Source organism: Bombus flavifrons, chromosome 13, assembly GCF_040668555.2.
Source record: "Bombus flavifrons isolate JBK064 chromosome 13, iyBomFlav1_principal, whole genome shotgun sequence".
In the NCBI taxonomy this organism is placed as follows: Eukaryota; Metazoa; Arthropoda; class Insecta; order Hymenoptera; family Apidae; genus Bombus; species Bombus flavifrons.
Genome location: NC_138454.1, coordinates 8,895,417 through 9,382,500, shown reverse-complemented (window position 1 = coordinate 9,382,500; position 487,084 = coordinate 8,895,417). Strand labels below are relative to the sequence as shown.

The 487,084-nt window shown below is 40.1% G+C and overlaps 28 protein-coding genes and 3 long non-coding RNA genes across 86 annotated transcripts in view; 13 read left to right on the top strand and 18 right to left on the bottom strand.

Moving 5' to 3' along the window:
- Positions 1-19,729, bottom strand: part of Ypel (Yippee-like) — a 23,902-nt gene extending 4,173 nt beyond the window's left edge. The window contains exons 1-5 of one of the 10 annotated variants that reach the window (XM_069125983.1): positions 17,480-19,729; positions 17,232-17,391; positions 14,619-17,184; positions 7,690-7,930; positions 1,319-1,643 (exon numbers count right to left, since the gene is read on the bottom strand). In XM_069125983.1, coding sequence (XP_068982084.1) covers positions 16,522-17,184; positions 17,232-17,391; positions 17,480-18,855 — 2,199 coding nt within the window. In that variant the 5' untranslated portion in view covers positions 18,856-19,729 and the 3' untranslated portion in view covers positions 1,319-1,643; positions 7,690-7,930; positions 14,619-16,521. Of the gene's footprint in view, positions 842-1,241; positions 1,644-2,756; positions 2,930-7,689; positions 7,931-10,861; positions 11,536-14,618; positions 17,185-17,231; positions 17,392-17,479 lie in introns of those variants that run through there. The other 9 variants (XM_069125985.1, XM_069125984.1, XM_069125981.1 and 6 more) reach the window with 9 other exon arrangements.
- LOC138186288 (uncharacterized) overlaps positions 1-40,900 on the top strand; it is a 356,044-nt gene extending 315,144 nt beyond the window's left edge. Inside the window, exons 1-12 of one of the 8 annotated variants that reach the window (XM_069126015.1) lie at positions 21,059-21,148; positions 21,262-21,659; positions 22,437-22,590; positions 22,924-23,072; positions 23,151-23,515; positions 27,599-27,689; positions 27,776-31,666; positions 31,858-34,711; positions 36,146-36,397; positions 38,820-39,143; positions 39,487-39,765; positions 40,405-40,900. In XM_069126015.1, the coding sequence (XP_068982116.1) occupies positions 34,695-34,711; positions 36,146-36,397; positions 38,820-39,143; positions 39,487-39,765; positions 40,405-40,600 (1,068 nt within the window). In that variant the 5' untranslated portion in view covers positions 21,059-21,148; positions 21,262-21,659; positions 22,437-22,590; ... (3 more) ...; positions 27,776-31,666; positions 31,858-34,694 and the 3' untranslated portion in view covers positions 40,601-40,900. Of the gene's footprint in view, positions 1-21,058; positions 22,591-22,923; positions 23,073-23,150; positions 23,516-27,598; positions 27,704-27,775; positions 31,667-31,857; positions 34,712-36,145; positions 36,398-38,819; positions 39,144-39,486; positions 39,766-40,404 lie in introns of those variants that run through there. The other 7 variants (XM_069126013.1, XM_069126014.1, XM_069126012.1 and 4 more) reach the window with 7 other exon arrangements.
- Positions 40,901-41,881: 981 nt separating this feature from the next.
- Ogg1 (8-oxoguanine DNA glycosylase) lies at positions 41,882-43,303 on the top strand. The gene is made up of 3 exons (XM_069126019.1): positions 41,882-42,193; positions 42,343-42,648; positions 42,709-43,303. Exons 1-3 carry the CDS (start codon positions 42,096-42,098, stop codon positions 43,298-43,300), a joined length of 996 nt encoding a protein of 331 aa, XP_068982120.1. The 5' UTR covers positions 41,882-42,095; the 3' UTR covers positions 43,301-43,303.
- Positions 43,304-43,382: 79 nt separating this feature from the next.
- LOC138186294 (SPRY domain-containing SOCS box protein 3) lies at positions 43,383-44,849 on the bottom strand. The gene is made up of 5 exons (XM_069126028.1): positions 44,610-44,849; positions 44,278-44,468; positions 43,977-44,205; positions 43,683-43,910; positions 43,383-43,617 (listed from the first exon to the last, which is right to left on the bottom strand). The coding sequence occupies exons 1-5, from the start codon at positions 44,695-44,697 to the stop codon at positions 43,499-43,501; spliced, it is 855 nt and encodes a 284-aa protein (XP_068982129.1). The 5' UTR covers positions 44,698-44,849; the 3' UTR covers positions 43,383-43,498.
- A 480-nt stretch (positions 44,850-45,329) lies between these two features.
- COX5A (Cytochrome c oxidase subunit 5A) lies at positions 45,330-46,045 on the top strand. The gene is made up of 2 exons (XM_069126031.1): positions 45,330-45,534; positions 45,753-46,045. The coding sequence occupies exons 1-2, from the start codon at positions 45,330-45,332 to the stop codon at positions 46,004-46,006; spliced, it is 459 nt and encodes a 152-aa protein (XP_068982132.1). The 3' UTR covers positions 46,007-46,045.
- On the bottom strand, positions 45,741-55,787 carry ewg (DNA-binding protein Ewg). 7 transcript variants are annotated; one of them, XM_069126000.1, is made up of 8 exons: positions 55,660-55,787; positions 53,754-54,028; positions 52,175-52,299; positions 51,640-52,065; positions 51,238-51,540; positions 50,687-50,827; positions 50,452-50,599; positions 45,741-48,906 (listed from the first exon to the last, which is right to left on the bottom strand). In XM_069126000.1, the coding sequence occupies exons 2-8, from the start codon at positions 53,929-53,931 to the stop codon at positions 48,575-48,577; spliced, it is 1,653 nt and encodes a 550-aa protein (XP_068982101.1). In that variant the 5' UTR covers positions 53,932-54,028; positions 55,660-55,787; the 3' UTR covers positions 45,741-48,574. The 7 variants fall into 7 exon arrangements, with proteins under 7 accessions (XP_068982101.1, XP_068982106.1, XP_068982103.1 ...); XM_069126005.1 differs by having other exon boundaries at positions 51,340-51,540; positions 55,176-55,782; XM_069126002.1 differs by lacking the exon at positions 55,660-55,787 and adding an exon at positions 55,320-55,456.
- Positions 55,788-55,827: 40 nt separating this feature from the next.
- Positions 55,828-57,871, top strand: Coq7 (ubiquinone biosynthesis protein COQ7, mitochondrial). Its single transcript, XM_069126029.1, has 3 exons — positions 55,828-55,951; positions 57,098-57,267; positions 57,345-57,871. The coding sequence occupies exons 2-3, from the start codon at positions 57,111-57,113 to the stop codon at positions 57,773-57,775; spliced, it is 588 nt and encodes a 195-aa protein (XP_068982130.1). The 5' UTR covers positions 55,828-55,951; positions 57,098-57,110; the 3' UTR covers positions 57,776-57,871.
- shf (WNT inhibitory factor 1) lies at positions 56,382-60,615 on the bottom strand. The gene is made up of 6 exons (XM_069126017.1): positions 59,994-60,615; positions 59,139-59,381; positions 58,872-59,015; positions 57,902-58,054; positions 56,941-57,036; positions 56,382-56,854 (listed from the first exon to the last, which is right to left on the bottom strand). The coding sequence occupies exons 1-6, from the start codon at positions 60,145-60,147 to the stop codon at positions 56,628-56,630; spliced, it is 1,017 nt and encodes a 338-aa protein (XP_068982118.1). The 5' UTR covers positions 60,148-60,615; the 3' UTR covers positions 56,382-56,627.
- Positions 60,616-65,718: 5,103 nt separating this feature from the next.
- Positions 65,719-68,578, bottom strand: LOC138186297 (uncharacterized). Its single transcript, XM_069126032.1, has one exon. It carries the CDS (start codon positions 67,854-67,856, stop codon positions 67,530-67,532), a length of 327 nt encoding a protein of 108 aa, XP_068982133.1. The 5' UTR covers positions 67,857-68,578; the 3' UTR covers positions 65,719-67,529.
- A 145-nt stretch (positions 68,579-68,723) lies between these two features.
- On the bottom strand, positions 68,724-76,154 carry Nrg (Neuroglian). 3 transcript variants are annotated; one of them, XM_069125963.1, is made up of 9 exons: positions 75,999-76,154; positions 74,626-74,702; positions 73,925-74,057; positions 71,110-73,343; positions 70,766-71,024; positions 70,362-70,682; positions 69,638-70,287; positions 69,056-69,148; positions 68,724-68,946 (listed from the first exon to the last, which is right to left on the bottom strand). In XM_069125963.1, exons 2-8 carry the CDS (start codon positions 74,678-74,680, stop codon positions 69,057-69,059), a joined length of 3,744 nt encoding a protein of 1,247 aa, XP_068982064.1. In that variant the 5' UTR covers positions 74,681-74,702; positions 75,999-76,154; the 3' UTR covers positions 68,724-68,946; position 69,056. The 3 variants fall into 3 exon arrangements, with proteins under 3 accessions (XP_068982064.1, XP_068982062.1, XP_068982063.1); XM_069125961.1 differs by lacking the exon at positions 69,056-69,148; XM_069125962.1 differs by lacking the exons at positions 69,056-69,148; positions 75,999-76,154 and adding an exon at positions 75,669-75,914.
- Positions 76,155-78,790: 2,636 nt separating this feature from the next.
- On the bottom strand, positions 78,791-83,585 carry LOC138186282 (scm-like with four MBT domains protein 1). Of its 2 annotated transcripts, none has more exons than XM_069125979.1 (9): positions 83,392-83,585; positions 83,088-83,273; positions 82,903-82,973; positions 81,817-82,229; positions 81,644-81,733; positions 81,057-81,571; positions 79,964-80,814; positions 79,214-79,860; positions 78,791-79,139 (listed from the first exon to the last, which is right to left on the bottom strand). In XM_069125979.1, the coding sequence occupies exons 3-9, from the start codon at positions 82,946-82,948 to the stop codon at positions 78,969-78,971; spliced, it is 2,733 nt and encodes a 910-aa protein (XP_068982080.1). In that variant the 5' UTR covers positions 82,949-82,973; positions 83,088-83,273; positions 83,392-83,585; the 3' UTR covers positions 78,791-78,968. The 2 variants fall into 2 exon arrangements, with proteins under 2 accessions (XP_068982080.1, XP_068982079.1); XM_069125978.1 differs by having other exon boundaries at positions 79,214-79,863; positions 83,392-83,582.
- A 1,048-nt stretch (positions 83,586-84,633) lies between these two features.
- On the top strand, positions 84,634-86,175 carry mRF1 (mitochondrial translation release factor 1). The gene is made up of 2 exons (XM_069126007.1): positions 84,634-85,082; positions 85,168-86,175. The coding sequence occupies exons 1-2, from the start codon at positions 84,752-84,754 to the stop codon at positions 86,070-86,072; spliced, it is 1,236 nt and encodes a 411-aa protein (XP_068982108.1). The 5' UTR covers positions 84,634-84,751; the 3' UTR covers positions 86,073-86,175.
- A 339-nt stretch (positions 86,176-86,514) lies between these two features.
- stj (voltage-dependent calcium channel subunit straightjacket) lies at positions 86,515-97,213 on the bottom strand. Of its 4 annotated transcripts, XM_069125964.1 has the most exons (19): positions 96,847-97,213; positions 96,049-96,235; positions 95,348-95,887; positions 94,812-95,219; positions 94,397-94,711; positions 93,607-93,663; positions 92,214-92,294; positions 92,064-92,138; positions 91,855-91,959; positions 91,711-91,782; positions 91,479-91,626; positions 90,847-90,913; positions 90,572-90,741; positions 90,370-90,493; positions 89,961-89,993; positions 89,068-89,342; positions 88,580-88,920; positions 88,232-88,474; positions 86,515-88,142 (listed from the first exon to the last, which is right to left on the bottom strand). In XM_069125964.1, exons 1-19 carry the CDS (start codon positions 96,921-96,923, stop codon positions 87,750-87,752), a joined length of 3,711 nt encoding a protein of 1,236 aa, XP_068982065.1. In that variant the 5' UTR covers positions 96,924-97,213; the 3' UTR covers positions 86,515-87,749. The 4 variants fall into 4 exon arrangements, with proteins under 4 accessions (XP_068982065.1, XP_068982067.1, XP_068982066.1 ...); XM_069125966.1 differs by lacking the exon at positions 93,607-93,663; XM_069125965.1 differs by lacking the exon at positions 89,961-89,993 and having other exon boundaries at positions 96,847-97,212.
- Positions 97,214-98,107: 894 nt separating this feature from the next.
- On the bottom strand, positions 98,108-112,048 carry Ca-Ma2d (Ca[2+] channel Muscle-specific alpha2/delta subunit). Of its 8 annotated transcripts, none has more exons than XM_069125972.1 (15): positions 111,916-112,048; positions 110,588-110,929; positions 109,108-110,501; positions 108,577-108,658; positions 106,031-106,293; positions 104,977-105,383; positions 104,089-104,408; positions 102,821-103,081; positions 102,412-102,540; positions 101,475-101,836; positions 100,988-101,192; positions 99,934-100,504; positions 99,489-99,847; positions 98,661-98,957; positions 98,108-98,564 (listed from the first exon to the last, which is right to left on the bottom strand). In XM_069125972.1, exons 3-15 carry the CDS (start codon positions 109,191-109,193, stop codon positions 98,271-98,273), a joined length of 3,636 nt encoding a protein of 1,211 aa, XP_068982073.1. In that variant the 5' UTR covers positions 109,194-110,501; positions 110,588-110,929; positions 111,916-112,048; the 3' UTR covers positions 98,108-98,270. The 8 variants fall into 8 exon arrangements, with proteins under 8 accessions (XP_068982073.1, XP_068982070.1, XP_068982072.1 ...); XM_069125969.1 differs by having other exon boundaries at positions 110,588-111,357; positions 111,916-112,040; XM_069125971.1 differs by having other exon boundaries at positions 110,588-111,144; positions 111,916-112,028.
- Positions 112,049-112,061: 13 nt separating this feature from the next.
- Positions 112,062-118,012, top strand: LOC138186292 (protein rolling stone). 3 transcript variants are annotated; one of them, XM_069126022.1, is made up of 2 exons: positions 112,062-112,195; positions 116,612-118,012. In XM_069126022.1, exons 1-2 carry the CDS (start codon positions 112,084-112,086, stop codon positions 117,469-117,471), a joined length of 972 nt encoding a protein of 323 aa, XP_068982123.1. In that variant the 5' UTR covers positions 112,062-112,083; the 3' UTR covers positions 117,472-118,012. The 3 variants fall into 3 exon arrangements, with proteins under 3 accessions (XP_068982123.1, XP_068982125.1, XP_068982124.1); XM_069126024.1 differs by lacking the exon at positions 112,062-112,195 and adding an exon at positions 112,742-112,882; XM_069126023.1 differs by lacking the exon at positions 112,062-112,195 and adding an exon at positions 115,962-116,099.
- A 368-nt stretch (positions 118,013-118,380) lies between these two features.
- On the bottom strand, positions 118,381-121,907 carry LOC138186281 (uncharacterized). Its single transcript, XM_069125977.1, has 2 exons — positions 120,296-121,907; positions 118,381-120,110 (listed from the first exon to the last, which is right to left on the bottom strand). Exons 1-2 carry the CDS (start codon positions 121,823-121,825, stop codon positions 118,560-118,562), a joined length of 3,081 nt encoding a protein of 1,026 aa, XP_068982078.1. The 5' UTR covers positions 121,826-121,907; the 3' UTR covers positions 118,381-118,559.
- A 5,476-nt stretch (positions 121,908-127,383) lies between these two features.
- Positions 127,384-137,154, top strand: LOC138186442 (short stature homeobox protein 2). The gene is made up of 4 exons (XM_069126332.1): positions 127,384-127,534; positions 128,726-129,103; positions 135,371-135,604; positions 135,860-137,154. The coding sequence occupies exons 1-4, from the start codon at positions 127,384-127,386 to the stop codon at positions 136,219-136,221; spliced, it is 1,125 nt and encodes a 374-aa protein (XP_068982433.1). The 3' UTR covers positions 136,222-137,154.
- An 11,258-nt stretch (positions 137,155-148,412) lies between these two features.
- On the bottom strand, positions 148,413-155,977 carry Tnpo (transportin 1). 2 transcript variants are annotated; one of them, XM_069125375.1, is made up of 15 exons: positions 155,803-155,976; positions 154,615-154,690; positions 154,343-154,522; positions 153,918-154,266; positions 153,618-153,819; positions 153,142-153,535; positions 152,747-153,058; positions 152,436-152,673; positions 152,062-152,351; positions 151,859-151,957; positions 151,672-151,767; positions 150,558-150,633; positions 149,067-149,241; positions 148,835-148,961; positions 148,413-148,678 (listed from the first exon to the last, which is right to left on the bottom strand). In XM_069125375.1, the coding sequence occupies exons 1-14, from the start codon at positions 155,905-155,907 to the stop codon at positions 148,854-148,856; spliced, it is 2,700 nt and encodes an 899-aa protein (XP_068981476.1). In that variant the 5' UTR covers positions 155,908-155,976; the 3' UTR covers positions 148,413-148,678; positions 148,835-148,853. The 2 variants fall into 2 exon arrangements, with proteins under 2 accessions (XP_068981476.1, XP_068981477.1); XM_069125376.1 differs by lacking the exons at positions 148,413-148,678; positions 148,835-148,961; positions 150,558-150,633 and having other exon boundaries at positions 149,096-149,241; positions 155,803-155,977.
- Positions 155,978-156,559: 582 nt separating this feature from the next.
- LOC138186011 (F-box/WD repeat-containing protein 9) lies at positions 156,560-159,669 on the bottom strand. Of its 3 annotated transcripts, XM_069125437.1 has the most exons (8): positions 159,525-159,669; positions 159,303-159,392; positions 158,543-158,702; positions 158,039-158,184; positions 157,733-157,962; positions 157,209-157,455; positions 156,849-157,124; positions 156,560-156,780 (listed from the first exon to the last, which is right to left on the bottom strand). In XM_069125437.1, the coding sequence occupies exons 2-8, from the start codon at positions 159,384-159,386 to the stop codon at positions 156,694-156,696; spliced, it is 1,230 nt and encodes a 409-aa protein (XP_068981538.1). In that variant the 5' UTR covers positions 159,387-159,392; positions 159,525-159,669; the 3' UTR covers positions 156,560-156,693. The 3 variants fall into 3 exon arrangements, with proteins under 3 accessions (XP_068981538.1, XP_068981537.1, XP_068981539.1); XM_069125436.1 differs by lacking the exon at positions 159,525-159,669 and having other exon boundaries at positions 159,303-159,441; XM_069125438.1 differs by lacking the exons at positions 158,543-158,702; positions 159,303-159,392; positions 159,525-159,669 and adding an exon at positions 158,754-159,102.
- LOC138186007 (riboflavin transporter 2) lies at positions 159,313-161,677 on the bottom strand. The gene has a single exon (XM_069125428.1). It carries the CDS (start codon positions 161,675-161,677, stop codon positions 160,352-160,354), a length of 1,326 nt encoding a protein of 441 aa, XP_068981529.1. The 3' UTR covers positions 159,313-160,351.
- Positions 161,678-162,689: 1,012 nt separating this feature from the next.
- LOC138186008 (solute carrier family 52, riboflavin transporter, member 3-A) lies at positions 162,690-164,871 on the bottom strand. Of its 2 annotated transcripts, XM_069125432.1 has the most exons (3): positions 164,679-164,871; positions 163,881-164,589; positions 162,690-163,781 (listed from the first exon to the last, which is right to left on the bottom strand). In XM_069125432.1, exons 2-3 carry the CDS (start codon positions 164,111-164,113, stop codon positions 162,698-162,700), a joined length of 1,317 nt encoding a protein of 438 aa, XP_068981533.1. In that variant the 5' UTR covers positions 164,114-164,589; positions 164,679-164,871; the 3' UTR covers positions 162,690-162,697. The 2 variants fall into 2 exon arrangements, with proteins under 2 accessions (XP_068981533.1, XP_068981530.1); XM_069125429.1 differs by lacking the exon at positions 164,679-164,871 and having other exon boundaries at positions 163,881-164,652.
- A 4,991-nt stretch (positions 164,872-169,862) lies between these two features.
- On the bottom strand, positions 169,863-302,234 carry LOC138186001 (uncharacterized). Of its 3 annotated transcripts, none has more exons than XR_011174766.1 (6): positions 280,238-280,508; positions 228,417-228,458; positions 176,785-177,038; positions 174,425-175,236; positions 173,172-174,017; positions 169,863-173,078 (listed from the first exon to the last, which is right to left on the bottom strand). XR_011174766.1 is itself a non-coding variant. In XM_069125410.1 (6 exons), exons 4-6 carry the CDS (start codon positions 176,950-176,952, stop codon positions 173,543-173,545), a joined length of 1,455 nt encoding a protein of 484 aa, XP_068981511.1. In that variant the 5' UTR covers positions 176,953-177,038; positions 228,417-228,458; positions 280,238-280,344; positions 302,033-302,234; the 3' UTR covers positions 169,863-173,542. The 3 variants fall into 3 exon arrangements, 2 of the variants coding, with proteins under 2 accessions (XP_068981511.1, XP_068981512.1); XM_069125410.1 differs by adding an exon at positions 302,033-302,234 and having other exon boundaries at positions 169,863-174,017; positions 280,238-280,344; XM_069125411.1 differs by lacking the exon at positions 280,238-280,508 and adding an exon at positions 302,033-302,234 and having other exon boundaries at positions 169,863-174,017.
- On the top strand, positions 178,172-182,432 carry LOC138186441 (outer dynein arm-docking complex subunit 4-like). Its single transcript, XM_069126331.1, has 5 exons — positions 178,172-178,412; positions 178,748-179,026; positions 180,715-181,141; positions 181,450-181,713; positions 181,805-182,432. The coding sequence occupies exons 1-5, from the start codon at positions 178,172-178,174 to the stop codon at positions 182,430-182,432; spliced, it is 1,839 nt and encodes a 612-aa protein (XP_068982432.1).
- On the top strand, positions 183,694-189,372 carry LOC138186440 (outer dynein arm-docking complex subunit 4). Its single transcript, XM_069126330.1, has 4 exons — positions 183,694-183,881; positions 185,426-185,727; positions 186,967-187,500; positions 188,270-189,372. The coding sequence occupies exons 1-4, from the start codon at positions 183,694-183,696 to the stop codon at positions 189,370-189,372; spliced, it is 2,127 nt and encodes a 708-aa protein (XP_068982431.1).
- Positions 223,035-223,828, top strand: LOC138186080 (uncharacterized). The gene is made up of 3 exons (XR_011174795.1): positions 223,035-223,286; positions 223,604-223,691; positions 223,775-223,828. It is a non-coding gene; the product is annotated as an uncharacterized LOC138186080 (long non-coding RNA).
- A 125-nt stretch (positions 302,235-302,359) lies between the features above and the next one.
- On the bottom strand, positions 302,360-307,524 carry Brd7-9 (Bromodomain containing 7/9). Of its 2 annotated transcripts, XM_069125387.1 has the most exons (4): positions 307,322-307,518; positions 306,594-306,704; positions 304,096-305,796; positions 302,360-303,993 (listed from the first exon to the last, which is right to left on the bottom strand). In XM_069125387.1, the coding sequence occupies exons 3-4, from the start codon at positions 305,684-305,686 to the stop codon at positions 303,335-303,337; spliced, it is 2,250 nt and encodes a 749-aa protein (XP_068981488.1). In that variant the 5' UTR covers positions 305,687-305,796; positions 306,594-306,704; positions 307,322-307,518; the 3' UTR covers positions 302,360-303,334. The 2 variants fall into 2 exon arrangements, with proteins under 2 accessions (XP_068981488.1, XP_068981487.1); XM_069125386.1 differs by lacking the exon at positions 306,594-306,704 and having other exon boundaries at positions 307,322-307,524.
- A 3,904-nt stretch (positions 307,525-311,428) lies between these two features.
- kcc (solute carrier family 12 member kcc) lies at positions 311,429-414,034 on the top strand. Its single transcript, XM_069125475.1, has 14 exons — positions 311,429-312,220; positions 324,430-324,492; positions 400,713-400,810; positions 404,119-404,379; positions 404,452-404,637; positions 404,847-405,082; positions 405,165-405,352; positions 405,432-405,593; positions 405,699-407,137; positions 407,321-407,428; positions 407,576-407,629; positions 408,298-408,629; positions 408,704-408,843; positions 408,948-414,034. Exons 1-14 carry the CDS (start codon positions 312,145-312,147, stop codon positions 409,037-409,039), a joined length of 3,435 nt encoding a protein of 1,144 aa, XP_068981576.1. The 5' UTR covers positions 311,429-312,144; the 3' UTR covers positions 409,040-414,034.
- Positions 338,009-341,016, bottom strand: LOC138186162 (uncharacterized). The gene is made up of 3 exons (XR_011174822.1): positions 339,852-341,016; positions 339,682-339,771; positions 338,009-339,416 (listed from the first exon to the last, which is right to left on the bottom strand). It is a non-coding gene; the product is annotated as an uncharacterized LOC138186162 (long non-coding RNA).
- On the top strand, positions 343,032-346,746 carry LOC138186023 (uncharacterized). Of its 2 annotated transcripts, none has more exons than XR_011174769.1 (3): positions 343,032-343,495; positions 346,300-346,384; positions 346,473-346,746. It is a non-coding gene; the product is annotated as an uncharacterized LOC138186023 (long non-coding RNA). The 2 variants fall into 2 exon arrangements; XR_011174770.1 differs by having other exon boundaries at positions 346,234-346,384.
- Positions 411,177-421,498, top strand: LOC138186014 (PRKC apoptosis WT1 regulator protein). 9 transcript variants are annotated; one of them, XM_069125451.1, is made up of 10 exons: positions 414,446-414,643; positions 414,724-414,816; positions 414,958-415,106; positions 415,180-415,309; positions 415,453-415,579; positions 416,079-416,186; positions 416,304-416,344; positions 416,443-416,487; positions 416,867-417,023; positions 417,116-421,498. In XM_069125451.1, the coding sequence occupies exons 2-10, from the start codon at positions 414,737-414,739 to the stop codon at positions 417,299-417,301; spliced, it is 1,023 nt and encodes a 340-aa protein (XP_068981552.1). In that variant the 5' UTR covers positions 414,446-414,643; positions 414,724-414,736; the 3' UTR covers positions 417,302-421,498. The 9 variants fall into 9 exon arrangements, with proteins under 9 accessions (XP_068981559.1, XP_068981552.1, XP_068981558.1 ...); XM_069125457.1 differs by having other exon boundaries at positions 414,448-414,643; positions 414,759-414,816; XM_069125455.1 differs by having other exon boundaries at positions 414,448-414,643; positions 414,759-414,857.
- On the bottom strand, positions 418,856-479,660 carry LOC138185999 (dual specificity protein phosphatase 10). 3 transcript variants are annotated; one of them, XM_069125409.1, is made up of 7 exons: positions 479,478-479,660; positions 479,286-479,379; positions 478,504-478,807; positions 476,306-476,491; positions 463,015-463,908; positions 427,051-427,443; positions 418,856-422,698 (listed from the first exon to the last, which is right to left on the bottom strand). In XM_069125409.1, exons 3-7 carry the CDS (start codon positions 478,622-478,624, stop codon positions 422,385-422,387), a joined length of 1,908 nt encoding a protein of 635 aa, XP_068981510.1. In that variant the 5' UTR covers positions 478,625-478,807; positions 479,286-479,379; positions 479,478-479,660; the 3' UTR covers positions 418,856-422,384. The 3 variants fall into 3 exon arrangements, with proteins under 3 accessions (XP_068981510.1, XP_068981508.1, XP_068981509.1); XM_069125407.1 differs by lacking the exons at positions 476,306-476,491; positions 478,504-478,807; positions 479,286-479,379; positions 479,478-479,660 and adding an exon at positions 469,570-470,207 and having other exon boundaries at positions 463,015-463,911; XM_069125408.1 differs by lacking the exons at positions 476,306-476,491; positions 478,504-478,807; positions 479,286-479,379; positions 479,478-479,660 and adding an exon at positions 468,958-469,293 and having other exon boundaries at positions 463,015-463,911.
- Positions 479,661-487,084: the final 7,424 nt, after the last annotated feature.

Below are 487,084 nucleotides of genomic sequence, written 5' to 3'. Positions count from 1 at the left end.
AGAGTGTACTATGGAAAACCAACAGCTGAGAAGAAGAAGAAGCAAAGGAGGGAGGAAAAATCTCAATAAGGTTGCCGCATCGCGTCGGTAAGATAAAGAGAAAAGCAGAAAAAGAATAGATAACATATGGTGCACCGCACATATATGAAAATAAGAAATGCATACGCGCGCACAGCGGCGGAACAGCGAAACTGCTTGAACATTTTGAAGCGCAATAGCATTGATGTACGCTCCATATCGAGCGACCGGCTACGCCACGTGCTGGCGTGTGTTCAAACAAAGAAAGGAGACAAGGTCTTTATTATGATGCACCTAAAGAAAGACTTCTTTATAAGGATCGAGGAAGCACGGGCCAGTCTCTCTTCTTGTTAAACGTTCACGCTTCCAACCTGTTTCTGTACAATGTTTTTTCTTTCTTTTTGAGATCACACGATCTTAATATGAAAATCTTAATTTGGAGAGAGAAAACTTTAAAATGTTGAAAGGAAAAGGATTGTACGAATAGCATTTGTACGACTTTAACCAGAATCTTTGGTTTAATAGAAATTTAAAAAAGATCCTTTTAGGTAGGTGGTTGAACGAGGTTTGTAATAATGTCTAGAGAAAATACAGTGACCTTGGATAGAAAAGTAATTTTGTGAAAATCATTTCCAAATTCCAAGTCAAGGATGTTTAACGAACGATGCATCCCGCAGCAGAGGCACTCAGGGGTTATATATGCCTGTAGTTCTTAAATGCAACTGTATCCTGTTGTAACTTACTGTGACCTTGAGCTGTCTGAAGGCCGCTGTACTCATCGTCAGAATCGTCAAGTTTCTTTCATTTTTATCTGCTAAAGATACTGAAACAAAAGCGTAGCATTTGGTTTGAAACGTCAATGTAAATTGTGCTTCAGGCAATCTTGAAAGAAAACGATTTCTATCGATATAAGTATATCAAGCACCGACGATAAATATCGATATAGATGCATCGTCGAAGCCTTCTTGAAAAGAAAAATCTCGAAGCGGGACGATCTTCGTTTTCTGCAGCGCCCATTACCCAAAATTAATAATGTGAAAGATGGAGAGAGAAAAAACTAAAAATATCAACAACGCTGTGATTCAGTTCAAGGCCTCGAAATAAAATGTAGCATCGTTCATTAATATGAATGAGAAGTGCATCATAATTATGATCATCTCGTTTCCATATTGTATTGAAAAAGACACACACACACACACACACACATATAGTGGCGTACGTACATATAAAAATAAGAGAGCTTTTGTTTTGTTAGACCTAGCGAGGTGTTCCTGCTTTATAAGAATGAAAGAACGGTAACCTCTTATTTGGATTTAGAGAGCCAGACGCTTTCTGTGGCTTTAACCCGTATCCTCCTCTCCTTCCTCTTTTTTCCTTCTTCAATCCTTCTTCGTCACGTCCTTTTCTTCGCCTACGTTCCCTCTCTTTCTCTTTCTTTCCGTCCTCCTCGTTCTCTTTCTTTCTCAGCTTGAATCAATCGAAACAATGATTCGTCGTGGCCTTGCGATAACGGTACTATGTACTTCACTTTTCAGGCTTATGGCAGCGCGCGGAATTAACAGCCTGTGTGACACAATCGCCGGACACACTTCCTGCTGTATTATTTCTGACACGTGAGAGTCACTCTAAAGACCATAAAAAAAGGAAAAGAATGCGACGTAATTAAAACAAATTATACATCTGTTCAATTTCTTGAAACTAATTTTACTTTCTGTATGTTTAAACTCGTGGCACGTAGTTTCTGTACTAATTGAAATTAGCATATTTGAAACGGAACGGTTTGAAAGAGAATAACATTTCGAGACGATTTTAATCTGCCGAAAAATAAATCGATACAATAATTCGATTCGTATTTTATTTTGAATGTCGACAAGGCACCGATCGGTCTGACAGACTAAAAGCATACGTTACTTTCATTCACAAATACGTAAAACCGTTATCGGTTTGCGTGTGTTACATTTAAAGATACGAATTCGCGTTTGCGAACGATTATCTGCTAGGGTTAAGCTTGAAACGTAGTTTCATATCTAGATGCATAGAGTTATCTAATGGAACGACGCAGTAGTCCACAATTATTTCAAATATTAAGAATATGAATTATAAAAATTATAATTATATTTAGCTTCTATAGACTCTATAGACGCTATAGACTAACAAATTACGAGGACAATGATTAATATATGATAACTTGTAGCTTGTAATGTTTTGCTGACGATATTAACTGAATCGTGCAAAACAACGCAGAAACTCTTGAATAAAAACACGAATAGAACCCTTTAAATATAATGTAAGATATAATAAAAGACGCTTCTCAGGTTAGATTAAAAAATTTCTTAGGCATCTCCTCGAGCATCCTTGAATACAGTGACGATAAAGAACAACTGTATAGAATGGTGGCGCGGTTCGATGGCCGCGGACTATGAATCCGCAGAGAGGCCGTACCGTAAGAAAGAAGTTTCCCGACGAATTGTTGGGAACAAAGAGATGGAACACCGAGTCAATACACGGCCCAAGGTCATTGCTACCCGTCGCCGGCGCATCCTCGGAATTTCCGATTTTCTTGTCATCCTTTTTTTCCCCGTGCCATGCCGGTGCAGACGGCGTGCGCCGCGCGAGCCCACCTCGCCAATGAATAAGACACGAAGAATCCAGTGAAAGCCCGTTTCTACCCGCGATAGACGCTTTGTTTTCTTTTTTCTTCACCTGCTGTTGATATATGATGCGTGTTATGTACTTACTACAGACGAAGCGTGCAAGAGGGAAACACGTGGAACAGATGTCGTGCGGTGCAAACTGCGTAACCCTAAAGCGTACAGTTCACTCTCGAAAACTGAGTTGCGCAGCGAACAACTTCTAGTTGCGAAGTTGCAAACAGTCGCACACACGTTTCAGACCGCGTGAGTGAGTCATAACAGTAACTCATGATGTTTACAGACAATGAAACTTATTTTTAAAAATGGTCATGTTTCCGTTCACCTTGTTCCAATACTAAAGACAAAGGAAGGAATTTTATAAAATCGAAGGAACGTAGAAAACCATTTGGACGTTTATGTTTCGGTCGTGTTTTCATCGAACGACAGAAACCTTACGATATTCGGTAGGATGATAAGATAAACGATTGGATTCTTCTGATACTAAAGATAGATATCGACACCAGAATTTCAGGACATCCGTAGACATTAGATAAAACGAAATAACCATTTATGCGATACACCGAACGTTTATCGGGAATTGAACGACGCATATGCTTTATGTTTCGAAAGCTGAAACGATAAAACAGAAATTTTACGTCCTACCTTGTATATCCTCTGATTTCTACTTTAATTTTAAATTCATATGCCGCTTCAAGTATTAGTTACAAACGTGCATATTTATGAACATGTTTTTACACGCGTTCCGTGTAAATGTGTCTCACATGAATCTAATACGCTTAGAAGATCACGAGAGGCAAAAAAAGCACTTAAAACTTGATATACATCGTAGAATTATCGAGAAATATCGTTTCTTTCGAGCATTCAGGGTCAATAAAGAGGCAATTTGTAGAATGGTAAACAATATTATGTCAAGATAAACGCAATAAAGATCTAAACAGATGATTAGATTAAATACCGATTACGCTTTTGCAAAGGTTAACAGTCAGCGGTAAATGCAATCAATATGAATATTGTATATCTTATCGGCTTTTTCCAATCAGGCGTGAAATTTTTTTTCGGATGATCTCTACGTTAATATCATATAAGAAACATTCTCGTAACGTGGAATGATAACAATTGCAATGAGCTAGATCGTTAATTGCTGGATCGAAAGTTCGTCGAGTGACTTTCGCAGATTTTCGATTCGATATAAATAGCGGAGATAGAATGAAAGAAAACCTTTCAACGACATTATCGCGGAATCTTCCCGCGGGAAATTTAATCGGCGCGAAAGATAATCAGGTTAGAGGAAAATTTCGTTAAGGCTTGCATTCTTCCCATCGATAATTTCACGTTTGCGCGGCCAACTCATCCATTTCTAACTTAACCGGTAACTCTATCGACAATATTAAACTTCTCGGTCGACAGAGCGATCGTGCACGCATTTAAAATAAAGAAGAAGGTGTTTTCGCTAGAAAATTATTCAATCTCTTTTATTCAGATGTACACGTGTCTGGAATAGAAATAATTAATCATTTGTCTTATAATATCGAACAATATCGAAAATTACATTCGTAAAGAAATCTAATTTGAACTCTAATTTCAGTTTCTTATGACTAAATAAATATTATGTAGAATATGATGTTGCATCAGCGACTAACTGAACTAAACTAAACTAACTAAACTGGACTAAACTGAATTAAAAAACTGAATGCTCGCTCAAATAACTATATACTAAAAAAGTCATAGAGCAAGGAGTTAACATCGACCATGAACGTTGAAAACGACGCGATGTTCATTTATTCTTCCCAATTGAAACCGACAACCGAACTAAACCGAACCGATCGTTTTGCCACTGTTCGCGTAGATGTTCGATTCATATTGACCAGCATCCCAAATGGCACCGAATGAACTACTCTATCAGAATCGTAAATTGAAACGATCGTAAAGATTCATGAAGCGTCGTTAAATAACACTTATGTTAATGATCGTTCGCGCACACATACGCGTACGACGACGCACAAAATTGTTTCAATCTAGTAGAAATGTGACAACCGTCGTAATAAAAGCACATGGACACATGGCTGACGGCCAACGGTACAAAAATTCTTGCCGATACTAATTTGGTCCCGATGTCGAGGTATAATCCTCCACGTTCCACGTATTATTGTTCTCGGCTCCATTGAATAAGGAGTTGCGGCCATCTTCGACTAAACTTCATTCAACGGAGCCAACACATACCACACGCATCATGTGGTAACCCAATACAAACACGTGACAAGCGCGCGATTATTCGGGATGCTGTTACAGCGAAATCACTATCGAGTAGATTAAGCTGAAACTATCGAAGTTCGCGAGGAGTCGCGTAGCACCTGTTTCAAGGACCTCGGCGAACCTTGCGTTCGTGTACCGTAGCCATCTAACCAGAAATCAATTTTAATCGATTTCATGCTCGGCCAGCCATCTAAACTCTTCGGTGAACCGAATGTACGTATTTGTTTGGAAATTTTGATACTTCTATTAAGTTCTAGATGGCTACACCATAGACTAAGAGCTAGTACACGATATAACATAATAGGCTTCCCCTTAACCTTTCGCTAACTCGATATAACAGGTAAGGTTAGTATAATAAAGTTGATATAAGCAGCTTAAAAAGTGCTAGTAAATACGCTCTAATTTCCACTAGAGGTCGAACGTACGAGTTCCATACGAATTGACTACAATTCCTCATTTTTTTTTGTTTTTTACTGTTCGAGCATTTTCACGCCGGCTAATTTGCAGTAGAATTATCGTATCGATTCCAAATATGTATAAAACAATCGTTACGTTATAACGTGGACAACGGCAATCCATGCAAATGTGTTGCACACGTATCACGATGCCATTTAGTGAGCCATTAATCGCATAGGTTGAAAATTATCAGGCTCTTATATTTGATACAGCGTAAAACGAAGAAACGAGCATTCTTCCGACAAAAATTACCGATTGCATCGATAAAGAATTTCCGTGGCATAATCGAGAATCTACACGCGACCGATAATTCACATGCAAAAGAAAGTGTTCCATGAACGAATCACGTACATGTCTAGGTACGTATGTATATTCTTTGCATATTTGATGTATATTTCATGTATTCTTTTTGTATTCATAGAATGTTGTCCATCGTTTAAGTGGCGCCATTTATAAGTTGTCGTTTAAAATGACGAGTGGCTACAGAAGCGTGGAAAACATATTTCAAGCACATAGACGATACTTCTCTAAGAATACAGACGATCGTATATTTCGATAAAAATATTAGTTATTCTTAATTCTCAAGGTAAGTCTTCAAATTCTATATGATGACTATAGTGCCGGTCAATTACATATGTACGTGTGCGTAGTCGTACAATTTCATTTCGTAATAATTTCATTTCGTTCCTGTCGGATTTCATTTCGAGTTCACAACTTTATTGACATATATACACATATATATATACACACACATACACACACACAACTGAGGATACGATCGTGATCGACTACAGCGATAAACGAGATATCGGTAATCTCCATGATGTAAAAAAAGGATGAAAGACGCGCTATGTTGCAGTTCGATATGTCACGCGCGATAATCGATAACTCTCTTCAACGACTAACCCTATACGGAAAAGGGTTAAATAGATGATCGTGAACAGTGGCGTTCGCGAGAAGGCAATCACGTGTTTGACCCACGATCGACGGAACACGCATCGCGGGTCATGCAATACAGTCACGACTCCGCGCGTCATCGCGTGTATTGACAAAATGTTTTCTATTGCATATCACATGCAAGGCGGTACACGGTGATACGGCCTTAACTTGGATTACATGCAGAGACGACGTAAATCAACGTCTTTCATGATAACAGACCCACAGAAAAAAAAAATAAAAATAAAAAGAGAAACAGCGAAGGATCACAGATTTTACAAACATTTGCCAAGTAGCTCACACACGATAATGTTTACGTTTTGCACAATCTGTTTACTCTAGAATACAACGTAGTAAAGTCTCCTGATCTTTACAAACTGACCTTTTCCTGAAAAACAAGTTTTTTAACTGCATTGATAAAAAGAAATAGAAGTTCGAAGTGCTACTTCCTGTCTGAAAAAAGATATTTATTATCGACGAATTTACTCAGCAGAAGGTACACAGCACAAATGTACATGTAGAATTAAGCAAATGTTCGTATTGCGATAATGTCGTACATTTAGAAAAATCAACATGCTCGAACATTGACTAGGGTTCAAATCTTCGATTGATAAAAGGTCTGAAAATTTCAACGAGAAGGTGATATCAATGGATGTACACTTAATTCAGAATAGGGACACGGAAAAAGAAACGTAACAGCAAAATCGAATATTTACGACGTTTACGTTCTAAGTCGATTCAGGTATATGCATTAAATGTGTATGTATAGTCTCTGCATTTGAATTTCACAGTTCGTATCTCGCTATAAAAACTGAAGATAGACGACACGTAACGTACGTGAGCGTAAAAAGATCAACGTTTGGATACGAATAAATACTATGCGCGACTAACAATATATTGTATAGAAACGAACGTCAAAAAATAAAAAGCAAATGAGAAGTAAAAACAAGGAGATTGCGTATTATACTTTTTCTACAAAGATTCGCAATGGTACAAGCGCGAGGTACGTGGGTCCCAAAAAGCTGTTGATCTCCGGCTAAGTGTAAATAGCGAATGTACGCACTTGGAATACCAAGTGCACCATAAACACAAACATTAGTGATAAGGAAACGAGTGACGTTGCGTCGTTTCCCTCTTTATCTCGTCGACATGGATTTAACACGTTTTACGCGACGATCAAAATATCTCTCGCTGATAATACGATGTAAACATTGAGCCTTGATAGAATTTCGTATGGTACGATTTAACAAGAAACGTATATGTAAATATGTAGGAAGAATACCATTTTATCGTTATTTTTCGTAAGTATTTCAATTTTATTCCAACACGACGCCTTTATGCACATAGTTCGTAAGAAACATCGTCGACTTACGTTCCCTTTAGTCGTCGTGCAACGACGATATCTCTTCTCCCTTGTCTTCCATTGAATGCACAGGAAGATATGGCTTTAATAAATCACGCAGACCTCTCGAATAGGGATAAGAATCCGATAGTGCATTGTAAGCAATAAACATTTCCATAAAAAAGAAAATTTGATTTCATGAATTTCTCAATACTTTGATCATTTCCATTAGCCCAATTCACAAAACATCTTTAAACTTCATATCGGAAACCTGAGAAAGAAACACATTCTATTAAATTCTATTTCGATGCTAAGCTAAAATAATCGACGGTAGACACGTTGCGGTCCGATATAAAGTGAGAAAGGTAATGCAATCCAGATATCATTCGGCCAGTTATTTCTACGGAAAGTGACCGCGGATTTGTTTCTTTGTTCCTGAACACGTTACTTACCAAGAGAACGCTATCGATCCATATGTTACGGTAAACGTAAGATCGCGACTAGGAACCAAAATATTCGAAGATATTTCGTGTACGCAGCAACCGAAAAATTTCAAGCAGACATCCGCAACGGGAGGAACAAGCTCACACACGATCGCCTAGTGCGTATATTCATACATCCGCGTATTTCCCCCACGAGTAAGGGAAAGAAAGAGAGAGAGAGAGAGAACAATGACTCTAAAGACGTCGCGTTGCGCGCGTTTTCTTCGCAACAAGTTTTACATTACACGCCGCGGCGTGGCGGGACTGAACGACGAGCAACGGCGTGTTCTCGCTTAGCATACAGATAACTCTTTCGTTGAGCAAGGTGCACGATCGTTTTATAAATAATTCGCGCGGACGTCTAAAAGCGCCAAGATTGTTGAACCACGAGCAAGATTGCATGCAAGAGCAACGAGTAATTATATACAATATAACGGTGCCATGCACACCACGCGAAGAAAGAAACGGATCGCGATAAGAGTGAATGCGTTGCTGCGAATATTTTTTTCTAATCGCGTTGAAGCTATTGGCGAGATCTTTTAGGTTTGAAATAAAAGATTTTATTAAAAAAAACTTCGCTCTTTTAATATCGTTACGTTAAGATTTATGAAAATTTAATGGCTAATTGGCCATAAATCAGGACTAAATGTGACCAGTTAACAAGGTAGGCTCTATACCAGGAATACACATAATCCTAAGCCAGACAACCATAAAAGTGAGTCCTTAATATCCTAAATACCTGAGTTTTGTTCTATGAAAACAAATAATGGTGGGGAGAACAAACACGTTAACGTAAATATATAAACCTAACTAAGTACGGCTACTGATTCATGGTAAATAATACAAAAGGAAAACGCACGAATTGCGTAGCGTACATGTGGCGGTGCGTTGGACAAGCGTATGCATGAGTACGAATGAATCATACTTCCGAGCAAATCGTTGCACGACGATTCAATAACCCAGCTGGCTTTTTTGCCGTGCAGATTTACATTTCATCGCGACGACTCGTTGAACATAATTAGTGATCCGCGCGTACTGACAACGTTCGACGAACCGAGATAACCATGATAATAGGAAATCTAAACCTTAAATTCCAGCATTTTGACTAGCTTTCTAAAACGTATTACGAAAGACAAGTACTACATTATCAAATCGATGAACACAAAGCGAATAGCCTCTTTCCTATTAGAGCTCGTTGTTGGTGGTCAGCGTTTTCTTTCATCCTTGTTCCCCCTAAACTCCTCCTTCCTTGTATCTACATATATATCTGTATGTATTCCAGACTCGAGTAAACATATACATATGCGTGGTTATATTTACGTATAGTATGTACGGCTTCGACTATTGGCTCGTCAACTATGAGTAAAATCAAACAAAAACGACGATGCACTACGCGAGAGCGACGAAAACACTACGTCTTTCTCTGCTTCTTATTTACCTCGTAATTACATTAGGAAAAATAATAAAAAGAATAAGCAAGGGGAGATATGCGTGTATCATTTTATCGATACTTGGAATAGCCGCGAACTTAAATTTCGTGTAAAGATGACATGTTCCAGGTATATGTCATAATCAAGCGTAACCCATTGTTTTCGATATCTATCGTAGCGAACGTTCGATTTGAAACATTTCAATTATATGCGTGGAACAGTGAATGGACTTCATATTTATCCGTGTCCCTATTATTCCAAGCAATGGCCACCGGACAAGCAGACCAATGGCGCGTGGCAAGGACTTCAAATACAATCCGGAATATATGTTCCAGATAAAGAATATAATCCAATCTGTAACGAAGCATCGCATGGGATCGTCGGAATCAGTAGAAAAAAGCCAGTATCGTGATCTAATCAGTTCGTCTGGTCGTTTTGAAAAAAAGAAATAATGTTTTTTTAAATACACATTAGAATTGCTATATCCTAAGTCTTCAGTTTGATTTTTTTTTTTTTAATTACGTAAACTCTTCTGTTGTACAATCGTTACAATGCAAAAAAAATGAGAGAACGATTTGAAAAAAAAAGCGAAGTCAAGTTGCGTAGGTCACGCACGTACAACGAACCAGTGCAGCGGTAGAGTGATAAATGATAGCGAGGTTTTTGATCGCAAACCCGCGCCGAGCCCCACTACCATGAGAGCCGAGTTTAATCAAGTGCGTGCGAAGAAAATAATATGTGCGTTAGTTTATAGTTCGGTAATAAAGAACGTTTCTAACGGAAGTTTACTTGTGTCGTATAACTGTACGAATTATGAATGGGAATCTTCGTGTAGTTTGTCACGTTTTACCAGCTATTATGACTAACTAGAAATACGTTCCTGGAATTAAAGGTCGTTCGTAACTTTTCCCGATGTTGCAAGATTTTCTTTCACGTACGAGAACGATTACAATTAAGTACAATCACCGCTAAACATTTGGCAATATAGTAATTTTAGCACGCATATTTAGCTGAAAATCGTTAATAAATTACCATTGTGTAGAAATACATCCGTTATATTACCGAATACGCGTAAAAATAGCGTATAAAAAGAAAAACGAAACTGGACGTTATTTATAGATCCCTATAAAAGTGTCACAATTGTTTTCGGTTATACTTTTTCGGTATATTTGATAAATATAGATCAGAAAAGAATGTTACATAAATAACAGTCGTTCGACAATTTATTGTTAATTATTAAAAAGTTATAAGAAAGATAGGAAAATAGCGATAAAAAACTTCAGGTAACTATTACACGTAACAATAAGAATAGTAAAGTTTATTTGTCAACTCTATTTCGTTTCAATGAATTTTTTGTATCAACTTACTTAACATAATTTTCCTTACGAAATTCTCTGTGCAAGTCTAATAATATGAGACCTAATTACAACTTTGCAGACTGAAATACTGTTCCTCTCATACGTCATATTCTTAATACAACTATAAAAGACCACTGTTTATACAGCATTTTATTTTTCTTATTTATATTCGTAAAACTTACTCGAAAGGTTTGGCCGGCAAAACTTATAATACACATCCAGTATAGACGAGGGTTTACGCTTGCGTACATGTATAACGCAAACGCGTCGAATATAACCCTTCACCTTATCCCAACCGCTAGCGACTCAGCAGGGATAAGTTTAAAGATTGTAAGAGGCATTGCCCTGACTGGCGTGGTCGCCAGCGAGCAGAGCCTCTGCTGGGAAATGACAGAGGAAGAAAAAAAGCAAGAGAAAAACAAGACCCCCTCGGAGCGTTCTGGAACATGCGTTGGCCAGCCTGCTAGATGGTTCTATCGCGCGCAGCCCAGCTGACAGCCCAATCAGCTGTAAACGTACACAAAAGCGTCGTCCAACAGGTCCACGGAGGACGCGTTCATGGAAACAGAAAATTCGATGCGTTTGCTTGCTTGAAATATTCAACGACTATAACAGAATTAAAAAAGACTTAAAAAATTGGCTATATCGAAGCGTAACGCGTTACGGAGAGATAATAACAACAAGCCACTAATTAGTCATAATTATACTAGAATTCCCACTTTTAGAAAATTTAAATAACTGTGTATAACGATTAGAGAGACGATCATTACAGGTAGTCTTTTTATTCGAGAGTATGTATTCCGTGGAACTTCTTTTATACATAATACACGAATAGCTAAAATATCGGTATCGTGTTACTCAACGTGTATATTTTGCTTTGTTCGGTGGACGTCGAAGTTTAAGACTAGAACTACAGAACTTGTATCACGGAACTCAAGATGAAGAATTTATAAAAAAAATATAATATAAAACTACAAATTATAGATGCACCGTTGTACATTATAAAATTTCTATAAAGAATTGCGAATTTCGAGCAGTCTGGTAGTCCTTGTATTAATATCACGGAAACACTTCCTCGTAAAAAAGCAAATTTGGTACAATAGTGTAAATATCTTAACATCAAACACAATAATATGAAATAAATTTACCGAAAACTTATTTGACAGCGTCCTAAAAGAACTTTTGTTATTGAGGAGGCAGAAAAAGCTCATACACAAAATTAATTACATAAAATTAACTAACAACTTTCTAGGGAATTACTTCTAGGAAATTTTTGGGTAAATGCTTCTTTATAAATAAGAATAGAATTAAAGTGTATCGTAAAAGTATATTATCATTCATTCATAAAAGAAAACAAAAGATTTGTATTTGTTAAATGGTGTAAGAATATTTTTGCAGAGTACTGTACATATGGTAGGTGTATATTGGTATGGCCAATAGCATGGTTACGAAGGAACGAGCGAAGAACTTTCGTTGCGCGAATCAAAGTGACTGTATAGCAGCTTGGTTTGGTCGCTGTTGCCTGGCTAGACAGGAATCAAGCGAGGCTACACCACTGCAGCTTAAATAAACACCGGGAGAGGAACAAGCGCGGCGCACAGCAGCAGCTTCGAGTTTAGTTAATTCGGGTCATCGTCCTTCGTAACTCGTCGCGCATATTTAATTTTCCATGTAAAGCGTCCTGTGGACGAACGCATCACGCGGATGTCGCTTTCAAAGCGAATTGCACCTTAATATGCACTTTGTGTGTATGGACACCGTCCATACACCAAACGGTTCTCGGGCTATTAAATTCGAAAGGCGCTCGATCGACTCGAGAAACCCGTAGTCAAATTGTACTCAATCGGTACAAGTACAAGGAAAGTAGATCTATATACTATTCCCTTTTAGAGAATTTCTGTTGACGGTATGATTTTTATAGTAAGAGTCAACTTGTATCATCCATTTACTAAAAGACACAACTAGGAAAAGTCCATTTTTCAAAAGATCGTTTTAAACTTGAAAATTATTAATAATTCCATTATCTAGTAATAAAAAAGAATTTCTTTTCTTTTATTGTTGGGATAATAGACTTTGGGTTTTGAGGATCTTTAATAAAATACTATTAAATAAGGAATTGATACAATTTTTGCATTGTAATATTCCTTTCGTTAAATAATTCGATATTAATAAGTAGTATCGTTCTTATAGAAAATAAAAATAAAATATTAATCAAATAAAATAAAAGATTAATGAAAAATAAATAAAAGATTAATTTTTGTAGATACTTCAGAATTGACAATTTTTTAGATGTCACTCTTTTAACAAATCGACGATACGTAAATGTTGATGTAAGCTTGGCCAAATATTTACGATAGAAAAATCGATCGAAGTTTGGTGGTCTCGGGTGGAAACACACAGAGGGAAGAAGCAAAGCGTTACGTCAATTCCCTCTACCACTTATTGTTAGCCTTTACCACAGGTACTATGCTGGATATTATGTATGTACGGTTTTTTCAGAGCGATCGAAGCCATTCTGTACGAACGCGTTCACATACAGCAGAGAGAAGAAATGTCGCAAAAGGGTACCCGCGTACTAAAAGATAACAGTTTGAACGTTTTTAAGACGCGGCGGTTGAATCAGCTGTGAATGTGTACAAAACAAGACGGCGCGCATTATCTTGGTGAGATTGCCGGTTAAGTATCAACGAAATTATCACCACTGACGCGGAATATTACGATGTCGTTGACATTGTAAGTGAGAAGCGATTTAAAAAATTTGAATAAAAAAAAGTCGACAAATAAAAATGTATTCGAAAAAGAAACGAGGTATACATACGAGAAGCTGATGGAAATGTAATGAGATGTTAAATGAGTGTAAACTAAGTGTACAATGATCAATTAACAATGGAATAATAGATTCTTGTCCTACGCACACGTGCGGACGTGACGACAGAGCTATTCGATATGGCAGATTATGCACTGTTACTAAGCGAAGAAAAATTGTAATTAAAGTGTACCATCAAGGTAGAAACGAAATGGAACGAGTCGATTGTAAAATTTCAGATAAACGAAGTAACGGGAAAAATCGTATGGAAACGCCACACAAAATGACGGCCCTGATCTTCTCGTGGAAGGCAGCTGACAGGCCCCCGTCAGCTGAGAGCGTACACAAAGTCCAATGCCGTATGCGCACGTACTTTTAATCTGCGGCCTATTTCCAAGGGAGAGTTCACTGTCGTGCAAAATTCACATACGTTTGCACAACCCAAGATGATACTATTCTAATCACCTGAATGATTGCACATCAAATAAACAAACTTAAAGAAGAAAAAATAGTATTGCGTCGTTCCAAGCACAGGCTGACCGAATGAAAACAGCATGGACGTTTCCTCGAATCGCGTTTCAAACATACTATTATTTGTAAAAAAATATTAACTCGAGGTAATGTACGAAATTGAAAGTTTTCAACGAATAACGATCCTTCGATTCGACGCAGATATCGTAAATAACAATTCCTGTGATAAATGCATCTATTGCACTTTCAATTGTCCAGGATACATTCGAGTACTAAATCATGTTTCACGGGACAGAGGAGATCACATAGGAAAATAGCAGTGGTGTTGAAGGAAGTGTCTGTAATGTTTTCAAAGCAAAGAAAAAACGTGTGCATAGATGAAGAGGGTGCATCGAAACAAGGGTTTACGCACCTCCATATGCATCCGTGGCCGCGGCAACGAGCGACGATGTGTGTCCTCGGCCTCTTCTCCGTCTCGAGCTTTTGATCACGGATCACGGCTTCTTCGTCTTCGCGAAATGCCACAAACAACGACGACGACAACTCGTTTTGATCATCACTAACGCGAAACAGTCGCATCCAGCGAGCACCGTACTGCTGATCGGCTCGGCGTCGTTCGATTTATTTCGGTTCGTCCGCAGGCGGGACGATATACGATGACCTATGCGCATGCGCTATTTGCATTCGTCTATCTCCGGACATCACCGCCAGATATCGCTTATGAACAAATGCGTGTTACCTATCTTCTATTTTTTATTACATTACCAAACGAAACGCGGGAGATTTCAGGATGTTTAAATGAGTAAACAAGTGAAGTACCGCTGCATTCGAAGCGTTTGATTCGTGTGTGACTGTAAGTAACTTGAATAAACTTATATATTGCACAAATGAAACGAATGAAAATTTTAATCGCATAGATGTACTACATGCTCGTATTTTCATAGTTTGAAAGAAATATGAATACTGATTGTTTCGTGTAGCCCATATATTTTCATGCGCGTGGGCAAAACGTTTACTTTCACAAGACAATCTGTATCGTATGCGAATAGAAACAGGAATGCAGAAGAAGGAAAGGTACTTTAATTGCGAGCTTGAAAAAAGGCACATTAAAGCTCGTTTTACAATATTTCATCGTTTAACAATTTTTCTCCTTTTTTTCTTCCATTTAAAAATGTGATTCTAATTTAGGTCGTGTTTCACTTTCGTGTAAAATCACGAAAAAACGCATTGCATGTTTATCTGTCTGGAAAAAATATATATGTATGTTAAAACTATGTAGGAAAGCTACCTTTATTACTTCTTTCATTTCTTTGCGCAATTCTATTAGCTATTACATATCTCTGACAAAACTATTACAAAAGTTTACTATGCTGGATGTTTTTTTGTAAGAATATGTGAATGGCTTTCACACATATCTTAGTATTATAAAGTAAAAAAGTCGAAGTCGAGAACATAAGAAAGTACGGAAGTTCAAGAAATGAAAACGCTATCAATCATATAAAAACAAAACAATTTTAACGATTCGAACTTTATTCGAATCCTTCGAATTAATAAAGCTAATAACTGTCCATTTAATGGAATATAAATTTTCGTAATGCTCTTGCGCTCTTAATTCTCTAGAATTTGTTAAACAAATTTTGCGAATTGCTATAACGTAAAAAATACGTTTAAAGACACCATTCATCTCTCTTTTTTCGGGCAGACCTACAATTTTAAATGCTCCATAAATGCGCTATGTCTGCCACCCTCTCCCTCTTTCTTGATACATTCTACATATTTATTTTTTACTGATCATTCACACGATCAACATTTCTCTCGACTTTCACCATACAAGCGCAGCATGAAGGATAACAACAAAGCAGTAGTACATAAAAAACTTATTTTTTACGTTTGTTTATTCAATATGTATTTTCTTATAAAGTGATGTCCTACTAATTAAAAGTAAATGAAAAAATGTTCACCAAACAATAGTTAATATATTCATTAAAATTCTTCGTCTCATTAAGGCAACTAATTTGTTTAGTTTCATTTTACATATCTAGAGTAAATGATATATAAAGTATATGTAAAACACTAATATATGGTTATTTTTATTTTCTTGTTACAAGCCTTACATATTTAGAATATAATATGTATACTTTGTATATATACTCTTGTAATAAAATTGGTTATTTTGTATTCGATTCTAGAGATAATAAATATATCTAACGTGTAATGTTAGTACAAGAGAAGTGCGTGCAGAGGGTGGCAGCAGGGTGCGCATTTGGGAGTGCTATTGTTCCAGGGATTGACCAATCCCCACTTTCTATATCGTCTCACATAGTGACATTTAACTGTATTGCTTTAGTGTCCACAGAGCACGCTTGTTGTTGTTGTTGCTGTTGCTGTACCTGCTGTTGTACCTGTTGTTGAACTTGTTGTTGCACCTGCTGTATTGCTTGAAGCTGTATTGTTTTTGTATCTACAGTGCACGTTGTTTGTTGCTGTTGAGGTTGCTGCTGCTGCTGCTGTTGCACTTGTTGCACTTGCTGCTGCTGCACTTGTTGTTGTTGCACTTGTTGTTGCACTTGTTGCTGCTGTACCTGTTGCTGTTGTTGTTGTTGTTGCTGCTGCTGCTGCTGCTGTTGTTGTTGTTGTTGTTGTGCTTGTTGAGCAGCAGCTTGTGCAGCTTGTCTCTGTTGCTGCCGAAGTATGCTGGGCGGGGGATCCATGTGTTGGCGTTGATGTAATAACAAATGATTCTTCTGATAAAACGCTTTTCCACATTTATCGCACACGTGTGATCTTATATGGCAGCTACCATCCGTATGACGTCTTTGATGTTGAGACAAGCCATGTTTCTGCGCGAAACCACGACCGCAATCGGGACATACGTGTGGTTTTGGTTTCGGACCTGTTCCTACAGGTGGTGATGTTTGCGTTGCACCATGCATATGGCTGACACCGGGATTTCCGATGGGTCCATTCATCTGTAAACCCTTTGATTGTATACGCATTTCGTATATTATGCTAATGTTGATAATACCTGATGAGTTCCAGAAGTGTTGGGTGTAAGGAAGTGTCCAGGGGTTTGTTGGAAAGCAGCTGCTAACCCACAGAGATCTGTTACAAGAGTACGATCACCAGAATGTAACCTTAAGTGCAGGGTAAGAGCTTCCCGGTTTGAGAAGTCCAATCCACATTCCCTGAAACATTAAATTTAACATATGCAGAAGATTTTAATATAGACAGACATACACATTTAAACTATATGTTATTGAAATTATTGTTTACCTGCACATAAGAGATTTTTCGTCTGTGTTCGTATTATTGTTATGTATCTTCGAATGGGTTACCAGGTCTGTTTTTCGAGGAAATGCTTCTCCACAAACAGTACAAGCAAATGGAGTTTCTCCTGTATGTAAGCGCATGTGTGCTAGTAGTGTTCTCTTTTGGAGAAATTCTTTCCCACAAACAGTACACGAATGTGGAACTCTGCCATGCAAACGACCATGATTCACTAACTCAAACTTTCTCTGGAAGGTTGCTCCGCAGTCGTGACAAACAAATGGATGTAAACTGCCATGGAAGCGCGAATGCATTGTTAGGTGATCCTTTTGAGAAAATGATTCTCCACATTCTTCGCAAACAAAAGGTCTCTCCCCTGAGTGGAATTTACTATGTGTCACTAAATGACGTTTTAAAGGAAATGATCTTCCACACTCTTGACAAACAAACGGACGTTCTCTCGTATGTACTCGCGTGTGCGTTACAAGGTGGTGTTTTAGTGTAAAAGACTTTTTACATTCTCTGCATTGGTATGGTCGGTCCGCACTGTGAAGGAGTAGGTGGGTATGAAGACAGTGTTTGTGTGCAAAACTTTTACCACAATGAACGCAAACATGAGGTCGTTCTCCTGTATGTACCCTTGCATGTGTTGTAAGGTGATGTTTTAGAAGAAATGACTTCCCGCATTCTGAACAAGAATACGGTCTTTCTTTTGGTACTCTGACCTGACTTCCCATATCTTGTTGTTGCTTGACCTTTGTTTCGATTTGTGTAGTGTTCACATGCGTTAAAACATGCCCAAAGTGAGCTGTACTATCTGTCTGGCTCGTTGCCACATTGTTTACATTGGATTGGTTTGAAGCAGCAGCTGCTCTTTTCATTAAAATTTCATTGCACTCTTCTGCTGTGAGCTGTAGTGGTCCAAGAGGTGTCATGAAATGCTTACTCATAGCGTGTTTATCAGCTGTAGTAAAAACTAAAGTATTTGAAAAAAGAGATGGTGGGGGTGTTGCATGTGCAGCATCACAATTACAACCTCCCTTGTCGCATGTTAATGAAAATACGTCGTGATGTTTCTTAGTACGAACATGTGTGCCGTGTGTTTGATTATGAGCTCCAGCTGTATGATGCGTTGTCGGGGTCTGTTGACAAGTTTCATTCATAGTGAACATGGGTCTACGATGTGTACTATTGGCAACTTTAGTTGGTTTAATGTCAACCTGTATCTTCTGACTGGATCCTTGGTCCTGATTATTATTCACAGCATAACTAATATTTGTAGTAAGTTCACCCTGTGCATTTTCTCGGGTTTCTGCTCCAGGTCCACCAAAGGACCAAGCATACCCAAATCCTGTGCCTACGTTGCCAGGGGTGGTGCACATGTTTGACAGAGGAGTAACGGAGGGGGTGGGCTGGCTGGACGCACTGCTCGTGGGCCCCTCCGTCTCTGTCAACGTATTGTCTGCACCATTTCTTTCCACTACAACAAACTGGTCGGCGGGAAATATTTTGAAAGGTTCTAAATAAACGTACCCGTCACACTCCAGTATCTCAGCTGTGGGTTTCAAAATTGAGAATCATATCTGCCTGAAGCGGCTCTAAGTTACTATAATATTTGACCCCTTGATATTAATAGACAGTTTATGGATAATCAAGATTCATAAAATAAAATATGAAAGGTGATTAACACCATGTGTATGTCATCTGTCACATAAAGTATAACAAATGCTTGGTGTGTTCCCAAGTGTTGCTTTGTCAGACTTAGGAACACACAGTGTTTAGGTGAGGCGAGAGTGCCTGAAGAATTGGAGCAGGCGGCAGAGGGGGCCTGTGCGCTGTAAACCAGGTTCCGTAAATCTAGTGTCGTTCTCGTATTGTTGTCACCGCGCCACCGCGCGCCAATGAAAAAGATATAGTGGTCGGTTGATTTTCAATATATTTGAGTTCGTAAGTTATTCTTCGTTTCGGTGTTCGGGCCCGCGGCGTCCACGGGTCTTGAAAGACAACCTCCACCTTCCTCTCACGGCACTCCCACACGCTCACTTACACTTCACCTTCTTTTCTCGTATTTCGCGGCACTGAACCTATACTTTGACATACATACACAAGCGGCCGATGGTCATTAATTTTACAGAATTGCATATTTTATTGTCCATACAAAATAGCCTCATATATCGGCCATTTTATTTGTAAACTACCAAAAAACAATGCTGCCAATGCACGCGCGGTTTTGGAGGGAGCAAACCTGGCATAGCGTCATCGAGTACTTCCGTACTGGCAACACTGTACCGCCGACGCGATTTCTTCCACCATATTTAAATGTTCACAGGTTACAAGTTATTACTCTTCTTTCCAACAATCTTTTTATTACTCGTTCGTCTCTTGACAAAAAGGTATATTGAAATTTTTTCATATAACGATGTTTCATTATAAAATTTCTATGTGCAATTACTATAGCTACAAGTGGAAAGTGAAAGGTCTATTTTAACATAGCGATAACCCATAATTATAGGTTTCGTAGTAATCAATTATCTCCTTCAGGATGTAAAGGGGAAAACAAGTATGAGGTGATTACATCCAGTGTCAACAACGCTAATTACACTATAACTACTTTCCACGTGTGAAAATAATTATCATATAATAGATATAACCATTATTCCCTTTTTTTAAATTCATTTTTCTGTACACAGATAATGTTATTAAATATCAAACTTCGGGTATCTCATACAAAGTTAAGTATATATAACTAAAAATTGTTACTCCGATAAAAATCATTATAAATTGCATTTATAATGTACTTCATTCGTAATGTTTTATGTACCATTGTTTTAGTATATTGTATCGTAAGAGATTTCCTGAAGCGTTTTCTAAACAATCAGCTTACAAACAAAAAGAAGGATGATTTTTGTGCGGTAATTTTTCGCTATGCACGCAAATAGTTCCATAATCGATGGGAGGTCAATATCACGGACGTAGGTTCTTGTGAACGTGATCGCTTTCGTCATTTATAGCTTATAGCTGATATCTGGCGAGTTATGAAACGTGGGGGCATCTAGGTGGCACGAGGACAGAAACAGCGTCGCCCGCCGCTCGGTTGGTCATCGTCGACGCAATAACGCGGACTCAGCAACTGATAAGCAATCCCGCACGTTAATGGCTCGCGCTCACGACTTGGCAAAAAGCCAGTGCGTGTTGGCGGAATGAGAATCTTACAGCCACGTCCATTCATTTTCTTCTTCTATCTCTTTCTCTCTGTGTTAGACGTAACACGTTGGATTAACTGCTATCTTTACAAACTTTTACTCATCTTCACACTCAGGCGCCAAGCACATCTTCAACGTTTATTCACTTCTATGCTCGTTTATCTCTAATTAGTGTCGATTACGGTGCTTTATTTTTTTGCAATCACTTCTTAATATTGTCCCTAAAACATCATGGATATTTTTGTAAATTGATAAATATATAGACAAACAATTTCACTTAATTGATGTATGTGAAATATTTCTTTCGTTAATTAATAATTAGAGAGATGAATATTTTTAAAGATTAATTTTTTTATAACATTTCAATGACATTTTTGTTCCATTCTTCAGACATTCTTTGAGTAGATAGTTAAGATAGTTCATCCTCGTTAATTTATATAGGATAATATATTACTGTAACACAAATGAAATGGTAAGTATGAATTTTAAATACTCCTGAGAAAGAAAATATTTTTTACGATATATACGATATCTATTTAAGACATTTTCACGGAACAGTCAACGTTAGCCATCTTCATGTTTCAGAAGCTATGCCTGTTGCAGTTACAGTAGTTTTGTCTGCCAGAAAGTAGTGAGAATTTTTACGGACGATTTGCACGGATTATACCAGCCTGACAAGATGATTAAAAAGACCTGCGCGTTCGCTTTAGCATAGCGTGACCCCTTTTTGGCACAGTAAATCCCGCAGCTTCTTATTCCACCCTTTCAGAAAAAAGTTTGCCCACCCCTTGGTTAACTGGTAAACGCCTCGAGCTGTCTGCACGCGCACCTGCTATGTATATCGCCCAGCCGTTTCTTACCACGCGACCACGACTTATGTCCTCTACTGATAGATAACTTTACAGAGCAAAGAGAATATCGTTGCATTTCGATGGAATGATATTGGACAAACTATCAAAAAAGAAAAATTCTTGATTTTCTTTGTAAGTATATACGTTTTATAAATATCGAGAAAGGGAAATTGCATCACTTTATCCTGTTTGTTCTCTATTAAAATCACCTACTCTTTTTGTGCACGATCCGTGTCAGCAGCTGATTACCATGCAGTCTCACACGTGACTTGATCTTGGAATAAGACGGATGCGTGAGGTGATTGCGTTATGTTCATGGATTCACGATCCGTTCGCAACATAGATTTCTCGTCGAACAGACGCAAGATGGTTCAGGACTTACGATTATTCGTTGGTACTCTCGGATAGGATTTTCTATAAACTCTCTTTAAGTATACGAAAGTCAATATATTCTTATGAAGAGCAATCACGTTCGCTGGTACTCTGTTACTTATATTGCAATACGTAATGTAATAATTACGTCAACGTTTCTACATTAACTTAGTTTAAACTACATTGCCAAAGATGAACTTCTCAAATTTTTTCACGGTACAATCGATTCCAACAGTAGTAATCGAAAAACTATTCTCCAGGTAGAAAATAAATTTTTTCCATAAATTTTCTCGGATACAGAACAGTTGGATGAACAATTTTCGTGGTAGAAGCCGTGAAGACGTTTCGATGCTGCAATTTGTAAGACAAATGCGTTGTTCACCTAACCATCTGTTAAGTATGTTTCGTCGTGAGATATGTTCAGATCCGACGATCGAGGGTTACAGATCGCCACCGATGGGTAGCCTTTACCGTATCATCTCTCTCTCTCCTTTCTCTTTCCCTTCTCTCCACCTCTCTCTTTTCTTTTTTCACGAGGAAACACGAGCGTAGAGACAGGGTGGAGACCCGAATCCTGAAGCAGTGGACCGTGAATGCGATACCAGGTTTGCCATGCTTCGGTGTGGGGGTGGTACCGTCAAACAACCGTTCGTCGACCATCCCTTCGTAGTGCAAATCCCATCCTCTGCAGGTCAGTTGCGATCTCTATATATATATCAATTATACTACGATATACACTGTAGTTTTTTCAATAACAGTTTCAATTTTCCTTAGAATAATAATAATCGGTGATCATTATCGTTAGATAAAAGTCATCAGAGGAAATGGAAAATACGATACCATATTATTTTATTTTTATTCTTATTCGAATAAATAAAATAAAATTTATTTTATCGTTATTTCGATGGGTTTTACCAGTAAAATAGATGTAAAAGTAGCAGGTTCACAGAGGTACTCGATAGACTAGACTAAATCTAAAGGAGTTATATACCTTAGTCCGTTCGAAATCAATTTGTCACTCAAGGTCACTTCCCGGACTGTGAACGACGTCAAAGTGAACGGACATCGCGAATATGCACGAGACAGTGCTTTGCGCTTTCCGCCTTCGAAACAAAGGAACAAACGTGCAGCAAGAAGATAAGAGATAGAGTGAGGAAATAAACAAACGATATGGTGAGATTTACTTTTCAACGTCTTAATTAATTCCGTTGTAAGAAGGTAGCAAAAGTTTCTTAACTGATGTTTTTTTAGAATGTACATACTTTGAAATGCAAGACTACTAATCACAGTTGCGATAATAAAGAAGTTATGCAAGTTCTAATACTTATTCATAACATAACTTTATACGATTACGTCTCATCATCTGTAAGCAACAAGCGTGACATATAAACATAAACACATGGTTGCTTTGAAGATACATGCTACTTCTGTCATTGTTTAGAAAAACTGAGGCGTTAGCGATTACAAAAGAAATGTAGATTAGAAGAATAGTTCCGACATCATCACCACATGAAATGCACCTGACACAGGAGTTAACCGTGAGATTAGAGTGCGTCAAGTTGTATGTCAGCCCCCATTCGAAGACACAAAGCTGCCTGTTAAACCGGTAGAGCAAGGTAATTAGAGTTTTGTGGTTGCAGACTATGTATCAGCGGCGTCTTTTTTTCTTGGCTTAATTAAAAGATGATTACCTAACGAGGGTCATCGATACTCTCAGTCACTAACGAGCTCCTCTGTCGCCGAGAACATCTATATAGTCGAGCTATAATTTCGAGATTTCTATCTGACCATGGAACGCCATTTGGGGCCATGGGTTTGCCTAAAAATGAATGTATCGGTATGCGTGTCTATGAAGCTTACGCTATGGGGCAATTAGTTATCCTGCATTCTTGTCCTAATTCGTCTAGCTTTTAGGATCAGTCAAAAGTGATTTTCGACTGTATCTTTTCACCGATTCTCTCCCTTCTTCTTTCACTTTTTGCAATGACAAGTGAAACTAAGTTTGAAACGAGTGCATGGTAGGATGAGATCTAAAACGAGGTATTAAAAAAAATGATGTCCAACGAAAGGGCGAAATGTCTCCGCGTCCATATATCGCGATCAATCGTTTCCACGCGATAGATCACCAGTCACGTGCCGCTGCGTGCCGGTTCATCGATCACGATTAGTCGTACGACCTGCCAGAAGTTCATCGATTTTCGAGCCACCCTGAAATCAACTCGTGTGACAACAATTCATGCGTTCAGTGGTCGAAAACGATGCACCCTGTCCAATACGCGTTTTGCTCGAGGTGATAGGAAACAAACACGATAGGATATATAGTTGATTCGATAAAAACATGACTTCTTACATATTAGATATTATATTATTCTAGATAAGACAAAGATTGATCGAACTAGATTACTATTATCGTCTTATAGGAATCAAACATTCGACGAGAGGAACGTGAAACGTTTATTGGACTCTGCAAACCGATACAACCTTTTGATCTCCAATCCGTGTCTTGGATCGTAGATGCATCGCATATTTGAATTCCCAAAAGACCGGTGCAACGACATTCTCTGCGATACTGAACCGAATATATGTATTTACAGGACTGAACTCTTGAGCAGAACTCTTTGTTCTCCTTCATATAAAATTCTGAGCGGTCTCCGGGGTACTTTGCCGATCAGTTCACTGCTCACTTTCGAATGTATTCGCTAGGGAATTTCGGGTTATGTTTTCCATTCTCGGGAGCGGAAGCGTCGGCCTCCTTTGATCTGACGACCGACAGCGTTAGCTTTTAAGCTTGTAAAAGTGACGAGCAGATGGTTATGATAACAATAATTTGATCGTCGATATAGTCAGCCTTTTTGCACGCACGTGTCAATGTAGTATTTTTATTTATATAGGGTATATTAAAGTTTCATGGTTCAGAAATTGTGTATCAGGCATGGCATAAAAGACTTTAAACGAGGACCGATCGAAGAATTTGAGCATTTTCTTTGTAAGCATATTTTCTAGAATTATTTTGGTACGATTTGAAAGCACGTGGTTTGTAGTGTCAAGTCAAACAGTTAACCGGTTGCGTATTTGTCGGGAAAGTACGAATTCTCAAAGCGGAGAACCGGCTCCCTTCGAATCGATCGAGAATTAATCCGACTGCTATCACGTCTCGCAAACGTCACTCCATTGTCTCATTGTCCATTGGAGTGAGAGATAGCGATGGAGCAGTAGAGAACGAGAGATGACTTTCCTTCGTTCCTATCTTGCCTCCTTTTGAGATCCCGTCTCGATCCTATTGGAGGCCAAGGGGATTCTCTGTTCTTCTATGGGCAACTAATGCCATCGAACGAGAATTGAGGCTACGACCTGTATCCACGACTGGTTTCTCCGATTGCTTTTTATCGCTTTTTCCATATTTATTCATCGACTGTACCAATTAAGTTCCCGATCTTTCATTATATAAGTTAATGCTCCGTCGAAAGAAAAAAACGAACACCAAATAAATCGAGACTCAATTTTATAATTTAATTTATAGTTTCACCGTTTATTTATTAAGAATATACAGGGTGATTCAAAGACAGTTTTCTCCTGAACCCTTTCTTTAAATTCAGTATTATTCTTACGTTAACTCGACTTAAAGAATCCAAAGTGGCATTAAACTAATTTTCATATACATACTCTTTCGATACTTTTAAACAATCTACACGCAATGTAAATACGAGCAGAGTATTTTTCACATGCTTCTTAGTCGTGTCTCCATAGATGGGTCCCGATTATCAGATTATCAGATGGGTTCTCGATTCAACCGGTTTAGCTCTCGTTCCTCGGTCAACTCGGCCCGTTCTGTCGGCCGTTATCAGCGAAACATTAAGCGGACAAAGAACAGAGGGCCGCTACAGACTATAGATCAGATCGTCCTCGGTGATCAGGGTTCATACATGGAGATTCCTCGAGTATATCCGCTGAAAAAGGGCGTCATGCATGGCTCGCACCAGGGTGTCATCTGCACCCTCTGCAGCTCGACCAACTCTGTCGACGATCTTCACGGTCAATATAACGGATGTCGTAAAATCAATTAGTGGCGAATTGTGCCTCAGCCCGGATCGTGTGCACCATATACGCGGCTCGTAAAGTTCCTCTTTTCTCTATGATCTTCTCGGGGAACTGCGTGTTCCCCGCTCACCGGTTCCACTCCGTGATCACTTCTCACCGGAGGGTGGTGCAGGAACATCCACTTGCCATGTATCTTTGCTTTTCTCATTTTTAACCACCAATGTTCTATTATAATTTCACATATTCTTCGTGAGTCGTTTAGAAATTGTAGCTGCTTTCCTATGATTTTCTTACGGTCTACTTTGAAGTTAGCCGAGCTCTTTAATTAAAGAGAAGATAGTCTCCTTGCTTTAAGCCGAACCAATTATTTTGAAAATATCAAAATACAAATCTAAATGTATTAAGATTCTTTCTGTATCAAAGCAATCTTCCAATCGTTTCAAATCATTCGCGTCTATAGAAAAATGCGAAACAGAACAGTAACAAAGAGAGGTATGTTTTTATAATAAACAATAGATATCGTTGGTTGGGCCAAACATCGCGTTCCGGCATGACTCGAAGCTATACAGCAATTAGTAGCGTCATATTGATTCGCTTAACATTTTTCGTATGTCGATTTCACGCCGCTCCGACAATAGCTTGGCTAATACCAGCTTTTGAATGGGCCGATTGGTCTTACAAAGACCGTGGCTTTCCTTTCTGCCGTGTTTCAATGTGCAGTAAATATTATCAGGTAGATACTGCTACGGCTGTTTTTTGGTGAATTGATGAGATTGCCAGTTCATTTCTTCTGCCTTTCGTTCGCTTTCTTTCCTATTCCCATTCCGTCGTTCTTCCAAGAAACCACCCCCGCATGAAGAAGCTTCGACGACATTCGGACAAATCTTTGGGACTCGACGCCGTAACCAATTCGGAAGAATTTCCCGTGACGACCGCTTCATTGTGTGTGTTTACAAGCTAGACGATTTTCACGTTGTCAAAAGGTTGAAATATTTTTAAGAGATACAATGGAAATTTGTTATATCGTAGAGGCAAACGCATCGACGGAATAAATGGTTTAAATGTCAGCAAAATATACGTGGAATATCGGCGAATATAACGTCTGTTAATTTTTTCACGATTTTTTCCTTCTTCCAATGGCAACGACTCGAATCCCAGTAAACTGTACAAGTTTTTATCGCCCGAGAGGCGTATATCTATGAAAAAGAGAAATAGTCCGCGTAAAACTTTAACACCCTTTGTGCGAACGTCACCCGTTACAACGCAGCGTTGCTTTCGCTAAGAGCCGGTAAAAGTCGAAATGAAGGAAGTTCTCCTCTGAATTCTATTTCCTTCGTCAAGCGGTTTGCAGCCTTGCCTATCTGTTCTCTCTTCGTCTGTCGTCCCTTCTGCCCCCTTCTCCTCGTCACAGTTACCTCTCGTTACTTAGAAAATATAACCATCCCCAGCAGTAAATCAAGCTATTTTCACTCATAATTACCAGCATAATAATTTTGGGTAACCGCAGATTATTCTGTGTAAATTGTTTCTGTTCTATTCATCTTACTATAGGTATATATACCATAGGTATAGCGATGCTAATGAATAGATAATTGAATAGTATTTACTTAACTACTTAGCGTTTATGATACTTAGAAACAAATTTTTCACACAAATTTCAGGTATAGAACCCCTAGTGACCCACCAGTTACGTTGGACTGAACAAACAGTAGAGTTCGTTGTAATTCCTTACTGTCTACTAAGAAGTTCAAGGTTCATCGACGTCAGTAACTATGTTTTATATTTTTCTATCTTTCCGTTTTACAATGTGTATATATTGCTTTTTATACTTTCTATAGGTCGGCTTCATCTTAATGCTGCAGCACTCTCTGACGATTAACCCATAGCCCGAGAGTAGGAGGAACAAAATTCGTCGAAGCCGCACGTCGGTCACAAAATTCATCCTCCAGCGGCAAAGTTCGAGGAGTGAAAGAAAAGGTGGCTCTCCTTGCGGATACAACTTACAAGCTACAATTCTGTGGCTACGAAGCGGTTACACCCTTTTACGAACGCGCGGCTCAACCACTCATGGACCGACCAGTTTCGCCCCGAGTGGCAAGTGTGGCGGGAATTATGCAATTATTGCATTGCGCTCGCAATTGTCGCGGAAAACGGCGACTGCCTGAATGGCCTGAGTGTCTAAGGGGTAACGGGGTAAGAAAGGGGGATTTCCTCGTCGTTTTACTACCGACATTTCCCCGTACGTTTCGTTCTCTGTTTTAATTCATTCTCGTTGGCCGCAATCACGACCACGAATCGGAGATAAATACGATTTTAATTTGCTTTCGAGCGTATGAAGTATTGAAAGATTTGCTCGAATAACAAAATAGGTGTTCGCAGGGAATATAGTATAACATAATATTTTTAAAGTAGAATTGTAAAATTGGTACATACATGGGAGTTTCGGCAAACTATTGTAAATCGAAATTTCACTAGATTCCTGTATGCGTCGGTTTCTCACGATTTCCAAGGGAAAGCCAGCCGCTCAGATGCGACATTAGTCAATCAAGTTGATGTATCGCGTGATGGTCTTGAATCTAAAATGCAACTAAACCTGACGAACATTAACAAACGTCCAAATATTTTCTGTATCATTATAGAAACGGCTTGTACGAGAGATTAGATAGACATTTACCGCAACGGTCGTTTTCATCAAGAGTTCGAAGCTTGACTAATAAAAAGAAAAAGAAGAAATCCTGGGTATCTCTGTTAATAAAGACGCCAATCTTTTTGATGTATAGGTCACGGACAAAGACACATCTATGCGGGTACAATATAGATTATAACCGTGCACGTATACACTCACCGTTGGCCATTTAGGATATCCATTTGCGTTCGTACACGTTCCTCCATGATATCATATATTTGCACGCACAGCGTTTTGTTGAATACAGAAAATAAGCCACGATTTTATATTAGAAATCCGACAATGCTTCCATTATAAGCTTCCATAGGCATTACGGTCCCGTGGAACTACTCAAAGATTTGAATGACTCACTGTTTGCAATAACTTAGAACTCAAGTGCTCGATAAAATCTCAGTGTGTACGGATGAGTTTTAATTTCGACGAAAATAATTTTAATCGATACAGCTTTATCGTTATGAGTATTCGTTATTGATTCAGCTAATTTCGTCTGTTACGGAAGAACATTTTTTGCAGTCAAATTTTAAGACGTTGAACCTAAAAAGAAAACGACGAATATGAGGAATAAGCAAAGAAAACAACGCATCGAATCTTGCACTCTATTTTTTTTTGCTATATCAAAGTCTACAAATTCCATTGTCAGCTATCTGATGTCGACATAAATCATTGCCACCGATCATATCGATCTATACTCTTTTGGCAATTAATTCGCCATCGTATGTAATAATAACGAGCCTGCTTGATTTGTATGTTCGTGCCTCGACAAATAATTACTACGATAAATTCATGTTTAAATCTCTCCGCTTGGAACCCTAAAACTTAATCACCTGCGAGGGAGACGCATCACTTGATCGACCGGTTATTTATTTTTCTCGGACGATGAAGAGCTTCACATAGTGGAACTGCTTCGATTAAAAATCATGGTTTCTATAAATTTCACGGGAAGATCAAAGACCCCTTCTTGTAGAGTATAATCGATCGAACAAACGTTCCTCGATTCCATTAAATCTATCGTATAGGAATTTTTATATGAAATCATAAAAGCTATCAACAAAATAATAACTCAACTCATAATTTTACAGGATTTTCTACCCATAAATTTTCCAGGAGAATATGTCAATTTCGAAGAAGACCGCTATGAGATATCAACCGTTAGCCCACGAGAACAATGTTCATTATGGAAACCAGTATTATGCTTCACGGCGCTATGTCTGTACTGTACCACGCTTGATTATTTTATATCTCTCATTTTCTGCCACCGACTAGACGAATTTATAAATTGTAAAAACTATTAAATTATGTGCATCGACCAGGGAGGAACAATCAACGTATGGACGTCGAGAGGTCAGTGCAGTAACAACGAGACGATCCGCAAATAAAGAGGACCTGCAGGAAATCTGCAAACATGAGCGAAGCAAACGGGCCAGTCCATTAATATTGCCTCGTAGGATCTGAACAAGAAACGAACGGTGGACCCGAGGTCTCTCTCCTCGAGCAAAGCTATAAAAATTAATTAGCTCTTAGAAGGAGAAGTTGAACGACGACTATACCTCAACTCGTTCAACAAAATCCATGAAGCCATCCTCCCTTGAAACGATCGTCGACCTCTCTCCGTGTTCGAAGGATCTAAGCTGGCACGGTTCCTGTAATGGATCCCCGATGGATGATCGATACGTTATCCCACGAACGACGTCCGATCCAAAACCTTTTTCTCCGCGTTGTTGTTCCAACGTATAATTAGTCATTGATTCGATTCGGGAACGTTTTGTTAAGATGATTATATTTTAGGTCTGGATCGTGTCTACAAGATGATTCATTGCGACTGTGAGATTTTGAATCGCGATATATATATGTTTTATCTACTTTATCTATTTTCAGTGATGAAACAAATGTTCTTTTTTTACTTTCACCTTGAAATGATCTTTGTGGTAAAGATATTCAATTATAATTTTAACTTCTGCTTGAATTTTAGGAGTCGAGAGGAATAAGGCGTGTGTATAATTCTCTCGAGATAATTCTTTGTTCTTTTCCGAAAATATAGTGACCCGCGTTGTACACGAAATTTTCGATAAAGCCCGTGTGTTTGCCAACTCTTCACATCGGTAATGTTTACTAGCGCTAATGGCTCGTTTTACAATTGTAGGAGGAAAAGTGGCTGCCGGGTAGAGAATGAAAGAGAGGCGTCTAATTTGACGTAGTACAATTGTCATACAGCACAGAGGGAATTCGATTATGGCCAGTATCCACAAATTGCCTTCTAGTTAACGGGAATATCTTGCGGTTGAACTATCGCGAGATAATTACACTTCAACCGCTATAATAGCAAGTTAGTTATAGAGCGGCGGATCTTAACTCGGGATCTGCGAGCTTGGTTGATCGAGCACATCCACGGGCAAAGGATCCGTTCTGTCATCGTTTACTTCTCGAGAAGACAAACTTCAATCCACGAATGTTTGAGGAAGCCGTTTACCAGTCATGTGAACCACGCGATGCCAATGTTAAACTGGCTTCTTCTTTTTATTTCTATTTGTTTTTCTCCTTTTTCTGTCTACATTTCCTTCATTCATATTTCCACGAATTCTTTTCTGGTTAAAGTAGCTCTAAAAATTACAATTTGGTACGATCTCCAAGATAATTCTCGTCTACGAAATTATATAAATATCGGAGATTGATGGAACAATTGGTGGTTGACATATTTTTAACTACGAATAATGTTTCACGTTAATCTGCTTCCTTCTAATTAGCTTGTAAAAAATAGCATGGAGATCGAAAGGACGCAATCGAATAAATTAGAGAACTGAACTTTAATCGACATAGAAACGCGAGAGGAAAAAGAAAGCAGCCAGATGTAACGCGACAAGAGGTAATAGATATTTTTCCAAGATTTAAAAGTGTCTGCAAGAGTCAACCCACGGAACCTTACCTCACACTATGTGCACTGGCGTTCAAGCTCGAGAGCTCTTCGCCTTCGGAACAATAAAACCATTCCTGTGGGGGAGTGAAACAACTCTGGAAACCGTTCTTCAGATTGCTGATGGAGGCACAGGTAGATCTCTATTCGGCACTTGAAAATAAAATTCTTTCGTTGCGGAATTCTCTCGTTTAACGCATTCAACGTTTAATAAGTTATATATTTATATATTTAGAAATATTTGCAAAAATCTTGTCTCTACTAATTTCCTTGCCGTTAGAACTTACTATTTTGCTATACATAACGTAAAATTCCTCTTCTCGCAGGATCATAATTCACACGCACAAACAGAGTCGAAACACGAAATGACAATGTTCCCGACCGAAAGGATACTGCGAAACAGCAACTTTACAATCACAAAACAGATTTTACGAGGCAATTGGAAATCAGAACGGGATGACCTTTGTTCGAAGATCTTTTATGAGCCCCAAAAGCGTGCATACGGAGACGGTAGTTCGTGGACGAACCCTCGAGGACCGAACAATCGAGTGCCCCAAGAACTACCTACTCACTTACAGACTCTCACCTCGACTAGTCTACCTTTCTCTGTCTCTTGTTCTCTCTCTGTCATTCCATTTCTCTCCCCCTCCCTTTTAACAACCCTGTCCTGCGGCACCGAGTCATAACCACAAGGAGTACAATGGGTGGAAACCACTGGCGGCTTTTCACTGCCACTTCTTCGTCCCGCCAATTAATTTCCGTGGAGCCGATCTCGTTCCTCAAGGAGACCACTCAAGAGCTGCCGATGGATGAGCATAAATCTTCAAATCCGTCGTGTCGCCCTTCTTTCTCCCCTCCTTTTGCCTCGTGCTATTAACGCGTTTAACTTGTGAGATCTACCTGAGTTGAGAGTAAGACTCTCGAGTGTTCACGATGGGCCAGTCATTCATCTTTTTATGACCGACTCCTTTAAGACATCGTGCACGCGTCTAATTGTTACCTGTATTTTATAGCTACTAGAATAAGCTATGTGACGGTATATGGTTCTTTGAAGAGGAAGGACTCGGAGGAATTTACAATTTTTGGTAAGATAGAAAGGAATTTTCTTTTCTCGTTCGAGAACCTTTGGGTAATATTTTTTCGAGTAACGAGTAAATTTTTTTCTAATACGTAATCTGAAGATAAATTACGTTCTAAATTTCCCTATTGTTTTATATCTTTTATATTTAATTTTATTTATTCGTAAGATTCGAATGATAATAGTGACGATGATATATTGTTGCAGCTACTGCAATATAAATAAGTAAGCTAATGGAGCATAATTTCACGGAGCCATCCGTGGGAACCCGGACATCTTCTTCAGGAGCATCTGCGAATAAAATATTCGCGGTGCACTGGTGGAAATAAGGAATCGTCGCGCAGGTGATCCATTTCAGAGAACGCGGGCAGCTCTCTATAAGTGCCTAGCCGGCGGAAAAATTGAAAAGCCGCGCTAATTCGCGCGACAATGCTTCCCGGTTGCACGCCGGGACGAAAGTTTATCGCGAACCTCGCGAAGAACGACCTTTGGCTAGTCGCCAGTCGTGGTACGATCTTGCGGGACTCATGGCCAATGACGAGGACTACTCATGTTGCGCTGATTTGCATAATTTATTATGGACGAACGTTTCGGCGACAATTTGGTCGACATCTTCCTGCGTTAGGAAAAATTTCCTAGTCAATCAAACGCTGACTTTGTCTGTACTATTGACGTCGATCATCGAATAATTTCTTTCGCAATATATATGGAAAAAGGAAAGCTTCTGTCTGAGCTTTGATTATTGGTAATTCTATCATGTTCATCCATTACGACCGGAAAATAGCTGACGAAACTAATGCTTCTTTACGTTGATTTATGAAAAGCGTTACATTTAGAAGATAATCGTTTTCTTGTTATTTGTATTAATACGAATATCGATGAACCAGTAAATTTATTTTGTATGATCGATTAGGTGAATCCACCGGGCTAGGAGGCAAACGACGAGGATGCACCAACACGCGACTCGTAACACGGAATCAGAGCCATGGCCCTCGGTAACCTCGACTTGCCTGTGTGACGCTCGGTGATGGATGCACCGGCATTTACCAAAGTCGCTCGCCAGCTCGCTAGAGTCGCCTAGACGATAGGAAGGATCAGGGTGTAAAAAAGCAGCGACTTGGTCGGTGGAAGGACAAAGGAAACGAAAGAAAGAGAAAGAGAAAGAGAAACGAGGGGGAGGAAGAAACGCGAGATCCAAAGACGGCTACAGAGGGGAAGAGAAAGAGAAATGAGGGAAAAAGGAAGGAAAAGAGGTGTGCGCGCGGAATTCAGAAGCGGAAAGAGGGATGAAAAAAAGGAAAGGGGGATAGAGCAGACAGGGAGTTAGAGTGAAAGAGTAAGAGGAAGAGAGCAGGGATTAGATCTTAGGGTGAGTGGGTAGGATTGGATTTGGCAGAGGCGGCTCCTCACGTTGGTGGTAGAAGGTTGCAGGAGAAGGAGGAAAGGGGAAGCAGAGACTTTGGTTGGTGTCCGAGTGGTGGTGGGGTTGCAGATGGGGAAACGCATCGAACCAAGGGGAGAGCGTCAGAGAAGGAGAGACGTAAGTGACAGAATAGGTAGTGGTGTAGGTGAACTGGACAACCACCAGAACTCTCGCCAGTATTTAAGGGAGAGTCGCGAGCGTAGCGCGCCAGTTACTACGGCCGATTGCCTCCACGAGGTATCCCCGAGCTAAACGGAGCCACTGTGCACTGCACCGATTTTGCTCGAAAGAAAAGGGCGCGAAAAGTCTCAACCACGTGACTCGATTTTCCGAAACATCTCACCCTTCGCCTGTTTTATTTGTATAATTCGCGACTCCATCCCTTCGTTTGAGATTCATGTCGATTCAGTGAGGAAACACGTCGAAACACCACGAGTTAGAGCTTCCGAGTTGACAATTAACATTTAAAAATAAGATTTGAAATCCTTGATAGGAGAAGTGAGATAGTAAAAGGGTGGTTGAGTCCGTGATAGCCATCGAATATGAACGAATGTGCGTCCCGTGAGGAAGTTCGCAGCGGTTCACGGAAGTGCACTATTTATGGAAGAGTTTGAACCGCCGCGCCAAGGGCTCTTTGGAACTTTCGCTCGTGGACCGTGCAGATGAGCGTGCTACCAAGGTATCGTAAGATTTTTCAGCTTATTTCAAGAGGAAAAGAATTTTCTAGGAATCGTCTCTTTTATCGCGTATAACCGACAACATATTAAGGATTCTTGAAAAAGCAACCGGTTAAAGGGAACGATACGGATACGTGTAATTTTTATTTCGTTCTTTCAAACGCGATAATATTTTCGCGAACTGCATGAAATCATGTGTCATCGTTCCAAGATTAGATGCTACCGCAATTCCAAATTTACATCATGATTACTTTTATCACGAAGCTCGTTAAACTCTATCGACGGAAGGCTAATGTTTTATATAAAAACCGTTAAAATTTCTTTAATTAAACAAATTAAAACATTACAGAATTCCAAGATTCCAGAATCTTTCCCCACGTTTCTATCTTACTGCTCGTTTTTACTTGTCTTTTGTCTAAGTCTCCGAGAAGAGGGATTGTTTTGCCGCAGCAATGGAATTTTAGGACGCTAAAAAGATTAAAACATTACAACATTCAGATATCCAGCTATTATTTCTTATTTTCTTTTTTTTTATTTATTTACATTGTGTATATATATATGTTTGAGAAGAAAGATTTTTTCGGTGAGAGAACATTAGAAATTTGCGGAGTTTCTCGAGAAAAAGATAATAAACAGTCGTGGAACATATGGCTGTGCAGCTATCATACGTGTTAATTACGTAAGAGCCAGCATACAGAGGCGCGGCTTCTTTTTATCTTGCCGATGAAAAGAAGATGATCGAGCCTGTGATGGCAAAGCGCCAAACAGTTCTCCACGAACGACGAGAAGAAACTGCGACAGGATCGCGGGTGGTATCGGCCCCGGTGGCTTGTCAAAGCCACGGCTCGGTGCTTTAATTTCTTCAAATCGAAGTTGTACGCCAGAAATTGATACCTCCGTTACACCGTCCATCGATCCGACCAATTCTCTTTACAACCTGTCTGTTATTGAATTTACCAATAATACAGATAATTCAAAGAGTACAGAAACGAACAGAGATTTCGCTTTAAATAGACGAACGCTAAATTATTACACATAAACGTGGAAAAATTTATATAGCGATTTATAATTTATTCTAATCATAAACTCACACGAGGAAAGAAATATTTTTATATAGCGTTTTTACGTAAGATTATTTAATAAAAAATAACGGTAACTGAAAGAATTTATTTGACAAACAATATAAAAGTCGAACGGAAAGTATATTTTCATAATAAAATTTATTTTATTTATTCCGAGAAGCTGCATATCTGAATAATATCAAAGAGGAAAAAGCTGGTCTGTAACGTTAAGCTGAATAGCGAGAGAAGAGATGTAACATGAAACTCCTCCGAATTCCTCCGGCCAGAAAATAAAAGGATAGAAATAAAATTCAATTTGCTACCAGGCATCGTGGCGGATAGCTTAACGAGGCAATAAATATCGCGTGTGTCCAGGGAAAGAAGGCGAATCATTTGGATCCCGTACTCGATGCTGCTGGCATTTGGGCTGCTCCTGGTGCTGTCGGACGCCGGAGCTGTTCACCAACAATCGAACCTCCTCCTACCGTTCCCGAACGTCTCGTTTGGATTCGCCAAGGCCGCAACTAATCGCGGTATTTCAGTCACCAGGATCCTGCAGGACGGGGAACTCGAACGGGTGATTCGACTGCCTGGAATTTGCGCCAAGGAGACCATCGTCAATTGGGGGTAAATGATCTTCATTCTGTCTTTAAAAGAATGCTCTTTTTATTAGTTTTAAGAATCAAAGATCCTCTTCGAAGTTTCCTTCTCTCTTTTTTTTAATATTTCTTTAAATCGTAAAATCTAGGCTATTTTCAATAGCATCGAATATCTCTCGTTTAATCCTTAGCTACAGAAGAGTAGATTTATTATTTCATTACCATTTGAGAATTCGTTTATATTTTCAATTCAAGCCAAACAGTTACGTTAGATCAACCTTGTAACAGTGATTTTAATAAATAAAATTACCAAGAAGCTTAGAGTTTACGTAGCTATAGTAAAATTGCAAAAATACGAATGTCTGTAGTTGAAAATTTATTGCATCACACAAAGTCAATTCTCTGAAATGTTTCTGCATCGATTCCCACCTAGTCCGACTCACGACCGCGTAGTATACATATTAATCGCGAATAAACTTCGTGAAAACACTTGGCAAGAATTTCTTCTTGAAACGCAAAGTTCGATTGTTTTTCCGATCGACGTTAGAATAACATCGTAGCATCCTCTTTGCCTGGAATAACATTTCCTTCAACTAGGAGGGAACAAATCTCTTGAAGAGACAGCATCTCACGACTACAACCCTCCCGGTGAAACCGTAGGAGTCGGTGTTAGCGAAGAGGAAAACAATGCCTCCTTTCAGCATTGCCAATACGCGTGGGAGCCACGAGACTGGCTACGTATGCATTTAACTTTGGTTACCTCTTTCAATACGCCGCGCGTCGTCGTTTTTACATCGACTAACTGATACCGGGCATACGTTTGCAGTTTACTGGACGCGCGTCCTTGTCAGCCGGAAACTGCATAGAATTACCACAGCGCTAAATCGAGTCGGTCGGCTCTTTTTCTTTAAAAAGAGACTCGCGTATTTCCCACGTGAGTGTGCCTCTTCTCGCGGTTCTTTCTTTTTAAAGATCCAATGCGTCCAGATGCTTCTTCTCCCTTGAAGATTTACGACTAAAGGTTTAGAAAATAATAGAAAGATTTTCTCGGGGAGAAAAAAATTGAACAATTTTTCAATTCGCTACGGTCCTCGAATTTTCATTCCAATCAATGATTCATTTCAAACGAAACAATAACGTTGGATATTCCGATTGAACTGATTCGTCTTTTTATTTAAGAAACGATATTATACCTTCAAAGACGAAAATTAAAAGCGAAGCGTACTTTCCAGCAAGTAGTAGTAGATCGTACAACGATGGTTATATCGTATTTTGTTAAATTTTCGGATCGAAAACAATTTATCGCGTACAGCCGTGGACAGCGACCGCTAAGCCAACCGAGGCCTTAAGCCGAAAAGCGGCAAGTTAAGTAAGCAAGGATTAGGTGGAAGCAGGAGACCGAACATCGAGAACGGTCCCAGAGCTGCTGGCCTCGGACCAGCGGTTGTAACTCATCTGCGGATACTCTCACGAGGATACCAGGGAATTCCACGACCGCGAAACGTCACCTTGCACTTAAATCGGTGAAAGCTCTTTTGCTGTAACGAGAAAAGCACGCGGCTTGCCTGTTCTCATGATTCGCCAACGACACCATCGTTCTCGAACCATCAATTCTTCAACGAGAAACGAAATCTTCCGATTCGATGAATACGTTAGAGAACTCTAATCCTTCCGGTTTACGATTTCTTTGGTAACTATTTACACGTTTGATTCATAGTAACGAGTCACGATTGTCAGCTAGATGAAAAATAACGAAGAATGATTCTACTTGTATCAAAGTTCGCAAAATGTGAAATTAAAAGGTGAAAAAATAGGATCAGGGCTAGAAGAATTGGTTGAATGGTTCTCGCTCTATGCTTAATTGTAAATAGTATTACGAAATAGAAGGTTTATCGTTTCTTAATCACTCAAAGTGATTCATACGTAACAAGTAACAAAGACACGTATTGGAAAGAGAACACATGGACGGAACATTGTTATCGGGAAACAGCCGTCGACGAATTTAACGACGACCATTTAACGTCGAAGATGTTTATCGACGAGTTGAAAAGAAGGCGGGGGAGCATCAATCATAGCTGCGCGTTAATCACGAGGAAATATCGTGCAACGCGTGCGTGTGATCAATCTAGCGTGAATTACACGGACATCGCGTTAGGGTTTTAGCTACTTCAAATGAGCGTATTAAATTAAATTAAAGGTGCGTCTCTTCTTGTATCATTCGTCGTCGATGTGAAAAGAACTAACAACTAAAACAACGCTAAGAAGGAAAAAGCTCAAGCTACTCGAGAAGAATATTTTTCGCGTCATATGCAACTGATAGTTTATTGAAATTCATGTTAGGGAAAGATAATTCATTTTCTAAGCTTCCGCATATGTCGTCATAACATTTTTAAATTGCAGTGATTTAAATAATAATTCTATTCTTTATAATACATGTATGACTGTGATAGAGATACGGACGTAGCACTGAGGCAGGTCTGGCTACAGGAGACGGCCAGAAAGGTGCAACTGATATACGAGGGTGGCACGCTTACTGACTGTGTGGACGAGAAACTCGATGTCGGTGACGAGAGATCCTGCACATCAAGCACGCACTTGGACGACGATTACGGCGATGAAACGTCCGTCGAACTGTTCGATGTGGACGATCAGGAGGACTCGTCGAGGATCCCGCAGGACCTCTCCTGGCTCTCGTCCACGTCGGATCTACGTCATCGGTGCACCCACGTAAGGAACAGGGCGCGAAATCAATTGATTTCACAACATCGACGAAGGTATAAAAACTATAATAAAAAGAAAATGTATGAAATATAGCATAGAATAAAAAAACTGTGATCTTGTTTTATGGTATCGTCTAAGAATATAACGAAATATATCGAGATTCAGTCATTGAATCACTTTGGATAGAAATAACGAATAAAATCTTGGATAAAGGTTTTTTAACCAGTCTATCTCGATGTGCTAGTTAACTTTTTTCTTCAAATATACCATGAAGACACTTTCAGCTTTGCTAAATCGATAAATCGAATTTCTAAAATAGGAGAATTATCTACTTGTCGTACTTGTTACAGAGATAGAAAGAGTTTTCAGTTTTTCTTTATATATCACGTAATACAGGAAATACTCGAAGCTTTTAAACGGGACGAGCAGCAGTCACCGCCAGAGACGAGGTAAGAGCCGCTCGCGAAGGGACTTGTTGATGATCCCGGGGACACAATGGTGCGGCCGCGGTCATCGGGCCACGAAATACACGAATCTGGGCGGTTTTGGCACAGCAGATGCCTGCTGTCGCAGACACGACACGGCGTGTCCTTTTTTCATTCCGGCTTTCGAGACGCGCTACGGTCTTTTCAACTGGGGTATCTCGAGCATGATGCATTGTGCCTGTGACGAACGGTATCGAACGGTATCGATTACAGTACTGCTTTGCTAACTGGCCTCAAATCTGGCCAATTAATTATGAAGGATCTCTGTCAAGGTCCTGTTGCGTTACTCAATTAATATTATTATTATAGTCGATTGATATTACAATACGTAAGTTACAAATTATCGATGCTAAGAAGTTTCACGTGAAATTGATAGAGAGATAGAGTTTAGCTGGAATTTCCTACAAGGACGCTTTCAGTTCAGTTAGATGCAGTGTTCACACACAGAGATTTTCTAACAGTGTGAGATGCTTGTAGTACGATACATCGAAGAAGCGTATTTCGCACAAACGATCTCCAACTATTGCATCTGCATCAAACGTATGCGTTTTATAGGAAATTCCATCCTTAGACAGCAATAGCCGAGTTGTCTAAAGTTGTCAGTTAGTCTATATAGAATCAGTTGAATGTCGGGATTCGGACGTCGATGTCAGACAAATGAAATAAAAAAGATACATTTTCAAAAAGTAGCTTCAAGAGTAAAGATGACCAACTCTTAACGAGATAAAATTTTGGCCAGTTAGCAAGACAATCTGTAGATTCAAATGAATTTATCAAAGACTAATCCGAATGCGAATCGAACTTATCAGATTCTTTATCATATTTACAGATTTCGTACGTGTTTAAAGATGGCAGACACAGCATCCGCGAATTTTATCGGCAAAATCTTCTTTGACGTTCTAAGAACGAAATGTTTTATATTGAAACCGCAAAAGGTTTGTACGAAATGGTCCTGGATGGGCAAATGCCAGCATCACGAATACCGAAAGCAGGCTCATGTCCGTGAAAATGTTCCTTATCATTAAATTAAATGGAAGAGATTTAAAAAGAGAGCGACGAACGTTTGAGAATATTCTTTTTCTAGAGATGTCAATACCAATTCTCAGGGATGTAATAGTTTATCGAGAGTATTCGATCATGACCCGATCGGTCATTTTTGGACAACAGATCACAGATAAAAGCAGTCATCCTCTTTGACCGTCTGAATGACAGAATGACAATACGTAGTGGTCGCTATAGAAAGTGTAATCATTAGAGTAGATTGACGACAGTTTTATATCATATTTCAGTTCCTTGGATCGATTCTTTGTAAAATCGAGTTAATCTTCATTTATAATTGAAAAGTTAATTGGTCGAGTATCTAGAATCTTTCAAACATATCAACTACGAAAATTATATGAAACAGATTTACTTATATAAAAGTGGTTTATATTTAATTTTTCATATTTGCAAGGTCAGATTCGTTTTAGACTGCTGATTTTTACTTAGTGGCTTAATGGTAAAATGAAATGAAACGGAGAAATGAAATCATTCGAAATAGACAGGGTATCATTTTTATTATCTATATACTAACTATGTAGTCGTTATTGTCTTTGAAAATGCCAAATAAATTATTCTGTAGATAAATTATAATAAAACTGTACATATCATGAGTAGCATAATTTTTCAAGCATAAAAAAAACTAGAAAAAATCGCTATATTAACAAATAGTTTAGAAAATGAAAAAATCTCTTTCCTACAAAATTGTTGACTCTTGTAATTAGAAATCTGCGTAACAGTTCACTTACTTTTATCTTATGTTTTATCTTTTCTTGGTTATGTGTACAATAACGCTGATTCCGCGTTAATTGTGCTCGTGCATGTATTCTGTATGATTGTATTTATGTATGAATGAGTCATGTTCGTGCGATGTAAAAATGTTGAAAAGAAAATCAAGATTGTAACGATACAAAAGTATTTAAATATTGAAATATATGCTGTATTTAAATGCGACATATAAAAAATAAGTGTAATAAGTTAAATATGCAATATCTCCTCGTATTGTATAAATGAAAATAATTCATAGATATATAAATATAAACTATCAAAATTCTTAACAGTAGGTACATCGTTGTAAATATGTATAATAGTGATATAGTACTAACATATTTAATAAAGGATGCATTATAAAAATAATTAGAATAAAACCTTATGAAAATTATCAAAATTCATATACATAATATCTTTTGCATCTTCCTCTACAACTATTCGGGATTTGGATTCAAATTCAAAGTCGAATTTGGCGCGCTATTAAATGCGCACGTGTTTCCGTTATTCCACTTGCACAAATTGCGCGCGGTTTATCTATTTATATTATATTACCTGTTCTGTAAGAAAATAAACGTTTAAAACTGTTAATCCTGTACGAATAATCGAAATTTCTAGTATTACAAATTTCTCCTGCCTCGTATTAAATATGGTGCATTGATAGAAAAGAATAAAATCTATTTGTCAAGCAATATAAGACATTTGGAAGGAAAGATGCACGAAAATGAAGTGAGAACAAAGCATGGTAAAATCGTTTGCTTGTCGTCGGAATTAGATTTAGGCATTACGTTAAAAGGTGGTCAAAGTTTCAGGTAATCTTTTTAATGACATAATTAATCTTTTAAGAAAACATAACCAATATTTTTTTAGTACTTCTCATTTGTCTAACATAATTTTCCCGCGAGCTTTGAAATAACATAGTCTTGCTTCCTACAAATAACGTATAAAATAATTTTTATAGATGGTTTAATTACAATAATGGATATAGAGGAGTCTTTGGTGGATATGTTTGGACTCTTACACAACATGATAGTTATCTATTCTACAATGTACAAGGCCCACTAGTAGATTCTAAAAATTATGACACGATTCTGTCTGACTACTTCAGATTGAACGAGTGTTTACAAGACCTGTGCGAAAAATGGACTGCTGCGGATCCACATTTTAAAGAATCATTAAACAAAACAAATGGTGTTAGAATACTAAATCAAGATGTTGTTGAAAATGTATTTTCTTTTATATGTAGTTCTAACAACAATATCCAAAGGTTTGTAAAGTAAAATGGTTTAATTTATATATCATACGTTTAAATACATCATTATTTTAGGATATCAGGAATGGTAGAAAAATTATGTATGTTCTTTGGTGAAAAAATTTGCTCAATCGATGGCAAAGATTATTTCAAGTTTCCATCTATTGAGGCATTAGCAAGTAAAGATGTTGAAAGTAAATTAAGAGAAGAAAAATTTGGATATCGTGCGGAATATATAGTAAATGCAGCAATGCGTTTGATAGATCTTGGTGGAAAACAGTGGCTTTCAAATTTACACAAAAAGAACAATACATCATATGCTAAAGCTAGGGAACAACTAATTATTCTTCCTGGGATTGGTCCAAAAGTTGCAGATTGTGTATGTTTAATGTCATTAGGTCACTTAGAGGCTATTCCTGTAGACACTCATATTTTCCAAATAGCTAGGGCAAGGTATTTACCTCATTTAAAACAATATAAAACTGTCACCCCAAAAATTCATGAAGAAATTAGTAACTATTTACGCGAATTATGGGGTCCTTTAGCTGGATGGGCTCAAGCTCTTGTCTTTTGTGCAAAAATTAATGATATTTCTGCTCGTACCAGATCGCGTATCAAGCGTAAAAATAGTACAAGTAGCATGTTACAAAATCTTAAGAAATTTTAATAATACTTTTACTTAATATTTTAAAAAATCGGTATATGCATTACATTACACTTTTACAAAACTCTATAAAGTCATATGAAACTTTCTATGTGTGAAGGAATAATTCGTTTTTAATGTACATGTTTACAATGATCGTTTTTATCTATAAATAAGAAATTTTACAACTAATTTGAGGCCACGTCTGTTGTCCACATCCTCTCACCTACACATTTTCCTCTTTTTTATACCCATACCCACTAGTGCAAAGTCAAAGTCATCTAGAATTACATGATCTGTTAGAAATTGGGGTTCATCCTTCTCATTCTCATCGTTTCTGTCTGAAGAAAAGAACAACATTTAAAGTATAAATTATTAATTGCACATTTCTTTGTAAATAACTTACTTGAGTGAGTTTTTAATATATCTGCAAAAATGCTCTGAGTAAGGTACCGTAATCCAGGAATCATAGTTGATAAATATGCTCTATGTGATGATTTTAATACTGACAAACAAGATACTGATAAAGAAGCTGGCACAGAACAGCTATGAGTCAATCTCATCATACTGTGTGCAGCTGTGGAACACACCATAGGATATAACGCAAAATCCTTTAATCCAGTAAAAGCAATACCTAAATCGTAAAAGTATTGTAAGGAAAAATATAAATACTTTGATATTTGTAATATTATGAATTTACCTAGTGGCTTCCTGTTAAGAAAAAATTCTAGGGTACCTCTCCATGTATCCAAGTATACCCCTACTAAGCTACCTTGCCCGAAACAAGCACCATAATTACGTTTTATACCAGCATGTTGTATATATCCATGGTAAGAAAAACCAAAAGATTCGTGATCACGCCCAAGAAAGGAACAGAAGTAATCCTCTGCACTATTTAAATTCACATTACTTGTACCAACTCCAACCATCTGAAAATTTTGCATTATTAATAGAAACAATATGTAGATTAAATGTCATTAATTTCTATTGAAGATACTTACAATATCGGTTCCATAAATACAAGAAAGCATTTTAACTTCCCAATAATGATGCCTGCCTTTTTCTAATACGTTTGTACCTCTCACAACTGCTGTACCATAACTATAGCCATTGTGAAATTTAACTTTTAAATTATTTTCAGATAAAACGATGGTACATGTATCATTTTCTTTGTTCCATGTCCATTCATGCACTAGGTAAACAAAAAGATAATATTTATGTGAATTTTGGTAGTATTTGTGAAAAAATTGCATTTAAATTATTAGACTCTTGCTAATGAAAAAAGAAAGAAAAATGAGAATCATTTAACGCTATTTTAAATATCTTGTCATACCATTATTTTCTCCGCAACGACAGCTAGTCAGTGAAGTACAATTACAGAACCTTGCATACGGCCATATAGGGTTATACTGGAAATACATAATTGTACAATTATAATATTTCCACTGTTCTTCAACTGTTCTTCTACAGTAAATTATCGCACTATACTGTATTATTGTACTTTGATTTACTCATAATCAGCGCTAATCTAGTGATTGTACAAATATTCATGTACATAATGGCATTGTGTACAAACACACGTGTAAGTACTTATATATGATAAACTCATCACAATTAAATTTGTATGTAAATTGTTTGAAAAATATGAAAAAATAATATATAATAATAATATTGTCATAATGATAATGAATAACTCAAACTGTATATAAATGTACATTTTTAGTATTTTCTAAATTTTATTGACTTACATTTGTAAAATATTTAATGTCATTTAAAAAAAACTAGATAATAAATTATACATGTATTGTAATCGGGTTAGTTTTAAAAATTATATACAGTGACGTAAAAGTAATATGAAAACATTTGATAATTAAAACACGCGGTACAAGATCTGCAAGCATGTAAATTGAACGCTTTACTACTTCTAGGTTGGTAGAAATGTTTCAATCGAACTCAAAGCAAGTTCCGTCTTCTTCTGATATTACGCAAGAAGCCAATCGTGCAGCCTTGCTATCATATTCAATTGAATTTTCAGTAACATTTCGTCGAAAAAATGTTACGATTTGTGGGAAGACAAGCAAATAATATCATAAGAAATTCCGTACTACCACGCGCTACAGTTGTAAGTCGAAATGTTCGTGCCTCCCACGATGGCCCAGAAGAAAGTGAGGAGGAATTTAATAAGCAATACGTGAGTTATCTAAGTCGTCCAAATCTCGATCACTGGGAAATTCGCCGAGTTTTTAACAAATTAGCGGGTCAGTAATTACGTAGTTATATCATGCTTTACAATCACAATTATTTTTTAACAATTTAAATGACAACCATTTCGAGTAATTTAAATCGAACAGTAACATTCTATTTTCAAAAAATTTGTTTTCGAATGTTCTTCCTTATTTATTTAAATAGTCAGATTGAAATAACTATTATTGTAGCGATATTATAATAATTGTTCTAACAGTCATTGTCTTTTCAGGTTTAGATCTTGTACCAGATCCAGTTATTATTTGTGCTGCATTAAGGGCTTGCAGGAAACTGAACGATTTTGCTCTTGCTATCAGGATTTTGGAGATGGTAAAGGATAAATGTGGAAGCAAACTTAAAGAAATTTATCCTTACATTTTACAAGAAATCAAACCTACATTAGATGAATTAGGTATCAACACCCCAGAAGAGCTTGGTTATGATAAGCCTGAATTAGCGCTTCAATCCATTGATGATATACATTAATTATTGATTTTAAATTAATAAACATAGTATATACGCTTAGAGGTGCTTTCTATTAGACTTGTCATAAATAAACAAAAAATCAATTTTTAAATCAGGATAAAAGAATACCAATTGTCATGTCTCTTATTAAATATTGATTTTGACAAATATTTATCATATGTCGTATCTGTTTCATACATGAAGCATATTGTTCATGAATTGGAAAAATATATGAAACATGTATTATTTATATATTGCTTTTCAAGACTTAATAGCCTTAATAGATCATGAAACAAAATGATATGTATATATTATATTTTAATTGCAACTTCTATTGGTTCCTTATGTTGCCTCAAAATTTTTAATATTTTTCAAGTTCCCTCTTTTTTACCTTTTTACATCAAAAGTAACCAAAGCAGAAAGGTGACACAACAATGACATATGTACAAATTACATTGTAAGATACACAGTGGTAAAGTCATGTACACATACATCTATAATTATCTAAAATGGTATTACATTCTTTTCTCAAATGACATTAAACTTAATTTATGTCCTGTGTGATTTCTTACAAACAAGAACAAAAAAATACAACATGGTCTTACATGGGAGTATCAATATATTACATCTTGTATGTAATGGCCATAGTTTTAAAAAACAATATAACAATTAATATCTAGTCATTGTGATCTGTTTTCTACTGATAATTATTAAATTTATCTACTTTCTCCTATAATGTTATAAAAACCTTCTTTCTTTTTGGTATCATTCATACTTAATGTCGAGGGCAGTTTGTTGTTTCAATGTTACGACTCTGCTCTTGACATACACTTTTTTAAAGAGAAGACTGTACTACATACCTACAGGAACTTCATGATCATCATTCATGATAGAGACACATGTACTAAAAGATATTAATTAAACAAGTATCACAAATTCATTATTAGTTATAATCTGAAAACAATATATATATATATGTGTGTGTATGTGTGTGTGCGCGCGCGCGCGCGTGTGTGCATATATATATATATATATATATATGTACACACACATACCTATATATATACGTATGATGCACACAAAGATATTAAAAAGTATAAAAATGTAAATAAAATCGTCAGAATAATGAAATTCATTTTCGGTAGTCAATCACATATGCTTGCAATACTTGATACCGCAACATTGAAACAAGATTGCACAGAAAAAATAATATTCTTCCTAACATTAAATATATTGTATAAAAGTGAGTTGGCATTTAAATGCATGAAAACATTTTGATTTTTTTTTCATTAATAATCAAAATAAATAGATTACCTGAAAATGAAAATAAAGAACAATAAGCGATTCCCCATTTCTACATTCTGCACAATATCAAAGTAATACAGAATGGAAATGGAAGAATTTAATTGTCATTTTTGTGAGAATTATGTATATAGTGTTCTTTATAACATCACCTAAAAATAATTTTCTAATATAACATAGTATTAATATGATAAAAGTAATTATGTTTTTTGGATGTGTACTTCAAATCCATATGTCTTATTTTTCAAAAAATTATGTCTTATAGCCTATTTGTACCCGTCAGAAATGCTTAATTTTTTTTTTCATTTATCTCTACTGTCGATTATTAATGTATATTAATATGTATCGTTATATATCTCTATCGCCGAAAAATGACTCATCTCCATATCTCAATTTATCATAAAAATAGGCTACATATTACATTTTGTTTTAATCCGATAGCCAAATTTGATTAACTCAAAAATTACATTTAGTTCGGAATCCTGATGCTACGAAATGTGAATTCGTTTTTCATTAAACTTCAAAAAGGTTTTTACATATGACAGATATTTCCATAAATATTTTTGAAACCATAAGCGACTTTTGAGACTTGATCTTGTCTGAAAAAATAATCTATCATTAACAAGTTCAACAAATAAATTCGAATTATATAGTTTACAGCATCAACTCGTTCAATCAAAGTCCTTTTTAGATCATTAGTTCGATGTAATTAAATTATATAATTTGTTAGTAATCATCTCTTTCGTAAAACAGTTTAACACAAATTTAAAATTCTTTGGTATATCGATCGTTCTTAAGGACCCGACACTAAGACTAGATGAAAATATTTGTATCCGTGTTAGCTTATTGGAAAATGTTAAATATCCAGACAACGGATACTGTCACTATAAATACATCGATGAAACTTTGCATGTTCAACGATTTTCATTCATCGAGCGTCGCAGTACTTTCTAAAAATTAGTACTATCTTCGAGAAATTGAATTACAAGTGAATACTTCTAAGTGTCTACAATGAATCTTGAATACAAATATGATTACATTCAAGTCCAATGAGTCATCGAACATTCAATCATTTTCACTCTCCAAACATATTCGCTATTCATTTACTGTTTCTCAACAAGAGAACACACTATATGATGATTCAGAAAAGACACAATCATCTTCCTTAATATTAATAACACATATCATTTCTAATACTCTCACTCTTCTTCTCATGAACACCACTAATGTGCACCGGTCGCATTTTGGTGTTAACATAAAAGCTTTGTATTAACTATGTAAAACGCTTTATTCTGGACTAGAGACGGTTTGTTGTTGTTGACTATCCTCATCTTTTACAACTTCGGCTTGCATAGCCTTCGTGAGGACATTAGCATCTTTCAATGATATTACTTGAAGAACTTGATGTTCACCTGCGGCATTTATCATTGTCATAGGATGCCCTTGAATAGTGACAGCTTCAATGCTAGCTTCCCCATTTCCAGGCTCAACCTTTGGGACTTGAACCATTGGTGTGACTACTTGCATCGTACCGTCACTTTGAATATTGGCAACCATAGTTTGATACATACTAGCAGATACTGGTACTGTTATCACTCCTGAGACGGAAACAGGATAGCCTGAAACAAAGAAGTAACTGTCCTGTGTTCTGCCCTTGACCAGGCATTTTTCTCTCTGTATAGCAAACTGGGAATTAAAAAGTCAAACTTAATAATTCGAAGAGCACGTATTCGTACATGTATTTTCGATATCGACAATTTTTTCGGATTTGTGCGTTCATGCTACCAGTTTACGATACAGTCAGATTTAACGGGCTATACGTTTTTTCTAAAACTTAAATGACAAGTTAAAAGTATATTGTTCTATACAAAGCTAATAAAAAAAGTTAGATTAACAGGGTGTGCTAAAGAAAAGTAGATATACTTACTCTATGTGTCAAATATTTAATGTAATTGAAAAGATGAATACTTTTGTTTTCACATTTAGCATTATCTTTTTTTCTGGCACACCCTTTTAATGTAATATCATTAATGTGCAAACATAATTCTCATCTACACTTCAGAAAAAATAAGGCATTAATAAAAAGCAACAGATGTTTAAGCCAATCTGTAAGATCAAGTATGGACAAGCATAAATTATACAAATACGAATTCTTTTATTAAAAATAATTTATTGATTCAAATAAATTAGAAAATAGCAATCGTGAGTAGCTTAAACAAAGGCTGCGAAATACAACAGCTATAAAATAATAAAAACATCAACAAAAAATACTCTATGTACAGCAGTTTTATTTCTCTTTGTTTTAATTAAAGTAAATTAAAGTAACCAATTTTCGATAATAATGGTAAAGTGATTGTAAAACAGGGACAGGTTCTTTATGTGATCACCAATACCTTCCTTTATTTTCTCGTTTAAATTTAAAATCTTAAGAATCCATGTGAACCGATCGATTCTACCTGTTTACTTCATAACGTACATACTTTAAAAATCTTTAAAAATCTATGTATCTAAAGCTTTCCATAGAAATGTACGAACTATACATGCAACATTCCAATATATAAATATATTGTAGGCTTCAATGAATTGCTTTTCAATATATAAAAAAACAGTATGTACATGCATATACGGTACGTTCGAATTTAATTCTGTCATTTGTATTATTTCATCATTATCGAGCTCCTGCTAAAAAGTTCTTGAATTTTATCTCATCTCAGAAAGAGAATAGTCTAAAAACGTTATAGACATATGTGTATATACAAAACGACACAATATTGAGAGCAATTTCCCTCTTTTCTCTCTAGTAAAGTTCCTTGGCTAATCACACGACATTTAAACGTAAATTAATTCATAAAAATCAATACATAAGTGCCCTGAACATTTTTTTGATGCTCTCTTACATGTATCATGGATTCTTAAAGAAGAAATTAAAATAAAGCTGTGCATAGCTCCGAATGAAATTGCATATGTACAGTATCAAAAAAGAATAACTAATCGATATTCTACTTTCGTTGTACAAAGTAGTAGAACACGTAGGTATTTTTCTTGAATGGAGCGTAGCAGACAGCATGCAAAACAACAAAGGATCCTGGGCCAGTAAAAATGAATTCACTGTTCAAGTAGCTCCTGGCCGGCGACGGTGCAGAGCCTATAGAAAACTGTTTTACCGTGTCCATCTTCTCCTGTGAGAATGATTTGACCATCTTGACCTAATGTTGCTTCTGTAACACTGTTTAAATCGACAGCGACACTAGTACCTTCCCCACTGCCTGCTACTTCAGCGAGTGCTTGCACTTCTCCTTGACTTGTATGGATCTATAGATAAGAAAATTAATTCCCATTTTAAAACTTTGCTCCTAAAGTCAAAAAGGAAAACATAAAAAGTGGTTTATGATAACTTACGGTAGCAACACCTTGAACCTGAGCTGTTGTACCATCTGGTAGTGTAATTATTGGGTTACTAGGATCAACTTGGATGATTGATACAGTGCCATCAGGGTTCGTTATTGTTTGTAAAACTGCTGTCGGATATTGAGCCGTCATCTAGAACACAAGAACAAAATATTAATTATGATGGCCGAACCACGTGTCTTTTTAAATATTTTAAAAAGCAAGATATGATTACAACTGAAAAAATGGTGAAAATTTTACAGAAGGTATAACCAAATAAAATGTGATTCCAAGTATGATGACAACGACTACAGAAATAAAGATAGATTAAACTCAAATAAGGGAAACCAAACACATGAACATAAACGCAAATTGCGTATAAAGGAATTTCAAATTCTAATTTTTTTAATGTAAAATCAGAATTTAAAGAAACACCATGATCTCACAATATACTATCGAACCTTGCATTAAATTTGATTAGACTGAAACTGTACTAAATAATTGGACTTTTTTCAATCACGTTGTTTCGATCAATTCTTTTTTTGTACTCTATCCACTCCCACCTGAGTGGCAGTGGCAAGAGCTGTAGGAGACGCGGCAATGATTTGTGCTGGCGAAGAGTTTCCCTTAGATGAATCCGTGCTGCTGAGGCGAACAACTCCCACCGTCTGCTGTTGTTGCTGCGATTGTCCACCTTGCCCTTGACCGGATGAATGTGACGGATGCGACGAGGAATGAGGAGTCGATTGTTGTATCAGTACATTTGATTTATCATCCTCTTCACTGAATGCAGGTAGAAGATCTTCTCTTCCATGAAATTTATAACAGTTTATTACAATTTGTCTTAACGCATGTGTCCAAGAAATCTAAAAAAAATACATTAGAACAAACATTAAGTAGTTTAGAAAATGTATATATCCGAAATGAAAAAAAGGTGTTCAAAGATTCTTTAAATATCTACAAACCTTCTGTTTCTCATCTTCAGACCTTGCATCCATACGCACATTTGCCCAAGGAAGTTCTTTTGGCCACCATGGTGGCCGTGTACTATCTCTTCCCCAACCAGGTTTACCTCTGCCTGTAGAATACTTTAACATTAAAGGGATGAATGCTCTGAGTTGAGCTTGTGTCATTTTTTCCACGGGTGTTGGTATGCCATCTATTATAAGAGGTGGTAATTCATATAAAGATGGATCGTCTTGTACTGGTGGCGGAGCTTGTTGTGCGAGCGCACTTTCAAGTTCTTCCATTATAACATTTCTTAAATTTTTTACTACATCCTCTAACGGTTTTGCTCCAAATACTTTATAACTACTGTTTGGCTTTCCTGGTGTAGCTACTAATACTACTGCTTGTTGTCCAACTCGCGTTGCAAACTCGTCTATAGTTTGCTGTAAAAAAATACATATTTAATAAATAATAAATAAATAAATAAATGATAATAAATATTTAAAGGCATACAGATAACAAGATAAAACATAGTAATGTGTATATACTTACTCTAAGTTTTCTTAGGAGTCTGTTTTGTTGTCTCTTTCTAATGCTGGGATTTGTTTCAAAGCTATGAGGTCGTTTCCTCTTTTTCGCTGAGACAATGGCCGCCGCGGCAGCTACGCCAACAGGGCCTAAATGTGCAAATTATTAACTATATGTTTTCTAATTTTACAATCCCACACCAAATAAAATGTCAGTAAAATATCAGTAATATTAAAAGATACTGAAGAAAAAATTTCAATTTGTGTGGTATTTCCAAAATATTTTTGCTAAAATATTTTTATCCTATTCACGTATATGTATATATGTGTATAGATATTTTACTGACATTTCAACATGTATCTTTAGTTCATTCAAAACAAGAGATGCAAAGCAGTAGTGATATGAAACGTGCTTGATATCCAAGGATATATTATACATATATTAAAATGAATTAAATTTATATATGTGTATAGAACTCAACATTATGTTTTATAACAGTGAAATGAAAGGTATTTGAAATCTAGATAAATAATATATTCTTGAATTTTTTTTCGATAAGGTAAAAATGAACATCTACAAAATATTACATATTTTTCTATAACATTTAGGGAGTAAACATAACATAATAAATTTATTGCACAAAGTGAACACAAATTTAAATGATAAATATTAAGCTAATTTCTAAGCTATGATATTTTAATAAACACACAGGAAAGATGATATATATGAATAATTCTAAATTTGCAAGTGAAAATTACTGCATAAAATGCAAAATTAACATGTATATAAAAAACAGTGTTTCCATGTATGTAGAATATTAAAAACATGAAGCAAATAATATTACAGCACACAAACAATGTAAAATGCATTCAATAATGGTATTTTTTGGTCAATATTTTCTTTGTAATTTGTATTATGAGTACTTATCTTGTTGAAAGAAAATTAGAATAATAAAAAAGTGAGATATAAAAAAGGCAAAAAAAGAAAAGAAACAATAAATTCATGCTGCACTGTCAATGATGTAAATGAAAAAAAACAATAAACTTATGTATTTTCTTTTAAATGACTTAATAAAAACATGAACAACTAAAACTATTAACCATATTAGGGCTCCATAGAGAATCTTCTTATAAATGTATTTTAGTTTAATATTTAATAGTTACCAGATTAGATGTATCATTGGCAGGCAGTATTTTACTTCTATCTTTCTGTTGATAATAAATCAAGGTAACTTCAATTCTATGAATCTTCATATTTTTTATATAATTATTATAATATTGCAAAAGATAATCATTTTTCTTTATCTATGTTCAAAGAATTGAATAATATTATACAAATCATACTTTAATACTTTATATATTATATAAAAAAATTAGCATAATATGCATTATTAACATTATCAATTATAAACTGAAATATGTCAATCACAATCCAAAATATTTAATTTACAAAGTCCTTTACTTATTTTTTCCTTGTGCCTATGTAATGAGACTTGTTCATTTAACATTATTGGTGCACCCTCTATGTTACTTTCCTTTTGTAAATGAAAATGATTAGAATATAAATAACTCAAAAGGTGAAAAAGCAAAAAAATGGAAATCACCATTAGCGTGTTTGATTTGCCAACCTGCAGCGGCGAGCTGGGCCGTCACATCATCATCCATAGCAGCTGTCAAAAGGTCACCCTCCTCATATGTTTCAGACCCACTACTTGGCTCGTCATCATCATCATCTGAGATTCTATCCATTGTGCCAGGCTCTGCACTAGGCAGAGACACCATCTTTTTGTCTTCGTCCGTCTTGTCTTCGGTTATATTGCAATGCCCCGTCGAAACAGATGCCAATCTTTGATGTTTTATTTTCTTTCTACATCACCTCCTAAATCGAAAGAAACAAGCTTATATGAGAAATAAAATATAAAATATGAAATATAAAATATAGAACAATAGACTGTCTCTTGTAAATGTATAAATTTTCCAAAACAAAGTTGTCTTCCATAATGTTTATAAATTCACCTTCTGTTAAGCTTACATAGTGATATTATTTAAATATAACTATAAAATAATATTCTTTTAGCTATATATAGATAATCATTTACATTATTTATAGGAAGGAACTTCAATGTTAAAAGAAATGTTGAAATTTACTATGTTCATATATATAATGAAACATAACAGTACGAATAAATCTAGATCCAACAATAAAAAAGATGATTGTATATCAAATAATATTTTAAGAGCAATTAAAATAATAATATCATTATCTATGTATCATTAATTAATGATATAAAGGTAGGAAAAACACATAAACAGATATTCTTACTACATACACATAAACTATAAAATATTACAAAGTATAATAATGACATTGAATACATAAGTATTTCCATGTGGAATACTGCATGATAAGGGTAGAGTAGATAAGAATCCAGGATGATGATACTACATACGGTCAGAATTTGAGAAACATAAACAATGAGTTTCAGGCGGAAGTGTTTCCCGCGCGTACGTTTAGGATCCCCACGCATGATGAAACGTGATGTTATAAGATATTCGCACTAAACGTGAGATAACATCGTGAAAAAGGAGCGCGCGGTAACAAATTAACGTAACGTAAATATGTGAACGTCGTCGTCGTCGCCGTGGTCTGTGCATAGACATAGAATATCGGTGATGCGCGGATGAAGCGTAGCGAACCGGTGTTACACTCGGGGTGACAGCGAGCAACAGATACATATTTGTTGATGAATTTGACAGGCGACGCGACAGACGACAGACGGCGGACAGGCAGTTAAGAAGAGTGGTAAGAGCGTGGCTTGGCAAAGCGTGACGAGGTGTGAGAGAACAGAGAGAGAAGATGCGCCAAGCCGCGCACACGGCGCGTTTATTTGGTGGATACTTGGGGGGGCAATGAAAATGCGCAGGGCACACGCAAAAGAGACCACCTCCGGGGCCGCAAAGCTCATGACCGCGGTACCGCGGAGCCATGGAGCAGGCCCAGTGAAAATCGCGAGTTGCGTACGCACCTTGTGTGTCCCGTGAGTGGTCACCCGATCAGGGAGGGCTCAGGGTTTCGCGTCTGCGGGGAGGCCGCCGTCGGCTACGCTCTCTCACCACGCCCTACGCTCGCGTCTCGCGGTCTCATCTCGCCACCCGTGTTAAACGCTCACCCGCACAGCACCACCACCGTGAGGCTAAAACGCGACCTTCTACCTCACCGGGCGTAACTCGCGTGTACGTCGCGCCACGCCACAACAACACACACAACAGCCGCCATAGACACCATGGCCAGTTTCGCCAGCAGCCGTATCGATCGGCTACGCGGCCCTCCATCTCCACCACAACAAACGCGGCAGCGAGGCGGCCATTTTGAGCGAGCCTGCGCGGTGCACTCCAAGCAGACGATGCGAAATTGCCCTTATTTCGCGAATAAGCAACATACGCGCATCGCCCGGTCCCTCAACGATCAATTACGTGCTAATAACGCACCGATACTTATTCGGCACTCACCGATTTCCCCTCAGAATCCGCAAAAAGGTACCAGCGACCACGGAAACACGAACACCATATACATGTATACGGATCTGGAATAACCTGATTGGCTGGTACCACTGGGGTACGCGTCATGGCGTCCATCCGATCTACCTTCTTATTGGATCCTGAAACACGTGACTCTTGTTCTCAGCGTCCCTGGAACGATGTTGCTGAGTTTCAGTCTAACCTAAAAACTTGCACCATCTGAAACGGCAAGAAACAATCGTTTGTTGTTTTGACGTTTTCTATTCGAAAGACTTTATCCTGGGTATGCATTTCCTCTTTCTATTTTATCGTCTTTATAGCGATACTCTTGTCTTACATTTTCGTAATGAAAAATTGTTGTAAATTGTTATCGAGATATAAAGTTCGAATCTTAAATACGAAGGTAATTTAGAGAGACAATATGTAATCTTACGAAATCAACAAGGAAAAATACAAATTACAAGAAAGAAAATATATTTTATTTTATTTTTTTTACAATCATTATAATAAATCTAACAATATAAAAGTATATTATTTAAAAATAATATTTAATAGTATAAAATGTTGTAAAGCAGCTTTACATATCACATCTGGGGTGGGGTAAATTACTAATTATACATGTTAGTTTAGTGGTATCAACCAATTGGATTTAAAAAAAAATATGTGTATATATATATATATATATATATACATATATATATATACTATTATTAAATTTACATAGTAATACTTTATAAAATTAATGATTCATAATTTTCTGAATACATATCTAATATTGTCTTAAGTATAAAGATTGTTAAACTAAATGCGAGGTTCGAAGTAAAAAATGTCTTAAACTCATGAAGGAATACAGTCTAAATAGAATTCAAGACATTTTGTAATTTTATGTTAAATAAGAAATCTTGTTGCATCCAATTGGCTACAGACCAATACCACCAGTGAAAAATATGTTTTTACTTTCAAGCCCATGGCTTGTTTTTATTGCACAGTTTTCCAAACCAACCAGGCTCACAAAGACACGTATTATCAGGTTGACACGTTCCATTTCTGCATGCTCTTGTGCAGGCTGAGCGTTGTGGAGATCTTCTACCAATTTCACAATGATCTCCTTTGAAGCCAGTAGGACATCTGCACACATTGTTCCCTTTGCATTTTCCTCCATTTAAACAAGGAATTACGCACTTTGCTAAAAAAGTGAAAACATATTTATTATGAAGCCAATACTATAATTTTAACCATTAGTAGCTACATTTCTATTATAATTTTACTTACAAAATTCACAACGTAATCCAAAATATCCTTTTGGACATTCGCAAGTATCTTTTTGTATACATTTCCCACCATTTAAACATTTTTCTGCACATATACCTAAAATTAATTGTGCTTTAATTAAAAGAAAAAGATTTTTGTCACAAACGCTTTCTTAAAGTTTATAGAAAAAGATGCTGCATCTTAGACAGCTTGGAATTCGATTGGCTAGTACATCAGCAGCTTCAGGAGCAACTAGATCAGGGAAATTATTAGATTCAGTTATAAGGGTAGATCATGCTGGAGAATTAGGAGCCGATAGAATATATGCTGGACAAATGGCTGTTTTAGGTATAAATATACTGTAAATATATACCAGGATGTTATTGTTTCTTTGGATATAAATTTAACACTGGTATATAAGGCAGGTAGAACATCTGTTGGTCCAACTATTCAGCATATGTGGGATCAAGAAAAGAAACATCGTGCAAAGTTTGAAGAGTTGATTAGAAAATATCGTGTAAGACCCACTGTTCTAACACCTGTTTGGAACATTGCTGGGTTTGTCCTTGGTGCTGGTACAGCACTCATGGGAGAAAAAGCAGCTATGGCTTGCACCGTAGCTGTTGAAACAGTGATCACAGAACATTATAACGATCAATTACGTGCATTGATGGAAAGTGATGAAAAAGTACATGAAGAAGTTTTAGAAGTAATAAAAAAATTTCGTGATGAAGAACAAGAACATCATGACACTGGTCTAAAACATGGTGCAGAACAAGCACCATTCTATCAAGCTTTAACAAATGTTATTAAATTTGGTTGTAAAACTGCTATATCAATATCCAAAGTTATATAAATTATATAATTTGTTAATATAGTACAAAAGTGTAACTTTAATAAAATATTTATAAATATTAGTTTGATTTTAAGTAAATAAAATATCTGTTTTATATATATATGTCTTATTTTGAAATCAAAGTACCTCCTTCACAATATGGTCCTTGAAAACCTGGTGGACACGAACAAACACCAGGTGCTGTACAATTGCCACCATTCATACAGTTTGGATAGCACAATGCCTTTTTACAATGAGGTGGGCCTAAATATCCATCTGGACAAGGTCCAGGATTAGGTTCTGCAATGAAAAATATTATATAAAGAAGAAAGATTCATTTGATATCAATAACAAGTACAGGATTTGAATATAATAAGTATAATCATAAAAGTATTTTTTAATAATATTGTATAAATTCATAAATAGTACAGGCAAATATCAAATTGGTTCATGCATAAATTTTATCTTGTCTTTCACCTTTAGACCATAAACAATTATCATTCATTGCAAAGGAACACAAGACACATTGAGCGATTATTTTCCGCTACACCCACATAAATTTAAGCAGATAAACGCAATTACACATTGACTTAAGTGAATACTTCGGCCACTTAAAATGGCTTTCATTAATAAAAATTTTAGGATACATTCGGGTCAGAGAGTCTCATGCGCTCATTGATTTGAAGAAACTATTTTATCGATTACAGATCTATGGGATAAGCGGATAAGAGGATCTACCTTCATACTAATCGGAAAGCGTTATACACAGTTAAAGCTTCCCGCAAAATATCTTTTATCGAGTCGTATACACAAAGATATATATTGTGCACCGATCGGACAGAAACACAATCGAAATCATCGTCAATTCATAACATGTCTCCTACTCCACATACATCATTATTACAAAAAATGTTTGCTTCTATCGTCGTCTTTCCTTATCTTTTTGCAAAGAGCAGTTTTCATGGTAATGAAACAGTTGAGATTTCGATAGTTTCTAATTGAAGTGTGTAACAAGTTGAGCAATGAATTATTGCTGATACAGAACTCTGTGCGTGCGGGCAGGCGTGTGTGTGCGTGTGTAGAAAGAGATGATCATGGGCGCGATTGACGCACTCACCGCGCACGGCGCATTCTTTTCTCAGGTTAAGGCGAAGGGGTGTTCCGTTTAAAGGTTTTCCCTTACGACTTTCAATCATCAAACCGATGCCTAATTGCGCAATGCCCGAATTATTACCGGAACATGGTAATAGGACGCTGAATTCTGCGAATTTAATGAACATTATGCATTTATTTATATACGTAGGCATCAAATTTAATAATTTTTTGTTAATCGATTAAATTTGTTGACTCAAAATATTTCGATAATTAAAAAAACATAAATTACCCTTGGGTCTCTTGGGCACTCTTCCTTGCGTTTTGATCGTGATATATGGTGTTTTCAGGATCGTCTCGTCGAACGATTTTAATCGATAAAAATTATAGTAATATTTCTTTACACCAGACTTCCATGTAAAATTCACGTACGTTACTTCGCTCGGAATAATCGGTAATTTGCTTTCGAATTCTGGATCCAATAGATAAGGCAAGACTCTACCCTCCGTAATCGCGAATATCTCCATTTCAACCCCTAAACGAAACAGAGAAGGAAAAGATCGATTGTAACTTGTTACATTGTCATACATATTCGTGTGGAGTGATGTTGGAATAAATTAAAAGAAATAGATTGTTACTCTAATACTATTTATAGAATAAATTAATACAGTAGTATATCTATACTTAAACATGAGAGAATCACATAAAAGATATGTATATATATATATATATATATATATATATATATATATATATATATATATATATATATATGAACAATAATGAATGAATTTTTATCTCATAATGAAATAACATAATATCATATAACATAAACAGATATATGAAGTATTTTATAACATAAACTAGATATAAGATAAAAAATAAATATTGTCCCCATATACTAAAATCATGAATAAGTGAATGCCACAACAGCATCCCAAAAAATGGCAATTTTATCAATATCAAATAAATTCTTTAGAATGACAATATGTATTTTTTTCTTTTAATACCAATATGATAAGAATATCAAGCAGAATAAAATACTGTAGGAATGAAATAACACAGTATATGCAAAAAGAAAAATGCGGCACTCAACACGGATGGATATTCGTGGCGCGGTAGTATCGATATCCGTAAACCAACTTACCGCTGAACATTTTGATCTGTTGCTGGTCGATCCATAGGGAGATGTCACCGGTTGGTTTGTGCCCATTGCCGGATCGATGGTGATTTCTCGCGGCCGCCGTGTCCAGGAGCAGAGCGATCGCCGCCGAGGCCAGGGCGGCTGCGGCCCACTGCATAATTAACGACGTGCCGCCAGGTGTTGCACGGTTTATGACTAGCCCCCTTGTGGCTATGTAAATCTTTCTCTTTCTGTATGATTCTTTGTAAGCGTAAGCTATTCGTTGGTGTATGTGACACTCGTGTGTCTTGGTGTGTGCAGCCCGACGGAACACGCCACGATTTGACGCGTGAAATTTGGGATTTCACGGCGAAACTCGAGACGAACGAGCACGTTCTCACGCACGCAATTTAATGAGCTGACACAACCCAGAGAGACACGTATGCGAAGCTTCAATGGGGATCAGATCTCGCGATCAAGGGAACGACCAACGACCGGTTGACCGACGACCAATTTCGCCGATGTCTCGCTGTAGCTTTCTGCCAGCTCTGTCGATAATGCAGCCGTACGATCACACGATGTTAAGTCAACAAGACGCGTATGCACACGTTCGTACAGGCCGCGTTGCTGCGGCAAACTGACTGACTGACTGACTGACTCAATGAGAAAAGGTCTACAGCAGCCCGTCTTCTTGCTGTGAGTCTGAGAGCAAGATCTCTATCTCTTAAGGGGTCCCGATACGTTTGGGGATAAGGGTGCGTGCACAACGATTTGCAGGATCGATATTTGATGCTTCTTTTGAAACTTGACCGATCATACTTTCTGACATAATCTCCATTGGATTTTCTTAACTTCCTCTTTGATATTTTTAATATTTTTTAATTTTTCTACATTGCTTGCCACCGTGATCTTCCATTGTTAACAAAATGTATTGAATTTGCTGAAAATATGAAAAAATCATTCTTAATCCATTGAATATTTTTTTATTTGTTGAAAGAAAAATAAGAACAGGGCATAACAAATCGTAGGTCATAGTAGTAAATATTTAATGTTAAGAACAGCTTCGAAATGTAATATATAAGTCCTCATTGAACAAAGCTGTGAATTTAAATTTGAATTGATTCGAATATTACCTTGACTGCAATTCATAATTGCAATACAGCCATTGTCATCAATAAAATCTATTTTAATATCGAAGATAAAAAGAATTCATCTAAATACAATTATTTGCATAACAATCGCGATATTAGAAAATTCTTTGTATTCGACGAGTCTGTCAATGATTTTATTAAAGACGGACGCGTTTCTTGGAGAGATAAATATCTGGTATTTATTTGGTAAATCAAAGACAGTCCTGTTGACGTATTTTATGGTCTATCAATCGATATCAATCTCCTCGGGACTCGAATATTGTATACGCGGATATATGGAAATCAGAATTCGGATTAGCAAATAAGGTGAAAAGAAATGGGTGGAAGGAACCAGTTTTTAAACGTCTTTGGCCGGGTTCCTCCTCTTCGTTTCTTCTCTCCATTCTCTTTCGTACTTCATCGTCTATTCCCCTCCTTATCCCTCCCCCGTCTGTCTTTGCATTCGGCAAAGAGAATCCACTGTTGCAGTGTGGACTTTGTTCCCAAGCTTGACACCAAGTCTGCTGTTAACTTATCTTTCGGCTTCTCTGCAATCTCTTGAATAATCTGTGAGGTGTCAGAAATCGATCAGAGACGAACGATCGACGATAAAGCACTTCAAATACCTGCTATTTCGCACAACTGTTTCAAAGTAACATACTCTACTATTCCAGGACTGTTCTTACATCTCTGGCAATAAAAATCTTGTAGATGGAACAAAATCTTTAAAACTTACTTTTGGTCAGCTTTTCAATAAGAACACATATTCCAATCCGCGTTAAAAGGGGATTACTAATCACGAACAATATCGTAACAACAACGAAGAATCTTTTGAAGTGTTAATCGCGTATTAAAGAGACTGCTACGAAAATTAAATATAAATTTATCAAGTATTTTAAGTTCTTATTGTAGTTTCTATTACGTAATACTTTTGAGACATATCTTAAAAGATGAGCGAATTTCAGGATAGTATTTCATCGTTCTCTTGTGGTGCAACTCTTCTTAGTTAGTACGGTATTCTTCCCGTCGAATGTTCGACCACATTTCCATGGTCGTTTTGCAATCCGTTACAAAGGCTGGCTTGTTAGGTATCGTGGTATATACGACATGCACGATTTTACACTCTGGCGCTTGTGGTCGGTCAGGCCGCAAACATTTTTCGCGCCTCACAGAGACGAGCAACTCTTCGCGACGCGATTGATCTTCCAAGGAACATGCCAGATCGTCGGAAACTTTCTACAAACAGGTGCAGGTGACGAAAGGTACACAAGACGCTCTCGATATGTACTGGTTATTTCACAGATATATACACACATAGATATATACGTAGAGATAATATGGTCGAGCAAAAGTACACTACAAATGTAAAGTACAATGCTATTTTACGTAAATTATCCGTTTAAGAGAGACATTAGTATCTCAGATGGTATCAGTAAGATACTGTAGCGTATTCTATAACCTAGATTTCATGAAAGTTTCATATTACTCAATATATTTTCAAATTTCATTGTTTCAAGAGAACAACATTACTATATCACCTATTTTCTTAGAATATTGTCTCTTTTTTTATTAAATATTCTATAATGAAAAACTCCATATGATAGTAGAGCTTCTATTTTAAATGATGAAATATTAATTCTTATATATCCCAGCATCTAATACATTTTTTATTGCACTTCTATTTTGTTAATAGTATTGATTGATTGATTTCTTAGAAACTACGGGGAGTTCATTGAAGTAATTCATGGATTCTTGAAGAGAAACAATTTATCTTCATCAAATAATGAACGATAACCAGGTTTATTTGCGATTCCACGGTTACTTATGGGAGCTGAGATGAACGATTCTCCTCCGTGTTTAGCCGAAATCAACGCAAAAGTAGAAAACAAGCGCGTAATAATGGAATGGCTGGCGATTGCATTACTATTTTCGACCACGGGGTTCGAATGAAAGCCCGGTTGATGAATAATACATGATATGCGATAGATGTGTTGCCGTTGCTGTGGACCGAGTTTGTTAGTGAACTGTCTTCGATCTCCGTGTCTCGGGAAAGGAACTATATTTAATTTAGCACTCCAACGATAATACGTTAAATATATGTAGCAAACTGCCAACTGCTCTATTCGTGCACTTTTTGTTATTTTTTCTTATATTTATATATTACTAAACAAATTTAAAAAAAGCTATTGTATTCAAGGTGTTCCGGGTAATTCATCTGAAAATTTAACGAGCCATTTATTTTCTTTAACAGATCGGTGATATCTTAGACGGTGCACTGAGTCTTAAAAATTCTACGGCGATGTCTTCATTTTTAGAAATCAAAGTACTCAGTTCCTGAAGGAGAATGGGGTTGTTCTGGATACATCAGGCAACAGGTTTAACAGAACGGTTAATGAATAGTTGATAATAGTGTCCATTGTAGGCTGCGTGTCCGAGGATTGGCCCATCTAACAAATGGCCCATTGTTATCTCTTACGGCTCCTCGGTCTTCCTCTTGCTCTTTCTCTTCTTCGCCTTTTTCCTTCTTCATTCTCCTTTTGCCGTGCACGAAACGGGCGTGCATACAGGGTAATTCAGAAAAGAGAAACGATCTTCTCGCGCGCAGAGCTATTATTACTGTGTTTGGTCGGTTGAAAGATACACACGGTTCGATAACAGCCCATCAGTTGAATTCTTGGTATTTTTGATCGGTAAGTTAAAATAAAAAAAAAGCAACAAGCACCCCTCTTTATTCTTTTCTTCTTGCTTTCTATTCTAGTAACAAAAGAATCATATAGTGTATATAGAACTTTCTGCAGAATGAAATCTGGACAGTCTTACATCGTTTTTATGCGTCATAAGTGACAAGTAGGAAGAAAGGTGGAGACAGAAATAATCAATTTCACGGATATTGGAATATCCATCTAGCAATCAATATTTGTAGGCCGGAATACGTACTGAGACTCTAATAGCCAGGCGAAATTAGAGGATATTCAATAAACCATTGCACGAGAAAATTGAGCACTGTATATTATCGGCGAATTACGAAGGAAAGGCCGTTTCGTCGGATACACAACGTACAATTGATTCGAACGTATATTATACATGGCTCACGAACGGGGAAGCGAGTCTCGAGGGCCGTCCCCATGAGGAGCAACCGGTGCCGGTTTATTCCCGATCGAATGTTTTTGCCCGACCGTCGCAAACCTAATTGGATTCGCTACGAACCACCTGACAGTCGTACACGGCAGAGCATTACGCAAAACCGTGTACCGTCCCCAGCTTTTTAAATGTCGATCCGCCGACGGTCGGTCCGTTTCGAGCCGCATTAACGCAGGGGCTCGTCCGATCATGCTTGCAAAATCGAATCAGCTGTTGGTTACGCTTGTTAATTGTAACGAATAGATTGTATTAAAAGTTGATCTTTCACACGATTTTATAGGAACAATGAACCTACTTCGTGGAAGTAAAAATCCAGGGAAAGCAATCTATGCGCTGGATGATTTTTTGTTCTCCTTTTTTCTCTGAATGGAATTCTTGTTTTATTATAATAACATACGTTATAATATTTTATGCTACGTTGATCGAAATAATGTCTGATCTTGCGTTATATATTTTCATCTTATGTAGATACGATATACATGACATCTACCTATCATTGTAATTTTTACCTTGCAACGTACCCGAGTATCCGATCAGCGTGTGCAACTCGTATATACGATCCTTCTTTCTCATATGCACCGACCTTACCTCTTCTTTTCCCACAGGATACATACGCACACGACCTCGGATCCTACATGGACACACGGCTCCTCCGGCAGGCAGCCAGGCGCTAACGTCGATGCATGTAGCTGACGGCAGCGGCCAGATCGTGCTATGTTTCTGCGTCATCGGACCGCGTTCTCCTTTCATCCTTTTTCATCGTTCTCTTCTCACTAGGTAGACAACAATGATAGAATGATATCTCTACGGAGTGGGGAATACGGAAAAATGGGATTAGCAACCAGAGAAAGAATCCGGAAAAGTCGGAAAACTCTGAAAGAAAAAGAAAGAACAGGGTAGAAATTTGGGTAAAACAAAGAAGATGGAACAGGGACGAAAGTACATGGGAAAGAGACAAGAAAAGGAAATATTGGCGAAAGAGAGGACAAAGGAGAAAGAGGGGACAAGAAAAAAGAAAGAGAGAGGAATTCTCGAGAGATCAAGTTAGAGTACTGGCACAAAAAACCTGTCCCGCATAATTACATTATCGGTCACATCTCGTTCGACTTCTGTCCACAGTCACACAGCCCTTGCTTGGGAAAACGAATGCGTTCCCATATAATACAGGCCACCGTTGCTTCGAGGACGATGCAGCAAGGTCTTCAACGAAACTGCAGGGGGTCCGTGCCATTGTTCTTTATCCTATCTTTTACGGATTTTTGGTAGAAAACATGGAATATTCTGACAAATTGAATAGGAAGCATCGAACATTTTCTGTGATGGTTACTTTAGTTTGGGCCATTACTCTCTTCAATGGAACATGCTGATTCCTGTGGTGGAAAACGATGAGAACTCGGCGGTGAAAGAATGATCAATGGTCCTAGATTCATATTTTTTGGTTGTTTCAAGATTTTGATTTATTTATTTATTATTCATAATTTATTCTTTTCTTTATTGACATGGGAGATGTTACACAGGCATTGGAATGCGCGTTATCATAGTCGCTGGTAAACAGTCGAACACAAAGCGAAGTCACTTTGAAATTTTACATAACATTTTTAACGCAATGTGATACATACTCTCAATCTCTGTTGCACTACGGGGAGATGAAAGAATCTTTAACCAGATTGCTAAACTCTGAAAACTCTACTCCGTAGAAAAAATATTGAAACGATGACATCGCTGAAAAAATACATAATAATGTATCCCTTCTGGGAGCACTTTTATGCATCTTTTCATCGGAAAACGCATTAGGATCTTAATAGTACTAAGGTAATGTACAATCAAAAGTTAGCACGATAGACGCGCACATGTATGAACGAGCGTATTCTCTTTGTTTTGTTACTTTTGTCACAGTTCTATAGGTATAACATGTGCTGTCATGTCGTTGTAAAATGAACACGGTTTTGTAAAAAGTCTCGCATATATCATACTTTTTTTTTAAATATAAATCTGTGCTCACTACGCTAACACGGTGTCATTCCTTCGACGGTATAAATAAAACTGTTAATATGATCATAAAAAAAATCAGATCCAACACACGAATGCGTCGTGCTAGACGCTCATCGTACCTATCGTGAATACAAAAAACTTTCTATGTATATAACAAGTGAAATAAAGAAAAAGAAAAATATCAAAATATATTAAAAGTATCAAAAGACCAGTAACACGTATGAAAATATTGGAAGTTCACATAAGTTACCATGTGTTTCAGCCAACTAGAAATTCAAATCCTGATAGATATCATTTGGATACACTTTGAAACTATACACAAGATGCTACGATTAGAAAAATACGTTGAAACGTAATTATATACGACTATATTTTGACTTGGACGTCGGATGCTTATCCTGGCAAATATGTAATTTAATATAAATTTGTGATTAATCACGTTTAAATATATTACACGTCTCGCATCCTTTTATATACTTCATAATATCTTTATAATAAATTATTGTTTTCTTTCATTTACAATACATTCTTTTTTGTAGGCGCCTATATATTTACGTATATATTTATATATATAAAGTTCGTAAAAATTACGTGACGTCCAAGTCATTTGTACAGGATAATCGGCAAAAAAGACCCTGACAAATATAAACTGAAGATCAATGAATTTGTTCATTAAGTAAAATAAAATCTTTTTGCTAAAGATGGTAATCATCAAAATTTTAAAAGTCAGCTCGGAAGGACAATCATAATTCAGTTCGATTTCTTGTCGTAGGCTGAGAGGTGTGTACGATTTTGCATATATAGACTTTTACGAACTTTACGCGCACATGTATTGTAAGTATTCTATATTTTGTACCTTTTTTATTTTTGTACCTGATATATTTGCTCACGACACTTTTGCAGACAACCTGTACATTGCATTGAATAACTTAATACGGTAAATAAAAAACATTAAATTTATTATCGGAGAAAATAACGAACTCTATGAGTCTCATAATAACATTTCATACACTAAAATGTAATAATAGCTGCTCTCATGTGATCGCATTTTTTTAACACTAATTTTAATTAATAATCAATATAGGTCTCTATATATTCAATAGCTATTTCATATATTAAATTATATTCTATATTGATTGGATTATAATAAAATTACAAAAAATAAAGTAAACATTAATAAGAATAAAAAGAACTTTCATTTTCAGCTAAAGCACGTTTCACATACAAAAAGCAACAATTAGAGGCCATGTGAAATTTTTCGTTTTAAACTACCATAGTGCATGTACAATGTTCTTTTTTATATTCTAATAGTAGTAGCAGTAGTAGTAGTAGCAGTAGTAGTAGCAGTAGTAGTAGTAGAAGTAGTAGTAGTAGTAGTAGTAGTAGTAGTAGTAGTAGTAGTAGTAGTAGTAGTAGTAGTAGTAGTAGTAGTAGTAGTAGTAGCAGTAGCAGTAGCAGTAGTAGTAGTAGTAGTAGTAGTAGTAGTAGTAGTAGTCGTAGTAGTAGTAGTAGTGGTAGCAGTAGCAGTAGTAGTAGTAGTAGTAGTAGTAGTAGTAGTAGTAGTAGTAGTAGTAGTAGTAATAATAATAATAATAATAATAATAATAATAATAATATCTTTCATATACTTTTGTTATTCGTGTATCGTTAATGAAAGTGCACGTGCACAATAATTGTAGATAGTCACTGATTCTTTATATTTGGCCCTCTGTCGGCAGAGTAAAAATTGATTGCATCTAAAGGTTCTTAGAACAATTTTTTTCTCATTTTTCAATTAAAGTTAGTTTCAGTCCCGGCCAGATTGCGACACTATGCTCAATGTAAGTCCTTCCGTTTTCAAGATTGCATATAAGTAACACCAGTATGTGCCGTGTATTAACTAATTTTCGGGTAATACGAATTAATTATTGATACTGATTATCTTCATTTGAAAGACGTGAATCCTATATGCAGCCTTAAAAGTGCTTCTTCGTTTTTTGTGATACGCATACTTAGAACAATATAAACATAACTCGTATACCCTGTAATGGTCAGGAAGTGTCAATTTCCAATCTGGCCATGTCAAATGTTACGATCGATGCTAGAATACTTTCTACTATATTATGTCCATAAATAGCTTGCACGCTATGAGACACCTCTATCGTCTTTGGGTTTTATAATTAGTCAAAGATCTTCTCAACAAATTCATTAATTATAAATAATTTTCGATCGACTAACAAATTGTACTTTGGAACACACGCAATCACGTAGATGAAATAATCATCGCAGATCAACGTTTCTCAAAAATATTAAAAATTGCTGAAACACTCGAGTAACACATATCTAGACGTGTGTTAAATATCCATGAGGAATTACCTTTTAAACGACACGAATGTACAAACGTTGTGCATGACTTATATAGCCTTTACTCGGCTCGACATAGAAACATTTATACTTATCTTTCTATGTGAACTATAAAACCCAAAACCAAAATCTAATTGGCAGTATAGTGTTGGACGTTGCGCCCAGCGCAAGGTGCATAGCAGAGATGCTGCGGCTAGTAAGGATTGGATACCTTACTTCTGACAAAAAAACAATGTTTATGCGGTTTGAATAAGATAATACCAGAGGTTACACGTATGTGGCCATAGTGCCGCTTGGAATAGGCGGTGTTTCTTCCGGTCTACCTTTGGGCCCGTATTGTCCAATGAAAGAGCCGTCCTCCGTAAACCGCCCTTTAACAAATTGACCATCACAATTTATAAATTCGCATTAAAAATTATAATTTAAGAAACATAAACCATTAATGTTCCGATCTATTTTTAAATGTATCACTTAACCTACCTTACACTAACGTGGCAAATGCTTGTGAATTTGGTTCCTGTTTACGATGTCGACCATACTGACCAATGAATGATCCATCCTCGTTCATACCTTCTATATTAAGTCAAGCAACAAGCAAAATAAAATGAACAAACAAAAATATAACATAAATTAAGGTGCAAAAATAAATAATAAATATCTTATTCTATGTCAAAATGGATATAAAACAAGTATTTGTATTCATGCTGTTATGTGGATTTGTGGCGGCACTCGACACTAACTTCTACCGGGCAACAGTAGCGTAGTGGTTAGCGCCTGGCTATGTCGTACCGTCGCGTATTGGCTACGTCGTACCGTCGCGTATCGGTACTTTTGCCTAACACATCTTATCGAAATTCATAGTTTATTGTGAATACCCAATATGTATTAAAAATTGTATCTTGGTAAATAAACTCTAAAAACAATTATCTCGGACGCAACTACACCTCAGATTTACACATGTGGGAATTGAAATGCATATCTACTGAAATCTAATACTACTTACTTCAATTGTCTTCTTACCATTGTTAATGTAAATAGACTGTTATTATCTATTGAACTAACCTGTATCTCCCTCTCCATATTCTGCCATAGAATCAGTATCAGATTCAGGATGCTTTCCATCTTGATGGGAAGAAGATGCCAGAGACGCGCGACCGCCTGCTGATTTGGTATCTAAAGGTTGCGAATATTCATGAAAACCGCCTTCATCTGGATAATCGCCGCGCCCAGCAGCTAATTCTCTTTCATGTACGGCGTATTTTCCACCTCTATTACGTTTAATAACGCACACTATTATAAGTACCAAAAGAAGAAAGGCAATTGCTAACATCATTCCTATGAACCATCCAGCGGTTGCGACATTTTCTTTAGGCTGAATGATAGGTCCTTCGCTACTCGTTTCTACTTCTTGTGGTTCGCTTTCTGTGAAGTAGTTACCATCAACAGCAACGACAGACATCACATAAACTTCACCACTTTGAAGTCCTCGAATTTCGATCGTGTTCGATTGATATTCTGGTTCGGTCTGGAGTGGTATCGTTTCACCTTTGAGTTTATACTTCACAAAAAAGTGACTTCCTGGATTCCCATTAAGATTCAGCTGCCAGATAATTCTTACATTCGAGTATCCATTTTCCTTTGGAATAGCTTCCCATGTGAATTGTGGTATATCAGGTCGTTGAGATGTGCGTGTTTTTTGCTCGATAAAGTAACTAAGTGAGTATAAAACAATATGTTACCTCATACACATATATATAAAATTAAAGTAGAAAGCAATGATACATACTCATTTCCTTCACCAACTTTAGTTGTTGCTCGAACATGTACACGATATTTCATATCAGGTGCTAGAGCAGCCAATTTTGCACTGGTGGCTTCTGGGTCTATAATATGTGGTTTTCTCTCCAAAAGAGGTCCCAGTCTGGTTCCATTTACGGATTCATAATATATTCTATAGCCAGTCAAGATACCATTTGGTTCGGCAGGTTTTGTCCATGCTAAAAACAAAGCACTGGAACCCATTGGGAACGCCTCAAGATTGAGGACTGTTCCTGGGACACCTTCTGGTGTGTCAAAGCTTAAAGTTTCAGAAGGTGGCCCAGCATATCTAATAAATAAAAATAAAAAGATTATCGTTACAAATAATGTTACATATGAAAGTCTATAAACTGCTATTTTAAGATTCATTACCGTCCGTTGTATGCTAATATTCGAACATAGTTCTTGTTGAAGGGGACAAATTTGGTAACCAGTGCATGAGTCCTGTTACCACCTCTTATATCGATTTCTCGCATTCCCTTTTCACCGTCCTTTTCTGTCCACGTTTGAATCTTGTATCCTTGTAATTCGCCCCGTACCGATTCCTCGGGGACCGGATTCCACGAGAATTGTGCGCTTGTACTCGACTTTACTTGATTTAACGTAAAGTTACTCGGTGCTTGCAATGGTACTGCAACATTAAATGAATTTTAGGTAATATTAATTCTAAAAGAAATTGCAAGTACTATAAAAAATATAATAAAAAATCCACAAACCATCTTCTCCAGAGTATCCTGTTACTTCTTCAGGTGCAACTCTACATTCTCCTTTTTCATTAATAGCTACCACTTTAATCTTATATCTTTGATAAGTTGGTTGATTATCCACAACCAAACTGTTCTTCTTCCAATCATGTATGTCTTCTATTGTCCATTTTTCTCCTGGTATATCACGTCTATAGTATACTCTATACATGAATTTGGGTGCATTGTGTTCAATTTGTGGCATTACTGTCCAAGATATAACCAGATTTTGTGGTGTTGTTCCCTTGCCCATAACGTTGTCGGGATTCGTAAAAGGAACGTCTTGTAACGTAGTACATACATCGCTATGCGGTGAGGGCAACGATGGACCTATTTTATTCCATGCTAATACACGGAATGTATAGTTAGCCCAAGGCGACATCGGAACATCGTATGTTTGTTCAGTTGATGGAACAGGATCTTTCGATATCTCCCATGTATCTGGAGTGAAACTGGTATTATGTTGAATAGTGTATCTCAAAATTGGTGCTCTGTTATCACCCATTGGAGTCCAATGTATAGTAGCTGTAGTCCCTGCACAATTAACACTAACTAACTTTGGCGGATTTGGTACATCTTGTACAACTAGTGTAGCTTGTGCCTTTGCCTCATCCAACTCAGTATGAGCAACGCAAGTGTAAGTACCGGTATCTAGTTCAGTCGTTTTTGTAATCATTAAAGAATAATCAGTACTCCGGATAAATCGTGGTTCCATCTCAAAATCGATGGGTTCGCCGTTACTCAACCAATCGATTGTAAGTGTTAAACTGGAATCTGTAACAGCGTTACATCTAAAAGTTGCAGTAGAACCTGCAGCAACTTCGTAATCCTCTGGTTCATCTGTGATCCTAGTATGTTCTTTTACTGCTAGATTACCAGAGGCTTCTATTTCTCCGAATTTATTGGACGCATGGCATGTATAGGTGCCTGCATCTAAGAATATTACGTTCTCAATTTCTAAGTCACCAGAATCTAAAGTCTTGTATCGTCCTCCAGTTAGTTCTTGTCCATTTCGAATCCATTTTACAGCAGGTTTCGGTGCTCCAAATACACGGCAAGTAATTCTCACAATTTTACCATCGACTGTAGCGATATCAGCGGGGGGTTGAGTAATTTCGGGTTCTAAAGCTAAAACATTTACGTACACATCTTTGTATACATAACCCAATGAATTTGTTGCATTGCAACCATAGTTTCCTGTATCCTTTTTAGTCAACTTTTCAATAATGATAGAATTTGGTGTAACTTTCCTGCGTGGATTTGGAGGTGCTTCTGATATTGGTTTGCCATTATGAATCCATTTTATCTCAGGGACAGGTACTCCATTAGCAGCACACTTGAATTCTACAGTTTCGTCTTCTGCTGCATTTATAATCTCAGGCTCGATAGTGAAATATGGTACCGCCATTACTTGCAAATGTATAGAATACGATTTCGCGTCACCCACTCCGTTTGAAGCTTCGCAAGTATACGTTCCTTCGTCTTTCGAATTAACATGTTTAATTATCAAAGATTTACCATAATTTCCTTGCATTATTCTATCGTTAGTTTTAATTACTTCGCCATTTTTACTCCACACTATTTGTGGTAATGGTGTTCCACCATGTATGCAATATAATTCAATTTTTTTGCCGCGTAAGGCAACTTCATTTTTTCTACTCACATATTGTTTAACGGGTTCATATTTATTTTGACTAGCAGATATTCCCGAAGAGATAACGTTCAATAAAACTCTATTACCTAATTTATATTCATTTCTGAATACAGATGTAGCTGCACACGCATAATAAAAATCATCAGAAGCATCATTTCTTGTAACATTGCTGAACCAAAGGTTCCCTTCAGGATCTAAAGTCATTCGCGAATTATTGATCGACTTGATGCCTCCAGCAGTATCTTGAATTAACCAATATACATTTGGTTTTGGCCAACCATCTGGTGGTTGGCAAGTTAGTTTAAATGGCTGTCCTTCATTTGCATCCAGACTTATAGGATTCTGATCTTTGAACGAGTTCAATTCAGCTTTTCTAACAAAAACTGAATTAGACGTTGCAATTCCCCATTCATTCTCTGCAAAGCATTGATATTGACCCAGATCTTCATCTCGTGGTCTAGAAATCACCAGTGTACCTCTACCAGGTTGCTGAGATATACGGTCATCATATGCTGGCCACTCAAAATTCTTTCCATTTTTAATCCATCGATACCTACATTAAATCAATAAATATGAATAAAAAATCAAGATTGGTCAAATACTCAATATTATCATTATTTATGATTACTGTTATGCTAAAAATAGTATGATATTGATCATGAATAGATGAGAATAAATCATAATGCGGTAATGATATTTTCTATTTTCCTTCAATATATTGTTAGACCACTCCCATGCATCTACAGTTCACACCACAAGTAAGGTATCTTTATCAGTACTAGTAACTTTATACCCCCTAAGGCTATGAGGTCATCCTGGTAATTAAGACCAGTTACTCTGGCTTCTTTGCAGGACAGAGATAGTGGACTTACATGTAAGTGCAATGAAACTACATGAATGAAATATTCCTGGAAAATATACTATTAATGTTGCACTACTGCATTAATTCTTTATAAAATTTCTGCTTTTCTATAATCAACATTTAAAATTTAAATCAATGCAATAAATAGTTCTTTTTAATGTAGTATCATTTTTATCTTTTTCCTAAATATTATATTTTTATTTGCAAAATAATAACAAAGTAGCAAGACATATTTTAAGGTTTTATTTATTTTCTAATTAAATGAACTTTACCTTGGAGCAGGTTCTCCTTCTGCTTCACATTCAATTAAAAATGGTTTGTCATTCTCATTAATCTTCGCTTGAGCCACTTGAAATAACTGCTCATCTGTTGGGGGTTGTTTGGATATCCGCGGTGGAGATTGGACTAATAAAAGATACAAATGACACATGTGCATTATTGTTACACACTATGAAACAATTTGCTGATATGCACTTAGTAAAATATGTTACATATGTTATTGCTACACATATAACATATGTGCTATATAGCAGTAACTATGTTTTTATAGCCATTGAATAAATTTAAATAGAAATGCTTTAAAATATAGTGAAATGTTATGAAATTAAAGTGCATTCTTAGAACAATATAATCTCCTAACTCAATGCATTATAATCGTATTAAACTAAATTCACTTAGTGTTACATACCTTGTAAAAGCAAGTGAAAGCAAAATATGTATTTTTTATAATTTTCTAATGATTTAAAAAAAATTGTTTGTGATTAAAAGTTCATAATTAAAGGAAATTTGTTTTATGTGAAAACAACTAGCTGCATCTGATAAGCTTGCTACTGTTTTCACCTCCTATAATATCCAGAATATGGACTATAATTAAAAATCACAGATTGCTATTATGAAAACTGATTGATCGTAACAAGTATTACTTCGAATTTATTGTGACCGATATAAAACGTGATGACGGAATTACACTCACTTAAAGCCGATGCCTGCAGTACTAGTGTTGAGATAATACACACGATGAACTTCATGATCGACCGGTATTCTCTTGATCTAGAAGTAGAAGATTTTCTTAAATATTTCAATCGTACAAATTTCGGGAAGAAGCAAAATATATTTTAAGAAAACATTTATAAAAATTGCAAATTTTTCGTCATATAGGTAAAAACTAGAATCTATTATATGAAATCAAATTAAAATTTCATTTCGAATTCCTTTTAAGAAATATAAATTATTAATTTGAACATTCTTTCTATAGATTTATCCATATTAATCTTTGTGATTCAAACGAATCCGACAACTAAAGTTGTCACGTTAGAGGCCTTGTAAACCCTATTGGCATTCGCAAGTAACTTTTTTTGGTACAACACTGGGCTGCATTTTATTTGAATCACATTGTATACACGCGTATACAAAGAATATGAATCGTGCGCAGGAATGTCAGAATGAATATACAATATGACATTAACGATTTTGTTCGAAATAAATGTGTTAACGTTAGAACTACCAATGACTAAGGTATAAACCGCATTCCAAAGAACTCAAGCCGAAATATAAAAAGATACACAATGCAAGAGAAGAAAAACAAGCCTTTATCCGGTATACATCGTCAAAAATTATTAAAATGTCTAAAAATACGTCATAGTAAATCTGCAAAATTTCTATGAAAAATGATCAATTTATCATTTTGACGATATTCAAGTAGTTCTAACTTTAAATAGAATTTTCAAATCCCCTGGCGAATAGTTGCCAATGGAGATGTGAGAAATGGGCGTGCTCTCCGCGTAAAAAACCAACGAACAATATACATATGTAGAAAACTAGACATGTGTCATCGGACCGGCTAATAGTGTATCCATCAGCAGCTTCTTAAAAGTATCATGCAAAATCTACGTTATTTTTCCATATTTTTTCAGTGAAACTAGATAAAATAGAACAAGTATATGTAACAATGTTATGTATTCGCTTCAGGATCGCGCACAATCGTTGGAACAGGTGATGGTGTTACGATGATCTCACCGAAGTTGTCCTTCGAAATCACAACATCGCCGATGAAAATTTTACCGCCGTTCCGTTCGTCCACCTGTTTCACGACACGTTTGCTTTATTCTTACGACGTTTAAAGGAATCTGAATCGATCGACCGCTACTTAGAAAACAGATATCCCATGGGGACCAAAAGGGAAAAAAGGGAACACACGGGGCTGGGCAAACGGGCACACCCGCGAACTAGCATTGATCGCCGACGCTTCGTTTGTTCGTTTCACTCAATACCTTGGTTATTACTCGATATCTCGATGTACGTCACTAATCAATTGTACGTTTCTTCACGTCAATGACAATAGCTCACCTATCTCAACGTTTTAAGACGTGTTTGATTATAAAAATTCCGTCATCACCAAGGCATCATCGAAAAACCACTGACTCGCACACGTAACGTAGCGCACCGTACGGTACTGTACACTAGTGTGGATGTGCACGTTGCATGTATTGCAGACTCGATCCCCACCTAGTGTCTTCGGTCACACCGACTTACACTGCTAAGTTTTCACTGAACTTTAAGGTCCGCTCACATAGGAGTGTAGCAGTATTTCGCTATCTAGCCACGGGTCATCACCAAACCTGGTCAGTTAGCAAGATACGATCTGCATTACGGTTCTCTTATACTTTTGATCTAATATTATTAGTAAAATTTTACATTAGTTATAGATTAGGATTAATATATTCTTTTTTTAGACAAAAATAATAATTAATGTTTGATGATTAAATAAATGGAACTTTAGAAGTAAATTTTATGAATTACAAGTCATCCGATTATCCTATTTTACCTGAAATCGTAAAGATATAAACTGTTATAATCCATCACTTGTAACTTGTCAATTCAGTAATATTATTATTTGGAAAATTATAGCGCAAAGAGGTCCAGCGATTCTATCTTCTAAATCTACATATATCCATCGAGCTCTCAAAACTTTGAAATCTATGAAGATTTTTAGAACATTCAAGATCAAGGTATTCGAAACTTATCGAAACATTAACGATTTAAGATTTATTAAAACCTTAGACAGTTTCTAATACTGAATCATGCCAAAAATAGTTCGAATCTTAACAATATTGTAAAACTTCGATTTGTTTCGAAATTGAGATTTAAACACTCATTGCTATAGAAATTCAACCAAGATATCATGGCTCCAATATCTAAAGGTTTGTCAATCTTTATAAAAACGATTAAATGTCAGGTCTCGTACAAATACACACACGCACATGCACACATATGTAGTGTCAAAGTTCCGCTCCACTTCCAAGAAATGGTGGGGATAGTGATGTTAGTTAGCAAGGCGGAATTCCGGCCAGTTAATAAGACACTACTGCATTCTATGAAAAGAGTTGACATTTATAAGACCAATGCAGACGAGTATAAGAATTTTATATAGCAAACTAGTCGTTCATTATATAGTTTATTAATACTGCTTTATTGAATAATGTCAAATACTTACAATCTTTTTATAAAAGTCTTCCCTTCGCAGGTTAAACAAACGGTGTGAGTATTCCTTTATAGGAATGAGTCTTTATAGTCTCTTGGCCAATAACGGTCGAGACAAATCGAAGGCATCTTGTCGCGCCAGATTCAAAAAAAGCGCGCCTCCTAAGCAAACGTAGCTACTATGTATAGCCTGTATAGGATCTTAAAGTGCAGCTGTGTATACTTTGCAAAAAGGGGGAAGTGATATATTTTAGACTTGATACGTGTCAAAGAGAGGTAAACGATGCATCTTTACGTGAGCTGTCATACCTTTGTCAACTTCTAAATATGACAAAACTTTTCAAGTTTGAAATTCATATTTAGTAGGTAATGTGGTTTTTTGAGACATGAGTGTAACAGAGTTTATCACGATAATATTTTATAAAAGAGAGATAAAAAGCTTAATGTAAAAATGACAAATGATTGTATAAGATGAGAAACTGTGCCATTAATTAATTATCGGTATATTATCGTATATATGATAAGTATGAGAACAATTGATATATAAATGGTATTCCAGGTAAAGAGATACAAATATTATAACAAGATAACTAACACATGTATATTCTAAGATCCAATAGCAAATCTCTTCTGTGATAAGAAATACGTCTGAGTCTGAGCAAATTTAAACTTCGATCGAATGCTCGATATAAAAATATAGGTCGAGCCGTATGCTATGACTTACACGGATATTCAATAAAATTGATGATTTTCATTGTATTGTAGAAAGCCAAGATGCAAAAATTATCATGTCTCTGAATACAAAATATGTTAACAATTATGTACGTAATCGTATTTGGTTTTCGTATCAGTTCAGACCACACACAGAGAGACAACGAGCGCTGCTTACAAAACACTTAACCGCATCGTTTCTTTTGGCGTTAATTGATAGACCGTGTGCAAAGAATATCTTCTATGATAAAAGAAGTTGATGTTCGTACTGAATATCATATCTCTTTCGTTTTATTTGATTTTCCCGTTCCGTTAATCGCATTTATTTCTTGCATTAAAAGTTATATAATATTTGTTATATTTAGGCATCAAAATAAAGTTGTTGTAGGAAGTAAAGTAGGAAATAGTGAAGGAAGTAAACTATATTTGTATATAATTTGCATCTATTCATCTGTCTTGGATAAATGACAAGTTTAATAATTTCTACTTCATTCACAATTCTTGTTTGACACTTGATCCTCAGTGTAGATAATTTGGCAAAGTATCAAAAATTGCAGGGCGGTTTATAGGACATGTAAAAGCATTGTCACAAATTTAGATTGAGCTACACGAAACCGACAAACTTAAACGTATATTTTAGATTATTATATTAAAACATGATTTCCTTGCTATTGTAAATTTATTGCTTTATTATCAATTTACAAAATAAAAATTTAATGAATACATATTATATAAACGATAATAATAGTAGGATTAATGATAGAAAAAGGTCGTCCAATCTTCTTCATACTGACTTTGTACAATTTGAAAATAAAGAATAAGCCTTAATGTGTATTTGCATCTTAGGTACTTTTCTGATTAGTCAGTTTAATCAGTAACACTTAATTTCATTAAAAAACATGATATAATAAAAATAATTTAAATATACAACAGTACAATTAAATACATTGTATATCTATTTAAAATCTATTTAAAAGTAATGGAGTCTTGCATGTTTGTATAAATTAAAAATCATTTTGTAATTATTTATACATTTAAGATCTAGTTATTTTCCTCTTGTTTCATGATACACTATATTACACTATATAAATAATACAATAAATTGAATTCTCCTAATTATTAAAATTATACAATTTGATACTGTTCTGGTTCTACTTCATTTATATGTCGTAAAAAGAACGTGACTTTAACTTGTTCAACGTGCCGACAAAGTTTCATAGCTGAACTCGTTCTCAACTTCATGTGTTGTGTAAGAGAGGGTAGATTTAATAGTAAAAATGCTAGCCCATCAATTTCCTGTAAAAGAAGAAAAAGGAAAATAAATTATTAGAACTATGCCGCTTAAGAATTTATATTCCTGCATACATTACCTCTTCTTTCACATCCTCTGCAATGTCTTTGCAATCATTCGTTTTTCTTAAGTATCTGAAGACATCATCTACACTCCAAAATAATGGATTCGAATCAAGTTTCCGCGTTTTTGGACGCCTTTGTTTCTTCTGCATCATCACATATTCTGATTCTCCATCTGAGCCATCAGATTCAATACTTGTATCCCCATCTCGTTCTCTCTTACTTGCTCTAGTAACAGTGGAACTTTGGCTAAATTTTGATGAATGCTGTTTATTATTTAAACTATTAGGACTTCGCCTGTCTTTCATCTTCCTATTATCGTTAAATGAACTTCCAGAATCATCCGATGCGTTGCTCGAAGGTGGCTCAGTTTTAAATTCATCTGATTTTTCTCCTTTCTCTAAACCTTTCTGGATCATGATATCTATCTCAGAAAGTGGTGGTCTTCCATCGAGCGTTTCTTCAAGCCCTGATACGTGTTTGGCTAAATCTAATGACATAAATGGCATTTCATCTTCTTGCTCGAAATCTTCATGAGTCTCTTTTTCTCTGTTTGCCCATCTTCCTCGTCTCCTTTTTCGCCTACCACCCCATGGTTTTGGTTTTTGTACCATAATACTCGTGTAACCCTTTGGCTTACCTCTTCGTCCGGTACCAACAGATGCTGCTAAAATAAAAAGTTAATTAGTATTAACAAATCAATTGAAATGAAGATTATAAATGAACCACATATATGATAACCTAAATATAAAAGAAATTACACTTACTGAATTTTGCTTTTGATGTTTTGTGACACTTATCCGGACATTCATTTTCAGGTACATACAAGGGACCAAATAAATTTGGACATACCATTAACTTTTTGCAAATATTTCTGCAAAAATCAGCCACCATATCTCCGGATGTAACTACAGCAACACTCGCGCGATATGTATTGTTTTTATGTTTGGCTTTTAAAACTTCTAAATGGTATCCTGGATCTGGTTTAGAATCACATTGAAGGACCTTTAATATCCGAGCACTTCTATATCCTACAGATACGATCATTGATAAAACTTCTCTCATAACTAATATTACAGGGCCAGGTCCTACTGCTTTTGGTAGGGTTGCTAATTTCCCTTTAGAAATCATAGGGCCTGTGAAACAACGATAATTAAAATATATCTTTGGACACCAAAGTGAAGAACGTGGTTCAGATATTGGTATATCTAGAATGTTGGTCTTTTTTTCTTCCTTCACGGGCATTTGCAGTTGTTTACAAACTTCCATATAATCTTTTGGTGGTTTCAATGGATAATGATTAGATTCACACCATCCAACAGGAAATATTTGTAAGGAACACATATCGACTATATGTTCTGGTCTTGTATTTTCGTAATTATCTAACTTCAACCATAAAAGATTGTCAACAATTTTTGTAATATGTGCGGCACATATGACATTTTCACATTCTGGATCAACTGCTTCTAACCGCATACTACATTCAAAGCGTGCATCAGTGGCACTTTGTCTTTCTGGAAATAACTTTTCTTCTGCAGCAGTTGCTTGGGTATCTTTCAAATATTCGTCCCAATCAAATTCGTCTTCTTTTGGAGTCCAACCATTTGGATGCACAATTCTAAAAAGCGTTAAAATGTTACATTATAAGGCATGGATCAATTATGAAGATTTAAAAGCACTGAGGATACATAATTTAGAAAATAATTATTTCTTCGTATTTAAATAGTTTTGCATTTCTGATACTAAATACAGGGATACCTATTTTCACCTTTTCTCTGCCAATATCTTTTTAGATTGCATTGTTTTAGAAGGATACTTGGAAAGTTTACTTATTGTTGCTGTCACAAGGAATAGACTTACTTGATATCATGTTTTTTTGCCCATCCAACTGGAAATATATATGGATGTTCTGCTGTACAAAGCCAAGTGTTTTTCTCTGTACTGTTGTACATACAGTTTTCAATATCCATTCCCTTTGACAACTCATCATATGTATCAATGTGTACAAGGAAATAAGTGTCATCAAATACTTTTATAACAGTAGCTGGGCATATTTTTATCTGATCAATTGGGCTCAATGCTTCTAATTTCATACCAACTTTAAATTCATGTTTCGGATGATCTACAGTATTATGAAATAATTCTTCTGGAAGATCATAGTTTTTTGGTATAGACTCTAATAAATCTTTCCATTCTTCATATGTGTGCATTTCTACTATAGAACTGGGTGGTTCTAGAAACCAAGTAGAATTAGATTTAGATGCAAACCCATAAGGATGAAGATGTTCTGATGTACAGAACATCCAAAAATCTTTACGTGATGAACCAGGAGTATCATATCTTAATAAAAGTCGTCCTCCTACATTTTCTATAATCTAAAGAAACACAAAATTAATTAAATGGTACTTATGGAAATAATAATATAAAATTTGTACATTATTTCTTACCGTAGCTACCCATAATTTATATGGATGTAGTATATCACTAACTTCAACTTTCATGCCTTGCTTGATTCTCTCTGTCATGCTTAGACCATCCTATATGGAGACAAAAATTAAAATTTGAAAATTAAATTATAATTTTATTTTTATATAAAATTTTTTACAAATTTTTAACTAACTCCTGATAACATTTCTGATGGAATACTCCGGGCTGTTGTTAAAAATTCGGTCAATCTTTCCACGCAGTCTGGGGACCTTTGAAGAATAATATCAGTTGGTACTAATTTTTTATTATTTTGCACACACCAACCAAGTTCATGAGCAGCTTCCTTAGTAAGGTTGAACCAAAATTCCAATGATCTATCATCTCCACCAAAATAGCGTAAACGTAATAAAGGACCACATGCCATGACAATAGAAGCCACCCAGTAATTGGTGTCTTCCTCATCTGCATTTTTTGGAATTGGCACCTCAAGGGACATACCAATTTCAATACCACTCTGAAGTGTCAGCTCAACATGTGGAAACATAATTTGTGGTACTTCAACACTGTTTGTAGCATCAAGATAATCTTGCCAAAAGAAGCCATATTCTGAAAAATGGATTTTAATTACAGATTTCTTCAGGTATAATTTTTAATTATTAGAATTTATGAAATTTGTTAATATTTATATTTAAATATATTATATCATTTATTTTTAATTATAATATGTCAAATATAACAATAATAATAATAATAATAATAATTAATAATAAGCATGAATATACTAAAAATAAAAATATTTCTATTAAAAAAGTATATATATATATAAAAATATACTTTTAATTTATTGAAATACATTATTTTTTATTTTTAATGAAATATATTTATTATAAAATAATTGTTAAAATGACACGTAATTTTATTTTAAAAAATATATATCTTGTGTGTCTAAAAACTATATATCTAATACTCATAAATAGATTATAAGATTCGTCATTATCATGACGATATGATTAATAAAATAAAATAAATTTCACTTGCGCGTCTAATTAAGGATTTCATGAAATTTACATTCCTGCAATACGTTATTATCAAAAACTCTGCGAACGTGATTAATGTCTTCTAATAGAATCAGTGTTAAACGGTCAGAGTCATTTCAAAAACTTTAAAAGGTTACCGAATAATCATAATTTTATTACAAATAACATTGACGTTATATAATAAAAATTGCACGAACGAAACAGTGTAAAATAATCACAAATGCAAATTAATTTAATCTTACCTCCTTCTTGCACTTTCTCTTGTGATCGGTTTTCGCAAGGTTCCATGACTTCGTTATAATATTATAAGCCTGCACATAAATACATTAAAATCAATTTCCATCGCGGCCCCGTTAATTGGGCAGCGGATAGATTTTTAATTTCTATTAAACTTCCTAATAAATCGTCGAACAATTTACTACTTACCTTTTTTGTAGTAAGCGCTTATTTTCGAAATTTGCGTAGTGTTTGTTTTAATGAAAAATAGTATCCTCAATCGTAGCTGTTCGTGCCGCTCTATACTGGTCTACTGTATGCGTATCTTTCTCTTTTGTTTTCTATCTCTCTCGTGCGGTACGCTTGGCGCATTCGTCCCGAACATCAGACCTACCTACTTTGAATTGGGCAACATTTTGAATGTACCTTCAATTATATTTTCTGAAACTACTACTAGCCTTGTTCTATCTATATCTTTGTCTATGCCTCTTCCGGCAATTCTTTTTAATATTTACCTAACACCAATAACGGTATCCTCCAACAATAGGTACCCTTGCCTTAGGTATATCTTGCTTTCCATACCGTATGAAGTATAACTGTCTACGATTATTCATCGGATTTCATTTTTCATTTTAAATATTGCAAGTTTATTATCTATCACGAGAAAGACATTATCGATCTTTTAAATGATAAGATTTACAAGCCTCAGCGATCATTAATGATATTGTTACGCAAAAATTTATCTTCTATTTTTTGTTTATTTCTTTTGTGTTAATATTGATCCACTATAGTCAATTGTTTAGTAAGATTGACCAGTTGTAACGAAAAAAGCTTGTTAAGCGCAATATAGATTATTTTATACTTATATATATATATATATTGTAAGCTTGTATTTCGAATATAGTCGTTGTATTAATTTGAACACGTGGTTGTTCATATATTACATATTTGATATATATATACGTAATTAAAGTGACTGCATTTTAGTACACGTGTATGATACATATATATAAGTACAATAACAAGTTTTATTTTAATTCATTTATAAATGGTAACATTGTCAATATTTTTATGTACATTATGTTTCTTGTAAAAGTATTATTATAGTTATTTTATAGCGTTACACAGAGAAAGATGGGATATATTAAGAGTGAATAGTATATAATTGTATGTACTCGTTAGAAAATCGATACAATTGATATGCCACATTTTTCAATCTTTATACATATACTACTTACGTATGTATCTGTTTTACAATATATAGATTCGTTAAAGTAAATAGCAATAATATATTATAATGATTTTATGATTGAAATTAAAATATTCCATACATTTTTGAGTTTATGAATTTCTATATTGAATATTTGTTGCTACAATAAATTATACATTTTAATTCAATTATATGTATACGTAAAGAGTAAATGTTATAAAAGATGGTGTTCCTGTATTATATTTTTTAATATTATGCAAAACTAGATAAACTTAATTGAATTGAGATTGTAAAAACTATCGAAATGATGATACAACCTGCTGTTACCAATAGAGGTAAACTTAAAATATTATACTTAATCAAACATTTCAATTTTTTATTTCTGATTTTGTAAGAATATCAGTTCCTCATATAATTATAAATTGCGATTATTTTAAATTAAGGAACTTAGGTTTGCTTTAAGAATATATAATTTACAAAATGTATATAATTTTTAAAGATCAGTTTGTATCTCCTTAATGTTTTCTATACTGATAGTGTTAATGCCACATTGGCGCTCTCTTCAGTTGTAAATATAAACATGAGATAGGTGATCTTATTTTTACTTAAAGTCGCGTAAATGAACAAGGAACATATCTTGATTGCATAATAATTTGTAATGAAATATGTTATTTCTAATAAGAGGATGCTCGCTTAATATTTACCAGTACTGTAGAAATTTTATAGCTAAAACTAAACTGATCGAATTGTGTTATCCAGTGTTCCTTAACCTCAACAAAAAGGCTAATCTATCTGTATGTCAATTTTGTTCGAAAACGACTTTATTTGTAACTAATGAGCATGTTAGAAAATATTTAAATCATCTTATGAATGCGTATCAAAGTGGTGATGAAAAACGAGGAAGTATTTCTGATATTCTTAAAATACACGAAATTCCCCAGTTGCTGAATGAGAAAATTAAGATAATTGAGAATATAAAGGATTTGAACGATCTTGGTAAGTACTTCGCATTCATTTACATTATCGTAAACTAAACCCTCTTTCCTGATTGTTCAACAAATCTATGTAACTTATGTTTTAGTACCTGAGAATGAAGAAATGAAAAATCTTATAAGAGAAGAAGATTTAACATATACACGACAGATGTCACAGATTGACGAGAAAATTTTAGATGTTATTTTACAAAAAGTAGATACTGAAAATTATGATAGTGTTGTAATGGAGATAATGCCAGGTGTAGGTGGTCAGGAAGCTATGTTGTTTGCTAAAGATTTATTAGTTATGTATGTAAATTATTTTGATCATTTAGGGTTTAGTTATGAGACATTGGAACAGTTTGAAAGTGACACAGGTGGGTTAAGGAGAGCTACTTTATTAATAACGGATAACAATGCCTTCAAGAAATTAAAATATGAAAGTGGTGTACATAGAGTCCAAAGGATTCCAACAACAGAGAAGTCTGGTCGTTTACATACCAGTACAGCTGTTGTAGTAATCACACCAGAACCCAAGGATGTTGATATCAAGATAGATGAGAAAGATTTGATAATAGAATCAAAAAAAGCATCTGGAGCTGGAGGCCAACATGTAAATACTACAGATTCAGCAATTAGAATAACTCATATACCCACTGGTAAAGTTATAACTTGCCAAACCAATAGGTCTCAAATAAAAAACAAACAGTTAGCACTAACAAAACTAAAAACTATATTGTTTGAGGAACAATTGGACCAACAGGTTTCCCTTATTAATAAAATACGTAAGAAACAAATGGGGTCGAGATTGAGAAACGAGAAAATCAGAACATATAACTTCAATCAAGATCGGATTACGGATCATAGAATATCAAATGGCACAATGTACAATTTAAGAGAATTTATGGAAAATGGAACAAATCTGGAAATACTGGAGGATAGGCTCTACAAGGATATGCAACAGAGGACCACGCTGGAGATTATAGAGGAGATGATGAGTCAATTCAAATAACACTAGTCCAACATTTGCCATTTTGATAAGAAATGATTTTCATTTTACATAGGCAAGCCATTGTACATAGCAAATTGTAATAAACTCTGTGTAATACAAGTAACATCATTTGTTTTTCGGATGAAAACTCGCCACGTCTTCTATCAATAAAACCTTTCTGTTTCGTTTAAGGAAGCAGAGAAGTTATTGAATTAGAGAGATCAGTTGTTTATTTGAAAAACATACAACAAGATTTTGTTTCTTTTTTTCTTTTACTTTTGTTTCGTTTTGTCTCGTAACCGCGTGTCCAAAGGCACACATCCTTGTAACTCTCATATAATACATTAATATACAAAATTAATATTCGTAATCTCTATAAATATCAAACGACACGTTTTACATCGGTTAATGTACAAAGCGCTGTGTGTGTGTGTGTGTGTGTGTGTGTGTGTGTGTGTGTGTGTTTCATAGTGTCATGAAAGTATAACTCTTATATACGACCCTGCTCGCATATACGTAGTTTCCTATAAAATTCTACATAGTTGAATGCTCCAAAAATTAACATTAGCGACCATGACGAATTAAGTTCGTGGTAAATGCGATTTCATCGTTTCCTCACAATTTCCTTCAACCGATTATCCCACGAAATGTAGGTGCGTCCTCCACCTACGAGCGTTTCTCGCGTGAATTAACTTCCTCCTTTGTACCACACTTTAAATCTAGATCTTAAACGCGTCATATGTATTTCGACCGCTCTAGAATTTTCTTCCTACGCAAGATTGGTCGAGTGTATGATTTGTAGAGTAACTAGCAGCGACAGTATTTGAATGAGCAATGTATTTTACGTTTCCTTATTCAATATTTCTATACGCGATATTTCTTTTTGTTAAGAAAGTATACTTTTGACTACTGCTTTCTTGTCGTCTTTTCCGATCTATGTAGATTTATAAAATTTTGATTATATCCATCTGTTAGCTTCCTTTTTTCCATTCCAATCATACGGGCAAAGAATAAGCGCTGTAAAACTTTTGAGAATTTGATTAAGTGCCTATAATAAGTCTAAGAAATATAATCGGATGAACAAAAGTGAAGAGAAGGATAAAAAGAAGAAACAGAGCAGGGACGTATATGAAATAGACACCGCATTGCGTTTCAGGCAGTAAGATTGTTTTTAGGACTAGTTCGGCACCGATTCACGGGTATACATCCTCTTTAAATTTCGTTAACCCTGATCCCGTGACATAGTATAATCCTTGAGGTACATTGATGATTGGACCAATTAGTATAGAGGTGCAGACCCTGCTTGCACCATCGTCAAAGTACCATTTAAGGAGACAGTACCAGGACTCGGAGAATATCTCCCTATTATAGCGTCGCTATAAACACTAGAACATCTTGAAATCGCGATAACTATAAAAACGAAAAAAAGAATATCGATCGATTCGTAACGAATTATTACGAATTGTACTTTTCTTTCGTTTAATAGCTTTTCGTAAAACGTTGATAAATGTAATACGTTTTTGCGAACCCGAAAAACGTTCTAAGGACATCTATATACTGCATAGCATGAACGGCCGCGAAGATAATCGTTCCGTTTGATAATCGATTCCGAAAAAATCAGCAGCGTGTAAATTTGTAACTGAAATTTTAATCGCCTTCTATCTCTTGTCTTTCGTCTTAAATCGATCCAATGAAACATTAATGTTGACCAAAAACGAGTCGGTGAACCAAAGTGTAAATTAATGATAAAAGAAGAAGGAGGTAGACATTCGGCGCCACATTCGAAGCCAAACCGCAAAGATCTTTGATCTCGCTCTCCCTCGCGTGACTACGAATACAGGATTGAGGTCTCTTTCGTTTTAATGAAGTGAGCGCCTTCTGGCATACCAGTGAATTATTCTCGTAGATTATTTCTTCTGGAATGACGCTCAAAGGAGGCATCATCATTTGCTCGCAGCTCTCATCAATGTTCACAACCAGAAGAAGCATGTTACTGTATTCAACTGGTTGCACGATGTATTTACATCCTGTATTTGCACCTATATCTGTGTTGGACAAGTTGAAGGATGCGTTTCGCAAATACAGATATACCTGATAAAATTGAAAGAAGAATGGTGTAGTCTCGTCGCGGTAAAATTGGAAAATATGTCACAATGCAACTGATATTTTATGAAGTTTACCTCTTGATCGCAAGCTTCTGGTCGTGTTCTATTGATCAAAACCTTTTGGTCGAATAGCCTCTCATCCTTAGGATCTATCGGTGGTTTCTCTTCGCTTTCCTGGTAGTCTTCATGCATACTTTCATCTTCGTTCGGATAAGCATACGCTTCTGCGTAGTCGGATTCCCAAATTCCAGCTTTAGCCCAAGCCCAGGCTGCTTGCCCGACGAGCCACGAAACCATCTGTTGCATGTGTTTCCATGGCTAAACATGTAAATACAGTAACTCATTAAAAAATATCATTATATATTTGTATTCAATTCTTCATAAATATTTTACTAATATAAGTAGAAAATAAAATGTTCTTACCGTCAACAAAATGCTTCCATCATTACTAGTTTGCTTACTTTTGAAGCAGACCGCTTGATAGTCGAATATTCTGATTTTTTCGAAGACACCTTCTTTTACCAAACTAGACATAATTGGTCCTTTCAGTTCACCAAAGAATTTCCCAGCATCAGATTTATCTTCGGCTGCGATCACGTATCCATTGTCGTCGATCAAGTAGCAGGCCCAATTATCCGCAGCGCAATCTGTGCACTTTTCACCTCCTTTGCAACTAAATGTAATATTCTGAAAGAGAGCCTGAAGAGCGGTATGTTGGAACTGGAAACCAACAACCGCAGCTGGCGCCTTTTCCTTATCAGTCCCTGAAGAATAAAATAAATAATTGACTTCAATATTTTCATCCGATCTATCCTTCCGAACAACTTCTAAATTTGCTTTAGGTAATTTTCAACCTTTTAATCTTCTTTTAATTTCTTCAAATTTATTTATCTTTTTACGCGACATTTTACCGATAAATATGGCACGACTAGCAGTGACAAGAGTAGTGTTGTCTGCCCCTTCCTCGTCGATTGGCACGGAAAAGACGAAGCTATCCGAATTCACGTAGTGCTGTTCCACAGCACGCTTGTACCACACTTCGTCGATAGCTCTGGGATACATCTTACTGAAGTGGTCATCAGGAATAGTTTCTTCTTCGTTTATCATGAAGTCTTTCCATCTCGTCAGACCACTATGGGTAGCCATGAAGGCAAGCGTTACGCCGAAACGTTGTTGGAAATCTTTCCTACAAGAAAAATGGTATTAGATATATGCAGAGGATACATTCTTTCCTTAAAATCCAAGTTCTTTATTTTCTAAGATACTTTATTTTCTGCTGTGATGCTATATTTGATATGATACTGCATTATGGGAATACTGGCTGTGGTTACTCATTTGCTTCGCTTCGTTTGATATTTTTTGAGTTAGAATTTGTTATTTATAATAGATTATCATGGAAAGCTTCACAAATGAGTTTGACTACTATACAGTATAATAAAAATGATTCTTCAGTTTTTCAGTCGCCAATGTCCTCTTCCTCTTCAAGGTTCCAATACTGAAAGTCTATCTTCTTCCTCGGACTATAATACCTTTTACTAATCAAATGTACAAGGAATAATAGAAGAATAAAATACAGATTGTTGAGAAGATTTAAGGAAAAGAAACATTAAATGAATGTTATAAAAAGGTATGTCCTTAATAGTAACAGAGATGATAAATTAATCAATATCAAAAAGAATCAGCAGAGATAAATAAAAATATACGAACTGTAGAACGAAAGTTTGTACAAAGAAAAAAGCAATAGCACATTGTAGTCAACTGGTTAACTTCTAAAAACGTAAGGTGCGTTTATGATGGACGTTACCTGGGCAGCAGATTCATCAGCCTAGCTAAAGGTCTGCATGGCGTCAAAGTGGTCAGTATTAGTAAAAAAGGAAATGGGTGCACTTTTTTGTTAAAATTTTGACAGAGGACAGAATATAAAAAGAAAGAAACGAGAGAAGAACTGTGCAGAAAACGTAAAAATATAGAGGGCACGAAAATGGGGGCTCACCGAACCTATTTAATGGTACAGTGGCGTATAAACATTTTTTTCGATCTTTTTAATCTCTTTTTTAACAATTTTAACGATTCTTCTCAAGAGAAAAGATGATATCCTATCCTTAATATCCCCAGACCATTGAAGCTTCATTTAATATATATTTTTAAAGCGTACAATCCACCAAGAATGCTTTGCTATTTTGTTTTAAAAATAAAATCATATCGGTACTCACCCTGCCTCTTCGCGTGCAGTTTTGGGATTCGCGAACCATTGGGTTACCTTTGCATCGAAAACCAGACTCAACAGAAGATCCCTGTCGCAGTAATAAGAGTCTTTGTCCGCTTTGTATGGTGTAGCTATTCGAATCAAAGAATTTGTCAGTTACCATTTCATTTGATGAGGGTATGATAAAGACAAAGTATGCGGAAGCTTACGTTTTGATTTGCGGTGAGTGTCATTACCGGAATTCGTGGCTGAATATTCCGGTGGCTGGGATGGCTGTTTCATGTCATTCCACCTCCAGCCTGGCTGGCGGGTTCGTTGTAGGAAGTGCACAAGCTGCTCTTCCGAGGTATTGAACGGTCGGTCATCTTCATAGTGATACCTACATCAGAGGATTATTTGATTCATTATAGTTCTACCAAGAAATAGCTGAAGAATAAAATTGTAAAAAAATAGGCTGTTGATTACTTTATATTTATTCACTTACTTGCAGTATAGCCAATGTGGATGTACCCGCCAGTTTTTACCAGTGAAATAATCAGACACGTTCTTGCCTATAACGGGCAATCTTATTAAGATATGATTAACAAATAATCGGAAATGTAATGTAACGATGAATTAAATTAGTGTGATCACAATGTATTGGTCAGAAGAAGTTTAAAGAATTATTCGTACAAGAGACGTAAAGTATTCGAAGAGTTTCTGAGATTTAGACCAGAAGTTTGAACATTCCCATGATTGTATGTGCAAGAAGAAGAGATAACTTCATTTCCGCGGCCTTTTTGATTATATACGCAGGCAAAAGTTGCCAGTTTCTCCCGCAAATGTGTATGCTCGGTGGAAAGTTTACAATCAAACTTCTACCGAACTTTCCACGTTGCATATACATCTCTGCTATTGAATAAAACATTGAATTCTATTTACAGGCACCGTTGAAAAGTTTCGAGACGAAATTCTCTCGATTATTAAAAGTTCAGCGTCCGCAGATGCGTCTGACTATTTTAATTCTTGAATGTTGCTGGTTTAACGAGACTTATCTTTAATGTGGGGAATTACAAGAATGCAAAAAAGAAAAATTATTTTAGTTATTATTGAAATGCATTTTACGAACGTACGTACCACTAACGTGTGAACGATGTATTTCTTCGGTTGCGTGCACGCGATAATTTCCAATGTGTTCATGTTCCGGCAGACTAACCACCACCGTGAATGGTGTATTTGGTATACCTGTGTAATCGTACTTCCTCCTTACTCTACCCACACGTTTCTCCAGAAGAAACAGAAGAGTTCAAAATTAATATTTCTGATATTATATTGTTCTAATTATAATACCGATCTTAATACAACTCACCATATCATCGTAATGATATTTCGTGTGCAGTGTCACGCTACCGTTTTTTTGGTCGACCACGTCATCCCGAAGCTGTGGATAAATGACTATTACATATATAGTAGTAGAAATTATTTATTTTTCGAGAAGCTAATTTACATGTACCGTAATAATTCCTTCATCGAACTCCCTGGGTTCCCTATCTTGATCCATCAGCTCAACCTCCGCCATGTCGACGCTATTGTACGCTGGTTTTAGGATGCCCTGAAACTATATTTCCACCACCATAAATAACTGTAATGACATTCGTTAGGTGATTTCGAGTGACATCAAATAATTTTAAAGAGAAGTTAAATATGAAGAAAATTCCTTACCACTGGTCGGAGGTCCGGATGAATCAGGATGAAACCGTTATTTGTCACAATGAACGCGTATCCATTGACGCCAAGCTGTTTTTGAAAATAAAAAGTGAGAATTAATATTTTATTTCTAATAGAAGGAAACGCTAAATGTAGTCTACTCACTAAATGTGGCATCATGAGTTTCTGTATCTCTTCGATAGGAACATCCGTACCAGCGACGCCGAGCAGATCTGCGATTCGTGTCTACACAAAGAATCATGACAACGTTTTAATAAAATCCAGTAAACAAATGATTAATTTGTGTGTCAAAATTAATTACAAATCATCATCATCCCAAGTCGCATAACCATAAGCGTATCTACCTTCTCCAATATAAACGCTATCACAATAAATTCGTCTAATGACACACGTTCTAGAATTAAATAACGATAGTTACTAAAAAAGAAAAACCAATAGCAATAATAATAATAATGTTCACTGACGATACTGCTGGACGTATAACTAGCTCAACTACGTTCTCAATAATAACGATAATAATAAGAACGATACACAATAAGGACAATAAACGTTTGACGCAGGCTATCCTAAGTGTTAATAATCAAATCACAATTAGCCACGCCGTTATCCTTCCGATAGCCGTCTATTTTTCTCCAAATTTACTGCAAAAGGATTTTTTATCGAATACTAAAATAAAAATATCAATTTATATATAAAGTGAATACTGCAAAGGAATAACTGAGGAATCTAATGAAATGTAAGTTCGTAAATTTTGTCCTATCTTTTTTTCTCTTGTCTTTTTTCTCTCTATGTATTAGTAGAAAAAAAGATGGCCATAGGAACGATGCTCGAATTAATTCTACTATGTTACTTGTCTAGCGAAATCTAGCACTCAATAAAACTGATCAAATTGTACCACGTGTACTTGGTACTCATTTTATACCCAACCAAAATATTCTCTCTTGTATTCAGTATGAGTATACGTATACATATATAGACACTGCAGAACCAGAAGTTCTTCTACGAGTCTCAATGATAATAATAATAATAATAATAATAATGGTAATATCAAGAGGAGGTATCGTTGTTCGCAATCCAACAGGCGAGCGGGATTATCCGCTTTTTTCTACTCGTCTCGAACAGGGCACAGGGTAGACTAAAGTACCTAAACCTACCTAATGATTAAACTAAGTCCAATACTAATGTTAGACCAAAGTAAGATACCAGAGAGATGAACGTAGACCTAAATGTAACGAAAGATTTTTACGCGACATCGATTTCATCCCTGGATATCCACGTCTCGTTTAAAAAAATTGCTATTTCCTTAATTTACATTATTTTACAGTAAAATATAGCTTTCGTCGTCGACATTACAAAATAAAATAATTGTCCATTGCTATTAAGAAGAGCTCTAGATCAGGCAGATAAATTTTCCATTGGTAAACGTGGAGACCAGAAAGGACCAAGTCGCGTACTTGAATACAATAAGGTGAAAGGATGGGTACAGGGTTCTATGCATTGAAACAACGTTGCTTGTGTTTTTTGTTTAGCTGCCAACCTCTCTTGTCTCTGTCACCCAGTATGCTTCGTTCACCAGCACCTGCCTTGTGATGTTCTGTGGACAAACAGGAACTTAAAACCAAAGGAAAAAATGCACTCATTGCGGAGGTGATTTGCGCGATTAAACGTTTATCCGTCAACGAATAAAGAGGGTAATACGACACGTGTTGATATCGTCTGATCGATCGAACGAAGGCAGTGGAGTGAAAAGGGGTTATCATGGGGAGAGCGATGATCGTGAATGCCTGCTTGCTCGAGTGTTTCGATAATACCACCATCGTTAATTTCATTTCATTCAATAATATACATAATCACAAAGAAAACCTGACAATCGCCCATTTGATCATGGCGTGATCGACTAATTGATTGGTGTTCGAATTCTTACAAGTCAATGTATACACAGGTATAATAGGTGTATCTCACCGTAAATAATTATTAATAGAACGGGGTTAATGATAATCTGCATACAGCGACAGGGACGTTAATCTATTCTCGATATGTAATAACACAGGTTCCAGGATATTTTTAATGATACCTAAAGCTGAATCTTTTATTTATGCACCATGGATATTGCATCATGTGACGTTGCATGTAATTACATATATTTAATTGCATCGGGTATACTTGAATTTCGAAATTTTTCATATCAATCTTCACCATCCGAGATAGAATATAATTTTTTGTAAGAATATATGCAGAGAATCTAACGTAACAGTTACGACGTGTCCTAGCACGTTTCTAGAGAATTAGTTGTTTTAATTGAATCGTATAAGGAAGGAAGATCTTACCGCGTTCTCTCGTCGGTCGAACACCGGCATGCTAACCGAAGTCATTAGCCTGTATTCCTGAAGATCGCCGCTCTGGTCGTGCGATTTCCTCTGCTTTTTCACGAATCTGCGATCTCGTTCCTCGGCATTGAAGAATTTTTTCCTGCTGTGAAGCATGAGGAATCTCTCTTTCTGTTCTTCGCTTTCTCTTTGCTCCCACAACCAATCAGTCATCTTTGGATCTGTCACGTCGGCGTAGACTGGAGTCCAGATCGTTGGATGATCCGTACGACCGAGAACCAATGGTCTTGCCATTACAGGAACATATTTAAGGACCTAAAGACGACAATTTGTTAATTAATTCACCCAATTGATATATAAACTAAACTGAAATATAAATACTGATCAATTTAAAGTATAAAATAATTAAACATACCTCTTCCCTCACTTCAGCCAAGGTGCAGAGATGCACGAAGTAACCTCTGTTAGCACAGGCCATCCACTGCACCTCCTTTACGTCTGCCACTTCTCTGCCAATCAGATAAGTGAACATTCTGACAGGCATGTCAGCTTTAAAGGGTTCGTTGGAATTATCTTCCCAATTGTATGTCTCGAAGATCTCCTTGTAGTTATAAGGAACGCCGTCTGTTATCAGCATAATCGCTTGGTTGCACCTGGCTCCTTCCCTCTCGGTTCGGTAGGTTCCGAGGAGCTCGAATGCGGTGGTCAAGGCCAGGGAAAAATTCGCAATCTTCTCCGTGTCTAGATTCATGATAGCTCTCTTTAATTCCCTCACGTTCGCTAAATTAGCTTGTACTAAGGTGTCGTTGAAACATGGCACCACCTGGAATACCATTTTTTACTGGTTCGATAACTGGTTATCATAAATATGATCGATAACTAACTCATATTTGTCTCGTTATAAAATCTAGCTATTCGTTCTTAATATAGGATTATTTCTGTGTCAATTACCTCTTTCGTAACATTGGAGAACGTTATGATGTTAACAAAATCATTGTTTCCAAGAGTGTCCAGAATATTATTCACTACGTGTCTAGCAATTTCTCTGCGAATCCCTGTCATACTACCGGAAGTATCTATAAGAATAAGAATATCTTTTGGACTGGTAGCTGCCTCGATGTACCAACTTCTGGTTCTGCAGTCGAACAAATCCACAGGCTCCATCAACCAGTTCATCGCAGGATATTGTCTCATGAAACCAGTCGCGCTACCAAAATATTGCCAAGACAACGAAGGATCTTGTTCGTAGTTGTTGATGAAGGTTTTATCCAACTCCTCGGACCATTTGATCGCTCTAATTACGTTAGATGCTCGATCATAGACATTCGTCGGAACGTGAACTGCCGACATGGTCAAATTGACTTGACCACCGAAGTGAGCACTGTGTTTCAGATCGATCGTGTTGTTCTTTGCGTTGATATATAAGAAGGACTCCGGAGGATCGGCATCTGGAGCGGACAAGGCTGATGTTTCCGCGACATCCATGATTCTCTATGGTAACATTTTAAATACGACATTTACGAATTGCATGATTTTTACCTAAAAGCTGACCAATTGTCGCAGATGTTATAATCTATATTATTAAAGGCTTTTTATTAATAAATTTGTAGCGCTAGGATCTATTTCTAGGCTGGTTAGATTAGACTATGTACCTTAATAGCTGATATCTTCGATTCCATCATGGCTTTGATGTCTTTAGCGATCTCGTGGACTAAAGCAGTACCATCACGTGGCTTCACCGCTGCCTGTTTGTAGCTCTCGGTGAACTTGTCCACGTTGGTCACAAACTTGCCCAACTGCGACAACTCGAAACCTAACTGTTTTGCCCATGTTCCCACTCTGTACAGAGAATAAATTTCAAATGGTCGCACTACTCGTGTACTACTAGTCTAACATAATGTTATGTTATATTATTTTAATGTTATGTACGCAGTGGATGTATTTAAAATATTACGGTTTACCAATTGGAGACAGATTGAACTCCAGGAAATTTCTTATAACTGCACGAAATAGTAAGTCAAATCTAAAGGTACCCATATAATTTGTAAATAATTATACAATTATCTATTTAAGTGTCAATTGTCAATGCTCAAATGTCATCAAATGTTTCAAAATGCCGATAATAGAAAGAATATAAACGTGTTACATGAAATCCATAAACTCCGCCGTTCCTCGTTTCCAACATTCTACGTCTCTTGTAAAATCTCCAATTATTCCAAGCGACCTTCGCTAAAACTACAAAGGGACGACCTACACAAACATACCAACGAGGAACGTGTATCAACATCCACGTTTTCATTATATCAAGGGTTGCGCATGTGGACTAGTCGTAATAAACTCCTGATAATTCCAACCGTTTTATCAACTACATAAAATTCGAACGTGGAAAAGGAAAAAATGGAAAAATTCTCATGTACGAGTTACTGGATGAATAGTCGTTTCGAACTTACTTGTCGGACGATATGTTGTCACCATGTGCCTCGATCAGGATCAGGATGACGATAGCAGACAGGAAACGGAGCCTCATAACTCTCGTCTTCTTCGGCGCTCCGGTGTTTACGCGAGGACACGGTAAACAAAACTGAGGCCGAGAGAAGGCTCGCGTCTGACATTAAGGATACTCCGGTCCGACCGTAGTCGTTGTCGTCGTGCTCGTCGTCGTCGTCGACGTCGTCGCCATGCAGTGCGCGCACCGTTCCACTCCGGACACCACGGTACTCGCCAGTATGGTTTATCGATCGTTCGGCGAGACGTGGAGCTTGCGCGCGATGACGAGCAGAGAGGCGTCGGAACGGCCGGCGAGTCCCGACGCCGCGTCGCCGTTCGTATAAGCATCCTTACGAAATTGATAATAATGTTTGTCTCTCGGAAAAAGTCACCTTCGAGCTCGGCCGCCCTTGTTTTTCCAAAGATTTTCGTAGCGGCGATTTTCGTGGTTATTGTAGGTGGTTGATGTTTTCGCAAATTTATAGAATCGTTCGAGTTCTTCGTTGATTTGACAGATTTTCGTAGATTTCTTGGAATATGAGGAATGACGGAGTTGATAAAATATAACGATTGATTGGTTTAAGAATGAAAGGATTAGTGAATCTATTGTTAGATTTGAGAAAATACCTGTTATGTTTATCGTCCAAATTTAAGAAATGGTCATCCTTGAATTTTTAATCTTGTTTAGCGATAGGAAAGAGGAGATGAGGAATCCAATGAGTTGGCGTTAATGGAAGCTTTTCTAAAACAGGCATTGTTGAATAATTAATTTTTCTACATAGAAAAAAAAACTGATTGGAAAAGATTGAAAAAGAAACTGATTAATTTTGATTAGCCATTTTTAACGAGTATAATTTTATTTGATACAAGAAAATGGAATAAAAAGTTACAATTAAGCTGGCGAAGGAGTTATGATCTGAATATCCGAGTGGAGGAGGGAACAAAACATTTTCTGGGGCAAGCTCCTTTCACCCTATCAACAGACATTCCGACGCCAACAGAAAATCGTATCTTGCATGGATAGGGAGATATTTCGCCAGGCTTTATGTTCTCTTTTCTTCGCTACGATCGATTCGTTCTTCGATGTCTTTGGTCCACAAAAAAAAAAAAAGAACATAGTCTGCTTTACAAAACATCAAGCTGAATATTTCTAATCTGAATAGCTATCGAAGTTACAGTAATCATCAATCTTACGTTTTTTTTAATAAGATTAATTCATCTTAATCATGTTTCAATTTTTAATTTTATTTTTTTGCAAGAAGTTATAAGGTTCAACACAATAAATATCAACGTTATTATTATCATATCATTTATATACTGTAATTCGCATCGTACTCAAGGCAATCAATATCGTTAAACGAATCCATAACTTTTTTGTTTTAAACAATTATATAAATGTATATAAGATTCTAGCTACAACGGTAGAAAATAATAGCAAAGATACAGTCAGTTGTGATGCCCCTCCGCAGTCCTCGATCTCATACTCCAAGGGATGCTCCGTGAAGCAGCCCTCAAGACGCCTCCTTTTAAGGTCGTTTAGTGGAATTTTATGGCAAGGCGCGCTTTCCGAGCCGTTCGTGTATTCAAGCGGAGAAATTGTCACCGGTGTTACCTCTAATCTCTTGTAACAGGTTGGATACATAGCATCGACGACCACCAATAATAAATTTGTATGCGGGACCTGCGAATCATATCATTCGTGTTTTCTTTTTTCATGTTTTAAATTAATTTATGGATGAAGTATAGTCTACTCGAGAGTAAAATGAAAGACACTGACCCTACGAGCATAGAACGGCCTTGAGCAATAATCCGAATGATTCGTGATGCCCTGGCCAGCGATCGTGTTGTTCATCATATAAAGTACCCTTTTCTGGTCGCAAGGATAATGATAGAGACAAGGGCGAGGCGGGGGCGGCGGGTCCGGGGCGTCTTCATCGAAATGGACTTTGGCGTAACCGACTGGCAAGTTCACGAACTGGGTCGTGAACCACGTCACACGTAACAGAAACCAGAGCAACAGTTTCCAGATGTACATCAGCGGATCCGTCAGAGAGGTGGCCGCACCGCTGATGCGCTGTGGATACGGTTTTGTTCCCGTGAGATTGTTTTTGTCTCGGCCGAGTTTCTCATTTTGTTTGCGAAACGTTCCACAACAAGTTACGGCTATCTTTCGCCCGGTGAGAGAACTTTTTCTTCGGTGGAACTTGGCACGAATTAGAAATATGTCGCCAAAGAGCGGACGGAATCGTACAGTTTCCAGGAACTTTTCGATTATTTGTTTTACTTGTTTCTTGGGCTTCTTTTCGAAACTTTACCTTACACTCGCATGCTTCTCGAAATACAGAGCTTTTAACAAACTCTCGTTCGGTGATGGAACTTGAAAACTTGAAGTTTATACGTTATACGATTGTGAATGCTGGGTATAGTAGAGTAGGAGAAAAAAGTGAAAATGGAAAGGAAATAAGATTTGTCCAGGTCTTACTACAGAAAAATCTTGTCGTTACATATGGAAATTAATCGTTACATGACAATTTATAAAAGCAGAAATGAAGAAAAGGTATGATTGTTTTGGTTACTAGAATATACTATAAGTTCAAGTACTTACAACTTCCTCACACCAGGCTTGATAATCGTAAATATCGACAGGATCATAGAGACCCTGGCCGACCATGGAATTCATCACTGCACCCTCCTGTGTCCCCATGAACTGACCGGTGTCGTTGTGCGCTTCTGATATCACGATGAAGCCATTCTGATCGAGCAAGTAACAATCTATCCATAAATTGCGGCAGTTTATCAAGGTTGAGTTTGTTTGGCCGGAAGTTAGGTTTATAAATTTCTTATAAAGATCCTTCATTGGCATTTGAAAACCGATCACTGCTGCTGGTGCAGTTTTGCGGTCGTCTTTTGGGAATATTCCAATCGAAGCTGTTACTGTAGCATTTACTCCTGCTTCCCAAGGAACTGAAACAATTTAAAAGATAAATAGATATTTAAACGTTAAGAAAGTAGATAAGCAATTTTATTAAGAAATGATCTTTTCCAATCACCTGACAGAGATATGCTGTTAGGATCTAAAATATTTTGGAAAATGGCACCTTTATACCAAGGTTCGTTTACAGCTCTCCTGTGAAGATCACCAAAAACGATGCCATCATCGTCTTCGGGTAATTTGTTTGTATCTAAATGATGCCACCTAGTTAAACCACTCTGAGTGGCGACGAATCTTAAAAAAATTCCATAATCTTCTGCTAACTGTCGCGCTCGGGGATCATCCAATACAAAATCGCTATTGAAGCTGGCATTCGTTGCTTTTGCATCGAAAACTAACAGCTGCATCAATTCCTTGTTACAATAATAATCATCCTGTGACAAAGTCCGTCTACCACAGTTAGGAACATGGTCAGTTTCATTTTCGTACTGTTCAGACCAACGCCAGCCAGGCTTATTTAACAGGTCTAGGAAGTGTCTCAACTCTTGTTCGGGACTGTTGAATTCGTGACCCTCTAAATAGTGAAAGCGACAGTATACCCAACCGGGGTGTACTCGCCAGTTGTTGCCCATAAAGAAGTCGGAGATATTCACCTTCAAGTTCTGGTTCCTCCGGATTTCGTCTCCAACCTTAAACAATGTGTGATAAAATTTTTAATTTAGGAAATTTTTTTTATGAAAATGATGATTTAGGATGAATTAAGGATAACCAGTAATATGTTGAAAAAGAAAAAGCTATTATTTAACAAAGTAAACTATTATTTTTTTTAAATCGAATGTATCTTTAAACGTTTTTAAAAACGGCGAAAAATATATGTTGCCGTTTCCGTTATTTTTACCATTGATTGTTAAACCATAAGTTTCGAGCTTCACCTCAAAGTTACATTAATTGCAAGGAATTTTCCGCGCTCGATCGACCATTAAGAGGTTTCTCGAGATGGTTGCTGTTTACCATCTAAGCTTGCTCTAGGTCTCAAAGTTTCTGCGCTCCACAATCTCGAGAACGCGAGTCCGAGTTTGTGGCATCGGGTTCACCGGAACTAGCCAAGATACTCCGGGATTCCGTAAACTTCAAGCAATGCGTGTGTACACACGATATCCTGAAAGGATTACCTTGATCCAAGTTGTGCCATAGTTGGGTATAGCGACCGCAAGGCCAAAGGGCGTTCCAGGAAGAGGCGCGTAGAAGTAGTCACGTCTTTCGAGAGACACACGACGGTTGTCGTCGTAATGCAATTTCACGGGTACTCCTTTTAAGCTGCCTTTTTTGTGGTCCACCAACGCGGCTCGTAGTTCCAGCACCTCTGGCCCGGGGTTCCTGTACCCGTTTTTAATAAAAACTCTTCTTAAACCTCTAAGGTCTGCCGCGTGGCACGAAAGCAATATCTTCCTCTTTCAGGAACAGCTATACTTCGGAGATTTATCATGACCAAGCTTTTAGAATAAATTATTATATCCTTTACTTTTTTATTCTTTAGGAAAGAATGAGTGTAAAATTTAAATCTTTATTAAATTTGACGCTATACAAACAAACATATTATATATGTTTCAGACGTACTATATTTTTGTAAATATAAATCCAAAAAATAAAGGAAACTACCTTGGGCCACGACCATCGTCCAAGATCTCCACTTCCGTGAGATCTATGCTGTTGTAATTCCGCTTTAATGTGCCTTTGTAAACGGGTCTCAAATCTGGGTGCAGTATCACATATCCGTTGTTGGACACGATGAAAGCATATCCATTCACGCCCAGCTTGTATGGCAATGTAAGCTTTCGAATGTCGTCAATTGGTACATCCGTGCCGGCTACACCTAGTAAATTCGCTATTCTTGTCCGATTGTTGCGATTCCCTTTACGGTCGAACACTGGCGTGCTGACGGATGTAAGGAGCCTGTACTCCTGCCAAGCTGTCGTGTTCAATAGAGATGCATCCTGTCGAACGTCCTCACTCTTGTGGAGCTGTTAGATGTACAATTTAATTATTTGTAAGTTTGTAAATTCATAGGTATAAATTTAATTTGTTTTCCCCTCTACGTGTATACTATATTCTATTTCGTGTTATTCTATGATGCAATCAGTGTAAAAAAATCACACTTATATATATATATATAAAAAAAAGTAATGACATTTGAGGTTGTGCTATAAAATCTAAAGAACTATTAAACATTTTATAGATGCTGTGCAGTCTTGTTTGCCATTAACTAATATTTTACGACTTACATTTCCTAAGAAAAGTATTGCATGCAAAGAAAATACTAAACTTTATTTCCATTCAAAACGCTTTAATAATAGGTCAATAAAAAATCGCATTTTACAATGGGATTAATTTTCGGGACACAGAGGAGCAAGATTAAACGCGAATGGAAATTAAAATAAAAGTGCCTGGCTAATGATAATTATATGCAGGATTCGCCTAAATTTATCTGCTGGGTGTACTACTATTTCTACATTCAACTAAATGCCAAGGGAAAGAGCGCATCGAGCACGATAAGGCAGCTTTAAAGCTACAGGGATGATTGTTGCTTGCTCTGAACCTTCTGTATGTAGCTATCGTCCTCATTTATTCGAACGCCCAGACGTTTTCCTTTCAGAAGTTTCTGAAGCCGTGATTGTTGCTCCTTGTGCTGCATCACCAGCCACAGCCAAGTGGCGAGTGCTGGATTCTAGCGGAAGGTGAATCAGAAAATTTACAGAATTGGGGACACTATGTACAAAGTGAAACGGTCAAAGAGGAAACAGTGCCATAGATGCTTTTCGATGTGTACAGATTGTTAACATAGTCAAACGTTTTACTTTCTTCAAACACCTAAAATGATCTAATAGTCGGGTAATTTTGATTATGAATTAATTATAGATCAATTGTTTACACGACAAAGATTAAAAATTATAACGTGACTATACATTATACAATTATTACTTATCTGTATAAAGTGATTATCTCACCGTAATGTCCGCATAAGCATGGGTCCAAACGACAGGATGCACCACATCCTGAAGAACCATAGGTCGTGCGACCACGGGGATGTATTTCAGCACTTGTTCCCGAACTTCTTCTAGTGTGTGAACATGCGTATAGTAGCCGCGATTTAGACAAGCCATCCATTGAATTTCTCGAACTTTGGTAACTTCTTTTCCCAAAAGATATGTGAATACTCGTACAGGAATGTGTGTGTCATTATCTCGCCAGTTCCATGTTCTGAATACCTAAATAAAATTCATATAGATCATATCCTTTCGAATGTTGTTTGATAAAAATAACAAAAATAAAGTTAGTTTGAATAGATAGTAAAAAGAAATAGAGTATAAGAAGGTCATTCGGAGCAGCATATTCACAGCCATAAAGTTTCGCGTAATCGTGGTGCAACTGTGCCGCGGCGTTATCGTTGATGATGCGTTTTCTAAGCGCTAGAAAGAGTGATAAGGAAATGCGACCACTGTCGCGTGAAGAGCATCGGTATATACGTAGATACTGAGTAAGAAGGAGAGAAAGATATGAGAGACCGACGGAGTAGCGTGAAAAGAGGGAAAGAGTACGAGGAAATGATGGTAAGAAGGAGAAAAGATGAAGGAAAGAGAAGAAGACCGGAGAAAGATGAAAGGAGCAGAAAGGAAAGAGAGGTAGAGATAGGAAGACAGAGATCGCTATGATTCTCGTCGATTCGAGTGGGATCTCATAAAACTGAAGAGCTACTCGGCGAGGATAGAGCTGAAAACGCGACCTTTTTCTCCAGTGGAAATCGCGCTCACCGGACCTACTTAAATTTAGTGCGGTTTCGCGACAATGTAGCGTGTTCTTACGCTCGATAGTATAATTCTTGTGGAAACGTAGCTCAGCCAGAGCGAATTACAATAAGCACAAGTGGGAGGTTAAATGGTCTGTAGACAAAAGCGAGCTCCGTATTTCTATGATAGACCAATTAATTAGAGGGATTTTCTCTACATTATGAATAATAGCATTCAGATAGATGTATAGAAAAATGGTTGGAATATATATATATGTATATATGTACATCTGGATCCCCTAGAAAATTGTTTCCATTATTATTAAGTCTTAATCATTTGTTTAAGCGTAATTATCTCGTCAGATAAAATCGCTTTTTTCTTACTAAATGTGCTCCAGAAAAGATCTACAGTTTTAAAAGAAAAAGACCAGGAGATAATTAGCAGCTTAGATAAATAACGTAATTTTTTATGAGGAGATATTGGTTTACTTCTGTCAGATTTCCAGGAACGCCATCCGTGACAAGCATAATTAACTGATTGCACGATGTGTCTGCACCACACCCGCGTGTTTCTCTGTATGTGCTTAGTAGGTTGAAAGCTCTAGTGAATGCTTCTGTTAGATTAGCGAGTCCTTCCGTTTTAACATTTGCTATAGCATTCTTGAAAGTGTACACATTTTCTGGAGTAGCCTGGATTAGCATGTCTTTGAAGCAGGGCACCACATCGTATGTCACGTTTGTATAGCTCAATACAGTTACAAAATCATTATTCGAGAGAGTATCCAATATTGCGTTCACTGTTGTCCTTGCTGAAAAAATATTTATGAAAGAATGGAGATAAGTATCTTGAATATTTCACCTAGGAAGGAAAAGAAATTGGACTAATATTAGTTTTCACATCATTAAGATAATTGTTTTTATGTGATTATATTATACCAAGAATGAAAAGATTACTTAATCTTTGCGAAGATTTATGCGATGCGATTGCGTCAATATACTCTATCCTCGCTAAATACTGCACGTGTAACCTCAGATTCGCGGTGCATTCCAAACATGCATTACATAGTTTACACGGAGCAACCACAAGTGCGTTCTAATTTCGATTCTAACACATTTTCCGTGGTCGCGTTAAACCGTTATAAGCTTCAAATTTTATTAACGCATAAAGTACGTATACGAGTACGTAGAAATATGTAGAGTCATAAATTGAAGGGAAACTAAACAGTTTCTTAAAAAATGTTAAAACTGAATCAAAGTTAACGTAGTTCTATCATATCTTACGATTACAAAGAATATTCTCATGGAAATTACTTTTCATTTAAGTTAAATTAACTCCACCCTACAATTAAAAGGTTAAAATACTAATATTTCATTCACCAATAGTCTTTCCCATGCCCGTCATGCTGCCGCTGGTATCCATCAGTATTACCATGTCCTTGCTACAAGTCGCTGCCTCAATGAACCAGCTACGTACTCTGCAATCATAAATGTCAGGCTTTTCTTCATCTTCCTCTCCTCCTTCGTTCTCCTGCGTAGGATCCATCTTCCACTGCATGGCAGGATATTGTCTCAACATTCCCGTGACAGAGCCGAAATATTGCCAAGACAAAGCCGGATCTGACTCGTAGTTTTGTTGGAAGATATTGTCGAGGATCTCGGTTTTCTTTATATCCTCGATCACCGCTGGTGACATGTCGTACACGTTTGTAGGTATATGCACTGACGAAAAGCTTGTATTTACTGGTATATTGTAAAAGTGTGAGTCAGGCGTTAGCAGCATTTTTCTGTAAATATTTTTAACAATCACATTTATGTTTTGTAATGCGGAATCAATTGTTTTGTTGCTTATAGAGAAATGAGAGGATTATGAATGTATCGAATGTATTTTGTAACTTAAAATTTGTTCGAATTTTATCTCATTTGATTTTCATGTTTCAAACAAATGCTATCAATTTCTTCGACCGTCAAACTATTCAGACCAAGACAGAATGCTAGACCCAATTCGTGGTTCGAACATTCACCTACGAATCGATGCCGAAGACGTTTCAAGCTTCTCAGCCTAATTCCATTCGGTACCACTACTCAGAATGCTTCGGTATTACGCACGAATTATGTATTATTACATATACACCACTACGTAGTATAACTGTATTCGTTTCATGAACAATATTTTTCATCTGAAATAATCAGTAATCATCAAACGATATAGATATACTTTCACAGAAAAATCGACTTGCTGATTCGTCTTTAATCATTTACAGCTTGACTAATAATTTTTGAATAACTATATTTCATCGAATAATTGAGAATGAGAATTTGAATTCAGATATACAGTATATGTATAATGAAAAAGTGAAGGTAGATAGATATTTGCTGTCTTTAGTTATAGAAAGAAGAAATCTAAATTGGATAAAAACAATTTCCTATGAACCTGTAAGCATCGATGTTTTTTTCCATATTCGATGGAATCTTTGGTAACTTATCGTCCACTGGACTGTATTTTCCGGACACGTAAGTGAAATTTCCCTCCTCCTCATCGTTCTCCCAGTTTTCTGCGTGTTCCTCAGCCGCCATCCGGATGCAGGTCACCGCGTCCATCTTCCTTCGGAGCATCCTACCGACGTTCTCGCTGATTATGTTCACCAACTCCTCCCCGGACTTATTTTCCACTCGCGTGTTCATCGCTTTGTATTTCTGCAATTCATTCGGGACTACGGTTATACCTTGCCTCCTCTTCGACCTGGATTCTACCGCTTTTTCCCTCTCGTCACGCCATGCTACTATTAATTTCTTGCGCCGAAACCGCGGCCTTTTTTTACTCGTACGCGCCCGTGTCTCATCGTATTGTTCTTTTGAACAATACGTAATGAACCTGGTCGTTCATTCCTTCGCATCGAAACAAAGTTTTTAGGAAAAAAGGGGGAGAAACTTTACAGTTAAATAATAATATTTTTATAATACATCGCTGTGGTAGTGTATGTATGTATACGTATAATAATAGTATATGCATCGATTTACTCTTTGTAATTGCGAAGTGCTATGTACAAATGGTACAATTGAAAATTGGAAATCTTTAATTATAAAACTGAATTTTCATACTACATATATGTTCAATTTTGACCTTCGAATTATAAATGTTACGGACGATTTACGAAAACATTAGAGTACAAAGTTCTACGAATGTCAACTGCTTCATGGTCATTTTTTAAACTTTTACCTGACTCATTTATAGTAATGGCTGTATTTTTCGCATGGTTATGCTTCGTTTTTGATAAAAGGACAAGAATGATAGATAAACAGCGTAAACCAGGTTTTCTTTTCTATTGACCAATTTTAGTCATATCCTTGTAAAATATGTACGGTTATCATAGTAAACCTCCTGCGATCCACTTTGGATAATTAATACAAGTAATAGCCTATTATATTACAAATCCTGGCTTAGTTTTATTAATAATGACAACCATGTACCATCTGGCGAGAATGCAATGTCACTGCATTATCGTGAATTATCATAACACCTGAAGTTTAGTTCAGTACAAAATAAAAATAAAATTATATTCGTTTTCATAACAAAATATTTGTTGCAAAGATCCTCTAAATTTCTTAATGAAAAAATATTAATCATAAATGTAAAATTTTTTTTTCTTTAAAAGACGTCTTGTTTAATGAGATATTAACTTTTAGCAGCTTTTATAGAGTTATGTTTTCCCGTCATCAACTCGTACATTAGTATTTTACGTTGTTTAACAAATGGGCTTCAGCAGATACAATCATAATCATTGTTCAAAACGTATCGCAGGCGGCATCTATGCACGGAGATCGCGGTTCAAAGCGCAGAACACTTTCCCTACGCAGATCACAAGTACTTTCAATTTGCGTAACATAATTTCAGTTACTTTTTCAGGGCCATCTAAACTATATATAGATAACGGGTAATTTATTGTCCCATCAACGAATTATTTCTCTATAAACCAAAATTACCAAGTAAGTTATTAACGGCCAAGTAACCAGTGCAAGAGTTTGGCGATTTAGTTTATCGTAGGTCGATACATTGTATCTTCGTTACTACTTATCACAGACGAGTAATGCATTTATGTATTTTTCCACTTTCTCTTCTTAGATAAAGTATAGTATCCGGACTGCAAAATTTTTTATCTGAATGTGACTTTTCAGGAGTATTTAGGTTGCCAAACCCGAAGATGACAATTGCCATTCATGGAAATGAATTTTGAAAATTCGGTTTTACCAACATTTAGAAATTCGTGCAAGGCGATGATCATACAGAGCGGTAAGCGGTAATATAAGCGGTGGCACAGCCAATACTAATACTCCAAATCAATTTTGTGCTTACCGCTCTATATATGATCACAGCCTAGATAGTCCAAATCTAAATAATCGAAATCTGTTCCAATACTCATGGTTCAAATGCATACAGAATAAGTCACACGGTGGATTAAGCGTAGCGAAGTTTGAAAAAAATATCGTCAAGATCCACGAAGTCGTCATACGTCAACAAGTCGACCGAGATTTTTTACGACTTATTTCTGTGAAAAGTCATTTCAGGCGATTGGCTCTTTTCGGCTTCGGCCGAAAAATCTCTAATAAGTATAATTCTAGCCGAATATTTTGCAGTTCTGATATTATACTAGAGCCTTCTTTTTCATCAAATATTTTCTTTCCTTTTATCTATCTCGTGTGCCCAATTTTCTTCTTTTCTGCGTTGATTATTTTTTACATTAGTAATAACTTTGTTTCCTTTGTGCTTTCTGTCGGTCTTTCTCCTTTACTATTTTCTTCTTCTCTATCCGTTAAGTCTTCTACCTCTGTTAAGTGACGATAATCATGTACGGGGGCGCGACAAAAATAGTTATACGAATCAACCGATACTGATGGGCAGACAGAGAAAGAGAGAAACACGCGATGGCGTGTAACTTATGTATGGACATAGATGCATGCACGAATGAAGATCAAACTTACGCTTAATAGCTCTTCGGGTCGCGCCACCTTTTCTGCAAGTTCCCATAATTCGTCGCCCAAGGTCTCTGCCCATCGCGTGACTCTAAAGCGATAAAATAATTAATGTACTCCTCAATTTCTGTTCCATTAAATGAGTAATTAAACAGATTATAGAACATCTACTGTCATCAAATCTGTACACATTTTAGAATAACAGTTATTGGTTAACGATATTTAAAGAATGGCGAAAGTATTTCTCCTTGAATTACCATAAAATAATATTGATTTTAAATTTATATTTATATTTTGATATTTAATGGAAATAACGTAAATTGATGACGATCTGTCAAACTGAAAAATAATACAGGTAAAATCAATGTCTAATCCCTGTCAGTTTCGATATACGATATACGGTATACACCGTTCCAAAAAGATCAGAAACAATTAACGTGATCGTATCCATTAATCATTTTACTATTTATATGTATATTTTTTGTTCAAAATAATGCCGCCCCTAATCTAGAAAGAATAATAAATATTAACATTACTTACATGTACCCGTCTTTAGCCAAGCAGCCGGTGCATAGTAGGAAGCAAATGGTGAGAATGATCCAACGGATATTGAATCTCTGTCGCATTGTTCGAGAAATGGAGATTCACGTTACACCACGATTTAACCGCAGAAGAGGTATTGCAAACCCATCATTCTGTTCTGTTTTCTATACCTTGTGAATCTGAATCAGTGGCTGTACGTTTGCCTCTATCTTAGTATCTTCAAGTCTTCTGAATCTCGAGAGACCGGCAAAGGCAAGATGTCTCGCTTATTTTTGGTACATGAACGGTGCGTCGTCTCGTAAACCAACGAATCACAAAACTCGGTCTTCCACCACGTTGTTTCCTTCGCGTGGTCCCGTATATTTATAAAATTGTAGCTCTCGGTTAGGATCATGACTACGCTTCCAAATACTTGTTCTACATGTGTGTGAGTATTAATCAGCCGTAGGAAATCCTTTTTATCGGTCATGTATTCGAAATATTTCATCAGCATAACCTATTAAATCCTGAAAATTTGATAATTTTATCAATTGCTTTTATTTAGAATTTTATATACAGGGTGTTCCATTCAAAGTTTCAGACAACTTACGTTTTATTGGAACATTCTGTATACTCATATATATAGTGTAATACTGAATATAATAAAACTATAAAGTAAACGGTAGATTAATTTTACTTTCAAATAAATTACAAGCATATTAGATTCTACTAATACAATTAAAAGAGTCTTTATGTTTGAAGAAGCGCCTGCGAATCCTCAAACACGGTATTAATCGAATAAAACGTCTTACTACCGGTAACTAATGATACGCGTAAACCGCTTACGTGCGCATACACGGGTAACCGGAGATCTCTGTAACCATAAAAAAAATGCATAGGCGTATAGAAGTTACATTCTTGTGGAGATTCCGAGTGTCGTTTTCATTTTCTCAAATTCATCAGAATTTTTAACTGGGAAGAGTGAAATACACATACAACAGCATAAATAAGAGACGTGGAGCGTCGAAGCATCTACCGTAATTTGACCATGCTTTAACGCACTATTGCATAGTTGCATAACGCCGAAAACACGCACACTTGACTGCTCCATCATCATCTAGTAGCCGATCCACTAATGAACGCCCGGTCGGTGGCGTGCAATCATTTAAGGTAGAATCAAGACCACGTCATACGCTTAACAAGTTTCAAAAGACTACCTACCGCGTACGTGTTTGCAATCAGCAAAATTGCTGCATCGTTGCTGCTTGCTGAGACTATTCAATACCTTATCACACGCAACCACTGAACGGTGGTTGTGCGGTAGAATATTGTGTATGTGCTCGAAAGTCTGGTGATTCCAGCCGACCAATCACCTCACAGCTTGGTCAACCTTCTTTTCCTAGTAGACCATCCTGTACGGTTTAAATAAGAACTTTAGGAAAACTTTCACTCGCTCGTTTACTTTACCATTTTACATTCTTTTATATTAACTTTTTACCTTGAATATTCTCAGTTCCAAATTCTTTTTATTTAGAGTCTCCGAGGTATACATATAATGAAATGATAAGATAGATGACTTGTATATATAAAGTTTGTACAGAGCGATTTGTAAAGTGAGCCGTATCATCGATCAATTCTTCGAAATACTGCATACTGCTCGGTTCACGATCTACGTTGAAATCAACAAACCGATTCGACCTCGGGGAACCCACCGCAGCCCTAATTCGGTATCCCTCGTAAACATCCAAAACGACGATGCGAACTACACGATTGCGTTTGCGTAAAACCTTGACCACGCGGCCCTTTTTTTCTTGCAGGGGAGATAAACTAATATATTTACCTTTGTTAAAAAGTTTTAAGCATGGAAAGTTATCTTTATAGTGAACGCAATGAAACATTATACTTTCATAATTCTTATAAACAGTGAGAAAGCATATCTACTAACAAGGAAGACGTAACCCATTCAAAGAGTTAGAGAAATCTTCCTTATAATGAATGAGGCAATGCGTGACATTACGAGTCAATGGCGTTCGGTTCAGAGCAACCATGTAAGTACTTATAGACGTATAGAAGACCATGTGCTCGAACAAAATTAATAAAGTTCCAAAGCGTGGCGTGTTTTTAGATGATTATTGTACAATTAAAGTAATATCTCCTTCTTTAGCGTTAATAAAGTTATTATCTTTTATTAACTGATTTTCACATAGGGTTTCGCAATAGAGCCGATTGACACCTCGGCAACCCTTACATAATACAATGCCATTTTCACTAAAATAACAATAATATGAGTATTTAAAAGCAACATAAGCTGGCTAACGAGCAATTAGCGTATTAACTATTTGTTTAATCGATCGATATTTACCGGAAAGCTTGCACAGTTAATTTTTCTACGAACTGATTAACCATTGATTCTTACTATTTAAATCTTTGATGAATTTTCTATCTTTTCATTCGATCTTCTATCTTTTTATCGATTTTAATACTCATATATCATATATTCATAAATAGATATTCATTTTTACTTAATATCATACTTAAATATTCATTTATCACATTAATATGCACATAAAATATATTTTGGATATGAAAATGGATTTACAGTTGAGATATTTTTAAGTACATATTTTTTAGTCTTTTTTAGCAAACTTCGCTTAAATGTTTAATTAAGAAATACTAAAATAGTTATTCTAAAAAACTCATTACTAAAAAAAATTCCATTCCGTCAACATCAATGTGTTTTTATGAGAAAGGATCCGGAGAGCACTAGGCAAAGGTACGTTCACCGTAAATACATAGTAAGTCGTTCATAAAAAGGAGGAAACTCACCGGCAATTATTATCAGAACGTGTCGAAAAGGTGGTCGCAAGGAACACAGTGCCGTATACCATGGGGGGAACAGCTGGTGCATAGCGATTGATATTGATTTGAAGCACGCGGAGCCGGTTGCCGGGCAGTCACGGGCCAGGCGTACGTCGAACAGGAGGCCGGACTCAAATGCCTCCCGAGTGCGAGGAAATAGAGGACCATGGCGTGCCGGAGAAGATTTCCTGCATCGACGGCAGGATCAAGGAACATCTGCGGATCCCGGCACCCGCAACGCTATGCGGTGCGAACGTTTATCCTCGTTCTTTCCTTTGTTTCCGGTTTCTTTTTCCTTCTTACGTTTACGTCACGCCGTTCATTCGATAGTAAGGATTTCGCGTTATCTTCATTACTACGTAATGGATTTTCCAACCGGCTATAGATTTTTCACACGTGTTGTCTATGCGTGTTTCTCGATCATTCACAGAAGAAAAGTTGGAGGATTAAATGAGTCAAAGATCTTGTGCAGGTTTATAGTTGTTCGGTGATGCGTGTAAATGTAATTCTTCTTCTGATATTATAATGACAGAAGGATTAAATATATGTGGATCAGATTGTTTAGAGTGAAGGATCAGTATCTGAAAAATGTAATATTTTGTAATTGAAGGATAGAGATGACAAGCACAGAGACAAGTTGTGTTCTTTTTCTCAGCGTACAGTTATTCCAAAGCTATAAAATCTACTAACTTTTATGTGTGACGTCAGGCTACGCAAGATCCACGTTCCTTTTGTTTTTGTAAGTTACCGAAGAAGAACCCGAGTTTTAAGTGGGTTTATGGCTTGTATACTAATTTACATGTTCTTCAGCATGTTCTGAAAGACTCTTCTTCCTTCTTCCTTAATTTTTTGAGTAAAGTGTTATAAATGAGTGTTTTACAAATAATACATACTTGCAAGAGTATATGAAAGATAACATGTGCTTCAATGTCTGGTAAGCATATATAGTTATTACGTTCCAAACCTTTTGACGAATGTCATTGATGATTCGAATATAAAGTTTTAATTATTTAACTTGAGATTATATAATTCATGAGTTATGTATATTTGGCCAAAATAATGAAGTGGAAAGGATTCGATTCCACGGATGTCCTCGAAATAAAAGCTATCAACCATGATAGTTGAACGAAAGACCGTACGTTCTGTGAATGTGTGCAGTGAAGCTGATCGTCCAGGGGCGGTTTAAATACATAGTTAACAAAGGGTGGAGGAAGGGAAAGGGTAATGTACGGATTGGATTGATTTCACTCATGGCTATAGGGTTTTGACCAGACTGGACAGGAGACTGGTCAGTGACGGGTCAGGCGTTCTATCGTGCAGGCAGATAGTGTGTTTATGGTGGTCGAGGATCGACTTGATCGAAGAATACGTTGTTCATAGCCTTCAACAGCTAAAGTCTACCTCCCTCTTCGTGTGCCTGGTCAACAACTCGGTTCGTGATCTGTTTACATTCTTCCTTTTTCTTTCATTTTAAAACAGAATTCCTCTTTGCTTCACTATATAAAGAGAATTATTGTTACTCGAAATACGTTATTTGTTTTTTTAGAGTTTAATCCCTTTGAAAATTTTGAATTTTAAAAGTCTAATCTGAAAATGTGATATATATGATATATATGTATATATATCATAGATCGTTACCAATATTGATAAGATCGGTTTCATAAAGTGCCGTAGTGATAACGAAGTATTTTGTCAGATGTCAATAACAAGAAATCGAACTTGACTTCGCTTGAATTAAAGGAGCTTCAGTTTTGTTCTTAACTCAATAGTCAGAAGTTCCTTCAATGTGTTACTTATACAATTTGTAAGTACTAGTACTACATACAGGATGAATTAATAAGAAGTACATACGATATAAAATAACTAGTTAATTACTAGTCTTATCGAATATCATTTTAAATGAATTATGTTGCATTTTCAGAGACTCATCGGATAGATGCAATTTCATTTTTTTATATCTCATTTTTTATCTATTATATTTTTAAATGACACCGTATAATTTTTAGAACATTAGTCAACCCAGCTGGTCATTATTTGCAAAAAACATCTATTTGTTAAACTAATGATTTTGCGCTATAAATAGGTTAATGCCTTTTTATAAAGAATATCCAGTAGGATCGATTGATGTTATAAAAAATATAACGTGACATTTAAAAAATTCGTAGTCATGGTCATCTTGATACATGGTCTTTTCAGAAAATATAAGATACTAGAAAATAAAATTGCATCCATTTTATAAGCCATGAAATACAATATAATTCATTTAAATTCATAATTCATTATAATTCATTTATTCGTTTTTCGTCAATAGGTAACAAGTTATTTTAGATAGTACTCCTTATCTATTTGCTCTGTATGTATTTAATACACAAACAGATATACCTTGCGCCTTAAAAAAATTTATGTTTGATTACAACCTTTTTCAAATTTCTACCGTTGGAATAGGTCTCTTCCATGATAATTACGAAAAGTTGTGGTCCTCGGTAAAGCGATCCATGTGGGTGTCGTGTTAATTTAAATTTATCAACGGATTTATTCAATTATCATCAAAGCCATACTATGGCTACGTAATCAATTGCCTGAATAAGATAATCGATCGATTAATCGAATTTCAATGTAACACGTGATTAAAAAATTCGTCTTTCCACGCCACTATCGGGTTTTCCATTCATTAATCTTGGATTGTACATGTAATTCTTTCGCAAGTAGTGTAAATTCCTAAGGATGTTGATCCTCGAGGAAAAATGTTTACTTGTAGTTGTGTGACTATAGTGATAATAATAGAAGATTGTAATAAATTAAGAGAGAATTGGTATTGGCCGATTGACCGTGCTGTCACGACTTATATATATATATATATATATATATATATATATACGTGCATATGCGCGGTGCGTGAGCTTAGAGCGCTGTCCGTGCGAACCTCAGAGCCTTGGGTTAACAGGGTTAATTACTTCAAAACAGCTCCCATCTGCGCCGGTGTCTGGACAATGCCATTAAAGATTTTACACGGCTGTCTCACCTCAATCGCTTTAATCCTTCGAATGAGCGGCATGGCGTACTTTTTTCTTTTATTTCTATCGCTCAAGCTGTTATAACCTATAAACGATACTATGAACTTATACCTCTGGTGCATTTAACTATTTCATCAATTATTAAAAATTATATAATGTTTAAGATATCACTTGATCTATGTAGTCTTGCTTTGTATTTCTCTAGTTTGAAATGTTGACAGTATATGAAGAAATGTGTATGTATATATATATATATATACACACATATATGTTTACTTCCTGAGAAACTGACATATATAATTTTTTTTAATGTTTATCGAAATATAAATTTATATGAAACACAAACTTAAACATTGGAATATTTATCTAATCAGATTCACTTCCTGTGCAAAAATATACATTCTTATCAAATATTCGACTTTGTTTAACACAAACTTGTAAATTATAATATTTGTTTGCACTTAACCTTGTGGAGCTCGCTGTCGTAGAAATTCCTTCAGCGATCGCGGTGTATCTGGCAAATGCAGTAACTTAAAATCTATGCTGCAGTACTAATTTTTACGAAAAGACTGTATAAATGTATGAAATTGTTTTTAATTGTGATAAAATCAATACAAAATATAATACATAGATATGTTTACAGTACATATAAACTATATAATTACTAATTTAAATATAAAGAATGAACAATTATGAATTTAAAAAGAATTGAATTAGAATTAGAATATTTTAGAATTAGATTTTACGTGCATCTGTCAGATCACCTGCGTCCTAAACAGAGGAATGATTGATATTTGTTATGACATTGTATTTTTATTTAATCTTGCATTTAATTACTGCTAGACCAATTGACATATTTTATTTAAGTTAAAAAATAATATTATTTAATAATATTTGAATAAACGCTATTTTTGGCGGTGAAGATAAAATTGTTCGAATAGAACCAACATGGCTGCGTCCACGGTGATTCTCTAATCACAAGTAGAGGTTATGTTACTTACCAATTTTACGAGAACGGTATTATTTCACGCACCAGGCTTTTAACAAAAGCTTTCGCATAAAAGATGGTATTAACACTATTGAGCAGTTTGGTAGTCCCAAAACGATTTCTTTTTTCACTTCTACAATGTTCATCATGTAAGTTATTTTTTAATATCATCGATTTTCGAAACCAACACTATGCAGTTGCCTTATATGTTTCTGTCACAACACAACACCTGCTATTGAATTTCCACAACACTACGATCATCCTCCTTTATACAAAAACGTTATCACTCTATGAAAATTCGTATATCAATCACTCGTATTGTCATTGTTGATTTTGAACCGCTCAAAAGTTTTGAGCGGGAAATTTGCCGGAAATGAACAAACACGCATGTGTACTATAACACGATAATTATTCGTAATTTCAAATCCAAATAACAGGATTCTAATTACTGTAATATAACAATCATGCACAGACAGCAGAAATTATTGCGGCAGTCCGATTTTAATGTTTCGTAATTTCTAATATCTATCTTGCATAGTAGCATTCGTTCTAGGCTTTAAAGTTGCATAGCGAATATACACCATATTTTTTACTTTCATTGTACGTAACCATTTTTTATGAATATCTTACGTCATTAGTGATAAATATTATTTATTTGCAGGTCGTCGAACAATGGTAAATAAACTCTGGTGCCAAGAAGCAGCAAGGAAGTGGTTCTACAAAAAGAATCAGTCACTACATTCACGACTTTTGTCCGAACCAAAATGTCAGAAACATGTAGCCACCTGGTACCTACTTTATCGTTGGTTAATCTTTATGGTCTGGGCTTGTATAGTTGTGTGTTCGATTTTCGAATTCGGTAGCTACAAACCTATGGTAGTATATGATAAGTGGCCAATTTATTTGACAAACTGGGATTTAATATTGGGTGTCAGTCAAGCTTTGCTTGGCGGGTTTCTCGTATTGAGAAGATGGAAACTGCAAAAAGTATCAGACTTTGATCCTTCCGCGTTGATGCTGGGATTGATAGACAGAGTTTATTGGTTCCTTTACGTCGTAACTACTAGTATCGCGTTTGGAGTTACGATTACCTATTGGTGCAGCATATTCGATCCCAGGATTCACTATTTGGACCCTTTAAACATTATGCTACACATATGTAACAGTATTTTAATGATAATTGATTTTTGTATTACAAGCATTCCGTTTAGGTTAAGGAACTTCTGGTGGTGTTTAATCATAGTGTTTTTGTACACCATGTTTTCACTAATATATTATTTCGCTGGAGGAGTAGACAAGAATGGTTATCATTATATTTATAAAATCCTCGATTGGAAAAAACCTGTTCAAGCTTCATTGATATGCGTAGGCGAAGGTATATTTATAACCATATTGCATTCCTTAATGTGTTTCCTAGAGAAAGTGAAGGATCGATTGTATCTGAAGATCGATAAGAAATTAGGAAGACCGTATGCGGAAACACACATGTCTAGTGTAGAGAAACATGCCGACATTGTCTGAAAATTAGTGATAATAGGCAACATTTTTTCACGATTCTAAAATGAAGTATTATGTATTTGTATTTCGTCTTAATATCTTTAGAAACTCTGTACCATTCAAAACTATAGTTTAAAGCATTGATATACCTACCTTTAGAAAAGTTAATTTTCTATTTTTAGCTATTAATAATTACGACTAGCGCCTATGTGGAGGAAGAGAGGACTTTCTTTCATCCTCATTCAATGAAGTTTATATCACATTGACAATAAATTAATTAACAGAATTGTGATACATAAAAACATACGCATGTGTACGTGCGCGATTATCATGTTTATAATCGCAACGTTACTAAACAGTATTTTTCAAATTATTTCTTTAATAAATATCATATATTACAAAGATTAAAAACTGTTACAAAAGCAAAATTTGAAATTAATAGAAAGTCAATTTAGGAAATAAAGTGAAATATACTGCGGCCAATAATTTTGTTAGTTAAACTATTAGTTTTAGCACTATGAAAATATATTATGTATATTTAATAAAATAAAAATAATGCATTAAGGATATTTTTAATACATGCACTTAATGCGTTTATAGGTATTAAAGTACATATCTAATTTCGTGCAGCTTATATTTTGTCCAATTATTTTTTAATTATTGTATTGTATACCAATTGTATAAAAACATTCCAATTTTTTGTTTTTATTGATATTTCGGTATATCTTGGTTTATTAAATGCTAAAATTATTGAATTGTTATACAATTAGTAAAAATCCTCAATGTATGAAGTGTACAACATTTAAACTACTCACATTTTACAAAATGTGTATTCAGTTCCTTAACACTAGTAAACAAATCTTATTATACATTGGCTATTATATACACAAGGTTTTAGGAATTTTATATACAATAGAAGAACAATGAATAAACTTTTTGGAAAAATAGCAATAATTTATTAATAAAATAACGATTTGAAGCAATTATGGACTGTAGTATAAATGAATGGGGCTCATACTAGCCTTTGATCACAGACCATATTAAAACTTATCCTATATTAGAAAATAACAATGATCAGTTTTTTCACCCATTTCCAAAGTACATTACATGTATTATTCGAGTCCTCGTAGATTTATAGTATTTTCAGATGGTACCGAATCCAGTAACAGTACCTGATACTCTGTTCCTACTACATCGTCTTGATAATACATTGAAGGCAATTCCTCAGTGAGCAAAAGACCCTCTTCTAATTCACTTGTACCTAACACAACATCGGATGCTCCGGCAACTGAATCTAACACAGCACCATTCGCCTTTAATTTCCACACATCGGAAAATGTCAGATCAGTCCGTGCGGAGCCCTGATCCTTTTTCACGTGTTGATGAGATAATGGCTTATGTGTAGCAGCGTTTGAAGAAGGTTCCGATGTTTTCAGTACATTATTAAGAGGCGGCGGTTCTGGTTCAGGAAGAGAGCGATCTGTTTCCGAAGAAGTACTGAGAATAACCGCATCGCAAGGTGCTACCATTATCATTTGCTCTGTAGGCTCTGATATTGAAGGAGCAGTATATAAAATGTAATCCATGTTACATACAGAATCCCCAGGTATTTTATTAGCTGTTTTACCACACTCATCAACAGGAGTGCCGTGTACTTTTAACATGTGTGCTCTTAGCGTAGCTTTTGTAGTATATGAACGTGTACAGGTTTCAACTGGACAATGGTATAAAGTCTTAGATTGATCTCGTGGAGGCACTGTATCGTCCTTAGTTTGACTTTCACTGTTATTTTGAGTTACTGTATCATTGCGTTCAGATTTTTCTGTTATTGTAGATGTATTTAGGCATGCTACGTTTACATTCAGATCTATCGACTTTCTTTTCGATTTTATTATGGATGGTACCTTCTTGCTTCGACTATTGACGTTATTGTGTGAGTTCATCTTTACCTCTTCCTTAACTTGATGCTTCTTTATATGAACGTACAAACTACTTTTTGCAGAAAATTTTGCATTACATATAAAACATTGAAAGTACCTTCCTTCTTTATGAGTTAATCTATGTTCCTTGAGATGCTCTGATCTCATAAATGCTTTTCCACAGGAAGGTATATCACACACGAATTTTCGTTCATTGGTGTGTTTCTTTTGATGTCTCTTTAATTTGCTAGAGGAAGAAAATGCCCACTGGCAACCTTGAAACGTACAAAGGTAAGGCTTGCAGCCAGTATGCGAACGTATGTGTGCTTTCAGCCTACAAGGCTTATCAAATACTTTACCACAACCTGGCCACGAGCATTTTACATCTACTTCCTTATAACTATGGCATCTCTGATGCGACGTCAAAGCATTACTACTATAATATCTTTTGCCACATCCTTCGTGTTTACAAACATATGGAGCATGACTTTGATCATGACTCTTCATATGCAGTTCCAGTGCTCTCTTTGTCTGAAACTTTTCTTGGCAGTCTGGCACTTGGCATACTATTCTATTTGGGCGAGTATGCAATTTCGCGTGACTCCATAAATTATAAATCGTAGTAAATCGGCGATTACAACCTTCTACCTCACAAACATAGTCTTTACGTTTCAAATGAGTTTCTTTATGTCTTTTGAGTTTAAACTCTGAATAAAATGCCCAGGCACATCCTTCGAAATCACACTGAAAATAAAAATATAAGTGAATAAATAAAATACAATTCTAATTGAAAAGGTCAAAGGAAATTCAGAGCACAAAGAATTATATATAATTATAAATAAAATATAATAAATTATAAATAATATATAATTCTATTATATATATATAATATATATTATAATTATTATATATGATATAATAATACATACCTTGAAAGGTCTCACACCATAGTGTGCTAGTAAATGACCTTTTAGAGCATAAAGTTTGCTAAATTGTCTATTGCAATCGTCACGTGGACAAAGCCATATTTTGCCATGCTCATTAACAGATATTGGTTGTAGGTTATCATCTGAAATACCCAATTCTTCTAAAGCATTAGATATTACCATTTCGTGTTGATTATTGGGATTTTCTGTACTATGTTCCACTGTTCCATTCCATACAGTTGAAGTTTCTATTTTTGGTAATTTTGGAAAATTTCCTGTAGCTTCTATAAGTTCAGAAGTTTTTCCTTGATAAATCTGTTCCTCTGTACCGGTATTTATCACAATTTGAGTCATATTTGAAATTTTATCTGTTGATATAGCTACAACAGCCATCACACCATCTTCAGTATCCACAATATCTTCTCCAGATATTCTAATCTCATTATCATAACTCTTTTCTATCATTTCTGGCATTTTCTTACGTTTCTTAATAATACGTGGCTCTAATTTTACCTTAGCTTTCGTTTTCAATTGTTCAATTATAGTATTTTCAGAATCACCTTCATCTAGCTTTGTACCTTGCAACTCTTGTATAGTGTTTCCAGAATTGAGATCCTGCACATAGAGATTCGTAGGATTATTGCACAAGTCATTGTCCTTTTGCAGCTCGATTTCTTTGCTCGTGCTATTTATGCAACGCAAATCATCTACCACAACTTGCGTAGACTTGTTCTGCAATTCCTGATTATCTGCTATCATGGCTTTCTTCATCAGGGAAGATTGTTCAGTCTCTGTACACATTCCTTCGACGTCCCTATTAGGGACACTTAAAGTAGGTTGAGCACTGGTCGACGGTAAAATTTCACCGGCGACCATCATGTCATCCGGAGACAACGCCAGTGGATCCAAATGATCCAGCTGAAATTCTGGTAATATAAAGCTATCCTTTTCGTCGAGCAGCTTCTCATTTTGAAGCTCCTGAAGCAATGGATCATAACCTAAATTGAGTTTCTTATCGGAGAGATCGATGTCGATCGACAATCCGTCAGGGTCCTTTCCCAGAAAAGCGTGCTGCAGTTCTTCGCCCAGGTACCGGTCGACGCCCTCCTCGACCCCGGACTTGATCGCGTCGAGATCCATGCTCGACACGGATTCCGACCGCGTTTTTAACCATTTCTCAATGTCGGCTACAGTCTCGACATCGGCGGTTTTACCGATCCCAACGTCAACATTCGATTCGTCTATAACACTATTGTTTGTCACTTGGTTACCCTCGATCCACACTCTGTCGTGATACTGTACAGTGTCGTCGTTGTTCTTAGCTTTCTGTTTTTCTTTTTTATTTGTTTCCTCCCTTTTGTCCCCATCCGGCGAACCAGGCAGAAGGCTTAATTGATTGTAACCTATCGAACTACCCACAATCCCGACCTCTCCTTGCGGCCAACTACGAACCGAACACAAACCTCGCCGATTACGAAAGATTCGCGGGATTTGTTTTGACTTGCAAACGGAGGGAGTTCCTTTACGAGACATTTGACTGCCCCGTAGCCAGCTCTACAGGGGTCCACACACAGCAACAACGCCGCCATCGAAGGGAATATTGTAGCTCATAGACGGCTTATTCTATTCAGAATCGACTGCAATTCACCAAAGTAGATGGCACTGTATCGCTTTATAGCTTCGCGCAATTTTTGAACAACTCCAATAGAACACCTTACAATGTGCATTGTAACTTGTAACATTTATATGTATATATTTCACGAATCTTAATTTATCTTGGAAATACGTTTTTCCAGACTGCAAATATTATTTTCTTATAACAAATTCAGATCGTGTTTACTTTTTCTTTATTCTTCGATGATGTGCTTAAGTGAACAACATTACAGAGTACCTCTTTTGCACACACGGACGATTTAAATATACATTACACGAAAATTCAGCATTTTATTCAGTTAATAGATTCTTTGTCATGCAAAATGGATTCAACATTGTCGATCAGGAAGAAAACGGCGGATAATAAGACATGTCTTTCTGTCTGATATACATTTTAAGCTGCTCTATTCTACTTCGCTTTTGGACCATTTGATCTAAATTGGTTCCAGTATCAGGCAATTTCTTCTGACTTGTTTGGGTGGATTTGAGGTTCTTCGGTAGTTTAGCTTCTTGGACCGGTTGTTGTCGAAGACCTCCATAATAATTCAAGTCTCTATTTATTGGTGGAAGAACGTCTTTCGATTGAATTCCTAATTGACAACTGAATGGTCTTCTTTGTCTTTCTGGAGGTCTTAATTCTTCGTACGGAAGACTACACGGTTTCAATCGTACATCTTTGTCAACTTTATACATTTGCATATCAAGGGCCATGCGATTACCCGGCATCTAGAAATTAACAAATTGTTCCATTAAATTTATTTCTTAATATAGAGTCGTATTACGAAAGAATTTAAACCACACAGAAGACACAGAATATAAACCAAAATGAAAGTCCTGCTTTGAAATATTGCACGCAATTAATTTTTCTAAATTATTGACTATTAACTGACTATTAAAAACCTACTTCCAAAAAAAGAAACAAAATTATTGCTCACCATATAGGAAACATCTTCCATGATTTTGAAAACCGCTGCTTTGGGTATCTTGTATCCTGCTGGAGATTTCGGTTGTGGTTCGAAGCAAGAAGATACCGAGCGTCGTCTTACCGGTTCTGTATACAAAAGAACATCTCCTGCAGTCTGTTGATATTTTGGATCGCGCAATCTTGGATCGCGCGCCCTCGTCTTTTTTCTCTCTCTGTGGGCTAGTCTACAAGTACATGGATCAGGCCAGAGTCTCTTAGGGCTTGGACCGAATATCGTCTCCCACCAGACCAATTTCTTTTCTACCGGTTTCTCCTCTTTCTTACAATTGCTTGGCTTTTCCAATTGTTTCTTAGAACCAAAAAATTGTCTCTTCGATTTTTTTTTCTGCTTTTCAAATTCGAGACACTTTGAAGGACAACCCTTGCAAACGAGATCCATACGAGGTGGCAAAGGTTGCGCACAGTTGCCTACGGCGGGTTCGACCGGTTGATCCTTCGATTTTCGAAACCAAAACGCTCTGATGTTCTCCTTTAGCACAGATTGTATTATCGAAGGACCATTCAACAATGGTCTCTGATATCTGTTATCCTGGGAATAGTAATTCGTTTATGTATGCAACCTTGTTGATTCATTTCGTTAGAAAATAAGCTTAGCTAACTAAGCTAAGGTAAGAAAAGCTCTGTTAGGTTGTGGTATAACCTATGAATTCTCTTTTTCGTATCTTCTCTGTTATTAATTGAAAATGATACCTTTAACGACACTACACTGGGAATTTGGAACTTGGGCCGGAAGGATGCCATGGCGAAAATGACTTTTTTTTTGTGGACGGAAATCGTCCTTTCGTCCGTGTGTGCGTTACATCGGAAATTTAGTCCTCCAGAACGTGAATGAAACAAAGAAATATCGATGACATTGCGCACGTGTTGTTAAAATTTCTTTAAGACGAATATAAAATCTATCGATCGATATTTCTGTCATTCGATTGAAATTTGTCCGAAGATTTGAGTCCATGGCAAAGGTTCATCGTAACGAAATGATAAGGAAGCTTTTATATGATCTTTAATGATAAAAAAATGATAAATTTTAGGACATAATCGAACGTAGGAAACGAACAATTTACTCGAATTCCCGCTAATACCGACTCGATTTCCTTTGATCGTCGACCGTTACCGGTTTCCTATGCAAACCCGTGAGTAACCCCGTGGAACGGGTCCTGTTAATTCTGGGAGAACAGCGGAATTACTGATACTGCCTATGCAAACGAGATCAGTAGCCCCAGAAACGTCGATATCGCGCGCATCCACGTGTCGATGTACCGCGATGGAAAACGACCAAGGATAGAGAGCAAATGAAGACCAAGAAGTGAGTATACGTGGAAACAAGCCAGACAGAGGAGAAACTGGAAGCTTGGCGGAGACGCAACGGAAGATTTCGAAGCGTTTGCAAGGCGCAGATTGATTCGGCTCAACCGAATCTCTGATTTCGTACAGTATGTCTTATAAATGAAAGTCAAACTGATTATCTCTATCGGAATTTTTATTTATTTTCGTAAAACTAAATATCAATCGCGTATTCTAATATTAAAACGAAAAAAATGTTCAGCAAACAGAATCGATTCCGATCGATTTATATCTCGATTAACATTGAACTTTGAAAAATTCTCATTCTTTAATCAAAAGTAAAATAAAAATATACCTTGCTACGTTATCGTGTAGAGACAGAGTAAATAGAAAATGAATGAAATAATTCACGATACGAAGGTTCGATAGAAAGACAATTATTATTACACCATGAATAGTAAAACAAACTGTCGATTAGTCGACGATTAAGGATAAACCAGTGCAAACAAGGACAAAAACACTGATTCAACTCTTCACGCGATATTATCTGAAACTGCTTCATCGCTTCGCTAATTCCTCGCCCTAACATCATCCCCATACCTGAACGATGCAGTAAAGACGATGGTGCGCGCAGCCACCACGACATCCCCTCTGCGCGAGGAGAACATATCCCCAACCGGCGATTTTCCGGCGGCGAGTCGCGGTGAGGAAGGGTGTTTACTCAAGACACGACAATTCATTACGTAATTGAATTGAATGAGGCCTCTCTCCTCCTGGCCTGTTTCCCCACCGCCTGTATCCCTCCTTCTCTCACCCTCTGGGCTAAGGGTAATACAGCACGTGTAGAAACGACGGTGGTTGCGCGTGTGCGGCTCTATTTAGCCAGCCAGAGAAGGCTGGATGGAGAGATCCATCCATCCCATGGCCACCACACCCAACGAACATCCACAGAGAGAATTCGGCCCGTGTCTGTCTCGAAAACGCTCGCTCGTAGGGGGGTAGCTACCGAATTAAACGATTAGTTAAACTGATTTCGAGTTAGGCGAATGAATAAGTAATCGGATTTCTCGTTAAGGTAATCGCATTGCGCCCTGATTGGCTCCGTCTGCCTGCGTTATAGACCGTTCCCCTCTCCAACGTTTCTCTGTAGCCTGGCTTCTCCCTTCTCTTTGCTCTACCAGCCTCTTGTTATCTTTCTTGCATGCGTGTTAATTCTCTCCTCGTTTCGTTTCTCGCCTCTCTCTGTTCCTCTATACCGATGTTGGTCGGTCTCTTTCATCCTCTCGTACGCAAGCGTCATTCAATGTCGCTACAAGTCTCCTCTTCCTGTCTGCTTCCATCTCCGTTGTCCGACTCGCCGCTTCTTTTTCCGTCTTTCGGATCCATTCACCTGCATTTGCTGCCTTTTATGATATGGCACGGGCTCGATGACACATATGTGTCTTTGGATTGGTCGGCGAATCGCCGCTATGTGTTCTTTTTTGTGGTGGATGATCGATGATAATCGAATAGACGTATAAGAGACAGGGGATTCTGACGCGACAGCTAGACTCTAGTTGGTAATAATTATATATATTTTAATCTGGAACTACTTTGGAAGTAACTCTCTGTTGCATTTGATTTTGGAAAAGAATCTAGGAGTAATTTTTATTTGTGTATCAACTGCGAAGAATCTGCTGTATCCTGAAACCCCCACACTTACGATGATTTTCTTTATCAATGATACTCTGATACATTATGCTCCACTATTTCATTGTTACCACCATTTTCTTTTCTTCTACGTTTTACTCCTGGCAATCAGGTCAGATTTCTTCCATCCCCGTTGGATCTTCCATCTGTCAGCTCGTTCCTCTCTGTCCATATCCGTCCCAACGTTTCACGGGCCGTATTTGTCCAAGCAATTACATTCCCGAACGCAATCCCATTTAAATATTGCCGAGTTTGGTAGCGGCAAACACGAGACACGACGCGTCCCGGCCTCGCAATTCGCTTGGAACGCGGCTGGCCTGCCAAAAGGGCCGTTACACGTCCATTTCGATGTAAAACGTTGCCACGCAAATATTTTCGACTACTCTTCAAAGTACCACACATGAGTTCTCCATCTTTTACCTAAGATTTAAGATCGCTGCCTGAATTTCAATTTTGTTCTGTGGACCTTTTACCTTCGAAGGTCGAAAAGATTCGACACTTTGGGTGTATAGAACGTCGTAGAGCGCTGGAGATAAGAAAAAAATAAAGAGATCAACCTTCCTGACACGATTCCATCGTTACTTATATACTTAAATTTCTATCCTTTAAACCAGTGTTTATTCGCTCCCCCTACTTTTCGATTAGTTAATATATTCCAAGCTTACCCTTCAAACCCAGTCATTGACGATTAGAGGTTGCTTAAATTCTCCCCCTTTAATCTAATCTGCTGCCGTTTTTCGAAAAACTTTCCAAACTCATCCCTATTCCTCGTTGAAAGACGTATCTCGACAAATCTATCAAGAGTAAATCATTTTAAACTGATCGTCATCCTTCAGAGCAGTCGTAGGCTATCACGGCATAGACGTCATCGACGAGAATCGTGAGCGTGCATCGTTTTCACCTAAAACTAGCATCCACGGGGACGAGGAGCGTGTCCTCCAGGGAGGAGAAATTGTCCCGACGTCACCGAGGGTGGGTGGTTGCGAACGAGGAGCTCGTAAACGTGGTGGTCGTCGAGCTACACACACTACCAGCCATCTAGAGCAACGGAGAGAGGAATAGAGCGAAAGACGTGGGATAGCCAAACGCTGGCCAACGTAGGCAGCTCGGCCATCGGTAGGTGGTAGTTTGCGCTTCGCGGGTGGAAAAGCGGGCGCAAATGCTAATGAGCCTCGGTTTACGGGTAGTAGCCGGTGGTAGAGGGGGCGAACGATCGAAGGGTGAGAGGAGAAGGGTGTCGAAGGTCGATGGTGGTCGACAGGGATGCGGAGAGGAACGGGAAGGCAAGAGGGCGTAGCGGAAACGCCTACGAGCCGCTCGATTGGCCGGCGTCCGAATGGCGTCCTGGGGGACGCGTGGCGTCGCGACGCCGACCGTCAGCTACCACCGACCAGCCACCTTCGTGCACCCCCTTCGGTGCTCTCGTCCTCGGCGACGAGGTCGACGCGAGAGCCGCGTCGTCGCGCGAGTCTTCTCCGCGAGGATGGAGCAGCTCGCCCAGTTCGTTTCCAAGAGCTTCGACAACGCGGCTGGCGAACACGCGCCATGCAGAACAACCACCGAACGACCTCCGTCCGCGAGGATCACCCTCAGTGTCGCGCATTTGCTCGGCGATTCTGCGGAGAACGATGGCAGTACGTCTTCCTTATTCTTTGGAGGTTTACTTTTACATCCCTGGAACCTCGTCTGCTGGTTTACGTGTATTTTCTTGGTGGATCGGTTTGAGATGGTTGTCACGTGGTTCGATCGTGGTTGAGTTTCATGTGGTCGCATAGTTGTGAAGTTAGATATGGTTGTCCGTGGTGATGGAAAAGGTGAGAGGTTGTAGTTATGGGAATGTGGAGATTGGTCAATGGAAGTAGGTGGTTTGTGCAGTTTTACTCGGTTTGTAGAGGTTGATGTAACAGTTAATTTTTTGAGGAGATTTTGGTTTGAAGAAGTTACCAAGTCATATGGTATATATTTATTTCTTAAGAAATCTTAACTCTCCAATGACGATCATTGTGCGGAAAGTTTACACGTAGCCAAACTTCGTGATTTCAATTTTAGTTTGACGAGGGCACGAATGAAATAGACGTTTAGGTGTTAAACAACGTTAAGGAATTAAACAAAGGGTTAAGAATGCAAATAGATGATGGTAAAATCTTCCTTTCCCTTGAACAGCGAAGTTTCTTGAACAGGGAGAAAGAGTCAAAGAAATATTCTGCATACCTTTCTGCCATCGCACAAAGTTTCAACAGATCTCTTTTTCCTATTCAGTGAATTGATAATCAATTGATCCTCGTGCACGATTCGCTTCCCACTGTTTGTTTCCAAGAATATCGCGAACGTGCGCTTCATTCCTCAAAGATGATGTCAAACAAACTGTTCCCACGGTGAATCTTGAATCCTCAATTTGAAAGCAGACTCTGGGAAATATAATTTTACACTTGAAATCTACATCAGGAATTTCCAAGAATCCTTTCAATATTTTCGAATAACAATCTCTTGCGTTTGCTTATGGCTGTCTTATATTACTCAATCGTTCGTAATATTTGCTTCTAACATTACGATAAGATTAACCAGCCTTGTCTAATCAAATCTAAACACGCAAACGAAAATTTCCCATCGCCGATATCTCTTCTTCCTTTTCTTCTTCACTTCCCTAGTCAAAATCTTAATTCGTCCTAACATTCGGTAGATGAAACAAATTTCTGTCTACTTCTTACTCTTTTAATTACGACTACGAGGATATGAATTTGTATAATTCTACTGATTAACGATATTTGTCTGAAGAAGAACGTAATGAGGTGTTCAGACACTGATTTCTGGCAATGGTTCTCCAGATGTCGGTGCAGGGACGAGCGAATCCGCTCAAGATCCATCGAGCGTCGAGGCGAGCAGCGTGGATGAGCCGCCGTCGCCGGAAGGCCGCCTCCAACCGGAAGATCTCTCCGTTACGACGAAGAGCAAGGAGGCGAAGGACGTGGTTAACACCGTGGACAGCCTTCCGCCTCTAAAGACACCGGAATTAAAGCTCTCCGTAAGAAAATTGCTAGGATGCAGCCCGTCGCCACCACCGATTTCGAGAGATCGATCAGCTAGCCCCGAAAATTGTGTCGAATTGAAAAGTCAAGCTTCTAACGAAACGAAATCGTCGGATTTGAAGCTACAGTCGCAGGTTTCGAGGTCTTTGATGCAGGGACAGGAAGAAAGTACGAAAGGTAACGTTGAATATAAATAACATTATATAGCCTTTTAACTAGCTTCCCGTATTTTTTAGTAATTCATTTTATTCGTGTCGTGCTAAAAAGTGTTGACAATGACATACAAATTAATTCTGCTACGTCATTTGTTTTTCGTGCCTTGAGTTTCAAGGAAATATGAAACAATCATTGGTCTTAAGTTTTAAATTCCTCAAGATTTATTTACGGCCATTCTGTGGAGTATTTAATTCGTTTTTCTCGTTGTTAGAAGAAGAAGAAGAAGAAGATTGTCTCGTTATATTATTATTTGTGTATAATCTTGCAAACTGTACAAAGATAATTTTGTATCTCCCATGGTACGACTGGTGTTTTGAAGGATTCCAAAGGACGTTTCTTAATTCGTTCTTGTTTCGATAGTAAGAAGGTCAGGAACCTCTGGACGAATTCCGTGGCCCGACACGTATCGTCGGAGGGTTCGATCTTCGTTTATAATTCAGCACGTCGTCCAATAAAGCTCAGAAGTGATTGGGAATAGCTGACCGTTCACAACGTAACGATCACCGACCTCCAATTCTACCCACATTCCAAGTCGACTTCAATAACAGCCGTTCCCCGTCCACCACTTGCACTTTTTCTTCTCCTCCCTCCTCGCCACTCTCTTTTGTCACGTCTTCCATTGAAACCAACTCCCCTTCCAAGAAATAAGAATTTTCTTTAAACATCTCTACGATACTCTAATTTCCCTTGATTGCATTCTTTCGCTACAAAGAGAGTAAATTTTAAAATAGTCGTATAAAGATCAATTCAGTAACATTCTCTTAATTTTCTTCGTTTGAGTTACGACAATTATCGATACGGTTCAATTTGAATCTGTTGTCTCGTTCGCGGTACTCAGATTCGGGATACACTTGATAATATCGAACGTACACGTTGAATTGCTCTTGCAGAGCATTCTGCGAGGATGCGGAGAACAGTTACGTTTCTCTTAAAAGGTTAACACTGTGTAGTAGTTATATTATGTTCACTGTTTATCTAGTCCTTGTGCTTATTTCGATTCAAGCAACCAGCTACTGTACGTTTTATCGCGTCTTGTAACAAGATCTCGACAAATTGTGCTTCAACCTCTACGACAAATTCTAACATAGCCAGAATCGTCGTGTTCGAAAATAGCCAAGAGACACGCGTCTGCCAAAAGACGCTCCAAAATCCCTCAGAAAAAGTCCAAAATTCACTTTCGCGTTATAAATCTTGGAGTCTCGTAATTTACAGCACGTCAAGCGATCGGTGACAGCGGTCACGGCGGGCAACAGTAGGAGAAGGATGGTCGGTTGGATAAAAAATGCAATCGACAGGCTGGACGTTACATACGCGCGGATTAAATTGGATCGAAAGAGGACGGGGCACGGTCGGCTATAGCGAATGAAAATCACGTTTAAAAACTGACGCGTTCAAGTAACGCCAACGCGGATTCCTCGCCGCGATAACTCGGCGTCTATTGCGGCCGGAGCTCGCATGAATTTATGGTTTAATATGCGGCCCGCCGCGTTAGTTGTGTACGCCCCCTAACACGCGGCTCTTTTGCTTCGCAGAGGGTGGAGAAAAGGGAGGAGAGCAAGAGTCCGTGTTCTCTCTCTCTTTCTCTTTTCGCTGCTCTTTTCCGCCTGTATCTCTCCGGGGCCCATAACTTTTCCCGATTAAGCGCAAATCAAAAAGCAATCTGCCCGGCCGGCAGCCATCAGACGCGCCCAAGTAAAACCATAAATAACCGCGAGTTGAAGAAGCGGCAAAGGATCGGAGGAAAACTCGTTCGACTCTTTGGTTTCTAGAAAAAGCTGGAGTAGCGGGTTGAAGGCTCTTATCTTTCGTGTTTTGTAGTTCAGGTTCGAGCAATGAAAGTTTTGAAGGTGTCGTGAAACGCGAGTTAAAACGAGCCAACGGAGTGTGGGTTCTGATTTGGAAACAGAATTTCAATTGTAAATCTCAATTCTATTGGATTTTATGGATATGTATTCAGAGTTATATTGTAATCTCGAGAAGATTAGGATAATAGGATATATAAAAGCGCTAAAGTTGATAACAGCGGAGAACGGAATTTATTCAATCACCCTGATAAATAGAAATAAGTGAACAAGCTAATCACGGCAGCCACTTGTGAAAGTCATGCCTCGATGTACCGATATACAGGAACTTCATTCTCTTATTTTCGAAAAAAGACTTTGCGAATAGATGAGAAGAATCTCCGTTCCAAGTTCAAATTACCAGACTATCATTTCGAAATTCATAGAAACCAGAATCTAATTTTCCTTGCACATCCAATTGCAGTAGACGCGATTTCGCGTGGCGTGCGACGTCCATAGCAGACAGGAGAATGGAAACGATATCTCACGACTTACGATGAGGAACGACGGGCTGCATGACATAACAAATATCACTGAAAGAAAGTGGTCTGTGTCGCAGTAGATCACTACGTTTCTCGGCCAGCCACTTAGCCTCGTTTGCTGTCGACCTGACCCGTGTCCTCGCGCACGCGTTTCCTCTGCAAATGGCCATCGCCGATGGTCCTACCGCCGTTTCCGCTTGACCCCTGGTCAAAGGTCGTGCATCGATGTTTACGGCCCCTAAGCTCGTAAGTTTTTGAAGCATGGCTATGGTTGTTAGAACGTTACTGGAATTTTCCCCGATATTTACAGTACAACCCTTGGTTACACCCTGGTGAATCTTCATCGAGCAGGTTTTAGGTGGTCGTGAAATATAAATGACACTTCGATCGATGATTTGCGCAGTCTAGAATTACCTACGTGTTACATCATGCTGGAAATCATCGAGATAATTATCCACGGACTGTGGACTGGGTGGACAAATCTCAATTTAAGTTTCATTTCTTCAGTTCCAATCATGAGAATATGAATTTACATTATATAAACATTGGTAGTGTCCGATTGTTAATCTTGTCTTTATCAAACTATCCCTTAATACTCTCCTCCCATAGAAACTTTTATAACGAGTAATCTGTTTAAGATAATTTAAAACCAATTCCTCCCTAAATTTGTCTACATAAAACGATCGCTTCTTCCTTCCATAAAAATAACAAATAAAATGTTAATTTCTTGAACGTTAACATCTCTCCAATATTCCAACTCTTTTTATAAAAAGAAGAATCTTCCTGCGAAATCTCTTTATCCGAGACAAAACAAAAAACACAAATCTTCGACCATTTCTTGCCAAATTACTTTCTTGCCAAACGATTCACGGAAAGTTTCACGGCTGCGTGCCATATGCAGTTACAACGTGGACGCGACTAGCGAGGGGGTTAACCAGGATTGTCCCGACGCTTTTATACGCCTAATGGCTGCGATATCCCGACTCGTTTCGCGAGGGTGAAAAAATACAGGGACTCGGCCACGATCGGCGAGCTGGTGCACGAAGGGAGTCGAGGGTGGTTTGACTGGATCAGGCCAAGAGGGCAGCGCTCTTAGTAATCGAATTAGCGACCCCTCGTGTCCGAGTGTGATTGCTTCGGGTTTTCCAGGAGGGTTTCGCTACTAGCCACCCTCCCTTTTTCTTCTGTTTCTCCAGTTTCTCTCTCGTTTCATCCTTCTAGCATTGTCTTCCCGATTTCGGCAATACGATATTGGCTTTGTTCGAACAACCAATTCGCACCTAAGATTCGCTTGTTACCATTTCTAGACCCACGTTATTCGTGCACGGAAAACTTTCGCAGCTTCTATACTTTTGCAAGGTATTGTTATTACTATACCTATCAATTCTAAATCATCATCAAGTCATATCCAAACTACCATGAAGCAGCGTAACGCTTTTAGAATCTCGTCATTCTCGCAGAAAGATCCAATTGTAAACTGGATAGTTCGTGGAAAGAACAAGTCGTCCATAAAATTGTTGCCCACAGAACTAATAAACTCGTAGCAACGAGTCGTAGACTCGATATCGTTAAAACGATCGCAACAACACGGGAGACAACTAGAAACGCAGACAGGCTAGAGGGGGTGACGAAAACCGTATAAACTGGTGGGGATAGTTTGATGATGAAGGGGCGGATGACGGGAACGACAACGGGTCCGGAAACCACGCGAGTTATTTTACTAGGAGGGGTTTTAAACCGCTGTACATATGGATGCGGGCTTCGCTCTGCCTGGCCTCCGATTGGATTACGTAGCTATGCGTTAATTGATTAAAGCGCGATACTGCGTCCTTGTAATTCCTCCTCGTTTTAATCGGAACACGGTTCCACTCTTTATTTTCTTTGTCCATCGATTTTTATTATTTTTCGTTCGTAATCCTCTGTCTTTCGAATTCTCCTCTGATGTCCTATTTTTTAAATGTTTCGCTTTTGCTTTTAAACTTTCGTCGCTACGCTTTTGCCTCCGTGTTTGTAATTTATCAGGTAAAACGAATGGCGAGCTTGCAAATATTATCAGTGTTTGTTTTCAGTTAACTGCCGCGGCTAATGAGAGGGAGGCGCGTTGTTTTGCTTTAGGGAGTGGATCGTTCTGTTGCCCGCCGGGGAGGGAGAAATTGACTGTAATCGATGGTAATTGACTTTGAATAATCCTACTAATCTATCTAATGAATTCTATCGATAACAGTTACGTTTACTTGCACGTGTAAAGACATACAAATCCGCGATCTATGGTTACTACTTCTTTGTGCCTTTACGTGGCTATCGTAAGGTATGAACAGGTAACGAGCGTCCTGTGTAGATCGTTGATCGACCAATTGAGAAACTAAAAGCGGACTGGATTTCCAGACTGCGTATACGTACATATATTATGGTTTGTACCATTTTTTAAATCTTTATATAAGGAAGATATTTTTCCTGGCGAAACCGGTTAAAAAGTCCGCTCTGGTATCTCTTGATCGCAACATTCTACCATTCACAAAAACTTGAAATCAACCGTTCTGATCCACTTGCAAATGCTCAAACCGACCCGACGAACTTGAAAATCTTCGTCAAACATCGTTAATGATCGGTACAAACGTGCGACTCGCTTAAGATCCATCTTTACGGAGGTGGAAATGTCGACGGACAGATGCAGAAAGGCCGAGAGGGAGTGATTAAGGTGGCGCGGTGAAAGAGGGAGAAACTAAACAGTCGGATAGAGGGGTGGAAGGGTAACTAACGATCCCGTACAAGGCTGCGTAGCTCACCACTTTGCTAAATTATATAAATCACGTCCCCTTCGTCAAGGGCTCTTACGCGAGACGCTTAATCCACCCCTCTAACGCCTCCTCTGCCTCTGTTCTAGCTACGGACCTCCTTCTGAGGATCTCCCATCGGCAACACCTTCGTCGGAGTTCTACTCCGTAGTTACTTTGCATTAAGCAGCCATTAATTAGATCGCACGCCCGTTAATTATCCCACGGCCGTCTCTTTAACTCGTTGCGGCTCTTTTGGTGCCAGGGTCTTGAAGCTAGTTTTTAAGATCGTCTCCGGGATGACCGGGGAAATTAGCGTCAGTTGACAGGGAGAAGATAATTAGTCCAAGGTTGGACCTTTCTTCGAGACGATTCGGTCGATTAAGGTGCTGACGCGGAGGATGCGGTTATTTTGTGAGTTAAATTAGGTTTGAGCGCCTGTTTTACGGCCTTCTTTTTGGAACGTGAAGACTTTTATTGGATTGACTCGTCGGTACTTGGAAACATATTTCAAGGGGTGCGAATGCAAAAACATTTCGTCGTCGTTCCAAGTTGGAACTTTAGATTTCCCTATTTCTTTAAGTCTCCTGGTAAACAAGCGGTTATGACTGCAATGGAATAATAATCGAGATGTGTATTTTTATCGAATTTCAAAATCGCAGCAATTCGTCTCGACTTATGTTAATCTGCTTATTGATGGGGAAAACGACTCGACTTTTCCGAAGAAGCAGAGAAGAATATGGATTGTACAAGAAGAAAGAGACATAAATCGTACTCCAAGGAGACGCGTCTCTGATGTCGACTAATCGGAAGTTCTTCTCGTCGTGTAATTTGAATAAGATTCTCGTAAGGGGAAGGAATTTATGTTGATGCCGGCCAGACCGGAAGAAATGACCTGTGAACGATTCGCTGAGATTAATTCTGAATCTTCTCCTGACCGCTTTTGCTGTTCTTGAATTAATCCTCGTAAAACATCTGACTCACCTAAATTTCCTAGCTCCACTATCAATTTTTACATCCATATGAATAATAAAAGAAGACGGAATAAAATTACGAAAAGTATAACAAACGGTTGCATCGATCGTGTGTTGCGAATTTGGAAGCTGACATATTTTCTGAAATATTTCCTAGGATCGAACTGCCGTAACAGCGGAAACGGAAACGGGAAACAGAGAAGATCTCGAACGAATTTCACTTTGGAACAATTGGCTGAATTGGAAAGGCTGTTCGATGAGACGCATTATCCTGACGCGTTCATGAGAGAAGAACTGAGTCAGAGACTCGGTTTAAGCGAGGCGAGAGTTCAAGTCTGGTTTCAGAATCGACGTGCCAAGTGTCGCAAGCACGAGAGTCAATTGCATAAAGGTGAGCTACAATGAAGAATACGATCAAGCCGATAGATGATCGCTTCCAAAACAGCCAGCTAAGTGTCCTAAAAATTTTCTCGAAATTCCTCATAAACCTCGCACAGATCTTCAACGATCCTATCAACCTCACAATCCTGTATCCTACTATAGTATGGGTAAATATAAGTTCCCATAAACGCACAAAGACACTTGCAAACTAATTATTACATATATTTATATGTAGGTTTGGCAGTAACAAAAAGGTTTGATGTAGCAGGTGGAATGGTGCTGGCTCCTCGAAGTCCGCCAGCGACCTTGGAACCGTGTCGAGTGGCGCCGTACCTGCCGGCCTTGAGGTTGCACCCCCCAATGCAAGGTGCCGGTGGCAACATGACCACCGCGGCAGGTTCTGCGTTCGACCCAGCTGTCCTCCATTACGCGGCAGCCGGCGGTCTTTTCTGTCTTCCACCACCGCCGCCTCCGCCACCGACGTCCAGTCATCCGCACCCTCATCCCCTGAGTTTGGCGGCTTCGTTGGCTGCGGCCGCAGCACGTTCCAAAAATAGCAGCATCGCGGATCTGAGGCTGAAGGCCAGACGACACCAGGAAGCACTGGGACTCGACAGGCCTGCGTAAAACGAAAAAACTCCGACTTCGAAGTCGACTAACAGCGATTGTTGCTGTTTCCTTGCACGGTGGTGAGTATGGTATCGTTCAGAGAGTTTCTCCGTATGATTCATTGGCTTCCGAAGTTTATTCGAAGATTATTTCGACGATAGGAAGCGTCTTCGATCTTGCAGAATATTTTCTTCCATTCACTTTTTGGTGTGGGAAGTAACAGGGGTGGTTTGGAGGGGAAAAGTTTGAGATCGGATAAAGTAGAGTTCTTTTGGAATGGTGGAATTATTTCAGAAGAATAAAGTTGATCGTAGCCGACTCACCACCGTTGTGAAACTGTGCAGGTGAATATTGATTCGCTTAGAGTATTTGGCAAGAACTTGACTTCTTGGTTGTCGAGTGTTATCAAGATACTCGCTTCACGTATTCAATATTCTAACAATAACGAAGAGATGTTCTTTCCAAGTAAATCATCTTTCATTCTTTTGTTTTATTTCATTCTTTTACATCTATCGTAGCTATTTTTTGACGATTTGGTGAAGCTCTGCAAAATCGTGATGCAAGGATACTCGTCAGCGAGACAGCTGCATCAGTTCGTGTCCGAGAAGTACAAACGGAGACTCGATGTGTATAAAGTGAACAATTTCCGGGAGAAGTGTGTATTATACATATAATATAAAGTATTATACATAAATATAAATAGTCGAGGGTCAGTAGTAGCTGGGCTTGGAAATAACGAGTCGGTGAGAAGTTGCATCCGTCGGAACGGTCGAAATTTCTCATTCCGAGACGAATAAATTCTTTGTATTTCGATTTCTATTTTCTTCGTTGAACCACGAAGTGAATATCAACGAAATTCTGAAAATGCATGGAACGATGTTGTAGAATGATGGGTGTGAAAAATTCAGAGATTTCGATAGGTGTCTAGCGTCTCCAGGCGATTAAAACGAATTCGGCGATGGCGTGTTGAGGATACATGATTGTTCTTGAATACATGATTGTCACACTGTATACTATTAGCTTTAAAATATATAAACTTAAATCTTGTGCGAGTCGTGCATCATTTATTGCTCACTATCCTGACCTACGACGATTTTCTAATTAACGAGTCTAATCAAAAACCTAATTAAAAACCAAAAGAATTCTTCCACTTATTTCATATCGAACCAACCGGGTGCAATGGATTCTCTTAACACGAAAACAGCATCCTAAATCGCGAATTCTCTGCTTTCTCAGCGTTGGTAACGAGCTCGTGCTCAAGCCATCCAACGACAAATCGCGCGTCCTAGAACCACCGTCCAAGACATAATTCTTAAGGATGATTCACGGCTGGTTGGACAGAAGGACTTTTGGTAGCCGCGATGCCGAAGCGCCCCCGGGACGCTGGCCAGTGGTATCGTCGTCGGGGCGCTAATGCAATAACGCTTTGGTACGCGGATAAATCAAGTCGGCCGAATCGTTCCACCCAGTCCTGTGCCATCTAATCGTGTTACCCCTCTCGTCTCCCGGGCGCCATTACAACCCATTACATCTACCTCCTGCTCGTACGTTAGAACGTTACTTCTTTAAGGTTTCTTTCATTTTTTAGTCCCTTTGCATCTTCTGTAATATCTTTTTGAACACATTAACGATTTTAGTGGCAGAATTCTATCATGGACCGGTTAACACGATCGTTTTCGTTCGACGGAGAAGAAGATGAAAGGAGAGGATTTGCTAAATACTGGAAACAATAAAAAGTTGTAAAGTTTAATATTAGATTTTTTTTAGACACTCGACGAGCCGCGTTGTTTCGCGATTCGTTAATGTATTTTAATAGGAGAACTTTGGAAGCGTCCGTGTTTTGCAGGTAAATCAAGCGGGCGAATCAGTTGGAAACGCAGCGTCGCGTAATCGCGTTAGCCGGGATTCATTCTGGACGCTCCCGAGGGCGTCGTTATTGTCCTATCCGTGCGCGTTCGGTCGTACCGTTGCGAAACGCTACGCTCGCTCGATAGAAGCATCTGATTAAAAAACAAAACGACTCCGGAATTGCTCGACGACTCGGTTTTCAAACTATAATTTCACCCAGTCCAGCTAAAAGCTTCGAGTTTCAGTTGTATCTAACGGATCTAACAAATCTTTCTTTCAACGATATATGAAACTACCATAAAGAGAGGGAGAGACTACCGGCAAAGATTGCGTAAAAATGATCGATTCACCGGAAAGTGAAAAACTTGTACTGAAAACGTATCGGTAAATATTGAACGTGCGAAAGCATCGCTTCTCGCAAACGGATCGTTGGACACGAATGATCGATTCAACCGTCGCGATCGTCATCAATTCAACCAGACGAATTGTCACCCAACAGAGATTTACGCCAGGCAATGACCCCTCGATTCCCTTATCGTGAATAAAATAAAGCTCGTACTCGAGCAACGAAATGAATTTCAAGGGTGTATAAGAGGAAAAAGAGGGTAAGGGAGAAGAAAAGGCGTTTCGTCGCTTATTTTAATCCGAGTTTAAAGAACTCTTCTCTTTCCCGCTGCTCGTAAATTGGCCGTCGTTTGTCTGCCGCCAAGGGGTACCATGCGGCTGAAAATCTGCCCTGACAGCGGAAAAACGTCGCTACCCTCCTGGTCCCCCGAGGAACCAGCGCGATTCTACTATTTAGGCTGTACACATTTGTATAGGAATGTCCCTTTCGAGGTCTTAATACGATCTTGATCGATCTCGTCGTTAATGGTATTGATATCCAAGTTTGATTACACTGGATTAGGGATAGAACGGTGGCTCGACTTTAACCGAGATTGTTACGGTGTAATACTGTTATTACGATTGCTCGAAAGTGACGTCTATGTGGGATTATACCGTTACGTGATGGTATTCTTATTCCGATTAACATAAAACCAGGCGTTGTTATAACAGTTATGACGTAATGGACTAACTTAGATTAAACGCAATTGCAGGAAATTCGTGCAGAATTACAGTTGTTCTATATTAGATCGTACTTCTTTGTTCATTCGCAATTTATCGAAAAACGAATCGGTTGCAGTAATTGGCTGAGTGGTCGCGACTCGACGTTTCGACGGCGAGCAGCAGCGATTGGAGAACGCAATATCTTCTTATTGTACCGTGGCGCGCTATTACTACTCGTGTACGTACTTATTGTACTTCGTAATCTGTTCACCGATTCTTTTTCTCCGGAAACCTGTCGTGGATGCGAAATTAATCACAAACACCGACGATACATGCAACGAATTAACTCGCACCTCTCGACTTAATTAATTAAACGCATAAAATCGAGTAACTACTTCTTCCATACATCCAGTAATTATACACATATTTGAGATTGAATTAACGAAACTATAAATTAAGATATGAATATTCCAACTTTTTACGCGTAACGACGACGTACAACCACCGTAGCATCCAGTCGGACCAGTAACGGCGATATAATGTCCCGCGAAAACCAGCGACGATCATCAATTACCAGTTGCCCTTCGTCGAAAAGTCGACGAGTCGAAAGCGTAGAATAATCACGCGGGGAATGAAAATGGATTGTTGCGGTTTCGCGGCCCCTTATGGTTGGTCACGATTTACGCTATGTAATACGGTTATCTCTAGAGTCATGGTGCATCTTCTGTCCGATTTGATCGCACATTTATTTATTCGATGCGAATCACGGCACGTAACTTGGACGCCGTACTACTGAAAATAGTAATCACCATTTTTCCGTGTTATCGCGTGTAATTTCTTACGGTAAAATCTGTATCGCCCCATAGAACGTATGCACGAGGATTAATGAATTAACGACGTAAACGAATCATTGGACCAGACCAATAATTCGTGATTAAATATTGCAGTTTCACGGTCGATACTTGGAATACAGGAATACCGACACCAAAAATAATTATCCACGACGACGACGACCTCCCCGGAGCCGGTTAAATGCGAATGTTTACCCGATTCCGAACGTGCACACCGTTGCAGGATAATCAATCGGTTAACCGACAAGCCATGAACGCGTAATGAGCAACAATTCGGTTAGTCGGGCTTCGAATAAATTATTCAAATTACACACCGTCGATTAACTCTATCGCGTGATTCTATTTCGACAGGAACCGGAAAAGAACGCGTCCAAACGTGGTAAATAAACCGAGGACAACGAATAGTAAAACGATTATCCTTTTGCCTTATTCGCGGTAATCCGATCGATTTACGCGAAAAGTAGAGTTCGAACGAAATTTCAGTCAATCCTCGATTGAGTAAATCTCGGCGGATCGAATCTACCTATTCTGATCGAGAAATTATAGATATTAAGAAGAATCAATGAACTCTCGTCATATAACTTACATTCTATACGACACTATGTTGCATTTCAGTTCTTAGACAGTCGAGGGTGTCAGTGGACGGTTTTATTAAATCCAAGGTAATACAATAGCAGACGAGATGAGGATTTTTTGGGTAAACGTAGTCGTATTTTAATAACAACGACGCTACTAAACTTAGGCTTCGCAATACGCGAAGAAGAGGAAGAGAGAGAGAGAGAGAGAGAGAGAGAGAGAGAGAGAGAGAGAGAATTGGTGGTATTCCACGGCCGACGAATAGCAATCGTGCACGATATCGCGATTTACCGGAAGGCAAATATGTATCTGACCATGATGCATAAAATAATAATGCCAGTGACTGCGAGAAATTCGGCTCTTGCCGCGAAAGCTTGGTGTAGCTCGACGAGGTCGAACAGGAGGGATGCTGAAGGGGTCAGGAAGAGTTCGGTGGGAAGCGAATGGACCAAGGGATGCAAGAGGAAAGACGCTGCCTCTACACCCCCACCAGATATATCATCGCCTGGCAGTTATGTGTGTCATGAATTTTAGATTATCCTTGGATTAGATTAAGGGGCGGAGGTGGAAGGTGCAGTAGAGGCAGCCAACCAGCCCCTTGGTCCGCCAGTCAGTGCCGTACCATGGTAGCGATGTGCCCGCGTGAATTATTTTCCGGTCCTCTAACATCTCTTTCGCTCGCTCCACGATTGATTTCTAGTATCTTCCTAGCTACGATAGCAACTTTCTTGGGTATCATTTATAGCGTCCTGCCTTACTTATTTTATCCGTTGGAACGTTCTTTACCTGTTTTCGTAGAAGATTCTTTATCTTGGATTTTCTACGTGTAACGTTAGATTTCGCTTTAATGCCAGCAGAGAATTTTCGAATCTGAGCAAAACAATAGACTTTACGTTCCAATTATTTGCAAAATCCTTACTTGCAAATGAAAAGAGAAATCCCCTAAGGTCGATCAAATGTACACGTGCGAAGAAAAAAAGCAGAAAGTGATTTATGTCTGAACTTTCAAAACTTTTACACCCGAAATCTGAACGTCCAAAGGAAAAACAAAATATAAATTTACCTGAAAACTTTCGCAACTGCGAAAACTCCTAAAACTCAGCTACAAATAGCCAATAAATATCTAAAGAAGAAACAAAGAGCGAACCCCTTCAAACACCCTCCGTCTCCTTAAAATACTCGCAGTATAGCGTACGCGTTAGAAAACCGAGTAGACAAGAGTAAAAGTAGGAAGGGGAGAAGAGAATGGAAGAAACGAGGAGCTAAACGGTGCCGCGGTGCTTGGACGGCTCCGGGGTGGAACCGATGCCGAATCAATTCGCGTAATAGTCTCTCGGGTGGCGGAGCGGGAAGGCAGGGGTTAAATCGACTGCAACTACCTCGTCCGCAGCCCCTTTTCTCCAACAGAGAAACGTGGAACCGCTCGGATACGGGCCATTACCACACCTGTCCCTCAAGTTTCGCCCCCGAAGAGAAGGAGATCAGCTCGAACGAAACGAGCCAGCCTCTAATGAAGAGAAGCAATCACTTAAGCCGGCCGTTAGACCGATCGGACGTGGGAACGCGTTTTATCCAGCTCGAGCCACGCTTTTATGCGCCACTACGAGAAACGTTTATTGCCGTTTTACTGCATTGGAATGGGACATGCCATTCAGGATGCCTCTGATGGCCTTTAACGACGTTACGACCGAATTTTCCCACTTTTCTAACGGAATTTTAAATTGATGGAATATTGTTTATCGAAATAGCAGAGCTCGGTGTCTTTTCGCTTCGAAATTTTTAACTTTCTTTTGCAATCTTCCGACGTATCGATAAACGAGATTTTTCTTTTATTTAGTTTGAGAATTTTTATGAAATAAAAATGAGATTTCTACGAAATGCAGTACTTCACTATCCTATAATATATCTTATAATAAACTTTTTCTCATCTATAATTTCTGAATGAAGCGAAACTTGTGATTTTCGTGTTAGTTAATTAAACTTAGTGTAAAAAAATGTTGAAGACGTCTGTCGACCTTGAAGAGGGGGAAACGAGGGCGATGTGCGAAGGTCAACGTCCCATGGGTTCTCGAATCGCCTGACATTACTTCTTTCTCTAAGATCAATTTATCTTTCCGAATGATACAAAATGACTACTGCTGACTGCGTGACTTAATCGCTTTGTCACCTCGTCGCTGATCTATCTATTCGCAACAACTAATTCATTTCGTACGTCATAGTTCTTTAAATCTTTTCACAGGATTGAAGCCGAAACCACATGGTCTTCTTACCTTTGCATACATTTATTTCGAAAATGACAGGCGATAACGTCATCTAATAAATATCAACTGTGATTAAAAAAAAAAAAAAACAAAATCACGGGACAATCGAGCGAATAGAAAGAGGAGTAATTAAAAAAATAGATTCGGTAGAAAAGACTGGATAAAGGGATACATTCGCAAAGATTATGTTACACTCTTTTTATGCTATTATTCTTCAAGATTTATTTCCAATGGCATGGTCACGTAGCACACAGAGAGCCAAGAGAAAGTGATCGAGAGACGGATCGTTTCGATTGTGCGCGTGCATAGGTACAATAAATGTGTATCGACGAACATGGTCTGAACTAGACCGGAAACTTTTCCTCTCGAACTGAGAGAGGAAAGGATCTGGATACAGTTCTCTTCCGAACGTCGAAGAATTGTAAAACGCAACGATACAATTAGAGACTGAATTTCTTAAGGCTAAAACGAAAATAAAAGGTGACAATCCGTATTCTCTCTTGGCGCCACGATAATTCCATCATTACAGTTTCATGTACGAAACACATGCAGAGAGAAAATGAAAATAGAATTCACATCTGTTTTTAATCGTTGAAAGACATCTTCTGTACGGTCTTTGCGTGCTTACGTGACGCTTTATTCTTTTCTATGGCTCCTTTTTTCATTGTTAGTTTTGCTCCTTTTTATATCTCATTCTTCTTTGTTCTTGCTTTCATTGTTTTACAATAAAAAGCCGACATTTTTTGATTGTGGGCCCCGAGGATCGCAATTCCTACAGATGAAAAGTCGAACGATGACCCTTCCGTTCACCGATTACAACAACAATAATAATCGTAATTAATAATTATGTAATAAAGTGTCGAACGACAGCAATAAAATAAGATTTTCACCGATCACAATGAGATGATTGCCAGAAGCTTATCATACATCGGTAATACAATACTGAATAAAGTCAAGAATAGCGTGTCGCTCCTCTTTCGGGTTTTTGCATCGCTTTCGCTTTCCCCGCCTTTCTTATTTTAATCCTTTTTTCGAATTCAATGATTTCCCTGTCTATACATTGTATTACGTAACTCGAAATTCGCGATGCGAGAGAACAAATCGTTGGATGCTTCGTTTTCCTCGTTTTTGACGTATAAAAATTCGCAAACAAGCATTCGACAGCACCTTTTGTTGCACCTTGACAAGTGTGTGTCTATGTATGTGTGTGTTAGTGTGTAAGAAAGGAGGAAAAATAAGATATAGAGTCTCCCTATATTCGATATTTATAAGAAATTCATACAAAGAAGACTCACTTTTGCGATCACTAATCTTGAGTTTTCTCTATCTCTGTTAGATTTGTGTATATGTATATATATATACATATATATATTTATACATATATATGTAAGATGTGTGTGTATATATATATACATATATCACGTGTACTTAAGTACTAGGCAGTCAAGGTATGCAACAATAAAGAGAACACCGTTTTACGACTTTTTTTCTCTGTACCAAGTGCGAACACTGGGCAGAAGAATTCGCTGGCGCTTGCGAGACGCGAGAGAACAGAGAATCCAATTACCAGAAGATGTTTTCTGGTTGTTCCTGTTTTGTTCATCGTTAGAAAAAAAGAGCCTTCGTGCCGCAAGGATAGGATAATCAGGTACTAGGAACAGCCCCACGAAGTTCCGATCCTTTGGGCGAAAGAAAAGGATTTTTGCTTTCCCTTCTTTTCTCTTTGACAAATGACCCAATCGAGAAGAACTTGACGCGATCTAGAAGCGCATCTTAGTAGAAAGCTAGATCATACTTCTTTCTGCCTATCTTTAAGATGAAAAATATATAAAATAGTCCAATAAACAATTACATAACAAAGAAGAATTCAGTATATCTCTTCCCGCGGTACAAAAATTTTAAAACGTTGCACACGTTATTCACGTTTCTCGATTGGAATGGAAATATATTATATACGCACACACGACATGCAAGCACACACAGAAACACGCAACACGCACATACATACATATAGAAAGACATACACGAATACGTCTACTTTACAATTTAGGGAGTAAGATTTGATTCTTCAGCCACGATCAATCATGTTAAAAAACTAAATTAATGATTTAATCATTGAATCTGCTCTATGATAAAATACAAACTAGAATATAAAACGAGCGATTTTGTATACGTATTTTTAGAGAACAATATGATAAAGGACATCCTTAAGTTAAGGATGACGAGGCTACCGTTAATTATAAGTGAATAGTGTTTACAAAAGTCCCAAAGGATAAGAACTCCCTCCAAACACTGCCCGCACGAAACAGCATGATTAAATATAATACACATCGTATAATAATTACAATAATATAGTATTAAGAAATATTACGTTAATAGTTATTTAACCACATGTATGGCTCAGTCTATTACGCTAGTCTCATGCAACAACAACAATAAAGATACAACAATATATTTACTTCATGTTTGTTTCATTTAATTACTTATTCATTTTCACGTCTTTCTTCTTCTATGTTTTATTTACTTTGCAATCATTCTGTGTATTCTTTCATGCATTCTTTTACTCTCTCTCTCTCTCTCTCCCTCTCTCTCTCTCTCTCTCTTTGCAAATAGAAAAAACTTGGAAATTTCTCAAATATCAATCAACTTCTCGTTTCCTCCTCTCTTTCTTCTTTATAATAATTAATTTACTTTGATATAATATTATGTATAAATAGTCAATTCTTTTTTTGTTCGTGACACTTTACTTTTCCACTCACTGTCGTAATCCATTATAAATTTAATTAGTCCTTATCTTGAGTGAAAGTTCCGAGCAATAATAAATAATAGCGAGCCACGTGAAATCTCGACGAGAGTCGTTGACAAAGTATTTTCTTTACACAAGAAAATTATATATGCTATTATATTTACAACGATACACAGGACACTGTGACAACATGTATAACAAGTATTCTTTCATTGAAAATTCCATTTCTTTATAGCATAAAATTGAATAGGGATAACCTGAGAGAAGTCTATTATAAATCGTGTACGCATCTGTGTCTGTGTTCACTTGTGTATCACTGAAAAACATTCTGCTTCTAGCTTAGGAACTATTTAAAAAAAATATATATATGTATATATAAATATATATCTCGAGTGTGTATATGTATGTTAAATCGAATATGTTATTTAAACACTAGTCAATTCAGTAACAAAGATAAGTGACAATGTGAAAAAAATGATTTTAGTGATGACGTTCGCTTTGTATTATTTACAATACAACATTGAGATTGTAATAAAAGCAAGCAATAATAATAGCGTGTAGTAATAATAAGAATAAGAAAAATATATCTTGTTTAAATATTTCTGTGAAACCTAGATAAAGAAAATTTATAGACTCTAGTCGATAAATCGCACATGGCTCGTTTTTGTTCTTTCCTTAAATCTTGTTTACTTCCAAGCCCTTAAGTAATTATAAAAAATAGTAATATCACAAAAATGGCGCAGGCAGAGCAAGGAAAGGACCCAAAATGGGGATAAAGAGTAATGGCAACAAGGAAGTTGCCAATTGACAAACGTGGATCGAGTCAAAGGAGCGGTCACGAATGTACGTATATGATAAATCTTTCTGTTCTCTACGCAAAAGGTTCTGTTCTTCCTTCCTTTTTGCTTTTCCATACAAAACGACGAAAACAGAGACTGCACGTTTTATTTCTCGAGATCACGTGGAACTTCGTTAAAGTAGAAGTAGAACGTTAAAATAATATCTTTTTCTTCCATTTAGTCTATGATGACAATAAAAAAATATTCTCACTGCCGGACTGTACTTGTCACAAGCGTTGCTGTGATTACACGATGGTCTCTGTGCTTTTTGATCGAGCGGATGGGAATCGTTCGGCTTAAAAAAAGTGTCTTGAATTGGCCGAAAAAATCGCCTCGCTTATTATAAATGCGTAACAGATTCAACGCGTTTTCTTTTTCTTGTAATATCTAATCTCGCCTGCGCTAGTTCATCCTGCCAGTTTGTTTGTTCCTTTTTTTTTTTGTTTTTTTTATTAATAAAGTTTGATTGACAACAGTGACTCAACGACGATTAAATTAGTTCATTATCCAAGTTGAGCTTTTTTTTTCTTTACTTGTTCACATTTGCTTTTTGGAATACTTTTTGCAACAAATAAACAGAAAATAAAAATTACAGTTCACGTCATAGAAGTTCTAGAAATCGATTTCCGCGGCTTTTTTCTCGCAAAATTCACGACATTCGATAATATATTTACTATTACCTTTTACTTATTCATTTCTTATCATCAATGCATATAAACGCGTTTCCCGCAATTTTAAGATTTCATTTTCGTAGTCTCGTTTGACAGCAAAAATAACGACGACAAACGCAATCTCGTCTTTTAATCATAAAAAGTGCTTGCTTTTTGAACTGGCCCAAAAACTGGACTGGAATGACACAGTCAGCGCTTGAATTCGAAAAATATTCTACAAACGCAAAAAGAGATAGAAAAATGAAATGGAGATTGGCGTGTACACGACGAAAATTTCCATACATCGCGATAGATTTCACGTCATAGGTTCAAAACTCTGTGAATCGTTGCTTGCAAATCATATTCAAACTATATTCGCTCCCACGTGCTGCTTTAAATAACGTTAACCCATAAAGAGGCAATACATAAGCAAAAAATTTGAAACACTATAGTGATAACAAAAACTTTCCACTCTAAAATGTATTTACCTATTTACACTAAGAACTAATGTGATCTTAATTTAATATTTTTAACAAAAAAAATAATCACAAAATAGTCTGTGGGTTAAAACATCATATTTGATATATATAATTATATATAATATCTACATACATTCATTTTTGTATATGTAAGTATGTATATATTAATACATTTGAAATACGTTCCATTCATACATGACGACAAAGTGTCATATAACCTAATATCACAATCAGCAAGGAGAGAATAAAGTAAGCAGAAAAATTTTGGTTCGAAACGAACGGAATGGCACTTTCTCTGCATTTATATTGTGTTTCAACGTATAAAAATACATATTCTCAAAAACCTTCTGTACACTATGAAATTTCTACTAACATACTTCTCTATTTGTTAGTTTTATATCAAATAAGTATTACTACCACCGTCTAAAGCTCTACACAACTCATCATATAGAATGTAATATCTCTCTATCTTCCTTAAGAAAAAAAAAATCAATATTTCCTAATATATAGATTTTCGATCACAGTAGTTTAGCAAGCTCTATAACGTGAGATCTATACCCTTCTTTTTGTATTTCGATTATTTTCTCCTTTTCATTTGTTTTATTTCTTGTTGTTCGCTATTATTTTCCTTCTCCACGATAATTGAGAAGTCAGTTTCGTTTAAGAGCTGGGCTAGTTGGTTGCCAGCACTTCGTGTCTCGTTTCAATACGCGAGAATTAAACACTTAACAGTGTTACACAGCGCTAATGGAAACGGAGTGTACAGCGTGTACGTTTTCACTACGTGAAGGTATCACTTGTTTTTTTTGTTTGCAATGCGATTTAACGTCAAAGTTATGATACCTTTACTGTAAAATGGTCGGTGACCCCAACACAGTTCCTCCCTCCCTCCCGCCCCCCCTACCCGCCCACCCACGCGTTACATTTCGGCCCATGACATTTATTTTGTCGTTCTCAATTTTCTTCGTTTCATTCTCACTTTGATTTTTCATTTATACCTCTTGCTGATTGCAGCTCTAATAACGCATATTAATTCCCCCGAGAGCCTGACGATGACCATAACACGGTAACGACAACGATGTTGATGAGAAGAGGCCGTGGTTTCACCCACCCACCCTGAACACCCATTGTTCTGTTTCCCGCCCAACCCCTTTTGGCCTTCCCCTTAAAGCGGCCTTCTGAAAGAGACACAATTACTTCACTTTAATATATACTTCCAAAACTGATACTTAAGTAATGATCATCCTTTGTCTATGTTATCTGTCTATGTATATGTGTATATAAAACTGTTCAGAATTCATTCGACACAAGTACAAATTTCGGGATTAACTTACCGCATTTAGGCGGGGCTTCTCAAACGCCATACATATTATGGAGTCGTTCATTAAGTTGTGGTGGGAATTGATCTGAAAATCGTTTCCAATTTTCCACACCAACTTGATTTTTGAACCCATGTAATATCTACAGAAGAACAGATTTCTCAATGTTGTACAATAAAACAATTAATCAATTGAAAATAATTTAAGTTGAAAATAATTTAAGTTGTGATGATTTATTTTGATATACCTTCTGAAACATGTCCTTAAGATCTTCTCTAGGCGTCACCCAAGATGCAACAGCATCACAGAAAAAGATGAAATCTTGTACAACTCCTGCAGGATTTACTGTAATCATCTGGCACATACCTCTGAATGCCGAATCCTTTTCTTCATTATCTCTTATGCTTCTCAAAGAGGTACACCTAATAAAGTATGTGTGCACATTATGACGTGAATAATATTAATGATTTAAGAAGGTATATTTATCATAATTAAAGAATGTATGCTAAATATGATAGTGATACTTTTTTATAGTACACATCAGCTTTACTGGATAAAGTTATTGTTTGCCTGAACTATTATTGTAATGATAAATCTACCTTCTTTATAATTAAACTGTTTACATTTATAAGAGTATGATTATAGCAAAAAATGACAACTAGTCACTTGACATAATATTCATTCCCACAAGTTATGTAAGTTATACAGGAATAAATCATCTCCATTAATGTGGCAAAATTGTTAGTTTTGGTGAGACCAATCCTATGTTTGGATTACCTAACGAACGTTACCCTTTTTTATTTTTATGTTTCTATTCTTCAATTTGTTGAACAATTTAGAATAAAAAATCCAAACTATTAATCTAAGAAAATAAAAGAATGTTATCTAATCTAACATAAGATAAGATAGAGTTCCTGTATCAGATGTTCTGTACTTTTGTATCTCTTTTTGATAACGTTTAGAAACCTTATCCAAGAATAATTTCTTCAACTCTATGCGAATCATTAAAATATTATTTTAATATGACCGGCATTGTATTAGTACAAGATTATTAATTAAAGTGTGGTTTACATTTGACAGCATCCCTTTAATTTTGAAGATTTTGATATTACAAAGCAAAGAGACATTAGCAGTAGTTGTGGTAGCAAGAATATAACTAGGATGTATTTCACAATATTGATGCTGAGTTAATTAACATGCAAAAGGACACTTTTGATTGGAACTACCTGTACACAGTGAAAAATATACTTTAAGAAAGAAAGAATATATGTTTCTAGATTTCAATGCAAGGCAATAATACACAGGCTAAAATATTACACAGATCTAAAAACGTGACAAATGTAAACCTATCCTAGACTCAAACTGCTTAAGAGCTGAACTATATAAGAGCCTATAACATACTTGCATGGTGGCAGTAAATCAAGGTAAATATACAAAGTAAATGTAAAAACTACTGCAAAAAACCATTGGGCAAGTTTAACATTATACTTAGGATAAACTGCACCCCTTTTTATCGAGAAATCATATAACGTATTTGTTTATAATATGGAAACAAAATCATGATGGGCTCTCTCTATATATGTATATTATATATGCTACAATATTCTTGCACAAAAGTTCTTAGCAGCCCCTGATGCAATGTTACTGAAGAGTCGGGAATAATATATAATAATAAAGTGCTAATAAAAATAGAAGGTAATATAATTAATAGAATATAATAATAAAGAAATTTACACACCACTGTCGGACAAACTGCTGTAACGTGGGGGCGACGTCGTGGGGACACACATAACCTAGGCGACCGATCGTTATGGCTACGGTTTCATTTCATTTCGGTAAGTAGACAAGTGAAGTGTAGTGAAGTGACCGGAAACACAAACAATAAGACAAACTGATAGAGAACCAACGATCAACTCAGGCGAATATGTTGTCGTTTATAAACTCCAATTAATTTGTAATTAATCATTTAATCAATAATAATTAATTTAATATTAACAATTAATAGACAGTGGGAACAGAGGTGAACATATGAAATACCGACAATGAACATAGGCAATACCGTGCTATTGTAGCTGCTGAAACAATAATAAAAATTAGATAGCAGCGTGCGAGCCCATGATTTGTAAAAAACCGATATGAATATGATCTCTACCAATAAATGTTAATATAAACAAGTACAACCAAGAAACACAAAAATAAAAATTTTCCTCGTGAATTTAAAAGCCAATTTAAAGTACCATTGAAACAATATTTGGGGCTTAGATGCAAGCATAGTATATTGAATTGCAGTATATTTCTGCCATATGAAGCCTGCAGGCAATCGCACACCACTAAATCAGGTCCAATATACAAATACTAATAATTTAACCCGCTCATAAAACGTGCAAGCGTGGTCATATAAAACCACTCGAAGTCGTCAGTCTGTGTGGTTATTACCTTTAATAAAATTATTTACGGAAAATGCACCTAAACTTAAATGCCACCGAATGCTGAATCTAATGTGGGGACTTTCTCTGTATATTTGGGAGACTTCTCATTAAACAATCGTTGAATATCCTAATTGCATAAAAACCTTTATACAATATTTGTAATATACAGAACACGTGTACTGCAATGCCTTAAATGAAAAGTTTCCCCTCGTGTGCAGAGCATACTTCTAAGAAAAGGTATTACTTCTACGAGATATAGGTGAACAGTAATAACATAGTCGTATTTTTATGATATCCAAAAAAAAAAAAAAAAAAAAATGAAACTTTACTATACATTACCCTCTAACATTTAAAAGTATGCTCCATATACTAAGCTGTGTAGAAAAAACTATATATTTGAAAATATTATACACAGATACTCACCTGTATTTTCTAACAGCGTTTTCGGCGTATTCGGTCTGTTGATTATATCGATAAGCTGGTTCAAAATTAATGGAATATATGCACTTGTATCAGAACCTAAAAAAGAAAAAAGAAAATACATTCATATACATACTCTACCAGAGAGTTTTATGATGCTTCAATAGATTACATCTTTAAAGCAGTTTACCGAGTTTTATAGCTATTTCACCGATAGTCCATGTTGCATTATTACATACAGATATAAACTCAGGATTTAAATTCTGTCCAAGTATAGGCATAAATTCCGCTATAAATAAAATTAATAAATGAACATACTGAACTCATATAAACATAATGAAAGTTAATAAACGTAATAAACTTACTATGTAATTACATAACAAAAATACTCACGTATGCACGGTAGAACATGTTGGAAACAGGCCTTTGTAAGGTCCCCTAATAAGGCAAAACTGCTTTGTCTAACTTCAGGCATAACATCTTGCATACACTGATACAGCAGTTGCATTACATTACTGTTCATTACTAAGCGTTCCATATGACAATCCAACCCTTCTGCTAAGCCACTAAGAAGGTCTAATGCAACAATCATAAAATCTTTATCAGGGGCCTCAAATTGTTCTGGACTCTGTGTATTTGCTATGTGTTGATTTAGCGTCTGCTCTACGAGGGATACACACCGCCTATTAAAAAAAAAAATAAATAAATAAACATAAAGATTTAAATACACTATCAAATCTACAAAGATAGAGGTTAATGAAACCTACCTATACACGGGTTCGCAATAAGGAAGGAAACCAGATCGTAAAGCAGTCGCAATTGAAGAAAGGCATTCTAATAATGGGAAAAGGTCTTTGTCTTCATCTTTTAACACATTCCACTTATTAATGAGTGGTGGCATAAGAAGGTTAATGTAATCTGGTTTATTAAGATGATGTCCTACTGAATCAGCAAGTGTACCAATTGCATCGTACAATATTAAAAGATTTTTATGTTGATATTTTCCTGCATACATAAGAATGATTAGTAAAAGAATAAGCGTTTGTCCAATTTAACGGTAGTGTAAGAGCATATTTACCAAAAGCAAAAACAAGCGTTTCAAGAATAAATCCAAGATAAGGGACTAGTTCTGTACACGCTTCCTCTTCTAACGTTGCAAAAGCAGAACATGCTGCTTCCTGGACACGTTTATTGCCATCAAGTACTCGTTTCAGTAATTCAGTCATTAAAGGTTTCAAATGTGTATCGTGTGGTTGCGCACAAACCCAATGTGCATAACGACTTAATGTCCAGCAAGTAATAGCGCGTACTAGTGCTTTTTTGTCGCTTAAGCAACTAATTAAATATGGAATTAATTCTGATAAATGTGGAATCATTCCACTCATACAACCTGCAATAGTATATTACGCATTAAATTACGATCTAAACCCATATAAAATGGTGTAATGTATCAATGATTGTTACGAAAAGAACCTTCTGCTATAGCTCCCAGTGCTAATATTCCAGACTCTTTGATTACCCAATCTTGATGGAAAAGCGTTTCTTTCAAAATTGGTACTAGAACTGGTAATAATTCTTCTCTAAATACGTTTGCTAACATATCTAAAGCAGCAGCAGAACATTTTCTTAAATTCCAGTCACTAAGTGATGTATCGTCATCACATCCATCTTCAGCATCTGTGTCTTCTTCATCACAACCTCCGTTTTCGTTTGAGTGCTTGTTCATATTACCATGATGTGAATGGTGTGTTTTTGACTTGGGAAATCTTGGTCTGATATCTTCCTCTCTATCTGGGATCATTTCATCTTCCTCCACATCCCCCTTTAGAAGTATTATATCAATGTCTGAGTATTTCATACCTCTCACCTATGGAATTGTAATGCATTATAAATTTATTAGTTTTCCGTGACATTTGCTTTAAAACTCACTTTATTTTGTGATTACCTACCAATACAGGTACTAAACGAGGTAAATGTGGTGCAAGTGCTTCTTTACATATTGGTTGCTCAGCTAATGAAAGCCAAAATTCACAAGCTTCTAAAGCGACTCCTTCATCAAGATCTTGTGTCCTCATTAACATATATTCTATTATGTTATGCATGTGTGGTATTAATCTATCCATTCGAACTTCAAGCAACATGACCAGAGCCCTATAAAACCATAAATATGATATCATACAAGATATTGTATATATCTTATATCTTATATCAATATACTTTATATAAAAAAAGAAAGAACGCAATTATACCTGCATACGTTCTTTCTGACTTCTGGATCATCATCATTAGCTAAATGGAAGAGATTTTCCAAGAAGCTATCTATATGAATCATCAAAGCCTGTGTACGATTAACAATAAACTGATTAACACAGGCAGTAGCATGTGATCTAATTTTAGGGCTTGAATGTCTAAAAAATTGCAGGAACTTTGGAATTAAAACATTTAATGGTCGATTAAGTGCATCAGAATCTAAAATTTCTGCAGAATCTTCACAGATCTTTTGAAGAGCACCAAATGCACCCTCACAAACATTATAGTCTTGTGAGTCTAACATTTGACAAAGTGCAGGTAGCAATTCCGGCCATCTAGTTAATTCACCTATTAGAAACAAGATTTAGTAATTTTCTGAAGCTATTTGATAGTTATTTCTACTAAACAATACTTTGGACTATACCTTTGGATGCAATGGTAGTTATTAAAATACCAACAGTTGCACGAATCAGAGGTGATGAATCTCCAACTGCAGATAAACATTCTTGTTTGATGAAATTTGTAACCTCTGGTAAAAACTTATAAAAATGAGCTTTAACGTTATTTTTCAAAATCAGTCCACTTAAAGACCTCGTAGGTTCATCTTAAAAAGGAAAAACAATTGAATTAAAAAACCTATCTTTACAGATAAAAATTATTAAAGGTTACATCAAAAGTTATATTTGAAATACGTACCCTCTGATGTGAGTTTTGTTAAAACAAAAATAAGATAATTGTTAAAGTCTGGAAATTTATTTAATTCTTCCAATTTCTAAGAAATATTGATAAGGAAAAGTTCTAAGAATAAGTGTGCATCAAAGTATAACAACTGACCAATTTTTATTGAAATAAAAAGGAATTGCATATTTGTATAATTATCGTTTGTTGTAATACTAATACTATTACATAATAAATGTGAAAAGATATTCTATTTACATTCAATACATTAACACAGAAAATAAATTGCAACATGCCACACAAAATATGTCACAAATTTTCTATTATATGAATGAACAAATTTATTATAAATATATAAAACTGTTACAATTATAAAATCTTTGCTCAAAATTTTGATTACATATAAATGCATACATACATATATATGTACATAATATAGTACGAAAAATGTGTAAAAAAAATCCAAGTTTAAGTTTAAGTTCTGTTAACTTAACATTTATTGCCAGCTGTAATTCCCAACAGATACATTTCACTAACATTCGTTTGTGTATGTCATTCCCAGTCTGTTTAATTAATATTATGGCCGAAACTATATACAAGATTTATCGATTACGGCGTCAAGAAAACAAACTCGTCACCGACAGTAACGGCATTTCCGACGCGCCCCGCGACAGATATCATGTATCGTTAACATATTTCTTGGCGCTTGAGTATAACTCACGTGTTATTCGAGAAAAACCTATCAACTTATGTCGACCTACTCTTACCGAGTCTAATATTAATAGCAGAATGATTTCCTAAAAAGTAATGTGAACGACTCCGAAATGGCTTTCCCGATCATAAAAAATCATATTAGTTACAATAAGGTGTCTCGACAGCTTTTCAATCGAACCGTAGACGACAAAAAAGGGGATTCGTGACAGGCTGCGCAAAAGCGCGCCGAACATTTACCCATCTTACATCAAATAGAATATTTCGATAGCCTTGATATCTGTTGAGACCCCTTTCTACGTCTTTTTAATGAAATTTCCAACGCTATTTAAAAGGAGCAGAAAATTTTATCGCGACGAAAAGCACGCCCCTTAATTGACCTAGCCGCTTCACTTCGTTACCGCGTCGCGGGTGTACTCACCGGGAACAAAAATCTCTGGGACAAATTTTTTTTCCAAAGCACTAAACGAATTTTGATCAAATATGAAAGGATACTTCTTGTACAGCTCGTTGAGTAGCCGTATCCGGGCTTTGAGACTCCTTAAGGAGCGTCAAGATTTGTCGAAGTCCTTCCTCTTGCGGTTGCCACGCCATTTTCATCGTGTTTTTCAACAGCACCACTGAACGCAGCCAGCCTTCTCTGACCTCACAGATAAACGGAAGCTCCCCACGGTTGCCCCCACCATCACGCCACGAAAGCATTAAGATACCGGCCTGTCACACCAGAATTCTTTAGTTAATTTTCTCTAGGTTGTACTGTCAGGCCCGCGATTAATTGTTCAGGATAATTAGGTGGATATTTAACATCGTTTCGTAACGATATTCCATTTTCGGTTAATTCATCCAGATAGACAATTGAACGTTTTTGGTACTTAGCAGACGAGCTCTTCCGGCGACAGCAGTGACATCGATCGGCCTCCTGTTTCGATTTGTATTACGCTATGCAACGTTTTTCAAATTTAACGTTATTTCGTGGGACGTATGATGTAGGCCGTTAATGATTTGAAAGATTGAAATCGTTGATGGTACGAGATATTTGTTTCTTAAGCCAATCTTCAAAGAATTAAGAATTAGGAATAATTACACTACTGTTTAGCGGCTAAATTTCAAATGTAGAAAGACACGCTATTTATGGTAGCGTGTATTTTAATGATCTGTTGTGTTTAATTGATCAATTATAATGAAACGATATGTTTACTTTTTTATTCTATGATATATTTTGAAGTAAACATATAGGAGAAAAAACAAAAACTATAGCAAAGCATTTATTAAATTTTATCATGTATACATATATATTCTTATAATTTCATTCGTTTATTAAAATTTGTGGGATATATACCATAGAAAAGCGAAATGCTTATAGAAATCATTAATTTATCGACATATTTATGCATATTGGATTTGCGATCTCGGTCTCCAAATTTCAATTCCCTCTGTACCAGAAACTGCGAGAACGTCATTTAAATAATCCGTCTACAAGATAACAAAAATTAAATTTATATAATTAAAGTTCATAAAAATCTTTATTTTGAGCTACTCACACTAGCTATTTCACCATAACTAGACTTTAAGGTAGTGAGATGTTGTGGAGGATCAGTAGGACTGGAAATTCGAACCGTTTGGTCCATAGAACTCGTGATCAAACATCCAGGTGTAAAATGAACACCATTGATACCTTTCTTATGTTCGGTGGTGTAACATTTGACACGTTTAAAATCGTTTCTTGGATCAAGTACATGCAGTTTTGCACTACCATCTCCTACATAAATCATGTCCCGTTGCATGCACATACTCATAGGAAATGATTCCTGGGAAATCTAGAAAGCATTCGTTTTGAATTATGCAAATCTTGACTATGTTTTTGTAGAACATTTTATCGTTTTATTCTTTAACATTTTTACCGTGACATTTTTCATAATTCTTCCTGCTCTTTGATCCCATATAGACACTGTCCTGTCCTCACTAGCCGATAGAATAAAGTGAGAACTCATAGCCAGTTTAATGACAGCTCTTTTATGTGGTTGGTAATTTATAATGGGTTTGCATAATCTTGAATCAAACACTAATATAGTTTTACAAAATGATCCTGTAGCAAAAAGACCTAACTCTGGGCATGATGCAACACACAATAAAGCACCTCCGACAATCCTAAAAAATTAATAACGTTTATATAGGAAATTCTATTTTATGAAAATGATGCAGTATTTTGCGCAGTCACTTCTGGCAGAGCGAGTGAAAGCAGAGTCTTTTACTTGATAGCATTTTTCAAAATACCTTAAAAAAGTTATGTTTGCAATTTAACACTATTTTTGTTGAATGTACTTTAACGTCTAACTATCTCTTATGAACAAAGATATTCGTGCCTTCCTCGCTCGGCCTTCCCATAACGAGAGCAGCGAAAATGACCAGCTTGGTTTTCATGTACATCTCATAAGTTTTGAAGTGAGCAAGACCCGTGCTAGTAAGCGACCATGCTTTGACACTTTGATCCCAGCTGCAACTATAGACTGTATTATCTATTGCTGCTAGATCCCAAATCCATCCATTATGAGCAAAGTCTATACTCGTGTAACTTTCTCTCTCGTTTTCTTTTGTAGAAAGCTTCCAACATACTAAGGATCGATCTCTAGCTCCTGATATACAAATATTTCCACCCTGTGTACACATATTAATGTATTTTAAAATTATAAAGGCATAACATTGAATGAATGTTATAAAATATTATACTAGCCTGCATTAATAACAAGCCATCGATAGTACTGTATTGTACATTATTAAGTGATAACTTCTCCATAGTGACATTTTCTTTTCTCCATAATGATGTTTGTTTTTCCAATGCAACACATGATAACTTCCAAAACAGTTCATCATCTTCAACTTGAAAAAAAAAAAATATAGTTTCAATGAGGAAGATATAAATGATTGTCAGCAAACATTATTAATATGTAAGAGAATACATTTTAAGTAGAAAGTTAAATGCAATGTTGTTAAATATTAATATAGCTTTTCATACATTTTTGTAAGTCATATTTTTCCATGTTAACCAAAATATGATTACTTGCAAACCAGTCTCATTATAAAATGTAGTATGTGAAAATTTGATTCTAAGTTAATGTTTTTTATCGTGAAAAACGTAAACTAAAACTAATTATTGGATACAGTAATAGATGGTGTTTTATTTATTTACAGAATGATTGGTTGTGCAAGGCACAAGGTGCTATCAATTTGAGCTAACCAGGAGGCAAGACTGGGTAACCAGTATCTGGCCAAATCTTAGTAATCCTCACTTTCCACAGTGAGTCGTCATTTAAAATTTGATGAAATTGTTTGCACACTAAACTCAAGCCATGTACTAATGTAGATGCATCTAGGAAGGAACAGATGTGAAGAAATATCTGAAATATAACAACGAAAATATATTAATTACTATTAGAAAATACACATACTTTCTACTGAGGACCCATTTAAATGTAGTTTTATGTTCGTACATAACATCACAGTCCGATTTTTAAATATGCTGAGCAAAGTATTTAAAAATGGCATTTAAAAATGGCGTCCACGATTTACTAATGTTTCGATTAAATTTTTCAACGTTCCATTTATTTTTTAAAGTAGATCGTTACAGATCGCTGCTAAACGAGTTTATTTAGCTTTCTACTGTTGCTTGATGTATATCTCTCCCATCATGTTTATTTACGATATTTAAATGTATTTAAATAACACCCATTTCATTGTTTGTAAACAGTCGATATACATAGCATATAATATTCTTTACAAGTTATTGTATTATATTAATCAAACATATTCGTTAAAATATATTCAAACAACTGTTACTCTATAAATATTATTAAAAAAATAAAAATTTTTTCAATTATTTCAAATAATACTAACTTTTAACGTATATACATGCTTTTTAGAATACACATTTCTTTGACTAATCAAAAGTACGTACGTATAATATTTATATTTTATGTATAATATTTATCTATACAAACCTCGACTGGAAGATCTGATAGAGATAATTGTGGGTTCGTCTGATCGGTATCAATTCGAGTACAACTCTCGTTTTCATCGCACATTTTAGTCTAGAAAAGCCAATGTTGAACGTTACGTTTTTAAACAATATCATTCGATCTACTGTTAAACGTTCTAACGATTCAGCTCGTAATAACAAAAAATAAACGTAATGGTTCCTTTTTACTGACGTTATTATTTACCGTTTTGGTCTCGTGCGCGACACAGCCTTACTTGAATGCGCATGACTCACTTATCACCTCCATTTTCGTTCATTTCACAACTATATCCCAAGAGCAGGGCTGGCAACGTATATTGCAAGTTTAAATTACTTTTACGTTGATTTTATTATACTTACAAATTATTACAAATTGCTATATATAAAATTGCACAACGTTTACATATCGCTTCCACATGTTTCATATAAAAGGAGCATTTCTCTGAATTAACATAATATTTATTAACAATCAATTGACAATCATTAAATTTTAAAATACAATTGTAAACATTCGTTTTTACTTGTTTAAAAAAATATATCAATTCTTATATATTATAAACAATTATGATGCATAAATATAATGATTTTTCTTCACGAAGATATAATTCGAAACCAGTCGAATATATGTACATGTATAACAAACATATCATAAGTACATATATGGCAATTGGGAGGCAATACTTGAAATAAAACAAATTGGTTATTTATATACTTTTTATATCTAATTGCTTTAAGATTCATTCATCATTTGTACAGTTGCTTTGTATTATTCATTTGCCTATATTTTTTAATTTATAAATGCAGGCACATGTACAATTATAAAAATATCTTTATAAATGTAAATTTATATGCTCTATTGTTTTCTTTGTTCAAAGCTACACTGATAAAGAGAATTATCGTTACACTTTTATATATGCATAAATCAATTAAATACATGTCTCAATGAATGTATTATTACAATAAGTATCACTCTGCATATACAGCATATGAAAATAGATATAAGATATCACATTGACAATATCAATTTTCAATTTACGCACAATCATCATGCATTTCAAAGTAATTTGTGAAGTTAATTGTTATAAATGAAAATATTGCACCACTTGCAGATCCTATTTGCATAATTACACCTGCTTTAAAGAGTATATTGGGCAATACTGTAGTTCTAAATACTGATACAATGATTAATTTTAAATAAGAAGTAAGTCCTATCAAAATCACCCATGATAGAATAACTAGAAAAATGCCAAGTTTTGTTGCTTGTAATGGTGGAGATGGAGACATTAATGCCAAATATGTAACAAAACTTCCAATGATTAAACATATTACAGATAAGAAATTAATAACTTTTACATTTGATACCTTTAACCAGAATGCTAATAAACACACAAACGGATTTGCAAATTGAGCAAAAGTGATTGATAATTTGTATGCTATACTTCCATAAGGTAAACAAGAGTAAGATTGTATGCTAGGGAAGAAACCATTACTCAAAAAGCAAAAAATACCAAGCAATGTAAATAAATAATTTTGTGTTTGTTTAGTCAGATGCCTGTCATTATCTATCAAATAATGGTCCACTTTTTGTGTGTCATTAAGATAATGATCATGAGAAACATTTGCTTGTTTCTCATTTAATACTATGTTGCTAGTATTATGAAATTGTTTTGTGTTTTGAACATCCAAAAAATATTCTAAAATAGCAAAAGCAGTTAAAGAAAGAAATAAAATAATAGAAATGAAAAGAAAATACACATTTGGGGGAAAATATAGATCAAAAGAATGTGAAGATTCTATGTTACTATTATTCTTAAGAATTGCACATTCTGAAGTATCTCCAATTCCCTGGATTAAAGCAATAACACTTGGTAGTACACCACTTAATCCTTCTCCTATAAAGTAGGATGTTAAACATCTTTCATTAAAATTTCGAAAATATGGCATAAATAATACAGAACTAAAGCAACCTACTAGGGCATTGAAAAATGTTAGAACATATAGTACTAAACAGTATTCATCACCAGCAATAATTATTTTCTCTGAATAAAAGAAGCTTAGAAGTCCCATTGCCGAAGTTCCTGATACCAATAAACATAGTATCAACCAAGGTTCATTTAGTTTACATTGAAAGTATTGCAAGATTGCATAAAGTAAAGGTCCAAAATTTGCAGCTTGTATTGCTAACACTAGATAAGTTGGTAATGTCCAACCTTCAGGAGAAGTAGCGATAAGCACTGGTATTTGAATAAATATTCCATTGATACCAATCCAAGCAGATATGCCGAATAATATTATAAGAAAATGTACGATATAAGTTTCTTTATAGCATCTATTTGAGACTTGTGCAATATCTGTCATTTTGCCATTTACTGTAAGAAAAGCAAATTTTTATATATTCCTGTATAACATCCCTGTATAATGAACAAAACATTAATAATTTAGTAGTATTAACCATCATATAATACTTTTTCATAATATTTCCCTAATATTCTCACCTAATTATTTTGCTAATTCTTCAAATATAACAACTCAAATAAGATATTTGCACTAAGAATCTCACTTTATATTATATATGATTATAAAACTATTATAAAAAGTACCAGATTGTTAATTAAGATTGTACAGCATTGGATATATTCATGTCAGAGAAACTGATATGATGAAGTCATGAGATGTCTGGCTTCAGGTCTTTCTTAATCCATACAATAAAATTTATCAGATAAAATATAAAATTTGAACAATCATACCTCTTTCAATTGACTTAATGATAATCAAACATTCTATGAAGTATATTTTAATATCCGAGACTATTAGATCATATATCATCATAAAACTAAACATTGTACATTTTTATAGTAAGATCAATGGTAAATATAGCATTCATTGTGACATGTTTTTATATAGACAAATATATTATAATAAATATATTATAATTGCACATTCTATATAAAAAACAATTTTGTTTAAATATATAGAGCTATATTTTAAGTACATTTATGTCTTGTACATTTATGTGAATCAAGGTCAGAATGGAGATAAAAATTCATTTTAGCTATTTGTCTTAAATCATTTGTTTCATAAATATTCATCTCCTTGATATTTTACAGCTTAGAGTATAAGCAGGTTTAATACTAGTAATCTATAAAATCAACTTTGGAATTGCAATTGTGTTTATTTAAGATCAAAATTATAAAATCTGAACTAATTCCTACTTGTGTAAATCAACTAGTTCCACCCCCTAGATTTATAAGACTAAAGAATGATAAAACCCTGCTCTTTCATGTATATGTATCATAAGTAACAAGAGCTAAGAAATATATTTTGTTTTCTTAATTAATTTTATACTATTTTCTCTAACAAAATTATTTATATCAAACGTCAATGTACTGAAGTCATTGAACATGGTGAATAAGAATGGAATAGTTTTGCATGATTAACTAAAACAAATGTTATTATTGCTCCTACTAATGATCCAACTTGAGTTGCAACACCAGTATAATATAGACCCCTACCAGGATCAGGTCTAAATAATGTTGTGATACCCAATTTTATAAATCCTATTAAACCACTAATTAATATCCAAGATAGGACTACTAGAAATTCACCCACCCAACTATATTGCAGAGGTGGCGTAGGTGATTCGATAGCTAAGAAGCAAACAAAACCAGAAAGTGCTATAAGAATAACCATCAGGCCAGATAGGAAACTCACTTTTGGCATTTTAATAACAAAACCTAGACACATTGCCAATGGACCAGCCATTGATGACAATGTAACAGTTAAATGATACGCAACATTTCCATATGGTAAACAAGAATATGATTGAATACTTGGTAATGTACCATTACCTAAGAAACAAACCACTGCCATCATAATTAATAAATATGAATACACTTCCTTAGACATTGTCCAACCAGAATTGGTTTTATAACTAGGAGGTGCTCTTGTATCTGTTGGCAATGTTTCCATGCTTGCTGGATGTTTCACACGCTCTCCAATGGCAATAGACAAATTGTTCAGTCCCAAGAAAGCCAAGTAACACAAAAACAACAAAGTACCAATAAAAATAAAGAAAGTCTGACTTGAAAATCGGGGTTCTGGATAATATGGTGTGAGTTCTACATGAGTAGACTCAGCTTTAGTATTATTCAAACATTCTGGGTTTCCACCAACACCTTGGATTAATGCCACTACACTTGGCACAAATCCGCTAAGTCCTTCTCCTACAAGATAGGATACTAAATAAATTTCTCTATAGTTCCTCATGTATGGCATGAAAAGAACTGAACTGGTACATCCAACAATTGCAGTTACAAACATCAATGACAACAAAGCAGTGGAATGCTCATTGCCAAATATTATCGTTGTTTTATTATATACAAAAGCTAATATAATAGTAGATAGTGCTCCTGCTGCTAGGAGGACATAGGTAATGTATTTATCACATACCCATTTACTATATCTAAAACAGAAAAATAATATATATATATATACATATATTTAGTGAGCTGTAGTATTTATATATTATAAAGTGAAAATATTATTTTTAACATATACATACTTTATATATAATGTATATAGTATTGGTCCCAAGTTGGCAAATTGTACTAGCATAACCATATGAGCTGGAAGACTCCATCCTTCCGGAGCACTGTTCACAAGAAGTGGTAGTTGAACATATATACCATTCACACCAATCCATGCACCAAGCCCAAACATCAGTGCAAGTAGATCAACTAACAACCTTCTGTTACTTAATTTTTGGCTCAACATGTTCTGTGTTTTGTCATTCATCAACAGTGGGTCTAAATAGGTCAAACGACCTTGCTGATGAATTTTTTGCTCTTGTACTGCCGTTTTTAGTCTGTTTTTTTTTAAATTAGTTATTTTTTTGATAGAAAATGTGCATACACAGCATATGGGAGTAGAACTGTTCTTTCTTATGTTCAAAATTTTACAATTGCAAAATATAACCTCTAGAAAGCTCTTATTTTTATCTTATTAATGACAAATATGAGAAAAATAATTCATTCGATGAATTAGTTGATAATGACTTTAGAAGACACTTTTATTTAATACTATTTCGGTATTGAGGCAGGCAACTCGTTGTATTACGACGATCTTCACATCTAAAGAGATTTTCTTTTAAAATAAAAATTTTTTAAAATTAGGTAACAAATTTTTAAAGTCATGAAAAATCACTTGAACGTCATCACAGAACACATTTTTTTCAAGACATTTTTCTTCTTTCTTCTTGTGGAAAACATAACCTTAAAATAACAAACAAACGTTACAGCCACGACGACAGGAACTGAATGAATTCGGTGTTCGCTAGGTGCGCATGTATGTATATAGTTACTTTTAACTTTTCTGCGACTGCGTGTAGAAAATTGTTGGAAAAAATTAATAATCCAAAAATGGTGGCGATTATAATATGATAAAATTGTGATACGATAATCTGTATATTGCCACGGCCGCAACACGACTATCGTCTTTGCTGATTAATGATTGACTTTAATAATTATATAATATAATTATATAATAAATAATTATGCATTTTTACTGTCATAGTTATGGATAAATTGTTAGATATACAGTATAATTTAAAAATGGTATCAGTTCTCACATTTTTTTTTAACTATGTTCTAATAATATGTTCTATGTAAGTAATAATAATTAAAACCCTCCTGATGTTTTCTGTGGGCGGGAGGGAGGCACTAGGCTGTAATAACGCAGAGTTTGTTTCTTAAAAAGATGGCCAAATTCATTTTTTGTACTTTTTCTCAGAAATTGTGCAGTTCATGGTACAATATGTCTGTTTTTGATTTGATTCAGTCATGTAATGTAATTGGTTTTGGTTGGAACATTTTGATTGATATCTTCTGCTATATTATTTTTACGAAAATTGATATCATCCTAAATTGTCTAATATAGAATGCGAACGGATGAAGTACAAGAGAACGTAAGTTTTTTAAAGCAAAAAGCAAGTAACTATAGATGTCCATGCAATTGTAGTAATAGTAGTTTGTAAGACTGTTTATCATAAAGATTAATACTTAAATCGTAGATGGAGAGGTTAAACGAAATAAATACCACCATCAGTTGAATATAGCAAGAACTTTATAAAAGACGAGGCAGACTCACAGATGGTTTAAGTACATTAGTATATGTCTCAAAACTCTGAGAAACGTATGACGGTTTTGCATTCGCATTTTTTTTTATTCTTTTTTTCTTTTTTTTTGTATCTTTTTTCTCTCAAATAGATCACACGCATGAAAAAGGTTGTTGCGTAAAGAGGTGTGTTTACATCGTGCGTAAAAAGTACGAACATACATCAATCGAAAAAGAGTCGTTAGACAAGGATAAAAGCTGAAAAAGGAAACGCTCGACTAGATCGTTCGATGAACTCTCTCGAGTCGTCGTGTTACGGAATATCATCAAAAATTAATATTTAATGTGTTTTTTTTCTTTATGTGCAATTATAACGACCGAAAGTTTCTGACGTTATCGTAAAAAAACACAAATGCAAATGGTCGTTGATTGTTTTGCAAGTCATTTGCTATTTATCACTTGTCAATTATTATCTTATTTTTAAGCAAGTACTTTTCTTTGTTTACCATTAAAATTATTACAGAGGGAAAATACGACAAGGTTGGACGCAGACGAGCGATCTTTATCGTTGCGGTCTCGTTGTAATCACATGTTTTTCTTTGTTTTCTCAGTTAAAAACAACGCAGACAGATATACGATCGCAGCGATATCGCAACGACAAAAGTCGCTCGTTTGCACCGGACCTAACGACGCGAGGACAACAGTGCGAACATTATCGGCACGTAACACGAAGGAGAGAGTTTCGTCGTTAAGAAAAAACGTGACGTTCGCTCCCGTTGAAGGAGCACCAGGAAAAATATATCGTTCAACTTACTGTAAGAAAAATTATTTCGAGTAAAGTAACTCGCATCGCAGGCGATCGTAGTTCGTGAACTAACATGTGAGCGGTCCTTTCCGCGAAAATGAACTAGGGAATTGATATTGTTTTATGGCGTCATCATCCGTCAGCGCGCTACGATGTTCTCACATATAACTGCAAGGTTCCGTTCACATAAAAGATTAAGAAGTGTATGAAAAATCGGCTTTTTGGTGTTTCGATCAGAAATTTTGTCTATCATTCACCATCGTTTGTCAATCGGGTTATGGAGCGTTCTTTCAATGATACGGAAAAATATAGTTTTATATAACGTTTTATAACGTTTTATAGACTTCGACAGAAAAGAGAAGGAAAGATAGTCAGCATAGTGTTTTAACATAAAAGGTAAAAAGTTCTAGGAAAACTAAACAAAGTTTAGGAAATGAAGCGACAATTTAAATGAAAGGGCATCGCGAGGTATATGTTCGCGTATCTCGTAAATAGTCATCAGGTCCCAGTCATAATAAGTTCTATGAATTCTGCAGGATTTTTGGCGATAGATATGTGCTGCCTGTTACGCACTTCATATTTCATATCTGGTTTTTAAGGAAAACCGATAACCTGGAAACAGGTACGATATTAACGTCCTACCCCAACCCTCGGCTCTGTTGAAAAGAGTTACAGACTCGGAATATCGATGGACAAAAATTAATTATGCGACATTGGAGCGGGGAAGAGCAATATTGGCTCAGGTTCGGAGAGCGAACGGATAAGAGGCTGATGTCCGATATTTACATAGCCCGAACAAAAGCTTATGGGACCATCCTTTTATTCGGTTCCATCGCTTAAGATTTCCCAATTTCCGTAATTTTCATTCTAAACTAAAATTTCAAAAGTTTCAAAAAATCTGCATGAATAATCCATAACGATCTTTTCAGAACGCATGATCGATCTTTCCACTTGTTTCTCAACGATGGATCGCTCAGCAACACGCGTCGATCTCCATAAAAAGGGTCAATTGATCCACGCTGACGCAAAAGCATAAGAGACGCGAAACGACCTCTCTTTAACCGAAGGAAGAAATCGCAGATAATAAGAGATAAGAAAAAACGTATAAGATGGTTGGAAGATACGGTAATAAGAGATGGAATCAAGGAAATTGAAAGGAGAGAGGGGGGAGAGAGAGAGAGAGAGAGAGGGAGAAACGAGGCTCCTTGACCCAACTGATATGCCGACATGCCGATGATAAATTCCGAGCGTGTCTACTATATCGTAGTGTATAGTTATGCGTATGTAATTCCGCTTGGTGTTCTGCGTTTCTCTGGCCCGCATCCGACTCTCGCGAGAGTGAGTTTAATTGACTGAAGTGCCGAGCCGAATTGCGGGCACGAGGACTTCGAAGCGTGTTCGGGAGCTCGCTAATGCGACGACACATGGGAGATAAAACGAAGCTATTCGTTAATTTGTCTTCAAATTGTACTATCATTTAATCTATACATTATTCAAATGTTGTATTATCTTACTCGCATAGTACACAGTGTAATTTTCTATATAGTATAAGAAACTGGAATAAACTAGACAGTCGTGTGACATACAAGGTGATTAAGTGTTCTGAATTATCGCGGAGGTAAAATTAGACACCGAATGAGACTATTTGGAAAATGTGTGGACAAGGATTGCTATAAAGTGGCGTAGGTCGCCGAGAGCTCTGAAAATTGAATGCCAATTGTAGCTGAAATTCCTGCTGTCGCTATTCTAGATATTAAAAACATCTAGATATCGAATACGCTACGTATCCTGAATATTGGATAGAACATTCCACGTTCGAGCTATTCGAATTCCTCTTCTTTCGATGTAGTCACACCTATTGCGACTATCGAATAGCTTGAAACGTGTACGCATTCTTTGTTATACAGACATTAATAAATTCTCCCAGATGTCGTGCAACATTTATCAGGCATCGCATCGATTAGAACGTGCCAAAGCGGAGATCGCGGGATTATCGCGCTGACAGACGCGTGAATTTAATCGTTCGATCGGATTAGGTGCGATTGTCAGAGCTGCTGTCACGCCTGTCGCAAGCGTTTCGATAGAAAATTGAAAACCGTGAAACAGGAGAGCTTAGACTGGCAAGGAGGGACACACGAGAGATTCCTGTAAACGGTTCCGTTTCTTTAGGTGTTCGCATTTGTGCGGACGCGAACGTTACGATCGATAAAATCTGACAAATTACACAACAATACAATGACATTAGATACGATCGGTCTTTTGTCGCCGATAAAAAATTCCTTCAACTTGGCCTGGTCGCCGATATTTCGAACGAATCGCGATCGTTTCGAAAAGATCGTTTCATTATTTTCCTTTTTTTTTTTTGTTTTTAATTAATGTCGACTAGAACCAAGTTCGAGGATCGTTGGCCGTTAGGCGGGAGATGTGACAAGCTTCGGAGACGCATTGACGTCGACGATTCCCGTCTGTGGTCCTGTACACACGACTGTATACTAGATAAGAAAACTTTGAATCGAGGATACTGGTGGAAAGCGCGTGCGCTGCACGACGAATCGCTTCCGCTATTATTTCTTCTCTGTTACGTTTAAAGAAACGTGTTACACTTACATTGCGACGATCCTCAACCTCCGTAGGTGTAGAATCATCGAGGATCGCACGATCGTGTCTCTCGTTCATCGTTTCTTTATTTTTCTAATTTCTCTCTTTTTCTTTTATCTTCTTTCCATCGTGACAAATTCAATGTTTTTTCCTCATTCTTTTTTACTAACTTGATCATACTTTGGATCTTTGTTATCGCAAGATTAGAAGAAGATACACGGTCAAACGTAATCTTGACGGTTATATGAATTTAAATGGGTGCCATATTAAAATGGAAATAGGATTTCGCGGAGATCTCAGCCCAGTTCTATCCTGGGAATCGAATAAATTTTCGCTGACTCGAAAGGGAGAATCCTCCGTAATAGTAGTGATTCATAGACGCAAAAAATATCAGAAACGCAATTAACGGAACGAGTTATTTATCGTTTTTATCGTCGCTAGTCCCATCAAGACTCGCCTTATCGGTTTCTAAGCTCGACCTACCGAGGAAGATTACAATATCGTTAGTAAAAACACGTGGCAAGTAATTTTTCCACCATTAGTGTCCGTTTCAAGTGGCGATTATACTGGAAATTAGAGCACATTTCGTGGTAGATACTTTATCTGAAATTGTAACACGAATTATGGCAAATATTTCAAAAAGCAGCACTGGATATTATTGCAACTAAAATAGACGAAATAACACGAATTATACAAATTATTATATAGGTATACAATATTATACGTAATTATACGAATTACACGTAGATTATTCGCGGTCTCCACGAAAATGCAACAGAAGCAATCGAGTCAAAGTCTAATCGCAGAATGTAATTATCGTTAAAACGAAACGACGAGGTTCTCGATCGTGCGATTCGCTTTGAAACCTTTCTCCGCATCGCGCATAATATGTAGGCACAGCTCTCTTCTTTAATTTTCACTCTTAAAGTTTTTCGACAGTTTAGTACAGTTATATACAAAGTATACAGACTCCGCTACTTCAGAGGAGGGATACAACTTTCATGCGACGCATTTTTTTCTCGATCGGTGCGACCGTCGCTTCCGGTTAAAAGCATCAACTCGAATTTCGTGAATCTTGCCGTTCTTTTAACTAAACTCTAGGATCGTTTCGAATAAAAACACTTGGAACATCAAAATGACCGAGCATTACAACTTTTCTTCGTCGATATATTATTTCCATAAATCTATTTAAATTGTAATCCTCCGAAGTTTACTTCTTCGAGGTCACGAATACTTTAATTGCAACACCAAGGTCAAGCTAAATCTATTAACTTCGAGAAGTGAAAAGGACGTGCATAGCGAAGGCGAAATGAAATTGGAGACGTATCGAGGTCTGGAATCAAGATCGCAGGCAACGGAGCTAACCGGAGGAAATTAGGGATATCCCAGGATTCCATGGAATGGCATCGGCTTTCGCGTCCATGCTTTTAATCGGGCATCGCGGGACCCGAGTTTCGTGTGTACAAGCGAGCCCGAATCACCTGCGGGTACACGTGCGCGGTACACGACGATTCATGGTGGTCTGTTAAACGTATATGCGGTGTATGGACTAACGGTGGTGTATCGATCGTCCTCGGTACCGATGTAGCCTGATGCGAACACCGACGTGCACGTATCGTTCATGTACATGTGTTTCGATGTACACCGTTATTTGTAGCTACGATTACACGGGGAATGAAGATAAGAACAGGATACGATGTCTTCAAATGGGACGTCATATCGGGACCAAGACACAGGACGAGAAAAGACAGGTTTCAGGCGAATTGGTCGTAGAATTTCTGCTTCTACTACTGCGAAGAAAATCAATATTGTACGAAGTGAACCGATATAGTAATACAGAATTACATTTTCTTGTCTCTAGGTGGACCATACTGTGAGTTGGAGCAGAAGATGAAAGGTACTGATCTGCGAGCTATTTTAGGAAACGGGGAAGAACGGTGTAGGAGTTGTTGGTAGCTAGAGGAAAGTTTGCACGAAGGGATATCTACATCTGTCTGGTTTGTGGGTTTGTTGTGGATCTGAGCTTTGTCCAGTATCTGTTCTTGCCTAAAGGAGAATCGAAGCGGGGACAAACTGCTTTGGGATTTAGGAGCGACGAAGCACAAGGAGTTGGCGACTCTTTGGGGATAGGGGACACAGAGATTACGAGGATACTGGTGTTTCTCGAAGATCGACTTCCATGATAAAAAGAATATGACATTCGGAAGAATTTTAGAGATCCCGAAGGACTATAGAAGATAATAAACTTATGTCTTTTGGAAAATGCGTCCCATTTGAAAATTGTGTACGGATTAAGGGTAACATGGAAACATCGATGACGAGTAGCCGGCGAAAGGCGATAAGAATTTAGGTGACAAGCGCGCGACGTAAAGGCTAAAATGTGCAATATCGTCGAAGACCTCGCACGTACGGTGACACTATATACTGGTACAAAGGTACAGTAGAACATTGCCAGAGTGGCTAGAGAAACGAATATGTACTTTTGACATTTTCAATAAACTGGATATCTCTTCGATCTGTAAATGTTACACGTGCCACGTTGTTTCTGGCTTCTTTCACTCTGTACGGGTATCTTCGTTAATTTCTCTCTGGTTCAAACTGTACCTTCGATCGTGTTGTCTACAACGCGTACTTATATCTCCAGATAGTTTGATTTATCGATAAAACGACGATTAGCGCGACTAAATTTTGAGAAAAATAGATTTGACACACATACATATATTGGACTGGGTAATTAACGAAAGAAATCAACGAACTCCTCGCACGATAATAAATAAATCGAACGTATACACCCGATGGGACAGTGAAAAATTTCACACGAATCGTTCGCATCGTTTTTTGTTTCTTTTTTACCCTGGTCTTTTTTGGCTTTTTAGTTTTTGAAAAAAAAGCCGATGGTCGAGTACGAACGTTGATGCCTGTGTATTTTCGTATATGTGTACATTCGTGTAGAAGTGTAAAGACGCATGTTTATAGTGTACCACGTCGATTACTCTGCAACGAGAAATCGAGTCCTTCGTTCATCCCTACTTTCGGTTTATGTAACATCGACTGCACTCTAAGGTATTATTCATTAGTACTGTTATTATTAAATTTTTTTTTGTTTGCATTCGTTTAGGTGTAAGTATTCTACGGTAATAATAAGTTACGCTGTTACGACTCGACGACTACGTCGCGCACGGATTCTTTATTATCAAAGAAGTCGTAGACGATAGGTGAAAAAAGTCTTTAGAGGAAAATAGGTTTTTTGTTTTGTTTCTTGTTTTCCCTTAGTAAATTGACAAAGTAGTAGATAGAATTGTATTCATATACGTGCATAATAGAATTCACGATCGAGGGAGACCTTGTTCTCTTTCCCTTTCTCTTTTCTCTTTCGGTTCCCTCTCTTGGTTTTCTGATTCCTAGCAAGTGTATGCGTGTATGTATACGTATGTGAAATCTGACCAGCATTCGGAACGATTTGCTGTTTTAACGTCAACAACCTTCCTGGTTCCTCCTGTCACCATTCTCGAGAAAGAACAGCTCCGAATAGGTCGCGTTGGTTCCATTCAGCCGAAATTTCTTCGGCCGGAGCTGCCTTATCGTCGAGAAGGTCAAACCAAACGAGACATTCACCCTCTTCGTTCTTGCTCTTTTCCTTAAACCGGACTCCAACGACAAAGAAATGGACGAAAAATGATCGATCGCTTGTCCTTGTACGAACGATACCTTCCGAGTCCGCACGCTACGTTATCTTTTTCTTGCCGCCGTCGTTTCTTCTCTCTGCTCGCCTCATCCATCTGCTATATTGTCGAGTTGATCGGTAATCTGGTCACGAGCTTGTATAGCGCCCACCAGGAACATGAAACATTATATCTTTCTTTTCGTTTTTCTATTTAACATTGACACCGCTGGGTAGTCTTTCATCCTCGAAACAAGCGATCCCTCGAGATACAGCAATTAAATACGACGAATATACGAAACGAGTGACGTTCTTGGTCGTACTTCTGGTCCATCGATGATCTTTGCTCTCTACTTCCCCCTAATATTTTCTTTCTGCCTCTCTCCCTCTTTCTTATCCGTGTCACGTTCTGCTTTCCGGGACGCGTTCGCAACGTGTCACGATAAATCATCAATTCGTAGCTCCGTATCTTGGTAATCCGTTTCGTGATCCCAAACGTAAAACGTACCAGTCCACTGGTCCGCGAGAACGGGTTTAAGCTTCTTCAAAGTGGCTCTCCCCGTCTGGTGGCCATCTTGGCAGCCCTGGAAGCCAAAGCGCCCAATGAGCACACAAGACCCGTCAGGGTCTCCCAGAAAGTTGTCCTACGTCTTTTGTGCGCTGCCTGACCGACGTACCCCAAATAGTAGCCAGAGTAACGATCGTTTCCACGATCCGACCCGCTGTCCGATCTGCCCACGCTGGATCGCGCCGACTTGGGTTGCTGCACGATACTCAGACGATGATGATGACGATGATGAGGAGGATGAGGAGGCGGCTCCGACGACTGATCGACGATACTTTGACGCGGTGAGCCGTCCCCGTATCGTTGCTGATAGACCGTCTCTGATTCGTACAGCCGTTGCTGGAGCTGAACGTTGCTCAATCGTCGATCCATCATCCGGACCAGGTTCTGGTGAACGCGACGATCGTCCTCGTGCACGATAGGCAATTGTCGCCGACAACTGGCGGCCGGCAGCTCGTTCGGGTGCATCTGTTGTTCCACTTGTCAGGCATATTCGGTGTCTGTGGACGCGGATCTCTCCAGGTGAGCCTGATGGCCACCGTGATGTGGCTGATTCTGATGTTGTTGCTGTTGTTGCTGCTGCGCTTGCGTGTACGCCAGGCTCTTCTGGTAACTGAACAGCTGCCTCTCCAAACTGTAGTTCTCCGCTTGCAGCGAGGCGATTTCCCGTCTCATCTGCTGATTGTGGATGCGGCACACGTCGTCGTATTTGTGGTAGGTTGCTTGGAACAGCAAGTGGCTCTCGTTCCATTCCAGCCGGATCCTTAATTGCCCTTTGTCCGTGAGGAAAGGACAGTGATTTTCCTTCACCTCGTTCGTGTCAAGATTCGTCTCCATGATGATACCTTCGTCTGCGGATTCTTGAGCGTAGTAGCGGCTGAAAGGTGCGCCTGGTAGACTGATCGCCACTGTGCTGGGCTCCTCGTCTCGAAGTAGATAGGCTGACCAGCTGACATACCTGACGAAGGAAAATTAAGTTTCTATCAAAACTTCGTTTAAACTTAGCTTTCAAGATTCGATAGGAGATGGCGGTAGGATGGCGTTTTAAGTTCTAAGGAACTTATTTTCGAAAGAGGATTGTTATAAGTCATCGAGATTCGAATGGAAATACACGTGGATGATCCGAAATTTCTTTCTTGAATACAAGAAGCTTACTACTACTATTATTACGGAGTAAGATCCGTTCGAAATTAATTGTTCAATCAATGTTCTTTTCAATGCCGCGGTATTTCACATTCTCTCGAGTACAATTTACAGAAATTCCTCTCTGCTAATCTACATAGGCCAATTAATTTCAGACATCCTATACGCTAACTATACGTACTCAGATATCTGGAATCTACAAATTCCCTTGTAATTACCAACCTCAAATGATTCCTCGGAACGTTGTGAATATCCTTGTATACCAGGTGTAGCCTGACGGTATCCGAATGCAAATCAGCTCGAATCATCCAGGCTTGTTTGTCACGATCGTAACAAGGAGTTGCTGGTAGCACCGAAGGTCCTCGAGCTTGCACGGCGACTTCACAGATGGTCCTAGCTTCCACCATCTCCAGGGATACCCGTACCACACCTTTGTGCGCGATTTCCGACCATCTGACACGCGTATGCCAGCCAAACCCGCATCGTTCGGCATCCGACAGATCCTCGATCTGCCCCGAATCGATTCTACGATCTCCTTCGCCCAAGGCCACGCTGTATCTCACTCTGCACCGATGATCGAAGCCGCTCATCCTCATCAAATAGACGCTGATACCACTGTCGTGGCCACGGTAACCTTCCAACTCCTTGTTTCCATTAGGATAAATTACTAGGTTCCAGTCAAAGCCACCGAACGCGAAATAATCGGTTTCCAGCTTGTTAGATTTGGATTGTCCAGCTGGGAATGTGCTGCTGGGCATCTTAAGGTCGGTCATGTAGACGGTCCTCACATTTGCCATTGACAATTCCAGTTGAAACTCGCCGTTCGTGTCGGCGAAGTTTCGGCTGTAGAGGTCCGACACCGGGATATAGTTCCGGTTGCCCTGGGCAGGCGCCTCGTACGTGAATTTCACTCGTTTTCCGGAGAAACCTTCGTTCATCGAGAAATGTTCCCGATTCAGCAGAGTGAACGTGAAGTCCACGTAGACCCGTAGGTTTCTCGAGGCCCCACGCCATACGAGATACGCGCCTAGAACCTAAATAACGAAAAGAGATTTCTAAGTGAATTTACGTTGGTTGGTTTAGTTGGTTATTTTCGCTTCCGATAGATAACGAATCGAAGTCTGGAAGGAAATAGTTGGTTGGTCGTTCTTTTGCTGATTTTTATGCGCATCTAAAGAATTTGCAAAGCATTGTTACAGAGATCAATGCAAAGTGGTAGATGGTTGGATCAAAGCATCTGATAGCACGTATTTTACAATTAGGTCAACTACAGATTTGCTTTCGCTTAATCGGTATTTGCAGCGAGAAAATAGACGCTGTGCAATCATGTTAATACGTACTATGAAAACGTGCGCATAATTGTTGCGAATACTTGGTGCAAAAATACATTGTACACAGGATAATAAAGGATCGATAGTTTAGTCTTTTAATCGCTTCATTTGCATCGTTATTATTATTTTTTTTTCAACAAAATCAATGTTTTAAATTTAGTTCTTGATACTAAAAAGCGGATTATTTTGTTCGAATTTACTACCGCTTTTTGTCGAGCCTGCAGAGGCTATCGAACGAACGAGCGATCGTCGATCGAAATGGACGTTTCTTTCATTTCCAGTCGACGACACCAAAGAATCGGCGATTGTATGCGCGACGCGATGCGACGCTGCCTTTGCTGCTCGATGGCGATGTGTTAACGGCCGCTTCGTTAATTTCTGATATTATCGTTATCTAATTATCGAGTTGATCGCTGCATATTTTGCTACGCGCGTTGTATGTACTACAGCGATCGGTCCTTACGTTTAATCGCATTCAAGCTTTCCCAATATCGATTGATTTTTCAGTCTGATGACTCGCGTGCACGTTCGAATTCTGCGCTTAATCAGTTACTCTGTGAGTTTAGCTTCTTCTTGCCGTTTAGAGAACTTTTATCGCTACACGGTGCTCGATGAAAAAGAGAAAACAAGCTTAGCGTAACCTAACGACCCGGAAAAATTTCTTTCCTGTCCCCTACATTTCCAAAGTTTGTTCGAATAAGAAACGAGATATTTGTTCGATCGTAACCTGCGCATTCCTCGAAGTTGCTTAAATCGTGACTGAAATATTCGTTCGTGTCGAAGAAAGAAATTGAATTCATTACATGTTCCATCAAATAATAACGCGTATGTTTGTATGCAAATGAATAGCCAAGTCGTGGAAATAAATGTCTCATTTTTCGCCACGACTCGCTCAGAGTAGAATTACGAATTGCAAACGCGAGTGCAACCAGAGAGTTGCCTCGTATTTCAGCGGGAAAAGATGACGAACATCCGTGGTCGTATTTGCGGTTCGCTCGGCGCAACTCTTCAAATAGTTCCGATTCATTAGCTACGATCGATTCGCGATTTTATCGCTGGTTTCTCATTGATGCCAACGTGCTACTTTCCAAATTAATTAAATTCATCTGCACTCCTATCGTTTTGCTGTCTATCTCGGCTCGTTATTATTTTACCAACGACTATTTAATAAACGCGTGGATCGAGATAAATAAACACGAATATGAGGCTGAAGGAAAAGCATGTACGTTTGCCACCCTGTACATATATCACCTTGTTTCCACGCGAAAATGCGACGGACCATCGCTGGAAGCCGCAGACGAGCTCCTTGCTGGTGACGTCTCTTTCAGGGTCTCGTACCACACTCCTGGTGACGACGAAAGAGAAGACCCGCGTGCCGCTGCTATCAGGCAGCTGCGCGAATCTGTACAGCAAAGCCATCACCGCATCTCGAGGGTACAGCTAAACCGATGGTCCACGATTACTCGACGTCTCTATCTGAATAAATTCTTTGCTTCACCAGTATCCTGCAATACAATTCCATAAATCTCTTTCTTTATTATACTCGACTAATTACATTTTACATTCAGTTAGAAATTTAATCGAAAGACCCGATAAAAGTGCGACGTACGTACCTGAGTACGTAGTATCGGGTAAGTGCGTGATCGCAATACTTGGGGATCAAAGACGATTATTTTGAGCGACAAACGTAAAACGACGCTAATTTATTTTGTAACGAATACGTTTGCCGTTATCTCGGGTCTAAATACTTAAGATATTTAGTATTCGAGGTTGCTATTCTAAAATTGGTGAAGAGAATGGAAGAAAAGCTACGCTCGTAATTCCTCTCCCGTCATTCGGATGTAATCCGTCGACAATTACCAATTGTCTGATTGAGATTAGATTCACATCTAATTTAGGTACCCACAGGGCGTTCGACAAGGATGGGGTCCACCCGCCACAGGCCTTAGTCATCTTCACGACGATCCATTTCCCTTATAAATGTTTAATGAATGGAATGGCTGGAAGAAATGTTGGTCGAGAGTATATTTGTGTAACTTTTTATTAGAAGATTTGCTTTACTTTATCGTTGGTGCTTTGTTATAGGATCACAGGTGCACTGGTGTATCGTTTCATTCGGAAATAAATTTTTATTAAAAGTAATATTGTTCTTTAAATCGCTCTGTTTCTGTCCAGACAAATCTGCCCTTTAGAATATGTTACGTTTTTTTCAAATACTCTAATAAATATCTATTTTCAATTTGCGATATCGATAAATAACACGAAGAAAAAGCGAAAGGACAGGAATAAACTCGAGCTTTTTGATCCAATAGCTTGAATCATTCTACGAATCATCTTACACACGTGTATCGAAATCGGCTGATATCATGCAGAACCAGCTGACAGAAGCTTTTGTTCGCTTCCACGGACGACTACGAAGATTTTGGAAAACATGTGATCGCGCAACCGATCACTCTTTTCCAATCCACGGTGCAAAATTGACGAGTGAAGAGCAGCCTCTGGGCTCCATACGGATTCTTTTAATTCCCTGAGTTGTATATCGATCCAAAGCACAGGTTAGCTTCAATGCACTCCGACGCCAAACATTCTTCGAACGATTTCTCGTTTTCTTGTCCAGGAAAATTAGATTCCTAGCAAGATGGTGAAAACGAAGGACGACGAGGGTCCCTTGTTCTTCAGGGACGGTATAGTTTACCGAGAATGGGGCTACCGGCTGTCAAGCCTCGAGAGATACCCCCTTGCGGAGATGTATTTCGAGAAGGCGATTCAACAGGGCCAGCAAAACGATCTTAGGACATACGTTGGCCTCGGAAAAGTGCAACTTAATTACGCTAGGTTCCGCAGAGCGTTGAAAACCACCGAGAAATGTCTCAATTTAGGTTAGATATTACGTTCTGAGAAAATGTTCTTAAGATGCTCCTCATAGAAATTCGTAATTTTTGAAATCCGAGTATTTGAAAATTCGAATTCCTTCTAATATCAACTTTCAAGCATCCTTCTAATGCTATTGTCAACGATACCATAGGCAAGGAATAAATATTTCGAATGATTTCCGTACTGTAACTTGGAGTCGTGAGAGCACGTTCCATAGCTTTTTCCCTTCTCAAAGTTCATTTCTATGGCAGAGTTAATTTTCGAACGAACAGCGCTGAGTTGCTGCTGGACGTTTAAACGCAATTAACTCGCTGTTTCCCGAGATTGCTTTCATTTCCAGATCCGACCCATTCCCATGTGAAGCACATGCAGTTGCAGACGCTATTTTACATCGGCGAATTCGAACACAGTTTGGTACACGCCCATCAGGGTTACCAGAAGTATCCAACCACGTTCTTCCAGCACGGGATATTGCGAGGTAACGAAACCATCGAGGACTGTATCGGCTTAGATACCGAACCCATGGCACTCGAACTCCTCTCTCCGTGGATACGAGAGCTGCAGGTATATCGGGAATTGCTGATCGAGAAACTCAAAGAGGAAGTGGACGAGCTTGCAGGTAAGGCTGAACGATGTACGATAATTTCTTTGGAAATAGGAAAGCAGAATAGGAAAATTTGATAAGTTTAAAGAAGTTTAACGATTAGTATGAGCTGGATAGGTCGTGATAGTAATGCTGCTATTGTATAGGCCGAGATAGGTATGGTACTCACTACTGTTGCTGATATATGAGATTTATGTCTACGCATTCGGTAGGCTTCTTCTCAGTTAGGAATCGTGGAGAAAAAATCGGACTACGGGTGCCGGGATTTGAACCTGGGTGTTGAACGTTCGCAACCAACGGCGCTAACCACTGCTTTTTTTTTTTTTTAAGACGTTTATTTAAACTAAGATACATATTATTACATTTGGTTATTCACAATAAACTGTGAATTTCGGTAAGATGTGTTAGGCAAAAGTACCGATACGCGACGGTACGACGAAGCCATACTATGTTATGTGTTGGCGTGTTATATTTCTTTTTATGTAATCTGTTCTTTGGTATTAAGCCGCTGGGGAGCGGAGCTTTTATGTGATTTTGTTTTTGGTTGTTTTTTCTGTCCTGAAAACTTGGTCGCAAAACAAGACGCTTCGGTAGTCTACTGCGCTAACCACTGCTCTATCGTCGTCCGGTCTTAGTTTACTGTCGAGTGCCGCTACAAGTATTATAATAAATAAGCTTGAAATAGGATTTAAAAGTATCTGCCTCGATAGATGTTTAGCAAACTTCAAAACGCTAGGGGCAGTCAATTTAGCAGGGCGAAATATGCGGACAAAACTATAGCGCGAGTATAATTCTTAAGTTGTGCTGCAACTTCCTGATTTAACGGTTTCAGTTTTCGCAGCAAACCTGCTGCCACAGGCGAACAGAGTTAACAGCTTTCGCTCTGCTCGTCGACTCGACTCTTCGTTTCGCGTACTAATTGGACTTTAACTTTTCATTTCGGTCGTAAAGATGATTTTTCGTGAAAAAAAAGAAAGAAACAGAAGGATGAAAAAAGGATAAAGAGGGAAAATTGAAAAGCAGAAACTCGTTAGAACATAATGTCGTTCGTTAAACGTTTTAATCTTTCCTTTGATCGTCGCGGTGGCTGCAACAACATGCCGCTGGCGTTGTTCTCACCACGTTCAACGAACGATACCCGGTGCGTTCTAGCGTCTTGATAAATCAGGAAACGCGAACGCCGAAGTGATAAAAGTGGAACCTTGACTAACACTCTAAAAAGATAATTGATTCTACCTTAATGCAGCGGCAATCAATCCTACTTTGCTCGAAATTTTAGTCCGCTATGCTACCTCGGGAATATTTCATTGGCTCAGCAAACGCGGCCTGTCGGGATTTCATTTGAGACTGTAATAAGAGACGGTCGCCTCTATGCGACGCTTTTGTCTCTTGTTCCGGCCAACGTTTATTCCCATGCGATACGGTGTAGATACGCAGGTAGCACGATGATTCTTCGAACGATCAATTTCTCGTCTCTGTCCCACTCGTGACGAAATGTTCATCGCGATTCGCAGAATTCTTTCTAGTCACTTTTATAGATGTTTAATCGAACACCGTACAAATAGAACAATTATGAATGAGAATTTACATAGTAAGCGTAAAAGCGATCATTCCAGTAATAAGATACGTAGCATAAATCAGAGTAAACTACGCTCTCTTGTCTTTAAAAAATAGCGAAAATCGAGAATTATATCGTTCTCTAGGCATAGAAGAGGAACAAACAAAGTTCAAAGTGAATTACCCTGAAGCTCGAGCGGAAGCCGAGTTCAGAAGGATGCAGCGTATTCTCGCGCACATATACCTTGGTTGCCTGGCGCACGATAACGAATTTTTGCAACACCTGGCCGAACATCCGGAAAAACTGGAATCCCCGAATAAAGAGACCAGCGTGTTGCTTCATCAAGTGATATCGAGGAATTACCGGAGAGGTATCCGTAGGCAGAACGTGTTGCGAATGCGACGACCACTTTACGTGATGATGTTCGAGAGTAGACGCATACCTCCGGGTCACAAGAAGATATTGGAGAACGAGAAGAAGTTGAGGAGGAACCTTATCATTATCCAGGCAGACTTCCTGTTGCATCGCCTGCACGAAATTAGAATGCGAAAAGACTACATCACCTTTTTCGGGTGAGTCGTTGGTGAACGAGAATCGAATTCTCTTCGCGCTTGAATATCTTCTTGAGAAATTTTCTCCAATACTTCTCCGCGAAGAACGTAGATGCTGGATAATTCAGAGGTGATAAAAGAATGATAAGAACGAGCTTGTTTTGAGAATTTTTGAAACACAGCAGAGGAAGTTGAGGGAAAGTATAGGGAAGCGATAAAGAAAGTAAAACACATTTTACTACAGAAGAGAAATAGCTTCGGATTTCTTATTTTAGCTAGGAATTTTAAGTGGTGAAAAAATAATTCGATATATATCCGATTTCTTTCAGAATGGTGGACCGTGTGAAAGACAAGTTCGACTCGTACTCGCTGAAGATGTTTCCTCTAAAGGAGAAGTGTCTGAACGCGCTCTACAACATGGTCGCGTGGACCTATATAGACACCCGCGATTTATCAAAGATACAGGATAGACAACTTAAGAGAACATACTTGAAACATCATCTGGGAATTCGAGTTGCTGAGCTACCACGCGACAGCGACATTGGTTGGTTAAAAGCGACCGATAGGAAAGAAACTCTCAAGACCTACCGCAGGTTTCTTCTTTTTCTTTCGCGATATATATTCCTCTAAAACGTACTAAATATTCTATATTAAACGTTCTTCTGTTTCATCTTTAAAATTTAGAAGGCTAGCCATGGCCTCGGAACCTTCGGAGCTAGCTTGGCTGTTTCACGAGTTCTCGAAATACTTGATCGACATCCGTCGTTACGATCTGGCCAGATTTTATGGTAAAAAGGCTCGAGACATGGGACAGGAAGCAGGCAACGAGCAGTGGATGTTAAATTCTCAACACCTCTTCATTCGGATCGAAATCAGTCAAAATTACCGCAACGAAGCGAAAGAAGCGGCTCTTCTAGCACTGTCCAGTGCTAAGAAGCTTGGCCTCGACTTCCTCATCGACTTCTACAAAAACGCGATCGAGGTGATCGACGACATGGACATGGAGAAGTTGCTGGCGTTCGACGCGATCGCAGCGAGGCAACAGCTGATATTAAATTTAATGCCAGACGATATGAAAACCGAGGTGGATTTTCTTTGGAGGCGGATGGACGCGGTTCCTGCGAATCGTAGATTGTCGGTGATGCCTGGCTGCAAGCCCGTGGATCGCAAGTTCAAGCTGCCCTGCAAGAGGATGACTATATTGCCTAGTCCTCCGCGAGACCCCGAGAAAGAGGCCAGGAAAGCTCTACTGGCGCAATACGAATCCTCCAAGGACAAACCTAGCTTCGCAGACTTCGATGAATATGAATAACGTTTAGAGTCTGGTGTCTCGTGAATGTCGATCCTGTTCGTCCGGTTGACTGTGTCACCAGGTTCGCGAGTACGAAGCATACTTTGGTCGGTGAACGAGAACCACAGCTTTGTCGAAGTGCTACAAGTTATACAAGGACGGACTTAACGTCGTGTACCTTGATGAATATGAATGGCAATGATGAAGCGTAAAGTTACGAGTATAGGTACTAAGTTTCGTTGATCTCCGATAAGATTTTGAGGACTTTGAGAAGTTGAAACTGTTATCCTTGACAAGTGAGAAGCGTATACTTGTTATAAACTTTTGCACCAGATCGGGCCAGCCTTCGTTGTACGCGGCTGGTTTCGAACTATAAAGCCTCGGAGATAGATACGAAATTTCGATACGTGTTTAGGAAGCCAGAGTTTAAGGAAGTCGAAGAGGTCGAAACCGTCGTCGAATCGATAAATGAAAAATGAGGATATTCCTGCCTGTACGAAAGAGAGAATGGGAAATTTCTTTGGATTTTTTCACAGTCGAATCTACGATTAAAGCTTCAGAACTTGGAAAGAGAGTGGCGTTTAGCGTTCGAGTGAATTTTTCTCGGTTCTTTAAGGGATAATCTTAGACGTTCTGGCGGTGCCGCAGTGTCGATCTTCTTGAGAATGGTTCTGTGAAAGCGCAATGAGTATGACATAGCGCCGTATTCGCTAGTCTGTAACGCTTTATCTCCGCCTTTAGGTTTGCCCCGGTGAAAAAGATAGAATTGATGGTAGCTGGATTTTCCGCGCAGACTCTGGAAAATTGCGCCAGCTAATAGGATAAGTTCTCTCGTTGTCTGCTTGCGCTCTGTTAAATGGATAGTCCAAGTTCCTCTGTTGAAGTCCATTGCGAAAATCCGATTGCAGACCGATTAACAAAATTTGCGTTTAGTTCGCGAACCTATATGTAATTGTATAAATTTGCTGTTAATGTAATTGTATAAATTTAGCTCGCAACTGCTTCATTGATTATTTTTTATGAAACGATTACTCTCGCTTGCAAATTCACAATAATATTCATTCTATTTTGCGTGTGTATGTGCGTGCGCGTAAGAGGATTAAAAAAATATAAATCGATCTTTTAGAAATAACTGAAATTATAGTACAATCCGGATGCGTAAAGCTTCCCGTTTATATTTTGAAATATCGCAAAATTATTGGCAAACTTCAAAGTACCATAATCATGGCAAAATTCAGGCGAGATTTCAACGAGACAAACGTCAGCGTCAGTTTAAACGTTGATGGCGGTCCTCGCGAGCAGAGGCCTGAGAGGCAACTCGGAGGATTTGAACGATACAAGAAAAGCGGTGGAAAATGCGGAAAGTCGCGCGCGTCTCGATCACAAGAAAAGCGATTGCAAGGTGGTCTCGAAGAATAATCGAGAATACGCGCAATCTTTGCATCGCGAAGCTGATCAACTATACCGCAGGCAAGATCTGCAAAATTTTTATATTTTATTCCCCTCAAAAGATTCTAAGGGGCTAACCACTCCTCCCATGAAGTAACTTTTACAAATTGGACAGTTGACGTCTTCAATTTCATTCACGAACTTTCGACAGCGTAATTTTCCAAGCAAATCTTTTCACTTTAAAACGCGACCTGGTATAGCGTTCGTATATCGCGTTACAATTTATTTTGTAAATGTTGATACACCGATGCTTTGATAGAATTGAATTTTTCGAGAATACAGGCAACGAAGCGTAGAAAAACCGACGGTGCAGGTGGTCGTGTTTGCGTTCGTTTTGTTATCAACGTTCTACTATCGTTTTATCAACTTTCCCTTCGGATCGAGTGGAAGCGGAAATTTCAAACCGAAAGTCGAAATAGAAACTAAACCGCAATTATTGGAATTGTTTCGCTTGAAATTTAATTGCGCGCTCTGGTCAGGCCTTTACTACGCATCGATTTCAACGATTTCATCAGCGAAATGAATGTATTTTCTTGAAATGGCCGTACAGACTATTAGAGAAACCGTGACTGTATCGTTTAATTACTTTTGCATAATTAATCGCAGGGTGTGACCAGGGTGAATGTTCCGCCGTTAAAGACGTCATGATAGAGTTATGTCGATGACAATGTTAGCTCTCGCATCGAAATCCAATTGTCTTTTAGTATGTTGCATGTTGTTGAAATTTAATACGTTGCGAAATGGATTTCACACATACAGATGTGTATCGTAATTAATGGATTAGGTTTCATTCACTATACGTGCGGTAACGTTATTTCAGATGGTTAAAGTGATCATCGATAATCTCTCGTTTGTTAATATTCAAATTGTATTTCGATTTAAGATAATATTCTTCGATAATATGTTCAAAGGTAAAAATCTTCAAAATGTTTCGAGTTGTACAAAGTCTTTGATATGGTACATTCAAGGGAATTACAGAGGAATTATCGTAAACAGCTTCAAAACCACATGAATTTCACGCGATATAATTTCGAACGATCGTTATTACGCGTTACTACGCTCGTGCAAATATTACAAATTCTTTGTCATACGATCGGTAAGCAGACACGGTAGCACGCGCACAGCTCGAAACCGAAACCGAAACCCGAGCGACAGAACGTCCGAGGAATTTACAGACAATTGTATTGAAACGCAATGCACCATGTACGTATTCCTCTGATTCAAACTATGACAAAGCATTAACTGAAAACTTTTCATTGGCTACACATCTAATTAAATTTCCTATTTCCGTTATAATCGTATTTAACAAAGAGCGATTGGCGTGTGTCACCAAGCGCCTGTTCCAACCGTTGTATTTTCCATAATTTCTGGCATTTTGCGCGTATACTCCAGGCGTCGGTTAATTATCGAAATTAGCTCATCGCCACGGTACACAAGGTAACGACCGATGACGCGGTGTTAAAACGTTGTTTAAACAGACCCTTGTCCTTTCCCCGTGATTAATCGTCAGTCCATTTCGCCGTAGCTAAGCGAACGAATTTTGAATGTTGCATCGCAATTTGCAGCGGTGATTACGAGTCGGCATTAGTACTGTATCATAGAGCAGCGAACTTGTATCCGAGGGACAGCAGTCACGGTGTTGCGGCTAGGAGGACCGCAGCGACGATAAGCTCCTGCAATAATCCGTCGAAAGCTTTGCGGAAGGTTTTACCCAGCTCTGGAGAGCGATTAACGGCTGCCCTATGTCCGGAAACCGCCGCTATAATGGCGAACGAGCAGCTGAAGAAGTCGCCTGAACCAATGTCGATCCCCGAGGTACTTAGGTACGTTACAAAATTTATTACCGAGTACGTGGAAAAATTTCGAAGTTGAGAAAAATGTTATGGAATCTTTTGTAGCAAAATCGCAAAATTGAAGAAAATTTTAACTCTGAATTTCTTTCATGGGAATTTCTATTTTGCGAGAACGACGATTTTGTACCATTGTTTGTCGCGTCAAGCGTTTCGAAATGAAAATTCTAACATGTTCAACTAATAATGTGGATAACATCGGAATAACTTATTAGCAAGAAATATCGAGCGATAGTATGTAATGGTAGGCGAACTGAAACTTTGTGCGATTATCTATTGCGAACGATCGAGTTTCAAGCGTTTCTTAAAGCCTAGAACAGTGAAAAATTAGATTAGAATATAAAAGACCGAATTTAGCTATGCAGAGTTAAAATCAAATTGTTCGTGGAAATCAGAGAAGGCGAAAGATACGATAGCTTGTTGATTTATTTCATTTACCGCTAATAGGATTCTGATCCATCTAGTTGGTAGGATTGTAGTCTGGTAATGTAATAGACGATGCACGGTATTCATGATTTATGCGAGAGCAATCTATCTATAAGATGATATATTCATGCCACCTGTAAGACGATTGTCTACGTAAATTACGGTCTGTCAGATCTGTCTATTCTATGAGAATCTGATCTATACCGAGTATGATATCAATGCGCCTTCAGACCATGATTAAAGTATTCGAAATGTCGGGATAACGATTCGAAACGTGGCTCGGAATACGGATCCTCGACTGACGTCTATAGGAACAGGAATGGGAACCTCAGGGAAATGAATCGAACGTCTCAATGCGAATCGAGGCAATTAAATCATTTGCATAAAAACAATGCTCTATGGAATAGGTTCTATCTTGTTACTGTTCTCCAATTTATATAATAATAGTCTAAGAACTCGATCTTCTAATATCTAAAGATATCTGACAAGATTTTCTGCTAATATTAGCGCTAAAATTTCTATTTAATTCTAGGCTAAAATTGACTAGAATTTTCCCTACTTTTTTTTTTAATTATTTATCATTCTCTACCAAGTTTTCCATATCAATCTAATTATAAAACGACCGCGTTGCTTAGGGTAGGCTGATATTATATCAGCCGATAATTCTCAAATGAAAAGATTCTCAATTTCCACGCTTCAGGGACCGAGGCAAAGATCGTACAAAATAAATGATTAAACACTGCCCTTTCCTCCAACCCTTAGCTACTTCGACAGCCACAAAAGCTACTGGAAGAGCCTACCGTCTCCTCGAATCTCCAATACTCAGCTAGCAAGATCCAAGATGATGTTCAAACAATTAAACAATCTTGCTGAGACTACATTGAAGAATCTAGAGGCGTCCTTCGAATCTGGAAAAGCATCCATCGCTCTGAAGATCACTCAGGAGTTACTCGTGCTATCGGAGGGCTTGCACGACCCTAGTCGCTATCAGATAGCTGCCTATCGCTATTTATCCTTGATCCACGTGGCCATGGGAAGACACGATCGAGCAGTATGTAGCGTATCACGTTTGATACGCTTGTCGAAGAGTACCGGGGACGTGGTTCAGATCTGTCGGTCATTGGTGACCTTGGGAAAAGTGCATCTCAGCTTTGGACACCTCGACGCAGCGGCCAAGGCATGGGAGTACTTGTCCAAGCACTTGAACAAACCGATTCCCGTGGCTTGGATCAAACACGAGATTGGCAGATGTTACTTGGAGACTGGAAAATATGAAAAAGCAATGGAAATGGGTTTCAGGTGTGTGGAAGCGGCAACAAAGGCCCATTCCAAGAAGTGGATGCTTAATGGAAGGCTGTTGCTAGGTACGCATTTGTGGAATTCATTTTTTCTCTGAAACTTATTATATTTGCAATTTGATTTGGACCAATCTTATGACGCGTGATATCGCAACTGTCATAGAAGAATATTAAAATCGCAAGTGTCGCAGAAATTTAGTAAGATGGAAGAATAAATCGTCGGCAATCCGATGATCTGCGATTGTCTCGGTCTACTATATATTGTCTATTGTGCTACAATTTGTCTGTCCGGTGGTTTAGAACCTATTTAGCGCATCAGACCTCTGGTAGAACTGGCTATAGTCGGACACCGAAATCAATTTCCACGCGAGTACGATTTACACCCGAGAGCACGGAATGTCGATAGGGATAACGGTTGCGAAGGTAGTCCGGGTTGTTGGTCTGTGGGAACGCTGATACCGCTCGTTCCACTCGAATTACAATTAGTATCGCAATTTGACCACGGCGATAAGGAAAAGAGAGGCGGACGTACTATGTTTTCGAAGGAGACAAAATTACAACGTTTGCTTTAATCGTAAATAACGCGTTATTAACTAAGACGATTATCCGTAATTTTTACACATCCACTGCATAAACAGATTCTTTTTCCTCGTTTCTCCAATTTTTTCGTTCTTCCTCTCCGTAACCATTTTGAAATACTTTACGCGATCTTTGTTCGCGTTGCGATCTCAGGCACTCGTTGTCAGTTTGAAGATTCTTTTGATCGTACGCTGCAGATCATTGGCATCTTTCAACGCAACGCTCCGATTTATTCTTCTTTGATTTCTTTTTCAAGGTCAAAGCCTAGCGAAGTTAGGCAGATTCGTGGAATCGCTGGAGGAGCTACAGATAGCAGCGAAGATCACCGAGGAAGAGGGTGATACCCCGATGCTGTCCTACATCCGCGATCTTATCGACCAAGTGGCGCACGCCCTCCGCAAGATCCCGTTCGAGAACAGCCACTGGGAGGTCGTCGAGTCGGTCATCTCGCACGGCCAAAAAGCCAAGCAAGATCTGAGTCTGTTTGTCAGCCGCAAGGGAACGGTGACAACTACGGTATTCTCGCAGAGGAAAGCGATTATCGAGCGAAGAGACGATTCCGGCAACGAGGACACGTCGGTTGACGAAGACGAGGAGATAACGACGCGGTCGAACAAGACAGCGAATTTAGCCCGCACTTACCGCGAATGTACCGCTCGATCGGATCTTGAAAAGGAACAGTACGTTTCTCAAGGTGGTGCCACGTTCAGAGTAGATATCGAGAGGAAGAAAATTTCTCCTTCGTCTTCTAGCTCTTCCTTAACCTCTCTTATATCCACCATCGATGCGCGAGAAGAAGAAAGTAGAAACGTCGAAGATAATTTGGAGAAGATAGCGGATAGAGAAGGAGACAACGTGCAGGAGGAGGAAGATACGTCGAAGCGTGAAAATAATAGCACAGTATCCGGAAGAAGCGTGAACACGATGGCTACGTACGTCATAGAGGAGGAAGGATTCGTGTTGGAGAATGTAAAACAGGCGTCCGGTAACGAGGAAGAGGATAGCGAGAAAGCGACGGACAGAGGATCCTGCAAGTTGGTCGGATACGAGGATAAGATCGGGGAACAGAGAGGGGATATGCTAAATGCTCTCCGCGTGATCGAAGAACTGGGAAAGAAGGACGAAGTGGAACTGTTGGAGATGCTCAGGGACATGCTGTTGTCGACCGACGAGAAAGGTCGACCAGACGATTTAGGGAATTCGGGGGATGGTTTCCGGACGTCGAGATCCGGCGCGGATAGGCAGAACGAGGTCGTGGCAAGTTGTTCGATCCGGACGACCTCTTTGCCGTCGAGCCCTCGCAAGTGTCACGCCGATGGCGATTTTCGTGACTGTGCAATGCCTTTGGAATTTAATTAATGTTAATCTTTTCATAACTTGTTCGCACGATCGTGTAACTTTTGGCAAACGTAGAATATTTACTAGTGATGTATCATTTTCTTCTTTTTCTCTGTGGAAAAAGTGAAGGACGGTAATCCTGGAAAACATGTGGCAGGCTTTTCGAGAGCAGAGATCAAAGGAACGTTAACTGAAAGGAAAATTATACGAGGAATCGATGGTAAAATTCCTGCTTCCACGGAAGGGAGCGGAAAGTCGGTTTAACCTTTCACACGCCATTTCATATCCATCGAAATAGAAATTCGGTAATAACATTGCACGAGCAACAAGGGGAAATCCTCGGATTCCCTTTGAAGAATTCGTAGGATCAAGAGACTAAGAACCTCGGCGTAAGCCTGATCAAATGTGGGATACAGCTCAGCTAGAGCTCGTTAGCGTAATGAAAAAACCTTCGCCGATGAAAATCCTTGTCACCTGCTACGCTTAATTTACTCAACGACTCTATTCGTTTAAAAGAGCGTTGCACCAGCTGCGCAGCTCTCCTTTTTACGAGCGTGTTTCAGCCAATCGAAACCACTCGAGCTTCGGCCGTGAATTATCGACCAATTCACTAACCGAGACTCTCTCGAACCAGAGATTAAAGGCTCTCCATTTTAATGACACGTACAATCAAGGAACGAGCCATTATTCCTTCACATGTTCTTCACTTGCACCTCGATCAGCCTAATTAGCTCGTTATCCACGCGAATTCAATTCCAGGACTCATCTTTGTTGTATCATGAACGATCGAGAGTGCTGGTAAATTAAACAGGAATCGATCGAACGATTCGGCGTTGTTTTCGCCGAACGTGAAAGCTATGCGGAACGTTCGATTCGCCGGACTACGAAATAATGAAAACGCTGACAGTGTCTTTCTTCCTTGGCGTATCACGATTGTTCGAACACATCTGTGGAAATTCGTTCTTTGACCGTTGGTAATGCCAGTGAATATTCAGTCGGCCGTTCATAATCTTTGGTTGTATGGCTATGCAGTATTTTCTGATGAAAAAGGTGGAAAAAGAATTGGCAGGAAGAAACCGAAGGATATTTCGACCTGGTGCGCTTGTTTTTCTGCCTTCAAGAATTCTTCGTGACGTATCCTTACATGGAGTCCTTACACCATTGGTCATTTCACGGTAAATCGATCACCCTTGCAGCTCGATCATGAAATATTTACGTATAACGTAATGCAAGTGAAATTAAAGACGATGGCGTTAAGTTATCACTTTGCTGATTCGATTTAACGTCGAGACTGCGCCGAAGTTTTTATATTATTTAGAGAAATATCAGATTAAATTGGCAACAAAATTTCTATCCAATATTCGAACTTTCTGCCAAACTAGGTAGACCAGGAATGTCGCGTTTCGGAAACTGGTCTGAAAATTCCCAAAGCGCGGAGAGGGCGTTGAGAAGTGTGAATGCCCAGGTGGAACGTGCGTGTGTAGGCACAGGGGAGGCTCTCGTCGAGTAAGAAAGAAGGCAAGGGTGGGAACTGTGAGAACACGCCAGGGAGGAAGGTACTCTCAGTGCTACCTGTTGAGCTACCTATGTGTTCTCGGCAGGCCTCTTTTGTATGGTCATCAAAGCGCCTGGAATAGCTCTTCGTGTTCGTGTTTTTCAAGTCTCTGGCGGTGGAATGTGGCCGTGAGCAGAAGCAAGCGGACCAACCACTTGAATCCTCGCTATTTCACGCCATCCCGCTGGCGTACATGCTCTTGGAACGTTTGTTGCCTCTCTTAAGGGATCGTTGCTTTTGTCACGAATACTTTAAAGCGTAGTCCACTGTCTGGACCAGAGATAATCTTTGTCCCTGTAGAGTGTTCCGTGTAATGTACACGTAGTTTAGTGTAAAGTGTACGCTACGTAATACAGCGCGAAGGAAAGTGTAGATCGCAAAGTTCAGTGTGTAGAATATGATAGTCATTTATTAAGAGCGTCACTTATTTCTCCGAACCAATTGGGACCGAGGTGGTTCGGAAAATCGAATTGTTCGATAATGAAACATGCGTGTACTTGTTTTTTAAATTAACGTTAAAATTGCTTAAAGGATACCAGAGTATCAGTTAATTTATTTTTAGTAGATATTTTGTCGGATCTTCCGATTAAAATAATCGTTATTTTCGTACAAATTTCTATACGCGTTTGTCAAATCAGACCATCGCGCTGCACCGCTACGGAATCGTGGAATTTCAGGTTGAATCGATAACGCGACCGTGACGTTTCTTTCCTAAACTAAGCAATTTGCTGAAGAAGATGCTCGAAACGAAACTCCGACTTGCCTTCGTGACCGTGCCTCGAGATTCCTCTATCAAGGTTTCTGGTCCGCGGTTTCCTGAAAAGTTACCGTTATTTTAAGCAAAAATATTTCCAAGTTTCCAGGAATTTCCAACATGGAGGAAACGCTCCGTCGGGAATCCACGAAACTTCCGACCTCCTGCGTTAACAATCGGAACACAACCACTGTTCAACTTCTAAATTACTGCCGGATTACCATTTTATCTTTATCACGATGAAATTCATATCTTTCGGTGTCGTATGTCTCGGAGAAAAGAATCTGTTAATTTCTTCTCCATAAAGAAAACTCTTCGCAAAATCATCTAAATTCTAATTCTCTTGAATCCTATTATTATCTCCCATCTTGTATAATCCAATTCCAGCAAATTAAAGAACTTTGAAGGAGAAGAGGAGATCGAACGAGACGGAGTATTGCCGTATAGAGAGGACGCGTTTCATCGAATTTTCGCACGATCTTGAAACTCTCGTCTGAAACGCGTCACATTGAAACTCGACGAACGATCCGTATGTTTTCGTGTACTTGAGCAGTGTCGTTAATAATTATTTTTACTCCGGGATCGGCTAAAAATTGATTTTCTCGCGATACGTGTTAATTGAACGCGAAACAGGTCGTCTGACTCGAACAAGCGCTTATTAAAGCGCAATGGCTTAAAATTCACACCGTGTTACGTTTATTTTCGGTACAGTTGCTCGTGTGAAAACTCCAGTCTGCTCGTAATCCACCACTTTCTCGTCCGTGAAATTTTATCGCGATAGAGTTCCAATGAGACTTGATCCAACTGATAATTAAGTAGCTGGCTAACTCGATTTTATTCCTCTTGGAAAGACGTAAATTGTTAAAAGACCCAGACGAGAGTTAAGAAATCAATACTTAAAGACCGTCACAGGTGAAATTTCATCGCATGCAGATTTCAATCGTAATATAATCAAAATACACGACGCGTTAAATCCACATTGTTCGCGAGAATTAGACCAGTCTATTTGCTCGGGGGATGAAACGTTTCTAATTTTGCGGTCGTATAATGTTGGCTCGCGTATTTATTATGTTGGTCAACGGCGGTGCGCTTGGTTCCTTTCTGTGGAAGGAACGCAATTATAGCGACAGGGAAAAGGCTGTCGAGGATGCAATGCATTATTCATTTCATCGAGTGACTGTAGAATGGCTTAATCGAAGTTTTACTTAGAAAGAAGAAGAAAAAGGGGAGGATTTTTGTTCGTACGCAGTGGAGAGTAGAATTAACTTATTTTCAGTTTATTTCTAACCGTGCAAGTATTCTGGTAATCTCATCGGAGAGCTTTTTAGGCTTTTTTATACGATGGTGTGATTCAAAGTGATTTATTTGCATCGCAGTTGGAACGGTTAATAGCAGTTTCGTTTTACAAGAATAATCGTTCGTATAAAACCGGCAGCTTGGGACCAAACAATTTGCCACGGGAAATAAATTCTGCCTGGTTTGTTTCGGTGTGTCGGTGTAATCAATTTTGCGTCGTTTGGATTCACTTTTACCTCTTCCTGGTTTACTTTGCAAAATAAATTAGCTACTTTTTCTGTTGCTCTTCGTCGGAAAGCTTCACGCTCTTCGGATTTCAACGTATAGAAAATATTAATGGAACGAGTTCGCGTTCGCGAGATAGTGAAATACTTAAGGTACGGCCAACGAATTTTAAACTCGAGGGCAAAGGTGGAGCAAAGACACCGTTTAATCGATTTCCTCTTTAACGCGCTGTTCGAAACGTTTTAACCATCCCATCGCGATAGCGGTGCAACAACGATCTTCGTAATCTCGTTGATCCCCGTGGAACGACTTTCAACAAATTCTTTAGCGATATAAGATTACCTGACAACTATTCGTTTTATGGTCATTAAGGGAAGCGATAGTCGTTAAAGTCTAACTATCAGAAACTTTCTGAAAAATTAATTGACAAGAATAGAGGTACGTTCGATAATTTTTCTGTTATACATGCACATGTACGTTAAAGTGTAATATAACACTGGAGATCGAAGTACCGAGCGTATTTCGAGAGTAATCGTGTGGAAATGATTCTGGAATTTATTCCGATACAATTGTCTTCGATACGACTCTCGTTTTACATTCGATTCGAAGGTCCGACAGTTATTTGCTGGGAAATTATAAGCCCGGTGCTTGTTTTTCCTCCTGTTCCTAGCACGTTCTACCTGGTAGCTATTTGTATTTTATCCGATTTAAACTTCGAGTACGACTCTGCGACGATACGCGATCGATTTGTCTAACGCATGCACCAGATGTTCGCCTCCTGCAGTTTTACATTTTCCTATTCGTCCGCCCGTTCAGGATAACGTTGCGAAAAATCGATAAGCGAGCTTTGCAGTCGAGATGCAGATACTCGTGCCAACGGTGAAGAAGAAGCCGTAGTCACGATCTGCACGAAGCGACATGCATCCTGACAAACGTCGATATATCGGTAAGAAAGACGAATTTTTTAACAAGCATCGATAAAGTTGAGATAATAACTTGATACAGAATTTTCCTACATCAAGTTGATCCTTTTGAAAACATTGAAACTACGATATCTGGTTAGAATTCTTTGAATTATCGTGTCGGATCATACTTTGACCGATATTTACATCTACTCCCTAGCTTTCCCTGTTATCGTTTTCTTATTTCTAATATAAAATTAACGTGAATATCGTAATGGCTCATAATTTATTATTCTAATCCGATATATTCTATTTTTTATTTTTTAAATCGCTCGATCGTAGCGTATCATTCATCATTATCATCATTCGTTCCTCGTTAAAATTCTTGGTCCTTCGGGTTTACTTTCCCCATATTCGCTATCGTATTTTCGTATACTCGATATCTGTTGTTCCGAAACTTTCTTTCGTTTTATAAGCAAATAACAGACGCACAATATTTTTCTTTTATATTATTTTATCTAATTATGCACGATCCATTTCGTTGCAATAGAACAAAATATAAAACAAAAAATGTTGTGCATCTATTATTTCCTTACGAAACGAAAGAAACTTTCGGGACAATGCAACGCATACATTGCTACAAACAGTTGATGTAGCGAAATTTGCCTGCGATTTATTCTATCGCTATCAAACGTCTCTAGAAACCGGAAGTATTCGCAATTTCGTTTCCGCTCGCAATATTTCCGGGTCGTATCGCCACGCATCGCACTTCCGTCCTTTCCATATATTATAGCGTTGCGCGCGTCGTCCACGAGGATAAAGCTATTGGAAATCGATGAACGAAGCACGAATCTCGTCGAAGCTTTCGAAGGCACGATCTTCCATGGTATTGTAAATCAACGTGGCACTGCCGAAAGTGGCGGCTCGTTGCGATATGCAGCTCGGCCAATTTTTCCCCTCGAGCGCGCACCAACACGGCCAACAACCGCTATTTCGACAAGCAACGTTGGATACGTAACGGGCTTAGCCTGAATTTATAATTTCGTGCAGTCGATCCGCATTCGTTGCTCCCTGCGAGGTATTCAATTTAGAGAAACGAAGAAATAAAAAACAAGAGGATCGTGTCGAACATATTTAAGTTTCTTGAGACGAAAGCAAATTAGAAAAATACTTGTAAATAGACCGTGGATTTTGATGTATTTATAGGAAATATTTTGCAGCAGATAGAAAACTATGTAAAATACCCAATATATTGGGTTGGCAACTAAGCGATTGCGGATTTTGTCAATACCATCTAATGATAAAATTTGCAATCACTTAGTTACCAATCCAATAGTAGATACTCGTTACGATATTTAGTAATTTTCCATTTGGGTTGCATTTTTTCAATTACGTTCGTAAAGATATGAATTCGCATAAATATTCGTAGTTTACTTGTGGATAATATTATTCGGATAATCGAGGGTCTACAGTTTCCCGACGAAACTCGTATTTCTGTAGTCGAGAATAATCAATACCGTGATTATCTGGTCGGAAGTTATGCATTAAAATTAGATAGTACGCGTGAGGGGTCGATTGCGTGTGCGTGATTCTGTAGAGATGCTTGAAACGTAATTTCGTAATTGGCGTAATTACTTTTTAGAAATACGTTCTCTCCTGTTTTTTTATTTCTGTTTCTAACGAACGATTACAGGTGAAAGTTGAGAAAGCTGAGAAGCATATCGTACGTAGTTTCCTGGAGAGGATTCGCACCGAAAGCTGTTCGTCATAAAATTACAGGAGCTCGGAGTTTTTGAAAATTTTATGACGCCACGGGAGCTCCGGAAGCCTGGCCGCGTAACGTAATTACGAAATTCGGGTCGAGCTTGAATATCGCTGAAATATTTATTACACGCTGTGATTCCGGTAATCAGATACTGAAAACTTGCTATAATTTAGCGTACAAACTATTTCGTTCCTGAAGTTCCTCGACGAAATAACGAACGAATAATGCTTCCGCGAGAACAAAATTTTCGTTGATACGAAAAACCTGTCAAAAATTTTCTCACCTCTTTCCTTTCCTTTCCTTTCTTTTCTCTGTCGTTCGATAACGCTCGAAAGAATTGTTAATCGAAGGAGAGAAGTTTATCGTAACGAGAAAAATTCTAGTTTCTGGTTCGCTGGAAATAAAAATCATACGTTTTCAGTCATATTCGTACGACTAGCAGGAGATCCAGGCCACGTTCGTCCATTTTACTCCGCTGCTTTCGAATAATCCGGAATCTTTTCCAGGTTTTACGAGACGATCAAGGAGATTTCCTTTGCGGCTCGGTATAGCAGCTTCGGGAATAGGAAACAATCGATGAAAATCCTTAGATATCGATGGAAAGGGGAAACTCGATTCTGTCGACTGTTCTTTTAAAAAAATGTACCCGTTCGTAGACGATGTTTGAAGAAATCAGCTTGTAAATCCGATTGCCTTCGATGACGAGAAAAATAATCTTCAAGGCGATGCAAAATCGTAGAACCATTGCCGATTGATAATAATTTTAAATGAAATAACATTATGGAATATCGTAAAAATTATAATTTAACAGATTTTTCCAACTCGTAATCGTCATAAATCGACAACGTTTCATCTCCCCTAAACGACGTATCACTTTGCACGATTCAATCTATAAAATTGAAAGGATCGGAAGTAGGAGTTGTTCGTTTTGCCGAGAAGAAACGAAGCATGGTGTATACGCTTCGTTTCGTGGCATCTGTTCGAGTCCTTCGCGACGTCTTACCAGCGACGAGGATCTTCCACTTCGGTATCCACGTCTCGAGCACTCTCTGTCTTTGCATCGAGGTTATTCTCAGCACGACGTTGGCCTAGACATCCGAACAACCGTTCAAACCTTTCGCTTCACGGTTTTTCTCGCTCTACGTTCCTCTTTCCACGACAGAAAAAACATCTTGTTACGCTCCGTAGCTCGAGAGAAGCCACCTTCCAAGTAGAACAAGGAACACGCCTCCGCTCACTTCGTAGTTATTACTGTTCTCTTATTTACACAGTCGGCACACTGTTCTACGAGCTTCCTTTTCGTCGCGAGAATTGATAGCCAGAAAAACGACATCCAGACGTTCCGCCGTTCCGAATGTTTTACAGCGCTTCCGTTTTTTCACGCCATGAATAAGAGAAACGAGGGCAACAAGTTGGCGAAGAGAACTCCAAGCCTCTCAGGCTCTTTTCGAGGATTTAAGAAGCTAAGTTTTATTCGAGGAGAATACCGCTGGTGTAAAATGCTGCTTGCTTACATAGGTGAACGTAAGAGGCAGAGAACAGCACGTCGGTTATTCCATATACACTAGATCGCGATTTTAAATTCGTCCGAGAAATATGTTTCCTCGTATTTTAGCTACTTGCCGCAGCTATCGTTTTATAGCTGCAATATGTTATTACGCATTCTTGCTCGTCTTCTCGCCAACTTATATTTCTCAATTGGCTGCGCTCGGTCTGGTAATGTCGTGGTAATGTCGGAAGACACTGCTAGGAGGAGGTTGAGTTAGGTTCGAGTTAGGATTTTACTCGTCCAGGCAAAATTAATTTTGCGTAGATTAAATTTCGATTACGATTCGACTGATCCACGCCGGATCAACTCTTGCGCTCGATCTATGTACGTAAGGAATCTTCGAATTTCACAGAAGCTTGAAACGTTGCAGAGAGTGAATTTTTAGGAAAGTACAGCCGTCGCAAAGATTTAATTTCGAAGCAACTTAATTCACGAAAGAAAGGGGCGTCCGAAAGAATACACAGAAAGGTCTAGTGTACTTTAGTTGTTATCGAGCAACGGGTACCTCGTAACGACAGGAACGTGCCGCTCTGCTATGAACCGATCTCGGACACGGGACAACCCGATAAGCATCGTTAACGTCGTTATTCGTAGTTGGCGGGCCTGGAACGGCTAATTAACTTTGCCGGACGGCGAGACTCGCTTTGTTCGTTGTTCGTAACACCGATGGCCCAACTTGAAAGACAGCTCCACCGTGTAAATTGCACTGCCAATTAATATGCCGAGCTGCACACACGAAGGTGGCTCGCTTTAAACCCGATATACTCGTCACGCCACCTCCGTTCAGGCTTCTACCCCTGCAGTTTCGTCTCACCTTCTATCGGCCATTACTTTTTTACCTTTGTTTTTACCATAGAGGTCGAGCAACTTTCGAGCACGTCGTTGAAAAAGTCAGAGGTCAAAGCCGATAGAACACCGGTGGTTCGTTGACTTGCATCGGTGATAGTTCTCTCTATTCTCAGTGCTAATTACACTTAGTTCTTGGCAGTGTAACAATTTCTGTCGTGAACGACGTAAATCATATAAAAGCAGGATTTTTAAAGACAGAAAGATATCTCTGATACGTTATAAATTGTAAATTTGGAATTTTCCAATGAAGTTTCCTTCCTCATTTAGATAACTCAATTTAGATAACTGAACACGAAGTCGTTGTTGCTCCTCTGCAAGTTGGAGCTTAAATACGGATTGATGTTTGTGATTGGTTTTTTGGTATGGAACGAGCGTTTAGGAGACGCGAATGAGGAAAATTCATGGAGCAGAGGGAAAACAGGACTGAGCGCCGATCGAACCGATTGCTCGAACGATGGATTGGACAGCACTTTTGATAGAATTCAAAACGTTCAATCGTCGATGGCATTCGTGGCCCGTTTGTTCGTTTCGTGCCTTCGGTCGACGCTCCATTGTTTTCGCAAATATTTATTTTCGCCACGTTTTCGTTGCTGCGATTTCGCCCGAACAATGCGCCACACTGTTTTATGTTCTGTGCGTCGAAACTATTAACGATACCTTGGGAATGCTTCGAGGGGAGAAGAGCAACGGACCTTTATTATTTTTTTCCCTTTTATTTCGGAGACTATACAGAGAGAAAAACTCGTCAAGTCTATTTTTGTTCACATAGTTTCTGATATCGCAAAAGAACGCTACTTTATTATTACGTTGTTGAAAGTGGAAAATAATCTTTAACGTGTCTTTCAAAAATGTCAAAGCTCTTAAAAGTGTCTTTCAAATAGCATTTTAATTCTTTAAATTAATTAATTAATTAATTATTATTAATTTAAATTTTAACTAATTTTAATATTAGAACGTATACGTTATTCTGTTATTTGCGGAACGACGTCAAGCTGAGAATTACGCTAATGCAGTCTGGTCTGGACCATCCAAGATTCTCTTCGTAGCCTTTGGGTGATTTTGAACCAGACTAATAACTCGTCGTGGGACGCCTTGGGAAATTGCAAGGACATCGTAGCATGCGAGCAGCTTAGTTTTAATTAATCATAAAGTAGACATACGTACGTAGGCTGTAATCTACGATTTATGGTATATTCGTAATTATGTAATCTTCGTAAGATCTCTATGTAACCGTCGTGTGAGAGATAGATGGTGTGTAATATATCTTTACTTTTAAATTTTACATTCAAGTATCTGTTTTAACTCTCAGCTTGGATAGTGAACGTGGGATGCGTGCATCTTAGTATTTAAGATAAATATACACTAATAAATTATTAGCATCCGCCGTGGAATGAAATATCAAGGAACGTATGCGTTTTAGTTTTCATTAATTTTAAAATAAATTTACCTAGGCTCGCGCGCGCTTTTTCTACGAAGATACGCCGTCTACTAAGAGCGAGAAGTTAAAAGCTTCTTTATCAAATCTTTTTAAATATTAAATTATCAAATAGGCCAGTTGAACAGTACAAAGGCTGTCGGTAGAGCTGCGAGCTAATGTACTTCAGTTTGAGCAGGCTTTAGTGCTAAGATCTCGATTAAGTTAATTTTAAGTATCGTTATAGGACGGCTGGAACGACGAGGCACTTATTCCTTCTTTTAGATCTTATTGTTAGTTTTAGACCATAGTTCTAACGCTTCATTTTAAGTCTCAGGCTTAAGTTGTTTTGTTACTTTTAAGCTTTACTTTGAAGTCTTAGATTTAAGTTGCGCCGTTAATTTTGAGCTGTAGGTGGCTATAGAAAGTTGCTGCGCGCGAGTCAATTGCTAATTTTTCGTAGCCAAGCTGTCGTTCGATCAACTTTCAGAAGAACGCATAATCTTAATAAATATGTGTGTGAGTTTTAGTTTTAAGCCTCAGTCTTAGCATATTGATGAAGATCGAGTACTCGATTGGTAAACGTATCTATCCACAGCAGTAAGATTTTGATGATCTTTCGCTCTTTTCGTCGATATTTAGCGTTTCGTCCTGGACATGAGCAGTATGTTGGGTTATCGATAATTGAATATCGATAAGTCGATAATTCTACTTGATAATATATTTTTTCTATACTTCTATTCTTCTATACTTGAACTTCTTCTATACTTCTATACTTGAATTCCATACTTGATAATATATTGTAGTATCGTAACTACTATAATTAGTTTATTAACGATAAGTAGATCGAACAGGTGTTAATTGAACAGAAAATAATGTTCGTTAAACATGAACTAATCGCAGCAAACGTATAATAATTAACACAAATAAGTAATTAATCAACGACTCTCATCAACGTAATCCGCATTCTTTGACATCTCAACTCGTATTGCTGTTAATTCGTTTATTGTCCCCTAGCAACTCCTTGTTTTTTGTCTTAGCCTCATCACGTACATGCTCAGCAACAGCTTGTTTATAATCCGCACAACACTCCCCAGGCCGCTCATCCATGATACTACAATAAAACTGATAATTGATTTGAGAATACAAAGAGGGAAATTGCGGTTGAAAAATTCACGTTCTTATGTTTCAGATACATGAAATTGTGATTTTGTTTGAAATTAATTAAACCAATCATTTATTCTACATATTAACTTTGATTTTGATAGCGTGCAGTGTCTCCCGAAAATTTATTTATTATTGTAAAAGAATAAAAATATGTGCTTCGTTGCGATTATGGGACATCCCGTTCTATGTTCTATCTACAATTTCATACAAGATTTTAATTTCAATTCAAACCGATACTACAAACGAATCGATAAGGTGGCAGGCGATAGGAAAATGGTATGGGGTGTCAGACGAGCTCCAAAACCTGGTACTCGAAAAAGCATTGAATGTCACGTCTACTCCTGTAGCTCGTTTGTAACAGAACACTGGTATTTGCAACGTCGATAATTGTTCGTGAAAATGACGACGAAACCTGATGGAAAAGCTACTGAAAGGTCGTCAGGAGGGCAGAACGAAGGGAAACGGGGTCGAAATGCGGTTCGCTTGGCCTGCAGAATCTCGTTCGCGGCGTTCTTTCCTGTGTTCGCCGCGGGCTATTCTCTTTGAGTTGCGGAGAAGGAAGCGGCGAGCTTTCAAAGCGATCCGCGAGAATAGACGGAGATCGTAGCAGCCGGAATTATAATAAATAAGTCCGCGAGGACGACCCTGGTCGTCTTTGGAAACGACTTCAGAAATACTCGTGTTCATCCACCTACCAAATGAATATTCCCATTTCGGCGGTATTCCACCAGACGATTGCTCCGTTTTACGTTTACGATCTTCTTAGAATTCTGCATCGTGTAGCCACTAGACACGCTCGAGTCTCCGTTTCCTTTTTTCCCGCTTGTCTTCTTCCGTACGTCGAGAATTTCATTTATGCACACCTCTCGCGATTATTTTCTCGCTTGCAGACAATTTCTCGAATATTTGCGCGCATGAAAAGTTAGTGTTAATCGGGTTAAAACAGATAGAATTTATTAGTATAGATAGCTGGAAATATAGACGAAGCGAGAAACGGTTCGTTCATTTATGAAAACAATTTTTCAATACGGAGAAGTAACTTTTTTCTTTTCTTTTCGAGAGAGACGAACGCTAATTTAATTCGCCGTGTTCTTCTCTTTTTTTTTTTTTTTTTTTTTAGACGATGAAATTGATAAATGAATATGATAAAGCGGCGTTGACTAATTTGCCTTCTGACAGGTTAATCGTGGAGATGTAATCGATATTTTGTATTTATTAATGCGATTAACTCTAAACAAATGAATTATAAGGTTTCGTCCGACGAGATCGTTGAATTTTATGTTGAAATTAAAGCGTTATTATTAGCGAGATCAGGAGTACGGAATAATTAACGCACACACAAGAGCCATTTTCAGAGGGATCGGTATTAATCGTCCGGTCGAGTATTTCGCGTTAATATACCGAGGTCACGAGGTCTTTCGTGTCACGATGGAAAAAAAGGGAGGAGAAAAAAGATAAAAAAAAAATGAACGAAGAGGAGATTTCGTTTGAGGACGATACGAAAAAAGGGAAGGAGATTATTTATTAAAGCGTGACCTCGGTTGGTCGGTTTGAGTCAGAGGATTTTTTTGGTCAGGAACCTTTTAATAAGCTGCAGCGTGTTATAGTTAACGATGGTGACACGGTCAACCAGAAGGAGATTGCATATAATGCAACAGCTTTCGCCCGATCATATTTGAAGAATTCAGAGGAGAAACGATACGAGTGAAAAAAGATCCGTAATTTGAAGAAACCGTGATTAAAATTGAACTTTAACGAGGCATTCAGATGTGCAGAAACGTAAAATAAAATGTTTAAAACGAAGCATTTTCTGCAATATATAGCAAGCGAAGCGAAACTTCGTTTCTTCAGCTGTGTTTATAAAAATACGAGTTTGCACAAGCATTTACAGTCTACACGCTACTGTACGTATTCCTGGGATATCTTTAAATCACCGATAATCATTTTATCGACGCGATTTCACCGGCACCGAGTTCGTCGACAATGTTTTATCACCATCAATCGTTTCACCTACGTCGTCTTTTGCCGACGATCATCATACTTACCGCCATACGTTATCGTTGATTATGCATTGTGCACCTGTACCTATACATTCGTTTCCGCGCATAAAAAAATAAACAAGTATAATACAAGTATAGTAACTGTTGGTAAAAGACGATATCGGTGAAACGATGGATCGTCGATGGTTTAAAAATGTGCAACAAAATCCAAAAATAGACAAATACAGACCTTACGTATCGTTTGCCGTATTTATTTCGTGTATTGGCCTCTTCTCGATTCTGATCGTTCGACAATTTTTTGGTCGTTCATGAAGTTACGTTTAAATTCTTTACGCCGATTATTCGAACAGAAGTTACCACGAAATGTTAAGGTAGAAAGAAGCTGGTTTACGTTTCGTCGAGCGATTATTAAAACACACCCACGTATTATCAAGGACACATTGTGGCGAGGGTTTACCTTCGTGGAAGCGTAATTAATGTCGTAATTAAATGAATACTTAAGGGGAATCCCGCCTCGAAATTTAAGCGAGGTCACGTCGACGAATGGCCGTAGTTTATCGGATGAAAAATTCACAGAGGAAAATCTATTTTACAGTTTTTATTGCGTATCGCCTGCACTTTACTGGCTTCGTTCTAGACGACTCGTACGTACATATGCGTATGGTATACACGGTGTACCTATTAGTCATAGACGCTACAGGGATTAACCGAGTGGTAATACAATTAACGCGACGTGCAATTAGGTAGATCCACGAGTTAAGCTGTAATTCAGTTAATGCAAGAATGGTGAATTATCGTGTAAACTAATTTACGACAGCAAACGTGCGAAATGGAAAACGCAGATGCATTGTGAAGGCAGCAATATTGTGACAATGAAATTCATTTGGTTTATTCGCGTATAGATAAACTGCAAATATCGCTGGTCCAAGTAAATTGCGTAGTTTTACACGTAGAGAGACCAAAAGTTATCTTTAAGCTGGACGATACAGCTTTACATTTGCCGGATTAAACGAGGGTTGAAAGCCGGACAATGTCTGGTGCTAGTGGAGAAAACTTTTTGTAATTTAGCGTTGCCGGAGCGGACGTTCGTGCCAGTGGACTCGTTAACTTCCGCAATTAAGAAATATGTATGTCGCCCGAGTATTTGCGTTAAACAACCGGAACATTTACGTAAAGCGGAAATCTCGCGGGTGTCCGTGATTTTTCTCCGCTACTTTTCTCCACCTTTAACCTTTGCTCCTTTTCCTAAATACCTTAGAACTGAAATCCATCTCGAACAAGATTTCAATATTCCCAAGTTTCGATCGAAATCCTGGACCACCTAAGTCGCACAAGTTCGAAACGCCTTTTTCCCGTGAATTCTTTCCATTTGTTCGCGAGTTTATTTATTCGCCAACGCGTTTACCGTTACTGTTCGAGTGGTCTTTAAAAGTGAAAGGGAGGAAGGTCGGAGATAAAAGTAGAGGGAAAACTGTGAATTCAATGGGAGAGAAATTTGACACGTTCGCGAACAAGAGAAGACGTTGTTATCTCGGAGCAACGAATTGCGCGTGAAGTATGACACGTATTGCAGGCGAATCTATTTAATCGCTTCTGTTGCTCGTAACAGGGCGATGCCTGTTTAAAAAGCGAAACACGCCGCGAGTACTTCGGACGTAAAAACACGTTCCTCCGCATTGACGTAACGTTCAACCCCTTTATTCTCGTCGTGCTCTGTTCCGAAGCGAAATACGCCGCGTGAAAAACAGTTTACCCCCTTTTTTTCCGTAGCAACTATTATAGCAACGTTTGCGCGAATATTTCTAGCCATATCATCGACCATGATGAAATATTCTTCTCGTACGTCTTTGAGCTTGATTGGCTGGCTTGTTCAGTAACTTCGTGCTACCTTTTATGGTCCGTATATTTCGTCGTGTATTTCGTAGATTTTGAATTTATTTTCAGCCTTGTATACCCTTGCATAATTATATTTATCAAAACTGTATATACGTTCGTCGTTTTATAACGACAGAAGAAAAACGAAGCTGAAGCTTCGTAGCTTAGTAGCTTGAAAGACCGTGACGATTCTGTCGCGGGATATTTAATTAATTTAGCCTTTTGTTCTTTCCTTAAGGGGACTACCTTGGCGACTTTGCGACGCAAGTTGAAACGGGAGCAGATGCACACAACAAGTCCCTCGAGATGTGTGCAAAGCGGAATCGAGTATTCGGGAGAACGGTAGCATAGCGCGATGAGAGTAGGAGGACACGGAGAATTTCAAAGGGGAGGAAAATGTAGTAAAATAAACTAGCTGCAGGCGACACGGTTGAAATCGAACAGCGGACCCGCACGTAGGCTACGCGGAGTAGATTGAAAGGAATTTAATTCACGAGTCCGTCTCTTCGGTACGGTTTGATCCTCTCACTCGCATAGATCCTCCCTTTTTCATTTCTCCACATTAAACTTTCAAAGGGTGATATCGATCGGGCCGCTTTCAGGGAGAATACCGTTTCGATAATAATAAGATCGCCGATGTTCGAATATCAAAAGGCTCGACGTTCCATGCGATCGCGTTTGGCGTTGTATTAGTTGAGTTTCAATCGTGTCAATTTTGAAAGTCTTTCATTGTTCAATTTTAATTAACTCCGTGAAGATTCGTTTATCCGTAGCGAAACTCAAACATACGTAACAGCTTCCACTACAGTCTTAAAAACACCAAGTTTACACGAGAAAATCCATCGTGACAATCTGAAATTCTAAAAGTCAAAACATCAAAATAGAAGCTCTATGAAGCGTGCTTCAACTTTCTTTCAGTCGCTAGCTGTTCCTCCTGTCAACGATTTTTCCTTCCGTCGTAATCGTCCCGTTTTACCGTATGCGCGTTTAAAGATCCTTTGACGAGCAACTTTTCCAAACGTTTCAATTTGATAGGAACGGCATGAAGGCGTTTCATTTTCCAATACCAACACACACTGTGCGTGAGGTGGTTATAATGTACACGATACGAGCAAACTGGCTGGTTGGCTTCTTTGAAACGAAGTCGAACGTGTACCGTCGTTCATTGAAAACAAGCTTCGCCTGGAAACTCGATAAGCAACTGTTCTTTTTTCCAACTGGCTCTGGCGAAAATCTCCTACCTAGTTCGTACGTCAACGATGTATCCATTGAAGGAGAACCGCAATGTTCGCTTGCATGGGAAAAATCTCGGGGACGTACTTCTTTTGTAGACTGACGTTTGATGGATGCTGTCGTTTGCTTTCTGTCAAACGCATCGCTTTTTAGCCAGACGAAAGGCAAGCGATTTTTAATTGATATCTGATTGGATAAAAAGGAGAGAAAGAAACGGTAATGATATTTTCATCGACAGGTTGACGCGCGTCGGAGGAAGATTAACGCGCGAATCAAAGTATACAATGCAAAAAATTCGATCGTATCTGGAAGATACCAAAAAAACAATTGCAGGATTTCTAGCTGAATGGTCGTCGCTCTTTCTCACGCTGGTTTTACACGTCCGATGTAATACATTTATTTCCAGGTAAAAGAAACGATAGACGTCTCGGACGCTTTGAAAGCAAGAACGAAAATGCGAATCGTTCGTGTTTTCGTGAATTTTTTCTCTGTGAATAAACTCTGCCTCGATCGGAATTCAACGCCAACAGTGAAAAACGACGGAATTTTGCAGTTTCTTAAAAAATATGGTCCGAATCAGAGATACGGAATATGACGTGCAAGGTTTTAAATTCTAAACTTTATAATTCAAATATCCAGCGACTAAATAATAAGAATAAATATTCCAGCGACTCAATAATTTTTGTGTATATATCCTTTTGTGTAAACAAATGACCTTGTCGTTCGTTAAGGCATTTACAATCGTTTTTGAGCGCGGGACATCTATAATTTTGGAAATACTATATGTCACAGGCTCGCGGTATCTGTCGATATGCAAATTACACTCGGGAATCGTGTGTTTGCCGTTAATTCATTCGTTGTAATTTATTCATTATTCGATTTATTTCTGCCTCTATTCATTTCTCTTGTTTTTCTTTCTGCCTGGGTCACTCGTCTCTCCAAGTCCAATGTTTTTAACATGGTCTTTTCTACGAACTTTCTTTTTTACGAGAGAAACTATTTTATTTACTTGGCTATTTCAACACCGTGCGCGGACTTATTCACCGAAATGGAGGTTCGATCGATATAACGCGTCATCGAACAAATTCGTTTATTCCGGCGAACTTGTCTCTTCTCCAGTTTCATCATACAGGGTGTGGTATTTGCGTACCCCACAATAAACGAAACAGACATCGAAGAAAAACGTCACACCACGTTGTTTTTCTCAGATTTTACGCTCTGTCCTGATTACGGTCGAAGATCACGCTATGATTCAACCGTAGCGTCCGTGTCGAGATATAAAATCTTCGAATCACCGTTTCGCAGAACCCATGAAAACTCACAGAGAAGCGAGTAGCACGTGATGCACGATACCGATGCATCTACCCTTGACCCAGCCACTGGCACGTAAATCGAGGATGAAGCAACTCGTACGGAAGACGCGCGGAGTTCAGTTCGAGCGGACGTTAATGTCACCGCGTAATTTTTATGACCCTCTTTATGAACTGGAGAAATTAGCTGGAAAAGTCGATGTCTTTTTTTTATCCCGAATGCAACCAACGAATAAGATGACGGTCGAGAGCCTCTCCTTTCTCTCTCGTTCGTACGATTTCCAGTTTTCGTCGATGTTCAGTCTTCTACACAAATTACGTAAATCTTGGAGAAACTTTTACGTAACACCCGATCATTAAGAACGAGTTTGCCTTTCCACGAAGAATTTTTCGATTCATTGATTTGCAAACATTTTCTCTGCGTAATATCGTTATACCATATTTTTCTTTTTAACCATCGTACTGCGATATCTCGATGTCGTCCTTGCTAAAATACAGTAGCATCCTCTTTTCATTGACATTACGTGTTTTTATTCTCGACAGCTTGTTATTTTTTTTTATTAGAATTGTAGACGTTTAGGTATACGACTGCGTTGCATGTAACAATATAAATAACGAGAATGGACGATTTCCAGGTCTTTTGCTGCGAGGATCCGACGTTTCTGCCATGAAGGAAACGCGATAACAACACGATAGTAAATGGGAGAAGTAATCGTGGGTGCTCAGGTGAAAACGCATCGACCAATCTCAAAGTAATCGCGAGAGGAATTCCATCGGGTGATCGGTGACGATCTTTCCCAGAAGCTCTTGTTCGATCGTCCAACCGATTTACGACTGCGTCACGTTCGCCGTTTATTGGTTTTGAAAACAGCGAAACGAATCCTCCGTTTTGATGGAACTTGTCTTTTCTTTCCCTCCCCATCGTAATTACGATCGAACGAGAACCCAGCACGATCGACCTCATAATTCTTAAGAAATCTTCGATTCTCCCCACGAGATCTGTAACCGAAGCAGGAGGCACTGCGTTTGAACTTTCAAACTCTATTTCAGTGCAACGAAGCGGAACGAAACGTTCTTCGACGAATTTCCACAGAATTACACTGCACATGAGAAATTACGTTTATGAAATGATAAATAAAGAATGGAAGAAATCATACGAGCGACGATGCTTAAAAACATAGGAGACAATCTCGTAGCCGTAACATTAGGCTAACTTATACGTACATTTCGCTATTTCTAAACGAAGACTCGTCGTTATTCGCGATTACTACGTTCTTTACTGGCAATTTTTAGTACGAGTGTTTTTAGGTGGCAAAATTTCTACGCATCGTAAAAGGATCGAAAGAGGTGGTGATCCAAGCGGATAAAGCCATAAAACGCCACATTAGTTCACCTGACATCGCAAACGTAAAAACGTAGCTTTTAAACAAGCCAGTTAGCGATCTTCTGTTTCTTTAGAATTACTTTTTCTAGAACCTTGCAGGCCATCGTATACTACGGTAACGAGACGTCAAGAGTCGCGGTTTTTTATCAACTTTTATCATCCCTTCGTTAACTCCGAAGATAGCACGCTCTCCGCCATCGTACTCGATGGAACGAGTGGGATAAAAATAAGAAGCGAGAAAGAAAATAGAGAAACAGGAATAAAGTAAAAGGAAAGAGGATGGTGGTGTTATCGTTCGTTAGAAAAATGTTATTATCGCACGCAACACGGTGGTTCACGACACGGCGACAACCTACGACATAATAAGGTTCCGCGCGCTACCTGGAAATCGATTCCTCCCCCTTCACGGATGAACGCCTTTTTACACGGCCACGTTCTTTACATCGTTCGCTTTGTAAGTTACGCATCGGCTACAAAATATGCTAATTAAATACGGTTTTAATTAAATTATGATCGGCGTTCAACGACCAACGTATCGTTCGTCATCTGTAATTCGCGGAAATTTAATTAAACGTTGAACCATTCGCGAAGGCCGAGTTTTGCCCGACTTGTGCCCGGGTCACAGTTGCTTCCGTAGATATTTTACCAGCGTGCGTGTATTTCGCGGTTCCGACGAAGCTTCGCAGCTTCTGCGCCATGTGCAGTTATTAAATTGATGCTTTTTGACGTTAGCCGAAGAAAGACGACGTTAACGAGATTTAGGATTTGAATGGAGCAACGGAGACTAATCTCTGTTAATTTGTAGCAGCGACCAGTTTTTGCGACTGGAAAAGCGAAATACATCAAATCCTACACACTTTTAGTCGTACGTTGCAGTAACTTGAGAAATATCCGCTAAGAAGTTCATAATGTAACAAGCACGGTATCACTTTCTTCTATTCTTCTAGGTAGCTGTAAATTTCTCAACAATTCTGTAATAATATCTACGCAACGAAATTACCATCGTATCATAGTCGCAGATCTTAGAGAAAGCTTGACGTAGGAGCGTAAATTAGGTGGAAAGTCGTGAACTTTAAGCAGGGTTTAAGAAAGAAGGACGATGACAGGGACGAAAACGAAGACGAGAAATCCGTTTACACACTCACGATCTTAGAGGTTGTGTGTGTACTTGGAGGGTTACGCGAGCACGCGGCAAAGATCCTTGAAGCTAAAGAGACATCCAAGAACGAGAAACCGAAGATGTCTAGAAAGTCTCGAAGAAGTCTGAGAGGAGAAAGTTCGAGAAAACAACAGAAAAGCTGTCTCTTAAAAAGCATGCTCGTTAAGACGCTGTATCGGTAGCGTAAATACCACGAAGCGAGAAGATCGCGCGATTGGAATTTATTTACAATTGTCATTGCATAAGTGGAATAGATTATCGAAGACACGGAATGTTTGTCGATCATGGACTTCGTTAACTGAACGTCAGTATTATCGAGCTTAACAAAGTACGAAGAAATTAGAGTAATTGTGCTTTTTATTAGTGTCCGGTAATAAAACGTGACTTTCAAACCTAATTTTTCAGCTGATCGAACAATTCCAAATTTTACACGATCACCGTCGCAAAACATTTGACGAGTTTCCATGGATAATCTCCGCCGTTAACGAACGATCCCGACGCCTGAGCTTCGCCTCGATGTTTCACGACTGTTTTCTTCAAGTTTTTCTACGAATTTTCTCACTCGTTTCGATTCCACGTTACTCGAGTGTTCACGTTCCCTACGAAGATATTTCGCTGGCGAAGCCCTGGTCGCTTTCTTCAAAAGCCTCCCACCAGGTTTTACTCTGCATTCTCTAATTGATCTTTCGCTTCTCTTTTCTTTTTTTTTTTTTTCATTCGAATTCATTCCCAAAGCTGCTAGCTCTTCAAGAGCTTCTCCGTTCTTGAAACAGAGCTTTCAAACGTCGCCTTCGCTCGAGATCGTTGCCAGCGCTTTATACCACGCTCCAACTGCTTCTCTTAAATTTGATCGATTTCATCCTCCTTCGTATTATTCCATGAAAATTCGTTCCAACTTAGTTCCGACGAAACTTTTACAACTGTAAGGTTTATGGACTGGTCGACTTCTTTAGAACGTTTAGCGTCTCTTTTACGGCTTTTCTTGGTAGCGTCGGATCTCCGTCAACTTTGACTCACAATAGAGAGATCCAAGGGTAGTTTCTTAGAATTTTTATTATCGCTTCTTGTATGGCCGCTTTTTTAGAAGAAGAATGAGATCTCGGTAGCGGCCTTGCCTTCTCCACGAAAATGAAAGCCGAAAATTGTGAAAAGTTCGCGATAAAAGGGTGGACGTTGCGAGATCAAAAGACGCGTTCCCACAAGTCCAGTCTCGGAGCTCTTCGTTAAAGAAGAAAGGCTAAAGTGAATCGTCAGGAACGAGGATCGTGAAAAGTATTGAATTTTGTTAATTAAAACGTTCCGCTTCCGTTCGTCACGAGATTTATTTCATTTAGTTTTTCCTTCTTCCATCGATAATTCGATTTATAATTCCTCGATTCCGCTGCGATTCATCGATCTTCCTCATCCACGCGACTACTGCGTACCTATCTTCGATTAATAATTCCTTCTGCAAAGTTCAAAGGCGCGATCGAACGCCATCCATCAACTTGAATTCACTTTCAACTTCTCCATCCCGTCGTGTCTAACTCCGTTTAGCCGACTCTAAATCCTGTCCCATCTTCGTAACCGTACTCGATCGCCAAAGCCGCAAATAATCGGTCAAATCTACTTTGCCTATAATAAATTCCAACCGAAGGATCCAAGCGAAAACTGGCAGTTTCGAACTTGTCGATTCTCCGTTAAAATATATCGCTTGCCTTTCCCATTCTTTTTTCGCTGAAACGCTATAAATGCAGCGTGGGTAACCCGCAGCACGCAAGAAGTTATATAATAGAAATTCATCTTCCTATTACGTGCGGTGACATTTTATTCAAATATCTGAAATTTCATTCGAATAAATACCGTTCTGTTCTATATTAATATCGTTATTCTAACGTTCCACGCATAAGGTTTTTCCGCTTTTTCGCAACTCAGTTCATACCGGTGCATCGACGCAACAATTTTCTAACTGTGATTTACGAAAACTTGTTGTACGTGTAAATGGCAGTATATCGATAGCTTCCTGGTAATCGTAGAATCGATATGAAACCTTGTTACTATGCTTATCTATATTAAATTTCACATCTGTTCGAATATTCCTTCGAACGGTCAAAATTCTTCCTATGGCACGACGAGAAAATGAAGTCGAATTCGATACATTTTTCTTTCAGTATAATTTGTCGTTGAATGCACGGGTTCGTTGGCAGGTGAATTTCTCGCGAAACGCACACCTGCGCACTGCGTATGTACCTGCATCTGTGTGTACAGACTCGGTCAGGTGAGTATTGATCGTAGCGGATGTGCAGGGACGAGCAGGCAAGAACGGACGAATATAAGCGGGCCGGCAATGCCCGGGCGGAAGAGAAGCGAGCAGGAAAAAGGAGCGTGATTCGCTGGTCGCTGGGTTCACGGACGGAAATCCAGGCCACTCGGCCTCTTCGAGTGTCATGTCGGAGCAACAGGCGCGCCGATCCTCCTTCGGATCGGTTCTCTTCTCGTCGTATTCTTTTTCACCGATACCTCGTCCTCTTTTTTGTTTTCGGCTGGAAAAAACGGCGGGCGAAACGCCTTTCTTTTCCGAGTAAAATTTCAAGTTTGTAACTATGGCACTACGCTATGCAAAGTAGTTAGCTGTTTGAACGAAGAAAAGGAAAGTTGCGTTTTGTAAAAGTATTTTGTATCTACGAGAATTCAATGTCATATGCGAGTTCTTTCGCGTTGTATTCAATGATCTAAGAAAACACGAAAGAAATGGCTATAATAAATTGCCGAGTTTGGTACACTTACTTCGCGTCTTAAGTGAGACGAGAAAGGAAAGGATCGGGGGAAATCACGCGAAACAAAAGGCAGAATAAACAGGAAGTGAGTGATCAAGAGGGTCCAACGCGTTCCTTAGATACGTAGGAAGCTGTTGGCCTTGGTGAAATGTCTTACTCGATTGTTATGAGAACCGGAGGGGCGACTGAACAGTTGTAACTCACGTGGAAAACACGGAAGATGGATGCTAGAACCTTCGAAGAAGGGATTTTCGGATCCAAGATGGAAGGTGATAGAAAGTTACGCCATAAAGGGCCACAGAATTGTTTGGTGGAAAAAGAAACTCGCAAATGGATCGTTTCGTTCTAGGAATCACTCGTCTATGAGGAATTCCATGACGAGTCGGACGTTCCTAAATGATTTATTTCGGTAAAGAGCTACGAGAGATTTAACCGCAATTTCGAAACTGGTCGCAGCTGACCCTGGGCAAGTTAAGGTATCGATTTCGAAGTTACGTAGTCGGGAGACACTGAATAAAAGGATCAAGGTTGTGCTACTAATGCGTCGTAACGACGTTTCGGGTCAGCAACGCTGCTAAGTATAGTCGCGATCATCGAGCACGCGATAGTTTTTCTTCTCTTTATTTCATTCTTTTTCTGGCTTTTGTAATCGCTCCTAACTCTTCCTGCTTTTACACGATTTTACATGCTGATTTATCTCAGGGTTATGAAACTAAAATTATTATTATAATAAGAGGATGATGATTATCGTTTCGAAGAAGCAATGGGCTCACCTTGCAACGAGGAAACACTTCGATCCAGGTACAGCAATATTTTACCTTCTGTAACAAACCACCACCTGGTGTCTCGCAGATGCGGTCGTAGCGGAAACGTGGAATTTTCGAAGAATTTTCTACCAAGATCATAGCATCATTAGCAAGCGATCAAGCGTTAAACAGACTGTATCGGTTGTCCTCAACTGTTGCACCGGATCAAGGCAGTCGTAAATTGCAGCAACAGGCGATCAAGCTATTTGTCCGACCCTGGCCATACAATACTACTTGGAGCATTTTATTTCTTATTCGTGCAACTCCCTATCGTTGGTCATACCGTTTCTCTCCTAGTGCATGATATATATCGTTATTATCGTTTAGTTTACGGTACATGTAACAGAAGATACATAACTTATGATAATATGATAAAATGAAGAATAGAAGGTCTTTTGGGTATATGCTCGCTACATCGATAAATCCAACAGCACGAGCTTCGAACCGTTTCGAACTGGCTTTCGCTCGATCCAGTCATTCTAAAAACACATTCAAATACGTGTGTCCAGTTGAACGTTCGTCCTTACTCTCAAACGCTTGGTCCTTCCGCGTGTTCCTAACTCTCGGAGCTCAATCACAAACTACACCTTACTTCGACCGCTACTCAAACTCCACAAGTTCTACTTCTACCCCAACGTACCACCGATATTTCCTCTTTGGAACACCAAAACTCCATGCTCGTCGAAACTAAATCCTCCATTCGCGGAGGCAAATGCAGTCATCAGCCCTCTGAACGTGACATGGTAATGCAACCACGCGGGGCCATTTCTTGCTTCCGCGATCCGCTAGGCTTTCAGAGTGAAATTGACCGCGGAGAATTTCGACGACGGGCGAAGCTCGTTCCCGCGAGAAACGTATTCGCAATCTCCTTTTCCTTCACGTATTTTCGTCACAGTATACGAGAACGTTACTACACTTTACGAACTCGTGGACATACGTTCGATGTGTTAAAGCTCAAGCACAGGACACAGTTGCGTAGCTCGGTTTCTCGAGGCTCGTGCGCGACCTTGACACGTGTCACTCACTCGTATCGCGTTTTCGCATTCCGTAGACCTGCGCGACCCTCTTGAATTAAACATGCGGAATCGCAGCTAAAGACTGTGCGGACGGTCGGGCGCAACTGTGAAATTAAATCGCTGCTGCGTGGCTGACGATCCGCTAATTGCTTCGTTAGACGACGAATTTTCACGGCTGGAGAAAAACATTGATAAAATGAAGTTCTCTGTTCGCAAGAAAAATTCGGCTCTACTAGAGAATTTTAAACGTTTTTTGAGCGGCAATTGGCGAGTTCTGATTTTGATTCTCGTCCGTATTGACACGTGGTTTGAAAATTACATAGAAAATAGATACTTAGTTTCAGAATTTTAGTTTTATCGTTGAACGATATAAAAATTGAAACGACTTAAAATCAATCGATTGAAGCGTTTTCTGCTGTGTGTTCCGACTGCGAGCCGCGTCCACGATGAATTACGTTCTGACACCACGGGATTTAAGCATTACAACTTCTTCGGGGTTCAAACTTAATCGAGGGTATCTTACTGTTAGTGCGTCGCCTGAACAAGATAGCTGGGACGTTTAGATTCTGATACGTCGAGATGTAATTCCACGTGGACGTGACTTACATTCGAAAATCGCAGGTATTTAGTAGTAGCGACAGGAAAGATAGTTCATCGCGATATAAAGTAGAGCGAAATTAAAATTTCACCATCGCTCGAAAAGCGACGAACGATACTTTGTCAAAAATGTAGCGTCGTTTATAGTTTGCTCGTATCGGTTACGAATTTTTTGCCTAATTTTCAAACGAGAGCTAATTTTCAAAATAGCGCACGAGTGATATTTCTAAATGAACTGACACAGGGATTCTCGTTCACCATCCTCTAACTGGCATTCTCCATTCGACAAATTATCCGCGAAGAAGTATGTACAAAGACCACAGTTGCATAATTCAGTTGGCGGTAGATTGGAATTGGCCGTGTTTCACGAGAGTATGCGAGCTTCGTTTAACGGTGTCATTTAGCGTTAAATTATTCACGAACGGCTGCCATGGCTCGGCAAAGAAATCTGCTACCCTGGCAACTTAAAATTGCCGGGTGAAGGCGATTCCGCTAGAAAATTGTTTGCCGATACGACCATCGAACACCTGCTATCGTGTGAAACAACGTTCTCCTCCTACGCTGCAAGTTATTTCCATTTCCGGGGTAGAAGGATTTCTACTATAAAATTGCGTTTATACCTGTCACATCACGGTGAAACATTCACGGCCGGTGAGTTTTAGTTCCTAAATTAAAAAACTACAAGTTTCTGCAATTTAGACGAGAATAAGAATTTCAAGTTTGCTTTCGAATACTTAATGGCCACTTAACTTTATTTATAGGACAATGGTTTAATTTATTAAAATGGCCCTCCGGTTAATCAGCCGTGTCAACCAATGGTCGAATCAGATTTATTTGAAACGAATATTTCTAATTCTCGCTGACACATTGAACAGCTCGAACGCTTGGAAATATTAATATACACGGTGGAGTTTCGAGGAACTTGGGTGAAAAGTTTAATCGAATTTTAAAGTGGCTGCTGAATCCAGAAGTTGTTGCAGTTCTGCGCAAAATGCTAACTCTTGCGCAACGTATCTTTACATGCTGCATTATCACGAGCGATCCTGTTTCACTGTTTAATAGATTACGCTCCTTGCTCCATTTGTCTGACCGTTCATTGGTTTAATCCACTTACGATTTCTCTGTCTTCCAGTAATATCGCGTACTTTCTACGATGGAAAATACCCGTATCCTCGATACGAAAGGATGAGAGAATTAGATTGGACTGGTGCTGCGAGGTGTCTTGTGTTTCACGACCTATGGTTATAGCTATTCTTAGAACCGTTTGCTTGGTTAGTTTTATTTCTTCGTAAATAGATTCTTCTTCTTTCGTTGTAATTTCTACTAATATTCCTCTTCTTATTGCTACATCCTCAACCGCAAGATATTGATTTCTTTTATTAATATTTAAAAAGCATCGTCGACGAAGAAGCTTCGTTAAGAATCTACCATCTTATCGAGCGAAATCCATAAGAATTGCATTGGTTCGTTGATTATGTTTCACGCCAGTCTTGAGCTACGTGTCTTCTTGTTTCTTCGAGTGAATCTCCGCTGGACGTTTGCCTACTGGCAACCAAAACGGTGCTGATTCCTTCCGTTTCAAGGAATCCTTTTCCGCTAGAACGAGCGGACCAGAGAACGTCGGAAATAGAGGCGAGGAACAAAAGCGATTCTCGCGATCCTGTGGTTGTTCGTGGTCGCGGAACACTTCGTTAAGGATTGGCACTTCTCTTCGATCGTCTTTTTCTTTTTCTTCCTCCCTCAAAAGCTGTTTATTCCTTGAATTTACCTTTCGACTTTAGAAAATACAGAAACTACAGAAGGAGAATCGGAATTCGGGTTTCTATCTCATCTAAGAAATTGTACTCTGTTAAATTAGAATTTTTAAGTTGGAACAAGCAAATTTCCATTGTTGTCCAATTCTTTTCAGACGAAACTTGGAAAAAGCAAATTCACTGGAATCGTTCAGTTCCAAATGATCACACGTACAAGAATAAACCACGTAAAAGCGTTTAAAGCCAGAAATAATTAAAGGAAAAATTCTTAATCTTTTCCTGTCGAATCTTCCTTCGATTACTCTCGAGTATTCCGTCTATTCTCAAAATATTTCGTCCGAACAAAACCATTAAAGCGGTCGGTGAGCCTCCTAAATTCTGCAAACAGAACTTCGAGATCACTCCGCGAGCCTGTTCTTCGAATACAATCTTCAACTTTCGGCAAAGTAGTTAAAGAATCGTTTCTGCCTCGGTGTTCGGATCATTTGTATCCTCCGTTTGCTTCATCAGCGATTCCAGCAACTTTTAGGGATCGCGTTAACGACATCGTTGGTAGTCTAGCCTGTTCCACAGCCCTTCCACCAGACTATTGGCTTCTAACGAACGATTCGGCAGCACAGTTCGGTTCTCCATTGGTCCACTTAATCGATCCTTATCGTGCTCGATGGTCTTTCTTCTTAAGTCCATTATTCTACTTCTAATGCTCGCTACTTCTTGGCGAATTTCTCCGATGAAACAACCAATGGCAATCGTGTGTTCAACTTTAGCAAATTATTGGCCAAAGTGGTCGCTGCCTGATAAGCGAGAAGAGAATTTTTCCTGTCTTTACGCCAACTTGAAATCTTCTTTCCTTTTCGCGTATCGTCAATCCGATCTATTTCGCCACTCTTCTGTTATCAGAAGAGTCGCTGCATTAATCCTAGGGACGTGGCGAGCTTTCCAACGAGCAGCAATTTTAAAATCCCCACGCAGAAGTTAGCAGGATTCTGGAGAAAAAGTTGGTGGCTCGTGATCTTGCTCCTACCATAGTTAGACAATATGGCAGCGTGCAGATGCGAAGACGTTACAGAGCCAACTGTTCCTTGCTTCGTCCCACGCAGTCGGTGAGCTCGCGTCTATTTTCTTACCGTACATCGTCGATGCACCGAGACTTCGTTGGCTTCGCGTCGAAACCGGAGGACCGACCGCGCAAAGATCATCTTTTGTTCGAGAAGAAAGCTTTCAAGAGGAGGGAAATCTGGAAACGAAATCCATCGGAGAAATTGTCAAACGAGTAATCGAATACCATCGCGTCTTTCAACGTCTGCTTGCGTGATTTTCAGTTGCATTTTTCCTTTCGAACTTCCTTCTCCGGGCTTTGATTATTTTTTCTATCCTATTTCATAGATTTTGAATCGTTTCCACTCGTCTTTGTTACGCTATAACGAGAGGCGAGTGATAAATTAATATAAGAACAAGCTTGTTACAATACATCGATTATTCGCTATTTCGAGGCTACAAAACAACCTGTTCTCTAACTTTTTGCCATTTCTTTTCACAGGTGGTTAAACTTTTCTATTTTTTTTTTTTCTTTTACACGAACTAACACGAAGCTTTAATCGTTCAGTCGGTTACGCGAAATAGATGGGATAGTTTGGAATCTTTTGCATAGCTGGCGATCGATGAAAAGCAGGAATGAAATTTTTGAAACTCGAGGAACCGAGTCTGCATCGAACCGATGACGACAATGGATGAATATTTGTTCTTGATATTTATTTTTCATACAGCAATTCACGAACCTCGTACGTATGCCTTTTTTCACTGTATTCCCTTTTAAACGTAGAAATTACTTTTCCGCTGTAACAAAGGTTCTACGTTCTGCATCTTCGAAAATTGGAAAACGAAATGGAAATAATAACGATACACGGTTGATGGAATTCCTGGTTTCCATTTCCGGTTCTCTGCAGTTTTGATTAAAATTTTCAACACGATCTATTTCACAAACTCGAAAGTACAAGTTTGCAAATAGAAACGCTGATGATGGATACGCGGTAGATGGTGAATTAGTCGGTTTCCAATGTTCGATGTAACGTTGTCATTCGAGGCGATGTTATGGTGTTTTATGAAGACACTGGTGCCGCGTGGAGCGGGGAAGTGAGGGGGAAATGATTTATCGTCCAGATACCGTAACGCGAACAGCACGATAACGTCTGTGTAACAGGCTGTTCGACGTGACGTTGATACTAACAGTTTATAATTCGATCATCGAGACCATTGTAAACTGGTTCACGCGTTTCTGCGTTAATTTCATGTACGGATTATGTACCTGATTTTACATCAATTTTCTTTTCTGATTATAAATTCTGAGCATAAACACACACATAACGATTATTCTAGAGTTCCAAAAAAAAAGTCACAGTAGATTTTTGCATCTTTCTCGATTAACACGTACGAAATTTAAACGTGTTGGTTTGTTTAATAAACAGACGAGTGCTAAAATTGTAACAGTCAATTATATTAAAATCACTTTAAGTACAAGTATAGTGATAGTATATGTCGCTCGCTCAATGCTACTATTCGACTTTCTATATTGAGATATGTATAATTTTGTGTGCTAGACTAGATTGGTCGCGTAGTAGTAACACACGTATGTGAATATGAGTGCGTGGAAGTATGTGTGTGCGCGGTGTCTCGAAAAACAGGCAAAGAGAGTGCTGTGACGCGTGCAAATGTATATCGGCGAAGATCCTGGAAATCGTTTATTAAATAAATCTAAAACTAATTTAATATGAATTCTAAATGTAACCTTAGTGTTCCTTTATTTTTATTTCGGCAATTAAGATCCACAATTCTCAACACTCTAATTCTTCAACTATTCGACTATATGACTGTCCTAAAGAGAGCACGTTCGTCTATTTGTATCGACAAGTGTTATTAGAAAAAGTTGAAATGTAACTCCGGTTGACGATTACAAATAACGGCGATAATATTTTGCCCGGAGTTCGTTTACCTTTGAACTTAGCAAACCAAAAACAACGTTGGTATTCCAAGGCATAATAATACGAGTCTCTCCCGATTCAAATCCTTCGTTGACTCGTGTGACTCTACATTACAAAGACGCACAGAATTAACAGAGCTCGGGCCAAGTGCACTGTCTTTTCCTTTTTGTACATCTCCGTAATTACAGCGCCACGCCTCTTAAAACCATGCGAAAGAAAAATACAGGCGTTTTTGCAAGACTACATTAATATTTTACGCGATTGTAAGAGAATTTAAAAAGGTTCGAAGCAAGGAACGAGGCAAAGAATCGAAACGGTTCAGCCGGTGGATAATCCAGCCGATAGGACGCGCGGAAGCGAGTACGTTGTACGCGTAATAGCGGAGCCAATGAATGTAAAATGAAGTTCTTGTTTAGGTGCGCGATGAGGAATATTAATAGAATTCCGCGGAGCGAAAATTCCATCGGGGTGGAAAAACAGCGATGCGATAACAACTGAATTCCGGAGATACGATTAAACGAGGAAATTCAAAGCAATTATTCCGCGTGGCAAAGTCACTCGACCGTGCTTTTACCAAAACACAACGCGTCTATATTGCCCTCGATTCTTTCCACAGCTCGATATGTTCTTACTCGATATAGCGAGGTTTTATGTCGGAGAAACGATACGAGCGAAAGTCGGCCGCGAGTGAAACGAGTTTGCGTTGGTCAGACAACTTTCTTAAATCCTTTTAATTCAACTTTCTTCCCGTAGTCTTGTCTACTGTAGTGACGTGCTGCCGTAGAAGTAGCTTGTACTGTATTGTGTGTAAGTCGATGCAAGTAGTATGAATCTGGTATTAGTCAGGCAGCCGTCTGAAATCCTTCTAATTCAACTTTTATCTACTGAAATAATATACTGCTGTAGAAATGGCTTATATTGGATTTTCGGTAAAATGTCTTTTGTTTCTCGGAGAAGAAGAAGCAGTTCGAATTCTACGTTCTCCTGACCCCGCGTCAAACTTGTAAAAATTCTACGCACGTATAATAATTTCATAGATTCCTTATTTGCTCGTTACACGAGAATTTTCTTATCTCGTCGCGTTGTCTGATATTTCGAAATGCTCGTATTGCAGTTTTTCTCGTTAATTACGCAAGAGGATATCGAAGAAAAGAGCGACGAGATAGGAAGAATTTTTCAGGCACGTAACTCAGCGATACGACAGCACTGTTAACCGTACGAAGAATAATTTCACGGATCGTAAACGCGACGGCGAAGGGCTCGTCAACAGCGTCGTTTCCTTCTCTTTTACAAAACATCGAACGTGAGAAGGATCGAGATGAAGCGAAGCGGAACGAAGCTGAGCTGACAGTCGCCGGAACGACGAGGAGAGTTTAGCGACGCGCGATTGTTGCTAATTGCGCGAATTAACTGAAATTAAGCGGCCGTTGAGCGTTTCCATAAATTTTGCCCGACAACTCGCTTCGTCACGCGTTTCCTTCTCGCCTGCCCAAGTTTCAACCATAATTCCGACGTTAAGCCATCGCGCCACAGCGCGAATAACTTGACAACCACTCGTGAACTAGTTGAAAATCATCGACTAACTTGCCTCGTAATAGTTATTTCTCCTCAAACATTAATTTTATCTCCTACCCTTTCAAAATTATTGTACAATAGATCAACAACTTTTGCAGTGAAACTATCGAAAGTGATTTGCAGAAAAGTTCTTCTTTCCCAATTTCTTTTGCCTCCAGGTACATTTGTTAGCTCATTGTTGTATTCTCTTAACGATAGATTCGAAATTCGATCGGTCGGATTTTCAGAAGCTCTCAGTTATAGATACTCTCCGATAATTCCCCAAAAAGCAGAAAAATCGTTTTTTGTACGCGTGAATTTTCCCTAATGGAGGCGGTGTTCGAACGTTGTAGCAACTGTGTGGATAATCCAAGCGATCGTCGAGATAAATTGTTAGCACCCGAGTGGAGTGGAGAGCAAGTGGTGCGCCTCCTTAATAGCCGTCCATCGTCCTCTGTCGATGATATATCATACTAATCTGTCCGTATTAAACGTAATATACGACGGAGTTCGACGTACACGTACAAACTGTATTAAAAGTTGGAAGAGAGAGATTCGAGTTCGTGAACCCAGACTGCTATTCACAAAGAATAGAAATCAAGCGAAATTAAACGTGGAACGTAAGTACATAGCGTGTCCTAGCAAGAATGGTAGAATCAGTCAAGAGAGCATTTTCTTTTATCTTGTCATAAATATCAGACCCAGTTTACATATGCATTAAGCAATAATAGTAAATGTAAATGTTCTACCTATTTGCAAATTGATACACTCAACGATCCTTACCGAATTTGTTCTCCTCGAAGGGGAAAGAAACCCAATCTCGATACGTGAGTACAAGCAACGTTAGTTTCTTTTTTCATATTCAAAAGCTTCGTCAAGTGTTTCTGACTTATTTTATTTTATTACTTTTTACTTTAACAACCGGTAGGAAGTTGAATTTCGCGAGACACGTGAATGCGAAGCAACGTAGTAGTCACGGAATAACGAGGATGAGCTGGAGAAAAAAGAAACGAACGAGGATGGCTCTCCTTTGTTCTGTGCAGAAACCTCGTTTAGGATTACGTAAAGCCCTGTAATGAACGATGATCGAGAGCGCGTCCTGCTGATTATGGACGCTTTATGAAACAGCGCACGCGAGATGCGGTTAATAGTCCGTGCCAATCGATTGTGTAAGTAATAGGTGGGTAGTTATATAAATGACATTAATATCGTTACGAGCGACATGAAAATGGATCGCGGAGCTAATGAAGTTTTATAGGAATTTTACAGAAACTTCAACTTATTGAACGATACGATACTGATACTTATCAAACGATACTTACCAGGTTAATAATTAATTAATATCGATAATATCGATTCCCGATCATCCCACTTTTACGATGAATATTATCAATTGACTATCTTGTAAATACATAAACATAAGTCTGACTTATACCGTGGATAACTCGTTGTCGAATTGGGTTAGACAAACAGAAGGGTTGTCGGCACGCGAATGCTTCTCAACGGTTAGCTTTATCGCGTGGCTGAATGAAATACGAGCCATAATGGCACAGCGTGCCGTTTTCTCTACCGTTGACTCGCTGTCGCTCATAATCTTTATCGTTAATTTTATACCACGCTCAACCAGCTCCGGTGTACTTTCTCGCTGTTCTTTCTAACTCGCAGTACGCTTCGACAAAGTCGAACGAAGAACTTGCAGAACATCACGCGACTCTATTTCCTCTGATACTTGCAGACGTAATTAAGCAACCGATTAACCAGTCAGAACAGCGAAGAGTCTTTCTGTGATCGAATGTGGAATTTTTGGTCATATTCATAGACCTGAACGATGAATTTCAGCGCGAGGAGATTCGAACAAATCGGAGCGGCATCGATACGTAACACGCTTGATTATACGCCATAAATTCTACGAGGGGAAACATTGGGAATAGGGAAGAATGGGTATGGTGAAGGAGAGAGGCGAGGAGCGAAGGGCAGAAGGGAGGCGGGGAGCCAAAGGAAGGAGAGGGGAACGGGGTCCAACAGCAAGAACGTAAGGTACGCATTGATCCTGCCGACTGGTGGCTTGTTCTCTGCAGCTCCTCGGCCTTGTAAATTAAGCTCTATTAATATCTCAAGCATGCCCGGGGTGCCGGAATTTCAACCCTGGTGCGTAAATCAAGTATACCTCTGGGCATACCTCTTTTCTCTCTCTCTCTCTCTCTCTCTCTCTGTTTCTTTGACGGATGAATTGTTCAACCTTTTCGTTTTTTATCCTTGAGACGGATACAACTTTCTCTAGGTTCTAAAAATAATTTTCAAGAACTTGTTTTCTACCTTGAGTCGGGCTGTGAATTTTTCGAACTTTTTTGCAGGACTGGAAGAGAATCCTTTTAAGAGTGAGAAAGGAAGTGCGAAACTTGAAATTTAAAGCGAGATGAAGAAGAAATTTCGAAATTACAAGTATCGGGAACTTTTTTGTTGTCCTCGAGAGAAACTTCTTCTTCCTCTTGCCCTTTTAACTACTTCGAAATTCTTTTTTTAAGCGCAATTTAAGTGGAAGAAACTGGAATTCAGCCTATGGCGGAAGAAGACCTTGATAGTACGAGAAGAATTGAATTATTGAAGAGAAAAGAAGTAACCGAGGTATCCGGAGTCGACTCGAGATAGCCAGACGCGAAAATCGACAACCCTTCTCGCTACCTCGTAGACCTTGGTGAATTCCAACCCTTATTCAAATTAATTCTACCACTGTATTTTGTAATACCTCGTAAGATGTTATCTCTAGCGATTACAGTTTTAAGGCTATTCTTCCCTCACTTTGTCACAATTATTCGACTCTTATTTTTAACAATCATACTTTTAACGATATAATCATATTTTGCTTTGCCTCTACGTTTCATCCAATACCATCCATTTCGCTATTCTTTCATCAAAATTCCCTGGTAGATCCATCTTTTTAACGTCGGTACTCCCACGTCCTTTATACTCGTAGTAATCGCCTCGCCATCCGTTTCATCCTTTAATCCCACGATTTTAAACGTGTCACGAGCTCTGTAACCTGTCCCTCCAGTCGTCGAATCACCGTGTTTAACGTAATCACCGAGTAGCGGGCGTCGTTGTAACGTGGTTTCCACGTTAATTTCACGACCTCATCCAGGCTGGAACGTCGTATTCCGGTTTACCGTGATCATCGTTTGCCGTAATCCTTCGCCTTCGATCGGTCCAGGTTAAACGCACCATCGACCAAACTTAGTCGATTTGGCTCGCGGAATTTCTTCGCAAGTTTCACGCAAGATTTACGAAAAAGGTCTGTTCCTCTTGACGATTCTACTTTTCCTTTTATTTCTATTTTTAACGAGTTATCCCTTCAACGAAATAAATCGCCCTCTTCTTTCACGAGAAAAAAAAAGATTTCCTATGGTTTTCTGACTTCCTCTCTCAACGTTTTATTCAACATACGACTTCTTGTCCATTTATCAAAGATTCACCGGGGACCTTCAGTTTCTCGTATCTTTTTCCTACCCACGTGTCTCTTGTATCTTGTTCAACGTCACCATTGTTCATGGACCTCTTAGCTATCCTAGTAGTGGTTTTACCCTTCGCCAGTCTTCGTTGTAACGTAATACATGTCTTTCTGTATCCGCTTTCCTATTTAAAATAACAGATAATATACGGGAAACGAGAAGAATCCAATTTTTTTGTCCGATGCATATTTTACGCGATACTTTCATAATTCAATTTAAATGTAATTTCGATACTGTAACATTGTTTGATCTCATACGATTTGTTTGACAGTTTACTCAAGTTTTTTTTTTATAAACGCGTATCAGTTCGAATTACCAGTATTTTGATTTCTACGTAAAATGTAGCAGGTTTATGTTGCTGATGACGTGGTGCACACGAGCGTGCGATGCAGCTATTCCTAATATTACTATTTGTATTATATTACGCGCGTAATAGCTGAATCGCACGCTCGTGTGATTTGCATCGTCAGAAATATAAAGTCACGATTGCAATTTCCATAGCGATAACCGAGATAGCGGAATATTCTACAGAAGTAACGCTCTACGCGTTTTATTTCGACGATTACGTCGAGATCAGAGCCGTCAAGTCTAATTAGAATTCGAAGCAAATATCGTTTCTTAAACTGGCGAAAGTCACACACGAAATTCCGAGAAGCGCAGCGAAATTTCTCTTTGCTGTCCCGTTGCATCCAGTGGTTGGATCTTCGGTTTAAAGTAGATAAACCTGGCTTAGGAATCGGGTAACACAGTTAAAGATAGCATGGCGAATAAAACGAGCAAAAATTACAGAGAAACGTCAAAGAGGAAATTATGGAGCAACGACGATGTAACGCGGGCTACCGTTTATCTACGATTCAAGTTTCGAGCAGAGAATATCCCAGATTTTCAACGAGCTTATTAATATCCTGCAAACCTAAATCCGACGAAGTATGGCGGGTAAATTTCGATAGGAACTCGTGAAGCGTTTACCGGGCCACTTGAACAACTTCGGCTAATTCCTTCGCTCGATTTTCCACCGGCAAGCGCTTGATCCTTGTTATTAATCCGATAATAAGAATCTGATTGGAAATGAACGGGACGAATGGGGACAGGATGGCTTACAACATTGTTACAGGAATTTAATCGAGTTCGGGACGATTCGATGCTAAATTAGATAAGAGGAATTCGTAACATCCCAAGTTTCTCACTACCTATAATTACTCGTGGCACAGAGGAATTCCAAACTTTCCCTTCCTTTTCTCCAGAATAATTTTCTTAACTTTGCTTCATTTCTATAGCCAATCATCTTCGCAAGATATTCGTTACGATAAAAAGAAGAAGAAACAACTAAACATTTCTTTTGTATATATACGAAGAAACTGCTACATTTTCTACAGAAAATTTGCCGTGCAAGTATTTGTCCAAGTTGTCGCGGATTCGATCGGCTTCTCGTTATCGCGTAGAAGGCGAGACGACGCGGATGCAATGTAAATCGAAGCCACAAGCGACATCGAAAACGTGACGTAATCATCTCCGCCTACTCGCGCTTTCGAAAAGTTTCTGCGTCTGTCGTTCGTCGACGAATCACCCTACAGACGAGCATCTGTATCCTCGCAGTATAATTTTGTAACCTGCGACAGAGTAGAGAAACGTCGATGATTTTTGTGCGATACGTAAAGGATATTCTGAGAGTGTCTGAGTAATAACTTCTTCTTCTACAGTCGCTAGAAGAGTATCGTATCGAGGCTGTTAGGTTAGTACAGTGAACGGAGCTTCGCGAAAGGTAAGATAAAGCAGAGTTGAAACCCTTAGGAAACAGCGACAGGATACTGCGACGAGAATAGAAACGAAAGGACCTTGGAGGACGGATGAATAATTCATTTTAACAGGCGACCGAATTTCCTCGCGAATTAACATTCGTGAAACTTTGTCACGGTTTTAGAAGCGTTTTCGGCCATCGAGGTAATCGGTAACAGATATATAAATCTACCACGAGTACTCGAAACAATGGTGAAATAAAAAGCTGAACAGTTCGAGAAATTACTCGACTTCCGATCGAATTTTTTCAAGTTCGCTATAATTCCGCTGGCACTTGCATTGAGAATTCTGCTATTTCAGAATCGTCGAGGATGTAGTGGAAATTAAGTCGTGCGATTTACGTCGTTTGGAGATGGAAGAACGAAGCCGCGAGAAAAAGTATCGAACGGAAGAAGTTTCGAGACTCGAAGAACTCGCTGAGACTTGAAAAAGTTCAAGGTACTTTGCGCGAATTTATCCTTGGAATTTCTGGCATCTTCTTTCTTTTTTACGTAAGAACAGAGCAGATTGGTAATCCATGATAACCCTCGATATCTCGGGGTTCAATTCGTCGCAGGAATTAGAAATATTCGAATTTGGGATTAGAAAATTATATTTGTTTCATTTGATCATTTACTAAACGTTTGGCTAAAAATTTGTATCTAACCAGGTCCATTGTTAAAATTTATTCAAATAAACCCTGTGAAGCTTGTAAAGCTATTGATCGTAAAGCAGTAACGTTTAAATAATTAAGTAACCCGAAGGAAAGAATAAACAGAGCTCTCTGAAAGCTTTGGAAAGGGAAGAGAAATTACGAGAACCAAGTTTTCCTAATTACAACTATCCTTCAACGAGTAGTTTCCGCCATGGCCGACTTTTCAATTTCATTTCGTATCAATGTGGAACAACGATACGGCTTAACGGTTTCGTTTCGCGGAGAATTTCTCTCCACAAACTTGTTCCTCTATTAATAATTCAACATCTTTGTTTCATCGCGATACGCTTAACTGTCGAAGAATCTTTAATTCGTCGCGTCCCGTGACGTAGTGTATCTCTTCCTACTGCGTTTTCTTCCCTATCTTTTCTCGTCTTCTATTTTCTTTTCTTTTTTTTTACTATTAAAGCTACTGTCACAAAATCTAAGGAGCGTAATTTTTACGGAAATGGTTCGCCTGATTGTTTCTACGTTTAGCTCCGTACAAATATGAATTTTGCTGTGACGAGAATTTGCTCATACTTTGCTCAAACTTCGGACATCGTTCAACGTTAGAAAAAATATAACTCGGTTGAAAACGATTAAAGGAACGCGGTACAGCTAAACGTGAACGCTCTTTCACTTTTTCCATGCGTGAAATACGGTGAAATAATGGCAAACACGCGGATTTTTAAACAAAACCATGGTACAATGGACGGCTGCTTATCCATCTATTCCGTCCATTTTTCATGAACAATCGCGATCAGTGACGCGACATGGATCGCCATAGAAATATTCCGGCTAACGAAAATCGCGTACACAATGTAAACCGAGCGAGCCACGCGAAAATAATGCTATCCGTGACTGATCACGTACATAGGCGAACGGTGAATCGATAATCGGATCGGTGATCGGATAACATGCTGCCTGTGCATGCGGAGAACATAACACGCTTTCACACGAAACGAGCCAGTTATGATAGAACACGTAAAGGGGCGAAAACTGAAAATATTTTTTATTTCAGAAAATTACACGAATTACTCGAATCACGAAGAAGTGAAATTGCGATCGATCGAAGCCCGATATCTAGTTTTATCTCTAAGAAATTAAACGGTAATCGCGTATTCAAATTAATAGTCAAAATGCAAACTTCTTGTGAGTTTAATAGCGATAGATTAGAATTAGAAATACCTTCTCGTCCCTTGTCACGAGTTGAATGGCGACAGCAAGAACCTGAAAACACAGAAGAGATTTTGTTATTTCCAAAGCTAGGAAAAAATATTTTTATTTTTAAAGGACTATGATTCACCTCCATAATATTCTATCTTTATCTAATTTTCTATGATAGAACGTCTCTGCAGACCGAATAAACCTCTTCTTGGAGAAGTATTCAGCGTAGATTCATAAGAAGATCGTTCCAAGCACAATGTCAGCATCCATTCCGATCCATCTACTTTCAATTCAGCGAGGCCCGTTGGTTGCTACAACATTTTTCGCTTTGCAGGACGACGCGTCGGGCGTCGCGATGCCGCATCACCGTTCGTGGCGCAGGTTTTCGCGCGATCTCGATGTGCAATCGAATTCTATTCTGCTAACAGCCCTCTTTCACCGAAATAAATTTTTCTCTAGCCCCTGCTCTTGACTCGATGAATGTATCTCACACAGAGAGGCGTTACGTACGAGTATGACATCGAATAGAATTTTATATTTGGACTGTGTTTAGAAGAGTTCGTTTTAATTGTTGCATCGTTAAATGCAAGATAAAAATGCAACGTCGGATTAAAACAACAGATCGATCTTATTTACTCGTATTTCCTATTTAACGAGTTAAAGTTACTTTGTGGTTAGATAGAAATTTATAGAATATCGAGCAGATAATTCAACGAATAATTCGCTGGTTTAACGAAACTGTCGCAGCTGAATTATATTTCGAACAAACGAACGAATTGCGTGTGGCATTAATAAAGAAATATCTCGTGTTGATGGATAAATGGGAATAAATCCTGTTGCACGATCACGCGAGACTAGCGTGTCGAAAATATTCACATGGAAAGTGTAAAAATTAGGATATCAGGATATCTATTTATTAGGAAATTAGGATATCTATTTATCTAACGAGGAAACTCCAACGAAGAATTTTCAAAAATTTTGTTTGCAGAAATACACAGAATCATATAGGACGCGTAAAACCAACGTTGCAAGACTCCATTAAGGCGAAAGGATCTGCAAATCGGTTGGTATAATTTTCTCGCTATCCTCTCGAAATCTATGCAACCTCGAAAGTTTATTACGTGGAATTTCCTCGAACGATGGGCCGCCATTGATGCGACCACGTTTACTGCACCGATGTTCGTTGTTCGCGTTAATAATTATCGATCGACCATGTCAGAAGTTAAACGAACAGGCCTGCAACGTTCCTTTGTGAGGCAGCTAGCGAGTTCCGCTCGGCCAATCGGATCAACCCGATCGCGCATCCCTTGCCGTATGCACGATGAATATTTATTTGGCTGGATATAGAGAAGAAGAGAACGAGAGGGAGATGGAAAAGAGAGAAAGAGAGAGCTTGATTCGTTTGGTCGTCAATCGGTTTGATCTCGTTCGCTCGATTTCAGCCACAGCAAGAACGATTAATCTCGTTCACGATCGAACCGAGCGGATTCCAGCCTCGAAAATGCAGATCCCTTTGAATTTTCCACGAAACCCGAATTTATTTTTATTCTTCTATCTGTTTCGTATTTCTCCTCATTTTGTTCTTCCGCCTTTCCTCCTTTTATTCCTATTTTTCGAGTTTCTTTTTCCACTTGTTTTGAGTTTTCACGAGTGATTCTCTGGACGAGAATCGCAGCGCTCGTTAGTAAGGGAAATATTCATTTTCCGTAGCACGAAAATAGCCCCGACGTTTTGCGAAACCCGGTGAATAACACGGTAGATAGAGTTTCCGAAAAAGGGGTGTAGGTTAACGCGCCGGAGTTATAGCCACCAGACTGACCCAGCTTCGTTCCATTAAAAGCTGTGATAATGACGAAGTACGATACATACGTAATTCGTTGAATGGCCGTTTAAACGTTTGAGTTTGTAGAAATCGCGCGCACTTCCAGCCAGCTACGCTCTTAGCAATATCACACGGGAAAAACTTCCCTTTTACACGGTTCTTTCTGGAATTTAATCTTTCTAACTTGTCGCGAAATTAATACTTTTGGACGAAACAACGAAAGAACGTAATTGAAGGAAAGAAGAATGTAACTGACAGAAAGGAAGAATTCGTTTGACGAGAAAATGAACATCGCGTCGTGTGACTTCGATACCGAAATAGTAATCTTATATGAAGAACTATTTCCTGTATACAAGCATTGCCAATCCTTCGAATACGACATATTGAGAGCGAATGATCGAACTGTTCGTATATTAACTATCGACTGTAGTCGGTGTTCCGTTTGTTTCGAACAGGAAATGGTCGGACGTTCCACGCAATATCTGCTGACAAGGTCGTGGGATTCCCTTTATGCTCGGCGGAGAGAACGACCGATACTTGGTAACTGTGCTTTGAACACCCACAAGGGTCTATTACGATCAAGAACCGCCAGGCGGAAGGTACACTCGCCAAGTTTCCCGGCGGCACCATTTGCGGGACTCCTGGACCGCCCGTGTACGTTGTTGGGCTCTGCTTTTAGGATCGCGAAATGGATCCCTACCCGACGAAGGGAATATTCGTCACGCTGCCATATCGATCGATACAACGACTTACGAGGCAATTTGTGAAGGGACTATCGTTTTATGAATCAGAACACGTGCGCTATAAGTGAACATCGTAGCTACGATTCAAAATTTCCCGTGTACAAATCACCGAATACAAGAGAAATAGAAGAGAAATCTCGTATCAACGATACGACATTTTTAATTCTTTTTAGTCGTCGATCAAGAGTAGTGTTCGTTCGAACGTTTCATCGTTTTACAGAGATCTACGCACTTTTTGAGTAACCTAATACTTTTCCAATGGATAACGACTCGTCGTGATACTAAATACTTGCGATCGTCGAGTACATGGCAACGATAGGATGGAAAAAAATCCAGAATAAATTTGCCTCTGCATTACAGCTTCAAAAATCGTCTCGGCTTAAAAACGGAACTCAGGCAATTAGAACTCGCGGTACCATCCCTGTCGTCGTCGTTCTACCTTTAAAACATGATCGATTACCTAGAACGTCGCTTACGAACTCCGTTCGCCTCTGTTTCTCGACCTACATCCTCCGTCGTGCTCAAGTCGTTGCAACGTCTACTGCTGAATTTATTCCGACAACCGAGATCGAGCAAACGCGGACAGACTCCTTTGTGCCTTCGTTGAAAGCGATGCAACGCAACCATCAGAATCCTCTGGAGATCGGAAGCAGATGGGATCGAAGCACGCGAAATACACGCGGAACAGGATAAATCCTTGTAAATATTTGAGCAACACGCGCGCCAAATTTCGGGGTTAATTCTATCTGTGTCAAATCGCAACAAGTACGAAGGAAACATTTATACGCTGTGATAAGATTCATTCGGCGGATTCGCGTTGCGCCTGACATCCTGACGCGTTACGTAAGCGAGAATTTGGTAAAAGAGAATTTCCTGATATTTTCGAAATCTCGAAAGCGAGAAGTAACAAGCGTCAATTTGCCTTGGTAAGCTTCCAAAACGAGGATGGGCGACGGAAGATGGAACGAGGTACGGTTCGTCGAGTACATTGGAATTCTGGCGGAAACTGTCGTCAGGTTTTGAGGCTGGTGTAGTTGCATCCGCTACGGTGTATGGAGGAATACGCAAGGAAAACAGGGGATGCAACGAACGGAGTAACGTATGGTAATGTTGTAGCCCGGTTGCCCTGGCCTTCTGCCACGAAACTGTTGAAACATCGTTCCTGTCTTTGCCCTTGCTCACCCGTCTTTTCCACAGACCATGTATCATCCTGGAACTTTCGTTTCACTCGCCGATATTCGATCATCCTACTTTCTCCATCGAACGCTGACCCAACCGAAACGTATTTTTTACCTCTTAAGGTATTCTTCCATTTTCTTTCTTCTGATCTCGCGTCTAATTTCACCACTGTTTGTTTGTACGTTTGAGGCTTCTGTAATTTTCGCGCGGATTTTCATCTTTCCTTCTTACGAATAATATAATACGAATTCTTCTTGTTATATTGTAGGATCTTACTACAATTAGTTTATTTACAATAAATGGATTAAACAGATATTGGTTAAACAGGAAACGACGGTTGTTTAACGTGAACTAATCACAATGACGTACTATAATTAAGACAACTAAATAGTTGATTTTCCAACTCTCGTCACTACGGTTCCAACGTTCTGTCTCACGCGGACCACACTTTCTCGACAATGCTAGTGTCACACGCTCAAGAAGACCACCCGCTCAGAAACAGTAATAGGATAGGCTAGACATCCTGCATACCACAGCCATCGAAACAATAAACAAATAGTAACGGAATAGGTGCCTCTGAGATACACCAGACGACAACCCCTCCAGAGGGACTAAAACCTCAGTATAAAAACCCTCCAAAATAAAAGCGCTCGCCCCAGTCAGTTAAAACATTTTGACCCAGTCTCTTGTAACGCTTTGAATCATTCTGTTGTAACAGTTTGAACCGTCACTCTGTTGGATTTGCACAATAAATTCTATTATCATATATAAAGTCCAATTTCTTCACCTTATTCGTGAAACGTTCGAACCGCGACGCGAGATCACCGGAGATTTATCGGTTTCGTGATTTCTTGTGTCTCCGACTTGACACCAGCAACTCTATCTCCCTGACTTTTCGATTCACACTCTCTGGCTTCTCAACTCACACTTCCTGACTTCTCAACTAACACCGACTGTTAATTCGTCTTTCTCCCTTAGCATCCCTTTGTCTTTTGTCTTAGCCTCGCCACGCGCGTGTTCCGCAACCGCTCGTGGCCAGGATCACGCAGTGGATTTTCCACGTAACTATTCGATCGAAGGACCGACGATACATTGTTGGGCCTGTCGGCACTTCGGCTTCCTCGCGACATTGTTTATGGTTCACCCGGTATCTCTTAGGCCTTTCGTCCACCATACTACAATATATAAATCCATGTATATCTTTTTAGTTTGCCTCGATGTAAATCTCTTTTGTCGCGAGTGCAGAAAGGTCAGCACGATTGAACTCTTGCATTATTAACATCCTATGCGAACAGCCCACTGACTTTACAGCTCAGTTCGTACGAATGAACGATAGAAATAGCGAAGAGTTGGAGGAGAAAAAACAACGAAATTTTTATTCGAATAGACTCGATACCTGATGTCACGCGTTTATCAATTTTAGATAGATAGATTTTAATCGAATATCGTATAAATAACTGTGAATTTGGTATTTTCCATCTTCTTTCCGGCAAAAGATAGTTACCTTCCATTAGATATATTCCACTCTTCTACGTACAACGTGCGATAAACTGTTCCATTAACGTATTAAAAGAAAAGAGCGTTTATTGGTCGTGCAAAGGGTTTAATCTCTTAAAAAATTCCCGGCCATATTCATTAAAATAATGGCGGAATAAATTAACGGCGACAGGAACGATAAGCACTTAATTAGTACTTGAAAGGCCTGGGGCTTTTTAGAATAAAATTCGATTAAAAATCCTAACTTGGTTTTTTTGTTAGGTCTTGGAGATATTTTGACACGTGTCTCCAGCGGAAGTCTCCTCGCGCCACCAGACTCCTCTTGATGAATTGATTTTCCGTTCCGAAAGACGGCACGGTACGATAACGCTGCCAGATCGCAGCGACGGCGTCGTTCACCGTGTCGTTGGAAATGCTTGTCGCGTGCTGGAAATGACATACTCCCGTGGAATATCGATCATCGACGCTGACGAGGAAACCAACAGCGTCGTCGATGATAACGCGTGGAATAAGCATCGGCCAGTGTTTCAAATTTTATTGTTTCACGCGACGTGATTGTCGTCGGTACATTTCGAGCCTTCGCCGTTTAAATGGCTCTTTGTCGTTGTGTTGTAGCAAAATTAAGAGCTTTCTCTCTGTGTCGTACGACCACGGTGTATTTGTTTCAACAATGCAGGGATTTTCATCTACGCAAACGAATGTTCCGCAGTTTCCATTCCATAATCTACGCTGTACATTGTGTTTGCCTAGAATTATCAACGATCAACGTGAAAAACTTTGTATAGTCGCGTATTCTCCTATTTAGTTTGATACATTTCGTTGAGTAATTTGATCGTCGTTTTTAAAATACCAGTTTATGGTAGCAGTGAGTACGAGGAATTTGTAATTCTCTCGAACGCACAAACCCAGAAAGATCCTAAAAACCACCGTTATTTGTCGTTTAATCCGCGTGACTCGATTGTGACGCGAATAAATTCGATGAAACGACGTTAACTCGGCAAACAAACGCGAGAGACGCGAAAAGTAAATTTTTAAACGACAGCCATACCGATTTATAAACTCATTTTCTCGTCACGAGCGCCCGAGAGCATAGCAAATATTTACACGACCGTCGTAAACGAAAATATTGAATCTTCCACGATGAACCCCGCCGAAGAGTAAACCGTGTGAGAGTGGCACGATAAATATCGTTCCAAGCGGCTGAAATATTTCACAGGCGTAACAAAAATCGCGTCGGAACGACGCCAACGGCCAAAGCCAAGTCGGCGTCGTCGACCGCGTAAATCGTCGCGATGGCGATTGTTCGCGTGCACGACGCTATGCAAGCGAGGGATCGCCTCGAGATTGATCGTTCCTTTCACCGTCTGTGCTAACGTTCGCGTGATCCACTTCGTTTTCAATTAACATTTTGTCCGGTCTACGCGTTGCACGTCAGTCTTTTCCAGTAGATTTCCACCAACTTTCGCTTTCTATAATAGCCACGCGAATTCTTTCTTTTACAAAGGTACTATCGTGGCGTGTGAAAGATTCGTAGCGAAATTTAGAACTTTTTTCTAACGTTTCTTCGAACCTTTTGCCATTTAAGGTGTGTATACTTTACGATTATTGTTCCGGAAAACTTGTTTCAATTACTGAAATAGCTTCTGCGAGGATGTATAGAGTATTCGAATGTGGAGTATTTCATTTGTCACGGAAGAAAGTACGGTAAAGCACGGAACGGAGAAGGAAGAATGTTTTGTATCATTTAATTAAGAATTTTTCTTTCATCGCTAACTTAATTTAGTTTGAAGAAACCGTTCTCATATTTACCGAAACTAGCCAGTTAACTCGTAAAATGGCGCGGCAGCAGGGCGAAGCATCTTCTGCAACGCGATATTACGTTCTTTGACGAGCTGAAGATCTTCTAGCCAGCGTCTTTTCATAAGATAAAGCCAGGGATCTTTGATGGGACCTTAACTCGAGGAAAAAACTGTGCATTACCGTGAGAGTGCCTTGTTTCAGGGTCTCCAGAGGAGCTTGAGGCAACGTGAAAGATTAAAATTCTTTATTTCAAACGAATCATCTCTCGTACTACCATTTCGCAAAGTATACTTCCACGTAATGCTGACTTTCCTTTTCGAGATCGGGAGAGCCTGATGTAATTATACTACGTTCTTTCGCTATCGGGAAACTTTTACGTATTACGTATTATATCGTACCACGCTTTTTTCCCAATCCTTTGCAGCAGGATCCAAGTGGCAAAGGTCAGGACAAAAGCAACAAACTAAAAAGTCCACGACAAAATATTCTTCCATTTCGTTTTGTTCTTCTTAATGCAATTTCTTCGGCCAACTATTCCAAAGTTAAAACGCAAAAGCCGAACCTTAACATCCCTGCGTTCTCATTGTTCCATTGTTCCGTTCATTTACATATCTAGCCATTGTTTGGCGGAATTTTTCCGCGAACACCGACGAAACGGGTACTGGTGAAATCGAACGACGCGATAAATTCGAGAAGCTGCCGAAAGGGTCACGATTCATGCTCAGGCAGTCGAGAACGATCACAGGAGACGAAGAAAGATCGCCGAGCGTATCGTTCACGCTTCTGAACGGCGAACTTCGACCTACTTTATCTGAAAACATCCATTTCTTCGGAGCGGAAGTGGAAGATCGTTCGTCGTGGCTCGTTTCGCTAATAACGCTTTTCTGATCGTTTCGTGAGAAACGCGAGAGGAAAATCTCCGCTCGACGAGTCGTCAAAGGCGGTAAAACGTCGGGAAGGTTAAGAATGTTTCAAGATCGTTGCTTGAAATATTCGAGAAACAAGAAGAAAGAGTCGCGACTTGAAAGAATCTTACGATGATCGATTTGTTGGAAAAAGTAATTCGCTGGTATTGTTCGGAAATATCGCTGATTATTACAGCGAATAAATACGGTGCATTGGTATAGTAAAAATAGCTGGCAAAGCACCATAGGTAGTTAAAAATAAACGACGATATAAAGCTTGTAAAGGACCGTAGAAAATACGACGACGTTATTAAATTTAGGAGTAATCATTTAAATGTAATATCACATTCGAGAGAACTTTTAACAATGAGGCGCGTGATAAATTCCATTTTAATACGTTTAATTCTAAATAATGGAAAATACCGTCGATATTTCACGCTTCAACTAACACCGGTTTATTCGCTACCTGATAACGTTCAATGTGCCGATTTAATGCGCGTCAATTCTCATGTGGCGGATGATTAATAATCCAAGTGGCAAGTAGGTTGCAACTCGAGTGCATACGATTCGCTGAGAGAGTCTTCCACGGTTAGGCTCGCGATTCGTCGATCGGAGTAATTGCCGTTTGAAGGTAATTCGAACACAATGGAAAGCCGATCAGGATTTGAAACCGAAATCGCAACAAGGACTGGATCGATAATTCGAACGAGATGGTACTGGTTGATTTAGGATGAAACACGATGGATATGCAAAGCTCGTTCTCTTGTTCGTCTCAATTCCTCGTTATAGTTATATCCTTGGGTTACTTGCTATCAGCCTTTTGTAATTTATACATTAACAATAATATAGTTTCTCTGATATCTCTCAACTTGTAAGAACCTTACAGTCTCGTTACGGCTGTAGTTTCTACAGTATCGTAATTTTAAGCGATGCTTGTGAAAGAAGGAGCACGAGTTTGGCAATCAGCAGGAACGATCGAGACGAGCACGACGTTTGAAAAATAATGTAGCAATTGAGAAGATAACGAGTGTTGGAAATTCTCGTGGAGAATCTTGAAAGCCATTAAAGCGTTGTAATTGGAGCAAGAATTGTACGCTCGAATTTATCATCGTATCATCTATGCTTGTATTTATAAAATTCCTACTAAATCTCTTGGGTCACACACGATCACCATAAAACCATACCAAAGGACGAAGAAACAGCGTTATGCGTGTGTAGCATACAGAGAAACGAAAATATAAAAGTTACGCTTGCGAGTCTCCGGAGAACGTAGTTTACGACGATACTACGTAGCGCTATAATATTTCGCTATACTTATACAATACTCTGCGTCGCGTTCCACTAACCCTATTTTTCTAGAATTCTTCCGCCGCTCCGGAAACCGGAAACAACAGCAAGCAACGTCCCGACAAACGTATGCACGTTATTGCACACAGGTTTTGACGCAGTTTGGCATGTTCGTCGCGCGCACGGTTCAAGCACCGGAGTCACGGCGAAAATAAATGTGATTCAGGCCGCGTAAATCTTCACCCTGCCACCCTCTACGTGAAATTCCCTGCGGCGTTCCTTGGCGATGCCGTGCAAGTCGCCTGAGGATCACGAATTTCTCCGACGATCGATTCAATTTCGAATCGCAAATCGCCATTGCCCGGCAGGATTTCAAACAGAACCGCAGCTGAGGTTTGCTTCGGCTCTGTTCCTGTCAGAATGTTGACGTATCACCGTGCTGGCATGCTGGATATGCAAACGGGATCAGGACACACTTTGCAGCGGACAACCATCGTGGTTGGACATCGCAGAATACCAATGGCGATTTTGCAGAAGATTTTCCATATAGACTCTCTACATTTGTTTTCTTCGTTCCGTTTCTACTTTCTTTTATCTTTCGTATCTTTCCTTTCCAGTCCTTTGCTTTTCGTACGATCCAGTCTATCGCGACAGTTCAGTCGTTGCTGTTATCTACCGTAGTCTACCGTGATCACTTTATCTCGAACGTTTGTCTATCTTCGCCGTGCTACTACCATCGAAGATATTTTGCTTTAGTTCTTCTGTTTGCTCTCGTGAAATTCGCCTCCGATACTTTTTGCATATTTTTAAGCAAAGCACGTTTTACGAGTTTATGGTGAAAAAGAATCAAGATCAGGGGAATCAAATCTCCTCTCTCTATTGAATTTTTGCTCCGTTCTACGTTCTATCTGCGCGATTTCCTAGACAAGCGACACGAAACGAGCTTCCTGACACCATCTCCTCGCGTCTTATTCGAAGGTTTCAAGAAGTCGTTTACCTCTTTCCTCGCTTCCAGCTGCAACGCAGCTTGTCCCTTGGACATTTTACTCGCGACAGCTGTTTCCACAGGGCAACGATGCAAGCTGATTTTCAAACAATATTCGCTCGTCCAGTGACATTTCGAGGTGTTTGCCCGGCGAATTCCCGCTGGAAATCTGCGAGTATTTCACTACGCGACAAACACGACCTCTGTTTGCTAAAGCGAGGTTTTAAGAAGTTCAGAGTGTCGTCGCCCTTTGTCTCCGTTTCGATACCGCAGACTCAGCCAATTTCTTTCAATTATTTGCACACGCCGCGCCGCGAACAAGAGATTACTTTCGTCGCTTCGTATTTCACCGCGGAATGGAGCGTCCTTTATGCCGATGTGAAAGCTAGTCTCCGTGGAAATACAGCAAACGCGGTTTCTTCTTGAGCAACGAGGCCACCGCAGCTGGCTTCCGCTTTAACTCTCGAAAATCTCTCTGATTCCATTTCAAAGAAATTTCGTTGAGTAACGTTTCTCCTACAGAAACACATTACGCACGTTCATCCTCTTATCTTAATAATTTCAGAATCAACAAGACATTTCCAACTTCGTCCTACTTATCTTTCATTAATTCCCTTGAAACAGCCTTCGGCTTGTTTTACCCGATTCAAGAAGTATCTTCAAAGAAGAGGTTCGTAATTAAGTCGAGATGAAAATTTTGTCTTTTCTGCGCGAGGCAAAGTAGCAACGAAAGGTTGCTCGCTGTTCGTGATTTCTTCGGCAAACGCGGCGAAATGATATTTTTCCGCGTACACGTGGCACAAAGGGCGAAGGTGACCAGAGAGGCGCGACGCGCGAATGCAAATGCTATTTAAATAACGGAGAACGGAAATAGCTGCGGCTGGTAGGCCGCTTTGAACAGGTGACATCCTATACATTCTGCTCCTTTTCCTCACGAAAGTACACCCACCCATCTCGTCGACGAGAGAGCCCAGGCTCTTTATCTTTGCCAAAGAGTCGAGAAAGACGGACGACTATGGGGTAGAAAGGAAGCGGAGGAGGAAGTTAATGCATCTTTCAACGCGCGCGGAATAATTTCTCGTGCGCGTTCTCTCCTATTTACTACTAGTTTGCTCTCCAGCAACTCGCTCACCCCTTCCAGAAGGTCTTTCACCGACCGACGGAACATAATATAACCTACCCTTGCTTTATTCTTTGTACCTTTTTCTCTCCTTGGTAGAGCGTACACGGTTCTCCGTTGCCATTATTTTTAATCTCTCGCGTATTTTGTTCTTTTGCGTCAGGTCGCTTTATCGCCTGAAACGTGGATGGAGTAAGCCAGGGACAAATAGAGGACACTTAATGTATCTTCAACGTTGTTGTAGCAAATTGGAAAGTGAATTTTTTCTATTCATAGGACGTCATTCTACATATTTTGATGACTGTTGGCTGTGTGTGGAGAGCGGTTCCGTATAGAACATACAGAATGCTGGAATACTTTTTATTGTACAATGGAGAGAGGAAATTTTTGTGGGAATCTCGTAATCGAGAGTTCTTTGCGATGGTCGTTCGTGGAAAGTGCATCCGGAAGATTCTTTCTCCTCTTACATTCGACTTTCTGTTATCCTTTCTTGGCCAATGAGATTTTACGGAACCAACCAACTTTCCTGTAGAGCAATTCATTTTCTTCTCCGGCATGTAAGCGTAATTTTGACGTTTAAATTTCGGCACATTAAACGATATTGTTAGATAACGATAACGCCGATAATAAAAATATCGTACCGAAGATATTGAGAGTTAAAGTCCATCTATTACGATAGTAATCTACTAAACTCGTACTACTAGTAGTAACCTACTAAACTTGTTCCTACATTTCCAACGCTTTTCATATGCAGAAAGCTACCTTTGTTACGTCGGGCGACACCCTACCTAAACCAGGCCACACACCGCGGGCAAAATGGCATCCAGATGTCTTCAGATCCTTACTGCGTACCCTCAATAAATCTTAGGAATTTCCTGGTCAAGGTCCTTCAGACCGAACAGATATTCTTTCCTAAAGTTTATTGTCCACCACAGGTGAACACGGGAGTTGCCTTTTCTCACGTACGAGGCCTCCCACTAGAAACTTTATCTCGAGGGGGGTTAGCATCCTTCCTCACCCACCACCATAGCAAATAATCAATTAACAACAAAGCCTATTTCCCTCACTCTCTTAACCAAAATCGTCGTCAACAAATCCGATGGTCCCGTGCGCTAGACACACCCATCCTTAGCTTTTCTCTGCCACAGCATCGTCACCGAACTTCGCTGATTTTCCATCTTTCAAACAGTCAACTTCCTTTTAACCGGGTTTACACCCGTAGATCAGTCACTTTCTTATCTTATACATACGCACCAGAGTAACTATCTTCTTTACAAGTTGTTGGAATAAACTGTGATTTTGTTCGGAATTTGGAGTGGCCGCCTGGTACCGTGGCGCTTTATGTGAACCAGATGCGATCCTCGTGCAGGACGGCCGTCAAGGGTCAACGCTACCCTAGTGCGGACCCATGATAAACAGTGGGCCTATTGTACAGTCAAGGTACTTTAGGACCCCACGGAAAAAACTCATAAGGCACGAAACTTCTTTATTTTATGGTACATCTCAGGAAGACCGGACACGCGGGTCTTCCCCAAGTGTAAGGTCACCCGCGCGCGAACCTTCATGAAGGCGGCCAGCCCATCCTCAAACATACGTCTTTACTCAATGATAAGTTAGGAGCAGATTTGAGACACACCCACCACGAACTTTCCTCTACGACAGCAACATCACCAAGAGACACTCTTGCACCAGTATTCTAAGAGTCAACATATAACAGTATTCAGTCAGAGTATTAAGTGGCACCCAGTGAACTTAAAGACAGTTGTACTCAGAGTATTGAGTGGAATAAATAAGGTGAACTAAACCTCGCTCTTTACATTTATTATAATCCTCCACCTTGGACGCTAATAACGTTCAAGGCTCGCGATACCTACCGATCAGTTGTGCCTGACTGGTTAGTTGAGTGTCGCAACCGATTTATAACTTGTTATATCAGTGTCTTATTCAATTAAACTACCTCTATTATCCTAACCGAAATAGGGGATCGATCATTTCGCAGCGTCGATTATCTAATCGTAATGGGAATTTACGACTCTCGTTGGCGTGCTTCCTCGCGATCGCGTCTCTCCGCGAGTGGTCGAAACAACCTTTATCCCTGAAATTTCCCTTTCGTCGAAAGGTAAAGTATCCATTGTTTGCCCCGTCGACCGAACTTTACCAAGAGATTGACCTTTTTAATAATGCACACTGGGACTTGCCTATCCCATTACTTCAGCGATTGTTCCGCAACGGCGACACAAGTTTCTCGCCACGTAGTAACATCGTCTCCTTCTCTTTTCGTACGATTAATAACCCTTGCACCAGGGAATTACAAGTCTTCGTTTTAATCACGCCTGTGGCAACTTTGTTACAGTTTCCTTCGAGTGCGTTTTCCATGGAAATTTCCAGTAACTTGCGACCTCGTCGCACGACAGGAATTTTATTTTATCCCGCGTGCAACATTGTCCTCGTGCCTCTCGTCTCGTTGTTTGTCTTTCGACGAGGGTCCGTGAAAATGGCGGAACAAGCAGCACGGCGTTCCTATTTGCCAAGGGAGCGCGCGTAAGTAATTGGACCTCCTCCCTTAACCCTTTTCCACCAAGTCCACACTGTAACTAGTCGCCCGAAGGTCTACCATCCTTTGCAGCACGAATCTATGTATCAAACTGATATTTTTAATTTAATTTTGCCTCTCCTTTGAATTCTATTTTTTAAATAAATCGGATATTCGGAATAGGATTTCTACGATGTACGACATCGGCACGGATTGGAAACGTGGAATGCAAATTAAAAGTCATAAAATATTCGAAAGCAAAACGTTCGCGATAAAACGTAATACTCGCGTAAAGTTTTCCGATACGAAGATACGTTTCAGACGAAAATCGTTTGTTCGCATATAACGTAAATAATAAAAATTGAATCTGCAGTGAACACGATAAGGATCGTTCTTTCGCCTTTCCGACACCTCTATTCTTCTTTCATAGGGCAATAAGATCGATCTGTCTTCGTAATTTTTCGAATAAGCAACGCTGTAGTTTCGAAACTCTCGTGCCATCGATGTTATTTTCATACGCAAACGCGATTCGTAAGCGATGAATCGAGTCTCTGACATCGATGTACCTGCATTTTTCTTCTGGACATGAACGATACAAACGCGACACGATCTAACGCGTGAAATTTCTGCACGAACGCCAGCATTTTATTTCGTACTTTTCGATGAATGAGATTCTGCCCCCTTGAATTTTAGCTGCGTTTCCGGATAAATAAATTCCGATCTACGCGACCCCGTTTCCCAGCGCGAATACTCCCGCGACGCGTCTGCATACGATCGCTCGATCATTCTTGAATGAATAAATAACGAACCGTTGCCTTCCGTCTACTTTTACGCTGCGGCAATGTTCTGTTTCGAATGAATTAAAGCAACAAGTTATCTGAAGAATTGCACGGAAGAATTTTCTTACGAACCATGCTTGGATGAATATTCTTGCCAGCACGGACTTGGTTATTGATTTTTCAATACGAACGTCTCATTCTGATGTTAAACGATGATATAAAATAGCTGTATAAATGTTTCGTAAGTTGTCGAAGAAATAAATATTTTATCAATCGCGTGACTAGAGGATATTCTTCTATTTTCTTGTTCACGCTATGTTACTTTAACAGAGGGATTCTTTCTTTACGAGTATTTTTCTAAAAGGTCCTTCTTTTCCAAATAATCTTTTAAGAGACACCGTTTTTACCACCTCGCATCTCGACACCGAATCTTTCTTGTCCAAAGCAGAGTCCTCCGGCTGGAATTATCGATCCAGTAAAGTCACGTTCAGACGTAGACCAGGAGGTGTTGCTTTTACGTCGAATTTTTTGATTCGTCGATTCCCACAGTTTCTACGTTGCCTGATTTTCTTCGGTTTTCTCCACTTTATGCCGCACTAAAAATATTCATCTTGCGAATTCCGCTATTTTTATCAGCCGGTATTATTTACGAGTCACAAAAACAAGTTTCAGCAACATCCCAGGCGCCTCTAAATTCACCCTATGTTACACGATCTTCAGCCGCTTCTTCAACAGCCATAAATCCTACGTAACAGTTGTCTCGACGCAATCTTCGTCGCACCTTACGGCTGCACGCGAGGGATAAACAGATTTAATCGCTTGGTTGTTTGCGGAGGTAATAAAATCACCGAGGCTCGCTCGATTCGTCTCCACTTGCGTCTTTGGCGTGTGTTTCCATCGAGAAATCTGTTTTCCTCCAGCTGTGCTACATCGTCATAGAAACGTTCCACGTCCAACGCAAGTTCGTTGCTGTGGAAAAGTCAGCCTTAGACGGTTTTCCTGCTCCATCCTTGCCTCGGAAACTGTTGAGAAATATACGTACTCGTTTGCCGTGGCTCTCAAAACGACCACGCTTAATGATCGCGTGGTTTGTCACGGCGAACGTTTGCTTTCAGAGAAACGCGAGTCGGCGAACAAAGCGATGTGCGACGTTTGATATTTATTTTAATCGTTGAACGCGCAAAGAGGTGCAATTTGCGGACGTTATCAGGCCGCTCTTGTTCGAGTAATGCCGACAGTTTAGGTACTGGGACAAGGTTTAGTTTCAAGATCGTAGTTTCAGATTTAGAATGGGGACGAAATGGTATGTGGGTCGAAAGATTGATTTGAACAGCGATGTTTAGAAGCTATGACTGCAGTCATGGATTATGTATATTAATTCGAACGAAAGAAAGAGAACATCATTGGAAATTAATCTTCTAGTCGACCATCGAGGACGGTAGCGTGTGTCCATCGATAAGGAAGCTCGGTTCCGGTTCCGTTATGCGATCACGCAACAAACATTGAGAAATCTATCGCGTTCGATAAAACTGCCGTTTTACGTTCCGTTTGAATCTATCTGCTGAAGACATACATATAGAAGCCACGCGCGTTTCTTTTTCCTCCATTTTCCACCCCTTTTCTATCCGATATTTATACTTCGTCCGATTTAATTTGCATATTCTAGGACACACGACACGTTACATGCGCGCAGTTCGTGTCTTACTAAAATCTTTGTCACCCAGACACGACACGGTCTCGTGCAAAACTGAAAAAATTCGTTCGCGATCAACCCTTTCAAACAGCAATTTGGAGCAAGCGTGTGACACGGTCGTGATGGTTGACGAGTGACAGACGCCTGCAGAAGCGAGTTTTCCAGCTGATTAAAGTTCCTGTCGTTCGCAAGTCTACATCGTTTTGCGTTCGCCGCTGTAAAAGGCGTCGACTCGAAGGATGAAACGATGGTTCGTGAAAGGAACTGGCGATCGCGCGCAAAGTCAGCGTCGCGCGTTGCAGCGACCATTTCGCGCGAACAAGCGTCGGAGGAGGTTGTCGCTCGGTGCACTTTAACCGAGTCAGATCTGATCTAAAGCGAGCTAAGCCGAAGGAAGATCGATAAAGCGACGCTAGGGCATATTGCTGTAGAGGGAAGATCGTTAAAGCCCATTCTCGTGGTTTTTACGATCGGTTAAGTGACAAGTCAATGATAAAACATCGTGTTTATGACATTTCGTAGGCGCGCAAATATGAATTCGACTGTCAGCGAGGAAAAAACGCTCGTTTAATCCGTTCGTTACAATCCATTTGAAACTTTGTTTTACCAATTACGGTGTAACAAATTGAAATGGAAATAAAAATGATCGTTACAAAGAGGTTACAAAGAGCTGCACGAAAGCTTTTAACGAGTGACGGGTTATAAATTGCTTTTACCAATAAAAAAAAATGGATAAACAAAAGACCAGAATGATTCTTTTCGTGAACATAGAAACGCGTGGTTTCTACTGAAAAATGGTAACAAGGATAACGTCGACGACTACCTGCGAACCGATGCGACGCGACATAGAAAAAAATCGCTCGATAATCCATTACAGGTTCTTTTCCTGTAATCAGTCGTCTAACGAGCAGAAAGTGACGACGATAGAACGAAAAGGATTTTCGATGGCGAGCGAACCTCTTGGCCCTCCGCTTTTCCATCTCTGGCGCAAAGTTTGCGGCCGAAAATAAACGGCCGAAAGAAATCGATCGATAACCAATTCCTAGCTGTTCGCCAGTAATCCGTTCCTTTCACCGGCTGTCTAACTCGCTGGTGGTAATCTTTATTGATACCGTGGCAGAGCAGGGGAGACATGTGCCACGAGGGCAGCCGGATATTCCGATCGAGTGTCTCGCTCGAAATTTCCTATTAGTCACACTTGCCCTCGTTGGATTAAAGCGAAATGACGGATCGACCAGGAGGAATAGGACGGTTCGAAGTTTCTGTCGAAAATTTCTCGACGATCGTGTCACAGGTGAAATTCGAGCAGCCTTATGATAAACCAAAATTCCGAGCGCCTTATCACGTGTGACCGTCCGGTCACCATCCGTTCTCAGCCGCCTGGGTGGCATTCGGTCACTCTAGCCGTTCTCCGAAATATATGACAAGTACAAGCAAAGCCTTCTCCCACTCCGACGAATAAAACAATATAAATGCACCCTTCATCATCATCATCCAGTCAGTCTGTAACAATTCTCAACTAGCCCAAGTATCAAAAGTGTATTATCGCGAACCAAAAATCATACTGTACAAATTGAGTGAAAAATAAAAGAAATCGATCTCCTATTCGGAAATTGACAAGTTTCTTGTTTTAACTTAATTTTTACGCTACAATCGCGATTTATGGTATGCAAACACGTATGTAAATATAAGGTAACGTACGTTGATATAAATTTCCACGCGGACTAGCATTATGAACACGGCTATAAAAATCATTGTTTTGTATGAATTTTTGGTACTTTGATTTGGCTTCGTATATCGAGCTCTCGTTTGAAACGGGCGCGTAAAATATAATTTCTCACCTCGATGGACGTTTTCGATCGATGTCCTCGTAGGAAAGATTGCGAGGCTAATTTTCAAAGTTTTAATTAATTCCTTCTAATTCCGATACTCTGATCGTCGTTCATAAGCTGCAGATTCAGATCAAAAGGGAAATAATTAAAACGATTGCAAGATGCTTGTTGGTAGATTGGTGGTAATTTGCTGATTCATAAAAGTTGTCTATCGTTCGTTATCTATTACTGGGATCTGAAAAGTCTGCAGACCAGAGACCAATTAAACGAGATAAGTAAACTTTCTCATTTTTCCTTTGCTGGAAAGAAAGCAATCGATATGAAATACAACAAGATAAAGCGTCCTCTAATTGTTACCAATGACCTCGGATTGAAACGACTCGAGGCAGCAAATCGCTTCAAATTGGAGACATCGTGGGAGAAATTGCTTTAGAAACGAACGTCTTTGTTCAAATCGATCGCCTAAAGTTTCACGCTTTCAAACAAATGATCGTGAATCGCGGTGACTAGGCGATAGCCGAAAACTTCGAAAACCGAGAAATCTACCCGTTTCAGAGGACCATCGCGCGCTTCGTTTCCGCGCAGACGTTATCGCGATCGAATCGAATTTATTTCCCCGTCATGTTCCGCTTATCACTGGTGGAAAAAACTTGGTAGACCAACAAAAACATAAACGAGTTGACAGAAGACGAACGAGTTTTCCCGATAAGCGTATTCACGGATGCTGTTTTAGTTTCCAGATAGTAATCATCGTAAATAAGTAATATTCATCTGTCTTCTTTCCTTTCTTTCTGTAACACGCTGGCAAAGGCATGCAAATCTTTGTCTCATAAAATCGATGGATTCTACGCGTGGGTTTTCGAAGGACACAAGGCGATGTAACGCTCGCGATAGACAGGAATACGAGAGCAATTTTTCAAGCAGCTCGAGACTACGACAATTTTTCATGACAAACTTGCTCCGTGGAGGAGTCGCCGGAAAACAAATGAACGGGACAAATAAACTTCTCATTCTGTTACAACGTTGCTTTTCACGAGCAACTTTTACTCACCGCCGCTTTTCTTTCTTCAACCCCCGTCCAATGTACTTTACTTATCTTTTAAGAGAGAAAGAATAATTTGAAAGAAAATTACGTTGCAAAGAAACACCTCTGAATTTTACGAAACCTTTGAAACTTTTGAATATTTCCAAGTTTCCAGTCTCTAGCAGTTTCTATTCTTCCAGTATCAACCGAGTGAAGGTGGGAAAATGGAACAACGAAGATTCAACGTGAAAGTGGGATCGATATTTTGAAACTAGAAAATCAGAGGAGCTGCTAACGAGCCGAGAACCCCGGGGAAAACTCGAGAAACTGTCGCGTTTCTCGCTGAAAGCAGTCGACAGTCTCCGGCGGAGAAGCGGAAGTGGAAGCGAACCGGCATGTAAACAAGTGTCGTTCATTCGTAGCTTCGTTTCACCGCGTAGCACGCGGCATACGCCATTCTTGTTAGCACAACCAGATGGAAAGATAAAACAGAAACTAAACGAGACTGTGCATCGTCGGCTTTCATCGCGTTTTCCACTTTCTCACAGATTTCACGCACGGAATTGCACTTGCCACGAGAACGGGTGACAAACAAATATGGAGAAGGAGCAGGCAAAGTCACGAATAGCAGAGCAACAGTGATGAAATTTGCATTTGTAAATTATGTAACGTTTTTCGGTTCGTCGTGTCGATCGATGATCGATTTCCATTTGCATCGTAATTACCATTCTTCGATTATTCCGCGTTCGTTCCGGTATTTCTACAGATGATATCGAATATTGCAAACAGCTTCGAATTTGATTAAAAAGAAGAAAGACGACGTTTCTCGGTAGATGTGAATCTGGGTAAATTAAACTCGAACTCTTTGTGTAAGCCGTGTACTCAAGCGTCACAACATTTTTTTATCGATGTTGATTCGCAACAACGAATAGATTTTAACGTTTAATCACAGTACCTTCGTTCGAAGCACTTCATCGTGTACAGATGTCTGACGATGAACATCACAGTGAGCGACATATTTCATCGTTGTTTCCATAGAAAAGAGGCTTGAAGAAAATGGGCAGCGTTCGACGTTAAGCAATAAGCAGCGATGAGAGAAGGACAGGTCGTGGGAAGATAAAGAAACGCGAACCGAGTCTCGTGACTTTTGCTGTTTTCGCTGTTCACTCGCAGCAACAGGTATTCCCGTTTCTTTTCAAAAGGCAAGTGTATCGATAATTGTCGATACCTTTCGCTGACAGTAGCTCTGCTAGATCGCGTTGGCGGGACGAATTCTACTTACTTGGGCCGAGTTTAGAAGAATTAAAACTTCAACCTGTTGATCTGTGTACAGATCGAATACTCGTAGAACGTTAAACAAGACGTTCTGCAACGCACAGATCTACCGGTAACGGTGCAGAGTTTAATCTTGTTGTTTGTATTCCGAGTTGAGATTCTGCGATGTCGTAAACGAGAGATTATTGGCGATCGACGATATTTTCTAACACCTGCGCACAGTTAACCGCGTGAAATACAGTTAACGGTGCCATTACCTCTAATTGCGCGGAAAATGCACGCCCACCCACAATCCAATTGCAATATCGTGCATTCGAGCAATTATCCGCGCACCTGTCGAACTTGTTGATGACTTTAATTGTACGCACAATTGCACGCGCTTTTATCGTAACGGTAACGCGTATTTTTCGTTTATTTAACGGAAGGATCAGAAATTATTCTTTTTATTCTCGACACCGGTGAAACGACTTATTCCCGATAAAACATATACGTCGCGTACGCTAAGAAAAAAAAGAAAGAAATTTCTAACGACTTGGTTTGATCGATGAAGCGATTCAGCGGATCAACGTTGATTTATGACGTCGCGTCGCTTTAAAGGCACTACGTTCGCCCGAAGCGATACATCTCATGATTCATTCTGCCAGGCGACAATGTGATGCATTGGACGCGCGCCTATGGCCAAGGATTCATTTCACAGGACTTATTTTCAATAAAGCACAGGGACAGGCACAATGGATGACAGTCGATCGTATAGAGACCAAGCCATTTTATAAAATGTCAATTTCCCTTGTATCCATATCGCAAATACGCGTTTACATCATCTATTTTATGCCTAAAGCTCTCGAAATCTTCGTTGCTTTAGTTAGAACAATATATGTGAAAAATCAAATTATTCGTAATCGAAAATATATGTATTCAACGATAGAACATCCTCGACGAACTATACACGCGAATCTCAAACAAGCTCGACTTCGAATCTTTTAAAAATCGATCAAACATTTCTAATTTCTGATCTAATTGTTAGCGCGTGTAATTCGTCGCGAGATAAGCCCTGGAAATAACGATGGCTTCGAACAAGCAATTTCTACGTGGAAGCTGGCCGAACGGTATTCGGTGGGTGGTTCGAGTTGTTCGATGTCGAGGGAATTGCCTAAATCGCAGACGGCAACGTACCGCGTCGCGCACTGCAAGACGTAACAATCTGGAACGGGGTTAAGCGTTCCATTTTCCGACGACACGATGTGTAATTCGCCTTAAATCACCCCGGCAGCTTCATTACGGGCCCTGCTAACCAGAAGTTCGTAATTTCGTTTGTTGGTCGCGTGGGACATGCACGTCAGCCAATATGAAAATGAAGGCTGAAACTTGTCCACGAACGAATTAATTCGAGTTAACCGAAATTACGAGTATTACGCCATTTAACTAATCGGTTTTTTTAGCTCTATTCAGAATTTCCTATCGATATTTATCAGTATCACTGAGTTGAATATTTTTGTTACGTTCGAGTGTGGCATTACGTAAGCTCGGTTAGTAAAATGGGATATTCCTTATACATTATACTTATGGATTTCAACTTTTTAAGCAGATTTAATGTTCAATGTACCATTTCTTTTGCAAAACGAATATCATGATCTTCTTCTTTATGATTTGTAGGAAGTGCATAAAGAACTTCGACTCGTACGGGAACTCGTTTTTCCTCGATCTGCCTACCGTGTAGATTTAAATAGAACTTTTATTTACTTTGTCACAATTTAATTATTAATTTGTGACATTTAAATTATTAATTTACAACATATGGTCTATTAATTTCTCACGGTTAAAATATTAATTTATCACAAACAAACTAATAATTTATAATAGTTCATTTATAACAATTTATTAATAATCTAAAACAATTACTCTATTAATTTTTAAGAATTATACTATTAATGTATAACGATATACTCCCATTAATAAAAAATAATTATGCTCTTAATTTATAATAGTTATACCGTTTGATTATAATAGTACAGTTATTTTCATCATAAACTGCCATTCAATGTAAATTAATATAGTTCTAAATCAAAAACTAGTACCACAGAATTGTAAATTTAGTTTCAACTTGTAAAAACTATTAAAATTATAAAAATGGTTATTGTAATAAATTGTTGAAGGCGCCAGTTTACGATAAAAATTAAGAAATTGTTCAATTCGATTTTGTTAAAATGGAAAAACCGCCTCCTGCTATGTCAAAAAATCGTTACCGTTTGATCAACAAACCGACACCTTGTCAAGTTATATAAGGAACACGGAAGTCGCGCGCGAGCTCTATTGTGCCTGAAATTCCGGAGAGTGAACATCGAAGAAGAACATAAATATAAGGTAAGTAAAAAGAATATCAAACAACAACATTGCAACCAGTAATTTATAACGTCTAAACCATTAATTTACAACACTTATGCTATTAATTTATAACATTTAAGCAATTAATTTATAACATTTAAACTATTAATTTATAACATTTAAACTATTAATTTATAACATTTAAGCCATTAATTTATAACACTTAAGCTATTAATTTACAACATCTAAGCCACTAATTTACAATATTTGAACTGTTATTTTACAACATTTAAACTGTTATTTTATACATTTAAGCTATTACTTTATAACATTTAAACTAGTAATAAACAGCATTTAAACTATTATTTTATAACATTTAAACTATTAATTAACGACATTTAAACTATTACTTTATAATATTTAAGCCATTAATTTATAACATTTAAACTATTAACAAATTTAACTATTAATTAACAACATTTAATTATATAATTATTAATAATTAACAAATATTATAATATTTAAGTCATTAATTTATATCATTTAAACAATTATTTTATAACATTTAAGTTATAAATTTACAACATTCAAACTATTAATTTATAACATTTAAACTATTAATAAACAGAATTTAAACTATTATTTTATAACATTTAAACTATTAATTTATAGCATTTAAACCATTAATTAATGACATTTAAGCTATTAATTTATAACATTTAAGCAAATAATTGACAACGATTAAACTATTAATTTATAACAATTGAAACATTAATTGACAACATTTAAAACATTAATTTATAAGAATCAAACAATTCTTCCAGGAATCAATAAGTTTCTCGCTAATAGCCTAATAGACCGACAGATTTAACGAAGAAATACCTAACCGTGATTACAGCCAATTAGATCATATTATTCGCTATATAATTAATAACTGTATCACGTACAGCGATGCAGGCGGTATTGAAGAAATGAAGCCATTTTATGTTACAACCATAACGAGTAAATTTACTCGTTTAACTTGAGAAGAATTAAAAAGGTACCTGACTTTTAAATAAGCATTAAATAAGAATTTTAAATATCGCAAACAGTGATGTAGGTGCTATTCAAGAAAAAAGAACATTTTATTTTTTAATTAGCACCAGTAAATGAACGAATATCGATAATATAATATAACGCTTAATATGAATGTTATCTGTCTGATTATAAAATACCTTAATTAATTTCACAGTAACGTTATCGACTGCCGTTAGGCTTTTTTTCCCCTTTTCGTTCAAACTAATTGATAGTCGAAAACTAATATTAAAGAAGTGTGAATTTAGTCTTAGCTTGCAGAAACTATTAAAATGATAAAAAAGGATATCGTATTAAATCGTTAAAGACGGCAATTTACGATAAAAATTAAGAAATTGTTCAATTCGATTTTGTTAAAATGGAAAAACCGCCTCCTGCTATGTCAAAAAATCGTTACCGTTTGATCAACAAACCGACACCTTGTCAAGTTATATAAGGAACACGGAAGTCGCGCGCGAGCTCTATTGTGCCTGAAATTCCGGAGAGTGAACATCGAAGAAGAACATAAATATAAGGTAAGTAAAAAAAAATATCAAACAACAACATTGCAACCAGTAATTTATAACGTCTAAACCATTAATTTACAACACTTATGCTATTAATTTATAACATTTAAGCCATTAATTTATAACATTTAAACTATTAATTTATAACATTTAAGCCATTAATTTATAACACTTTAATTTAATTACAACAATATTAATTTACAACATCTAAGCCACTAATTTACAATATTTGAACTGTTATTTTACAACATTTAAACTGTTATTTTATACATTTAAGCTATTACTTTATAACATTTAAGCTATTAATTTACAACATCTAAGCCATTAATTTACAACGTTTAAACTGTTATTTTATACATTTAAGCTATTAATTTATAACATTTAAGCTATTAATTTACAACATCTAAGCCATTAATTTACAACATTCCAACTGTTATTTTATACATTTAAGCCATTAGTTTATAACATTTAAACTATTAATTTATATCATCTAAGCCATTAATTTATAACATTTAAACTATTAATTTATAACATTTAAGCCATTAATTTATAACACTTTAATTTAATTACAACAATATTAATTTACAACATCTAAGCCACTAATTTACAATATTTGAACTGTTATTTTACAACATTTAAACTGTTATTTTATACATTTAAGCTATTACTTTATAACATTTAAGCTATTAATTTACAACATCTAAGCCATTAATTTACAACGTTTAAACTGTTATTTTATACATTTAAGCTATTAATTTACAACATCTAAGCCATTAATTTACAACATTCCAACTGTTATTTTATACATTTAAGCCATTAGTTTATAACATTTAAACTATTAATTTATATCATCTAAGCCATTAATTTATAACATTTAAGCCATTAATCTAAAACAATTACTCCATTAATTGTTAACAGTTATACCAATAATTTATAACCACATTGTCGCATTAATTCAAAGTAATTATGCTCTTAATTTATAACATTTAAGCCATTAATTTGTAACTCTACATTCATTGATTTAAATCAATACCATCAATTCGTAGTGAGTGAATTAATGATTTATTTTGTTTTATTTTATTAACGAAATATATCAAGTCTTTGAAGTGCTATTTTATTTCTATATAGCATTATCTTTTAATTTTAAATACAGTATTTAATCTCTCATTTCATTATTTCGTATAAAACCTGTGGTAACACAGAGTGTAATTTTAAGATGTAATTTTCCATTTCTGCTCAAAACCAAGAACACAACATCATATTCATGGAATCAAGGAAGCAAGTGCAATTTAACCGAAGGCAACGACATCGTATCATTTGTCCATACGCGCTACAATTGGTACCTCGCATAGTTTCGTTTCTTCGATGATAAGTTCAATATTCAAGTATGATTATGCGGATCCACGTACTGCAGCTACTCTAATTAATAAATTTCAATACACGCCACTTCTTTATTATAAAATAATTTTACATCTCTGCTTCCAATGCTTAGAAACTCTTTATGTAAATGGGACCCGAAAGTAGTTACCTCCTCGTGGTGGGTCCCGGTAATTGGTATCGTTTTCCAAATAATAATACACCAAGTACTATTTTGAATATTAGTATTATTATTTGAAAACGATATCAAGCTAAAAACTACATGAGTATAGTCTGGTCTTGATCATCCAAAATAGTTTTGGTGATCTAGACTGGACTAATAACCCCCCGCGGGGGCACCGTGGGACAACGTGGGACATCGTAGGACACCGTGGGATGCGAGCGTTTTAGCCTTAATTAATCATAAGATAGATACCTATGTTATGTGCATTGTAAGCTCATTCTGTACAAAGATACTTATCAATCTTGGAACGAAAAATAAAGATCTCGTCTCTCTTGATCCCCTCGCTTACCACACTGAAAAAATTGTTCCCGCGATATATCGGCTCACGGTCGCTCAGTTCTTTCAAACCGTAGCGTGTCGTACTCGTTCGCGCGTATTCCGGGTACGTGCGGGTCAACGTGCACTGGACAAATCTTTGGATTCGTAAGTCGCCCCAAGCACACCTCTGTGGTTAGTAACTGCTCGAAAACTGCCCGTCGTTTGCCTCGAATCGCGGGAGTTGTCATCGCACTGGTGATACCTGCGATCCGTCATACTGTCCGATTGGTACTTCGGTACTCGGGCAGAGACCTGCATTTCACGTCCTCCGTAATCCTGTTTAAGTGAAAAACTCGCGGGCGGGGGGACCCCACTGTGCAGTTGGGGTAATGCCTTCGTAATCCTGATCAGCGGTCCATCCTCGTGAGTGGACCCCACTGTTCAGTTGAGGCCTCTTGCCTTCGTAATCCTGTTCAGCGGTCCCTCCCCGGGTACTCACTTGTTTCAGTTGGAGTGTGTTAAATTGCAGGCCTGTTTGCAGGGTCACTGGTATCATCGGTCTTTGCCATCGTCCGTGATAAGATCCAGACTACTTGACAGGTATCGAGAGAAGGTCAATGATTGGGCTTTCCGCCGAACCTTAGAGTTATCTGGTACACGGGAGTACGTCGCGTAGGTTTGTTAGTTCTTTCGAGAGATCGCGATCTCGTTCGTTTCGGGCGCGCCGCGATTTTTTCCTTTATCATCTGATTCATCGGGCATCTTCTTGTTTTCCCATTTTTAAGGGAAACTTATTGAAATCACGTTATATAACTTTTCAATATCTTCAATATCTTATAGCGACGCAAAAGTAGAACGTTAAACAGTTTAGTACAGCGACTCGTATGTCCCTTCTGCAAGACACGAAATGGTATATACGGTGTCAGTAGCTTCATTTTCTTCTTTTCGTTCCAAGTTAGATAAATGTGTCTTTGATACCGAATGCTGCCAGTAGGGATGCGAATTATTGTATAATATTTGTACTGATCGATGTAATCGTTGTGTGGGAGATAGATGTTGCGTTACGTATGCTTTGTTCTACGTTTGTAAAGATTCATGTAAGCGCTGCGTTGGAGATATGTGTTTCGCGGTTAGACTACGAAACAACTATTTCTTTACGCAGGCCCATGGTCAAGTAGAGTCAAAACTGGACATTCTGCCAGTAGGTTGAATGTCGAGATCGATGTGTAGTGTTAAATAACCCATGGGCGGGTCTCGTGCGTAGTCACCTCCTCGTGGTGAGACCTGGTAATTGGCATCGTTTCTCAAAAATTAATCAGTCGATTAATCTTTGGAAAACGATACCAAGCCAAGAACTACGCAACAGTCCAGTTTGGATCACCAAAAGCCTCTAAGAGAATTTTGGATGATCTAGACTGGACTGCACCGTGGGACATCGTTGGAGACCGTTGGACATCGTTGGACACCGTTGGACACCGTTGGACACCGTGGGATATGTCTTGACTATGTCGGATCCATTCTGAGCCCATTCTGTACAATGATACTTGCCTCACTTGGAACGAGAATTTTCCACTTTTTCACTGAATCTTGCAGTTATTTTGTGCACATGAGTGCGTCACGTGAGTCCATCGATTCTTTTGAAAGATCCCGATGTATGAAATTATTCTCTTATTTCAAATGAATTTTTAACGTATTATCTTATTGTTTCATATTGAGTTATAACGTCATAAACTTGCAACTTAGTAACAGTTAGATTCAAATACCTCGAAACAAGGTTTCGCGCGTGTTTGTGCAGTATTCTTTAAGTATATTTAACTGGCGAACTTTTGAATTCTTGCAAATATTTTCCAATATTTATAACACGCGACTATAATGTATTAGTGGAATGTATATTTCGTATTCTAATAACGAAAATTAAGAGTATAGATTCTAATTGCGAACGGTATAATTCTTACAAACGATTGCATTGCATTCACGGTATTCGTAAGCATTTGTTCGCTATCGAGAAATATCTCACAATTTTCAACTAAATAATATTTTTCAAACTTGTTCCAATTACTCAATAATAATTTTTAAGTGCAAAAAAATAGCAGCATTTTCTAAATAAACGTTCGATAGGAAAAAGAAGAAAATTGTCGAAACGACGTTTCGCTTCTTCTTCACCCACCCTCCCACCCGCCCTTAAACAACCACCATTTCCACCACTGGACTTTACACGGTTCCTGCCTGATGTTAGTCTCTCTGATGATATTCGCTGGAATGGCGCAGCATCCATGGTACGTCCTCTGTTTCTCCGCTTCGAACGGTGAGTCGCATGCATTTCTGTTCCTCCGGTCACCCAATCATGTCGTAGGATGAAAGGTCCGAATCGGCACGGGTGACTGGTTGTATTACGTAGAATTTTTTGCGAGCATAGTGACCGCGGGTATTTTTTATACCCGTGAGTAGTAACATTCTTTTTTTAAATTTATTAGTTTAGGATAGGTCTTCTTGCACAGCGCGATTATAATAATTAGTTTAAACATATACACTTGAGAATATATTCGTGTTATTTATAAATATGCATGTTAATATTCCGTATGAATATTTGCAAATGGCAAATATCTACACGAATATATCTGTTTGACACAAATATACTTGATCTTAAGCAATGAATTAATCGTGACAATATTAAGTCACGTTCGTTTATTTCACTTTGGCTAGAATTTAAAATATGAGTTAAAATTCATTTTTTCCCGTACAAGAATGTGTGAAATTTTACGTGCAAGAAAACACTTCGCGACAGGCAGATTTTTGAATCAAAGCAATAATTTTGAACACTGCTTCTGCACTTTCGAGTATATGCTTTGATAAAGAGATCGCCTGAGATTATTTCTTTCTTAGTAATATATTTAGAGTCAACTATTCCATTTGATCGAGTCTCAGTCTTTTTCAATTAACGCTACCTTTTTGCAATATTAAAGTTTTGTTCTAATTTATTAAATTAATAAAGTAGAGTTACTTAGTTACTATTAAATTAATAAAGTTGATTTAATCAGAAACGATGTAGTAAAATATAAAATCAAAGAACGTTAGTCCGTTAAATAAAAATTACACAAACTAATCATCTTTTTAGATCAGGATTTTCAGGTTTAACCCTTTCCGTGCCCATTGTCAGGATCTCATTCACGTGCCCAGGTGCTACTTGAATGGGAGAGAGACATTGGGCACGATGATCTAGAATTAAGTAATGTAATAATTGATCAGCGACTGACGATGTGTTAGTGTATCGTGCACGACGTATTTTCCACATTATGTGTGTGTGTGTTGTTAGGCCGTGGAATTGCGTCGCTTTTTCTCATTCGTTAAAACTTCAAATATTAAAAATGTCGAGACATATATCGATTCAATTTACGTCTCGATAGAATCGCAATTTGTGATAATATCGTCCACGCGATTAAGTGTAACCACGCTTTAAATATTGCCGTAAATTACAATCATAATTCCAAGTTTACTTACATTTATTTTAACGATATCATTTCCTCAGACGTGTTTTATCACGTTTTACGCAATGGTCACTAGCCTTCGTCAGTCGATTTCAGGAAAACGGTACGTACCTTAGAGTGTGCATGGTGTGTGTTAAGCTCGGGTGTCGGAGGCGTCCCGGGACGTCCTCTCTAGTGTAGGACCTTTGCGCCCGAGCGTTTGTGTGAGAACCGTGGAGCGAGTGTGTTGGTGTGCCTGTTTTGCCATTTTTAAATATAGCGCTAGGGAGGATAGGTAGTATACTTTCTGGTATGTCTGTTAATTATAAGTAGGTAGGGCCGGGCAGGTTGGCACAGTCTCTGGTCGGGTAGGCGCGTTTTCGTGTGACCAACCTGTTTCTGGAAATCTAATTTGAAAAATCGACGGTGAAACTGGCCCGAGTAGAGCATGCACTCGTCTCTGGTTTTGCCTTTCGATTTTTCGAATTTCGCGGTCGCGGTCGCGAATGGGCTCGAAACGAACGTTTATTGCTCGAGCACGCACATGCGAGTGAGCAACGATCACAGCAATGATCGTTGGTCAGTCCATGTGCACTTCAATCAGCTTCCGCGGTTTATATTTTTATTTTCAAGTTTTTTTTTTGTTTGCGATTTAGAAGTCTCGAGCTTAGATTTAAGTTTCAGCGGGCATTGCGCCCGAAGAAAGAAGAGGCTATAAGCCGAAGAGGCCCGGCAAACTGCCACTCAAGAGGGCAACTACTAATGGCTACCCATCCTCTGGGTCATCCAGAGCATGGGAAGTCATTATTGTTACTACTTTGTCACTATGCTTGATTTTAGTAGTAGTAGTAGTAGTAGTAGTAGTAGTAGTAGTAGTAGTAGTAGGTTGCTTTTTTGGCCGATGTATATAATCGGTCCATCGTCCCATTGGGCAAATCGCGATTTTTCTTATTAGTGTTGCGACAAATTAATTACGGGTTGTATTAGAGTTGCGAAGTAACGAAATAAAATAATCGCGTTTGCTTTAGAGTTGCGAATTACGATATCGCGATTGTCTTTTGCAAATTTTATTATGAATTTTTAGAATTTCTTATAAAACAATACGTATCAGAATTTATTCTGTTTTCTATTGTTTAAGATTAGATTATAAAAATGTTAGTTTTTAATTAATTTTATAGTATTGCAAGTAGCAATACCAAAATATTTAAAGTACCTTATTTATATAGTAAATAGTAATTTTTATTAAATTCACTATAAGAGTTAGCGTTGCGATATTATTCCATCGCGAGTTCTGCTAATTTTTCCTGTTAACGTTGCGATAATGAATGATCGCGTTTTGTTGAGTAGAGTTGCGTTCATAAACTGCCCAAACCCTCCGACTGCAATTGTCGGACACTGTTCCTGTATCACACGTACAGCTGCAAGAACTGTGCAAGTGTGATCGTTCATCAGCAACCTCTTAAATGGTTGCACTTCGATCTCTCGCTATTAGTGTTGCGTATTGCTTAAATACGAGTGCGTAGATTTATACTTATTAGTGTTGCGTATCAAATATCGGGAATTTTCAAACTTTTCTTTTTTTTTTTAATGATAGATTAATTGATATTGCAGATATAACAAAGCACTCGTCGCGTTTGATTTTGAGAATTTTCTGCTTCATAAATATTAGTAGTAAATTAGTGTTGCGGAACAAAAATATTCAGTTCCACTCTCGGCGTGTTGATCGGGTTTATATAAAGTGGAAGACGATTGAATTTTAGTAGCCCTTCTGGCTACTGCTTTGTTTCCTTTTCAGCGCCCCTTATTAATGCGCCCCTTATTACTACGTTTATTACTGAAAATACTGCTATAAGACATATTCTTAAAAGTTAAAAGTTAAAAGACAAAGCAGGTGATTTTATAATAATCGGGGTTTCCCCCATCTTAGTTATTCCAAATGAACTTTTCAATTTTTAATTCAGTTTAAATTGAATTACATAAAATTCTTGTTTTCAACGTAACCCTAGTTTCGATTAAAAAGATACAAATGATTCTCTATATTTGCTAAAATTTAATCAATAGTAATTTGATCTATAATTGACCATTAGTAGATTATTTTTCATTTCTTAAATTGTTCTCGTTTTAAAGATGCCTGTTTCTTTCATATAGAAACCAGAAAATGAGTTTGTTCCAGATTTATCAATTTACAGAAATTACATTTCAGTTACATATACGAACATTTCATAGCATATTAAATACGTATACTAGATACTCAAATGATTTTTCTTTCATTGTCTGATTGTTCAGAATTCTTCCCATTTCCCCATATTTAAAAGAAGCATATTGCGATCACTTTGGAGTATATAACTTCTCGATATCTTCATAAGTTTAGTACGAGTCGTATGTCTCTTTTGCAAGACTCTAAATTGTATATGCAGTGTCAATAGTTTCATTTCCATTCTTTCGTTCCAAGTTAGACAAATGTATCTTTGATACCGAATGTTGCCAGTACGGTTGCGAATTATTGCACAATGTTTGTACCGATCGATGTAATCGTTTTCGCAAATTAATCAGTTGATTAATTTTTGGAAAACCACTACATCGATAAGTAAAAACATTGCACAATAATGCGATACCAACCTAAGAACCACGCTAATACAGTCCAGTTTGGATTACGAAAAGCCACGAAGAGAATTTTGGATAATCTAAACTGGACTGCAACGTGGGACGCCGTTGGACACCGTTGGACACCGTGGGACAACGTTGGACACCGTGGGACACCGTGGGATATCGTAGGATGCGTACGTTTTAGTCTTAATTAATCGTAAGGTAGATACCTATGTTAAGTGCATTGTAAGCTCATTCTATACAAAGATACTTATCTATCTTGGAGCGAAAAATAAAGATCTCGTCTCTCTTGATCCCTTCGCTTACCACACTGGAAAAATTGTTCCCACGATATATCGGTTCGCGGTCGCTCAGTTCTTTCAAACCGTAGCGTGTCGTACTCGTTCGCGCGTATTCCGGGTACGTGCGGGTCAACGTGCACTGGACAAATCTTTGGATTCGTAAGTCGCCCCAAGCACACCTCTGTGGTTAGTAACTGCTCGAAAACTGCCCGACGTTTGCCTCGAATCACGGGAGTTGTCATCGCACTGGTGATACCTGCGATCCGTCATACTGTCCGATTGGTACTTCGGTACTCGGGCAGAGACCTGCATTTCACGTCCTCCGTAATCCTGTTTAAGTGAAAAACTCGCGGGCGGGGGGACCCCACTGTGCAGTTGGGGTAATGCCTTCGTAATCCTGATCAGCGGTCCATCCTCGTGAGTGGACCCCACTGTTCAGTTGAGGCCTCTTGCCTTCGTAATCCTGTTCAGCGGTCCCTCCCCGGGTACTCACTTGTTTCAGTTGGAGTGTGTTAAATTGCAGGCCTGTTTGCTGGGTCACTGGTATCATCGGTCTTTGCCATCGTCCGTGATAAGATCCAGACTACTTGACAGGTATCGAGAGAAGGTCAATGATTGGGCTTTCCGCCGAACCTTAGAGTTATCTGGTACACGGGAGTACGTCGCGTAGGTTTGTTAGTTCTTTCGAGAGATCGCGATCTCGTTCGTTTCGGGCGCGCCGCGATCTTTTCCTTTATCATCTGATTCATCGGGCATCTTCTTGTTTTCCCATTTTTAAGGGAAACTTATTGAAATCACGTTATATAACTTTTCAATATCTTCAATATCTTATAGCGACGCAAAAGTAGAACGTTAAACAGTTTAGTACAGCGACTCGTATGTCCCTTCTGCAAGACACGAAATGGTATATACGGTGTCAGTAGCTTCATTTTCTTCTTTTCGTTCCAAGTTAGATAAATGTGTCTTTGATACCGAATGCTGCCAGTAGGGATGCGAATTATTGTATAATATTTGTACTGATCGATGTAATCGTTGTGTGGGAGATAGATGTTGCGTTACGTATGCTTTGTTCTACGTTTGTAAAGATTCATGTAAGCGCTGCGTTGGAGATATGTGTTTCGCGGTTAGACTACGAAACAACTATTTCTTTACGCAGGCCCATGGTCAAGTAGAGTCAAAACTGGACATTCTGCCAGTAGGTTGAATGTCGAGATCGATGTGTAGTGTTAAATAACCCATGGGCGGGTCTCGTGCGTAGTCACCTCCTCGTGGTGAGACCTGGTAATTGGCATCGTTTCTCAAAAATTAATCAGTCGATTAATATTTAGAAAACGATACCAAGCCAAGAACTACGCAACAGTCCAGTCTAGACTGGACTAATAACCCCCCGCGGGGGCACCGTGGGACATCGTGGGACATCGCAGGACACCGTGGGATGCGAGCGTTTTAGCCTTAATTAATCATAAGATAGATACCTATGTTATGTGCATTGTAAGCTCATTCTGTACAAAGATACTTATCAATCTTGGAACGAAAAATAAAGATCTCCTCTCTCTTGATCCCCTCGCTTACCACACTGAAAAAATTGTTCCCGCGATATATCGGCTCACGGTCGCTCAGTTCTTTCAAACCGTAGCGTGTCGTACTCGTTCGCGCGTATTCCGGGTACGTGCGGGTCAACGTGCACTGGACAAATCTTTGGATTCGTAAGTCGCCCCAAGCACACCTCTGTGGTTAGTAACTGCTCGAAAACTGCCCGACGTTTGCCTCGAATCACGGGAGTTGTCATCGCACTGGTGATACCTGCGATCCGTCATACTGTCCGATTGGTACTTCGGTACTCGGGCAGAGACCTGCATTTCACGTCCTCCGTAATCCTGTTTAAGTGAAAAACTCGCGGGCGGGGGGACCCCACTGTGCAGTTGGGGTAATGCCTTCGTAATCCTGATCAGCGGTCCATCCTCGTGAGTGGACCCCACTGTTCAGTTGAGGCCTCTTGCCTTCGTAATCCTGTTCAGCGGTCCCTCCCCGGGTACTCACTTGTTTCAGTTGGAGTGTGTTAAATTGCAGGCCTGTTTGCTGGGTCACTGGTATCATCGGTCTTTGCCATCGTCCGTGATAAGATCCAGACTACTTGACAGGTATCGAGAGAAGGTCAATGATTGGGCTTTCCGCCGAACCTTAGAGTTATCTGGTACACGGGAGTACGTCGCGTAGGTTTGTTAGTTCTTTCGAGAGATCGCGATCTCGTTCGTTTCGGGCGCGCCGCGATCTTTTCCTTTATCATCTGATTCATCGGGCATCTTCTTGTTTTCCCATTTTTAAGGGAAACTTATTGAAATCACGTTATATAACTTTTCAATATCTTCAATATCTTATAGCGACGCAAAAGTAGAACGTTAAACAGTTTAGTACAGCGACTCGTATGTCCCTTCTGCAAGACACGAAATGGTATATACGGTGTCAGTAGCTTCATTTTCTTCTTTTCGTTCCAAGTTAGATAAATGTGTCTTTGATACCGAATGCTGCCAGTAGGGATGCGAATTATTGTATAATATTTGTACTGATCGATGTAATCGTTGTGTGGGAGATAGATGTTGCGTTACGTATGCTTTGTTCTACGTTTGTAAAGATTCATGTAAGCGCTGCGTTGGAGATATGTGTTTCGCGGTTAGACTACGAAACAACTATTTCTTTACGCAGGCCCATGGTCAAGTAGAGTCAAAACTGGACATTCTGCCAGTAGGTTGAATGTCGAGATCGATGTGTAGTGTTAAATAACCCATGGGCGGGTCTCGTGCGTAGTCACCTCCTCGTGGTGAGACCTGGTAATTGGCATCGTTTCTCAAAAATTAATCAGTCGATTAATATTTAGAAAACGATACCAAGCCAAGAACTACGCAACAGTCCAGTCTAGACTGGACTAATAACCCCCCGCGGGGGCACCGTGGGACATCGTGGGACATCGCAGGACACCGTGGGATGCGAGCGTTTTAGCCTTAATTAATCATAAGATAGATACCTATGTTATGTGCATTGTAAGCTCATTCTGTACAAAGATACTTATCAATCTTGGAACGAAAAATAAAGATCTCCTCTCTCTTGATCCCCTCGCTTACCACACTGAAAAAATTGTTCCCGCGATATATCGGCTCACGGTCGCTCAGTTCTTTCAAACCGTAGCGTGTCGTACTCGTTCGCGCGTATTCCGGGTACGTGCGGGTCAACGTGCACTGGACAAATCTTTGGATTCGTAAGTCGCCCCAAGCACACCTCTGTGGTTAGTAACTGCTCGAAAACTGCCCGACGTTTGCCTCGAATCACGGGAGTTGTCATCGCACTGGTGATACCTGCGATCCGTCATACTGTCCGATTGGTACTTCGGTACTCGGGCAGAGACCTGCATTTCACGTCCTCCGTAATCCTGTTTAAGTGAAAAACTCGCGGGCGGGGGGACCCCACTGTGCAGTTGGGGTAATGCCTTCGTAATCCTGATCAGCGGTCCATCCTCGTGAGTGGACCCCACTGTTCAGTTGAGGCCTCTTGCCTTCGTAATCCTGTTCAGCGGTCCCTCCCCGGGTACTCACTTGTTTCAGTTGGAGTGTGTTAAATTGCAGGCCTGTTTGCTGGGTCACTGGTATCATCGGTCTTTGCCATCGTCCGTGATAAGATCCAGACTACTTGACAGGTATCGAGAGAAGGTCAATGATTGGGCTTTCCGCCGAACCTTAGAGTTATCTGGTACACGGGAGTACGTCGCGTAGGTTTGTTAGTTCTTTCGAGAGATCGCGATCTCGTTCGTTTCGGGCGCGCCGCGATCTTTTCCTTTATCATCTGATTCATCGGGCATCTTCTTGTTTTCCCATTTTTAAGGGAAACTTATTGAAATCACGTTATATAACTTTTCAATATCTTCAATATCTTATAGCGACGCAAAAGTAGAACGTTAAACAGTTTAGTACAGCGACTCGTATGTCCCTTCTGCAAGACACAAAATGGTATATACGGTGTCAGTAGCTTCATTTTCTTCTTTTCGTTCCAAGTTAGATAAATGTGTCTTTGATACCGAATGCTGCCAGTAGGGATGCGAATTATTGTATAATATTTGTACTGATCGATGTAATCGTTGTGTGGGAGATAGATGTTGCGTTACGTATGCTTTGTTCTACGTTTGTAAAGATTCATGTAAGCGCTGCGTTGGAGATATGTGTTTCGCGGTTAGACTACGAAACAACTATTTCTTTACGCAGGCCCATGGTCAAGTAGAGTCAAAACTGGACATTCTGCCAGTAGGTTGAATGTCGAGATCGATGTGTAGTGTTAAATAACCCATGGGCGGGTCTCGTGCGTAGTCACCTCCTCGTGGTGAGACCTGGTAATTGGCATCGTTTTCCAAAAATTAATCAGTCGATTAATCTTAGGAAAACGATACCAAGCCAAGAACTACGCAACAGTCCAGTTTAGATCACCAAAAGCCTCTAAAAGGATTTTGGTGATCTAGACTGGACTAACAACCCCCCGCGGGGGCACCGTGGGACATCGTGGGACATCGCAGGACACCGTGGGATGCGAGCGTTTTAGCCTTAATTAATCATAAGATAGATACCTATGTTATGTGCATTGTAAGCTCATTCTGTACAAAGATACTTATCAATCTTGGAACGAAAAATAAAGATCTCCTCTCTCTTGATCCCCTCGCTTACCACACTGAAAAAATTGTTCCCGCGATATATCGGCTCACGGTCGCTCAGTTCTTTCAAACCGTAGCGTGTCGTACTCGTTCGCGCGTATTCCGGGTACGTGCGGGTCAACGTGCACTGGACAAATCTTTGGATTCGTAAGTCGCCCCAAGCACACCTCTGTGGTTAGTAACTGCTCGAAAACTGCCCGACGTTTGCCTCGAATCACGGGAGTTGTCATCGCACTGGTGATACCTGCGATCCGTCATACTGTCCGATTGGTACTTCGGTACTCGGGCAGAGACCTGCATTTCACGTCCTCCGTAATCCTGTTTAAGTGAAAAACTCGCGGGCGGGGGGACCCCACTGTGCAGTTGGGGTAATGCCTTCGTAATCCTGATCAGCGGTCCATCCTCGTGAGTGGACCCCACTGTTCAGTTGAGGCCTCTTGCCTTCGTAATCCTGTTCAGCGGTCCCTCCCCGGGTACTCACTTGTTTCAGTTGGAGTGTGTTAAATTGCAGGCCTGTTTGCTGGGTCACTGGTATCATCGGTCTTTGCCATCGTCCGTGATAAGATCCAGACTACTTGACAGGTATCGAGAGAAGGTCAATGATTGGGCTTTCCGCCGAACCTTAGAGTTATCTGGTACACGGGAGTACGTCGCGTAGGTTTGTTAGTTCTTTCGAGAGATCGCGATCTCGTTCGTTTCGGGCGCGCCGCGATCTTTTCCTTTATCATCTGATTCATCGGGCATCTTCTTGTTTTCCCATTTTTAAGGGAAACTTATTGAAATCACGTTATATAACTTTTCAATATCTTCAATATCTTATAGCGACGCAAAAGTAGAACGTTAAACAGTTTAGTACAGCGACTCGTATGTCCCTTCTGCAAGACACAAAATGGTATATACGGTGTCAGTAGCTTCATTTTCTTCTTTTCGTTCCAAGTTAGATAAATGTGTCTTTGATACCGAATGCTGCCAGTAGGGATGCGAATTATTGTATAATATTTGTACTGATCGATGTAATCGTTGTGTGGGAGATAGATGTTGCGTTACGTATGCTTTGTTCTACGTTTGTAAAGATTCATGTAAGCGCTGCGTTGGAGATATGTGTTTCGCGGTTAGACTACGAAACAACTATTTCTTTACGCAGGCCCATGGTCAAGTAGAGTCAAAACTGGACATTCTGCCAGTAGGTTGAATGTCGAGATCGATGTGTAGTGTTAAATAACCCATGGGCGGGTCTCGTGCGTAGTCACCTCCTCGTGGTGAGACCTGGTAATTGGCATCGTTTCTCAAAAATTAATCAGTCGATTAATATTTGGAAAACGATACCAAGCCAAGAACTACGTTTGTAAATTTTGTTTATTAAATCATTAAATCGATATTATTTTTTAATTATTTACCTTCCAATGCATCTATGGTTATATTACGTTAGCGAAATATAATTAAGATAGAATTTAAAAGTGTAATTAATAATAAGTACTTTTGGTACTTAATAAGGTGCAAATAAGAATGGAGTATCCATAAAATAAAATAATTCCATCCAAACCATCGTAGCTGTTTTGAGAAATTCTAAGAACGATTCTAATGATCAGACCCAGGTGCTCATTATTTCGTATATATGTGTAGGACATTTATGTCGATAAAAGAAGAAAACAAACACAAGTCCAACGCTAACATTGTCATAACACTAAAACGAGGATTCAAAGAAAACATCTAAGCGAAAGCTTTTTTTCTTGGAATCTTCCCCCAACGGGTCTCGTTTCCCTTTCGCAACCCTCTTTGTTTTATTCACTTTGCAAGCACTCGATGAAATAAAGAATTCTTTTTTACAATATTACTCCATCGTTTTAATCTCGTTCGATCTTCGCGATGTTACGCTACCAGATGTAAACCTTTCACTTCGCTCGTTTGTCCTGGATAATTATTCGCTTTCGAATATATCGAAATGCGCTTCAACCGAGAATCATCTTACGTTATTCGGATTTGCCATAACGAGGGAAAATCTCATTAGGTCGGAGACGATTTAACGTCAACGTGAACACCGTAGAAGATGTTGGCATTTGAAGGCAGGTAATTGGAAGAAGATACTGTCATTAAACGAGGAACACGAGTATTGATTTACTAGAGCGAATTAACGTTCGTCCGTGGGAGTTGCGATTGCGGTTCGGCGAAATAAAATCGTTAGAAGAATGCGGTTGATTTCGCGGAATCCTCGTTAATCTACCATACACTCTTTGTTAACTTATTTCCTGAATTTTTCACGTTAAGGCGCGTTAGTTGAAAGATCGACCGAGCGAAGTGCTCTGGAAAGGATCAAAGAAACTGGCAGAATTATTTCGCGAAGCACGATGTATCACGAGGGAAACTATTCTTCGGATAATCTGTTTTAACGAGAACGAGACCAGCTTTTTTAATTAATCCGGAATATTTTCAGCTGCATCGAGAAGTAGATTTGAGGTTTGAATAAGAATTGAAGAAAAGTCGCGATACGATATAATTTCTACCTAAGGAAACGTTTTCCAAAGTTTTGTCGAAGATCTTAAAGAACATTTATACCCAAGTGGAAATATTTCCCAAGTTTCGTATATTGCACGGAGCGATATCGTTGTAAAATCCAACTCTTTAACTGACGTAATAATAAAACGTCGAACTGTTAATTATCGTTAAATTCGTATTGGCACTTTAATCCTCGCGTAATGGCAAGTCTTCTCCAATCTCGAACATGTAAGCTTGGAATTGCGTGCAACTTGCATTTCCCAGGTGAAACTTTAAACGTAGGAACAACTAGCAGATGGCAGAAAACGATCATAGGTATGATCGTACTTTCCTCGTCGACGTTTCCTCTTCGCTGGTTCAACGCTGGTTCGGTCCGTTCCTCGTCGCGTTAGACGACTCGCGAGGAATATCTCGTGCATTTTAAGTAGCTGTTTGCTGTAGACAATCTAGACGATCCAAACAATCTAGAGATCGGCCGTTGCGCAACAAGTACACGTCGAAATTCACAGGATAGCGTTTCCATAGATTATTTGCGCACCACTCTAACACCCCATTAGCAAAGTGGTAGGCTGTCATCGAGATTACATTTCGCAGAGATCGTCGGTACGGAAAAACGTAGGAGAATGCGAGAATTATTTTCTGGACGTGAGAATGACGAATTTAAACGTTGCTTTCATGATAAAACATCAAATGAATGGAATAGATTTCTATCTATGTCCCCTTTTTCTTCTGCTTCCGAAGAATATCTTGCAGAAAGTTTCAGGAAATGTTATTCGAAGAATAGCTAATGATATAAAATGTTTTGGTTCGTCGACAACTTTTTTCTTCTACCGGTCGAGATACTTGTTATAGGCATCGAACAAATAGTCGAGGAAAAAGTGCAGCAAGCATGGAAACGAACTTTCCCAGCAAACATCGCGACATCACGAATGACGGAAGTTGCGAGGTTGTAAAAACTTTGTCGAACAAAATTTTAACTCGCGCCCGCGCGAACTTACGTTTCGCGCTTCCCTTGAAATTTCGAAAGTCACTAACAGGACTAACAAAGCAACTTTAATTGAAGTTGCGGAAAGACAGAGGCGAAGAAAACTTGCGTGTCCTAACGAGAAGGCTGCACGACGCGGCACTTCTTCTTTCATCAAATTCCCGTTCTTTTTAACATTCCGCGCTTTTTATCATCTGTTCGCTACGTTGTAACGAGCGAAGAAGTATCGTTGCGTTATTTCTGATCCACAGACTCCTCATATCATATCGTATCGCGGTATTCAAACATTTAGTTGCAAAGCGTTGCGTTAAGGCTAGCAAAATCGTAATTCTCAATACCAGAGACCGACGTCAAAATCATTGCACGACCGATGAAAAGTTTCCTTCGTTCGTAAATCATCGTGCCACTCATACTGGTGAAGCATACAGAGCGTATAATTTGTATATCACGCGACAAGTATCGAATTTGTAAAGAACACATTTGAAAATGCAAGCTTTGTCTTCGTTATCCTGAACCGCTGTGTCCGAGTCTCGGATTTTCCTAGAAAATATCGTCGATTCCCTGCAATTCCATCGACGAATCTTCGCATCTTCCCACCCTAACTTCGAACTGAGAAGCCGCGGTATAAAAGTACAATTATCAGTTGCATTTCAGCGTAATTTCTACATATATATAAATTATTTATACGAACAGAATAACAAAACGAAAATTTGAAAAAATTCTATATTAGTTTGGATCTTTTCTGACCAATGCAGGAGGATCAGTAAGTTTTTATAAGATTCTTGGATGATGAAGAATCGCTGACGTAAGGTGTCCCAAGCTGTGTTACTCAGCAACGATATCATCTCTTCACTTGGCCTTCACCTTATACGCTATAACTCTCTTTGCTTCGGTCGAAGTTCTCGTAAAATGTTTCGCGTAACTACACGAGGCAGCTGAATGATCACGGTCATGTAATCGTAATAAAATTCAATAATGGAGTCCTGGGACGTGGATGTTCATTTAACGAGGCTGGAGTACGTGGCGTAATAACTTTCGGTAAGAGTAACCTTGTAAATTTTAAACCGTCTACTTTGTCGCAGTGTGTATTGCTGTGTAGATAGACTGTAGGTTCGTGGGCGTCGAACGTAATTACGCGACCAAGTATCGAAGGAGCGAAAAAACTACCCATTATAGCAAATTCCAGCCAGTGGAAAATCACCTTTAGGAGAAGCGAGTTAGATTTAACGTAGGAAAAATTTCGTTCGAAAGATAAATGTCATAAACTTGAAGGGACTCCGGTCTACCATTATGGGGTTGAAAACATGACGAAACAGAGAATTTTCTTGAGAAGCAGATAAAGTTGCAGGAGAAATAATATTTTATATTGGAAAAAGAAATACAGGATAATCTGACAGATCTCGGTGAAAAATTGCGTAGTGGAGAGATAAAATGTGAAGTGTCTGATTTTGACGTTATTTGAAACATATTCCATACTTTTAACGCCAAAATTATCAAAACTCACGGTTTCCAGATGTTTTTATCTCGTTGTTACCAAAGATATCCAATTACTTCTGATAAAATCGATATTGATTTTTCTTAAAATGGAATTAATGTCGTTCAACTACGACTATAACAATGATTTAAACTAGAATTATCCGTGTGTATTTAGTATATTGGTGGCTGTAGTATTTCAAGATAGCATACTACTTTTGTATCTTTCGTAACAAGACTATTTTACTATTATCGATACGAGTTATCGATGGTTGGCTCAAAGTTTGATCGGGTAAAGTCACCTTGAAGGTCTTAACACGCGCGAAATATCGGCGTACGACGCTTGCAACCTGACATTTACAGTCCAAGCTCGAAACGAGCATCGCCGCTTTGCCGAAATTGTGAATTTGTTCAGTCGTCGGGGACAGGGGGTTAAATCCTTGAGAAGTAACGGCCATGAAATTACACTTGGCAAACTAATTATGCTAGCCGGGTAACGTCCCGTCGTATGTCAACACCAATTATCATGGTGAACTGGAGCTTTGGACCGAGAGTTTCCGAAATCTCCGCAGGAAAACCAACTCACGAAATCGTATCTCCATGGCGAACTTTCCTGGGAATGTTCCATTCTGTTTTTTGTTTTGCAGACTATTAAAAAATTCGAATTTACATACTTTTAATCAACGGGTTACTTTTCTTTGTTTATTCGTTCGTACGTTTACCGCTACCGGCTTTCTCTCGTTTTCAAGTTATCGATTTAACCGCTGGAAACATTTTGCTGTAATTTTGTTCGTCTATTAAATAAGAAACATATAAGCGAATCGTGCGAATATCTTAAAATTTAGAAACTTGCGAGGATAATTCGTTATTTTTACGTAGAATCGCAAGAGTAAACGAACTAAGTTTCAAAATTCCCCAACAAGAAGAGAGAAAGAAAAAAGCGAGAAAAATGAAATATGGCGAGTAATTTATATTAAAATTACAAGTCCTAGCAAAGTTCAATTTTACAAACGGACGCTATAAGAACTACGCTGTGTAAGAAATTTGTCGGCTGCTCGAGACCATACTTTTACCACCGCCAATGACAAGAGTTGCTCGGAAATAAAACTTTTTTGAATCTTCCATCAAGATTCTTTCTTCATCGAAAAATAACTCTTTTCGACCTAGTTTCAACGTTTACCCCGTCCAAGAGTGGAATTTGTCAGGATAAGCAGGGATGCCATGCCTACGTGAGGAAAAGGGGGTGGGTGGTTTTAATTCGACAAACGCAAAAGATACGACAGGACGAAAAAAGAAAAACACAGAATGACAGAAGCACGATGCCGGTAAACCGGAATTATCTTTCTACCGTGTACATTTTCGCTGACACGGTTTGTTCTGTGAATTTCGTACGACGCGTCAACCAACTTGCTAACTGTCCACTCTTTTCTCTTCCTCTCGCTCCTCCGAGGTGAAAGCATCGCGATTTCTTGCCTAATTTATTAACGTTTTGTTGTCGCGAAACAGCTGTACGCGATAGTGCAACGACGCGTGTTTTACTTTGACAAATTTCACTCGCGCGGGTATTAAAACGAGAAAATGCTGACGAGATACATACGGTTGGACTTAACAGTGGCAATAAACGAAACGATCGTTCGATTAGCGTTTCTTATACTTCGTCGTTATACGCGAATCATTTGAAATGGAACAAAAAGGTATCTTGCAATGTACGCGTGTTTTTCAATTTACTCTGCTCTAATCACTAGGTTTTTGCGCAACGAACGTTGCTTTTTCATTGATCCTTGGAAAATACGCTAAGATATGAAGCAGAAATACATAAAGAAAGAATGAGAAAAGCAAAGAACGCTTACTCGTAAAGAATAGGATTACTATGGTATTCCTTAACATACTGGTTCGTGGGTCGATTCGAATCAATCACCCTGTCCGCGAAATTTCTATCCAATGATGGTACACACGAATGAATCGGCCAAATTTGCCCTCCTGTGTGATCGTTAATCAAATTTCAATGGAACCGCGTCGTGCATTCATAAATCGTCGCCTGTTGGCACAGCCACAGCGGTCGTGATTTTTCTAAACGGGGGTAATATCGAACGTAAAGTGCCCGACAGCGCATAAATTATTTCGTCCTTGATAAAGAAAAAAAAAAAGATATATAGTTACCTTTATCGTATTTGGAAGGGATATCGAAGGAACAAGACTCGCGTTAAAAGTAATTGTAAAATATAAAGCACAACGGAACGCGAGATAATTCGTTTCATCGAGAAAAGAATAGAAATTTTGTTTAGCTTCCCTTGAACCTTATCCGTGCGAAATGCATGCGAACCAAACAGCATGAAATTGCTGCTGATCCTTATTACAGAAATCCAGCTCGAAGCCCATCGAGCTCGTGCTTTGCCGTTCAATCTGTTCTGCAACTCACGGTGGACGGCGCGAGGCAATAAATCTTCACGTAGCTAGAAAAAGCGCAGGGAAAAAAATAAGAGTAGACGTGAAAGAGGAAGTTGCTTGGTCGATCGTAGGATAAAAAGCGTAGGAAAGCCAGTCAACGTGGAACCTGTCGAGAATACTTGGCTCGTGGAAGGGATAACCATGACATGGGATGCTAAGGACATTGTTAACACGCTGTGTACCGAACGTCAAAGGCGTCGATTGACTGTCGGCCATGGGAAAAGAGGCGATGGAATTCGGAAAAGCGTGACGAACGTCGCGCAGCGAGATATTGTAAGGATGCTTGCGAATATTTTAAAAAGAGATGGAATTTTCCATTTAAATGAAAAGAGAAAATATTCGATTGCGATGTCGTTGCATCTTCAGTAAAAGGAAAGATATTTGCGAGTGTAATAAACCCGCGATTTAATGGAATATCGACCTGTGGACAAGCATACTTTGCTGTAACTTTGTTGTATGGTTATACGTAGGAAAATGGCTCGAAGCAATGGATATCAAGCTATTCTACTTTTCTAATTATAGTTCACTATCGATGACTTCTCTTTTACTTTCCGCAGTAACGTATTGAAGTTTTTCTGCCATCTTGTACTCTCATTTTCCGCCATTGTAATTACATGAATCATCCAGAGCCCTGGGGGACATCTTTGATTTGATATCTACGGACTTGGGATTTCTGGAATCTAAGATTCTCTGGAATAGCTTCATATCTTAGCGACATACGAAGCCCTTAAGACGTCTTGGGAACTCTTATCCCTTCAGAACCTTCGAAGTCTTCCTGGTTCCTTTGTATTTCTAGAATGTCGAGGACTCGCTCGAAATTCCACAACGTTTATTTTACATTACTGGTATCAATTCCCACGTTCCTTCGAATTCCAAACACATCGAAAACACAACGTGTATTCGCAAATTCAAGCAAAGCAAATTCATTGGAGAGTCTTCGTTGTGAACCACGATCTTGCATCGTAGAATCCCAACGAATTAAATCGTTAGATATTAATATTGTACTATCTTAAATAATCGTGACAACTTAGAACTTTAGCATAGAACTACGATGTGATGCCGAAGAGTTTGTTCCTTAGAGAAAGTTTAATCTTCAGTTGAATTTAATTATAACGCCGATGGTACATATTTAAGAAATGGACGCATATGTGTGAGAAGTAGAAAACGATAGCTTCAACTTGGAGAAGTCGGAAAGTAAAAGGAAGAGAAAACACGAAGCGGAAATGTAAAACATTTGACGTGCGATTAATACAAATGAACAAATAAGCTATGAAATGATATATCGTCTTGATTTTAGTATTTACATATCTATGTAGTTATTCTGTTTAATATAATAACACGATTAGGATCAACTACCTTCTCTCTATCCACTTAAAATCCAACACGTACCTATATAACTATAATTTTCAGTCACTGTTCAGTTTGACCTTCTCCAAACTTTGCAATATCGAAACCTGCGCGAAATCCCATCGAATGGATCCTACCGGATATATTATCCCATCAGACGAGTTTCTAACGAGAGATAGCGATCATGTCTGCTCTTTTTTCTCAATTTTCTCGTCCGGATCGACCAACAGCCGAAGGAAATTCATCGTGATTGTCAGGTTGCGTAGATCGTAATACACTCTTTGTCCTGTCCATTGCTCCTTTGTCCAGTTTTACTTCCATTCTTGCCGGTTTCGAAAAGGAAACGTGACGTTAATTGTATCCGATACAACGCGGAGATTTTATGGCGAAGGTTGGATAAACGTCTTTTGACAGCTGCGACAGCCAAAGAAGGAGAAAAAACGAAATAAAACGTGGAAATTGCGGAACGTCGAGATAGCTGGACAAACGAACGACGTATCTAAAAGCACGCCATTTACTTTTAACGAAACTTCGATACCTGGCCAAGATTCTGAATTCTAAATCGTACACATTTTTTAACGAAATTTGCTAATTCCAACGTTGACAAATTTCTCAGGTTAATTTAAACTAAATTTCTAGGAAAATTCAAAGTAACGTTCGGAGCGACGTTTTCGGCCGCAGCGAATTGGCATGGAGAATTTATTCCCCGAGTGAGTTACGGTATTCGATCCTGGAATCCACGAATTTACGAGGATCGGCGGCTTTAGAAAGATCGCAAGGAATAAACATGACGACAGGACGGAGAATTCGAATCGGTTTGGATGGTTTCGTCGGTCGTCTCGCGACAGTCGCTTCGTTATACAAAGAAATTTCGATACGCCCGCGCCCTTGAGAAGATCGCAAATATTCTTCTCACGTTCGCCGCCATTGCCAACCTTGCGCTTACGTCTATTTTCTCGAGGCTTAACACCATGAACCTCTGTCCCTGTGTTTAACTTTGTCGCTGCTAGGGGAATACTCTGGAAAAGCCACGAACTCGATTACGCGATTCGCCTAGAAAAACGCGCTGAGTGCGATGTTTAGACGAGTTGACGCCCTGGCAAAATATCTTTTCGCGCAGAGTGCTACGTCTGAAAGAAACGTTGCTCTCGGTTCCGGGTTCTAGACTTTCTATGAATTCGATACGAAAGAGAAATATCGAACTTGGAAGAACTTTACGCATGAGAAATTCCTTTTTAAGAAAACATTTTACTCGAGCAAATTTCTAGAACTGGTCGACGGTTTTGTTTTTATTGCGAGAAACGTTCGGCTCGAAATAATTGATGAATTCCGGGCCGCGGAATTGAGTTCAACGTTTCTGAAACTTTTACAGCAAGGTTTATTTAACTACGCGTTGCAAGCTTCAACGAAGAACTCCTTTCTGGCAACTGGGGTATCTGTTGTGCGCTTTGTGTGTGTACATGTATGGGAAATTCACGAAAATTGACGTTGACGAATCTGGAGGAAGGGACGAGCGTTTTCAACGATCAACAGAGGAAACAAAGTGTGTGTACAAATTGTACAAAGAATAGAATTAATGGGTATAAAAAGGAGCGCATTAAATTAGAAATAATTGCAACGTAGAAGAAGTGCAGCTATTCTGTACGAGGTTACTTGTTGAATGCCAGGGAAAACCAGGGGTTCGATAGGTGGGCGATGCGTGTGAAGTTGGTTGCTTGGTAGAACATGTCGCTGAAATTCACCGGGTCTATTACCATATGAATAGACCTGACTCTGCGTGACAGCGCAGGAAAACGCGAGATGAGACGCGTGATAACCATTTCCATAAATATTGGCCATGTAATTCAACCATGTCGAGCAAACGAGCGTTTCAAGAACTATCGTTAACGGTGCGCACGAGCGATTCTAGCCGAATCGTACGAAAATCAACTGTACACTTTGCAATTGAATAAAATATTCCTCTTTTCGTGATTCTTTTAAATCGCAGAACTCTAAATAGACAGAACTAGAACAGAAGACTCGTTCGAATTAAAAGGCCGGAACGTACGTCAATATTGTCTTTTAATTCACATAGTAATATCGGCTTTTTCTAGAATATATGTTAATGTACGAGTGTGGAGTTTCTGGTTCCTGTTATACGAGAGACGGTCCTTCCTTCGTACACCGGTTGATCAAACTATTAAAACAGACTCATTAGGAAAATTGAGTTGACGGCATCGGTATAATCACAGTAATATTTCCTTTCTCGTCCGGCTAAATTCCATCAAATTAATGACGCTGGATCTATTAACAGAAATCAACGGCGACGTTCATTGGCTCTCTCGTGAATTATCTTCGACGATTTCGCCGACCTACGAATCTATTTATAGTGAATAGAGTGGGCGACGTTCGAGTTCGGTATCATAGGAAATGGCTTTTGTACTTGCACAGTCGTGAAATCGAGTCTTTATCGATAGATCGATGAGACCCGAGTACGTTCGACTTCGGTTACGCGTGCTCTACGTGTCGCAACTTCGCATCCTTTCAACGTGAAATCGATGTGAAATCGACGTGAAAATGCTAAAGTGACTCTTTGTAGTCTTGCGATGATTTATTTCAGGAATATAAAGTTGGAAAATTTTATCGGTCTCGCTTACTTTTCTAATGAATCTTTTATTCTCTTTGACACGTAACTGTCTTTTATACGTATGTAGCTATATTATACGTAGATGTAGCTGAGAGAGATTGGCATCATGCATTTTTCATATCGACGCGTATCGTACGACGACATGATGCTAGGCATTCGATACCAGAATGTCAAAAAAAAAAGAAAGAAATATTCTTTTTACAAAATTGTTTCTTTTATGAGACTTCTCGAATAATCTGATAGATATTCTTAGCGAAATTTTCCAAGTTAAGCAACTTTCGAATTACGAGCTATCGATGACAATAGATTCTCTGGCGCAACACCAGTAAGTTCGGTGATCAAACGAGCAATAAATTAATATCGTGCAATTGTAGAAACTAGGAGTCCAATTGTGCAACAGGAGTCCTACAACAACGCTTCACTTGTCAATTTGCTAGTATTAATTGGTAAATTATCGTGCACACGGATATTGAATATCGCCGTCGTATTTCTGACCAAAGCTAGGACTTACTACCGCACACTCCATCTGCGCTATTCTATAAATTCTACCTTCTATTTTCCCGAATTTCCTATCTTATTATGACTACAAACTACCACGATGGCATATTAAAAAAAGAAGAAGATGACACTTCGCATTCATTTCGCTGCATATTCAAACGTCCAACTTCCTTCAATGCTGTAGCGATTCCCATCCTTAACAAACTCGATCAATTATTACTCAAACAAATTTACGCACGATAGAAAGAGAAATCCTTTGATTTAGATTCAAATACATTTCCAACGAAGCATCGATACGTAATCGCAATGTTCGTCCAATTCGAACAGATGCAGAACCTCTATGAGATTCTCGAGGATGTACTCGACTCTGACTCCGTTTGATCCTATTAGGAATCGCTCGATTCCCGCGTAAAGGGCATTCATCCACCTATGGAATAATTTAAGACACGCATCAACAGACATTTTGCTTTGATACGAGAAGCGATAATTGGGCTGAATCACATTCGCGCATTGTTCGCTGCTTTGAAAACCGATGCGCGTTGTTCTCCGCATTTGTAGCAGCCCGTTGCTTAAATCATTGGCGTCGGGATTATTAAATTCGCCTCGTTCGTTCTATATTTGGTATCGATCTCTTTCCTATGGTGGTTGGTAAGCTCTATTTGAAGGGGATGTTTCACGCGTTTGGACGGAAAATTAGGTCGAAGAGTCGGGCTTGATTATCGGAATGGATGGATTCGTTGTTTTAGGGGTTGTCTGTTTGTTAGTACGAGGGACGAGAAACTGTCGGCGTGCACGGAGGTAGAGAGTTAAGGTCAGGTGCTATTATATGGAGGAGAACGAAGAGTGGACTTTATAAAAGTTCGATCCCGGGGAATTATCAAGTTTAACAAAGGAGGCGGGCAGAAGAAGGGGATAAAATTGTTGGAAGAAAAATAAACGATTCGGAGAATTTTACGAGGCAAGTACTTGCCCATTTTTAGATAAAATCTTGCCTAATATTTCAAAATTTTCAAATGAAATTTTATTAAAAGATGGCTGATTATAGTCGAAAGAACGATAAAGCGTGAAACGAGCAAAAAGGTAATTTTTGTAAAACATATTATTTCTTATAATAAATAAATTATATAAATAAATTTCGATTCCTTGTGTATCGAATCTATTCGAATCTACCAAGTGTCACCTGTTAGCCATCCGTAACGAAAAGCGGATAGCCCAAGTAATCGTGACGATAAAATGGCACCATAGTCGCTGGTCAACGACTTACTTTGCGCTCTCACCTCGCAAAACTCGGCGTTTCGATCGATATCACTCGCTATTTCGATAAGAATTATCATCAATGGGGACTGCTCAACGATATCGCATCGACTGCTACCGTATAAGAGATTTCGCTGAGCTCAACTTACTCTTACGAGCGAATCTCGGATAACGATATGTTACTTGGATCATATAATCGAACTTTTCTCGTAAAAGGTATTACGTGCAAAAAGATGCAACATTTTGAAGAATACAGAAACGTCTTTCTATTCCAATTCTGAGATTGAATTTTTAGGTAATCCGTGTCGAATGTAAGAGCGCGAATCTCGTTAATGTTCCAAATATACGCTGTCGGCCAAAAGTTTCGGATCATTCAGCGTTCCATTGAATCCAGGGATTTAAAATTGAAAAGGATTCGGCTTATGGAATTCTGTTCTCAAAAAAAAATCTTTAGTGAAACATTTATCGAAATACGGTAAATTACTATCGATATTCCATATTAATTTCGAATTAATAAAATAGTTAAAATAATAAATAATTCCATGTTTCTTGTAGATAGTATACACGCGTATAATCAGATCATTCGATCGTACCAATATCGCTATTTATAAGTAACGTGTATGAATGGTCACATCGTTCAGACGTCTGTGTCTCTATTATTCGTATCTGAAAATAGCACGCGAAGTCAGTTGATCTAACTTTAATTCTATCTGGAATGCTCATTTCCATATCAGAACGAGCGAATGAAATAATTTCTTATGGAAACCGTAACAGACTGGAATCGCATTTGTAATTTTGTCATTAACAAAGTTAACATTAAGTTAACTCTGCGTCGCGCAGAGTTACGCGTATCGTCGAACCTAAACCGCGTCACGACTCCGGTCATTCGGTGCACGAGTACTCGCGCCGATTTTAAAGAGCGACTGCAGAGCGACAGCTAGTCCTGGGTCAATGTATCGTATCGAGTCGATTCTTCGCCATTAAACGAGGCATATATTCCATTCACGAGAACTTTTGAAAGCTTGAATGTACGCATCGCGTGTCTCGTCGAAAGATCAAGTTTTATATCGAATACCGAGATTAAATATTAAAAATCACGCTCGACGTATCGTGATATCAAAAGTTACACAAAATTACGTCGAAGATATCAGAAGCCGTAAGAAAAAAGAAAAAAAGAGAAATCACAGATGCGACCCAAAACACAAAAGATTAAACTTCCAAAGTCTTGGTTAATGGGAATTGATGCTGAAAACGCAAAAAGTCCTTCATTGCGACAACCTGCAACCGTGACATCGATTTCTCTGCTGAAAACCTCGACCAACCCTCCCCCATAAGTACCCATCTGCAACCCCATTACAAAATATTTCTCGAAACGTGTGCATAAATATTTCATTGATCCTGTTGCGAGAAAATCATTTGGAAACTGTAAACCATCCGCGTACCTGTTACGCCGTCGGACCAAGATTTCCCGCGTGAGTGGATGCAGCAGTAGGAAGCGCGGTGGTTGGCTCGACGCCTGGTCGACACTTGCGGAGAACCGGGCAGCCCTCTGTAACGTAAACACCAACGTTGAACGCGAGATACGATCGAGTGAACGATCATAGAACGACTGGTGGAACCGGTTGATGTAACGCGGCGACGTGAAACTGTACGACGGACGCGACCGTTGGCGTCGCGACGCCGCTCTGACGAACGCCGGCGTCTCGTCGCCTCGACCCGGCCGTACCAGGCCTTGCACCCTCTCCGACGTCCCCTCCACACGCCGCAACTCCTCCCTCTGTGGCGGGTGACGCAGGCGTACGGCAGCCGCAGGTAAGCGCCGCGACGCCTGAAACGCCGTGGCCACCTACACGAGCCGGGAACACGGATGACGTGGGCCTCGTCGTGTGGGTGCACTCGGCGTCATTGATACTTCTATCGCGTAAATTCCACGCCGCGAAATCTACGTCGCGTCTTCCAATCGAACGGTAGATCGAGGCTACGCGGCAGGACGTGTTCGAATTTGTTTGTGTTCGGTATTGGTGAACACCGAGGATTATATGACGTAGGAGGATGTTTGATGGTCGCGTGATTTCGCAGGTTGAAGAATGCACGAGATGCGTTTGGAAGCGAAAACGGGGTGATTTTAGTCGAGCATCTTTCCACGAATGGTACACGCGGGTTTAGTATCGTTTTCGGGTACGTAAGGTCGACGACCAACACTGTTGTTTCGTGGTTGGCGATGTAACGCACCGCGCTGTTGATACGAGTGAGTGATAAGTTGTACGAATAAAATAAAGAGCATCTTATGATAGAAAAAATGTATGTACAGAGGATAAATTCAGGCGCTAGAACACTGACCCTGTGCATTATTAGAAATCTTCGTATCCTGATATTTAAAGATAGAATCCCATTCTAGCAATATACCGCGGTGATTTCTGACGATCCTCGAATCAGGTCTGGTCTGGAACGCGTTGCGTCAAATTAGAAGCGAAGTAGTACCGATTTTGATATCAATTATGTGCGATCTAGCGCACACTTGGTGGGTGGCGATTAAGTCGCAGTTAGATTGCGTTATGTTTGGATTAGGAATCGATTAGCTCGGGTTTCCATGTCGCTTAGGTCTTAACAGATCTCCGGTCGGGTGTCTAAACGAAATTAGTTTTGGTTTACATGCTATTTAGCCCCAATATCCCTAGAGTCTCTGACGCAACAGGGCTCAGACGTAGGAAATTCCCAGGCTAAGAGAAACATAGAAAGTTTAAAAAATTCCATAAGGAGAGTCTTAATCGAATCCGATTACTTTTCTCGGGGCTTCTTCCCCAAAGTTATAACGCGTATCAGAGGATTCATAAAACACGACTAAAGCTATCGAGGGGAAGTTAAAAAGCGTCTCAGCCAAAAGTATCAATTACCTCGGGCCGTCCCTGTGTCCCACCAAGGTCTCGCGTCTTCATAAATTTACGAGCGAATTTATTCGCCTGGTCGCGCTAAGATTGTTGTAGATCCCCATATCCCTGTGTGCATCTTGAGTACGCCGTAAATCTAGTCGGTCGTAATAAAGCGTGAGTTAAAACTGGTCAAGGCCTATGAGGTCCTTGCATCACGAACACCTAGGACCAAACTTTCTTCCATGAAACTTCATCGACGTTCAAGAAAGATTTATCCTGTCTGTATAGATGGCCATTTCGAGAAAATTATTCTTCTTGTCGTTTCACGAAAATTTTAAATTCCCAGTGAAATTTCCAGCAAATATTTTTCCACGTAGATTGCGAAAAAAATTGCGAGAAATTTATTCGAGCTCTGTACCTCTATATATTTCTCGAGCCTGTACACGTTCGTCACACAGAAGGTGACGAAGCGTGCTACTGCTAAAATCGCTATTTGCATTACATTCCTGAGAAATACGCAACCGATTGTTTGTCGATTAGGCGAATCGATAGGCAAGTACTTAAAGCGTTTGGCGGAACAGCGTGATTAATGGTAGCGGGAAGCTTATTATAAAGTACATGTTCGTTGCGATTTCTTGATAAAGCAACTGTTAATAGGCGAGCCCTCGTTCGTATGCAGCGCATAAAGGAAACATATTATTTCCAATTTCTTTTCAAGGTGAAAACCGGCTACCTTCCTTTTCTTCTCGGTAGAAGGCTACTTATTCCGTTAGCAAGCAACAGATGCGGATGCATTCTTCGCGAGCATGTATTTGCAATTGCTTATTTAAATTTCCCCCCGGAGCTTGTTACTCCTGGTGAAAGAAAAATCAAACTTCGTGCAGTTCCTTTATCTCCGTCGTAGTTTAACAAGCGACACGAATTACGCACATTACCTTGGGTATTCGAGTGAAAATATTTTCTCGAATACGATTCTTGAATACGAAAGTAACACGCGTTTTGCAAGGCTTGTTAGTCCATATTATGTCTTTAAACGATAGAATTACCGTACGATCTACGAAAAAAGGAGTTTAATCAACAGAAATTCGTATACGTATCAGGAAATATACCAGTGAAGAATATTCGAGTTTTATTACAGACTAAAGGTACATTTGCAAAAGTGTCTGCAAAAGAAACAGTGGCACGTTCGATCTGCGCTAAAGAAACAGGCATGTACCATATTTTACACCAATTAAGTGTATAATTGGTCGTGGCAATCGTAGCTCGTCGCAGGTTTCTGCTAATTGAGTTGCTCTTGATGGAAAATCCCGTTCATCCATATGGGTAAGACCTTTAGCGAAAAGTTCACCATAACATTAGCTTCGCTTCTGCTGAACCCTGACCGACGATGATTTACTCGCAACTCATTTTCCACCCACGGGCCGTTCCTTTGCATCTTCCTGATGCCCACGCGACCAGGGATATGGCGAATATAATAGTAATATGATATTATTAACCGTTTCTGTGAAGCATCTCGGATGAATTTGTGACACGCGTGTCCGTAATCCTTTTCACCGTTGGTTACTCTAACAGGAAATTTCTACGACTTTCCCCAATTTTCTTCCACTCACGAGAATAACCCTTAAAAATTTGTTCGATAAGGAAGCTTCTTTTCCGAAAATGAAAAAGGCCAAATAAACAGATATTTCTGGTGGAAGAGTATCTCGTTGAAAAGGAAAACGAGGTAAACAACTTTGTTCAGCTACTCAACTTCGATTAAAATCAGATTTTCTCGCGTGCTAAAAACGGATGAAAGGCACTGTCGAACGTTTCACCGCATCGCTAGCACGTACCGCATAAACTCTAGTAAACCCGAATAGACCTAATTTCCAGTCAAGAGACAGCGGAATACTTTCAGGCAGTGGTAAGCATCGCGAGGCTTGCGGTTCGAAAGAAACCAGAGGGAAGGAAAGCGTTGGTAGCTAAACGGAGAGTACACGGCGGGCCTTAGGAGGATTCTGTGGGATGAAAGTTAATACCTTTTGTGCACGGTGTTATCTTTATCACAGGATTTGTCGGTGTCGCGTGGGAAATGTCGAACATCTGCATGCGCCTGCTCGCGAGGAGCACGTAAATGCCGTACGTTTGTTGTAAGAAGATGGAATTCCCGAGAGACGACTGAACGGAACAACTCGAACGTGTTCCATTATTATACGTATTTGTATTTTATTTTTACTCCATTGTTCCTTCGATCGACATGGCATAGCGATGGAACGAAGCAATATTCGGAGCAAGAAATAACATCGAGATACGGATGAAAAATATTGTAAACGGATGGTTCTTGTGAAAAATATATTTTGGGTATGTTGACTGGCTTCTCTTTGAATTTTTTAATATTCCTCGTACAAATGGAATGCGAGGCACAAAGGGGAACTGGGACGTTTATTTAAGACGCAAGAGCGCGTTTCTTCGTGAGAGTAACAATAAATCTGACTTGGACGCCTACAAATTCTTTATCCAATAAAGCTAAGTACATGGGGTGTCGCGCAATGTTTAGTTCTTTCGTTTCTTCGCCTGTTCCTCTGTGGTTAGACGAGAATATGCTACACGCACGGAATCGCTTACATAAATAAGCCTTGTCGTGAAACGAATAATTAATGAAATTTAATTTTGATCAAGTTACGAATCAGTCCTTCTTCGAAAGGGTTTTAACCCTACACCTTTAGACTCTAAAATCAAGTACGAAATAGTTGGAGTCAAAAGTTTTCGATATCGCATATCTCGAATAGAAAAACATTTGCTATCAGATCCAGCGAATCGACAGTCTTCGATATCACGCTATATTCCGAGAACGACACTATCGGGACTTTCGAGGCGCAAGCACCAGAATCCCCCATTCAAGAATCATTTACACCCTACTTCTATAGTACCATAACTCTGAAATCAAACTGCTCGACTCTGCAATCTCTACTATATATCAAAGTCCATAGGTATAGATGGCTGCATAAATAATGTGGATTTTTCGATATGGATATTCCATGAAGATAAATAACTATCTATCGAGAGTTAATCGGTGATGCATTTCTGTTTATTCTCTCTTGTTTCCATCGTCTTAAATTAGACTCTCAATAGCGTAATAAATAACTCGACTGTAATAAATAACTTCAAAAAGGAATCACACAGATTACGTGTATTCTTTTGTGTGTCGACAAACACGTGTGCATCGGAAAATGGGAATATATAATTATCGTGGGATCAGCGACGAAGCGCCATTACTTCGAATATCTATAAACATATAATTAACCAGAAAATTAGTGGCGAATATTTCAAAAGCGATACACTGACGGCGTGGAATTTCAATAATCCGGCACGTCGGTCTTTCGGGATTTCCAATTTTCCGTGGAGGAACGAACGCGATAGAGAGGTCATGAGTGAGGGGTGGGTGGAAAAAAAACGAGGAGAGAACGGGAATCCGGGAAAGGCGGAAATTCTGGCCTGGATATTACGCTGCCGCCGATTTTACTCTCGCAAATTCCACCTCCCCCTTTTCTTCCCCCTTTCCTGGCACATTCGTGGTCTTCGTATTCCTCGATTTCTCTAACAGACATTTTTTTGCTACGCTGTTATACCAAAAATGTCGACGTAATTCGATTGAATTTGAAAAATGAAACGAGTAATTCAAACGTACACATGTAAAAGTGAATATCGTAAGATATCAAGGACGCAGTCGTTCGTCAGTGGTTAGATAAATTACTCGCCACAACTATTCGTCGTTATACTTCTTAGAAGTTCTTAAGCAACTTCTTAAGAAGAGGAATTTTAAGTAGCCCATCTTGCGGAAATGTTTCGTGCTAAGTCTCCAATCTCCACTTTGCAGAGTTAATCCTAAACTACGTTAACTACCTGTTCGTCTGAAACACAGAACGATCCAAGCGAACTAGATCGCTCTGTACCGCGGTCAGTATCCGTAACATCAACAAATTTCTTCCAGAGAAAAGACACACCGGCCAAAGACTTGATTGCATCCCTCCCATCTGGCCTCTTCTGTATTCCCTTTAGAACGATCGATACAGAAGCGTCGAACACGGTGTAGACAAGAAAGATCGATGGAGAACATGGGATGGAGGATCTCGTAAAGGGGTTTCGCCGGTTTCTAGCGATCATCGGTCCATAAAGGGTAGCTTGGTTTGTCCTGTTGCCACGGAGGACGTTGCATGGACCGTTATTGTCCCAGTTAGGCATCGTTCTGTGGAAAAGGGACTAAGACGACACGAGAGACCGCACGATCCGATCGGATTCGCTTTGCCGTCTCGTACCTCGGTACACATTTTCTCATACACCAGCTTCGAAACTGATTCTCGATGTTTGTCAATGGAAGAAGCCTCGAAACGCTTGGGATCCTTCGCAAAGCCATTTTCAAGACGAAACCTGGTTGTTCTTTTAAAAAGCATGGGGATAAAGTCGATCGATTCGATTCGCCGAGATTGTGATTAGGAGCTCGATACGCGAACAAAGTGGATTAAACCGGAGCCAGAAAGCGAGGAACAAAAAGAAGATGCGGAACGCGTAAGATGAAACGAGCGGATGTTGCTTTCGAATTTCGCTGCGTGTACGCTCGTGCTTCACGGCACTTTCGTTGACTCGATAATCAATCATCGTATCGTTTGTTAAATTGGATTATCCGTACGACAAATAATTAACAAGGGAAACGCGACAGAGAATCGGTGAAACGGGGGCGGTTGATTCAGATAGATATTTAGGTTAATTAGGCTATCGATGAAAAGGTGGCTCGCGCGATTCTTTTCGATTTTCGCGCGGTTAAATCGACATCTCGAAATCTGATATCGGACGAGCAGAGTGCACCAACGGCTCCTTTTTGTCTCTCGAGTGACAAAGACACGGAGAACGAGGAAAATTCACGGATCGTTCTATGATTTTCGCCCTTTTGTTTCCAATGGACACGTCTGTTGGCGTCACAGACAGTCGCAATGGCGATTCAACGACGGTTTGAATGATTCAGACTCTTGAATTCCCGATAGTTCTATTATCTTTAAACTGGCAAATCGGAAATCGAGTTTAAACACTTGTCTCGTACGATTTTATCGATACTCCGAAGCATTTCTAGAAGCGTAATGTTCCGGAACTAAGATATCTGTGGACCTCGAATCTCCAAAATTTCCATCCAGACTAATTGTGCTTGATAATTATCTCCGATCTTAGTTTTGTCTCGCGCATACATATGGTATATTATCAAAGCGTATAGCGTATATATACCTAATTAATAATTATATCACGGCAAGCTCGGTCAAAAGTTTATCCAATAACGAAATTAAATTAGATCTAGAGGCGGCAGCGAGTCCTTTGAATACATATTCGACCGCATTTAATAGTTTCCATTACCCAAAATATTACACGATGGTTTGTCGGCAAAGCACACACACGGTATTACGGGCGATTAGTAATTTATTCGGATTTCGCTGGATTAATGAACATCGGTCGAGCACGAGTGAGGTTCGTGGGTTGTAAAGGCCGAGATTGTGTTTACAAGCTGCGTTAAATCAAGGGATCGCTTCTATTACAAGGAAGGCAGTCGTTTCTAGATTCTTCGAAGCGAAACTCGTTTATACGACAGACTACGAACAATTTATCAAAGAGAGGGACGGTTTTTGAGAAAATTGCGACTATGAAACTGCGAAACAAATGGAGAGATAGAAAGATCGAGGTAAAGTAAAATCGTCCTAATTTTTGCGACGATTATTCGCTTTGTTTTGCATCGCGCGATGCATGTCGTAAATCGTAATTAGTAAATGGAATCGCTTAGTTTATTTTCCATAAAACGCGTGTGACAAAGCGCAACTTTGCTGCGTGATTTCGTGTCGTTAATATTTGCTTGCATCTTATGTGCGTTTAAGTCGCGGATTACAGATTTACGGCGATAATTTTTAACGAAATTCAAGCTCCCTGATGTTGGTCGTTTCATCGAAATCGAGGACAAGTCGCCATTTACGATAAGTAGACTTGTAGGGCATCGAATGTCGATGAATTGCCAGCGATAACCGTGGATGAGAATTTCATGTAATATTCATGCAATGTAACCGCTTGTACGTTTATTACTGGGGGGAAAAAACTTAAAATTCCATAGCTACAACGTCGAATAAAATCGCGCGGTATACATCAACTGTATCCAATGAAATTATCATTTACGTTAACAAAATATTCCCGTTTTACATTTCATCGTCCCTAGCTAACATTGTAAATATTTCAATGTCGCAATATGACACTCGTTAGACTACCGCACGTCAGCGAAAGGTCATTGTTACGCGAGAAACGAGATTCACGTGGCCGCGAAACAGCCCTGTGCAAACACTTTACCGTGTCTGTCGCAAAATAAAACGCGGCAGAAAATGGTTCTCCGTCTTGTGTTCGTCTTGTGCTCTCCATAGCCAAGGAGGATAGCCCCCGAGTCTTGTACGAATTACTTTGAACGTCGATTTCTATCTCTAAGCTCGTTAACTAACGGGATCTCCTTCGAGGGGTTCGAAAGCTGCGATTACCGCTATTTCCCGGAAGTTTCCTTCCCGGTGAAACGCTAAACGTTCAAAGCGAAATAAACAGAGGTCGTAAATTTCATGTTTCTCCAGAAGAAAGCGCAGAACTTGACTCGAAGCAGCTGTTCGAGCCGTGTCATCCGGAAGCCACCCTCCTTCTACGGGAAACTTCCTAACTATCTCTCACGCCCTGGTTCTTTACGTGTAGGCGCGGTAACAAGGTAAGAACAACGAGGGACGTAAGAAATTGAAAAAAATGACGTGGAATTTCGAATCCTCTCTTTTTTTATTCCAACACTTCTTCCCCTCGTGAAACATCAAAAATGAGATACGCCTTCGTGGCAACGAGCACTGTCAACGAATGTACCGCGTAACACTGAGTTTCCAGCTATGAATGTTCTTCGTTGGATTTCTCAATTGTGATTTATCGACTGTCGACGCAAGACGAAGAGTTTTTCTTCTCATTCGAGCGATATTATTAGATCATAGGCGATGAGTTCAGTAGCAAATAAATATTCGCTTGATGAAATTTGGGAATCAACGGTGGAGGAATAAAAGGAACTGAATGGCAGAAAGCAATTGGCCCCAGTGACTAAAGCTCATATCGTAGGAAATGTTCGCCCTTGTATGCGCGGCAGCTTTCGGTTCCTACGTTGAGAAACACTGGCTTGGCGAAATACGCGTAGGTGCGGCGCGTAGATATAACCCGCGCTAAACCGTGACGGCTGTATGGATGTGTTTGAATGTATATAGTCGTAGCAGTTCCATTCAACGAAGCTTATTGCCGCTGTTACACCGTATGAATATTGCATGCACAGACACATCGTAACCGGCGCTATCTCCAGTAGCGCAGGCTCCTTTCTCGTCCATTCACGCCGGCCCGATCTATCGATATCATCGAAACGGCTCGCCACCGTGGTCACGGAAGCACGTTGGCCAGAATCGATTAACCGAAGAGAGCCCGGAGCGGATGGTGGAATCGATTAACCAAAGGGAGCGCCGGTAACGGAGTGAACGCAGCACGTGCTTGGAGAAAATGAAACTTGCTCTTGGCTGGATTTAGAATTTCAGGGAAATAGTTACTTTAGAGTACACGAGGTTAATATCTCTTAACGCATTCATTGAATTACGTCTTACGAGTCATTAGACCCAGGTTGGAATGCACTTTCACGATACGTTGCACGATACCGAGTTGCCCGATTATTTAACGCATAGATTCCGATACACGCGAAACATCTGGTAGAACGTTCTACCACGTAGAAATGGCTTTTGCGTATGAACTGTGAACGTGTCGAATTAGCTCATATTTTCTATTAAACGCATTTCGATACATGCTTTAGGAATTTATAATATCTGATGCGTATTATCGACTAAAGAGCGACCGGTCAGATCAAACCGATCGGTCGATATCGCGTACCTCGAATGACTTAACGTTCAAGGTGGAGGAGATGAAATAACTCGAGTGTTAGATTTAGACGGCACTTTATTTGTATTCGTTGTATCACTTAACCGCACTAAGTTGGGACTTTGTCGTCCTGTATCTGTAGTCTTCGTTGCTTGTAGTTGAACTAAGTTGGGACTCTGTCGTCCTGTGTATGTAGTCTTCGTTGCTTGTAGTTGAACGAAGTGAGGACTCTGTCGTCCTGTGTATGTAGTCTTCGTTGCTTGTAGTTGAACTAAGTTGGGACTCTGTCGTCCTGTGTATGTAGTCTTCGTTGCTTGTAGTCGAATTAAGTTGGGACTCTGTCGTCCTGTGTATGTAGTCTTCGTTGCTTGTAGTTGAACGAAGTGAGGACTCTGTCGTCCTATGTCTGAACTGTCCGATGGTTGAAGATGAACTCCGTTTTTTTCGTTCCTGATTCTCTCCTCCCGCAGTTGTATCCCTTCTCTCCACCGTGCCCTTCCAGCTGGTCCTTTCCTGGGTTTTTCCTGGCCTCGAGTCGTTACGTTTACCGCCCTGGGAGGACATGTAATTCGGAATTTGCTAATGAGGGAAATGGGCCTGTACGTACCATAAACGGACGGCCTCCTAAAATTCCGAACAATATCAAACGTTTATAGTTGGAGCTGTGACTGAAATTTAATTATAGCGTGAATGAATGGGATATATGTTAGGAATGTAATATAACGATATTTAGTTACAAGTGATATTAGAAACATCTAATTCCATGAGAATTTACGAATTGTTGAGTTCAACGTTGCTTAAACTCAGAGTCTCGAAGAACGTCCCCGCTCGCTCAACAGAAACGAACTCGTGTCAATCCCAAGCCAGTTCATCGATGGCCCATAAAGACGTGAATCGTATCAAAGGGGCAGGAAAGATCGAAGGGAGCCAAAGGAACACCATTCGTGGTAGTTTATTTTACCGAAGTCGGTTAAGAATTTCGGTTAATTGGGTTTCACGAGCTGTCGTTTCACGGTAAACGACGTTAATTGCAAGTGGCATCCGTTTCTGGTCTGACTAGGAAAATCCAACGAAACTGTTTAGCTGTACAATGTCACGTTTCACGTTGGGAGAGGTTTATCGGTTTTCCCGGAGGCATTTTAATCGGCCCATCCGAGCGAAGTAGTCTCGAGTTTTTGAAAGGGAGGTTTCTGAATCGAAAGAGAATGCGGACGTTTCAACAGGTATACGCGATTGATCGAATGACAAAGGGCGATTACAGGTCGGATTTCTTAGCCGATAGAAGAATAGAGAAATTTGAAGCTGCAGGTGGAAGTGAACACACGGGCGGACGTAATCTTGCGAGAAAATTAGAACGAACAAGTTTTTAGATGACTGGCGTATTGACTTAGGACCAGGCTGGCCATCTGGCTATTTAAACAAGGCAACGTGCAAGTTACACGGAAGCCAATTTGCGCGTCCAAACTTTTCAGTATATTTCAGCTCCTTGTTCTCCTAAAATTGAAAAAGTTACCAACTACAGCGTATACTAAACTATAGGCCAAATTAATCTCCACAATACGTTTTAATTAAAAATGTATTTCCTTTCTCATAGCCCTTCCTCGATTAAACAAGAATTCCCACGCAACTATTCTTATACGGTTTCATACTACTTCGTGCTATTACCAGCAAACTGGCGAATAGATACGAGGCGAATAGAAGAAAATAGAAAGAAACAGAAGCGAGTGGAAATGAATGGAAACGAATGGGAATATTACTCGATACGGAGCGTCGCTACAGGAGTCGCGGTGTTCGATAAAAAAGACACGATATCTTTTCCAGCGTGGAACACCGAAATATCTTGATAAAGGCGACCCAGCGCCGTGTCCACCCACGCGATCTCGTGCCACTCCTATGGAAACGATAAGCCGAAGGGCGAGTTATCAAAGGCGTCTTTGCTATCAGCTAAAGATACCTTCGACCATTTTCGATCGACTGAAATTCAACCTTGCGCACGTATTTTCCATCATCGAATTTCGTTCGATCAAAAGCATCTTTAATAAGCTTGTTGTACGCGAAGTACAGAGATTCTCGGTAGATACTACGACAGGAAGGTGGTTTTCTCGAGAATCTTCTGTTATCGGATGGCAAAGACAGTGAACGATGATTCTTTGTGCAAATCGGTCGAGGGTAAGCCGATTGAGAAAACGATAACCAACGAGAAGAGGAGTATAAACGTAAGACGTAAATCGTAACGTCGTATGAATCTTCGATACAGTAATATCCGAGTTATTTTATTTCGCGCAAAAGACGACGTAATTTCCTTTGAAATAAGTTTAAGTCATAGAAGCGAATTATTTCTTTCTTCGAGTTCGTATTTCGCGTCGATGCTACTTGACGATGCTACTTGTATTCGCAACGACATTTTCCATGTAACTCGTGCCTTCCGGGAGAAATGGCAACTTTAAGGGACCCAGGCGCGCGATTTGCATTATTTAAATCGCAAGACGGATATCCGGCCCAACTGGCGTGCTTCCCAGCGTGGCCATTTGTTTTCAGAGAAAGGAGTTGAAAACGTCGTTAAAATCGTCTCTGTTAAATAAAGCAAATGCTGACCGAAATAGGACGAGGACGAGGATACCGAAGACGTTCGTCAAACTTGACGATACCGCCTGTTCATCGATAAACTAAGAAATCAATGTTGATCGAACTGTCGTCCTTTTCAACAACCAAAATACGCGACCCGAAGTCCATCTAATTTTACCGCGCGAATATCGAACAGATACGATCGCAAGGTAGAAATTTCAGATTTCATTTCGGACCTATGGATGTTATAAATCGTTGGAAATAACAAGGCGAAGGAAGCCTCGGTGAAACTCGATTTTCAGCAATATACAAATGCTGTTGTCGCCCTGCTGAAATCGAAGTCCATCAATCTGGCATGTTTGTGCCGTTTCCAGACTGAATATCCATTTAAAATGCAACGCAATAAAAGCTGTGCGCGCGGTAAACGACTTGGAGTGTTTAATCTTCGTTTGTCCCGCCATTTGCATCCGTCATGCCGCGATTAAGAACGATCGAAGAAGGTGATTACGTGGAATCGTTCAAAAGCACGTCACCGTAACGATCGTCACCGATGACGAGCGATATTAGCATCGATTTCGTTGATGATGCACGAGTAGGAGCTTCGTATTTGCAAAAAGTTTTCAATTGAACTTACTACTAGAGAGTTTTAGAAGTCGAGGCTTTACGACTTTAATAGTTCCAACTCGAAACTCCGCTACTTTAAGTTTTCATCCTACTTTAGTCTCCTTAAATTTTCGTAATTAAAATATCTATTCATACTACTCAAAGTTCGAACTTTAGTATCTTCAGAATTTAAAGAGAGAATTTTCAAGGAAATGAGAGAATACTAAGAGTTTTTTTCAACAAGATACACTCAGCTTCTCGAATTATCTGGAAAGAGGAGAGATTTTCATCTGATTACTCCTCGACATCGGACATGGCCGAATGAACTTTGAACTCGACGATCGAGCTTGTTCTAGCGGTCGAACGATGTCATGGGTTAAGCGCACCTCCGCTATCCTGTTTTTCATGAGTTCACACTTCCTATGGTACGTCGACACTGGCGAAACTTTCTTTCGAGATAAAGTTATCGCAGCGTCGACGTAGATACCTTCTATCTTACCGGAACGAAGAAGTTTGTCGAAGATTATAGCACAACTCGACCAGTCAATGTCGCGAGAAACGATTCTTTCTCGTTTAGGTTCTCCGGGTTATTCAAATTTCGAGCAATAAATCGTTGTTTCTGCTATTTTTATTTAACCGGTTGGAGTTTCAAGAAAAGTTATGACATTCGATTTTAATTGCAGAATTTTTACAAGAGATCTGTAAAATACTGTAATGTTTTGGATTTAATGGTAAAATTTATGTGCATAAAGCAACTAATTGTACGAATAGTAAACGTAAACTTTACTGGTCGGATTATCATTCGTGAAATACTGCTTTGTTAGCGATATGTAAAATGCTCGCTCGATTTATCACGATGATTAATTGTAGCAGAGCGATCCTGCTACACCTCTGTAGATAATTTCAAAAGCGTTTATGAATTTGAAATTTCGTCATTACCATTTGTGGCAGTGTCTAACGAAACGATTAATCAAAAGAATTGACGATCCATTTCTTTTTTCAAATCGCAAATTTGCAATATTTCCCATAAAACTTTCTGTGCTACGAATCACTTCGAAACAAGCTCGACGATGCTCAATTATTGTCTTGGAATAACGGCCGCATCATTATCCTGCACGTGCTCGTGGGAGCGTTTACTTGCATTATTGCGTAAACAGATCGTAATAATTGCTGCGGATGACAGCAGACTGAACTGTCTGATTTATCTTGTTGAAATCGTTCTATTCGAGATATTTAGCCCGTGAAAAATCAGTTTACACGCGATACGAAAAACCACCTCTCGCTCTTTCCACTCGCGTCCTAAATGTCCAATTTATTTCCTAAACAATTGCTAATTTCTAAATCATTGATTCTAATCTTTATACTTAATTCGTTTAAAAACTAACCACTGGCCCGAATTAACAGCCAAACCACGATTCCATTGAAATTTCATTAAGAAATAAATCAAGTGAAACGATTTAACGTTCATCGGTTTGCGTGAATTGCAAACCGATAATTTTTCCACTCGTCGACTCTGCTCCTGATATTCTACTTAGCAACTTGGTCGACAAATTAATCACCGACTTCTAAATTGACAATTCTCTAAGAACTTCTGCCTGTGAACTCATTCGTTGCGGATCTACTAATCGCTTAATGCGCCCTTCGAAGTGAAACTTCTGCATCGAATTATCAAATATTAGTTCGTTGGAAACCGAGAGTTAGATACCGTTTCGAAGAGCCGCGAATATATTTCAGCACGGTCCACGGTGCATTAACAGACTGTCAGAGTCGAGAGAAAATCTCGGAAATGGAGAACGAAATTTGACGATTCGGATGGCTGGATTATAAAATACTGAAAATATCTTTATTTTTATTAGAAAGTAGAACACTCTGGCCTAGATCGAAGATATCGGAGTACTCGAAGACATAGAATAAGAATGAATTTATTAAGAAATGATATCGACGCGCTGATCGAGGTTAAGGATGAAATTGGGAAACTTGAAGCAGCGGAAGACACGAAATTGGAGAAACTCGAAAACCAAAACATTTTCTACCGAAGTCTATTTTTAAATAAAAAGTTTCCGACCAAGAGATACAGATATTTCCCTGTAACAAATGCCAATGGAAATATTGACAATGAGAAGGAAAATCTCGGTTTGTTTCGAATTGTACTGTGTTGCCCCTAGAATTATAGCTGCGCCGTTTTAAACAACGAAACACCGAATGATAAAGAAAGGAGGAAACGGTAAATCGACGGTGAACAAAAACGGCGTGGCTTGTTTCCAGTCTACGGCCTCGTTTTTCCACGTCCAACGGAAAAAGGAAAAACCCAAAAGTCCCAACTATACGTTTCCCCTGTTCAATTGATTTAGTCAGTGAGGAGGATTTTGTATTTCAGCTAGTGGTAACGAAAGAAAAAAACAAAACAAAACGACCGATTTTCGTAACCTATTTCCGCGTCTCACGTTACGATCTAATGCCCCAACAATGAAACATTCTTTCGTTAATTCCCAAAAAGTCATTGGTATTGTAATTAAAGTTGATTTCGAACAATTTATTTTATCACATAACGAAAACAGAAAAAAAAACAGAAACACGTGATAAAGAACATAAAACGTGGAACAGTTTTTTGTCTATAGAGATAAGCGGTATCAACTTCACATAAACGGACCTTTCAAACATGTTCTGTATATTCTGCACGGAGATACGCTTTTGTATGTTCTACCGAACGTGCCGGACGCCCGAAAATTGGTCAGCTTATCTATTACATCGATTTAAACGAGACGCTTGGATATATACTGTGACCTGAAACCTACAACGGCTGATACTAAAATACCAAATTCTAACTATATGGAACTTAGGTCTTATCGCGACATGTCTTTCTATAATCGTGAAGATAGATGGATTTTTACCTGTGCGAATCCTTCGATACTGTCTCGCGATAATCTTTCAAGCATAACGATAACGACCTCCGTGATTCACCAGCAAAAGCTGACTATAACGGCAAAAGTATCGTGCCTTAGCTTTCTAAAGTTGGCGAATATTAAAAACAAAATTCCTGCAATTTGTTCACCGCAATTTACGTTTGTATGTAATTCCTTGAAATTGTTTTAATCTCATTTTTATTCATTTTATGTATCCACGTTTGTTTTCATTCAGACGCGCAACAAAGATTTCCCTCGTACGAATTTACAGTCCATACAAATGACGCGTTCCATCTCGAAACTAGTATCGAAGTCTGATCAATTTGCAGACTTGAAAAAAGAAACAAAGGACAAACAATTTCCATATCGATTCGCCAGTGAATCACGTGCAAAGGCAATATCGTTATTACTCTCGAATCTCGGTCCGACTTTTCCCAAATTTTTGTAAACCGAAAGCCAACGCTCGCTACACAGACACCTAACGCGTATTGTGCAAATTTGAATTTTAAAGTCGAAAGATACGAGAAGTGGAACGCGCGAACGTGAATATTGAAAATGTTTCAGGAACGGCCGATGCTCTTTTGTCGGTCAAAAGAATTCGAACCAAATGAAAATCGAGATGTAAAGGATGGGGAAAAAAATCCATCAACGAAGAAAATGAGAAAGAAAGAAAAGATGTTTCCCTTTTGTTCCCGAGACCAGCCGTAGGGTAGCCGCATGAAAACACACCAACGCGAGTCCCAAATTTCTCTCATCGTTCGACTCGCTACGCGCGGTACGGAAGCTGATTGGCGAAATTTTCGTGGGTTCGGTAACTATCGAGTTTTCTGAGAAACCTATCGAATCCTGGGAAGCCTATTGATTACATGTGTCGATTAGAAGTTAGATTTCGACGCTATATCGATGGCTACTCGTAGAAGGATTCAGACGTGATCCTCACACATATTTGATTCACTTTAAACTATTATTCCCTGATTCTTTATTATTTGTAGATTGTATATTGTATTTCACATCGGAGCAATATTCTCTCATAATCTGTATTTCTGTTTCTTCGTACGGTAAATGTTAATATACAGAGATAACGAAATATTGAAATAGAAACGATATAAATTAAGTTGTGCAGAGAAAAAGGGTAAGAAACGAAGTTTTACGGACGAGGACAAATATCCAGAATTCGGTATTGTTCGTAGAGAAAATCTTGCGATGATCCCGTTCGATTAAACTTCCTGAAAGAGGACTTGTTCCGGACGCGTGGAAAATCGAATTACGAACGAACGGAAAAACAGCCGATGGCAGCTCCTTTGCTATTTACTCTTTATTAGAGAATTACGGCAGCGAAAGAGGAGCCGAACGCTTTTAAGCAAACTTCCGTGCGCTATGAATTGTTTTATATCGCGTGCACGTGCAAACGCCATGCCATAGAATTGGCAAACGAAGCGCGAATTCCATCGTTAAATGTTCTGGAACTCGTACTTCTACCGTGATTTGTTTCAAGTTTGTCTGGTAGACAATAATCGTGAAAAAATACTTTCTGCAATTTCCTAGGAATTGTCTCGCGAAAATCGAGGCTGAACGATAGCGTCTCGTATCGCTTACGATTAGTCCAACTTGTGTTTTGTCGAAGCTACGAGGATCGTAAGTTACAGACTAGACTCGTCGACCAATGAATTTCAGCTTTATGGCTCGGGCAATTAAGCTGCAACCTGTTTTAATCTGATAGTTTAGGCGAAGAGAAAACGGCAATTTAAAAATGTTCGCCTTAAACGGAATTCATTTCCAACAGTAATAACCTAACGAATACACGAGAAATCATAAACAACTGATTCTTCTCGAATACGAACCGGATATTATAAAAAATTTCGGAAGATCGATCTTTTATGCGGTGAAAATTCCTCCGCTGGAAAAATCAAGAAACACAGACGTGCGTATGTAACTACGGAAGAGGAAGGTGGAGCAGCGGTCTGTGTTCGTAGCAGCCGCATAAATGGAGCCACGCAATTTCCTGCGCGCTGTAACGTGAATATGATTGCTGGTCGCTTTATAAATTCTTCGTTGAAGAATACAGCTTTGACGAAAAAGAAGCTTTCGTTGGCTAAAATACACGATGCTTGTAAAGGCTCGCTCCTCTATGCGAACCCATTCACTTCCAACGATAAATTTCTCGCCTTAAGAAGATGGAGTAAAGATGATGAATAGCGAATGCGTAAAATTCTAAGAGCTTATAAAACTATATATGGTGGCGAACAGCGAAGTCGAAGATCGATAATACCAGCGTTGGATGAATCTAGATACGGAAGTTCAAACGTGATGAGGCGTTCAATTTTCACGAGAATTTTAATGGAATTGCACGATAGCTTGCGAGAACAAAACAGGATTAAAACGACGAATATCATCCGGCAGCAGAGCTATCCGATTATTACAGTCGATTAGAATCTAAAGCCGCGTTAGGGCTGCTTACACGACTGATAGCACGATTAAATTTGTCGAAACTTGTGGGGTATGCGATTAGATTTACAACGTCCAAAGCGGAAACTGTATAATTATTCGTATAAAATTAACATAGAATTTTTTTGAAAAGTTCGTCGTTAATGATATGACGAATTGGTGAAAATTGTTATATATAAAAATAATAACCTGATTATCTGGTATTTTTAATGTTAAATAAAAGTAGGAAATTTGTGTATGTAAAACATGCTTGACATTTGTGGCAGAATTAAATCAAAAGCTCTTTAAGCAAAATTTGCATTCATAAGGACAGAAATTTTCGTGCGTAATAAATTCATTTCACGTCGATACCGTAATTAATTTGCTAGCTGACCACAGTCTTGTCAGCTTAGGCTCGCTTAATTGAGTTAGTCGTTCATGAATTTATGAGGAATAGTTGTGGACCGGATAGAATCGCGCGGTATAATACATCTATACGTGTCTCAGTTTCCAACTATGTATAGTTCTATACTGCGCTGCGTTGATTAATCACGAAATAAATGAATTACATTTACTGCGCTAATCAGATAGATAAAGCTACGTACGAGTCTATCTGACCTGACTGACGAGTTAGATTCCTATTCTACTGCGTATTTCCCTCGTTCGACCTGATATGCTTATATTCTACTTGCTTAACTACATAGCGTTCCAGCAGTCTGACTAAGCATACCATGTTTCTCCTTATCATTAACATTTTAATTATGAATCACGGAGATAAAACGTTTTCGAGTTAAATATTTACTAACGTTGAATAAATATTTCTCTCGCTTAAATGTTTCATCGTATCATGTTAATTTTTACGATTTATCCATTAACATATTTCTATACACATACATTACAGGTCGATAGCTGTAGCTTTAAGCGGAAAGTATCCACATAATCTCATAATTCAAGCTAAAGTTAAAAATATGGTAGGTTCTACGCTCTTACGTGTATCTGTTATTTTTCAAAACTTCATTTCTCAACGAAACCCTAATGCTTCTATATTTTATCTGCTTCGTACTTCTTTACCACATACCATATTTCTTCTCGATTATTCTACAAGCAAATACTTTGTTCCTAGTTTCGAAAACATCTCCCGATATTTAGAACGGGCACATTTCCTTCAAAGCAATCAGTAATTAGTTATCCCGTTTAATCGCCGATCGCTGTGATTTGCGTGTACAACTATCTATTTGTCATAGAGGCAAGCATTCGTGACGAGGCGCTCGTTCGACCACGCCGATTTTACGCGCCGCCGCCAAAGCAAATTCCCCGAATCCAATACTTCCATTCGGTTGCTCTGTACGATTCAGCAGAATAACGCGAGGATAATGAAGCCTATGTTTTACCGCTACGATAATCAATTTCGACATAGCGGACCCGCTCCTTTGATCATGCCGATCCAATCAAGCTGCATGGTTCTCGATAGAAACAGAAACTCGTTCGTCTTCGAAGGAAAATTCACGTCGGTTCAACGTGTATAATGTACAATGTCGTTTTCCAGTTTCTTTTAAATTCCTTTCGTTTTAGCCGTTTGAGTTTTCCCATCGCTAAAAAGAATCTTAAGCTGGAAGAAAATTTTATCGTACAATTTTCTTTAGAACACTGAAGGTCTGCTTGTTTGTCGAAAGGAGGGCGAAATAGAAATATACAAATTCGTAGAAGAACAAACTACGAATTAAAAAACGAAGAATTATGAAAACTGACAAAGACAAAAGTAAACAGAGAAACAATTGGTATACAAGCGAGTATCTACTCGCGTATATGTACTAACCGCGGCATTTTAGCTGGCGAACTTGACTAACCACAAATCAGCGTCGTCCTTACATTTTTAAATTTTAAACAGTCTCTCGGATAACTACCCGCGAACTTGGCTGTGGAATTCCCACGTTAGCCAGCCGTCAGGATCTTCTAGAATGTCGTGGGCTGTATCTACAGGGAAAACTAATCCGACAAGCTTGAAATATCGTTGGTATATAGTACATAGCCGTGATGAAATTGCGGTCAGGTTCTGTGTAATTGAATCCATGTTTTGCTAAACTTTCGGAATACCTTTGCGTTTATTCCTTTATAATACAGTAGCCTCGATAGATTGTTTCCAAACGAATCTAGAAAGCTTTTCGTAAATTTATTCGATGATTACATTTTAAAGGATATATTTGCCAGTATCTAAAAATGATCGGAGAATGACAAAAATAGAGAATCAAAATTATTCTTTTTCTAGCGTAGAACTTCCATATTAAGCTAGTCAAAAATACGAGGCAAGAATTTTATAAAAAATTGAACAGTTTACAAGCGTCGAGATATTACGAACTATTCGATTCACGTGACTCTGTGTAGATTTGCGAATCGAGAAAGATTATGCGCGGAAATGGCACAAACGTTAATCACGAAGTATCACAGGCAGATATCAAAGAATGATAATTGCTCGGCTCATAGTTGATGGTAACGAGCTTCCGCTCGAAAACCACGCGAGCACACCATTTCCAGGCACACCCCGATGTTTTCGAAAGAACGGAATCGTTGGTTAATTAACCTGTCAGGATGCAAACCAGACGACGCTCTCGAGTGCGTTCGTTTCGCCGGGAATTATTATGGCCCGTGTCACAGTTGGAGCGAGAATCTTAAATCGGCTCGTTTCCTTCACCGAAATCGAAATCGCGATCATCTTGAAAATCGTTATCCACGGAATACGTCGTTAAAATTGGCGTCTCGAAACGCCCGATTAAATTAAATCCCGGGCCATGGAAGAAGGCAAACTTCGTTATCGGAATGTTTTATTTACGTTACGGCGTCGTGACGTCGAAATGAAATTTAAACACACCCGGGGATCTCAATCGTCGAATATCTCGCTTGATTACCGTTTCAGAAAAGAAACTCAAAAAAAGAAAAGAGAAAAAACGAGAATTTAACAAGTATCGTAGTTTAAATATTACGTTTCCCTATGGATGAAAAGTTTGATGCGAAGTAGGAAGCGAAACGTAAGGAAATAATGTTAAAACAAACGGAACTCTGGAATATTTCACGATCGATTGGAGAGTGTTTGAAAACAAAATTGAAATTCGATGAAAAATTCCAATATTTAGTTTCAGCACGAAGCATTCGGCGAAAATAAATACGAATAAAAAAAAGAAAGTGGAACGAAACAACACCGAACACATTTGTGAAACTGTTGTTTCACAGTAATTTTTTTAATTTGCACGTTAAACCACTAATGGAACAATTAATCGGGCGTGCTAGCGGTAAAGAGATTTGGCCCGCAATAAACGTAGCTAATCGAGTTTCTAGTTTTCCGTACTCGAACTTGTCTATTTCGTTATAACGACGTAATTACAGTAACTCATACTTATACCGGATACGGGGGCACTTATACCACGCAATTTTCATATTAGCCTACGCTTTACCGGCGTAATCCTATTATCAAGCAACTACAACTCCCATACTTGCTACTGTGTGTTATTCCTACGCGCTCGTCCCTCGGAATATCGCATTACATCGCTGGAATCGACTTTGCGCTTCACACGTTGCGTAAATAACATTTCTATACAATGCGAAAAAGGAAGTATTTTCGCTGTTACCGCTAAAAAGCATTAGAGGATAGATTGTTTCCATTAAAGTAGAACGCGGTTTAGGGCTTTTCAAGTGATCCACCAAACATCTCGTGGATCTGATTATGAATTTCATAGAAATAGATTGGTGATAGTTTACATCATAAAGATAATTGAAACGAAAATTGGAAAATAAGAACCTTATTTTATGTAAAGTGAACATCTCACACTACGCATAACCTTATTTCTATGTAAGATGTCAACGAAGTATATACACAATACAGAAAAAGTTTAAAAAATAATATAAAACAAACATATATATATATAGAGAGAGAGAGAGAGATAATTACCTTTTCCGTTTCATGGTAGACGAAGGAAAATTGTTCACTCGTCACATCACAAATTACACACATTTGTAAGGAGACTTTTATTCAAACCAACATGGCGATCTTATGTTTTCGCGCGAGAAATTAAGAACAATTTGAATTCCTTTCTAGAAAGCCAATGATTGGTGGAAAAGTGTTCGCTGGCGCTACCGTACGGTAAAATATAGTACTATATTTTAATGTTAAATTTCTTCATTAAATAAAAAAAAAGTACTTTCCCTGCTTCTATGATGTTTGTCTAAGCCAGAAAAATATACGGGGTAAGCTTTTCATATAAATTAACGCTTTAGCTTTAATTTTGTCATATTAATTTGTATTTGAAATACGCATTTCAAACAAGTGCCTATTTTATCGTCACTCATCAATTTGAAATAAAATAGAAATGATAGATGATGAATACATGATACAATAGTGTTTATACAATGGGCATTTACAGGTATTTAATGAACAAGATAGTGATATGTAACGATCGACCATTATTTGCTGAAATTTTGTCACTTCTTTGCTCTTACTGCCATGCGCGTTATATTCGTAATGATTAACGGTCATATTGAACAAACTGTAAAAAAAATTCAAATATTTTATATATACAAAGACCTGTTTTCATTTCCTGTTCTATTCCATTTTTTTTTTTATAAATTGATCGATATAAAAAGATATGAAAGCTTGATCTAAAACTTAGAACAATATTTTTTATATTTATCATGAAGTGTAAAAGAAAATACAAGAATTGTTTTTAAAAATACACTTTATGAATATTTACAAGTTCACATTTTTTCATTTTAAAATAGAAATGACAATTCATTATTTCATGATTTACTGAGTAATTTAACAATGGGAAGATTGAATTTCATATAAAGAGATTGATTGTATATTTTAAGAATACTGTTTGCGTAACATTTTATCAGTAGTTAATTATAATTACATCTTGAACAATGTTTTTTAAAAATAAAAACAAAAGCAAAAACAATTTTATTAAAACATGTTCTTTCATGATTTCAATTGGACAATTTCACAATGTACGTTAAAATTTTATAAAGCTTCGTATAATATAATTTGTTACGCAAACTTCATAAATAATGTACATATATGTATATTTTGAAAGAAAATAACTGCGATGTTGATTGAAGTACATTACACAATACCATCTTATTTATTAATTAAAGTATTAAACTAACGTTAAATCTACTGTATATATCTAATAAAATGTACAACCTATAGAAGGTAAATCTTAATAAAAACCATATATCTCAAGATTCGTACATACTAAGATTCGGATAAAATATCCTCCAAAGTTTTATCGTCATGGAGTGGTGAGTGTCCTAATGTAGGATCACTCTCTAGAAATTCTCGAAGCTCCGATTCTAAATCTGGTACCGCAGAAGTTTCTGACGTGCTTAATAAAGACGGAGGAGTCTGATTATGCGTCATACCGATCTGTATCTGAATAGGTGGTTGATTCGTATTCACGATATTAATTGATTGATTTTGTTGACTGGTTGGACTGAGTAAATTAGTATTCTGAATCGGCGACGGAGCCGATAACAGATTCGACGGAACTTGATTGTTACTAGTTTGCGATAAGAGATTGTTCTCCGCAACGATGGTTGGATTATGCGTGATCGGTTCTACTTCCATGGGTTCTGGTCCACCAAGAGGTGCTATGCCCATAGCTCTTCGCAAGCCGTCTACGGGAGCGATAGCTGAGGGAGGAAGTTTCTTCGCTATTTCCGTTAAATTTTCTGTGATTTTGTCGGCTATCATTACTTCCGTCTCTGACGCTTTAGTAACATTTGACAAATGAGCGGGTGGTGGAGCTGAGAGTCGTTCGTGCTGCACTTGCTTTAAACGACCTAACATTTGGGACGTATCGTCCAATCGATTCTGTAAAGTTGTACGCTCCTCGTTCAGCTTCAATTCCTCCTCTAAAAAAATAAAATAAAATTACAGATGTTATTACGAGTAAGTACCTATTTAGTACTAAGTAAGTTATTATAGATACTCCAATTTTTCTAAAGTATAATTACCCATATTCTCCAAAAAATTAACATCAATTCCTAATTCTGACAATGTCTTCAGTTGGTCGATATCAACTTTAACATTGTCTAAAGCTGGGATATTGCGATTAACATCCTGCATAGGCTTCTCTAATAAATGCTTTATCTTTTCTTCCTCCTCTTTGAGTCTTCGCTTTTCCTCAAGGAACTTCTTAGTCTTTCTGTGATCTCCTCCTGTCAGGATATCCAACAGATCATCGACCATAGTTAACGTATAATCACAGTCTTTAGCAAAGTCTAATATGGATTCTGCATATTGTACAGCAGTCTCGTCGCCATATGTCTGATACACCAAGTCTGTTTCCTCCTTTGTCAGATTAGCGAACGTGGAATCGTAACTTGGAGCATAAGAACCAAAGGCACCGTAATATAAAGGTTTAACTGGTTTAGACATATTTCTCCTATCTTCTCGGAATCCTGCTAACGCTCCTGTACCATGATTCAATTTACCTATAAGCTGCACTAATGATACCGGTCTTTGATTAGTTCCTGGAATCACACCGTCTCCCGGCACTATGATCTGTAAACTAGTAGTTCCATCTTTCTTTTGTCTAAGGAAACCCATCTTGGAATTCAACCTTTTCAACGTTAACTTGTCCGATGCTACTTTCGCGGCTCCTCGGGCTTGTTTTAAGATTTCTTCCGGCGTCATATCATCCGGAATGGCTTCAAATTTACCTAAATTTGCTAATCTCATTTTCCTTTGGTTCTCTTTTCGAAGTTCTTCTGCCTCTTCGTTACGTTCCTCCTGTTCCCGTTCCCGTTCGATTTGTTCCTCTGTTACGGGAACGTCTGGATTATTAGGATCTTCTGTACCCAATTCAAACCCAAGCTCCTCTTTTGAGATATCCTGCATGTAAGTTAGTACAGGTCTTAATTGACGAAGTTTTTCAGGTGTAACCATTTTTAGGCCAACATGCAATAATTTCTTTGCTGCCTTGTAATAAATTGTATCTGGGTGGTTATAAGTAGTAGCGTTATCACACATTAGTTTAAAATCGTCTACGAATTCGTTTAAGTTTTGATAACTATTATCGTCTATTTTCTGCTTTATAGTACTGAAATCCATAGGATTAGTAATGATCTGAGAGTATCCAGGTGCAATACTATCTGTGACTGGCCAAGCAAAAAATTGCTGTGGGTCACGTTTCTCCATTGACCTAAGAAGGTGTTCCAATAGTCGTTGAAGAGGAGTACGTTCGGCAATTTTCCTAAGTACACAAGTTCTAGGTTCACGATGTGGAGAAAGAGAGTTAATATGGCTAGTAACACCAACTCGATGTTCCCCACTAGACGGTGGCCTTGGAGGTAACAATTGATGATTAGGAATCTTTTTAGGGATTTCTGCTAAACTTTCATCGGCATCTCCCACTGATTCTTGACTGGATTCCTCTCTTCTCCTCTTTTTATCTTTATGATGATGCTTGTGCCTTTTATCCTTCTTTTTCTTTTTCTTTTTAAGCTTTTTATGCCCTACGTATCTATCATATTCAGATTCTTGCGTTACAGGACAGTTTAGACCCAACTGTTGTTGGTAGACACCCAAATGTTGGGACAACATTGTTGTCTGGCTTGGGGATTCGTTCCCGTATTCAGGAGTCCCACTGCTACCCCCAACCTTCAAAATTAATTTCAAGGTACGGGGTTTATCCGTGCTTGTATACTGCCCTTCTGTTAAAAAAGAAAGGGCAAATTATTTGCAAGAAATTAAGATTACATGTATATATATATACTAAATATGTATGAAGACATCAAAGCATTAAGCTGTTCATAATATCTAGTGCATGCAACAAAGATGTCTTGCAGAAAATCATACAGAAGTGCAGAATAACAGCGTAATAGTGTTGTAATGTAAAAATATGGTGCTAAATATTACATTAAATAATCTTGCAGGGTTATGAAAAAATAAGTATAATTTTGAATTAATAAAAATCTACAGGATATTAACAGAAAGGTAGAAGGAGATGTTGATAATAATGATAATAAAGATGATTTTATAACAGGACAGTGACCTTGTTTTCACATTCAACAAACTGGAAGCGAGATGGAAGTAGCTCGACTTAAATTAAATAAACCTTGATAGAGAAGTATGCAATAAAATAATTACTGTTGTATGAACCAACTGAATCTGCAGGAATAATCAAGGAAGGAACAACTTTTGAAATTGAAAATACCCCGTAACGAGGTAAAGCAAAAGCACATGGCCTTTCTGATGCCATAATACATAACAGCCAGGGAACTAAGTGATTGAAGTGCAACAGATATCCTATGTATCCCAGATGAATACCCACAAAATATTTATAGCAAAAAATTGTAATAAATTTGTCTCATCACAGATCTTGTTGCACTTCAACTAATTTTAATAGACAAAAAAGAACTAAAAGGGTTTGGAACATCTGAGTAATTTTGGAAGCACAGCTAGTTTCTGTCGTGCAACCAGTCCATGTCTGTTGTTACACGTCACTTACTTCCACGTCGCACCTGTTGCTGTGGAACCTTCGTTTATACTTTTGAATCCACCTTACTTCTACTCCAACCTCACTCTCAGTTTGTCCGTGGTGAAAACGTAGTCAACATTCCTGTGCATCATTAAACTATGAGTACAAAAAGGATTCCAATGAAAATGTTCAAGAATTTCAACCAATTAAGGTCCTCGTACTGTGTCAATCTCCATACCTTGAGCACATTTGTATTTATGGATGATCTTTTCATTTGAATCCTCAAATAATCGACACAAATGTCAACACTATAGAATTACATTCAGTGAAATATTCCAGTAATATAAAAATCGATAAGTGATAACAAATAGAGAAACATTAAAAATGAGAAAAAATGAAATATTTAAGAAATCAAAAATACTCGTTACTACGATCTACAATGTGTCGAAAAAGAAAGCTCCAAAATACTGTATACAACAAAAACACCTGATAACGTGGCAACAAACTGTCGCGAGTACGATTCGATTAACAAATGTAAAAACAAATATTGCAGTGGAACGATGATCGAAGCGCTTTTGCAATTCGACGCGCGTTTCGTATTTTGCTAGGAACACAGTGTGCGGCATTTTGTACTGTTCAAAACGCGGAACATAATAATGTGGCGACCTATGATGCCATTGATGATGTAAAGGAATAATTAAAAGTGATCAGAAATGATAAAACGATCGAGATACACCGGATCTAGTCCTGATCCTCACCTTCGTGCCTTTCGCGCTTGTGCTTTTTATGCTTCTTCGAGCCCATGGTTTGCACGTTGGCTCACAGCCTGATAGAATATTCTAACGATAAATAGTAAACACTACGTCGTAAACCATTACGGAACGCGGTTTGTGAGAGTACCGCGCTCCGTTACATGCACAAGCAATACGGCGGCAGCCATTGAAGACGTCACACGACTCCAAGCCCTGCCAAGCCGTTATGGTGGATGCATGTCTTTCGTTCCCCCAGTCCAACGTTTATTCGCCAGCTGCCCTGTCATGGCGACGCGTCGTTCGAAGAAGCGCGTGTTACGAATGCAGTCGAATATAAATTTATCATTTTCCACTTACATTAAAACATTGAAAATTTGATTTCACACTTTCCAAGATACTCTCTTTGTAACGCTGAGCAGGTAACAAATTTTTTTTCTATATCAACAAATTAATTACGAAAAATTTAAACAACGGCAGCGTACCTAAATATTTTGAAATATGTAGAGTGAAAAATTATAAATTATATTTGTAGCTTTAGATTTATACTAACATTAATTTACACTTAATTTCTAATTTTATTGTATTTAACTAAACTCTATCCTGTTTCGAAATACATACAATAAATATCAAAAAATTGCGCCATAATATTTTTGACTGCATCTAATTAAAAAGAAAAAGCACTCGATATCGAATCTAAGAAGATGATTTACTTCGTTAATTCTCTGCAACTGAGAAAGTAATGGAACCTAATGGAACAAAAAAGCTCTGTCGCTTTATAGTAAATCGAATTTCACGAGCAAACACGATGGCATTCTCAATAATTACACTAACAAAATCATAAGTTTTATAGATAGAAAATTATTTCTCCCGGAATAGGATTCCATGACATCTGTAACTTCTATATACACAGACGATCCAGGGAAACATTGTGTATGGAGCTTTAAAGGCGAAAGGCGCTTCCTAACCTACAAAAGACGCTTGAAGTAGTAGCACTTACCGTACACCGAGGAACGAGACACTCGACCGTATTCACAGACACGCTTTACCGTACAAGATTGCCCCACTAAATGAGCATACACTATGGCGAATTTTTATTGAAATATCCAGCAACTTACCGCGGCGTCGACGAACCCAGCCGCGATGCAATTAAAGGGGCAAACGATCAGCTGTTTCGGTAAAACGTCGAGCGGAACAGAGAGAGAAAGAGAAATGTGTTTTCTCGGTGGCTCCGAAAAAAAATTCACGCACAACAGCACAGATGTGTCGTCTTCCCCTGCATTACACTATATCTCGAACGTTAAGGAGCATCGACCAGCCAATTCCTGTTTGTGCCTCCCTTCGAATCTCTTGTATTCGTTCGGAATACGCCGAACAGAAGCTCGCCGACCTTAAGTGAACAAGGACCGGAAAATTCCCGACGTTTCACTGACCTCTGATTCCTTTCAACATCTTTATTTTACGTTTTATTATCGCCAAACATGTACATTGTTCTTGATTTTAACATTTTTCGCTATTTAAGTTAAGGATGCAATAGATACTTGGACATTCAATTAATGCATTCAAACCGAGTAATCGATAAGCTATCTGCGGCACTCGAATCTGCTGCGCTTTTGAAAATATGTCGCGAACGGGGCTCTTATATATGTATATACATATATATCTGTATCTATATATATATATATAGGTATAGATTGTCGAGACGAACAAAAGCAACGATAGTGACAATGGATTTGCATTATCAATGGAACGCGAAAATACGCGAAAACCGGGGACTTCACGGATTCTAGCTTAAGCCTTAGCTTCTGCATTAAAGTAGCGCACTTTACCGATCTCCATGCATTTGAAATGCTGATGCGATTTTTCTTTCGATTAAAATGGCTTACGGACGTATGATGCCGGATTCTAGGTTTCCTAATATCCAACTACTTGTCACGAGCTCCTTATATTTTACAGCGTCGAGTTTAAAGTCGTAAATCGTGACCTCTTTACAGAGGAAGATATTTGTGCAAAAAATAAAATACATCGCAACGTGCACATAGAAGCACAGTCCACCTTCAGTTACACTTCTATTTCTCCCTGTGTTAGTCTTTATAAAGAAGAGACGCTTCTTGAATATCGGTCGTTGGATAGTTTTTCTATTAACGCAGAATAGCTTTTACTTGCCGTTGATAGTAGAACAAATTTCCGAGACTCTCAATCAAATGTTCGTGATATGCACAACCTTTGAAATCTACACGCCCTTCAACGTCATGTTGCTCTTTCAAGGGCCGTGTATCACTAGCAACATTCACGGTACCGTCTCGTTGAAATGCCGCTAAATTGAGATAACATTTCAATGGGTAATTAAATTGTACGATACAAAGAAAGACCAAATTGCGTCCGATAAGAATTTAGCAATTTAGAATAAACAACATGTTGTAATTTACGATGTTGAACGAAGCGATAAGTATACAAAACATAATGCGCGTGTCAGATAGATAGATAGTAACTTCCACTTTCATAGCTTGGCTTTATTTTGCAAATCAAGATTGTATGTCTGTGTATCGTTAACCCTTTGGGAAGGACTCGAGATGCAAAGCAATGCGCCCAGTGGAATTTTCCCGAAGGAGAGGCTTCCGTTTCCTGCTGCCACCTAGAACAGGATACAGGCAACCGATGAAGTTGTGTGATTACTCACCGTATTGTGGAGGAAAATGTAGCAATTCGGTTACAGTTGTGTTATCACCGTAGCATAGCAGCGTGACTCTGAAATACAGGATACTCATGCCTGCATACAATGTATAATGCATTCACGTAATCCATGGGAGCGTATATATGAATATATGTATGTACCTTTGAATAATCAGATATAAAATTTGCTCTTTGCAGAATTTATGCGTTATGATCATTTTTCGATCATCGATCGATTCTGAGTATTAACACACTCGATAATCACTTCAATATCTGGCAGATAAAAATCCAATTGGTAATTACCCGTTTAAGTATTCCGAGGTGCACTTAAAGAGATTCCCTGATAATCAATACTCACGCGCCAAAGTCCTTTTCGGTTTTCCTGCGGCGAAACCATGGCTGCATATCCATTTGAATTGTAAATACGTATCTGTATACATAAAGGCCGGAAATGAAAGTGGCTCATTTTCGTTAGGGACATTGATCACGAGTATCGAAACTCGAGAAATTCTCTTTGGGATCTTCTCTGTCAAAGCGCGAAATTGGCAAAGGAGGATGGCATATCGTGATGTAGTTACGGTCCTGGAAAAAGCCGGTGCGGATACACGCATACACGTGGCCGCGCTCATGTATCGTCCGTGGCAATAACTCCACGATTTATTGTCGCGCACGCTTTGTCAAAAGTTTCGAGTATATGACAATTGGTAGGACAAACTGTTTCGCAGTTGTAGCTGTATGTCGGAGATTAATAATTTCGTTCGGAATTGGTTATGATTAAATTAATTGAATTCCGGTAATTTGCAGGAGTGATATAATTCTAGAGAAAGAAGATTTTGGAGCGTAGCCAAGAAACATAGGATAACATTCGACTTTCCTCTACTTTTATCACGTTTAAACCATCTCAGAACGATCTTACGACTCTTTTTTATAATAACGGATGTCGTATAACCTTATCGTTTATACTCTGCTTTTTATCTTATCCAAACGTGATCTTTCGAATTGCTCTTTAACAAATACTACTAATTACCGCTCCACATATTGATTCGGAGTAGTCATATACTTTGTTCCAAACTATAGTTTGGTCGGAAAGTTCTGTCTCAAAATTTTGATTATATATTTACAACTTTATTTATTAACACGACAACTTTCCCAGTACAAGAAACTAACATGTTAATATCTTTCAGGTTTCCAGTGCCCTGGCAACGTAACGCTCCTCCTACCATCGTTCGATGAAGGCCAATGGCGGACTAAAGAGGGTAGTTTCGCGATTGGTACGATCCTGGGGAAAGCCGGTTGCATGCACGCACACGTGGGTGCTCTGGTTGCGGCGCTCGACAGTCGGCAAAAGCGTTCTATCGAGGGGCCCCCTGGCGTATACGCGTGCACACACGCGTAAATATCTTACACATATAAAACAGCCGATCAGACTGAAGTCACGAGTAGAGTCCTTGTGTCAGCGCAGCAGGCACAGACGGTATCCCAAACGGAGTGCGGTCGTTGCTCACGAAGAAGCGAAAGAAAGACAGAAATAAGGATACACATAGAGACCTGTCCTAACACGCGGGTCCGTGGAGAGTAGTGTACCCCTCCGTTGGCGAGTTTACGGTCGAGCAGAGGCGGCGTTATCGCATACAGCACGCGTTGCACGCTCGTTCGGGATTCAGCACCGAGCGGCTCGACAAAACGTGCGAGACACGAGACGCGAGGCGCGGCTGTGGCGTACACACATCCGTAGGTGTGATAAAGACATTCGATAGAGAACACACGAACGCACGCTCTCGTTTCTGTAATTTCTGTTTCTTTCCCACCTACGATCATTTGTAGTTGCTACGTTCTCCCTCCCTTTCGTACTCGCTCTTTTATTGTCCCTCTTGCACGCTCTGTGTCTGGTCGTCTGTCTGTTTCTCGTGGTGTTGTCAGTGGCACACAGTCACAGCACGGCTACCAGAAGCCTGTAACACCGCACCGGCGAATGGAGAACGCGTTCACCAATCATAGTAAACGAAAGTGCGGGTGTTTCGTCGTTAACCAGCATCCCCGGCTAACTTATTGCGCGGTTCGCGTTAATCGAGAATAAACGGTGTGCGCATCGAGCAACCGGAGGTGAAGAGATTGTTTGGTGTTGTTTTGGTGGTGGTGTTCGTTGAGGATAACGAAGAATGGATCGTTTCCGAGTTACACCGGCCAATAATACGTCGCAATACGCGCAGCATCAACAACCATCGCTGGACTATGGTAAGTGCTTGTTTTTATTTAGTTTTTTGCTCCACACGTGTTAAACTCCAAAAGGTTAAACGTACAAGTGGACGCGAGAGAGTTGCTTCATTTACGATTATGCTCGGATATGCATGTCGCGTTATACGAGAGAAATTTTGCAAGCGATAATCCAGCTACCTGTTCAAAACATGCACACACATACGCACACGCATGCGCGCGCATACATAATATCCTGGATAATTTACATATCCTGGAGCAATCGACTAAGGTTTCTCTGAGTAGTTTTCATCAATCTCACACGTTTGTGCCGAGTCGTTAACGTAACTATAAATTTGCGTAGAAGATCGAATATTTTCTATTTTAACGGTATTTGAAGTATATCCGTTGAAACGTTGAGCAGAGTTCCACTCTGTTAAAGGTTTTCGCGTCAAGGTCGATCGATCTTCGCGGAGGCCCACCACCAGTAGGCATCGCGATAAATTTCTGAAATGAAACGATTAATTAAGAAAATTAGTCCCTCCGTATTTTTCATCCAAACTTCTGTCAGACAATCTCGATACTGTTATTTGCGAATTTAACTTCTTCGCTATTGACTAGATTCCTTATCTATCGTTCGAGTCATCCCCAAGATCGAAAGACCGGTATCTTTCCACTTCTTTTCTTAGCAAGAACGACGGTAGTTCCCATTCGATATAAATAATTCCTCTTACATTTGAATAATTATTCCTCGAAGATATTCAACTTGAAAGAATCGAACACTGGCTTGAAAACAAACATGGAAGACGCGCGAAACTTGGCGCCTACATATTATCATCTGTATTAATTTAGAAGATGGTTAAACAAGTTTAAAATGACCGATGGCTATCGACGCGACGGCTATAACCGCAAGTTACGCGTCCACGCAACGCAACACCATGTCGGTTCGGAGAAACCAGTCCAGTCCAACGTTGGATATCGTCGTGCTACGCATACCACGCTATCGCGACTCCACCAGGCGCCTGGATACACTGACGGCATCGCGTTACCGATTTCCAGACGTTTTCGCGCTGACTAAGCGACCTTCGCGGTTTCGTTTCGTTTACCGATCGGTTGATCTACCTGCTGTTGACTTTTTCCGGCTTATTTTGCAAAATTACGGTTCGTCGCGTGTCCTTTAACTATCGATCGGTTAGCCGCTTAATAATTCTACGCGACCGTGTTTCATAAGTCAGTGTTTCATTGGAGAACGATTGGTATTTCAACGAGAAGAGATTCTAACTCTGGACCTTGACGTTTTACGTACATGCGTGGCTCGTCTATTTTCGTTCGGACGTTTTCCAAAGGCGTGGTCGTCTCCGAATAGTCAATATCCACGATCGCGGTGGATTTGCATAAGAAATTGGTCGTTTGATGAAATCAGGAAATTATCACGGAGCTATTAGAAGAGGGATGCTTCTTTGTGGCGTACCTATACTTAATTCGATGCAGCTGCATAATCGGTTCCCTAGGGATCTGATAATTCGTGGATAATTAGCTACGTTTCCTTCGTTTATGTTTTCTTTCGTGGGTGAAACGTTGAGAAAGTAAGAGACAACTGAGGGCAAGTAACGTGGTGAACTGTAGAGCAACGACATACGTATAGAGAAACGCTTATTCACATTTCCGCCACTGTCGAGATATCCAGAATGGCGGCTCCAAAAATAAAATATCGATGTAACGCCGCAATTGTCAAGGTCGACCACCTTGGTCTTTTACCCAAACCACCGAGATCTGATTATCGAGTGTCAGTGTTTCTCAATAGCGTTAGATCGGCGATAGAAAGAAGCCTGAAAGCGGAGCGTTATGTAAATGATCGCTTCGATTTCGAATCACCGGCAGAACATAATCTTAATCGCTCGTTTCGTGTCATCGCTGTCGCGAATTCGTCTCTCCAGACAAATTATCGTTGCGTAATCCTCGCGAACTGTACTTTGGTAACGAGAGGAGTTGTAGAGTTATTAATCCCGTTCCTTGCGACTCTGGCTCCTCGAGATAATTAAACGTATCTGCCGATAAGTAACGCTTACCAACTTTCCGACAAGTTTCGCGAACCTGCAATTATTACCAAATACAAGTCGACTCTACGATCTCCAAATGCATCAACTACCAATTATCTCCGTCATTAAATCGTCTTTATTGCCGCTTTCTTTCGGCTATCGCTTCCACTGTACTTTATTCTCCACGCTAGCCCGAAACATTATCTTCATCTCTCTGATTATGAGACGACCATGAACGACACGCGAAAGGGTCTCTTTCTCTCTTTTAGCTACCATTGAACAGTAGTGGCTCGCATGAGAACCACTCGTAGTCTCTCTAGCTGTTCGATGGCTGAAGTTCGTCGACGAGAAACCCAACTGTTCAGGGCGGGGTAAAAGGGGCAGCTGCATCCCTGCTACAAAAGCCGAGGCAACTAGGGGTCGATAATCACGCAACCCCACTCTACACGTTGTATTTCGTTGTCTGCGATTCATGCACGAGCTGGACTTGTGCACCTACCTTCCTTCTCTCTCGATCTACCGATTCCTCTTTCGCGTTCCCTCTTTCGCTTCATCCCTTTCGCTCTATCATGTGTTCCGTTTGTCTATGAACGACACGCGTTAGGCGTCGAGGAAACCTACGTGGATATCTAACGTGTGACGAGCGCCGTGTAATGAACTTGTTCGCGCGTTATTGCTTGTTAAGACTTAATCGTAAACCGTGGTGAACATGGTAGTCCTTCGTCTTATTCGCGAATATAGCGACTTTAATTAGCCAGAAAAATAACATCGTGCTTAATTGTATAAATGAAATACGCGTATTATCTTGGTAGAGCGAGTTGTTTCGAGGGGAAGGAAAGTTTGAATCGTGGAATATCGACGAGTAAAGTGTCAGAGTACGTGTTGCCGTTGGATTGCACTCTGAGGTCACGTGTCCCGCGAACGTACACGCGATGGGCGACATCATATTTTCTCTGTTCGTAGATTTAGCAGATAAATCTGTGGATGTTGACGCCCATCCCTGTTAGAAACATGTATCTTTCTCGGAAGCAAGTTGCTCCATTACGGCAGAATAGTCAATATATCAAATTTTTCGATTATATCTACAATTTTGAAATGGATTTGTTACGAAATAGAGTAGAAGTTCTAGTTTGCTATCTTCGAGACTTCGAGTTGAACGAACTCGAATCGAATCGAGCGAAATGCATGTAAGATAGGAGAAATACGATTCAGATTATACCGAAACATTTATCACGCGAACGTTTCTCCGGATTCGTTCTCCTCGTAGCTACGTCGAGGGGTAAGTAGAAGCAGTTTCGCGCAATATATCGTGTCTTTTGTCGAGGTGTCATGCGAGAGACGTGGCGCCCTCAAACAACAGAAAGTAGAACGTGTGGCTTTAGGCATGGTAGAAACCCTTTCTTAGTTGTATTCAAGCTACCTGGCGTGGAGAACAATGTCGTTCGAATCCCCTTTCACAAACGATTCTCTTTTACAAGATTCCTACTGTTGGAAGAGGGATGACTTTATTTGTTTAACTTAACTATGCCAAAACTTTTATCATATCCGCTCAAACGACCGATTAAACGATTTTACTCCGTCGAAGGATTATTTTCATACAAATACAGAGCTTTTAATTTATCAAATAATTACAGGCTTCCCAGAAGTAATTTAACTTTAATAGTAAACCTTGAGGCATCAATTTGAAAATCAACAAACACCATATTGTCTAAATTAATTCAACCCTCAAAATCCTTGAACTCTGTCTCCTTAATCGAACATACGCTCAAACATGGTTGTGTGTACTTGCCGCTGTGTCCTCAGAGCGGCTTTTGAGCAGCCTGTTTCACAATAATTAATTAGTTCGACCTTTACTCGCGAGCCAGTGCTGTTAGATTGGAACGCAACACGGTCTGTTCACGACTGTCCACTAATCCTCAGAATTTGCTGTTTAATCCAACGTGTCCGCGGTGTATTCTCCATCTTCGCTGACGATTTTCATTGTAGCCTTCCATATACTTCTGTTACGTGCCAACTGACTTTGACACGCTATTTTCGGCTTTTGGACGTTCTACGTTTTACACGCAGAGTAGATTGCTTAATGTTTGAGACGAGTCACGAGACTTCATCACTGTCACTTAAAGCAGAAATCTACGTTACGAAGTGTAGGGAAACAGAGGTATCTTGCACGCAAAGAGCAAAAAATAAAACGATGGATTACAATGATCGATATTGCTCGCTCGTGTCATCAGATTCCGTGGATCGCGACGAGACACCTTTCTTAAGGAATCGTCAGGTGTCGTAGAACAAACAAAACTCTCGTTTATTCCACCGACGTAGAATTTCAATGACTGTTTGGCGAATGGTTTCTCGAGGTGTTTTACAACTTTTTTAAAGTATAGAGCAGACAGTGCCTCGGGGCGCTGGTCTCGTACGCGATTAACAGCGTTCCTCGGGAGGAAAGAAAGATGGAAAGAGGAGGCGGCGGCGAAAGGAGAAGAGCGAGAAGGAGGAGGTGAACTAACAAGAAAGCTCTCCGCTATGTCCGCATAAATGAGGCACGTTTTAACAGATTTTTCGCTTTCAGATCGTAGATGGCATTGTGTATCCAGCGGTATCGTGCGCGTGTGTTCACGCCTGAATGTATTATGCATACACGTCTTTCCAGCGACGTATGACGCGGCGCCGCGTCGTATTACGGAGACGTAGTTCAGACGTTTTGCCAGCCATGGCAGCGTGCCAGACCTCACAGCCCTACAGTCTCCATTCCACTGCCTATGTGTTTATCAACAGAGAATTATGCTAACGTCGACTATGCGAACCCATGGTCCCGCCTTTTGCCGACGCGTCGCGTTTCGAGCGTTCCCAGCGTATCCGTGGAAAGATTATTTTCAGATGCCCAGTTCTTTTCAATCGAGCTCCTTCCCTCCGTTCAGTTCCTCGTTTCTTTGTAGCGCAGACTACTTGGAGAACGTGTAACGCGATTGTGAGCCTGCAAATTTTTCAGAGGATTTTGTTGCGCGTAGAGAATGTTGTTTTAATTTATCGTTGAACTTTTTCTCAGGGATTAACGAGTGGAATTTTTAACGTAGTCGTGTCTGTTAGTAGCAGTGGTTTGAAAAATAAGACAAGACAATTGAGAACTATGCTTGGGCTGTATAACTTCCTTTCTCGTGTATTTAAATGAATATAAGAGCTCGAAATATGATGTATGAGCGTGTATAACAGAGAGAGTTACTCGAGTTACTTATTCGCCTAGGAACTTTACAATGTTGCGAACAAAACTCCTTCCACTCGATACCTCCGAAAGAAAGAAAGAGAGTTATTTTTCAAAGTTGCCAGTATGGAGTAACTTGTTCTTCGATAAATCTTCATTCGCGGAGGGAATTTGTGGAAGCTCTCGCGAGGCATTGAAATCTCGAAGGAAACCGTTTTGTAAAGCGTAACAGCGCTCGTGGGTCGCGCCACTTTCCTTACAAATACGATATATCCGGTGCTCGTTTATTTGGTCGTGCGCTGGATTATTTCGGGAAACTACGATGTTGCGAGGTTAGCGAGCATTCTACTTGGCGTGTTCTGTTCCAGCATTCCCTTTGTCCGTTCCGTGACTCCAAGTTCTTCGAAAACTCATCACCAATGAATTCTCAAAAGCGCAGCTCTTCGCGCTCCACCATCGTAAACGTAAGCGCTTTTGTTCAGAACGCGCTGGATCTGGGTCGTTCGTCTCTTTCGACGAGATCGTCGCGAGAAATTTCACGGAATTTTGTCTCCTTGTCGATGGAAAGATTCGAGTGACAGATAGCGTTAACCTTCGGTTATTTAAAGAAACACATAACTGTACATCGCGACGCTATCCGAAGTTCCGTGTTAAAAGGCTTCCGAAATTCTGCCGTTCAAAGAATTTTATGTACGTCTGGATAGCAGAGAACGATTTGAGTTTTAATTTTCATTCGACGAATTTTTGTCAACTACTTTTTAGTTTTTTCGGATGCTGAAAAGCTCATCCTCGATCGCGAGTAGAACATATGCTTATCGATCACAGGGTAAATCGGTAATCTTGAGAATCTGCGAGAGCGGCGCACTTGACATAAATCTCTTTCCTTTTCTCAATCTTTCTTCTTATCTTTTATTTCTCTTTCGCTCAATGCCACCCTCTATAGCTTTCTCTCATTCCTCGTATGTCCGTTCCTTTCGTCCATTCGCTCTATTTTTACCCAACTTTTATTTTCTCATATTTGCACACATCATAATCATTGTTCGACGCGCAATACAGCGCATAATAGACGAAATTATATAACAGAAAAATTGTGAGAACTCTTAGCTTCGAGTTCTATTCTAAGCTTGGAGACCCGATCTCTCTCGTACGATCGTTATTGGTATTACTTCGAACACTTTTCTATAAATTCTGTTATTCGATTGCAGAAAATATTGTCTTTTATATAATCTAATAAGAATAATATTCCTGAGACATCGCCATAAACTTTCCAAGTATAAGAACGATTTACTCCTGAAAACGATAGATCGCTCTATAAAACGATCACGTTCTCGTAAATTTGCCAACAGCTGCCGGTTATGCTTTCTCCGCTTGTTCGTGTATCGGTATCTTTCCGTGGATATATTTTTAAGTTTATCCTGGACGTGATAGACGCGGCTGGAACGGAACAAAAGCAGCCGCTGCCACGACAGTTGGCGTAATTCAGATATTAATACACGACCGTCTGCCTGGACACAGGCTGGGCTGTTTCTCCTCGAGAATTTGTGACGTATCCCCGGGAATAAATGTCAATTGACACGCCGAGCTCTCGGTGGAACGATCTTTCCCACAGCTATCTGCTTCGTGCAACGTCCAACCGCTCTTACGTCGTCGCTCGCTCCAAAGATTCATGAATGAAACAGCCTCTCGGTTCGCTTCGAATTTACAAACGAAATTGCCTGGAATCGTTTAATTTAATGTAGCTAATTTGCGTCAATAATGACACCGAGTGGATCTTTGTTGTTTCTGACCCTTAACTGAGTAGGAATTATTTATCGCGATTGAAATTGATGTGGAGATAAATAAAGGAATAGCTAATTATAATTAGAAGTTACCAAATTCGGTTTGCATGGATATGATGATCGAGCAAATATAAATTAATATGTTAAGTACTTAGTTGCGACGACACAGTGGCGGTAGCTAACGAATTAGCACGGTAAACATTTACGATGTATTTTATTATAAATAGAAGTAAATTTTCCTCTGTAAATATTTTCTTCGAATTTAATTTCAAGTTTGATAATTTACGAAAATGTCATCGAATTCTCGTCACGGAATTCTCGCAGTGAAATATCCTACGTTTCAGACGTAACACAGTTGCAACGGAGATAAAACGGCGCACAACTGTGCACACGCTCAGTTGCACGGCGTTACATTCATACTTGAGATATTTTCAAAGACCTGCGGGTCGAGGAGGATCGCAAACTTTAGACACGCGGTGTCCATTGATCCCTGACTTTTCAATTAATCGTTCTGCTCTTAACCACCCACGCAATCGCGGAAGGCGGCACGCTTTGAAGCCACGTTTCCATCGATTTATTTCCAACGGGCAAACGAACATGGGAAACGCGAATGGTCTTCGTGGAAAACGTGCACATTTGCAACACACGTCTTTGCGTTTCCAATCTGATGAACATGTTCAACCGTGCGTTAAACAGCCGTGTGAAGATAATCTGCACGGATTATTTAGTCGGACTGAATTTTCAGAGCTTCATAAATTCGCTCTTGCTTTGAAATATTGTCTCGAAGTTCATTAATTTCTACCTTGATGATTTCTGTTTATTAGTGGCATTTTAATGAAATAAATACGACAAATGAACAAGGGGACATTTTAGATTCAACGTTATACGATCGTTGTCTCAAACATAAATAAAAAATTAATTAGAAATTAATCAAATCGCAACGGTTTTACGTGTTCTAATTTTATAATTATAATAAAAATAAATTTCTAAATTACCAGATAGTGAATTATAAATAAATACGTACTTCCACTTCTAATCATCGTCTCAAAGAAATCAGAAGATCCAAAAAATGTATTAAGATTAGTTAGTTAAGTTACTCTTGTTAAGCGAAAACTACGTTTATGAGACATTTATCTTCGTCGTGCTGTTCCACAATCGTCACAATGACAAGCATGGTTTCCGCGAAGGTTGCCCCCGACTGGATCACGAACATCGACGTTTGATGAAGATTTAAGCGTTCAGGGTTTATTATTTAGCGAGAAAATTTCTCGGGCTTGCGTAAGACAATTGGAACAGGACGATACGCGGTCGAGACGTGGATAGGCACGCGCATAAGCAACACCCAAGCGCTAACAATTATTTTATTATTGGCCCAATTACGCCGTTATTGTTTTCACACACACGCGGCGTATCACTTAAAGCGGTTTGCAGCGGCTTCTGCAATCATCCGGGTGATTCAACCGGCTGGATTTTTGCGTTTCTTCGTCCGGTCGCCCATTGTCGCGTGCAACGCGTTTGTTACATGTGTCGACGCGAGAAAAAATTTCCACTGACGATTTGTTTTCGTACTCTCTTGAAGGATAGAGGGAGCTGTTTCGGAGAATTTTTTTACTCCGTTTGGGAAATTTCGGAGAGAGAGCCATTTTATTCGTTCTTCGTGTTTTCCTCTTGGAGATTTCATGTTTTCAAAGTCTTAAACTGAACTCGATCGATAAGAAGTTTCGGATAAATTGGCTCCTTCGTTTCGTTTCCTGTACTGTTTACGAGATAACGAGAAACGTGGATCGTTTAACTTCGAAAGTAGCTGAGAATTGGACAAAGCAAATTTCATGATCCTTGCGGTAAAACGGATCCCTGGAAATTGAGTTACGTTTAAAGCTTTTTATCCTCGTGTTTGAAGCTTTCCCTATAATCCGTCGCTTTATCGAGATATTCTGGCATTATACGTAAAGCAAACTTGAAAATACTGATGGTGGTAGCAGTAAGTTCCGTGTGCCTACGATATTGCTTTCGTGTCCAAAAGCAATTTCGACTTTAGCCCCGGGAGGGTTCCCAGTTCCTTTTCCGGTGCGCCGGACGAGAAACAGGACGCCAACGGTTGTCTCTCATTTTCCTGAGTAATATTATGCGCGAAAATATGCTTCCCATCTCGCGACGTCTTGACCGTATCCAAGACGGACGACGTACTGCATAGAGATATATCTTTTTAATAAAAATTCGATTTACACGCAGCGACGAAGAGACAGGTACAAAATCAAAGTATCGATATCGACGATCAAATGAGATTGATTAAACGAATGAGGAAGAAGCTACACGGGCCTCATCTTCGTAAGTGCACGTCAAGATTCGAGGGAAGAAAAAAGAAAATGTTGACGACCCATTTTCTCTGTTTTAAATATCTGCCGGAGTTTGCTGGAAAACGTGCACACGTTTACGCCGCGGTTTCAATATTCATCAAAATCTGTCCAAGTTTCGTACGCTTTGCCAATGTTACACATTCCCCTGTACATCCCTTGATTCGCTTCCCCTTTATCCTCCGGCGAGATCTTGTCTCCCCCGTGACACCTGAATCTCAGAGAACCGAGGCACAATTCGATTACCGGCTTTCAGCAGCGTGTGTCGCGTCGCGTCGCCCTGATTCCCAAAGTTACGAACCTATTTTTCGCGATACAGGGGAACAGCAGCTTGTGACACGAGCGCAGATACCAATGACGAGAAATTTCTAGTCGCGTTTCTTTGTACGATGTCGTGCACAAGGAGGATGCGATATGACGTATCGTATCTGATATCGCTGTGAGAAATTCTTTCAAAGAGAATGGATGAAAATGTCTTTTTGCGTTAGGACTTGAATTTCTTTTCTACGGTCTACCTTCTATTTCGATGCAGCACCGTTATTTCTTACTTGATCTGACAACGAGTAAAAGTAGGTTAATTCGAGTCTATTAATCAGCTACGTCCACTGAAAATTGAAACCGAATTACCAAAATGTCGTTGCTCGTTTCACCAAATCCTCCGGGATTTCTGACCCCTAAGAATTCAATCCAGATTCCCCCTAGCGTACGCCGTTCCATTAACAAATTACTATAATACGATAAGTCCGTGTAATACGTTGCTACATCGTGTAGCATTTTAACGTGCACTAATAATAATCGACCAGGCGAGGACAGTACGAAATGCGAAAAGTTGTAGGTTCCAAAGATCGAGATAACGCACGCGGATGCAGTGTCACGTTCAGTGTCACTTTATCTTGCCGAGGAGGAAACGATGTCTGGGCTGATCTCCGTGGGCACCGAGTTCCGATGTCACGTTCCGGGGCTCGCTATCGCGAGCTGTTGATGAGCGTCAACACCGATCAGCAAACGAGCCTGTAATTTAAAGAATCAACGGGTGTCGCGTCGAATGTCGTTCGTCTTTCTATTTTCTATCGTATCGCCTGCTCGTGTTATATCTTATCGAAACTATCGTCGTGATTGCACTCGCAAACATCGAAATAGGTGTCCATCCTTGGTCCATTTGTTCGCTAGCTTCTTCTTCTTCTTCTTCTTCTTCTATTATAGTTCGTGTCTGCGTATATGACACACCTTGTAATCTTCGAGATCGAGTGTGACTTCTTGATGATCAAATGTAGGATACGTGACACTTCGTTTTCCTCTTTTCTTCTTTTACTTCCGCGACACGCTATGCTCGAGCAATATATCTTTTAACTCGCTACGTCTCATTTCAAAATTTCTTTTTATCGTTGGACTGCTTGTCACGTGTCATGGGTTTTCATGATTCGCAGAAGTGTTTTTAAATTGATTCGATTCCCCCACACGCGGGGCATTAATGTTATTGCTTTTATCCGCTAATATCGCGGAAAGCTTTCGTCCGAGACAATGTTCCTCGCTCGATACCTCCGTTAAACTAATATTTTTCTCGCATCTAGATTTTCTTCTGGAAAACCGTGTAGAGGAAGTTACGTTTTTAATTAAAAAATTAGCCGGCGAATAAATGGACGAGACATTAGTACGATGATTTAGATCAAAGGACACGTATGGAAATATATAAAACGTTTTAAAAGTAAATCTTCTAGATCGGAAGTTTCTTGACCGTACGATATTTCGTAGAACACCAGTTGTGCCGGGGAAGAGTCTGTTTGGGTAGCGGTATCAAAAAATTGATAACGACGAGCTCTCATCTTACGTCAAGAATTATTCGGTCGCCTGTACGCGCCGTGTAAATCTTCGTGACACCATCTTCATCATCTCCAATGCACGCGCCGAACGCCAACGCCACCAATTTCTCGTTTGATTTTAATACGAGCGGAGAGTGTTCCATGAGCTACCTCGAATGAAATTCGCCGTGCTGCAAAATATTTTCGAACGCCTTGTTTTTCAGTGTGCTTGAAATTCCAAGAGTTTCTTCGTATATGCGAGTATAATTGGGAAAATATAATTTTTCGCGTGAAAATTTTGTTAGGCCAACTTTCAATGGAAAAAGATCGATTTAACGTTGCGTGAGAGAAACGACGAACTACGTGGTGGATTAAACGTTCATAGAAAATTCATAGAAACTTTTTGAGTAATAAATACTAAAACGTAAGGAACGTGTGTCCTTCTGTTACGCTACTAATACGCGTTCATATTTGTCGAGCAAAGAAGAAGAAGCTCAGAGGATTCTGGATGGTTTCAAGCGTATCAGAAGGAATCTGTACGCGTAACCGGGCGAAAATCATGTGAAAATCTTTGGCTGGTACGTGCCGGTTTAAAGGCTATCAAAACTACGAGTGTCTGCACACGTTACGCGTTGCATAATATATTTTCAGGAGGGTCGTTTAAGATGGGTCGGGGGTGTACACGTCTCCGTTCTCCCTTCTGCACCCGCTCTGCCTCTCTGCCGGCAGGGTTTCATCGACCAATCGGTGTTGGGGTGGAGCTTAAACCGCACCACGGCGTCAGCAGCTCTTCTCTTTCGCGAAGGCCTTCCTCTGTTTCACCTACATTTACGCCTCTTGTGTCTCTACCCCTTTTACCTGGTCTATATACGGTTCAGAGGCTTTTCCAAGGCCCTTCGTCGATGCCAGTGCCGCTGCCGATCAAAATCAGCGATACGTGACTTCGATCGTCGACACCTTTTGGCTAATTTTTTTTTCTTTCTCTCCCCCCTCGTCATTACGTACGATCCACTTCTCACTACGTGTGTCTATACTCGAATAATTAAATTGACGTTGAACTGACGGAGGGTGAATTTTGTTTTCAGATCCGCCACTGAATGGAGCCCAATTGGAGCATCAACATCTCGTCCCTAAGTCTGCCAGCGAATGTAAGTCGATTAAAATTCCTTGTTGTTGGTTGCTTAATTGATAAACCAACATTTATTTCGTAAAAGATAGAAATTCTCTCGAGTTTCGGAATCGCAATACGAACAAAGACGATAGATATCTGGTAAAATTTTCTAGATAGGATTAACGTTTGTATTTACTTTGTTCGGAAAATCGTAAAAAGAACAAACAAACGTTCATTCTGATTGCTGTAAAAGGTACTGTCTGCGTCTTCATTCGTCCCTTTATTCGTTTCAAACTTATCTCAGCCTCTTCTTCTCACCCTGGAACTCGTATTTTTCCGCACAAAGGGGAAACTAGGTAGACGTATATACGTAGTCAACATCTGATCTATACCCCGCTAGAGGATTTCCACGTGACTTTTCCATTCTACGGCGGCTGGATAGGCTCCGTGGAAGAGGCTTCGCCAACTTTCTCGTTTTCTCCCTTTTCTTTCGCGCCTCATTGTCGGGACGAGTTAAAAAGAAACTCCTCCGGCTGCATGAAGAGCAACGAGAGGCCGATCGATGAGAGAACAGAGGGATTCGTTATCATGCTATCCACCCTTCATGGTCGTAGCCTCCGAGGGGCCATCTTTCCTCGACTTATCCATTTATTCGATCTTCTGTGTGTGACGTCTAGGTCAACAATGATTTCTAGCGATCGCACTTTCATACACCTTGGTCGTCTATCGAACGTCGATATCGAAAAATATCTTTCGCGATATTTCTGTGGCGCTGCAATTATTATTATCTTAGCAAAGCCTTGCCCTACCTTGGGAATCGAGACGATGCACTAGCCCGAGAACGTATTTGTAAAAACAGAGAAATTAACATTTATCTTCGAACACGTATTTTTCAACACGTATCCTATTAATAAATATAGGAGAACCGCTACATTTTATCAACTCCCATTGATATTATAATCATCTCGTAAAAGGCCGCTTTTCACTGTTCTAAGCGCGTTGCTGACAGACTGCCCCGTCAGCTATCTGCAACGTCACGCGCAGTCCCAGCGTATCAAATTTAAACGGGATCCCTTTTCCAACATTCTTTTTCCGAAACATTTTTCTCCGCATTCGACAGGAGACAGAAAAGAAAGAAAAAGATTACGGGTCCAGTGATACAACGTTTCGCCTATTGTAGCTGTTATTTACAGTGACACTTTTTCGTGGCTGTTACAAAAGAAGGGAGTGGTAGGGGGTTAAGAACGAAAAGGAACCGCTCGGGTTTCGGGTTACAGGAACCGCTTCTGACCCGAATCGTCGATTGTTGCTCGGTCACGAGCGATAAATTCGCCAGTTATATGGGGCACCGGCCGAGTTCACCAGGAGGTGTTTGTAGGAGGGCGAGGACCGGCTACAGGGAATGTCTCCTCGACCCAATTCCCAGCGGTCGCAGATTATACGCACCCAATGCGGCGTTTTGCATCCGCCACCCGTGTACCGTGTCCAGTGCCTAAATCGCGAGATTTTTCGATTCCCTCGCTTACCCCTCGATGACCAACTGCTGCTCATCACGAAAATCCTTCCTTTGACTCGCTCTTTGACGAAGTCCTTTCGACCACGCTGGTTAGGCCAAGTTACAAAGCCTGGATTTGGAACGCGTTTACCAAGTTTTCTGGGGGAACTCGAGCGCAATGAACACAGACAGCTTTAATTCATCAGATGTTTATATGCCAATGATTATACAAGGATTAAAAAGTCTGATTTTTATTTCATACACAGCTTAGCAATATGGTTTGTTGTTAAGATCAAAGCTAAAATTTACTTCGAAGGAAATCTCTGGAGATTTTTAATGTTCGATGAAAGATTAAACGTTAGGGTAGCAATATAATTCGGCCGCCTATGGAGAAATAAATGAAATAGGAGAAAATATGTGGAAAGGTATAATATAAAAGATATAGAAATATAAATACACGCATAAATACAACTTTAAGGACGATTAGCGTCGTCGATTAAACTTTTCGCTTTCTCTGCGATTGTTGCACCGTCAATTGATCGATCGAGTATTTTTACCTGGCTCTCCTCGAAGCCATGAATTTTGTTTTCCTGAAAGTTTCGCCAGAGAGTTTCGAGCTTGCAACTCGTTACAGCTAAAGTACACCATAAATATCCATTGCCGGGGCAACTTTGATAATCCTGCTAACAAAGTTGCCAGCAATTAATCCTCAAATATCTGTCCAGTCACCTGCATCGTGTTCATCTCGAATCAATCTGCATTAACTACAACGGAAACCAGAGGCAAAGATATTTCTCTCTAATTTGTCATTTGAGCGAAGTTTGTCTAACAAATGCGTTCGGCGAACAATCTATCCTACCCACGTATCGTCCAATTACGTTGTATCGTGTCGCGCGTAATGAATTTGCGGGCTCGATATCGATGCTTTTGTTCGTCGCGTCGGATACCTTCGGTTTTCCTTGTTTGTTTCAAAGCCGCGCCGTTCAACGCGTAATTTATATAATTACGAGAATACTAATTCGCCCTATTACCGGTGGTAACGTCATTAAAATAGAAAGCAGGATGAATTATCGATTACCTAGGCAACGGGGGTACGTCTAGATTAGTTCTCGGATAACAGTGAAAACGTGGCTGCGATAACGTCACCCTACCGTGTACACAGATTCGATAATTCGCTGTAAATTATTTGTTCGTTAATTTCCTTTTCTCGATTATCTAATAATTAGCGTAGTTCTCTTTGTCAAATGTCGTCGATTAATGTTCACCGTGGCAGAAGAAGCGAGGCGAACAGAGAAAATAGAAAGGAACAAGTTCTATTCTGGCATCGTGTTTCTCGTGGTTTAATTACTCGTTAATTGGATAAACGTGGCGGCTAGAGAAACACCTTAATCCCATGATATTTCATAATCGCGTGAAACAACCGTTTACTCTTCGTGGAACGTGCGAAATAGGTGGAATAGGGGAAAGAGACGCTTTTGTACGTTGAACGTTTAAGCCAGCCATTCTCGAAATTTTTAGCAGGAAACGGGTATTACGTTAAAGCTTCCGGACTGCTTTTGATCCGAGCTTTAAAAGCCATTTCAGATAAGTGGCGAGATGGCTCTCGATCTGCCATAACTTTCAATTTTTTTAACTGAAAAGACCTTCGTTTTCATACTCGCAGGGTAACTGGTACCTAATTTCGTCTGTAAGATTCAACGCATTCTCTATCGAAGACTAATTACACTAATTTCACATGTGATTAGTGTCACACCTTTATCGACGCTGTGTTCATCGTATTTTTCTCCCTCTTATTATCAGTCACTCGCAATAAATAATCACATCAAACTCTCGTCCCTAACAAACACGAAGATGCTACCCCGCTGGGGGTAGCCACCCACATGTTATATTATTATACCACTAAGCTATAATATTTTACCAAATGTCCTACTGGATAAATTGTAAAATTTAAATAAATCAATAAAAAAGCTCTCGTCGTACAACGTACAAGGAAATTTTTTTTTTTATTTGGGAAAATTTTACAATCAACTCTCATTGAGAATTATAAGTAAATTATTCTGTCGTGGTACCATAACTTGAATAATAAATGTTTACTGTATGTTTGATTCTAGTTGAATCTACTGTTTAAATCTAGAAGGGTACAAGGAAAATGGCAGTGAAAATGTATCTTCTTCGAATCCTAGCAGAATCACTGCGACGCGTAATTTTCCATTTCTTCAGCCGCGTTCTACGTATTCATCATTGGTTATAAAGCCGCAATAATTTATATACGACGCCGGCTAGCTCATAGAATTTTAATAATGCCGCGGTCATAAATCGGGCCGAAGGACGCCGATAAATATAGCAACGCGTTAAAAAATTGACGTCTATCGTTCGATCGGGTCGAGAGAATAATTAATCGATGTTCCGGTATCGAAGCTGGTGAGACACGGGCCAAGACGCGAATCGCGCGACGGTTGGTAGTCCCAATTGCCAGTTCGAATGTGCCGTTCGAAATTTGATTAGGTTAATTGAATAACGGGCTTATTTCGGTGGCCGAGCGACCAGTTGGACGAAGCCATCGTTCCGCTTCAGAATTAAACAGCCGGGACACGAATCTACGGCCCAGCGTACGCGATATAAACGACTTAGTTGAACGAGGAATGCGGAATGCATCGGTGCTATCCTATTGATTACTTTGGTTTCACTCGTCGCCGAGAACGCCTGTCGATTGAACCGAACCGGACGCTCTTGGAATCTCAATGATTTTTCATTCGACTTTCCGCTGGAATTCTCCAACAATGTCTCGAAAACAGTGAGATATATTTATCGTTTTAATAACATTCAAATACAATAACCGGATAAGATTCTGACAAAGTGTTTATACAAGAGTGAAATACATCTGCCTTTTCGATAACGTTTATAGAAAAGGAAATCTGATAATGAGATAAGATGCCTGTAAATAGAACGTCTCCGAAACAGTGAAATATTCATATTTCCGATAACGTTGATAGTAAGAGCTCGAGAATAAGACTGACGATTGGACAAGATTCTTGAATAATGGATAAAATGTCAGCGACGAATAATAAAGAGGCGGTCTTAAATAGCAAGGTAGCGAAAAAACAGCCAGCAGCGTACATCTTTACGTGGTTAAAAAGAAATGCGTTTTATGGCGTATAAAAAGGAATCGCGCAGACAGGTATATCGACTGGGGTTTGCCAGTTAATCTTCACTCTGGCATTTTTACGGTTCATAATTTGATAGCTTTATGACAGGCGATTTTTACGGGACAATGATTCGCCGGTCCAAGGTTCCCGTGGTTCGATAACTGTGCGATCGGGAAGTTGCTAAAGGCCAGTGGTCTTGTTTGATTCGCTGTTATTTCGATAAACTAATATTTCCACGCGCTGCCATAATTCAATTGTTGTCGAACTCCGTTGCCCCGCTTAACCGTCGCGTAATTAGATTCTACCTGGCCTCACTCCCCTCTTATTTATACGGATAGTTCCGGAGAACGATAGTTTCGAAGTGTTTGATCTCGTTCGCGTTCTCGGCTTCCGCTACGCTAATTTAACGAACCTACAGATATATACACGTGTATGTGTATAGACGATAGAATCGCGTGAAATTTCGATTGGTGATTAGATTTCCGCGTGTGATTCGCGATCCAATGACGCGAACGATCGGTAGATCAAGCGATATCGGGCCGGGCTATTATCGATTCGTGGCAAGTCCCAAGGCCACTTCCCACAATCGTTTAGCATTACGCGGTCATGTGGGCGCATGGCCTCTGCTCCGAGCGTCTAATCGCCTACTTAGATACGAGGTATACGTCTCGTGTTTACGGATACTCGTTTATGCGAATAATAATAATAATAATCGTGCTGCAAGCAGTATTTTACATACGACGACGTGGATGAGATCGAATGACTGTAATTAAGTAACTTTCCAGCAGAGAACTTGCTTTTTTTTTTAAGTAGGAAATTTTTTCTTTTTTACTATTCTTTCTTTATCTATCGAATCCTCTCAATCTTTTGTAACGTGCACTGCGTTTAATAACTCGGTGTCACGTAATTTCTCGTTGCGTCTCTATCGTCGCGTTATATTCATGGAAACGAAATAATCAGAAAAATACGTCCTTAAATAAATGATAGAAGTCGATGTCTCGATCTTGCATCGATGCACAAGCTGAAATACGCGATGTTCTGTTCAGAGGAAACTTGGGTCGTATCAAAGTAGAGTAAACAAGAATCTGACGCGTTTCGGGAGTTGTCTGAAAATCATGAAAGTCTTCTTACACTCTTATTGCCAGCGTTCTCTGATAATACGCCGGAACAGAACCTCCTCTTTGTACTTACACACAACGCGCTCGATTCGAGGACATTTAATATGTTCCTATCTCGAGTAACATGCGAATATTTCATCTATCCATTGTTTCGCTGAAAACTGGAAGAGAAGAAGGAAACAGAAGGGCAAAGGAGGAAAATACGAGTAGGTTCTCGCATGGTTGGCATGGCAGCATTTATCTTCCGTATTTAGGAATTTCGATCGATTCTCATTTATGAAAAAGGAGCTCTCGATCCAAATGAAATTCCATCGACGATATCGATTTCATTTTCCTCCAATTTTTATATCCTAATAAACTTCGCGATCCTCAATTTTTCTCTGTTTTTCTTTACTTTTGTTATCGCATTTTTATTCCGTTTTCGAATACGCAATAAGCATAAAAATATTGAATGTTCACTGGTGAGAAAAGGTCGGATGCCGAAGTTGAGAAAATCGTCGATTAACGCGCAGAGAAATTCCTTGAAAAGGTAATTCGCTTCGTCGTTGGAACTAATTTTAGTAACCTGACGATAAATTCCCACTCGAGGAGTCGTTTATCTTTTGGAACTGCATTTTTTCTTCCGTGAAATTGGGAAAGTTCCCCTTGTGTCTAATTCTTGAATAATAGTCGGTGAATTTAGCTTCTTTGTAATATGCGCGTGTCTTACATTTTGTATCTTACGTTTTGTTCGTCTTTCTTCTCTTTACTGCTCCTTCGCTGTTAAGGAGGAATTTTAAGAGTCAACGAGATGAAACATTCATTAGGAAATATCTAGAGAAGTAAAATGTTGCATGTTCTCGACAGTGTTCGAAGTAAAATACGTGCGTAAAATATTTAACGAGGCATAAACATTTACGTGCGTGCAACGACGCCTGTAAAACTATACTTAAAGCAAAAATCGTAATGGAAAACTCTATTATCAGGCAGAATTTATCGAATGAGAATTTTTTTAATATAAAAACAGACTTTGAGAGTTTCCTAGTCCCAGAAATAGCAATCTATCAAATATTCGCGCCTTAATAAAATATACATATCCTTTCTAAATTATTAGTTTTCCTCCGTTGTATCCGAGTTTCGATATTTAGTCGCACCGTCTCTTCGTGATCGATCAATTTTTCGATCTAATTTTGGAAATTTCGAAATTTCCCTAGTCGGTTCCACTAATCTCCACGATAATCGACGCGCATTGTGTTATCGAATTTTCATCAAGAAACCACCGCAAAGGCCGACGAGATTAAAGTCGTTACTAGTCCGTTAATAGAGACATGGCAGGTTCATCTGGTCGAGATCTTCGCACGAAGACGTGCGGCCTTGAACCAAGCTTTTCTACCTTCACCCTCAATGCGCCGACCCTGATAACCTTATTTATAAACTCGGGCCACTATCTCGTTGCCTACAGGCTTTACTCTTCAATTTCATCCTTCTGCGAAACTAGAAGGTCAATTCGACACCAATCTCGAAGATTCTACAACCTTTATTTTCTCGCGCTTTCAAAGAAACTTCGTTATTTCGCGATTCACGATAACACAATCGACGATATTTCAGCCGTTCGAACGAAATTCAAAATGCAAATTCATCCTTTCAACGTGCATTTCCGGATATACTCTCAGGAAACGTTGCAAGAGAGAAACAGGAATTTTCTTAAGAAGCAAATGGCAAAAGATCACGCTTGGAATCTTCTCGATGAATTGCGCGCAAGTTTCGTAACAATTTTCTACGTATTCGAGGTACGTCGCGTCGTCCAGCATTCCGCTAATTGCGTTTCTCTGTCCATCGAGCGTGCGATTTAACGTCTTCTGAAAAGAATCTTCGTCGTGGTAACACGAAATGAAGCGTGCCGTTGCTACATTCCCGATTTTCTGTTCTCGATTCCGGCCAGCATTGGTTTTCAGAATCGCGTAGAAAATTCGCTGGATGGAGAGCGGAATTCGTCCGATCGCTTCGTTACTGGAAATCGAAAGAGTTCCAACCTCCAAAATAACGATGGCGAAGTTCATTGGCTGCGACCTTATTCCAGCCATATTCTCCTGAACGCAGACCTCGATCGTTAACTGGGGCATGGCACGCAATTTCTATCCTAGACCTTCGTGCCCGACGTTTTCCTATCGAGCGATCCTTCGCCGCGATAATTGCCTGTATAACCGGTGATCTTCAGACGATATTATATATTCGTCGCTAATACGACGAAAGCCCAAACACATCACGCTTTCTGCAGAACAGTTTCCACCGGAATCGCTTTGTGTTTTCTGTTACGATCCGTTACGCTTCTCTGTCTCGTTACGATCGCAGGTGTACAGTATCGATCCAGTCGAGGGTTGTATCGTAGCCCAGTGCCGAGGTCGAGTATATCGTAGGCGAGTGTAAATTTTTCCCTGATTGCTTCAATTTTTGCGGGGAACGTCGATTTCCATATGGACTCCGGTATTTACAAGCTTTGTTTCGTATTATCTGCCACAGTGGATCGGTTTGCGCGTCTAAAATATCGATTCCAGCGCACTCCGCACGAAACATACGAGACACATCTTTATACTATGTAACGCTGCGTGCCACAATTTCGATAGTACAATATCGTGCCGCGTTCTACCACGTACATCTCGTATTATCTGTGAACGTTACATTCACGCGTATGCTATGTTTCCAAGCTGTTCAATTTTTTCCCGAAACTATTGTTCTTTCCGAATCGATCGAAGTAAATTTCCACCCCGTTACAAGACACGTGTATCATCGACCCTCGATCGAATTTACAACTACACGGCATACAGTTCGATCAATTAAAGACACGTCTGTAAACAGATTAAGGAGCAGAAGGTACCGTATTCGCGACAGGTCGAGGGTGTGGCAGAACCACCCTGACCGACAACGTCTTGACGTGACGTCGCGCTGAGGCCCTGAACTGAATCGAGGTTCATTGTCTGTGACCTTACCTCGCCTGCTGTGCAGCCTTATTCATAAATGCAGGGTTCTCGATTGTTAACTGGCGCCAGGCATGCGATCTATCGCTCGTGCACCCTTCTCACCCTTCGAACTGTCGACAGGGGCTGCACGGATACGACAACAGTTACACAAGTGCTCGGTAGTATAGAGCGGAGCTGCTTGTGTTTCTTAGAGAAACTGCCGACCCGACCTTCCTACCGTGCAGTCTCTCGATCAATCGAATCGACCGATTCTTGGAATATTTCGCGGGATTTCGAGATGCATAGCTTGGAAGATTTGTGGTTTCGTTTTCGGCGCAATGTGAGTGGGGAAAAATTTGCCAATTTCGAAATCTTTTCACATGAAACGTAAAATTCGTCTTTGCGAATTATCAGTTCTCTACGTATTGTTAGGAATTTATTTTTTATCATCCGAAAACAACGAGCCAAGTATTATTTTCGGCCGTGATAGTACAGAAAATATTTTAATCGCAATTTGTATACGTTGCAAAGTGGAGAATATCTTCGTACCAATTTTATTGCGATATCTTAACGCGTATCTTAATTGAGTTTAAGATCAGTTCGAAAATGCATACACGTGAATAGAATAAGAGAAAGAGATTAAAGCGAAAAGAAAATTCATTCGTCAGATGTTATCGTTGAATCTCGTCGTTGTTATCTATAAACCTGTGATTAGAGGATTTTAATTCGATGTTCGACGTCACGGAACGACTTTAGTCGCGCGGGTTCGAGTCGTAAAAATGACTCCCGTGGCACCACGAGTAAACTGTAACGGAGCTGGCAACACGGAGGGAGCGTAATTGTCCTAATTAAATTCACGACACCGGCGCTTTCGCAGAGAAGTTTTAATGAAACGTTAGCGGAACTGTACGGCCCCGAGGAAACGGTGAAACCAGCCGTCATCCACGTTTCCATCGTTCTATCGCGTTCATGTTACCTTTTTCCAATTTCATCCAATCTCTTTTCTATAATTTACCGCTGTAGATTACCGTAGATTACTCGAAACAGATAAGATATCGTCGTGTCACGATTCAGACGATATTCAAATCGTTACGAATATTAGTATCGATTTGTAAGTAGTAAATAACGTTAACGGAAGACGCCAAGGATCAGCGGAAGAAAATGCTAAAAGGTTTCTTCTGTACTAACAGAACGAACAGCGGCTGAGAGTTGACTAACGGAAGATTGGTTGGTCTTTTCTTTTTTATTTTTTAATTTGTACTTTACAATTTGTCCAGCTGGTCATTTGGTCAATTTTTCTAACTTAATTGCTAAATAACATGTGAATGGCTACCCCCAGCGGGATACAATCTTCGAGTTTGACTATTTTATTTCTTTATTGAGGTCAGTGCGGTGTTTTCTTTTTAGTCTTCTTTCTGTGAGAGTTTCGCTCGCTTCAGCAGCCAGCTGGTTTGGATGTGTTGCCGTTCTTTCTTTGTATTTTTCTGCGTACCTGCCGATTTCTTCTTTAACCGTTGGTACTTTTAAGTCTTTGCAAATTGGTTGGTTATCCACATTTTAGAAATCAAACAGAAACGGACCATCCTTCTGGTCCTCTTGGTTCGCAAACATTCAAAATGTCCTGTTCTCCCGCGATGAATTTTATAAGCAGAAAAGTCCAGTCTTTACGCAGTCAACGTCTCTATATTAAAATTTCCGGATTATACTCTCTTCTTATTTCTTAGTCGACTTACCTTACGATCTAAGATACCAATTCCTACATTTTATACGACCTAGAGTCTCGCAGTTCCATGAATGATCTTTTACACAAGTCACCTTGTGTATTGCACATTTTGAACGGGGAAATGTTGGCTGCAGCAGCTGGAGAACGCTGTCACAGTCGATCCAGTGGACAAAAAGGTGTCGAGCGTGCTTTCATTAGAAGGAGCAGCGGTCGTAAATTTAATTGGACCGAATTTAGTTCTTTAATTCTTAGCGGCGCGTACCGCGAAAAGGCGAGCCCCCATTGTGTCGTGGGCTCCTCTCCGTAAACCTTAATAACGAGAAAAATAGACCCACCTAACACACCTGGTGCTCGCGAAAAAACGGTCTTCCGATTTCGTTGCCAGTCATCTTTATACGATGCTACAATAATACGTAAGATATTCCGTTGAAGTGGATCCCACTTTCAGCAAAACTCCGCATCTTTTCTGATGTTTAGTTTTCTTAGTCCTCGAAGCCGTTGAATATTGTTTATCACTAAATCAATTTCAAGGGCCTCTCAGCCCCATAGCCTTTTCTAGGAACATGTCTTGAGGGTTGACATATTTTTAAAATTGTAGAACCAGTCATTTTTACCGCTGTGGTATTTCTAGTGTTAACATTTAGCGATCTAGCGATCGATCCGGAATTTCCCTGATAACTGATATCATCATATCGAATGATGCACAGCAAAATTTTAAAAACGTGTGAGAATTTGTACAAAACGAGGAAATTGGTTAATTGGGCTTCGATAAACAGATTGCAGAATCCTTTTACACTTATACCAATTATTATTATACTTATTGATATAAGTAGCTTTGATGCAAAATTATTTTGAGTTTGAATACATAGAAAAGTAAAGAAAATTCATCGTATTATTCTTTTAGTTATCGTTGCGAAAGTTATTACATCATTGCGGAAAAAGATATAACATGAAGTAGGAAATTTAAAATAAAATTGTAAAAGCAGCCAATTTAACTGGTGTGGTAGTTCTAGTGTTAAACTTACTTAAATATATTTCTATTATACATTCGTCCACGCATTCCATATACAATATTGTCATATTTTGAGGGTAACAACTATTCATTTATCTTATTGTTAAGATCCGTGTTACCACCTGCGCGAGAAGGAGACATCTCCAAGTGTCAATTACTTGGCTTGAGGTCTGAAGTTGCTGATGATTTTGATCTACGATCAACGGTACCTGGGATGGTCGACTCGTCTTAGAATTACCATGTCCTTTGGGGTTTCCCACGACTATCTCGCTTCGATCGTTGAGTGGTTAGCATAAACTTAGTTGCCATTATACAGGTTTATACGTGATTTAACGCGTCTCGTTGCCTTTTAGCTCTATCGAATCTTCTTGCTATTACACCTTGCTATCGCATTTTGCTATTGCATCGATCATTCTATCGAGAACGCGTTACTTCGCAGCAACGGAGATTAACCGGCGAGGCGAGATCGTTTGTCATCTTTAATGCTCGTCTTCCGTGGTTACCGTGGATGTAGCATTGCAGGAGATAAATCTTGCTGCTTTCCATTTTTCATTATTCTCGGACTCGAGAAGGAAATTTCGGAAAAAAACAGTTGTTTGTTATTCATCTGACGGTAATTCAGAATTTCGAGAAGACTTGGTATCGTTTTGCCAGTTCTCAAGAAGTAATTTCCAAGCATGATCCTAATATTTCATTATCAAAGATACAAGCTGTCAGAACCGATGTTTCGCGCGGATAATTTATCATTCTTGTTTAGAGTTGTTCGTCTTGAACACCTACGCCGGTCTCGTTGAATACGAAGCTGACAGCTACTCGAGTAAACGAAACTTGAACGTCATCTTACAGACTTTTTTGCTACCTTATATTTCACAATATTTCACGAATATCGAGATTAAAGTGAAAACCGGAGCAGCTCGAGTTTGACAACATTTTTCTGTCCACCGATCCTTCCGTAAAGAGCATTTCTTCGTGATAATGGCTTATCAAACTTGTCTGTAGTAGTTTTTGCGCCAACTCGTGGAAACTTTTTGCGTTAGGGTAGACTTTAAAAGTCGCTCGTGATCGAAGTTGTCGGTGGCTACACGTTCCCGCAGATATTACAATTTTATTCATTCGCGAGATTCGAGTGCTTTACACGAAAGAAACAATGGAATTTCGACTCGTGAAACCGGAGAATCGTTGCTCAAACTGAAATTCCGGCGATCGCGCGAAACGTCTGCTATGTTTATGTAACATTTGTTAACATTTTCTAAGGTTCAGTCGAATTACTTTCCAAGAACCGCGAATTTGTCCGACAGTGATGTTCGACAAATATGTAGAGGTTTATGTGTAGAGGATGGTTGGTCGGTGAGGTTTAATGAACGAGATTGCTCGTTGTTGAAACCGTCGAATATACTTAAAATGATAAATTAGTATACAGATAATGTTCGCAAAGATGCTCGTACTAACCGATTCGCTAAGACAGTGTATAAGTCGTAAAATAGGATCGCTAATGACTCGTTAATTAGATCGCTGATAATTCGTTGATAACTGGTTGATAACTGATCGACAACTGACTGTAACTCATTTCTTTGCGAAAATTCAAATTCGTCTTTGTTCGACGGTTGCACGTAGCAGCGGTATTGTTTTGCTCAAAGTTTATTTATTCTTACATTACGTGTATCCTAACGATCTTGATACTCCGAAGCAAAACAACAACACAATTTGAATTGTCCTCTAACTCATGTGCCGCTACAAATATTTCGACGCAAACATTGCTCATAATCTGCATTGGAATAGCTGGTCGAACGATTCGCGAAATTCTCGATACACAGGGTGTTACGGGAACAGACGAGAACCAGATGTCCGCTTATCTTTACTGCGTACACTCAATAGTCTTAAGGACCCATCGTAAATCTCAGGAATTTGCTAGCTAAGGTCCTTCAGACCGAACAAATATCTTTGTTTCTAAAGCATTTTCTGTAGATTATTGTCTATTACAGCTTGACACGGGAAAGTTAGTTTTTCTCACATACGATGCTTCTCACTAGCAACTTTCTATCGAGGGCGGCTAAGACCCTTCCTAGTCCACCAACCTTCTTTTATCCAGTCAGAAGCAATGTAATGTAGCAATGCAGCAAAAATGTCATGAACAAATCCGATGGTCCCGTGCGCTAGACACACTCATCGCTAGCTTTCCTTTGATCCAGCATCGTCACTGTACTTCACTTATTCTACAACGTTAGAATAGTCAACATGTCAGTACCGGGTTAGTTAATTTTTTGTCTTTTCCCTTATTGCTACGTCAACTATAACAAAACTCTAAGAGCCTTGCTCGATCACCAACGAATATTGCGCCAGTGTATCGCATCTCTATACGCTAAATCATTGTCGACGATATACAGGGTGGTTGGTAACTGGTGGTACAAGCAGAAAGGGGGGGATTCTACGCGAAAAAAGAAGTCGAAAATATAGAATAAAAATTTTTCGTTTGAGGCTTTGTTTTCGAGAAAATCGACCTTGAATTTTCGCTCGGTACGCGTGCGGTACGTTATAACGGATCTCAATGTAAATCGTTGTTTCGATGGAAAAATTAAAAAAAAAAAAGAAATTTTTATTCTATATTTTCGACTTCTTTTTTCGCGTAGAATCATCCCCTTTCCGCTTGTACCACCAGTTACCAACCACCCTGTATATCATAAGCAACGGTGTAACTTAAGTGTTAAAAATATAAATCTTATAACCCTGTTAATCGCTAATCGTTACCCTCTCAAACACCTCTATTATCTTAAGGGAAATCAGGGGATCGATCAACTCGTGGTGTCGATTTTTATAATCGTAACGGAAATTTGCGACTCCCGTTGACGTGTTTCTTCGTGATTTCGTCTCCCCGCGATTGGTCGAAAATACACAGGGAACAATCGGAGGAAATACAAGACAGACTGGACTTGAAATCGGAAGATAAGGTAAACGAGAAGCTTTTGAGAATAAAAGGACGAAATGGAGCATGTAGTGGTCCGGTTTCGAGGCTGTATTTCAGAATTGCAGTCCGTAAGAGGATTCTACGATAAAGGGATTCGCCGTCTGGCCGCGGGGAAATAAAAATAAATAGTTTCGTTTAACGACGAGTCGATCGGCTTTCGACCGTCTGCTCTCGCCTTTTCTCTAGCTTGTCTCGCTTTTTGTCCGGATATCGAAACGCTCGTAACAATAAAAGAGAGAAAAGAGGCAAACCAGCCGTTTGTCGCTGCAACGTCGTTGAATTATCGCCGATGATAAATCGTGAGTGTATTTTTCAAACTCGACACAGTTGAATGTTAAATTTCCGCGAGTGGCCGAGGTATTGTGTGTGGTTAAGCTAAAAGCATAAAATTCGCCATGTAACCCGTTCGACCTGATCGATCATCTGGAGTTCGCGTTGAAACCAGTGCCGCCCTATCTGTTCTCGATTACACGATCGACCCTCGTTGAGCCTTCGTTGTACCGCAATGTCGATTCCAAACATCGTGAACGGCCTATGGCGCCCAATACGTAGCAAACTGAACCGTATAGCTATAGAAAGGAAAGAAAAATGGTTATTCGTTGAGAAAATCACTGGAGCTTGCAGGACAAACTTGTAGAAAGATCGTTGGAACCGAACCTAGATATTTATTCGATCAGATAATACGTAGTTACTTCTACTAACCGAAACAGTTATTCTGCCACTCATTCTGCAAACTTTACCGCTATATAAACTTTCTGCTTCGCGTTAAACGACGTCAAGGAGTTAATCGAAAATACATCTTAGACTCTGAAATTTTCAACGACCTATACTAACCTATATTTCGCTAAGTTCTCCAACTTTTCTTGTCCAAGCTTTGCTAGCACGAGTCTCTCGTACCATTTGTTCTCTCCAATGAGCGGCTATCTACACATAAAGAGGATCATAAAAAGGACCGTACGTTTATCCTTATTACCGCAGCCGATCCAAGAACTCTTTAGTACTACCTGTTAAACTCTAAACGAGTTTAAGCAATCTCCGATCCAGTCTTGCCGCAAGATCCAACGAAACCGATTTATCGAGCCTACGATAAACGTCGGTTTAAGTCTAAAACAGAGGATTTCATTCCAAACGCGTGCGATTCGCTTCATCCATTGGACTTGGACAGAAGCACGTGTCGCGGACGAAAACACGTCCTAAGGACAATCCTTCGTTGCGATCAACGATGAAAGCCATACACGTTGTTCGATCGTTCAATTACGAGCAAGAGAAATCAAAGCGTCGTCTGTTTGCACGCCACGTATACGATCGAGCTGAATCTTGTTTGTCGAGAGAACTGCTGTGCCATTACGACGTATTTCCAATGACTACTGCACACCGATCGCTTTGATTCACGAATCTTCTCCGAACAAACGACATTCTTCGTCTCGTTTCTTTGCCTCGACTTCCGTGGCCAGCAGCTTTCCTTTCGAATGCAGATCTTTTTTTCAGAAAAATTGATTTCTCAGGAAAATAGCTGTGGAAGATCGAGAAGCTACCCACTCTGCGATTCGTTCACTCAAGGAATGCAAATATCAGAACTTGTTGAAAGTTTTGGCTGGAAATTTGAAGATCCAGCCAATGGATGCGTGGAGGGATGGGAATGTTATAAACGAGAACGAGAAATGAAACGAGTTTCTACACAAGTTTCCCGTTTAAACTACACGCGAATGTGTAAATGTGAAATCGAATTTAAATCGAAAGCCTTCTCGCCCTCCGCTCGGGTACCAATGATCGATTCTTCGTCGATATATTCTTCATCCGCGATAATTTGTCGATGAAAGTGATCAATTAGACTTTGCCGATTCCGATTCGAAGGTATCGTCTTTTTTTCCGATTTACGTTAATTACTCAGTCGAGGCTTGATCCGATATCGCTCGACCCGATATTACGATCGCCTCGTGCCAAGGCAATAAATCGCGGCCGCGTTTCGGCCCGCGTTTCACGAAGGGAACGGGGAATTTGACTTTTTTTAGCTCAAAATGCATGAGATTTTCCCCTATTGGCCATGTTCCATTCACGTTGGACGTTTCGAGGATCAGATTCTCGAAGAAGAGAAAAATTCGTATCGTTTAATCGCACGAAGCAAACGTTGGAAAAATGGACCGAGGTGTCAGCGAGTTGAAAATCAAAGTGGTGAAAATGAAATCATTTTGAGAACTTGGATTCCATCTCTTGAACGTATCGTTCCTTTAGTCTCGCAACTAATAAAGTTGAATTACAACACGGAAGAATACAACGAATCGTTTTAAATAGCAAACACAGAGCACATTTTCATGAAAAATAACGGTGGTTCTTTGCACTTTTCGTTGGATTTTTCATTTTAAAATCTCATAGAGACCCAGTGATCGTTCTCGGCGTAACTCGTGGTGGCTTGGTACCATCGCGTGAGAGAAACAAGCTAGAGACAAAATTCGTACGTTGCTAAAGCTCAAAGAGCGTACAAAGAGTGAGATGTACTGGAAATCACGCGGACCAGAAAGGGCGCGGGTAATGTGTTTACTATTCGAAGTAGTCGTTGTATCCTCTGGGTATAGCGGGGTATTCGCGTTGTTCGAACGTTGCGGATGCTTGAAATCGTGCATGAGCCTGTCGTTTGTTCGAAGTGCTCCAACCAGTCGCGAAATGTTTGTACACATGGAACTCGACGGTTCTTCGAACGAGCAGTTTTCTAATTTAGCGGATATTTCTTTACAGTGACGATGATGAACGTTTCTTTCACCGTTCCACGTTTTTGATCGCAGTGACCCTTTTTAGCTCGATTCGACAACGCGAGTCGGATGAGATTCTGCCAACAATCGTTTGCTATTTTGCGTCACGGTCGTGTACAACGAATGATTCGCGAAATGCTTAATGCCAATGTATCTGCTCGTGCTGGAATTACCAAACGATTGTAACAAAGATCGGTGATTTAGAAAATACCTTAAACGATATCCCAAAATCCATATTTCAGCCATTTATCGTCGTTTACCTTCGTCGAGGCCAATTTTCCCGAATCGATATTAACAAGCGTCTAAAACGAACGATTCGCGTCCGTAGGGCGCATCTTCGGTCGGACGCGTACCCATGAATCACGAAAGCGGAGAATCAGTGAGCGGAATCCGGTGAAACTTTAATCGTTTCGCAACCGCCCTATGACGGGTCTCTCATCAAACTTTCATCGACGTTCATCCCTATCAGGCCGCGTAGTTGCCATTTAAATAAAAAGTAGGACGTAACTATAGCCGTGGATAGACCGCACGTTCTCGGAATTATTGATAGAAATCGTACTCTTCGCTCTCCACCAATTAGAACGATTGGAAATTTCGAAAGTGCGGCGTCGAAACGTATCGACGTCGTTCCGAAGTGAAAGACGCGCACGACAAGGAGAAAAGTCACGCGATATCCGGCTTACGTACAGGTACCAGCAAACGACGAATTAGAGGAAATTTTATTAGCGACGAAAAGTGGAAACGGACGAAACGTAACAAACTCGTTTGACAAAGAAAGCGAAAGGAAGAAATAGCGGCGAAAAGAAAAATTTTCTGCTGAAAATAGACGGAACGTAAACGAAGCTATCTAAAGTGAAGCATCGAAGACACGTAGAGAACAGACTCGAAGCGAGAGGACGTAGAAGTAATAAGCACACCGGTGGCAACAACGATAAGCAGCATCAAGCAAGTTCGCCGTGACAAAATGAGACACTACAGCGTGGTTGGTGAAGAAGCAGAAGCATAGAAAGGTAACGAGGTCCGTGGTAGTGGAGAAAATCGTAGAAGAAAAGCGGCGCGTTGGAAGGAAAGCGGCGCCGCGCCGGTGTAAACTGTCGACGGGAGTATAAACCGGGAGCGCGCGAAGCTCGGACGAAGATAGCCAAACGTTCGTTTAACGGGGTCGATAGAGACGGTGGAAACCAGTTCGAATGTCGAAGGAAGGAAGGGTAGAGACCGCGAAATCCGAAGAGAGACGGAGCGAGTGGCGCACGGTAAAGCCATAGGGAGGGAACGAGAAAGAAAAGGATAGAGGGAGAGAGGGAGTTCCTAACGTGGCGTTAGCGAGTGAAGCAGTGGGGTGGCCAGAGTGGGTGACGGGTTAGGTCGGGTGGGTGGCAGAGGTAGCTACCCAGTGGGTAGTAGTAGGTGCGCACCCTACGCGGATACCAGGTGAGTGGGGCAGAGAGAGCAACCAACCCCCGGGACAAAACGCGAAAAACCACTTGTGCGTCTCCATCCTGACGATCGGTGGCGTCCTACGATATCGCTCCACTCCTCCCGTCTGTCTATCGTCCTTCGGTCGTTTGGTTGCTCGCGGTTCGGTCAGTCGGTTGGAGGTTGTCGTTTCGACTTCCACCACTGTCACTCGGGTCTAGCGTTCAAAGACGATCCTTCGCCCGCGTCCAGTTGGAATTCGATCGCGAACCGCGGTAGTGCGACTAACCCGAGGGTTTGGTTCGTCCGCACGAGCAGTATCCGTCTTCTGGATTCGGATCGAACAGTGGGAAGATCGGCGAACGAAATCGTGGAACTCGATTCACGGCGTCTCGAAGGGTGAAACTGTCGATATACGGGAGAGAGGAGACCCAGGCAGCGTGCGATGCGAGGAGCAGCCTTCATCGATCCAGCTTGAACCGGGGGTGAGCTGACACTGGCCGGGATCCTGAACCGCCGATCCAGCCACGTGATCCATCGGGGATCGAGAGCAGCAACCTCGTGTGCGCGTCCGGTCTTTCGAATCTCTTTTCTTTTTACTCGTTTTCTGCCAGTTGGCTTGAGAGGGGCGGGCAGTGGTGTTGCGCGTCAAGGGGAAGCTGGCTTCTTCGGGATGATCTCAGGTGATTCCTTTTCTCTCTTCGTTGCTTTCCGTGGAAACATCTCTCCTTGTCTTTTTTTATGGCAAGTTGGAGATGTTATACGTTACGGATCGATGAGTTCGAGGAGCGTTGAAGACGAGACCCGATGAAAATTTCACGAGCTTCCTCGTTCAGGATTTACTTCATCTTTTCGACGTGCATATAAATACGTGTCGGGTGGAAGAAATACGGAGATATAATCTTGCTCGGAACGTTAGATCCCTTTCCTTGGATCGATCGATGATTTATCTCCTTCCTATAACGCACTCCTGTTTGTTTGTTCGCTTCTAACAATTTTCAACCGAATTTTACGTCAGCGTGATCTAATCCGAGCGACGTGTAATTGGTTAGGCAGATGCGATGCGATTACTTGTTGCTCGTTACGGCGCCCTTTGTTCCCTTGTAATATTCTAAAAACATTTTGCTCGTTTGAGGTTCGCTGGTTTAATTGCTCCACTTTGTTCGCGGTTCTTGTTAATAAAGCAGGCACGAATACAACGCACGAGATCGTCGCGAACAACGCATATCGTTGTCGTTAAAATTAATCGAATCTGGCTTTCCCAGGCCGAATAGGCGCAGGCACGATTCCAGATAGTATGGCCGATATTTTCATCGAATTACGTTCAACAAGTGTTCGTTAAATTTCACTATTATTGTATTACAGTGTACTTTCTCTTTTATAATAACAAATAAATCGTTATTATGTGTTGGTCGCGAAGAAGTTATAATTCGTATGAAAAGAAAAATACCGAGTTCCCTTCTTCTCTGGTAGATTTAGTCCATTGAGGGAAACGGCGAGCAGCACGCGACAAGCTGTCTACGTTGTTTGGGAAAGTATCTGCGCTCGATATAGGTATTGTATGTGTAAAGCCTCACAGGCGAAATATCGTTTTGCCCGATAAAATCGTGTAACGTGTATGAAATTGATACTGCAGATGGTTGCAGCAGAAACAATATCGCTCCGTTCGTTTATATTGTTAAAAGTTATTGTATCACAGTTCTAAGTTCCTTAAGCTCATCTTCGATATGGCGTGGATCGTAGATAGTTTTTTCGCCAACTTTTCTTCCTCGATAGTTTATAATATTTCTCGAGCCCTCGATTGGAAGGCGAAATTGCAACGATACACAGAATGAAATTTATCCGAGCTCGAGCAGTGAAAAAGGAAAAGCAATTCAGCGAGTTCGTTCGTTTCGGAGCAAATGGATTACCGTACAGAAGTCGCACGTTATAAACGCTGGCTGTGGTGTATGCACATCCAAGTTTTACATGTCGATACAATATGACACAAACAGGGTGGGATCAACGTAACGCGTGATCGATCAGTGACGCGTTGATGAAATAACCAGCTAAAGTTGACCCTTTCCGCTGTATCGTATCAATGTCACCCGTTCTACAGATTGATTTTTCCGCCAAAATATTATCGAATAATTTTCGATCATATTTCTCTCTTTTCACGTAATGGCGAACATAAAAATATTTGAATTTTTTTCCTCCGTACGTTGTATTCGATGCGTTGCAATTTTATTTTCCGCCCTACTTTTCTGCTTTGCTTCAACTATATCCACAGGGACCAAAATTATATCGCGTAATCGATCACACCCGGGTGTCATCGAATCAACCGAATGACACAGTTTCCTTGTACCTCGTACCGGGGATTAATTTTTCATCGGGAACACGTGTTCCGTGTATCATCCCATTTTCATTATTAATTCTCCGCTTGTACCGATGCTAACTCAAACTCGGTTTCGTTTATCTAAAAAAATTCCCGGATTCGTTGAAATAAAATCGAACGAATCTATGTTTCGGTCGAACTTCCGAAAGTCTGTTTCAATTCCGTCCATGTGAACTGGACGTCAGTTTACCCTAAGTGGAAAGTTTTCATCGAAACCTGGTGCGCATAAATTAAAAGTTGGTCGAAACGATGGTAATACGAGAATCGAAAATATCCATGATACCGGAAGCGGCCGGTTGACCCGATTGACCCGGTTGCTTCGTTATACCGTGGCCACTGTTCAATTTTTCCTCAAAGTCGGTCTAAATGAAGATCGATGAGCGTCCCCAAGCGTTCTCGAAAACGGCCGGAAATCCATTCAACTTGCTTGGGAACGCCCCTTCCGTGTCTCACCCTTGGTACAGGTCGATCGAACAATTCCCAGGGAATATAAAAGCAGAAGTTTTCATTGTTTGAACCCCTGCTCTTCTATGCTACCCTCTGTTCGATCGTTTCGCTGAATTTCTTTTGCGAATACGATTATCAACGATCGACGATTAGAAGAAAGAATCGTAGTTGGTGTGTGCCGCGCTGATTCGTGTTGTTCGCGTTGCACTCCTGTGTGCATTGGAAGGATTCGTACGAGGATCTCCCACCTTTGCGAAACCCATGACGTTTTTGTTGGAGTCGTTGTTGCGGCACCGTATCCCGAAGAAGCAAAGCTCGATCGAACGACCATCGCGAAACACACGAACAACAAACAAAGTTTTTCTTTGCATTTACGCTTCGTGCCCTCGATTTTATCCGAAGAGAGTTTCGAACAGAATACATAGAACCGCTTAGGAAACACACGATGGGCCAGCGAAACTTTTTCAGATAATACCGTCGAGCCTCCATCAACGATCGCGTGATCAGTCAACAAAGAAAAGCCATTGATCTCTACGGACAAAGTGTCAAACAGGTAATTTATCTAATCATGTATCGAGCCTGTTATCGTCGCGATGACCAAACAATTTCGTAATTAATTCTCGGTTCGACGTTTGTATCAGTCGATCGTGGAGAAGCCATCGTGAAAGAAGGAGCGGAGAGGATCGGCGAGTTGTCGCGTGGACACGGTGTTACAGCATCGAGCGCGAGAATAGCAACTGTCGTGACGATAAATCGGCACAAGTGCGGGGTTGGATGTTATCGAGGTTGGTGTCGCGCGGGTGAAAAGCGAAGAACCGGTGAACGGAAGAGGACTCGATAAGCGAATAGGAGTAGGGGACTATGAGCAACTCCGGAGCTATTCCTCTGATCTTGGTGAAGAAGGAGCAGCTCGTCGAAGGCAAGTACCGCGTTTAGTCTTTTTCTCATTGTCGCCGGCTCGATTGTGCGATCGGGGCTACGGACAGACGTCCCATTGTCCCCTGGCGGATGTTCCGCTCTTCCAACAGAGGAAATGATATTAGGCCGATCGTTATCGACCGATCGATCGGCCTAGATCCGCGTCACCGAAGTTTCTGCCTGTCTTTTGTTACGATCTTTCGTTTCATTTTTGGTTTGGGTGTATAATAAAATAACATCACCGAGAAATTTAGATGTTTTATTTCGATGGATTTTTCTTGGATTATCAAATTGTTGGAATTTTTAATTTAAAGATCGTTCCGAGCACTCTTGCTCTTTTTCGATAGTTAGGATGACCGTGCGAACGCAGACGGTATGGTTATTTTAACCGATAACGGAAACGATACACGAATTTTAGAAGTTCTCTCTCCGCGTGGCTGCCAATTCGTGACGTTTATTTCGCGAAAGTTCGCGTTTGCTCGGAATATCGTGGTTTTCTATCTAAAGCGTTGCTTTGAAAACGAGAAGTTGCAACGTGTAGCTGGCATGAGAATCAGCGTTTTCCGCGGAATTTTCTGTCGTGAGCGCGTCGACGCGAGCCACTCGTGCCAACGCGGGTAACACGAGTAACGAAGAAAATCATACTGCTCCATTTTTATATCGAGAGTCTCGTTCATTCTACATTTTCCTACCGCCTTTTCAAAATTCGTCTTCGTTTACCATCGAACATTTGTAGCTCAGACTATTTGTGTCTCGCGCTACCGACGTGTACGAACAGAGGCGCTGTTTCTTCGTTTTTAGCTTACAATCGCGACGTGAATTTTATATTTCGTCTACCCAGGTCGGAAGAAATTTTCAGTCTAACCACGATTTTCTTAGCCTACGTAAGAATTGTAGGTCTGATAATTAATCGCTTATTCTACTGACACACGCAACGTCTCTCGCCGATACGTTCCGCGGCGAAGTTAACGTCGTTCTGTTACTCGTAAATTTCCATCGTGAAAGCAGCTCCTTTACGATTTCTCGCGTTGGACGTTCCTCGGGCAAAGCTGCCAGTTCGCCTGTATGAAAACGCTACAAGCCAACCGACCAATCCTCTACCGATAAGCTTAACGGATTGGCTTTCGAAGATTTATCCTCTGTTACGGTTGTGTGGGTGTTTTCGTATAAAAATTCGTATACAGTGAAATTGCTTGAAACATCCCTTAGCTCCGTCGAATAGAAACGTTTACGAACCTATTTTCTCCTTTTGTTTCTGTCAACTTGTACACTCGAGCGTTCGCGTTCGTCATCGGATAAAAACAACGTAAATTTAACGAGGATTTCCACTGGGCGCTAATGAAATTCGGGATTATCCTCTTCTCGATAATCTCGCGCATTGTTTCTGCCATTGTACGGCCAGGAACAATGGCGAGCTGCTTTTACAGAAATCCTCTTTGGATTACTTGCGCCCAACGTGTCCATGATAATAACGGTAGCTCGTGAAACTCGTCTTGAAGCGAAAACGCGTCGCGTTTTCCTAGAAACTTCCAACAGAGAGAGAATAGACGTGGTAAAACGATGTTTTTGCCTCGACCAGTGACAGAAAGTCGGTGTAAGAAGGGTTGACACGAGATAATCGATACGCCAAATCGTCGTATATCCTGACGTTCGATTCACGGGTTCCAAGTTTGCCCAGGATTTAGGCTACGAGATTTAAAATTACGCGGTCCGTGGAAAACTTGGGAAAATGATAAAGCTCGCGAATGTTTAAGCAGTTTGGTAAATATGGTAGGTTCTGGGTTAGTTAACGAGGTTTCTTCCTGACATTTATGACTCTTGGAGTTCTCGGAAATGGTAGCTTAAAGTTTGAGGAAGTGGGTTATATCTTTTCCGAAAGATATGCTTCTATCTGCTATGCTATCGGTTTTAAGAAATAAAGGTAGCAACGAAAACTCTTTTAAGCTTTAGGACTTTCACCCACAGATTCCAATATCCGAACATCGAGAAGATGGAGAACTAGATCAAAAGAAATGAAATATTTGAAATTACACGTCACTAGAAAGCAATCGAGATTAAACGTATTGTACGTGGAGCGCTCGAATTTCGTTTTCCTTTAAACGATATCGTTTCGTTCGGAGCGGTTTCTCGAGTGTCCTGGTGATTTACACGCCAGCTGATATCTAGAGAGCGTATTTTAAACCATCCAGTAGAAGAGAGATACGTTTTCCCGGCCGTAAGTAACCCGAGCTAAGTTAAATCGGTCGATCGTTAATCTTTAAAGCTTCGCCAACCACATTAATGACCGATAGACGAACACCTTTTTACGAGCTATAGCGAAGTTTCATTCGAAGGACGAATCGATGAGATACGGAACTTGGCGGAAGTAATGGAGTGATCGTGCTGCTTTTCGTCACGACGGAGGAAATGGCCAGGAAAATTTGAATTACGCGCCCATGGGCTCTTGCAAAACCGCTGATCTTCGGTAGGGTGTTCGAGGCAAGGACAATAGCAGATAAAAGTAGAAACCAGGGAACAAGAAACTAAAGTTATCTAGGAAGAAACGTAAAAATAAAAAAGGAAACTTGAGAGAGGAAAATAGAGAAGATCTTTCTAAATTACTGCCGGTATACATGGACTGGCAAGTAAAGTCGATAGCTTATTTGCTACAGTGTTAATTCCTTTATCGTAGTCCTTCCATCGACACGAACTTCTTATTAATTCCCCTCTTTTCTCGAGGAAATTATCCTCATTAAAAATTTCATTTCACGTTCGACCGCGCAAGTGTCTTTTAAATCTGAAACTTCCTTAACGTCGACGCTCTCCGATCTCATTCCCCTGTTTCGAAATATTCCAATATTGGAACATCTTCAACAAACAGCCGATAGTCGAAGAGCGAATTGCTCGCCAAAACACCACTTTATTCCAGCGTTTCAGTTTAAACGATGATCAGGGACAAAGACATCGTGATTTCTTTGAGCCGCGGATGTCGAGGGTGGCATTAATGCTTAAACGAGCCGCGATTGTCGTCGGATTTCGTTTCGACGATGCTCGGTGCCACGTGTTGCGCGTTTCTCGAACGAAACTGGTCGTACCTTATTGGTAATCCCAAACCCCCTCGTTCCCCGATGTCGCATACGCCGCTGTTCCGTGTTGTTCGAGTTCTCGTTTCGAATGCACGCCGGAACAATAGATGTTACGGTTGCGGGACAGTTAATCTCTGACACTCGCCGCGTAACGTGCCGCAGCTGGCAATACACCCGTCAGTTCCTGATTTCCCGCACAACGATTTCCTTCTATTTTTGTCTCGATTCCACCTTCCATTCGTTCCCTTTGCGTTTACTTCGAAAGTTTATGGTACAATAGAGAATATGTTAAAATCAAGGCCAATGGCAGTATACAGGTTTTGAAGATAATTCTAATATAACAAAAGTATTACTGCGTCTGTGAAAGCAAAAATATGAAATATATACCACTCGATGGCGAAAACATTCGAGTCCGGCACTGCAGCCTTCGATCTTCGGTTCGTTTGCGCCCTGCTTTTTCCCACTGACTACGCAGTAGATCGAGTGGAGATTCGCGAGATGTGAACATCAAATTCCAGGCTGAAACGTTAAACCTCTGTAAAGGCAGAGACCGTAAAGACCGACGCTGCAGGATTTCTGGTCGCTGGACTCTTAATTCGTCTCGTTTAAACGGCAAAATGTAGGAATGTCCTGTAAACGACCGACGAGGGAACAACGAGAATATGACACGAGGGAACTACGATCCGTTGTCCCTCTTTCGTTCCGTGTTTCTCATATTTTCAACCCCTGCCTGTATCCCTGCGGACAATTTTTCTGTTATGTTCGTAACCCACTTTTTCCGCAACCGGAACAAAGCCACGCGTAAAATGACGTCGATGGTGTATGCCAAGGGAAGCTTTTAATATCAAACGCAAGCTCCGACTTTGTAGCTTGTTGTGTCGAATGCTTCGACTGGTACTATTCTTAAATGTTATTAGGTCCTCTGGAAAATTTAAAAATTGAAACATTCTCGTCCGATATTAAATTCGACGTCTATTCTACGCTGCATCTATAAAAATATATCAACGATACAGTTAACGATACAGCCTTATTTTTTCCAGTATGTAAAATTGATTTTAATAGCTTAAATGTACGAATAGAATATCGTTCGCGAACAAATAAAAATACGTAGGCTCTTGCTCGCGCGGATATTCGTCATTTCGCTGTTTTGCACCCCCGTGGCTGGTCTGTGGCTTACGACAACCTAGTTTTTAGACTGAGCCAACGAGGCACGTTGGTGAAGTGACGTTTGTGAAACCGCGATATAATGAGGCCGAGATTTCAAGTGTCACCGGCAGCCTTTTCGAAGCGGTTCGCTGAAATATACCCGATTCTGAGTGGGTCGTTCGTTAACGACTGAAACTTTCCCCTTTCCCCGCCTTTATTTCTACCTTCATTCTGTTTGCCTTTTCTTCTTGTCCCTCTCTCTCTCTCTCCCTCTCTTCCTCTTATTCTCATTTTTCCTTATTTCACTCGCAAGAATTTCAAGATTCTATTAAGAATGTGCTTTCAAATTTGAATTCATTGATCGTCGATATTCCATTTTAAACAAAGTAGTACGATAATATATTTTAATTGCCTAATTATGAGAACGAAGGATGATATTATTTACCGGAATCAATTTACATGGAATATGATATCGAGCATGGACGAACAATCGGGAATAATTTGGTACAATCGATTGGTCGCGACGATTCAATTCGAAACTCGATTTACTTAATCGCCTTTGCTGGACGTAAATTCCCGCGCAGGTATTTGCCTTTGAATTTTCAGTCCTCCATTAGCCTAACAAGTCCACGAGACGTTGCGCATTCCGCTGCGCCGTCGATGCAGCTTCACCTCGTGCAAACACGAATCTACATCCCGTTGAGTCGTTGGTTGCATTTCGCCAAACGTAAACGTCGACGACTGGCAATTGCATGGAAAGTTGTTTACACGGGGATTCGCGAATGGGAATAATTAAAATAGGAAGATGTAAATTTTCTTCGTTTCTTCATAATGCAATTTTTTATTAATTAATTAATTCGTTGCTTTATATTATATTAGATTTTATTTGTGTTGAAGTAATTACTTCAAGAAAAACTTTACATTTTTATTTATGTAATTATATCCGTGTCCTGAAGACCGCTATTACGCAGAAAATCAAATTTAGTGAAACAAAAATATGCTAAATAAGGAGAGGTCCATATCATTGTGCCCTTGAATATAAATTATAATTTGGGTTACAAGGTCTAGGTACAAAGAAACTAATAAATCGATTTCTATTTATGTTCCTTGTAGCTTTTAGCTACAGCCATAAGGTTAACTTTTTTTGTAATTTCCTTTTGCTGTAAATATATGAACGTGCTCCCTATCGATTCTATTGTATTGTAACACTAAGAGAGTAAGGATCTGGATCGGCATAAACTTACACTTATATACCTTTATTTATTTAAATATATTTTTCTATTACAAATTCATCCACTCGTTCTTCCATCAGTCAATCTCAACAATATGAAAAATTCTGATAAACGCGAAAGGTTGGAAAGTACTTCGTCAAATTTAGATTTTAAAGAGCACAGAAATCGAGAATAGACTACGATTTGCTTACGATCGATTACTATTTGAGGTAATAACGAAGGCAATATTTTGAAATTTAAGTCGCAATGCGAACGTCGTTTTTAAAAAGCTGACCAGCCAAGTTTTTAGGGATAAAACGTGTTCCACGGCGATCAACGTGGCGCGCTAGATTAATGAACAGTCATAAACGATCGACATCGCACGTGTATTTCGTCAACGTCGCGATAAGTGGCTGGCAAATTAATTAAATTCTACTGCAATCGATAGTTGCAGCTGACGTAGCGAGCGAATGATTCCTGTGTCGCGATTATATCGGCCCTCGAAACAGCTTGAAACGCATCGATATTCGATTCGGCCCGTCAGAATATTTACGTTCTGCACGTTTGTCAAATTCTATTGCAATATATAACGCGATTTATATATCTCGTAGTTTATTAATAGCTTAATTACAATCGAAGAAAGCATTGTGCAACGCCACTAATGAACGTTACAAATACCTTCGATTGAAATTATCTCCGTTTCAGTTGGTAACATTTTTCCAAAGAAGTTTCCATAATACCCTAATTCGATTTTCACTGTAACGCGAGCGAATGAACCAATCGGTCTTTTAAACCAATTAGTCCATTTTCAACGTTCTGGCGTTCCATTCGCTAAAACCACAGAACATCGCGCGGGTTAAATCGCTATCAAAACGCTGGAAACATTAATAATCTCAACAAAGAGCCAATTTCTGGCTCCGCGCAATTATTACAAGCCGTACAACTCGTCCCCTGTATTTTCCATATTTAATCGGGCGAAGATCCTTTGTCGTTCGCGTTAATGTCCCCTTGAAACCCCGTGTGCCATTTTAAATAACAACCTGAGCAATTGGCAAATTGATTAGATTCAACTTGCGACCTGTAATTACCTGCGAGACGCGTTCACGGAAACGTGGCACAGGTAGCCCAGAGTCGGAAAGATCAAACGGAGAATTGAATTTGATCGGCGGTCGCTTTGATACCAGTCTCGTAGAAATTCAGCACGAGAGAGTATGGCAGGAAACGAGGTAATAAACATTGACGAGCGAGGCTCGAATTAATTAATCACAGTTACGGTGGCCAGCTGCGATCGACGGTGAACCGCGAATGCGATCCTACCAATTATATAACGTGGAGCAGTCGAAACCTAACGCCGTGCGCGTGGACATTTGCGATCCAATAAACGGCCACTATGATGTGTTAGACTATTACGAGGCAATGAAAACGAATCGAGTTTCGTTCGACGATGAACGAAACTAGAGATTTCCCGGACATTCGTTCGAGGTAGAATATGAAGAAATAGTTATTGACACTGAAATGGCGATCTGACTGGAGAAATTCTTCTTTTCCAATAATTCCTTGGAACGTGGCGCCAAAGGAGGACGATAGTACTAAATTGTTCCGCAAAGACTTTCTCCGTGAGAAGGGAAAAGGAAGAATTACCTAGCAGCTTTGAAAGTTTCAAAGGAACTAGCGATTTCTATGGCGATCCGTCTTTAAACGAGCTCCTCGACATCCGTTGGCAGCAGTCTGTCGAGGAGATCAGGAATGCTGCAAGTATTTGGCAAATGGTCGGAATTTCACGGCAGAGTTGTCGCGATTCCGCCGAGCGAGAACACTTTCGCAGACGTTTTACGCTGTCATCGAAACGGCCTGTTGTCATCGGGATAAAACGACGAAATTAAATTCCGTGAAAATGAGCGGAGACGATCTCGTTCCGAGGAAACGGTTCGTCGACGAAACTTTCTATCGCCGCTTATAACGAGATGACCGTGACCGTTCGTGGACAATTGGTTCGGAGACATTTGCAAATGGAATTGGACTATCTTGGAGCGACTGAAATATTCAACTTTTCAAATAAGTACTGGGAAAGTTGTGCTTCAGATGTAGAGGTATATTAATCATAAGAGACAGTTTCTCGTACTGTTTGTTTCACGAGCTAATCGTCGCGTGACCGATCTATTACTTCTCTCGCATTAACCTTTAAACAGCCAACGATAAGGAACGTCATCGATCAAGTTGCGCTGTCATTGCTCTAACAGACTCGTCTGTCGGTCTTTAGCTGATCTAAAATTTATTAAACTGTCTCGAGGAATTATTCATTCGCTCGTTCGTGGAATCGTCTGGGCGCATTTTTCGCTCGTTTACAAGTTCGTGGTTATCGCGTTTCTGCATTAAGTAAATATACAAAGGCAGAGAAAAGCTAATTAATCTTCGACAGTCGCACGAAGAACTTCATACAGTGACTTACAAGTAAACTAAGAAGATCTAGAGGTTCTAGAGATCTTGCAAATTGAAACAGTTTCTCAAGTAACAATTAACGTTCGCTTTGTATTATTCGCTTGGATTGTTTCATCGAAATGTTCAGTGCATCGACGAATATTTCCGGAGAAATTAGTTAACGAAATAAAATATTGGGTTGGCAACTAAGTGATCGCGGATTTTGTCAATGCCATCTAATGACAAAATCCGCAATCACTTAGTTGCCAATCCAATATATCGCGACCCGAATTTATTTATTCGACACCTTGGCTCCCACTGTATTTGACTGTGATACGCTTGTTCTCTATCCGATAATACCTGTGTACTGAAATTGGTTACATTACGGGACAATACACGCAAAAGTTTAATACTGTTCAGATTACGACTGATACGTGGATGACGTAGGTTGTATCGATCAAATTTTACGCGAATATCAGTGTGTACGTGGTTCGTACGTAAAACGGTATGAAACGGTGTAAAGAATATCTCGTACGATTCATCGACATTAGAGTATCTATTTCTTTTACGAATCGTTGCATCGAGATTGCTTTCACGAAGAGAGAAAAATATTGTTCGGATCGAGAGAAGAACGAGTCTCGTAAAACAGGCTCTATCGCGCCGCTGTTCCTTCCGCGATGAAATAAATGAGACAGAACAACGACTATTTACCGTAGAGAAAACAAAGAACACGAAGAAAGAAGAAATAACACATAGTGACGAAATATGTGACGTGTAACGTGAAGCGATGCAACGAAAGGATGCGCAAATAAATTGGGTCCATGAAAATCGGTTCGCGTGACATCTTGTCTTCTACTTGTACGAAAAGCTTTCGTTCCCCTTGACATCCTGGTATTCTCCTACTTGATATTCGTTTCCTTGCAACGGCGTGTTATTTTTCCAAAGTACGTCTCGTAAAAGTGGACGACCGACGGGATGGAAGTGGACGATTTATGCGAATCTCAAGGAAAAAGCTTTGCATCGTGGTAACAGGTACACGGCTCGTTTTGTCACTGACCTTACGGAACGCACGCGATAAGCCGCAAAATGGAATGTCGTGCCGCCATGCCACGGCCGCTATCAGACCGCGGCATCGTTACACCGTTGTTTGTGTTCTATTGATTTTCCTGACCTTGTGCCAGCACGAGGCCACGAATTAGCTCGATATACCCTTTAAAACGGCCTCTTCGATCTCTCGATCTGTCCGGAAACGGTTGCGAACGAACATCCTTGCAGGATATCGACGATTCCTAAATAGACTGTACGATTTTATCATCTCGTACTTCGTGTTTCCTTCTTTGCAATCTATCGATTTATCTGCTCCTTCCATGCCAATGTAATCATTCCTTTTCGATAGTTGTACCGTTTTTTTTTTTACTTTTACCCCGAGGAAATTGGCTGTGGAAGTATGGAAACGATAGCGGAATCGTTGTTCATTTATCATTTAGTTTCAAGAATTATACGCAATAAACCGTGTGTACCATTCGTACGAATTTATGAATCGACTCTCTGAACATGAAAAACAATTTTTCCCTGCCGTAAATGGTATTCCCACGTGGCATTCTTCCCTTGGGAAACTTTCTCGATAAATCATTCGTATTCGATGAAAAAGTATAAACGGTAAGCGCTTCGTCGCCTTAGTAATATCGCTTCAGTGATTAATAGCGTGACAATGAAACGTTATCGTAATAATTATATTAACGAATAGTTGACTAGAAATCAATTCAGGGCCGTACGATTGGAGAACAGTTTACAGACGTTTCACCGCGTATAAGTTGCTTCGAGGTAAAAGTAGTTCAAGGTTCTAAGTTTTCCATGAGAATTCGGCGAAGATCTGTTCCATTATCACGGCAATATCCGGTACAGCATTCACCAGGTTGCAAGGGATTGGTTATTTCGGTCTCGTCGGGCCAACAAATTGACAAATTGAACCAATCAGGTTCCAATATACGGCAATCGTGAAATATTCCAGTATTTTTCGCTCGTCGGATATTTTCCAGATACCTCGATTCTCCTTGTATTCTACAGGTATATTCCAACGATAGCGTAATGCCTGCGTAGAATGGCGACGTTACGCGAGATAACGTGGTTCATTGAATTGTATAGTTAATTGTAGAGCATAGATTCGTGTTGGAATTTTAGTAAATCCTGTTTACACGCGTTTGATGACGTTGCATAGTTTATAGGAGCCGAAGTTGCTTCTCTTTAGCACGCGCTCGAGTAATTTATGGCAGCCTCGTTGCGCTTGGCTCATTGTATCCAATGGCTCTAGAACTAATTTTCGGGCTAATTAATTTCCCCCGAACGCAAGTTGTCCGCCACTGGTTTGCTCGATCTCGTGGTTCCAAGTAACGACGAATTATTTCCGCTTGAAGCCTGATGTCAAGCCATTACAACGCTTCTTTCTAAACACCAGTGTCCAATACGAAACTATAGAAGATACAGCCGAATCTTTGTAACTTGGTAGAATCTGTAATAATCTACGTGTAATGGTACTCGGGAAATATCTGCCGCCAAGCGAAATTTCAAGTGATTTCGTAAAATGTACGCTTGTTGGTCGAAAATTCGGTCTCGAGATCAGAGTAATTTGGGTGGAGAATGGCGCGTACGAGGAAAATGCTTGCGAATCAAGCGGAAATTTCGATCAACCGCGAGGCGAATAAGGGAAAATACGAGAAGAGGGTGAGAAGAGGAGGAAAAAAAGAGAACAGGCAAAGAAATCTAGAAGGCAATCTCCACCATCTCCTTTCGAATCCAATTTCTTCCTCGTTTTGCTACGTTATAGTCGCGAGTCTTGGCTGGAGTGCACTTTAGCGACACTTTCCACCCCTTGTCTCTCTAACTTTCCGCCAAACAGATTCATGAACAGAGTTTCCCGGGGTCAGCCGGATTTTTTTTTCAATAATAACCGATTAACGGGGATCGTTGAACCGGAAGTTCGTTCGACGCTTCGGAATATTTTCTCTCGATCCACGACACTGGCAGAACCTTCTCTCGATCGAGAGCGAATTTTCAAGAGTGTCGTGAAAAGCCTTCGATCGAAGGGCATATCGTGCGAAGTGGCTATCGAAGATGCTAACGGTGACAAGAATTTCTAACGAGGAGAAACGCTGTTTATGAAGATAAATTGGAGGATTTATTTATTTATTCCACCTATAGATCTGTCATGTTTATATAAATACGCAAAAAGAGGTTAAACAGATTAAGGAGAAGGATAAAGATAAAAGTTAAAGGAAAGAGGTTAATAAAAAGATGAGAAAGTAAGAACCACGGAAATAGCAAACAACAGAATACTTAGAAAGAAGTTTATTAAAAAGAACGATAAAAGATTCACGTGGGATTTCGCTTTCGTCGAAGCTAGATACGGTCCTTTCCATCGAAATACATTTTCCGATAATTGTTGCTTCAATTTCTCCTCGCGTATCCGATTTATCCGGCCGATCTCGGCAAAAGAACGCGGTGAATTTTTTAAATTGCTCTCTAAAAATTTCCATTGTTGCTCTTCTCCATTGTACTCTTCCGGTGAATCATCTATCCTTCAAAGCACGACGAACCGTTTTTACAACGACGTGTGCGTAATCGTGATACCGGCTCGGTGCGGTAATAGCTCGCTTTTCTGTTAATGAGCTATTTATAAGCGTGCAGCTTTTCTTCGCGCGGACGAGCTCTTCGAGCGTCGACTTTCTCTTTGTTCACCTCCTTTTTCCTCCATCTTTCTCCGCGCATTTGCTTTCCCGTTTCCACATTTCCCTCGTCCTCGTGCTATTCTCCTCCATTGTCAGGCTATTCTTAACCAATTTTCCATTGCGCGTCTAATTGACGACCGTCGATCGATAGAGCTACGTACAGATCTTTGTCGGTTGCACCTGCTCTTTTTTTTTTTATTTCCATTTTTCTTTCTCCTCGGGTTCGCTTTGTGCGCGTAATTTTGTCTATGGTAAAAATTTGCAAAACACTTTGATTGTTACCTCTAAATCTGTCAACCTCTAAATCTCTACTTTTAAACTACTTTTAAACGCGTTTAGTAATTTATACCTTGATCTATTGGATCCTCAGATATTATAAGCGTCGCTATAATTTCACGTAATTTCATGTATCGCGTGATGCTATTGGGCTGGCAACTGAGCGATCTTCGGTCAGTCAGAGCTTCGTAAGTATAGTTTACAAGCTGAGATTTTAATTGGAAGCATGTTTGTAAATTAAAAAAATGCCGAAATTCCCCAGGCTCGATCGTTTTGTTGGGAAAATTTGCAAAATTTTCCTTTCCTCGATCCTCGATAATCGTAAATTAAAAGTCCGTCTGAAAGAAAACGCAACGTTCTCGTTTCGCGTCTCGTTGCTGAAAAAGAATCCTCTTTGCCGAGATCTTTTTATTCTCATTCATATCGTGTCGCCTGTGTCACCAAAAGTTGTCACGTTGAAGGGATAACGAGTTAGTTCGGCCTCAAGAGCGCCACTCGTTAGCCTTACTGTTCTCGCAGGAATCAAAAGGGTGCGGAGAACAAGGGTGGTGCACGACGCGCTCTTAAAGACGCCGCGTTTCGCGATTGTCTCTGCACTCTCTGCTCTCGTGCCTTGGAAGAATGCTCTGATTAGCTGAGCGAAACGACCTTGGGGAATACTTTAGCCGCGGTTGGAACATAGGTGGAAAATGAGTGGATACTCGACGGGAAAATGAGATGGAAAGTCGATGAAATGGAATTGGCAGAATATAGGAAACGAAGAGTACAGAGAAATTTACATCCTTCTAATCTTCGTTCGTTCAAATCTGATTTGAAAATTTGAAATATAAATTTAAATGATAATATCGCTTCTTGTAACTGGTAGAAGAATTTTTTTCCATTTCATTTCAATATCAATTTTCATCTGCGTTGTTTGCCTCACAAAGCGGGCCACGCTGTGATCAAGCGACAGCGTGTAACAGGTATTTCAGACTAACAGACGCTATCTAATAACTTCAGACATTAATATGTTGCTGAATGAACGCAGGTTTACCGATCTCCACGGGCATCTAACCAAGAACCCTATGATTCGACGAGTTACGATTTAAATCCGTTTGACTCGCGATAATTTCATGTGCAAACGAGTAGCCACAGCTGGACTTGTGGATTCTTTCTAAATTTTTCGATCGCCTTTGCAGGTAGCGTTCTAACCCTCTGCCATCTTATTCTACTCGAACGATATAAAATGATCTATCGTACGACAGATTATACGAAATCTCCTTCGGCAGTAAATCTCTCTTTTCTGCGATTCACGTCGATCGCGACGACGTCCGAGTTCTGTGAAAGCTCGGCTAGAAACGGCACTTTTCGTTGGAATTCTAATCGACTCGGTTGTCTTCTATTGCAACAAGTATCGAGCTGTTCAAATCTATTCTATACGCTTCTAGCTATTATTCAGTTAAGTACCTGTCATGTATGGGTCCATCTTGTGGTCAACCAGCGGTCGTTACTAATGGTCACTTCCTCGAGAATCATTTCTGTCGACTGACTGATTGCCGAGGACGTGTGTGGCGTGCTCCTGATAGTTGTAGCTACTTTCGTGTCCACCGTGGATCTCAGTGTAATCCCGAAGTAATTTATCACTCGACACACGATACTTCCCTTCGACCATACTTTTCCGTGGTACACTGTAATCGACGAAGCTGGGTGTTCCGCAATTTGGAGAAGCGGTCATAGCCAGATACTTCGTAGTAACGAGGGACGCCAATCCTCCAAGAAAATGGAGGAATTCCGGCGATAAAAAGCAAAGCAGGGCAAGAGCATTAGAAATGAAATTCCATTAATAAGGAAGAAGGGAAGAAAGAAAGAGATGCAAGGGCGTGGAAAAATTCCAACGGCAAACGAGAAAATGGCAGTAGAACGACAGAAAGAAATTTCAGCGATGAAAGCACACAGCTTTGGGACATTCACAAGGGATTTCAATTGTGAGAATAACAACGCAAGGACCTTGACAAATATTCCACCAATAAAACGAACAACAAATGACGTTATAGCGAAGCGAGGAAAGTGTTACAAGCATAGAAAGAAAATCACGACCGAGGATACAACGAAATATAATATGTATTTTGTAGATGTCGTGGAACGAAAGCGATCTTCAAATATCTGGAATATCGAACGATACCAAAGGGCGTATGCCAGATACGCAAGAATGGCAGCTTTAGGTGAGATGGAGCGGAAGTACAAAGTCTGCGACGCGATATCCGCGAACCGTGTCATCGCAGAATACGCCGTAAACGTAAATTCTCGATACAAAAGAAATTCCGTTGAAAAATTCGACCGAGAACTTTAGCTTCGGAAGTTTTGCTGCGACGCAGGAAGAATAAAGGGGAACATCGGGGGAGCAAGTTAATAGACAGACGTAAAGCAGGGGCTTAAACTGTCCCGAGCGTTTCTCGTTTACGTTTGCCAGCCACAGAAGATTAAATTCGAAGCGACGGCAGATGTTTCGCGAATGCCACTTCTCAGAGTGCCACGATATATCGCGGTCGGTCGTTTTTGTTTCCGGGGAGGTGGGTGCGCGACCACAGGAGAATCATCGCCGCGGTTGCTCTCGGCGATTCTGCGACTTTGCAACCCAGTTTCATTCGGTCGCGACCCTGCCACCTCGGCAAATCAATGGAAGTTGAAGCAGCAGCCAATGAATTATGCATTAAGTACACAGCCTGGCAAGTTTCCCTTTTCACGGATCTACGATTCGTTTTCTATCATCGCCAAACGCGCACTTTCCACGACGAAAAGAAGCCTGCAAGGATTTTAAACGCTCTTTCTGTTCCACGAGGGAACATGATATTTCGATATTCCAACACTTTCGATAGCTATGATTCGCTATCATCTATGCAAACGATTCTAAAAACAAACAGTCGTAAATCCTTTGCGAAGAGTTGCTGTCGATTCGACGATCATCGCCAAGCCTCGACGTCGAAGCAGAGCTAGCGTGAATTGCGGCAATAATGAAATCATCGGTGGATTTTACTCCGATCGACGTGGCGTGGATAGGGTGGAAATTTCTCGAAGGACGTTGATGTCGCGAGTTGCGACGTTTTCGCGGGGAATTGAGGGCCAATGGAGACCCCTTTCCAGCGTCGACCGAGTTTCAACGCCATCAGGAACGAGGAAGGTTAAGAAAAACAATGTAGGATTTACTGTCAAAGTCGAAACGAGCATTGTGTGTCGCAGGGGGCCCTTGATGAGGATTCGCGCTTCTTCGAACCAGCGATCGACGTGTTTGGGACACGTATTTTCTTCCAAGTTTCCAACTATTGTTTTCACTCGATTGGGAAAGTTCGAAGGTATTTTAAATGCTTAAAGTACTTCCTTAATCGACAATGGTATATTTCCTTTTACTATTTTGTTGGTAACCTTAAAATATCTAGTGAAATTTCAGGATTGAATATTTGTTTCCTCGTTTAAAACGGTTAAAATTGTCCGAGTGATAAACGCTCCTGCGATCTTCGTCTGCGATCGTAATTTCTCAACGCGGCGTTTAATTTGAAGATCGAAGGGTAAATCAAGCGCCGGTTCATTGTCTCCGATTCAATGAAATCGGCGTCCTCATTGGAATGTGTCGAGTATTTGCGAACATCCCACGGCACGGGTGAGCTTCGTCGAATCGAACGTAGCTGGCAATCGGGCCCACGTGACGCACGTTTCGACCGGAAGTCCGTTGACGGAAGACGAATGAAGATTCGCGCATGACCAGGCTCGATAAACGAAAATCGATAATCAATTCGCCTTCCTGCGAGACAACTTTGACGAAAAGTAAGCTCCCCGCGCGTCGTTCTCTCGATACACGTGACTACTGGACGATTGAAAAAAACTAGGTCAAACGTTTCTAAGAAATGAACGTTCAACTCTTCTGATTTTAATGACACTTTACTTTCGTAACCACCGTTTGTTTTAGACAGGCTATTCGGATATTTGTAGAAAATATTTTGTTAGGATCGTCAACAATTTTGGCCGACCATCGAAATTTTCTCACGCGTGAAGCCATAAATTGCACTTTAACGTGGCAAGAATTTGATGGTTCGCCTGGAGCCGAGTTTGCTTTACTTGTGAACGACCCTGTATATAGATATGCAGATCCGAATCGTGAGAAAGCTGTACGTCTGGCCAGGTGAACTATCCGTTCTATATTCGTTTTCGTCCTGCATAGATACGTTTCGTATTAAAAATAGATCCGTATCCATCAAACGTTGACACGCGATAAATACGTGATACCGCGTGTCAACCTAATCGAGAATTATAAAAATTGGTCGAACGTTCCGGTGGTTCTCGAACGAATGTCAACGTGCGTAATACGAACGTGTATCGACCTCTGAACGATCTCCATATCTGTCCAGTTTATAGGTATCATTTTTTTTTTCTTTTATAAATTACTTCCTAGAAAGGAAAGAGAGAAAGGAAGAACATTTTTTCTTTGAAAATTTCTTACAAGTTTCTGTGCAACTGTTGGAGCAGCTGCGACGTCGACGAACTACGAGGCCCTCGACCTTTCCAGCGATCTTCCCCGGTCTTAACGTCAACGGGAGGACAATGGAAGCGCGCCTTGAGTTCGATTCTCGTTAATAGGCCGGCAGGCGAAGCCGTTCGAGCGTTTAACTCGAATAGAAACGCGGTCGCGGAAGAAATAAAAAAGTTAATCGTCGGTAGACGAGCGGTGTCGATCGAGCGGCAACCAATTATCGATGATCGATTGGTCGTGCAAAATCGAGGAGACGCCATTATTAAGGTGCAAGCCCGATATAAATTACTATATCCCCCTGCCCCTACCCACAGTCCTCTATCGATTAATCCTTCTAATTCTATCGACTTTGTCTCGATCGATCGTTCGAACCTTAATTCCTTCTCTGTCAACTTCTTCCTCTCTATCCGTCGTTTTCCCTCTTTAACGAACCGCTTTCTCGTTCGATCATTTTCACAAGATCGATGATTAGTGCAACTGCGAAGACGTTTCTTAGTTGTGACGAGATATGTATGGAAAAAGCAGTAGAAGAATAACGGTGAGCGAGAAGCATCGCTGAGGAGAAGTAAGAATCACGAGGAAGTTTGGCGACGATCGGTAAGCTGCGTAAGAATCGATACGTTTAACGTTTAACGATCCGATCGAGATCTTTTTGTGGAAGAACGAAGAAAGTCTTCGAGATCAAAGCGAAATTCCGATACAAAGACAGTGCTCTCTACGTACGATTGTAAAAATCTAATTTCTGTACTCTCGATACAGAGTGACGCGTAGCTAGAACTATTTACTTCGATAACTTTACAAGTAATAACTTTGAAGAGAATTGGCGCGTTATATGGCCCTTTCTGGACCACATGGCATTCGTCCGAACCAATTTCTCGACACAGTTATTGCCTGTGATGCTGCAGAAGCGGTTCTAGTTACGTGCCTGTATTTCATTGCAATTAAGGAATATATAACATGGATTTTACTATCAAAATTCTGCGATCGAAGCACGATTCTGTTTTTGATCGATTTTATTCTATCGGTTAGAACGCTTCGTACGCCTCAGCAGAGTCGTTTGATTATATACAATGCTGATCGAATGGATCACTCGATTGCCGTGTCGAGTCGCCATTCGAGGATACTTAATAGCATGTTTGACGCAAACAGCACGGCCAATGTCTAATTCGAATAATTGTGTCCCTGAATCACAAGCAGCATTGATCTCACAGCGTGTCTCTGGTGAACCGAATATTCGACTGCAGCCCGCGATCTATACATAGGATCGATCGTCGTTAAAACGTGTTGGGTCAGCGTGCACGATGGCCTGTGTGCGCATATTGTGCCTCACTAGGAATCTATTCGCGCACGAATGCCCATACAGTTTCTCTGATTGCTCCTAGTATCCGTTGATTGATCGGACGAGATCTTGAGGAAATCAAGGAAGCTACGGAATGTAGGACGAATGTTATAGTTTGGTCAACATAATATAGAGCCTGACGTAATTGAAAATACGAAAGGCAGGGAAATAGTCGTACACGTATGAAATAGCAGTTGAGGAATATTAGATAACATCTTTCTGTTCAACTTTTTATTTTAACATTAGTACTACCGATAATTAACACGAAGCTATTTCTACCAAAACCAGTGAGAATGACTGGTCTTTAAAAAATACATTTTTGGTATTATTAATCCATCTGGGACCATCATCCCTAAACGAGGGTTGACAGATTTTTAAAATTGTAGAAACAGTCATTTCGACCGCTGTGATATTTCTAGTATTAGCATCTAGCGATCTAGGATCCGGAATTTTCCTGATAACTGATATCATCGTATCGAATGATACGCAGTAAAAATTTTAAAAACGTGTGGGAAGTTGTACAAAACGAGGAAACTGGTTAATTGGGCTTCGATAAACAGATTGCAGGATCCTTTTACACTTATATCAATTATTATTATACTTATTGATATAAGTAGCCTTGATACAAAATTATTTTGAGTTTGAATACATAGAAAAGAAAATAAAATTCATCGTATTATTCTTTTAGTTATCGTTGCGAAAGTCATTACATAAGTGCGGAAAAAAGATATAACATAAAGTAGGAATTTTCAAATAAAATTGTAAAACCAGCCAATTTAATTGGTGTGGTAGTTCTAGTGTTAAAGGAGACGGAGATTACAATCCACGAGATGTTGTGATTAGATCGCGAATTTTTATGAAACATTGCGTTCGATCGCGGGTATTGAAAATAAAAAAATAAACGCCAACGAGAAGAGAAGTTCAGGAGTCAAGAAACTTTGAATTCGAAAGATTCGCAACTTCGGTCCTCGTCCGATCGTAGTTGCCAAGCCGATGCATCAAATTGGATACGAGAAAATTATGTAGGTGAACCGAGGGAAACTTTCTTACACGGAATCACGCGTTCGCTATGCCCCCGTGAGACGAGGTTATTACTTCCGTGCGAGAGAATCGAAAACGGAGGTGGAATTACATCTGCAGAGCCTCTGGCCCCGATCAGACGATTTCACGCAGCTCTTTGGCCCTGTTTCAGTGGTGCGCGATCGCAATTAAGTTTTCGTCAGCCGACAAGTCCGAGTCCGTGTAATTGGAATGTTGAATTGCCTCGATCCCCTCCACGCAAAATCGATTTCCCAGTCTCGCGTAAAATTTGTCAAGTATCGGAAGAATTTCAAAGGCTTTTCTATAAAAAGTTACATGGTAGCGTAACGTTGCTAGAAAAAGGACGGAATGGCAAATGGAGATGTTGATAGCACATTTGTTAATTAGAGGTAAAATTGCACTGGTAATTAAAGTAGAACAAACTCGGGCTACTTTGGCTGGAATTAGCGAAAGGAAATACCTGTATTTATCTAGTGTTTTGTACACTTAATGCAGGTATTCACTGTGCTATTTAACTGTTGTTGCATCTTCTAGCGGAGATTGTCCCCTTCCTCGATTTTCGTTGCAGGCAAATTCCCTAGTTAAACCGAACATGGTAATACGATATCAGTAACGGAACGTTGAAACCGTTGAAACAATTACGGTACAATTTTACAATCAATCGCAATAAAATTTTTAGTGCTTTCTGTCGATCCGTATAGAAGGAATTTTCCAAAAATAATTCTAAACATTCCAGGGTACAAAACGAACGCTAATAATCAGTATTTCCTGAATTATCGAAATATCAAGATCGCTAAAGCACGAGAGGAAAATTAATAATCAATCCCGCTCGGCCCAATTATCAACGAGTCGAACATAATTAATTATAATCCAACGAGTGGAATGGTGAGACAGGCAGGTTACCCCAGTGCGCGGCGGTATCCTTCCGGTGACGCGGTGGTTTCCGGCAGGCTGGCCGACATGTTCTGTCAGAGGGGTTGTCGTTCCCGGCTGAAAAACGGGCGCGGTTCGCATCGGGGTACCGTGTATCCGGGGAATATACCGGGTGCACCGCATGATAATAAAGTACACGGGTATATACGCGCGGATTGGAGACGCAGACTCCGCTCTATCGATCCGGCCTGGAACGAGACGAGAACGCCGGACGAAATCGCGATGAATCGAGAGAGACGAGAAACAGGGACAGAGAAGAGAAGCAGAGAAAGGGAGGCTCTGACTGATAGGGACGAGAAAGGGACAGCCTGTGGACGAGGATAAAAGGATCGCGTCGGCCGTACGTTGGCCGAAGATAAGAAAAAGGTGGGAGGAAGATGGGGAAAGAGGCGATAGAGCGAAGAATCGGGGGTCGGATGGAGGGTGGAGACGTCCCGAGCTGGACCACGATCAGGAGGATGACAAATTTGCGAAAGAAGCTCGGTGGAACGGGTAGAATTAGAGAAGAAAGAAACGGAAGAAGGTGGAAGATGAATGGGATGAAATATGAAAGTAGAAAGGAAACGGAAGAAAAACAGCTAGTTGAAGTAGTAGTTTTAAAGCGGAGGCGGACGTTAGAGAAAAATAATGGAGAGACAAGGGGTTGAAACGCGTGAAATACGAAAGAAGGAGAGAGAGAGAGGGAGGGGGGAGAACGTGCGTTTATCGAATAGTCTTCCGGGGAAGTTTCTCATAACCGCACCCGCGACCGCGCCAATGTGGTTTTGATCCATCGAATAGGATCATCTCTAATTGAGGGCGTTTTATTACACTCTAATTTCGTTAAATATCTCCCATCCGATGGCGCCGCGGCGACGCATGCTGCGACAAGGAAAAGGACGAATCCGCAAGATATTTTCTTTCGTCGTGCCTCTTGCTGTTAATCCCGTTGAAAAGATGTTAATAGAGAAGAGAAAAGTCTCTCAGTATCTGTAGGTTAAGCCACGACGATAAACGTAACGTGGCTATCACCAACTTCGAGGGAATCGACTTTGGGAAAAAATACGGCAATACAAATTAACGCAACGATAAAACAATTCTTAAAAAAGATCTTCTCAAGGAAAAGACGTCGATCGTTCTTTCTTGGTACGTCAAAGATTAGACACCGCATAGATCACCGTCTGATCCACAAATGCCCGTTCTATTACGCAGCACACTCCCCTTTCCAAGCTGGAAAATTAACCTTGAGACTTCAATTTCCTCGTCCGTCCCCTCCCCCCCCCCTACGAAACATGCATTTTTCATCGTTCAATATGTTACGATACACAACTGTGTCGCTAAACCACGAAAGTGGGTTAGCAAACAAAAGCGCGCTCGCTTTTGAAAGAATTGGATTAAACGCGGGTTTATTCATCGAGTGGCGGCCCGCTAATGGAAGGTGGACGGAAACTACTATCTAGCCCCGTATCTCGTTACGCTGGATCATTCGTATTTCGTTGTCGTGATCCGTGAAACTCTACCTTTATGCTGGCCTGCTCGAACAACGCGTACGTGTACTGGAAAGTAATGTTATTTCGAAGAAAAGGATATTTTTCCTCCGATGCAACAGCGAATTTTCGAAAAAATTCGTCAGCCCAATGGATCGTTCTTGCTCGCGATCTTTACGCGTCTCTCGAATGATCGTGTTAATGTCTCTCTTTGAGATCTCACCGAGAGTTGTGAAATTTTTTACGGTTGCTTTTATGCTAGTAGCTACTTTATTTACGGACGCCTTGGAGGAGCGATAGAAGCGTAATAATAGAGTAGAACATAGGGACGAGGGTTTCAAGATCGGAGCTTCAAGCTCGCGTGTAAAAGATGGTGATCCTGGGATAGCGCTTTATCTCTGTGTTTATTGAATCTCGGAAGGATAAAATCGAGAGTCTAATTTAACAAATAATATATTTTATTCACGGACTTAACATATTCTTATCCAGCGAGCTCTAAAAGACTCGCTAAATCGTCGAAACTAAATCTCCGCAAGTCACGCCATACTCCATGGTTTTTATTTTTATTCGTTCCGTCCCTATTTCTTCTCCTAGTCCGCGATCTTTATTCTTCCTTGCATTTTCCAGCTAAGCCCTCCTAAGCCCAATATCCTTCGTCATCAAACTCCAAATGATCCAAATCCTACGATGTTCCGTCGTAAGAACACGCAGTAAACCTGAAAATCTACGGTCGACGTCGAAACCGGAAGCGTCGGGTAGGGAAAGCCTGAGAATCGAACTGAGTAAGACCGGCAGCGGGAAACCTGAGGCGGATACGCGGCTAACGAGACAACAGGCATCGGAACCGAGCCACGATCGCGTCGACGAACTCTCGATCGACGTATCTCGCTGCGAAATCCTGACCTACTCTTGCGTCGAGTGGCGTTTATTGGCATTGTCGTCGCGTAGAGTGCGATGATAGATAGAAGCTACGGCTTTTGGCAGACTTACAGACATCCGAGACTCGGCTGCGCGCTATATCAAAGCGACGTGACGGTTCGGCGACATTTCACGCGCGCGATGAAGTGGATAGGGTTAAGGTCACGGATCGACGGTTATTTCAGGTGGAGAACTGCTGGGACGTGGATTTCCTGCGCGCACGTATACCGCCAGATGATTATCGATTAACTTTGAACACCTTCGAATCGACGCGATTTCCTTTTCGCTAATTTGTCCAACATTTTCCACGTTGAGACGAAATTAGACGGAAATGACCGAAATTGTGAGAAGCTTTCGTCGTTCTATGTGAAGATTTGTTTCAATTCTGTAAACCTTGGTCCGTTTGTGTATGTACGATCTTAAGTGTTGCAATTAGTTACGCAAAGCTTCCTGTAAAACTTTGTCGCTTTACGTAAACTCTTAATTCCTTCGTTGCATAAAGATCGAAGTCTCGCAAAGTTTAGAGCAGATTGGTGCGTTTTAATAGAAATATGTACATCCAGTTAACTCCGTTTCCTCGTTAATAACGATCACAGATGTCACAGCGCTAAATCTAGTCGAAGTCCTGATGGATTTATTCGTTCAAATTTGTTCTTCTACTCGAGTTGTTCGAAATACACTTGCAGTTTCTGTCAGACACGCTTCGAAAGTACAGCATCTTCCAAGACGAGAATATGACTTTTCTATAGAAGTAAACCGAAATTTCAGAACATACCAGGTCTGTAAGTATGAAACCGGAATTTGCCTATAGACGGCCCTAGCTGATAATGTAGTTATCACTAAACTGCGTCATTGATGCCAAAAGTCTTTGTTGACATCTCACAAACATTTTCGACTCAGAACAATACAAGTTTCATACAACAGCATAGTTTGTAATAACGTCGAACATGTCAAATTTTGTGCCTGGAAACTACGATTTGCGGACAGCATTGATTTTCTGTTACCATTTAAAGAAAACTGCTGCAGAATCGCATCGAATGCTTGTCGAAGCTTACGGTGAGCATGCTCTTGGTAAATCACAGTGCTTTGAGTGGTTTAAAAAATTCAGAAGTGGCAATTTTGACGCGAGGAACGAAGAACGTGGAAGACCACCGAAAAAGACCACCGAGCTGTTAAAACCTAGCGAAACCGTTAATACCGAGCGCTACCGGCAACAAATGATCGATTTGAATCAAGCTTTGCGTGAAAAACGACCAGAATATCAAAAAAGGCAACACAAAGTAATTTTGCTTCGTGATAATGCACCATCGCATACAGCAAAACCGGTCAAGGAAACGATCGAAGCGTTCAGTTGGGAAATACTTTCGCACGCGGCTTACTCACCAGATTTGGCTCCGTCCGATTACTATTTATTTGCATCGATGGGACACGCACTTTCTGACCAGCACTTCACTTCTTACGAAAATGTACGAAAATGGCTCGATGACTGGTTTGCCTCAAAAGAGCGACAGTTTTTTTGGCGTGGCATCCACCAATCGCCAGACACGTGGGAAAAATGTATAGCTAGCGATGGGCAATACTTCGAATAAAATATTTTTAATCATTTTCATACAATAAACGTGTAATTTCTAAATTCCGTAATACAAAATTTTGTAATACAAAAATTCCGGTTTCATATTTACATACCTGGTAAACATTATTATTCGAACTATTGGTAACTCGAAGATTTCGATCCGAAGCGATTTGAGCTGCCTCCATCCTCTTTGTATTTGCAACGCAAGCCGCAACTCGAACGACTTAACTTGGAAGAATCACTATGTTGGATCTATTCTTGAAGCATCTGCCGCGTTGAATTAATTCCTCGTCCACCGAACCGAGGAATACAAATTGCATTTCAGCTAGCGTAGCTTTGAAAACTTTATGCAAATTCGATTCGACGGTTGAACGTTGCATCACAATGGACTGACATTTTCCAAAAGCGCGCTTATAACCGGCTTTCAACCGACGAAATTCCCCTCGATCGTCGTGTAATCGCATTCTAAAGACCGAACGAACGTTATAATTACGTTGTGGCGAAAGGTCAGTTTGAAACTCTCGCGAGTCCGGCGACTGCTTTAAGGGACGATCTCTCGAAGAAACTTTGTTGGAAGACAGGCCAGCTCGCGACAACTCGGTCGATTAAATTAGCTCCGTAAGGATAAATTCTTATTCTAATTTCGAAGCTACTTTCCACTGTCGAAAATTGCAGAAGAATATCGCAAACTCGATTCCTTAGCTTTCCAATTTGCTCCAGTTTCGTCTTGCTATTGGTCTACAGTCCCTATAGAATTAAAATCGAATTAGAATCACCAAAGTTCTGCATTGTTTCGATAAAATCGACGGACGTGAACGAATTCTAACAGCAAAGGTTATTAATTCAATTATATAATTAAATTATATGAAGATAATATACGCATCCGTCCTAACAGCCTGCGTCTATTTTCTCGTCTTTGCATCGTGGCGTGCGATCGAAAAATACAGATCGATTAACGATATCTTGGAGTAACGTGCAAATAACAGAAATGCCAGAGACAAACAGAGTGGAAAGAGGAAAACGATGTCCGCCGCGTCGGTAGCTGCGGCCAAGCAACAACTATCGAACCTCGTTCTCGTGAAATTATTTACCGGTTTCAGCTACTATTAAATATTTACCATACATTAGCACGCTTCGGGTTAATGGGTCGCGAGACGAAACTGTTTACGGAATTAAACTGCACGCTTGAAATTGTGGGCGTAGCGGCATCGGCGAACGAGAGGAAACGCGAAAATCGGCCGAGTTTATTTGCTCGAGCGGAAAACATCGATGAGCGAGTGCACCGCACTGAATTTCCGTACTGACAGACCGGAAATTTCCCAGAAGCAGGTTGGACTCATCGAGTCGCGACTATTTATTCGAGAACCGTTCCTTGTTTCGTACTTAATATCCTGAGCAAGAATTTGGATAGGCGAGCGAGGAACTTGTTTCGCGTAGTAGCGAAAACGAAGCTGAAACTCGAGCCAAGAAATTTCTGGACTTTGCAAGCAAAATAAACGACAAATTTCGAGAGGTCTGTAAGATGATAAGATGGCGCATGCTCGGATATTAGAGATGTTTGGATCTGAATGTGCAAATAATCAGAGGGAAATTAAACAATCTGTGAGCTGTAGGCAGAAAGTGCTGGAAATAAAATAAACGTAAACGTTGCAAGTTCAGATTTTAAAGGTCCTGGGACTCGACTGTACGAGCGTTACGATCGAACGAAACGAAAATTCGAAATGCTCGGATCAGAGGCTACGTGAGGATAAAACGAGACTACGTCGGGATAAAAAGAAATTGGAAACCTGCGAGGTGGGACCGACGAGTCATTGAAACTTGAGAATCCAGGTTCTACCCTACGCGGAATTCAACTAGAAAACCCACTGAACTAGAAACAATTGAGAATCCGCAAGTTTACATCAAGAAATCATCGTACCTCGCAAATTCACTTCCAACGAACTCGAAGTACGATGGTAAATGACTAAATTGCAGCAAAGCGACAAATGGAAAAAGCAAACGGTTAATAGTTGGCGCATATCGCCTCTCGCGAATCGGTTGACGCTTTTGCAAATGGCTCGGTCAGCGCATTATCGGAAACGAATGGACCGGCATGAAAAGTCTGCACGGATGATCCGTGTCAACGATGTTTATCGTGCAGGATGCACACCGTACGTGTATATAGATATACATATATACAGGCGATAGAGCACATATCTTTGACCCAGATAAGAGGAATTCGAGGGGGTTCTTATCTCGGGTCCATAGCCCGGGGCAACGGAGCTTCTGGTGTCAGGCTTAATGGAGCTTGAATACGCGAAGATGAGGGTTGCTTGCTAACCGCCACCTTCGGGCGTTGCTCCTGAGTTTTAGAGAATTTTTCAAATGCCTACGGACTTACATCTTCCCCTTCGCGTATGTTGAAATCTCGAGAAATCTCGCAACCCCTAGGATTGGATTTATCGCGTCACACATATTCCCTAAAACCATAACGTTCCATACTTTAAATTTCTTGCTCGCACGAACGATGATTACGATGACTAAGCTACACGTGGTACGTCATTTGCGGTGCAAGGTCGCGTTCTGAATGGCAAATTATAGGCTGGAAATCGTACGACAGATTATATCGTTCAGTCAGATTTTTAATAAGACGCCAGTTGTAGTAATTTGCGCCGTAATATGCTGTAAGAACTGTGTATATAGCAGATGTATCGCGTCTAGGAATTGTGTGATAGTTTTCGTCGTTAACTTTCAAACTTTTACGTCTTCGCGATTTTGGTCTGGTTTCATCGAACAAGAGGACCGTTTCACCGTCATTTAAGAAAGTTTAACGTAGAATTCAAGGGACAATAAATTACCCGGGTTAAAGGTAAATTACGTTTAGAGATGGAAGATCTTTCAACTACATAGAAGATTTTGTAGTAATAATACGTAAAAGCAAAGTGAATAGAAGCGAAAAACGAAGATCGCTAGAGAAGTAAAATAAACTTTCCGACCTCGATGAACACGCGCGCGGAAGCACCGAACAAAGGGACGTTGTACGAGCCGCGTCCACGTTATTTGCAAGCGGACATCGAACGTATTTTCCCTCCGTAATACCACGTCCACGATTCCATGTTCCGGCTAATGGCTCTCGCGAATTTCTTTCGCACGGCGGACCCTCGCGTTTTAACACCAGCCTCTCCTCTTTTCACTCTTTGCATAAGTACGAAGAAAAATCCGAACAAAATGCGAGAATTTTAAAGAGGAAGATTCTTAAAGATCGCGTCAACCTGCTGCTTGCAACCGTAATTACGTACGTACGTATATCGCTAGGTATTTTAAATTACGAATTTTAAGCAAACATAACCGGAAGCCCAGGAAACATCGACGAGCTTCGCCAAGTATCAAAATATTTTCTGCAAATTTTGTACGAACGACGAAAAGATTTATTCGCGAATTAAAACCACGACCTGTTCCAATCAAAAACTATCGATCGCGTCTCGAAGAATCCAGAATGAAAGGTGCACTCGAAGAACCGTAAGAGCGAACGACGATTCATTTTCGTCATCATGTCGTCGTGTCGGCGTTCCTCGTGCGAAAAAACCTGCCACTCCCGTCGCGCTCATTTTTCAATTTCTCGCATAAGAATTCTGTGGGGAACCGTTGGACGGTAGGTTGGCTCCTCCGGGAGCAAAAGCAGGCATCGCTCGACTCGTGGCGCCATGCTCCAACCCCGTGTTTCCGGCGGACCAGGGTTGGTGAGGTGGTGCGTGGTGGTCGGCAGTGACGTCATTGGACTGTACGATGACGTAAAAGCCGGGAAACGTTACGTTACGCAAGCGTGGAGAGACTCAGGGTGGACCGATCACCCACTGGCCTACTTTCAGCCCTCTCCTACCTCGCGGCACACCCTCGCCGCGCCGGGTATTTTTTTCCTGCCTCTCCCGAGGAGTAAGTTGCGTCAATCCGTAGGCTCGGCCGAGTCAAAGCTTGTTGGCTTGTTTTCTAATCGAATTTAAAAGCGTCCAGCTTCTGCATTCTGTGACATCGACTTTCCGAGAACGAAGGAACGAAGTTTCCTCAGGGAGGAAGGTGGAACCGAACGCAGAATCGAGGGATGTCGTTGACAGGTTTCGCGTTTCCAAAGGGATCGATGTCTTTTTCGGAACGTAGTTGAAGGGCTGATTAATTACGGGGCAGCAGGAGATTGTTCAGGGCATTTGGAAGAATCTCGATGACGCGGAAAGTCGAAGATTATTTCTTCTCGCGCCAAGGGGGTGACGAGAGGTTCGTATTCTGTCGCGATGATTTTGAATTACCACGAAGACGTACATGACATAAAAATATTTGACGCAAACGAGTAACCGATTGTTGGGAGCGGTTAATGATAGTACGTTAAGAATTGACGATGAACAGACGCGCTTAAACGTGTTTCCAGATCGACAGACGTTCGAGTAGACCATCTACGTAGTTGCATACGCAACGAAAGGAGGTTGATTATAATTATCGAAGCTGCAAAGAGGTACTTAGTCTAGCGAAATTACTTCAAGATATTTAAAACTCCGTTGGCCGGTATACCCCGGAGCGAATTCAACACGGAGCACAAAGGGGACAAGGCTAAGCTTCGTCAAAGGCGATCGCGCGACGAAAAAGCCAGCGTGACGAGTGTCCGTGCAATTAAAATTAAAATGATTCGCCGAGAAAGCGAGCGGAGGTTCAGCGATACACCAATTTATTGCTATCCGACACTGTTGCACGTTTGACCTTTTCGAAATTCGTTTTCTTTTCTGTTCCAACGCCTACGTTTGTATTTTGTTAGAAAAAGAGGACAGGCGTTAAAAAGAAAGGAAGGAAGAGGGAAGAAAAAAGGAAGAAAATTGAAAAAGCAAGTTTGCACGACCGGGTTCGTCGAAGCTCCCATCGCAAATTGTCTGGCCAGGCGCCGAGCGTCCCGACGCGGCGTCGATTCGCGGAACTTGCGGAGATAAACGCATCGGCGGCGAGCAGAAAAGCACGGGGTCGTTCTAATTACGGTCGAGCGATCCTGTAATTGAATCTAATTGCTCCACGAAAGAGGCGAGCGCAACTGGCTACCTGATCGTGCCGCTCCTTTGTACGCTCGCCGTTTTGCTATTAACCTCCGTCGAAACAGCCGGAACGCAATTAACCGAATCGCGAACCGGTTGCTCCGCCACTCTCTGTTGTTTCGTAGCTTTTGGAAAAAATTGTACGGCTCGGGGATCAGAAGGAAATTTATGTAATTTCCGAGGACGATTTTGTCGTTGGCTACGCTTTTAAGTCGAAACGCTGGATTCCTTAAACAGGATATTTCGCATAGGTTCGTTCGACTCATCAGCAGAGAATTAATTTTTAATATCTTACGCTTGGAGAATTATTTTACTGTTTGTAGAAACAATTATTTCGTTACTAACGTTCTTGGTAAAAGAAAAGTTCGCGCGTGATTTCGATAGAAACAGAATCTTTCGTTCCTAATAAGATATTTTCGATTGGAAACGCTGGACTACTTAAACAGGATATTTCGCATAGATTCGTTCGACTCGTCAACAGAGAATTAGTTTTTAATATCTTACACTCGAAGGATTATTTTACTGTTTGGAAATATATTTTCGATTGGAAACAATGCGTCCCTTTCTTGAATGTTTTCTGTATGCGGAGCAATAAATTTATCCAATTACGCTTGTAGCATCGTGCACGGATCGTTTAAAGATTAGCGATTGTATTAGTAGCGGAGCTAAACCGCTGTTGCAAGTTGAAGACCCTCCGGGAGAACAACTTGACGAAGTTAATCAGTGCAAACTACTAGCACAGAAGGCTAGCATCGTGTTCGACGTTTACATTGGCGAAGCTGTACAATTTCACGCGGATCCATGCTTCACAATGATCTCGGTTCTCCATTTATTATCAATTTTCCGAGGGATTTGGCTGCGCCATTTGATTGCACCACCCATGCAGCCCGATGATACGCCTTAATTACCGCCGTTTCTCCCTTCCAGTCGGATTAACGTCGCTGCCATTGTACGTACCGCTGCTTTCCATAATATATGGATTATAGTATATTCAGTTGACGAATTCTCGTTTATTCTCTGCCTTTTATACTTCGAATATCTCTTTATGATTTATACGTAACGAAGAAGAAGAATTTCGTCGAATATTTTCATCGTATTCGTCGTCGACGACATATTTTTCAAAGTTTGTCGAACACATACGTTCGATTTGTTACGCAGGAGAAATAAAAATAAAATATAAAACGAACGAAATGAATCGAGGATAGAGAATGATTTCGATCCACTTACAGGCCTTTGTTTGAACGGACAGATTGCTTTGGAAAATTGGCGAGACGACACGACGCGAGATTGCGTTACAGATTAAACGATCGTTGCACGAGCCTGAATTAATTATTGGCCCAGGGCCATTCCATTTGATTCGCGACGCATTGTACTTACGCGAGTATATCCGAATAAACCATCGAACGAGAGAACGTTGCTCGCGATACTTTTGATTTTCTGCCAAACGCGAAACTTCTTGCGCACGCAAACCGCGTAAATTTTTGGTTCGCCGCACCGAGCAAGCGTTTCTCTCGCGACAGTTTTAATTTTCGTCACAGTTTCCCGATCGAGGAGATAGGTGCGATAACTTGGAGACGAAGCGAGCTAAGTTCGATGATTTTTCAACGAATCCAGTTGCGCTGAAGCAAAGTTCACCGACTGTAAACCGTGCTGTTGACCGAGCTTTGCCGAAAGTTTCTATCGTGAAACGACTGGCAAGCGGGGTGCGAGGTAAATTATCAAGTGGAACGAACGAACCACGATCGAGGGTTTATTATCCTCTGCTTTTTGCATCGTTTACGATCATCGCTCGCCCCTCGTTATTGCCTGTTAGCCCGATACGATCGCGTTGGCAGCATTTCAAAATGGCCAGAGTATCGAGGAAACCCTATTTTTCACGATCCAATTTCAGAGACACAATGAGAGAGACGATTCGTCTCGCTGTGTGCGTTCGTTGAATCGAGAAATAATTCCTTCGGTCGCGGAAAAGGATTTAGCTATTCGAATTTCGGTAACGTGGATCGAAAACGTGGATCGAAAACGTGGAACAGAGGATCGTGGAAACTTGGCCGTGGTCGTGCCACGAGCGATCGTCGAGAAAGATTCGAGTCTTCCGCAACAACCCCTAGAAACCAGTTCGATGTCTCCAATATCTAATTCTCAGGGCGGGACCAAAATTCCTCCTTTGACAATTCTATAACTTTACAAAATTTCGGATATATTTTTTCCTAGCGTTACTCGCTCGAAGAAAAAACAGAGTATTTCACGCTGAATGAAGGTATTTCCCATTCCCACCTTTAATTGCGATCGTCGCAAAAAAACAATTAATTGCAAAAAAAAAAAAAATCAAAATTTAATTTAAAATTGTACAGTCGTCGTCATTTCTTCTGTTCGTCAAACTTTATGTAAATTCTTAAATTAACAAAAATTGAGAAACTGATTAATCAGATAATATATGAATTTTAAATTAGATGAATAGAGATAAATAACAATGAACGTACAATTTTATATTAAATATTGAAACCGGTCGTTCAACCAGGTCTGGTAAAGCTAGTGTTAAGGAAGTCTCGTTTCATACAGATCGTTATGATTTCGGAAGCGTAAAAAATATCGCGAACGAGCGCCGAGGAAGCGTCGTTGAGGGAAAAAATTTGCGAGACTATCTCGGAGATAGTCCAGCAGGTCAGGGTGGAAGGACTTTTATCCGGAAACGAGTTGCAGTGCGGGCTGAATAAATCTGTCCGGTGTCGTTAGCGCGTGAAAAAACGGCCGGAATTTGTCGAATTTCCGGCGAATTGAAACGCCAGTCCTTTTTGCTGGCGGAGAGCGGTGGGTCGAAGAAAAAGGAAAACGATCGGTGTCGTGATTTCGCGAGAAATTGTAGTTTAAGATACGAAAGATAAATCTTCAGCCTTGTAATATAAATCATCGTTTTTAAGAATGACAGTTAAATTAATGGCGAATATCGTCTCACAACTTTAATGGTCGGAAGTACCAATATTTAATCTCTATTTAAATATACAGTTAATTTAAGTAATTAAATAAATGAAATATACAGACTATTCAACTGTCACTGTCTTTGTTTCGCGGTTTAGAAATTGAAAGCAAAATATAAATTGGCGAGTATGGATAAAAAGAGAGAAAGGGGAGAAATAAATATAGAAGCAGTTAAAAGGGAAAACCAATCGAAATACTAAATTTCCAGCATATTTTCGACGAGAGTTAAACGAGAACGAACGTTCGATCGAACGCCGTTTCATACGGAGCTTAAGCTGTCGGCTTTGGTTCGCGCATACACGCTTCGTGATATAAATATCGCGCTTTATGTAGGAAATAACGCGCAGTTTTTTCCCCCTGGAGCCGCATTAAGCCGCGTCGCTCAAATGGTGTTGTAACAGGAGAAATCGCGCGGAATTTTGCGCGCTGCTCGCTCGCGTTCGATTCCCCTCGCGCGTTCCACAACGATCCTCGTTTACCTAGAAAATCTCGAACACGAGACGCGATAACGCCGACCATTTCGTCGTGCTGGAAGAACGATAAGACGAGAAACCAATGTGACGTGCTTATTTTAACGAGACAACTTTGCATTCCTTTTCTTGGGACTTGAGGTGAACAACATTCGAAATATTTAAAATAGAACATCGGTAATAACGAAGATAATTTTAGAAACGAACAGCTTTCTTTCTAAACTCGTCGTATAACATTCTCAAAGTCGCAAATTTACCTTTCTCGTTACACGAAAATGGAATTGCTGACTATTTTGGTCCGTTTCCACTCACGGCCGTGGACATTTGATCTGAAAGTAACTAACATTCGACGTAATTCTCTATATTATAATATCGGAACGAGGACCGTTAGTATTAAATAAATCAAGTAGTATTAAATAATCGAAGAAAGAAACAAATAAACAAAGCTAAAAGAACAAAGGCAATTGGTACGAAGAACGATATTAATAAAGTAAAAGAAGAGCAACCGTGGCAATTTTCCGCGGCAGATCTGAACGAGGATTCCGCTTAAAGAGAAATTCTCGCTGCTTTCGAGCTGGCATCCAGCGACTCCGATTGTTTCGCCGAAATTACGAGAGACAAGTCGCGTTGTCCGATTTCGTGTCAACCGACAAAACGGTCTGGCGTTTGACGAATGAACAAGAAGAGGAGCCAAAGTGCGACAAAAAAGGATAAGCGGAAGACAAACGATTGTAGGGGAAGTGGAAGCTGGAAAACTAGCAGTGACAAGAACTATATCCAACCTTTCACGCGTCATTTTCTCTGTAACAGCTTCCGTATATCCTGTACGATCGTTCATTCGTCAAAAAACCTGTAACTTTGCACACTCGTAAAGAAAAAAAGAAAAGAAAATAAAAATTGAACCGAAAAAGCAACAATCGGAGGACGAATAACGGTTTGTAGAAATTGCAGCAAGAATTCGCTGTGGCGTAGGTAGTTTCTTTCTTGCGGAACTGTTAAAATTGATCAATGGTTAAAATATTCAACGACGCCGGTGAATCGAACCGGAATATTCCTGCAGGCTGACGGAAGACGATTCGCGTGAGCTTCGAAGGTATATGTACACAGCGAAACGAAAAGATGGAAAACTTTTTAGCAGGGAGAGGGCAAACTGAAAATATGGAATAAATGGAAAAAAGAAGTCGATCGAAGCGAAGAGGGATTAGACAGGGAGAAGAAAAGTTAAGAAGCGCTTGGAAGAAAGCAGAGAAGAACTTACGCGTATGTGGAGAAGAAAGAAGAGGAAAACGGTGTTGGAAAGGGTAACGAGATATTCGATAGTAAAATTAGGAAGATTCGACGCGTAACGGGAAGAGGAAACGGGAATGACAAAACGCGTAAAACAAATACAAAAAGGAGGAGAGAGAGAGACGCACGGTGGATGGGAGCAACGCGAAGCCGAGAGCGAAAATAAGGTAAAACCAGTAGGTGAGTTTCGCGACCGGAAAATCAAGTCCCACGCACCTACATACGCGGTGAGAAAAATAAAAGTCAAAGGGACACGTCGGGTCTATGGCTGGGACAAACGACGCACGTGTGAAAGTTGAAACATCGAGAGGCCAATCGGCAACACCGAGAGAATAGCAGTGAAATATGCACGCGGACTGGAAAAAGTAAGCGAATTGAAAGTACGAAAAAGGTTTTTAAAGATAAAATAAAGAAAGAAGCAGCACGAAAGAAACGCTGTAGGAGCAAGAAGAAGGAGGAAAGAGGAGAAACAATCAACACGCAACAAATATGTCGCGCTCGCGTCTGAACATGGAGTTTCAAAAAAAAAGAAAAAATAAACTTATTGAAAGGCGAAAAGGTCCAAAGAGCGAGCAGAAAAAACAGGATGAACGGAAAGAGGAAGGAGACGGAAGGAAAAAGGGGATGCAACCACCCTCTTACCTCGCCTCTTTGTCCAACGTTCGTTCGATCTCGTTCTATCTTTCGAAGCTGCAGGAGCGAAAAAGATAGAAAGAAAGTCCCGCAGCGAGAGAAAGGAGGACATCCCCGGGGTTGCAGCCGCGCGTGCGCGCTTCGAGGGTGGAAAAGCTGAGAACGCCCGGGACGCGTCGCGTCGCGGCTGGCTCGCGCGAGTGCGAGCGAACTAACAAACGCTGGGAGAAGCGTAGACGCTACGCAGGGCGAGAGAAGATGCCAACGCGAGGGAGGGCAAGGGATTGGATATATACGTAGAGGGTCGGTTGGGAAAGAAGAAACGGAGGGGTAGCGGAGGGTGGCGAACCAAGAGGGAAGAGAGTCACGAGATAAAAGGAGAAGATCGAAAGGGTGGACGAGAGAGGTAGGAGAAGCGGAGGTAGGAAGAGCGAGGAAGAGGATAGGAGAGGGCGAGAGGGATGAGCGAAAGAGAGGAGGGTACAGGGTAGGGAAACGAGAGGGGAAGCAGGAACAGGGTCGGATGGAGCGTGCGCAACGAGGAGGTGAGGAGAGGAGGAGGCCTGGAAAAGCCGGGAGTGTTCGTTGGAGTAAACCCTCTCGGGCCACGTCCTCTTCTCAACCGCGTCTCAGTCGACGTTTTCCCGTTTTCCGCGAGGGAAACCTACCCTCGTTGTCGCCGTAGTCTTGTCGATGGTGTGGTCCGTGGTGGGTCGCGTAATGGTCGTGTAGTGGGTCGTGTGGTCGTGCGCGTCTATCGGCGGAAGCGAGAGTTCGGTCGCGTTCCACGCCCGAGACGAATCCAGCCGCGGTGGCTGACAGCGGAACCAGACACAACGACGGATCGACAGATCGACCGACCGACCGACCGACCGACTGACGACGACCGGAGCGCCGTCAGTGGGTGGAACAGAAAAGGAGAGATAGAGGGAGCGGTGGAGCGCGAGTGAGTCGCGGAGAGATACGGAGAGAGGGGGAAGAGGCTAGAGGGTGGCGAAGGTGCTCCAGCACTCCGCAGCATCTAAGCCACGGGGAAGACGAGCGTCCAGGGGTGGTGACCTACAGTTAGCTGCTCGTCCATTCCCTCTTCGTCTTCGTTGCGTCGTAATTCTCTCCCGTTAGCCACCGCGAGAGCATCCCTCGAGCTTTTACTCGCTGGATATTTTTGAAAAACCGTATTCCACGATTTGACCAACCGAGAAAAACGTTCCTATCGAGGACCGACGGAGAAGGAGAAGGAAAGAAAGAAAGAAAGAGGAAGAAAGAGAAAGACAGAGAGAAATCCACCCGGTTGCGTGGTGTACCTGTCGATGCGCTTCCGTGGCAATCGGAACGATCGATCCTCCCGAACACAGACGCGCACTTCCGGGGATCGTCGTTCCGGCGTGGTTTAATTAGAGGAGCGTGCGCGACCGAGCGACCAGCCGGCACTGGCTGCGTGCGTGCGGCTCCTCTCTTTCGATCTAGACCAGCCGATCCCGTCGCTGATCCCGTGACCTTGTGACACCGCGACACGATAAGCCCGTGTGCTACGGAAGGAGGGATGCGGAAGATGAGGCTGAAGCGTTGAGACAACACACCCTCCGCGAGACTCGTCCGGGCCCGGCGTGCGTGTACCCGTCACTCCTCTTGGCCTCGTCGTCCCCGGCTTGTGCATTCCGTCGTTTTCCTCCGAATAAAATTACTCTTTCGAGAAGAAGTCAAATATTTCGAAAGTGGTCCGACCCGTTCTCCAGAGGGTTCGCAAGTATTCGTCGACTAAAGTGACTAGTGGAGAGTTCGAGGAGAAACGATTCAAAGTGCCAAATACCTAGTTACCTACCTAAAAACCTCGAACAAGGGAGAAGAGGACAGTCGCGCGAAAGGAGACGGAGTGCCATCGAACGAAGTACGATCGAAGGATTCCAAGAGAAAGCGAGTTCTAGGTCGTAAACAGGGAGACGAGAAGACGTCTAGGTGGCGATTGCAAGAGGCGGTTTACGTTAACTCAGCTTCGAAGGATCAAAGACGCGGCAAAAGCATGAGCGAGGGTACGCCGAAGTCCCAGGGCAAAACTGTGCCCGATGGCTCGCCAGCTCGTATGGAAGCCGGTATGCTTGTATCCACTTTCGCTAAACTATTTCCAATAAACTTTAAAGTCACCTAGTTTCTTGGTAGAACGATGTAAGCCTGGTTTTCTCGATTTGTAATTGACAAGGGACACAGATCGTATATACCTTGCTTGGCATGACTTGTATGGTAGATAGTTTCTCCCCCGTGACTCGCTCTGGGATTCATCCTTCAACTACGCTAACATTAATGTCACGTGTACCAAATACCATCGAAGTATTCCAATATGCTTCGAATACTCGAAGAATATTACTTTTATCGATATTATTTATCGATTTGCTGAGATATCGATGACTGTAATAAATACTCGTTTCAAATGTTTCACGTTTCAAACCTGAACTATCTCTTTAAAAGAACGATCTCCGCGAGCCAATGAAAAATTCTCGCTCGTTCTTCTTCAATTTTTAGTCTCTCGCAACTCGTAAAAGCTATATGATAGCGAAATATTCGCGAACCGTCCGCGTTCTTTGACCAGTAAAACGTGAAACGTGAAACGTAGCCGAAGAACGACAATCAAAGGGTAAAGGTCCGCCGAGTGGACGTTTCAATTTCTATTCGAGGTTCCACTAAAATTCCGGAATTCAGATCTTTCTTTCCTTCTCTGTGGGACACGTTCAAACTTTTCGGTTCGATCCTCTGGGCAATCTTCTGTCCAGAGACCGGAAAAACCAAAGAAAAGGGTCGCTTTGGTGCTGACGACAACGTTAGATTGGAACTCGTTGACCGATATCGCGATTTACGATTCTGTCAGCTTCTTGAGACCCTCTGAAAATTTATGATCGCTTATTTCAGCAATACTCGATTTGTTCGATGTATGTTTTTTAAAGTTTGGAAAAGGGCTTAACAGATCTTTTCTTAAAGTTGTTCCAAATGTGTGAAGTATCTTTTAAATAATATTGGACGTAATGAAATAAAAAACACTGAACGTTTCGTAATAAAATAAGCAAAATGTCTTTTGGGAGTCCAAACATTAAAATAATACAAGGAGCGTATTCGTAAAAATAGAAATAGCAAACTGTGAGAAGTAAATTTGCTTGTGAAGGGAAGATGACGTTATTGCGCTACGAAGAAGATATTTTATTTGCAAAATTGGAAGAAAACGAGTATAGGGCAAATTAAAAAGAAAAGAGTCTCTTTCTACGTTATAGGAACTATAATTTTAAATTATTAAAAATATCAAACCTGCTATGCAAAGGAGGCTATCACTCGAATAATTAAAATATCTTTCTGCTGTATCAATACCAAGGCTCTAGGCCTGAAAAGAAAACGATGTAAAAGTAGCACTATACTAGAACCAAGAGTGTTCCATTTACCGCATCAAATATTTATCGCCATTTCTAAGTATACCATTCTTCGAAAGCGTCAAAGTGTGTGTGCATCGCTCCGCTCCATCCCGAAAGTCCATTCATAAATACCAAAAGCATCACTGCAATATGAAAGAACATATTCCACCATGACACGGAATACCGTAGTACTTACCATAAGTGTTTTACTCGCGACGAACATGAATCTTGAAAGCACCTGGACCGATCACGAGATAAAAATTCCCCGATCCGTATAATTGGAAAACACTTGAAAGAATCGTTCCTCATCGTTGTGAAAAATTCGAAAGTTCCTTTCATAAATAATTTAATAAAACCTCGTACATATTACACGCATTCAGCGAAAATGCTAGGGACGTAATGTGGCTTCGTGCAAACGGACGAAACTGCGTGTCTAGAGAGAATTTTCGGGATTACAGCGAATCTGGGACAAGAATTTCATTTTCAAGAACGTTCCCGTATCTTTAGTCCTCGTATATGCGCGACAACCAAGTTTCTTCGAAGACACGAGCTCGACAATATGGAAGCGACGTTATAAAGAAAATTTCAGTTTTCCATTGCGATCGTATACACGCGTCGAGTTTGAAGTACACAAAGAAATTTGGCGAGGAAAGTTTGAAAGTGGTAAGAAATTGGCTTTTGTACGCTAGTGGCTGTTCCACGGAACTGGGACAACGATTTCGGTTGAAAGAGCTGTGACCGGCTCTTTTCCCTTAATATCGCAAAAGTCTTCCGAGACCTGCAGGATCTCTCTGCTCGTTCCAACGAATTCCAACATTGAAACTCTTCGAGATGCGATGGCACTCTGGGTACAATTTCAGCCTTCACTTGTTATCTGAAAACTCGTCTCCCCGGATCATAGCAGGGCGTTCTCTAGATTACACTGAAAATTGGATGATATTCTTCTTCTTCTTCTTCTTCGAAAAGGTTCCCCATTTTACTGTATCTTCGCGCAACGTGGAAAATAAGTCGTTTCGGACGTGAGAGACAGGCGCGTTACCCTTTTGTCATATAAAAATGTGGCACGAAGGTAAAGAGAGACATTTTTCGGTTAAGTAGTGTGAAATGGCATTGTGATGGAAATGCTAAATTTAACGGTACCGTGGTACCCGATCAAGCGCAAAAGAAATATATCTCTTGGTGGAAAGAATATACCTCTGATGGCGTGGAGGGTGGAAAGTATTATTCTGAAGTGTAAAAGGTCCTTTTTCTTTCAAATATATGGAGAATTCTATATCAACGTATAAATATAAAATATGACGGTTGGAGCACTTCTTTTTACAAAATTGATCCAATAGCAGCACCTTTCCCGAAAAGCACGATATTTCTTAATTTGATTTTCTTCGAAGAATATTTCGACACTCAGGAAAATTCTCCTTTCGCACGGAATAAAGTTCCATCTTAACGCTGAGAGTAACGTAACAGCCGCAAAAGTTTCGCATCGCGGTGCAGGTAGTGGAAGTTCGAGAGCAACCCAGAAAGTGAACTTGCGAACCGAACTCGATGATGCTAAATGACCTCTTCTATCTCGAACCGCTGTCCTAATTCTACCAGTCCCAAGATCCTTGAAAATTGGCCAATCTCGTTGCTTCTTTCTCTCTGTTCACCTTCTATTCACTTAACACTTTGGATCGGAATTAGCGTCACTTCTGATCCACGCTAGTTTTACAAATGGCATCGTTTCCTCTTCGACGAACATTTTAGACAACTTTCCATATAAAGCCGTATTTTTAATGTTCTAAGATTTAACATTACTCTCGTAAAAGGTCTTAAATCACAAAGTTCTGAACTCTTATGTACTTGAGTCTTATTATATTTTAATGTTTAACTTAGACTCGACGTTATTCTAAAAGATATCAGAAAATCTGGTAGATCTTAAAAAAAGGGAATATTCAAGGAATATTGTAAAAATGCAGGGAACGCCTTTGGTATTCTCGCGATCGCGTGCTGAAATTTCGGGTCAGTTGTTCCGCTAGCCCGCTGCGTCGCCTAAACTCGCATTAACATATTACGTGTACGGAAACCAGGATGCGGCCATGCAGTATAAATACGCGCAAGAAAGTATCCGGTTGTTTGCGCTAATGCAGTCGCATATACCCCAGCGTCTACGTGAATGGCAACGCAATGATCACGTTTAAGATGCCAGTGAGATCCTCGAATTATGTTACCAGCATGAATTACACCTACAATTTGTGTCGGTTTCTTGACGAACGAATTGCATTGTGCTTAACGTTTCATCGCTGCTTGCATAAGAACGTAATTATTCCCTGAAAACCTGCAATGAAAAGAACTTTCGAAAACGTTCAATGATTTCTCTATTCATCTCTCTCTTCTACTTGCCAAACTTCAAGAGAGAGAGAGAGAGAGAGAGAAAGAGACAGAGAGAGAGAGAGAAAGAGTAAGTGAGAATAACATGAAGTTAGAAAATGTGTTTTTTTTATTCTTTTATGGTAATATTTCGTTCTTTCCAAAATTGGTTCACGCTCGAAAATATTCTGGTATTTCAAATGCAGAAGGTGTGATCGACTGGGCTTCGAAAATTCCAAACGGTACGAAAAGTAACGACGTACTGCGCCGGAAACCGATCGAGCGATTCGATGACGCGAGCGAAATCGTATCGCGGCGACAACCACAAATGGCCGCAGGTATTTGCGGCTTCCGTTTTGCACGAACGTCCATTAATTTAACGAGGTTGCGTCCCGTGCGAATTTCTTGTTCGCTCGATCAATTGTGTATTTCAAACGAAAAAATTACAGCGCCGCGCGTACGTGATGGCTTTTTCGAATTAGGAGAAATGAAATTTGCTAACGAACAGACTCGATTGACGTTGCAATTGCTGTTTCGGTCCGAGATCTGCGTTAGACAATCTTCTCGAATAAATTAATTAGAAATAATAACCACGTAATTTCTTGTAATTAATGCCATCACGTAGATATAGAGAAAGGGAACAAGTATTGTTACGACTGAAGAATCACTATACCAGGTATGTAAATATGAAACCGGAATTTTTATATAGAAAATACACGTTTATTGTATGAAAATGATTAAAAATATTTTATTCGAAGTATTGCCCATCGCTAGCTATACATTTTTCCCACCTGTCTGGCGATTGGTGGATACCACGCCAAAAAAGCTGTCGCTCTTTTGAGGCAAACCAGTCATCGAGCCATTTTCGTACATTTTCGTAAGAAGTGAAGTGCTGGTCAGAAAGTGCGTGTCCCATCGATGCAAATAAATAGTAATCGGACGGAGCCAAGTCTGGTGAGTAAGCCGCGTGCGAAAGTATTTTCCAACTGAACGCTTCGATCGTTTCCTTGACCGGTTTTGCTGTAAGTGATGGTGCATTATCACGAAGCAAAATTGCTTTGTGTCGCCTTTTTTGATATTCTGGTCGTTTTTCACGCAAAGCTTGATTCAAATCGATCATTTGTTGCCGGTAGCGCTCAGTATTAACGGTTTCGCCAGGTTTTAACAGCTCGGTGGTCTTTTTCGGTGGTCTTCCACGTTCTTCGTCCCTCGCGTCAAAATTGCCACTTCTGAATTTTTTAAACCACTCAAAGCACTGTGATTTACCAAGAGCATGCTCACCGTAAGCTTCGACAAGCATTCGATGCGATTCTGCAGCAGTTTTCTTCAAATGGTAACAGAAAATCAATGCTGTCCGCAAATCGTAGTTTCCAGATACAAAATTTGACATGTTCGACGCTATTACAAACTATGCTGTTGTATGAAACTTGTATTATTCTGAGTCGAAAATGTTTGTGAGATGTCAACAAAGACTTTTGGCATCGATGACGCAGTTTAGTGATAACTACATTATCAGTTAGGGCCATCTATAGGCACATTCCGGTTACATACTTACAGACCTGCTACGAAGAGAAGATAAAGGAGCTTGAAAGGAAAGGAGAAAAGAAGGTTTAAGTGAAAGCGGCTCGAATGTGGTCAGACATTCTACTTCCCATGATTAGAAGATAGATTTATATTTATAGGAACTTGTATACTATTTAAACGCTGATATCTTTTAACGTTTCATTGGTAACGAAATTCACGCTTCCAAGCGTCTATTCACATCTTTAAATAATCAAGAAAGAGTATAATTAATCAGAAAAAACGTAACTAATGTTTTATTCAAGCGTTACTACTGTCGACTGTATAAAAAATTTGCGAGAACCGTGAATCGCATTCGACACGTTTCTCGCGTACGATCTTTTATTCGAAAAATTGCTGAAAGTAAAAAAAGGTTCACCTATTTTCGTAACACGCTATGCCTCTCTTTCAAAAATCGTACCATATCCTCGAACAAACAAAACGTTAAAAAGCTGTATTCTCGGGGGCGAATAGAAATCGTTTAACAATACCCGTGACGAAGCTGGACGTTCAATGAAATATTCGTCCTTGCTGAGGGAAAACCGATGCGAATTGAATGCCACGAAACGGAATAACACGAGAAAGACACACACACACACACACACACACACACACACACATATATATATATATATATATACCGCGAGGTAATTCGTTCGGGAGTAGAGCAAACGAAAGCTAACCGGAAATGTGTCGGTGTTTCGCGATATAAGAAGGAGGAACATTATCGGACGCTGCGACAGAGAGAGAAAGAGAGAGCAGAGAGCAAAGAGCTGTCTGGAAACTGGATGAAATTTAAATAATCGACAATTAGGAACGAACAGAGCGTGAATTTCCTCGGAGATACGGTCTGTCGCGTTGACGTGTAAAAATACGACGTCTGAAATCGAAATTGTCAAAGGTTGTTTTTTCGGCGGTCGTCGACGCGCGAATAATCACACGACAACTTGATTTCGCCAAGCTGATTATGGTCGACATTTGGACGATGAATTATGGATTTGATGAATTTTAGAATTTCTTAAATGACATTTCCTATCGGCAATTTAATTTCGAAGACGATCCTTTCTATCTATCTATCGATATTTCGATGAAATAAAAAGGCTTGTGACAAAGGTAGAATGGTTAGAACTATTGCTTTCCATCAACTAGGTCATGGTTCGAGTCCCACAGAGCCAGTCCAATCTTTCGCAATATTTTTCAACGCATTTTTCGGGTCCATCGATTTATGGACGTTCCACGCAACTAAAAATATCAAATAAAAAATGTAAAAAGGTTCTGTCACAGAAAACAGTATATGACGTATAAAATTAGAATTACTCTCCGTTCTGAAACAAGAGAAAGTCTCGACTGTTACTCCCTGAACGAAGAAGACAAGAAGAAAAAGGGAAGAAAGGGGATGGTTGGCTACCAGCTCGGCAATACACATGGGAATGCTACATAATTCAGGACAAAATACAATTTACCAGAAAGGATTGCGGTATGTCTTTAACAAGAAGAGAAAAATTCATGAAAGTCAAGAAGGGAGAAGAAGAAACGTCGTGAAAAATCTGTGTATCGCAAATGGACTGGAAACTGTGCCAGAAAATGAAACAATAGAAGGGAATTCCAAGTCTACAGGAAATATAACATAGAAATGGCAGGGAAAATGCGTTGAAAATAATATGAAAAAAATGTAACTCGAAAAATAATAGAATCTTCCAAATATCTTCTATCGCGTATCTTCAAATAGAGGGCTCTATAAAAAAACGCGATATAGCAAGCGTAATAAAAAAAAGAATCGGCTACTTTCGGAAGAAACGCTGTGTCCGCTGGCGCGGAAACACGTCGAAAAAGGGTGTCGAATATTCATAGTGGGATATGCAAATTTCGGGGACGCTCGAATGTTCCACGCTGTTGAAGATCTACCACTTGGTTGGCCTACAATTCGAAAGTGGAGCATCGTCGGTGTTGGACCCCCCGAAGGGCTGTGCTCTCCGCGCGAATATCGCGACGTCCATGGCGAAATTTACGAGCAGAGTCGTCGGGAACCGAGCAGATTCGCGAGACGTCCACCGCTCGTGAAATTTACGCGCGCGATCCTATGGACCTCGGTAAATCGTCGAAATTGCGGATGGAAAAACATCCCAGCCGGAAGAGTTTATTTCACGGTGAATTTATGCGACGCGAATATGGAACGCGCGCTCTCTCGCATCGCCCAATTCATTTATGTGCTACACATTGATCTTCTTCGTTGCTTTTAACGATCTAAAACTATTCCACGCTACATAACGCGAGATATGAATTCGTTAGAGGATAACCAACGATATTCGCTGGAAGAAAGAAGCGAGATTTCCTGACGTTACGTTTGAAGTATAAGCATCGAAATTGAAATTCAACTTGGAAACAAATTCTCAGCGGATAAATATTTAGCAGGTACAGAGGCGAGCTAAAAGGAGAGATGGTTAAAACGCAGACACAACTGGAAGCAAAGCAATCCGCAGATGTTGTTTAAAAGAGTGGATTAAGTAAGTGGTCTGTAGAGGGCAAAATGCAGGTTGCTTCTATCTTATGGAATTCATATCTGTTATTTTGTATGATTTATAGCCTGGCCGAGATGGCAGACAAGATGAACAGTATTAGCCTTAATCTATGGTCGGTTTGTTGCGGCCAGAAGGAAACCCGAACGAGTTAAGGAAGGATAAAAAGACGAATGACAAAGTTTCAGGAACAAAGAACGTTTAAACTCGCCGTAACTGTGTATCGAGTAGCTTGCAAGGAAGATTTCTCGGATCTGAAAATCTCTATTTCCCGAGAGTTCGGCAAGAAGATAAGGAAAAATAATCCTCTTTCTCTTTCCTCCAACAAAATTCCCTTTAACAAGGTAAAGTTATTCATCGAAGACTTTAGTTTCCTGCTTCTTCTCGAATTTATCATTTCTCTCGAAACGAACATATATAGAAATACATTTTTGACTTTTCATTCGAGCGAAATCGTATCGAATCGGGAAGCTCCACAATGCAAACAACGATAATATTAATCGTTCGAGCGAGTAGGCAAAGTCACTTAGAGTCTCGCGGAACGATGAACTAGTAATCGCAGTTGATTTATCCGAGCTTTCCTTCCTGCGAAAACAGTTCGTCGTAACATCTTGCAGGCTTCGTGTGAACTCACCGTAAGAACAAACAAAAGGTATAGGCAAGCAAACCGACTTTTTCCATCCGATTGCCTGCTGTTGCCAACAAACTGCGGTACACGACATTTCTATCTCGCACATAAAACATTTCCAACTTGGCCCTAAACAACGAGTCAAGTTCGTAACATCCATCGAATAGTTTTCAAAACGTTATTGTATTTTCTTCGAGAAACATGAGAAATCTAAGGAGATCTTGAAATTTGTTAACTGGTTCGGAATCTCGACACAAACGAGGTTCACGAACAAGTCACGCTGCTAGTCCACGCGTAATGAAATTTTCTCCGTTGAACAGGTTCTCGGGCAAGTTCGCCAGAGAGATCAGAAATTAATTTGATCAGCGGCAGAGGCAACGGTTGGCCATTTGTCGTCGTTTCATCGAAGCTAACGAAATTAGAAACGACGCGAGACAAGCGTGCTCTTACTCGAGCTGTTCGTCCGCGCCCTGGTGAATTCGCGTTGACAAATTAATTCGTTTACCCGTCAGGCAAACGTGCTCAGTCTGTTCGGGCCGGGGGCCACGCTGCTTCAGTTGCCTTTTAACGTTTAAATCGCGAATTTCTGCCTCGATTAATCGCAACGAAGCAGCTTCACTTTGGCAGTTTGTTTTTATGAAACATTTATTAACCAAGCCTTGAAGCTGCGATGAAACGAGCTCGTTTGGGGGTTGTGGCCAACCAGCACTTTGTTGATCCAATCGAATTTGCCTAGCGCTCGAGTGGCTGATCGATCCCAGTTAAAAGGATATCGCGGACTTTGCAGAATTCTTGGACAAGGACGAGTACAGTTTCGGAAGATTTTTCAGTCTATCGAATATTCGCATCTTTTTTCTCGTTTTCATCGGTTAGTCGGCGGATTCGATTCGTCCAAAACGCTAATACGATAATATAAAAATTACTATATGTAAATAAGAAAGTAAATTTACATCGAAGGTACTTGGACGTTCTACTCGAATGGTAATTGTTGTTATTTATTGCAATATAATACAGAACGAACTGTGGTATGATAATAGTCGTGTTCTCATTTGCCACGAAACCGTGCAACACGGAAGAAGATAGATTGGCATAGCTTAGCCGTTTCGACGAGTAGTCGATGTAAGCCAACGCTTTGTTGATTCAACTGAATCTCCTCTCGGTCGAGTAGCCGGTCGATCCACGACGAAAACGTGTGCTGGGCCTCGTGCGCGTTTAAACGAGATTAGGACAAGGGCAAGCGGAGGGTTAAGTAGTTTCCATTGTAAGGATGCTCACGACGTGACGACGTTTCTTGCTATCTCGAGCTTACCACACTTCTGCACACATCCAAACAGCTCACGGCCACGCTTTACGTTTAACTCCCGACCCGGTAAATGTTATTTCCTCGAAAAATATAATAACGTTACTTTAGAGCTTAGAATCTGAAACAACTAGAACAGATAAAATTTGGAATATTTTTCTGATTCGACGTAATTGTCAAGTGAAAATTTCTAGGTCGCCGTTGCTTCCTCCTAAACGAATTAGGGACCGTCGTCGAAACCATATTTCTCACTTTTGATTTAAGATTTTTAACGCTCCTGTTGTTACGACGTTCCATATCTTCGACGATACATTCGAAGCAACATCACATTTCTTCGTCCATGTGTTTAACAAAATACTAAGTTGCGAACAATTTTTAAATTACTTTAGATAAAAAAATTCTTCATTCAATTAGTAGTCACTTTTTCCTAAACAATAAAGTAAGAATCACACAATGACACAAAGTTTTCAGAAAAGTAACAAATTTCGAACATTGGACGAGTTTTGTCGAAACGTGAACCGAAGTTTCCACGAGATCAAACCACCATTCTGCCCTCAGCAACAACGTCGATCATGATCACGCAGGATCGCATAAATCAGCCCAGTGCCAATAACCGGCACCTGACTGCCGTCGTAATAAAATCGAATGCCGAATAGTATCGTCGCGACGCCGTGCCGCCTCGGTCCCACGCCGCCGCGCCGCCGCGCGATTTATCGTGATTCAGCGAGCAGAGAAATTGGGACACCGACCAACCGGGACACGCCCGACATTGTTACCATTTGCTTTTATGCTCGTACGCACACAGCTTGGTTATCAAGCCCGCGATCACCAACCATTCTCCGCTATTGCCTGCTGATTTTTCCTACATTTCCCTCTTCGACTGGCTTTCAAAGCGTTTGAAAACGTTGCAAAGCGTTTTCCAGCTTTGTAGAATATCTGAGCTCGAATTGTCACAAGAAATTAGCATAGACATAGAAAGAACGATTAGCACGAATATAGAGAATTTGAAGAAAATGACGGTGAGATCTATTTGACAGATTTATGGATGCTGGACTTTTTATTCTATCTTGTTACGAGCGAATCAAAATCGCGTAAAAATTCATCGAATCGTACATCTCTGTGCCAATTAAGAAGATAACGTAAGAATGCACGGAGAAGAGAGGCGGAACGATCGTTCGTTAGTCCCAGCTTTCAGACCTCATTCGGGTCACGGAGTATCCGGTTCGAGCCGATTCGATTTAACCGGGCATACGTAAGTAAGTAATTACGCGGCCGAGCGCGCGGATTCCACGCGCGTTCGTAGAACCGCAGGATACCAATTAAATGGCGTTGCTCATATAAATCCGACCAATTGCCTGCCATGGAATATTCAAAATTTATTGGCAAAAATGTCACATCGCGAAAAGATAGGTCTTTCATCATCGCCGGGTCTAAGCGAAAATATTCGGCGGATGAATGTAAAATGTGAGTTTAATCGCTCACGATTCAGCCAATAATTCTTCAAGTTGGCCGAAAAGGACGCGGTGCTTAATTCTCGTGGCGAATTCGCTAAGAGAATTGTGAGCGAGCGATCTGGCTGACAATCGTTGGCAAATGTTCTCGCCAGCTGAAATTCTCGAATTCCAACCCTTGCTGCACTTTTCCTTCTTATCGTTCGCGTTCCAATTGCGCGATCTCGTATCTGGCTCGAATCTTTCGAACAATCGTTTCCGTCCCCTGACCCCATATTCCGGTTTAGTTGAATCTCCGCCATTTTTCCTCGACTACACCGCTTTTGTTCTACGACGAATATTCTACTGCGGTTACCGAATGAAATTCGAATCTTCCGTAACTTTACGATTATTAGACGAGCGTAATCTTGAACGTAGAATAGATGATAGTTGTTCCAGAACTGGAAATTGATAATCACGTGGAAATTTGCGCAAGTTGCCAGTGGTCCAGATCGAGGAAGTTTGAAACTATTCCAACCGAAAATCCGCGTTTGAATAGTCGAATACTTTGTTCTCGCTGCTCGCAGTACACGCGTGAAGTTGTACGAGTTTATGATGGTTCGTGGAACAGGTCGTAAATGTAGCTGGCAATATCCACTGCAGAGAAGGTTACTGCATACTTCTGAGACTTTGTAACTCCCTGTCCCAAAGCAACTACGCGCAGATATTTATCTCAAACACGGTCAAACATAAAAATATACCATTGCCGCAAACGTACAATATATGATTATACGTACTTGGTAATTTTGTTTATTAAATCCCTGTATCATAAGAAGAATCATCTTTGTCTTTTCAAGCTTTCCTCGTTAATTTCAACGATATAAGAAACACGTTTGAACAGGTGTAGATATCAGGAAATCTTGGTCGTCTCGGGCAAAATCGATTAAGAGTTCGGGAGGTAAGACGTGTCGGTGAATTAATCGCGTTTGAAACCCGCCTGCACGAGTTCAGCCACTTAGGGTAACTCATCCGCACGTATCCGAGCGTTTACGTGTACGCCAACGTTGTTCGCTGTTACGCGGTTACGTAAGCCGCTACGAGAAACGTCAGTCAATGAATCTTCGAAGAAACGATTTCCACGTCTCAATTTATACGGCAGAAATTTCTTAAATTTCGAGTCTATCGATAAATCAGATTCGAAGCCGTTAATTTCATCAGATATCCCAATGAAAGAAACGTTAACATCAATCATCGGGTAATTTCACGTGTTCTCGTCCAATTCCAAATTAAATACCCAATCCAAATAGCCGGATAATAAAATCCAACGGTTGCGATATATATCAGCGTATATTTATCACGTGAATGTAATTAGCGTCCACGATGATTGAAGCGACGGAATTTCCAGTGAAACGGCGCCGAACCAACGAGAACTTGTATATTTTACTGACGCGTTAAATAATCGGCCGACCGTTCGACGTAAATTGACCAGGATTGATATTAAACATAGACCGCAACAATTGCGCAACCGATACCCTATTCCCATCGAATCTACGTTCTAATTAATTCACTCTGTCCCTTGATTTCGTTAGGGTATTCTCGTATTTACCTGTTCTCGCTGTCGATATTGGCATGCATCGCAATTACCCTGGCCTCCCACGCTTTGCGAAACTGCTATCGGCCGCGCGCGTTGCTTTTAACGGTGTTTCCAGTCGCCACCACCACCACCACCACCAAGGAACGCATAATGGAAGGAGCAAACACGATTAAAATAATTAGGGATGCATGGAACTCGATGTAGTTTGTCGGACGGAAACTCGACTAAACGCGAGCCTCGATTAAACAGTTGCCGCGATTCCTCCTCGACGAGAATCGAAAGTGTCTTTGGATGTTATTACGATACGATGTTAATTTGCCTACACCGTTTCCTCCGTTACGCACGATTTTGATGGGAAACGATCATTGGGGGTCATTTTGATGGGAAACGATCATTGGGGATCATTTTGATGGGAAACGATCATTGGGGATCATTTTGATGGGAAACGATGCACGATCTTCCCTTTTAATTGTTCGTGCCTGTTGCGAATTCTCGACTAAAGAGCAACCGGTCAGGTCAAACCGATCGCTCGATATCGCGTACCTCGAATGACTTAACGCTCAAGGTGGAGGAGGTTTAATAGATCGAGTGTTGGAGTAATTCAGCACTGTATTTGAACTTGTATAAACGTAAAATGTGATGTTCTGAACACGGCGGTGGTAGGATCTTGTTGGGAGTGAAGTATTTCACCCGCACGGTACGATGTCTGATGATGAACTGTCCTCCTACGTTGATGATTCTTCCTATCAGCCGTTGGGTTTCATCTGTCCATCGTCCTTTCCCGGGGTTTTACCTCACTTCGGAGTCATTAGGTTTACAGCTCGAGGAGGACGTGAAATTCGGAATTTCCTGGAGAAGGGAATGTGCCTGTCCATAAACGGACGGCCACTCAAAATTCCGAACAGTGCCTTTTGTATTCTCGCAATTGATACAACTGCTCTCTTGGATGCTTCGTTATCTTTTAGCGAAACAGTTTTACTTTTATTAAAAACGATTGCGATTGACAAAATTACGTACGTAGCTGTACGGAGAAAGATCGCAGAGCAACATTTTTGCGAACGAGACGAGCTGTGTTCGATTTCGCAGCGATTTGCACGAAACTGGAGGATCGTATCGAACGCAATGCAAGTTAGGGTTGCAGTATTCCGTGCCAAGTTAAGGTGCACCGGACGAGGAGTGACTGAATTTCGAGTAACCGCAAGACGCTGTCGCCAGCATCCGCGAGATTGTTCCTCCAGCGTGCAGCTGAATCAACCGATGCTTCCACGTTGACCACCAACTCGATTAATTTCGAATCAAACTTTATATTTATATATATCTGTCGTATCGATCAATCGGGAAACTAAAGAAGGAAAAGTAAGAAAAGAAACGAACGTTGATTCTCAGAAAAGAGATCGGAGAATTCGAAAACACGAGTTACAAAATTGGAACGTCGGGAAGAGACGTTGGAGATGTTGAAAAGAATCAGGGAACGGAATCTAAGAGAGGAAGTACATTCAATGAAGAAACACGAAAGCCAAACGACAAAGCGAAGAATTGGAAAAGCAAATCGACTTGTGCTTGAAGCGACGTACGAAGAGCTTTTCTAGAAAGTCGACCGTAACCGCATTCTTCGATGTACTTTGTCACGTGTCCCTGTGTCCTGTTTTGGCCGGCGAAACTGCTCTTCCCACACAAAGAAGCGCGCGGATTAAAGTAGCCGAATCAGCATTGGCCTTTCCCACCGACGTTCCCTTCCAATCTGCCGCCAATTCCTTCGATTTCTTTTATTCCCTTGTTATTCGACCAAAAATATCTCCGCAGAGAATCATCGCTTTTTCGTCTAAAATAATAAAGCAACAGAGCAACCATCGCTTAGATATGGAAGAAGCTACTAAATCAACGAAATATCGATGAACTATTGGCAGGATCGAGTAATTCTTAGCTTGACAATTCATTTGAACTTTCAATTAAACGAATTTCATCGACCATCTGAATGCAATTACCGATTTCCAGATATAGACGGAGGCAGAACGCGGTTTCACAAAGGAACAGAGAGACAAATCAGCAAGTTAATATCGACTGGCCTAGTTTTTAGATTGTTCGGACGCAACCTGTCTGTTACTTCGGCAAGCTTGTTTCGAATATCGAGCCTTTCCTAATTGCTCTATGCTCGTCGACCTCGAGATTTCCTCGCCAATCCCATTATCATATCGATCGAAGGGTCCTCGTTGAAATTTTTCTCTCTCCACGGCTTACGTTTTGTCGAAAAATACGAACGTATATCCAACGACGATCGTCTCGTGGAAAAACAGGGAAGCAATTCTTTTTTGTAGCTTCGTTTGGACGCTCGACGCTTCGATGGCCGTTCGCGAGCGCAACTTATCCTGTTTTCTTATAACATTTCCCCCAGGCAACGAGAAGAAGGAGAAAATACGCGGCGGAAATAGGGATATACGGTCTGTTTCCCTTCGGTAGCTTCTGTTCGCGCAAAGGAAGTTTCGAGTTCACTTTGCGTCGTAAATCGATATCGTTCCGGTCGATCACACGTCACCGAATAAAAATTCTTTAAGAGAGAGACTTCTCTCCACTTCTTTTCCAAGCGACACAGTTTCGATAGAATGACCGCTGTTGTTTTTGGTTCCAGTTTCGAAGTAACGATCAAAGAAATTTTGCAGTTTTGTAAGAGAAATATAATTGGCAACAAGTAAATTGCCTAGATTTGCCGGGACAACTAACAATTTCCACGTACCTAGTCCTCTGTCCGAGATTTCTCTTGATAAACTCAAGTCTATGATTCTACGTAAAACCGTAGAAAATTCTCTAAATCGTAAATTTCCGTATGCAATCTCCTAGGTAAAGGTTTTGTCCTGGGAATACAATTTTCCGGGAGTATAAAACTTGCCCGCTATATATCGTTTCTAACTTAAAACTATCGCCAGCCAACGCAAATATTTTACGTAAGACTACAGTCTATGGAGATGGAGAGATCGCGCGAGAAGATGGAAATCAGTGCACGATAGGTTTTCCACGGTTTCCCATGTTTTAGTTCTTCGCGAAACGATACAGCCAAGACTGAGGTAAATAAATCGAGTGCAAGACGTTCGTTGAAACGTTGGATGAACGAAACGAACGTTCGCGGAATTCACGACCAGAGGCCAGATTGAAACGTGAGAGTAATTCGTTATTGCGGGTAGAAATACGTTTCCGCGGAAGCGAAGGACGTCGATTCGACGTGGAAGCACGTCGTGATGCCTCCGCAGACTCTGCTTGCCTCTACCGCATCCGATCGATCGACGTATCAATCCGTACACGACGAGACAATTTTTCCATATAAATTTATAAATATATACGTATGTGTCTCTTGGAATAAGACAAACTTATTTCGTTCTCTTCTTTCTTTCATTCTTAGGTGGAGACTAATTTATGAAACACGCAGAGATGGTTTGGAGTGACGAAACAAATTTTAAATCGAAAGTTTAAGAGATAGCGATCGATAGCTTGACTCGTACCACTAGCACGTACCACTGGCAGACTTATATTCTGCGCGTACGTTTCAACCATAACGTGGGTCCACGACGACTGAACGATATTTCCCGGGTATCTTACGTGCTCGTGTATTCCTTTTCCGTTATCGTACGATTTTCTGTCTGCGACACGGTAACACGAGAAACGTTTCACAGTTTCGTGTAAAGATAAAGCGACTCTCTGTTACTTGGGATTTTCTGGAAATGGCTGCTACGCCGCACAGATACGAATGTTTAATGTAGCTTATGATCGTGGAGATTTAGGAAACTTGTGTTTCTTCTCCGTTTATGTTTCTTATTTTTATATGATAATATAACAAGTATAATTGACTTAGTTATTTATTTCAGAAAACAACAAAGAGACAAACTTGACGATAATTCAACGTGTCATCGAGTATCGCTTAAATATTTTAGTGATTTTTATAGTTTTACTTTGTTCGGTATGAAAAGCTGAAATTGCATCCAAGTTTCGGGTTTCGTAGATTTTCCGGCTTACACGGCAAACCAGAAACAAATGGAAGTTTGTTTTCTATTCGTTTGCTATTAATCGTCGCGCGGTAGAAAGGAAAAGCTCGGATTTCGATCGAAATTCAATTTGTGATTGCGGTGGCGCGTTCGAGAGGAACAAACAGAAAAAATAACGGGGGAAAAAAAACATATAGCAGTGAAAAAGTCAATCTCCAGATACAGACTAACTGGGAATCTGTCAGTTTGCTTCCCTCTCGACGCCTATTAAAACTTTTTAACCGAAGCGTTCTCGCTTTCACCCTCCTATTTCTATTAAAACTTTCTCCACTTTCTATTGCACAGATATTCAGATCAACGGGCAAACAAGCTTCCAGACGATTTAACTACTAACTTTACTCTATCGCTATTGTTTCCTCCATAATACGTTCGTTGCAGTACGAGAGATCGTTCGCGCGAACTGTCACTCCACTAGCACGAACTGTATACAGACGAGTTTAATACGCTTGAGTTTATCTGAAATATAAAAACGGCTCGGAGAAAGTCGGAATAGGCGCGCGGACGACTTGGAGAAGAAATACGTGTTTATTTGGCAAAATTCCATTACAGACTGACCGATAGAAAAATGGCTCAAGTTAGGTAGGTTGTTGGTGTAGGTAAACGTTCGAATTTCCTGACTTGGTATTTTCTCGAAATAAACAGGGTGGAGAGAATAAGTAATCGATGAAGGCATGTTCCGAGGAAGCGGAAAGTCTAACCCCTGAAGCGACTGTGCGCGTGTCCGACTAACAGCCCGCAGACAATAAATTAATAAAGCGCGGTGAGTTCGAGGAAAGGTAGAAAAGGCACGCTAATTCCAAAAAATCCGCCTTGTTAGATTTTCCTCGGTTATACACGGTCGTCGATCACTTAAGCTATTTCTAAAGACACGGTAGGTTTATCGTCTTATCGTTGCGCTGCAACGTCGTTTATATTCCAGTCTTCGTTCTTCAGGGGAAATCTTTTTTAAATCGTCTGTGGCCCTTTCTTCTTGCATACGAATCGTCAAATAAACTAGGTGGAAATCTATTACTGTACTGTTAATATTTAAATGTGCCTTATATTGTGATATCAAGCAACGTTGATCGACTACCAGACATTTCTTTCAGACTTCGCCGTGATGAATCACGGGAGAATTACAGAATGTTTTTCTGTTTTCAGGTGATGGCGGCGGTACCGGCGGAGATGGCGACTCCATGGTGGGCGGCGGTAATTCCGAGAAGAAGACGGAATACGAGACGAATCTCTTCCTCTATAGCGTAAGCAAATACATTTCACTTCGATCCAGTAGCGCTTCTATCATCGACGACGTTGAGCTTCTATATTAAAATCGCGACCATATAAACCGATGCTTGAAACTCGATTGAAATTGCTTTACAAGGCACGATCTAAGAAATGCTTGCATAGTTTTAAGTCCGAAGCGATAGCGAAAATGGCAAAACGCGAAGTATCGAGAGTTGAATTTGTAATTGAAATTGGTTACGCGAACAATAGCGATGGTAGTTGAACAGATAAGAAAACTGGGACGACGAAGGTTCCGACTATCTTCTCTCGAAAGAAGGGTCCTTCGTTAAAACGCAAAGGAAGGAGGAAGAGAGAGAGAGAGAGAGAGAGAGAGAGAGAGAGAGCGGGAGGGTTGGATTCACTGGAGTGTGCAATTCGCTTAATTGTCATTCAATGACCAAGCAACCCACGAATGGATTCCTCCGCGGTGGCGCATCTTGTTTTATTCTTCGAAACATTGTCCTTCGTCGGCGGTTTTTATTTTTCTTTTGTTCGTTCCCCCTCTGGCGAGCCCCTTTCCCACCTGAGTGTCTCGAGCTTCTTTTTCTTACCGTAATCTCTATTCCCGCGAGCGGTCTCACGCTCGCTTTAATTTCCTTGCTAAATTCTCGCTTCTGTCGAATTATTTTCTTGCCTTTTACCAGGCAAAAGGACGACGGTGAATTTTCCCATACGAAAGCGGAAAAGATCGTTGATTTTCAGCGTCGATATATCGATCCGACTGTAACACGCTGAAGTTCTCGATACTTGGTATTTCAAGCAAACTCTTCGTCGCTTTTTCGTTTCGCTTCTTCGACAAAGCAGATGTAGAGGAAGGGGGCAGAGACGAGAAGCAGCAACGAAAGAGAGATACAGAGGAAATCAGCAACGATAAGGCTGGTTTAGATCGCAGATAGTTTCGACCGACAGGGAAAGAAAGAGAGAGAGAGAGAACTATTGCAGCAAGAAGAGAAACGGATAATTGGATATTCAGGAATCGAGGTCGAAGCCAAACCGCGCGCGAGTTTCAGTCTATGAGAAGACTACGATACGACCAAAGGGAACACGTTAATTAACCGACTATAGACGACGAGTGCCACGCGTTTCCATCCTCCGCTGCGTCATTCCGGATCTACCTTTTCTCCCTTCCGTTTTCTTGCTGCATCTCCTCCTGTCAGAATGCGCTCGTTACGTAACATTGCACCTGGATTCTTGGTCGGTTCAAGGATTGCGCTTGAAAGCGATCCAACCGCGTTGCCGTTTAAACGAAAGGCTCGTCGAGCGCATTCTTTTGGCCTTTCGAATGCTTCAGCGATTGCGACTAATATTATTGGGATTTAATGGTTTTCATCGATCCTTTTGAATTTGTAAAAAAAAATGATAATAAAACGCTTCGAGAGGGTGAATCTTTGATTATTTATAATTGGAAATGAAACAATCTCTCGTTAATTCTGTTCACTTGGAATTTTATATCGTTCGACATTGTGCCGCAAAAGATCTCATGCATAAATTCAAAAGGTCGATACGTCGTTAATTCGGAGAGAAATGCTCCGGTTTGCTTCCTACAAATGTGTACTATTAATCTTCCATCTATCGATCTATTTAGATTTGTCCCCCGTCTTATCGATTATCGATTCCTCGCGGGCTAACAATTAATTAATGGTATCGCTTAGATAGGATACTAATTGGATTAGAAACAGGTGAGAAACTTGGTCGAAACTCGCTACACTTTGACGCAAACATAAATCGAATCCTACAGCGCCTTATCGCGTTCCCGCTCGATGAGCTTCTCTGGTTAGACTGGTAACATCGTGTCGATGCTGAAAGCGACTTTTCGCCGTGAAGCAGCTCGTTGAAATTCGGATCAGGAGAACCGCGTGGAAATTAGAAGCAACATTTTGCAAAACTTTACCGAGAGAAACAATTTTCGTCCGAGAAGTTTCTTCCGAGCGAATGCTTACTTTGAAGTTGTTCGTTGAAGAAACACGTCAATTTTTCATTGTTTATACTCGCTTTAGCAAGAGCTTTTTGTTCCTCGAGAACTAATTATTCTTTGCTGAAAATTCAGGAGAATTCCCGAGGAATTTCAATGAAAGTTCCTCCGTGATTACAAAGCGTTTGACGACAAGATTCCTACGAAATAAAAATTCGTGCGACACTGCGTGAATTGCATTTTATAGGAAATATTTTCCGACGATCGACCTAGCGGATTTTTCCTTTTGCCAATGAATTAAGTTTCGTTGATCAATTAATTAAACACGTTGAGTGATTAATCCGCAAACAGTATCATCGTCTGTCCAATTAAAACGACCGTTCGGTATATTTATCGACTTTTTTCCGTCTGGACGGGATGAAATTTCCTCCCAGTATCGTCTTTCCTCTGTCGCACTGAATATTTATAATCCGGTATCTTCTTTTAACCGCTCCTCGACCTGTTTTCCTGCTAATGAAGACAAACCAGACGACGTGATAACGAATGTTGGAGACTTTCACTCTTTCGAAACTTTAATAATTTCGAAAGTTTTAAAACTGTACGACTTCATAAAGTTAAAAGCTTTCTTTTCTAGTTACGCACACCTTTAGAAACGTAAAAGCCAATGTATTACAATTTATCAATTTATAGAATTATATAACGCTTATAATGAAACTTAACGTCATAAGTAGAATAGATAGTACGAGCTCAGCCAATTGCCTGAAAGCAAACTGTTCGATTCTACAAATTACCATTGTAAAGTATGAACCTTCATAAAACAGAGTAGTAGAAAAGTACGCGCCTGATCAGACCGACTCAAATATATCAACCAGCTTTCTTCTCGTTTCTTAATATCTTTTTAACTCTAAATTGGAATCATAGATCTAAACTGAATCGTTATTTATTTTTGAAGTAGAAGCTACGCTTTAATTAACGCTTTATATTTTATAGGACAGGGATCGTAAATGAATTTATCACGTAAGACATTGTAGAGTATAAATTAAAATGGGCTCACCTTCGTGTTGGAAATATTAGAGATAATATTCTGTCTGAATCTCGTAGCCTGTTACGGCCAGCTTATGTTTCCAAGAAATTGGGCTGCCTGTGTATCAGGTGGAAACAGTTTCAAAGCGATCCAATTAACCAGATGTTTCACGCTAGCCTGACCATTATCGGGGCTTTTAATATGCTTCAACTTAAGCTGTTCAAATTGTGCATTCTCCCCTAGATGTTACAGCGTACTCTCTGAAAATCTGACCATTTTTATATCATTTTCCAAGCTTTGACGTCGATAAGGAACAAGATACTATAAACCGATTTTCTTCCTTTCAGGAAGAGATGGAAGTCCGCCCTCGAATCTCTACGCTCCTCACCCGTCTGTCGGATTACAGCAACACGATTCCAGCTGCAACCGATCCGGACGCCAAACCTTCGCCTGTTCAAAGTGGAGCACGAATGGGTACCTTGATCGGTGTCTTTTTGCCCTGCATCCAAAATATCTTCGGTGTTATTCTATTCATTCGTTTGACTTGGGTCGTTGGGACGGCAGGCGCCATTCAAGGCTTCTTCATCGTGCTATGTTGTTGCTGCGTGGTGGGTATCGATAGAACAGCGACGGAGCTTTGTTTAATTATATACGACGTTTATATTTCTCTGTCCACGTAGACAATGCTGACAGCCATCAGCATGAGTGCCATCGCGACCAATGGTGTGGTACCAGCCGGAGGCTCCTACTTTATGATATCCAGAAGTTTAGGACCAGAATTTGGTGGTGCTGTGGGAATGCTCTTCTACACGGGTACCACCTTAGCTGCTGCCATGTACATTATCGGCGCTGTTGAAATTGTCTTGGTAAATTGATAATTCTTCCCTTTGGGATTCAGAAACTCTCGCCACGAAAGAGTGTTAATTGATCGTGTTAGGAACTTATCGAAATGCAAAGGAATAAAACTTCCCTCTAGCAACCACAAAATAGGATTCCGTTTCATCTTATCGCTTTCTCATACACTTTAACCAAAAATCTCTCTACCAACTGAAAGTAAACGCTTCGTTTGTCGTAGACTTACATGGCGCCGTCGCTCAGTATATTCGGTGACTTCACCAAAGACCCAAGCATCATGTATAATAACTTCCGAGTATACGGGACGTGTCTACTTATGGTAATGGGCACCATCGTGTTCATCGGCGTCAAGTTCGTCAACAAGTTCGCTACGGTCGCCCTAGCCTGCGTTATCCTCTCCATCGTGGCCGTCTATGTCGGCTTATTCTACAACATCTACGGCAACGAGTCCCTCAAGTACATAGACATACAATTAATCCTCGTTACACCAAATTCCCTTCCAAATAACTTCATCAACGTTCTTGTCTGTTCTTTCCAGGATGTGTATTCTTGGCAAGAGGTTGTTAAAGGATATCAATGTACTGACCGACTGCAATAAAAACGTGAGCGGAGTTCTTCATCAAATTTACTGTGGTAACAGCACTACCAAGTGTGATCCTTACTATGTGGAAAATAATGTGACCATCGTGAATGGGATTCGCGGGCTGGCCAGTGGTGTATTCTTAGGTAGGCACCTTCGAACATGATCTTCCAGTGACCTGCAAATGGTGGATTATATTAAGCATATTGGTTTTATGATATTTAGAGAACATATGGAACAGTTTCCAAGACGAAGGCCAACTGATCGCCTATGGAAAAGATCCCAAGGACATGGACCAAATGGCTACGTCTTCGTATAACCAGATTCAGGTCGATCTTACCACTACCTTCACCATTCTCATCGGTATCTTCTTCCCTTCGGTCACAGGCAAGTTGTAACGAAATTTCCTATCGTTTCTAGGAATCTTGCAACATCGAAGATTGAACACCAACGTGACTAAAGCGTTTAGTTACTGTTATATGTTGTTCACAGGAATTATGGCTGGTTCCAATAGATCGGGTGACCTCGCAGACGCTCAGAAATCTATTCCCATCGGCACTATTTGCGCCATTTTGACAACCTCGACAGTGTACCTGTCCAGTGTCTTGCTCTTTGCCGGTACAGTAGATAACCTTCTACTTCGAGACAAGTTTGGTCAAAGTATCGGTGGCAAACTGGTGGTAGCGAACATGGCCTGGCCCAATCAGTGGGTCATCTTGATCGGCTCCTTCTTATCCACCCTCGGTGCTGGTCTCCAATCTTTAACAGGCGCTCCGCGATTGCTTCAAGCCATCGCCAAGGATAGTATCATTCCTTTCTTGACTCCCTTCGCCACCAGCTCGAGTCGCGGAGAACCTACGAGAGCTCTGCTATTGACGATCATCATCTGTCAGTGTGGCATTCTGCTTGGCAACGTCGACTACTTGGCTCCCTTGCTATCCATGTTCTTCCTGATGTGTTACGGCTTCGTGAACCTTGCCTGCGCCCTACAGACTCTTCTCAGAACACCAAACTGGAGACCAAGATTTAAATACTACCACTGGAGTCTTTCATTCCTCGGTCTGTCCCTCTGTATCGCCATCATGTTCATGACCAGCTGGTACTATGCTTTATTGGCCATGGGAATGGCTGGGTGCATTTACAAATATATCGAATACTGCGGCGCTGAAAAGGAATGGGGTGACGGGATCCGTGGTCTGGCTCTATCCGCCGCTCGTTATTCTCTTTTAAGATTAGAAGAAGGACCACCTCATACGAAGAACTGGCGGCCACAGATTCTCATCTTGGCCAAACTGACGGACGATCTGGTGCCCAAGTATCGCAAGTTATTCGCGTTTGCCAGTCAGCTGAAAGCTGGTAAAGGTCTCACGATCTGCGTCAGCTGCATTGGCGGAGATTACATTCAAAACACTGGTAGGATTCTGGCTGCAAAGGTGAATCTGCGCAAAACGATGGGAGAGGAAAAGGTGAAAGGATTCGTGGACGTATTGGTCGTCAGGGACGTTGTCGATGGACTTAGTTCTTTGATCCAAACGACTGGATTGGGTGGAATGAAACCTAATACCGTGATCCTTGGCTGGCCTTATCGCTGGAAGCAGTCGCAGGAGGAAAGGAATTGGAGGGGATTCTTGCAGACCGTCAGGGCAGTCGCAGCAGCCAGGATGGCTCTTTTGGTGCCTAAAGGAATTAACTTCTTCCCTGACTCGACGGAAAAAGTGGTGGGAAATATCGATGTCTGGTGGATCGTTCACGATGGTGGTCTTCTGATGTTGTTACCGTTCCTGCTGAAGCAACATCGCACATGGAAGAATTGCAAAATGAGGATTTTCACCGTAGCACAGATGGAGGATAATTCTATCCAGATGAAGAAAGACTTGAAGAAGTTCCTATACGACTTGAGGATCGAAGCTGAAGTGGAGATCGTTGAGATGGTGAGTTGTGTATCTTACCTCTTCTTAATACTCTTTTAATTAATCGTCGATAGAGAGTTCGATGGAACAAAGTTGTCTAAGTCCATCGTTCGAAAGAACCAAATGCGGAAACGAATACGACGATTCTAATTCATCATGCGCGACTAATTGTTTTTATTATTCATTTAATGGTAATATTCATAGATGGATTCCGACATATCCGCGTACACGTACGAGCGAACCTTGATGATGGAGCAGAGGAACCAGATGCTGCGGGAGTTGCGGCTGAACAAGAAGGAGTCCCTAGGAGTGGTAAGTGACGAAATCGCGAAACCGATGAACAGCCATAAGCAAAAAAAAGCAATGTGTATATGTAGTATAAGATCTGCCTATATGTGTATATATACTACGATTACTGATCGGTATGTGTCTGTTTGTTGCGTGCTCGTCACGGATAAGGTGCAGACATTGGTGGACTTCAACGAGGTACCCGCTGAAGAAAATTTACCTCTGGTTTGTCAGAAAATTCCCGGAGTTCCTTCGTCTGTTTATCCCCTTTATATTTGTGTCTACTATGACCAAGACACACACGAGTGTCATCCACGAATCCTCGTTTCCAACTTTCGTAACAAAAAAGAAAATCACATTTCACTTTTGATCGATTTCATTCGCATTGACCAACTTACACATGTACATACGCCATACATACAAAAGCGATAATATAACGTTCGACTCGAATTAACTCACTTCCATATCGAGAAAATGAACTCTTGGAGGTGACGTAGGAATCGGCGCTCCAGAATATACACGATTCCTCGCCGGTTAATCGATCGAATTATAATATTATATCTGCCTGTCTATCTCTTTTTCTCTGACTCGCAACGTTTTGATTTGGAATACTGCTGCAATGGATCCCTCCACCAGTTTGCTTTCTTGCTTCTCATGACTACGTTTTACAACCGTCTCCGGGCCTCCTGAGAACCTCCAAATGTTTCAGCTTTTGATTGGCACGTTCATAGCCCAGAATGCTTCCATTTAGCGATCGTTCATTTAGTCAGATCATTATAGAGTGCTTTGATGCTAGAGTTAGTCGTCTTTTCCGACACACTTTGACTGTCTCCTGCTACTCGGGACATGGTAGTTGGTCGCAGATGCATTGATACTTCACTAACGTGATACAGGTACAGGCGATCGTGGACCATCACCACAATGTTGACGTGAAGATTGCCACCAAGGTGAGATTCCAGGAGCCTGGAAGCCAAAATCCGAACGCGGTGGACGAGGCGCAGGAGAAACTGGTGCAAGAGACGGAGGCGAGTAAAGAGGGAGAGGCAGGAGAAGTTAACGAAACCGGAGAGGAAGCCAAGGAGGTCAACGAGGAGGAAGCGAAATTAATTGGTGGATCACCGAAACAGGAGAACAAGGATAACACGGAAAACACGGAGAAAGAAGCAAAAGAAAACGAGGAGAAGAAAACTGATAGCCCGGAGTCTAAGAAACCTGCAATTACACCGTGAGTAATCACGATATAACGATCCGTTAAATCTAATTGATAGAGATTGAAAAAATGGTTGATGATGACTTCAGGGACGAGGGCAACGTAAGACGTATGCACACTTCCATCAAACTGAACGAGGTGATCGTAAAGAAGAGCAAAAACGCTCAGTTAGTCATCCTGAATCTTCCTGGACCACCAAGAGACACCTCAGTGGAACGTGAATCAAACTGTATCCTTTCTATATTTGACACTGGAATAACAGATGCTTCTTGCCTCTCTGTTGTTCCTGCTCTTTCTTTTTTTCTTTTAATTTCCTTAATGAATGCACCATAGATATGGAATTCCTAGAGGTTCTTACCGAAGGTCTGGAGAGGGTGCTGATGGTGCGTGGTGGCGGACGAGAGGTTATCACCATCTACTCGTGAACTAGACCGGCTGCAATCGAAGTAATCGCCTCGCGACAGCGGAAATCTAGTTTACTTCTGAAAGACCTAAACGACTTCACCCTACGGAACACGTTGCTCTTGTGCCATTGTCTGAGCAGTCACTTGCGTTGCGCGTTGTGAACACACATTCATACACACACACACAGTAATAGCCCGGCTAATCGGATGAAAAGTACTGGACACAGATCAACGACGCTGTTTCCGCGGATATCAAACCGGGCACAAACGTACCCGCTTCGAGAACGTTAGTTGTTATATGGTAAAGAAAAGAAAAGAAACTGACCCTCGACGAGAAGGCCAAAAGTGACATGCCAAAGGATAAGATAAATTCCTTCGAATGAATTTCACGCGTAAACTAGGAAACGTAGGATCTATCTTATTTTACACTCGTCCCTTTTCTCGATGAGGCTAGAGACTTTAAAATACAAAAAGTGGTTTTTATCCGTGTCACACGTGTTACACGTGCGACCACCCAACAGACAGTTAGCACAGAGGGCTGCACACAGAGCATACTTCGACCTTGTCATTATACAATCGGATTCTCAAAACAGTGTTTCAGAGAGGAAAGATAGAAAAACAAAGCGGAGCGTATTTTTACGTCGCTAAGACAACGTTTCGATCTTCAATCGACGGAAACCAAGGAAATCGAAAGGGAAATACGGAAGGTCGAATCAAAGAAGAGACAGATACGTCTCGAGAATAAAGAAACAAAAGTATAATTCACTACGATACGACTCCGACGATTATATTCCCATTTGAAACTGAAATCAAAATTTTTGGTCCGAGGCTAAGATCGAAGCATCTACGAAAACCACTGCCAGAATACTTTCTAAATGCTTCGCGTTTAACCAAAGACGCGAGAGGCTCATTTTTCTACACGCATTGTCGTTATAGAGAGTATAATAGATATGTATAATTCTACTGCTTATAGATGAACTTAGGGTAGCCTAGGATAGCGCGGTGAAGTACGCCGACGAGCAGTGGCGCCTGCGTTTGCGCGAATATCCGCGCGCGTTTTGCGCCTACGTGGCGAAAGTTAGGACGAACGTTGCCAGCGTTGAACGATTTTATGCGGACGCAGAACTGAAAATGTATCTGAAAATGTGACAAAGAGAATGTGGCAAATCCATATCTTAATTAATGAAATAAATATTATTGAAATTAACCACACTATTGTCAAAGAAATAGTAACAAATTTTTGACGTATAAAGAAAAGTACGTCACTGCCAGAAAAAAAAGAATATTCTCCAAACTGTTATTTAAGATCGTGTACAAGGATCAATGGTAACGAGATCGATGCAGAAAAAGATGTTCAGACTTTCGGTGTGTTAGAAACAAAGTATAGTGCTAAGGTATTCTTGAAATTACTAATTTATATCACTTAACATCGATACGACGTCAGGATTCTAATAGCAATACGAGTTCACAGTTTACTTAAAATTACGAATCCGTATCACTACATCGCTATGAAACATAGATCTACTTACGATTAAAGAATTCTAACGCTAAATGTCCTAAGGAAAGTATATATATATACATATATATACATTATATATATCTATATATAATATATATATATATCGCGAAATCTTTTTCGAGTTATTAATTCGCAATCTTCGTATCGATATTAACACGAGGAATTAGCAATAGTAGTACTATCCATAGAGTTGAAGTTTCTTAATGTACTACAAAAAAAAAAAAAAAAAAAATATACCGCGGAAGTCTTAAGACATACTAATCTATCATAGATGATCGATGTAACATCAGTGATTGATCTATAGCACTAGAATCCAAACTTTAAATGATAAAGCGGATCTATTAAATGCATCGGTAAACCTAAAACGTTAGCAATAAATTGCTAGCACAAGGACGCACAGAGCATCAATGTGAAGAAAAAAATCTCTTTTTTCATTCATCGTTTTATATATAATACATATCTATACATATGTATGTATGTATATATATGTATGTATATGTATATATTTCACTATACTAAATCTGAAAACTGTTCGGCACCTCGACATTGCGTCCCCATAAAAGTTCAAACCGTAGCGTTTACTTCCAACTAGCGCCGCGAACGACAAACGGAGGAAACACGGCGAGTATTCACGCATCTCCTACCTACAGGACTGAAATTCGTTCTTTCCATTGTACTTCTCAACCTCTTGCGCGTTGAAATCTTCGTCTAGGTTCGCGTTTACACTGTCCAAGGCCTACCGGTTCGATTCACGGCTCTAGTACGTCTATGTAAGTATGTAAAGGGAGTGCATTCGTGCGTGCGCGTCTTACGCGTGTAACCATCACGGTGATAACCTTAAAAAGAAGAACGCGTTCACGGTATCGCCTGCATAGAGTCACAGAATGAACGAACGGTGAATGCCAAAAATAAATGAGTCACATTTTTCGCGAGGATCTTTAACCGACTTTCATCAAAGGATAGCGTGTAGCGTTGTAATCTGTCGCATTTAAGTGTCGTGTGCATGTCACATTTCATACGCGGCACGAAATTCTGCCGTATCTCATTTTTAGATAGGCACTATCTTTGTATATGTATATATATACATATATATATATATATATACACATGAATATAAATATACTTATATGTACATGACGTATAGTTTATCTACAAAATAAAAGAAAGAAAAAGTTGACGAACAAAAATCTTTTAAAAAAAGAGTGAAGTAATCACGTTTGAGCGTGCAACTTTTACTATGCTCGTCAATACACACTATGTCTACTTAATTGAAAGCCGCAGACAAATCGCGGTTCCGGATGATGTTTATCGAAACAAGAGAGTCGAGCACTCGACGAACCTTCATAATCACTTACAGTCGGCTAGGACACAATGCATGGAAGTTATACTGTTCTTTTCTTCGTTCGTTACGTTTGACGCTGTACAAGTATTTTAAAGAATGAATTGAGGATTTTCGTGTTCATGTAATCGGATAATGAGGAATATGATAGCGTCCTACGAGTTTTTATTTCATTAATATGAACGACATATGTAATCTCACTGGTTGAATGTTGCAGCCTACTGCATCGATCTGATAATCCATAAAATCGTATTCACCAGCAAATGAATTTATTGTTAGAATGGGACCGAAATGACCGAGATTTTTTTATTGTCCATTCTTAAGCCTGAACTAGTTTTTGAAACATTTTGTATACAGATTCAAATATAAAGTCGCCGAAAGAAACATAAAGATTTAAGAAAAAAAATGGAACAAGCGAAATTACCAGGCCTATATCTAATATGTAAAAAATTTAGAGAACCAAATTAGATACGTTAATTGTACGAGAGCGTCACGTATAAAAATGAAATACGTTTCTTTATCTACCTCATCGTCAACATGCGTTGAATCAAGTGAGAAAGAAAAGAAGAAGCAGTTCCAAGAACCAATAGGACTGTTTCCAATTGCGATGAAGAAAAGAAAGAAAAAGTGGATAGTCCATAGCCGATGGACGAGAAAAGACGGCGAAGGTTCGTGAGACGCTCCCTCTGTCTCTATGTATCGTCCACAATGTTGTGACATGTACTTTCTAATTTTAATACGTTACTCACTTGTCGATTACCATATATTTTATGTGTACTTGCCTATCTGATAGGCATCGGCACTGCATAGTTTATACAAGACGTGTTGACTATGAGAAAAGTTTATCGCGAGAGTAGAGAATGGAAGTCAAAGAAGGATAATAAAAGTGAAAGAGGAGGAGAATCATAAGAGAGAAAAAGGGAGATAAACGGTAAACGTGTTGTATATAAATAGGGGTAGACTTAAGGAGAAAGAGAAAGCGAAAAATGAAAAAGTGATTGGTATGGATCTAAGAGACATGGTTCAAATAGAAATAGAGAGAAAACAAGAGAGAAGAGAAACATCTTTTTCATAGATCAAACAGTATTGCAGCGTGTTCTGCTGTCGCTTTAATATTTTACTATGTTGTATTTACTGGAAAATGCACAATTGACCATATGGACACAGACATACATATGTACACGTTACGTAAACATAAGAAGAGAAAGAAAATATTAAGGAAGGAAGAATATATATATTATATATATGGAAAAGAAGTATATGGATATATATATAAACCTGCGAGCTTGGCATTTGTCGGAGATTTATCGTGTGTCGTTGTAGCGATGCGGTTCGTTGTGAACGGGCCCCGCGTCTGGTTTAAATCACCTCTAGGCTGTGAGATGCGAGCTAAGCAGCAGAGATACTTGCTCGAGACCTCAATCATATGTGTCAAATCAAGCGTCAGATACTATATACATACGTATATACTTTTAAATCTTAATATCTCGTTTAAAAAAAAGGGGAAAAAAGAAAAAAAATACACCGAATCTAGCCCTCTTAAAGAAAAAAAGAAACCAAAATCTACTCTCGCTCGTGGCGACACCACTTAGTTTTTTCTCCTCACATACACAACATACACACACATGCGTATACACATACATACACAAATTTAGAGTTCAAGTTACAAGAAGCGAAAAAAACAAACATTAAGAAAAAGAGAAAAAGAAGAAAAAATGTATAAAAGCATAAGGGAGGAACTGCGTGCTTCCGATACACGAAGCGGAAGTTACACGTTAGCCGTTGAAGAGAAAATGACAAAGGAAAGAGAGGATATGGAAGAGGGAAAAAGAGTGCGAGATGGTGCATTATAAAATGAATATATGTATATATAGATATGCACATATACAGATTCTATACATATGTGTATATATGTATATATGTATATAGGAAAGAAATATAAGATATATTTGTAGATACAAACACTTTAGCCATCTAATTAGCATATGTAATAGAGTCAATACTGTGAAAAAAATTACCTATAACTTTACCCCCTATACCCTTTTAGATTATAGACGACGATGAGTACTTGTAATTAACTTATGGAAGATGAAATATAATGAATGAAGAAACTATATCTGCGATCAGATCGATTCAATAAATAAACGACATACACCTATTCAGTGTTTACTATCTTTCTTGCATAAAACATTTTCCGAATCATTCCTTTCTTTCTTTTTTGAAAACTTAAATTCTCTATGTGATAAAATATGTCTATTATTTTCTGTTCTTGGTTTTTGAAAGATGTAAATATCTTAATTTTTAAATACCAACTACAGACTAAAGCTTTCGATACAATAAAATATAGTGCAACGTGTTTCTTGTTTTAAATCCTTGAAATATTCTTAAACGATGAACTTTTTTATGCATAGTTGAGTAAAGTTTTTGAACATATTTATTTTTCTTTCCTTATCTTTCTTAACTAGTAACTTTGTACGCTTCTGTCACTATAACGCGTTTAGTGATTTTCCAAGTTCTTTACCTATCTAGTGACATTTCACGTCGTAGCGATTATTGCCCTAGTGACATTGAATTTACGCATTGGAGATTGTGCTTTAGCAAAGGTGTATGAACGATCGATATGCCTATCTATCTTTGAACTATGTAATCGTACAGGCCATACGTGTTTATAGATGTTTCAATGGTTGACAGCTGTCAATTGCACATAGGTTGGTAGTGAGTCACGACATTGGCAGTGGAACTAGGTGAAGACTACTCACCTCGACAGGTGACTAATACCTTAAGAATTGCTCTTTGTTTCCTATTGAAGTTGTGTTATCATCTTATTGCGCACGCACTTGCTCGTAGTTAATAGCGGTTCATGCCTTGTGACTTTCCCTTAGACAAACTTAATCAAGCACTCGCTTTTTGGCCTCCAAATATCGTGCTGGTCCAACATAGGTATCGCACACCATCACCTACTCTTTTGTTCAAATGTCCAGGTATTTTTTGTAAGAGCCCTTTTTTAATTCTTTTTGCGCAGTTTTTTATAATCGCTTGTCATCATCAAGTCAAGTTCAATTCTGCTACTTTATTTCCCAGCGATATAACCGGCATGGCGTCCAGCTCCGTCAGCCAGGAGGATTTTGACAATGACTTCGAGTTAACATCCAGGAGGTCTAGGATCAGAACTGCAAGGGCACGGGTCGTTCCACCCAGGGCAGGAGACTCATCTTCCATAAACTTTCAAAGTAACGATATATGTTCATTGTTTTGTTACTTTGTGCTCTACGATGCTTTATATTCAATTGCCTTTGTTCGTAGAGGGTGCACAGAATGTAGAAGAATCTCAAGGTGTGTGTGACACGAGTTCAAACAGTGTGCTTCCACCTGATCATGAGAATCAACAGAATAAACCAATAATGAGAAAACAGGACAAACGAGTGACTGGCCGGTGAGTAAATAAAAGGGACGTCGTTTAAGTAAGGTATTCGTGGGAAGAAGTTTTCGCTAAGCACAAGTGTCTTCTAAATACGACTAAGTAGATCCAGCATAGAGTTTGCGCGGTTTGTTAACAATTTCTGGATCTGGTTCTAGTGTCTTTAGTGTCGTATCCTGTTTGCACAGGCCAACGCACATAAACAAGGGAAAGCAGCAACGCGATCGACGGAAGCTTCGAGAGAAGAGACGAAGTACCGGAGTAGTACATTTGCCATCAACGGAGGTTTGTCACTGTTTCCAGTCACGTTAAGGACCCAAAATCTTAATGACTTCTCGCGGCAATATCCCGGATTTTAAAATAAGGATTTCTCTTGCACCTATACTCATTTGATAAAAATCTTTTAGTCATTTCTGTATCTTGCATGACAAATTTAGAGCTGTTTTACTTATATTCGTTACAAAGGATCCTTTGATCAATTATTTTGAATCGATACCTGAGATGAATATTTTAGTTCGTCTGCAAAAGAATTTGTTTTCCAAACGTATATTTGGTGTTCTCGATTTCTGTGGGAAATGTCTTGCGCGAATGTATCTTTCTAGAAGATCATATTAGACACACACGGAATGTATGACAAAGTAGTATTGCACTTAGAAACTGCTTACCGCGTTCTTCTAGCGTTAATCGCGTTTGGCCGCGAGCGTTAACGGATATTGGTAAAAGTTTTGTGTGCAAACCCGTTCATACTCCGCAATGTAATTTCGTTAGCCACTTAATTCTACAGAGTACAGGAGGTAGTACAGGAGAAGATGAAGAAGATCTTAGTGGCACTTGTCTTGAAACTAAACACAACACACACCACAATGAGTTCCTAGATCATGAACTCATAGAAGTAAGTGCGTGTGATTTTCACTTCTTAAAAAAGATATTTCGTTACTTTCGAACACGGTCAAAAGTCGATCGTATGTAAACGAGACTACCTATGTATGTCAAACTACGCATGTTTCAGGAACGGACAGCAAAAATGTTTACTCAAAGGCGAAACAAAAGGTATAAAACACTGAGATATCTTATTACGGTAGTAAACTATATATAGTGCTTTAGTGAAATTTAGTAGTCATTTGTAATAAACTGCTACTGCTTTTTAGGCATTACCGTACTTCCTACAGGTCATGTATAAATAGGCACAGTTGGTAAGTGCTACTGTACGTGACTATGTACAATTAGGCACGACCTGTACGAAGTACGGTAGAGCTAGTAGATTCTTTTAAAAACGAGCCTGCGTATTGTAACGAGTACCGTAAGTCCTTTGTACACCTTTTTTACAACGATCTAGAAATAATAAGAATCGCGTAATGTCTCATTGATCTCATACTAATCGTATTTCATGTTACACTAAAGCGTCAACTAATTAACTCGAAAACAGTACAAATATAGGGTAAACGATATATATAATTGTCATCAAACATTACGATATTAAGGGTCGTGCCTAATATAATATCACAGACAGTCCGATACCGTGTATAACCACGTACGTTCACTAATATATCAAAATTACCCATTTAATTTTAGCCACTCCGATTTGGAGGCAGATGACGAGGAATTCGATTCCTTGAATCAATCTGACAGTGTCAATCAGTCAGATCATGGAAATCACGAGCCACAAGCTTCCGTAAACACCGTCAATCAACCAAGACTGTCTACGCCAACAGGAGATAATCCACACGAAGTATTTTTTTTTTTTTTTATTGGAATATTTCATCTAACAAATGAAACGAAACAACTCACAAACTCGTACAATATTCTGTTTAAAACTTTCAGTTGATAGAACGAGCGCAAGAAGAAAATAGAAGGTTGCTGTCCCTCCTGGAGGATCGGGATCACAAGATAATGGCCCTTGAAGCTCGGCTGCTTCAACAGCAGCACGAAATGACCATAGAAAGGGAACGGCTTCGTGAAGAGAATGCCGCGTTAATTCGTGCTATGGCAGCCCTGGCGAGTAATTAACTCTCCTATTCGCGAAACAGTCCAATCTATCAATTCTATAGCCGATTCTCAAGAACTTGCGGATCACCAATTAAGAAAAGCTATATATATATATGTATATATGTATATATAGACATATATACATATATATATATGCCGATAGCTTGTAAGTAATTGTGAATTTACTTGTTAATAATAGCTGAGAAGATTGCGAAGCGATTTTAAAAAGAGAAACGATTATCTGTTACTGATTTACGCTGTTAAAGAATCAGGGTAAGTTACGCAGTATAAACATAAAATCGCAGTATCAACTATAATCATTCTTGCAACAAGCAATAGATCGTCGAGTACGAACAAGTAATTATATTTATCCGCTTCACTGGTAGTGCTTCATTTACGGGAATTTTTCTTTCGTAGCGGAAAGAGACAAGCTATTTTGCGCGTTCGCATAGAATCGATATCTAATCTTGAACGATAAGTTCAAGTAAATATGTTTTTTCGCGATGTAACAACCCAACGGAATAAAAGGTGCTCCGATCTGTTATGTCATTGATTTTAAAGCAGAGAATGTGCAAAGTAAATATTGGAAAGTTTATGTCTGAAAATACCTAAGACTCTTAGAGTATCGTTTTTGCGTAGTATTTATTATAACTTGAGTTATACGTTGTCTGTTTTATACTCGAATGGATCTATTGGTAACGTAGTTACTCCACGTAAGACTTTTTACCTATGAAAAATGTTTGCTTCGTCGCGCAATTATATTGGCGTAACGGTAGTACAAGGGCGTAATACAAACCTCTATAAAATTAGGCGCGATCTGTGCAGAACGTGTAAATAAAACAGCACAAAGCTGGCAATTCCTTACCGATTACCTATGCATTTAATTCGAAGAAACGATAGGTTTTTCGCATTTCCAGCCACCGATAGAACGAAACAGAACGAAACATAACGAACAGGGGTATGAGAAAACGAAATAGCAGCAAACAAGTTCAGTATGACCCCTAAAATTGCTATTGCTATTGCTATTATTATTAGCTATACCGTTACAATCTAATATTTACATACCTACAGCGAAACGTAACTATATAATATTTAGAAAGCAGGAGACTGAGAATGCGAGTACATTGTGCATGTGAGCGAACAGAATCGAGAGAAAGTAATAAGATCGAATTTGTATTTACACACTTCATCGTGTGCACAATCATATTTTTCTCTGTCAAGACGCCGTGCCGAATAACAAGGAAAAAAACAACACGAAGAGAACGTGTTTGCTTATTAAGTTTATCGTGCATGTTTTTCAATTTGTTTCGGTAGTCGATTGGAATATTATTTCGATTCCTTCTTGAAAATGCATGTAGAGAAGAATACTCGGTCTAAGAAGATTAACCGATTCCATCGCGAGAATTTGGAAACTTTATTATATTCGAAATTCGATATTTTCTGTCTAAATAAACATTTTCTTAATAACTGTATCTTTTATATCACATCTGTCCATTATAGATAGAATCCTGCTGCTCTTCCATTCTTTTGTTATTCCATTGTTAATGTACTGAAAGAATATTTCGATAAAGCGTACGGTTTATACTTTTATTCATAAAATAACTAAATTTTGATATGATACAATAGTTGTCCTCGCGTATCCACAATTACTTTACGCTATATTTATATAACTGTACATTGAAAAACAAAAAAGGTATCCGATCGTACGGCGACGTTTCCGCAAAAAAATTGTCAACTCGGTGCAGCATCTACTAAACCATCCCAAGAAATGTGTGTACGCGAATCTTAACATGTTTATAATGATGCAGAAGGACACGAGCAATAAAAGGGTAAATCGATCTACGATAAATCGTAATTGTTAAGGACTCGGTTCTCGCGCAAAGTAGAACTGGATAAGCAAGTGTCCAAATTATGAGCGGCAAGATGGTGTTAGGAACTTGTTCGACCGCCTGACATTAGTTACTACTAGTAGTTCTATCTTCCAAGCTATCTTAATTGCGATAGAATGGTGTAATGTGACAAGGCCGTCTAGCAACCTTACGACTCTCTGCTTTTACCAGTTCCAGTACAAAATAGCACCGAGCATTAATTTTATCACCACACGACAACTACGGCTATTTATCGTAAATCGACATACATTTTATTGTCAAAGTTCTTCCACAACCTAGTAAACATTACATATGTATCGTACATTCTCATGACGCAACAGGTACTACGGCCGTAGCTTTCTGCTTCTCTCTTTCTATCGAATATAACTCTATTTTTATTTATTACATGACGTTGATCGGTCTCTCTTTCTCTCTATGCGAATCCCTTCGTGATCGCTCGTGTCTTTGCTCGGTGAATATTTACAATATTATTCGCTAATGCTTTTTACAAGTTCTACATGAAGCCTAACGGCGCCCAACTATTATAGGAGATGCGAACAGAAATTGTTCCCTTCGAATGTGACATCGTTCTTCGCGATCTACAAGAAACGGAAAAAAAGGAAAAGAAAAAGGAAAGAATACAAGGCGACATTTCTTTGATATGTACCGTTTCCTCGAGAGAATTTGAAGGAACTTGCTCTGCCTCGTTATGCTATACATACACACACACATATACATATATAATATATCGATATAACGTGAACATATATGTATGACGCGAACCTATATATTTTACTTTTCACGCACAGCAGGTCTCTTTTTCTCTTGTCGAGCTTTTATTGTCAACAGTTTGAGTCTCTCTAACGTAGAAAGGCATATCGGTTAAGCGACTTTTTTTTTTTTGAACAGCTGCTCGGTTTGATTTAACAGCGGCGATTGTCGTGTCGTACAGTTATTTTGTACACGTTTCGTATATTTTATTTCTTTACGTTTAATCAACGTCCTATGTAGGCCGTTGCTCGAGGTATTTCGACGATTAAAGCGAACTGCGCGCACGATTGTTTTAGTTTCCCGGTGATTACGCCGAATGATCGATATTCATTCACTCTGGCCGATTCTTGAGAAGGAAATGAGGATCGACCTCAGGATTGCGATTTAAGACAGAAGCGATTAGAAGTTAAGATATACACGCGTCTCGAACGACGCGTGCCACGCGAGAAAATACGCTTTTCCTTTCTCATAATACTTTTATCGCTAACACAGACCAAGTTCTTAGTCAAGAAATTTCACTTCGTGCGGCACAATTCGCTTGGGACTGCACGCACGCACATCGATATCAAACAATCTTCGAATACAACGATCCTGTCCGATTAAAATGAAATACGATTGCTTGAACCGTCGTGCTTCACCGCCAACAACATCCGTTTAATCCATTTTTAACTTCTGTCGTTATTTAGATTAGCGATTCGTTTGGAAACGTTCGTGTCGCGCAACAAGTAATTCGACGAATCTTGACGAAAGAGCAAAACGGAGGAATTTTCGAGCGATACATATTATTTGAATTCGATGTTTGTTCAGCGAGCAGAACGGTCTAAAGTGTCTTCGATCCGCATATCGTCGTGCGTTAACGTTTACTTGTTTTGTACGAAATCGAGAAACGATAATAATTTTGGTTACTACGTAAAACTTCAACTGGAAGGTTGAAACTCGTCGAATCCGAACTAAAAATCCGTGTGTCGCATCTTAATTACGCTTTTAAAATCGCATGTTTGTCCCTCGAGTTGTCGACGTCGTTCTTATATTATCTTAATTAGTTGGCGGGGGATATTTGAACTTTCTCCCTCTCTCTCGCTCTCTCTTTCGCACCTTACATATCATCAACATCATCATTATCATAATTATCATCAGTTACATCCCAACAAACGACTAGATCACGATGGTTGGATCTCAACCAGATCCTTAAATGCTACGGAGCTCGTGGTTAAGCTAATTTCGGTTAACGATATATTATTTTATCAAATATAAACCACTTCGCTATCGAATAAAGTAATATTACGAATACAGAGATACAAATAGGCAAAAGGCAAAAACGCAAACATAGTTATTATTGATCTCAATTGACGTACATTCATCCCACCTTTTTAACTGTTCGTTTACGCACGCGCGTCTGTCTCTCCATGGCAAAGAGATAATTCCGCAAGATAGCCCGGACGCAATTGCTCGATGCTTCTTCGATAGAATTGAACGCAACACACCCGAAAACAGAAGGATCGCGGCCAATTAAATTAAACGAGAAAAGACTTCACATTTAAAAAAAAAAAAAAAAAAAAAAAGAAACAAAAAGATAAAATCGGTTTCATAAATTACAAACGCGTAGATCTTTCCAAGAAAAGTGGAATATCGTGTATCATCGTGTTAAAATCAAATGTACATACTCTCGCTACTGCAATCGACTACGCAAGAAACAAAAAAATATTCGCGACGATTTCCTCCGACGAACGCGCTTCTTACCACGTATATATTTTGTACCAATAAAAACTACGGAACACTGTCGCGTAAGTACACCGTCTCTTTTCTCACGACGCGACGATTGCACAAAGCTTCCGTAACTAGCGCCGCGTCGAAACGTCCCTCTATACTTTTCTCTTATTTCACGCATAAATAACTCGCAACGCGGACGAGCTCGCGTCGTTGACAAACGTATACGGTAAGAAACTCGTTCATTAGACGTACACAAAGTTGGTCCTCCGGTTTCAGAATGGAGGGCGACGCGTACACAACGCCGCCTATCTTTTTACTTTTGTTTCGCATCTTCCTTCGCCATTCGAAAGTCAACAACGCGTTCTCTCTTTCTCTCTCTAACTATCTCTCTCTCTCTCTGTTTTAGAACCACTTCATTTTCCACTAAATAAGTTACTCGATAATAGACATAAAGTGTCTCTCTGTAAATCAGCCTTTCCCGTTTCTAGGGCCGATCGCCAAGGCACGTGTAGCAAGGTATGCTATCCGAGTTCTTCGCACGTGTGTGTGAAACAGGAAGAACGATGACTTCAGTTCGTTTAACGGATATACGTGTACGATATGTGTAGAGTGTGTCTTTCGACCGCGTCCTTGGGTGCGAAACGTCAAGACAGCCTCGCAATCCGCGCGTGGGCTCTTTTTTTTCTTTCTCCGCTGGGACCCGATCGTTACACCAGAGAATCTCGGGTGATGTTCGCCTGATGATTTCGCTCAGTTCAGACGCTGCAACCGGAAGTAACTTCTTCGCTGTTTTGTTGATGAGACCAACGACACTGGTGACAACTCTTCGGTTCTTCCGGGGCTGCAGCCACCCCACCGGACGCCCTTAAACCCTGTTCGAGCTCCAACAATTGTCCCATAAAGTTCAGATTAGGGCTAATAATAGGTCGCGCATTCTTCACAAGCTTGTACGCCTCCACCATAGACAAACCCTTGTGCCGCATTATGTACGCAATGGCGATCGTAGCACTGCGCGACACTCCCGCTTGACAGTGCACTAACACGCTGCTTCCGGCTTTCCGGGCTTCCTCTGTAAGGGAGAAATAAAGGTACGGTTACTCTCAAGTATTTCTCCAGGGTTGCAAGGTCGTTCGTAATAATTAGATCGGATAAGGAAGTATTAAAATGTAATTCGAATTGGCTATTACGTTGTTGCAGCGCGTTTCGAACGTACAGCGTCGTCACGACGAAAATGCTCTCGAGTTACTTTTCACGTGCCTTCGTATTTCGTGAAAAACCCCAATGTGCCAGCAATTTTATTTCTTTTCGTACGTAATGAACAACATTTAGATGTTGGAAAGCTGTTAAAATTCTCTGCTAGTTAGTCTTCCTCTCTACTTTTGCTAGATCAACAAACTTATAGGACTAGTGAAACGATTCAACGAAAGATGGAGTGGCGACGTTCAACGACAATGGAGCGATTCTACTCTGACCCTACTTGTTTCGAGAAAGAGAAACCCAGAATCCGAGGGTCATCGACGAGCGTCAGTCTACGTCACTCGGAATTTCTAAGAGGCGGTTTACGAGCGGAGAGCAATGGTCCATCGGAGGCCGCGCCGAACGACTCGGGGATCGCATCGTTGTAAAACATCCGAACAAAACCAGCCGTGTAACCCAAACAGGCGATTCGGTTACGTAATGCGGGCAACGCTATCGTATCGCCAATGAGTCATGGCGACGCGCGCCCGTATCTTACGTGACGTACTAGTCGACGTTGCTGCCATCGGTTGGAGGGAAGAAGAGAGAGCATGAGAGTCGCCACAAGTGCACGTGCGCGAGCACGAGGATTTCGCGACATCTGTACGGAAGAACGGTCTCGTGGCATTTAATCTTTTTCCTTTTCAAAGAATTCTTCACACATTTCCATTTACCGGGCACATATTTTACACATAGAAACTCGATCAAAGTTAAAAGGCTACGCGAAATGTAATCAGATCGATTCTAGCCAAATAGTAAGCAAGTAGAATATGAAGTAAACGATCGTTGAGAATTATTGCGTTCCAAATATCATCGTTCCGAGGTAACGGGTTCGTGACACGAATGGGGCTAACTGTTAGTACCGATATTCTATCCGAATAGAGCGTTCGTGAAACGAATAAAACAGATTCTGTGCAGAATTGCCACGATCGTTCTCGTAGCCAAACCAACAATTCGTAGATGAGAAAGATAAAATTCCACCTATCGTTGGAACAAATTACCGGAGACAAGCGACAAGATATATCAGCAAGTAGGTGTCGTTTTGAGAAACAGCCGAAAAACGTTCCCCAAGGCCGCGATTAATCGCTAATCCAGACCTCTAAACGGCGATAAGCAGCGCGACTAATCTTATCTGGATACGCATGGAGGGTGGCGTAACAGAAGTAGTTTAGGCAAGCGTTAGTGGAGACACGGGGGTGCATCGGCCCCTAAACGTTACGGATGTGCGCTCGTGTGCGCCTGCAGCGTGTAGACCGTAGACTCGCGGCTGGCATCTGCTATGAGTCACGGCTGACGAATGGCCGGACAGAGACGGAGAAAGCGGCAGAAAATCGGTGTGGCAAAGTGGGGGATTGCGAGAAGGGAGAGTTATAGATAAAGGGAGAAAGACGAGACTCCGGAAGAAAGGAGAAAGGGGGGAGGAGACCGAAAAGTGGAAGATCTCGAGGACGTACAGATCTGGAAGAAAAAACAAAAGGGCTAAAGTCCTCGAAGGGAGTTTAGGTAAAATAGAAGGGGGTGAAAATTAGTTGGAAAACGGAGAGGGAACCGTATTTTGGTAACAGAAGGCGCGTGTGTACATACTGACGAAAAGCCGCGACACCTGCCGCGATGTCGAGAATGATACCAGGTTCCGGGAAATGCGGCGTTCTTGTTGCCTTCGCTCTATTTGCTTTCTCCCCTAAAACGACCGGGCTATAATTAACGGCGGAGGTATCGCGTTCCGCGAACGGCTAAATTGTGCGTGTTTTCTGCGCAATCCTATGCGATCAAATGTTAGGAAATTAAACGTACGCAACGAATTTAAAGTGTAACTTTAATGCTTCTCGTTACACCGGTAACCTTATTTGATTGTTTATAGTTAATTTTTCTTGTTTAAAAGATCCACAGTCAGCTTGTAATCGATTGGTCCGCGCAACAACACCGGCCATCGTCGCCGCTACAATTCGTAACCGCTTCTATCTACTTTTCTATGCTGCGCGCTTAAAAATCATGAAATGGCAAATGAATTTCGAAGAGCAAGAGACAAAGAGAAGAAAACCAATCAGACCGTTGGACGTTGAATTAATTAAAAAGCATCTGTAACGAACGCAAGTTCTTGAAGTCTCCGTAGATTCACGTAGGTCAAAGAACACGCCTGTCCAAGCCACGAAGGCAAAATTTCCAACGGAGCACGTCATCGTGTCACGCTCGTTTTTCCCTCGTCAGAACGGCGCAGTTTGGTGTAACGGAAACAGGGTGTAACCAGCCGTTTCCGGTGGACCATTCACCGTGTGCGAAGACTAGAAGACGAAAGGCTTCCATTCATGAAACCATGAGTCACTGGTGCGCGCGCGTGTGCAAGCGCTCCAACGAATGCACACCCGTGAATCCCCTTCATGGTGCCCCAGTGTCGGCCTTTCGTCTCCCGTGTGTTTATTGCACCACATTCTGCTCCATGCGCGTGAACGTGATGAGGAGCGCGCGCGTTTGTGTATGCGTATACGTGTATGTGTGTCAGCGCGCGCGCGACAGGGCTCGCAAAGAGGGTCCTACCGAATGCGCAACTGGTGGAATGCTGTACCTGGCCAACCGACCAACACCGTAGGGACTGTTGCGTGAAACGAAGGGCACCTTGGTGCGTTGACCGTTAAGCCGCCTCTTCGACGATGCAGGACAAACAAAGCTGCGTTGATTCGAACACTTACTCCAATCGATTTCGATTCGTTTCCAACGTTTGGCAATTTGTCACGCGTTAACGAATCGTCGATGGATAGCTAACGTCGATTAGAATTTTGGAGAGAAGCAGAGGTGGCACCGATGTCGTCGAATATGAAGTTAAATCCGAGTTAAATTAGGATTTTCGATACTGCGAATAATTAATAAGCTTAAGTAGTAAGAGCGTGTAATTGCAGGCAACGAGTAGGACAATGCTCAATTTTATGGCTTCTTGCGCGTTCTAACTACGTTATTGCGACTATAATCTTAATTTATTCTTTGGCTTGAGTAGGGGCTGCAGGGCAAGCGGCGTTATGCGATATTTCCTTCGGTTGGCTTTGCTCTACGATTCGAAATACGTAGCCAGGTTAGATGGAAAGTTTAACTGGTGCCCGTTCACAAAGGATCACAGCCCTTGGTTCACACCGGCCATAAGGGGAAATAAAATCCGGACCGGTGGAAGGTTCTTCTCGTTTGTCACGGTCCAAGAAGGTCGCCCTATCGTTCAACTTTTTGTCATCTGAATCATCGATTTCTATATCCCTGTTTTAAGCGTATGTGCTCTATGCCCTGTAGTCTCACGACCTGCTTGAACAACGAAGAATGCGTACTATCGTCTCTTTCAAATTACTATATTTTTCGAAGCTACTCCTATCGATAGATCTAAACTGGATTGGCGTAGATACAAATGGTAACGACGATCATTGCTCGAGGACACACCCAGTCAGCCGAAAGAATTAGTCATCGACAGAGTCTAACATCTCCTCTTTGTGAACGCCCTGCTCGTCGTCGCTCTGTTCGACTCTCACGGTGAATTAAACGCAGCTTCCTCGAATGCTGCGTTCCGACGAGCCGACATATCGCATCGCCGATGCAATTAGACCAATTTACCCTAACCGGTGATCCTCGTATTTTCGTTGAATCACACGCAACAGGTTCGAGAGCGTCAATGGAGCTGCCACGTTCATTCGTCCAATGTCAACACGCGGTTGCAAACTACTTGTGCGTCACCTATACGAATGGTGCTCCGGTTTAATGAATAGAGGAGGCTCGTTTCATTGATCGCGTAGCTGAATCAACAAACTTTTTTTCCATCCATATATCGTGAATGTAGAGGGAACGTTCCAGCAACTCGCAGATTTTCAAAAGATCGTCGTACCGTCGTTGTTGGTAAACCGACTTACTACGAGCAGCAATACTCGTCACACGGTTCGTGAGTGCTCCAAGAATGTTGATTCCATGGAGGCGGGGTACACCGTTACTCGAGGAGTCCGCACGGAACGTTTCCTCTAATAGGCATCCCCGAGCCATTAGAAAGCAATAGGACTCGATCAAACGAGAAACGTTCTCAAAATTATCTAGAATCTGTTCGTTCGTACACCCGTTGCATCGTTGTTATCTAAAATCCAGCGCGCCGCTATTATCGACGGTAGGTAAATTCCGGCTGTTTCCTCCATAAACCCCATCGTATCGAGAGTGGACACTCACCGATGAAGTCGAACGCCTCCTCGAAGTACTGTTTAAGGTTCTGATGGCCAGAATCCGAGGCAGGGATTTGTCTGTACGTGATACCCCTCTCCTCGTGATATCCAGGTAGCTGTGAAGTGACATTGAGCACCCTGGTGGCGCCTAATGCGCGAAGGAGTTGTAAATCGGCCGCATCCCGGCCATTTCCAAGGTAGAGGAACGGGAGAACCCTGGAGGCTGGATGACTATCGATATCCGCCGGTTGGGGAGTCGGTGGTCCGGATAGACTTAATACCGGACAGCCTGGTCCTGGACTGGAACAACCGGCGACCGTTGATGGGCCAGCTGCGACAGTTGGTAGAAGCGTGTCCTCGCAGAGATCCCTGTGCCGCCTATGGAACTCCTTGTGTCCACCTGAAAGTAATCAAGAGGGGTTCGTGTTAGAATGGAGCAGCTTTTGATTTTTAGGCGCGGAGAGTTGGCTGGAAGCCTAACGAGACATCAGGGGCGTGGGAACTGGTCTCGAGGGAAGCATCGAGTTACTTTGAAAATACCGATACAGCGACCAGGAGCAGATGGTGCTCGTTCGATCCTGTGATCTTTGTCTATAGTTTGGTTACGTATCCTATTTGTGGTATTTAACTCTCTGTGGGCAAGCATGCTTCTTCGCGCCCTACAAACCCTCCTCGTTTACGTCCAAGTCCCATCGTTTTAACGTTGTTCAGAAAACCCTGGGAAACATCCTCTGATGTTACGTGTCCTATAACCGCGTTTTTTCCTTCGTTTGCCCGCCGGTACAACGCAGTGATTCAGTCGTGCCGAATCGTATCCTAAAACTGTGTACACAGCGATTTCTCGAGAAACGCGACGAGCTAATAAACGGTTCTCGTAGCAGGTTCGCCATACTTCCGTGTACTGTATCTAAACCTGTACCCTGGTTCGCCGCTAACGACTAGAACATCGAGCAACTCTCTCGGGTGCCTCCAGGGCATTTCTCGATAAATTTAGCACGTTTTCAAAAGCCTAAGAAAGAATCTAGTATCTCTTAATCCGGCATGGTTCGTGTGGTTCTGGAAGCCCTATCGAAGTTGCATTATGAATCTCGGATCTTGAGAGTCTTCCAGTCTTAAGAAACGCGGGCTCGAACGATGCACTGGGGTGCTAAAGAGATTCTGAATACCTAATATACCCCGGAAGTTATTAAACGCGACAAATTTCTTTAGAATTTTCTTCGAAATGCCTTTACGCACGATTCCTGTCCTATTTATCATTTACCGATTTACTGTAGGAATCTTCGAGGATCCGTCCCGTAGAATCTACCAGACCCTGAGTAGATTAACGCGAAATATCCTGCCGAGCGACGCGTCTGCAAAGCGGAGTAGACGGACGTTGAAATGCAGAGGAGGAAATGAGATAGGAAAGAGGAACCGCGAATAAACGGCCGAGGTAAAAATAAAGGAACGTCAGACGCAGAACATCGAAGAGGGAGAAGGAAGAAATGTGGGCTAAAAGTGTCTTCCTCTCCTGACCTGCAGCTCGCAAGGCCTGGCCTGGCTCAACGATGAGTCACTCTTTTCGCCCCCTGCCGTCGCGCCGCCACGGCCGCCAACCCCGTGTGGCGGCTACTGTTGTCGCGGCCGATGATTATTCCGCAGTCGCCGCAACGAAACTTCCTTCTGCGAAGGGAAAGGACGGGAGCAGGAGGATCGTACAACGGGGAGGTCCCTGCCGCTTCCGGATTTAATTCAATTTATCACGTTAATTCCTACCTTCTCTTTGCATTTATTACTTTATAGACTTTGCACGGTATTCGTGCGAGCATTGTTCGACGTTGACCGATCGAATTCGGCGGTGACTCGCGTCGCTGGAAGATCGTTCGATCGACAACGACGCGCGTTGCAAACGCGAAATTCCATTTGACATTAAAATGAGAGGATTAAGGTTCAGAGATGCGAACGATGCGTTATCGACACGCCAGACGTATAAGCGGACGTAATGTAATTCCGTGACCTAGTCTTAAGGCTGTCTGCCGGAAATCGTAAATATAGCGTTGGACACGTCCGACGGACACGTATCGACGACACGAGTGTACAACATGTGTGTCTATTCACGAATGGAACGATATCGTTTTATCGTTGATTTTTCAACGATTTCCCTGCGACGATTCGAAACACGCGTAACGGTTTTCGGTTCTACATAGACGGCTATGTAAACGCGGCGAAACTCGTTATACGATCCACATATTCTTAACAAAGTGGCACAACCGCGCCGCCTATCAATACCCACAGGGATATCCTACGCCGAGGACTGGTTTTCAAAGGAAATCGCAACTTTGAGCACGATCTATCGCGACGCGGTCACGTTATATGGTTAAAACATACGCCGTGCTACGTGACACAGCGCGTGACGTCACAGGTTCGTGTTTTACCATCGCGATATCCGATTACCGCGCGCTCCTGCCAAACACCGAACAGTAATTACCCTTAATAGGTCGCGATTATTAAGAAAAGGAGTACGCGTATTTCTTCGCAGGGCATTGGCCTGATTTCCAAGCGTTGGCTGGCGAACGCGTGATCTTAAGCGCTGACGCGTGTTTCTCGTTTTAGTTTAAGATACACCAGCGTCTCGTTAAATGGCCAGGGGCGGCATCCTATCTGGCCAATTGTCAGGGGTGGTGTATTTCTAGGAAATCTCCTTTTTTACGTCGAGCATCGGCCAGATAGCGATACCTGACGTACTTGTTGATTTTAGATTTGCTACACCGGGGGCTGTATCGCTGCACGAAATTAGTCCCAGAAATTGCCGCAAGTAACAGTTGGCGATTTTAGTGTGAATTTACTTTGAGAAGAAAATCTAACGCGTTGATCATAACTGTAGTCATTGGACATTCTGTGCAGCGAAATGGATAGCGATAGTGTCTAAAAAAAAAGTTGGATGACTAATAGGATATCAAGCAACTGTCAGGAAATGGTGGTAACGAAGGAATCGATGGCAATTTTCGACGAGTTCGAAAGATAAGGCTAATGGTAAAGGTCAATATAGTAATAGGGGGAGTGATATTTTTGTGCCACCTGCGAAACGAGAGCATTGAACCTCGAGTACAAGTTGATTGTTATAATGACCTAAATGAGATGACCCACATTCCATCGCGACGATGCCGTGCACTCCACTGTCCACCATGTACGTACATTCTATGGGACACCGATCTTTCCCTTCTTACATCCTGCTTTCCTCTCCGATCGTTCGTATTCAACGATACAATTAATTCAGAAACTTGAACTTCATCGTATCGCTGTTCCTTAGATCTGCGTAGTCTACGAGATATCGTGTACTGTACAGAACGGAGCAGATATTTACAACGTATCGACGATATGCTTTATCATTTTGTCCCATCGTACAGAACTAGTAAAGAATTCTATCGCGACGCGCAAACGTGTATCTACGATGTGATTCGACTTGGAAACGTAAGTACGTACGTTCAATTTACAAACGCGTGGAAACGTTTCAGTGCGACGCCTCGGAGGAATCTGTAAATTCCACCGTACCAAAGATTAACACGAAACGAGTCATCGAGCACGCATTACGCCTAAATCTAAGATACCAAGGCCTGAGTCATCCGCGTAAGAGATTGTATTTACCCGCGTGCCACGTTCGACTTTGTATTCTCCCGCCGCTGTGGACGTTTCAGAAATACCTTCGACCATAGTAGTCGGATGACGTTGAGAACTAAATGTCTAAACGAAACATGGATAACAAATAAAATATGAGCGTGATTAATCATCCTACCAGTAGCATTAATTTGATTAATCAGCGGTAGTTCCGACAATCTGACCATAAATATCGCTTGCTTTCATCTTTGAAAAATTTTTGTAACGAACGAGACGCTCAGGTCTGCTATTTGTTTTTCCTCTTTACCGAAGAAGGCTACTTGTAAATAAAAAATACGCTCCTTTTCGCCAGAGATTTTTCGAATTATCTCGATGTACCATGCGCAAGGATCGTGTTATTCTTTCAACAGAATCGAAATCGTGCAACAAGAACGGAATAAACCATGAATCAAATTTGTTAGACTGGTTAGAAGGGAAACGAATCAACCGACAGATACATCGGAATGGTCCAGTCAAATAACGAGACAGATCGGTCTAGTCTCCGGGGCATAGATCGAGGAACATAGTCCGTGAGCTTACGCTTAGGGAACCTGGAATGACTCACATTAACAAAAACCTTGGAAAGACAAACGCAAAGGGATATATTCTTATTCTTACCCCATGGTTCGAGATTCTCCAGAGGAACTAGCCTCAAAACGAGACACGGCGCTTCCTTCTTCATTCTTATTCTTGTATTACGTGAGATTTCCTCCACGATTCTCGGGACGATTCTCACCTCCTCACCATTTGACACATACGCGTACAACGAGAAAGAACAAGAGTCCTAGTATTCGATCACGCTCGAAATCTTCGGCGTTGCGTTACACAAAACAACGATTACGAGAGAGTGTCCCTCTCGTTTGACGATCGTCAACCGTCTAATCCGTGTTATTACGATGGTACCAAGCTTCAACTACTTGAATATTCCTCACTGGTAGCACGACACCACGAGAAAAGCGTGTTTACGTGTTCGCGATGAAATAGGGAGAGATACGTGGCAAAAGCGGCGATTGCCCTTTTGCTTGTTGGCGGGAGACTGCTTTGGCTAAGCGGCACGAGAGAGTTTACATGAGGCTCGACTGGATGAGTCATCCGGCACGGCGCTGATTGGCCGGCCGCTTCGTGACGTACACGATTCGCGGACGAAGGCACACGAACGTAGTCGAGTACGAACCGCTGTCTGTGTACCATACGGTCGTCCTTGTTCACCACGCGGTGAACGGATCGCCGCGTCCTTTTCCACGTTCTTCCTAGTTTCTCGCAGGGCTTCGTGCATTTTGTAGCGGCACGCAACTCCGCGGCGTCCTATGACGACCTTGTCGCGCGACTTGCTCGTAAATACATAACGTAACGCGACTTAATTGCCGAAGCGTCGATAAATCGGCGCCGTTGCACTCTACGGATGGAAAGAAGATTCAAAGTACCAAAGATCGGGATAAGAATCTCCGTGGATTCCCATCGGTCCTACCTGGCGGTCACATTCTAGCGTCTTTTTATCGATATCGAATCTAAGAGCGTCGGCGCTGTTCGTGCTTTAGAATAAGAGGCGACAGCAGAGATGTAATTCAAAAATAAAACCCGATTTGAATAGAATTGAATAGAATTGAATTTTCACGACGTTCGTCAAGATCGGACGTCGTGATTCCGACGGATTTGCCTTTACAATCGCCCTCCTTTCTTTCCATGGTAAAAAACCAAACCTCCTCCCTCCGTGGCCTAACCCGTATAATTAGAATTCGTAGACGCTTTATGAAAATCAAATTTCTAACTTATGTTCAGGGTTATTTATAAGGAGCACGGGTCGCCAGCGAATATTGGACGGTCGAAGAAAGTCGAACGCCACGAGGAGGGCCCCTCGAACAAAAGATCAAAGGTTGACTTATGCCGCGGAGCAAAAATAAATCGAGGCATTATGCGTCTTTCGAACACTATGATTCACGGGATCTGCACTCGCTGGTACACACATCGACGAATACTCTTACGCAATTTTCACCCAGCAAAAGCTCTCTCGTCTAATTTTATCGCTTATCGCGATCCCTTGTTTAGTATGCACTTGTGAAATTCTCTCGCTCGTGTCTCAGTCGACGCCGATCGCGATCGACTCGCGCCAGAAAACCGAAAACGCATATTATAAATACCCCGTCGAACGCCGATCTTCGACTTTTCGCACCCTGAAACCTATCTACGTGTCATCGAACGAACATAGAGAACCTGTTGATGGACCTGCTTGTTAAAATTTGTTTAGACAAAATTTCATTTCGGAAGAATGCGTTATCGAGGAAGGAATAACATTTGCTCTGTCTGTGGTTTTCTTCTTATCTTCGCGAGGATACGAAAACAGGATTTTCCTGTTTCTTCGAATGATCGCACCATCGCATTGTCTGATTTTGGAAAATCCGCCTTCGTAAATGAGAAGAGACTATTACGAGGCTGCTTGATTTATCGAGATGTCTCGACTGCTGCAGTCATATTACGAAGAAACGTTCGATACGCGTAATGATTTCTCCGTATCAAAAGCGTAGCTTCGATATAACGTCATTGTTTTATTGTTATTATTAAATATTGTACAAGAAAACGTGAGGAAGTTTTAAGCGCAAGCAATGTTTCTGTCAAGCCACATACGCTTATCGACCTTTCAAGGATGGTCGAGGATGGTTGAAGTCGCAAATGTAATTGTATCGTCTCTCTGTGCTCGAATCCTTTATAACCTCTATCCTTCGTTGAACCAAAGAAAGATCACAAACATATCCTAAAATCCCAAATTCCAAGCTGACTCGTCACAATACCAGCATGTTTTTCTCTAATCAAAAACCGCGAGGCCGTCGATCCTAGAACGCCTTGCGAGTGATTCAATTGACCACGCGAGATGGAAATCCCTTCAAGGCCAATGACTAACGTTTACAGCGAAACGCTCGCGATCCGCCGTAGTCGTCTCCGCGAAGGCCATAAACGGTGCAACGATTATCATTGTGACGGCACTTTCCACCAGAGGATGTGGCGATGAGAGTCATCGTGTCCAACAGGTGCTTACCTCTAAATCCAGACCGTGATGTCAGTTGCTCGGTGACGACGAAAAATTCCGGCGAGCAACGCTAAACCGCGATCGAGATACGCGTCGTTCCATCACGATGCTTCCGTTTAAGATTCCTCCAGTGAATTAGTCAGCTCGACCGAATCGAATTAATCAGAAACAGAGTTGGAGATCATCCTCCGGAAAAATATTCCGGGATCATCTGGGTGGGGATCGTGAACGTGATCCATGGTTTTAAATGATTCCAACGAGACGTAAGACGAGGCGTCGGAATGACGTATCTCTATGATATGGGGATGGATAGAGGTTATCTGGACGATTTGATCTAGGAAGGATCGTGTTTGACCTTCTTACGTCATTTAGTAGTTTACATTATAGAAGATACAGGATATATATTGGGTGTGTATGTTTGTTCTATCTTTGGCATCTCAATTTCTTTATGATAGATACGCGACCTTCACGGGAGATCTAATCAAAACTATATTAGGTGAGTCATCGCTTCTTCATGTACATTGGCCATAATTTCTTGCACCAACGCATTGCACGGTACGTTTTCACTTCTTCAGCTTTACAAGTTTACCGAACTTTACAAGTTTGACTTCGTCGATCTAGATTAAGATACGATTAGATGTTTTCAACGATCAAAGACAATGTTTTATTATTTCGTTTCAATCGGCATTAATTCGAAGAGAATAATTGCGTGGCAGATATCGCAAGAGGCATCACAGCTGCGACATATGCAAATCGATAATCGCAACCGATGACAGCGAATACGAACGAATACGTCCCGTGAATTTTTAACGCCGGATTAATCACCATAGGCGTGTTTATCGCGCGCATTCCAGCTGGATTTGATCGCGATCGGGACCACGAGCGAACAAGATCGAGGCATTCGCCCCAACGCGACACGACGTGAATCAAATGGTAAACAGACGCGAGATACATACATCGTTCGCAATAGTCTGCTTGGTGGTACGCGATCTGCCATGATTCACCGTGGCGCTCGGTCTATTGGGAATAAAGTTCATCGATATAATGCTCTCGCGATCCGGCTAAATAGGGATAATGCATCCTCCGATAAGTATCGGTGGAAACTTCTCGCGAGTAGCATCGTAAATTCTTTGCATGTCGATTTAAAATAGCTTGTGGTGATTTAAATAATTTTTCTTGACGGTCAGACTTTTCGGATAATTCTATACCTAATACGAGAATACGTATGCATTAATGGACCATACGTCGTTACGATGAATCTAATTAAGTGGAAACATCGGAAAACTTAAAAAATCACAAACGATAGTCACTCACAAAGTCTCGAAGATTTCAGAATGAAAAATCTGGATGATTGAAAAATTGGATACTTGTGAGAGAAAGATTTGAAATTTTAAAGGAAAAAATATAATACGTCATTTTGTTACCAAAATCGGTAAAATGCGAAGGCTTAGTCGACGGTACGGCGTAGAACCGTTCCTGCTATCGAGACGCAAAAGTTGATATCGATGCTCGATGTGGTTAGCTATGAGTCACGCAGCCGGAGCGCCTAGGCAGTTCTCAACGACCCTGAATTACGTCGGCGATCCACGCGCGCTTTTGTTTACCGGCTTTCAAGCTAGTTAACTTCTTTGTGATTCAGATAGGAGAACTTACGAGAGATTCGCATAAGTCAGAGCGAGTCGTCGCGCCGTCCAATTCACGGAAACTCCGTTGGTTACTCGCTGCGTTTCGCAAAAACATCCCACACATCTCGCGCATGATACAAAGTAGCAGAAAATGTTAATTGAGACAACATGTAAACATGTTTATTGTTTGTTGTTGATCGGTACTTGCAAATGAATAATTCTAGTCTCTAGCTTCTTGAAGATGATCGATGACAATCGTTATTCTTATTCTCTCGGTGGTTGCACGATTAGGATTACAAAGTCATAGAATGACCGATTGATGGAGCCAAGATGATCTCAATTCGCAATTTATCGACTACGTTTGCGTGTCTCGGGAATAACACGGAATAAAACAGCAGATAGATCTGCAAGGATGCACCTTGATGTGTCCGCTATTGAGATTCCAAATTAACGTGTCGCGTCACGAGGAGACGTTGTGGTTCACATCGTTCGTTGTTTTACGTATTCGGATACGTAGAAGAGACTCTCTTCGATCTTATTAAACGCTCGAAGGAGCAAAGGGAAGCGTGCCAGAAGGCAGATCCCGGACACTCTACGTCGACAGTTTTTCGCAGGCGATTAACAGTTTCATTTACATGCGGCCACTATGTAAATCTGTCTAGTTACGACGCTTTATGGCACGCGCGACGATAATTCGAAACTGGTTGGCACCGTGGCTGTGTCGTTTCCTGTCAAACTGTTATTTTCAATCGGACTTTATGTCCCGTGCACGGACAACAACTTTGCTATTTCTGACCGAGCCAATTGTAACCGTTGGCTGGCTATTAATAAAATATTCGTCAAACGGCAAGAACGCAGGAAAATGCAAATCGAGCACAATATTTCGATATATCCTACTTTTTCCTCTCTACCGATACGACTTTATTGCATCGTGTTCGAATTATCGCAAAGCCGATAGCGTTCGAAGGAATTTTATAAAATATCGATATCAATAGCTAGCCTAGGCGCCGATATTTCTTCGTTTATCTGTGTCATTAGTCACGACCGAGTTTTTCATTTTTTCCTCTCCCTTTCTTCTTTCTTTCTTTTTTTTTTTTTTTGCTTCTTTGCCTTTAATTGAAGTAGTGAAGTTGTCCCATGAAAGGACAGTTTATTATTCCACGATAACAATTGTTTATACATGATACCCGTGATAATACGGATCGTCTATTAATCTTCGATTAATCTTCGTTCAATATTATGACTCACCAAGTGTAAGCGAGAAAAATGGGAAATGAACGACTCGATCGTCTGACTCACGCATCTTCGCGGATTGCTCTATTTCACTTTGATCTATCATCAAACGGTTACATTCGTCCAGCCAAAAGCTTTCTTCTAATTAAGAAAACAAACGCTCGGACGAATATCTGTTCGAAAACAAGGCTGGAAAATACCATTTTCGTGGTGTTGCGCCAACAAATCGCTAATTCATAATTAGACTGCGGACGTTTCTACTCTATCGATTCCCATAAACATCCGCCATCTATTCATGGAACGCCAATACTCCGGAATGAACTATTTCGCCCTATTTCGGAGTCGTAACTTAATAGAGCGCATTATACGTGTTCGATCATCACGAAAAAGCGTTACGAAGCATTGGAGCAAATCGCAATCATCGCACAGCCCCTAAAACAAATCACGGCACCCTTCGAGTTGTCGCTGAAAGCGACGCAACACCAACCCGAGGGTGGATCTCCCGCCAGCCACAGGTGTCGTATACACCGTGTCCTCGACAGATATTCTCCATTAATTCCGGCGAATCGAAGGGGTTGCGAATCGTCGGGCGAATACCATAAAACCTATGTTGGGTTCGTTTGGTCGTTCCGGCCCAAGGCCACAGTTTACAGAGCGGGAAAACAGAGACAACGGTACACGCGTAATGCCGCGGTTAACGCATTGCCGCTTCCCAATGGATGAGGAGCGGGATCCAGCCACCTGCCACAAGGCTGGTGGATCGTACGTCCTGGGAATTCGCGTAGCTGGAACATGCACGCACGGAACGCGTCACGAAGGATTCCGGTGTGAATGAATCACTTAACGAGAAACACGTGCCGAGCATACGCAATGTTTCTCTTCGCGGCGCTTGCGATGTTTGCCGGAAAGATGACGGGTTGATGGATGGACGATGGCAGGACACTTAGTGCCTTTTTCTTTCTCCAAGGAATTTCTGATTGCGAACTGAGTTTAGAGAATCAGCGGAAGAGAAGTTTTACCTTTCCGCTATGACACTGTAGGAGCTATAGATCTTTTCGGTGCGTGTATCATAGTTTTCGTTGATAGGGAAAAGAAGCAGAATGGTTTCCTCGCTATTTCAGTCGATCTATTGGAAAAATGTAGAATTCTTTCAGGATATTTAAACGCGAAGATAAGTGTTTCAACTGACAGGCAGATCCATTAAACAATTTGCAAGACACGCTGTAGAACCGTGTTACTGCATCGTGAACGTAAACGTGAGTCATCCAGCCAATCGCTTAACACAGCGAATGTTTCTCTCGAACAACGATCCCTCTGTAACGAAACGAAACGAAACGTCTGTAGGATCCCCTCGAGAACGACATCGATGCCATCGGTAAATTAAAAAACACCTCCGAAGAATCAAAGATCGGTCGCTCGTCGTAGCCCATCGATCATTCGGAAGAATTGCCTAAAATTAAATATCGTGAGTTTGTCGATTCGCAACGAATCCACTCAGTCAGCCATCACGTTCACGAAATTTCTCACGGAAGCTTTCTTGCAAGAAAATTACTTTTCCAACCGTCTTTTAACAAGTTTGACATACGTCACGAAACAAGATATCACTTTAATCTCGATCATCTTTGGAATTACGTCGAACTAGAGGAGGGTGAAATATGTGCTGGATATTAAGTTCACCCTTCTCTCTGCTTACTTTTTCTTCGTTCTTTCGTTCGGACCAACATTTAATTCGTTTCAGAGCGACGATGGCCGGATAAAGGACTCGAGGTGGGGTGAAAATGACGAGGGATAACGAGGGAGACGCAGAAGAGAATGGAACGGTATGAGCTGGCAGCGAGCATCGGTTGTGAGTCAGTCCAACATTTTCTCAACGACACTTGGCTCCCCTACGGACGTTTTTTTGGGAAACCCTTTTCTCCTCCGATGCACTGATTTTCGTCCACCGACGTGCACACGTTGCATTCGTTCTATAATACCTAGCCGTTCGAACATCGATAAAGAACCACGAGTAGAAATTGTCAAGATGATTTCTTTTATCGAATGGAAGCATCTATAGCTTGATCCACCTCCCATTGTTCTAAATTTAACTATTATACTATAGTTTAATCCGATGTAACTTCTACGACAGCAAGTAAAAATTGTGTCGCGCTATTGTTACGTACAACTATCTAGAGACCAGTCTCTTTTTATCAATAAACATTATCGATCAGCAGGTAAAAGCACTAATCATGACGTGGTACTATTAGGCAACGTCTAAAGATCGATGTCTCGTACAGTTTTTATATTTTTCTTCAGCCTTCGTCGTGCTTCCATTTTCCAGCTACATTTGACACAGAACACGAGCAAGGTAAAGTATAAAAGAAGAAAGAAAGAAAGAATGTACGAGTAAATAAAAATAGAACGCAGGACACCTGCTCTCTTTCTATAAAAAAAAAGCCAACGATCTAAGAAACGATTTGTAGTCGTTAGGGAATTGTCGGGGAATGAGTGTGACTGACGTCCGGTCAGACAGGTGTGTGACAAAAAATAATTAGTATTCACCCGGTTTTTGGCTATTCCCCGGTTAGAATACCTAGATGAATCGTCGATTTATCGGGGATTTTATCGCCACGCTTATCATTCTGGTGGCCAGTCCGATATGGGGCTGTTTAGTCACTTCGATTTGAGTGGAAAGGAGGAGAAACTCGTGGCTCGATAAGGATAGATCGAGCGTATCGACGATAAAAAGGAAAGATAACGCCCGATACGAGGCATTTCACTTCGAGAAAATCTTGTTCAATTTCCAAGAATCGAATTGAACGTATGACTCGATAATCGGTCGATCGCCGTTCATCGAAGAAAAAACGTTATCGGGATGAGGAATAAGATTGTAGATGAAATTTGCGTAGAAGATCGATGGATGATCGACGTTGCTGATAAACGGCTAGTAAATGATCATAATCACGCGCTAACAAACGAATATACATGTCAAAATTGTCTCGTAAAGAAAAAATTTCTTCTTTCTCATGCTTCCCGAAAATGACAAAGGTAAACGATTCGAATAAAAAGCTCGATGTCCACCAAATATCTAATCCGATAATCCGGGAAAAAATGTAGAAAAAAGGTACATTAGATGCATGAACCGTGCTTTGGACGATATATACGTATTTGGACGCATAATCGTATGCGGATCAATGACAGGATTCAGAAGCCGTGAACGCTTAGGGGGACGGACGGCGGATTTGGTGATTTATTCGAGTGGTCCATGCTGTCTGAGCTCGTGCCACGAATAGCCCACAGAATCATACCGGGCGGTGTGAGTCAGCGGCGGATCGTAGTAGGAAACGGCTACGTTTTCGAAGGACGTTTTAAGACCGACGTTCCTGCATTCTTTCCGCGTGCACGCACAGGCTCTGATTCATTTCGCGCTAATAACCCCGCGACCCTGATTTCATTAGCGTCTGCAAGCACTCGCGATATCTGCCAATTCTTCCTTCTCGAGAAGATCTACGCAAGAAGATTCTTCGCGTTGTTGGGTTTGTTGATTTTTGGGTTGAACGCGTCGTAAATAAATTTACAGACCGCGATGACTTTTCCTACGGCACTTCGATCCAATAGTAAAGAATATTGGCCTTGTGATTTTATTGCGATGATTTTGTACCGAGTTCGTGCTCCTTGCATTCTTGAGATTGCGTTGCATGAATATTTATTTGTTGTATGGATGCTCGTTTATTTAGTTGGTCGTTCTATTCGCGTCGAGCGGAGTCATTGCTCGTGAGCGAAATATTATCGGCTGCGAAACGTAGAAAAACGCGCGGCACTAATTCCTAATTTTTTCTTTCTTCGTCTGGTCGTTTTAATTTAACCATCGCGACCGAGAATGATACTCGCGAAACTTACAATACGGATTACTAAACGAGTCAGGTATTTGTTTGATTTTTGAAACTTTGTCGGGAAGTTGCGTTGTTCCTGCCACCGTCTGTATTTGTTTTTCGCGAGAACGATGAAGCAATGTTCGTAACAAATGACTAATGGGTACGCAATCATCGAAACTAGAGATTTTACATTAACTGCGTTGTTCTAATTAAAAATAGGCCATGAGCGACTTTGTGGTGCGCGTTCTTCGAGAAGGTCTGTCGAGTAACCGGCGAGGAACGTCTCTAGGAAATGAAACACTAACGCTATTCTTCGGAATTTGCATGAAACGGCTGCTTTTGCATTCTTTCAAGCGACGCAACGTCGTAACGAGAAACACGCGTGACTCTCAATTACGCCACGCTGTTTATGGTGGTATTTGAGTCACTAATGCGACTTCGACAGAATCTCGATTGCATAATTGATCTGGCTTTTGTTTCAACGCCAACGAGAACGAACGAATGCAAACAGGAAACCTGCAGCACGGCTCATGAATAAAAATTTGTATTTTTCGTTTTATTAGTTGGCATCGTCGCTCCCTCGTCGGCAATTCTAAAGAAGAAACTTCCATCTTTTAGAATAGCTACCCTGCCATAGAATTTAATGAAACTGGCGCAACGTTATGCACTGTATTCCATAAAGAAGGAAATCATGGATCGTTACGAAGGAAAAGAATGCGTTTCAATTGACAATTCCGCGTTCACGGCGCGCCCTTTTATTTAACTCGCTCGTTTGTCAAACAGCCTTCCGTGTAGAGTACCCGTATGGAACGACGACACAGCGAGAAGCAATCGATATTTCCAAGCGACTTACGAGCAAACTAATTGCGTCAATTTACATTAATTTCAGCCACGCTCCCGTCGAACGTCATCCCGCAGCGAATTACTTGTACTTTCAATTAGCTTTCGGCCAAGTACGAACAGTGACTCACGATTTTATTGCGAAGCCTACACCTTGGCATCGATAATGACACCATTCTCGACCAGCGATACTTCGAGATACGCTAAGATGAGAAAGGAATCCCACAAATTCCTTTTCCTTTTCCATTTTCCCTCCTAAAGCGTTATCTTTTTCACAATTGTTAACGCTTACTCGCCCCCATGGCAGAGGTTCCTAAGGTTCCGAGAAGGCTATCTACAGCGATTCGAAGAATTCCTCGTTATCCTGTCCTCGATAGCCCGTAAAACGACCTTTAAAAGTTTATCTCGCCTTCAAATTCTTATTAATACCGCAGCTGCTGTTACCAGAGTGGTTGGCCGGTGCTTATCGTTCGAAGACGGTCCCAATTACGCCTGAAATTCCCCACAGGGGAAGAAAAAGGGACACGGTACAAGCGGGCCGTTGTCGCGAGACGAGTTCACGGAAGTCCCCTTTGCCATGCTTGATTTATGTGCGCTTGCACCCGTGCGCAACTGATTGCTACCTGCGCGCTTGCTTATTTGCAGATCGGCTCGGTCGTGTACCCGTATGCACCGGCACAATCGATATCGGTCGTCTGAATACGAAGCTACTATTCTTACCGACGTATACGACTTTTCCTAGGAATCCGATTTAGTCGAAGTCGTAGAGTTGTAAAAACGTTTCCGAACATTGTATATATTGTCCTTTGTTCGAACATCAACATTTTATTGCTACACAGAATTTACGATCATCTACGATTTCCGTATTGGAGTACCGTGTCCCTAATGGTCCATGGTTAATTTCTTTATAGTCCAACGATCGCACGAGTCGATTAACGTGACTTACAGTTAGATGGTACTACGGTATTTGGCATACCGTACTCTTGAACCTCACGCAACGATATAACATTGCTCGCTTTTGATCGAACCTCTTTGTCCACTTTGATCGGCAGTTTTATCGGAAAGCTTAAGGGTAACAGCAATTTCGCAATGATAGTTTTGGTTCTGTCTGAGACCCATTCATACGTAGGATTAGACTCGGATTATTAGCTTTCAACGTGTATCTTGCAGCTCTTATTGGCTGCCACTTGTTTGCGAGACTGAGAAACGATAATTACACTTACGTTAGGTACGCGTAAGTAACAAGTCAACTAAACTTACTACTTTCGAAATAGTTGATTAAATAGTGTGCGATAATTTATCAGGTAAAATCGTAGAAAATTCACGAGTTTTCCGCCACGACGAACGTAAATCTGTACAGGCTGTACCACGATTAATTTCGAGACGCGTTTCGAAGGGGGCGTCATTATGTCTCGCATATATTATTCACGCACTGAACGGTTTACCGGCACAATGCGTCGTAAAACAGCGTGACTAAGTACGATCTATGGGGACTGCATGGCGTGCACCTTGTGGAAATTCTAAACAGAAAGTCTACCTACATTTTTCCTGTGATTCAAGATCGAAGTAAACTTCCACGGCAGACGAGTTAATCGAAACGGGATAAAATTAGAATTCGGAACTTGTAAACGGTGTGCCATAATTTTACAGAGGCCAAAGTACACGTTTGTATAGTTTCAGAACAGTAAGTGTTCGATTTATTAGGTCGACCGAAAAGTTTCTTTCGTTTTGGAAGGAAATAATGGATGCACGACATTTTTCGTTTTATATTATTTTATCGAATGATCCATTTTGTTCCATCAAGATGAAGATCACGACGTTTGACAGATTAGGTTTCATGTTTGTATAAAGATGCATCGTTGTAAAAGACGTGTCTGTAAAGGAAAGACACTTTTCGGACAACCTAATGCATTCGTATTACATATTAAACGTCGTTAAATTTATACGTAGGTTCGTTTCACACTGTTGGTAGGATCGTTGTTTAAGGCCGGAGACGAGTGAAAGAAGATCGGTTCGATGTCAAGCGAGGGACTGGCGAGAAAATCGAATCGATCGTAAAATCTCTGCCTACGTGTAAGGACATGACGCGTTGCATTGCCGGTGTGGCAATCCCGATGATTTCTAAGCAACGCGCATCAAGCTGCTTTTTTCAATATCGCTGGATAATTTGACTTTCTCACAGTTATAAATTTCTACAAAAATTCTAGTTCCTATATCTCGATTCTCCTGCCATAAGTGTCATAATCCTTTCTCTTCTAATTCTCTTTACAGCGGGTATTTTAAAACTGTACTTTGATGCAAACACAGTTTGTTTTCGTTGCGATTGAGCCTTAAACCATGCCCCGAGCGTGATACATCGTTACGAAACAACAGGTCAATCTATCTGCACAAGGAAAAATCTAAATGACATCGTATTGGATAGGTCAATTTCATCGGCGACGTTCGGTTCGAAGCGTGGCGCGTTCTCTCCGTGGTAAATGAGAGTTTTAGAAATCGTTAAGCGATATAAACGATAGGATCGGGCGGCGAACACACGTTATTTATCCGCGAATGAAACGAAAGCGGTCGTTAAACGGGGAAATAGAACGGGGTATTAAAGCGAGACATAAAGTAACGCCCAAAGTGAGAACCAAAGTAATTTACGTCTGATGGTTAAGTAACCTTCGGGCTCGTAAGATCTGATTGTCTGAACGAGAATCAACGATCGTCGGACATCTCGATTCCGTCGTAAAATCTCTGCCCACGGTTCTAGAGGTCAGCCTCGTTATGCCTGCTCATGTGAAAATCTAAACGAGACTTCTGTTACACAACCGATTGCGGTTACGATACAATCCTTTGCTTCTTCCGTCCATTTAAATTTATTAGCGCCTCTTCTGTCTCAATTATTCAGGTTACTTTCTTCATCGACCGGTCATCGAGTTCGGACGAGTGGCATCGACCGCGATTCCACGGCAATTTAGACAGCAGATTTCGTGTCAGCTTTTCAAATTTCGTCGGAGTTCCAGCGAACCAAGTTGTACCGCGGCTATTCCTCGCAACCGTCTAATTATATTCCACTTAAATTCTTCAACATCGACACCTCCAATTACGTTGGAAATCTTACAAGTCGTGGTGGCCACCGACCGAGACCAGGAAGAAGCCAAACACGGTGTTGCTCGTGCCTGAGGGCAAGGATCCACGATCCTGGATACCATAACAGAGAGGCCGCGCCGCGTAGACAAGCCTGTAACGTATTACACACGATGTGGAAATCGGGTAGGTACGCGGTGGAGCGGCGTGGCCGAGCGAGAGGTGAGGCGAGGCGAAGGTGTGAAGGCCATGCGAGGAAAGCAACCCGCATTGTGACCGCCCTTTCCCTCCTCCGGACCCCCTTTGCTCGTTTCTCGTGCAGGTCTGCCAATGAACGGCATTCCAACGGCATCTCGACTCGTTCATTGTCGATCTCCCCCTTCTCAGACACTTTCGATCAATCCGGTCTTCTCCTAAACGCGGCTCAACTCCAGCTCGCTACCTGTCGTCACCTTGCACCTGGACAATCGGAATCAACTTCCCTCCAACCTTGCGATTTCCATTCTTTTTTTCTTACTTCCCTTACATTTACTTCATTCGCTTCGTCTTACTATTTTATTCTTTTCACTTTACCCACTGTGTTTTCTTTCATCTGTTTCTCCCCTGTCGTATTCCATGCAACTCGCAATTTCCTAGTTTTCTTCGACTATCATCCACCCTAAATTTATTTCCCTATTGTACTACGCGTCGCGCGCATTGTTTCGTTGCGATCGTTTGCAATTATACAGCCAGCGAAGATCTTTCCACGATCGATCTTCCTTTCCGTATTTCTCGATCACGGACCCGCACTTACTCGAGCTGTTCTCCATCTCTCAGACAATTTCACGGCACTTTGCCTCTTTTACCCGCGGCAATGACTCACAATGCTCGTTTTTAACAATGAAAGGATTAACTGCATCAGCAATATACAATGCTTATTGAAACCGAGCGTTCATAACGCTATCGTTACTACTTCATCTTTCGCCACTCTGTTCTTTAAATTTCATCAATTTGCCAACCTATCGTTCGCGGATCTGCACATTGCACGTAACGTAAAAGTCGTTCGAGTGTTTTCATCGAATCTTGCGCAAAATATCATCGGTCCAGTCGACGCAGATCTCTTACAATCTTCTCGTTTGTATCCTTTTTCTGTTTTTCTTTTTATTAAAGCTGCGCGACAAAGCGCGAGCAATTAATTTCTTTCATCGAATACTTTTTGCTTTGAGCGTTTTTATCGCAACAAACCTGATATTCCTAGCACGATACCGGCAGTCGGACGTTGTCATTAAACGGGTTAAGAAGCGAGTACCGCTTTTTGGCGCCCCAAGTCATCGCGGAGCTGATTGTTCACGGTTCACGATCGAGTGAAATTGTTCGTTCGAGCATGGATGACTTCACAAAGAAAGAACGAAGTAGACGACAGTGAGTCACCTCGAATGTACTCATTTATTGACACGGAGGACGATTGAACGTAGGTACGCTGTCTGCTATTACTAAAAAAAGACCCATCGAAGAGAATATTATTCCTGTCGATACTCGCGCCTTTTCAATGATATCATCTTCCCAAAATCGTCGACAACCGTATGATAAAGAGCTCCTTTCGATTCTCGTCGCATAACAATCGCCTGCCTGATACTAACACGGACTGAACTACTAGTTGACTCATAGATCGATTTCAAAAAGCTTTTGTGCATTTAATTTTGTGCGTTCTTCCATTTAAACCTTTGACTTAATAGGTTGGCAGAAACACGCGGGCATTGTGACAATTCCGTGTAAACAACTTTGAAAACGAAGTTACATTTACCCTGTTTCTTGGAAAACCCGTTAAACGGACTTCGCGATACCCTCGACTCACGCGATTAACGAGAACATTAACCTTGTACAATAGCATGTAATTTAGTAGCGATATTTTTAGTTTCTATATAGAGACAAGAAAACGCGATCGATCATAATTCCGTTCCTTGTAAAATAATTGTTACGTCGGGCGGTCCTCTACCTAGACCAGGCCATACACCGCGGGCCAGACGGACACCAGATGTCCGCTCATCCTTATGGCGTACCCTCAATAGTCTTAAGGACCCGTCATAAATCCGAGTAATTTGCTAGCTAAGGTCCTTCAGACCGAACAACTATCTTTTTTTTATTACTTTTAACGACTTTTATTGTCTACTACGGCTTGACAAGGGAAAGTTAGTTTTTCTCAAGTACGATGCTTCCTACTAGCAATTTTCTATCGAGGGCGGCTAAGACCTTCCTAATCCACCAACCTTCGTTTGGCCAATCAGAAGCAACGTATACTGCCCTCACTTTCCTGACCAAAATGTCATGAACAAATCCGATGGTCTCGTGCGCTAGACACACCCATCGCTAGCTTTCCTCCGACACCCAACTTTACTTGTCCTACACCGCTGGGAAAGTCAACTACTTGTTCTACACCGCTGGGAAAGTTAACTACTTCTACACCGTTAGAAGGGTCAAAGTACAACGTCGAAGTCTAACATCTAAATCTAACATCTATTAATTATTCTCTAATACTACGTAAACTAACATACTAAATTCAACTATAAGAGCCTTGCTCTCTTGTACATCTATCTTATCTTCGTGCGCCAAAGTGCCATCTAGGAATTATATCTACTCAACAGTGTAACTTAAGTGTTGGAAATAAAAACCTTATAACTCTGTGAACCACAGTGTTATACTAACTGAATCAACCCTATTATCTTAACGGAAATCAGGGGATCGATCAACTCGTGGTGTCGATTATTATAATCGTAACGGGAATTTACGATTTCCGTTGACGTCTCTCCGCGAATGGTCGAAAATACAATAATTGCAATAAAATAATGTCGTGGTCGAATTGAAGTACCGTTAAGTAACACGAACATGCTTGCGACTTAGTCAAATTTTCATTTCCTAATAAGCATTTCATTTCACTTTCTAAATAAAAAAAGGAAAAGAAAAATTCTCAAGATCGCGAGAGACAAAGGTGCGGCGGAGTCTCGAGTCTGGAGGATACCGAGCGGATGGTCGCGAAATAAAACGCGGTTCGTCGACCCTGTGCACCAGCTGACGACGTTCGAGCGTCGGCAACGGTCCGTTGTTCGTGCCGGCTCCTTTCATCCGCTTGATCTCAGCACCGATGATTCATTCCCCATTCCCAAAGCGGCCGAATAGGAGACGAAGGACGACCGCGACGAGGACGCGTGTGCAACTTGTTCGCCGTGCTTCTTTTTGCCTTCGTGTCTCCTCTGTCCCTTCTTCAGCCCCTGTTGGCCACGTTTCTCACGTCCTTTCATTCTTTCGATCGGAGACAACGCGTGAAAGAACGAAAGTGCAAGCCAGAATCCCGGGGGCTCGTTTAATCCACGGAAACGATACACGCGAAGGGAAGGTCGAAGAAGAGACGAGACAGTCTTTGGGGAACGGTGTCTGACCGGCTTTTATTTGGCAGCACCGAGACGATGACCTCACTGCTCATTAATGCTCGCCAAGCTGGCTAAATCGGGCGTCGCTGACGAATCTGGCACGGTGTCCGCAACGTTCCGACACCTTGTGAAAAATGTGCCTCGTTTCTCGCGGGACGCTTTCGGAGTTTCGCCTCTGCCGGTCACCGGCTCCCGACCGAATTAGTATCACGTTTGTTTCCCTGAACGGGAAATCGTTGCCACCCATCGATCGCAGTTTTCCTATTATATATATACATATAAATACGCTTGGCTTTTACATCGAATAAATATCTCATCCATTCATCTACTGACTCGATTAACTCCATTCCACATACTCGTCTATCTTGTATTTCTACCTATTGTAGATCGTCGCTTCCTTTAACGAATACGATCTATCCTTAAACCTGATTCACGTTGGCGTTCATCGATCCATGTAGCTGAGCAGCCAGTGCCAAATCGTTATCAATTAGAGAGACGACGAGACGAAAGGAGAACACGCGTGGCGAGTACAATAAGCTGGCAGAATTCAGCGACGAGTACTCACGAGTGCCAGCTTCTCTAGGAAAGTGCACGGTTTGACACGTGACGCTGACAGCCGCGCTGTTCTCTAGTGACAGCGCGTTGGAAAGCGTCCTGCGTGTGCAGCTAGGTTCTCCTCTTTCTCTTTCTTAGCCGAGCGATTTTCGTGAAACAGCAGGTCGATCGAAGGCGACCGCCACTTCGCTTCTCGACGTTTTCGTTCTGCTCTAGTTCCCTTACTTTCACCTAGGCATCAATTAAAAAGCTGCACGCCAATTCCTGTCGTCGTCGCTGCGCCGGTGTCTAGCGCGAAATCGATGCGACGATTTATCGGTGATAACGATAAAACCATAGAAACCGAAAATCGAAGAGTCGAAAGAGACCAGACGTTTCGAGCAATCGCTTCGATTGGAGAAACGTTGACGGAGAAAGAGCGAAAGTCAAAATTTCCGATCTGTCGCTTAAAGAGAGTTCGAAGATTCCAATTTCTGTGTCTCAGGAATCGAAGGTTCGGAGGTCGATGATCGAAACGTCATACAAGTAATCAGAGTTTTCTGAAGATTACCGTACGACGAATTTAACGATTCCCGAGGGAATCTGTCCTCGTTGGACACGGTGGTCCCGGACCAGGAATCGAAGTGGTCGATCGTTCGAGGGAGAAGCAAGTGGATCGAGCCGCGACGACGAGGTTGGGTGAGTCAGAGAGAAAGTAAGAGTCGAGGCAACTTCGTGATTCGATGGTTTGACTTGACGGGCTTGGGAGAACAGGCCACGGATTAGAAACGCGATTCCACACGGGGCCATCGCCCGCTGACTGCGACTGCCAATCATTGTTTCGCGCAAGTCTCGCGCCATAAATTCGAGGAAACTCCGTGACACGCGATCGAGTTTTCGTAATCGCGTTCAACGCATTCCTCTCGGTTTGCAAACTCCAACAAATAATTTTAGCTTTGTTAGATATTGCTTTAGATTTGTACCTGGCAGTCTCAACATTTTCAAATTTCTACTATACGCGATCGTAGCTTTATCGAACGTCAGATCGGCGATCGTTGTAACGTGATTGGAACTTTCTCGATCCACTTTGCAAGGACTAACATTCCTCGCGAGGTTTTATCATATCGGAAAAATCCAGTTCGATCAATGCGGAAACGAAACTTTTAGCGATACCTCCAGAGTGAAAGGATGCGAAAAACTGCGCAGAAAAGGTGGGATTCGTCACACAGTAAGGGAAAGGAAATGAATGAGAGATGCATAGTAATTTCGTAGTGAGAAAGCGTGGCTGTCTCTCCTTTTTCACCACGAACAATGTAATTTCGACATTGTCGCTTTGAGACATTCTGAAAGAAAAAAAAGAAAAGAGAAGAAACTATCTTTTCTCAGAACAATATGGAACGTTCGATGTGGTCAAGAGTTAAACAGCGTACAGTTGGCTGAAGCGTAATTGCGTATCGCATCGTATCACGCACGAATATCGAACGGTGCGTCACGCTCTGCTATATTTTTTTCTACATATATCGCGAGGGAACGGGGGTCGGGCCGGAAAAATAATCGGACGCACCCGTTTCACGAGGATGTTTGCTAATCTGAGCGATTCTGTCAATGCGAAAATAAACGCGATCAACGCTAACCCACTAATAATCGTATCCTTATCACCGTGACTGATGAGAAAAATGTAATAATAAAGGAGGAGACTGGTTATTAATCAAATTCATAAGACGTGGAATGCTTAACCAGGAAGGTTTTAACGAGAAACGTAAAGAGAAGCTTCTTCAACTTAACTCTCCGATAGTGGATAATATTAGGAGAATTTTGAAGTGGCAGCGGTGGCTTGCACGAACGATTCTAAAATATAGCAACGCAATTTTCACGTGACGTTGTCGAGGACAAAAGCGATCGAACAGAATAAGATTCGAGACAAAGCGTTTTCATCGAAGGGTTTCGAGAATTTTTCGACCCACGACGCAGGCACGTAACGAAACACGCGCATCATCCGCGTCCTCCTCGACACCGGAGCCAGGGAACGATCCGATGGCGCCACGCGTTCGCATCTCCACACGCCACGAATTACCGAACGATGCGTCACACGAGCTTCTGCTTTTCTCGACGATGCGATGCCTCGAAACGGGACGTGACGAGAGACGACAACGAAAGATCGAGAATTGTACGTTTTAATCGACGTCTGGATAGAATTGATTAATCGAAACGAGAAGAAGAAGAAATAGAATTAAAGGAAGCATCAAATAACGTACGAAGACAATGAACGAAAAGAGACAATGAAAATTCTTTCCTTTTTGAGAAATGCTTCTTGTTGAATCTGTTATCGGAATTATTGTCGAAATGGTTGAGAACCATTGTTGCCACCAGGTGGAAGAGGATGCAGCTGAAATCCGCGACGATGAATAAACACGCCGCTTTCGAAAGCTGGCTCTATACCGAGGATGTTGAAGATTTCGTAGCTCGATAAAGCCTCGAACGAACAACGACCGTGAAGGAAAGAAAAGCGATGCGACCATGGCGTAATTCATAATTGAAAGGGAGATTGGTCCAAGATTCAACAGAACGCAACATTGCAAGCAATAGTTACGAAATATTGGAAGAAGAACGATTTAAGAGAAAGAAGAGTACGTTTTATCCCTGTCACTGATTTCTCATCGATCTTATCTTATTTTAGTTTCAAACATCCATTTTAGTTCAAAACAAATTTTATCGATGACAATCGCGTCATCGTAAGTAACCTGGAATTTCTTAATCGAACACTGTTCATACCGTGACGAACGTTCGAATCCACTTAAAACCTAGCGCCATCGACGGCAATTTTTTGGTCAGACGTTGCGTCATAAGTTCAGTGATGAACAATATTTTGTTTAAACGCCGCGGCGTCAGATTAGCGTCTGTTTATCTGCGGATCGTGATAACGAATTCCGTGAATAGCGAACCAACGATGGAGTGCGTCATTCTAGTTCGCACGTTGGTTCGCGGAACCAAGAAAAAGCGACGAAATCCAGTCATCGATAAGTGGAATCTAAGTATTACGCCATCGATGGATGATTTTAGCGAACAATTATTCCAAATACCGTCATCGTGTGTACTTTTCTCGAAAAGATTCGAGGTTCATGAGTCAACAATAAGACGAAGTCCCAAAACCTGATCCTACCGAGATTCGCGAGATTCTTGAACAAAATTATTTTTCGAAATACTACCTTTTAATTTCTATAACAAATTAGATTTCTCTCAAAATATATCTCGTCGTCGATGCGGAAATTTGTATCGTACAAATAATACCGCACCCCCCGCCATGTTCTACGAAAAACCGTCCTCTAATCCTATTTCTCGTCGTCCTTCATAAATTAAAGACCTCCATCTACGCAGATATGCCTGCAGGCTCGCCCCTGAGGATTAAGGCTCCGATATAAAAACCTGCGTGTCCCGTTGACGAAGATTCCTCGAGATCGTCCAATCGGATACCGTCGAGAAAGAACCGGCAGGACGAACGCCGTTTAGTAGGGACTATGCATCATCCAGGAACCATATGCGCCTGACGATGGCTCGGTTTCACGCGTGAATAGCGCATCAGAGTCGTCGAGCAGTTTACGTTTGCCGGAGCACCCTCGACAACGAGGAAACTGCGGTCACGATCGTAATATCTTTCGTGAATGGTAAACAGAAGCACAGGGTGAAGGAAAAAGGGAGATAGATACGCTGGACAGAGCTCGGCAAGGCTGTTACGAGCTGAGTGGACGTAGAAACGGTGTAAGAAAATATCGAAGGCAATAGATATGAAGCTGCGTGGCCAGCGTGTGGCTGCCGTTGACGGGAAATACGAAGGAATTGCGAGAAATAGCGTCGATCGAAGCGAACTCTGCAACTTGAATGTAATTACGTTCGATTTGTAATATAATGGTTGTCCACATATTTGCTTAAAAATGTTACGGTATTGTATAGGAAAATTATCAGCCAAGTCTCGACGTTCGCGTACCAGCTGATTAGAAATTTTAATTAAAAAATTTGTTATCGCTACGGAAACTGGATCTGCCGGAACAGACAACGACCCACTTACACAACCGGAAAAAGTGACTCAACCAGATCCGAAATTCCATCCCAAACGGTCGCCATCCGCGATTGCTGGCAGGAGGGGCTGGATAGCAAAGGGGTGGATGAGGAGAAACAATGCGTACACGTCATACGCATTCGATGAATAAGCCCGTGAATTAGGTACAAGAGGCGAGGAGGGGAGGGTTTGACAAGGCCGGGAGAAGGTGGTAGAAGTATCAAAGGGAACAGGCCGGTTGCGTACCAGGGGTGGACGCGGCGAAAAAATGGGGCGGGGGGCAAGGCGCGTGTGCACTGGACACGTTAGTCATTGATACACTTTAAACCGAGCTTCTAGCGGGTGACTCACATATAATAATCGTCATCGACAGCTGATCCAGATGCGTCGAGTCCTGTGTTTCTCCCTCGATTGGACGCCGCTTAGCATCGAGGGGTGGTTCACCCCCCCCGAGCCTCTCAGGATGCTGAGCGAGGGATCGAGCAAAGCGCACAAAAGCAAAATATAGCCATTCTGAAGCTCCCCCTCCCCGCTCCCTTCCGCTCCCCACTGCCGGATGGCCCGTTCAAAAAGCGATGACTAATTCATTAAAGGCCTGCGTTGCCCAAAAGCGGCGCAGCCTTCACGCTTCCACGCTTTTCCGATTTTCAATTTGGCCCTGCAACTCCTCGTGGTCGAGTCAGGGCGGGGGGTGAATCCCACGGGCACTGATCGAGCTAATAAGAGCTCTCCCCTTGCCTACCATCTCTGCTCGTCCTTTTTTTCTTCTTTCTCCTTTCCCTCTCCCCCAACCCCATTCTCGTTCGTTACGTACTCGATGATGATTCAACCGGTTGCCGACCGTTTGATGCGACGCTTCTTTGTGACGAACTATCGAGAGTGTATATTTGGACCGCTTTGTTGCACTGCTTGACGAATGATTCGACGAATGGTGAAATTCTGGGGGCGCGTCGAAGTGGGATTTTTCACCGGACTGAAAACCAAAGTCGACGAAGGGTGTTTCGACGATTTACTCGATTCAATGACCGTTTACGTACTTCAATCTACGATCCATTACGTTCGAAACTCCGCATGGGAATTATAATTCTTCTAAAAAGAAACCGATATAAGAAAGCATCGATATTTGCGTAATATGAGAAAAAGGAATGGCAACTGAAAGATGAGGCTGTTTTCCACAGGACGGACGATTCATCACGAGTGTCAAACCGCTGAATGGTAGCACGGTGAATGAAAGGTTTCGATGAACCGTCGCGTCGGTCAGGCTAGCTCTCGCTGGACGTAATGCAATTTGCATGAATTACAGCGGCGGCGGTTCTCTTCGGTATGTTACATGGCCGCGGAACACATACGTGCAAACTCGCCAGTCACACTCTGTTATTCCCTTTGTTCTCGCGCAGAACGAGATCGTGAGAATTAGCAGGATCGTGTACACCACTGTAATGGCCGACTCTCCGCGTATTCATTACCTCTATTCCTCGTTTCTGCTCGTGGAACGTACACCTCCTATTTTTTTGATCGCTTCTATACGCGGATCAATGTACGTAATAAATCGCTGGTGGGCAAAATTGTCGTGACACGCGGTGGAACGCTTAGGTAGAAAGAGCTACTGGAACGCGTTTAGCGATGGCGAATTGGGAATGCTGAGTGCTCGGGGCTTTGTGTATTTTTCTTTTACGATCTGCCTCTAATTTTATGAGTACCGCGCGAGATAGTGCTCGTAAAATGGTTTAAAAGCTCGTTGGAACTTTTGAAATTGCAAGTTTAAGAGAGAATGAATTTTACAGCTGCCATTTCTTACGAGAATCCTATCATCAACTGGTCTGAATTAGATTTGAATCGCGTTTGGATCGCGTTTTTACGTATCACGGAAGGAAGACACATTCTTATCGTAGTTTAAAGATTTCGATAGACATTAACGTTCAATTCCACTTTAATAAACATAATCGATACTATGCCATACGTAGAATCTTTTCGTATTGAAAGTAGCGTCTTTAATAATTTTCTAAAAAGCTGGAATTTCAAGAGGAAACCTCGAACGTACGGCAATAATTGTCAAAAGAAACGTCAGTGCGTGGTCTCGCGGTATTTAGCTGAATCTGCAAGCAGATTTCGCCAATACAATTTCCATAAATTATTATCGACATCGGCCGATGCATATTTATGCGTGACGTACACATCGTCCTTCCTCTTATCGCGACAGAAGGACGAGCGTATCGCAAATAAAACACTCGATGTTAGAGAGCCCATCGTTCGATCGATTCGCGATGATTCACGCGCAACCGCTATCGATAAAATTATTTGCCTCGCGATCGTTTGTTATTCGCGGGTCCCGTGATAACGTAATCGGGAATGTACCTCTTTGCACCGCTTCAGTTTCGAAAAATATTTTTCCATCGACGTTCTTTTCATCCACATTATTTTCTCTCTTCGAGAGAATCTTTTGTCCCTACGAGAACGAGGTAACGAAAAACCGACGACGTTTCGACTGGGATTATATTTAAACCACGATTACGATAATCGAGCGATTAATCAGCCAAAATGTCTCGGTAAACGAAATTTTCTTGTTCGTGTTGTTTCATTAAACCTGTGATGGATATGAATATTTATAAGGACGGTGTGAACACGGTATCCTTGAATTTGAAATTCCTCGTTTTCGTTTCTAAACAACTTCTTATAATATCGTAAACAGAAGATTACAGATTATGATACTTATAGGATGTAAGAAATGTCGAAAGCAACGAACAATATTTCTAAAATTGGGACCATCGTTCGCCGATACGTTGGATAAAACGACGATAAGATCGAGCCGATGATCGTGAAAGGAGGGTGGCGACGATCGAGAATCGTCAGGCAGAGATCGAATCTCGGCGACTCGCTTCCGTGGGTGGCTCCACACGAGGACGTAATTCAACGTTAACGTAGCGGAAGTGGCGATAAAACGGCCGAGCGGTAGATAGCACGCGCTCTCGCAAGAATGAACACGATTACGAAGTCTCAATGAACGGCCACCTCGGTTACGATTGTGTTCCCGCCGGAAACGCAGCAGATAGCGCGAAAACGTCCATTGCTTCGCTGGAAATTGATTTATTTTCGTGGCGAGTGTCACGATCCGAGCAGAGCTACCATTGTGAAACGTAAAAATCTGGTTTCGCGATCAGTTGACAGAAGATTAACGAGTTTTTGCGCGCGAGATAATTGATTAGGACTTATTTCTCGAATAAAGATCAGTCTCCAGAGTTAACTGAATATTTAAGCGTGTGATCTGAAAGTTTATCGCAAGAATTTGTCAAAGCGATTATCCCTATCGATCGTACGAGCGACTATATTTTTCCAATGCGACAATACGTTCCATCGAAGGTAAAATTTATTTCTGACTCTCCTACTATTCGTCGAATTAATCGGCGCTCGAGTACACAACGGAAAACAGCTTCGCGAATCCGCTCGTTCGATTGATAAAGCCGATGAAAAATCAGCCATTACGAAACTCTCGCTGGCAAACATCATCATCGGAGCGTGTTATCTCTTCGCTAGAGACTTTTCTCTTTTCTCTACACCCATCTCCCTCGCATATTCGTGCGATTAGCATATTCGGCGAAACGAGGGAACTTGGCGGGTTGGAGGAGCAGCAAAAAAGGGCCGGTTATCGTTGTTTTGGCAAGAGACTCGATACCGTACAACGTCCTCGTCGCGTCGGTCCAATCGCGCTTTCCACTGACGAAAGCATGACTCATCGTGTATATTAACCCCGCGGCATGTTTACGCTGGCTGAAGTGCGCTCGTATGGCCGTATGTCAAAATCACGGTTGCATAACGAGCGCCGCCTCCCCTTCGACCAGCCTCCACCTCCATCCCTCCATCTCGAGTTCCCTTACGGATATTTAGAGGTGATTCAGGCGTGGATTACGAGACTTGGCTGCCACTTTGACCTTAATGTTTAGACCAGAGCTACTCGCCATGGGACACGCTCCAGCTAGTCGAAATAGATCGACAAGCGAGAGCTTCGTCGAGGATACGTCGCGTGCGCTTTTCTTAGCGGATGTCGTCGTGGCATTGTGCACGAGTAACAATTAGAAATAAGTCGTAATTGGAAATTCGAGCGGGCAAGTTTCGCAATGGTTGGAGACGGAGGTAGACGGTTGGGCGAACGTTTGGGATGAAAATTTGTTCGCAGCGGAAACGCGAGATCTACGAGGATGATAGATACGCAGATCGTATTAATGTATTTTGTTGTGAAAGATAAACACATTGGCGATTCGACTGGCTGGGTACAACTATTTCAGGATCGCGAGGAAGTTCAAGAGTCACGGTTAAACGATCGCAAACTCTAATACAATTTTAAAATACAGTGATTTTTAAAATGGAATATGTAAAAATGTTGAACCGAGTAACGTTCGGCGAGCTTCCAAGCTTGAAAACCTTCGAGATCAGATACTTGTTATCTTATCATCGAACAACTGACACGAGGGAAAAGGAATATCCATAATGTATCGTTTTTAACCTCTAACCGATTGAAGTAACAGAACGTCCCTAGAAATTCGTAAATTCGAGAAAAAGAATTCGAATTTTATACAACTTGTTCGTTGTAGGAACAAAGATAATCGTCGTGATAGAAAAGGAGGATAGATGGTAATAGGCAAGCTAATCGCATTCACGACGCCGCGTGTAATACACAAGCTGCTTGCATAATTTACGACGAAGACGCACATGCAGCCGCGCGTGCACCGCGTGAACGAGATTCGAATCGCTACGTCCTTATCTGTGGAAGCGATATCGCGCGCGCCTCGCCGCATCGTTCGAGCCTGGTGGCGCTTAGTTCATCGGTGAATTTAGCCGATATTGGTCTCCCCGTCGCGTCTCGTCACCGCGACGTGTCGCTTTTGCGCGACCACGGAACGCGTTTTTTTAAGACGAGACTAGAGCCCAGCTGTCCAAGCGGCTCTACGACTACCATTTTGCGCCACGCTGACGGTATTTAGGTTTTAGATGCCATTTCCTCTTGAGTAATCGCTTTTTGGGACATCGAAATTGTATATCTATATCGCATCTGCTAATATTTTATGCAGTACAGATCGAAAGAAGCAGAGGATCGCTCGTTATTAATACAAACGACATAGAATTCTACCAATCTCCCGAACTTCCTATGCGAAGAGGTTTCAAAACGTTTAAAACTCGAACACGATTGGTTCACAAGCAGCTCTATTCATAACCTGACGTCTGCGTGGGATCGGTACGTCAATCAGAGAAACATGGAACCTCTGAATTCGAAATTACAAATCTTTTCTTCAATCGTCGACTTTTCCATACGAGAAAATGTCGTTCTTTAAGCTGATTTCGCAAAACGCATCTTCCACTCTTGTGATCAAATTATTTTAATGGAAAAAAATCAAGAAGATCGAAAGAACGTAAAAAACGTAATTCTGTTTCGCGAAACTCTTCGTAGATCGTTCAAAGCAAAGAGTACACGAACGAAGAAGATCCCAATTTTCTCTTCGACTAGGAATCTCTCGGTAAAATAGACAAACGGTTCGTAGAACGCGGAAGGAGTCCGAGCGTGCGCGTCTTTCTGTTTGTTGTGCTTTCCGCTGCGCGGACGCTTACTTCATCGCTAATTTAACCGGTCACCCTGCTTTCGTCATCCGGCGAAAAAGTCGTAATATCCTTCGCGCTTGAAATTACAGTCGATAACCTTTCCTCGTGGCTAGGTCGCCACGAGCAGATTCGTCGTTCGAATATTTATAATCGCGTCGTATCTCGAGCTTCGTCCGGGACGAAAAATCGGAAAAATCGGAAGAGGGAAGGTTGGAGGAACGAAACGTTGGTGAAACAACAATCGTGGCGCGTACAAGGGAACTTCGGTCCGCGGTACGACCGGACGCTCAAACGCTTTTACTGGCAATAAACCGAAAGTGTGACGCAAATCGGAGATAAATTTAAACGACTCCCTGTGACGCGAGCTGCGAATTATTCCCCGGACCGAGAGACGAGACACCGGCGAGCACGTGGATTAGGGGCATTTTAGAAAGGTGCCTTCTATTTTTTGCCCCAGCCATTAGGCGTCTTCGCGAGTTTCGTCGGATTTCAGGGAACTCGGCGAGTCTCTTTTTTTTGTGGAACATCCGACGTTGCTTTCGATGCGACGAGATTTTGATTTTAAAGTCGATAGAATTTTTTATTTTATTCTCTTACGTCGTTGATATATTACAGACAAGTCGATCGCTTAGGTTCCCAAGATTCGTAGATTTACTGAACGTGAAATTCCAGCGATCGAGAATTGCGTACGAAATTGTCAAATTAAGAGTCACGAGTATTGGGTTATCAGCCATTGATAGCGAATAATACTATTATTAATTCGCGATCAAGGTCACTGCCAATCGCAACAGTAGATAGCCGTATTCGTAAGCATGCTATCGAACGAGAGTCGCGCTACGTATTGTATTTTCCAAGCAGATGCTCCATGTATTCGGTGATCGGCCAGGTAAAACGACAAAAAAAATATAACAGCTAGACATCTAATAAATTCTATAGTAAATTCTAGTACACCGATGATCGAGGACGTCGTAGAATAAAAAGAAAGCAAAGGTGGAAAAACGATGAATCTTTTTAAATAATCGAAGCACGATAACGCTAAAAAATTGCACATTTTAAGGTACGATAAAGCTTTCAAACTGTAAAAATGTTGAAATCGGGGAGGTAGTTGGTCAAAGTACGAATGTTGCAAGCCAATCGATCTTTTTAAATTCTATCGAGTCTATTATCATTTCGGTGGGAAAAATTTGCGACGATTGAATAAAAAAGATAGGCAGTTCGCGTTTGTCCGGTAAATATGACCCACTACGATCATCGATAGATAAAGATTAATTAATAACCGTACGATATCTAATAACATTTGGCAATGTTCACCTTGCGAGCAATCGGTTATCGCGTATCTCTTTCCGCTCATCAATCGATCAAAATAAGAATAATCTAGCACAATCAAGTTCAAATCTTGCTTTTGATTAATCGCGAGACAGCGCGAATCGTGAAATTTCGTATAAAACCGCGATCTTACCACTTGTTTGGCTGCGATACGTATCAACTAACGTTCATCGCCCATCCTTTCTCTTTTACGATCTAATCTTATCGGTGGATGAATCTCGCGGGTCCAAGTAGTCAACGAGAATTCTTATCAAAACACGTAGTACATATTCAAAAAAGCGGAATTTTTGTATTTTCTCTCGAGCGAACATCGTAACGAGTTTCCAAAGAAATTTCTCTGACACGGCACATTTCCCAAGATCGTCCGTTTCTGGAGTAGCGAGGCTCGTTGATATTCCCTGGAGCAGAGAACGAGTCTCGTGATCGACTTCTACGCAAAGAAGTCGAAAGCAGAAGGCCGCGCAAGCGCGTGAGTCACGCGGTTTTTCATAATTCTAAGGCTACGCGTTTTTTCTCATCCGACATTCCGCGTATGCATTCCCGTCTAATGCGCAAATATTCGTTTCATAGGAGCCGGCCACGCTTACCTACGCGCGATCGTCACGGCCTTTCGGCTTTTCCAACACGATTGATAAACCATTGATAGACTGATGTTCTCTAATCACTGGAATCATCCTTCCGTCATGGGAAATCGTAAATAACCAACGATCGTCCCATTCGTCCGATTTCCTTTCTTCCCTCTCTCTGTCTCTTTTTTTAATGGATTTTTGAAAATTCCACTCGTGGGTGGAAAAAAACGTCCTCGAGGATGACGAGTAAAAAACAACACTCCGAAAATATCGGCGGTGACTAAGTGAGGCTTTCGAAAAGATCGCTCGGTGTCGAAGGAGCGTATCAAATTCGGTTTTACCAGGATAGAAGATAGCTGGCCAGAAAAAGAAGACGCTTGATGAAGAATGATTGACAGCTGCGATTCAGGTTCACGTAATATTTTGCACGCTCGTAATTTTTTACACTCCGCGTTAATCTTAATTTTCATTTTCTACAAAAGAAAAAAGAAAAGAGAAAAAAAACAGAGAAAAAAGGCGAAGACTCGAAAAGAATCTGTTCGAGCCTTGAAAACTCTGCGAATACGCTTGGACATAAAATCCTGAAAAAAAAGTGACAAAAAGACGCAAGCGACAGCGTCGAAGGTGAGAAACTTGTTAAGCCTACTGGTGAGCGAGCAGCAGAGAGGAAAAGAGAGAGAAAGAGAAGCCGACGAACAGACAGAATACGCACGACATACGGCGATACACACGAGCCGCGGCAAAAGGTGGGGATCTATTCATAGGAATGACTCATGTCGGAGATGACGCCGCGAATAGTTGGCCAGAATTTGCGCACTACACTATGCCACCGGGCTCCCGTCCCTGATTCCGTTTGCCAAACGCCGAACATCGCGCCATACCAGAGGCGCAGCTCGTGCACGCGTCGTCACACTTTCCTCAACTTTGTTACCGCCAGAAGGAGGAATAGCGCGTTCCCTACCACTCGCCATCAACTTCATCGCAATCCCCACTTGTACAAGTTACATCGATGAAGTTGCAAAATTTTGCCGCAACAGTTGGTCCGCTAGCTTTCACACGGCTTCGCGATGTCGTTCCCCTTTTTTCGCAAAATATTTCCAACTCTCGAATTTTCCAGCTACTGTATACAGTTTGGTGAATTTATTTCATTGTTTTGGGAAAGTAAAATATTCGATATTAAAATATCCAAGCGTTTGTCTATAGAAGGTATAGTAAAGTAGGTGGAATAACAAAGCTTTGATCGTTCGATCGCGTTGAATTTCTTTTTCGCGAATCTAGCGAATCCTTATCGCTGATTTAAAATTTGCAGATATTCTTAATTGTTCGTTCTAACGATTTAGACACTTCGTCCATTCGTTCGTGCAATCGTTTCGATCGCCACGTTTTATGTATCTCGGTTTTAAAGAAGAAAACTCATTGAAGAAATTTCATTCATTCTTCCTTGAAATTGAATGAATTTGCCAGTAGCCTTCGTACCACTTTCGTATATTAAATCCCCCTCTATTTTCGCATTTTCCACGCAATCTTCCTCAACCCATCGGACGACCTTCCTGCAGAACTTCGAACCGCGTGCACTGTAATCCAATGCAGCCACGTGCATCGTAATGCACGCGAATAGGAATTAAGTTAACAACGGAATATTCGCCGGCATCTCGAAGCTTCATTTATGACGCGTGTCACTGACGCACGATCCATCCCATTGCAATTGCTAGAATCATGTTTATCGCGTTTCACCACAACCATCTCGTGCGATTCTGCGTCGTTTCTGCAGCCGTTATCGGGATGAGTAGATTCACGATGCGAGCGCAAGAGATGGAAAAATACGCGCGTTATCAATATCAGATGATCGACTAATTCTTGGCGACAGTTTGCCTCGTTCGTAGATCCAGCGATACGATTGTTCCGTACGAATTTATTGCGGATGATTCGATCGAAGGCGAACGATTCGATTCAATTTAGTTAATAGACAGATCTAAGAATAAGGAGAGTTTTATGGCATAATAAAACTGCGAAATGCAGCTTGGCGATTGGAGAATGGTTGACTCTGAAGATGCAACCTTTTTGTCAAGTGGACGTGTGACGTAAAGAAGAAAAATAGTTCTGAAAATAGAGATAAGTGTTCACTGGGTTTTCAAGTATCTAACTGCAATTCTCAAAGTTTTCGGCAGAATTCTGTATTGAAAAAGATTTGTAAAAAGAAATATAAAACAAAGATATGACTTTTGAAAGTACGATGTCGGTGAATTTAAAAGAGAAAGATGAGCAGGAGAAAATGGTGCGTACTAGACGAAGAAGAGAGGTTCAACGGCAGAGTCGACGTATACATCGGTAGCAGCACTCCGTAAAACGAGCACGTATCGGCGTATCTGGCCGGAACGAGGCGAGAAAACGCGTTTAGTGGAGTACAGAGTACTGTTACTCGAGCCTCGGCACAGAGGAGCACGAGCCATCGTTGATACGCCATCTTCCCACCCACGTTTCCATCATATTTTCCATTCAGTTTCCCGGTTGATTCACATGTTGCTCTTAATGAAACCAACGAGGCAATTTCAGTTCCCGTCTCTAATTTTTCATTTACGACAACATTTGAATCGTTCTGCCTGGGAAAAGGAGTTTGAAATTTTCCTAGATTAAATTGGAGATTTATATCTCATCTCGTTTAGAAGAAACTTGCAAACGTCTAAAAGTTTCCATAATGAAAATAAGAATTTACGCAGCCCTCGATAGAGGTGACGTTTGAGAAATAGTGTGCCGATAAACGTACAAGTTACGCAAGGAATTCTTACGTGTTACGTAACGATGGTAATTGATAAAAGACGAACGATTTGTAAGAAAATACATATCTGGCGGGGTAACGAAACTCGTAAATTTTTGGCTCGTGGTTAGCGCAAATAAAGCATCGCGATGATTCGGCGTTTCGAGTGAAATATACAAAAGCAAAGGTGCGCAGAACTTTCGCGACGGTCGCATCATCGTTATTTCCGAAAGTCAGACGCTTCCACGTTATCTTATATAAACAACAAACAACACATATAACGAGAATCGTCACGTATTATTTTTTAACTTAACTAAAACGAAATATTAAAACGAGAAGTTTAAACCAGCTGCGCTTAGTCGATCGCGTACAGAATAAACTCCTTTCTTCGACGAATTAAGAAAGATTCTCCTATGCAGACCGAGTACGCGAAGTTAAGATAATAAAAAATAAGAATCACTCACCCAAAAGAAGAGCGGGCTCCCTGTTATCGTCCAGCAACGCAACGAGCACGAGGAACAGCGGATGCTGAACGGGTAGTCGATCCACATCGTCGGTACAATCGTCGTACACGATCACCTCCCTGTAATGCCTTCTACGCAACAGTTCTTTGCCTTCTCTGGTGTTCGCCAAATCGGCCAGACTCGCTTTACCCAATTGCAACCTTCTCCGGTTGAATCGATCCGAGCAATTCACATTGATGGCGCCCCTTACGTGGTTCACGTTGTACAAAATAAACGGTCGGCAATCGAGCAACACGGAACCACTGGGATCCCGTCCGAGGAGACGATTCGCCAGTTCATCGGCGGTGATGGTCTTAGTCCTCTGGAGTACCAGCTGTCTCTGCAGCGTGTTGTTTTCGGAGCACGGACTCGCTGGGAGGCTGACGGTCTCCACTTTGCAGCGTTTCGACGCGGACAGCTGGTGCTGATGAAAGTGGTGATGATGATGAAGATGATGGTAGTGACGATGAACGTCGGATAACGGAAGGTCGCAGTCGGTACCGCTGCTTGAGCTGCTACAGGCGCTGATGCTACTTCCGCTGGCGTTCAAACTACACTCGGTGCCGTCGCTGGCTATGCAACTGTCGACACCGCTGCTGGTCGACGAGCTGGGCGATACCGTGGACGTCGGCGAGGAAAGGAACGTAGACGCGCTCGCTGGTGGTCCTGGCTCGCTCAGACTGCGATTCAGAACCAGCTTCAGGTTGTCCCGGGAGCGTCCGGCCGAGACCGGCTCGCAGCACACCAGAGTCGACATCGGTGACAGCGACGATGCCTGCCGATGCTGCTGTTGTTGTTGGAGCGTGTACGTGCTCCTGACGTCAGTCGTGGTTATATCGAGACGCGAGCTGGACGCTGCTGCGGATCAGAAGGGTGCTCTCGTCAGATGTTATGCGCTTTCTGACGCGCATTCGATGCTCAGGCAGGTTTATGAAGTTTCGGGAACAAGGTGGGAGTGGAAAATAGGAAATAGCGGTAATTCGGGTTTGTAGATTGGCGGTTTTCTAGAAAATCGCAGACTACAGAGAGGATCTTCGTCCAAGTTAATCTTACGAATGGTGTTTCAGAACACCGATTGTTCGGAATTTTAGTTGGCCGTCCGTTTATAACACGGACAGGCCCATTTCTCTCGTTAGGACATTCCGAATTACATGTCCTTTCAGGGCGGTAAACGTAATGACTCGAGGCCAGAAAAAAACCCAGGAAGGGCACGGTGGGGAGAAGAAATCCAACTGCGGGAGGAGAGAATCAGGAACTAGGAAACGGAGTTCAGCTTCAACCATTGGACAGTACAGACATAGGACGACAGAGTCCTCAGTTAGTTCATCTACAAGCAACGAAGAGTGCAGACACAGGACGACAGAGTCCTCACTTAGTTCGGTTAAGTGCTACAACTAATACAAATAAAGTGCCGTCTAAATCTAACACTCGAGTTACTTCATCTCCTCCACCTTGAACGTTAAGTCATTAGAGGTACGCGATATCGACCGATCGGTTTGACCTGACCGGTTGCTCTTTAGTCGATAATACGCAACACCGATAGAGCCCACTAGGCTTCATTAAACAAACATAAATGTTTTTGTTGCGTCTAAGACAGAGGAAGCAGTTGTCTCTAATCGTATGTTCCATAATAATCTAACTAATTCGCTCGAATTTGAATCGTTTCCAAAACTCTTGCTCGCGTATGAGACACGATGAATCAAAGACGCCACGACACAAGCGCAATGATATAAATTCGTAGTCTAGTTTCAAGTAACTACTTGGAAGTCTCGTGTTCGCTAGAATTATCGCCTGCAGCCAGGACAGATCTAACGCGTGGGTCAACGATACTCCACGGGACGCGACGCGACTCGACTCGACTCGGAGAGAACGAAGATGGCGAGAAAGCCAGCGACCTTTAATCTTTCATGGAAAAGCGACAGCCCTCGATCGCGGTCCATGCCACGAATCTCTCGATAGTCGCGTTAGCCACCGTCCAATCAGTGAGTCACTTGTTTCGTTCTATGGCTTATGAAATCTCGTGCTTCCTTATTGCTACGTTTCCATGAAACGAGATAAAGCGTACACACGCCGTGCGCTCGGCATTATATCTGCTCGTTAACTCAGTCAATTTACGAGTGAAACGTTACGAGGGAAGTTTCACGAGATAGGACGGATTAACGAACCGAGCACCGAGCTCCTTCTGTATAGTTTTCCGTTCTGGTCTTGCGTACGATGCATTTCACGCGTGGACGTAAAGGTTAAAGCGACTTCGATTGAGAAACTAGTTTGTTAAAGGAAAACAAGCCGAGGTAGCGTGAAGTGACACTTTAAAAGAGTCCTGGATAGACTCTATGGTCTAAGATAAATTTGGTCTTTGGCAATTTTGTTAAATATCAACGTCAAGAGTAGCAATACAATCATAGCGTTGTACAGACGCGACGATTCTTTTTTGGAAGAAGGTAGAAGTAACTGTGACAGAAGACATTTCGGCACGGTATTTAACGATACCGATCGTGAAAGCGAGTCTTGGCAGCGTGAAACGGTTTAAATTGTTCGTAGAATTATCGGCAGGCTAAGGTAAATACTGGGTTCGATACATCGGTCCGCGACGTTCGACGGTTTTAAATAGCGTTACGGAGCCGATGAGTCAAGCCACCGAAATACCCGTATTTGCGGTCGCTTTACGCAGATCACGTCGGCCAAAATATTCCACGGCTTGCACAGGTGCTAAGACACTTATTATGTGATGTAAATGGGAGAACGCGACGCGTCTAGGTGATATATGGCGACGCCGAGCACTCGTATTATGCACCGATTCTCCTCTCTCTTCCTTATTCTTGTCTAATCTCTCTCGTTTTCGCGATAGTTTCGATCAAATATTTAAGTAAGTGTCAAGAAATTCTACTTTAGAATACGACTGCTTCTGTTCTGATCGAATTTGCTCGTAATTTCTTTTACGACTCTTAAGCCTCGTTCGAATTAGCCAAGTTACCAGCATCGAAGTCTGTTTGAGAGTTTGAGTAACGTGACTTAAAGTGGATACAGGTAACGCAACGTTTAAATATTTTCTTGATACACTCCTTTGTCATCACGTCTTCCAGCAACGTGCCTATAAACGAACGGTAGCTGAAACAACGTCTGTCGTGACACGTGCTTCGCATCAGCGCAACAACCGTAACCGTGTTCTCGAGTCCGCTTAAGCGACACTTAATCCTTTATCAAGCGCGAGTAACTGGCATCGAGGCGAACGATTGACTCGATTAACCTTGGAGGATGTCGTTCATAAGCGAACCTGAAATAATGGCCGCGACTCCGGTTGCATAATAATCGACGCCGCGGCGTGGTTCGTTCGAGAGTGAAAGCACGTTCTCGCCGATGCGAGTCGGCCCGCATTAGAATCGTTGCCGGTTACTGGTGAGCGCGACACCGTTACAAACCGCTCCGTAATCTACGTACGGTGCAGATAACGCGACGAAACGCAACCACCGGTCTACATTGGTTTTCCTCGCTGCCACGTTGCTCGCTCGTTTCTCGTGTACAACGATAAATCGGGTGAATAAACTCTGCTGGAATGTCAAACAACATTTTTATGTCCGCTGGACGACAATTTTTCAAATTTCTAGGTAATTAACTTTTATGTCAGAATCGAGACAGATATTTTTTATTTAGTTCACTTTACTTTAGTTTCGATTCCTCGAGTTATTAAAAATTAGGTAAAAGTTAGGTAAACGTGTAATATATTTATTGTAAAGTACGTAATAAGGTGTTATATAACAAGATATCTTTCTATGCGTTATTAAATTCTACGCGAGACATCATTGACAAATTTACCGAACATATCGTGCCATTGTCGCGAGAGTGACAGATCGAGCTGTTCTAATTTGGAAGTTGGACGTCGACCAATGGTCCCGAAACGTTACGAAAGACACGCTCAAGCACCACGCTGGCCCAACATAGACGTTACGTGATGCCTGCACGATCCTGCAACGCCCTTTTTCGTTTTATCTGCCGCGAAATCGCGAGATCTGTCGGAGTCGCGATTCCGACAACCCGAGGACGTTCTCGACGATCGACGAGCGATGCATCGATATATTTAGAGTCCCGTTGACGTGGATCGAGCGAAAAGCAGCAACGTTTTCGACGTCTGTTTATCGAGCTGTCTTGGCGCGAACGAGAAACGCGTGAAAATCGTTGACGAGCCTTGTTGACTTTGGTCGTTCTTAACGCGATACCGAGAGAACTAGGTGAAATATGGATCTTTATTTTCTGATTTTACGAGAGCAAACGTCGTCTCTGTTATCGCTGTTTTGCAACTTTTCGCCGGGTCTGGTTTGAAATGCGATCAAACTGAATTGCCAGCTTATGTCGGAGATCGAGCACTGCGGTTCAAAGCTGCTATTAAATCTCCCTGCCAACAATCGAAACTCCAATCCACGAATTACCAACATACGTCTCAACCACGAACATTCTTTCCAAATTCATTTCTCTCTTTCTCTATTTATCTATCTATCTAAAGATTCTCTGTGAGTTCTTGAACCAAAACCGGCGCTATCAAACGCCTCTAACCAATGCCAGATGACGAAATCGTCAATTTTCGTTCAACGAACGTCGTCAAACACACCCGAACTCGGTGAAATTGGGCTGGAAAATCCGTGGACTTCCGCACGAACTCGGCCAGGCATAAGGTTTCGTGTCAATGCCGTGGCAACGGACTCGAACGACACCGTCCGTCGAGGCGACGCACGCCGCGCCGTGCAGGAACGAATCGTAGTGAGTCATCCGACTAATATTAGAAGGTGAGGAAGCTGCTTTGGCCCAGTCCCTCTCGCTCTTTCATTCTTTCTTCTTCCGTTCCGGCGGCTAGCAGCGCCGCCACCGAGTTTCACTCGTCCCGGCCCCGGCGAGTCTTCGGGTTCGTTGTTTGGAATGAGTAAACGCCGTGGAATTCGACGCTTCGAGCGGCGAGCGGCGCGCACAACCTGGGCCCGGGTTCTCTCAGCCTGCGGACAGGTGTAGCGCCAGCACCTGCTGCCTCTGTTCCGCGACTTCTCTCGCTTTGGACCGCTTACACGCGATAGACCAACTGTCCGAGATTGTTTTCACCGGATGATAAAGGTGAAAGAGATTTCCAAACACGATGGTTGAGCATGTTTTCGAGCAAGTGGGTTACTGATTTCAGATTCCTCCGTCGAGTCATCTTGTCTAAGAATGTTGGCACGTTTGTTTCATATTACTTTGGTTTTCCTGCTGCGTTTAGAGCATAGCACAACGACGGAAATGGTTTCTAGCGACTGTACGCGGTCGTTGATTACGTGGATTTAAAGAAAACGGAGTAAACTTGAAATTCTCAGGTGCTAGCTTAAAAATGGTGGAAACGTTTATCGATATTCTCGATGAATAGATAATAATCGGCTACGATTTAGGAACCAATCGTTTGCAAATGAGTAGGTTTACGGGTTAGATGGCCATTACGAATGTCGGGAGTAAGTATTTTGATAGTTGCTCGGTATCTAGAGAGAGAACGAGAGAGAGAGAGAGAGAGAGAGAGGCGTTTTTTCAGTCACAGGGTCGATTGAGCAGTCACGAAGTTAACGATCATTGGGAAGGTTTGCCTGCCTGATAATTCAAGTTCGTTATGTCTAATGATGTAATAGTAACGATCGTGTGATTTCGTTCAGGGTTCAACGTGGTTAGCATACTTGGCAATAAAAACTCTTTTCGTCTTATTAATCATCGACTATATTGATCGATTTAACGTATAAAAGATAGACATATATATACACACACATACATACATACATACATACATACATACATACATACATACGTCGTAATAGAAAACTTTAAGGCAGGATAAAAAAGAAGGTGTTAACAAGCATTGGAATTCACGTGATTTCGATTGTTTAACAAAGTTATTATTACCCAAGTGAAATCAATTTTCACCGTGTGTAATCCCTGCGTGCATTCCACTTTCGTCATCTATTCCCTTGAAAAGCAGTTTTCAAATTTCTCTAGTCACTCTCTGCTATACGTTTCTTTCACCGCCAGGAAAACGAACGGAAAGAAAATAAACAGATGAACCGAAGCGTTTCGTAATACCGAACGCGTGAGCGTGTCCTCCTAAGACGTTCCGCGGAAGAACAACGGGTCCAAAAGCGTTCGAAGTAACGTAACGCTCCAGAATGATCTCAGCCCAGTCGAGAATGATCTCACTTATCCACGTTCCCGATTACGCTTGCAATTACACCGATCTCCCATCCAGATAAGTATCAGCAACCCCATCCAGTTCAATTAAAGGAAAGACCAGTCGCCGTTCAAGATTCACCAGTCTTTCAGCGAATCGTAACGTCGGCCGCGATCGTTTCAACGACTACCAAACACGCTCGTCGATCAGACGACCAAGAACCGATAGCGGTCAATGATAATAAACAGATGTGCCGGGAACACGATAAAACGGCACATAGTTGGTCAAAGAAGGGAGGAAAAAATAGGTCCGAACGAAACGTTCCTGCTGGGTTCGTCAGACGCACCTACCTTTCCCGATCGATCGAACCGGTTCGCCTTTACGACGAAACCAACAGCCGCCTCACGAACCGTGCCGGTGACGCACCGTTGTCGTCGTTCGAGGCCTGTTCACCAACCCGTCGTGCACTCCGTATCCCGATAACAGTCGACGATAATCCACGTGCGACCGCATGGAACCACCACTGTCCTCACCGGCGGATTTCGAGGCACAACGTCCTCGAGGACGCGACCGGTAACGAGAGGAAAGACTAGGCTGGTACACGGAGAAACAGGACCGAAAAAGGATGAAAAAAAGGTTAAGGGGAATTAGAAGAGAAAAAAATTAATAAAAGGGAAGAATGAAGTGACAAAGAAGGAAGGTAAAGTAAGGTGGTAATAGAGGGAGAAAAGAATGGAAACGAGAAAAGAAAAGAAAAAAGAGGAAAGGGAGGAGAAGAGAAGAAATAGGTTATTCTCGGTTACGAGAACGAGGTGTTCAGGAGAGCGTTGGCACGCGGGTGCGACGTCCCCCGTGCCTGGCTCGTTTCGTCAACATTTCCGGTTGCGCTGTGCTACCACGATAGGGGGCCGGAAGTAAACACGATGTTGACCGTGTGATCGACCGAGCGTGCTCGATAGATCCGTTCACGGCGGCCGACGAGCTGAGACTGAACGGCTCGTCCCCACGGAACGCCCGATCGCGATCTACGAGTACTACCAACGCGAGGCCACGGCCCGGCTTGGCCATCGTGTGAGTGCCTTTCTATACGAACTTACTCGTGTGAGTGAGTGAGCGTACGGACCATCGCATCGGGAGGACTTGCCGAGGTACTCGGAGGCGCGCGCGCGCCATCAACATCGAGCAGGTACGTACATTAACGTTCAGCGCAATCGTTCGGTCGGATTTTCCAAACTATTCGAAATTTTTCTTCAATTTCTTGGTATTTTTTTGGCCCCGTTTTTTAATTTGTTCGATTAAGTAAGACGACCGATTGTTTGTATCTCCGAGCTGGTTTAGTCGTAGTGTTTTAGTCTTATCTCAGAATTAATTTTCGGACAATTCTTTGAAATATACTTGTCACGTTCCTTCATACATGACATGTTCAATAAATTTTCGAAGACGAATGTCGACAGATTCCATTTGGCCAGGAAGAAACAATAACTTGGTATTTCGGTAACACGCGCTTGTTAAGTTTCCTGCAACGAAAATGCTCGACGGGGTCAAAGAACCGTCGTTAATCATTTTCCTAACGTTCAAAACTCGAAGATCGGGAGCTCGACTAATTCCGTCGACGAATCACAGAAAATTGATCATTACTATGACAGTCTGATCATCAATCCTCGTTTTCGTTGCACGAAAAAAAAAAAAAAAAAAAGAAGATTACCGACAACTTTTGTCCATCCTCCCACGTCGTCCCGATTATATCAGTCTCGTTATAATGCGTGCTGATGTATTTGTTTTGCACACGTGTAACAGAAATTAGTAACTACTTAGCGAGTCTGCTCCACGAACGTATTAATAGATTCATGTATACTTGGTTTCAGATAAAATAAACACTCGTACAGAACGGACACCTTGTCTGTTGGTTAATTCTGTCCAGTCGACTATCGCACGCTTCAACTTTTTAAAACACGACATTCCCGTAAATTTCTTTTATCTACATCACGTTTCACCTTAAATTTATCACTTCGAACCCACCTTAAAATTATACCTAAAGTCCATGTTTGTAAAACTTTCAATTGTGAACAATTATTTAAAATAAAGGAATACATCCCCGATATTTTGAATATTATATTCAATATAATAAATTTCTTTCCGATGTCCGACGATCGAACCAGCAAAAGTTCTATCGACGGCGATCGACTCGAAAGCAAAAGTGATTCACCTCGACTAGCGCATTATAAGTGAAATCTTCGATTCGCGTTATGTCAGATCAGTAAACGATAAGCATTATCGACGTTACCAAGAATTTCGCGATTTTTCCAAACGAACCACGACGCTCGTACGGCACTGTAAGGCGAGGCATCCGTGTGTGCATCGAGCGTACGTACAAATGCAGTCACGTACACGTGGAAACACGTACACGTGACTGAGAGCCAGCCAATGAGTCACCTCTCGTTGGTAACACGCGCGCGCGAGTTCGCTGTCGCGAAGCTTCCTTTTTTCTTTTCCCCTTTTTTTTTTTTTTGAAAGATCAATGACGAATTTTCCATTGATAAGAACGATATCGCGACAATAAACAATAAGTTGATTGATCGTACATCTCGATTCCACGAGATATTAACCCCGTCACGTGAAACGTCGGATGTCGATCTGGAATTGTTGAGAATACCATTCTAAGTGTTCCATATCGCACCGATTGTCTATAATTTTCCAAAATTTCCGAAATTATGATTGTTAGATGAACACGATTAGAATAATTTGCTTTAAACTTTCGAACGAGTACACGTTCCGACGTGAAAATCGCCAACAAAGTTCGCAACAAACGACCTCCGCGTAAGTCGACTCGTTGTTTGCGAAAAATCTTCGTGTAAAATCGCGAGTCAATACTCGGATTCGCGGAATACGAGACGATCGAGTTCACAAAAATTCGCTGAGCACGCGTCGACGCTACCCGACAAAAATTATTGCGAGGTCGATGTTGTCACCTGCGTTCCTGTCTCGTGCGACGCGGTGAAAGTTCACGCAACGTCCATCCATTCGGACGACTGGAAATCGTCGCGTCCCGAACCAAGCGTCTCTCTCCATTTACTCAACACGGCGCCGACCAATATGCTATTATTATCGTTCGTGCTGTTTTCTTTTCTGCCTCGTTTCTGCCAATGGCGATTTTCCCGATCGTGGCCATGAATTATTCATCCAACGATCAACCAACGATACTTTTTGTCGGTTTGATGATTCTTAAACCGTGACACTTACAATTAGAGTTTATTAGCTCGAGTTAGATGTTGGTGTAATTGACCAATGACGGTATTTAAAAGACGCAGCAATATATATAGCGATTCTATCTTTAGTCTCTATTTCGATTGTTTGTATTCCGCTTTTGGAATCATAAGCGAGACTTGTAAAGCGACTGTTTTAGAAAGAAATCTTTTCTCCTTCCATCGTAGAAGATTGTCTTTGTTTTACGATCGTTTTACGGTTCGCGTGAAAAGCGATTTTTCACGGATCGTACGAGATTGTTCCGATGAATCGAGTCACGGTAATGCGCTAACGCGAATTGTTTTTGTTCAGATGAAATTGAGAATCGTTCTCTTCACTCATCGATAACTGGGTTGCCTCAATTTTACAAGAATGTTCTGTACTTCGATTAAAAATAACTTCCTTATCTTGCTTTATATATTAATCGTTTTATAATTAGATTAACTAGAAGACTGGTGTAAGTTGAAAAGAACCAGATAATTTCCAAACGAAATCTCGATTTACATTAAGATTCTTTCTTACGGCGTTCTAAATCAGGTTTTGTCGATCTGTTATCGATCGGTGTAAACTTCTTTTCTCGAACCGGTATCGGACAAGAAAAGAACGAAAAATCAGAAAACGGAAATTTCATCAGACATTGGTCGCATGGTTCTAATCGATTCGAACAGTGGCGGATCGCTACTGTACTTTTTGTTTAAATTTATCCACCGACCACGTCGAATTATCGTTATCGAATTATCGAGTTGTCAAGTTTAATCGATGCGCTTATAAATTCTTGATCAAACCATTCGTTTAGATAAGATTGTCCGTATCGGTGTACTTGTACATAAAATCCTCGTCAATCGAACGAAAGAATCGTTGTACGTGAAAGATAAACATTTTCGAAATCACATCACGAATTTAGGAAGAGAAAGAAATAATCTTAGATTGCGTAGTCGGTTGCGCGAAATGTGCACGTTCGCACGATTGCGTCGAATATCTGTGAAACGAAAAACACGCTGCAGATGAGGAAAAGCAGAAGTAAATGCGAATGACGCGATGCGTCTCTGTCATTTTCACGTTGGAACATGACGTTCCTTGGTAACAAATATTCTCCGGAATATAACGATACATGGTGTAATCATTTTTCTATGTACTTGCGCCATTAAAACAATAAAAATAACCCATACACACGTAGAGACAGACGTGTCTCCATAGATGAAACAACTATTCGAACGAAAGTATCCATTTTGATGGTAATCGCAAAGCTATATTTTTATCCTGAAATTTTATTTCACGAATTCTCGCGTCTATCTTTACACGTTTCCTGCTTCGAAATCATTGAAAGCGTTTTGCCCATTTATCAAATTCATTGACAAATCTTCACCTGATCTTAAATCGTCTAATCAAATTGGCGTTAGGCGAATTTCATCGAGATATCCGCGTGTATGCGCAGATGTGCAACCCGGTTTCAGCGTGGTCATCTACTCCGCGCCAAAGATAGAGTCTGACATCATACACAGAAGCATCACTCGGGTCGAACGAGCGATAAACATACTTGCACACACGATACCTCTGCACGCGGAAGGTTTACGTTGTCTGTTAGAACTGTCTCAATTGACATCTTCCAATGCACTCTGATGTTTCGTGAGAAATCGTCGAAATAACGAAAATTGGTACTTCGCGGGCAAAGATGTTTGAGAATCGTAGAGAGAAAGGGTTGGAAAGCGATAAATTTCCATTTTTAAGTAGGATATCATGTCGAAAACTGGGCTGTAAGATGGTGAAAATTCCAAATACATTTCGAAACGAAAGGTATTCGATGAAGGAGGTTTGAAATTTTAATGGATTTTAATGGATTTTGACGGATTGAAACAGAACGATCGACGGATTGATTTCGAATCAAAGGCGCGATCATGTTTCTTCGTTCATCTTGGTTCCACGAATTTCACTTTCGACCGTTGAAATCTTATCGAACCGAAACGGAATCGAACTCTGCAAATTTAGAAAGACCGTATCTTTGCCACGATTTCGTTTTATTATTTGTCGCCTGCTTAAGCCGTATAGTAGCTCGTAACACTTGCCGTTACTCCGATAACGCACAGAGTATACAGCCTCGATCGCGTGTAAACATGCGTCTTTATGCTATCAACCTGACGTCACCTAGCGTACAGTGTACAGATAATAAAAGAATGGATTTGATGGATGCCTTCACGGCATTACGTTGAATTCTTTTTTTCGTAGATCATCAAACAAAGTGGCTCATGAATTATTTATGCGCTCCACTAAATCAAACAACGTTGACAAATACTGTAACAACGAGGATCCTAAATGCAGTCAACGAATTACAAGATACGTCCCACGCAACTTCCTCATTCACACTTCGCTTTCCAACCAATTTATCGAATGAACCAAGCTCGATTATATCTAACTTCGTCAGCTGTTTCTAAAAAAAAAAAAAAAAAAAAATAAACGCTAATCGTCCTCTGTGATACTAAAGTTAAGAAATTTTTCAAGAATGCAGTTAGTCGGTTTAGCTTTTCACTTGGCTTAACGTTAATATCGCAATGGTTCGTCGAGTCGCTTAAAATTCGCTCTAGGAATTCACTCGAATGGCTGAATCGACGGAAAAAGGAAGAAGTAAAGACGTAAAGAATGCGAGTTCCAGAAACGCTGATGAAGATCGATGGTCAAGCAACGCGATCGATATGATGAAACGACGAATCGCATCGTTCTCTTTCTTTCTTTCTTTTTCTTTTTCTTTTTTCGACTAAAGAACGTTTACAGCCGAGTCATCGATAGTCGAACGACAAGCGGAATGCCGCGAGCGCGAACGTGGTCGATAGAAAGTGGTTCTCGAAGCGGCGCGGCGGAGTGGCGTCACACACAACTTGACTCACCGATTCTGCGTGTCGTAGCTCGACTCGCTTGCCCAACGGCCGACCGCGGTATTTATATTTATGCCGTTGACCAGCCGGCCCGTATACTATTTCCGCGGTAATTACGTATTCGAACCGCGTCCGAGTTTCATTACGCGACAGTCTGATCGACAATTCGCGAATATAGACTTCGGATATCGATCGATACGGATCGATATGGGTGCAGTGTGCTTACTTAGGACGCGATCGAGGTTCGATCACTTTGTTCTTCTTCGTGCTTGATCAAGTGCATTTCAAAAAGCTCGGTCACTTTACGCTTACATGAATGGAGTTGATATTCAGATAAGATTCAAACGGCAAGACTCATTCGGTTCCTTGAATACTATCGATAAGCTGATAATCCTTGGGCAATTGCAACATACAATGTAACCATTAAGTGTCACACGAGAAGGAAAAATGCACCATCCACGATTATGAATCACGAGCTGAATTTCGCACGACGATGTCACGCTTCTAATTAACCCGAGACTGACGTTATCTATTAAAAATCACGCAGGGGTATCCCCGACCCGTAACGATCTTCCTTCTAACTAAATACGAGTTCATCATCTTTCTACGTAATCCTTAAGGCCATATATATTATAATATCAAGGCTATATGTTTAATTCTAAGGCTATATAGTTAATGTAGAAAAGAAAATTTAAAATAGAAAAGAAATAGAAAAGAATTTACGTTCCTATAAATTATACATTTGAAAAAAGAAAAAAATTCGAGGGAAGCATTTTATCAAATATCCACGAAAGAATCCTATTAATATTAAAATCAGATGCTACGATTTAGCCTCAGATCGAATGAATCTTAAATCCTGAGCAACTGATTTAAAGTATTTTATCGTAAAATAAATAATATTAAGAGATACGCGATGGAAATCCAACTTGATAAAATATCGAAGGAAGAGAAGAAATGTGAAAGTAGCCAGACTCACCGAAGGAGGCGAATTTGAATCTCTTGATCCTCGGCAGCGTCGCAGTAGTGCAACCGCGCGTCAAGGCTGGCATGGTGCTCTCTCTCTTCAACAGCGTGTTTGGACGTGACAAGCTGGACGATCCTTCCACTTTTGGGATAGCGGCTCGTTTGACGACTCTTTCCTCGGTGCCTGTCACCTCTACGGCTAATGAACGCATCCTTCGTTCACTCGTGTAATCTCGTGATATATACGGTGTGTGTCGTTAAGCCGAACGAATAGTGCGTTATTAGCAAATTTCAAAATTTTCCCGCTCCACCGTAACAGGTGGCCACGCGAACCAATTCAGGAACTAATCGTTTCGAAGTACTTTTGCTACGGTTATTTTATGACCTACTGGAGCACGATGGAATTTTAATTGAACAGATACTAAATACATAATCGTATAAAAATGTTTCCTTGCCTGTTTCGTTGTGTCGAAATTTTTATTTAAAAAGAGAAAGGATAGATATTTGGTTGCGTAGAGAATAACGTTACTGCGAACGTTTGCTCGTTCGAAGAATCTTACAGAAAACTAGGTATTTTTTAACTTCTAAATTTTTTACTTCAAATGACTCGATTGGATTAATCCTTAAAAGACGCGCATTAAAATCTTTCAATTTAAACGCTGCTCGTCCGCTTTCGCTAAAATCACCGAAGAATCGATTACTTATGGCAACATTACACGCGTCTGCCACCAGAGGGGCTATTGTTCGCGCAAGTTCTTGCTCTACCATCGATTCTTTCGTATGTAACTTTCCTTAGTCACAGCCAGACTGGTTCGAGTCGATACTTTGACGTATTTCTAGACTACTTAGCCAAGTTTAACTTCACTAACGTTGGAATTTTCTCGAATCGGAGACCCCGCCGCCTCAGTTATGTTATTAATAAATTTATCAACAGGTCTACGAGGAAGTGAATCTCCTACATTCGACGTTTTCTTTCTGCTCACGAAATGCTGATGCTCGCATTGCGAAATATATCGCGACGAAAGAATTTGTTGATCTAAGAATTTCCACGTGAAAGCAAGTTTGGCTGGACGTTTGCTTATTCGACGATGACACGCTCGATCGTCGGACGCGAACGAAAACGAAAGCACTGTAGCGTATTTTCGGCAAGGGAACGACCTCGAAATGAAATTTACTCGACTTCGAGGTTGGATCGTCATTGAGAAGGCACGTGAGACGCAGATGTTGCAGCTGAACTTGTTATAGAAATGCATACGCATGGAAGTGACTTCGATGAATTTTGATTTATCGTCATCCAAACATTTCCATCCATTTGAAATTTCTACTCAGGTATCGTGACACGTATACTTTACTTACGCGTACAAAATGTTAATCGATTATTCATCGAGTTATGACTGAACGTTAGTTGCGATCTAAAGAATGATTGTGCGATGCCCAGTACGACGCTTGCTTCAGATAATACGTTCTATTTTCTAAATATGACCAACCGTTTTGTTTTCGAAACATTGAAACTCCTACGTCAATCTGCAACGTCATCCGCTGTAAACGAGAACTGGATTCTTCGTTTGTTTTAAAGAATTCGCATCTATTTGACGCATTTTTAGACAATGACTGGGGGAATCAAGCGTGAGGCAATCAATGGTAAAAACAAGAGTGAAAAATATACGTACTTACGTAATATCGCGTTATCTATGATGACGGAAGCGGTAAACACTATCGAGTCCACAGATACAAATATTTTAATAGACTCTAACAAAACATTCCAACAAAGACTCACGCTCTTTCATATTTTATATAAAAATATATCAAAATTCAAGACACTCCGAATTAACTAACGCTGACGATATTTTGTGTATTTCCGAAAAGCTCTTTATCGATAAATAAAGATCCGTAATTCCCGACAAACCAGAAACTATTCTTCGCAAAAATTTTCCATCATATCCTCGACTAATTATTCTTTATAAACATGAAATACACGTTTTCTACTATCTAAAATGTAATAAATGTAAAGTTACGATTCCAAACAGATGGAAAACTACTCGCCACGGATTTTCATCGTATTCCGAACCAATAAAATTCCTACAGATATCATGCTCAAATAGTCAAAACGATAGTCGCGATAAGTTGTCAAACTCGTTCGAGTTCGCGGCTTAACGACGCACACGGCACATCACGGTCCACGTGGACCGCTATAGTACTCGCAGGACTTACTCATCGACGACGGCCTCTTGACAGACTTTCCGGCGAGCAACAGCCCCGACGATGCTTTGCCACGATGGTTGACCGGCGACTGCGCCGCTCCACGGCTCGCGAGGGATATCTTTGCACTCATCCTCGCGGAGGCTACCGTTTCCTGCGATCCTGACTCACGTACCGGGAAGTGGAACTCGGAGGTCGCGCTGGCATGCCACCTCGTTAAATCAAGCTAGACCTTCTGGTCGCTGTCGTTGTTCGATCCGGTCACTGGTATGTTTTTCTCGGTCCTCCGTTGTTCTCCTCGGCGCTACTTGAGGATCTACAAATGAACAGCGTAAGAGTCTGCCTTGAAATGATACGATTTTGGCGAGGTTAGAAATTCGAACGTTGTAGCATGACAAATGAATCGTGTGTACCATTGTTCGAGTCCACTTATTCGAACGTGAACTTTTATTATTTGAACGACAAATCACTGAGATTCTACTATATAAATTTTAGCAATTCGAACTTTGTTCTTTGAGAACAACGATCCCGAGCAAATGAAGTTCTATCGTAACGATAGTAACAACAATCGTAGAATTCAAAGAGGAAACGTTTGTTACATCGTTTTGCCGATCTTCTAGAATAGTAGTTGCAAACGTCGTAATCTTCTCAGCAAATCTGACAGCCCCGATTCTAAACAAGTGCGTGTAACCACGAAGCTCATGAAAATCAGGCTGACACGTTTCTTGAGAAGTCTAGGGTACAGCTTCAAACGCGGTTTATTTAACCAGAAATCATTCGATGTTAACACCTACCAGGAAGACGAGATCAAACGTTTGCCAGACATGTTCCGACGTTGTCCAAACGAAAGTTGTTCGAAAAGGCACGCAGGTCTTGGTCGATCTGAAACTAACACGCATTCTGGTTATTAGAATCACCATCTATCGCTAGAAAATTGAGATGCAAGAGTTCGACGGATGGTAATAGGCTTTTTCATCGATATTTACCGATTTGTAAATTACAGAGCTGCGACTGCGGAATCACGTACAGGGAAGTCGGAAATTGGAGGTCAAACGGCTTGAAATCACGACGGGCCTTCCGTTAACGATCTTTTAACTGGTCCCTGTTCAGGAATTACCATATTTGACGTATTAACCCTGGACCAGACTTCCTGTCTACCAGCGTTCTCTTACTTCGTTCGCTTATCTGAAAGAATTGGGCACGTGGTCTTCTTTCACACAGTTCCAAGAACTTATCTATGATCTACGATCGATTTACACGTTACTGATGCTGTTGGCGTTTTGCTGGCACCGACCTAATTCGTTAACGAGTTGAAGATGTTTTTTTTTAATGATTATTGTATCGAGAAGCCTCCGGCCTCTTTGAAACTCGTTTTTTCGAAATATTCTTCGTGTTTTCACCGAGAGAAAGACTAGATAAATTGTCGAGTGAAAGCTATCTATTAAAAACATAATTTAACGAACAACTATAGCTATCTATACGTGATGCAAATTTGCGTGTGATCAGTGGAACATTTTCAGACACGAATTTCTAGTCGTAATGATTCATCGATTACAAACAATGTGTGGATAAAGACGACTTAATCTGACTCATATTCTTTGAATAGATTAATCAAACTAAATACCCATCGCTTGTTATTGAGTTATCGCTTTTTTCTTTGGACTCTCGACAAATAAATAGAAAGCTCATTCACATCAGACTCGTTTTGCGTCATCGTTTATTAACCAATAATATCAATGAATCGACAAATAATATGTTGTAGGTTTTGCGGTTGTATGTAAATATTATTCACGGTTCTACCTCGAAAAATTACGAATCGTAAGATTTTTCCTCCGATAAGATTATGCAAGAGGGGCCAGATGCCGAATATAAAATGAAACAGAGTCTCTGTATTTTTACGAGCAGGTGCGAAGCAAAACAGGAAGAATGTTTCATTCTTTTCATCCGGTTTACGACCAAATAAGGAAAGATCAGTTGATTCTCTGGATGGTCGAGTTCCATCCGGCCATGAGAAAGCGTCAGGTCACCGGGAACAATGTCCGCGGGTGATCCGTGCAAGAATAACATCGACAACGGAAAAACACGACGAGGGACAGCAGCCGGGAGCGCGTTGACTCGCTTGACTCAGACGTCGGCCACCGGCGGACCTTGAAGAGGGAACAGGAACTTGACAGGCTCCGCGCCAAGGCGAGCCAGAATCCCGCGCGTCTCTTTGTCCCAACTTTCTGTAGCATTAACGCAGCATCCGCGAGTTTATCTCCATTATTTTTGTTAAGTGCCGCAGACACGAACTGATCGAAAGAACCTGATTAACAGCGTGTTCGGAAAAAGATACAACTCGTATCGGAGATCTTTCTTTTGCTGGCCAATGGAGGGGAGCAGGAAGTGGACGTTTCAAAGGTAGCCTTATGCGCGAAGATTTATGCCTTTTCCTGTATTTTACGGTATATTTGTGGTGGTTAGGCAAGATGGTTTTGTAAGGAGAATTTGGTACGTCTTTGGAGATGTAAGTTTAGGTAAGTTCGGAGAAAGGCCAGATTTATCAATTACGAGAACGTGTCGATGTGGAGCCAAGTTAGATCTGTGTCTAACTAATCTGTGTTTAACTAATTTGATCTAATCAATAAACGAAGGCAATTATATTCAACCAATTAATTTTCATTTACTCTTCCTGGCTCGATATTCGTACAAATTGTTTAAATCCTAATACAAATGATAATCCCAAACGACAAACTACCTTTTCGAGCGAATCAACGATGAAACCACTCGACGACAAAGAATTGGGAAGATCGATCGTTTAATAAACCACACCGTCGATTATTTTAACATAGAAAGATGAAAACATGAGCGGAAATCGCGGACAACGCGGAGAAGTCGAGTGAAAGAGGCGGTCAGGGAACAAAAGGACAGCGTGGAGCGCAGAAAGAGCGAGTAGAAATGCCGCCAGTTCTACAGGCCCCCCACCCAAGGGTCGCGCTCTCTGTGCCGCGTATTTAAATAGAATTCAAGCCTCAAGGAGAAAACGCAAGGCTGTGGCAAGGACTCCGACTGTTTTATGCTTCGCGCCGGATCACTGCCACCGGTGAAACGGGCTTAAACGCGGCCATCTAAACGCGCGAAAGTAACTCATACATAATTAATCCCGCTGGCCGACAACCGGCCGAGAGATCGAGATCACGCGGCGACGTTCGGCCGCCTCCCGTATTCCTGTCTCCCGGTTCGATTTATGCTCCTCGTTGAATAATTATCGATACCAACGTGTATGTGATATTTTACCAGATAAACAGTCGTATTAACGATAAGTGGGAAACAAAATGAGAAAGCAATTTCGAGTCTTGGGAAATTCGGGATAATTTTGAGATAGAGTTTCGCAAGATTTTTTCGAAAGAAACGATCGAATTTCGTATAATCGGGATGGATAAAATGTTTTCGATCTTTAAGCCACCATAATCGTATGGAAATCGAGCACGATACAATAATTTCTTGGCTAAATTGCGGCACGACGAATTCATTAGCGTCTCGTTCCCACAATTAACGCGTTTGCAGTAGCATTTTAGCGCAACGTGATTAACATGTCCATTGTGACGGCGATTAACATCGAGATGCATATTCTCGCGATTGCACAACGATATCGAACGGTGTGCAGCATAACTTCGGACGAATCAATACCGAAGACAAAACTGCCAGCCGCGACGATATCGAGCGGCAACGGTTTCGCGTAACTGGACACTGAGTGCACACCTTAAGGCCACTTTATAACGCAACAGAACCCTGCCACTACCGCATTACTAGGTATGCACAGTGCCGCAGCCAGTTCACCAGGCTATTACTTACCGATACTGTTATTACCGCGCAACCAAAGCGAAACCCCCGTCATCCGCTTAATGATTTACCACCTTAACGAACGATAACCGGAATCCCGTGAGGCCATCGCGAATTGCCATTTAGAATTCGACCAGATCTTCTTGTTCCGGTAATTTTTATGATTTGCTATATTTTTGCAAATACGATCGACCAACTTTGTATAGAAATTCATTTGCAGTTGATACGTAACTCTGTTACTGTACTGTAAATGCCATCGGATAGGGTAGAATGAAGTTACTCGAAGGAGACTATTTTAAGTTGAATGTCGCATGGTATACTTGGTGGGTAAAACAGGTAAAGGCGAGGTCACAGACCTTTGACACGAAGCAGTGTTTAAGGTCACGTGCGGAACGTCGCAGCGGCCTTGGAGGTGCACCTAATGTCGACGGCGGTCGGGATGTTTGCTTAGACTTTCAAGCTTCAGCTTTTCGATAAGATACCCTTTGAAGATCTTTCGTTAACGATCGTTCATATGCTTTATCAAGATGATCGATTATTCGATGATGGCAATAAATAAAACAAAGAACTGAAATTGCACGATGAAGTGTTTCGTCGAAGATGATAATACAGGTAACGAGATCGATTTCGAATCGCGACGTTAAGAAATAGAAGTCACTAATATGAAAGATATTGCGATTGAAATGTTGCGCAACGTTTGTCTTTCATGAGTTAATTGAAGGATCAGCAACGACACCAATTATTCCGCCTAATAAATACAGCCGTAATAAATCCGGCAGTTTACAAGCGGTGCAGCTCCACCGTTGAGGGTGGAATTCCACGATTAATGGGTTAACGTGGCGCGCGTATCTCTGGCCCGCATCTGCGTCCACGACACGCATTGCGAACACGCATTGCACAGAAGACGCGTTTCGCGTAGCGGACCATCTATCTCGAAAAATCTCGAGAGCGTATCGGAGACGCAAATCTTTTTTCCGGCGAATTAGCATGCTAATTTCAATTCGCAGATCAACCCCCTTCGATTGTAGATCACAGCCGGTTGATCGTGGCCCGACCAAACGTTTTCCTCGTTTGCGAACTCGATTAGGGCAACCGATTTTCGCGATAGAGATCGTGAGGCGAATTGGGGGCAATTTTGAAGTGTTTGTGAGTCGTTGGATGGGTTTCCGTCAACTTCTTTCTTCTCTAAACGAGTGCATGGTTCCACGTTTCATGAATTTTTGATAACAGATTTAGCGAGCCATGTTTTTAACAGTCTAAACTTCACGAATACGTTACATCATTTTAGTAAAATTACATCTTAACGGTGTATAAAGAATGGTTGAAGATGGCCTGTGTGAAAAGCTGAGAGCCACTGAGAATCTATATTTGCATTTCACATCCCTATGCGGCGTGGCAGCACTATAATTCGTTGAACTAAATAATTGAGCTCGAAACCGAGGCGACAAATTTAATTCGCCAACATCGTTAGCTAGCATGCACGTCGCTTATCGATCGCGGATCGAAACAGATACGAGTCGAACGATCGTTTAACGAAACGATCGCTGTTTAAGTGATTCAGTTTCGAAGTGGAACAGCGAAGAAATTTTCTGGAGCATCGAGAAGGCTAAATATATTAACGAGCAGCCAAAGACCTTCGCTACGTTATCGCCCGATCTCTGATATTTCTAACGATCATCCTGACGTCATGAAACGAGATTGCATGCGAATCTTCTAATTGTAACGCTGGTTAGACGCCGTCATGACGCCAATAATAATCCTGACATCATCGTTCGCTTTTTATCTCTACCAAGGTGGCGCAACAATTAATTTAGTTTCAACCAGCATACGCGATAATATCGATCATTGCTTGGACTGCGGACAATTGTGCAATCTCTGCAGGTGAAATGCAGTTGGAATACGTTTTTGTAAAGAAACAATGATTTATCGAGGCGGGGGTAAGGTGGAGGATAGCGGAAACGACAGCCTTAAGGAGGTTCGTCTGGATCGATACATCGAAGCTTTCGACGACCACTTTCGACCTTCCCAAGTTAGGGACGGTTGACGATGCTTCTTGTACGAGTTTAGTTGTTGGACTTTGCGAGTTGCGCTCGTAAAATATTATATATCGCGGAATATTTCTAAGAATAGTCGCATAGTTCATCATCGACACGATCCTGTTTACGTAAATTAAAGTTCGTGAAAACTTCACTCGAAGAAGTTAACCAAACTAGCCTCGATCTTTTCTTTTACAGAAAAATAAAATAAAATAATAAAAGACGGAGAATTAGTGACTAATTTATAAAAGAAAGAAATATCTTCATTGTTACGTAGTCGAGCAATTAATAAGTTACTACTTCGAGCTTTCTAATTCGAAACGATTTTCCGAAAAAGTCCCTTTTCCTAGCTGCGTCGCTCTTCCAGCTACTTGGCGATATTGCCTTGTACGATTTTACGATAGAATAAAATTGGCCGTTTCTAAGAGGAAAAATAAACAAGTTACCCTCGAACGAGCTACCGTAAATTCTTCCAGCGAATCGGATTCCTGCGCGATCGTTGCGCAAGTATCGCGTCGTGGGGGGCTGGCCGCAGCAATTAGGGTGGCATACGGAGCGTATTACCAACATAATCAAATCACATGGACCCTTGCAGCTCCGTTATGCCCGTTGACAGGCTACAAAAGGGGGATGGCCACCCTCTCGAGCCCCCGAACCGGGTCCTGGCCGCCTCCGCCTATTGGCCTTGAATGCCGGTTGATTCATCTGTTTGCTTTTTATTATCTCGCCGACCACCGGAAAGCACCAGCTATCTAGCCGAGGGTGGCATTAATCAATTGATGGGATCAGCCACGGTGATGACGAACGCGAGTGCGTATAAACGATGATCGCGTCCCGGAACGATTTTCGATCGACCGGAAAGAATTATCGAGCAGAAATCAACGATTCGTTCGTTTGGACAGATTTCCTACGCATCGATCGTTTTTTTCTCTCTTTCCCGTTTTTCTTTTCAGAATTGAATGTTTGAAGATATAATTAAATTTCTTACAGAAAGAATTATGGGATAATCGAAATCCCTTGAGGATCAAAATTTGCAATTAGAGTTCGTGATGAGGAAACGAAACGCAAAGCTGAACCTTACAAATGAAAACTATCTTAATTACGTTCGTCTTTGAGATCGAACTTTTCGAATATTTCCTTCCACTCTATCTATCTTCGTAACTTGCCTATCTATACAAAACCAACGCGACAGAGTAGGATCAAAACGTTCTACTCGTGCCTCGATCATATCAAAAATAACTTTTACCAGTTAAAAATAATTCCATTTCATCGATGCAGTGGAAGATAAGAACCAAAAGAAATTTCGTTACCTTTCTAAATTTCGAACGACACTACGTTTTAATTTTCTATTTTTAAATCGTCGTTTGTTCCAAGATTTCTAATGTCTACACACGCGCGCTGAGAGATTTCTCGTACCTTTCTCGCGTGAGTATCGAAGCGTGACGGAGCGCGGTTCACCGCACGACTTTCGACGTGGCCTGCTCCGCGAGCACTGTTTTCTAAGACACCACGATAGACCGAGGGTTGCGCGGCATTTCACCCCCATCGCGTCCCGTGACGTCGTAACGCGAACGTGGTGTCCATGTGGTGTCCTAGGCAACCCGGCATTCGTGTGTATATCCATTCTACCATCTTTTTCCCACTTCTTTTGCTCTCTTTGTCTTGCTTTAACCCTCTTTCACCCCATCGCGAAGTCTGTATCTTCTGTTTTCGTTTGCTGCCGTACGTCTCATCTAAACAATTCAATTTTGTCTTTTATTCTCCCTTTCCTTTTTCTGTCTCTTTATTGTATCTTTTTAATTTTTCACGTTTCACATCCTTTTCACATTCACGTAGCGATGCTTATTTTCCTACTCTTTCAGTTTCTCTTCTTTTCTTGCCACGTGTTCTTCGTTGTTTAATACTTTTTTGGATTCTTAAGATGGAATTTTGTAGTATTTCGTTTTTAGGTGGTTTTTTTCTTTTTATATCTTTTTAAATAGCTTTGTCGAGGCGAAGCACGCGATCTCGCGTGGATTCGCGTCTGCGTCACTGCTGCAACCATTCGAACACAGGCGCGCGCCAGATAGAGAAATCGATCCAGTCACCTGCCTTCGCACCCCCGCGATTACGTCCCCTTTATCGCCAAGTTGCAGTCCTACACTGGTCCCTTCTTCTCCTCCAAACATACCAGAAACTTTTATCAGGTAAAATACGTTTCTACTATCATTTTATCGACCGCCACACGCGTTCGTTTAATTTCAATCGCACCGTTACCCTGAAGCAATTTTGTAATTTAATTGGGTACGCGGATTTTTTCGTAACGATTCGATCGTTTCGTCTTTCGTCCCTGCGAATATTCGAAAATCACCGATCGAGATATCGTTTCCTCTGTAATTCACCTGCCTTTCAACAGTTTCTTTCTTCGATCTCGCAACAATTCTTCAGGCTATCGATATATTAAATTTTTATTTCCATTCTTCTACATCATCGGAAAATAAAAATTCTCGAAAGAATACGTGTTAGTCACGTTTCCACGTAAACGACGTGGCGACGTCACAATGAACAGATTGCTTTGATTCGATTGTTATGACACGTTGACGGGTCGAAGGCAGGTGTCGACGAGATCGATCGGCCTAGCGCGTATTACAGGATACGGAAGGTATATTTAAAGGTAGGTTCCGGTGTCGTCGTAGATATATTTCGATTAACAAACAGCTCGGCGTGGCGATCGAACATCCGCGCGCAAAGTGCAC

Coding starts and splice junctions, on each gene's coding strand:
- Ogg1 (XM_069126019.1), top strand. CDS start 42,096: ATGCACGAAAATGAAGTGAGAACAAAGCATGGTAAAATCGTTTGCTTG. Junction 42,194..42,342: donor AAAGGTGGTCAAAGTTTCAG/GTAATCTTTTTA, acceptor TAATTTTTATAG/ATGGTTTAATTACAATAATG. Junction 42,649..42,708: donor TCTAACAACAATATCCAAAG/GTTTGTAAAGTA, acceptor TCATTATTTTAG/GATATCAGGAATGGTAGAAA.
- LOC138186294 (XM_069126028.1), bottom strand. CDS start 44,697: ATGTATTTCCAGTATAACCCTATATGGCCGTATGCAAGGTTCTGTAAT. Junction 44,206..44,277: donor GTATTTATGGAACCGATATT/GTAAGTATCTTC, acceptor CAAAATTTTCAG/ATGGTTGGAGTTGGTACAAG. Junction 43,911..43,976: donor TCTTAACAGGAAGCCACTAG/GTAAATTCATAA, acceptor TTTACGATTTAG/GTATTGCTTTTACTGGATTA.
- COX5A (XM_069126031.1), top strand. CDS start 45,330: ATGTTACGATTTGTGGGAAGACAAGCAAATAATATCATAAGAAATTCC. Junction 45,535..45,752: donor AGTTTTTAACAAATTAGCGG/GTCAGTAATTAC, acceptor TTGTCTTTTCAG/GTTTAGATCTTGTACCAGAT.
- ewg (XM_069126000.1), bottom strand. CDS start 53,931: ATGGTGTCTCTGCCTAGTGCAGAGCCTGGCACAATGGATAGAATCTCA. Junction 52,300..53,753: donor GCAAATCAAACACGCTAATG/GTGATTTCCATT, acceptor TTGCACATTTAG/GCCCTGTTGGCGTAGCTGCC. Junction 50,828..51,237: donor CTCTTGCCACTGCCACTCAG/GTGGGAGTGGAT, acceptor CTTGTGTTCTAG/ATGACGGCTCAATATCCGAC.
- Coq7 (XM_069126029.1), top strand. CDS start 57,111: ATGCTGCATCTTAGACAGCTTGGAATTCGATTGGCTAGTACATCAGCA. Junction 57,268..57,344: donor TGGACAAATGGCTGTTTTAG/GTATAAATATAC, acceptor TATATAAGGCAG/GTAGAACATCTGTTGGTCCA.
- shf (XM_069126017.1), bottom strand. CDS start 60,147: ATGCAGTGGGCCGCAGCCGCCCTGGCCTCGGCGGCGATCGCTCTGCTC. Junction 57,037..57,901: donor AGGACCATATTGTGAAGGAG/GTACTTTGATTT, acceptor AATTAATTTTAG/GTATATGTGCAGAAAAATGT. Junction 56,855..56,940: donor TGGATTACGTTGTGAATTTT/GTAAGTAAAATT, acceptor TCACTTTTTTAG/CAAAGTGCGTAATTCCTTGT.
- LOC138186297 (XM_069126032.1), bottom strand. CDS start 67,856: ATGAAAGATATTATTATTATTATTATTATTATTATTATTATTATTACT.
- Nrg (XM_069125961.1), bottom strand. CDS start 74,680: ATGAAGTTCATCGTGTGTATTATCTCAACACTAGTACTGCAGGCATCG. Junction 73,344..73,924: donor GAAGGAGAACCTGCTCCAAG/GTAAAGTTCATT, acceptor GATTTAATGTAG/GTATCGATGGATTAAAAATG. Junction 70,288..70,361: donor AAAGTTGGTGAAGGAAATGA/GTATGTATCATT, acceptor ATACTCACTTAG/TTACTTTATCGAGCAAAAAA.
- LOC138186282 (XM_069125978.1), bottom strand. CDS start 82,948: ATGGAACCTTGCGAAAACCGATCACAAGAGAAAGTGCAAGAAGGAG. Junction 80,815..81,056: donor GCAAAAAAACATGATATCAA/GTAAGTCTATTC, acceptor AACGCTTTTTAG/AATTGTGCATCCAAATGGTT. Junction 79,864..79,963: donor AACATCAAAAGCAAAATTCA/GTAAGTGTAATT, acceptor TTTTTATTTTAG/CAGCATCTGTTGGTACCGGA.
- mRF1 (XM_069126007.1), top strand. CDS start 84,752: ATGTTATTTCTAATAAGAGGATGCTCGCTTAATATTTACCAGTACTGT. Junction 85,083..85,167: donor AAAGGATTTGAACGATCTTG/GTAAGTACTTCG, acceptor CTTATGTTTTAG/TACCTGAGAATGAAGAAATG.
- stj (XM_069125964.1), bottom strand. CDS start 96,923: ATGAGGCTCCGTTTCCTGTCTGCTATCGTCATCCTGATCCTGATCGAG. Junction 95,888..96,048: donor CGAAGATATCAGCTATTAAG/GTACATAGTCTA, acceptor ATGTTACCATAG/AGAATCATGGATGTCGCGGA. Junction 88,475..88,579: donor ATGGAAGCATTTTGTTGACG/GTAAGAACATTT, acceptor TTACATGTTTAG/CCATGGAAACACATGCAACA.
- Ca-Ma2d (XM_069125972.1), bottom strand. CDS start 109,193: ATGCGACAGAGATTCAATATCCGTTGGATCATTCTCACCATTTGCTTC. Junction 102,541..102,820: donor ATGCTTATGCGGACATTACG/GTGAGATAATCA, acceptor ACCTTCCGCTAG/AATCCAGCACTCGCCACTTG. Junction 98,565..98,660: donor GGCCGTTCTATGCTCGTAGG/GTCAGTGTCTTT, acceptor TATGATTCGCAG/GTCCCGCATACAAATTTATT.
- LOC138186292 (XM_069126022.1), top strand. CDS start 112,084: ATGCCTCCCGAGTGCGAGGAAATAGAGGACCATGGCGTGCCGGAGAAG. Junction 112,196..116,611: donor GGCACCCGCAACGCTATGCG/GTGCGAACGTTT, acceptor ATTTATTTGCAG/GTCGTCGAACAATGGTAAAT.
- LOC138186281 (XM_069125977.1), bottom strand. CDS start 121,825: ATGTCTCGTAAAGGAACTCCCTCCGTTTGCAAGTCAAAACAAATCCCG. Junction 120,111..120,295: donor ATGGTGTGAGACCTTTCAAG/GTATGTATTATT, acceptor TTTTATTTTCAG/TGTGATTTCGAAGGATGTGC.
- LOC138186442 (XM_069126332.1), top strand. CDS start 127,384: ATGGAGCAGCTCGCCCAGTTCGTTTCCAAGAGCTTCGACAACGCGGCT. Junction 127,535..128,725: donor TTCTGCGGAGAACGATGGCA/GTACGTCTTCCT, acceptor ATGGTTCTCCAG/ATGTCGGTGCAGGGACGAGC. Junction 135,605..135,859: donor CGAGAGTCAATTGCATAAAG/GTGAGCTACAAT, acceptor GGTTTGATGTAG/CAGGTGGAATGGTGCTGGCT.
- Tnpo (XM_069125375.1), bottom strand. CDS start 155,907: ATGAAAATGGCGTGGCAACCGCAAGAGGAAGGACTTCGACAAATCTTG. Junction 154,523..154,614: donor AACAAAACTCACATCAGAGG/GTACGTATTTCA, acceptor TTCCTTTTTAAG/ATGAACCTACGAGGTCTTTA. Junction 152,674..152,746: donor AACGCTTGTTTTTGCTTTTG/GTAAATATGCTC, acceptor TTATGTATGCAG/GAAAATATCAACATAAAAAT.
- LOC138186011 (XM_069125437.1), bottom strand. CDS start 159,386: ATGTGCGATGAAAACGAGAGTTGTACTCGAATTGATACCGATCAGACG. Junction 158,703..159,302: donor TATCAGATCTTCCAGTCGAG/GTTTGTATAGAT, acceptor GTTATATTTCAG/ATATTTCTTCACATCTGTTC. Junction 157,456..157,732: donor CACTTCAAAACTTATGAGAT/GTACATGAAAAC, acceptor TTAATTTTTTAG/GATTGTCGGAGGTGCTTTAT.
- LOC138186007 (XM_069125428.1), bottom strand. CDS start 161,677: ATGACAGATATTGCACAAGTCTCAAATAGATGCTATAAAGAAACTTAT.
- LOC138186008 (XM_069125432.1), bottom strand. CDS start 164,113: ATGAATGACAAAACACAGAACATGTTGAGCCAAAAATTAAGTAACAGA. Junction 163,782..163,880: donor CTATATACATTATATATAAA/GTATGTATATGT, acceptor TTTCTGTTTTAG/ATATAGTAAATGGGTATGTG.
- LOC138186001 (XM_069125410.1), bottom strand. CDS start 176,952: ATGGCTTTGCTGTACAGATTCGCGCAGCTGCCTGATAGCAGCGGCACG. Junction 175,237..176,784: donor CATTTTCGCGTGGAAACAAG/GTGATATATGTA, acceptor TTCGTTATTTAG/GTTCTAGGCGCGTATCTCGT. Junction 174,018..174,424: donor GTTCCGAGGAATCATTTGAG/GTTGGTAATTAC, acceptor TTCCTTCGTCAG/GTATGTCAGCTGGTCAGCCT.
- LOC138186441 (XM_069126331.1), top strand. CDS start 178,172: ATGGTGAAAACGAAGGACGACGAGGGTCCCTTGTTCTTCAGGGACGGT. Junction 179,027..180,714: donor GGAAGTGGACGAGCTTGCAG/GTAAGGCTGAAC, acceptor ATCGTTCTCTAG/GCATAGAAGAGGAACAAACA. Junction 181,714..181,804: donor ACTCTCAAGACCTACCGCAG/GTTTCTTCTTTT, acceptor TTTAAAATTTAG/AAGGCTAGCCATGGCCTCGG.
- LOC138186440 (XM_069126330.1), top strand. CDS start 183,694: ATGGCGGTCCTCGCGAGCAGAGGCCTGAGAGGCAACTCGGAGGATTTG. Junction 183,882..185,425: donor GCTGATCAACTATACCGCAG/GCAAGATCTGCA, acceptor CGCAATTTGCAG/CGGTGATTACGAGTCGGCAT. Junction 187,501..188,269: donor TAATGGAAGGCTGTTGCTAG/GTACGCATTTGT, acceptor TTCTTTTTCAAG/GTCAAAGCCTAGCGAAGTTA.
- Brd7-9 (XM_069125386.1), bottom strand. CDS start 307,367: ATGGGCTCGAAGAAGCATAAAAAGCACAAGCGCGAAAGGCACGAAG. Junction 305,797..307,321: donor CAAGCGCGAAAGGCACGAAG/GTGAGGATCAGG, acceptor CTTTTTTAACAG/AAGGGCAGTATACAAGCACG. Junction 303,994..304,095: donor TAATTTTTTGGAGAATATGG/GTAATTATACTT, acceptor TTATTTTTTTAG/AGGAGGAATTGAAGCTGAAC.
- kcc (XM_069125475.1), top strand. CDS start 312,145: ATGGATCGTTTCCGAGTTACACCGGCCAATAATACGTCGCAATACGCG. Junction 312,221..324,429: donor ACAACCATCGCTGGACTATG/GTAAGTGCTTGT, acceptor TTTTGTTTTCAG/ATCCGCCACTGAATGGAGCC. Junction 404,638..404,846: donor GCGCTGTTGAAATTGTCTTG/GTAAATTGATAA, acceptor CGTTTGTCGTAG/ACTTACATGGCGCCGTCGCT.
- LOC138186014 (XM_069125451.1), top strand. CDS start 414,737: ATGCCTTGTGACTTTCCCTTAGACAAACTTAATCAAGCACTCGCTTTT. Junction 415,580..416,078: donor TACATTTGCCATCAACGGAG/GTTTGTCACTGT, acceptor TTAATTCTACAG/AGTACAGGAGGTAGTACAGG. Junction 416,345..416,442: donor ACTCAAAGGCGAAACAAAAG/GTATAAAACACT, acceptor ACTGCTTTTTAG/GCATTACCGTACTTCCTACA.
- LOC138185999 (XM_069125409.1), bottom strand. CDS start 478,624: ATGAGTGCAAAGATATCCCTCGCGAGCCGTGGAGCGGCGCAGTCGCCG. Junction 476,492..478,503: donor CAAGAGGCCGTCGTCGATGA/GTAAGTCCTGCG, acceptor TGCGTTCATTAG/CCGTAGAGGTGACAGGCACC. Junction 427,444..463,014: donor GGAGCCCGCTCTTCTTTTGG/GTGAGTGATTCT, acceptor GATTACTTTCAG/GTGGACACAAGGAGTTCCAT.